This window comes from Camelina sativa, chromosome 13 (assembly GCF_030686135.1).
Source record: "Camelina sativa cultivar CO46 ecotype springtype chromosome 13, ASM3068613v1".
Classification (NCBI taxonomy): Eukaryota; Viridiplantae; Streptophyta; class Magnoliopsida; order Brassicales; family Brassicaceae; genus Camelina; species Camelina sativa.
In genome coordinates, this window is record NC_141892.1 from 25,154,614 (window position 1) to 25,703,626 (window position 549,013).

The 549,013-nt window shown below is 35.8% G+C and overlaps 85 protein-coding genes, 9 long non-coding RNA genes, 1 other non-coding gene and 23 pseudogenes across 148 annotated transcripts in view; 56 read left to right on the forward strand and 62 right to left on the reverse strand.

Moving 5' to 3' along the window:
• Positions 1–607: 607 nt before the first annotated feature.
• Positions 608–5,935, reverse strand: LOC104737513 (translocase of chloroplast 159, chloroplastic). The gene is made up of 2 exons (XM_087481164.1): positions 5,407–5,935; positions 608–5,304 (listed from the first exon to the last, which is right to left on the reverse strand). Exons 1-2 carry the CDS (start codon positions 5,465–5,467, stop codon positions 788–790), a joined length of 4,578 nt encoding a protein of 1,525 aa, XP_087337290.1. The 5' UTR covers positions 5,468–5,935; the 3' UTR covers positions 608–787.
• Positions 5,936–5,970: 35 nt separating this feature from the next.
• LOC147929994 (uncharacterized) lies at positions 5,971–6,993 on the reverse strand. The gene has a single exon (XM_087480814.1). The coding sequence runs from the start codon at positions 6,991–6,993 to the stop codon at positions 5,971–5,973; it is 1,023 nt and encodes a 340-aa protein (XP_087336940.1).
• A 3,104-nt stretch (positions 6,994–10,097) lies between these two features.
• On the reverse strand, positions 10,098–11,558 carry LOC147929995 (uncharacterized; annotated as a pseudogene).
• A 1,344-nt stretch (positions 11,559–12,902) lies between these two features.
• On the reverse strand, positions 12,903–15,289 carry LOC104737514 (xyloglucan 6-xylosyltransferase 2). 2 transcript variants are annotated; one of them, XM_010457719.3, is made up of 3 exons: positions 15,195–15,289; positions 14,030–15,093; positions 12,903–13,557 (listed from the first exon to the last, which is right to left on the reverse strand). In XM_010457719.3, the coding sequence occupies exons 2-3, from the start codon at positions 15,044–15,046 to the stop codon at positions 13,183–13,185; spliced, it is 1,392 nt and encodes a 463-aa protein (XP_010456021.1). In that variant the 5' UTR covers positions 15,047–15,093; positions 15,195–15,289; the 3' UTR covers positions 12,903–13,182. The 2 variants fall into 2 exon arrangements, with proteins under 2 accessions (XP_010456021.1, XP_087337291.1); XM_087481165.1 differs by lacking the exon at positions 15,195–15,289 and having other exon boundaries at positions 14,030–15,191.
• Positions 15,290–16,194: 905 nt separating this feature from the next.
• On the reverse strand, positions 16,195–17,941 carry LOC104737516 (uncharacterized protein P8A3.02c-like). Of its 4 annotated transcripts, none has more exons than XM_087481169.1 (4): positions 17,720–17,941; positions 17,605–17,633; positions 17,133–17,286; positions 16,195–16,668 (listed from the first exon to the last, which is right to left on the reverse strand). In XM_087481169.1, the coding sequence occupies exons 1-4, from the start codon at positions 17,937–17,939 to the stop codon at positions 16,649–16,651; spliced, it is 423 nt and encodes a 140-aa protein (XP_087337295.1). In that variant the 5' UTR covers positions 17,940–17,941; the 3' UTR covers positions 16,195–16,648. The 4 variants fall into 4 exon arrangements, with proteins under 4 accessions (XP_087337295.1, XP_087337293.1, XP_087337294.1 ...); XM_087481167.1 differs by having other exon boundaries at positions 17,128–17,286; XM_087481168.1 differs by having other exon boundaries at positions 17,605–17,636.
• A 14-nt stretch (positions 17,942–17,955) lies between these two features.
• On the reverse strand, positions 17,956–21,523 carry LOC104737515 (translocase of chloroplast 159, chloroplastic-like; annotated as a pseudogene). Its single transcript, XR_015577899.1, has 2 exons — positions 21,365–21,523; positions 17,956–21,233 (listed from the first exon to the last, which is right to left on the reverse strand). The product of XR_015577899.1 is annotated as a translocase of chloroplast 159, chloroplastic-like (transcript).
• Positions 21,524–22,818: 1,295 nt separating this feature from the next.
• On the forward strand, positions 22,819–26,244 carry LOC147929996 (uncharacterized). Its single transcript, XM_087480815.1, has 7 exons — positions 22,819–22,960; positions 23,229–24,286; positions 24,419–24,547; positions 24,881–25,075; positions 25,215–25,316; positions 25,399–25,488; positions 25,684–26,244. The coding sequence occupies exons 1-7, from the start codon at positions 22,819–22,821 to the stop codon at positions 26,242–26,244; spliced, it is 2,277 nt and encodes a 758-aa protein (XP_087336941.1).
• Positions 26,245–26,292: 48 nt separating this feature from the next.
• On the forward strand, positions 26,293–26,841 carry LOC147929997 (uncharacterized). Its single transcript, XM_087480816.1, has one exon. It carries the CDS (start codon positions 26,293–26,295, stop codon positions 26,839–26,841), a length of 549 nt encoding a protein of 182 aa, XP_087336942.1.
• Positions 26,842–28,831: 1,990 nt separating this feature from the next.
• On the forward strand, positions 28,832–36,090 carry LOC104737518 (uncharacterized). Its single transcript, XM_010457723.2, has 27 exons — positions 28,832–29,310; positions 29,452–29,680; positions 29,758–29,849; positions 30,096–30,209; positions 30,281–30,427; positions 30,540–31,207; positions 31,298–31,422; positions 31,552–31,643; positions 32,016–32,238; positions 32,333–32,396; positions 32,471–32,619; positions 32,696–32,766; positions 32,845–33,018; positions 33,124–33,195; positions 33,341–33,442; positions 33,532–33,621; positions 33,716–33,791; positions 33,880–33,976; positions 34,060–34,129; positions 34,225–34,404; positions 34,490–34,612; positions 34,683–34,766; positions 34,873–35,057; positions 35,153–35,291; positions 35,368–35,427; positions 35,520–35,624; positions 35,723–36,090. The coding sequence occupies exons 1-27, from the start codon at positions 29,161–29,163 to the stop codon at positions 35,834–35,836; spliced, it is 3,795 nt and encodes a 1,264-aa protein (XP_010456025.2). The 5' UTR covers positions 28,832–29,160; the 3' UTR covers positions 35,837–36,090.
• A 34-nt stretch (positions 36,091–36,124) lies between these two features.
• LOC104737519 (bystin-like) lies at positions 36,125–38,683 on the reverse strand. Its single transcript, XM_087481166.1, has 10 exons — positions 38,522–38,683; positions 38,264–38,446; positions 37,822–38,091; positions 37,659–37,716; positions 37,242–37,563; positions 37,073–37,152; positions 36,941–36,988; positions 36,695–36,841; positions 36,540–36,612; positions 36,125–36,451 (listed from the first exon to the last, which is right to left on the reverse strand). Exons 3-10 carry the CDS (start codon positions 37,841–37,843, stop codon positions 36,308–36,310), a joined length of 894 nt encoding a protein of 297 aa, XP_087337292.1. The 5' UTR covers positions 37,844–38,091; positions 38,264–38,446; positions 38,522–38,683; the 3' UTR covers positions 36,125–36,307.
• A 104-nt stretch (positions 38,684–38,787) lies between these two features.
• Positions 38,788–43,292, forward strand: LOC104737521 (DNA mismatch repair protein PMS1). Of its 6 annotated transcripts, none has more exons than XM_087481170.1 (12): positions 38,788–38,952; positions 39,094–39,329; positions 39,403–39,726; positions 39,866–41,017; positions 41,136–41,413; positions 41,494–41,620; positions 41,738–41,806; positions 41,976–42,049; positions 42,235–42,300; positions 42,386–42,489; positions 42,565–42,746; positions 42,973–43,292. In XM_087481170.1, the coding sequence occupies exons 1-12, from the start codon at positions 38,838–38,840 to the stop codon at positions 43,117–43,119; spliced, it is 2,874 nt and encodes a 957-aa protein (XP_087337296.1). In that variant the 5' UTR covers positions 38,788–38,837; the 3' UTR covers positions 43,120–43,292. The 6 variants fall into 6 exon arrangements, 3 of the variants coding, with proteins under 3 accessions (XP_087337296.1, XP_010456027.2, XP_087337297.1); XR_015577900.1 differs by having other exon boundaries at positions 38,793–38,952; positions 41,983–42,049; XM_010457725.3 differs by having other exon boundaries at positions 38,812–38,952; positions 39,077–39,329.
• Positions 43,293–43,660: 368 nt separating this feature from the next.
• LOC104737522 (co-chaperone protein p23-1) lies at positions 43,661–45,856 on the forward strand. 2 transcript variants are annotated; one of them, XM_087481172.1, is made up of 7 exons: positions 43,672–43,810; positions 44,371–44,557; positions 44,643–44,799; positions 44,912–44,985; positions 45,080–45,179; positions 45,225–45,248; positions 45,462–45,856. In XM_087481172.1, exons 1-7 carry the CDS (start codon positions 43,806–43,808, stop codon positions 45,572–45,574), a joined length of 660 nt encoding a protein of 219 aa, XP_087337298.1. In that variant the 5' UTR covers positions 43,672–43,805; the 3' UTR covers positions 45,575–45,856. The 2 variants fall into 2 exon arrangements, with proteins under 2 accessions (XP_010456028.1, XP_087337298.1); XM_010457726.3 differs by having other exon boundaries at positions 43,661–43,810; positions 45,080–45,248.
• Positions 45,857–45,865: 9 nt separating this feature from the next.
• Positions 45,866–47,446, reverse strand: LOC104737523 (phytochrome A-associated F-box protein). The gene has a single exon (XM_010457727.3). It carries the CDS (start codon positions 46,992–46,994, stop codon positions 46,005–46,007), a length of 990 nt encoding a protein of 329 aa, XP_010456029.1. The 5' UTR covers positions 46,995–47,446; the 3' UTR covers positions 45,866–46,004.
• A 318-nt stretch (positions 47,447–47,764) lies between these two features.
• On the reverse strand, positions 47,765–51,051 carry LOC104737524 (serine/arginine-rich splicing factor SR34B-like; annotated as a pseudogene). The gene is made up of 12 exons (XR_015577902.1): positions 50,925–51,051; positions 50,569–50,663; positions 50,255–50,320; positions 50,092–50,166; positions 49,860–49,995; positions 49,732–49,778; positions 49,583–49,640; positions 49,410–49,459; positions 49,256–49,312; positions 48,931–49,178; positions 48,115–48,148; positions 47,765–47,969 (listed from the first exon to the last, which is right to left on the reverse strand). The product of XR_015577902.1 is annotated as a serine/arginine-rich splicing factor SR34B-like (transcript).
• A 4,177-nt stretch (positions 51,052–55,228) lies between these two features.
• On the forward strand, positions 55,229–57,052 carry LOC104737526 (uncharacterized). 2 transcript variants are annotated; one of them, XM_010457730.3, is made up of 2 exons: positions 55,229–56,118; positions 56,505–57,052. In XM_010457730.3, the coding sequence occupies exons 1-2, from the start codon at positions 55,446–55,448 to the stop codon at positions 56,618–56,620; spliced, it is 789 nt and encodes a 262-aa protein (XP_010456032.1). In that variant the 5' UTR covers positions 55,229–55,445; the 3' UTR covers positions 56,621–57,052. The 2 variants fall into 2 exon arrangements, with proteins under 2 accessions (XP_010456032.1, XP_087336311.1); XM_087480185.1 differs by having other exon boundaries at positions 55,233–56,118; positions 56,502–57,052.
• A 3,018-nt stretch (positions 57,053–60,070) lies between these two features.
• On the forward strand, positions 60,071–62,498 carry LOC104737528 (L-type lectin-domain containing receptor kinase IV.4 pseudogene; annotated as a pseudogene). Its single transcript, XR_015577903.1, has one exon. The product of XR_015577903.1 is annotated as an L-type lectin-domain containing receptor kinase IV.4 pseudogene (transcript).
• Positions 62,499–63,298: 800 nt separating this feature from the next.
• LOC147929998 (L-type lectin-domain containing receptor kinase IV.4 pseudogene) lies at positions 63,299–66,036 on the forward strand (annotated as a pseudogene). Its single transcript, XR_015577332.1, has one exon. The product of XR_015577332.1 is annotated as an L-type lectin-domain containing receptor kinase IV.4 pseudogene (transcript).
• Positions 66,037–70,544: 4,508 nt separating this feature from the next.
• On the reverse strand, positions 70,545–71,358 carry LOC147929999 (uncharacterized). Its single transcript, XM_087481435.1, has 2 exons — positions 71,254–71,358; positions 70,545–71,162 (listed from the first exon to the last, which is right to left on the reverse strand). Exons 1-2 carry the CDS (start codon positions 71,356–71,358, stop codon positions 70,545–70,547), a joined length of 723 nt encoding a protein of 240 aa, XP_087337561.1.
• A 2,196-nt stretch (positions 71,359–73,554) lies between these two features.
• Positions 73,555–75,958, forward strand: LOC104737535 (L-type lectin-domain containing receptor kinase IV.4 pseudogene; annotated as a pseudogene). Its single transcript, XR_015577904.1, has one exon. The product of XR_015577904.1 is annotated as an L-type lectin-domain containing receptor kinase IV.4 pseudogene (transcript).
• Positions 75,959–78,887: 2,929 nt separating this feature from the next.
• On the forward strand, positions 78,888–79,443 carry LOC147930000 (uncharacterized). Its single transcript, XM_087480817.1, has 2 exons — positions 78,888–79,251; positions 79,355–79,443. The coding sequence occupies exons 1-2, from the start codon at positions 78,888–78,890 to the stop codon at positions 79,441–79,443; spliced, it is 453 nt and encodes a 150-aa protein (XP_087336943.1).
• Positions 79,444–79,773: 330 nt separating this feature from the next.
• On the reverse strand, positions 79,774–81,119 carry LOC104737534 (O-methyltransferase 1, chloroplastic-like). The gene is made up of 5 exons (XM_087480818.1): positions 81,095–81,119; positions 80,628–80,840; positions 80,292–80,446; positions 80,083–80,203; positions 79,774–79,943 (listed from the first exon to the last, which is right to left on the reverse strand). The coding sequence occupies exons 1-5, from the start codon at positions 81,117–81,119 to the stop codon at positions 79,774–79,776; spliced, it is 684 nt and encodes a 227-aa protein (XP_087336944.1).
• A 663-nt stretch (positions 81,120–81,782) lies between these two features.
• Positions 81,783–86,125, forward strand: LOC104737533 (L-type lectin-domain containing receptor kinase IV.4-like). Of its 2 annotated transcripts, XR_015577906.1 has the most exons (3): positions 81,783–83,814; positions 84,318–85,598; positions 85,676–86,125. XR_015577906.1 is itself a non-coding variant. In XM_087481174.1 (1 exon), the coding sequence occupies exon 1, from the start codon at positions 81,858–81,860 to the stop codon at positions 83,877–83,879; it is 2,022 nt and encodes a 673-aa protein (XP_087337300.1). In that variant the 5' UTR covers positions 81,786–81,857; the 3' UTR covers positions 83,880–84,020. The 2 variants fall into 2 exon arrangements, 1 of the variants encoding a protein (XP_087337300.1); XM_087481174.1 differs by lacking the exons at positions 84,318–85,598; positions 85,676–86,125 and having other exon boundaries at positions 81,786–84,020.
• Positions 85,778–88,213, forward strand: LOC104737538 (O-methyltransferase 1, chloroplastic). The gene is made up of 7 exons (XM_010457738.3): positions 85,778–86,637; positions 86,821–86,975; positions 87,061–87,181; positions 87,366–87,490; positions 87,580–87,693; positions 87,780–87,947; positions 88,012–88,213. Exons 1-7 carry the CDS (start codon positions 86,460–86,462, stop codon positions 88,081–88,083), a joined length of 933 nt encoding a protein of 310 aa, XP_010456040.1. The 5' UTR covers positions 85,778–86,459; the 3' UTR covers positions 88,084–88,213.
• LOC104737536 (uncharacterized) lies at positions 88,084–92,000 on the reverse strand (annotated as a pseudogene). The gene is made up of 11 exons (XR_015577905.1): positions 91,622–92,000; positions 91,220–91,349; positions 90,630–91,111; positions 90,285–90,503; positions 89,885–90,199; positions 89,482–89,786; positions 89,304–89,384; positions 89,147–89,224; positions 88,670–89,050; positions 88,456–88,587; positions 88,084–88,363 (listed from the first exon to the last, which is right to left on the reverse strand). The product of XR_015577905.1 is annotated as an uncharacterized LOC104737536 (transcript).
• Positions 92,001–92,206: 206 nt separating this feature from the next.
• On the reverse strand, positions 92,207–96,523 carry LOC104737539 (poly [ADP-ribose] polymerase 2). 3 transcript variants are annotated; one of them, XM_010457739.3, is made up of 18 exons: positions 96,188–96,523; positions 95,822–96,086; positions 95,522–95,673; positions 95,351–95,432; positions 94,930–95,165; positions 94,598–94,724; positions 94,337–94,392; positions 94,177–94,250; positions 94,016–94,062; positions 93,873–93,922; positions 93,696–93,758; positions 93,521–93,601; positions 93,302–93,412; positions 93,133–93,208; positions 92,868–93,010; positions 92,666–92,739; positions 92,465–92,570; positions 92,207–92,372 (listed from the first exon to the last, which is right to left on the reverse strand). In XM_010457739.3, exons 1-18 carry the CDS (start codon positions 96,269–96,271, stop codon positions 92,280–92,282), a joined length of 1,920 nt encoding a protein of 639 aa, XP_010456041.1. In that variant the 5' UTR covers positions 96,272–96,523; the 3' UTR covers positions 92,207–92,279. The 3 variants fall into 3 exon arrangements, with proteins under 3 accessions (XP_010456041.1, XP_087338442.1, XP_010456042.1); XM_087482316.1 differs by having other exon boundaries at positions 95,778–96,086; positions 96,188–96,473; XM_010457740.3 differs by having other exon boundaries at positions 95,522–95,667; positions 96,188–96,461.
• Positions 96,524–101,779: 5,256 nt separating this feature from the next.
• Positions 101,780–102,719, forward strand: LOC104737540 (uncharacterized). The gene is made up of 2 exons (XR_015578788.1): positions 101,780–102,085; positions 102,480–102,719. It is a non-coding gene; the product is annotated as an uncharacterized LOC104737540 (long non-coding RNA).
• Positions 102,720–109,401: 6,682 nt separating this feature from the next.
• LOC104737541 (protein SENESCENCE-ASSOCIATED GENE 21, mitochondrial) lies at positions 109,402–110,408 on the forward strand. The gene is made up of 2 exons (XM_010457741.3): positions 109,402–109,862; positions 109,971–110,408. The coding sequence occupies exons 1-2, from the start codon at positions 109,789–109,791 to the stop codon at positions 110,179–110,181; spliced, it is 285 nt and encodes a 94-aa protein (XP_010456043.1). The 5' UTR covers positions 109,402–109,788; the 3' UTR covers positions 110,182–110,408.
• A 3,562-nt stretch (positions 110,409–113,970) lies between these two features.
• LOC104737542 (uncharacterized protein At5g01610) lies at positions 113,971–114,729 on the reverse strand. Its single transcript, XM_010457742.3, has one exon. It carries the CDS (start codon positions 114,603–114,605, stop codon positions 114,102–114,104), a length of 504 nt encoding a protein of 167 aa, XP_010456044.1. The 5' UTR covers positions 114,606–114,729; the 3' UTR covers positions 113,971–114,101.
• Positions 114,730–115,194: 465 nt separating this feature from the next.
• LOC104737543 (uncharacterized protein At5g01610) lies at positions 115,195–115,846 on the reverse strand. The gene has a single exon (XM_010457743.3). The coding sequence runs from the start codon at positions 115,714–115,716 to the stop codon at positions 115,249–115,251; it is 468 nt and encodes a 155-aa protein (XP_010456045.1). The 5' UTR covers positions 115,717–115,846; the 3' UTR covers positions 115,195–115,248.
• Positions 115,847–116,350: 504 nt separating this feature from the next.
• On the reverse strand, positions 116,351–119,239 carry LOC104737544 (exocyst complex component SEC15B pseudogene; annotated as a pseudogene). The gene has a single exon (XR_015577907.1). The product of XR_015577907.1 is annotated as an exocyst complex component SEC15B pseudogene (transcript).
• Positions 119,240–120,537: 1,298 nt separating this feature from the next.
• Positions 120,538–122,960, reverse strand: LOC104737545 (epoxide hydrolase 1). 2 transcript variants are annotated; one of them, XR_759750.3, is made up of 4 exons: positions 122,262–122,960; positions 121,761–121,999; positions 121,338–121,662; positions 120,538–121,034 (listed from the first exon to the last, which is right to left on the reverse strand). XR_759750.3 is itself a non-coding variant. In XM_010457745.3 (3 exons), exons 1-3 carry the CDS (start codon positions 122,724–122,726, stop codon positions 121,392–121,394), a joined length of 975 nt encoding a protein of 324 aa, XP_010456047.1. In that variant the 5' UTR covers positions 122,727–122,960; the 3' UTR covers positions 121,234–121,391. The 2 variants fall into 2 exon arrangements, 1 of the variants encoding a protein (XP_010456047.1); XM_010457745.3 differs by lacking the exon at positions 120,538–121,034 and having other exon boundaries at positions 121,234–121,662.
• A 355-nt stretch (positions 122,961–123,315) lies between these two features.
• On the reverse strand, positions 123,316–125,756 carry LOC104737546 (putative pectinesterase/pectinesterase inhibitor 41). The gene is made up of 2 exons (XM_010457746.3): positions 124,673–125,756; positions 123,316–124,120 (listed from the first exon to the last, which is right to left on the reverse strand). Exons 1-2 carry the CDS (start codon positions 125,718–125,720, stop codon positions 123,426–123,428), a joined length of 1,743 nt encoding a protein of 580 aa, XP_010456048.1. The 5' UTR covers positions 125,721–125,756; the 3' UTR covers positions 123,316–123,425.
• Positions 125,757–131,397: 5,641 nt separating this feature from the next.
• On the forward strand, positions 131,398–132,738 carry LOC104737548 (uncharacterized). 3 transcript variants are annotated; one of them, XR_015577371.1, is made up of 4 exons: positions 131,398–131,720; positions 131,814–131,892; positions 132,101–132,207; positions 132,338–132,738. It is a non-coding gene; the product is annotated as an uncharacterized LOC104737548 (long non-coding RNA). The 3 variants fall into 3 exon arrangements; XR_015577370.1 differs by having other exon boundaries at positions 131,835–131,892; positions 132,060–132,207; XR_759751.2 differs by having other exon boundaries at positions 132,060–132,207; positions 132,338–132,636.
• A 4,391-nt stretch (positions 132,739–137,129) lies between these two features.
• LOC104737549 (uncharacterized) lies at positions 137,130–138,890 on the forward strand. Its single transcript, XR_759753.3, has 3 exons — positions 137,130–137,262; positions 138,109–138,509; positions 138,624–138,890. It is a non-coding gene; the product is annotated as an uncharacterized LOC104737549 (long non-coding RNA).
• Positions 138,891–147,152: 8,262 nt separating this feature from the next.
• LOC104737550 (putative pectinesterase/pectinesterase inhibitor 40) lies at positions 147,153–150,319 on the forward strand (annotated as a pseudogene). Its single transcript, XR_015577750.1, has 3 exons — positions 147,153–147,975; positions 149,200–149,359; positions 149,492–150,319. The product of XR_015577750.1 is annotated as a putative pectinesterase/pectinesterase inhibitor 40 (transcript).
• Positions 150,320–150,830: 511 nt separating this feature from the next.
• On the forward strand, positions 150,831–153,499 carry LOC147930001 (putative pectinesterase/pectinesterase inhibitor 39). The gene is made up of 3 exons (XM_087481175.1): positions 150,831–151,691; positions 152,265–152,425; positions 152,618–153,499. Exons 1-3 carry the CDS (start codon positions 150,946–150,948, stop codon positions 153,307–153,309), a joined length of 1,599 nt encoding a protein of 532 aa, XP_087337301.1. The 5' UTR covers positions 150,831–150,945; the 3' UTR covers positions 153,310–153,499.
• An 8,787-nt stretch (positions 153,500–162,286) lies between these two features.
• Positions 162,287–165,128, forward strand: LOC104737552 (endoglucanase 17). The gene is made up of 6 exons (XM_010457750.3): positions 162,287–162,781; positions 163,202–163,702; positions 163,796–163,957; positions 164,064–164,175; positions 164,297–164,460; positions 164,549–165,128. Exons 1-6 carry the CDS (start codon positions 162,506–162,508, stop codon positions 164,879–164,881), a joined length of 1,548 nt encoding a protein of 515 aa, XP_010456052.1. The 5' UTR covers positions 162,287–162,505; the 3' UTR covers positions 164,882–165,128.
• A 1,358-nt stretch (positions 165,129–166,486) lies between these two features.
• LOC147930002 (polyadenylate-binding protein-interacting protein 9-like) lies at positions 166,487–169,883 on the forward strand (annotated as a pseudogene). Its single transcript, XR_015577732.1, has 7 exons — positions 166,487–166,634; positions 167,021–167,082; positions 167,175–167,285; positions 167,379–167,658; positions 167,741–167,788; positions 168,116–168,181; positions 169,617–169,883. The product of XR_015577732.1 is annotated as a polyadenylate-binding protein-interacting protein 9-like (transcript).
• A 2,322-nt stretch (positions 169,884–172,205) lies between these two features.
• On the reverse strand, positions 172,206–176,396 carry LOC104737553 (sucrose synthase 3). Its single transcript, XM_010457751.3, has 13 exons — positions 175,940–176,396; positions 175,666–175,798; positions 175,235–175,579; positions 174,815–175,150; positions 174,643–174,738; positions 174,386–174,559; positions 174,170–174,286; positions 173,895–174,061; positions 173,580–173,804; positions 173,159–173,480; positions 172,812–173,056; positions 172,543–172,681; positions 172,206–172,454 (listed from the first exon to the last, which is right to left on the reverse strand). Exons 1-13 carry the CDS (start codon positions 176,035–176,037, stop codon positions 172,422–172,424), a joined length of 2,430 nt encoding a protein of 809 aa, XP_010456053.2. The 5' UTR covers positions 176,038–176,396; the 3' UTR covers positions 172,206–172,421.
• A 1,977-nt stretch (positions 176,397–178,373) lies between these two features.
• On the forward strand, positions 178,374–179,463 carry LOC104737554 (protein SEED AND ROOT HAIR PROTECTIVE PROTEIN). The gene is made up of 2 exons (XM_010457752.2): positions 178,374–178,603; positions 178,931–179,463. Exons 1-2 carry the CDS (start codon positions 178,429–178,431, stop codon positions 179,251–179,253), a joined length of 498 nt encoding a protein of 165 aa, XP_010456054.1. The 5' UTR covers positions 178,374–178,428; the 3' UTR covers positions 179,254–179,463.
• A 155-nt stretch (positions 179,464–179,618) lies between these two features.
• On the reverse strand, positions 179,619–185,980 carry LOC104737555 (putative GTP diphosphokinase RSH1, chloroplastic). 6 transcript variants are annotated; one of them, XR_015577909.1, is made up of 24 exons: positions 185,606–185,980; positions 185,054–185,244; positions 184,676–184,855; positions 184,525–184,590; positions 184,286–184,378; positions 184,068–184,199; positions 183,879–183,980; positions 183,725–183,802; positions 183,551–183,622; positions 183,293–183,400; positions 183,014–183,111; positions 182,870–182,930; positions 182,690–182,752; positions 182,544–182,600; positions 182,360–182,461; positions 182,071–182,229; positions 181,834–181,978; positions 181,665–181,751; positions 181,501–181,572; positions 181,267–181,353; positions 180,710–181,181; positions 180,561–180,622; positions 180,201–180,269; positions 179,619–180,111 (listed from the first exon to the last, which is right to left on the reverse strand). XR_015577909.1 is itself a non-coding variant. In XM_010457756.3 (24 exons), exons 1-24 carry the CDS (start codon positions 185,628–185,630, stop codon positions 180,025–180,027), a joined length of 2,655 nt encoding a protein of 884 aa, XP_010456058.1. In that variant the 5' UTR covers positions 185,631–185,980; the 3' UTR covers positions 179,619–180,024. The 6 variants fall into 6 exon arrangements, 4 of the variants coding, with proteins under 4 accessions (XP_010456058.1, XP_010456056.1, XP_087337304.1 ...); XR_015577908.1 differs by having other exon boundaries at positions 182,690–182,755; XM_010457756.3 differs by having other exon boundaries at positions 181,834–181,965.
• Positions 185,981–186,766: 786 nt separating this feature from the next.
• LOC104737557 (pectinesterase inhibitor) lies at positions 186,767–187,608 on the reverse strand. Its single transcript, XM_010457757.2, has one exon. It carries the CDS (start codon positions 187,496–187,498, stop codon positions 186,944–186,946), a length of 555 nt encoding a protein of 184 aa, XP_010456059.1. The 5' UTR covers positions 187,499–187,608; the 3' UTR covers positions 186,767–186,943.
• A 355-nt stretch (positions 187,609–187,963) lies between these two features.
• On the forward strand, positions 187,964–189,364 carry LOC104737558 (large ribosomal subunit protein eL19y). The gene is made up of 4 exons (XM_010457758.3): positions 187,964–188,130; positions 188,507–188,629; positions 188,713–189,076; positions 189,175–189,364. The coding sequence occupies exons 1-4, from the start codon at positions 188,019–188,021 to the stop codon at positions 189,200–189,202; spliced, it is 627 nt and encodes a 208-aa protein (XP_010456060.1). The 5' UTR covers positions 187,964–188,018; the 3' UTR covers positions 189,203–189,364.
• A 193-nt stretch (positions 189,365–189,557) lies between these two features.
• On the reverse strand, positions 189,558–192,536 carry LOC104737559 (uncharacterized). 2 transcript variants are annotated; one of them, XM_087481181.1, is made up of 11 exons: positions 192,060–192,536; positions 191,676–191,911; positions 191,501–191,584; positions 191,267–191,400; positions 191,069–191,166; positions 190,891–190,979; positions 190,688–190,802; positions 190,453–190,607; positions 190,304–190,374; positions 190,096–190,210; positions 189,558–189,876 (listed from the first exon to the last, which is right to left on the reverse strand). In XM_087481181.1, the coding sequence occupies exons 2-11, from the start codon at positions 191,901–191,903 to the stop codon at positions 189,718–189,720; spliced, it is 1,248 nt and encodes a 415-aa protein (XP_087337307.1). In that variant the 5' UTR covers positions 191,904–191,911; positions 192,060–192,536; the 3' UTR covers positions 189,558–189,717. The 2 variants fall into 2 exon arrangements, with proteins under 2 accessions (XP_087337307.1, XP_087337308.1); XM_087481182.1 differs by having other exon boundaries at positions 191,676–191,941; positions 192,060–192,205.
• A 26-nt stretch (positions 192,537–192,562) lies between these two features.
• On the forward strand, positions 192,563–194,344 carry LOC104737561 (L10-interacting MYB domain-containing protein). The gene is made up of 4 exons (XM_087481179.1): positions 192,563–192,898; positions 192,993–193,077; positions 193,180–193,598; positions 193,683–194,344. Exons 1-4 carry the CDS (start codon positions 192,563–192,565, stop codon positions 194,166–194,168), a joined length of 1,326 nt encoding a protein of 441 aa, XP_087337305.1. The 3' UTR covers positions 194,169–194,344.
• Positions 194,149–196,158, reverse strand: LOC104737560 (protein DEHYDRATION-INDUCED 19 homolog 5). Of its 2 annotated transcripts, XM_019234761.2 has the most exons (6): positions 196,033–196,158; positions 195,812–195,899; positions 195,567–195,700; positions 194,890–194,967; positions 194,546–194,793; positions 194,149–194,448 (listed from the first exon to the last, which is right to left on the reverse strand). In XM_019234761.2, exons 2-6 carry the CDS (start codon positions 195,891–195,893, stop codon positions 194,331–194,333), a joined length of 660 nt encoding a protein of 219 aa, XP_019090306.1. In that variant the 5' UTR covers positions 195,894–195,899; positions 196,033–196,158; the 3' UTR covers positions 194,149–194,330. The 2 variants fall into 2 exon arrangements, with proteins under 2 accessions (XP_019090306.1, XP_010456063.1); XM_010457761.3 differs by lacking the exon at positions 196,033–196,158 and having other exon boundaries at positions 195,812–196,025.
• Positions 196,159–196,259: 101 nt separating this feature from the next.
• On the forward strand, positions 196,260–198,620 carry LOC104737562 (syntaxin-42). Of its 4 annotated transcripts, none has more exons than XM_010457765.3 (8): positions 196,260–196,712; positions 196,891–197,167; positions 197,479–197,568; positions 197,686–197,766; positions 197,918–197,995; positions 198,083–198,148; positions 198,249–198,329; positions 198,402–198,620. In XM_010457765.3, exons 1-8 carry the CDS (start codon positions 196,522–196,524, stop codon positions 198,507–198,509), a joined length of 972 nt encoding a protein of 323 aa, XP_010456067.1. In that variant the 5' UTR covers positions 196,260–196,521; the 3' UTR covers positions 198,510–198,620. The 4 variants fall into 4 exon arrangements, with proteins under 4 accessions (XP_010456067.1, XP_087337309.1, XP_010456068.1 ...); XM_087481183.1 differs by having other exon boundaries at positions 196,396–196,712; positions 197,495–197,568; XM_010457766.3 differs by having other exon boundaries at positions 196,398–196,712; positions 196,894–197,167.
• On the reverse strand, positions 198,603–201,040 carry LOC104737563 (uncharacterized). The gene has a single exon (XM_010457767.3). The coding sequence runs from the start codon at positions 200,962–200,964 to the stop codon at positions 198,916–198,918; it is 2,049 nt and encodes a 682-aa protein (XP_010456069.1). The 5' UTR covers positions 200,965–201,040; the 3' UTR covers positions 198,603–198,915.
• A 4,688-nt stretch (positions 201,041–205,728) lies between these two features.
• On the reverse strand, positions 205,729–207,329 carry LOC147930003 (uncharacterized; annotated as a pseudogene).
• A 1,136-nt stretch (positions 207,330–208,465) lies between these two features.
• Positions 208,466–211,241, reverse strand: LOC104738506 (uncharacterized). The gene has a single exon (XM_010458671.2). The coding sequence runs from the start codon at positions 210,134–210,136 to the stop codon at positions 208,466–208,468; it is 1,671 nt and encodes a 556-aa protein (XP_010456973.2). The 5' UTR covers positions 210,137–211,241.
• LOC147930004 (uncharacterized) lies at positions 210,245–211,123 on the reverse strand. The gene has a single exon (XM_087480819.1). It carries the CDS (start codon positions 211,121–211,123, stop codon positions 210,245–210,247), a length of 879 nt encoding a protein of 292 aa, XP_087336945.1.
• A 471-nt stretch (positions 211,242–211,712) lies between the features above and the next one.
• On the forward strand, positions 211,713–213,244 carry LOC104737564 (uncharacterized). Its single transcript, XR_759754.3, has 3 exons — positions 211,713–212,179; positions 212,439–212,550; positions 212,966–213,244. It is a non-coding gene; the product is annotated as an uncharacterized LOC104737564 (long non-coding RNA).
• Positions 213,245–213,528: 284 nt separating this feature from the next.
• Positions 213,529–215,610, reverse strand: LOC104738507 (factor of DNA methylation 3-like). The gene is made up of 6 exons (XM_087480820.1): positions 215,604–215,610; positions 215,010–215,343; positions 214,661–214,880; positions 214,486–214,575; positions 214,117–214,404; positions 213,529–213,997 (listed from the first exon to the last, which is right to left on the reverse strand). The coding sequence occupies exons 1-6, from the start codon at positions 215,608–215,610 to the stop codon at positions 213,761–213,763; spliced, it is 1,176 nt and encodes a 391-aa protein (XP_087336946.1). The 3' UTR covers positions 213,529–213,760.
• Positions 215,611–216,515: 905 nt separating this feature from the next.
• On the forward strand, positions 216,516–218,638 carry LOC104737566 (uncharacterized). 2 transcript variants are annotated; one of them, XR_759755.3, is made up of 4 exons: positions 216,516–216,701; positions 216,987–217,112; positions 218,069–218,173; positions 218,453–218,638. It is a non-coding gene; the product is annotated as an uncharacterized LOC104737566 (long non-coding RNA). The 2 variants fall into 2 exon arrangements; XR_015577407.1 differs by having other exon boundaries at positions 216,586–216,701; positions 216,900–217,112.
• Positions 217,285–217,973, reverse strand: LOC147930005 (uncharacterized). The gene is made up of 2 exons (XR_015577408.1): positions 217,682–217,973; positions 217,285–217,580 (listed from the first exon to the last, which is right to left on the reverse strand). It is a non-coding gene; the product is annotated as an uncharacterized LOC147930005 (long non-coding RNA).
• Positions 218,639–228,965: 10,327 nt separating the features above from the next.
• On the reverse strand, positions 228,966–229,801 carry LOC104737567 (uncharacterized). The gene has a single exon (XM_010457768.3). The coding sequence runs from the start codon at positions 229,689–229,691 to the stop codon at positions 229,134–229,136; it is 558 nt and encodes a 185-aa protein (XP_010456070.1). The 5' UTR covers positions 229,692–229,801; the 3' UTR covers positions 228,966–229,133.
• A 2,993-nt stretch (positions 229,802–232,794) lies between these two features.
• On the forward strand, positions 232,795–233,565 carry LOC104737568 (uncharacterized). The gene has a single exon (XM_010457769.2). The coding sequence runs from the start codon at positions 232,870–232,872 to the stop codon at positions 233,437–233,439; it is 570 nt and encodes a 189-aa protein (XP_010456071.1). The 5' UTR covers positions 232,795–232,869; the 3' UTR covers positions 233,440–233,565.
• Positions 233,566–235,257: 1,692 nt separating this feature from the next.
• Positions 235,258–238,581, forward strand: LOC104737569 (importin subunit alpha-3). Its single transcript, XM_010457770.3, has 10 exons — positions 235,258–235,704; positions 236,089–236,188; positions 236,289–236,380; positions 236,494–236,625; positions 236,753–236,938; positions 237,046–237,209; positions 237,294–237,372; positions 237,442–237,570; positions 237,660–237,787; positions 237,917–238,581. Exons 1-10 carry the CDS (start codon positions 235,474–235,476, stop codon positions 238,287–238,289), a joined length of 1,614 nt encoding a protein of 537 aa, XP_010456072.2. The 5' UTR covers positions 235,258–235,473; the 3' UTR covers positions 238,290–238,581.
• A 6,115-nt stretch (positions 238,582–244,696) lies between these two features.
• LOC104737570 (uncharacterized) lies at positions 244,697–245,476 on the forward strand. The gene is made up of 2 exons (XM_010457772.2): positions 244,697–244,890; positions 245,118–245,476. The coding sequence occupies exons 1-2, from the start codon at positions 244,738–244,740 to the stop codon at positions 245,298–245,300; spliced, it is 336 nt and encodes a 111-aa protein (XP_010456074.1). The 5' UTR covers positions 244,697–244,737; the 3' UTR covers positions 245,301–245,476.
• Positions 245,477–248,238: 2,762 nt separating this feature from the next.
• Positions 248,239–249,150, forward strand: LOC147930006 (uncharacterized). The gene is made up of 2 exons (XM_087480821.1): positions 248,239–248,272; positions 248,486–249,150. Exons 1-2 carry the CDS (start codon positions 248,239–248,241, stop codon positions 249,148–249,150), a joined length of 699 nt encoding a protein of 232 aa, XP_087336947.1.
• Positions 249,151–264,261: 15,111 nt separating this feature from the next.
• LOC147930007 (receptor-like serine/threonine-protein kinase SD1-8) lies at positions 264,262–269,728 on the forward strand (annotated as a pseudogene).
• A 117-nt stretch (positions 269,729–269,845) lies between these two features.
• LOC104738515 (BRCT domain-containing protein At4g02110-like) lies at positions 269,846–275,503 on the reverse strand. Its single transcript, XM_087481456.1, has 9 exons — positions 274,985–275,503; positions 274,778–274,867; positions 274,467–274,673; positions 274,279–274,363; positions 274,103–274,172; positions 273,963–274,007; positions 270,840–273,776; positions 270,459–270,675; positions 269,846–270,228 (listed from the first exon to the last, which is right to left on the reverse strand). Exons 1-9 carry the CDS (start codon positions 275,066–275,068, stop codon positions 269,926–269,928), a joined length of 4,038 nt encoding a protein of 1,345 aa, XP_087337582.1. The 5' UTR covers positions 275,069–275,503; the 3' UTR covers positions 269,846–269,925.
• Positions 275,504–281,685: 6,182 nt separating this feature from the next.
• Positions 281,686–283,867, reverse strand: LOC104737571 (uncharacterized). The gene is made up of 3 exons (XM_010457773.3): positions 283,604–283,867; positions 283,123–283,514; positions 281,686–283,012 (listed from the first exon to the last, which is right to left on the reverse strand). The coding sequence occupies exons 1-3, from the start codon at positions 283,649–283,651 to the stop codon at positions 281,815–281,817; spliced, it is 1,638 nt and encodes a 545-aa protein (XP_010456075.1). The 5' UTR covers positions 283,652–283,867; the 3' UTR covers positions 281,686–281,814.
• Positions 283,868–292,260: 8,393 nt separating this feature from the next.
• On the forward strand, positions 292,261–294,812 carry LOC104737572 (uncharacterized). Of its 5 annotated transcripts, XM_087480464.1 has the most exons (7): positions 292,261–292,656; positions 292,810–292,831; positions 292,936–292,989; positions 293,200–293,239; positions 293,373–293,482; positions 293,568–293,615; positions 294,274–294,674. In XM_087480464.1, the coding sequence occupies exons 4-7, from the start codon at positions 293,232–293,234 to the stop codon at positions 294,498–294,500; spliced, it is 393 nt and encodes a 130-aa protein (XP_087336590.1). In that variant the 5' UTR covers positions 292,261–292,656; positions 292,810–292,831; positions 292,936–292,989; positions 293,200–293,231; the 3' UTR covers positions 294,501–294,674. The 5 variants fall into 5 exon arrangements, 3 of the variants coding, with proteins under 3 accessions (XP_087336590.1, XP_087336589.1, XP_087336591.1); XM_087480465.1 differs by lacking the exon at positions 292,261–292,656 and having other exon boundaries at positions 292,724–292,831; positions 293,373–293,474; XR_015577622.1 differs by lacking the exons at positions 292,810–292,831; positions 294,274–294,674 and having other exon boundaries at positions 292,857–292,989; positions 293,373–293,474; positions 293,568–293,669.
• Positions 294,813–297,185: 2,373 nt separating this feature from the next.
• Positions 297,186–297,832, reverse strand: LOC147930008 (uncharacterized; annotated as a pseudogene).
• A 7,556-nt stretch (positions 297,833–305,388) lies between these two features.
• On the reverse strand, positions 305,389–306,353 carry LOC104737574 (uncharacterized). The gene has a single exon (XM_010457780.3). The coding sequence runs from the start codon at positions 306,249–306,251 to the stop codon at positions 305,616–305,618; it is 636 nt and encodes a 211-aa protein (XP_010456082.1). The 5' UTR covers positions 306,252–306,353; the 3' UTR covers positions 305,389–305,615.
• A 914-nt stretch (positions 306,354–307,267) lies between these two features.
• Positions 307,268–308,326, reverse strand: LOC147930009 (uncharacterized; annotated as a pseudogene).
• A 3,074-nt stretch (positions 308,327–311,400) lies between these two features.
• LOC104737576 (uncharacterized) lies at positions 311,401–312,851 on the forward strand. The gene is made up of 3 exons (XR_759756.3): positions 311,401–311,826; positions 312,219–312,296; positions 312,481–312,851. It is a non-coding gene; the product is annotated as an uncharacterized LOC104737576 (long non-coding RNA).
• Positions 312,852–312,877: 26 nt separating this feature from the next.
• On the reverse strand, positions 312,878–314,261 carry LOC104737575 (small COPII coat GTPase SAR1A). Its single transcript, XM_010457782.3, has 3 exons — positions 313,843–314,261; positions 313,517–313,648; positions 312,878–313,402 (listed from the first exon to the last, which is right to left on the reverse strand). The coding sequence occupies exons 1-3, from the start codon at positions 313,969–313,971 to the stop codon at positions 313,082–313,084; spliced, it is 582 nt and encodes a 193-aa protein (XP_010456084.1). The 5' UTR covers positions 313,972–314,261; the 3' UTR covers positions 312,878–313,081.
• Positions 314,262–318,312: 4,051 nt separating this feature from the next.
• On the forward strand, positions 318,313–321,355 carry LOC104737577 (uncharacterized). Its single transcript, XM_010457784.2, has 7 exons — positions 318,313–318,620; positions 318,721–318,792; positions 319,188–319,264; positions 319,503–319,626; positions 320,461–320,538; positions 320,668–320,766; positions 321,103–321,355. Exons 1-7 carry the CDS (start codon positions 318,477–318,479, stop codon positions 321,205–321,207), a joined length of 699 nt encoding a protein of 232 aa, XP_010456086.1. The 5' UTR covers positions 318,313–318,476; the 3' UTR covers positions 321,208–321,355.
• A 1,542-nt stretch (positions 321,356–322,897) lies between these two features.
• LOC104737578 (DNA mismatch repair protein MSH6) lies at positions 322,898–330,300 on the reverse strand. Its single transcript, XM_010457785.3, has 21 exons — positions 329,111–330,300; positions 328,873–328,972; positions 328,511–328,613; positions 328,371–328,424; positions 328,212–328,286; positions 327,953–328,021; positions 327,738–327,821; positions 327,386–327,580; positions 326,705–327,234; positions 326,497–326,626; positions 326,102–326,193; positions 325,823–326,001; positions 325,537–325,739; positions 325,334–325,435; positions 324,980–325,142; positions 324,319–324,605; positions 324,088–324,225; positions 323,889–323,968; positions 323,704–323,803; positions 323,449–323,578; positions 322,898–323,351 (listed from the first exon to the last, which is right to left on the reverse strand). Exons 1-21 carry the CDS (start codon positions 330,051–330,053, stop codon positions 323,134–323,136), a joined length of 3,975 nt encoding a protein of 1,324 aa, XP_010456087.2. The 5' UTR covers positions 330,054–330,300; the 3' UTR covers positions 322,898–323,133.
• Positions 330,301–330,757: 457 nt separating this feature from the next.
• Positions 330,758–335,272, reverse strand: LOC104737579 (DNA replication licensing factor MCM7-like). The gene is made up of 15 exons (XM_087482117.1): positions 335,085–335,272; positions 334,919–334,986; positions 334,698–334,757; positions 334,390–334,613; positions 333,968–334,145; positions 333,756–333,878; positions 333,587–333,676; positions 333,046–333,188; positions 332,721–332,898; positions 332,258–332,449; positions 331,989–332,161; positions 331,690–331,893; positions 331,446–331,611; positions 331,123–331,344; positions 330,758–331,045 (listed from the first exon to the last, which is right to left on the reverse strand). Exons 1-15 carry the CDS (start codon positions 335,113–335,115, stop codon positions 330,947–330,949), a joined length of 2,151 nt encoding a protein of 716 aa, XP_087338243.1. The 5' UTR covers positions 335,116–335,272; the 3' UTR covers positions 330,758–330,946.
• A 1,833-nt stretch (positions 335,273–337,105) lies between these two features.
• Positions 337,106–339,871, reverse strand: LOC104737580 (uncharacterized). Its single transcript, XM_087482703.1, has one exon. The coding sequence runs from the start codon at positions 339,869–339,871 to the stop codon at positions 339,398–339,400; it is 474 nt and encodes a 157-aa protein (XP_087338829.1). The 3' UTR covers positions 337,106–339,397.
• Positions 337,268–339,092, forward strand: LOC104737581 (sugar transport protein 7). Its single transcript, XM_010457788.3, has 3 exons — positions 337,268–337,412; positions 337,485–337,804; positions 337,922–339,092. Exons 1-3 carry the CDS (start codon positions 337,268–337,270, stop codon positions 339,002–339,004), a joined length of 1,548 nt encoding a protein of 515 aa, XP_010456090.1. The 3' UTR covers positions 339,005–339,092.
• Positions 339,872–340,088: 217 nt separating the features above from the next.
• LOC104737582 (vacuolar protein sorting-associated protein 51 homolog) lies at positions 340,089–345,456 on the reverse strand. The gene is made up of 20 exons (XM_087482702.1): positions 344,995–345,456; positions 344,381–344,520; positions 344,199–344,253; positions 344,012–344,119; positions 343,777–343,875; positions 343,546–343,623; positions 343,327–343,404; positions 342,987–343,139; positions 342,658–342,758; positions 342,514–342,581; positions 342,318–342,391; positions 342,167–342,233; positions 341,905–342,020; positions 341,532–341,801; positions 341,330–341,446; positions 341,182–341,253; positions 341,048–341,098; positions 340,725–340,961; positions 340,444–340,620; positions 340,089–340,341 (listed from the first exon to the last, which is right to left on the reverse strand). Exons 1-20 carry the CDS (start codon positions 345,163–345,165, stop codon positions 340,207–340,209), a joined length of 2,367 nt encoding a protein of 788 aa, XP_087338828.1. The 5' UTR covers positions 345,166–345,456; the 3' UTR covers positions 340,089–340,206.
• A 376-nt stretch (positions 345,457–345,832) lies between these two features.
• LOC104737584 (histone-lysine N-methyltransferase EZA1-like) lies at positions 345,833–351,684 on the reverse strand. 3 transcript variants are annotated; one of them, XM_010457792.3, is made up of 19 exons: positions 351,562–351,684; positions 351,340–351,437; positions 350,991–351,213; positions 350,636–350,752; positions 350,262–350,530; positions 349,996–350,154; positions 349,675–349,759; positions 349,444–349,587; positions 349,306–349,353; positions 349,161–349,232; positions 348,271–348,869; positions 348,042–348,189; positions 347,498–347,718; positions 347,294–347,425; positions 347,110–347,197; positions 346,972–347,019; positions 346,754–346,882; positions 346,598–346,675; positions 345,833–346,232 (listed from the first exon to the last, which is right to left on the reverse strand). In XM_010457792.3, the coding sequence occupies exons 3-19, from the start codon at positions 351,024–351,026 to the stop codon at positions 346,041–346,043; spliced, it is 2,565 nt and encodes an 854-aa protein (XP_010456094.1). In that variant the 5' UTR covers positions 351,027–351,213; positions 351,340–351,437; positions 351,562–351,684; the 3' UTR covers positions 345,833–346,040. The 3 variants fall into 3 exon arrangements, with proteins under 3 accessions (XP_010456094.1, XP_010456093.1, XP_087338830.1); XM_010457791.3 differs by having other exon boundaries at positions 350,988–351,213; XM_087482704.1 differs by lacking the exons at positions 351,340–351,437; positions 351,562–351,684 and having other exon boundaries at positions 350,636–350,749; positions 350,988–351,167.
• Positions 351,685–353,017: 1,333 nt separating this feature from the next.
• On the reverse strand, positions 353,018–357,432 carry LOC104737585 (receptor-like serine/threonine-protein kinase ALE2). The gene is made up of 8 exons (XM_010457794.3): positions 356,920–357,432; positions 355,982–356,401; positions 355,464–355,835; positions 355,024–355,236; positions 354,274–354,645; positions 353,901–354,144; positions 353,676–353,823; positions 353,018–353,588 (listed from the first exon to the last, which is right to left on the reverse strand). The coding sequence occupies exons 1-8, from the start codon at positions 356,948–356,950 to the stop codon at positions 353,208–353,210; spliced, it is 2,181 nt and encodes a 726-aa protein (XP_010456096.2). The 5' UTR covers positions 356,951–357,432; the 3' UTR covers positions 353,018–353,207.
• Positions 357,433–360,344: 2,912 nt separating this feature from the next.
• On the reverse strand, positions 360,345–362,498 carry LOC104737586 (beta-carotene isomerase D27, chloroplastic). Its single transcript, XM_010457796.3, has 8 exons — positions 362,229–362,498; positions 362,036–362,128; positions 361,821–361,925; positions 361,606–361,705; positions 361,273–361,364; positions 361,092–361,172; positions 360,845–360,913; positions 360,345–360,578 (listed from the first exon to the last, which is right to left on the reverse strand). The coding sequence occupies exons 1-8, from the start codon at positions 362,355–362,357 to the stop codon at positions 360,462–360,464; spliced, it is 786 nt and encodes a 261-aa protein (XP_010456098.1). The 5' UTR covers positions 362,358–362,498; the 3' UTR covers positions 360,345–360,461.
• A 68-nt stretch (positions 362,499–362,566) lies between these two features.
• Positions 362,567–364,960, forward strand: LOC104737587 (pentatricopeptide repeat-containing protein At4g01990, mitochondrial-like; annotated as a pseudogene). The gene is made up of 2 exons (XR_015578821.1): positions 362,567–362,848; positions 362,914–364,960. The product of XR_015578821.1 is annotated as a pentatricopeptide repeat-containing protein At4g01990, mitochondrial-like (transcript).
• A 3,702-nt stretch (positions 364,961–368,662) lies between these two features.
• On the forward strand, positions 368,663–370,225 carry LOC147930010 (uncharacterized). Its single transcript, XR_015577467.1, has 2 exons — positions 368,663–368,863; positions 369,815–370,225. It is a non-coding gene; the product is annotated as an uncharacterized LOC147930010 (long non-coding RNA).
• A 1,307-nt stretch (positions 370,226–371,532) lies between these two features.
• LOC109128407 (uncharacterized) lies at positions 371,533–381,808 on the forward strand. Its single transcript, XM_087480824.1, has 4 exons — positions 371,533–371,599; positions 371,941–372,240; positions 372,281–372,340; positions 379,835–381,808. Exons 1-4 carry the CDS (start codon positions 371,533–371,535, stop codon positions 381,517–381,519), a joined length of 2,112 nt encoding a protein of 703 aa, XP_087336950.1. The 3' UTR covers positions 381,520–381,808.
• Positions 372,824–376,126, forward strand: LOC147930011 (uncharacterized; annotated as a pseudogene).
• Positions 381,809–383,814: 2,006 nt separating the features above from the next.
• On the forward strand, positions 383,815–387,322 carry LOC104737588 (putative galactinol--sucrose galactosyltransferase 4). Its single transcript, XM_010457797.3, has 4 exons — positions 383,815–385,786; positions 385,869–386,046; positions 386,133–386,506; positions 386,584–387,322. Exons 1-4 carry the CDS (start codon positions 384,290–384,292, stop codon positions 387,160–387,162), a joined length of 2,628 nt encoding a protein of 875 aa, XP_010456099.2. The 5' UTR covers positions 383,815–384,289; the 3' UTR covers positions 387,163–387,322.
• Positions 387,323–389,178: 1,856 nt separating this feature from the next.
• On the forward strand, positions 389,179–391,327 carry LOC104737589 (uncharacterized). The gene is made up of 4 exons (XM_010457798.2): positions 389,179–389,474; positions 389,888–390,524; positions 390,814–390,958; positions 391,085–391,327. Exons 2-4 carry the CDS (start codon positions 390,014–390,016, stop codon positions 391,140–391,142), a joined length of 714 nt encoding a protein of 237 aa, XP_010456100.1. The 5' UTR covers positions 389,179–389,474; positions 389,888–390,013; the 3' UTR covers positions 391,143–391,327.
• A 963-nt stretch (positions 391,328–392,290) lies between these two features.
• LOC147930012 (U6 spliceosomal RNA) lies at positions 392,291–392,403 on the reverse strand (annotated as a pseudogene).
• Positions 392,404–392,429: 26 nt separating this feature from the next.
• Positions 392,430–397,835, forward strand: LOC147930013 (uncharacterized). Its single transcript, XM_087480458.1, has 2 exons — positions 392,430–392,700; positions 392,804–397,835. The coding sequence occupies exon 2, from the start codon at positions 393,126–393,128 to the stop codon at positions 394,101–394,103; it is 978 nt and encodes a 325-aa protein (XP_087336584.1). The 5' UTR covers positions 392,430–392,700; positions 392,804–393,125; the 3' UTR covers positions 394,104–397,835.
• Positions 397,836–400,622: 2,787 nt separating this feature from the next.
• LOC104737590 (putative glycerol-3-phosphate acyltransferase 3) lies at positions 400,623–402,920 on the forward strand. Its single transcript, XM_087480238.1, has 2 exons — positions 400,623–401,353; positions 401,846–402,920. Exons 1-2 carry the CDS (start codon positions 400,673–400,675, stop codon positions 402,725–402,727), a joined length of 1,563 nt encoding a protein of 520 aa, XP_087336364.1. The 5' UTR covers positions 400,623–400,672; the 3' UTR covers positions 402,728–402,920.
• A 909-nt stretch (positions 402,921–403,829) lies between these two features.
• LOC104737594 (nifU-like protein 1, chloroplastic) lies at positions 403,830–405,605 on the forward strand. Its single transcript, XM_010457805.3, has 3 exons — positions 403,830–404,375; positions 404,938–405,074; positions 405,158–405,605. The coding sequence occupies exons 1-3, from the start codon at positions 404,003–404,005 to the stop codon at positions 405,344–405,346; spliced, it is 699 nt and encodes a 232-aa protein (XP_010456107.1). The 5' UTR covers positions 403,830–404,002; the 3' UTR covers positions 405,347–405,605.
• LOC104737593 (uncharacterized) lies at positions 405,276–406,801 on the reverse strand. The gene is made up of 5 exons (XM_010457804.3): positions 406,193–406,801; positions 406,009–406,127; positions 405,724–405,912; positions 405,597–405,648; positions 405,276–405,517 (listed from the first exon to the last, which is right to left on the reverse strand). The coding sequence occupies exons 1-5, from the start codon at positions 406,469–406,471 to the stop codon at positions 405,398–405,400; spliced, it is 759 nt and encodes a 252-aa protein (XP_010456106.1). The 5' UTR covers positions 406,472–406,801; the 3' UTR covers positions 405,276–405,397.
• Positions 406,802–410,320: 3,519 nt separating this feature from the next.
• On the reverse strand, positions 410,321–412,226 carry LOC104737595 (nitrogen regulatory protein P-II homolog). Of its 2 annotated transcripts, none has more exons than XM_010457807.3 (8): positions 411,910–412,226; positions 411,768–411,813; positions 411,597–411,624; positions 411,123–411,210; positions 410,962–411,029; positions 410,809–410,878; positions 410,673–410,708; positions 410,321–410,581 (listed from the first exon to the last, which is right to left on the reverse strand). In XM_010457807.3, exons 1-8 carry the CDS (start codon positions 412,094–412,096, stop codon positions 410,526–410,528), a joined length of 579 nt encoding a protein of 192 aa, XP_010456109.1. In that variant the 5' UTR covers positions 412,097–412,226; the 3' UTR covers positions 410,321–410,525. The 2 variants fall into 2 exon arrangements, with proteins under 2 accessions (XP_010456109.1, XP_087337467.1); XM_087481341.1 differs by having other exon boundaries at positions 411,768–411,801; positions 411,910–412,223.
• On the forward strand, positions 412,214–413,428 carry LOC104737597 (uncharacterized). The gene is made up of 3 exons (XM_010457810.3): positions 412,214–412,492; positions 412,644–412,718; positions 413,096–413,428. Exons 1-3 carry the CDS (start codon positions 412,361–412,363, stop codon positions 413,255–413,257), a joined length of 369 nt encoding a protein of 122 aa, XP_010456112.1. The 5' UTR covers positions 412,214–412,360; the 3' UTR covers positions 413,258–413,428.
• Positions 413,313–413,933, reverse strand: LOC104737596 (uncharacterized). Its single transcript, XM_010457809.3, has one exon. It carries the CDS (start codon positions 413,818–413,820, stop codon positions 413,371–413,373), a length of 450 nt encoding a protein of 149 aa, XP_010456111.1. The 5' UTR covers positions 413,821–413,933; the 3' UTR covers positions 413,313–413,370.
• A 5,334-nt stretch (positions 413,934–419,267) lies between these two features.
• LOC104737598 (polygalacturonase At1g48100-like) lies at positions 419,268–421,325 on the reverse strand (annotated as a pseudogene). The gene is made up of 6 exons (XR_015578799.1): positions 420,880–421,325; positions 420,593–420,760; positions 420,441–420,482; positions 420,133–420,340; positions 419,954–420,038; positions 419,268–419,875 (listed from the first exon to the last, which is right to left on the reverse strand). The product of XR_015578799.1 is annotated as a polygalacturonase At1g48100-like (transcript).
• Positions 421,326–424,480: 3,155 nt separating this feature from the next.
• LOC104737599 (uncharacterized) lies at positions 424,481–426,231 on the reverse strand. Its single transcript, XM_010457812.3, has 7 exons — positions 425,846–426,231; positions 425,530–425,629; positions 425,341–425,436; positions 425,165–425,217; positions 425,017–425,065; positions 424,873–424,920; positions 424,481–424,772 (listed from the first exon to the last, which is right to left on the reverse strand). The coding sequence occupies exons 1-7, from the start codon at positions 426,082–426,084 to the stop codon at positions 424,689–424,691; spliced, it is 669 nt and encodes a 222-aa protein (XP_010456114.1). The 5' UTR covers positions 426,085–426,231; the 3' UTR covers positions 424,481–424,688.
• A 74-nt stretch (positions 426,232–426,305) lies between these two features.
• On the forward strand, positions 426,306–428,610 carry LOC104737600 (uncharacterized). Of its 2 annotated transcripts, none has more exons than XM_010457813.3 (9): positions 426,306–426,478; positions 426,564–426,629; positions 426,724–427,044; positions 427,148–427,400; positions 427,491–427,548; positions 427,634–427,720; positions 427,822–427,932; positions 428,024–428,162; positions 428,247–428,610. In XM_010457813.3, exons 1-9 carry the CDS (start codon positions 426,390–426,392, stop codon positions 428,470–428,472), a joined length of 1,350 nt encoding a protein of 449 aa, XP_010456115.2. In that variant the 5' UTR covers positions 426,306–426,389; the 3' UTR covers positions 428,473–428,610. The 2 variants fall into 2 exon arrangements, with proteins under 2 accessions (XP_010456115.2, XP_087337469.1); XM_087481343.1 differs by having other exon boundaries at positions 426,340–426,478; positions 426,737–427,044.
• A 352-nt stretch (positions 428,611–428,962) lies between these two features.
• LOC104737601 (uncharacterized) lies at positions 428,963–431,034 on the forward strand (annotated as a pseudogene).
• Positions 431,035–442,394: 11,360 nt separating this feature from the next.
• Positions 442,395–442,467, forward strand: TRNAF-GAA (transfer RNA phenylalanine (anticodon GAA)). The gene has a single exon. It is a non-coding gene; the product is annotated as a tRNA-Phe (tRNA).
• A 190-nt stretch (positions 442,468–442,657) lies between these two features.
• Positions 442,658–449,287, forward strand: LOC104737603 (tRNA (34-2'-O)-methyltransferase regulator RTT10). Of its 2 annotated transcripts, XM_087481904.1 has the most exons (21): positions 442,702–442,863; positions 442,951–443,237; positions 443,322–443,439; positions 443,534–443,616; positions 443,713–443,873; positions 443,961–444,054; positions 444,386–444,468; positions 444,559–444,768; positions 444,997–445,177; positions 445,270–445,356; positions 445,481–445,640; positions 445,759–445,950; positions 446,080–446,289; positions 446,358–446,450; positions 446,529–446,746; positions 446,840–447,358; positions 447,441–447,521; positions 447,600–447,685; positions 447,859–448,488; positions 448,605–448,758; positions 448,850–449,287. In XM_087481904.1, exons 9-21 carry the CDS (start codon positions 445,158–445,160, stop codon positions 448,908–448,910), a joined length of 2,511 nt encoding a protein of 836 aa, XP_087338030.1. In that variant the 5' UTR covers positions 442,702–442,863; positions 442,951–443,237; positions 443,322–443,439; positions 443,534–443,616; positions 443,713–443,873; positions 443,961–444,054; positions 444,386–444,468; positions 444,559–444,768; positions 444,997–445,157; the 3' UTR covers positions 448,911–449,287. The 2 variants fall into 2 exon arrangements, with proteins under 2 accessions (XP_010456119.1, XP_087338030.1); XM_010457817.2 differs by having other exon boundaries at positions 442,658–442,863; positions 444,997–445,356.
• Positions 449,288–453,980: 4,693 nt separating this feature from the next.
• Positions 453,981–455,594, reverse strand: LOC147930014 (uncharacterized). The gene has a single exon (XM_087480826.1). The coding sequence runs from the start codon at positions 455,592–455,594 to the stop codon at positions 453,981–453,983; it is 1,614 nt and encodes a 537-aa protein (XP_087336952.1).
• Positions 455,595–458,510: 2,916 nt separating this feature from the next.
• Positions 458,511–460,913, forward strand: LOC104737604 (S-adenosylmethionine synthase). Of its 2 annotated transcripts, XM_087481344.1 has the most exons (3): positions 458,511–458,553; positions 458,719–458,890; positions 459,545–460,913. In XM_087481344.1, the coding sequence occupies exon 3, from the start codon at positions 459,556–459,558 to the stop codon at positions 460,735–460,737; it is 1,182 nt and encodes a 393-aa protein (XP_087337470.1). In that variant the 5' UTR covers positions 458,511–458,553; positions 458,719–458,890; positions 459,545–459,555; the 3' UTR covers positions 460,738–460,913. The 2 variants fall into 2 exon arrangements, with proteins under 2 accessions (XP_087337470.1, XP_010456120.2); XM_010457818.3 differs by having other exon boundaries at positions 458,514–458,890.
• A 1,466-nt stretch (positions 460,914–462,379) lies between these two features.
• Positions 462,380–464,373, reverse strand: LOC104737605 (two-pore potassium channel 5). The gene is made up of 2 exons (XM_010457819.3): positions 463,006–464,373; positions 462,380–462,702 (listed from the first exon to the last, which is right to left on the reverse strand). The coding sequence occupies exons 1-2, from the start codon at positions 464,115–464,117 to the stop codon at positions 462,555–462,557; spliced, it is 1,260 nt and encodes a 419-aa protein (XP_010456121.2). The 5' UTR covers positions 464,118–464,373; the 3' UTR covers positions 462,380–462,554.
• A 2,951-nt stretch (positions 464,374–467,324) lies between these two features.
• On the reverse strand, positions 467,325–471,505 carry LOC147930015 (uncharacterized). Its single transcript, XM_087480827.1, has 6 exons — positions 470,754–471,505; positions 469,826–470,601; positions 469,261–469,711; positions 468,859–469,164; positions 468,558–468,774; positions 467,325–468,506 (listed from the first exon to the last, which is right to left on the reverse strand). The coding sequence occupies exons 1-6, from the start codon at positions 471,503–471,505 to the stop codon at positions 467,325–467,327; spliced, it is 3,684 nt and encodes a 1,227-aa protein (XP_087336953.1).
• Positions 471,506–471,653: 148 nt separating this feature from the next.
• LOC147930016 (uncharacterized) lies at positions 471,654–472,853 on the reverse strand. The gene has a single exon (XM_087480828.1). It carries the CDS (start codon positions 472,851–472,853, stop codon positions 471,654–471,656), a length of 1,200 nt encoding a protein of 399 aa, XP_087336954.1.
• A 6,286-nt stretch (positions 472,854–479,139) lies between these two features.
• LOC104738518 (ABC transporter B family member 3-like) lies at positions 479,140–483,777 on the forward strand (annotated as a pseudogene).
• A 513-nt stretch (positions 483,778–484,290) lies between these two features.
• Positions 484,291–488,351, forward strand: LOC104737606 (protein transport protein SEC23 A). Its single transcript, XM_010457820.3, has 6 exons — positions 484,291–484,530; positions 484,873–485,461; positions 485,646–487,466; positions 487,573–487,689; positions 487,831–487,902; positions 487,993–488,351. The coding sequence occupies exons 2-6, from the start codon at positions 484,961–484,963 to the stop codon at positions 488,128–488,130; spliced, it is 2,649 nt and encodes an 882-aa protein (XP_010456122.2). The 5' UTR covers positions 484,291–484,530; positions 484,873–484,960; the 3' UTR covers positions 488,131–488,351.
• Positions 488,352–488,599: 248 nt separating this feature from the next.
• Positions 488,600–494,115, forward strand: LOC104738519 (protein translocase subunit SECA1, chloroplastic). Its single transcript, XM_087481346.1, has 20 exons — positions 488,600–489,158; positions 489,245–489,317; positions 489,413–489,619; positions 489,708–489,810; positions 489,905–490,085; positions 490,185–490,403; positions 490,566–490,679; positions 490,754–490,867; positions 491,125–491,292; positions 491,512–491,687; positions 491,877–491,943; positions 492,029–492,175; positions 492,259–492,354; positions 492,437–492,505; positions 492,607–492,708; positions 492,785–493,036; positions 493,131–493,198; positions 493,292–493,409; positions 493,499–493,738; positions 493,834–494,115. Exons 1-20 carry the CDS (start codon positions 488,739–488,741, stop codon positions 493,942–493,944), a joined length of 3,045 nt encoding a protein of 1,014 aa, XP_087337472.1. The 5' UTR covers positions 488,600–488,738; the 3' UTR covers positions 493,945–494,115.
• LOC104737607 (uncharacterized) lies at positions 493,969–495,672 on the reverse strand. Of its 2 annotated transcripts, none has more exons than XM_010457823.3 (5): positions 494,925–495,672; positions 494,783–494,830; positions 494,628–494,688; positions 494,426–494,536; positions 493,969–494,346 (listed from the first exon to the last, which is right to left on the reverse strand). In XM_010457823.3, the coding sequence occupies exons 1-5, from the start codon at positions 495,080–495,082 to the stop codon at positions 494,113–494,115; spliced, it is 612 nt and encodes a 203-aa protein (XP_010456125.1). In that variant the 5' UTR covers positions 495,083–495,672; the 3' UTR covers positions 493,969–494,112. The 2 variants fall into 2 exon arrangements, with proteins under 2 accessions (XP_010456125.1, XP_010456123.1); XM_010457821.3 differs by having other exon boundaries at positions 494,783–494,833; positions 494,925–495,646.
• Positions 495,673–496,700: 1,028 nt separating this feature from the next.
• Positions 496,701–498,103, reverse strand: LOC147930017 (uncharacterized; annotated as a pseudogene).
• A 763-nt stretch (positions 498,104–498,866) lies between these two features.
• Positions 498,867–501,147, reverse strand: LOC104738520 (uncharacterized; annotated as a pseudogene).
• A 3,299-nt stretch (positions 501,148–504,446) lies between these two features.
• Positions 504,447–509,390, reverse strand: LOC104737610 (UDP-D-xylose:L-fucose alpha-1,3-D-xylosyltransferase-like; annotated as a pseudogene). Its single transcript, XR_015577733.1, has 5 exons — positions 509,374–509,390; positions 508,388–508,841; positions 505,272–505,433; positions 504,958–505,180; positions 504,447–504,840 (listed from the first exon to the last, which is right to left on the reverse strand). The product of XR_015577733.1 is annotated as a UDP-D-xylose:L-fucose alpha-1,3-D-xylosyltransferase-like (transcript).
• LOC109128299 (uncharacterized) lies at positions 505,566–506,715 on the forward strand. Of its 2 annotated transcripts, XR_002034784.2 has the most exons (3): positions 505,603–505,739; positions 505,897–506,011; positions 506,177–506,667. It is a non-coding gene; the product is annotated as an uncharacterized LOC109128299 (long non-coding RNA). The 2 variants fall into 2 exon arrangements; XR_015577988.1 differs by lacking the exon at positions 505,897–506,011 and having other exon boundaries at positions 505,566–505,739; positions 506,177–506,715.
• LOC104737609 (uncharacterized) lies at positions 509,267–511,645 on the reverse strand. The gene has a single exon (XM_087480449.1). It carries the CDS (start codon positions 510,806–510,808, stop codon positions 509,507–509,509), a length of 1,302 nt encoding a protein of 433 aa, XP_087336575.1. The 5' UTR covers positions 510,809–511,645; the 3' UTR covers positions 509,267–509,506.
• Positions 511,646–512,134: 489 nt separating this feature from the next.
• LOC104737608 (UDP-D-xylose:L-fucose alpha-1,3-D-xylosyltransferase) lies at positions 512,135–514,413 on the reverse strand. The gene is made up of 4 exons (XM_010457824.2): positions 513,656–514,413; positions 513,065–513,226; positions 512,754–512,975; positions 512,135–512,619 (listed from the first exon to the last, which is right to left on the reverse strand). The coding sequence occupies exons 1-4, from the start codon at positions 514,139–514,141 to the stop codon at positions 512,404–512,406; spliced, it is 1,086 nt and encodes a 361-aa protein (XP_010456126.1). The 5' UTR covers positions 514,142–514,413; the 3' UTR covers positions 512,135–512,403.
• Positions 514,414–517,652: 3,239 nt separating this feature from the next.
• LOC147930018 (uncharacterized) lies at positions 517,653–518,300 on the forward strand. The gene is made up of 2 exons (XM_087480829.1): positions 517,653–517,746; positions 517,846–518,300. Exons 1-2 carry the CDS (start codon positions 517,653–517,655, stop codon positions 518,298–518,300), a joined length of 549 nt encoding a protein of 182 aa, XP_087336955.1.
• A 132-nt stretch (positions 518,301–518,432) lies between these two features.
• Positions 518,433–521,323, reverse strand: LOC104738522 (protein S-acyltransferase 18-like). Its single transcript, XM_087481347.1, has 9 exons — positions 520,974–521,323; positions 520,569–520,682; positions 520,133–520,471; positions 519,962–520,030; positions 519,796–519,867; positions 519,574–519,702; positions 519,388–519,468; positions 519,139–519,309; positions 518,433–519,050 (listed from the first exon to the last, which is right to left on the reverse strand). Exons 1-9 carry the CDS (start codon positions 521,082–521,084, stop codon positions 518,544–518,546), a joined length of 1,593 nt encoding a protein of 530 aa, XP_087337473.1. The 5' UTR covers positions 521,085–521,323; the 3' UTR covers positions 518,433–518,543.
• Positions 521,324–524,870: 3,547 nt separating this feature from the next.
• On the reverse strand, positions 524,871–528,340 carry LOC104737611 (putative WRKY transcription factor 47). The gene is made up of 6 exons (XM_010457826.2): positions 527,954–528,340; positions 527,788–527,865; positions 527,321–527,476; positions 526,265–526,510; positions 526,052–526,165; positions 524,871–525,610 (listed from the first exon to the last, which is right to left on the reverse strand). The coding sequence occupies exons 1-6, from the start codon at positions 528,182–528,184 to the stop codon at positions 524,963–524,965; spliced, it is 1,473 nt and encodes a 490-aa protein (XP_010456128.2). The 5' UTR covers positions 528,185–528,340; the 3' UTR covers positions 524,871–524,962.
• An 18,840-nt stretch (positions 528,341–547,180) lies between these two features.
• LOC104737613 (chitinase 10-like) lies at positions 547,181–548,352 on the forward strand. The gene is made up of 2 exons (XM_010457828.3): positions 547,181–547,714; positions 547,877–548,352. The coding sequence occupies exons 1-2, from the start codon at positions 547,242–547,244 to the stop codon at positions 548,244–548,246; spliced, it is 843 nt and encodes a 280-aa protein (XP_010456130.1). The 5' UTR covers positions 547,181–547,241; the 3' UTR covers positions 548,247–548,352.
• The window catches only part of LOC104737612 (protoporphyrinogen oxidase 1, chloroplastic), a 2,645-nt gene continuing 1,900 nt past the window's right edge, over positions 548,269–549,013 (reverse strand). For both annotated transcript variants that reach the window (XM_010457827.3, XM_087481348.1), the window contains exons 7-9: positions 548,940–549,013; positions 548,756–548,859; positions 548,269–548,655 (exon numbers count right to left, since the gene is read on the reverse strand). The exon at positions 548,940–549,013 is cut by the window's right edge and continues 86 nt beyond it. In XM_010457827.3, coding sequence (XP_010456129.1) covers positions 548,356–548,655; positions 548,756–548,859; positions 548,940–549,013 — 478 coding nt within the window. In that variant the 3' untranslated portion in view covers positions 548,269–548,355. The remainder of the gene's footprint in view (positions 548,656–548,755; positions 548,860–548,939) is intronic.

The following is a 549,013-nucleotide window of genomic DNA, read 5'->3' on the forward strand; positions in this document are numbered from 1 at the left end:
CCATCAGGTTTCTGGACCTATTCACCTCTCAATAAGTTACAGAAACGTTTTTTTCGGCAGTTAAAAAAACGATTAGAGCAGCAAGTTTTGTCTTTTTCACCATTAATCACGGATCTTGACCACCTAAAAATCGAGCTAATGCTTCCAATGATTTGCAGATAATTGCAGACTCTGGTTATCCTTTAAAGTAGTTTAAGGCTTTTGCTACACTAATTAGAACACATATTTCATAAAGATCACTTTTGCTACATCAGTTACAAGAAATGTCCTTTATTCAGAGTTCGTCTGTTAGGAGTGTGGCAGAAGAATCCTTAACAGATTTCTGTACTACTGTGAAACTAAAACACATACCAATGCCTGTACTACTGAGAAACTAAAACACATACCAATGCCTTCAACGGGCCAAGGAAGAACATTCTGGTTCTAGTACAAAAAAACTCTTATTAACAGGGTTCGCAACTGTTTCTTCAACGAACGTTTAGTATCTTCTGCAGAAAATTTGAAGTAACAAATTAGCAAACACAAGCCGAGCAACATCATTAGCATGAATGTAGAACCAAAAGAAAACTACACTAGGCTCCATTATCATCTAAAGAACAGTAAGAGAAGCTGAGAAGAGCTACTGAAAGTGAAAAATTACTGATACATGATAAATCCGAAGGGGAACCTCTCAACAGAACAAAATACAACTTTGATAAATCTCAACAAAGTTTTTATTAAAGTAGGGGGAAAAAACATTAACTGAAACCAGTAATATAAAAAAGATCCTTCTGCAGCAGAGATATTTTTAGTACATGCTGTACTTGTCGTTCGTAGCTTCTGGTCGAATGCTCTTGTAGATGGACATGGCAATTGGAAGAATGGCCGTGAGAGCAATCTGCAACTGATCCGAGCTGCTGGTTCTGACTGTGATCTGTCCGCTCATCTTGTTGTTAAGTCCTGCACGAAGCGCGATCTTTGAGTTCCTTCCAACAGAGACTTGAGATTGGAGATTGGCTCCAAGGGCTAAATCGCCTCTCCACTTCACCAGAGAAAGCCCTAAAGAGGATTGGTCCTGCCCAATTGGGAAATCAGCTTCCCTAAGCCTGACCTCGAGGTTCGCACCATAGGCAGAATCTCCCTGTGATCGCATTGTCCCAGTGCTGCCCACAAGAACAAACCTTTTCCCCAGTGCTATTTGATCCTCGAGTTTAACACCAGTGGCAATGTTTTCTCCCAAGAAAGTCACTGACCCTCCAACAGTCGTCTTGTTCTTCCTCAAGTTCTTGAATTTGGTTTCTCCTCTAACCACATATGCCAGCTGCTTCCCTACATTCTGGATATCGAACCCTGCCATAGTGGATCCATTCTCGCCGTGCTTAGCAGACACCGACGAGTCCAAATGAATGTTGAACTCTTTCTTGTCCTTGGTGACTTGGACAGTAGCTGTAGCAGGGAACCGGTTTGCTACAGCAAGACTATGTTCTGCATTGACGCCGTCATATCCACAATCATGGTCCCAACCATGGGTGTCCAACACTGGCCTGGTTAGGAGTTGTGAAGTGGGCTCCAGAAAACGGTATCGGTAAGCTGAGTTATCACTATCAAATGAAGGTGGCAAAACCATATCGGGTAATGGAACTGGCACTGCAGCTGGAGCCCCATTTTCTGGATCATCTTCTTCTCCCAGATAACCAAACTCACTTTCACCCACCTTCTTCCCGTTTTTCTTCATTTCTTTCATCCTCTTCAATTCCTCTCTCCACTGTTTCTTCTGCAGGAGCTTTACCCGGTAATCATACTCCTCGAAATATGCCTTTCTCTGTTCTTTTGAGAGTTTTGCAAGTTGGGTTTTTCGAAGAGGCTTAAATGGTGGCAGCTGGTCATACTCGTCATCTTCCCCATCGTCCTGCTCAGAATCAGATACATCATCAATTTCAATATCAGAGTCAACACTATCACCACCTTGGTCTCCAGGGAGCTTAGGATGTGCACGGGACTGCAACAGCCAAGACAACAAGTAAGGGAGAGGTGGGGATCGAACTCGGAAACCAAATACTTTACGGTGGTCGATTGGTTCTTGAGGCTTCAATAGAGAATTTGCTTCAGACAAAACCTTTAGGGAGTAGCACAATAACAACAGCTGAGGTCTCCAAGTTTGGCCATTCGGGAGAACCTTCACTCCCTCCCGGTTCTTCCTACACAAGGGGTGATTCTCAACAAGAGAAACCGGATTCATCAGACTTGGGTTCATCAAGCGTAGATCACCAACGGCCTGTCCTATAGACTGTTGCACTATGTGTGAGCACTGCGCTACAAACACATCATAGTTCAATGGGGTGCCAGATGGGCCATCAGGAGGGGCAGAAGCAGCATGGGTCAATGTCACTATAGCGTTTTTCCATATGGATGAACCAAGAGAAGCGGTAACCGTCTTTAGCAAGGGTAAATTGTTCAAGTCCCTGGTCTGGGTATCAAGTCGATCCACATAAAGAACAATATCAGGGGGAAACTTCTTCATTACCTTCTTTATAGAGGACAACATTTTTGCATTTGTACTTTGATCCATCGCAGCAGACTTCAAACCCGGAGTATCAATAAAGTTAATCTTGACACCACCCACTGTTTCAGAAATTTCCCTAACCGAAGTGGTTGAGAGCCCAAAAGCATCAATGGACGTCTTCTGATTTCCCAAAATGGAGTTTATAGTAGCACTTTTTCCCACCCCGGCTTTTCCAAGGACTAGTATGTTTAGAGAGAAGTTCAAATCTTCGTTTCCCTCAGCCTCAGACTCCACAGCTTTCTTCTTCGCAGCATCAAGACTGAATAACTGCCCAGTTTGTCTCCCAGCAAGTAGTGCAAGACGGTAAAGAACCTGCGCTGCAATTGAATCTTCTGCCGAATGCCCCAACCTTTGCAAAAGCCTCAAAAACTTCACACGAAGGCTTTGTAACTTTTCCAATTTCTGTTTCTCTTCCTCGCTCAAGTTAACCTCAGTCTCATCCGCCATTGTAACATTAGGATTGGAAAAGATGTTGGAACGGTTTGCACGTGGAGCTGCTGCAGGTTTCAAGGGCCTTAACGATGAACTCAAACCAGCTGGTCTGTCCATAGAGAAAAGCTTTGTACCATCTTGAGATGTTATGGTAAAATTGCCACCTTCTGAACTTCCGCCACCAGTGGCTGCCTTCAAAAGTGCAGCCAAAGCTGCAGAATCAAACATTTTCTCCCCACCTTCATCCTCTGTGTCTACATCCTCGTCAGAATCGGTGACAATCTGGCCATCAATCCTACCTGACATACTGTTAGAAATGTTTGCTTCATCAGAATGTGCCTCAGTACCAGAAGAAGCCTTTTCCAGCTCTGCTAAGAACTGTTTTGCAGCTTCAGAACTCCCAAATATCATCTCTTCAGTTTCTTCTTCACTTTCAGACCCATCAACCCCGATAACACCTTCTCCAAAAGGTTCCTGGTCCACTTCCTTTTCTTCAAAGTTAAACTCACGAGAAGAAACAATGTCTTCGACTGGGAGCTTGTTTCCACCCTCTTCAGCATTGTCTCCTTCGGAAACTTCCGGAACCTCCGGGTTAGGGTTTGCTTCAAACTGTGACTCAGCTGCGGGATTTGAATCCTCTTTTACATCAATTGAATCTACGTTTGAACTTTCAGAAACAGGCAATTCTTTTTCTTCCACATCCACTTTTGGTTCGTCAGACTCTACTTTGGCTGCCTCTGATATTTCCTTAGCAGCCAATTCAATATTCCCATCATACGCAGCAGTCAGGTCGTCAGGTTCCTCAATACTTGGGATGGTCTTCTCAACCTCATCATCTCCACCATATTCCTTAATTTCAGCCTCCTTCGCTGCCCCAACAACCACAATCCCTGGCTCTGCAACATTGATATCAGCATCAACAGACTCCACCACAGAGGAGTCAACAATAGAGTCTCCTTCGCTAGTCAACTTCTCTCTTCTTACCTCCTCAGTGGCCTTGTCAGATTCAAGTTCAACTCCACCACCTTCAACTTGGCCAACTGGTTCAAACTTATTATGAACATCAACAATGTTACCATCAGTTTCCAGCACCTCACTCGCCTTTACATCTCCAACAACCACAACCCCTGGCTTCGCCACATCTACATCCACAGCTTTTATAGCAGATGAGTCCACTACAAAGTATCCCTTGTTGGTTAACTTAACACCTTCTTCTTCATTAACAACGCCACTGGACACACTCTCCTCCTCCTTGGTTCCATTGTCAGCTACTGCACTAGCTGCCTTAATTACCTCAGCATAACTCATACCCTTATCCAATCCGTTAGCTTCTACCATATCCTTCGGTTCAGTTCCACTTTGGACAGCTACAACCTCTGGCTCTGAAGCATTGGTATCCACAGATTCTGGTTTAGGGGAATCTGCTCCGCTAGTCAATTTTTCTCCTACCTCCTCAGTGGCCTTATCAGACTCAGGTTCAAATCCACCACCATCATCGTGCCCAATTTGATCAAACTTATTAGACACTTGAAGAATTTCCTTATCGGCATTAATCTTCAACTCCTCACTTCCCTTGGCGTCTCCTACAACAGCGACCCCTGGTTTTGCCACATCAACATGCACAGATTCTACAGGGGACGAGTCCACTACGACGTCTCCTTTATCAGTTAACTTCACACCATCTTCTTCAATAACACTATCAATTTTATCGTCAACATCAACTTTTCCACTCAACTCACCCTCCTTCTCATTGGTTTCATCTGCCTGTTTCACCTCATCATCATCTTTTTTCACTCCAACATCTTCTTCCACATCCTTCACTTTACTCACACTCACCGTTTCCGTTTGCGTTTCCGTTTCCGGATTCTCATCCACCACTACACCATCTGCGGAAGCTTGTTTCTCTCCAACATCAACACTCCCGTTTTCAATCTTACTCTCACCATCGTCTTTAACATCTTCCACGCCCTCACTACTAACCTTCTTTTCCTCCACCGCAACCCCAACACCATCAGAAACATCCTCCGGCTTCGGAGATAACGAGGAAACATCATCTTCTCCAATTGTTTCACCAGAAACAACCTCAGGCTTAGTAGTCGTAGCAGAATCTACCTTTAGGGAATCTTCCTTTAGGGAATCATCCTTTAAGGAATCACCCTCGCCACCATCCTTCTCCTTATCGGCGTTAGGTAAATCATCAGCTACACCCTTATCAGAATTACCAGACAAAGCCTCCGAATCCAACTCCTTCCCACTACTCACAGCGCCACCATCATCCTTACTGGCGGCTGCAGCAGCAGCGGCGGCGACAACGGAAGCATAGGTTTTTCCTATAACCAAACCCAAAAAAAAAAAAACTTTCCGATTACAACCCTATTTCCAAAAAAAAAAAAACACAGATTAAAAGAAGAAGATAGAAACGAGAAAGAAACCTGATTGCCCCGAAGCGTAGTAAGGGTTGGTTGGTTCTGGAGTTACAGACTTGGAGTCCATTTCCGCTTTTGCTACTGGAGGATTTATCAAAACTTTATCTCCACAAAAACTTGTGGAGGAAGGTGAGATAGCGATAGGGTTTAAAAGGGTTTTAGGGATTTTACCCTTTTTTCTATGATTTGAGAGAATTTTGGTGCTCCCCTCTTCGAACAAGAGAGAAGAATTGGGAGAGATAAGGTCAGTGAGCGAACAAAAATAATATGACTCTTTTGCTTTGGGATTTTATCTTCTCAGTTTGTTTTTTGAGGATGATGCGAAATTACTTATTTACCCTCACCTCTCTAAGTTGGTGAAGTCTCCAATGCGCGCTGCACTCTTAAACGCTGTCGTATTTTTAAAACTGTTCTTTTTTTTTTTGCTCAAGTGGGTAAACGAAGAGTTTTTTTTTTTTTTTTTTTTCACTGAATAATATAAATTAGAAAGGATATTAGCTGTTTTATCTTTACAAAAGCACCCACTAACCAGCATACCAAAAAGTACAGGAATTGCCATCCTGAAGAGCTCTATAAACGAATAGAAGCACAATCAGAGACAAAAAGGTTATGAAGCCAAAAAGGATATCCGATTGCTACATAAGATTGACGGCGATCCTCTCTTGTAACACTCTTTGCGATTAAATGAGCGACAAGGTTAGAGCTTCTTTCTTCTAACCACAATTTCCACTGCAAAAAACTTTCCAGGGCATTACTTATAGAGCGTGACTGAAACTTGAAAGAAGGCCAAGCTGGAGGTCTTTGAACAGCTCCCATAAGAGCCGAATCCTCAGAAGCAAAAACAATCTTATCAAAGTTTAGGCTTTTCATACTTTCAATTGCCCATAACCAACATAGAAGACTAGCATCCATCTTGCTAAAAACTGAAGCAAAGGATCTTCGACTATGCATAAGAATTTCCCCTTTCTCGTTTCTTAAAACCCAAGCAGCTCCTCCTGTACTCGTTTCTTTATCCCATGAAGATCCTAGGTTGCATTTTTTCCATCCTTGGACCGGAGGATACCAACCTTTTTTCCCCAAATCCGCTTTCGACCTCTCAACTATCGCATCTGCAACGGTTAAGGACTGCGCATGAAACCACTGTGAAGCATTATCTCTAATCTTGGCTACTGTTCTAGAAGCACAAAAACTTCTGCCTTCAAACGAGAATAAGTTCCTGTTTTTCCAGAGCTGCCATACAACCCATGGGAAGGCTGTTCTAACTTCCACAGGATATTTCGAATTTTTGCTCACCAACAGTAGATAATAGATGTTTTGGAAAACTGATTCAGAATCAAACCCATTGCATGGGACAGGAAAATTAAACATAGCCCAAACCTGTCTAGCAACTGTGCAAGAAAATAGTACATGATTGACTGATTCCCCTTCCAAACCGCAGCTTTGACATCTAGAGTCAACCTTCATCCCTCTCGATAACATTTTATCAGCAACAGGAATAGCTCCACTCACTACTTTCCACAAGAAATTACGGATTTTGGTAGCAGTGCTGATCTTCCAAATCTGATTCTTGATGGGTAAAACTGAGGGTTGCATCAAAGCTTCTGTTAGTAGATCAATCTTTTCTCTCTGATAAGCTGCCTAGTAACCAGACTTGACAGAATACGCACCACTCTTAGTGTGTTCCCAAATCAGATAATCCTCTGAAGACATAACAGGTTTGATCTTGAGAATTAGCTCCACATCCCTAGGGTAAAAGTGATATTGCAACTTAGCCAAGTCCCAAGATTGAGTAGTGGTATCCAGTAAATCCTTCACCATAAGATCCAGATCAAACAGAATGTTTTTCATAAGAGGGGCTCTCATGATCCCATCTAGCACCCACCTAGATGACCATACAAAGGTTGAGGCTCCATCTCCTATCATCTGTCTGAGCCCTCTTTTTAGAAGATCCCTTCCATGAAGGATACTTTTCCATGCATAGGAGGGTCTATAGCCAAGAGTTGCACTAAGGAAATCGCTATCAGGAAAATACCTGCTTTTGAAAAAACGTGCAAATAAGCAATCCTTGTCTTGCAGCACTCTCCAAGCTTGTTTAGACAAAAGAGCCTGATTGAATATTTGGATATCTTTGAACCCCAGTCCGCCCGCATGTTTTGGTAAGCAAAGCTTTTCCCATGAAATCCAATGCATTTTCTTTTTATTTTCTGTTGAATCCCACCAGAATGCTGACATAGCTGAAGATAAATTCTCACAAGTTTTCTTTGGGAGCTTGAAGCAGGTCATAGCGAACACTGGCATTGCCATAGCCACCGACTTGAGCAGAATCTCTTTTCCTCCTTGGGACAAGGTCCTTGCAAACCAACCGGACATTCTACCTTTCATTCTATCATGAATGTAGCTTAACATCTCCACTTTGGATCCACTAAAGCACTCAGGTAGGCCAAGATAGGTACCTGCTCCTCCTTCTTTAAAAATCCCCAACCTAGTTGCAATCATTGTCTTTAAGGACTGCTCTACCTGGGCTCCAAAAGTGATTGATGACTTTTCCAGATTAATCAATTGTCCTGTTACCTCCCCATAATCAGAAAGGATCTTTTGAAGGGCACAACCTTGATCCTCTGAAGCTTTGATCATAAACAGACTGTCGTCTGCGAATAGCAAGTGATGGATAGCCGGACCTTCTGTCGAAAATTGGATACCATAAATCTTACCCTCTGATTCCGCTTTGTTGAGAAGATGAGTAAGTCCTTCTGCACACAACACAAACAGGGCAGGGGATAAGGGATCCCCCTGTCTAAGTCCTCTCTGAGGATTGATAATACCAAAAGGCTGTCCATTTATCAAAACAGTATAAGTGACTGAAGTCACACAGAACATAACCAATTGCACCCACCGTTGATGAAACCCGAGACCCAACATCAAAGCTTCTAAGTAACTCCACTCCATTCTATCATATGCTTTGGACATATCGGTTTTGACAGCCATAAACTCCTTCGCGATAACTTTGTCTGTCCTCAATCCATGAATGGCTTCATGAGCAATAAGAATATTATCTGAGATGAGCCTTTCCGGGATAAAAGCAGACTGATTAGGCGACACTATCTCAGAAAGAAGGGGTTGGAGTCTTGACATGATAATCTTGGCCACCACTTTATACAGTACAGAACAGAGGCTAATTGGTCTTAGATCACTCATTAGAGAAGAGTTTACCTTTTTTGGTATGAGGCACAACTGAGTGAAGTTCCATTCTTTTGGAAAGATACCCGAATCAAAGAAAGCCAACACCTCAGAAGTGACTTGATGACCGACAATATCCCAGTATTGTTGAAAAAACATACCAGTCATCCCATCAGCCCCAGGAGCTTTAGATGGATTGATAGAGAAAACTGCATTTTTAACTTCCTCTTTGGATACTTTAGCTAGTAACGATTGATTCATCACATCAGTAACTCTGGGAGTAACACCTTCTAGCATTGTTTGAATATCGACCGGAGAAGAAGTGGAGAAGAGGTTCTGAAAATAACTGGCCGCCACTTCACCTTTGGAGGCTTCTGATCTGTGCACTATGCCATTTGGATCTTGGAGCTTATCCAAACCATTCTTAGATCTCAAGTTTTTAAATGAAGCATGGAAGAATTTGGTGTTTCTGTCTCCTTCAAGCATCCATTTGTCTCTACTCTTTTGTTGCCAGTGAGATTCCTCTTCCTTATTCGCTTCAACCAACTTGTTTTTCAAAGATCTTAATCTGGATGCAGAAGGATCTGAAGAAGACTGAACCAATTCCAATTCGTTTTGGATGGCAATGATTTTAACTTTTGAGTTCATCTCATTCTCCTTCTTCCACTTACTAAGCACTCTTCTACAGTCTCTAATTCTCTGTGAAACTGGAGCTGGAGCCGAAATAGCAGATTGCCTCCATACCATGCTTATCGCTTCTTTAACTCCTGGCTTGTGTAGCAATCTCTTGTCAAATCTAAAAGATCCTCTGTATAAATCTTGCGAAGAGACAAGACTTACCAATACTGGTCTGTGGTCAGATCCTCTTTTGGGGAGAAAAGCTTGATTAGCCGCAGGGAAACACGACACCCAGTCCTTATTAGCAAAGCATCTATCCAACTTACTTTGTATCCAGTGGGTTCCCCTACGCCCTCCCCAAGTGAATCCATTGCCAGAACTAGGAAGCTCCAACATTCCACAGTCTTTAAGCATGGTAGAGAATGGTAGAAAAGAGTTATCTCTTCTTCTTGGACCACCGAGTTTTTCTTCATTGTTTAAAATCTCGTTGAAATCCCCAATCATACACCAGTTTCCTTTTCTAGATAACCCAAATCTTGTCAGTCTTTCCCAAACTTGGTGTCTATAGCAGAAATTGGGATTCCCATAAACGCAGGTAAGGAAAAAACTATACTCTCCAAACTGTACAGCTAAGTCTAGTAGATTCTTATCCTCATAGTACACCGATATATCTACACTCTTTTTCCAAAAAGCTAACCCACCACAGGTTCCAACAGGGTCCACAGTATATACATTCTCATAACCAAGCCAGACTTGAATATCTACAATAACATCCTTACAGTTCATCGTTTTCATCAAGAACATTACCTCAGGGAAGTGTTTTTTACGCAATTCCATGAGACGAGGAATTGTCAGATCTTGAGGCCGCCCCAATCCCTGGCAATTCCAGCTTAGAATGCTCATCAAATGGTGGACAGTCCCTCCTTTGGGACTACCATTAGTGATTTTGCCTTAACAGCACTGGGTTCACCATCCAAATCCTCCCTTGCTTTCCTCTTTTCCACTTTTCCAATAGTCAGACCAATGGACTTCACGCCCTCCCCAATCGATTTTGACAGATCTTTGCCTTTTAGTAATCTTGCTCTTTTTTGCTGCCTCTTTCTTGGTTTCTGTTTCTTTTGGCTAGAGCCGGAAGGACTAGTTTCAGAGAAACCTATCCTATTCACCGAAGAACTAGCCAAGAAGGGAACAGAAACACCAGTAGCATCCTGATTATAATAATCAATAGAATCTGAAACAGAGTAAGCATTCCTTCCTGAAAAACCAACAATCCTCTGAGCCGACACCTCTGTAGGTGACTCATCTTCATGTATCAGCATTGTTTTTGATGAAGATTCAGCAGAATCATATCCAAAGGTTCTACCTTTACCAATATCCACATTATGGGAGATAATTGGAATTGGTTCTAGACTGAGAGTAGATTTCTGGGTAAAAGGGGATTTTTCTGCTTCACCAACCGTTTTCCTGACTCTATCTTCCTTAACTGATCTTTCTTCTCCATTAGCAGACAGGAGATATTGCCTCATGCCTTCCAGCACTTCTGGGGCAATCTTGGGACGTCCAGAAAGGGGGTTTATACCCACTTGATCTTCTCTTAAGACACTGAACAGAGGGTCTGCTTCTTTAAGAATGGTAAGGGGATTTGCCTTTGGAGTGGCCAGTCCCATTCTTCTAGCCAGCACAATGTCTTCTCGGTTCTTTATCAGAATAGGACAGAAATCAACTTCATGAGATAAGCGTTGGCACTTAAAGCATCTCTTTTGAACTTTCTCGTAGTTAAAGAAGATTTATGATTTATTGTTGGGAAGACCTATCACCTTTGATTTCCTTAGAGGCTTGGAGACATCAAAACGAATTTGAACTCTAACATACTCTTTGCCTTGAGCTCGCGACGGATCAAATGCTACGTGAAGTACTTGACCAGCTAACTCTCCAATTGCCGTAATCGCAGGAGCCGTATAATGGTTAATGGGGATATTCCGGATCTGCACCCAAAGAGTAGTAAACTGAAGTGAATCTGCTGCAGGATGTTCGGTCCATCTCTCCATTATCAGACCCCAGTCGTTATATGTCTGAAATCCCTTATTCAAAACATCTTCTAGATCATGTTCATTCTGGAAGATAAACTGAAATCTTTCCTTTGACAGCGCTATTCCTCTAATTCTATCACCCTTCTGCCATTTTCTTGGCATATCGAATACTACTCCAGATACTGATTGGCACTTCGGATTTAAAATTCTTCCGATGAGACTAAGATAATTCCTTTCACAAGAGCTGAACTCTGGCAGATCTGGGAGAGTAAACGGTATATCCTCCTCTTCTAAGGACATCGCCATCAACGCTTGATCCATCGCTGCTGACATCTTCCCCAACTATAAATCTCTAATAAAAGCCCTTGAAAACCCCTGGACAAGATAGATCTGCACACACACGTCTCAAAAACCAAAAGGAAACCCTGAAACTTTAGAACCCAGAATTACTGTTCACACCAAGAAAACCTCAAGCAAACCTATCGTTTGTAATGGATTCGCGAAAATAAGTCACCAAAAGGAGATAATTCGGATGAAAATAGCAAGTGGGAAAGTGTTTTTCCAAACAAAGCTCTATATTCTCAAAGAAATGAAATCTCTTTGTGAATAAGAGAGTCCTAAGCCCAAACAAGGGATTCCTTTTCCATTCGGACAGAAATCAATTGCAACTTGGAAAACTCTTTGTAAACGAAGAGTTTACAAGTTTTTTTTTTTTGGTCAAAGAGTTTATAAGTTTTTTACGAGGAAATTATTAAGTTGTGGTTAAAAATTGAAAAAAATGTGTATTTTTTATTTATTTATAGAGTTTATATGAAGAATTCCGATATTTTTTTATATTTAAAATAGAAGAAGAATGTTGATATTTTATCACTTTTCTTGGGAAAGTATTTACTATTTGATAGTTTGCTTTTATTATTTAAAATTCTCCAAATGTTAATATCTTCCTCAATGGAATATGTTTTGATAGGCTCACCAAATCTAGGGTTTTAAAAGTCACCAGAATGAGGGTTTTGTTATATCTTCTCTTTACTAAAAACCAAAAAACCAAACACACACACACCTACAAAACAACAACCAAAAGACGAGATAACATTTGAGATTGCGTTTTTATAAAGAAGAAAATAAATCTTTTTTGTATCTTTGTTGATTCTTCCTACCCGAAAATTGCTTGGCCACACAATATTTTCCTTAAATAAATATTTATTTCCACCATTATCTATGATTTTTTTTTGTTTGATTTGGATTCTTGTATGGGATCCCTTCTTGTATATATTATGGATTCCAATAATCAGGCCGAGATTATCGTTTCCACATGTTAATGGGCTTATATAAGGCCTACAAATAGCCCGAATGTTTGTTCGTAATCCAAAATTGCTAATTCTATGTGATATATATATACTCTAGTTAAGAGCAATTAAAGATATTCAGACACAACAAATCTTTTTAAAATCCCCCCCCCCCCCCCCCCCCCCCCATACTGCAAATGAATCTGACCACATGCCACATTTTATGTTCTGAATTCAAACTCTTAAAAGAACTACACAAACTTGCGATCATGATCTTAAAACTATTCCAACTCAATATTAAATTTTTACATTTTGTATACTAAAAATCAATAGTTGTTTGTTTATAGATTGACTTAAATTTGAAATCGGACCAAAAAAGATTGAGATCAGGTTAAAGAAAAAAAGAAGTATTCTTGAATTAACATAGATTATTGATCCATGAAGCTACAAAATCTCAAGTTCTAATGGGATTACAAAGAAGAAAGGCAACATTTTGATTTCGATATAGAAAACTCTCTAGACGTAGAGACCAAAAGTAAAAACCAAAGAATAAACTGATGTCTCTGCACAATACTTTTTATCATCCATCTTAGTACAACAACAAGCAAAGACACAAGACCAGACATAAATATTGCAAGAAACAGAACACAAATCCTAGACGCAGTTCCGATTCAAACTTGATTGGTTTGTACCTTAACCGCCTTAAACGCCGGGTGAAGCAACCCAAGCTCGTCTTTCATCTCCAATGGATTGCTAGTTTCGTTTCGCACTCTCTTGACTTTGCGACTAGCCAAAGATTTGTGAGTGAAACCATAGATTTGCAGAATCTGGTTATCCCCAAAGTTAAAGGCTCTGTCCATTTGTTTTAGACACCGTTCCACCGGATAATCACCAAACTTCCCACACGGTTTGCAACCGACAAAGTGAGTCACCAATGGCCATCTGTGATCGCCTAGACCCGGGTGGTAGTTCTCTATCATTTCTTCATATCGGTCCACGAGAATCCCCCAGTAACCGTGAAGATAGTATCCGCTTTCTAGGTACACCTACAACAATATATACAGCAGCTCAAATGAGTAGTTCAACAAAACCCCCAAACCAAGCAAAGATTCGAGTCTACTACTTTACTTCAATAATAGACTTCACACAGAATGTTTGAAACCACAAGATGCAACTCACATTGTGATTTTATATGATTAAGAGACATGATAAACCACAAGATGCAACTCACATTGTTATTTGTAAGCAAAGGAATGATCTTTACGTGATGAAGAGATGTTAAAAACCGACAAGATGCGACTCACATTGTGATTTATGAGCAAAAAAAATGATCTTTTATGTGATAGAGATGTTATAAACTGACAAGAAGTAACGCACATTGTGATTTGTTAGCAAAAACAAAAAGATCTTTAAGTGATCAAGAGACGTGTAGACTAAAATTTCCCAATTTAGAAATTTTTTTTTCCACATCAAACAAAATACTGAAATGGAATCAAGTTCACAAGTTTCAGTTCTTACCTTATTTCCCCAAGCATCTCGCTGAGTAGCCAACAAATAAACCATAGCAGACTGATCATCAGCTTCGAAGACAGGCCTATCCTTGAGCTCACGGGTCAAAACCTTACCAGCTTCCTCACGGATCTTCCCTTTAGGACCCATAGGAGCCCAAGTATCAAGCAAATCAAGCGCCCATTGATTGTTCCTAAGCAAGAAACTCCCAGTGTTCAACCCAATCCAGTTCTTCTGATCATAAACCATCTCATTCCACCCGTGCATCACAAGATTGTAATCTTTATACCTCTCCCATGGAAGCTCAAAGGCCATATCAGTAAACATAGCATCACTATCCATCCACCAAAGGAACTCAATCTCAGGGTGTGACAACAAAAGCTTCCTAATCAACGGAAGCTTGGCCCAGAAACCAGCCATCTCCGCATCGAGAAGAGCCATGTTGTAAAAGATCTCAATCCCGTGTAACCTACAATAATCGATCTTGTTCTTGATGGATTTCAAAAGATAGTGGTCACCGACAGGGTTCTCACACGGTTTTGGCGCCGAACCAGTAACCAAAAGAACACGTGGCTTGTTAGGTCCGATGAAATTAGGGAAGCTAGGGTTCTTAGCTAACCAATCAGATCTCTGCTCATCCCAATCTGAAATCTTGGGTCCGAGAGTGTAAGGTTTGTTCGGGTCGGGTTTCTCTTCCACACCTTCGTCAACGAATATCTTGTTGATGTCAAAGGTCTCGTAGTTATTACTCCCGCCGGAGTTACCACCACCACCACCGTCGCCGGCGGAAGAATCTCCTCCGGTCTGGATTTCTTCGAGGACACGGTGAGGCTCACCTCGTTTGCGTGTGTAGAAATGTTGACGGATCTCGTCGAGATCTTGCTCCGGAGTACCGAATTTACCGGCGCCGATCGTGCTGCGGAGGACGACTACGGTAAGAACGAGGCAGAGGATCGTTACCTTTAATTGGCGGAAAGCTCTTTGGATTCTCCGGCACCGGTAAGCTCCTAAACACCTCTCAATCATCTTTCTTTCTTTCTTCTTAGAGTTTCTTCTGTGAAAGATCTGTGCTTCTGTGTGTTTATTAAGAGAAGATCTGAGTTTCCATTAATGTAAGAGATTCGAATTTGTGATTAACAACACTGTTAAAAAATTTAAATCAAAAGTTACTTACGGAGTACAAGAGAGAGAAAGAGAAAGAGATTTTGTGTTTTTTGGACATGACAGTCAATATTGTCCGATTTCACTTAATTGTCGGTGATAGTAGTGCTGTGTTAGTAGTGTTTGTCACACGTGGTCAGATCTTACAGCGTGTGATTTGTGATCAATGATCTTGACCGTTGATGCAGTTATAGGTCTATTAAGTATAATTTTTAAAAAAAAGTTATAAATCTAACACCGTTGAAAAGTCAACTCGTCATTTTTTTTTTTTGGTAGTTTTAGTGGAAAAACTCGTAATAGTGTTGTTTTATGGAGTATATATATAAAAAACTAGTTGAAAAGAAGGAGGAGCATAAATAGCAAAATATTTTCAACTTGTTCAGTTAGTTAAATTACTAATTAGAGGTTAGTAGTTTTTTTTTTCTGTTTGAATTTATTATTCTTTGATATCTTTTTCAATTAGTTTTTGATATGTAACAATATTTAAGATTTTAATTTTTTTTATATTTAGTTTTTGATATTTGACAAAAATTTAAGATTTATAATTTGTGTGAATATTTGAATTAAAAAATGAATGAAGTTGTTTTAGAGATTATAAAGATTTAATTTACCAGTTTCTTTTATTATATATTTTTCAAAATTTCGCTCTCATTCTTTTTAACTCATTTATTTTTGCCAAAGTATTTTTCCATTTATATATACATAACTAAAAAAAACGACAGGAAAAAGAAAAAGAAAAATTTGTATATATGACTGTTGTTGAATATCTTATTACACTTGTCCAATAAAATATAAGCGAATTCACACTATATATACAAAAAAAAAAAGGGAAAAAAATTATATCAACATATACAGAAGAAAAAGTTTGTATTAAAATTGTGAATAAAAATCATATTATGTTTTATTATTTTACTATTCTTATTAATAATTCTCTTACATTCTCTTATATTATAAATTAAAGTGCCCTAATCGAAAATTTCTACTTCAAATTATCAAACTATATACAGATATCGTTTTCTATGATACGATATTTGAAACAATTTTCAACAAAAGAGTTGATAACAATAAAATACTTAATCAATGTAAGATATGAGGATTAACAACTAGTATAAACATTATAGTTCTTATGAACTAATCAAAGTTACAAATCAATGTCCTCTAGATAATGAATGAATTTAAAGTAGCTTCACACACCCTTAAGCTTGACATAGCTTTCTCAAGGTAATGGAGATTCTTCGTTTCTGATCAATTTCTTCTCCTTGCCATACCTGAAACCCATTCTGCTTTCGATTGATCTCGTGTTTCCATTGATACCGAGCTTCTCCAGACATGAGAATAAGAGATCCCGGGTTCAACAAAACATCTACGTATTCATCTTCTTCTTCTTCCTTTTCTGCGGGACTGAACCGCATCACGCAAGGTGATTCCAGAGAGAGAATGGCAATTCCATCTTCAAAACGCAGCAGATCAACATGTGCACAAATCCCCTGTTAAAAGAACATTGCATAATTGCATTGTCATATTATGTTTGATCTAATGTCTGAATATTCCATGACTGATATTGTTTTCACCCATTATGCAACTCTCTTAAACAATCTAACTGAAACGGTCCAGGAAACCTTTTCTTCTAGCTTTTGCAATATCCCATTATAAGATCATTCAGTTTTTTTTTGCATTTGGCATCTTAATGCTGTCTTTGACAGTTTGACCGATTATTAGCTTTCAATAGTTGTGCAACTCTCTTAAACCATTTGATTGTAATGCTCCAAGAAACCATAACAAGTTGTTACTCTATTGGCTTCTTCTAAACTGTATGAAACATGTCTGAATAAATCATCTATCTATTTTGCAACTCTTAAAACATCTACTTCTAGTCCTTTTCGAAACCGTAACAAGCTGCTCGTTATCTATTGGTTCCTCTAGAAAAGAAGTGAAATGTGACGTACCTCACCTGGTTGGTATAAATTAACAATAAGCTGGTCGAAAAGAGGTTCTCTCCACAGCAAATCAGAAGGCAACACTCGAAGATCAACAGATTCCACAGTCTCACGGATGAGATCAGATAGTTCGATTGCCCATGAAGGGAGATCACCAAATCTCATCGCCTGTCCCAAAAAAAAAAAAAAAAAAAAGAAGAAGCTTAAGTTTCTCTGTTTATGTATCATCATCTCATACTTCAATCCAAGAAGCATCACACGTAAAACCCAAGAATCAGAAATAAACAGAAACCATTCAATTTGGCTCTAAGTGTTCCAATCACTTAAAAAAAAAAAACTATCCACTCACTATAATCAATATATTATCACTGAAATCGATCAATTTCCATAGAAATAAGGTTCTAAGAGTTTAAAAATCCAGCTTAACTAGTGAGAAACTAAACTAATCATGGCAAATCAACGAAACAGGTGGCTGAGGTTTTGTACCTGGTTAATTGAATCTTCAACGAACCAACCTTCTGAAAAAAAATTAAAACAAACAAAATTTAGCGAAACAAGAATTAGAATATGGAAACCAAAGAAGAGCCCAAAGATACCCTACCGCTGAGAATGGCGGAGAGCAAAACAGACTGGTGAGCGGAAGAGAGAAAGTTTCTACAGAGCCATAAACCATTGATCTCCTCCACTCGCTCCCACACCGTCGTATCTCCGATTGCTTGATCTACGACATCGTCGTCATCGGACGAATCTCCAAAAGCTGCTCTCAAATTCTCTACTTCATTGTCGTCCATTATTGAGTTATTCTTTGGGCTCCTTCTCATTATTTATAATATGAAATCCAATAAAAGTCCAACTCTTTGATATAATAATGAATTTCAATCGAAATTGGCAAAACCATAATTAGAAAATTAGGAAGATTCTCTTAATAAATATATGAATTAGTGACACTAAATAGAACTAAATCCTAAAGATCAATGTCAGTCTCTTTAGTTTGAATAATCCTCTTGTAGATGGACATGGCGAGCCGAAGAACGGCCATCAAGGCAAGCTGCAACTGATCTGAGCTGCTGGCTCGAACACTGAAACGCCCAGTCCTCTTGGTGTCAAGACTTGCAACACCTGTTAACTTTGTCTTCCTACAGATATTTGAGATCGTACATTGGCTGTGGCGGTTAGATCATCTTTCGACATAGTTAGAGACATTCCCGCATGGGATTGGTTTTGTCCTATTGGAAAATCAGCTTCTCTAAGTCTAGCCTCGATGTTTGCTTCAAAAGCTGTTTCTCCTCCTTGTGACCGCATCGTCCCTCCATTTCCCACGAGGACAAGCCTTTTCCCGTCAGCCATCTGTTTCTCCATTTTAAAACCAAAAGGAATGTTCCCATCAACCAATGCAACTAACCCTCCAATAGTCATCTTCCCCCTCTTTGAGTCTTTGAACTTGGTTTCTCCTTTCAACAAATACATTAGTTGCTCGCTTCCTTGGATAAGAAGCCCTGCCATCGTAGATCCATTGTCCCCGTGCTTAGCACAGATAGACGAGTCTAGAAGGATGTTGAACTCTTTCTTGTCCTTTGTCACTTGGGCAGTAACTGCGGCCGGGAACTGTTTAGCTACGGCAAGGCTCCTTTCTGCGATAACACAGTCAAGTCCACAGTCATTGTCCCAGCCTTGGGAGTCGAACACTGACTTGGTAATAAGCTGGGAAGAAGATTCCAGAGAACGGTAACGATAAGCTGACTGATCACTGTCAAATGACGGTGGCAAGACGATATCAGGTAATACAACAGGAGGAGCCCATGCAGGTGGAGCCTCTTCTTCTTCTTCATAATGATAATACTCACTTTCAGCTACCTTCTTCTTCTTCTTCCCGTTTTTCTTTATTTCTCTCATCCTCGTCAAATCCTCCCTCCATTGTTTCTTCTGCAGGAGCTTTATCCGGTAATCATACTCCTCGAAATATGCCTTTCTCTGTTCCTTTGAGAGTTTTGCAAGTTGGGTTTTTCGAAGAGGCTTAAAAGGTGGCAACTCGTCATACTCGTCATCTTCCCCATCTTCCTGCTCAGAATCAGATACATCATCAATTTCAATATCAGAATCAACACCTTCATTTGCAGGGAGCTTAGGATGTGCACGAGACTGCAACAGCCAAGACAACAAGTTAGGGAGACGCAATGGTCGAACTTGGAAACCAAATATCTTACGATGGTCCAATGGTTCTTCTTGAAGCTTCTTCAATAGAGAATTTGCGTCTGAAATAACTTTCTTAGAGTAGCACAAAAGCAACAGTTGAGGTCTCCAAGTTTGGCCGTTCGGGAGGACCTTCACTCCCTCCCGGTTCTCTACAAGAGAAACTTCATTCATTAATCGTGGGTTTATCACACGTAAGTCACCAACGGCTTGTCCAATAGACTGTTGAACAATATGTGAGCACTGTTGTACAAACACATCATAGCTCAAAGGAGTACCAGATTGGCCATCAGGAGGGGCAGAACCAGCATGTGTCAAAGTGACTATGGCGTTTTTCAATATGGATGTACCAAGAGAAGCAGTAATCGTCTTTAGCAAGGGTATATCGTCCAACCCTCTATTCTGAGAATCCAGACGATCAACATAAAGAACCACATCAGGGGGAAACTTTTTCATCATCTTCTTCACAGAAGACAACATTTTGGAGTTGGCACTTTGATCCATGACAGAAGACTTTAACCCCGGAGTATCGATGATTGTGATTTTGACACCACCCACCGTTCTAGAAATTTCTTGAACCGAAGTGGTGGATGGTTCAAATGCATGAATAGATGCCTTCTGATCGCCCAAGATAGAATTTATCGTAGCACTTTTTCCTACTCCAGATTTTCCAAGGACCAGTATGTTCAGAGAGAAATTTAAATCGTCTTTTCCCTCAGCCTCAGACTCCATAGCCATCTTCTTTGCAGCATCAATACTGAATGAATGACCAGAATGCCTCAACGTAAGAAATGCAAGATTGTGAAGAACCTTTGCTGCTATTGATTCTTCTACAGACTGCCCCAACCTATACACTAGACGCAAATATTTTACACGCATACTCTGCAATTTTTCCAACTTATCTCTCTCTTCCTCGCTCAAGTTAATCTCACTCTCTTCACTCACTGCAACTTTTAGACTGGGAAAGATGCTGGAACGGTTAGGAAGTCTTAAAGAAGAACCCAGACCAGCTGGAGGTTCCATAGAGAAAAGCTTCATTACATCCTGTGACATGGTAAAATTACCACTTGCACTGGTGGCCGCCTGTAGAAACGCAGCCAAAGCTGCAGAATCAAACGTTTTCTCCTCACCGTCATCATTCGTATCCACTTCCTCATCAGAATCGGTGAAAACCTTTTCCAACTCTTTCAAGAACTGTTCTCCAGATTTTGAACTCCCAAATATCATCTCTGGAGTTTCTTCATTACTTTCAGACCCATCAACCCCCACAACACCTTCTCTTGAAGAAGCATGTTCGATTTTCAAGTCTTCAGCGCTACACTCAGGTGTAGAAACAGTCTCCTGAATATCCAATGTGGTCTTATCAACCACATCAACATGCAAAGATTCTGCGGTTAATAAGTCCACAATGAAGTTTCTTAACTTCATAGCCTCTTCTTCTTCTACAACCTGATCAATATTGTCGTCATCATCGACTATTTCATCAAACAGACACTTCTCCTCTTTGGTTCGATCATCATCAGACACTAAAACATCTACCCTTTTCACCTCATCACAGCAGGGCATACCATATTCCACACCCCTTACATTGTTCTCACTCACCCTCTCCCTAATTTCCTCTTTCTCAGTTTCATAAGAAATTATCTCATTCCCAACCTCCTTCTCTTCAACATCAACATTCACCGTTTCAAACTTACCCACAATCTCGTTCACAGCTTCTTTAACCCCAATTCTTTCTCCGTCCGCAACACTCTCAGTCATTGGATAAATTGATTGACCCGAGACACATAAACCAAGATCAACATCGCAACATTCCGGTTTTCCCGCCAAAGACAGAGACGATGTCTTAAAACCCTTAACACTACTCAAAACCCCAACCTCGTCACCACCACAGCCATTAGCAACATCGGAAGCCCAAGTTCGACCTGTAAAAATTTGAAAAATATATCTCTCCGATCAAAAAGAAAAAATCCTTTGTTCCACTGACCCCACGGAAGATTAAGAAGAAGAAGAAGATGGGTTAAAAAGGATGAAACCAAAAAAAAAAAAAAAAAACCTGATTGCTTCGAAGCGTAAAACGAAGATTGATCTGGTGGTACCATCAACACTATTGCAGTATTGCTAGTTTGTTTAAAGCTTCAAACTTTATCTCACGAAATTTGTGAAGGAGATAACAATGGCGTTTAGGGTTTAACGAAATTTACCCCCCTTTTGTTTTGATTAATTATAGAATTTTATCTCTGTCAATTTATTTCTTCGTTTTCGCAAAAGACGGATGTACCCATAGTTTTTAGTCGGTGAAGTTCTTAGATCTTGTGGGTAATTTGGCCTTTCGAGTTATAAAACACTGAATCATATTTGATATTTAATCAAATGGAGTATTTTATTTGATATTTAATCTTTTTTTTTGGTTATAAAGTTGAATCATATTTTACTTTAGACAAAAGAAATCATAAATTAGTAAATATTTTATGTTAATGAAAGACTTGGTAAATATTTAATTTCCAAATTAAAATCAAAATATTTGCTAGATTTTGATGTTTTTTTCTATAAAGTTAGATGTGAATATGTGATGAATATATATAGAATTGCATTCCACTTAAATTACTTCCACTTCTTCATTCAAATTGTTTTCAATTTCCTATATTTGTTTTAATAATTGTACTTGATTAGTTTTATGTATCATATAAACATTTATAATATAATATAATTAATTTTCTGGTAAAAATATGTGATGAATATATATATCCATCCACATATATGTATATATATATATATATATTACGAAAATGAATCATATTTTCTTTAACTTATCACACAAAATATTCCATTCCCTTGCGCTACTTAGGCAAAGTATCTCCTTCTATCATCTGCTGATCCGTCTCTATCGCTGCCTGATCAGTATCACCAAAGAAATCCGAGTCTTGGGCCTCATCAGGTTCACCCGAATCGTCTTGTCCCCCCGCCACCGTGTCCTCAACATGCTGCGTGAGACGAGTATCAATTGTCTCCTTGGTAGCCAACGAACACTCCTCCACTAGTCCCGCGACCACCATAACAACACAATCTCCACCTACCCCCGACCCGAGACTCACAACCTCCTCCGTCGTTTTTGGCCCCACACGTTCCCCAGTTTGCTCCGACACCCCCATACCAGCCACGAAAGGCAGCTCCTCTAGAACCTTAGACATCTCTTGATCCATAACTCCATTAGTATCAGCTTCTTCCTCCTGAAACAGAGCCTTACGGACCACCTTAGCCGGAATAGAAGGAACATTCACCACCTGAGAGTTTGACACCTCCCCTTCTTCCCGCACCGCCGACAATGCAGCTGACTCCTTAGTCGCATCCTCCTTGGCACCGCCCGTGAATGATGTTGATCATTGTACTGAACATATGACTGAAAACGTCGCTGCTTAGCTACCGGTTCTCATGCCGATGTGTCGGACCTAGACTTTGAAACCTTAGTGGACCGCTCTTCGAAAGGTTTGGGGTAAGGGTAAGGGTATCATGGGACTTAAGGGTTTGGGGTCAAAGAAGTTAAATGTGTATGTTCGTACTCCTAGGAAGTGCCCTGCGCCAAAGATTACAGCTTCCTCCGGGGTTCCTAACAATCCTAAGCCACAGGGGGTGGAGAAGGAGGCACCGGGTGGTACAAAACCACCTCTTCCAAAAACCGCCAAATGAAGATTCTTAGCTGGAATTGTCAGGGTTTGGGTAAAAAAGCGATTATTGGAATCTCAGGGATTTATGGAGTAAACATCTTCTTGATTTCTTGTTTCTCTCTGAAACTAGACAATCTTTTTCTTTTTTGGAACTTTTTGTTGGTCATTTTGGTTATTCATGTTTAAAAACAGTTGAGCCTGTTGGTTGTAGTGGCGGTTTAGCCCTATTTTATAATAATACTTATAATGTTTCAGTTTTATGTGAATCTAATCGATTAATTGATGTGGAAGTAGAGGTCAAAGGACAACTTGTGTATTTGTCTTTTGTTTATGGTGATCCGGTTCCTAAGAACCGGGATGCGATATGGGAACGTTTAACGCGAATTGTTCTAAACCGGAATTCACCCTGGTTTTTAATTGGTGATTTTAATGAATTAAAAGGTAATCATGAGAAATGCGGGGGGAAGCTGCGTCATGCTTCTTCCTTTGTGCCTTTTAATACGATGATTCAGAATTGTGGTTTACTTGAGTTTCCCTCTCTTGGGGATACCCTTTCTTGGAGAGGTTGGTGGGATAAGAAGTCGATTAGATGCCGCCTGGATAAGGCCTTAGCTAATGAGGAGTGGCACAGCATGTTTAGTAACTCTTTCACAGAATATTTACCGAGGATCGCATCCGATCATGCACTGGTTTTAGCTTCTCTTGATGATAAAGTACGACGCGGTAAGAGTGTGTTTCGGTTTGATAGATGGTGGTTGGACAAAGAGGGTTTGTTCGGGGCAATTGCTTTGGGTTGGGGGTCGGAGTCGGGCGCGACAACGTCCACGGTGGTCGATAAGATTATTAACTGTCGTGCAGCGATATCTCGGTGGAGGAAGGAGCAGAAGCCCTATGGGCGGGAAACAATTGAAGATTTGAAAGTTAGGTTAGCAGCGGCTCAAACAAATGATGCCAGTACGGTAGAAGAGATCGCGGCGTTAATGTGGAGTCTGAGAGAGGCGTATCGTGACAAGGAGATTTATTCGTATCAGAAGAATAGGAGCCGTTGGATGAAAGTTGGAGATAAAAATACTAGCTATTTTCATGCTCAGACGAAGCACCATCGGGCCAGAAATCGGATTATTGGCCTCCACGATGAAGCTGGTAATTGGTCTACGGAGGAGGTTACTATCCAAAATATTGCGGTTTCTTATTTTGAGGGTTTATTTACGTCTTCGGACCCCTCAGGGTTCCAGGAGGCTTTAGCTGAGGTTCGTCATGTGATCATCGGGGATATAAATGATTTCCTGACTAAGGAGGTCACGGAAAATAAGGTTAGGGAGGTTTTGTTTATGATGCATCCGAATAAGGCTCCGGGACCGGACGGGATGACTGCTTTGTTTTATCAAAATGTGTGGACAACGGTTAAGTCAGATTTGGTACTGTTGGTTAATTCCTTTTTGCAGGAGGGAAATTTTGACATGCGGTTGAATATGACAAACATTTGTCTTATTCTTAAGGTAGACAAGCCAACCAGGATGACGGAATTGAGGCCTATTAGTCTGTGTAATGTTGGGTATAAGATTATTTCCAAGGTCTTGTGCCAACGGCTGCGTGGTTTCCTGCCATCTCTGGTCTCCGAGACGCAATCAGCCTTTGTAGAAGGACAGTTAATCTGTGATAATATTTGGATTGCTTAAGAGATGTTCCACGGATTACGGACTAACCCTTCGTGCAAAGAGAAGTTCATGGCTATTAAAACGGATATGATTAAGGCATATGATAGGGTGTAGTGGGCTTTTATTGAACATTTATTGTGGAAGTTCAGTTTCTGTGAGAAGCGGATAACTTGGATTATGTGATGTGTGTCGTCGGTACAATATAAAGTCTTACTTAATGGTCAACCACATGGCTCTATTGTGCCTCAGTGGAGTCTTCATCACGGGGACCCTTTGTCGGTTTATCTGTTTATACTGTGCACAGAGGTGCTTCTCGCCAATTTCTGCAAGGCGGAGGCGGCTAAGCTTATTACAGGGATTCGAGTGTCGACTGCGTGTCCGACGATCTCCCATTTGTTGTTTGCGGATGACAGTCTTTTTTCTGTCGTGCTTCAAAAGAACAGTGTGAGGTCATCCTAGGGATGTTCTTCGAGAGGAGCTTAAGGGGATTTTGGGGATTACGAATCTAGGTGGCATGAGCTCCTACTTAGGCATTCCAGATAGTTTGGGTGGCTCAAAGACAAAAATATTTTTCTTTGTTCAGGAAAGATTACAAGCGCGGGCTGGTGGGTGGCCTGCTCGGCTTCTGTCCAAAGGTGGCAAAGAGTTCATGATAAAGTCGGTGGCCACAGCGGTCCCTACTTTTGTAATGTCTTGCTTTCGACTGCCAAAAACAGTCACGAGGAAGTTAACGAGTGCGATTTCTAATTTTTGGTGGAGCTCGTCAGGAGAGTCTCGGGGGTTACATTGGGTGGCGTAGGACAGGTTGTGTTTCAGCAAGCTGGAGGGAGGATTGGGATTCCGATGTTTGGATGACTGTAATACTGCGTTGTTGGCCAAGCAACTCTGGCGGTTGATTACAGTTTCAGATTCTCTTTTCGCTAAGGTCTTTAAAGGTAGATATTATAGACACTCAGATCCTTTGAATCCAATAAAGTCTTACCCCCCCATCTTATGGTTGGAGGAGTATAGTTTCTGCTCGCTCTCTGGTTCATAAAGGACTCATTAAACAGGTAGGTTCCGGCGATTCGATTTCGGTTTGGAATAATCCTTGGATCCCTGCTCAATCCCTGAGACCAGCATTAAGCATTGGGTTGAATCTAGACCCTCTACTTCGAGTTAAATTTTTCGTTGACAGGAACACCAATTCCTGTAACATGGCTCAGTTTACGGCCATTTTTGAGTCGGAAGATGTCGCCATCATTTCGGCCTTACCTATAGGACGGCCGGATTCGTCAGACTTGTGGGTCTGGCATTTCACAAAAACGGGCCTTTATACAATAAAATCGGGGTACAATATTTTACAACAGCAAAAGGCGATTGGTTCCGGGGGGAAAGTCATTGGTCCACATATTACAACATTACAGACCTTTGTCTGGAATGTTAGGTGTCCCCCTAAAATTAGGCATTTCATGTGGCAGGTGATTACCGGGTGTATGGCAGTTTCCACTAATCTTCGGCGGCGTGGTTTGGATTGTGATACCCAATGTGCGCTATGCGGAGTTCATGAAGAGACTATTAATCATGTTCTGTTTGAATGTCCACCGGCACGGCAGGTGTGGGCATTATCTTAGTTCCTGACGAGACCAGAGGTGTTTCCTTCATATTCGGTCTATACGAATATGGATTTCCTATTTTGGCGTTTCTTGGATACACCAACTCCATATATTTATCCATGGGTTTTGTGGTATCTTTGGAAGGCATGGAATGATAAATTTTTTAGTAATCTGGATCCTCATCCGGAAGCGATTTTGCGGATTGCTGAGGATGAATCCAAAGCTTGGTTCTTCGCACAGATAAAGGAGGTGGTTGAGCCGGTACCTTCGGTTCCCCGGGTACTCCCTGGCGGTGATAGTGGTTTAATATGGGATAGATATCCAACCCGTTTTGTATGTTTTGTAGATGGTTCCTGGAAAGCGACAGATCCGTATGCAGGCCTAGGTTGGTTTTGTTCTCCTCCTCTGGGGGTTCATACTATGGGGACAGCCAATCTTCGTCGTAGTCTATCCCCGCTTCATGTAGAGGTTGAAGCTCTCGTTTGGGCGATGCGTTGTATGATTGGGGCGGATAATCAGGAGGTTGTTTTCCTTACTGACTGCTCCGATTTAGTGAAGATGGTGTCTTCACCTACAGAGTGGCCAGCGTTCGCGACTTATTTGGAGGACATTTAGGAAAATAAGGAGGAATTCTCTTCTTTCTCTTTACTCTTAATCCCACGCGCGCAGAATGATAAAGCAGATAATCTGACATGACATGTTTGTTATGAAGCATATCCACTTTCATTAGCTTTAAACCTCTCTAGTATTGTTGTTGTCAAAAAAAGTTATCACACAAAATATTATTTCTACGAAAAAATAAGACAAAAATAGTATAGCTTGGTAGACATTCAATTTGAAAATGAATTAAAAAGAGTTGCTAGATTTTTTGTATTTTTCCTTTAAAAAAAATTAACTTTCACATATTGTAACCGCCACTAGATTTGAGCAATTTATTAACCTCGAAAGCCAAAAAGTAACGGCCTTTTAAACTCAATTACAAAAAAGAGTCACGTGGTGAAGCATGCATGGTTTGTATGTATATAGTCAAAACACTTTTTAGGAGACTGGACGCATCAGGCATGCGAACACGTGCCCAACTATACAAAACTGACGGTTAGACTTAGACGAACCGAACCCCCAAACAAGTGTTTCTTCATTCATCGTAACGTAGGTACATATGTTTGTGTCGTAGCTGCGAACTAACCGGTTCGGTTTTTTTCGTCTTTAAAAAAGAATCTTTACGACTGCATGTTCTTGGTCAAATATTCTTGATTTGTTTTTTTTTTTTTTAATATAACTAGGATTCCTCGATAGACTTTGTTTTTTTTTTTTTAATATAACTAGGATTCCTCGATAGACTTGGTGATTTAGTTTGACTTTTTCTTTTACTTCATTTGTTTCTTTTGTCTTTTAAAAATTTGTATGAGATTTTACACCAATATTTTGTTCCCCATAGTTACACAGTCAAACAGAACTTATAGTAATTAAAATTATTGTGGTAAAATATATGAAAAGGACACATTATTATAAAAGTTTGAATGCTATGAGCATTCTTTAAATTTACCTTTTTTTGTTATATATGGTATGGTTTGGTCGTGTAAATAGTGAAGTGAATGATCAGAGGGAGTTTGACCATAATAAAATTGTGAGTGAGTGTGTGTGTTTTGATGTGGTAAAGTAAAAGATTTGACCAGTTTTGGAGTCAATCTCCTAAAAAAAGGCAAGTAGAATCTTTACCTCCTTATCTGTACAGATACGTGCTTCTGTATTGCCCAAGCGGGGGAGCTAACTCTCTCTTTCTCTTTTTGGACAATTATATAAAATGCCAACTTTTTTTTTTCTAAAACAAAAAAGGGAATAATTATTAAATACATTATTCTCCACAACTAAACTATACCATAATAATATTTTATCCAACTTGGTTTCACCACATACAGTAGTTTTAGTTTCTTTTAGTTTTCAAAGGTTTCCACTAAATATAATTACTATAATTCAGTTATTTTTTAAAATTAAATCAGCTATAATGTGTACATGTATTATTGTTAAATTTAAATTGTGTATTTATATAAAAGCTTTTGCTATAAGTTTTTGTTTGAAAAATTTGGAATTTATTCCAACAAATTTAATATATATTTTTAAAAAACATTAATTAAAAAAGATAAAATTTTGTTTTTGTCGTATTCATTTATACTAATGTTTAAAAGAAGTATGGATAACAAAATTATCGTTATATAGATCAGATATAATATGCAAAACTACAAAGTTGTAACGTTTAGCCTAAAATCTTATTTTTTGTCGAGACGTGTTTTCCTTGATTATGGGATCGAAATTGTCGTATTCGTTTTTTTAGTCATTTAGATTTATTATTTATTACAAACTATGAGAATTGTTGTCGTATACATTTATAACTTTTAAGTAAGTTTAATCATATATTAAAATTAATATCAAAAGTATATGTAATATACTTCTTTACATCCATTAACAATGCATGCAAATATCTATATTATCCAACAATTAATTTACAGAAATGTATAAAATTAAATTACAATTAATGTATTTATTTCTGACAAAAATATATAAATATTCCGATTTTAAATCTGGAAAACCGCATAGCAGCAACAGTATTGATGCAAAAATTTAGATTGTTTAAGTGTAAAATGTGGAATATGGTATTTTATAAATTTGATCCGTAATGTAAAAAAATTAAACGCCTAGATAAAAATAAAATAAAATAAAAAAGTAAGCAGGTTATAAATTGACCTTCTCAGTAATCATTTACATGAAATCTCTCTGATTTTTTTTGTTCGATTTCTCTCTCTCTCTCTCCTTCTCCTATCTCTAATCTCTTGTTCTCTCTTCTCTCTCTCTCTCGGGAGAAACCAAAGCGGTTCTTCTTCTTGGATCAAGGCGAAGTCAAGGCGGAGAAAGATAAGGTAAGGGAGGTCGTGAGATATGGTTGAGACGAGACGTAGCTCTTCCGCTTCCAAGCGTTTCTGTGCTTCTTCTTCTTCCCCTGAAGCGTCTTCATCTCCAAGGCCTAACAAGCGATCTAAGGTCAAGATCGATGCCGCTGCTGCTGCTGCTGCTTCTTCTCTTGAACCTGTTCGTACTTTTTTCTTTTTTTTTTTTATTTGAATTCAAGATTGGTTTTTTATTATTCCCTTCTGGATTTTGAATCTGGGGTGTTCGTTCTTTTGTCCGGGGATCTGATTTGTTTTTTTTTTTGAATTTTGGAAACCCTAGGCGGCGGCTGAGCCGGCTGGTTCCTCTTCAGCGAGCGAGGTTCCGATCGAGAATCAAGTACCGGCTTCGGATCCTGGATCGGAATCTGGAGAGCCGGAACTTGGATCCTCTGATCCACAGCCTATGGATGCGGAGAAGCCTGTTCCAACTGATGTGCCGGTGATTGAGAACTCTCCTGAAACCGACGCTAATCCTCAAGTCGAAGTCTTGGCGACTCCTACCATAGCAGGTTTTTCACTTCTTCCACGATGTGAATTTCCTAAAGTAATCTCCTTTCTTATTTTTTGGTGTTTCTTTTGGATCTAGCTGAAGTGGCGACCGATGCTGAGAAATCTAAGGCGGCTAAGAAGCGTGCTTCAAAGGCTCCATGGGCGAAGCTACTTTCTCAGTATTCTCTGGTGGGTCAAACATCGTGATCACTTCTGTGTAATGTCTAAAAGTCTGCGAATTGCACTTGAGAGTTTGGCAGTATTCATAAAATGGATTTTTTTGAAGGAAAGATCTTTTTTTTCAGAGTTTTGTTGTCTGCATGTGTAGTTCTTGCCTTGTTTTCGTTCACTATGTTCTTTTGTTCTTATTTTTATTTTTTTGTGAATTTAGTTCTTTTGTTCTGACTATAATTGGGTGTTTCTTTTCTATTTCAGAATCCTCACCGTATCATGAGAAGCCCTGTGTTTACTGTTGGACGCCGGGGATGCGATTTATCTATCAAAGACCAATCTATGCCTACCACCCTTTGTGAATTGAAGCAGTCTGAGGTAATCCCATTTTTAATTCGCTCTTACTGGCCAAAAGTGGAAAAGTCTTTTGCTTACATAGTCCCTTGCAGCCTGGTGGTCCAACAGTTGCATCCCTGGAGATTATAGGGAATGGAGTTCTTGTTCAGGTCAATGGCAAGTGTTACCAGAAAAATGCTTGTGTTAATCTGAGGGGTGGTGACGAGGTTGTCTTCAGCGTTTCTGCGAAACATTCTTATGTATCCTTTTTGGAGTTGTTTGGAATGTTGTCGATTCATTCTACATGATTTATAACGTTTTTGTCATTTAAACTCAGTGGCTTTTGGGAACATTTTCTTAACCATTTTATAGATATTTCAACCTATTAAAGATGAAAATCTAGCTGCTCCCGACAGATCTTCTTCGTTGAATATATGTGAAGCTCGGGGTTCCCCTCTGAAAGGGGTTCATGTCGAGACAAGAGCAGGAGACTCCTCAGCTGTTGATGGGGCCTCTATATTGGCATCTCTATCTAAGTACCGCAACTTCCATCTTTTACCTCCAATTGCTAAAGCTGCCAAGAGGCAGCAAAATCCGGAGGTTCCTGTGGTGCCTTCCAGTTGCAATGATTGCATCTCGGATACTGAGATGAACGATGCTGATAGTAACAATGACCAAGCTGCTATTGCTGCTTTGGAGAAAAATGCTGCTTCAACCTCTTGTACTGCCAATGAGAATCTGAATGGCGATGGCAGTGGATTGGATCCTTTTCAAGAAGCTGATGGTGGAAATGTTCCTGGTTCTGGTTATGAAATTAGACCAATTACGCATCTTCTCGGGGAATCTTCTTCATTTGATATAAGGGGCAGCATCTCCAAATTGCTGGATGAACGAAGGGAAGTGAGAGAATTCCTTAGAGAATTTGATCTTTCATCAACAATATCGACTAGACGCCAAGCGTTCAAGGATAGTCTGCGAGGAGGAGTACTTAATGCTGAAAACATAGAAGTGTCTTTTGAGAACTTCCCTTATTTTTTAAGGTATGGTTGCTAGATATTATGTTACATTTCTGTCATACATCTTGCGTTTGATGGTTTGATGATTTATAGCTAAAATGTATATTGTCTCAGTGCCATGACAAAGGATGTTTTGATAACATCCATGTTTGTCCATATGAACGGTGGAAACAAGTATGCAAAGTATGGATCAGACTTGACGACAACTTGTCCCCGTATCTTACTCTCTGGGCCAGCAGGTATGAGGCTTCACCAGCAGTCTTTCTACTTTTTGTTGTGTCCATTCCTTTCGCCAGGTTTACCTTAGTATACATAAGGTTTAAGATAACTATTTTTCTAACCATGTTCACCTTATAAAATATTTTTAGGCTCTGAGATATATCAGGAAATGTTGGCAAAAGCGTTTGCTAAAAATTTTGGAGCCAAATTGATGATTGTTGACTCTCTTTTGTTGCCTGGGGTAATCTTCTCCTCTTTATTTTTTCGTTTGTGTTTCTTTCTGATGGATAAAAGAGAGTGAAATGAGTTCCATGAACAGGATCTATATACCTAGTTACATGGATCCAAAAAGATTATTCTAAACGAAGATAAATCCTAATAGACCAGTCAAGAGATGTGACAGCTTATATTACTACTAATATAAATAGCATCTGCTGTTTTATTTGTTAAAATATTTGTCATCTTAAGCAAGTATGTATTAACTGGTAGTGCTGTCTTTTGGTCCCAGATAGCTTTGATGCTATATGCGTCACAGTGCCAACTCCGACATTGTTTTCAACATCGTTCATTCCAGTGAAGTCATAAATTTTCTATTGTTTTTGGATGGATTCAGGGATCACCGGCCAGGGAAGCTGAATCTTCTAAAGAAGGTTCTAGGCGTGAAAAGCTATCTATGCTTGCTAAACGAGCTGTTCAGGCTGCACAAGCATTGCAGCATAAGAAACCAACTTCAAGTGTTGATGCTGATATAACAGGTGGCTCAACATTAAGCTCTCAGGCTTTACCAAAGCAAGAAGTGTCAACTGCAACTTCTAAAAGTTACACATTCAAAGCAGGCATGATGTTTTTTTTATTATTATCTGATTATTCACCTTCTATTGATGTACCACTGTTCCTGTTTTATTGAACAAGCACTTTAATTATTTTTAGGTGACCGAGTAAGGTTTGCAGGTCCTTCGTCTTCTGCAGTTTCTTCTCTTCAAGGCACACTAAGGTATTGTGTTCACATCTGCTGTAATCGTTGTATTCGGAACTTAAATCTTACTATTTCTCTGCTATATAATATAGGGGACCGTCTATAGGTTCCCAGGGAAAAGTACTCCTTGCATTTGAAGACAACTCTGCTTCAAAAATTGGGATTAGATTCGATAGGCCTGTACAAGATGGCAATGATCTTGGTGGCCTCTGCGAAGAAGAACATGGGTTTTTTTGTGCTGGTAATTGGTTGGTTGTTATTTCCAACTCTACCTTACTTAGAAAGTGATTTTTATCAATATCTTTCTTTGTGTGCAGCTAGTTCACTTCGGTTAGATGGTTCTTCTAGCGATGATGCTGATAAACTTGCTGTTAATGAAATCTTTGAGGTACTTTCATAAGTTATGGTAGAGTACCATTTATGGCTTATAGCTACATGATTGTTAACCTCTTCATTGGTATCATAGGTCGCATATAATGAGAGTGAAGGAGGGTCATTAATATTGTTCCTGAAAGACATTGAGAAATCTCTCGTGGGGAACAGTGATGTGTATGCAACTTTGAAGAGCAAGCTCGAGACTTTACCGGAAAATATTGTTGTCATGGCCTCACAAACCCAGTTGGACAGCCGAAAGGAGAAAGTAAGAAACTTATCTAATCTTCTCTATTTCTCTTTTGGTATCTTTCTGTCGGTTTTGATTTGTTTATCTGTATAGTTAATTAGAGGTTTAATGGTTCATTTTCAGTCCCATCCTGGAGGTTTCTTGTTTACTAAGTTTGGTGGCAACCAGACAGCCTTACTGGATCTTGCATTCCCGGTATGATGACCTGACTTATCTTGAATTATTTTATTTTCTCGAAATTGTAGTGTACCTAATATTTTCAATCTTGAATGGTAAGGTTCATCATAGTCATCTTAGGTCTTTTGTAGATGCTGAGAATGATTTTTCATATTATCTGCAGGATAATTTTGGTAAACTGCACGATAGAAGCAAAGAAACGCCTAAATCAATGAAACAAATAACTCGACTGTTTCCTAACAAAATCGCCATCCAGTTACCTCAGGTTGATACCTTTACTCATTTCTTCTTGTCTATTGATTTTCTTTTTTCTTTTTTCTCTTCTTTTTTCTTATGCTCTTAAGACATACACAGGATGAAGCTTTGCTCTTGGACTGGAAGGAGAAACTCGAACGTGACACACAGATTTTGAAGGTTCAGGCTAATATAACCAGCATCCTTGCAGTGAGCATCTTCTAATCGAATCCTTTAGCAATTGTTCCTGGTCCTTTTCTTCTTTTTTGTCTTTTGCTTATGTCTTTGTTAATGATGGTTACAGGTCCTCACCAAAAACCGACTTGACTGCCCTGATCTTGGAACCTTGTCCATCAAAGATCAAACTCTTCCATCTGAAAGTAAGCCTCTTTCACTTGCTTTATTCTTTCTTTATGCTGTCTCTTAGTAAGCCGTCATTTGACTAACCAAAACTTGTTTCGTTAATAGGTGTAGAGAAAGTGGTTGGCTGGGCGTACGGTCACCATCTTATAAACTGTTCAGAACCTACAGTAAAAGACAACAAGCTTGTTATCTCTGCAGAAAGGTGAGCTTTCTTTTATAGGCTGTGGGATACAGTAGCTAAGGTACAATCTAGATTTATAAATAACATTTTGCCACATTTCGCAGCATTGCGTATGGCCTGCAGATGTTACATGGGATTCAGAACGAAAACAAGAGTTTAAAGAAGTCTCTGAAGGTAATATTATGTAACATGATCTCTTTCTTCCCAATCTGCCTACCTAGTGCATAGGATTTTCCGGCGTTAAGAGTTTCTTCATTATGCTATATCAGGATGTTGTTACTGAGAACGAATTCGAGAAAAAACTCTTGTCGGATGTCATTCCACCTAGCGATATAGGTGTTTCCTTTGATGATATTGGGGCTCTGGAAAATGTGAAAGACACATTGAAGGAGTTGGTGATGCTTCCTCTTCAAAGACCGGAATTGTTTGACAAAGGCCAGCTAACGAAGGTACCTTTTATTGTATACGTTTTCTTATATGTTTGTTGCTCCCACTTTACTGGAACCAAACAGGTATATTATTGTTTTAATACAGCCTACGAAAGGTATACTGTTGTTTGGACCTCCTGGTACTGGGAAGACGATGTTGGCAAAGGCAGTAGCAACTGAGGCTGGCGCAAACTTCATCAATATCTCAATGTCCAGCATTACTTCAAAGGTATCTCTTATAAAGCGAACTCATTTCTTTTAAAGATAGTAATTGACCATTTACGATAAATGCTTTGCAGTGGTTTGGTGAGGGAGAGAAGTACGTGAAAGCTGTCTTCTCCTTAGCAAGCAAGATTGCGCCAAGTGTCATTTTTGTTGATGAGGTATGTTTGAAGAGATTAAAAAGCGTTCTCTGTTTCTCCTCTCCTCCGACGCCAAGCTCTTATATGTACTTTCTCTATCTGATGATTGTGGATAAACATTATTTAGGTTGATAGCATGTTGGGAAGGCGTGAAAATCCAGGGGAACATGAAGCTATGCGGAAGATGAAGAATGAATTCATGATAAACTGGGACGGTTTACGAACAAAGGATAGAGAACGAGTTCTGGTACTCGCTGCCACCAACAGACCATTTGACCTCGACGAAGCTGTTATTAGACGGCTTCCCCGGAGGTAAGACCAGCCTCTGTTCTCTGTTACTTTTGAAGAATATACCTCATATTGCAACCGTTGCTGAGCCTCTCCGGCATACTACTACTTCTATGCAGATTGATGGTTAATCTTCCAGATGCTATGAACAGATCAAAGATCTTGAGTGTTATTCTAGCAAAAGAAGATATAGCACCAGATGTTGACTTAGAAGCTATAGCAAATATGACAGATGGGTACTCAGGAAGTGACTTAAAGGTCTCCATTTTTTCCTCTTGCTCCCTTTCAATCTCCTACCCTGTAAAAACACACTCACATTTTCATTTGGTTGCAGAATCTGTGTGTGACCGCAGCACATCTTCCAATCCGAGAAATACTGGAGAAAGAAAAGAAGGTTCGTTCTTAATGCATTCCTTTGAATCGAAAGGCCATTTAGTTTACTCCTTGAACTCATCCTCTATATACTGACCCCTATTTTGACTACAGGAGAAAACTGCAGCTCAGGCAGAGAACCGTCCCACACCACCATTGTATAGCTGCACAGACGTTCGTCCCCTGACAATGAATGATTTCAAGGCTGCCCATGATCAGGTGAGTCCAGACAAAATACACACAGAACCTAATGAGTTTAACATTGTGATTATAAATTGAAAAGAGGGCTAAAAATAAATAATCAAAAACATGTGTAGGTATGTGCCAGTGTTTCTTCAGACTCATCGAACATGAACGAGCTTCAGCAATGGAATGAGCTGTATGGAGAAGGAGGATCGAGGAAGAAGACGTCGTTGAGCTACTTCATGTAGAAGAAACAAAAGAGAGGAAGAGGGATTTGTTCGGTTTTTTATCTCATTTTGGTCCTTTTATTTATAAATTTATGTACAGAGAGAAAGAGAGATAAGAGAGTGTTGTTCGTTTTGTTGTCTAATTCATTTTCTTTCTCAACATAAGAAGAAAAAAAAGAAATAACATTCGCTGTATAATCCAATACATATAACTCGGGTCTTTTAAGGATACGGACATAATTCTAAATCAGTAAGGTATGTGCTTTTTGTCTTAATTATGATCGTATCTAGTCGGCATATATAATCAAATTTCAGAGAAATTTTTTCCTGAAACAAAACACATTAGTTTTAGAGTACATCTGAGTAATTCTTTCTTAGTTTTATGGTTGGACGTTCTTGAAAGTTGAAAGAGAGGAAGAAAGCGAAAAAACAACAAAAACAAGGTTTGTTCACTCAGATTCATAGAAGTTGAAACAACGGAAATAGTGATCACTAGTCTTCTTCCATTGGAACTTCTGGCATGTCAAACAAGTCTTCTTTTATCGGCTTAGGTGTTGAAGGAGCTGAAGGCGAATTAATAAACTTCTCGCCGCGGTTTCTGCTGTTTTCAAGCTCTGTCAAAATTTCAGGAGTAATCTGTTGTAAAGGTAAGGAAAGTTAGATAAGAAAAAAAAGTTTATAAGATTTTTACTAGAGAAATTAAGTAACTATAAAGGGGTCATACAAGTTTGTGATTTTGCTTGTCAAGTAAACTTCTGAGACTCTCTTTACCTTCCTTTCTTAGTTCATGCTTGTAACTGCAAAAAAGTATGAGGTTTTTACCATGAGAGAGGTTAAAGCTGGTTCCAACGACTAAATGAACAACTCTTTCTTACTTACCATTGCACAAATGAAAAAAGTGTTTGGTGCCAAATAACAGGCATAACTCTCGTCTCCTTATGAAATCTCAAGAAGTAAGCAGTGACCGCATCAACCGCCCCATACGCCAGAGCATATTTCTTGTCCAGAATAACTTTCATGAAGTAACTGCAAACACACACACACACAACAGAATAAAACCAAGAAGGGGCACACAATATCTATATGTGTAACAGTGTAAGTGTAAGGTTAGCTTGCGTGTTTTACCTTGTTTCGCCACAATATTTTAACTCCACCAAACAAACCAAGGCAGCACTGCAGTTCATTTAAAGGAATCATGAGATTGTTTGTTATTCGTGTGTTTAATAATATGGCAAAAATTTGAGAAACAAGCTATACCTTGAGAAGTTTTCAGAAATAGAACATTTTTGTATCATACTTCCTATGATTCTAGCTTCGTCTTGGGTGCAATTTCCGGACTGGAGTACAAATGATGAAAGTAATTTTAGCAAATAGATGATCATAAGGAAAAAGAAAAAATTGATACGACTGGCAAAAACAAACACACCTTACACAGGGGAAAAAGAATTCTCAAGTAGAAATCCTTGGGCCTGAATAGTGTCTTTTTCAAGGATTGGTAGAGAAGAAAGTGTAGCTTTCTGTGGTTTCTGATATCCTCTCTCACCCGAGGAAGAAGAAAATGCTTAAAGAAGAGTCCAGCTTTGCTACTGGAGGCAAACATGGTTGTAACCTTGTACATGGCATTGATTGACCAACTCTCTGGTTCAGTCAACTTCAATAAACTAATCCAGTTTTCCTCTTTGGCAATAATTTCGGTAAGAATTTTCGGCAATTTCCCTTGTGTGTATATACTCATAAACCTTACAAGCCTGCACAGTTTGGTGGTTATATCAGAGACAAAACACTTCAAAAGCACACTTAGTAGTCTGATAATACATTGACAAGGAAGAAAAGAGAAGTTTACTTTTTAATTTCGTCATAGGCTTCAGACATGGACATGGAAGTAGGAACAGAAGCTGAACCTTCAACACGGAAAAGATAACTATCCATCAAGATATAGTTAAGCCAGCCACTCAAACCATACAAACAATAGAAATAGGTTATCAAGAAACATATTGTAGCATCACCTTTATCTTCAGGAATGGGCATGGAAATAGTTTCTGGAACAGAAGCTGAACCTTCAACATGAAAAATATATACTTAGCCACTTAAAACCATACAAACAATAATTTTGCACACAGAAATAGGTATGCAAGAAACATAACTTTAGAGAGACGTTTATCTTCACGCTTCTTGATACAAGTAATAGCATTAGAGAGACGCTTAGATATTGAAGCTCCATCCTTGGAAAACAATGCATCAAATAAATTGTCTTCTTCCTCAGTACTGGTCATATCCTGCAGCCAGTTCAGAACAGTTGCACGAGTCGAGTTACTTTGCAAACATGCATGGCTTTTCCTAATAAGTAATATCCTCCATCACATAACCACAAATGGTTTCTAAGAAAATTGATGTTTAGATTCTACATAACAGTTAAATATAACCCTCACGATTGAGAAAGAATCTCACTTAGTAATCAAGTTGGGTCTGAAACTCTTGAGATTGCTCATCATCATCATCATCATCAATAAAATCTTCCAACCCATAAACTGCCTCCTTGAAAAAACCGCTCATTGGGATTGTCCTTGATTTTTCTTCATCTTCTACCTCCCTTTGCTGCTCATAGGCTACTTTCAGTATCTTCGACGTTAGCTGCACAAATACATATGGAATTTAGAACCCAAACATCAATTCCAAAATATACGAAAAGGTTGTAATTTCTCTCACCTTATCGGTTTTGCGAACCTTCCTCGAGGATGGAGCAACGACGGGAATAGCTTGATGTTTCCGTTTGATCGCCATTAGATTCAGTCAAACAGGTAGAGAGATACCATAGAAAGAGATCGAGAGCATTTGAAGAAGAAGAAACCCTAAAATGCTTAGACCTAAAATGTTTTACGTGGCTTGAACGGCTACTTTAATTGAGGTCTAAAGCCCAATATGAAGATATGGGTTCTATATTTATGGTCCATTAAACAAGTACAGTAACATCAAATCAAAATCAACTTATTCAAAACGCCGAACGCCAAACGCAAAACGCACTATGCTGCTGCGTCCTCACAAACGCAAAACGGCAAAAGCTTCATCATCCTCCCTCACAAAGCAATTTTGGCTCGCCTTCGAGTTTTGGGCGGCAAAACACAGTCGCCGACCTAAGGGTTTGTTTTGCTCTCTCTCTCTCTCTCTCTCTCTCTCTCTCTCTCTCTCTCTCTCTCTCTCTCATTCACTCAGTCCCAGATTACGGTGTTTTGATTCGATTGAGGAGACTAATTCGATTTTTAGGGTTTTAAAAATGCAAGGAGATTCGTCTCCGGCGACTACGAGCTCTCCGTTGATAAGACCGATAAACAGAAACGTAGTTCACAGAATCTGCTCCGGTCAAGTCATTTTAGACCTCTCCTCTGCTGTCAAGGAGCTTGTGGAGAACAGTCTCGACGCCGGAGCCACCAGTATAGAGATCAACCTCCGAGACTACGGCGAAGACTACTTTCAGGTCATCGACAACGGTTGTGGCATTTCCCCAACCAATTTCAAGGTCTGTTTTCCTTAAAATCTCTGACGATTCGGATCCCTAATTGTGCTGTAATTGACAGTAATGGTGTTTACAGGTTCTTGCACTTAAGCATCATACTTCTAAATTGGAGGATTTCACAGATCTTCTGAGTTTGACTACTTTTGGTTTTAGAGGAGAAGCCTTGAGCTCTCTCTGTGCATTGGGGAATCTCACGGTGGAAACAAGAACAAAGAATGAGCCTGTTGCTACGCTCCTGACGTTTGATCATTCTGGTTTGCTGACTGATGAAAAGAAGACTGCACGCCAAATCGGTACCACTGTCACTGTGAGGAAGTTGTTCTCTAATTTACCTGTACGAAGCAAAGAGTTTAAGCGCAATATACGCAAAGAGTATGGAAAGCTTGTATCTTTATTGAACGTGAGTCTCTTACTGGATACTTTGATATTGGATCACTATGTTTTATTATGCTAGAATTAGCTTTTGACTTTTGCTTAATCTCTGTTTTAGCTATGACCAATGATTCTTCAATGGTTTTCCTCTTGTTTCATTTGTGTAGGCATATGCACTTATTGCGAAAGGAGTGCGGTTTGTCTGCTCTAACACGACTGGGAAAACCCCAAAGTCTGTTGTGCTGAACACACAAGGGAGGGGTTCACTTAAAGACAATATCATAACAGTATTTGGCTTGAGCACCTTTACAAGTCTACAGCCTGTAAATATATCTATATCAGATGATTGTAGAGTTGAAGGGTTTCTTTCCAAGCGCGGACAGGGTACTGGACGCAATTTGGCAGATCGACAGTATTTCTTCATTAATGGTCGGCCTGTAGATATGCCGAAAGTCAGCAAATTGGTGAATGAGTTATACAAAGATACAAGTTCTCGAAAATATCCAGTTGCCATTCTCGATTTTATTGTGCCAGGTGGAGCATGTGATTTGAATGTCACGCCCGATAAAAGAAAGGTGTTCTTCTCTGATGAGACTTCTGTTATCGGTTCTCTGAGGGAAGGTCTGAACGACATATATTCTTCTAGTAATGCGTCTTATACTGCAAATAGGTTCGAGGAGAATTCCGAGCAAGCAGATAGGGCTGGAGTTTCATCTCTTCAGGAGAAATCAAATCTCCTGTCCAAAGGGATTGTTCTGGATGTCAGCTCTAAAACCAGACAGGAGGAAGTTAATGGAAAGGAAGTTTCTTTCTCAAGGGATGCTGAGATTGATAATAGTTCGACTATGGAGAAGTTTAAATTTGACATTAAGGCACAGGGGACTAAGAAAGGGGAAGGTTCTTTATCAGTCCATGGTGAGTCCCCAACTGTAGCTCACCTTAACAAGACAACGAGCAAAGATTTGCCTCACTCTAATGTCACTGAGAAAGTTACTGATGCAAGTAAACACTTAAGCAGTCGCTCTGGCTTTGCCCAGTCAACTTTGAATAGTTTTGTTACTATGGGGAAAAGAAAACATGAGAACATAAGCACCATGCTCTCTGAAGCACCTTTTCTCAGAAACCAAACTTCTAGTTGTCGTGTAGAGAAAAGCAGATTTGAAGTTCGTGCGTTAGCTGCAAGATGTCTGATGGAAGGCGATCACGTTGATGGTATGGTCCTCTCAAAGGAAGATAAGATGCCAAACCAAATGGCGTCTGAATCTGAAAATCGGATTTCTCCTGGAATCGATACTGATAAAGTTGAAAGACATGAAAGAGTAAGTAGGCTTTTGTACTCAAATCTATGTTGCTAAACGTTTACGTTTAATGCGGCTATATCTTTGGTTACTGTGTCTCCTAAAATTAAATGTTATTCAACAACTATTTCATCTACAGAAACATGAAAAATCATTATGTTTTGAAGAACCAACATCAGATAAAACACTCCCCAAGGGGGATATAGAAAGGATTTTGGAGGAAAATCCACGTTGCAGTCAGCCACTGCGATCTGTTGCCACAGTACTGGACTCCCCAGCTCAGTCAACCGGTCCAAAACTGTTTTCCACATTAGAATTTAGTTTTCAAAACCTCAGGACGAGGAGGTTAGAAAGGCTGTCGAGATTACAGTCCACAGGTTATGTATCTAAATGCACGAACACGCCTCAGTCTAAAAAGTAAGATTTCTTTCCTTCATCTTTTGGGCCTCCTGTCTGCAGTTAGAGAAATGGGATGATTTAAAATGTACAAGTTACAGGTGCTTTGCCGCGGCAACATTAGAGTTATCTCAACCGGATGATGATGAGCGAAAAGCAAGGGCTTTAGCTGCAGCCACTTCTGAGCTGGAAAGGCTTTTTCGAAAAGAATATTTCAGGAGAATGCAGGTAGTTATCTTTTTTACTAAGCGATATCTCAGCACCTAAAGATAAATTCTTGATTTTTCGTCCAGCTCGATCCTGGCTTCTGTCGAGAAAGATTTATTTGTTTGTTCTGTGTGATAGGTACTCGGGCAATTCAATCTTGGGTTCATCATTGCGAAATTGGAGCGAGATCTGTTCATCGTGGATCAGGTGAGTCTTCGTATATCTATGCTCCCATTCCAGGCCCTTTTTTCCTTCTCCGATTTGTTTAGTTTTTTGTTGAATTGTGGACAGTGGAAGTTTCCATCATTTCAGAGTTTCTTCCTTAATCTAAATTTTGAATCATTGGAGTAGACTAGTGATTGACTTTTATGGCCAGCATGCAGCTGATGAGAAATTCAACTTCGAACATTTAGCAAGGTCAACTGTCCTGAACCAGCAACCCTTACTCCAGTGAGTTGCTTTGTGACATTAATCTAGATTCTTGATTCCATTCAACCGCTTTCACATTCTCACAGTGGCGTTTCTTAGGTCCCATGTTACTTAAAGAGTACTTACACCAGTAGTAGTAGCATATCATATCTCTTCCACTACTTTATCTCTGTTACCTATATTTTTCGTTTTTTCCCAAAAATCAGGCCTTTGAACTTGGAGCTCTCTCCAGAGGAAGAAGTTACAGTTTTAATGCACATGGATATCATCAGGTGGAGGATCACTATTATATACTTAGTAACATTTTCTTGTTCCTGACATCAGTTGAGATATTTAATATTCTTCAACACATTCTAGGGAAAATGGCTTTCTTCTAGAGGAGAATCCGAGTGCTCCTCCCGGAAAACACTTTAGACTAAGGGCCGTTCCTTATAGCAAGAATATCACCTTTGGAGTGGAAGGTTGTTGTTTCCTTACTTCTGTTACATCAAATGTTTTTTTGCATACGTTCTTATTTGATTTATTGTTTCGGGCAGATCTTAAAGACCTAATTTCAACTCTGGGAGATAACCACGGGGAATATTCGGTTGTCAGTAGCTACAAAACGAACAAAACTGATTCGATTTGTCCATCACGAGTCCGTGCAATGCTAGCATCCCGAGCATGCAGATCGTCTGTGATGATCGGAGATCCACTTAGAAAAAATGAAATGCAGAAGGTAACCAATACGTACACTAAGATAAACAACTGTGTCATGGTGATGGAGTCATAAAATCATCTCTACTAAACTCAACTCGAATAGTCGAACCTTCAGCATTCTTCTGCTCGTGTTAAGTTAAATGTCTCAGTTCATCTTCTGTCAAAAAAACTTGTTTTTTTTTTTTCTCTCTGACAAGAACTTCAAATCTAATGCTTTTGTCATTCACTCATTTGTATATTGTCAGATAGTAGAACACTTAGCAGATCTGGAATCTCCTTGGAACTGCCCACACGGACGACCAACTATGCGGCATCTTGTCGACTTGACAACTTTACTCAAATTACCTGATGACGGCAATGATGATGATGTTGCAGCTATGTCACTGACATGAAACTCAATAGTCTTAACGTATTTAGATGCGAGCATCCTTAAAAGTAACATTTTGGAGGAGGACCACTCAGGTTATTAAACTACAAAATCTGTAAATGTTAAATGTTGCCCTAGTCTTTTATTATGATCTTCTTGGTCACAACAGGTTAATCAACTATCTTTGAGACGTGGAAATTTTGGGGGTTTTCTTGAGGGGTTAGTTTGATAATTTTGAAAGTTTCCATGGTATAATGTAAAAACGAAATATCCGAAAGACATGTACAGTATGTGAATTAACACGACTCACCTTAGTTTATAACCTAATCTTTAACTTACCTAACACATTACAAAAAAAACTTGAATTAACAATTTTGATTATAATTTTGGCTAAAGAGAGTATGAGTCAGAAGAGAACAGTCCACTCACAAACCCTAAATTGAAACCGTTCCATCTTAACCGTTGAACCTGTAAGCAATACACAGTCTTCCAACACGTGTCACCGTTGAGATTCTTTGAGACCCACCGTAGCTACGATACGCTAGCATGTAGAGGAAAAGCACTTCGAGCACTATAACACAATCTATGCGGAGCAACTAAAAAAGAGGAGTCTTTATCTCTCGATCAAGCCAAGTCTAAAAATATCTTTGCGTCACCGTTTGTGTTTTCTCTCTTTAGGGTTCTTCTTCTTCTACAGCCTTTCCAGTAAACATGAGGTAATTAATAAGAAAATCCTATTTTATCACTCTTATCTTATCGGGATCTTCACCCAACTCCTCTTCCATCGTGCTTCTCAGATTCATTCGTGTGTTGTTGCTTTGTTTCACTTCAATTTTTCATTTTTACTCATGGGTTTGTCTTGGACACTTGGTTTCTTTCTAGTATCGGTTGATTTAGGGTTACGCTTTCATTGGGTTCCTTACGATTCAGAAAAAAAAAATTAGGGTTTTTAATTGGGGTCTAGGGTTTATTGTGTTGGGATCCCCAAGTTCTCTTTACATTGTCGCTATCAATTGTATATAAGTATATTTGTATCAATCTCTTCTTGTTTTAGTTTAAAGCTTAAAGCAGTTGAATTTAAGGTTTAGGGTTTAAGTTTGTGTTATCAATGTTTGTATTAAAGATTGACTGGTCTTAATGATGTTTCAGTTTTCAGTGTAGAATCAATAGACGGTTTCGTGTCTTGGATTTGTATATATAGTTGGTGTTTCTCTTTTGTTATGTTGGCTATATGCTTTTAGACCTAAAAGGTGATTGTTTTTCATGTATTTTACAGTCGTCATCCTGAAGTTAAGTGGGCTGAGACTACCGACAAGATTTTCCTCACTGTAGTATTAGCAGATACTAAGGACACGAAGGTCAATCTAGCCCCAGAAGGTGTCTTTGATTTCTCTGCTAAAGTTGGTCCAGAAAACCATCTTTATGAGCTTAAACTCGAACTTCACGATAAAGTCAATGTTGAGGTGAGATTCGTAGACCAACTTGGTGTCATTCTTTCATTAGTTACCTGTTTAGTTCTAAATCTTTCATCTTTTTTTCTCTATACAGGAAAGCAAGATCAACGTTGGAGAAAGAAGCATATTCTGCATAATAGAGAAAGCAGAGCCGGAAAGGTGGAACAAACTACTCCGTGTCGGAAAGCCGCCACACTATGTCAAAGTGGATTGGGACAAATGGGTAGATGAGGATGAAGAAGGCAGCGCTGGTTAGCATTCTTCTTAAAGCTTATAGTTGTATATCTATTCTTATGTATACTCTCTGCACGTCATTTGAAATTTAGGATGTGTTAACTTTTGTGTTCTTTTGTTTTGTTTTAGGTGCTGGAGATATGGATATGAGTGGAATGGGAGGAATGGGTGGAATGGGTGGAATGGAAGGAATGGATTTCTCGGTTTGTTTCTAACTTGTGATCATTGTTTATCTTCTGCTTCATATTTTACTTTGCTATGAGAAATGACTTCATGATCAATCCTTGCTTCTTGCAGAAATTTGGGGGAATGGGCGGACTTGAAGGGCTCGGTGGAATGGGTGGACTCGGTGGTATGGCTGGACTTGAAGGACTTGGCGGCATGGGTGGCATGGGTGGTATGGGAGGAATGGGAGGCATGGGTGGTATGGATGGAGTGGAAGAGTTTGAAGACAGCGATGATGAAGGTAAGAGTTTTGAAGATCATTCTAGTTTATGTTTGGTCACAGCTTCTTAATGAAACGAAAGCATTTTCCATGAGTTGATTGATTGACTTTGTTATTCAAGCATCTCATATATTCCATTTTAGATGTTAAGTAGTCTTAGGAAACATTTTGCATACTTTGTTCCTCAACAAAATGCAGAAGTCAAGTACTGAAACATGTTTTCTGTAATTGCAGAAGAAACAGCGAAATCAGGAGACAAGAAAGATGATGCTGTTAAGGTGGAAGCTCCTGCGACAGAGAAGGCACCAGCAGAAGAACAAACAACATCTGTTAAATCAGACAAGTGAAGACACTGTTCTAGAGATGAAACCATATGGTGGTATTTAGTAGCTTTTCAGGTTCCATGAAACCCTCTGAATCACTCCCTTCTTTATAAGAATGTTGTTTACTCTGTTTTCCTTTCTATGGATTTGTCATCGGTTTAAGTTTCTGCATATTGTCGTGGTTTTATGGTTTCCAAAACATTCCTGGACTTGCATTTTTTTGGTTTTGACATAAGAGTTTGTTTAGGCAGCCTTCTATGTGTAACTGCCGAATACAATCTAGTAATCTATCCATCTTTTTCATAACTTGAGCACTGAACATAAGCACTGATTGGTACTGAGCTTCAGCTTTAACCAGAATATGAAACAAATATGATCATACGATTATTACAAACCTCAAATAGAGATGATAAAAGACCAACAATAATAATCGAATGAAAAGTCTTGATCTTGGTCAAGTGTAGAGAGGTAAAGCAGTCCAAGCACCAGAGACATGACCATTCTCACAAACATAAGCTCTGACAACAGGTTCACCATCATCATGAAACCCAAACACTCTTCTCAAACAAAACGATGAATGCAGATCCCAAGTCTCGTCGCACAAGCAGAACGCGCATTTCAAACCGGAGATCTTACTCCGGTTACCGTCGTTGATGGTTCTCCAGACACGAGAGCGTTTGAAATCTTTGAAAACGCCTCTGAACAACATGTAGTTTCGTTTCTCTTCGACGTGAATACAACCAGGCCAATTGCAAATGTAGAGACAATCGCCGCGGAATCTACTGGCGAGAAGCTTGTTCCCTTGTTCACGGCTAAGGTTCCAAGCTCCTGAAGCTAAATGAGATCCTAGAGATCTACAAATCTTCCTTCGTTTCCTTACCGGAAGATCTCGTCCAGGTCTGATCTCACTCGTTTCGATTTCTTCTTCTTCTTGATCTTCCGGAGGAGCGGAGAGCGTATCGGTGTAGAGATCGTCGTAGAGAGACCAAAACGAAGTCGTTTCTAAACCAGATCCGACTGGTTTCGAAACTTCTCCGTCGTCGCAAGCTTGATCCGTCGGTGTAAGTTTACGATCGAGGCTTTGATCGGGACCTAGCTCACGTTCTAAACCGAAATCGGAGTTTTCGAGGAGAATCCCGGCGTGGAAGAGACCAGGACAGCAGACGGCGAGTTTGTAGAGAGAAGCCCAACCACCAGGAGGAGGAGGAGCTAGGAGGGATGAAGACGATGCGGCGGAAGAAGAAGAAGAAGGAGGAAGGAGATCGGAGATGACGGTGGGGATGGCGGAGTAGCACTGTGTTTTCCAGCAAACGTTTCTTACAATAGATGAGAATTTGGTGCAGACGCATGCAAGACGAGCCCAGTTTCTTGGATCTTCTTGGAGCTTGAAGAAGATTTTGAAAACTAAGTCTTCTGGTACCAAAGAGAATACAGAATCAGCCATGGCTCTCTCTCTCTCTCTCTCTCTCTCTCTCTCTCTCAACCTCTGATTTTTTAATTAATGGCGGCTACACTTTCTTTCTTATCCAAATCTTCTTCTCTTCACTTGTTTTTTTTGTAGATACAGTTACGGATCCGGTACGAGCAAACCGGGAATTGTATTAGTTATCACACATTCATGATTCCATCCACAACACTCACACGCAGACACAGACACAGACACAAACACAAATAATGCGGAACAGCTCCCCCCGAATAAGAAAGACATCGTACGGATTATTTAGGAAGGGTCTTTTCTATTTTCATTGATAATAATAATGAATTGATTTGTTTTCAAAAGTTATATTAACATGTTCATATGTTTCTGAATACGACGAGGCGAATTATCAAAATTTAAGAATGTCAATTGTATTTGAGATTTTTGAATTTTATTTTGCACTCACCAGTAAATTTCCAATAGTACGTACTGAGCACTAAAGCTTTAGCTTAGGTCATAAACTACCGATGATGAACAATTTTAAATTGCTTTGTCATTCCTATGTGCAAACAACACAAGGCAATAAGAACGATATATATTAAGAGAAGCATCCACAACACAGTTGCAAGTTGCAAGTTTATCATTAAAAGAAAAAGAGAGTTAAAATCCCATGAGAGGTAGTACCCCAGAATAACAATTGTTTTCAGCTTATCATTACTTGTTTTTTTAGTCACACCTACAAGACAAAAGACATTCCATCTTTAGGAGAATCTTCCAACAAACCCAGCTTCTTTTACCTGATTATGAGATACTACTTCTTTACCTGTAAAACAACAGTTGAAGAGAGATTCAGACAAGGAACGAGAATATTCCAAACAAGTGTAAAACAGTGTATGTGCATTACCGAGATGGGCTCCTGCTTCTGCTCTTGCTCCTACCACGCATAGGGCTCTTCGCTGGGCTCAGCTGCTTGCTAGGGCTCTTACTAGCTTCCTTCTGAACCTGCACACACAAGTTTCAAGATGGTGAGGATGTAACTATATATAGCTAGACATAGATCTTCTCTTTTGTATACTATGGGTCAAAAACCGGTAAATATTGTGCTGATAGTACAGCGGGAAAAATTTGATATAAATAGATGACTTACAGATGGTAGAGGAGATCTTGACCTTGAACGAGATCTGCAAAAGTCCGAGAAACAAATCCAGTTTAATAATCCAATATGTAATCCGTGTTTAATAGCTATCTGTTTCACCAAGACCCTTGATGCCTCATTCCATGTCAGACATCAAAGTGTCACAAGAAAGCCACACACAAAAAGACAACTTCAGACAACTTCTAGCAGATCATAAAACCAACACACATAAAACAGAGGGCACAGAGATGGATCAAAGCAAAAATCTATTTCTATCAAACCCTGGGTCCAGAACAGCATCGGTTCCATGAGAATCCAGATCGCTTGTCCAATAGCAGGTAATGAAAATATCTTTCCTAGCTTGATGGATCCATTTTGATGACACTATTATCAATGCGATCCAATGTCTCCACTGTTACCGATCTAGCAGCAATGGATATTATCAGAAAACGAGGAGGAAAGAATGTTTTCAATTCCAAAACTTTGCCCATCTAAGAAAGAGCATATATACCTCTGAGACGAATGTGTACAACCAACCAAGATATCCATGATCCAGAATTCCGGATACTATTTCCCATATTTTAGTTGATTGTATGTATATCCATATCTAGGAAACAAAACCATTCTCAACAATAAAAGACCAGACTTTCACAACGAAATAAATACCCTCAACTATAAGCAACCATCATTCTCAATCAACAACTATGAAGTCATCCCAATGACATCCTTTAATGAGATGTCAACAAACTTTAAAGGAATCGCTACATAAAGCAAGCCTATGCTACGTTGGATATTAAGCATCAACATTAAAGAAGAAACGAAGCATACCCTTGCGGAGACAGTGAGTTTGACTTAGAGCGGGAGCGAGAGCGAGAGCGAGAGCGAGGAGATCTTGATGTAGATTTTGCAGGCGATCTATGCGAAGATTTAGCCTTTGGACTTCTGCTCCTACTTCTGCTGCGGCTACGACTACGGCTGTGACTCCGCCCACGGCTGCGGCTACGGCTGCGACTCTTAGAATAGGATCTCCCACGGCTGGGGCTCCTCGAATCCCTCCTTGAGTCATATTCTCTAACCTATTATGATATAGGGAACTGTGTTAAGTGCAATAGAAAATGAATGCAGCTATCAGACTCCTTGTCTATTAACATACCCGCACATATCCATGAGAAAACGCATTCCGAAACTCTGTATCGTCAAGCTTTTTTATCTGTACAAAATGAAGAATATACTCATGAGTAACCAATGACGAACAAGTTCTCACCAACACAAATAATCAAAGGATAGAAAGGAGAAGAACATCTCACCGCATACTTCATGTCCTCGTAGCTGGTATAATCTACGATTCCAGTTGTACCTGTAAACAAATAGTCAAAAAAGATTAAAGCATCCCACAGACTAGTTAAAACGGGATTTAAAAGCTGAAAATACAAACAGCTTTAGACACATCTCTATTCTCGGGTAAGATATGAGGACTTACCTCTACCATCACGGAAAACTTGAGAGAAACAGACTTCTCCTCCTTTACGCATGTGATCCTACAAAGAAGTAATTATGTCAAGATTCATTCAGGAATCTTCAAAATCATAAGAACTACAACGAGGAACTGTTCCACAATTGAATAGTCACCTTAAGGTCTTGCCAGGAAGCAGATGAAGGCAAACCTGACACTACAACTGCATATTGAAGATAATAAAATTTTAGAGGTTACTCTTAAAACTCTAACTATACAGTAATCCAAAACATATCATAAGTACCGCGGTACTAGGATCTCCTAGATGGGCCACGCCCACGACCACCATCAAAACCATCACGACCGCCACGACCACCACCACCACTGTAACTACCACGAGCATCATGGGATGAACGCCTCCCACCATGAGCTAGCTCCACCTGCAAATGGCCAATGCGCATCAATTATATTTGGCTACCAGTCAACAAAATACAAAGTATTGAGTTAAAGTTTCAGGGATCTGATGATTGACAAACCCGTAAACGATGCCCATCAAAGTCATAACCATCACGGCCATAAATTGCATCGTCAGCATCCCGAGCATCCTCAAACTAAAAGCACAAATATCATAAAATTAAATTAAATGGTTGACAGAAATTGCATAACAACAACACATGCAGTTGCATAAAAAAAGCTGACCTCGACGAAAGCATAGCCTGGAGGCCTCGGGGGAATCTTCAAATCGATTTGAACAACAGGACCATACTGTAAAAGAGGAAGAACAATTCTTAAAGAAAACTCGTTTCAAACAAATCACAAGCCAACAACATAAAATCTAAGATGCATTCAGTATCTTTAACATATTGAACCTTGTGATTTGTGAACACATAAACTTGAGAAACACACAAAAATACATGATCCAATAATTCAAGAAAACTCAATAAACCGCAAACAAAATCGTTCAAGATAAACACAATTACAAATACCAATCGAAGAAAGGAGTAAATGTTTACCTTGATGAACAAATCTTCAACTTCTCTTTCGCGGATATCGCCGGGAAGGTTCCCAACGTAAATAGTTCTACTCGAACGGCTGCTCATTTTTTTTCCTAAACACAAAAATCAAAATTGAGATTCCAAACATCAATTGATCGAAACGAATAAGCGATCATACACCCAAGAAAAAGAACTCGTTGGATAACGAAATCGATCACCAGAGTGAAACATATAACAGAGAAGAAAAAACCCTAAAAATTGACGAGACTCGATTGATCGTCTATAGTTCAATTAAATTCCAGTAACGAAATCGATCACCAGAGTGAAACATTAGATGGAAGAAGAAGGAGAAGAAGAGAGGCGAAAAGTCTCACCTGAATCAAATTGAGAGATCTGGGTTTTCGAATTTGCCGAGCGAGAACGAGAGAGCGAGAGCGAGAGAAATAGAGAGATTTAATTTAATAATAGCAGAGAGAGACTAGAGACCATCACGTGCCTCACGTGACCTTTTTTATCTTAAGTAACGTTTAGACTTTAAAAGACCGTCCGTATTCAGTTAACCCGTTTGGTAACAACTAGATTTTACCGCGGGACAATTTTAAAAAAAAAAATAATATTTTAATTCTTTTGTTTTTGATATTTAGTTTGTTTTGTTTAATTAAATGATAATTTTGTTTGGATTGTCAATTATTAGAATAATAATAGGGGAAATAAATACATAAATATGTAATTTATAAGTTATTATCGGATTAAGTCACAATTTTATTAATGATTTAATTATTTTATAAAATTTTAGTTAAATTACCCTGATTTAATATTTCTAATATTCTTTCTTTTTTTGTCAACCAAACATTAATCTAGAAAATAACTCCAAGGTTGGTTGCCCAAACCGGAGGATAAGAGTTTACAAAAGAAATTTCCGAAGATAAAGATCTCGAGAAACGAGCAAGACAATCAGTCCGAACATTAGACGTCCTTGGAATTTTCGAAAGCATGAAAGAAGGAAAGGAAGGGCGGAGCAAGCAAAAATCATCCAACATGTTGGAAAAAGCGGGCCACTCATCGGGAGGCTGTACCATCGCCACTAATTCTGCACAATCCATCTCAAAACATTAACAATCGACATCCATCCCAAGCTCTGAGAAGGAAGAGATAAGAGGGCCCTATGGAGAATGTGGTCAGAAATCCATAATAGAGTCTGACCACATGGATTCCATTGCCCAAATCAAGGCCTAAAGCTCCGAATGTAGGGGAGAAGGGCTACGTCGTTGACTTCGTGCTCCCATTAACACCGTGATATCCTCCCTGTCACAAAACAACCAACCCAACTACAAAAGGGTCTGAAACCTTCCAAGAACCATCAACCTGACACCGGGGAGAAGAATCCCAAATCTCCACAGGCAAAGGATCTAGTGCAACCGAATAGAAGGACTTGGCCTCTTCCTATAACACTTTGTCATTAGCCGCCTGATTAATAACATCAATTGGTTCCGCCTCAATTCCTTGAAAAACTTTTTTATTTCTATCCTTCCAAATTGACCATAAGAGCCACTGTAAATGTAGACATATATCCGGGACATCCGTCTGGGATAGTGCCCGCCAAAAGAGAAAATCCAGGTTCGAATATATTGAACCATAGGGAAACCCCCCAGGGATTGAGGCAATCGGGGACAAATCCCAGATCCGACGTGAATGGGAACACTCAAAAAGAGCATGATTTATAGTCTCCACCTCCGAGTCACATCGTTTACATAGAGTATCACACCGGACACCCCGATAAGCCAACCGCTCCATTACAGGGAGGGAGCCGGAAGCAATCTGCCAGAAGAAATGTTGAACCTTCGGAGGAACCTCAAGTTTCCAAGCGTGTGCCCTAAGTGTCGTGCACGACGGTCCATATTCAACCTCCTTGATTAATTCCCGGGCAAACTGATAACCCGATTTAACCGTAAATTTCTCTAATTTAGTATAGTGCCAAATCAATTTATCGGGTTTATAAACTTTACTAACCTCCATAGATTGAATAATTTGGACATCCATCGGGTCCAAAAACTCTTCAAGGATTGGCATATGCCAATCCTTAGTAGTTGGATTAATCAAATGATTAACCATTAAACTGTGAAGAAACAATCTTCCTCGACCATTCGCTGGTCGTGGTGGATTATCCGGAATCCAGGGATCCCGCCAGACCGAAACCTGACAACTTGAACATATCGCCCAACGTGATCCGTGTACCACCAAACCTTTAGTAGAAAAAATACTCCTCCAAGCAAAAGAGGGGGAGTATGGCTTTTTGGCCTGTAAAGGATGTTGCTTCCGAAAATAACGTCCTCGCATTACCCGAGCCATCACAGAATTCGGATAATGAATTAACCGCCAAAACTGCTTTGCCAACATTGCGTCGTTGAATTGTTCCAAAGACCGGAAACCCAAACCACCATCACATTTATCCGTGCACAACTTATCCCATGCTAACCAAGGCATGCCTCGTGCCTTATCATTCGACTTCCACCAAAAGTTTGAGATAGCACTCGTTAATTTAGACGTCAGCTCCTGCGGTAATTTATAACAAGACATGACATGGGTTGGGAGAGCCAACGCTACCGATTTAATCATAACTTCCTTCCCCCCCCTTTGGATAAATACTTAGCCGACCAACCATTCACTCGATCATCCAAACAGTCGTTCACATAACTAAAAACCTTAGTTCTCGAACCCTAGAGGTTTTCGGGAATACCCAGATACGAACCCATACCACCTTCTTTGAAGATACCCATAACAGTTTTCAGTTGAATCCTTCGATCAGACGGAACTTTCTTCCCAAACATAATGGAGGATTTTTCTAAATTTACCTCTTGCCCCGACGCTTTCCCATAATCTCCTATAATTTCTATAACCTTAGAGCATTTTGCCGCCTCTGCTTTACAGAAAAACAAACTATCATCTACAAACAACAGATGTGAGATGGGCGGACCATCCCGAGCTAATTTAATATCTGTGATCCTATCCTCTCGTTCAGCCTTCTTAATATTAGCCATTAAAACCTCTGTGCAAAGTATGAACAAGTAAGGAGATAAGGGATCTCCTTGACGTAAACCCCTCTGTGGCCTAATAAAACCCCGTGGCTGTCCATTGATTAGAACCTGATATGTAACCGAGGATACACACCACATAATCCAGGAGATCCATTTCCTATCAAACCCCAATTTAACCATTACTGCTTCTAAAAAGTCTCATTCAACGCGATCATAAGCTTTACTCATATCCGTCTTAAAGGCGAGAAAGTCCGTCTTACATCGAGGATTTGTATTTAAGCCATGAAATATTTCCTGAGCAACCAGTATATTATCTGTAATTAAACGACCATAAACAAATGTCGATTGGGTTTCTGATACAAGACACGGAAGGAGCCGCTTCAACCGAAAACAGAGGACTTTAGAGATAATCTTATAACTCACATTACCAAGACTGATCGGTCTAAACTCCGTCATACGTTGAGGTCTTTCGTTTTTAGGAATGAGACAAATATTTGTTTCATTCAATCGCGGATCAAAGCGATCCGTACGAAAAAACTCTTTAACCAAAGTCACCAAGTCTTTTTTTAGGGAAGCCCAGAACCGCTGGAAAAACAAGCATGTCATCCCATTAGGTCCTGGTGTTTTCTCGGGATGCATCGCAAACAAAGCCCTGCGAATCTCTGCTTCCGTAATTTCCTTTATTAAAATCATGTTCATACTATCTAACCAAATAATTAAATGAAGATTTAACCCGTGTTTCAAAACCGAATTAATAATATTTTATATTTATACTAATGTTAATTCAAATCAGTCATGTTAATAACATATCCCGCTATATAACAACAAACTGTCATATTAGTGGTTTAACCCGTGTTTCAAAACCGTCATATTAGTGGTTTTGGTTGTGTGTTGTGTTTCTTTTGTGAAGTTGATATTTATATATGGAAAATGTTTGATGAGCAAGGAGTTTACGATCCGTAGCAATAAAAAAGATTTTAGTGTTTTTCTAATTGAGTTGATAACATTATCGCAGAATAATATTCAGTTTCTTAACACGGTATATACTATATTAAATGTTTTTCTTGATGCTAAAGTTAAATATACCCGATTATTGAGTTTCTAAAAGTTGGATTCTCGTTTTTATGAACTTTATAATAATTATTGCGATTGTAATCATTTGTTACTCAAACTCGGTTGTGTCATTTAAATTTAAGAGATCATACAGTCTCTAAAGATCTATTAAAATAGGTTTGGAGATTTTTATGTGATTAAAAATTTAATGCGTAGAGTTGTGTTTGGAAACATCATAAAGTATAAATGGTGTCAAACTTATTATGGCAATAAGTGTAAATAAATTTGTTAGATTAATATAATTTCTGAAAACTCATTTAATGGAATTGTTATTTTAGGAATTGTTATTTTAGGAAAATAGCTAGAGGTTAATGTTGTAAATAAAACAAATTAAATAACTAAAACTTAAAGAACATAACAAAGAATATAGTTTAAAAATAATAATATAGATTATAAATCTTAGATTTTTTATTAGATTATTAGAAAATCTGACGAGTATTTTGGAGTATTTACTAATTACCATGGAACTCTCTGTAACTAAGCCGTCGAGCAAAAAAAGAAACAAAACATAAAAATAGTAATCTGACTTCAATTGAGTTGTGTTTGCTCAATTACAAAAGCAAACCACCAAAAGCTCTTAAACCCAAAAAAAAAAAAAAAAAAAAAACAACTCCAAAATACACTCTTCGATTTCTCCAAACTGACAACAGATCCATTCCCAAATTCAGATTTGCTCAAAGGGGTTTCTCTGTTTTTTTTGTATTTCACTTTCTGTGATCTGTAAAGTTGTAACCTTTATTAACAAAAATGTCTCAGAAACCACATCTAGAGTCATCACGAAGCTCAATTGAGTCTTGCACTTCACAGCTCCTCTCATGGCGACCATTTCACCGCTCCAAAACCCTAGACTCATCTGACCACCACCACCCACCTCAGCAGCAGACCAATGGGTTTCATCACTCCACTCCCAAACGCCCTTGCTTCTCCGATCGATCCACTTCTTTCTCCATCGATGCTTTCAGCCGTCTCTCACTCGCCGACGACACGCTATCAGCTTCCAATTACAGCAGTAAAGGAAGTTTCCGGTTAGTAGCGAGGAAACGACGGCGCCGTAACTCGAGATCGGTGTCTGGTCGGAGCAGTGATCGGAGTGGGACTCGGAGGTGTTGCTCCATTGGAGCTCATGGGACTTGCTCGGATTTGCCTTTCGCCGTCGGTACGGATTCAAGTGGTGAGCTTTTTGGTGAAGCGAATTGGGGTTCTGATGTGAGCGAGGCGGCGAGGCATTCACGGAGAGAGCGGCGTGATTCCGGTGGTGAGAAGGAAGCTTCTGGAGGGTTCGGGTTCGCTGTTGGGATTGATCCGATGGGGAATGAATCTGGGTATGGGAGTGAACCTGGTTACAGGGGTGATGCTGAGTTTGGTTATGGTGATGAGTTTGATGATGAAGAAGAAGATGTTAAGCCATTGTTTTGGGAAGGTACAGTTTCGAGTCTTTTTATAGCCATTGTGAGATTCTTGGTTTGCCACTTGAGTTTGAAGATTCATATTTTGAAGTTTTTAAGATTAAAAATGGAAACTTTTTGGTGTTATTTGCCACTGTTCTGATCAACGACTCTGAATTTTGGTCTGCTTGTCTATTATGGTCTTGCCTGATGTAGCAAAACCAAAACATCAGTCTAGTCCGAGTTGGCAGATAGGAATGGTGTAACATCAGTCTAGTATGAGTTGGTTATACATTGTGGAATTGGGTTTTAGCATTGTTAATGTTAGGTCTTTAATTTGTCTGACATATGTATATATGTATTCTTCTTCTTGGTATTTTGACTTGCTTGGTGATTGATGCTTGTTTTGGATTTGAAGCAGAGACAGATTCAACAATGGGGATGTCTGGTGATACGAAATTCTCAGATAGTAAACCTCAATTCAGGTGCCGGCGAAGAAGACAACATGACTACAAAACTGTTGATTCCATGAGATAAAACTCAACAAACCCATTACTATACAATCGAAGCCGGTTAATGGGAGGGGGAGCCAGTTTTGTCACTGATTCACTCAATCATTGACATTACTATTCATATCAAAAGCCAAGCCTGACCTCTGGTCATTTGGAAGCTTTTCCGGTCTGGTTGAAATGCGATCAGCTCATCGGCTCTGATGATGATTCGCATACACTAAGACAAGAAGTCTTGTTGGAGAAACTTTCCAGGTTTTTATATTTTATTTTGACTCCTGAAAATTTAGAGTGCTCTCCTCAAGTAAATTTTCCAAGAGAACTGTATCATTTTCTGGTCATCAGGTTATCTCAAAGATTCGACGATCTGCTGAAAATGTTACTAGAACCACAATGTGTGTATTTGTATCGATTTATTTATGTATCTATCAATATCTGATTTTTATTTTTTTTGAATGAATGTAAAATGTATTCAACCGAAAAAACAATGTATGCATTTTTGATCGAATGTTTTGAACGTTTAAAAAAGACTTAGAACTACAGAAGAAGATACCTATCCGCAATATCTGATTATTAACATTAGAGGTTATGTAGGCATGGAACATGTTCATATAGGTAATGACTACAACTACATGTTACAACTTACAACAATCAATGAAACCACCAAATATGGTCTATAGTCTTTTGTCTTCTTCGGTTGCTGATACGTATGATGTAGCAAAACGATATATCTGTTTTGTATTTTTTGTATATCGTTTTGCCTTAAGTCACACAACTAATAGGGTTTTCGTTGTTTTTGCTTTATTTCAAGCTTACACATTTATTGTCTTTTGTTGCTGGCTGATATATTTAGGCATTATATGTACTTAGAGCATTTCCAATCTATTGTTCTCTTCAAAATGATGTAACTTCGTTTTGTAGTTGAGTTTTGTCCTAATGCTACTCCATTTTGGAGTTAAAAATGGAGATCTTAGCATATAAGTCGGTGGTTCGAATGACACTTGGGAGAAAACCATATAAAATGCTCTAGTCTACGGCTTAAGGAAATATACAGGTATAGATTCAGAATTTCTTAGTTATTAAAAAAATAGAAATCTCCAAAATTACATACTAAATTAGAAATGGATGGATTAGAGCAAAATTGACAATAAACTTTATTTTTAGGATGAAAATAAAGATGGTCTTAAAAGTTGGATTGAAATTTAGCCAGTACCGGCTTAACTACAAGGGCAAAGGGTGCAACCGCCCCATATCAATGGCAAAAAAAAATTATTTGTATGAGAAGGGTCCAAAAAAAATGGGAAATTGCACTGTATAACCTAAAAAAAATTTATAATTAATTCAGTAACTATACTAACCATATAAAGGTGATATAGTGTGTATTTTATATAATAATTACAAGATTAACCCCCTGTTATCACCTTCTACCACCACTCCTACCACCACATCCAGCCCCACCGCCGGCAACCATCTCCTGCGACCACCGCCGTCCACCACCGCCGACCATCACTTTTACTCCTATCACCATCACTTCTTTACCACCATCACCACTAGGGTTCTCAATATACTATCCCTTAGGGTTTAGATTTCCTCCAACCACTACCGCCGGACCACCGTCGGAGAACCACCGGACCATCGTCAGAGAACCGCTGGACCACCGCCGGAGAACCGTCGGAACACCGTCGGAACACCATCGGAGAACCGCCGGACCATCGTCGGAGAACCGCCAGACCATCGACGGAGAACCGCCGGACCATCACCGGAGAACCGTCGGACTGCCGCTGGAGTACTGTCGGATCACCGCCGGACCACCGTCCACCACCACCGCTGTTCATCCCTATCCGCCACTACCTTTAAACCAAAAAACCCAAAATAGTAATTTACCCTACCCTTAATCCTACTTTTCTATTTTTTTGAATAGATAGCTATATTATTTGTTAGTTTTTTAGTCAGTTAATTCACACATTTTATATGAATAAACGGGGTCAAAAAAAAATTCTATGATCAAAAGGGGTCCAACAAGATATATATATATATATATATATGTATAAAAGGAGTCCAATTTTTTTAATGAATAAAAGGGGTCAAAATTAAAATTTATATGAATATAAGGATCCATATAGAACCTTTTTTCTTTTTATCAAAATAAAGAAAAATTTGAATAATCTTTAATATATTAAAGGATCTTTTTAAAAAATTTACCCCGGAGCCAAACAAATGTTTAAGCCGACGCTGAATTTAGTGTTAATATTTTAAACTAATTATCGCTAAAACCTACTAGAAGATCTCAAAACACAAGGTCTTTATAATGCCAACAGGCCTAATTAACCCATGTTTTTAAAGATTCCAAGCAATGGTATCTATGTTAGGAAAACTTTTGTTGTAACTTTGAGAATTGACTAAAAACAACTCTCCTTCTTTCTATCTTTTTCTTTCTTGCACAATAAAATTCTTAATTGATCTATCTAATTTTAGTTCATATTGATTTTAATAAACTCATTTGAACATAATAAATCTTATTTCTGTTTGGACTTACTAACAAAACCAAGTCGTTAAAATATATATGGCCAAACGTCGATGACAAAAAGTAAACATAATTTGGTATCCAAATATTTATTATGGAATTTAACTATAATAAATGCAATTACATAGAATTACTAGTACAAATTTACCATGAATTTTCTCTTGACGATGGATATTCTCTTGACCAATCGATCGAGTTAAGACGATGACTTTTCTACAAAACTTTAACAACATTACCAATCGGGTTAAAGACAAAGACTTTTCTCTTGACATTGACAAGAAAAAATATTACTTTCCATACTCTCTTTACTACATTAATAAGTACCATTTTGACAAAAATAACATAAAATAATACACGATAGTTACTAAATGTCGTGTATTAATTTCTACAAAATCACATCCAAGTTACTTATTATATATATCATATCACATGTGCTTTAGAAAAATAAAATTAAACTTATTTAATTAGAGATACATGCAGGCATGCAGCACAACTTAATTATAGTTTGTTGAATTATGTTGTTACTCTTGTGTTTTTGACAACAACAGAAAAAAGAAAAAAAATATATCTTTATCATTAGGAAAAATCAACGAATTTTCGTTTTTGAGTTTTCCACATTATTTATAGACTAATTATCAAGAGTGTGAAAGGATCAACACTAATATCTACAAAAAGCCAACCTTTCACTGTCAGATAAATTTGAACTGAAAACTCGTAAGTTTTATGCCTAGTATCACAATAAACGATCTACTAGAAAAAATAAAATAAAAACGTAAAGATTGTAGTTTGTAAAGTTATATGACCAAATTACAAAGACTATTATTGATTGATTTGCCATTTCTTATTCATTATTTTACAGATAAATTGAATGGTTTCTTTCATTCCATGGTGCATCCAAATTACCATTTTTTCTATGTGATATAACCGTGACAGAGTGAAAGGAGAAGAAGGTCCAGCACCGAAGTTGTTCATGAGTCTCCCCAACGACGACTTTTCCATTGACCAAAAGAAGATACGAATTTTTCAAACTCTCCTCACACCATATATTGTCTTTGTTTCTTTATTCTCTAAAGACTTAAAACCAAAGCCAAAAATAAAAATAAAAAACAGAGAAAACAGAGCCATGTTCGTCAAGCTCCTCACCATCGTCTACTTCTTCTTCTTCAGCATACTCTCTCAATCCCTAGAGTCCTCTTCCCAAACTGTCGACTTCACTTACAATGGCTTTCATCCTCCACTAACTAACATATCCATCCAAGGAATTGCCGCCACCACACCTAACGGTCTCTTAAAGCTAACCAACACAACCATGCAAAGCACCGGTCACGCCTTCTACACCAAACCAATCCGGTTTAAAGATTCCCAAAACGGCACTGTCACGTCCTTCTCCACAACTTTTGTCTTCGCTATCCACTCTGAGATCCCAACACTTAGCAGCGGCGGCATGGCCTTTGTCGTCGCTCCTAACTCCAGCCTCCCATTCGCCAGTCCTTTCCAATACCTCGGCCTCTTAAACGTCGCAGACGATGGTAAAGATAAGAATCATATCTTCGCTGTCGAACTTGACACGATTATGAGTATCGAGCTCAATGATTTGAACAATAACCATGTTGGAATCGATATCAACAGCTTGAAATCGGTAAAAAGTAAGACGGCTGGGTACTGGGACGAGAAAGATCAGTTTATTAATCTCACTTTGATCAGTCGTAAGCGTATGCAGGTTTGGGTCGATTACGATGGTCATACCCATCGTATCGATGTAACCATGGCTCCCTTCAACGAGAACAAACCTAGAAAACCGCTTGTTTCTTTAGTCAGAGATCTGTCTTCGGTTCTGTTGCAAGATATGTACGTAGGTTTCTCTTCTGCGACCGGTTCTATGTTGTCGGAACATTATGTTCTTGGGTGGAGTTTTAGTGTGAAGGGGGAAGCTCAGCCATTGTCCTTAGGGAAGCTTCCGAAGTTGCCTGCGTGGGATTCAAAACCCACGGGAGTCTACAGCTTCTTCAAGAACACGATGCCTTTGATCTCCCTCGTGTTGATTCCTCTCTTTCTCATTATTTTCCTTGTTCGCTTCATCGTGAGGAGGAGGAGAAAGTTCGCTGAAGAGCTTGAAGATTGGGAAACAGAGTTCGGGAAGAACCGACTAAGGTTCAAGGAGTTGTACTACGCCACTAAGGGGTTCAAGGATAAGAACCTTCTTGGATCAGGTGGGTTCGGGAGGGTTTACAGAGGTTTCTTGCCCAAGACGAAGAAAGTTATCGCTGTGAAAAGAGTCTCGAACGAATCCAGACAAGGGTTGAAAGAGTTTGTGGCTGAGATCGTTAGTATTGGACAGATGAGTCACCGGAACTTAGTTCCTCTTGTGGGTTATTGCCGCCGGAGAGATGAGCTTCTTCTGGTGTACGATTACATGCCCAATGGAAGCTTAGATAAGTATTTGTACAACAGTCCGGAGGTAACCCTAGATTGGAAACAGAGGTTTAAAGTTATCAATGGTGTGGCCTCTGCCTTATTCTATCTCCACGAGGAATGGGAACAAGTGGTGATTCACCGCGACATCAAAGCAAGTAACGTGTTGTTAGACGCGGAGTACAATGGAAGAGTCGGGGATTTTGGTTTAGCACGATTGTGCGATCATGGTTCAGATCCTCAAACCACGCGCGTTGTTGGAACATGGGGATACCTAGCCCCTGATCATGTTAGGACAGGACGGGCCACAACCGCTACTGATGTTTTTGCGTTCGGGGTGCTCTTACTAGAAGTGGCGTGCGGTAGACGTCCAATTGAGACTGTAAACGAGAGTGGTGAGACCGTCTTGCTCGTGGAATTGGTTTGTGGGTTTTGGACCGAGGGAAACATCTTGGCTGCTACGGATCCAAATCTAGGGTTCGAGTATGACCAAAGAGAAGTAGAAATGATTCTGAAACTAGGTTTGTTGTGCTCTCACTCTGACCCACAGGCTCGACCAACTATGAGACAAGCGCTACAATATTTAAGGGGAGATGCATTGTTACCAGATTTATCGTTGTTGGACTTCCGTGTGAGTGGGAAAATGTTGGGAATCGACCATGGATTTAGTGAGTCGTCATGCATGTTTACAAGTAGATCTTCGATTACTAATTCCATACTTTCCGGAGGGAGGTGATTTTTTCGAATATCATAACGTATTTGTGTGTTAAAACATTACATATATAGAAAGAAATTATATGCACGTCACGAGATAGGAGACCATGTCGACATATTTTTAAGTGTTGTACGTGTACGAATTTTTATCTCTAAATATGGGCCTAGACAAAGCTTTGTTTTGTATATTTTTTCGCTGCTGTCATTTTTGAACCACACATTACACATATAATAGTAGGTTTTTGATGTTTCTACTTACTTGGTTTCTATTAAATCGTGTTATATCATAGAAAACAAAATTCAAACAACTTTTACAGAAGACTCATCTAGCTCTGAAGAAAAAGTCGGTCAATCTTCATAATCATCAAGCATCTTCAAAAGCTCCACATATTATGTCTCAACTTTGACAGATGCAAAGTTTATTTCCAAAACACCTTCTTCAGCGTCCAAAGATGGACGTTGACTTCATGACTTGTCTCCAAAAATATTTTGTGGAACTTAACACCACCATAAGTTTTTTTATTCACCAAAAGACATTGCTAAATTAACACCATAACGACCAAAGATTCTTAGGCAAAATATAACCTACCTTGTATGTTATGTTACGCTTTTTTTGTTTTTTTTAATCTTTCTTCTTAGAGAAGATGGAACTAAAATGTTCCCACAAACTTGGAAAGAAATGAACAACTAGCAATAAGGGATGTGTGGTAAAGAGATTAAGAGATGATGAGTTATTATTTGAAATTGATGGAATTAGTCTGGCTCATTTATTGGCTCATTTATTATCTGAAAACAGAGTATGACACCATTATTATTTGAAATTGATGGAATTAATGAAAGACTTAATTGGCCTCTTTGACTTAGTTATGACTGTCCTTGTGTAAATAGAAATATAGAATGCCGTCGTGAGGAGGGTGAACCGTTCTTTTTTTTTCTCAGAATAAGATACTTGATAGTACGAGTGTGGTCCATATTAAAACCAAAATAAATAAAAGATAAAAGATGAGAGTTTTTAGACCACAAAATGGTTTTGATCAAAACCAAAACGTGATTTGATACAAAATAATAAAATCCCAAAGCTTAATAATATGTACAATTTCCGATTTTTTTTTAAAAAAAAAAAATCTTAAATAGAAACATATATATACATATTCTGATCAAATATTAATAATTGAACTGGTAAAATATTTCACAGAAAATGTACAGATTGCTAGTTCGAGCATTATTTGGAAGAGAACCATATAAATTGTTTTGATTTGTGGTCTAACACTCTATGAGTACCCCATAAATTGTCTCATAGTTTCTTAATTTACAAACTCAAATATGTAAACCAAAGCCAACATAAATAAAAACTCTTCACGGCATGTTCTTCATTAAGCTCTTCACCATCGTCTTCTTAAGCTTCTTTTTTCACTCGTCTTCGTGAGTCTCTACCATGACCTCTAATATAAGTTAAGCCGAAGCGACTTTTCCCTTGACCAATAAACAAAAACGACTTTTCCACACTCTTTGAGTACACTATAAATTGGCATAGTCTCTTACAAACTCAAATACCCAAACCAAAGCCAAAAACAAACTCTTCAACATGTTCTTCATTATCAAGCTCTTCACCATCTTCTACTTAAGCTTCTTTTGTGAATCCCTAAAGTCCGACTTCACTTACAATGGCTTCCGTCCTCCACCGACTGACATATCCATCCAAGGAATTACCACATTCACACCCAACGGTCTCTTGATGCTAACCAACACAACCATGCAAAGCGTCGGTCACGCCTTCTATACCAAACCAATCCGGTTTAAAGATTCTCCAAACGGCACCGTCTCGTCTTTCTCCACTACTTTTGTATTGGCTATTCAACCTCAGACCCCACTTGTTGGTACCCACGGTATGGCCTTTGTCGTTGCTCCTAGCCCTAGCCTCCCGTTGGCCACCTTCGGCCAATACCTCGGTCTCTTCAATGTCACAAACGACGGTAACGATAGTAATCATGTATTCGCTGTCGAGTTTGACACGATTAGGAATATGGTATTCAATGATACGAACAATAACCATGTTGGAATCGATATCAATAGCTTAAACTCGGCGAAAAGTTCGCTGGCTGGGTACTGGGACGAGAAAGATCAGTTTAATAATCTGACTTTGATCAGTAGTAAGCGAATGCAGGTTTGGATCGGTTACGATGGTCGTAGCCATCGAATCGATGTAACGATGGCTCCCTTCAACGAGAATAAACCTAGAAAACCACTTGTTTCTATAGTCAGAGATCTGTCTTCGGTTCTGTTGCAAGATATGTACGTAGGTTTCTCGTCAGCAACTGGTACTATTGTGTCCGAACATATAGTTCTTGGGTGGAGTTTTCGGGTGAAAGGGGAAGCTCAGCCATTGGCCTTATCGAAACTTCCGAAGTTGCCTGTGTGGAATTCAAAACCAACGAGAGTCTACAGATTCTACAAGAATTGGGTGCCGTTGATTTCCGTCTTGTTGATTTTCCTCTTGATTGTTATCTTCCTCGTGCGCTTCATCGTGAGGAGGAGGAGAAAGTTCGCTGAGGAGCTCGAAGATTGGGAAACAGAGTTCGAGAAGAACCGGCTAAAGTTCAAGGACTTGTACTATGCCACCAAAGGGTTCAAGGATAAGAACCTTCTTGGATCAGGCGGGTTCGGGAGGGTTTACAGAGGTCTCATGCCCAAGACAAAGAAGGATATCGCCGTGAAGAGAGTCTCCAATGAATCCAGACAAGGGTTGAAAGAGTTTGTGGCTGAGATCGTTAGTATTGGACAGATGAGTCACCGGAACTTAGTCCCTCTCTTGGGCTATTGCCGCCGGAGAGACGAGCTTCTTCTGGTGTATGATTACATGCCCAATGGAAGCTTAGACAAGTATTTGTACAACAGTCCAGAGGTAACCCTCGATTGGAGACAGAGGTTTAAAGTCATTAATGGTGTGGCCTCTGCCTTATTCTACCTCCATGAGGAATGGGAACAAGTGGTGATTCACCGCGACGTCAAAGCGAGCAACGTCTTGTTAGACGCGGAGCTCAATGGGAGACTTGGGGATTTTGGTTTAGCTCAGTTGTGTGATCACGGGTCTGATCCTCAAACAACGCACATTGTTGGAACGTGGGGATACCTAGCCCCCGATCACATCAGGACAGGACGGGCCACTACCGGTACTGATGTTTTTGCATTTGGGGTACTCCTACTAGAAGTGGCATGTGGTAGACGTCCTATCGAGATTGATCACGTAAGTGGTGAGAGGGTCGTGCTCGTGGCTTGGGTTTTTGGGTTGTGGATGGAGGGAAACATCTTGAATGCTACGGATCAGAATCTAGGGTCCGAGTATAACCAAAGCGAGGTCGAAATGGTTTTGAAGCTAGGTTTGTTGTGCTCTCACGCTGACCCACAAGCTAGACCAACTATGAGACAAGTGCTACATTATCTAAGGGGAGATTCAATGTTACCAGATTTGTCGGCGGTAGACTTACGTGGGAGTGGGATTATGTTGGGAACCAACCACGGATCTAATGAATCAGGCATGTTTACCACTGGATCTTCAGTCGCTTATTCTGTACTCTCCAGCGGGAGGTGATTTTCGTATATCATAACGTTCGTTCGTAGAAAGCATTATCTACAAAATCTTGACCATGTTTACGTATATGATCAGTGTTGTACTCTTGACCTGAAATAACTGAAGCTCCAAGATTTAAAGTCGATATGGTTGATGCAAATGGATTATAAAGAGAAATATGAAAGTGTATGATTGTCAAAGAATATACACCAAGTGACTTTTGAAATATTAGTAGTAACACATGTATCAAGACACCAAACGAATATTCATATCTCCACTAAACAAACTGTTCATTTATTCAATGAGAAGAGAAATTAATAACACCTCGACATAGGGAGATCGAACGGGGATCAGCGAGGCGGACGATCAGAGCATTGTATAGAAGATGAGCGATCTTGACCGGTCAATAGAGAGGATGGTGGCTACCGTCAAAGACAACGACACCGAAGATTCTGTCAGTAAAAATAGGGTTGGTGAAAAAGGAGAATGGACTATATTGCTACTTGCCGTAATTTCGACGCCAATATACAGAAACTAGGTAGTAACCCGTGCTGTTGCACGGGATCAAAACATTTTTTTTTGAGATATTACATTTGTAAATATATTTGTTTAGTAGAACATTTATAATACAAATTTATATTAGTTGAATTCATCAAGTTTATAAAAGTTTAAAATATTAATCGTTTCATCATAAATTTTAAATATTGATCGTTTCACCATAAAATATTAATCGTTTCATCAAGCAGGACCGACCCTAACCTAAAGCCAATGAAGCAAGGGCTTTAGGCGCAAAAATATATATAACATTTTAGGGCATCAAAAACAACAAAACTCTTGTAATATAATGGTTGTCTCCCGTTTCTTTAGGTGTTTAAGTTGCTGGTTCGAAACTTGATTGCAGCAATATATGCACATATTTTTTACTTAAAGGGCAAAAAAAAAAAATTGCTTTAGGCAGCCAACAATGTTGGGCCGGCACTGTCACCAAGTTTATGAGATCCGCGAGTAACCCACATGCATTTCAATAAATCATTTTTCTAATATATAAAATATACTTAAACCTTAAACTTAATTTATATTAATAAAGTTATGTGATAAAAATTTTAAAAATAACACATTTGTTTTTTTTTTGTTAAAAACACAATGGCATATAGCTGTAAATAATAAATCAAAATGAGGCTAAATTAACAAATCTAAAATATTGTGTATATAAATTAATTGAATAACAGTGGCACACTACAAGAAAATGTCACATATATAGCGTCCGCGAAACGCTATAACATGAAAGCATAGCGTTATAACAAACGCTATGTCTGCGCCCGTTATAATAGATATGGCACTTTACATAGCGGTTTTACTTTATGTTATATTAGTTATCTTTTAGATTGCGTTTACTTTATTGCTATTGTATACTTTATAATAGCAATTAATCGTCGTTTTTATTTATTGTTTCATAGCATTTATTTTGTATTATTATTTTTATTGTATCCCAGATTTTGTTTTTCTTATATTAATTAGCTCTGTTATATTTTGGTTATTAGATAAACATCCTGTCATTTGTCAAACTAACAATATCTAAAGAAAAAAGTTCATATAGCCACAATAGTGAAATACAAGAGAAAGGTTCCACAAGTACAAATACAAGAAGTTCTACTAGCTAAACAAGTTCCACTACCCAACACAATTAATCCACCATAAGAGAAAGGTTCACATATAAACAATGTTGTCATTAGGCCAAGCAACAGTAGTACCTAATGCATCAACAACAATCTCGAATTCAGAAGTTCGTCTCCATACTCGTGCAACCCCGATCTTACAGACATCAACCCAAACTCTGCTGGCATTTGGACCCAATGGAATGCAGTGGACAATGTCGTTTGGATTGGTTGAACAAAATCGTCCTTCTGCAACTGTTTTTCCCGATCCAAAGCAAGCTATGAGGAATCATTTCTTCTTAGCTAAGTTGCAATTGTTGGAGCTGTTACTTGCACTCTACAAATTAAATTGCATAAAGTACTTAATCACAATCACACAACTATACAACACATCATGTAAAAGACAGATGTATAGAGTTTTACCTTAGGTGATGATTCTTTAGCTGGTTCTACTCCTTTAGAACCTGATGTTCTTGCTCCATTAGAACTTGTTGTTCCTGCTCCTTTATAAACTGATGATCCTGCTACATTAGAATTTGATGCTCCTGCTCTGTTAGGAATTGATCCTTCTTTATTAACATCTGATTCACTATCAGATTCTGCATCCTCCATTCCATGTTTCTTATTCTTAAACAGCTTAGTAAGCGGTCATGCTATGTTCTCAAATAGTGCATCACCCATCATAGAAATGTCTTCACTTGGTGGTCTCCATAGGAAAGCATCTTTGTTAATCACTTTTACAATATTCACCATCGCAGCATTCGGACCCAAAGGAATTTTATTCACCAACTGTTTAGGGTCAGTTGAAATCATATGTGCCTCAGCAACTACCTCACCACCCAAATTTCAATCAACAAGTTGTAATCTATTTTCCATTATGGTTGTGGCTTAAACAAGTCATGCAAAAACATAATTCATGTGTCACCTAACCAATAAGCATTTTTATATTACCATAAACATGCAAACTATAACATAAGAACTTTACCGATGCATCAGCGCCCTTGTTTCCAGTTGAGGAGTCCATAGTGTCCAAAATTATCTTATCAAATGGCCATGAAATTTTGGTTCCCAGAGCCTGGCCAATCGAGTTTACAGTTTGTGTAGGCCTCCATAAAGATGCATTTTTATCTGATATAAAGGTCACAAGTATAGCTGCCGCATCAGGACCAATAGGCATACGACTAATCTTGTAACTTGGTTGAAGAGAGCATAGTTCTCCCTCAGCAACAACAAAATCTTCATCTAAATACAAATCAAGTATCTGACACCTTGGTCCTTCTTAGATCTTATCAGTGGTGTCTGAATATGCACCATCATCCTGTTGTCTCTGAGAATATACAAATAATAATATTTTAATAGTACATCTTACCAGGAAATGAACACCACATTTGAATATTAAACTTACCCTTTTCTCTTTAGTTAAGTCACGAACCATGTGTTTCAAATCAGCAATCTTGCTCACCAGTTCTGCTTGTCTAGCTTCAATCTTCTGCACATATGCATCTCTGGCCAGTAAGAACGCTAGCTTGGTAGCAGTAACCCCTCTGCCCATTCCTCTGACTCTTCCACTCTTATCTTTCCCTAGAATTTGACTCACATCATCTTCTTTAAGACTAACATTGGAGTTTGAGCCTATCTCCCTTTCAAGCGATTTAATTTGTTCCTAGTTTAAAATTTTGTTAATGCATCAATATACATTACCAAGTAAAATTAACAGATGAGTTTAAGAACTTCTTACAATTGTTTGTTCAAACTCTGGTTTAACAGGTCTTCCATCTGCATGGGTATGCCCATCTATCCAGATCTTTCTTCTAGTAATCTTACTCGGGTCAGATGCCTTTTTCTTCTACAAGTACCAAATAAATTATTTATTATTAAGAAGTAATCACAGTCACTATTTATAGGATATAACTCACGAATAGAATTCATCATAACATAGACATACCATTTCATGAGCAAGGCGAACCATTCCTTTGCGACTGGTTGTGTGTGGAATCTGCTTTCTCCTCAAAGACCTGTACCGATCACTTCGTTCCTATAAAAGTCATTCCAATATATTAGATATAAATAAACCGAACATAACTCAATAATGTTCTTGAAAGCAAACCTTGAAAGATTGGCTAGTCCTACTCTTCACCCACTTGAACCATGCTGATTCACTGGGAATGTTGCTTGGTTTCAAATTTCGTATATCTTCTTTGCTCCTTGTAGCACGCAGTTTTCGAACTAGCCTAGACTTAGTAGCCCTCCATGAGCACCCCATTTGCATTAGCACTGAACTATTTTGCCATTCTTCTGTCAAAATGAACCTCCCCTACAACAATTTATCCAATGTTATCATAAAAACTTGTTAACAGCATAAAGTAAAATACAAAGTAAAAAAGCAAATAACATTTGTACCTGAATCTCTTCCCACATTGTATCCTTTGTCTTTTCATCCAAGAGCCTCCAATCTTCTATAAGTACTGGTACATGTTCCCTTACAAGAGCTCCAAGAAAAGATGAAAGTGTAACTGATCCCTTCCCAACATGGTCACCGAGGCTGTTAAATTCAACATCTACTTTGTCCTCATGGCTTTTAGCCACTTTGCTCATCCTGGTGGGTCCTCTAGTTCTCCTCTTCTTCTTCTTCTTTGATTGTTCTGTTAAACATTCTTCATGTGAATTTCCTGCAGTTTCATGTTGTTTAGCTTCTTGATCTTCTCCATTTTGTTCAGCGTCTTTCTCAATCTCTTTCACTACTCCTTCTACTTCAGGTTCTTCAGATGATGGTACAGCTTTCTCTACTCCTTCTAATACTGGTTCAGTTTCTTCTTCTACTGGTGGTTCAACTTCTGATTCAGTTCCTTGTTGTTGTTCGGAATGTTCATCTTCTACTGGTTTAGCATGTCTCCTCAATCTTTTGGCTGTTTTCACCTCAAGAGGTGTAACCTCAATGCCTTGCTGACGCTTGCTACGTCTAGTTTTCTTAGGAGTGGTTATTTTAGTCATGTTTTCTGCAAACAAAACAAGAAGGAAAAAACTTAGCCACAATCTGTAGATCATTAATGATAAATACTAACTACTAAGCCTATATCTACTAATCCTTCACTAATACTCCTTCGCAATCTTCTCTAACACAGTAACTCTCATCATCATCAGAAGACTGATTCAATAAATCTTCAAACTGCTGGCTGGATGATGGTGGTGCAAAAGTCTCTCTATCTGTCTCCAACTCATGATAACCCCTTGGTGGCGCTTTCATAACTACATACCAAGGGGATGAGTCATCTTCTCGGGAATAAAAAACTTGTTTTGCTTGAGACAGCATAATATATGGATCTTGTCGAAATGCAGACTGGTTTATATGCAAGTTGACAAGCGTAAAGCCGTCTTCTTCCTTCACACCATTCCCTTTGTTTGGACATCTACACTTGAACAGTGGGATCTGGAACATGTGGTAGTCCAACAAGATGATATCTTCTATTACTCCATAGTACGTCACAATGTCCGCCTTATGATTTGTATCTCTTGCACTAGATCGACACATGGTGAACGCTTCATAGGATAATCCACTGTTCTGAGTCTTTCGTTTTAAATCATTGGTGTGAAATCGATGTCCATTCACTATGTATCCCTTAAATGTCTGAGCTTCTTGTCTTGTTCCAAAGGCTAACCACCTTAGCTGCTTAGAATGGTCTTTTGAATTACTTGGGATCTAGTGAAAACTCAGAAGGAAAACAAGTATTTAGAGATAATTTAGATAGTCGAAATTATAATAAGATGTGTATCTTTATCTAACTGCATACCTTCTCTTTAATCCATTGCGTAAACTTCTCTCCATGCAATTTCCATAAAAGAGTTTCATTTCTACTGCAGTGCACATCCTTAGCTTGTAATTCTTCCAAGTGCATACTATATAAAAATGTCCAAATTGTTTTGAAAAGTGTTACATAGATGTTTGTAAAAGTGAAACATGAAAACAAGGAAAGAAAATGTTGATTTACTTACTCAACACATGGAGTAAACATTGATGTGTTCATCAGAACATATCTATGCGCTATCTCCCGCTCTTTCTCTGTAAGTACAATTGGTTTAAACCATAATAATCTTCTATAGAAGAATCGATTATAGTCAGACAAACAAATCGAAACCTTAAAATTTGACAGAAACCCCAAAAAATTGAAACAGAACTAAATCGATCGAAATCCAAACTGAAACGAATAAAACCCTAACAAATTGAAACATAAATCCTAAAAAATTGTCTAATTTGTCGAAACGAAAACGAATATACACATCGCGAAACCCAAAATCGATTACCCAACATACGGAATTCAATCCAAATATGTACCTACGATTTCGATAAATTTGTAGACAGACTATCTGAGAGAGATAAGAGAATTTCGGAGAGAGCTAAAGAACTTCTTAGAGATAGAGAATCTAAGAATGTGAGATATTCGACAAGAATCTAAGAATCAAAGGAAAGAAAATGAAAAACCCTACCTCGTGAACAGAGAAGCAAGAGAAAAGAATGTGAGATATTTCGACAAAGGTAAGAGGGGATAATGAAAAAATTGGGCGCTTGGTTTTTTAGCCAAGTACTTAGCCGAGAAATGAAAAAAATAATTTTTCCGCCTAAATTAAAGACAACGTTTTAAACATTGTAATGCTACGTAAGATACGCTTCAACAAAACTGTAACTTCTAAAAACATAATATAGCGTTTACAATTACCCAAACACTATCTAAAATACGTTAGTATGTTAACTATAGCATAAAGGAAAAAACGCTATATTCATATGCTATCTTTACGACATTTTCTTGTAGTGGCAGTTGACAAAAAAATAGCAGTGACATTTTATGTAATATTATGAAATATTAAGGGCAAATAATAAATTGGAGACAGAGCTATCTGACGATGACACATCAGTTTTTTTGAGAGAATGCTTCTTTTTTAATATATAGGGGATACAGATTTGTTGATAAAAAAAAACAAATTAAAAATCTAATCTAGATTACTAAAAAAACCTTGTTTTTTAAAAAATTTAAGCCATAAGTTTTTTAAAATTAACTACAACTGTCAATGGGGCAATACTTGGGTTATTCATTATTCACTTCCAATCAAATAATGCCACATCATATTAAATAAAATAGATATTAATAAATAATTTTGAAAACTTATTAACCAGAAATTGAAATATAATAATTTAAATAAATTTGAATCTACACATACTCTCATTTAATTATAAATTATAAAATTTAAACTTTTTTATAAACTCAACCAATATATATAAATTCGTTTAGTTATAAAATCTAAACCATAATTCTCATTTGTCAACCCAAACTAACATGTAATAATCTATTCTAATTATAAAATCTAAAGTTTAATTCTCATTTGTCAGCCCAAACCGACATGTAATAATCTATTTTAATTATAAAATCTAAAGTTTAATTCTCATTTCTTAACCCAAACCGACATGTAATAATCTATTTTAATTATAAAATCTAAAGTTTAATTCTCATTTGTCAATCCAAACCGATATGTAATAATCTATTTTAATTATAAAATCTAAATGTAATTCTCATTTGTCAACCCAAACCGACATGTAATAATCTATTTTAATTATAAAATCTAAATTTTAATTCTCATTTGCCAATCCAAATCTATACCATAATTTTCTTATAAACTCAAACTTACTATCATATCCTTTAAATGTAAAATATAAACTATACTTTTTTTTGGTGAATGACCAGGGGTTAAAATCCCCAGTATTTATTAGAAAAAAGAAAAATTATACACAAATCCGTCTATGGTACTGAGTACCATTGACATCGTCTCGTAATAAAGGCTCAACTACAACTGGGGGAACCATAAAAACATACCAACCAAGAGGTAAGGAAAATGATTTGTTGGTGTAAAATATAAATTATATTTATAAATCTAAACGGACATATAATTTATATTATTAAATATAAATCAAAATTTAATAATATTTTAATAGTTTTTTCAAAATATAAAAAAATATTAATTTTTTAAATTTTCCATGTGGCATAATCTGATTTGTTTAAAAAGAAGGAGCGTGAACCCAATTATCTTCCTAGCGTCATCATGAGGTTCTATGACACTTCCTTAATGTGACGACTTTTCCGTTGACCAAAAAGAAAATACGACTTTTCTTCTTTAGTACTTTCTCTCAACAACCATATATTATACTGTGTTTTTTTGTGTTTTCATTCTCGTGGACGACTTTTAGACATTCTCTTGACGCCATATATTACTATTGTATGAGAGGTTTTAGCTAGAGTTTTTATTAAACTAAAATATCTGAACCAAAGACAATTAAAAAAAAAAAAGTAGTAATAGTGAGCCATGTTCATGAAGCTCTTCACCATTTTCTTCTTCAGCCTACTCTCTCAATCCCTACAGTCCTCTTCCCGAACTCTCGACTTCACCTACAATGGATTCGTCACCGAGTATTATTCTAATATGTACAATAATATATCCATCGAAGGAACTGCCTCACTCACATCAAACGGTCTCTTGGTGCTAACTAACACAAATTTCCAGGGTACTGGTCACGCCTTCTATACCAAACCAATTCGGTTCAAAGATTCTCCAAACGACACTGCTTCGTCCTTCTCCACAGCCTTTGTCTTCGCTATCAACCCCCAGATCCCGATACTTAGCGGCCACGGCTTGGCCTTTGTCGTCGCTCCTAGCCTTGGCCTCCCTTTCAGCTATCCCAGCCAGTACCTCGGTCTCTTCAACATCAGCAACAACGGTAATGATTCTAATCACGTATTCGCTGTCGAATTAGACACTATTCGGAGTACGGAGTTCAATGATACGGACGACAACCATGTCGGAATCGATATCAATAGCCTGAGGTCAGTGGAAAGTTCTCCCGCTGGGTACTGGGACAAGAAAGGTCAGTTTAAGAATCTGAGTTTGATCAGTGGTAAACGTATGCAGGTTTGGGTCGATTACGATGGCCGTACCCATCGAATCAATGTGACGATGGCTCCGTTCAGAAAGGTTAAACCTATGAAACCACTCGTTAGTGTTATCAGAGATCTATCTTCTGTTCTTCTGCAAGATATGTTCGTAGGTTTCTCCTCGGCGACCGGTTCTGTTCGGTCGGAACATTATGTTCTCGGGTGGAGTTTCAGTGTGAAGGGGGAAGCTCCGCCATTGTCTCTATCGAAGCTTCCGAAACTTCCGTGGTTTAAGGACACAAGAATCGACAGGTTCATTTCACTCTTGCTGATTCCCCTCTTGTTTATTATCTCACTCCTCTTCCTCGTGCGCTTCATCCTGAGGAGGAGGAGAAAGTTATCCGAGGAGCTCGAAGATTGGGAAACAGAGTTCGGGAAGAACAGATTAAGGTTCAAGGACTTGTACTTCGCAACTAAAGGATTCAAGGAGAAGGACCTTCTAGGATCAGGCGGGTTTGGGAGCGTATACAGAGGTGTAATGCCCAAGACGGAGAAGGAGGTCGCCGTCAAACGAGTCTCAAACAAATCTAAACAAGGTTTGAAAGAGTTTGTGGCTGAGATCGTTAGTATTGGACAGATGAGTCACCGTAACTTAGTTCCTCTCTTGGGTTATTGCCGCCGGAGAGACGAGCTTCTTCTGGTGTACGATTACATGCCCAATGGAAGCTTAGACAAGTATTTGTACAATAGTCCGGATGTAACCCTCGACTGGAAACAGAGGTTTAAAGTCATTAAAGGTGTGGCCTCTGCCTTATTCTTCCTTCACGAGGAGTGGGAACAAGTGGTGATTCACCGTGACGTCAAAGCCAGCAATGTTTTATTAGACTCTGAGCACAATGGGAGACTGGGGGATTTTGGTTTAGCTCGGCTGTGCGGTCACGGGTCAGATCCTCAAACCACCCATGTCGCTGGAACATGGGGATACCTAGCCCCTGATTACATCAGGACAGGACGAGCCACAACAGCTACCGATGTTTTTGCCTTCGGGGTGCTCCTACTAGAAGTAGCATGCGGTAGACGTCCTATCGACCAGAACGAGAATGGTGAGAGGCTCTTGCTCGTGGATTGGGTACTTGGGTTTTGGACAGAGGAAAACATCTTGGATGCTAAGGATCCAAAACTAGGGCCCGAGTATGACCAAAGAGAGGTCGAAATGGTTTTGAAGCTAGGTTTGTTATGCGCTCACCCCAATCCACAAGTTAGACCAACAATGAGACAAGTGTTACATTATCTAAAAGGAGATGCAATGTTACCAGATTTTTCGCCGTCTGACTTTTGTGGGGGTGGGATGACGTTGGGATACCAAGGACTTGGTGAGTTAGTTACGTTTATCGGTGTATCTTCGATTGCTGATTCTATACTCTCCGGTGGGAGGTGATATACGAATATCTTAACGTTTGTATGTCATCATTACATTATATTACACTAGATATATTATATAGCCAGAAGAGAGCTAGTTGATGACATGTTTCGATGTCCTACGTCGACGTGAAATTATTGAAATTTTATGGACGTAAAAGACCACTTTACTTTTTAGTTTTAACTATGTTGCATTCCAAGTAAATAAAGGTGGTTAAAATGACATTGTTCGATTATAACGAGAAATTTTTAACCACTAGTTTTATGAAATGGTTTGCTGACAAAATAATCTATTTGAACCCTCTGGGTCAATGAGAGGCGTTTAGCTTCTTTCTTCTTCATCCAAAGTCAGCGACATTAGTACGGACGGATGCAGAGTCTATGTGTTCCTTCTTGATAGGATCGAGTTTACTCTTTTAGTTATCTCCTTAGTAATAGGAGAAGTAGTGTCTCCATTTCCCACTTTCTTATTTCCTTGTTTGTAGGATCGTGAGCGATCAATGCTATTTGTATTTAAAGACATGTACTTCAACAGAAAAGTTATGAAGAGAAAATTGCAGTAACTTGTTCTAAAGTCTTTGAGAACCAAAGTGTTCTTGTCCTTTGTTCTTGATAACATTGATTGTCCTAAATTGGGACCTATCATTTGGTATCAGAGCAATTACTCTTGCTTTGAAGAGTGACCAAAATTAGCATCACTGCTAACATTTGGTATCAAAGCACTTCTATCCATCTTGTTGACGGCATTCTTCGAGAACCAACGTTCAACAAAACACCTTCAACTTTCTATTTCATACAAAAATATGGGAAGCAACATGGAGCTAACTGCTAATTTTGGGGCCAGTCTCGGAGAATTACAAGATGTGCTCTTTCGTGAACTGCTTAATGTATTTGAGAAGATGAAGATCAATATGATGAATGAGATCAAGAAGGCGAGACAAGAAATGATGGATGAATTCAAGAGTCTTCAAGAGAGCATGAGTCGTCCGGTGGGAAAAACCAGAAGTCTCAAAGCTATTTGTGAAAGAGCAAGCAAACAAGACGAGAAAGCCGACACGGTCACGTCGCAGGTTCTGTCACCACTCAAACTGTCAGCGGTTTCACCACCAAAGTACCGACGAGTTCAAACAGTTCTGATCAAACGACACGGACGTCATACTCCTCGGGACAGAAAACGAGGAAAGCACAACCGATGTAATTCATCTAAACACAAATCCAGAGTTGGTTGTGCCAAAGTGTTCTTGTCCTTTGTTCTTGATAATATTGATTGTCCTAAATTGGGACCTATCACACAAACTGACGAAATGCCCAAGGGAAAATCAAGACCGACAAATCAGAAATTCCGACGTGTTGGGAAAGTCTTCAAGAAATTGAAAAATCAACTATATGAGTAGAAGAAGAGATATTAGAGGGAAAGATTGTCCCTGGTCGATTGTTTTCTAGCATACGAGAGAGATGCTTGTTGGGATGCCAATAAGAAACCGGTGAGGATTTTATCGGGGGCAAAAAAAAAATATATAATATATATGCCAAATAATATAATAATTTTATATCTACTAAAATTAATTTAGAAAAGGAGAACCTACAAAAATTATGCTGAATGAAAACTCATTGTATGTTATGTGTGAAAAAAAAAAAGAAACAAAATGGCAAATAACTTTCAGTTTTGAGAAGTGATTCTCTTAACGGGGGCAGAAATCATCTTTTTAAGGGGGGCAATCCATTAAACTCTTAGAAATGTATAAGGAAATTACAAAATTTGACGGGGCAACTGCCCCTATTTACCATACGTAGATCCACCCTTGAGGATTTTGCCACCGGTATCCAAAGCGTACAATATAATATAAATAGAGACTTGACTTGGGTTTAAAAAGTCCATCAGAGTCCATGTTCAAATAAGTGAACCTGGGAAGTGGGTCTTAGTGTGACATAATAAGAAAGGTACCTCGAGAAAACCTTGCAAATAAGAAGCACTGAATCAATGATGACAAGATTTTACTGAGGGGGAGACCTAAGATTTGCGGTCCTTGGTTTGAGGGGAAGTATTGTTGGGATGCAAACCAACATCCCACATTGGAAGATTAGAAAAAAAAAAATTAATGAGAAATCCGTGAGATCTTTGCCACTTGGACTCAAAACGGATAATATCACTCTACAAAGTAAATTTTTTTTTTACCCGGGTCAAACACATAAGTAAAAAATTGTTTAATATAAATATAAAACACTCTACAAAGTTCAAACCAAAATACCTGCTACAAAAACATCTTTCAATCCTTCATGTCTTGTGTTGTAAATTACTTAGGATAAATTTCCATAACCGGCCCATATATTGTCCAAGTCGACAAGGCCCATCGGCCACCTTCTCTAAACTTAGTCGGTTTAGTAATTTTATTGTGATAAGGCTTGGTCCTTTACTATATATATGTACTTCTTTGATTGATTCAATAAGAAGAAGAGAATACAACTTATAACATTCTCTAGACTTAGTCGGTAAACCCTGTTATGAATAGAATCAATCAAGTCAACATATAACATTCATTTCAATTGCAAGGAAGTAGGGTGATTACCCTTATTTTGGGGATTAAACCGAGCTTGAATGCCTCGAGGGAAGGCTATTCTCGGACTTTGACAAAGTCTAGAAATTATACCGTTAAATCTGGATACGAAGCCGCGAGAGCTATCTCTCGCCCTGCTTGCGACCTCCCTTCTCAGGGACCTAGTGTTATGACACTTAAGGCACAAGCATGGAAGTTAAAAACATCACGGAAGCTTAAGCATTTCGTGTGGCAATGTGTGACTGGATGCTTGGCAACATGTCAACGCCTGCATTATCGCCATATTGGTAGAGATAAAGATTGTCCTAGATGTGGAGCGGAGGAGGAAACTATAAACCATTTGCTATTTGAATGCCCCCAACACGTCAAGTATGGGCTTTATCGACAATCTCTTTCCATCCTATGGTGTTCCCTTCATCTTCCCCATATAGCAACATCGATTTTCTATATGGACGTGGTAGAGACTCTAGTGCAACTGACCAAAACTTGAGAACTTTCCCATGGATGATGTGGTACATTTGGAAGGCAAGAAATATGAAAGTGTTTGAAAATATCTCTGAATCTCTGCAAGATACACTGGAGAAAACTATCCAAGAAGAAGAAGTTTGGAGAAGAGCAAATAACAGAGACTTAGCACCAGCGGTAGTAGAAGCATGCATACCTTCGATCCCAATTCCTCAAGAATCTCTTGTATGCTTTATAGATGGATCTTGGCATACAGAGGTGGATAGGAGTGGGCATGGCTGGATTGCGTCTATCAGTGATGGAATCCTGCACATGGGGCTAAAAGGATCGCGCAGAAGCTTATCCCCATTACATGCAGAGTTAGATACCATTATTTGGGCTATGGAGTGCTTATTAGCGTTGGACTTGGATAAAGCTCTTTTTGCTACAAATTGTTCAGACCTCCTAAGGATGACGTCTAATATCGAGGATTGGTCGACTTTTTCATCAGAATTGAAGGATTTTATTCATTTCAGAGATAGATTTGCTAATTTTAGTATTAGATATATTCTCCAAGAGGATAATATCCGTGCCGATAAATTTGCGAAATGTGCAAGAGCACGAGGTTTCTGTTTTTCCCAAGTAAGCTTGTCGGTACCAAATTGGCTCTCTCTCGAAGAAAGTCATCTCCGATAACTTAATATATAGGGTTTGATCGTCAAAAAAAAAATTACTTAGGATGAATTTCCATAACCGGCCCATATATTGTCCAAGTCGACAAGGCCCATCGGCCACCTTCTCTAAACTTAGTCGGTTTAGTAATTCTATTGTGACAAGGCTTTGTCCTTTACTATATATATGTACTTCTATGATTGATTTAATAAGAAGAAGAGAATACAACTTATAACATTCTCTAGACTTAGTCGGTAAACCCTGTTACGAACAGAATCAATCATGTCAACATATACCATTCATGTCAATTGCATAGAAAAAGGGAGATTTGACGAATAACAGACATCACCTGCATTGCCCATATACTCGGGCGATTCCCACTAAACCCTTTTGAGCGTAAGTGTTGCTCTATGTCCCCTGATTCCACGGGTATATGAAAGAATAAGCAACTTTTAGGGATCCTAGCTCCCACACCTGAATCAATAAGAGGAAACAATATCAAACCGTGAAATGAAGTATGATTAAAAGCTAACAACACATGTATTCTTGTAGTAACCAACCAAATATCTCTGAAAAACAAAATGGACACTCCAAAGCAAAGGAAAGCACAAACCTTGAAGCTTATCATATGCAATTTCAAAAACCTTTTCTGGTGATACATCAAAGATCATAGTCGAGGTTGGCCAATTAAGCCTATAAGGTCGAGTATCCATGCCATCTGTGAACAAGACAACCTGCAAAGATGTGATAACAATGCTAAAGAGAGTTTGAAATTCAAACTCATGCTTGAGGATGACAAAAAGAAGTAATAAGTAAAGTAACTTGCTTTAGCCCATCAATGCGTTTAGCTATTTCTAACAACTTGTCATCGATAAACTTTGTTGCAAGACAGTAATGTTGTTGTTCATCGATGTCCAATTCCTTCTTTGTATAAGGAGGTAGGAAGCAAGCGGCATAAGGGTCGATAAAGAGAGGGTCTGCGTGTAGAAAGTATTAAGCTTTTGGTCAAAATTTCTTAAAGAAACTATTTGATCAAAGCTATGTGTTCGACGAAATGCCTAAGAGAAGGTCAAGACACAAACTTTGGCTCTTTGTGAGAGAATCCAATAGGATTGAAAATTTGAACTCTATTAGTAGAAAAAGAGAGAGATGGCTCGCCTGTTCGATTGGTTTCGCGCAGACGAAGGGATGCTGAATCTAGAGCTGATTGAATCAAAGGGTCGTTCTCTTCTCTGCGCTCTACTCTCACCGAACGAACGGCGGACGTCGGAGTCCGAAAGCGACGGAGTGCGGTGGCCGGAAAGTGTAGAGGAGAAGTGATAGGTCCCAATTTAGGACAATCAATGTTATCAAGAACAAAGGACAAGAACACTTTGGTTCTCAAAGACTTTAGAACAAGTTACTGCAATTTTCTCTTCATAACTTCTTTGTTGAAGTACATGTCTTTAAATACAAATAGCATTGATCGCTCACGATCCTACAAACAAGGAAATAAGAAAGTGGGAAATGGAGACACTAGTTCTCTTATTACTAAGGAGATAACTAAAAGAGTAAACTCGATCCTATCATTGTGACTGTAGGATCATTTACGTATGCAGCTTCTTGCTTCTTACCTCCTCAGCTACTTTTACGCATTGTTGTGTGATACATTTCTGCGATTTATTAGTTACCATACAAAATCAAACTGTGTATTTACAAACTGATCTTACTATTTTTATTTGAATATGTTTACATAAGTGTTCATTTTTTTATTAAAAAAAATCCAATTAAAACCTAATCTAGATTACTAAAAAAACTTTATTTGCTCAAAATTTTAGTGACAATTTTTTTTTTATAAAACATCAATCAAATATGAAAAAGAAATCGTCAAATTAGCGATAAAAACAACCACTAAGAGCCAAATAGATCAGTTTTGGAAAAGCTTAGAAGTTGCTAGTTCGAGTGGGGTTTGAGAGGAAACCATATAATACTGCTCTGATTTCAGGCACGAAGGAATTTATAGGGTTTGGTATAGAATTTCTTAGTTATTCAAATTAACAACAAGGGACTCGATTTTATCATCCATTGCTATTATGAATTATCGGTGAAAAATGAAACGTGGAAGGAGATCCAGCGTTATTATCATGAGGTTCTATGAAACCTAATGTGACGACTTTTCCATTGACCAAAAAGAAAATACGATTTTTCTAGTTTCTCTCGACACCATATATTTTACTGTTTTTTTTTTTTTTTTTTTTTTTTTTTTTTTTTTTTTTTTTTTTTTTTTTCATTTCGTCGACGACTTTTAGACATTCTCTTGACACCATATAATACGATTTTAAGTATGTCTTATAAAATCAAATATCTGAACCAGAGACAAAAAAACAAAAAAGGTAGTAATAGTGAGCCATGTTCATGAAGCTCTTCACCATTTTCTTCTTCAGCCTACTTTCTCAATTCCTAAAGTCCTCTTCCCAGACTCTCGACTTCACTTACAATGGTTTTGGGAATAATGATAATATATCCATCCAAGGAACTGCCTCACTCACATCAAACGGTCTCTTGGTGCTAACCAACACAAATGTCCTTGGTACTGGTCACGCCTTCTATACGAAACCAATCCTGTTCAAAGATTCTCCAAACGGCACTGCTTCGTCCTTCTCCACAACCTTTGTCTTCGCTATCAATCCTCAGATCGATATACTTAGCGGCCACGGCTTGGCCTTTGTCGTCGCTCCTAACTCCAGCCTCCCTTTCGGCAGTCCCAACCAGTACCTCGGTCTCTTCAACAACGCCAACAACGGTAATGATTCTAATCACGTATTCGCTGTCGAATTAGACACTATTCGGAGTACGGAGTTCAATGATACGGACGACAACCATGTCGGAATCGATATCAATAGCCTGAGGTCAGTGGAAAGTTCTCCGGCTGGGTACTGGGACGAGAAAGATCAGTTTGTTAATCTTAATTTGATCAGTCGTAAGCGTATGCAGGTTTGGGTCGATTACGATGGATATACCAACCGAATCAATGTGACCATGGCTCCGTTCGGACAGGTTAAACCTAGAAAACCGCTTGTTTCTATTGTCAGAGATCTAACTTCGGTTCTTCTGCAAGATATGTACGTAGGTTTCTCCTCGTCGACCGGTAGTATTCTGTCGCAACATTATGTTTTCGGGTGGAGTTTCAGGTTGAAGGGTGAAGCTCCGCCATTGGCCTTATCGAAACTCCCGAAGTTTCCGTGGGTGGAGGGGGACGTGGGGCCTACGAGAATATACAAGTTCTACAAGAACTGGATGCCGTTGATATCCCTCTTGGTGATTCCCGTGTTGCTTATTATATCGCTAGTCTTTCTGGGGCGCTTCATTGTGAGGAGGAGGAGAAAGTTTGCAGAGGAGCTCGAAGATTGGGAAAAAGAATTTGGGAAAAACCGATTAAGGTTCAAGGACTTGTACTATGCCACCAAAGGGTTCAAGGAGAAGGACCTTCTTGGATCGGGCGGGTTTGGGAAGGTTTACAAAGGTTTCATGCGGACAACAAAAAGGGCGATCGCTGTAAAAAGAGTCTCAAACAAATCTAAACAAGGTTTGAAAGAGTTTGTGGCTGAGATCGTTAGTATTGGACAGATGAGTCACCGTAACTTAGTTCCTCTCTTGGGTTATTGCCGCCGGAGAGACGAGCTTCTTCTGGTGTACGATTACATGCCCAATGGAAGCTTAGACAAGTATTTGTACAATAGTCCGGATGTAACCCTCGACTGGAAACAGAGGTTTAAAGTCATTAAAGGTGTGGCCTCTGCCTTATTCTTCCTTCACGAGGAGTGGGAACAAGTGGTGATTCACCGTGACGTCAAAGCCAGCAATGTTTTATTAGACTCTGAGCACAATGGGAGACTGGGGGATTTTGGTTTAGCTCGGCTGTGCGGTCACGGGTCAGATCCTCAAACCACCCATGTCGCTGGAACATGGGGATACCTAGCCCCTGATTACATCAGGACAGGACGAGCCACAACAGCTACCGATGTTTTTGCCTTCGGGGTGCTCCTACTAGAAGTAGCATGCGGTAGACGTCCTATCGACCAGAACGAGAATGGTGAGAGGCTCTTGCTCGTGGATTGGGTACTTGGGTTTTGGACAGAGGAAAACATCTTGGATGCTAAGGATCCAAAACTAGGGCCCGAGTATGACCAAAGAGAGGTCGAAATGGTTTTGAAGCTAGGTTTGTTATGCGCTCACCCCAATCCACAAGTTAGACCAACAATGAGACAAGTGTTACATTATCTAAAAGGAGATGCAATGTTACCAGATTTTTCGCCGTCTGACTTTTGTGGGGGTGGGATGACGTTGGGAATCAACCAAGGACTTGGTGAGTTAGCTACGTTTATCGGTGTATCTTCCATTGCTGATTCTATACTCTCCGGTGGGAGGTGATATACGAATATCATAACGTTTGTATGTCATTACAATATTACATTATATTACACGAGATATATAGCCAGAAGAGAGCTAGTTGATGACATGTTTCGCTGTCCTATGTTGACGTGAAATTATTGAAATTTTATGGACGTAAAAGACCACTTTACTTTTTAGTTTTAACTGAAGAAAGAAACCGAATATAGAAAGTTTGTTTATTTATTGTTGATGCTTGAAGAGATGAGATTACAAGATTGGTTTGTTTTATAGTGAGACAAGGTTCTTGACCTAGATTCTAAATTGTTCTTGAATAGACCAGCTGTGACATTGATGACCTTCACGTGGCACAATCTTCATCGTCTAATCCAAGCCCTTCAAACCTATTTTTCAGTGTCATTGCTGTACAACTTGAGGACTTGTCTTTATCTGCAATTATCTTCTTTTTGTCGTTTGCAGGTAGCCGTTGCACAGCTTTGGGCACATGACGAGAAGGTTTTGTGTTGTTGGGCTTTGCACAATTTGAGCCTTGAACAAAACGGTATCGTTTTGGTCGTTAGTCCTTACACCCCCCCCCCCCCCCCCGCAAACTTGGAGTAGGTGGCACGCCAACGCCAAGTTTGAGCCTGAGATACTCCAAAGGTTTATGGGGAAGAGATTTAGTAAAAATGTCTGCAAGTTGAAACTCAGCGGGAATGTGACTGACGATCAGATTACCGAAAGCAACTTGCTCACGAACATAGTGGTAATGCGTCGCAAAATGTTTGGTTCTCACATGGAAACATGGGTTTGCAGTAAGGTAGACTGCAGAGAGATTGTCGCAGTAGAGTTCCGGCGTAGCAGGCAGGGAGACACCTATGTCATGAAGAAGATTAACGATCCAAGTGATTTCAGAGGCAGCTTCTGACATGGCTCTATATTCAGCTTCAGTGGAGCTTTTTGACACCGTTTCTTGTTTCTTTGAAGACCAAGAAATCATGTTTCGGCCAAGGAAAGTACAGAAGCCACCAGTGGACCTGCTAGTTGACGGACATCCGGAGTAGTCACTGTCACTATACACGCGAAGCTTAGAGTCGGTGTGTCGAGCAAATGAGACTCCCATCGTAGTGGTGCCCTTTATGTACCTTAGAATCCGTTTGAGTAGGTTCAAATCGGAGACTGAAGGTTCATGCATCTTCTGGCATACATAGTTGACAGAGAATTGCAGGTCTGGTCTTGTTAAGGTTAGATATTGTAGTCGACCTGCCAAGCTTCTGAATTATTTAGGATTTTCGAACAGAGCATTCTGTTTTGACACTTTGTTCAGTTGTTGAGGAAGTGGTGTGGTAACATGATTACATGAGGACATAGAAGCAGCAGCCAAAAGGTCATCAGCATATTTCTGCTGAGAAAGAAACAAACCATTTTCATGATATTGGATCTGAATTCCGAGGAAATAGTGAAGCTTGCCAAGATCCTTCATTCTAGATTGCTTGTTGAGCTCATCAAGAAGAGTGGAGAGGAGCTTGGAAGAGTTTCTTGTAATAGCCATATCATCAACGTATAGTAGCAACATAATGATGTTGTTTCCTTTAAAGCAAACAAACAGAGATGGATCTCTCAGACTGCAAGTAAAGCCAAAGTTTAGCAGAAAATTGCTAAATTTATCAGACCAAGCCCTTGGAGTTTGTTTGAGGCCATAGAGAGATTTATAGAGGAGACAAACATCATTGGGTTGCTCCTTATCGATAAACCCAACAGGTTGGTTCATGTACACAACTTCATTGAGATCTTCATGGAGAAATGCGTTTTTAACATCCATTTGTTTAATTTATCAGCTCATAACTGCTGCAAAATGAAGAACAGCTCTCACGTTGCTGTTCTGACTACTGGGCTATAAGTTTCAAGATAATCAATGCCTTCTTCCTGTTTGAATCCTTGGGCAACAAGTCTGGCCTTGAACTTGTCTAAAGAGCCATCTGTATTGAGTTTGACTCGAAAGACCCATTTTGAGCCCAAAACATGTATATCCAGTGTGTGAGGAACTAATGAGAATGTATTTGCTTCTTTGCAATTACTCATTTCCTCATTCATTGTTGTTGTCTAGCAAGGATCTTTTAGAGCAACAGTTACCGTTTCAGGCTTTGGATATGAGACCTTGTGTGTAAGTAGAGCATAACGAGAGTTCGGTTTGGTAATACCAGCTTTTAATCGTGTTGTCATTGGCACAATCTTCATCGTTTAATCCAAGCGCTTCAAACCTATTTTTCAGTGTCATTGCCGTACAACTTGAGGACTTGTCTTTCTTTGCAATTATCTTCTTTTTGTCGTTTGCAGGTAGCCGTTGCACAACTTTGAACACATGATGAAAAGGCTTTGTGTTGTTGGGTTTTGCACAGTTTGAGCCTTGAGACAAAACTGTATAGTTTTGGTCGTTAGTCCTTACATTAACTATGTTGCATTCCAAGTAAATAAAGGTGGTTAAAATGACTGTTTGATTTTAACCACTAGTTTTATGAAATGGTTTGTTGACAAAATAATCTATTTGAACCATCTGGGTCAATCAGAGGTGTTTAGCTTCTTTCTTCTTCATCCCAAAGTCAGCGACATTATTACGGACGGATGCAGAATCTATGTGTTCCATCTCCTCTACACTTTCCGGCCACCGCACTCCGTCGCTGTCGGATTCCGACGTCCGCCGTTCGTTCGGTGAGAGCAGAGCGCAGAGAAGAGAACGACCCTTTGATTCAATCAGCTCTAGATTCAGCTTCTCTTCGTTTGCGAGAAACAAATCGAACAGGCGAGCCATCTCTCTCTTTTCATACTAACAGAGTTCAATTTTTCAATTTCTATAGGATTCTCCCACAAAGAGCCAAGTTTGGTGTCTTGACCTTCTCTTAGGCATTTCGTCGAACACATAGCTTTGATCAAATTAGTTTCTTTTAAGAAATTTGACTAAAAGCTCTATAATTTCTACACGCAGAGCCTCTCTTCATCGACCCTTATGCCGCTTGCTTCTTACCTCCTTATACAAAGAAGGAATTGGACATCCATGAACAACAACATTACTCTCTTGCAACGAAGTTCATCGATGACAAGTTGTTAGAAATAGCTAAACGCATTGATGGGCTAAAGCAGGTTACTTTTACTTACTTCTTTTCTCATCCTCAAGCATGAGTTTGAATTTCAAGTTCTCTTTAGCATTATTATCACATCTTTGCAGGTTGTCTTGTTCACAGATGGCATGGATACTCGACCTTATAGGCTTAACTGGCCAACTTCGACTATGATCTTTGATGTATCACCAGAAAAGGTTTTTAAAATTGCATCTGACAAGCTTCAAGGTTTGTGCCTTTCCTTTGCTTTAAAGCGTCCATTTTGTTTTTCAGAGATATTTGGTTGGTTACTACAAGAATACATGTGTTGTTAGCTTTTAATCATACTTAATTTCGTGGGACATAGATGCTCTCTAGTTTTCTTTGGGATTGTTCATAACATATTCCATGTTGTTTCCTCTTATTGATTCAGGTGTGGGAGCTAGGATCCCTAAAAGTTGCTTATTCTTTCATATTCCCGTGGAGTCAGGGAACATAGAGCAACACTTACGCTCAACAGGGTTTAGTGGGAGTCGGCCGAGTATATGGGCAATGCAGGTGATCTGTGTATTCGTCAAATCACCTTTCTTCCTTGCAATTGACATGAATGTTATATATGTTGACATGATTGATTCTATTCATAACAGGGTTTACCTCTTGAGTCACAATCAGGTTTTGAAGCTATTCTATCAGCCATTAGTAGCTTGGCCATGAATGAATGCTATCTAATAGGAGAATTTCCTACAAATATCACACTCCAGGTCACTTTCATCTCTTAACCATCTTTGGACTTCTACCTTAGAGTATCAATCTTTTGTTTTGATTCCTTATGCGGTGTTGAGTGCAGCCGGATTTGACAAAGTGGATGGAGAAACTGTTCATGAGCAACGGTTTTCGAGTGAAAATTGTTAAGTATGAAGAGATTGCTGCGAGTTTAGGCATTGTTTTACAGTCACCAGTAAATCATGACTCGGTCCTATTTATCGCCCAACAGCTGAAGTTTTCAGATGATCAGGTAATATCCGTGAGGTCTCTCCCTTATTACTTAATCATCTCAGTTAATTGTAAAAGTCTTGCAGATGGAGACATGGAGACAAGAATTTCAAAGAGTGGAAGAAGACGGAGATGAACAAGGATTTGACGAGCTTTGATGAAGCAAACAAAATGTCTCTTCTATAAATAAGACAAATTACAAAGCAAAACTTTTTGGATCAAAATTTGTGTGTAAACAAGTTTGAGAATACTAAAATATTGGAGCTAAGCTTTCGTCTTTTGCTTGGACTTGCCTTTGCTTTGACCTTTACGGGTTTTACCACCCTTCTTGGGGTTTTGTTTCTGATTGCTTCGAGGGTGTTCATCATCTACCTTCTCGTTTGGATTCGCTTCCTCGAATTTGAGCGGTTTAATTATCACACCAGCTCTCTTCACAACCTACATACAGTTATCCCCACAAGGTCAAAATAAATGGAGCATATTGAGTTAAACAAAGAAATAGTAAGTTTAACAAAGAAATGAAAAGGAACCTCAGGTCGGTTTAGAGATCCAACAATAGTTGCAGGATTAAACTCGGGTCCTATAGGCATGCGCATGCTGTGTTCGAAAACCTCCTTAGATGTATATGGGAAAGGTAGAGTCGTTGTATGAAGTTTCTCAGCCTGTCAAAAAACAGATAATGTTAGCACATGAAGAAGGGATTACTACGAACAGAAGAATTGGGATATCAAGCGAGACACTGACCTTTTTATCTACTTTTTCTGATATGATAACATGTCTGAGACGAGCGTCTTTCCTTGTTTTGAGATCTAGCGTTCTCTTTTTCTTTGCATCTTCATGTTCCCTAACCATCCATGAAGGTAAACCTCTCTTCTTTTGGATATTGGTCCATTGTCCCCAACCAGGAACTAGAACCGGTTTCTCCGGTTCAGGAACTTCCTGATTTAGAACCTCTTGCTTCTCCTTCTCGAATTCATCTACTACGTCATCACCAGCAAAAGCACGTTGTATAAGCTCTGCTTGAGAAGGAATTTCATAGGTTTCCTTTGAAGCTGATGTCAAAATCCCATCAACCATTTCCTCTGCTTCACTCTCGGAATCTTCACTTTCTTCATCTCTGGATTCCTTTAATAATTTTAAAGAATGGAAAAAAAATAAACACCAAGTGAAGAGAAGATAAGGATAAAAACAGAAAGTGTGGTTTAGTTTTAAGAATGAAACCTTTTTATCTTGGCCCTTTGAATATGGTACATGCTTCTTTGGTTTTTTTTTGGTTTCTGCATTTTGGCAGCCTTTCAACTATACAACATAGAAAAAGAAGTTAATCAAGATAACATAAACGGAAACGAAGTCTGATTTGAAAATTGTCAAAGCAAACCTTCTTCCAAGAGCCTGATGCAAATAAAGCAACATCAAATGTTGTCTTAGAAGCTGGATTTTCAACATCATCATCAAACTTCTACGAAAAAAAGTCAAACAAAACAATTGTTATCAGGAATTTGAAAGGGAGAAAGAGAGAACCATTGTGACAAACCAAGAAAGAAAACCAATGGTACCTCAGTCTCTGTTATGGCTCCAGTGTTTCTAGCAAGTGAAGCAGTCTCTCTAACAGCCCCTAGGTCATTATTTTCTATGCCTTCCATATCATTGTCACTATCACTGTTGTCATAAAAATTGTAGTCCTTTCTAGACTCTTTGGAGCTTCGACCTTAGCGGTGGCACCAAATACTCTTCTACCACTAACATCAGCAGTCTTTTTAGGATTTTCTTCTTCACCAGAATTCTCCCACTCTTCATACTCCTCAAGTGCACGTTTAGCTTCTTCAATAGCTTCCTCGTTTTTCTTTTTCATAGCGCGAGCCTAATAAAAGCCCAAAAACACTAGACTGAGTCTAACGAATGACGAAAAACCAGAGTAAAATAATCAAAAATGTTTTGGGAAAGCAAATCAAGAATTACCATGAAAGGTAATGAAAGAAGACCAGAATTGGGCACTTCATCATCTTCTACAGTTTTCAGTGTCTTCTCCCTGGCCTTTGCTATCAATTTAGAAGGAGTATCCTGGTCTGAACCATCATTCAACTCTTCCTCATCGTCGCTCTCATCACTGCTACTTCCGTCGTTCGTGGAGTTCATCTTTCTGGACAAAGTAGCATTAATCTGAAGTTGTTCAGATATAGCTGCCCGAGTTCCATCGTATTTCACATTCAGTCCACGGCTTATCATGCGTTTGGCCCATTTTCCTGTGTTTTTGTGCTTCAACGTCATCCGCTCCTGCATAAGCACAAACAAGACTACTTACTACTTGACAGTGTCTTGATGAGAAATTTAGTGCACGTAGAAGAAATTTTAGAGTCACCTCTACTCGTCTAGCCTCCTGCTTCATAGCCTCTTCTTTAGCCATTTCAGGGTCCATTAGTGCTCCCATTGCCGATTTCTTCAGGTCTTTGCCTTTCAGGCGATGATAAGTTTTAGACTTAATCTTCTTGATACGTTTACTTTTGAGCTCATGGCGGAAGAGTAGGCTCCGCATCTTGGCAATGTGGTCACGGTACTTGATGTGGTCTTCCACTGACACCTGCCAGATCAAAAGTGTAATCCAAACAGTTACATCAGATAAACGATCTTCAATGACGCGACATGCCAGATTATTTTATAAGTCAAATAAGCTGTGTACAGGAAATAACTAGATCACAGAACTTGCCTCGTTCAATTCAAGAAGCTTAGCGCCATCTTCATCGTGAGCCTCCCCAAGCTCGTTATCATTGAGCACAGAAGCCATTTTCTTCTCAAAGTTAGTCCTGGGTTGAAATTCTGATGCAATTGCACCAACTGTAGAGTACCCCAAACTGACATTTTGGTTGAAATAAACAGTTGGTGCCTCCCTATTCCTCTTCACCATATGCACCCACTTATTAAACTCCTTGTCAACTAGTCCTTTCACAGCTTTGCGTTCCAGTCTTTCTCGTTCTGGCTTTGGCAGAGGAGCATGAACAACAGCTTGAGTATCTTTCTGCATCCGGGAGATCCTCTTCTGTAGGTCGTTAAACCCAGGTTTTCCTTCAATAGGCGCCATAAAGTCGTCAATTGTGAGGAGACCTTTACCCTCCAGAACATCACGGGTAGGATTGAACTCAGACTCTGGATACGCTTCAGTGAAGAGTACAGGTTTTCTCTTACTCTCTCCTGATTAAAAAAAGAAAAGAAGCATAGGTTATTATTACATACACAGCGTACAAATACAATGAACAGAAGATAAAAGCGAAACTATGTGAAGAAAGTCTCAGTCTTTACCATCAAAGGCTGCACTTGGCATTCCAGTGACAGCTTGTAACATCCGTGTGTGTCTAACAACATCACCTTCACCATCCTCATTGTCACTGTTCCCACCTTCTTCATCATCATCTGACTCCACATTTTCATCCTATATCGAGATATACACAATTTATCAGTATGAAATACATATTACCAAGGTCTTAAGTAGTACTCCCATTACCAAAATCAATCAATTGAAACATTTTTAACTCTCAATTTCAATCCACCAACGGTTATCGCGTTACGTTATTGCAAATTACCTATAGCAAAAACCCTAATTAACCAAAAAAACCAAACTCCGAAACCCTAAATTAATCTCTTATCGTCTTATCACTAAAGTTTAAAACTTGCAATTTCATACAGTCAGAGAAAGAAAGAAACCTCGAAATCCTCGGGAAGCTCGTAGTCGTAGTTATCGACAGGGTCGTAGCGATTGTTTTTCCGAGACTCTTCCTCAGGCACACCTTCTTCGTACTCATACAAATCGACGTTTGCATCATCGGAATCAATCTCATCGTCTTCTTCGTCAGAGTTCAAAGGACGTTTCTCATTGGCGATAGTCTTCAGTATAGAGTTAGGCAAATGAGGACCTTTCCTCTTTTTGTTCTTAGCTAGGTCTTTCGAAGTAGATCTCCTCTTCTCTCCCATGGCTGCCTCTGTTTCTGTTTTTTTTTTTTGGACAAGCTCCGGTTTGAGATTTTTTCGTAGGGCTTCTCTTTGCCCTTTAAATACTAATAACATCGAGTTTAAAGAGGGTCTTAATTTTGTACCAACTAAACCGGATAAAATTAGATATGATTTACGGTTTTGCGGACCAATGTACGGTTAAACCCGTTTTTCTCTCTTCAAAAACCTTGGAACTTAGGTGCAAATTTTGATTAGGAGAGTTTGAAAAGCAGTGCAATAAGAATTTCAAATCATTGGGTGACAAAATCCCAAGCCAAAATACAAAAGCTACTCGAATAATTTGTTAAAAGATAAAATTGTTGGGATTTTGATCATTAGATGATGATGCTCAAAAGCTTTTTATACATAAGTTTTAGTGCTTGTAGTTGAATTTGACTTGAATCACATAACGCATCTTAATTTGTTCCACATTGTAGACTATATATTCGTTGTACAACAACATCCCCTGCAAAATTTAATTAAAATCAATTTACTAAAGTTGACTGGGAGAGTTTGTTTACTAAGATTGTGTGAATGTGTTGAAGCGAAATAAAAAACCTTGGAGGATGAACTTTCCACTGGTTTGCCTAGTGGAACAACAACACCGTCTTCTAGTGTTTGAGCCTCCGATGGGTTTGGTGCTGTTTTCCCCACACCTTTTGTGCTACAACCATCATCAGTCAGCGTAAACCATAATTCATTGCGGTTTGTAATAAGGAACTTGTGCGATGATATATATGAAAGAGATTATCCGCGTACCTTAGCTTCCCCGGGGGTAAATTATCCGCGTTATAATCTGAATATAGGAGTTCATTCATGTCTCCCAAAGCAACCTACAGAAGTTTATATCATTAGGAACAGAAAAGGATCTATGTTGGATGCGATAACAAGGTTCTGTTGATAAATAGGAGTTTTGTTGATTTCCATGTGAAATGAGCAATAAGAGAAGAAGAGAGCATACCTCACAAAGGAGCAGAACGCCGTCATTAGAACCGTGGTTAGCATAGCAATAGTTCGCGCTCTTCGAGAACATATCAGCAAAGTAAACTCCTTTTCCAAACATGTAACCAGTTACAGGCGCTTCAGGAGGAGCTATCCGGAGACCTGTTTGGTGCCTCATAGAAGTTATATTTAGTATGCAATTAAATTTGAAAATCCCTCAACAACGAAGGATAAAAAAGGGGAGAGTAAGAGACACAAAAGAAAAAAACGGAGAAACTTGTTACCTTGAGATAAAATACCGGCCCAGTTAGTGAGACGTGACCCATGCCAGAGTAGCATCCTGTTCTTCGAACTTGAAAACTACCAAGAAAAATGTAAGTCTCAGAGTGCCAAAATGAAAAATCAGAATAATATGTACAGTACTGATGACAAGCTTGAAATACCATAGCATACCTGTTGGAATCTGTCAGCTTCAACACCTCTTGAAGCTCTAAATAGTTGAGCAATCTCAACTGTGTATCCCGAATGCGTTTTTGCATGAGTGTTCTCCATGTAACTGGCAACCTGATTTTGGTTTTTAAGGAGTAGACAGCAAAAGGTTTTAAACACAGACATGTTGTAATACTCGAGTATCAAAGATGCTCATTTAAAGTTCACAAAACAAAAAATTACCATAGAGAACTCCTCTGAATCGGCTCCTACTGGCGTCAAACCACAATTAAGTTGCTGGTAGTGATAATATAAAGGATCATCCTACAGCCATTGCAAAAGAATAATGTTATATCATTAAAAAACTATATGAAAGAGTGATTGTGTGCCTTCAAAACACAAAGACTGACTGACTTACCTGCAATCCCCGGTCGACCGACAACAACTTTGTCGCGAGTTCAATTTCACCTAATGCTTCAACCTTACATTATGGAGTGATATATTAAATACAACACAAAACATATAGCACCCAACCATTAATTTCCTGAAGACCAAAACTAGTCATGTAGCCATGTAGGACAGTAGAAAGAATTACCATTTCTATTTTCTGTTTCAACTTTTGAGGAGTGTCGATAACAAACTGACCTGTTACAACTCAGAATTTAGACGTTAGTGAATGTTTAGTTATAAAATATAATCTTAAACTTTAGCACAGATGTAAACTGTATATGTACTTACTCATTTTCTTAAAACCAAAATCATGTGGTATCACAGTATAGAACTCTCTGCATCAACAATGACACAAAGTTAGACTAACTCAAAACTAAAATCTTTTGTGCGAAACAGTTATGTAATCAACTAAAAGCGACACATAGTATAGCGATTAACAAAAGGCCTACCCACTCAGTTCCTCAAGCCTCTTTCTATCAAACCGGTCAATCACCTCCGATATTCTCTTCAACACTTCATAACCCTAGATAGATCAAAGAGAAGCTATAATGTGATATCACAACAAACTATAATCTACACAATTGAGATCAAATAGATACTATTTATTACCTTTGAAATTGTGGACTTGCTTATCTTGCCAAGTGGCAATTTGTTAGCGTTATATCCTTCAATTAAAAATTTTGAAAATATGTAAGAGGATTATGACAAAAGAAACACACGAAAAAAGGTAGGAAGTACAAACTCAAATAAAGGGAGACCAGAACTAAGAAATAGTGTATCAAAAATAAAAGCATAGGCATCTCAACCACTGTTAATGTTTCCAATGTATACTCTCATTTGAATGAAGTGATAAAAGTAAGACTCACGAACCTATTTCCATCATGTGCTGTGCCATCATGCTGACATTACATATAAGAGAAATGAACTTGGCAACCCGAGTATCTAGTTTTGAATTTTCAGGTTTAACTTCGGAAGATGAACTGGGAATATCATTGACCTGAGTTAAAAGAATTGTGAAGTAAGAGTAAGCGCACATTTGAACAATGAGAAAAATTACAATTGCAATTAAACAAGGAAAAAACAGTTAGTTCGATTTGAAAAACAAAAAAGTCGATATGCACTCAAAACCTCATTGCAGCTGATCCTTTGGATCATACCACAACCACACAACAAATTTTAAGAAAGGATTCCAAAACACTCACCGGTGAATCATTTTCCTCTTGTCCATAATCCATTTCGAGCCATGTATAGGACTTGGGATGAGGAATAAATTCCTTTCTATCAGACCAATAATTCTTTGTCTTGTCACAGAACTTATTGGTAAATATTTCAATAGCACGATCCCATGAGTCATAAGGCCCATCTAACTTACTTTGTCCTTTCACACCAACTCTTCCCCATCTGAAGTAAACCATGTATGTCTTTTTTGTATCCGACTCTGCACAAATGGACAATGAAGAAGAGAGAACCATGAAGAATGACAAAGAGTCATCAAATGCTGTAACTGCTTCAATAGATATTCTGATACTCATACAAGACAACTATTGTCTTATTAATCTTGGAAATTAGCAAAAACAGAAGCAAAAAGGAAAGTTAATTTTTTAAGGTCTTTGGAAGACTGACCTAAGACTTGTAGGACAAAGAACTTGTTATTGTTATCCCTGACATTTGTCTGATTTAAGATAGCATCATAAACATCATCACCCTACAACATTCAACAAACACCCCAGTTTCTAACCCACATTCATGAACAAAATAAGAAACAAAACTCAAGATTAAATTCACAATCCTTACCCTTTGTAGAACATGGTACTGGTTCTTTATCTGATCAGGAATCCATTGATCCAACACAGCTGCACCCTTCTTCGTCGCAGTTACGATTTTCTCTTCTTTCTTTTCTTCTTCAAACCCATTTTTGTCATCTTCAGCTTCATCTTCATCTGCCCCTAAAAACACGATACAAACACAATGACAATAAGAACATTAGCATATAAACAATACAATCCCAATAAACGAACTCACATTAACATAAAAAAGACTCAATTTTCACCAAAGTTCTCAATAGTCCAGAGCATAATTAAACAAACTCATCACCAGATTTGACTGGTGCATTGGAGTCGTTATTAGCGTCATTGCAGAGTCTCTCAAGGAGTTCCTTTTTGGTTCCCGTTGTATCTAAGCCTCTCTTCATAGCTTCCTCACGTAACTCCTTCACAATCATCCCACGAAATTGGCCAATTGCAGTCAATTTGTTCGATTCATCAGTCTCATCCGAAGAAGAATCTCTGTTTCTTTTCCTCTTGCTCTTCGATTCTTCCTTCTTAGTGTCTTCTGCGATAGCCTCTTCAAGCCTCTCTACCTACGAACACCCAAAAGCAAATTCGAATAATTAACAAACCAGAGAAGAAGAGTTAAATGCAAAATCGATTCAGAGAGACAGAGATATAGAGGGATACATACCAGAACGGCTTTGACTCCGGTAGTACTGAGTCCACGCTCGGCGAGTTTTGAACGGAGTTCGTCGACTTTGAGCTTGCTCGCCATCTTCGTCTTCGAGTAATTAGTTCGACGAAAAGGGAATGAGACTGAAGAATAAAATATGATTCTACTTCAGAAGAGAGTTCGCGCGAGCATTTTGAAGAGTCTTCTTCTTCTTCTTAGTTCTTCCCCAGGCATCAATGGCTTCCCTTGAAAGCTTTAGGGCTTTTCAAAATTATTTTTTAAAAAATTGGATATAGTTCTCGTTGATTTTTGCAGATTTTGCCCATATTACTTTTGAATATTGAAAAGACCCCCAACTTTAGGATTGAATTGAAGTATTGAACTCTGAAATCCGCTCCTAAAGTTTTTAAATAAATTAATTTAATCCAGAATTTATTTTCTACCACTTTTTTTTATCACTAGTAATTGGGAAGTACACAACCAAATATACCATACCATATGTTAATTGCGAAGTAGACAAGATTAAGTATAGTCTATATCATTACAAATTATCCTACATTTATTTTCATTAAAGGTATTAATGTCTAATAAAATTTACAACCAATTGTAGTAATTATTCAAATGACCAAATAAGAAAAATAATTATTCTTAATCCATTTATGATACATTGGGTTATGGGTTGAACCCAAAAAATCATTTAACATATCGTTATTAAAATTATTTTTCATAAACAAACCATAATTATCATATTCTAACAAAATTTGGGTTTATGACCTTTATTAATTAAATTACACTTATTCTACACCATCTCCTTACAAATAAGCAAAAATTTGTGGATTTGTGTTTAGAAATGATGGAGAATTTGACTTTCAAGTTCGATTAGTGAAAAACAGTTTATTGGTAAATTCTAATGTTCAAGCTTAACTTGATATTTTTACAGAATATGATAAATATTTAACATATCAAAAGAAAACTTCTAAAAATACTCTAATTTTTTTAATAAATATATTTAAAATATTTATTATTAACATATTTATTATAGCAGAGATGGTTTTTATGTAATGTGTTATATGATAAAATGAGTTATGATTTTTATAATATACGACATGTTAAATGTAAAACGTTAAGAGTATATGATGAGATTGTTTAAAAACTAATAAAAATATCAAAAATTATCTTAACATAAAAAAAAATACACAATTTTGTATAAAATAAAATTCAACTCGTGCTATTGCACGGGTAATGATGTAGTCTAATACTATTTTCCTAAAGATAACCATTAAAAATGAACTTAATTAACTATAATATTTTCCTAAAGATAACCGTTAAAAACGAACTTAGTTAACGAAGAATATAATTGTTGAATTATTTTACGTAGGTCTAATGTATAGTTTAAGAAATATTTTGAAAATAATCTGAAATATGGTCATTGTCACTTAAACCGGACACAAATTAATGCTATAGTTTTTGGCACTAATTTAATGGTTTGCCACTAATCATTTTCCAAGGACAACGTGCCTACAAATTACATATCCTCAACCTATTATTGGAGTAGGGTTGACTGATGAATAATGATCACAATTTTTTTTATTAGAGAGATAAATCAGATTTACAAACATTATCATGCAACTTAGTTTATCAAACCAAAATCTTAGCACCAAAGATAATGTATATAGCAAGATCATCCAATTGTGTTAGAGCTTTCATGTCAAAGAGAAACATGTTTGCACCAATTCCGCTATATTTTGATAAGTATAAACATAAAACCAACACTTATGGACTTAAGTATGGGATGCTAATTCCGATTTTAGTTTAACATATTTAAAATTTTAAAATATTTTGTTAACAAATTTTTTATAATTGAATATTTTTTTAAAGATGGTGAAAGATCGATTGAGTTTGAGTATAAGGTGGGAAGACATGATGATAGTATCAACAAGGGGTAACGGCGGACATATGTGTATCCACCTCTCTAAATTTTATAAATTTCTTTAAGATTATAAGTTTTGTATATTTGTATCCAGTCCAATTTAGTTTAATAACATAATATTTTAGTAATTTAAACTCCTTTAATTTTGTAACATCAAAAATCCATTAGCCCACAAGAAGAAGTTTTAAAAAAAAAATATTAGAAAAAATTGGCCTAATTTTTTAACCTTAGTATTTATTCTTAACCAATAAATTGTGATTCAGAGAGAAAAATAAAATAGGTATTTAAAAACTTCCAACACTAGTGGTAACCATGGCAAATCCTCATACTCTATCAAAGTAATTAATGGCAATTTCAACTCAGATCAATGAAATATCCAACACAAATCACATTTATTTTGAAAGAACAAGTTGAAAGAAGAGAATACAACAACAATTACCTCATCTGATATTGGTTGCATAACCAGAAAGTCGGTAACAATATTATTACGTCGGGCATATAACCCTTGTCTCCCAAAATGGAACACCATGGCATTCGACACCATAGCCGGTGAACAATAAATAATGACCATAATCTTCCTCAGCTGAATCTTTTGGACAATAAACTTTTCTATATCTAAGGTTGTCACAATACTTATGAACAACGAGAATTCTAGCAGCAGTAGGAGACTTTCTGATACTTCTCATAAGAAATTTTTCAATGCCATTATCACCATATTTAACATCAGCATAGTCATTGTACCTTATGATATCGGTCTTAGCATGGTACCTTTTGCTATGATTTGGAGGCTTATGATTATGATGCTCTTTTTCTGCGTTAAGGGGTTATGATGCTCCAAAACATTACCTGTTTCAAAAACTGCTTCTAAACGACGAAGATCGGTGATAGCACCACCAACTTCTAAGGCTGCTTATAGTGTTTTTTTCAGTTTTTCTTTTTCATGCATAGTAATTGTGACTCTTCAAAGACAAGAAAGTTTATGTTTTAGATGAAAAACTAAATTTTGTTATAATAATTATAATAATAAAGTTTTATGAAAGTTTTAATTATACTTAGAATTGCAATACAATTTATGATTTTTAAGAGATGAACGATTTGTAATTATGAACTTGTAATCGTTTTATTGCGTGATCATGTGTAGAATTTTGGAGAAAGACGATTTTTGGATCTTTTATGATATTTTATATTTATATTAAAAATGATAAATTTTACTCATGTTTTGACCCGGGCAAAGAAAAATTCTGGATCTGCCATTGACAAGAGGTATATATATCTTTTCTGAGTTTCATATAACATTACCTTCTCCTCCGATCGAGTTTGATATCTTCAATGGGGAATTTATTTACTTGGTATGTGTCTCTAGCTGACTTTTTCGCCAACAAAATTTTGGTTTTACAATTTTAATGAATATGTGCTTATTCAAGCCACTGAGACATCAAAGTTAATTTAAAAGTCTGTCGGTCTTGTTGATGATGAAGTTTCGTGTAAATCAGAATGGTTCGGGATACTTTTAAGCCATTAAATTGCATCCAACTGTACAAGATTGACAATGGTAAACCTTGTACCGACCCCGGTTTAAATCAATTAAAGTACGGTTTGCACAAAAAAAACTGGGGCACAAGCACAACTTTAATTCATCAATAAACTTGGCGGTAAAAAAAAAAGCTTTAAATGTTGGTTAGATCTCTACGATGTGGTATGATGATGGAAATGGAAACTACGGGGGATTTTAAAATGCTTTCTCGTTTTTTACGTAGTTCTAAATTAAATGTAGGGGACATTTTGAAATTATTTGACATTTGCTCTTTGTTAAACCGTAATTAAACAGACACACATTATACAATAATTACTAGGATTTAACATGCGGTACACCCCGGGACAATATTTTTAGTTTTAAAAATTTTAAATTTATATTGTATTTATTTGTTATTTTATTATTGTTTTATTAATTTTAAAAATATAAAATTTTATAGGTATTTGATATAAGTATTCAAAGTATAGGATTTTTGTAGTGTTTTCAAGGTTTTAACCCGTGTGGTATATTATAGTCTAGTAATACATTTATCTCCTGATACACATCTAAAAGTGTTTAAAAAAAACAATTCCACTTAACTCCCTATATGGGACTAATGCCAACCCGTCTCACCAAAATCAAAATAAGTTTTTGCATAAAAAAATAATCAAAATAAGTTTTTTTATCAAGTTTAGTCATGTATTGTTTTACCAAATTAGCATATTTTATAGTTTATAATTTTTTCCATGTCAATATATATAGTTTATGATAATTAATAGAATTTTAATTTTTTTGGTAATTCCTCAAAAAATAAAAAATAAACCAAATTATATAGCGGGTTTTCAACATATTTAATGTGACATTTTATAATTGGATTTTCGGTTTAGGAAATTTATTAATGTTAATATAATTATGGATATTGTAAACTTTTGTTATGGAAAATCTGTTGTATATCATTTAAATTTGAGAGATTCTAGCATCCATAAAAATAGTTTTGGAGATTTAATGTGTTAAAACTTTAAAGGGTAGAGTTGTTTTTGGAAAAATCGGAATGTATAGACGTTGTTGAGATTTTATGGTAATAAATGTAACAAATGTTGGTCAATTTAAGAAAATTTAGTATTTGAGTTTCTTTGCAATGTTATTTATGGAATTGTTTTAGGGGTTAATGTTATAAAAAAATAAAAATAAGTAAAACTTAAAGGCTATAACTTAAAATGTACTTCAAAAATATTAATATAGATTGACACTAATGGTTCGCCTCTAATCATTTTCCAAGAACAACGTGCATACAAACTATATATTGGAAATGTATTATAAATTTATATGTGGACTAGAGTTGACTGATGAACAAATGATAATATTCTTTTTATTAGAGAGATAAATCAGGTTTTTAACATATATGAAAATAACACACATGATTATGCAACATGTTTATCAAACCAAGGTCTTAGCACCAAAGATAATGTAGAAGAGATACGCAAGATCGTCTAATAGTGTTAGACCTTTTAGTAATTCTACCGATTCTGCTAGACTGCTATATATAGATAAGGTGATTTGTTATTAGATATTTAAACTAATTCTTCATCTTCTTATCTAATAGAGATACGGGCATTGTAGTCGATTCTTCTTGTTAATTAAGTAGCTAGGACTAGATTGATTACTCTATTATAAGATTTAAACCATACAGTTCTGGATTAATGCAATGTTAAATTTGTGTATAGTTTGGGATCAGTTGTTTTGAAGCTGTTGGTAGGATTAGGCTAATGTTTGAGAGTCTCATTACCAACTCTATATATGGAGATCGTAACTGTATTCGTGTTTTTATGATAGCATTTACTGACAAGACAGCACAAAACTAAAACAAACATGATGTTTAATTATCCCATAATTTGCATAAACATAATCACGAGTCACGAATAGATATCGATGAAGATAACAGGCCCATTAAGAAAAAGCCTCGGATTTAGTGGTTCCAGATTCAAAATGCAAAATTCTAGAAAGTTTGGTTGGTTAAGAGTATCTCCATCAAAAGGTTATTAGCAATATCTTAAGAGTTGCTTAGGTTAAAAAATAAATCATATTAATGAAAAAAACAAATTTTGTTAGTGATTGATCCTTGTGTTAGAGATTTAAGGATCACTAAAGATCGAGGTTGTGTCGACACCTGATTGGCTAGAGAGAAATATATATATATATATATATATATATATATTTTATTTTTCTTTCCCTCATTCTCTCTTACGATTGGTCCAACGCCTTTGTCCGTCGTCATCACCATCTCCACCGCCTGTGCAACCAGCGACGATTCAAGTGGCGAAATAAGTGTCTTTGGTTCAATGGATGATGAATTGGCTTTGTGTTTTTGGATCCGATCACTAGCAGTTTAACAATGGATGATGAATTGGCTTTGTGTTTTTGGATCCGATCACTAAGACTGAAGACTGCAGTTTCTGTTTTTTTGTTCCTGCAGGTTTTGGTTTTAAAAACTGCAGTTTCTGTTTTGAATACTTTCAGGTTTTGGTTTTTAAACTGTAGGATTTGATTTTAAAAACTGCAGGTTCTGTTTATTGTTCTTGCAGGTTTTTGTTTTGAAAACTGCAGTTTCTATTTTGAATACTTTCATGTTTTGGTTTTTAAACTGTAGGTTTTGATTTTAAAAACTGCAGGTTCTGTTTAGTGTTCTTGCAGGTTCTGTTTAGTGTTCTTGCAGGTTTTTGTTTTAAAAACTGCAGGTTCTGTTTAGTGTTCTTGCAGGTTTTTGTTTTGAAAACTGCAGTTTCTATTTTGAATACTTTCAGGTTTTTGTTTTGAAAACTGCAGTTTCTATTTTGAATACTTTCATGCTTTGGTTTTTAAAACTGCAGGTTCTTCTTACAAATTGGACGTTTTGCTGCCACCGAGATTCAGATTTGAGGGAAGTTTTGCAGTTGGTGCTAGTTCCCAAACTCTTCTCGCAAAAGGGCATAGCGTGAGAATGTGGAGTATGGATTATTCAGCTTCACAGATTCTTTCTCATTCTTTTATGCCATGTTTGTTTAAACTTTTATTGAATGCAATATTTTTAAGTTTTTAAAAGTATAAATGTCTTATAAATTTAAACAAAATACCATAATAATTTACAATTACAAAGAAAAATATTTTTAAGAACCTCAAATTTAACAACCTTCAATGGACCTATGAAATATTAAACTTTCTTAAAAAGTTCTTAATTTCACTTTTTTCAAAATTAAAAATAAAATTTGTTTAAATACTTTCATTACATTTTTTGATGGAGATACTCTTAGAGTTCAGTTATTTTATATAAATTGGGTAGTTGATAACGATTATTTTAATGTTTATATATACATATAATTATAGTAGTTTCGTATTCAAAATTCACATGACAAGTAACTTTCGGGTAAGCCATGTAAAAGAGAAGAGTTTGAGATTTTGACCAAATAAAACAAAAAGGTAGAGATAAGAGAACAAGAACATGCAAAAGCCAAAAAAGACATCACGAATGTTTTCCTGGTGGTGTATAGATGGACCGAAACCAAACGACATGTTCTCAGTTCATATACCAACCGCCTAACATTACAGCCTGTCCTTACCCCCCAAAGCATTAAATTACTTTTTGCTCATAGTAGTATCTTTTTGGCATTCCAACACTAGGGTTATGATAATATGTATAAAACTAGAAGATATTGAATAGAACAGCGCACAGGAAAAACAAAATGAAACTAAAAGCTAAGAGATATTTAAATCAAATGATTGTAACTTATCCAAAAAAAATAGTATGTGTTATTAGTATATTTGCATTAAAAGTGTTAATATATAGAAAAATTAGTTAAGAAAATAAGAATATTAAAAAATTGTCAATAATAAGAAACAATTTAATCATCTCACAAACAAAATATTATACAGTATATTTTTAAAAAATTGTGTCTTATGATCGGTCATCTAGGTTTTTGTAACTAAGAAATTCCGAACCAATTATCCAAATTAATCTCCAAAACATGTAAATTAAAGATTGGATATTGTTATCGTAGTCGTCTTTTATAAGGATCAACTATTATTAAATTACCACAGTAGAATGATTGGAACCAGTTGGTTCTTCACCCCAATATAAATCTTCAAACCATTAATTATGCTACCATAGATTGATTAATTTAGTTAGCTGTGATCATTTTGTGATCTATATGTATACGTAATTCATACTATATACTTTGGGTTTCTAATTTTCTACGTATTTATTGATAGTAACATCATAAAGTCATAGCTAGCATCTCGAGAAATGCAACAGGAAAGAAAGAGGAACCATGCAAGATGCGAAACCATTACCAAGGAAAAAAAAAACAAGATGCGCTCGTGTGTCGTGATGCCAAGAAGCTGGGGGCGAAACCAGGAATCAAAGAACCCTTTCACGATGCAAGTGGTCGTCGAGAGAACCAATCAAGAGAACCTCCACCGCCTGCCATACACGTAATTTACTACTGGGAAAAATATAAAAAAAATCATGAACTTACAAATTTGGGATGAAAAAATCAGGAACTTTCAAAGTGTCATTTAAATCCCAAAGTTTTCTGCTAAGTTTTGTTGACTAAGCCATTTAAGGCGTAATGTTAAATTTCCGTTAACACTAAAACGGTAGTTAAGACAAAAGGTGACACATGGGATTCGAACCCATTATTTCGAAGACGAAAAGATTAAACCGTAGCCAACCAAGCTACATTGATTAATTGAAAGATTGAGAAACGCATTGTATTATATTGTTAACCCAAAATCTTTAAATTAAGGCACTAAACTTTCTTAGGTTTACAGTAAACCGTTTACTGGTCCGGTTAGCAATTAAAAGTTCTGCAACTTTGAATCTTCCACCGACAATCGAGCCTTGCTCCAGCGGAGAAGATGATGGTATGATTTACCGGAGAAGCTGTGAATCTCGTCGGAAACCTCAATTGATTTCGAAATTGAAACTTAAAAGTCAAATTCTCTGAAAATAAAAAGAAATCTGATTGGGGCAATTCACGTTTATAGAGAGATATGGAGATGAACAAAAAAAGAAAGAGAGAGAATTGGGTTTAAGAGAGATAGAAGGATCAGCTTTTGCTTGAGTTTACAGAGGAAGCGAAGAAAAGTGAACAACAGGCGGTGGTGAAGAGCGTAGCCAAGAGACTTGTGTTTGTTTAAGTTTCAAGATATTTACCGTAGCTCAACGGTTGAGTGATCGATATGGTTCTTTAAGGTAAACGGTTCGACTTATGGGGTTTACATTTTTTATTGCTAATTTGTAAACGACGTCGTTTCTGTCAAACAGAGATTGTTGACAGAAAGTCAGAAACTTAACCCCGTTACTGTTTTCTTAACGGAAATTTAATGTTATGCTTTAAATGGCCAAATCGACAAAACTTTGCTATTTTTTAAAAAAGTCAACAAAAACTTTGGAATTTAAATGATATTTGAAAGTTGGTGATTTGTTCATCCAAAATTTGAAAGTTCAGAATTTTTTGACATTTTTCACAATTTATTACTACGTATGGTAATAATATAATACTATAGAATAGTACATACTATTTTTTTATGCTTATACACTCAACGTTATTTTAATAATATATACTTCAAAGTAGCAACTTTAACCAATGGTATCTTGACATTCTAAACACAATTCATAATTTTATTCGAATCTCACTTTGCCTAATTTACACGTCTACATGTCGATTAGCCTCAATCATTAAACCGTTCGTATAATTACAAGAGTAAAAAATACCTAAGCATACGAATATAATCGTTTTCTGTTTTTCTTAAATATAGTTTTACAATTTCCAAGTGAAATCAGATTCTTTGTTCGGCATATAAAAACTTTAATACATACTTTGACACACATAAAAAAAAAAAGATAATAATCATGAAATACTTTGACTAAAAAAAAATCTAAAAATTTACATTTTCTAAAAAAAGAAATACTAGTTTTACATAAATACTCTTTCTAGAATCAATATTTTCTCGTAGAAATATTGTTTAAGTAAAAATAGTATTTCGAAACAGGCTAAAACCGAGAAAATATTATTTCTAAGCAGTAAACAGCTTTGTTACTGTTTCTAGGGTCAAAATGTGTGACAATCCAATGCATTTGACTAACTGTATGAGTTTGGGATGAATTTGGAGTGTTTAGACAACACTTAAACCCGTTTTATCCCAAAACAGGCTTAAACCGAGAAAACAAGCTAAAACCAAGAGAAAACATTGATTCGAAGCAATAAACAGCTATGTTACTCTTTCTAGAGTCAAAATATGTAAGAAATACTATTTTTACATAAATACTATGTTAAAGTTCCTTAGTCACACATTTTTTTTTGGTCGGCTAATACCGTAGTCACACAATTAATTCAAGGCTAGTGATGTTTAAACGGGCAGGATGCCCACGGGTTTAAACGGTCCGTTTTAAATATTTAAGCCCATGACCCGTTTAATAACACTACAAAAAAAACATTTAAACGGGTGTACCCTTTTAGACCCGCGGGCGTAACGGATATGCCCGAAATTAAACGGGTAGCCCGTTTATTTCTCAAAAATTAGCGAAGTTGAAACCTAGAAGTTTATTCCTCTGTGTCACTTCGTCTCTCTCTTCCGAGCTCCGGCGGATCCAAACCCATTCCAACATAACTCTAGCCGCCAATTCTTCTCCACAGTTCCATGGTGAGTTCTATGATTTGCTCTGCTTCCACACATTAAAGTTTGTTCCTTTTGCTCTCTCCGATGGAGTTTGGTTTGTACCCATCAGATTTTTGTCATTTTGGTAACCATTTGGTTCTGTTTCATTGCTCTTTTAGTATTCTTAGTCTGCTTTTGATTAGTTTGTTTTCGACTTATGGGTATATCCATATATATAGTTTGTTTAATAGTTTGGTAGATCATTTTGGGGTGTAGATTCACTCATGTCTCTATTTGTGTTTGTTTGCTCACTTGCTGATTTGGATTACGTTTTGTTACGTTTTGTGAAAATCTCTTTGAAAATGTTTAATGGTCGAATGTGATACGGCTCTATCATGCTCACTGTTCTACCGTTTCTTTTGCGGAATGGATTTAGAAACTGAACATTTGGTAGCAAGGCTTAATGCTCAAAGTGAATATATGGATATGAATGAGGAAGATTGTGATATAGATGTAGAAATTGATGGGAATGAGGAGGAAGAGACAAAAATGCATGGAACAGATCTAAGTGAAACTCAATCAACAACTCAAGCAACTCAAAATGCTCCACGGAAGAGAAAGTTAACTTCAAAGGTGTGGAAAGATATTATGTCAGTTGGGATTGAAGATGATGGCAAAGAAAGAGGCAAATGCATCCACTGTGGAACCAAGTTGGTGATCAATACTAAAACACATGGGACTAAGAGCTTGCTTCGTCATTTGGAGAAGTGTCCAAAGAAACCAAAGAATGAAGATAGGCCTCCATATGATCATCAGATTAACCGTGAGATGACAAGTGAGATCATAATTTACCATGATTTGCCATTGCGCTATCCTGAGTATGAGAAAGTTAGAGCAAGAGACAAGTATCTCAATTCCGATTGTCAACCAATTTGTAGACAAACTGCTGCAGCCGATGTGTATAGGAAGTATGAGATGGAAAAGGTCAAGCTGAAAGAAGTACTTGCAAACCAACTTGGGCGTGTATGTTTCACTTTAGAGTTATGGACAGCTCAAGGTACAGTTATAAGTTATGTTTGTTTGACTGGGCACTACATTGATGAAAACTGGCACTTGAATAGCAAGATTTTGGCTTTCTGTGAACTTAAATCTCCTCACACTGGTGAAGAAATCTCTAACAAGATTCTGGAATGTATGAAAGAATGGGGATTGGAGAAAAAGGTATTTTCTGTTACCTTAGATAATGCAACAAACAACAACAATATGCTGAACATTCTCAAGGGTCAACTTCAGATGATTAGTGGTAGTAGTTTATTATGTGATGGGAAATTTATGCATGTTAGATGTTGTGCCCATATTCTGAATCTGATAGTGAAGAAAGGTTTAGATCTAACGAAAGATGTTCTGCACAACATCATAGAGAATGTGATATATGTTAAAGCATCTCCAAAGAGGAAAGACGCTTTTGCTGCATGTGTTGAACGAGTAAAGATTAAGAGTGGAGCAGGGTTATCACTTGATGTTCCTACCAGATGGAACTCCACATATGAGATGCTTGTAAGAACTTTGAAGTTTAAGGAAGCATTTGTCAGCTTGAAGTGGTTTGACAGCAATTACAAGACTTTTCCTTATGATGATGAATGGAATCGTGGAGAGAAAATCTGTGAGTTGTTGAAGCCGTTTAGTGATATCACCACACACTTTTCAGGTTCTAAGTATCCTACTTCTAATGTCTGTTTTACACAAGTGTGGAGAATTGAATTGTTGCTGAGGAAATTTGCATCTTGTGATGATGAAGATGTGGCAAAACTGGCTCAGGATATGCAGATTATGTTTACCAAGTATTGGGAGGATTATAGTCTTATTTTGGCAATGGGAGCTGTTTTAGACCCAAGAATGAAACTACAAATGCTTGAAGTAGCTTATGAAAGAGTTGATCCAACTACTTCTGCATCGAAAATCAAAAAGCTTAAAGACAATTTGGAGATGCTCTATGAAGATTATAAGGCTAAGTCTAGGACATGTTCTTCAAGTGTTTGTGTAACTCCAAATCCGCATGATTGGATCAATGAATCTCCACTTGATGACGATTATGACAATGTAAGAATGTTGCTTTTGTTGTTTATGTTGCTTGTGTTGCTTATGTTGCTTGTGTTGCTTCTTTTCTGTAAGATCTTTTTGAGCTTGAAAAAAGCATCGGAGTTGGAGTAGGCAAGACAAAGACACATCTGGATATCTATTTAGAAGAGCCAAGATTGGAGAGAAAGTCTTTTCCAAAATTGGATGTTTTGTCCTTTTGGAAGGACAACCAGCATCGACTTGGGGAATTAGCCTCTATGGCTTGTGAAATACTAAGCATTCCCATCACCACGGTAGCATCTGAATCAGCCTTTAGTATTGGATCTCGGGTCATAACTCCTTACAGAAACCGTTTGCTTCCAAAGAATGTTCAAGCTTTGCTCTGTACCCGTAATTGGTTACGTGGTTTTGCAGATTATAAAGGTAACTAAACGAGTAAACTCTTAACTTTTACATAAAACTATTTTCCTTAATAAGTGACTTTAATTCACATCTTTAACAGGTAACATAGAGACCAACGATGACATTGGCACAACAGAATGTTCAAGATCAAAATGTTCAAGATCAGATGGGTTTTGATGAGTATGGATCTTAAGATTTGGTGTGTGCTTAAGATGTTTCTGAATCGTGATTCTGAGTATTGGGTTTTAGGTAAGTAAGTATTTGAAGATGATGCTAACTCGAGATTCTCAGTATTCTTTTCAAATTAGTAGCTTTATGAGGTGGAATGAGGAAGTACCACTTTATAATTCCAATTGATTCTAGAGTGTAATATGCCTTTAGAAGATGATGTTATTGTATTTTGATTAAACAGTTGTTGTTCTATGTGATAGGACTTTTGCTACTATGCCAATACAATCTTCTTCTCTATCCTAAGAATGAAAATCTTTTCATGGTGAGGGTATAAACGGGTCTAAACGGGCCAAATAAATGGGTAGGGTATAAACGGGTACAGAATCTAAATAGACAGGGTATAAGCGAATTCAAAACGGGCATAGCTTAAATGGGCAGGGTCTAAATGGGCAGGGTAGTCCCATTTTAACATCACTATTCAAGGCTTATATTTAAAACAAAAAAGTCTAATTTTGACTTAAGGAAAAACAAAAAAAAGAAGCAAAACACTAATTATGGGTCAACAAAGGACTCAAAGGCCAGAATTGACGCAGTCGTTTATGGTAAACTGAGAAGACAACAATTTCGGAGTCACTGCCCTCTCTTACTGCTATATAAACCTTCCTCTCCTCTTCCTCTCTTCTCATCTCTTCAAGCCATTCTATCAAACCTTGAGAGAGAGAGAGAGAACACAGACGAAACCAAAGTTTCTTCATTCTCGCTGCCTCGGATAAAATAAATCTCTTCTTCTGCGGCGGCGACAAAAAGAAGCAAAAAAAAAAAAAGTTTCGATCTTTATATTGTCTGTTTTTTTTCCTCTCTTTCAAGAAACCATATTACTTACTACAAGAAATGGCTCGTTCTCTATCTAACGTTAAGATCGTATCTGCTTTCGTCACTCACGAACTCTCCAATGCTATCTTCCGGTAAGCTTCTCTACGTTCTGTTTTTTGGTAGTTATGCTCTGTTTTGTTTTGTTTTGTAGTTATGCTCTGTTTTTCTAAACGGTGTCGTTTCTTTTTTGGTTTAAACAGACGTGGTTATGCGGCAGCGGCGGTGCAAGGGGGCGGTGGAAGAAGCGGAGCTGTTGCTTCGGCTGTGATGAAGAAGAAGGGAGTGGAGGAATCGACCAAGAAGATTTCTTGGGTTCCTGATCCCAAAACCGGTTATTACAGACCCGAAACCGGTTCCAACGAGATTGACCCGGCTGAGCTTAGAGCAGCTCTCTTGAACAACAAGCAGTGATTTTTAATTAATTTTGATTAATTATTATTACATGTTAATTTTTCAAGGGGAGGAGATTAGGGGAAGTGGGTAATGATCTGGTGCAGTGAACCTTATTTTTCATCTGCTAAGTTCGATTCTGTAATAAATTAATTTGAGAGAACCCATTTTGGTTTCCTCTACTTGTAACAAAAGAATTGATTGATGTATGATGGTTGTATCTCATATAATATAGTTTTTCTAAATCATTTAATTCGCTAGCCATTTCACAATTTAAACCTAACTTAACATTATTAATTTAACGTTGAAATTGATTATAGAAGTTTGTCGTTTGTAAAGAAAAACTAGCAAGGGTGAAATTTTTGAATTCCTACAAAATATATATAACGACGTTTAAACATATATTTGTCAATTGTCATATCTCTAACATAGTAACATGCAAAGATAAATGTTCTTCATTAAATTTTCTTCAAAACATCCTATATATGTTACGTTATTTAAAAATTTAGACAAGAACAAATCGTTTTTATTCTGGTTTGGTTGGATTCATAATATGTATCATCTAGTGACTAGTCTATGGAATTATAGGATTCGTCATTATGGGGTAGCTATGACAATTTTTCGTTGTATATCATTCCAAATTTAGTCGGATGATTTTAAAAGACAATACGTACGAAAATGTTCAATTATTGTATGTGTATTTAATTTGTTCCTAGTTAACGTATGAGATAACATATTAAAAGGAATCTAAATATTAATTAGTGGACTCTAAAAAAACTATGTACACATAGATAAGGTTTACGTATTCGTGGTAAACTCATCAATGATACGATATATATATTATAAATCTTCTTAGTTATATAGTTTTTGTTCATTGCATGGATATATAGCCGACAGAATTTGTCTCTTGGTTATCTAATTGTTGGTAAGAATAGATTAATTAGTGGCAGTGCATAATTTAGCAACAACTACTTGACATAGAAATCCTTTAATAATGTAGTTAATCATACTTAAATTAGTTTAAAAGATAGTATTGTTTTGTACCTTTGGAGTGTCGACCGTTCCTTTATCATATTTTATACAAGTGTATATGTTAGGTTTTAGTAGACATTTTAAGTTTATCTCTTCGCGTCCATCTAATCACACATTGATCAATGATTACAAAATGGTTTGCTTATTGATTTACTTTCTTTATTGAGCCATTGAGGAATCAATACCAGCTAAAATTGTTGTGTAGTAGTTATTCCACATATGTACTGAAGGTGAAGTTAAAATAATTCAAAAGGGCAAAAGAGACGTAAGACGTGTCCTATCTTCCTTTGAAGAGTCAATTATGCTCAAAGGCTTTGAGACACTTATTTTGTGAGAGGGCCACCTTGGTACATCGAATCTATCAGCATAGAATTTTCTTTTACTTGGCTATAAATAATTGAGTTGCTCCATTATTCTCTTTTAAGTTGTTTGCTAATTCTTCGTATCTACCCAATCATGTCATATAGCCATAATTTGCATCTTAACAAGTGATTCCGATGTAGACATAGAAATTTATAAGTAGTTATTGGATTAGGATCAGTAAAAAATATAGAGGTTTATTACTTGTACTAGAAGATACTTTTTATTCGCACATGTTATAGCGACTAAACACATATAAGATGATGATCCTAAATCCCTGCGATTTGTATGATACTTATTACACACCCAAAAAAATTATGCCAAACTAAATCTGCCTTTTCTTTGATACCTAACCCTAAAAAGGTGTATGTTTGGTATAGCTCTAACAACGTCTTGCATTGAAACTAGAAAAAACAAACGAAAAAACAGAAGTTTTGAAATAGACGAGTAACTATTTTCTAGCACCTTTTACAGCCTTGATAAATGCTAGCTAGTACAACATATCATACTACAAAAACAGTTAATGTTACATATGTAAATGCATTCGTATGCATACCAGAAATATACATTGGAATCGAAGGAGCAAGTACCATTGACTTTTATTTATTTTGTTCTACAAAAGTGCGAAGTCATCAATAGTTGACTATTTTCATTTACGGTATTATATGATAATTTTTATTTATTTATTTATGAATTATTATCGATCCTTCGCTACTTGCTTGACACGACTTCCATTGGATGCCTGCATAATTCGTTTGACAAGGACTTGTGTAATGTCAATGTGATGTCTCCCACAAAACTATCTCACTTTGTTAGTCTACGGGAGAAAATATGGAATAGTATCTTCTTTGTAAATGATTGTAATTGTAAAAACCGGAAGACCTTGACCCAAGACTAAGAGTAATCTAAACCTAGAACAAAATTAACATGAAATCAATTGCGGTTAATTTCGAAACTTTTCTTATAAATGCCATATCAAATATCATCAACTCTCAAGAGCTCAACGACACCGGTTTAAAAGGACTTAACCGGAAATATAGGTTTTGTGCACATTCGTAAATTTCCCTATTTGTGTGTTTCAGATCCATTGACAAATGGATCACGACATAAACCATATCTTGAGTTTAAGGCTTAAGTCCAAAACTGTGGTAACGTAGATGACTGTGGTAACGTAGATGACTCTTACGAGAAACGAATTACAAGGATTGAGTTTAAGCAAAGACCCAGAAAACTGGAACTGCTTATTCGACCCATAGTTCAGTTGAATTAAGCTTTAAAAACCTTTCCTCTCAAAAGCCCACCAGAAAGAATTACTTAGATCTCCGGAGCCCTTTTTTTATGTTCTAGTCAGTAATCAAATCTTACCTGATACAAAAGATTATGATCATTTTAACCTGCGTTTCAGTTACTACATTCAAACTCTTTCAGGGTGGTAAATTTGGTTCTTCTCTGCAACACTAGACATCTATCTCAAAAGAGGAGAATCAGACTCATTCGTGTAGATCCATTAGTTATTGTGACATTTCTAAGTTACTGATACTATCTTATGCCTATGAGAATTGGAGTGAATCACAAAGACCAGTATCGATCATCAACACAATGGCATGATGTAATAAAGAAATCAGTGTAGAACTTCAGAGAACCATGTTCTAATTCCATCCCAAAACAAATGAAAAAAATCACAAGACTCTACCAAAAACATCTTCACTAACTAACTCCAACATCTGCAAGCTTCTCTTTTCACCCGAAGAGAAAGATCCGAGATCAACTGATCGATAGACACTATTCTACTAACTGCAGCTCAACCCAATCCGAGATCAAAATATCTCATCAGTGTAGATCCATAGTTATTGTGACATTTCCCAGTTCCTGATACTATCTCAAGCCTATGAGACTGTTAATTTGGAGTGACTCACAAAGACCAGTATCCATCATCAACACAATGGCCTGATGAAATCAGTATAGAACTTCAAAGAACCATATTCTAAATCCATCCCAAAACAGATGAAAACATAAGCAACATTTTACAGTTACCCCAAACGCACAAGAACTCTACCAAACATCTTCACTAAATATCTCTTATATCTCCAAGCTAATTCTCTCTTCATCAAAGAGAAAGAACCAAGATCTAATGATCGATAGATACTATCCTACTTTACTGACAGTAGCTCAATCCCATCCGAGATCTCTGAGTATCTCAAAGATCGATCGAAACAGTCCCCAAAAACTTAATGGCCTCTAATCTACTAACTGCAGCTCCATCCAAACCGAATCAACACAAATAAGGAGTAACCTTTTTATCCACTACCATGATTCAGAAACGAACCTTATAAACAAAAGTAAAACCATTCACTCTTAAGACAAGATATATAGATTTTTCAGATCACAAATCAGCCAAATTCACTTCACAATTACGAATTCCAGAAACTAACGCTCATATTATTGGGACAATACATAACAAAAAGATGCGATCTTTCTCTAAAAGGTAAAGACTTTTTTTTTTGAAAGACAAATTACAAAAAGAAAAAAATTGAACCTTTTTCACAATTTCAAGAGGAAGAAACAAAAGGAGTGTTTCTTCCCGCAAACGAGCCCAATTTCGAATCCTTGCACTCAAAACCACACCCGCACTGAGGCGACTCCAAAAACTCCTGAATCGCGAAGTTGGCCGACGTGATCCCAACTGAAAACTCCATCTCGTCTCCGTTTCTGATAACCTCAACGATGTTAAGCCACAAGAACAATACTTTGACCTTAACACCAGTCAGTTTCTTGAGCTTGTTCTCGGAGATGTAACCACTGATCGTCGATTTGTAATTCAATTGGTAAGAACCCACAAGAGAGAAGCTACACGAATTGTTGAAATAAGCATGGAATTTGCCTGTTGTTGTGTCCAGATCATAAGCCACGACTCCTTTTGGAAGGATTCCCACGGGGAAGTTGTAGCTTTGGAGAAGTGAATACGCCGTCGGAGTATCCGATTCCGCGGTGACGGCGAATGCGAGTGGAGAGAGGAAGATGATAGAAACGATTATAATCGTGAGATGAGACATTTGGGTTTTTGATGGAACACAAAATCAAAAGTTTTGATTTTTGGGTTTTTGATTTCTCCGTCCGTCTTTGGGATTTTGGTTTCTGCGTCGGAGACTTTTTTGTAATGTTCGTTGGAAAATATCTTTAGTAAAAATTAATACGGCGGCGTTCTTAGGTAGACAACTTGACACGACAGGGTGTCAGGTTGTAGTCATGAGACTAATTATTTTTGGAAAAGTTTCTGTAACGGATGATTTTGAAATAATTTATCTTAAGACATTTTGTTAACAAAATGACAAAAAAAAAATGCACACGATTTTCTCTTTCTGAATTGTATAAAGGATTGGATTCTTTTTTTTTTTTCCGGTGAAAGAAATATATAAATTATGTTACAGTTAGACCACTTTACATGGTCTCTTAAGAGTTATTATCATTTGGCTTAGAGTAATTTTGGTAAATGACATTTAAACCCGCAAAAGTGTAAACCAAAAAATGGTTAAGACACCACATGTGTACAGTGTAGACTGACATAAAGAAACCTAATCATACACATTACACACATTAACTAGATTATTAATTAATTTAACTAATAATCTTCATACTCATAAGTTATGACAGAAGCCTTTTTTTTATTCAGTATACACAATACAAGGCCCAGTCGATTTAAGAAGAAAACAAAAGCCCATTACAATCAAACCCACAACCACACTGAGGACTCTCTTCGAAATCAGCCGCCGGGAAACTCGCCGACGCGATTCCGACGGAGAAATCGAGACCGGCGCCGTTAATAAACACTTCAGCGATATTGACCCAGAAGAGAAGCACCTTAACACTAACCCCTTTCAGATTCTTGACATGACCGGGGGATATAACGCCGGAGATGGTTGATTTGTACTTGAGCTGGTACGATTGGATGGTAAATTCACACGAGTCGTTGAAGTAGACTTTGAAATCTCCGGTTTTGGTGTTGAGCTCGTAGTCCAAGACGCCTTTTGGGAGGATTCCTGGTGGTAAGTTGTAGCGTCTGACGGCGTTGTAAGCGGTTAGCTTTTGTTCGGAGACGGCGAAGGAGGCGGTTAAGAAGAGAAAGAAGAAAATGATATTACTACTGAGTTTAGCGTTTGGCGACATGGGTTCTTTTCAGTTTTTGTATCCTATGACTCGTGTTTGAGATTGTATTCTGTTTTGAAGCTTTACTTAAGCTTTGTGTCACTCTCATCATAAGTACAGCAAACGGAAGATAGTTTGTTAGGTGTTTGTGTCTTGTGGACAGTGTAAATCAGCGCGTCTGATGGAGAGACCATGCGATTAGATGGACGGTTGCAATTTGGTTGACAGAGAGGGCACGTGTTCAAAGGAACAAACACGATCACGTGGTAACCAAACCAACCTTGATTGAAAATGAAGAAACAAAGAGTGTATCTTGCATCCCATGATAGGTTTAACCTGGTCACCATTTACCGCTGCGGTAATCGGAGCCTAAACCAAACCCATTCAACCCATGATAGGTTTGAGATCAATCTAACCGAAAATTTCCAAGTTAACACAATCTAAACTCCATTCAAATTGTTTACCTATTTATCTGAGAAAAAAAAATCAAAATCTAAACTAAAACCAAACTTGGATCAAAAGTTTCTTGAAGAATATTTTAATATAAAAAAATGCTTAATTCGATATTAAAACACGTATTTAAACCACCTACTGAAACAGGATCGAAAGGGGAGAGGTCAAGCCTTGGACTGGCTGTGGTGACATGAACTTTGAATTTCGAAATCAAACTATTGAACTCATTTGCGAAAATGCAGGGAAAAAAAAATACACTCCTGGGATGAAGAAATCAGTTTTGTGTTTTTTCTGCCTTTCTTTCTGAGAGACCAACGAATCATCAACAATGAAATATAAAGCAATCATATAATTAACAATAGAGCATATATAAAAACAAAGGACGGGATCGTACTTACGCTTCTGATTTGTGCTTGGATCCATCATCAGCTCACATCTTTCAATCTCTTTATCAACGCATCCAAAGATTTATTCTTCGGGTTTTGCCTCGACCCTCTTGTTCCAAAAGTCCCGAATATACTATCTGATGGATCTCTGAATTTCTCTGAAACGGTCGCAACCTTCCGGTAATCCAAAGCATTGTAGCTTCTTTCTCTAATCACCGGGTTAACAAAATTCTCAGGGTGGCTACTCAAAAGCAAGTTGATCATCTGTCTTATCTCAATGAATGCTTTTTTCATCTCTCTGGCTTCTTTATCCGTGAGCAATGGAGTTAGATTCTCTGTAAATGAGTCCAGCAACTGGATATCCATATCAAGTCCTTTGATTGCAGCCATGCTCAATCTTTTTACAAGATCCCCGCATAATGTTCCAACAATTTTCTCAGAAATGTGGGCAAGGACATCGCGCAAAACCCTTTTCAAAACTTTAGCGGGTAATATCTGTTGCGCGGTGGAAACCAAAGTTTCCAAGTAGATCAACACTTCGTTCATGTACTCATTCCCACCTTGTGGAATATCGTCGCTTGTCCAGTTGACATTCTCTATCAGCGTCATGAAACCATCTATCTTCTTCTTAAGCATTCCTGAGAGTGTATCTTCTGCAGCGTTTTGAGATTTGGTCAATGGGAAATGCCTCCGACCTCTCTCTGCCATTCTCAAAGGAACTCCTGAAAGCTGTGCAGCGTGACGGAAGAAGAAATCGCAAGCACGCTCAAACACGGCCATGTTTGCTGCAACTTGCATTGCCTGAGAAACTCCATGAACAGAAGAGTTAATCAGCTTCAACAGAGCCTCGTCGAGAACGTCGCCTAGAAGCCTATCCAGATACTTCTTCACGACATCATAGAAATCAAGCTGACCTCCATGAGACATGAAACTAACCGAATCCTCGATAAAAGACCGCACAATCCGGCAGCAATCTGGGACGGTGGTTGAAAATGGAGCAATGTAAGGAAATGCAGGTACTATATCTGATGTTTGTAACTGGAAAGAGAGCACATTCATGGAATATTCATATTCTTTCTTCATCAACATCTGTTCAAACTTATCTGCTGACAATGCTTCTGTGATCTGTTTACGGCAATCAGATAGTAACAACTCATGATACTTGTCCCTATGCTTACTCAATACTTCGAGAAGGGAATCAACAGCATAGCCATACCTGCGTAGACTCACCCCTAACAGGCTCACATAATCCTTAATCAGCAAGAGATGATTAGCCGTCTGCATCCTAGAGAACTGATCCTCCAACACAGTACACATCTTAATCACAGCAGTATCCCACAAACTCTCCACTTGCTGTTTCGAAATCAAACCTCCACCAGTTCTTAATACTCTATCCTCTACAATGAAAAACCCAGCGATCTGTGCGAAAAACGTCTGATGAGACTCAAGAAACGGAGTCATTGTAGATACCTGGAAGTCAGAGGTAAGCTGAAGATCCCTATTATCAAAATAGTACTTCTTAAAGCTATCTTCAAGAGATAGTGTCTGATGAATGTGATAAGCTCTATAAAGTGGAGTCAAGTCAAAACCAAGCAATCCACCTCCGGAACTACCAGCGTCGCTGCTGTCAGGGCCAGAGCCAAATTCATCATCCTCTTCTTCGTTAAGCGCATAAACGCAATCACGTAAACTAAGCCTGCTCTGCTCCTCAGCTTGCCTCTGCTTGATCCTGAGCTCTTCCTCACGCTGACGAGCCGCGGAAGCTTCACCAATAGCCAACTGACCCAAATTTCGACTCACCACACGGATCTCAACCAACCAATCACCAAACTCCTTATTCACTTTCCTCTCCACATAAGATCTAATCGCCGGAATCCTATTCTCAAGCATCCGCTTCAGCGTTGACGAAGGAGTTTTGTCCATGAAATCACTCTCAATCGAGTCCACACACTTCAACGCCATGTAAAAATTACCGCTCTGGAGATGCTGGTTAGCTCGAGAAACAAGCTCCATGACACGAACACAGTGAGTGACGGCTCCAATGGCCAGATCGACGTTCTTAGACACAGTCTGAGCCTCGACAAGCGAATCAAGAGACGAAAGAAGCGGCGCCGCAACGGATTGGAGTTTAGAGTTAGAATCGGAAAGCGCAGATTTAAGCGATTCAACATCTGAGAGAAGCGATTTGAGATCGTCTACGGCGTGAATAAAGTCTTGGTAGTGAGCTTTACATACCTCTTCGATCTCTGACTCCTTAGATCGTGCGAAAAACTTGAGATGGTGAAGAAGAGTCTCTGGTTTCCCTGTACCGAACGTTTTCCGAACAAACGGTCCTAAATCTTCGCCGTTACAAATCGCAGACGAAATCAAGAGTTCGTCGAGCTTCTCCGCCGAGTCAATACCGGCTCCGGCGGCTGTGGAGCCAACTTTACGCCGTCCTTTCGACGATTGCATTATCTCTCTCTCTCTCTCTCTCCGATTAGGTAAAAAGCGTTACAGCGAAGAAGAACAAGAAAAAGAAGGAGGAGGATTTTGGATTGGGACTACGAATTCGATTTGGTGGGTTTTTTTTTTTTTTTTTTTTTTGCTTCAAAGAGAATTTTTGGTTTGACTAAAATGACATCGCTGTAGAAGCGGTGCGACGGAAGAAGACGAGGGTGTTTTTGTCTATTCAGGTGCGGAGTGGTTTTTCTCTTCTGACTGGCGTCTTCAATTAATTGTGAATATTTGTCTAACAAAAGTCGGAGTCTTACGCGTAACTGGCGCGTGATCCGGACGCGTTTGAGATTTAAGTTGGCGAAAAATATCCCACTGATACAAAAACAAACTTATATCCTCCAATCATATAACTAAAAATGGTAAATGAATTTTATTTAGTAGGTAGGTGTAAAGTATAAATGTCCTTGCCAGATTTATTGTTTTTGATAAAATTGTACATTTATATTTTCTATAATGAATTACCTATGCTTAAGAATTCAACATTTTGAAATTTAACTTGGATATAAGAAAAGGTGTGTATATATTGGACTGGACAAAGACAATTCAGAAACAAAAAATTCAACTGCCCTCATTTTTTTTCAACAAAACGAGTGAACCACATATATTTGTACATTTCAATTTTTTTATAACTAATTTCACCTATGCTTAAATGATGTTTTCTAGAGGCCACAAGAATTCAACATTTTGACACAAACTGCTGTAACTGTATACACAATGTGGACGTCATTCCACAACCGTTTTTCCTCTCCCTCAACAAACTACGCTAAAGGCGATTAACCAAGACTATGGTTTCGGCCGACGTCGGCTCCGGCGTCGGACGTACTCCTTCTGTTCGTCTTCCATCTTCTTAATTTATCTTATTCCTTCATAAATCTAGTTTTTTGTAAGATTCAGATTGTGTTCCAAGTCCTCTCTCATAAAAAGGAGTGTTCCAGGAAAGAAGATATTCATTTTTAAGGCAAGGTCTATCCTAATTATCTCAAGCATCCATTTTGGTGATTATGATTATGGTTGAAGAATGAAGATTATGGGTGTAAAAGATGAAATGGATCTCGTTTATGGTTATACAAAACTTATAGCAGATCTTCAAGTGGCGCCATGGCTATTGTCTCCCAAATATTTTTAAAGGCAGAGGAAGACAATCATACATATATCACATATATATATATAGAGTTTATATATAATAATTGTTTTTATTTTATATCTCTTCAATAGAGTTTGATTCCGGCGAATGATCATCTGCAAATTCTTCTGTCGCTTGGTGTTTTAATGATTGCGAAGTGAATTTGGTATTTTCATAGTTGGATGATAGCCAAGAATCGTAACGACTTGTGTTCGAGCACGAAGAAGGAAAATAACAGACTTGATTATCTGTTAGCGAGTAAGTTCTTCTAGACAAGAAGCATCGTTAAATTCACTTCTTTTGTTGTATCGTTTCTTCTTTATTGATCATAAATGTATCTTTATGTGGATCATTTCTCTGTAACTTTGTAAACTCTTATTCGAAGTAAATGAAAATAGATGTTAAAAAAAAAGAATTCAACATTTTGAAATTTTACTTGGACAAAGACAATTCGAAAACAAAAATTCAACTGCCCTCATTTTCTTTTTATTTCAACAAAACGACTGATCCACAAGGTCTTGACTGGTTGATGCATCAAGATAGGCTTTCCACATGGTCTCGACTGGTTCGATGGGGGCTACAAATTGACTCTAGCTGTTGCATTTGTGGCCTTGCGCTGGAAACTCGTGAGCACCTGTTCTTGAGATGCGAATTCAGTGAAACAGTTTGGACCAAAGTCACTCGACGCCTCGGCTACAGACCTTTCACTTTCCACACTTGGGACGCTTTCACGGCTTGGTTGGATCTTAATGACTCCACTTCTCCATGATGCTTCCGAAGATTAACTGCACAAGCCACCCTCTACGCAATTTGGTTGGAGCGAAATAACAGGTATCACAACAACATCTCTGACGGATGCACACACCATATTCAAGCACCTGGATAGGCAAATTCGGGATGCTATTTTGGCAAAACAGAACAGAAGGCAATTCAAGGATCTTTTACTTGACTGGCTGAAATATGACCAGGTTTACCTACTTATGTTCGATTAACTGATCACTCATACCATGTTTTTATTTTTTTGAGCAAGGTGATGAGCGCTGTATAACGCTTTTGTAAATTCAGCAAACATTATGGTTAATAAAATTCACATATTTTTTTTTAAAAAAAAAACGACTGATCGTACAACCAAAATGATAAAGCATTGAAGTTATTATTTACTAAACAAGTAAGACAGTAACCTTGACCGAGAGCGTAATCAACATTGAACTTGACATTGTGCAGACGGAGACCTACTACAAGGATGAGGTTTTGCGGGTTCTGAATTTCTCGAAGAAGCCATAGATATGGTCAGTGACCTCGTCGGGCTTCTCTTGCTGGAGGAAGTGACCTACACCTTCCATTACCACCACTTCTTGTAGAAACGGCACGTGCTTCTTCAGACCACCACCATGTATGTATTCCTTTGTTCCGGGAATATTGTATGTTATGTCTAGATCGCCCACTATGAATTTCACAGGGACCTTGATTTGTAGACCAGCCCACGGAGCCGTTAGTTCCCAGCTTCTACAGGTTAGGATAAGACCAGATCGATTCAGGGCACAGATTAACCATGAAAAGATAATGTATGGCGTAGAACTCGTGCTAGCATTCATAAGACTTACAGGTTCATGGCGCGATAGTAGTTTAGTCCACCGGTGAAACCTTTTTGGCCAAACTTGTCTCCGTAGAAACTGACATCTTGTTCTGTGAGCCAAGCAGGCAAAGAAGGTGGATCAGGTAAACCTCTGAAACCAACTGACTTCGGAATGCAAGGTGGACGTGGGTTACGCGAAACGAAAAATCTGGTTATTAACTTCTTTGTATCAACTTGAGCAAAGTCCTCTTCGATCTCTCCAGCCTCCTGAGAAAATAAACTCAAAAATCATTAGTAAAAGAGACCAAATTTACCAATGATAATTTCACACAACTAAACACCAGACGAAACAAGCATTGCCTATTTAACCAATTTGCCTCAACTCTGGTTGACAATAAAACAATCCTGAACAGTAATTATCAACCCTAAGTATGTATTTGATTGCAACCACATGGAAACTTCATCAAAAACTTCATCAAAGCCCTAATTTTAATTTCAATTCAAGTTTTCATGAGTTTAAAAGTCTCACCTGAAACCTGCAAATGTAGTAATCGTCGCCGAACAAAGCCCTGAACTTATCAACAGGTTTCACAGTAGGATTCCTCGGATTAAACACAACGCTAGTGTTGACCAACGCTTTGACTCGATCAGGCCTGATCATACAAAGCCACCACGCTACAATTGCTCCCCAATCGTGACCGACGAGGAAAACCCGGTCAACACCGAGCGAATCAAGTAATCCGACGAGGTCTCCAACGATATGAAGGATGGTGTAAGATTCAGGAGACTGCGGCGCGTCGGAATCGCCGTAACCTCGGAGATCTGGAGCGATTGCGCGGTAACCTAAGGCGGCAAAGGAGAGGAGCTGGTGGCGCCATGAGTACCAGAGATCGGGGAACCCATGGAGGAAGAGGATCACTGAACCTGAACCGATCGAAGCCACATGCATGTTAATGCCATTGGTTGATATCGTCGTGTGCTCTATCTTCTCCATTGATGAAGAGGCCCACTCTCAGGTGTCAGGTGTGTGTGAAGAAGTGTGAACACAGGTATCTCATTAAATTGAGATATTTATTTATTTACTTTTTTTGGAAAAAATATTCAGCGTGTGAATGGTAATTGCGACTAGAACGAACAAATCATAAGACGGCTCTCTTCTAGGCGTGGACAATGATGGTCCAACTCTATTTGTAAGCAAAAATGATATACAATTAGTCCAATTCTATTTGTAAACTACTCACGTGAATTGTAAATAAAAAATAGTCTAATCCGTAGACAGATTAGTCCGTCCCAACCGCTGTAACTATTGAAACTTTTATTTATTTATTCTTTTTTTGGTCAATCATTGGATCACAACTGGCCGGTTCATTAGCCAAATTCTTACGAAACAAATGAAGCAAGACTCGATCTCTAGTGTGATAGTAGTGCCTTATACCATTGGACTTATTTTGTGCCACTGCACTTTTATTTATTTATTCTTCTGGCTAAGAAAAAAAGAAAACAAAAACCAATGAATTGATTTTTATTATTTTTAATTTCAAATCTTACTACTTATTGATGTATGAATATTTAAATTTATTTGATTTTATCAAAACTCGTTATTTTATAAATGAATGTTCAAAATTACAACAATTGTTATTAAACTGTATTGGACTAAATTTTCCCCAAGTAAATAAATAAATAATACAAGAAATTACGAAAGTAAACCGCTAAGATAAGGTACACCACTCTGAACCATCCAACCATCTCCTAGTAAGAAATTCGAAACAGTGAAATTATTGGCATCGGTAGAATTAATCACGTGATAACCGGGCCAAACCACTCGGTCCGTGGTATTCGAACCGGATCCGGTATTATTATACTCAGCATAGTACAACGTACTCAATGCGAAGTCTCCGTTCCATTCTCTCCAACCAACGGGTTCAACAACCTCGTCAATGTACGATTGCATAACAACCGTACGTGAGTACTCCTTCCACGGTCGTCCCAAATACGTTTTAACCGTATAGTTGCTCGAAGCCAAATCATCAGCCGGTTTAATCGTACAATTGTGGATCGAGATCCCTGTGTTCTGATTCGGATCAGTACGACCTTGAGCTGTAATAGCGTTAAACTGGTTCTGCATCGGTTGTCTCGGATATATGTTACAGTTCTGAAACACGACAGCTGCATTGCCGAAAATGAAATCGACTGTTCCATAAATGTCACATTCTCTATAGAACTGTCTAAGCGAATGCGTGTATAACGTGTCTTGATAAGCTTCGAAGCTGCAACTATAGAAGATGGAGAGATCAGCACTGCTCCTCATAGCCACGGCCTGGTGCTTCTCTGGTCCAGCGGTGTTTCGGAAAGTCATGTTTACGGCGACAAAGTTCGGCGATGTAACAGCTGAGGAAAAAAGATAAAGTCAACATCATAAATGATTTATTCTTTATTTCTATAAATTAAAATGGTAACAGTATAAGTCAATAATGCGTCTTGTCACTTATTCACTACACTCCTAGAAGTAATATAAAGTTTTGTCATATAGTGAACAACGTGCAATTATGACCCGAACTACTACGCACGTAAAAAAGTTTATCAAAGTTTGAATAATTTTTGTGGTTAGTTTTTAAGATTACATCCAAAGTCATCATAGCCATGTGTGTCGTCGGCAACGTAACTAAAGTGCCGGTGACCTCTTTTTTTTTACACGACATATACTATTTTTAAATGCTAAAAATAGACTATTTCAAATTATTTTAAAAAACTTTGTAATAAGATATTAATCATTTATTTTCATCAAACGCACTGTTTTCTAAATTATTACTAGTATATATTTTAAATTGCTCAATATAAATAGTTAAACATAAAAGTTGTGCATGTGCTAAATATAGCAATATTTATTATAAATGAGTGTAAAATAAAATAAAAATTCAGCATTATCTCTTAAAGACGTACCAAAAGTGGCGGAGTTGAAAGTGGTCCAACCGTCGACGACGTTCCGGTTACCGGTAACCACCGTACGGTTAATTCCGTCACCGATCATCATAAGATACCTTTTGTTTTTGGCAATCAAAACGTTTTCCTCATAAACACCTGACGTCACGTAAATAACGAAATAACCGGAGGTGCCGTCAGTTTTGTTGGGCGCCGCCGTAAGAGCTTCCGTTATGGTCGTGAAATTTCCGGTTCCGTTTTGGTTCACCGTTACGATGTCGCTTACTAGGACAGTGTTCACGTCATTGTCGTCGCCGTCGGCGAGCTTCCTCCTGCTTAAAGACTCGTACACGGCGCGTGTGTGTTCCGACATCTTCAACGGTAAAGCTCCGTTGCGGAAGTGACGGAGTGGGTTTGTGTGGGTGTGAGTGCTCTTCGGGTAAGCCCAAGAGTAACCGGCCGCGGCTACTTGTTTCTTCTTCTTTGGAACCCAACCTTTGGTAAATAAAGCGAGTGAGACGCTAAAGAGCTTTGTGTCGTTGATTAGAGGCAATGCGACGCCGTTTCGTATGGTCCAAGAAGAGGACGCGGCGGTGTTGATTCCCTCGAGACATGTTTGCTCGTTAGTCAAAGCCGCGGATAGAAGGGTTTGGATTTCGTCGGCTTTCGAAAACGACAGCGTTTTGGTTGATGATCCGGTGATGTTGACGATATCGAACGAAGTTATGAGATAGTCAGTTGTGACGCTCGCGAGGTAGCGGCAATCTTGGAGAGCGCCAACGGCGGATTTGGAGAGCAGGGCATTGTTGCGTTTGATGTATTTGTCGATCGTTCGCGTGAACTTTCGCGATTGCGTTAGCGATTTGCGGAGGGAGAAGCGGCCGTATTCGCGGACGTCGCCTTGAGATATTTGTGGGAACACTGATTTGCAGAATTTTGGATCCGGTGTTGTTTTGCAGATGGTTGAGGTAGCGTTTGAAGGAGAAGGAAGAGGAAGAATTTGAGAAGCAATGGAGAGTGTTTGAAGAGACAAGAAGAGTGTTAATGTAATGAGTTTGGGAGAATGCATGTTTTTTTGTTGTTGTAATGTAATTAAATGCTTTTTGGTATGATTTTGGAAAAGTTTGTGTTTAGTTTATATAGAGTTATAAATGGGAGTGGGGGAGGTTTGGGATGTGGGTCCGTAATTAAATTTTGTTATTTTGAAACTATAAATATGAATATATAATGGTTCTCATGGTGACTAGTCTCCGATTGTGAGGAACAGTTTTGTTATTATTAAAAGTTTTAAACTACATCGCATTGTTTCACAGTTGTCTCGTATATTCATTCATTCAGAGGTAAAAGAGTTATTTTCGATGTATGATGTAACTCTTAAGGTTTGGTTTACAATTCTTCCCACAGTTTGAACCATGCGGTGAATGAATCTAAGGTTTAGGTGGAGGCTGAAATAATACGATTGCATTCTGTTAGAGGAAGATGTTAATCGATTGTAAAAGGTAGAAAGAACCAATAGAACGATGTCACTCTCATAGTTTTTAGAATTGTCGTCTAAACTAAAATAGTCATTTTGGGATTGTTCTGGTTACATAAGAATGGAAGCACGAGGTTGCTAGCTAGGAGCTAAAAACGTGAAAGAAAAAAAAAAGTTTATTCCATCTACACTAAGGCGCTGATATGGTCCATGTTTAAAACATTTTGTTGCATCGACAAATAATTTGCATGTAGTTTGAATCATGCAGTTTCATACTTACTGACGGACATATTCACTAGACTTGGATGGATGCATACAGTATCTTTGTTTTTTCGGATTAATTTTGTTTGGTTGTTCCAACATTGTTTAAATTTATTAGCCATTAATTGTTTAGTTCTTATGGCTAGAATTAAATATTCTGAGGTTTTGTTTTGACTTTCTACTCAATGATTTACCAGTCCAAATAAATTTATGAAATAATATATTTGCATATTGTCTTTTTCTTTTCCAAAATTGATCCGATATGTAATATGAACTATATAAATAAAGGAAACAAAGAAAATTGTGTTTCATTAGAGAAAGGGAACAAAAAAAATCACAACAAATAATATCTATATGTATTTGTCGGGGCCGTAAATTCTCAAATGTCTGATGCAAAGCCTAAGTATGGAGTATATGGGATGTGTAAATTTAGATTTTCCCTTATTTTCGTATAATTTTTTTTCTTTTCTTTTTTAGTTTTTTTTTTTGTTTTTGGGACTATAGAGTACTATAACAAAACAATAATAATACGACTTTTAGTGTTTCAAAGTCAATGTATTGGAGTCTTGTGAGATAAAAACGCGTTGCTTAGTTATTAGTAAGAGATATTATTATCATCGAACACTGCATCTTCAAAGCTGCCCATCTGTTTTTGGTAAAGATCCACATCCTTCCTTCATTTCTTGGCTCTATATTAAAATTTCTTGGCAGTATTCCTTCGTATGCATAAACCCCAAACTAATGAGGATAGGAAGGTTTTCTAGTATTTTATTTTAATTATATTATGCATCGGGATGTTTGGTTTTGGTGCCGTCGTAGTTGTGTAAATTTCTGAAACTAATCATTATTTCAATTACCTAAACTCGATTTAGATATATTTAAATTTATAATATATCTCAAATGGAAGAAATTTGTCAACGACGGTGGCAATGAGTTAGGCAACTTTTATCTGTGTGATTATCTATGCATATAGGAGTATAATATAGAGTCAATGTTATAGTAGTCAATTATCTTCAAATCTCCGTCATTCCACCTAAATTAAGTAATATAGAGTCAATGTTATATTCAATTATCTATCTTATTAGGTATGGGAGCAAGTTTTTGGCTATTTGACAATAATGAGCAAATTTAAATAACTACACAAAAAGAACTGCATTTCGTTTTTGGAGTTTGTGATAATGTTCAGTTATTATACGCTTATATATATAAGTTTCTTTGTAAAACAGTGCACTTTTAAAACTTAGTTAGATTTTTAGTACATTTACTATTTATAATTCAAAAAATAAATGAGTGTTATTATTTGTGGAATACAAGTGATGTGAGATAAAAAAAAATAAGTGATGTGAGATAAATGAGAAAGTAGGATATAATGTAGTAGTATTTTTTTTTTTTTTACATAATGTAGTAGTATGAAATAACAAAATGGTAGTTATAAAAAAAAGAAATCAGTACAACATATTTAGTGTACATCATAACATAAATATAAATAGTATTATCTTACTCATATTAATTGTATTATATATATATAGTATTCGGGTTAATATGAGTAAGATAGTACATATATATATATATATAAGTAAACTAAATAAATTATAGGGTTAAACTTATGTATTATTATTCATTTGTATATTTAATAAGTTGTACGAAATATATTTATACACTTAATGAGTTGTACATAAACAAAATTATAAATTTAATTCACATGTTAAAAACAAATTGTCAAATAAAATGCATATCAAATAATAAATATAAATATATAGAGTTTTTATACCTAAAAAGTTTTAGAAAATAAATTTATATTGACTAGTATTTTAGTTATTAGATTCAATGATTAATGTAATAAAAACAAAATATATATTTAATTTCAGTGGCATAATTGTTAAAAAAAAAAATTGAGGGTTAGGAAATAATCTAAATAGTAGAAAATAGTGAAAGTATATGTTTTGTCAATTTTAAATAGTGAATAATCAAATTCTCCAATTAGGTTTTCAAAATGTACTAAAATCTCAATTGTCTCTATATGTAAACACACACATACATATAGATATATAGATGTAGTTTGTTAATGTACAATACCAATGCTTTACCATAAAATGTTTCTTTTTGTGTGTTTTCCTGATATAGCGAAGAAATTTGTTTACTTTGTAATATCAAAATCATCAAGTTTAGAATGCATTTCCTTTTTCTTGTCAACATTTTAAAAGCATTATTTGATGAGAATTTAGAAAAAAAATTGTTTGAACAGAAACAATTATATGGTCAACACGCACAAATAATTGAGCACAAGAAGAGTCAAGAAGACCCATGAGTCATGTTCCGGTCCACCTTAAGACTTTGCATCTAAATAAAATAATTATATCGTAAATCGTTTAATATCGTAGAGAATTTTGCAGTTCGTTTTATTACTACACTGGTTACCAAAAAGATACTAGTAGCTATTATTGTTTGTATCTAATCTAATTCGTAATAATTATTTTCGTATTGGTTGGGCAATATGTAAAGAAAAAAAGAAGCAGAATGTTTGAAAATGATGGATTCTGAACAAAGACTTGACTGTGACGTTTCACTTAATTATGATCAAACATTCGTTTAGCTGCATTTTCTTAGTATCTGTTTTTCTGTTTTTCTAATACTTTTACAGTTTGCTGATTTTATATTTCCGATGAGGGGTAACAGAATTGTAATCCATGCGAGTGTCTTTGATAGATAACATACATTTCACGTGTATGTTCTTTTTAGTCGATTACATGCTATTTTACATTATATTAATGTATCATATAAAAGACACGCAAAAATCAATCATCAGTATATAAATTAATGTATTCAAGATTTTGTCATATTTAGCAAAGTAATCCTATAAAAAAACATATTTCTTGCACAGAAGTTAATGCCAAGTCGGTTTATAAAATAAACATTTCTAAGAAACGCTAGTGGTTTCTGATATACAACTATATAAAAATACTCTCAAGTCTAAAGTCTCAACTAACGCATTAATAATACTTCTAGACAGCAACTAAATTAACTCCACGTGGTTGTACTGAATTCGATTTCTTACGTGCACATCAGTACATGCAAGGTTCTACAAGTCAAATTGGTAACTAAACTCGTTTTCCAGAGAAGAAGCAAAGAACTGAGCCATAACGTTTGAGTTTCACAAAGAAACGTGAGAACTCAAGCTGTCACAATATTTTAATCTCACTTGGCATGAGATTTATCTATAACAGACTAACCATAGAGGATCTTTGTAATACACACATATACTATATACATATACATATGCAATAAATCTTATCAAGAATGTTGATAAATTTATAAGTCTAATCCCATCTTTACGATCCAAAATGGTGGTTACAACAGTTTTTAGTTTGCTTCAGTATTATCAATTCTAACGATTAGAATTTAGAAGTCGAGACTAAAAGGGACCAACGGTGAATTGGGTTGCCTCCGTTGAGTTATCGATGCGTATAAAACCGGACCATTTGACCCGCTCCGTCATATTTGCACCAGGCCCTTCATTGGGAGGGAGAAGCAGATATTATACTTTGATGAGTTACAGGAGTTGACGCTAGGAAATTAGCTAGGAAGTTAGACTTTGATGAGTTACAAAATCTCTTTGGGAGGGAGAAGCAAAGATTATGGCCTTGATTGGAGATACTACTAACGCGGATTTCAAAGAGAGTTTTTATAAAAGTTGTATTATTCACCAATCATAAAGTTTTTGGTTATTTGCCTTTTTTCAAGAAAGAGAATCAGACACTGTTTGCGGTTTTTGAGACTGGATAATTAACTCATGGACCACTATTATTTGATCACTCATCTATTACCCAAAAAAACGCACATAAAACAACAATATATATATTTTTTAATATATAATTTATGTTGAGTGAACGAAAACTAAATAATCAACACATATTCTTGTTATATGTTAACGATATTCATTAATTTGAACTATTAAAAAAACCTCATGTATGATTTACTTTATTATTTTTTTCTAAGTTTCCAAATACTTTTTATTAACACAATGTAATAAAGTAATTAACCTCTCTCTCTTACACTATTATTTCTCTCTCTCACTATTATTTCTCATTATATTATAGATAATGTTTTTGACTTATTTTCAGTAAGTCTTTTATACAAACAAAAAATATATAACTCAAATGTTGTTTTAAAAAAAAATATAATATAATTTATGATATTATTGTTAGTTAAACCAATTTGGAACGAAAGATTGATATTATGAATAGATTTGTAAATCAAAGAGTTTGATAATGGTTTTTTTAATTGTGTTGTACTTGTTTTTATGATTGAACTAGTAACTGATTCAATAATAAATATGTATATTAATTTTTAATTTTAAATAAATTTTGGTATTTTAAATCCAAAAATTAAAATATATATTTATTAATACAAAAAATAATAATATATATATATATATACTAGTTATTAATAAAATGATATAAAATCTGCAATGCCAATTGTTTTTAACCAATCAAACATTATTTTGTACCGCTTATTTTGGAATAACCGCACTTGTCCCGCAAATACATTTGTCTCGCACGTACCGCAATTGAACCGTACCGCACAAGCAAATTTTTTGTCTCCCGTTACTAAATCCGCGGTTACCATTCGGACCCTATAAATATCTTCAGCAATTCATTATTGTATATATATATATATAGGCATATGAAAGATGTCATAATGATTCATTTTATCTGTAGTGTTCATCATAGAAATTGAAAATAGATGATTAGATGCTTCCCAGTCCCATCGTAGTACTGTAGGAATGTGTTTGTTACCGTTGTGATTAGAAGAATAAAGATAAATTAATAAACACTTAATTACTGTATATATAATAATAAATTATATTAAAAAAAAAGTTAACAACAACAAACGCATATCTTAAATATTAATCTGACCGTTGTGAATTTGTAGATTTCCTTTTTTTTTTTTTTTTGCTTTTAAACCTCTAAAAATTAACTTTTGCTTTATAAAACAAAATAGACAACTTTGTCTCTCTGTTTCTCTCTTCTCCCATTGCTCTTCTTCTTCTTCTTCATTCTTCAAAACCCTAAACCAAAAAATAAATATCTTTGTAAGAGTTTGACATGATGTTTCGTTATCTTCTCCGGTTAACGTCTTCATAAAAAAGAAACGCCGATGATGATCAGATTGCTTTCTGCATCATCAGATGGATCCATCTCTGAATTCCGATGATTCTTCTTCTCCATCCAATCCAAAGTAGACATCATTCAAGTATAAAAGCCGATCGATGATGATCAGATCAATCGATCTGTGTAATGATCTCCATCCATCTCCCGAGTCTTCACCGAGTCAGTACGTGATTTACTCTGTTTTTTATTTTATAATACGAGTCTTCAAAACAAGAATGGTGATTTGAATACAAAACCTTGGGGCGGGGATTTTTAGTTTTTGTTTATATATGAGTAGGTCAATGCTGGAGGAACCAACACCAAAAGGCTTGATGACACTGAGAAAACCTTTACTCGTAAGTCTAACCCTCTATAATCTATTTCCTTTACTAATGGGTAAATTGACGATTTCTCTAGTCTCAGAGGCTCTGTAATCTGGGAAATCCACGAGTCTTCTTCTTTAGTGGTTTTAGCTAGAGGACTCAACCTTTGTCTTCTGTTGATGTGTGTTTTTGGATGCTAGAGAGCTTCTTCGTGTATTGATTTATGCAACTATGAATCCAGATGAACGTGTACTGCCCACTAAGCTAAAATTAAAGCCATTATGCAAGCCCCTGAACATCGGATCATCGGATCGGATCCATCTCTGCAATGCTATGGCCTATGCTCAGGTTCTGTCTCTCTCTCTCTCTCGCTCTTCTTTCTCTGTTGATTTTTTCTTTAATTATTATCTTTCCTCTATTGTTGACCTAACCTGTTTACATTATAGAATGCGTTGATGAACGTTTTGTTATTTTGTAGGTGGCAATGGCATGGATGTAATACAACAAACTATGGTGAAGAGAATGGGTTGGTTTCTCTGTTTCCATTATTCGTTTGATCGATTCAGGTAAGCCTGACTCATCAATATGTATGTATTTGTCTCAATTTTTTGTGCTACATCTACATGTGTATGTTTTTTTTGAATAGCATATAGAATGTAATATGTGTTTCACGTGTTTGGTGTTTCTTTTAGACCCTAAATGTGACTGTGGGTATACAATTAAGATGTATCAGAACGAGAATTGTTTTCTGGGGAATGTAGTGTCATCTTACTCATCTTTTGGTCTGTTTCTATTATTTTAGGACTACTAATAAGTAAATAGGATTTAACCCGCGGTATACCGCAGGACTATAATTCATAAAATTTAAATTTTATGTTGTATTAGTTTGTTATTTTGTTATTGTTTTATTAATTTTTAGATTTTTTTAGTTATCAATATTTATTTGATTTACCGAGACGATTTTAATTTTTGATATACAACTTTATGTTTTTTAAATAAAATAATTAAGTTTTTTTTATTTTTAATATAGATGTTAAAATATTATTTAGATTTTGATCTATGGCACACCGCATAATTGTGTTTTTTTATGTAGAACAATATAGAGATATGTCGGAAGTAAATTTTTAAAAATGTTAATAAATATATAACGTGAGTAGAATATGCAAGTTAATAAATTTAGAACTCATATGACAATAATTTTAAACCTAGCATGTACTATTGAATCAATTGAAAATGTAAAATAGTCTGCTTTAATAAAACAAAACTAACGTTTCAAATATAAATTATCACCAAACCCACGTTAGAAACACCAACATCACTTATGATTTTTAAAAGCTTTCATTCTTATAATCAAAGATTTTCTCCCTCATTTACTTCTTCTTCCCGACCTCCTCTTCTAATTTTCTGCATTTTTTTTTCATTTTTGTTCTTAATTCCATCGGTCCCTTAATCCCATCATTCATCAACATCTCAGCGCTTAATCGGGGATTAAGCTCCAATTTGGCGGAGTTTATAACATTTTTCTAATCTCAGTCATAAGGATGATTTTAGGAAACTAACTCATTTTGTCAATTTCACATAAATTGATTATAGTTTTTTTTGCAAATACGTAGAGATCAATATTTTATTTACAAAAAACAAAATTTATTTTTTTGCAAAAGAAACAAAATTATCAAAAAAATACAATTTTTTAAAATTTTGTTTTTTTTTTGTTGTAAAAATATTATCACGCAGTGTACCGCGGATTAAAATTTAGATTAAGCGGAACTTTATTAATGTCAAAATAATTATGGCGATTGTACATTTTTTGTTATGGAAAATCGATTATATCCTTTAAATTCGAGAGATTGTACCATCTCTAAAGATAGTTTTGGATATTTTATGGGAATAAATTTTAATGGGTAAAGTAGTTTTTGGAAAAATCAAAATTTATAGATGTTGTCTAGATTTTATACGAATAAACTTAACAAAATTGGTTCGATTTAAGATGTTTTAGGAAATGAGTTTCTGTGCAATGTTATTTTTGGAAATTGTTTAGGGGTTAATGTTGTGAAAAAAAAATTTAAATAAGTAAAACTTAAAGGGCATAACACAAAATGTACTTCAAAAATGTTAATATCGATATATCAAAACATCTATTTACGTGTCTAAGGAAAAATTGCACGTCTATTTGGATATGCACGGAAGAACTGGATCAAAACTGTCAGAACCCTACCTACTTGATTCAGGTTAGTTTCTCTGTTTAAACACAACTTTTACATTGTTTGATATATGATTTAATGAAATTCATTAATTTGATATATTAATTAAACATGATAAAATTAAACTACAATATATATAATATTTTAAATAAAATAAATTAATACTAAATTAACTTACTAATTAATGAAATATATTTGAGTGTTAAATTGTAATACAATGGAGAATAACTGAGCTTGGTGTCCTATCCATTGCATCTGTCTTTGGTTCGTAAGTTTGGCATCACTAGTTCAATCTTTTTTCAAGTAATGTAATTTTAATACTTGAATTATTAATTTGGACAACGACTAATATTTATAAAAAAGATTACAAACTTTACACACTAACTACATATGATCTTAAATAATCAAATTAATGAAAGAAAGTTGAGTGTTAAATTGCAATACAATGGAGAATTACCGAGCTTGGTATCCTATCTATTGCAAGGTCTTTGGTTCGTAAGTTTGGCCTCACTAGTTCAATCTATTTTCAAGTAGTGTAATTTTAACACTTAAATTTTTTAATATTATTAATTTGGACAATAACTACTAGATATAAAAATATTACAAACTTTACACACTAAATTAAATAGTCGAATTAATAAAAGAAATTTGAGTGTTAAATTGCAATACAATGGGGAATAACCGAGCTTGGTGTCCTATCCATTGTCTTTGGTTCATAAGTTTGGCATCACTAGTTCAATATTTTTTCAAGTAATGTAATTTTAACACTTAAATTTCTTAATATTATTAATTTGGACAATAACTACTATATATAAAAAATAGCACAAACTTTACATACTAACTACATATGATCTTAAATAGTCGAATTAATGTAATTTTAACACTTAAATTTCTTAATACTATTAATTTGGACAACAACTACTATATAAAAAAAATATCACAAACTTTACACACTAACTACATATGATCTTAAAATAGTCGAATTAATGAAAGAAATTTGAGTGTTAAATTACAATACAATGGAGAATAACCGAGCTTGGTGTCTTGTCCATTGCATCGTCTTTGGTTCGTAACTTTGGCATCACTAGTTCAATCTTTTTTCAAGTAGTGTAATTTTAACACTTAAATTTTTTTTAATATTATTAATTTGGACAATAACTACTAGATATAAAAATATTACAAACTTTACACACTAAATTAAATAGTCGAATTAATAAAAGAAATTTGAGTGTTAAATTGCAATACAATGGAGAATAACCGAGCTTGGTGTCCTATCCATTGTCTTTGGTTCGTAAGTTTGGCATCACTAGTTCAATCTTTTTCCAAGTAATGTAATTTTAACACTTAAATTTCTTAATATTATTAATTTGGACAACAACTACTATATAAAAAAAATATCACAAACTTTACACACTAACTACATATGATCTTAAATAGTCAAATTAATGAAAGAAATTTGAGTGTTAAATTGCAATACAATGGAGAATAACCGAGTTTGATGTCCTGTCCATTGCATCGTCTTTGGTTCGTAAGTTTGGCATCACTAGTTCAATCTTTTTTCAAGTAATGTAATTTTAACACTTAAATTTCTTAATATTATTAATTTGGACAACAACTACTATATATAAAAAATATCACAAACTTTACACACTACATATGATCTTAAATAGTCGAATTAATGTAATTTTAACACTTTTTCTTAATATTATTAATTTGGACAACAACTACTATATTTAAAAAATATCACAAACACAGTTAACATATGATCTTAAATAGTCGAATTAATGAAAGAAATTTGAGTGTTAAATTGCTATACAATGAAGAATAACCGAGCTTGGTGTCTTATTTATTGCATTGTCTTTGGTTCGTAAGTTTGGCATCACTAGTTCAATCTTTTTCCAAGTAATGTAATTTTAACACTTAAATTTCTTAATAATTTGGACAACAACTACTGTATATAAAAAATATTACAATCCTTACACACTAACTACATATGATCTTAAATAGTCAAATTAATGAAAGAAATTGAGTGTTAAATTGCAATACAATAATAATAATAATAAAATAATTGCAATACAATGGAGAATAACCGAGCTTGGTGTTTTATTTCAGTGGCGGATCTAGAAATTATTTTTAGCGGGGTCAAAACATAACTAAACTATTTTTTTATATATAAATATAAAAACATCTTACAAACCCACTCTATGAGTTTTTATATCCTAAAATCTATTCATTACAGTTTCATTTGTAATAGATAAAAATACATATTTTCGATGAAACAATCTAAACAATCATTCAGATATTGATCTTCAATCCGATTGCATCGATAAGTTTTCAGAATCTTCATCGCTGAAAAAACATTTCTCAACAGTTGCACTAGCAAGAGGCAAAATCAAAACCAACTTCAACAACTTATAGATGTGACATATTTTTTTTTACTAAATATATGTATTACTAAATTTTTACTAAATTAATATATGTATCACTAATATTTAATACACTAAATATGTATCACTAAATTTTTTCAAAAAATTAATGAGGAGTCAATTGACCCCACACCCTTCTATGTGGATCCGCCCTTGTTTTATATCCATTGTATATTATTTTTGGTTTGTTAGTTTGACATCACTAGTTCAATTGTTTTTCAAGTAATGTAATTTTAACTCTTAAGTTTCTTAATATTAATTTGGACGACAACTACTATATATAAAAAATATTACAAATTTTACACACTAACTATATATGATCTTAAATAGTCTAATTAATGAAAGAAATTTGAGTATTGATCTCTTTGCTTCTTCTCAGCATATACATATATAATATAGCTAACCCAATTTTTAGGGATTGCCATGTCACTATTTTTATTCAACGGATAAGATTGTTTTGTTTTCTGATCCTACGGTTAAGATTTATTATGATGTCATAAATTTATTAAATTAAAAGGCACTTCTCTTTGCTTCCTTCCCCAAATCTTCAAATCGTGGCTTCTTTTTGTTTTGCCCTACCGAATCCAGCGCATCTCTTTGTAAAAAACCTGTTCAATTGCCTCTTTTCATACATTTTATATCCGGGATACATTCACAGTTTATAATGGTCCATGTTTTTTTTATTTTCTCTTCTCATCCAAAAATTGAACAGGTACTTTAGTGGGAGATATGAGTATTTTTTTTTTATTTCCTCTTCTCATCGAAAAACTGAACAGGTACTTTAGTGGGAGATATGAGTATTTATTTGTTGGTGTATTGATTCATGTATTAATCTTGTACTGAACAGGTACTTTAGTGGGAGATATGAGTATTTATTTGTTGGTGTATTGATTCATGTACGAATAAGGTCGACATTACTAAAGTTCATACATTAATCTTAGTTTTGTAAACTTTTAGGCTCTTCAAATTTTCTAGCCTATCCTGTTTCCTTTTTGTGATCCGTTAAATAAGTACGCGTGCCATATTTTTTGCATGGCTAATGTTTTCAATTTTCAATGTCTAGATTTTATTTTTTTGACTTTCCTTCTGATTGTTCGATTAGATGTGGAAACGAAACGGATGATGTTGTTTTTTGGCATTGCTTATGTTATAGTCTTATAAGTGTGCCTCCCTGCGGGTCAGCACCACCCGAATGAAACGGAGGACTTCACCCAGTGACTCCGCGAGTGTGGTTTCGATTTTCAGAGAATTTCCGATTTACAAACAACCGTTTCAAAAAAAAAAATATTCTAATCAACGATTTTTTTTAAAAATATTCTAATCAACGATTTTTTATTATTATTAGTAAATTAGTAAGCATAATGATTGTTCACATTCAAAAGACGTTCTTCTCTACACCAAGGGTTTCTTGAACTTTCACTACTCAAAAAAAAAAAAGGGTTTCTTGATCTTCAACTCAATGATTATGAAAGACCCGTACTTGGCATGTATAGCCACCGATCCATTATTCACCATATGCGTCATGTGACTTTGTTGCACCCACTCTTCTAGATTTATGGGTTTTTGATAAGTTATCAGTCATGCCTCTGTTTGATGAAGGGGAATTTTTTTTATGTTTCCAGACTTGTAGATTCTCGCTGAGGAGGAGGAGGTTAATGACCACTTGAAACATCTTCAGAATAGTGAGGAAAGTTGTTCTTGGAGGAAGACGTGCCGGAAGGATTTTAAAATTGGGGGTTGCAACGATTGGGATGTTACCACGAACCCGCATCACCAAAACTCTCACTAACATACCACCTCCTGAGTCGTAATTTTGATTTCTTTATTATCTGATTGTATTTATTTATGGTATTAGAACAGGTCTAATTATTTAATACAGGTACCACCCGTGGAAGTCTAGTCCTAATTTTAGTAACACATTATTTTGTCGTAGAAGGTATGCAGCAGTGGAACTAAAAAATTATCTTTACAGGGGTCAAAGATAATAATCATGGGTCAAAGGATGTAAACTTTGGTTAATGGGGTAAAAAGTTTTTTAGCAATTTTATGTGTTTCTGTTGTAACTATAGAAGTATAATGATTCTTTCTTATCATTCTTTCTTATGGGTGTCATCTAACTCCTCTACCTTTTATGTAGAACCGCCATTGGGTGCATGCCGCTGATAGATTTATCATGGAGGGAGAGTTAGGGCATGCATGTAATTGGATCGGTGTTCAAACGATGGACCGTCTCTGGTCCATTACAAATGACCACTATGGTTCATTTTTTTCAAATGTTGAATTTTAATGTATCAGAAGAAATAACAATAAAGCTGCGAAACAATTAGGGAAAAGGAACATTGTACAGGCAAAAAAAAAACTTTGTAAAATTTTTCCACGAGATTCATATTTCACATTAATCAACGAATGCTACTGTAAATAAAAAATCTATTTAGAAAATATTTTAAATTCATATATGTATAATTATAAAAATGATATTATTATGTCTTTAAAGAAAATACTATTGTTTTGTGTAGCATATTAGTTAAAATTAAAAATTTGTAAAATTTTTTCACGAGATTCATATTTCACATTAATCAACGAATGCTACTGTAAATAAAAAATATATTTAGAAAATATTTTAAATTCACATATGTATAATTATAAAAATGATATTATTATGTCTTTAAAGAAAATACTATTGTTTTGTGTAGCATATTAGTTAAAATTAAAATAACATATGAGAAAAACGTAAGTGTTATTATTTGTAACTCAAAATTGAAATGAAATACTGATTTTTTTGTTTACGAATTATTTGGAATTTGAGGAGTTGCATTGTTTGGTGGAAAGCAGTTTACTTTAAAATACTGATTGCTTAATGCAATTTCATCAATATAATATAATGAAGTGCACATTGTATATTTTTTTCTCTGTGTAGAAAAAATGATATTTGTGGGCAAAAATAAAAAGAAAACTAACTTTTTGGTGTAGCATTAGGTTAAACGAACTTTCAGTTTCACGCTTTCAAAATTTGTAAACGACAAATATATTCTATCTATGAAATTGTCAATTTGCGGCCATTTTCATGATGACACTTTTGGATTTTGTACTATTGTCTAAAACCTTATAGATTTGCCATTTTTACTACAATAATATGATTAAACATTTTTGACCCATTATATTTGGATTTAGTCGGTTTCATTTGTTTTTAAAGTTTAATATTTGTTATAAACTATATATTTTAGCAAAGACAAATATAAATAGAAACATTTTTAAATGTTCAAAAATAGTAAATCCATAAGAGTTAAGTAAAAATGGCATATTCGTAAGATATGACTTAGAAGATGGCATATTCGTAAGATATGACTTAGAAGATGGCATATTCGTAAGATTTGACTTCGTAAAAATTTCAATATATATTTTGACAAAAAAAAAATCCAATATATATAAAGTGGAACAAAAAATAAGTTAGCAAAAAGTATAATCCGTCATTTTGGTACTAAAATATAAAAAGAAATAATTGGTGAGCCTCTTAAAATTTAAGTGAACATATATTTAAAAGGTTTATTAGTTGGACATTATGCATATCTATCAATCATGGTACTATATTGGCAATGCTCGATTTGAGTATGTACACAATATATATACTATAACATCAATTGTAACATAAAACGAGCAAATAAACATATTTCATCATCGATGATTATTCACATTGGACACGGATCTTGATTTAAAATTAAATGAATTCATTATTTTTTTAACTTTTTTTTTTTTATTTTTGGCAAAAAAGCTGATGATGAACACATCTAAAAAAAGTGATTGTAAATTATAAACGATTGAAAAAATAGCTGGTAAATTAAGAAAGTGGATAGCTGGAGAAACCAGTTTAGAAATTTAAAAATCGAAATAGCCCAAATTATAGTATCATAATCAATTTTCTTCTCTAAAACATGGCTTCCCAGTGTTAATCTTTTCAAAATTTTCATTCAAAACACACAAAACAGCTACCACCAAAAACGATGAGCTACAGGAATCGACGCAAGGAAATTAGAGACTTTGATGAGTTACAAGATCTCTTTGGGAGGGAGAAGCAGAGATTATAAATATCTCCACCAATTCATCATTGTATATATTTAGTAATAGATATAGACTTGGCTGTATTAATAATTGTCCATTCATATATAGGTAGCTGAAAGATGGCATAATCGTTCATCTGTAGTGTTTTCATCCTAGATATTGAAAATAGTAGATGCAGCCCAGTCCCATCGTAATACTATAGTATTGTGTTTGTTACCGTTGTGATTAGAATGAATTAATATACACTTAACTGTATAATAATCATAAAAGAAAAAAGAAAAGGAAACAACAACAAACGCATTATATATCTTAATTATAAATCTGACCGTTGTGAATGAAATCAAAACTCTCTATTTCTGTTTCTCTCTTCTCCCTTGTTCTTCTTCGTTCCTCAAAACCCTAAACCAAAAAGTAAATATTTTTGTAAGAGTACGTGCCTGATGATGATGATGAAGAAAAGCCGATGATGATAAGATATTCAGATCGATCTATCTCTCCATCCAATACAAAGCCTACGATCATTAAGATCGATCCATCTCACAATTCCTGGCGATGGATGATGATGCTGATCATCAGAATTATAGTGTTATGACTCAGATTCGACTTCGAGGAATGCTTAAGTGTGAGAGAGACTCTCGGTGACTGAGAGGATTCGATACAAGCTCTGGTTCATACGTGTGGGAGTCACGTGTGAGTGACACGGGTGGAAGTTGTTACAAACGACTGAGGATAGATCCGTCCTTCTGATTATTCTAATCTTATCTTCTTATCTTCTCTTAAGCTCGATCAGAAGTTTGTTAGATCTTGTTAAGGAGAGATTAGAGAGAGAGTAATCAGTTTACAGAAGAGAGAGAAGTGAGAGCTTTGTAATCGGAATTGATCATTGTTCTAGTGGATTACCGGAGAAGTTCTCTCCGGCGAGATGTAGCGTTTCCATCTTGGAAACGTGAACTCGTTAAATCGTGTGTTGTTTCTTCTCTCGTTCTTTCTTAAGTTTTTTCTCAAGTCTAATTCTCTCATTTCGCGTTCGATTCTTGTTTGTATCGGTCAAGACTGATCGGGTTTTACAACAATTGGAATGTTGATGCTTTTCAAATGACAAAGTATATGAAGTAAGTTCTTGAGAGTCAAGGCGATGAAGAGTGTGAAGATCAGTTATCTGCAGTTGAGTGAGTTCCTGTGTTTTCAAACCTCTTCCACAAGTTTAAGTTTCTGTTTTGCTTGAGGGCAAGCAAAGGCTAAGTCTATGGGGATCGCCACATAATCCAATGTCACTGGGAAATTGTCAATATTTCATCTCTTTTATAGATGATTTCTCGAGAAAGACGTGGATCTATTTTCTGAGGAAGAAGGATGAGGCGTTTGGTAAGTTCATAGAGTGGAAGAAATTGGTGGAGACTCAGTGAGAGAAGAAGGTAAAGAAGCTGAGGACTGATAATGGTCTGGAATACTGTAATCAGTATTTTGATAAATTTTGTAAATATGAGGGTATTGTAAGACACAGAACTTGTGCTTATATTCCTCAACAGAATGGGGTTGCTGAAAGGATGAACAGAACTATAATGGACAAGGTTAGGAGTATGCTCAGTGAAAGTGGAATGTGATTTATCATGGTTTTTACGCTTTCTAACCATGATATAAGTGTGCTTTTTGAGTCTTTTCATTTGTTTCTAGGTTGTTTTTGAGACTTTACAGGTTATCTAGGAATTTGGCACAGATGGAGCGAAGTGGAGTAATTTGGATGATTTTGGAGCATTTAATCGAAGGAAAAGAACTAAAGTCGGATCAGAATTATGGCATCTACCGACACCGAAGGAGCATCGGTCGACACCCATGTTTATCTAACGAGAGAAAGAAGAAATTGGAAGTTTTACAATTTTACCCAAAGTTTTCCTAAATTGCAACACAAGTCTCTGACGTGTTTTAGGACATATATAGTGTTTTTGGGTTTTAGAAAACCCTTAAGTTATTTTTAGCAGTTTTTGAGAGAGAGATATTGAAAGCTTTTGGGAGAGAAGGATCTGAATTCTTTGTAGAGAGAAGATTTCTAAACTCCTTTCCTTGTTTTTGCTTGTTGCCCTCATGTAATCCAAGACTAGACAAGGTTGAAGCTAAGCAGTAGAATCAGAGTCAAGGTGGAGAATTGTAGTGTTATGACTCAGATTCGACTTCGAGGAATGCGTAAGTGTGAGAGAGACTCTCGGTGATTGAGAGGATTCGATACAAGCTTTGGTTCATACGTGTGGGAGTCACGTGTGAGTGGCATGGGTGGAAGTTGTTACAAACGACTGAGGGTAGATCCGTCCTTCTGATTATTCTAATCTTATCTTCTTATCTTCTCTTAAGCTCGATCAGAACTTTGTTAGATCTTGTTAAGGAGAGATTAGAGAGAGAGTAATCAGTTTACAAAAGAGACAGAGAAGTGAGAGCTTTGTAATCGGAATTGATCATTGTTCTAGTGGATTACCGGAGAAGTTCTCTCCAGTGAGACGTAGCGTTTCCACCTTGGAAACGTGAACTCGTTAAATCGTGTGTTGTTTCTTCTCTCGTTCTTTCTTAAGTTTTTTCTGAAGTCTAATTCTCTCATTTTGATTCGTGTTTGTAACGGTCCAGACTGATCGGATTTTACAACAGGAATTCTTCTTCTCCATCCAATCCAAAACAAGAAAAGCCAATGATGATCAGATCAATCGATCTCTTCATTGATCCGCATCCATCTCCCGAGTCTTCACCGAGTCAGTACGTGATTTACTATGTTCTTTTTTTTTTTTTTTTTTTACTCTGTTTTTGTTTTGTTTTATTTTATAATTCGAGTCTTCAAAACAAGAATGGTAATTGGGTATACATTATTAGGATGTATCAGAATGAAAATTGTTTTCTGGGCCATGTAATGTCATCTTACTCATCTCTGTTTCTATTATTTTAAGACTACACATACAATAAAATATATCAAAACATCAATTTACGTGTCTAAAGGAAAATTTGCAGGTCTAAAGTTAAGCATTGAGATGCGCGGAAGAACTGGATCAAAACTGTCAGAACCCTACTTACTTGATTCAGGTTAGTTCTCACAACTTTACGTTATTTAAATTATGATTTAATTAAATTCATTAATTTGATATATTAATTAAACATGATAAAATTAAACTATAATATATATAATATTTTAAATAAAAAAATTAATACTAAATTAATTCACTAATTATATGGTGTCCTATCCATTCTATCGTCTTTGGTTTGTAAATTTGACATTACTAGTTCAATTTTTTCAAGTAATGTAATTTTATAAGTTAAATTTCTTAGTATTAATTAGATAACAACTACATAAACTTTACATACTAACTAAATAAATTAAATAGTCGAATTAATAAAAACAATTGAGTGTTAAATTGCAATACAATGGAGAATAACCAAGCTTAGTGTCCTATCCATTGCATCATCTTTGATTCGTAAGTTTGGCATCACTAGTTCAATATTTTTTTAAGTAATGTAATTTTAACACTTAAATTATTAATTTGGACAACAACTACTATTTATAAAAAAATATTACAAACCTTACACACTAACTAACATATGCTCTTAAATAGTCGAATGAATGAAAGAAATTTGAGTGTTAAATTGCAATACAATGGAGAATAACCGAGCTTGATGTCCTATCCATTACATCGTCTTTGGTTCGTAAGTTTGACATCACTAGTTCAATCTTTTTTCAAGTAATGTAATTTTAACAGTTAATTTCTTAATATTAATTAGACAACAACTACATAAACTTTACACACTAACTACATAAATTAAATAGTCGAATTAATAAAAAAAAGTTGAGTGTTAAATTGCAACACAATGGAGAATAACCGAGCTTAGTGTCCTATCCATTGCATCATCTTTGGTGGATAAGTTTGGCATCACTAGTTCAATTTTTTTCAAGTAATGTAATTTTAACACTTAAATTATTAATTTGGACAACAACTACTATTTATAAAAAAATATTACAAACTTTACATACTAACTACATATGATCTTAAATAGTCGAATGAATCAAATAAATTTGAGTGTTAAATTGCAATACAATGGAGAATAACCGAGCTTGATGTCCTATCCATTGCATCGTTTTTGGTTCGTAATTTTGGCATCTTTAGTTCAATCTTTTTTCAAGTAATGTAATTTTAACAGTTAAATTTCGTAATATTAATTAGACAACAACTACATAAACTTTACACACTAACTACATAAATTAAATAGTCGAATTAATAAAAAAAATTTGAGTGTTAAGTTGCAATACAATGGAGAATAACCGAGCTTGATGTCCTATCCATTGCATCGTCTTTGGTTCGTAAGTTTGACATCACTAGTTCAATCTTTTTTCAGGTAATGTAATTTTGATAGTTAAATTTCTTAATATTTATTAGACAACAACTACATAAACTTTACACACTAACTACATAAATTAAATAGTCGAATTAATAAAAAAAAATTGAATGTTAAATTGCAATACAATGGAGAATAACCGATCTTGATGTCCTATCCATTGCATCGTCTTTGGTTCGTAAGTTTGGCATCACTAGTTCAATCTTTTTTCAGGTAATGTAATTTTAAAAGTTAAATTTCTTAATATTAATTAGATAACAACTACATAAACTTTACACACTAACTACATAAATTAAATAGTCGAATTAAAAAAAAATTGTGTGTTAAATTGCAATACAATGGAGAGTAACCGAGATTGGTGTCCTATCCATTGCATCATCTTTGGTTCGTAAGTTTGGCATCACTAGTTCAATCTTTTTTCAAGTAATGTAATTTTAACACTTAAATTATTAATTTGGACAACAACTACTATTTATAAAAAAATAGTACAAACTTTACACACTAACTACATATGATCTTAAATAGTCGAATGAATGAAAGAAATTTGAGTGTTACATTGCAATACAATGGAGAATAACCGAGCGCTATGTCCTATTCATTGCATCGTCATTGGTTCGTAAGTTTGGCATCACTAGTTCAATCTTTTTTCTAGTAATTTAATTTTAACAGTTAAATTTCTTAATATTAATTAGACAACAATTACATTAACTTTACACACTAACTACATAAATTAAATAGTCGAATTAATAAAAAAAATTTGAGTGTTAAATTGCAATACAATGGAGAATAACCGAGCTTGGTGTCCTATCCATTGCATCATCTTTGGTTCGTAAGTTTGGCATCACTAGTTCAATCTTTTTTCAAGTAATGTAATTTTAACACTTACATTATTAATTTGGACAACAACTACTATTTATAAAAAAGATTACAAACTTTACACACAAACTACATATATGTGATCTTAAATAGTCGAATGAATGAAAGAAATTTGAGTGTTAAATTGCAATACAATGGAGAATAACCGATCTTGATGTCCTATCCATTGCATCGTCTTTGGTTCGTAAGTTTGGCATCACTAGTTCAATCTTTTTTCAAGTAATGTAATTTTAAAAGTTAAATTTCTTAATATTAATTAGATAACAGTTACATAAACTTTACACACTAACTACATAAATCAAATAGTTGAACTAATAAAAAAAATTGAGTGTTAAATTGCAATACAATGGAGAATAACCGAGCTTGGTGTCATATCCATTGCATCATCTTTGGTTCGTAAGTTTGGCATCACTAGTTCAATCTTTTTTCAAGTAATGTAATTTTAACACTTAAATTATTAATTTGGACAACAACTACTATTTATAAAAAATATTACAAACTTTACACACTAACTACATATGATCTTAAATAGTCAAATTAATGAAAGAAATTTGAGTGTTAAATTGCAATACAATGGAGAATAACCGAGTTTGATGTCCTATCCATTGCATCGTCTTTGGTTCGTAAGTTTTGGCATCACTAGTTCAATCTTTTTTCAAGTAATGTAATTTTAACAGTTAAATTTCTTAATATTAATTAGACAACAACTATATAAACTTTACACACTAACTACATAAATTAAATAGTCGAATTAATAAAAAAAATTTGAGTGTTAAATTGCACTACAATGGAGAATAACCGAGTTTGGTGTCCTTCTATTGCATCATCTTTAGTTCGTAAGTTTGGTAGCATTAGTTCAATTTTTTTCTAAGTAATGTAATTTTAACACTTAAATTATTAATTTGGACAACAACTACTATTTATAAAAAATATTACAAACTTTATACACTAACTAACATATGATCTTAAATGAATGAAATAAATTTGAGTGTTAAATTGCAAATACAATGGAGATGAAAGTCGAACGGAAACGCCAGCACGTGTGTGCGTGCGTGCTTGCTTGGTTTGGCTAGGCACATCATACGGTTGAAGTGGGCTTCTTTCTTCTCTTACTGGGCTTTCACTTTGACCAGTTTGTTTGGCAATTAGCCCCCTAAAAATTTTCGAAACTGTGAGATCTTAAAAGTAAAAACAGATTATTCTCAATATATTTTGAATAATCCAAGATGAAGAAAGAGTCCAAACCGATCTTAAAAAGGATTTGTTCTCTTGGTTACGTTTCACAAAATTGGAAATCTGATTGCAATAATATATCTCTTTCAATATACAAAATCACACAAAATTGGAAATCTGATTGCAATAATATATCTCTTTCAATATTTCGTTCTATTGTGTTAGTGTTAGCGTTGCGAATTTCTTATATAAGTTCCTCTTTCATTACAGCTCCGATCACTACATTTTGAATAATCCGAGATGAAGAAAGAGTCTAAACAGATTCTACGATTGACCTTTCTCCTACTCTTCTTCTTATCCACCGTATTCTCATCTCACTCACCACACAAAACGCAGCGTTTTACATCCTCCGATGACATCACTGAGCTCCTCGTCGCCGCATTAAACCAAACCATCTCAAAGGTTAATCTCTCTTCCTCCAAATTCTCCGACCTCCTAAACCGTCTAGGCTCTAACCTAAGCCACCGCGACCACTGCGCATTCGATGATTGTCTCCAGCTACTCGATGACTCCGTCTTTGATCTCACCGCCGCGATATCCCAGCTCCGATCTCATTCTCCGGAGATCCATAACGTTAAAATGTTACTCAGCGCTACGATGACAAATACACGAACGTGTCTCGATGGTTTTGCTTCTAGCGACGAAGACGACGAGGAGGACTCGATTTATAATAATAACAAGACGTATGGAGTGGCTGAGAGCTTGAAGGAGAGCCTATTCGATATCTCTAGCCACGTCAGGAACTCGTTAGATATGCTTGAGGATATTCCAGGGAATAGTCCGGGGAAACTTGAGGAGGACGTTGGGTTTCCGATGTGGGTCTCAGGGAGTGACCGCAACCTACTTCAAGATCCCGTGGATGAGACTAAGGTTGATCTGGTGGTGGCTCAAAATGGTACCGGAAACTATACAACCATAGGCGAGGCCATATCCGCCGCTCCCAACTCGAGCGACACCAGGTACGAAAACGTTGGATATTAGGTTTGGTTGGTAAAGGTGGTAACGTGTAGATGACAATAGCATTCTGCATGTTTTTTTATTTTATTTTTTGTAATTAATTTCTTTTCCAAAATTTGTTTTGGTTAATAATGATTAATTCATTCGATCAATTTCCTAGATTTTGAATTTGATTCTTTTTTATTTTTAGAGACTAAAATTTTAGATAGATCGGAAAGGAAAAAAATAAAAGAAATTTAAACTTACAAAAAGTGTTACAACTTACAAATAAATAAGTTAGTGAACATATAATTCTTTTTTAGACTTGCTTTGAATATTCGTATTTGCGAAAATCTTCATTCTGTATTTTAACAACGTTTTTCTAAGTTTCCGATATAATTAAATTTCTTTCTTTCGAGTTAATTTGCTTGTTTCAACCTAATATCTTAAACTTGGTTTTAAAATTTTTGATAAAAAAATATAATTAATAACTTGTTCTATCCTCATCACAGTTACAACAAACAACATATCTTCAACTAGGTTTGTTTCTTCTATTCTACGCAAAATCAATGACCAAAACACAAGTGTACTCAAATCTTCATAAAATTTTGTAATCACTAGTGTCTACGGAAATTTTGGTTGCGTTGAGATCATTAGTTTCTTTCTTGTTGTTCCTTTTGTTTGTGTAAAAAAAAAATAACGAAGAACGTTAACGCTAGTGATACAATGTAACGAAAATTTCCTTAAATGTTACTCAAAGGGAATCAAGAAAAAATCTACATGAAGAAGAAAAAAGATCTCGAAATAAACTATGATCAACATGTAATTAAATCATGCATTAAATTAAAGAAGCCAAATTAAACACAAAATTACATGAAATTTTCAAAGGTATCATTGTCCTGTCCATTTAATTTTAAATCATTCTAATAAAATTCTAAAAGTATGTAACATTAATCCAAAAAAATCTAAATATGTTTTGACTTTTGAGCATAACATTTACATATATATTTTCATGATCATTTTAATCGGAACCGTATCATATTGTAGTGAGTGGGGTACGTGTACATATTATAATTTTCTCTTGGTCGTCGTCAATACTCAGCTCATACTTGATTTATTACTATATAGTAGTATATACATATGTCTTTATTTTATTTTAGCTTAAAATTACATAGCTATGCCTTTCTTTTGAATATCTATAAAGTCAATGCCTCAATGAGTGTATATTGATTTTATTTTTATGGTAGGTTTGTGATATATATAAAATGTGGGGTATATTTCGAAAACATTGAAATACCGAGGGAGAAGACAATGATATGTTCGTCGGGGATGGAATCGGACTGACAGTAATAAAAGCTAACCGTAGTTATGGAGATGGATGGACAGCATATTACTCTGCCACCGTTGGTAAGTCCTTCAGATTTACAGTGCAGCTTGTATTAAATATTAGGCAATTTACGACAATGTTTGCAAATCATTTACGACAACTCTATATATGTCCATCATATTCTTAAATACAATACATAATTGTATATGCAGGCGTGAGAGGTAGTGGCTTCATAGCTAAGGACTTATCATTCGTTAATGATGCCGGACCGGCTAAACACCAGGCTGTGGCATTACGAAGTAGTTCTGACCTCTCTGCCTTCTACCGATGCAGCTTTGAAAGCTAGCAAGACACCATCTATGCCCATTCACACAAACAGTTTTATCGAGAATGTGATATATATGGCACGGTCGACTTCATATTTGGCGACGCATCGGTTGTGTTCCAGAATTGTAGTCTCTTTGCTCGCAGACCAAATCCTAACCAGAGAATCATAAATACCGCTCAAGGCCGGGAAGACTCACGTCTACCCACAGGCATTTCTATAATTCATTGCAAGATCTTGGCCGCACCTGAATTGATCCCTGTGCAAGCCAACTTCAAAGCATATTTAGGCCGTCCGTGGCAACTATATTCTAGGACGGTTATCATGAAATCGTTTATTGACGATCTGGTGGAACCTGCCGGATGGTTGAAGTGGAAAGATGATTTTGCACTTGAACCTTATATTATGGAGAGTACATGAACGAAGGGCCGGGGTCGAACCTGACCAACCGGGTCCAGTGGCCTGGTTTTAAGCGCATCGAAACCTTGGAGGAAGCAACTGAGTTCTCTATTGGTCCATTTATCGAAGGCAACAAATGGCTCAATTCTACCGGAATTCCTTTTACTCTTGACCTCTAGTCTAATCATTACAAATTTTGATAGTAGCATATAAGCAAAATTTCATTAATACATTACCATGCACATATAATTGTAAGCTGGATTATCAAAAAAAGAAAAGAAATTGTAAGCTGCAGGGGATCAAATTATTTCGACAATTTATTACTTGCTATAATGTAAGATCGATGTGTTTTGATCTTTGTGTTAATTGATTTTGGTAAGTAGGTACCAGCTAGTAAGATGTGTTCTGACCTTTGGGTGTTAATGGGTTTTGGTAAGTAGGTACTAGCTAGTAAGATGTGTTTTGATCTTTCTGTTAATTATTTTTGGTTAGTAGCTACTAGCTAGTAAGATGTGTTGATCTTTGTATTAATGGTTTTGGGTAGTAGCTACTAGCCTAGTAAGATGTGTTCTCTAATCTCTGTATTATTATTTTTTATGTAAGCATGGAAAGGAATATTTACAACGTCTTTTCAAATGTAGAAATGAGCTACAAATAGGGCAGATGGACAAACAAAACAAAATTATCCCTTTAAATCAATTTATCTAAATAAGTATATATTAAGTTGAAATAATTACTATTAAAAGGATTTGTGTTAGTCAACATAATATTAAATTCCCAGTTTCTCTTTTATTTAATTTGTTGTATATAACATTCTTCGCATATATATTGTTACATTGGGAAGTTTATATAAGACCACACACCATTCCCTTTTTTTACATTTCAGCTTTGTCTTTTATTTTTTCTTTCGATTGTACTACAATCTTAAAGAAAAAAAAAAAGATGAACAATCCAATTAGAAATAAACCAAAACACTTATTTTTCAACTTACTGCCGTTAACCTATCACCTAATCTTCTTATCCGCCGTCGTTTCATCTCATTCAGCATCATACACCACTCACAAAACACAGCATTTGACCGGAACCAAAGTCACCCCTGAGCTCGTAATCGCCACCTTAAACCAAACCATCTTAAAGGTTAGTGTCGCTTCCTCCAGCTTCTCCGACCTCCAAAACCGTTTTGGTCCAAACCTAAGCAGCCGTGAACGTTGCGCATTAGAAGACTGTCTTGGTCTACTCGACGACACCATCTCAGATCTCCAAGCCGCACTCTCTAACCTCCGATCTTCATCCTTTGAGTCCCATGACGTCAAAATGTTGCTCAGCAACGCCATCACAAACCAAGACACGTGTCTAGATGGTTTCTCGAGATGTCGCAATGACAATGAGAATAACAATGATATGAGTGTTGCATTGCCTAAGAACTTGAAGGAGAGCATCTTAAACATCTCTAACAACCTCAGTAATTCCCTCGACATGCTTCAGGTGATGTCGAGGAAGAACCCGTCCCGGGAATCATCTGATGTTGACGTTAAGTACCCGGGTTGGGTCTCAGAGTTTGACCAGAGACTCCTTCAAGCTCCAGTACAAGAGACCAGTTTCAATCTCTCGGTGGCGAAGGATGGAACCGGAAACTTCACAACCATTAGTGCCGCCGTCTCTGCCGCTCCAAACTCTAGCGAAACTAGGTACATAAAATCTTAACCCGTTATGTAGTCAAGTTAACATTTGAAAAAAAGAAAAAAGTACAAACATGGCACCAATAATGAAGAAATGATTTCCCAAGTTTTCACTAATCACAATTTATCAGAATTTTTATTCATTTATTTAAAATTAAAATGAATTGCATGCACCATATTAAGTCACTTAAATCTAATTGGTACACACGTAAAAATAGTTTCACGATTCTGCAAATGTCTAAGTCTAACAACATTACATAATATTTTTTATTCTAACAACGTTACTATTTTTTTTTTCTAAAAACATTACATAATATTTTTTTTTCTAACAACATTACATAATTTTTTTTTTCTAACAACATTACATAATTTTTTTTTTCTAACAACATTACATAGTTCCTTATAAATATCTGTGTATGTGAGCCACTGAGGGATACACTAACACACTTGAGACGTGACACATGCAATTCAGGTTTACGAAAATGAAATGATAATCTTTTTGGTTTTAACCGTATTAATACATGTCATGTTTTTTTTTTCCCAAGTCATAGTCTAATATTAATTCTTCCATTTTTTTGGTAGATTTATTATTTATATAAAAGGTGGAGAATATTTTGAGAACGTCGAAGTACCGAAGAAGAAGACAATGATAATGTTTGTCGGAGACGGTATCGGAAAAACAGTCATAAAAGCAAACCGCAACTGCGTTGATGGATGGCCAACTTTTCGAACTGCTACCGTAGGTTAGTAGTAGAGCATTTTGATAAAGAGTTCAGTTTAAATTTAGAGATATCTTGATGGGCTGAGACCAAATTATATTTTGAGCCCAAATAAAATCTAATTTAAAGATATCTACTAATCTCTCCGCAACAAAAGTACTTCATACAATTCCTCTGTTTTTTTTCCTAACCTATATAATGTAATTGTGTATGCAGGCGTGAAAGGGAAAGGCTTCATAGCTAAGGACATAACATTCGTGAATTTTGCTGGACCGGCCAAAAAACAGGCTGTGGCATTGCGAAGCGGCTCTGATCTCTCTGCCTTCTACCGTTGCGCGTTCTATGGTTACCAAGACACCCTTTATGTTCATTCAGCCAAACAGTTTTACCGAGAATGCGATATATATGGTACAATCGATTTCATATGCGGCAACGCGGCTGTTGTGTTCCAGAACTGTAGTCTTTATGCTCGTAGACCAATTCCTCACCAGAAGATTGCATTTACCGCTCAAAGCCGCAATGGGTCGAGGCAGCCCACTGGTATATCTATAATTCATAGTAGAATCTTGGCCGCACCTGATCTGATCCCTGTGAAAGGTAACTTCACGGCGTACTTCGGTCGGCCATGGAGAAACTATTCTAGGACGGTTATCATAAAATCATATATTGATGATCTCATAAATCCTTCTGGATGGTTGGAGTGGGATAACAAATCTGGACTTGAACCCTTATATTATGGAGAGTACATGAATGAAGGGCCTGGTGCAAACATGACAGAGCGGGTCAAATGGTCCGGTTTTAGACGCATCGAAAACTCAACGGAGGCAACCCAATTCACCGTCGGTCCATTTATCCATGGTGACACATGGATTAATTCTACTGGTATCCCTTTTAGTCTCGGCTTCTAATTAATAGTTAGAACTGATAATCATGAAGCAAGCTAAAATGTTGTAACCACCATATTGGATCGTAAAGATGGAATCAAGACTTATAAATTTATCAACATTCTTGATAAGTTTTATTGCACGTATAGTATTTGTGTATTACAGTTTCAGAGCTGCTATGGTTTCAATGTGACATGAGTATATGTTAAATGTAGCTATGGTTAGTCTATAGATTATAGATAAATCTCATACTAAGTGAGATTAAAATGTTGTGACAGACAGCTTGAGTTCTCAATTTCAGTTTAATATTTTGAGAGAATGACAAAAAAAAGATGGTTCATACTTCATAACCGTATCATGAACTTAAACTAATTAAAAGAAAAAGTTAAACTATAATTTAGTCAAAGAAACTTATTTATTTGTCCACATATGTAATTCTTTGTTTTTCCAGTGAAATATAAAGCCTTTACCATCTGTTTTCTTGGTTGTGCAATAATGGGAAAAAACTTCTTACAGAGAAGCAGGAAAAAGGAGAATAAGAACATGAATCCAAACTTTTATTTTTAATTTTTTTTTCCCTCTTTTTATCGTGTTTTGTTTTGGAGGGTCATAATGCATGTGGAATCATCACAGAAGCGCACATGATATAAGTACGACATTCCCATATATTTTCGGGTCACAGAAGCGCACATGAAAACTCCATGATTTGGAGAACAAACAGATGCGCAAATTTTTTTTTCTTCTATTTTCGGGTCAGAGAGGATCCGCGTCCCGACCCGGTTAGTTTTAAGTGATCGACCCAAAGGTATAATAGTCATTTAGATAAATCGAAACTATAGGTTAATTTAATTAAATTAAGTGATTCTCTAATCATTTTTAATGATAAACGTACCAAAACAAAATCATGGTCCAATTGGAGTATAGTGAGTATTTCAGTTTTAATAGAATAGATTATTGAATAAATAATATTATACAAAGAGTAATGTTGTGTTAAGATTCTATCGGTTATAAATTACATGAAAATAATATTTTTTAATTATCTGTTTATATTTTAAAAGATTGATCATACGTAGCACACACATTTGGAATTCATAATATATAGATGGCTCAATTTGAACAGCGATGAAACATTCGAGAAGTTCGAATTCACGATCTATATAAATAAGCAAAAAAAAAACATTTGCATTTTCTAAAAATTGAACTTGCAACATGGTGCACAAGTACTGATTTATAAGAAAGTAAGAACCAAAACGCTTTACTACCGATCATGTTTAGTTGTTATTCAAAATGAGCTACATGGTAAAATTAGATGAATTTGATCAATTATGTCTTCCATCAAATTTGTTTTATTATGAAGAAAAAGACAAATATTTAATTTGAGACCCTGAAAAATCTAAAACAGTTTGATTTTGAGATTCTTGACAAATTTAATAAAGTTGGGGGTGCTCCGCATGCTCGTTAATTTCCTTTGCGGTGACGATGAGTCTTGACAAAATAAAAGATCATCATCTACTTTATATGCCCATAACACTTTCACTATTTGGTTGGATGTATTCATTGATGTTTTGGGCATAAAGCCAAACGCCAAACTAGTTCCATAGTTTGACACCATGTTGCATTGCATTTTGTCAATAACAAATTCGAACTTTTGGGCTCTCTAGCTGACGATTTACCATGTTCGGAAAGAAAGGAAAATGCACATCGACGTAATAATCACCACCCGATTGCACATTTCGCTCACATTATTCCCGCATGCCATCCCGAATCGTATACGATAACCTTCTCTCCTTACATTTCCTAGCATAATCACTTTGCCAGTATTAGCTATTCATTCATGAAAACCACGTACGTACTCCTGGTTCAAGTTCAGTTTTCCTTTACTCAATTTGTATATAACTAATTCAAAACAGTTTAATTTTGGAACTTGTGAAAATATATGAAATTGTCTAGATAAAGTGAAGCACTATTTACCTGTGATATGATTTGGGCCCTCAGACGTTTATTTTAATTTTCCGTAAATTAAGTGATTGGCTTGCCGATAATGTTATGATGATCATTGCTGTAACGCTTTTACCGTACATTATTATTCAAATAATTGTAACCTTTTCTTAGCAGAACGCATAACAATTCCAATTAGCACTCATATATATATGTTACGGGTTAGACTAAAAAGAAAAAGAAAAAAAAAACCACTACTAGTTCCTAATAATTGTTATAGTGGCCAGAGTTTATACTTCATTATAGATTCGTAGTAAAAGGCTGATCACATGCACACATGTATGTGGAATGATTAAAATTTTAAAGTCACAAGTCCAAGTCTCATCATCAATATACAATCTACACAAAAACAAATGTCCATAAAATTGTCTAGACACAGTTCAAGGGTCTAAAACTGCTATGAATAATTATTTGGCATCTATATGACTTATATGGTGCATAAATAACAAAATCAATCGCCACAATTAAAAAATATATTTATTAAAGGTGATACATGCATGATAGAACAGTAAATACAAATTTGCTATTTGGTTAAAATCGAATCTTAATCATAACGTCCAAAACTTATATAGTGTGAGTACCCCACACTTTAGTGATTCCTCGTTTCCTTAAAATTATATAGTAAATAATTTTGAACTGTTTCATATCATTTATTAAAGTAGTAAGTATACATTAATCTCGAACACCCTACCAAAAAAAAATAAAAAAATCTCGAGCAATATAAAACGACAAATTAAGCATGAAATGTTTGTTCTGTATAACATGATTTGGATAATGAACAAACTTTATTTTGTTTAAACAATATGATTTGAAGACCGATTTGCCCATCAAGATCGTCCATGTGAAAACTAACCCAACCGTATAGGTGTGTGGTCTCAAACGTAACCAGCCCTCGAGAAATAGTTATACAAAACAAGTGTGGAGGAACGATCCTTTGAGGCTACAGAATCAATTCATGATCCTGGCCCAAGCCTAGTTAGAGGCGTGTGTCGAAACTTCATTTTTTTTTTTTTTTTTTTTTTTGAAGAACCTTTCATTCATTTGAGAGGTAGAACCAAGTTACATCGAGTGGCTCGAAATAAGGAGCAGTTACAGAGAAAACAAACACAGAACAAAGAGGCAACAATATGGTTATTGAAACACACGAAACCATGTAACCAGAAGCGTATCAGACGGATTAGAGACTCTTTGCTTGAGTGTTAATGGACCTAAATGCGACCTGAGCATAGTCTTTGTTTCCATGAGTACTGTTGAAGCTGGTCGAGAAGAGGCAGTATGAATCCGCGTGTTACGCTCCTTCCATATAGAGTAAACTGAAGCTTGGTAAGCTAGCCGAAGAATCCAAGCTACGTTCTTGTCTCTGCAAGGATTCTTCAGCCATCTAACTCCATCCTCAAAGTTAAGAGGAGGATAAAGATGGGCTTTGCTAGTGAAATAATACCAAACTTCCTTCGAATATGAACAATCAAAAAACAGGTGTTGACGAGACTCATCATAAGTGTTGCAAAGGAGACAAGTAGAAGGTACCAAGAGACCCCAACTCACCAAATGATCCCTGGTAAGGAGCCTATGTTGAGAGTTAAGCCAAGAGATGAAAGCATGCTTCGGGATTCTGCCCTTGAACCAAACTGACTCAAACCAATCCACCTTGACACCCACTGGATGAAGATGATCCCAGGTAGTGGCTGTCGAGAAACTGTTGGAAGGGGCTGCATCTCCAATCTTCCAGAGATAACGATCCTCTGGAGCATCTGAGTGTAAGTTAACAGCTGAGGAAGGAGGAATGCAGGCTCTCAACAATTGAATGATTGGATTCTGACTTCTACTACTAGCAATCCACCATTGATCCTCTCTCAGAGCATCCGCAACAACTGAGTGAAGCGGAAGACCTGCAACTCTGGGCCCTGACTCGCTTGTTAAATCCAATAAGGGACCTAAGGAAGTCCAATTATCGGTCCATAACCTGCACTTGATACCAGACCCCACCTCGCAGACTATGTAAGGCCGTGCCAACGATCGCAGCTTACAAAGATTTCTCCATAGCCAACTGCCTGAACCAGAGCCATTCAGAGTCCAAAAACACTGGTTACCAATGAGATGTCGTCGAACCCAAAAAACCCATAAAGAACCACTCGCTGAGAACAGCAACCATATCAGCTTTAAACCAAGGACTTTATTCCAATGAATTAGCCTTTTCAACCCCAGACCACCACTCTCCTTCGGTGTGCAAACTGATTCCCAGCTAACCTTAGCTCCCCTAGCTGAGTTCGGAGCTCCTTTCCAAAGGAAGGCATTGCATAAACTCTCAATTTCCTCCAAATAACTCTTAGGGAGAATGTAGATAGAAGCCCAAAAGGTTATAGTAGAGTAAATGCCAGACTGTATTAATTGGAGTCTCCCCGCAAAGGATAGATGTCTAGCAGTCCAAGAGTTAAACCTGGAAAGAACTCTATCCAAAAGCGGCTGGAAGTCTTGCCTCGTCATCTTCTTTGTCGACAGAGGGACTCCCAAATAACGAACCGGGAAGGAGCCCTGAGTCAAACCGGCAGACTCAGCTAGACTCTGGTGTAGTTGCAGATTGTCACCATCGAGAAACAAAGCAGATTTTTCTCTATTAATGCCTAACCCCGAACCTGATTTGAACTCCTCTAGAATATCCAAAATACCTTCCAAAGAGGTTTGTTCTCCATCAAAGAAAATGAGAATGTCGTCAGCAAAGCTAAGATGAGTCACAAGCGGATTTAGACACATTGGGTGAGACCCAAAATGTCCTTCCAAAGCTCCCATGTCTAACTTCTTGGAAAGCACATCCATCGCCAAAACAAACAGAAGTGAAGAGATAGGATCACCTTGACGGAGTCCTTTCTTTCCCGGAAAATACCCAATGAGCTCACCATGAAACGCAATGCTGAAGGAGGGTGTAGTATAACACTCTCTGATCCAGGCAATAAACTGCAGAGGAAGGTCTAGAGCGAGAAGAACATTGTGAAGGAAGTCCCAATTGAGGTTATCATACGCCTTTGCGAGGTCTACTTGCAGACATCCTCTGGTGGTATGACCCGTGACATGGAAATTAGAGACTAATTCAGATGCCAAGAGGACGTTTTCACACAGATGACGCCCCTGAACAAAATCCACTTGGTTCCCTTGGACAGCATCAGCAATAAAGAGTTTAATCTTCTGCTTTAATAATCTCGCTATGACCTTATAGACCGTATTGCAACAAGAGATGTGACGAAATTGAGTGATCTTATCTGCTCCTGGAATCTTTGGGATGAGGGTGATGGCAGTTGAGTTATACGACCTTGGTAGATGATCCGAAGTGAAGAAATGTTTGATTGCGTCTACCGTATCTTGACCCACAATATCCCATGCCTCTCTGAGAAACTCCACCGGGAAACCATCAGGGCCAGGAGCCTTTGATTTTGGCATAGTAACAATTGCTCTTCGAATTTCTGCTTCTGTGGGAATCTGAAGAAGTTGAGATGCTAGTTCCGGAAGGCACCTAAAGGTAGTGAGGTCCTCAATCTCAGCTACCGACATAGGATCAACGGACTGATTCTCTAAGCCAAGCATGTTCTGGTAGTAGGAGACCAAGAGATCCTTAATCTGACCTACATTGTAGATCCGCTCATCATTATCATCTCTGAGGTACTTTATAGCATTGAACCCTTGGTTTGCTAGCACAGACTTGAAGAAAAAAGCTGTGTTTGCATCTCCTTCGGCTAACCACCTTACTCTAGACTTTTGTCTATAGAAGGACTCCTGAGCATCCGCAAAAAACCGCCACTTCTTCCTGGCTACAAATTCTTGCCTGAATAAAGAGGTAGTAGGAGACACTAAAAGAGCCGATTGAATAGATTCAAGTTGAGCCAAGGCATCTTTAGTTCTCTGTTGAATGTTCCCAAAGCCTTCTCTGTTTAATTGTCTACAAGCTGCTTTGACCACTTTCATACGTTGAGCCAGAGTAAACAACTTTGAACCAACAGGAACCTCTAATCTCCAAGCATCAGCGATGACATCCTTAAACCGCGGATGGGAAGAGAGGAAGGAAAAATACTTGAAGGACTTCTTGCTTCTTTCTATAAGAGCAGAGGTATATACTAAAGCAGGAGAATGATCCGAGTCACCAGGAGGATCAAACACCACTAAAGAATCCGGGAAAGTCTCCCTCCACTGATCGTTAACCAACACCCGATCTAACTTGCGAAGAACAGGATCCTCCGGTTGATTGTTTGTCCAAGTATAAAACGCTCCTCTACTCTCCAGATCAGATAACTCATTTTCGGTAGTGCATTGAAGAAATTCTGACATACCTGAGATTGGCAGTGGATGAGGCAGGGACGAGAAATGCTCATTTGCGTAGAGGATCAGGTTGAAATCCCCAAGAATCAGAAGGAGTGTTTCCCGGGCAGGAGAATTCTGAACAATGAGCTTAATGTCCTCCCATAGATTTCTCCTTTGAGTCTGAGTATTATAACCATAAGCAAAAGCAACAGCAAAGTTTTCTCTAGTACTCGGAATATATACCGCACATAACATTATTTGAGCCGACTTGTATAAACAAATGACAGATATGGAGGGGTCCCAAACAACCCATATCCGACCATTTTCCGCAAGCTAATAGTTATGTTCTCCTCTCCACCCTGGAAAGGAGGCCCGTAGAACTTGATCCACATTCTCCTCCGAGACATGCGTCTCCAAAATACTGCCTAGAAGAGGCTTATTAGAAAGGACCCAACTTCTCAAAAATCTCTGTCGAGAGAAACTGTTCAAACCCCTTATATTCCAACAAAAAACCTTCGTCATCAATAACCCAAAAGTGAAGGTAGAGCTTAAGCTCTTATGGAGACTAACAGTCACTAACCGAGGAACTACCTCGGTTAGGCTGAGAGTTAAAAACAGAGGAGGCGATCCTATACTTCTCAGGGCACGGTTTCATATCCTGAAACTTATCCTCCTTCCTTAACATACCCTTTGATTTCTTAGAGTCCAGTTTTGCTAACTTCTTAGCAACCAAAGCTCCTGGAATTCCACCCACTGATTGAGAGGATTTCTGATCCTGACCTCCATGAGAAGACTGGCTAGGTTTCTGCTTACCCTTTGCCTTCGACTTCGACCCTACCACGGTCCACTGCTCCTCAGAATGTCCTTGAGTCGAGGAAGACTCTTCCATTTCCAGAGAAGGAACACCACTATTCTTCCTCACTTCAGCACTCGTTTTTACCCAAGAAGTCACCAACTCTTGAGAAACATCATAGACAGGGTTGTCCTGATTCTTAACAGCCGTATCCACTGGAGGAGTACTGTGACTTCGAACCCTTGATTGCTTCTTGACCACCGGATGGTGGTTTAACACTCGAGCTAGAGACAGGCGCAGCCTGGGGAGGGACAGCCTGAACAGGGTTGACCGAGGTGACGGAGGGAACAACAACCTGATCAGACGCCAATCCTGATGCTAAAGGAACGGAGGACTTCGCAGTTGCAACACCCCCCGCGGAGAAGCCGACACTCTTCAGAGGACCACTTTTCTTCATAAGTGGGAGAGGGCAACGATTAATTAGATGCCCAAACTTCTCACAATTGCAACATTTAGGTGGCAACCTCGGATAAGAGACATTCACCTTCACCGAATTCATGAGCTCATCCCTAACAATGATAGTGATTGGCGGGGACTTTTCCAAGGAGATTTCAACTTTCACTTTTGTTTTACCCATGTAATAAGGGTCGAGTTTGGACTTCTCTGTGTGGAGCGGTTCACCTATCGCACTAGCAATAACGCTAATCCCGGATAGCGAGTATAACTGAGGAGGCACATTATGTAATACGGCCCAGGTTGGAACCGTTTTAAGTTCTTGAGCTTCCAAAGTTGCATCCAACGACCAGGGATACACATTGAAAGCACAATTACCAGCTTGCCAGTAACCGACTTGAAGAACCCATTCACGAGTTTTGACACAGGGAATAAGGATGAGGCAGGAGGTATCTGAGACTTGCCGAATGGTAATACTTCCAAACTTTCCCCAAACTGGGTTCAGATCTGAAAAAATCTTTGACGACGGAGGAATTAAACCGTGAAACTGAGCGACGATGTGACCTTTCCACTGGTCTGCTGACCGTAAAAGGACTGAGGCAGGGGCTTGAACGACGGGGATACCATCCTCCAAGAGCACTGGTGTTTCAATTTTGCGAAGATTCCGCAGGGAGGCCTTAAATCGTTCAGCATGAGAGGGTGCATCAGCGAAAGGAACCTGCTTTGGGATCGACGAGGGAGGGGGAGAGGCTTGAGCAGAGGCGAGAGAAGGAACAGAAACCGGATCTAGGGCTTGGGACGCTGGCGGAACTGGGGGATCTGGCGGATCTGACATGGTGTTTGACCGGGGAAAGAAGCAGAAAAGAAATTAGGAGGGAGAAAGGGGAAATATTCTCGGCGACCGGCGTGAAGCCGATCTCCGGTGGAGAAATCGCAAAGAAAACGCGAAATCGCCAAAAAAATCGGTAGCGTTCATCAACTCGCCACGTTGTCTCTAAACGAGTCTCTCACCTGATCTCCAACTTTCACCAACCGTCGAAACTTCATTTGTTGTAATGTTCTTATAAAAACTCATTGAAACCAAAGTTAACAAAGAAGAATAAACTGAAACACTTTTTTTTTTTTTTAACATAATTGAAAGGAAATATATTTTGAAATACAATGTTTTGTCATTTACATATAGTTCACAAGCGCCGAATCTTATCCATTTGTATTCAGAATATGAAATCTGATACAGAAATAAAATGAATCTTAGTCATATTACAAGTTAGATTGCGAATGGGTTTCCATCTCCCAAACGAGTAGAAACAAACATAAGTAATTAAGTACGGACATTGAGTTCTTCTTGAATATTTTCCAAAAAAACCCCTCAATTATATATTTATTCTGATTTTGGACAAAAACTATACAAATATTCTTTTTTTTCCCGCTCTCTCGGCTACATCTCTGACAAACCAAACCAAAAATCTCAGCTCTCTTTTAACCCATATGGGAAACACACAAAAAAAGAGTAGTCAAAAACTTTTTAACTTAGCCAGAGAGAGAGAGAGAGAGGTTAACCTTTATTTCCCTCTATAAAAAGCTGAGCCACTTCCTCTGTTTCCCACAAAGCAGCTTCTAAAATCTAATTCGTTGGTTGGTTAATAGAAGCAGCTCTCTCTTTCTCTTTCTTTCTCTTTAGAGATCGAAATGGCTCTTCTTCTGTTTTCTTCTTCTTCCAAAGCTTTCAGAGTCACCATTTTCCTCTCTTTCTTCTTCTTTCTCTGCAATGGCTTCTCCTCCTACTCTGCTTCTTCTTTTTACGCCACCCATCACCATCGTCACCACTTGGCCAAACACAACTACAAAGACGCTCTCACCAAATCAATCCTGTTCTTTGAAGGCCAAAGGTCTGGGAAACTTCCTCCTAACCAGAGAATGACTTGGAGAAAAGACTCTGGTCTCTCTGATGGCTCTGCGCTTCATGTAAACCACCTCAACTTTTCTCACTCTCTTCTCCTCTTTTTTTGGAGTTTTTTTGTTATTTGTGGAAATATGAAATGGGTTTGGTTGTTTACTGATAGATCTCAACAATGTAGGTTAAGTTTTGTATCAATATCATCAAAAGACTCAACCTTTATTCATGAGTTTACTGCATAGGAAAAAAAAAACAGAGGATAAAAAAGTTAGGGTTTTTTTTTTTTTTCCCTTTTCTCAAATCCCTAATTTTTTTCATAAATGGGTTTGCTAAGTTAGTGATAGATCTCAAAGATTCTCAACAATGTAGGTTAAAATCTGTATCACTATCGTGAAAAGATCAAACCTTTATTATATATGCTTTTAATCCCTCTGTTTCAAAAATATCTAATTTGTGTTAAAATTGGGGTTTTTGTTTTTGTTGATTAGGTGGACCTGGTTGGAGGATACTATGATGCAGGAGACAATATCAAGTTTGGATTCCCAATGGCATTCACAACCACAATGCTGTCATGGAGTGTAATTGAATTCGGTGGTCTCATGAAATCTGAACTACAAAACGCTAAAACAGCGATTCGTTGGGCTACTGATTACCTCCTCAAAGCCACTTCACATCCTGACACCATTTATGTTCAAGTTGGTGATGCTAACAAAGACCATTCTTGCTGGGAAAGACCAGAAGACATGGATACTGTGAGAAGCGTGTTTAAAGTTGACAAGAACACTCCTGGTTCTGATGTCGCCGCTGAAACCGCAGCAGCTCTAGCCGCAGCCGCTATTGTATTCAGGAAATCTGATCCTTCCTACTCCAAAGTTCTCCTTAAACGAGCCATCAGTGTCTTTGCATTTGCAGACAGATACAGAGGAACTTACAGTGCAGGGTTGAAACCTGACGTTTGTCCATTTTATTGCTCTTACTCTGGTTATCAGGTAATAAAAATGAGTTTCTTTTACATACATAATTTTCAGACTTTTGGATAAAGATTTGTAATTTTTAATGGATATTTTTTTTTTTTTTTGTAGGATGAGTTGTTGTGGGGAGCTGCTTGGTTACAGAAAGCTACAAAGAATCTTAAATATTTGAATTACATAAAAACTAATGGACAAATCCTTGGAGCTGCTGAGTATGACAACACTTTTGGTTGGGATAACAAGCATGCTGGTGCCAGAATTCTTCTTACAAAGGTTAAACTTTAATTAAAGAAATCTAATCTTTTTTGATTTATATAAACAAAAATAATTAATTAATTAAATGTGTGATTTTAATTTGTGCGTGTGTGTGTGTTTGAAGGCATTTTTGGTTCAGAATGTGAAGACACTACATGAGTACAAAGGTCATGCTGATAATTTCATCTGCTCTGTTATTCCTGGAGCTCCTTTCTCTTCTACTCAGTATACCCCAGGTTCTTGCATTTTACTCCCTCTTATTTTAACTTATTCTCATCTCTGCCCCCTTTATTCTCGTTAAACCCTTAAAAAATTACGAAATTAATTAACTTTGTTACCTATTTTACTGTTATGTAGGTGGATTATTATTTAAGATGGCAGACGCCAACATGCAATACGTGACGTCAACATCGTTCTTGCTCTTAACCTATGCTAAATACTTAACCTCCGCCAAAACCGTCGTCCATTGCGGTGGCTCCGTCTACACTCCTGGCCGCCTCCGCTCCATCGCCAAGAGACAGGTCCACTTCTAAAAAAAAATCTCTCATTTTAAATGAGTTTGTTGAAACATTTTTTTCATAATTATTTCTTGATTTAATTAATTAATAGGTGGATTATTTACTTGGAGACAACCCATTAAGAATGTCTTACATGGTTGGTTACGGTCCGAAATTCCCACGTCGAATCCACCACCGAGGCTCATCTTTACCTTGCGTTGCAAGCCACCCGGCCAAGATCCAATGCCACCAAGGGTTCGCAATCATGAACTCTCAATCTCCGAACCCTAATTTCCTTGTTGGTGCAGTCGTTGGTGGTCCGGACCAGCATGATCGCTTCCCGGACAAACGATCTGATTACGAGCAGTCCGAGCCGGCTACTTACATCAATGCACCACTAGTTGGAGCTCTTTCCTACTTTGCTCATGCTTATGGTCAACTCTAGCTGAAACAGTTGGCGTTAATTTAGAAATCATGAGTGTATTATTAGTAGTTCCAAGTAAAAATAAAAATGAAGGAAGCTATCTTTATTTTTATTTTTATGTTAATTTAGTATATAAGTATTGTGGAACGAAAATGAGATCACAAGAGGACATTGGTCTGAGAGATGGGTTTATTTGGTTCGTTATTATATAAACGTCAAGTGTAATCTTATCGTGGTTATTAAAATGTTATCGTCCTATTAATTATGATATCCATGTCGTTAATTTTGTATGTTTATGTGATTTTTATTTTTGGGGGACTGGATAGAATCTCCAGCTGTTTAGCGTTAAAATAGAGATGAGATTGGGATTTCTTGATTGGTTCCTAGTTACTCGGAGTGTTTAGTTAATAGACAAAACTCAAGAAAATCTTACAACATTGGTTTTTATAGGCAAGTAACTAACTTTTAGTTTTTTTCTTCTGTGTTTGTGTTAATAATCTCTTAATCAAACTTAAAAGAAGTAGGAGAACTCACATAAATTTTTTTATTAAAAGAAAAAAGATTTCACATAAAATGATCAAATTCGCTTCAGCTTGTAGTGGATGATTAATTATGAAAGGACAACATGCCATTAGTATATAATTTAACAGCTCAAGTGGAATTTCGAGTTCCGGAATTTATTGGTTTTATTAAACAATTTCCTAAAAAGACATCGAGATTCTAAGAAAATGTTTATATAAACGTGACTAGGAGAATAAAAGTTTAAACTGAAAAAGAAAAAATAAAATTGCAATACGTCTGACAAAGATTTTAAGTTTCACCACATACCTCATTCTCATAAATGTGTTTTATTTGTCTGACGAAAAAATGTCTAGTAACTTTTTGCATCGAAACAATGTTATTCGAGTGAATTTGTTTTTGTTTTCTTTTTTATTGGCCAAGAAATTTATATTTTTAAGAACAAAGAGAAAATATAAATAAAATAGAAAAGTGTAAAGAATAATAATAAAAAAGAGTGATGATTGATGTTTATTAACTGCATTGGAAGAATCATTTTCCACGACACGGGAAGCGAGCAATTGACCAGAGAGAGAGAGAAGAAATGGTGTCCTTTGTGGATTTGGTTCATTAGTAAAGTCAATTAAAGCTGCATATGTCACTCTTCTCTTCTGTCAGTTTTTTTTTTTTTTTTTTCGATTTCTATGTTATATTACCCACGCATCAATTGTTTATCTCGATATTTACCTGTAAATGTGAAAAGGAACTTAGACCCATAATGTCTCGTTTATGCTTTTAGTTTTAGTTAGACTATCCTCATCGGCACAATTATGTTGTTTCTTAGTTTGTTTCTTAGGGGTAGATAATATTAATTATTGAAACCTAAGCTAAGAAATGCAAGATTCGTTTCTTATTTTAGGATTGCAAGAAACGTCTCTTGCTGGACAAGTGTCACAAAATCAGTGGGTCGAGTTTTATTTGGGACGAAGGGGTTTAATTTTTTTTTTCATCTCTCTTTCACTTTCCTTTTTTCTCTTTTCTCTCTCTCTCTCTCTCTCTCTCTCTCTCTCGAGACTTTTCGCGATTTCAGCTTGAATCTCTTCTTCCTTCGATTCCGGAAACTGATTGCTTCTCTTCCAGTTGATTCCCACGGCTATTGGACTAGGATTTGGCCGCGATTTGGTTCCGGTGAAGCAGGGGGCATGTGATTCCGGTGGTGAGCGATCCGTCGAAACCCTAATATTTGGGGAAGATTCAAGCCATTCGATTTGTTCAGGTAATTGTTCTTGCATGTCTAGTAATTGTTATTTGTTTATTTGAAAATTGTCTCAATTTTAATTTAATTATGTCTTTTGTTTGTGAGACAATTTCGGTTGATCTGGGAAACTTAGATTAATTTTCGGTGAAGTGTTTGTAACACTTCTTAATCTCCTCATCTTATTATTCACTGATGAAGTTGTTGTTGGTGAATTTTGATTAATCTCTTTGTTAGATTCTCATAATAGGTTGAATTGGGTTTGTGTATCTGAAACCGATTGAATCAAAGTTTCTTCCTTTACGTTTTGGATGCCAAGGAGTTTTTCCCTTCTTACTACAACCCTAAGAAGAACAATCAGGTTGGGAAACCTAATCAATTTCTCTCTGCTAACGATTTTGCTACAGCCAAGAAGCAATCAGGTGAAGAATTTGAATCTGATGCCAAGAAGGATGATAATACCAGGAAGGTAAAAATAATTCTGTTTGTTGTTAAAGCTTTAAACTTTGGTTAAATGTGCTTGCTTTATATTCTGTTTTATTGATGTTTTTGTTATTACAGAGAAGAAACAATTATAGCCAAGGGAGGAGGAGGTTGACTGGGAGGATTTCTAAGGCTCAAAGATAGGATAGTATTAGAAGAACAGTGTATGTTTCTGACATTGACCAGAGTGTAAGTTTTTATTAGTACTCTCTGTTAAGGTTGTGTGGAACGGATTCTAGTTAAGTTGCATCAATGTATAACAAATCTGTTTTGTGATTTTAGGTGACTGAGGAGGGTCTTGCTGCCTTGTTTAGTAACTGTGGACAAGTAAGCTTTAAATTAATGTTTGTTATATATCTTTCAACTTAAAATATAGTATTTTTTAGGTTGTGTGACAAAAAGCTCTATAGGGATACTGATCAGAAGTTATACTAATCATTTTGGTTTCAGTTTTGAGTTTTGAATTTTACTTTGGATATCTACTGTGTTTTGGTTAATTCAGTCAGAAGATGAAAGGGAGATGTGCACAAGGACAATCTACTGCACAAATATCGACAAGAAGGTAAATGCTGAACTATCTACATAGAATGTATACATAATTTTATTACTGTCTCCTGTTTAAAGATTTTTTCCTACGAGTGCAGGTTTCTCAAGCTGATGTGAGAACCTTCTTTGAGTCTGCATGTGGTGAGGTCAGAACAGAACCTATACTACCTCATCTCTCTCTCTTATTTGTATAATTAACCTGAAATTTTCTTCTAAGGAGTGAATGTGATGATTAACTTGTTAGATTCTCATAATAGGTTGAATTGGGTTTGTGTATCTGAAACCGATTGAATCAACTCTTTTCTCTCCTATCACATTGTAAGTTGGTTGTTGGTTGTTGTGTCTTTAATGAATCTTTACACAGTTGGTATTAGTTAAGACTCATGTACTTGTAGTTATGCTTTAATGGATGTCATGTCTTTACATAGTTACTAAAACCATTTCTTGTTTCTTGTTTTGTGAGTTTCTTTTAGTTGAGCTCAAACCAATCACAATTAAGGCGACAAGGAAACAACATTTCAACCAAATCTCCGAAAGAGGTAAATATACACCTAACTTGTTTATATTTAAATTGATTGCTTTGTTTGTTTGGTAGTTTCTTTTTTCGGATAGTGAGTTATAGCATGTCATATCAGATTTGTGCTCCTATGTGTACTTCTTTGTGACTAGGTAGTAATTATTCTTAATTGGTGGTTGTTCTTTCATTAATGGAAGTGACTAGGTTGTGTATTCATTGTGTGTTTGGTGTCGAGAATTAATTGTAACTCCAATATGCTTCACTTTAAAAACTAAGCTTTTCTTGATCTTAAACCACAAACCCGAGTATCTTCCAACCATAAACCATTCTTCGTTTCTACACCTCTCAAGCATAAACCACTCTTCTTTTCTTCTTTGCTACTATGGAGTCAGACCATGAGCTAAACCAGTCCACAAATTTTGTGGGACTTATGAATAGTCAAACCATTTCTTTTGATTCCCTCTACCCAAATATACCTACTCTGTCGTCTCCACTTCCTCTCTTTAGTTCCCAAGTCAGTTCCGCAGCTTCCCCAAGTGAAGACACAACACCTTCCCCAAGTCAGTTCCGTAGGGAGAGAAGGAAATGGACACCTTCTGATGACCGGATTCTCATTAGCGGGTGGTTAAACACCAGCAAGGATGCTGTGAAAGGCAATGATCAGAAGGGCAAGACCTTCTGGAATAGGGTTGCTAAGTATTTTTCAGATAGTCCTCTTTCTGATGGCAATGAGAAGATAGGGCCAGTTCAGTGTAAACAGAGATGGTCTAAGATCCAAGATACGGTGGGGAAGTTTTGTGGAACATATGCTGCTGCGGTAAGGGCTAAAACTAGTGGTCAGAATGAAGATGATATACTGAGGACAGCATATGATATGTACTATAACATTTATCAGAAAAAATTCGTTCTTGAGCATTGTTGGTTAGAGTTACGCTACGACCAGAAATGGTGTGAGAGTGTTAATGGTAAAGCACCTGAAGTAACCAACAGGAAAAGACTCTTTGATGATCCTACACAAGCTTCAGCTTCTCAGACCGGCGGTAATATAGATGAGCCAACAAACACAAGGCCTATTGGCAGAGACGCAAGTAAGGCCAAACAGAGGAAGACTCATACAGAAGCGAAAGAAGAGAAGGCTTTGAAGGAGTACCAAGGCATGTGGGAAATCAAGAGGGAAGAATTGCTGCTGAAAGAGAGATTGTCAAAAATGCAAATTCTTGACAGTTTGCTGGCCAAAACTGGACCGCTTACTCCGAAAGAAGAAGCTATGAAAGAGAAGCTGCTTGACTTAGTGGATGATTAGTATTGTTGAGTCTTGTTGAGTCTTGTTGTGTCTTGTTGAGTCTTGTTGTGTCTTGTTGTGTAACGGATGTCTAATTATAATTATAAGTTGATGTTTTATGTGTACTGCTTATCTGTCTATTAATTTCTTAATTATAATTTGCTTTTGTTAACAGAACAAGGAACACATGGGGCGATATAGGAACAAGGAACACATGGGGCGATATAGGAACAAGGAACAAGGAACACATGAGCGAGATCAAACACTTGAAGAGAGTGTGTTATTATGTTTGATTGTTGTGTTATGTCTGATTATGTTTAAGTAGGACAGTTCTCATATATCTTGTGACTCGTACTTGTTTTTCCCATGTGTATGGTGTTGTTTAATTTTGTTTGATACTCGGTCAGCTGTTCCCATGTGAAGGATCACATGAACTTGTTTTTTTCCTACACAAGAATACAACAAGGATCACAAGATATATGAGAACAAAAAAAACAAACACAAAAATACAACATATAAAATTACAACCAAGTCTCACGGGAGAAGAGAATCACAAGCTACACAATTTAGTTTTATATATACACAACTCTTCTACTCATTCATATCATTCACATCTTTTCTACTCATTCACATCTCTTCTACTCTTCTAAAGTAATTTAAATTTTTTATTCAATGGGTTCTTCTTCTCATTCACATTTTAATTTTGCAAAGGATGATGATCCACTTTTTGAGTCCTATTTTGCAAATTTTTTTGATAACCATGATATTCATGGACAACATTTTGTGAAAAAGAAAAAGAAACGAGAATTCATTGAAAGAAACCGGGAAGAAGGCCACAACCGTTTGTGGAATGATTATTTCAGTGAATCTCCGACATATCCTCCCCATGTATTCCGACGACGTTTTAGAATGAACAAGCCATTATTCTTGCGTATTGTCGACCGTCTTACTGCAGAAGATCCTTATTTCCGACAAAGAAGAGACGCCACAGGAAGGCTTGGTCTTTCTCCGATCCAAAAATGTACTGCAGCAATTAGGCTACTAGCATATGGTGGCGGGTGTGATACGGTGGACGAATATGTCCGACTTGGTGAAACAACTGCTCGAAAATGTTTGCAACATTTTGTCAGTGGAGTTGTCAATTTCTTTGGCGATGAATATCTAAGAAGACCCACACCAGAGGATCTTCAGAGATTACTATATGTTGCAGAAGAACGTGGATTTCCCGGGATGGTTGGAAGCATCGACTGTATGCATTGGGTTTGGAAGAATTGCCCAACAGCTTGGAAAGGCATGTATACACGAGGATCCGGCAAACCAACAATTGTTTTAGAGGCGGTCGCGTCGTATGATCTCTGGATATGGCACGCGTTTTTTGGGTCTCCAGGTACTTTTAACGATATCAATGTTCTTGATCGATCTCCTGTCTTTGATGATATACTTTATGGTCAAGCTCCACAAGTTACTTACTACGTTAACGGCAGAGAGTACAATTTGACTTACTATCTGACAGACGGTATTTATCCAAAATGGCCAACGTTTATTCAATCCATACCACTACCACAGACTCCAAAAGCATCTTTATTTGCTGACCGCCAAGAAAGCTACCGAAAAGATGTTGAGCGTGCGTTCGGTGTCCTACAAGCTAGATTCGCGGTCATTAAAAATCCATGTCTTTTATGGGATAAAGACCAAGTGGGATTGATTATGAGGGCGTGTATCATACTCCACAATATGATTGTCGAAAATGAACGAGATGGATACAGTCAAGCTGAGGTTTCTGATTTCCCACAAGCAGAGGGTGTGGATCTTTCATATTCTATCAATATGAATTCAAATATTAGCAACGTGTTGAATGGTCAAATAATAATCCGTGATAGAGAAGTGCATGACCAATTGAAACTTGATTTAATTGAACATTTGTGGACTAAATTTGGATATTAATTATGTTTCATGTTTTAATTAAATATGTTTCTATATTTTATTTCATGGTGTGTTTTATGTTTTTGTTTTTTAATGTTTTGTGTAATAATTTAAAATGTTGTATGTTATTTTATGTTTTTCTTAATAAAATATGTTTCTTTGATATATAAAATAATTTTGAATATTTTAAGATATTAATTATTATTTTACTATATTTATTATTAAGAAACCCTTAAATTTGGTTCTACCAATAATCAACAAAATTTTCCTTAACTCTTAGCAAAGTTTCTTCTCTTTTTTTTCTTATTAAATATGCCTTAAGAAACAACTAAGAAACTAAACCAATGAGGATAGTCTTATGCATCCAGTCAAATCTCTAACCAGCATTTTTGTACCAAATCGTCTTTTGCTAAAGAGAAGAATGTTGTGAACTTCAACAAATCTCTCCGTTCATAAAAAGTAAATTCCACGTTTTAAAGCTTCACTTTCGTTTCACAGACAATTCTGAATAAACATTTTTAAAAATATTTTGTTTCTAGCTTTCATATTTATGGTCAGAAATAAAACAAAAGTTATTGGACGACCAAGTTGTAATAAGATAGAGATTTTAATGTTTAGAGTCTAGTTTTATAGTATAAATCATATTAATTTGATAATTTCTTTCGGACTGAGGTATGGAGGTAGTGTGAATTATTTTCAGAATTATGAGGTCTATATATATGTATATATATACATTTTACTATTTTAAACATCTTAAGAAAATGTTGGAATCGATCTAGTTATTTTGCTTTGAAAACGAATTAGATGTGAAATGAAAGCTCCGTCGAAGACTTTCTTGGTGTAAGATACAAACTTCACGTGAGTTTTATTCAACATGTCAGTCCACACATACATGACACAACACAAACGTACCACGAACACAAACAAGTTCTCCATCCAACAAATCTTCTTTTTCATACATACAAGACAGTAAGACACAACATAGGTTACATAGCCGAATTTATTCATCTTTTATTATTTTTTTACACCCCAACAGTTCATCCTACGCGGAACTGGGTCAATCATCGGTGGTTAAAGGAACAGTTTTCACCTGAAACAAAGACAACAAACCATGAGATCCTTGAGAGCTTATATAGATGGAACTAGCTAGAATAAAGAAAGTGTTTGTGAGTTGTGACCAAGTCGCGGAATTTGAGAATGTAGAACATTTCAAGGTATCTCCGAGTCTCACGACGCTCCAATTTCGATACGTATTTCCAGAAACCATACACACCAGCAAGTGTCATCAATCTCTCTGAGTATATCTTCCATGTGTACCTACACAAAAAACCATATTAAGCACGCTTAAATGAGAGAGATTCATGGTTAACTGAGAGAGATTCATTGTTAATAGTGTGTTGTTGTTGTTCTGCCTTACAACTACGCTTTGCTTTTAGTGTTTTGTTACCTCTCGTATATCCTTTGGAGCCCACCATCTGACACATTTTTCCAATGGTTTGGATCTTCCTTACAACGTTCAAAGAAGTCAGCCATTATGTTACCCGCTTGCTCCGGATGGTATGGATCGATATGGAAACCCGAGAGCCCATGCTCGATGATTTCTGCTGGACCACCATGACAAGTTGCGAAAGTCGGAAGCCCACAAGTCATTGCTTCCACTACCGTAAGCCCAAACGCCTCGTAGAACGCAGGCTATATATACAAAACAGGTCACTTTAATAACGGTTAGCTCTTAAACCAAACCAAACCGAATAAACGATATAATCAAACTGAAAAAATTGAATGCCAAGTTACCTGAGCAAAAGCACCTCTTGAATCGGCGATGTAGCGGTAAAGCTCACCATTACGAGCTCGGTTAGTCTGAGCCGTTATCCAACGAAACTGTCCATCAAGCTTGTATTTTTTCATAAGGTTATGCATTTTCTCAATCTCTGCGATTTCTTCTCTGTCTTTGGACTTGTTCACATCAATGTTACCAGCTATTACAACCAGATTAACCAGCTCCCTCAACTTTGTGTTCTTGCAGTACATCTCAACCAAACCAGAGATGTTCTTCACTTTGTCCAGCCTCGCCATAGAAAAGAGTATTGGCTTTGATCGATCACTCAATGTACCACTGCAAACACACAACTCAACATCCAACCGGAAGATTTGGTTTTCGGTTATGAATTTTCAAAACAAATTTAATAACAGAATACCAAATACTGTAACTTACACATGCTCATCAGTCTGATCAGGGCTATAGAGCATGTCCTCTATGGAACCATGTAAAGCTGTGAGTCTCTTGGTTTCTTCAGAAAACGGGAAATAGATGGTCATGTCCGCGCCAGGCGAGACAATGTTGAACTTAGGATCAAACACATCAACGCCGTGTACTACTCTGTATAGCCCGGGTAGCGTAAAAGCCCCATGGCTTTCATATTGACCGACCGTGTTCTTCCTGATAAAAGTAATACAATATTAGTATTGCCGACGGAAACCTGAAAAACAAAAAAAACACTTCTCGATATAATATTATCAAGTCACTTACGTTCCTGCGATTTCTTGGTAAGTGCTTGTGATGATGAAATCTGCCTTGTTCATTGCGATTAGATCAGCTGTGAATTGACAAGAGAAATGATACTTGTTGTCGAAATCTTTCCAGTAAATGTCTGAATCTGGATACTTGGTTTTCTCCAGAGCATGTGCAATAGTACACTGTTCATACACACACAAAAAAAAGCAAAGAAACCAAATCTGTGATGTTCCTTTCCATAGACGAAAAAACATAACAATCATATATTTGAAAAAACGTGAAGCTCTGACCTGTGTCACACCCATTTTATGTGCCATTAACGATGCAACAAGGTTTCCATCACTATAGTTACCAATGATAAAATCGGGTACACCTTGCAATTCACCAACAATCTCACTTGCTGCATCCTTTTTTTTGTTTTTTGTTTTTAAAGAAAGAAATATCAGTTACATTCTTTTTCTTACACAACAAGTAAACAAAACTTAAGAAAGCTAAGAGTTTCAAACCTGAGCATAGTTCTCTAGATAAGGCCATACGTCGAATCTTGAAATCCATTTATGAAGGATCCCTTTATCAGACCTAAAAGGAACCCGGAGAATATGAGTATGTTCTGTTCCGCTGACTCTCTCTAATCGCTGGTTACATGTAGTTCCTTTAGCATCCGGTATCAACCTCGTTACCTTGAAAAATGTAGTCCACAAACACAGTTTAACATCTTGAGACCATTAAACATTAATAATCATAAAAAAAAATATATACTTACAATAAGAATCCTTGGAGTTATATCCAAACCCTGTCTCTTTATTCTCAACAGCATCTCCGTCTCAAGGGCTCGAACTTGGTCTAGAATATAGACAACCTGAAACATCGAAGAATCTTGAAAGCTAATCGAAATCTGAAAAACAGATTAACAACTAACGGTTTAAGGGGAGTACTTGTCCACCAGTGTCAGGTAAGCCTAAGACATTGGCTTGCCCAAAGTATCCATGTGGAGATAAGACCACAACGTTGAAAACCATCGGTACCATCCCAAGAAACTTCTCCAAGGACGAAGGATCGGGCGCTTGAAGAATATCAGAGAGAAGATGCATCATCTCGAGTACTCGCACTGCTGTATCTCCCCATCCTTTCTCAAAACCCATCCCTTGAAGCGAATATTCAAATTCCAAGAACGGAGTTTCTTCTGGAAGCTTAGAGATATGATCTTCTGCTTTACTAAGTTGGCTTTCAAGCCTAGATATGCTTTGAATCCGATCATTCAACATCAATGGCTGCACACACACGAAATAAAAAGTTCACATTTTGTTTACCAAATCCAACTTTTTGATAAGCAACAAAATATAAAGAAGACTTACATGACCCTTGTACTTATGAACTCTTAGGAAATCAAGTAGAGGCTCCAAGCAATCTTTGTTACGGAACATTACAGAAGACAAGTGACGGTTCAGAAACTGAACTCCATTACCAATGGAATACGAACGAGAAGGACGCGGCACGTTTGCGTTAAAGGGCTCGAAATCAAGCTCAAGACGAAAAGGGTCAGTAGTAGGTCCATCAACGAGTTCTTCTTTGAAACAAAGATACTCAGAGACTGTTAATTGTTCAACACTTAGCTCGAAGACGTTAACACGAACATATTCCCAAACACCAGGTCTTGGTCTAACGGCTAAGGCAACAAAAGGTGGCACAACTATAGCTTCCTATAACACAATTAGAAACGAATCATTCTGAAACTAAAATGTTTAGTTTCTTGATGATTTGAATAAGAAGGAGATGCTTTTGTTACCATTGCTGATTTAAGGATTTCTCCGAAGGGACCATCAGAGAGACTCTTCTTCGTTTCATCGTCTCCGATTACAGATTCGAGTTCGTCGATTAAGTTATGCGGCTGAAGTATCCCTTTTCCCTGATCCACATACCTTCACAAAATACAAACCAATAAGCAAATTAAGTTGAAAGGGTTGAGATTTCCCAAGAAAGAAACGAACTTTCCAGGGGGAAATAAGAATTTTCCCGGAAAACAAAAACAGGGGAATCAGCTCAGAATCTTGACGAAGAACCTGGAGAGAAGAGCGACGAGTTCGTTGCGATGAGCGGAGAGCGTGTCTTGCACGCGATCCCTAGTGCTTAGAACCCTAGTGAGCTTAGGGTTTGCCATGAATATTCAGATATCCCAAAAAACCCCAGATTCCAAAAGAATCGAGAAAAAGTTTTGATTTTTCCGCTTTGTTTGATCAAACCGAATCACCAAAGATAGCTATTGAAATAATCACTGTTTCATTGATAAAGAGGATTAAAAAGCAGGATGATTCTGGAATTTTAGAGGACAAAGAGACAAAGAGACGTGTTTGATCTTCTCTGTTTCTTGATACTGTTGTTTTTTTTCTGCTACGAGGAGTGACGTGTTGGGGTTAAAAGCAGAGTACACATGTGACTGTTATATAATGTGTATGTATTTTTATAGTTTGAGGGGGAATAGTAAAGCAGTGGAAAGCTCCGCCGACGTCTGTTGGGGTTAAAAGCAGAGTACACGTGTGACTGTGTTATATAGAGTGTATGTATTTTTATAGTTTGAGGGGGAATAGTAAAGCAGTGGAAAGCTCTGCCGACGTCTCTTAGGGTTAAAAGCAGAGTACACATGTTGTGAGGGAAACAGCTAAAATCAATTTCAACTATTTGCCCAGTACTTTTTTGTACCTAAATTTTAACATCATGCAAATAACAACCTAAATTGTATTAAAATTTAAATTTGCTATCTAAACTATATAAAATATTATTAATTTTAATTTTTCTTCGAACAATGATAAATCAGAGTTTAATGATGTTTAGTCAGACAGTCTGTGACTTCAAAATAGCACTGAGATTTACCAAAACTACGTCGTTTTGATTATTTTTAGGTTTTTTATAGCAAGAAATGACCAAAAATGAAGTCTCACAACACACCCAAAACCGGACTCTAATACTCCATTTTTTTGTCAAACGCTTTGTTTTTTACCACAACACACCTAAAAATGACCAAATAACTTAGTTTTGGTCATTCCCAATGCCATGTGGATGCCACAGATCGTCTGACTCAATATCGTTAAATTCTGATTTAACATTGTTCGAACAAAGGTTGAAATTGATAATATTTTATATAATTTAGGTTAGCAAATTTGAATTTTAATATATTTTAAATTGTTATTTACAGTATGTTGAAGTTTAGGTATAAAAAAAGGTCTGGTAAATAGTTGAAGTTGATTTTGACCGATTTCCCCTGTTATGACTGTTGCTCTCTTCTTTGAAAGCGGACAACTGGTGCTCTGTTTTCTCGCCACGTATAAATATTTTGGAATTTAATATAAAATAAATGAAAGTAACCGTTCAAATAATTATTTTAAAGTAATTTCTAAATTTTATTGTATCCAAAGAAATATTAGAAAAAAAAAAAGAAGAAATCAAAATGTGATTGAGGCTGAGGAATGTTAAAACAGGCTTTATTGGCCCAAAACATCGAAAGCCCACAGTTTATCAAGCTTGGTCCAATTAGTCTTATTGGTAATGTGTGTCGTTAGTGAAAAGAGATGGTCTGAAGTCTGAACTGAAGTAACCAGGAGTTGAACCACTTTAGGTACAATAGACAAACAAAGTAACTAATGTAGCAAAATGGTTTAGAATGCACATGAGGTAAGAGGTTGGAAGTTTGGATGACTTTCTTGTAAACATTTTGGCAATCTTTTGCGCTCACTGATTTTTTTTGCATCGGTGCATGTAAATTATAACCCTTTATTTATAGAAGCTGATAAACCAAGGAAAGAAACCAACAAAAATCAGGTTACAAACAATATAGTATATCACTAACGTCAAGTTATTAGAAGCATGTGAGCAGGGCCGCCCCAAGTTAATATGCTGCATAAAGTAAAAAAGTATAATTAACAAAAACAAAAAAAAAGGTTTTTGGCCCACTATTAAAAACAAGTTGAAAAAAGTTTGCAAGAAGGAAGATTTGGGAGTCAAACTCGTAATGCTATGAGAGCTTTTTGTAAAAATTAAAATGATGCCCTTATTTTCTTTTATAGAGATTTGATACCTAACACCATTCACCTGTTTTAGCCTAGGGTTGGGACTGCATGTAAGTCATAATTTATTTAGACTTGGGTTCAAAAATTTAGAAACGGAAAGCATTAGCATCTTATATCATATTTCGGGATATTTTTTTGTCTATCCATAATATGCAATGGAACTTGAAACCGTCCGTCTTCAGAATTGGTAATCCACACACAGAGTATAATGCGACTCACGTCGGGACAATAACACTATTGTATGCCGTGCATACACGTTCTTATTACAAGTTTTCTTTTTTGGTTTTAATGTTTTATTAATACATATTTGCTCGCTTTCTTATTGATACGAATAAATTAATGTACACTAAGCCAATACTTTAATTAGAAAACTAACCTTCTTTGTCAACGCAATTAACCTATAAAACCCCTGGAATCAGTTTTCAAAAAATTTCACTTGCTTAAACAACATATAAGCAAAGCAAGCAAAAAAAAAAAGAGAGGAGGAAATGGCTTTCTCACGCATCTCATATGCTGCTTCTCTCGTAGTCTTCTCATCTCTAATCATATCCTCAGTTGCTTATTACGGCAATGAAGCCGACCCAGAGACCGGAAAATTGATTCCGATCGCTGTTGAGGGGGTCATCATGTGCAGGTCAGGTGGCAAAAGTTACCCAATCCAAGGTACGTAATATAACTTTATTTTTTTCTTATTCAAACAAATATAACTTCTTTAGAATTACCAATAGGAATTGGTCTTATGGTACCAGAACATTAGAGTATATACAGAAAGGTATACCTAGTATGGTTGCGGATTCAAATTATCATATCACGTTTGCAAGTAATCGTATTATCTCTTTACTTTATAGCTAAAGTTTTAAAACCATGATACAGCGGTTTTTGCGTTAGTTAACACATCTTTTAAAATATATATATATATTTTTGCTTCTTTTTCGTTATTACGTACGAAAAGATTATCATTTAATTATGGCATTGTTTATTTTACGACAGGTGCAACGGCAAGAATTGCATGTGTGAAGACTGATGCATACGGGAAAGAGATAGTTCCAATATCGATAATGAGCAGCAAAACCGATGCCAAAGGTTACTTCTTCGCCACGATATTCCCTTCGCAGCTTCGTGCAGGAAGGACCGTGACCAGATGCAAAGCTTACCTTTACCAATCTCCAATCGCTGACTGCGATTTCCCGACCGATGTGAACAAAGGTGTTAGAGGCCAGTCGTTGAGCAAGTACCGTGTTCTTGAAGACAAGAGCTTCAAGCTTTACTGGGCTGGTCCTTTCTTCTACACCTCTGAACCTACTTACTACTAATTATGATCATTTGATTGAACATGAAATTTGAACGTGTCCATGCGATGGGAGAATCTTTTCGTTTTGTTTGATTTCGTCGTAAAACGTTTGTTCGAAAATGAAAATGAGCTAACAGTTTGTTTTCTTTGTTTTTATTTCATGTCGTATGACTGTTTCATGTATCTTATATTTTATAATTGGATTCGTTTTATATAATCACCTAATTGCTTATTTTGACTTGCCTAAATTGTGATCAAACTTCTGTTAAATTTCATGGCTATAATTATAAATATGGTATTGTTGAGAACTGCCCTTACTTTTTTAATTTGGATCACTTCGTTGGAAAAATGAAGAAAACAAAAACAAAGTACAAATTATATAAACAGTTTTGGGAAATGCATCCGCTTTTTTTTTTTTTTTTTTTTTTTTTTTTTTTTTTATCTTCTTCTATGTGCAAGTATAGGTTTTACAGGAGTATCTACATATTACATCGTATGTTCAGAATCACTCTTTTTTGGTCTTTATATACAATGACCTTGATTTATTGAACATAACCACATCTAAAAGAATTTGACTCTCTTTTTTCTTGTTTGTTCTTTTTTTTTCCAAAACAAAGTGATATATATTGTCAAGAATATTATAAGAGCTCTCTACCTCTACTTGGAGCAACCAGACTCTCTCTTCTTCAGTTTGCTTATTTTTCCAGTGAACATGACAAAACTTCACGGCCAAGAACGTGAGTCCTTTAGCTTTAACACTCAAGAACTTGAGCATCACCTTAGTCCTTTAGCTTTAACAATCTGTTGATTTTGGCCAGCTACAACCACTCGACCATCCCAACACACCCAAGATTAGATCCACCTTAGCGCAAACACTAACCTGGGAGTTGCATATCCACAGAGACACGGGTTAGTGCTTAGTCACTGAAGGTCCAAAAAAGAGAGTTTAGAACATTAAGGACATATTACCAAACTTTCAACGTTTGCTTCTATTTGAAGCAACATTACCGCTAATCCTCTTCCTCTGTCAATCTCGGCCTGCAATAAACCATAAGCTTTGTGAGATGAGTCGTTGGAAACTATAAAAGGTTCAGAAGTAAGTTAATACTTCGTCCGTTTCAAAATATAAGATGTTTTAGCCAAAGCAAGCATAATAAGAAATGTTTACTTTTAAAAAGTTTAACCAATCAAAAACAAGACTGCATAAAATAAATAATAAGAAAATATAAAAGTAGTCTAAAAGTTGCCTCAAAAATTGAAAACATGAAACAAGCAAAAACCTCTAAAACATCCTATATTATGAAATGGAGGGAGTATTAAGGCACGCACCACACAAGAACATACTACGATGCCTTCAGCTGCAAGGACTGTTGTAACCTCTGCGATTATGCCTGCCAAATTGTAACAAACAGTTCTGATTTTCCTTTCGAGTTGTTGGGATCATCAATCACGACAACAAGAAATCAATGATTACATACCTTTGCGATCCATGGACACTACACATAACCATTCGATGGAGTGACCTTCGAGATGATGCCATGAGGCAATTTTACTGTCTCGCCAACTGTCTAAGCCAGGCAACACTTCTTTATAAGCAGGGATGTTAGCAGGAAAAATCTTGGCAATTCCATCTCCTGGTAGGAGGAACTCTGGCTCATCCAAACTCGACTTTTTTATTGCTTTGTTGTGTTTTCCATTCACCTTTGGGACCCAAACGCTTCCATTTTGAGACGTGGGTGTTGTATCTCTACCTTTTTCTTGTGACGTATCTCTGCTTTTGTCTTGTGACTGGAATTGCTTAACATTGACGAGGATTTTCTCCCACCATTGTAGGCTCTTTCTTGAATCTTCTGTGAGATCTTCCACATCGCTATCAGAGTCTGCCACAAAGTCATTGACTTGATCTTGCGTAATTTCGGCTGCACATTGTGCAGCTTGCTCCCTTAGGAACTGAAACAAGATGAAAGACATGAAGAATTAGTAATACTGTAATAGTAAGCCAATAAGCATAAAGTGGCGAATTCCAATAACATACCCTCATAATCTTGTGTCTAGCACTTCTTGTTTTGGCATGTTGCAACCACTGTTTATGTCTCTGGAATGCAGATTTACTTGAGAGGGCCTGTGATGTGGCAATAATAATAAACATGAGAGCTAGTGAAAGTGAAACCTAGGTACTAGAGCTGATGAAGCCAAACACAATTTCCCTACGCAGGACCAAAAGAAAAGGAGAAATGAAAAGCAAATGCATAAGAGAAAAGGTACAAACGTTGTAGGTGACAATCTCCACGACCGCAGCATTCTCAAGAACGTGCGTTGGAGAAACAAGATTACCATTGACCTGCAATGTCAAGCCATTAAGTATCCTTAAAGTCTAGTCCAGTTGTTATTTTAAAGATGCCATGGAATGAACAACAGGAATGAAAAAAATACCTTTGCTGCTACCATCTTGTTTCCAATTTCCGTGTGAATCAGATAAGCGTAGTCAACAACGGTGGCCCCTTTCGGGAGGTTCTTTATCTGCAAATAGAATACCAAAGCAATTAAGTAAACGCGAGGAGAATTTGATGATGTTTATGAGGCATCGAGGATTAGTTCTTACCTCTCCTCTAGGTGTGAATACAAACACACGACTACCTAAAAGATCTCTCGTAATGGTATCCACAAATTCTCTAGAGCTCATGTTACCCACAAACTCCTCTTGCCATTCCCTTATTGCATTGAGCCACCCAACCTGGAATAATAAACTGTCATAACTAACATCATACTGGGAAGGCAAAAAAGAAAATATCACTGCCTACATCTAGCAGTATTACTTCTGAGTATGGTCAGTAAATACCCTGAGTGCAAAATCTGCATTGTTGAGGCAACCCGTCTTCCCCCTTGAATTTCTACCTAAAGGAATCGCATTTCCAACTAATCCAGCAGAAAGAGCCTTGCCGTTATAGTAAACAGCAATGCCCCTTTCAGCAATCAAGTCCATCTCCTCAGTTCTGATCTGCAGAGAAAAATGTAGACTTACCCAATTAAATCGGCCTGAATTTCCCCATGCTTAACTCTTTGAAAGAAAAAAACAACTTAATGGGAATTTTCTAAAAAATGTGATGAAATAGTAATATCTCAAATACCTGAACCTCCAGTCGAAACATACTCTCGTACAAGAACGGAATCACAGTAGTATGGAGGCTCTGGTAGCCATTAGGCTTTGGGGTTGCAATGTAATCTTTTACCTGTAATAAAAAGGTCAGACATGCTCAGCAGACATAATGTAGTGAAAATTTATCCTGAAAATACAGAAGATCAGATACTTACAGTTCGGGGAATAGGTTTCCAGATCTCATGGACTAGCCCAAGAACGTGATAGCATATCTGCATTGACGACAGAGTAAGAAAGCTAAGTGAAACACCAGAACAAATCGGAACAAAAGATACCCACTTCCTTTTCATTGGGGTTTCACCTGTTGTGGACTGCACAAAGGCCCGACCCCCACAGAAGGTTTTGGCTTTACAACAATCCGTAACTGCTAAAATAATCAAGATACAAGAAGTAACGTGTTAACAATCATATTAAGCTCACAGATGGAAGTTCTGAATTTAAAACCTTTGGTACAACTTGGAGACGGGAGTACAACACAAACCTGAGCAATCTGGTTATAATCATTAATTGATCCTTTCGATTTAAGCGCAGCTTTATATATGCTGCAGGTAGATATACGAGACTTCAGATGCTATAGAAAAGGATAGGTTACATAGTAAAATGAAGTAGTCGTTTATGAATTTACCTGTAAGTTTCCTTGCAAACAGATCGAACATCAGTATTCACAGTCACAAGGTCCAGAAACTGATCATCTTCAATCTTTTTCACCAAAATTCTGTTTGCCTAAGATACATAGTAGGACTCTGTGAATGCAGATGAACTAAATAAACTCCCAGATAAATTTACAGTTCAGAAGGTCAGAGAGCGTGCATGTTGATAATAAACATCCTTCTCTAAGCTCCTTTTCTTTTTAAACCAATATTTTGGCAGTATAAGCTAAAACGCGATAATGAGTTGATATTACCTCAGTGAGTTCTTTTTCATGCTCTTTATAGAGGTTAGCGATCCTGCTTGTGACTCTATCATAATCCTCAGCACTAACGTACATGAAAGATAGATTTTCCAATTCAGACTGCAAAATAACCACCACAGAACTCAGAATGCCATAGGACACAATAACTGAGACAATTATGTTTCGTATACAGACAAACAATTTAACCTTTATGGCATAATATTGTAATACGAATTATAGCAAGCGAAAACAATACGTAAATTTTTGTACCTTTATGGAATACATTCCAAGCAATTTCGCTAGAGGTGCAAAGACCTGCAAAGTCTCCCCTGCAATGCTGGACTGGACGAAACTCACAAATTCATTAGTTATCCTAAATGAAACATAGAGCTGACTAGCTGAGAGCTGGCTCGGTAACAAATCTAAATTACTTGAAGGAATCACCTGCTTATGCGGAGGCATGTGGCAGAGAGTTCGCATATTATGCAACCGGTCAGCTAGCTTGACGATAATGACGCGGACCTGGAATGAAGCAGTTAGGTTTGCTGATGAATAATATAACAACACCAACTGATACAGAATTTTAAGAGACTAAAACCTCGTCCGTCATTGCCAAAAACATCTGCCGCAAATCATCAGCTTTTACATCTTGTATTGATTCACTATCTGTTTTACACTTTAACTTTCCCAGTTTTGACACCTTAAAAGGGAAAAAGCTTCTATTAATAATGAACTTCATGGCAAAGGAAGCGTGGAATAATATTTCAGCAAACACACATAGGCAGACCTTGGTCTCCCCTTCTACAATGTGACGCACAGTTGCACCAAACTCTTCTTCTATCTTCTCAAAAGTAATGAAATTTGTATCTTCAACTGTGTCATGGAGTAATCCAGCAACAATAGACTCCCAATCCAGTTCCTAAACAAGTACAAAAGTAACTTATTAAGCTTTCCATCTAATCTTGATGTGAATCCATATTCACAACGACGTATCATGGAACTCACAAGTTCCCCAAGGATACAAGCAACTGCGACCGGATGTATAATGAATGGTTCCCCACTACGTCTCTTTTGACCATGATGTGCCTCAAACGCTAACTGCACAAACCTTTCTTACTGAATTAAGAAATGAAAACCAGAAAACTGAAATAAAATTCAGTAATAAGATGTCGAAGGGGAAATCGTATAGGAATGTAGTTGACAGAAGCCTTTGAAATATAAAAGCAACTTATATATCATCATACCTTAAGGCCCTTTCGAACAAATTCTAGTTCTTTACAGGGTAAGTAAGATATTGATGGGAAAAGGTCCTGCAGATATAACCATCAATTAAAAAGATTGAGAGTATCATTCGAATAAAGTGAAAATGATAAAGAAGAGGGCAGTATATCTTACCTCCCACAATGTTTCGACGGTAACATCATCGGATGCACCAGAAGATTCAGCTGATACGCAATACAGTTCCCATCTTTTATGACTTCCACAAGATAATCTGGACTTCAAGAGATTTCTCACATTTACAAAGTAAGGAGCCTCAGAAAAGCCTACTTCAGATTCATACCTCTGCCAGGCGCACTGCATTATCCAAAGGAGTTACCATAAGGAACCTCAAAAACAGATAGCAAATACTCCCAACATGGCAACATAAACAAGGTGATCATGCAAAAAATCAGTAGAAGACACAGTTCTGGAGCTTGATATATACATTCAAAGATACTCTTTAACACCCTGCTACATAATAAACAGAAAGCAATAGAAAAGTACAATACTTACAGATTTCATTCTGGTCGTTCTTCCATTTATGCCGCATGAATACAAAGAAGAAACAGGTGGATGAGCAGTGCTAGCTAGAAAACCAGTTAACGCTCTTGGAGCTTTCCAAGCACAGGAGAGAGCATTGCAGTCGCTTCTTGCATTCCCGTCTCCTTTGGTTAGATTACATATGTTCACACATTCCACAGACACTGCATTGCACACACACATAATCAAATCAGTAAACCCAAAACAGAACCAGCTAAAAAAGGATAAAAGTAGTAGATTCATGAAGTCAAAGCCAACTAATTGTTAACAAAAACCAACTAGGTGCCAGTCATGGAAAACGGCACATGAACTTACTCAAAAGAAGCCACTAGTCTATAAACCTAATCACCTCAAAATTCAAACTTTCTCCCTCCGAGCACATATACAAAACAAGAAGCTTTTGCAAATTCAATTGGATAGCTAATAAAATCACAGTCCTAAGGGGGAAATTAGCTCTCTTGAATCCAATTCGGATAATAGAGGAAACAAAAAAAAAAAAAAAGAGAGAGAGAGAAGAAAACGTACCGGACATGGAAGAAGCAGAAGTCATTGCTAATGAGGCAAAGCAATCCAACTAAATCGATCCACCATTTGATTGATTTCGAACAAAGAATTTTCAAAATCTACAGACTCCGAAATCGCAGAGAAGGGAGATTGGTATAATAAACTCTTTTTTTTTTTGGAAGAAGAGGCGTGTTCAAAAAGATAGTATAGGGGAAGAAATTTGAAAAGATAGAGGAGAGAGAGAGAGACGCACACAGTGATGTGAAGAGGAAGAGAAAGAGGAAGAGGAGGAAGAAGAGAACGAGAGAGAGAGAGATATAGGCCACACAATTGCCGTCCGATATACAAAAAGCCAGAAAAACAAAACACAAAAATAAGATATTATTTTTTCCCTTTGTGGTGGTCAAAGATTATTGTATATTTATTCTCCCTTTGTGTTAAAATACTTTTTTTTTTTTTTAAGTCATACTATATAGATTAGGATTATGAATTATATTAAATGACCTCCTTAGTTAACATGTTTTATTTAGTTCATTGAGATATACTTGTAAATTTTAAGTTATAAGAATTAACACTTTTAACGAACATAAAATTTACTACATTTTAACTTTTTGAATGTAAAATATAAATGAATGGAAAATACTTGATGATTAATTCTAATTCTAATTATTTTGTAAGCATAGTTATGTGGTTGTCAAAATTAAATCATCATAAAATTTAGTAATACAATTATTGGTTATTATTTTATTCATCAATTATTATATTAATAAAAATATTTACTTTCTTGACTTTACTGATATTTTTAGATAATTTTGGAGTTTCGTCAAGATAAAAACGATAAACTCATATCGTCACAATTGATAGTTACTAGACAAAAATTAATCAAATTTAGTATTGAAAACAACATGGAATTTCATTTTTTTCATCGTTTACTAAATTATATATGATTAGTTAGTTGTCTATTTGTTTTTTCATATCTTTAATGTTTTGATGAGGTATCAACTCTTATATCCTATTTCAAGTAATGAATGATATCATATTTTTCTGTAATTGTATTTTATTAGGAGCCAAGGAGGGAAAATAAAATACACAATTTGATTTTGTGTCCAAAAAAAAAAATTACACAATTTGATTACATTTACGGGTCACTACTAGGGGAATGTACCAAGAAAATTTCCCATATTTATTGTATGAACTATATGTATATATATTCAACAATATGTTCATCCAAAATTTCGAAAAACAAGTTTTTCAAATATCGTTAAAATTTACACTCAGTACAAATCAGCGAGCCATTTTTTTTAAAAAAAGTATAACAAGTGAACACATATAAATAATTAATCAGCAACAAATTTAAATTTAGGGAGTTAAAATAGTGTTAATGAGAAGAGCGTCCTTGCAAAGCTTCAACAAGTTTGAGTTCCTACGAGCAAGCTCAACATCATTACCGGCACGATCGTCCAAAGCATTTTCACAAGCCTCACCGTCGCTAATAGCCGTGTTGAGCCAAATATCCACGTCGATGAACGAGTTTTGCATCAAAGCGGCGAGAGAATCGTCGAGCTGGGCGACTGCGTCTAAGTAATTCTTAGAGCAATCGTCGAGGGTGTCTTCGAGTGCCGGCTCGAGGTTCTTTTGCTTCAGTTTGGCTTTGATGTAGAAAGATGTGTCCGAAGCATTTGAGGACGCGATGCTTAAAGCGATCACACCTAGTTTTGGTGCGGTTGCGGTTGCTGCCTCAGGACGTGAGGTTAGGCTTGCAACGCAAAAAGCTTTGTCTTCGGATTTCTCGCAGAGTTTCTCCACTAGGGCTTTGCCTTTCTCGGTGAATGTTGGTGGTGGAGCTTTACCGGCTATGGCCACCGTGACGTAGACGGAGAGGAAAAGGAGAAAGATCCTTCCAACCATTTTCATCGTTTTTTTTTTTTCCCTTCTTTCTCAACTTCTCTTCTTCTCGTGGTTCTTAACTATTAAGAAGAATAATCAATATAGAAAATTGTTATTTAAAGAGCTTAAAACATTTATTTTTGGGTTCTTCTATGTTTTCCTAACATCTTTTACACCGGTTGTTCTATTTTTAAGTTTTCATCTTCCCTCTCAATCTATATTTAGGCTATTGGTGGTTTTTTTTTTTTTTTTTTTGCCTCTTGTTTCTTGTTTTGGGTTGGGAGAGTTTTGTGTTACGAGAGAGAAGGTCAACTCCTATTTGTACAAAGTCAATGATTGGCCTACATGGTACATCAACAAATTAACTATTCGTTTGGGTGTTAAATTCAAAACCATTGGGCTTAGCAGAAAGCCCAGTTAGAAAATGATAGGTTTTTTTTTTTTCCGGCTGAGAGTAACCCTAGAAAATGTTATATATAATGATATCGTCTTCTGCGATCAGCTCTTCTCCGCCAAAATCACAATCTCCACAAGGGAGGAAGCTGAAATGGTTTCGTTGAAGCTTCAGAAGCGGCTCTCAGCATCAGTGCTCAAGTGCGGGAAGAAGAAAGTATGGCTCGATCCGAACGAAGGGAGTGATATCTCCATGGCCAATTCGCGTATGTTGTTCTTCGTACTTGCAAATGTTGATTAGATTTAACTTTCTCAGTCTCGTTCTGGTTTATCTCTGCGGTTGAAGCTTGGTAGATAATACAGAAGATTATGGATTTCTGTAGCTTAATTTTGTAGGAGACGTTGAATGATTTGAACTTAGTCTGATGAATTTGAGCTAGGAAATGATGTTTATTAGATAGCTTTGGAATCACTATAATGATCTATGGTTTCTGTTAGTTACTGAATCAACATGCCATATAACACTGTTGGTTTATGATTGTTGTTTTGTTTTATTCGATATGAAATGGTGACGCATCTGTATGCATTTGGCATTTGGGTTTTAATTCTGACTAAGGTTTTGGATTGTTGGTTTAAATTTAGGCCAAAACATCAGGAAGCTTGTGAAGGATGGATTCATCATCAGGAAGCCAACAAAGATCCACTCACGTTCAAGAGCACGTGAGTTGATTATAGCCAAGAGAAAGGGACGTCACTCTGGTTATGGTATGTAACATTTGACCCACACTCACTCTTTTTGAAAACTATATACAGATGTTTTATGCGGCTATTGTGTATAAATGGTTAAGGTAAGAGGAAGGGTACCAGGGAGGCAAGGTTGCCAACTAAGGTATTGTGGATGAGGAGGATGAGAGTTCTGAGGCGTCTTCTAAAGAAGTATAGGGAGACCAAGAAGATTGACAGACACATGTACCATGACATGTACATGAAAGTCAAGGGAAACGTCTACAAGAACAAGCGTGTCTTGATGGAAAGTATTCACAAATCCAAGGCTGAGAAGGCTAGAGAGAAGACTTTGTCTGACCAGTTTGAGGCTAAGAGGGCTAAGAACAAGGCTAGCCGAGAAAGGAAACATGCTCGACGAAAGGAGCGTCTTGCCAAGGGTCCTGGAGGAGATATACCTGCCGTTGCACCACCTGCTCAAACCGCTGAGTAAGTTTTGATCTTAATCACATGTGAACCAGATTTGTAATTTGTAATTTGTAATTTGTAATTCTAAACTCTTTTTCATTGGGTCGTTTGTTGTGCAGGGTACCAGCAAAGAAGTCTAAGAAGTGAGAAGTTTGCTCAGTAGTGAATTCTCTTTAGCAGTGATTTTGAATGGTTTTTGTGTTCCAGCTTTGTAAAAACTCTCTGTTTGTGACAAATATGATAACTTTTGTCAGTAGTTCGTACTGTTTCAGGAGACTTAATTCCATCTTCCAGCCCTTTTTCTCTCTTTATCATCTTAGTAATACCCTTATCCACATGTTTTAGCACATAATCATAGTTGAGCTGGGATCATAGGTGAACTACAAGAGATATTAGACAGCTTTGTCCTTATAATCTATATGATCAAATTATTCAATAAATTGTTTGTGCTTATAGCGAGATGTAAGTAAGTGTAAATCCAAGTTTACTAAAGACGAAGCAATTTTTAAAATCTCCCTTTTTCTACAAAATCTATATAGAGATCGTTAAACAGGCAAAACCCATGAAAAGTTTACAAAAACTAGGTTCGGTTCGATCGGATTCTTTAGGAACAAAACTTTCGAGGCAACAGCCAGCAGGGAACAGAAACAGAGGACAAGATTCTAAGCTGTCTGACTATATAGTTGAACCCAGACGAACTCTTCCTTGTAACTTAAGCTCGAGTCACATGAGTTCGCACACGTGTACACCACAATTGTTGCCCAATCGAGAGATTCCCTATCGTTCTTACCGCCGAAGAAGAACAGTAGCTGCGGCATTACCTAATAAAACCGCCATTAAAATGATAAGAACAGAGCCAAGCTTCCAATATGCAATAACAGAGAAATAAAATTGTGTTTTTATTGGTTAAAAGTTGATTTGATTCAGCTGAAATTGTCGGTCAATTCTTAAGATAAACAAAAGAAGTGACTAAGACAAGGCCAATACAAGTTTCATGAGAGAAGAGTTCATTAAATCTAGGTGAAAAGCGAAAGCATTACCTGAAATTCAAAACAAAGAGAACCACCACAAGATTTGCAATTGGGTATCTCAGATTTAGAGGCTCGTCCGCTTGCCATTGGCCAAAGAGGTTTAGCACCAGAGCTTCGGGAATATCTGTATCAATATGTATTTCACAAATTGATGTTATAAGAGAATCAAGAAAAGATGTATACAAAAATTCACAACTTCTGTGTGTATGAATCACACCTTAGAACTTGTTCAGGGGCTTTGGCTACACGTTGCTGGAAATCAACCCAAATCTTTTTATCAGCATCTCCCTGTACAAGCATGAAAATTGAGAAATCATTCAAGGCATTTTGAAGTTTGCAAAAATGGCCATGACAAGTGACTTTTACCTCATAATCGTTCATTAGCGATTGCATTTGGTCGTTAACATCTCTCTTTGAGACCAAAGATTTAGCTATTTCATCATCTCCGGACATCTCTGTATCATACTCACTTTCATCCTCATGAATCACTACAAATTCTTTCCATAGACTCTTACTCGCAACTGCACAAATCAAAATATTAATATCACCTAGGTTTACACACAGTTCCAAGGATAAGAAAAGTTTGTGAATTTTGCTAAACCTTTCTGCTTTTGAGTTAGGGCGACCCCATTATTGACAGGGTCTGAGTCAGATGTCTCAATAACCGCTCGAAGCTGTTGGCATTCGGTTTTATGACCCATGCGCCAATGCAGGGCCTGGAAATCGGACAGATTGTAAAGATTTGTTTAAAAGAGCAGATGATCAAGCGGAACAACAGAAACTTCGATGAACATATGCAAACACCTGGTGTGTTGGTGAACAATATCGAGCACTTTTGCAGCCACTACATAGTTTATCTCCTTTCCACGTTCCACACCACGTGCAAAGTGGAGCTGAAAGTAAAGCAGACAATATCAAGAACTGACGATTAAAAGAGAATTCTCTCGGAATTGAGTCAAACCCATCAATCAGTTCACAATACCTCCATTTCCCAATGGCTTGTCTGTTCCATCGTGCTTTGGAGCCTCACTCGAGTAAAAAGGATTAACACGAGGCAATTGGCATCGGAAAACCTTCATACTTCAGGAACCAAAATATAAAAAAAAACAGTACTTTAGTGTAAAAGAGGAGACAAAACAATACAAAGATGCAATATGTATAGCAATAGGTATCTTTCTACCTCCGCATAGCCTTCTCGGGGGCACGTTTCCATTGTTCATGTTGATCACGAAGTAGACAAGACATAGATGGACACATGAAGAGAAACAACGACCGATGAAAAGTTGATTCCTTGTCCATGATAGGAGTATAAAGCTGCCAAATTCCCCCCCCCCCCCCCCCCCCACAAATCCCATTAAATAAACTGATACAAAAAAACATGCAAAAACAACAAACTAAGTTGTATGAAACTTACTTGCAGTACAAATTGCATAGGTACTTCACATAGATCACACAGAATTGACTTCCCTGACGGTAAATTAACTGGATCTAACCATGCCTATACCAAGAATCAATACATAAGAACACATAAAAGGAAGAAGAAGACACTTTTGATTGCAAAAAAACTGAAAGATGTTTTAACATAGTACCGGAACACCACCAGCTAGATTAGGGAACAGTTGACGAAGAGTCGACCAAGAGAATCGAGGACTCTCAACGAAACCTAACGTCACAGGCTCATAATCATCCTCATCATCATCATCAAATTCATCAATGTTTACGGGTTCCATTGCAGTCTCCTCATCTTCATCATCATCGAGCTGAGTTATCCGGAGGCCTTTGAAATTATCCATTGAGTCTCCGTTGAAGCTACTCATCGACTTATCTGTGTTGAATTGAAACCAAAAACAAGAAACTGTTAGGGTTTTACTCTCTTCGTTTCATTTCATAAAACCTCTCAAAAAGTAATTACCAAGAAACAATACACTAATCAGAATCTAATCATAAGGGTTTTCATAAAATAAAAAACTTACAATACTCAGCCGGGGGATGGAGATGTTCTTGAGTAGCCGGAAAATAGAATCTTCTTCTTCTGTCAATTTAAACCCCAAAATTTTGTGGACATCTCTCACGAAGAAGACGACGACGACGAAAGCGAGAAAACAAACGTCACTCCCAAACGATATAAAGTTATAAACCCTAGATGAAACGTTGTTCTTTTATTATTTTAGGCCCATAATTAGTTAAAGCCCAACAAAGTAATATAAGAAGCCCATAGAGTTTTCTAAATTGGTTGCGCGAGTAAACCTAACCTTATCCTGGACAACCGTATCCCTAAATTCTCACCATTTTCCTGTTCACCGGAGCTCTCTGTAAGCGACGATTCTCTGCTCTCTAGCTTTTTTAGTCGAATCTAAGTTATGGGCCGCAAATCTTATATCTGATTTCTTAATTTGATTTTCTCAATTTCAAAATTTGTGTTCGTGAAATCGAATTTTTGGCAGGTATAGATAGAAGGAGGAGGAATATATACATAATGAGCACACTTAGTAGAAACGGAAACGAGAGATTAAGAACGGTGTGGACACCTGAAATGGATCAGTACTTCATCGAGCTCATGGTGGAACAAGTGAGAAAAGGCAACAGATTCGAAGACCATTTGTTTAGTAAACGAGCTTGGAAGATGATGTCTTGTTCCTTCACTGCCAAGTTTAAGTTTCCATATGGTAAAGATGTTTTGAAAAACAGGCATAAGACGTTGAGGAACTTGTTTAAATCTGTCAAGAGTCTTTTGAGAGAAGATGGTTTTACTTGGGATGAAACTAGACTGATGGTTGTTGCTGATAACTGCGTTTGGGATGAGTATCTTAAGGTGTTTTTTTTTTTTGTTCGTTTTTGTTTTCCTTGTGAGATTTTGTGTCTTGTTCTTGAGGGTTAACTTTTTTTTTGGTTTTGATTTCTTGAAGGTTCATCCTGATTCGAGATGTTTTCGGATAAAGCCGATACCTTTTTACAAAGATCTGTGCTTGATTTACATGTCTGAGCACAAAGGTACAATCTTTAGTCTATTGTTACTTGAATCTTTCCCTGTACATTTGTCACAAAGATCAAAGACTCTTCACCTGAGTTGTAAGTAATTTGTGAATGATTCAGGTGAGGAGAATTATACTGAGGGAGAAACCAAGATATTGATTCAGGAAGAAGAAGGTTACAACAGAATATGTGAATCGTCAACAGTCATGTCTAACACAAAAGGAGGTAGCATCACACGGAGCAGGACTACTTGGCATCCTCCAATGGACAGATATTTCATTGATCTGATGCTGGACCAAGCGAGGAGAGGAAATCAGATTGAAGGTGTTTTTCGGAAACAAGCTTGGACTGAGATGGTTAATCTCTTCAATGCGAAATTTGAGTCTTACTTTAATGTTGATGTGTTGAAGAATCGGTATAAGACTCTGAGAAGACAGTTCAATGCCATCAAGAGTATACTTCGATCAGATGGGTTTGCTTGGGATGATGAGCGTCAAATGGTTACAGCTGATGATATAGTCTGGCAAGACTATATAAAGGTAACTGATTGCTCTGTTTAGTTGTTTAGTTATGTTTTTTAGTCTCTTTTTTAAAAAGTGTGGTCTTGTCTGAAACAACTCCAGGCTCATAGAGATGCAAGGCAATTTATGACTCGGCCAATTCCGTACTATAAAGATCTGTGTGTGCTCTGTGGTGATTCTGAGATTGAAGAAAACAACTGCTTTGTAGCTATGGATTGGTTTGACCCTGAAACTGAGTTCCACGAATTCAAGACCAGTGGAACCACAGATTTGTCTATTTCAGCTGAGGAAGAAGATAGCAACTCTCTTTTGTTTGACCCCAAGAACAAAAGAGATCAACTTGCTAATACTGATACAAGCCCTATAAACCCAAAGAAGCCCCGAGTTGATGAAACCCAAACCATGGCAATAGAGGATGCAGTTGAGGCTATTCAAGCGTTACCAGACATGGATGAGGAACTTATATTAGATGCTTGTGATCTGCTTGAAGATGAACTCAAGGCGAAAACTTTCTTGGCTCTAGATGTAAAACTACGCAAGAAGTGGTTGTTAAGGAAACTCCGACCTCAAGTAACTAAAGAATTATGAGCTGTAAACAAACAAAGTAGATGTTTGAAGATAAACAGAAGAAGCTCATTGGCTTATATTATAGACTACTCTAGTGTACTTTGCCAGAGTATCATATATAAATACTTAACACTAAGAGCAACAAAGATTCAAACAATGTATCACATCTTCTCTAATTCTTACTCAAAAGTTGTCGATATGATCGAATATGGCTGATGATATTAGACCTTGTACAAACTCTCTCTTCTTTGCCTTCTCTAGTAGCTCCGTATTTGACAAGGGAGGCAGCAGTTTCCCGTCTCTGAGAACATGCAAAAAACAAAATGAATCTTAAGACAAGGTTTGAGAAAGTGAAACAAGAGACACAGAACAAAGAATGTCAAAAAGAAGATGCTTACTTCTCTGTTGAATCCCTAATAGAGCTCTTCTCTTCCAAGCTTGCTTCACCTGACAAATCAGGCAGTACAAGCTTGGACTGGTTTTGTGACGGCGGATTGTAGATAAATGATAATAACGGGTCAGGAACACTTTTAGATGTATGGTTAGTAGACAGTGGCTCATCCATTAGAGACTGTAAATATTTCCTAGTCCCTGGAGAAAACGCTGAATATGTCTCATCCTTGTAAAGTCTCTGCTTTTGTTCAAGGTAAGTTTTCGTCAAGGAACCCAAATGCCTCGATAGAAGTATACCATCATTTGGAAAAAGTTTAAAAAGCAAGAAGAGTGAATTAAAAAAGGATATCTTTAAGACATCTCTGTGCTGCGTGGTAATGTGATCAACCATATGCATTTTCACCCGTCTGCTACAAACCGGACATATCTGCATCACAACCAAAGCTGAATTCGTAAGAAGCTATTACATTTATCATCACGAAAAAGACTACTTTCATCACTCAAACCTGAACCGGTTATAAATTTCTAAAGGTGATCTCTATAAGCATCAGGGGAATAATCCAAGAAGTCCCTACCAACTCTCTCTCTCTCTCTCTCTCTCATTACAGAACCACAATCCTACCTACTAAAGTAAGCATGCAAAAGCTCTAGAGTACAAAGAACATCGAAATTCACAACTAACTACTGTTTCATTGTAAAACCTCAGTGTCTAATAGAAAGAAAAGCAAATGAATTTTGAAGATGTATTAGAGATGGAACCAGTTTCAGAACAAAACCCTTTATTATAATAGTAGAGAAACAGAACACTATCGTAACAAGAGTAAAACTCTCAAAGAGAACTAAGTTCTCTTCCCTCGGCCGATCGAAACCTCCAAAGCACTATCTAGCTTGGATGAGTCTTTACAGTCTAGATAATAAATAAACCGTAAAATAAAAACCCTATGAGAGAAGGAAATAAGAAAATGGAAAGAATCCTAAATAACTAATAGAAATATTCGTAACAAAATGCATATGAACTGCAATTACCCCATTGTTAGCGTCTAGTTGATGATGCTCCTCGTCGATATGGAGACACAATTCAACCAAATCATAATCATCTGAGCAAAACGGGCACGGATACTCCACTGCCATTTCATCATCTTCAAACTCAATACATGAACCTATTAAACAAAATGTTTCACAAAATTTAAACCCACTACACTGTAATAAGGGCCCAAAAACTCAAAGCTAATGCAAATTGGAAAAAAAAAAAAAAGGATTTTGAAACAAACCAGACTGATACTTGGCAAGTTCTTCTAATCGATATTTCTTCGAAGAATCAAATCCACAAATGCCCAACAAAGCTTCTTCCATTTGATTCTGAATCCAAAAGAAAAAAAAAAGAACCTGAAATGAAAATCTCAGATCACTTTTTTTTTTTTATTATTACAATTAGTAAATATACATTTTCTTGCTCCTCGTGTATTTATAATTTATTAGCATCTGTCAGTACTTTTTTGTTCAGCCTGAAAGTGCGAGGAAACACACCTAAAAGGCAAGACCTTTTAAGTGTGGTCTTTTCTTTTTCTTACAAGGAGGAGAACCCATGGACACGAATCTGTGGAGGTAAAGCTAAAATGACTAAACTACCCCAAACTTAGTAGTTTTACCCTGAACAAACCGCCGTCTCTTTGTTGACTTCTTAGCCGCGTAGAGTCCACGGGCACTCTTTCGTCTTTTGCGTCATCGTCTTAAAACGTGTGCTCCACACACTTATATTGACCCAATATCACAAGTGACAAAAAAAGCTTAATAATAATATAATTGGGCCTTGTCAAGCCCATTTTTAATAAAGCCCAAATAATTATTATCCTTCGGTTCAGATTCGTTTGCTTTTTCTCCGACGACGCAAGCTCCGAATCCGATATCGTGTTCTTTTTTTTTTCCGACGAGGAACAGTACGACGGTGTACAAGAACTAAGGATCACTTGATTTGGAATTGATGGCGACGAGGAATCGGACGACGGTGTACAGGAAACACAGGGATGCGTGTAAGAGCGCGCGTGCTCCTTTATCTCTATCGGCGTCTGATTCTTTCGGTGGTCCGGTGATCGAAATGGTCAGCGGTTCGTTTTCTCGGTCAAATCACTCTTCTTATGCTCCTTTGAACACCAGTGATCCTGGTCCATCAAGGTAATAATATATTTGTTTGTTCCGATTTTGTGATTTGATTATTAAAAAAATTGGAGAATTGATTCGAAATTTGTGATTGAATTGGACGATGGAGAGTAGTTTAGGGTTTGAAAAAGCTTTGTTTTCTTGAGTCTTTTGACATATTTGTTCATTCTATCTTTGTTGTGATTGTTTGCAGTAGTGATGCCTTCACAATTGGTATGCCACCAGCTTGGGTTGACGATTCTGAGGAGATAACTTATAATATACAGAAGGTGCGAGACAAAATGGGTGAATTATCAAAGGCTCATTCAAAGGCGTTGATGCCTACGTTTGGAGATAACAAAGGGATTCAACGTGAAGTCGAGTTGCTCATTCATGATATCACTGATTTGTTGAGGAATTCAGAAAAGAGATTGCAGAAGTTATCTACCAGAGGGCCTTCAGAAGAATCAAGTCTTAGGAAAAATGTGCAGGTATTGTTGGACTATGTTAACTATAAAGAATTCGTGGCCGTTAGCTTTTCTTTTGTGCTTTTAGACAATCAGATAGGGGTAGGTGGTGGTTAAATGATCCTCATATGAAAATCTTTGATTACCATATTATCCACATTATCAGTTAGCAAATTGTATGAAGTAAATTTGGGTTTTTTTTCTCTCTTCTGTATAACAAATCTTTAGGTTATTGTATGTTTTAAGTTTGTAGCATGAGGTTAAAGTTCTGTCTACTTATATAGTGGGGTTCTCCAATGGACTTGACCTACTCTTTGACATACTGTTTTTGACAGCGTTCTCTTGCAACAGATCTTCAGAACCTCTCCATGGAGCTCCGCAGAAAACAGTCTACCTATTTGAAACGTCTCCAACAGCAGAGAGAGGTATGTTTCCTTTATTTTCAGTTAACAAACAATAAAGATTTGATTCCTGGGATATTCACGCACCCTGAGATGGACGAATTTGGTGCTCTTATTCATATTTGGCTTCTCTAATCATAGGGTCAGGATGGAGTAGATTTGGAGTTTAACTTGAATGGAAAGATTCCGAGACTGGATGAAGACGATGAACTTGGTGGGATGGTAAGTGCTTAATGGATGTGTAAAAGTATATTATTGATATTACGAAACACTTCTTATGGTTGTAACAATTCAGTTTTCCCAATCAATTACCATTGCCTTGCTTACATTGCCAATACCGTACTGAGAATCACTGGTCTTCAACAAATCTTAGGGTTTCGATGAACACCAGACAATAAAGTTGAAGAAAGGGCAACATGTCTCAGCGGAAAGGGAAAGAGAGATACAACAGGTAGCTTGGAAGCTGTTACTCTTATCATATTTTAAGGAGCTGCTTGTTTCATTTTTCTATGGTGATTAACTTCAGATTTCTTTTTAGGTTTTGGGGTCCGTGAATGACCTTGCTCAGATAATGAAGGACTTATCAGCTCTTGTGATTGACCAGGTTTCTTCTTGCTGACTTTTTAATAAGCGGCATATAAATGGATACAAAGTTTTTATTGGTTTCTCAACAATTAGTTTTCTTATGTTCTTGTATCAATTAGGGCACTATTGTTGATCGGATAGATTACAATGTCCAAAATGTTTCTACATCAGTCGAGGAAGGCTTTAAACAACTACAAAAGGTTTGATTCTTTACCAAAAAAAACTCTTTGTGAATACTACAGAATTTTCACCTTATAGAGACATTTCAACAGGCGGAGAGAACACAAAGAGAAGGACCAATGGTGAAATGTGCGACGATACTCCTTATACTTTGTTTCATAATGATTGTTCTTTTAGTCCTTAAGAATCTTTTGCTTTAGTTATAAACACCTTGTCTTTTGTTGTAACAAAGCATAACCATGTTTTCTTTTCTTGTTCTTCATTTTTCCAATGAGATTTTGTAGGAAATGAAAGGCTGAAAATGTTTGAAATAGATAAATCAAATCAAAATAAGAATGCAAGATTCTTAGATAATAATGACTCATAACGGAAATGAACATGTAAAACACAAGAAATCTAAAAGAAAAATCCTGAGCACATTAAAAACTAAGCATATGACAAATCTACAATTTAATTCGATGCAGCCATTGCTTCTCTTATTTGCTTCATCTGGTGAAGTGTAATATAATGGATGACGGGGATGACTTAGACGGACAAATGGCTCAGAAATTGAACCGCACCGGACATCGAATTCCATATCCCTATGCGGGTACTAGAGTAAAGTGCTCATTGTATAGCACATATTGTTTCTTCCTTAGAAATCCAGCTCAGTGTTGGTGGAGAATGAAGTATTGTGTTGCAATCAACCACCTCATCTTGCTTAAGGCATTCTAAAGAGCAAAAGTATTCATCTGAGATTCCAAGCATCTTCAGGATGATAGGAAAAATGCAATGCAACTTACATGAGCTGCAAAATGGACGAGAGACACTATTATTGAGCACCACCTCGTATGATACATTTCTATCTTCAACTGTGCTTCTTGGCATGAGATTTGAAAAGTTTCCGAGCACACACTTTGTATGCAAACTAGACTGGTGATCCTTACATGTGTAGAACCATTTCTCTGGATCGGTTTCTTTTTCACAAATGTCACACCAATATGTACCACTTGCTTCTTCGTCATAGCATAGTGAGAGAGGATGATCGTCAACTCTATGCTTTACCACTTGTGGTAGAGTGGCGCATTTGAAGCACAAGACAAATTTACAATCATCTTCAATGCATCTAAGCACATCATTACCCTTCTCGTTGCAGCCATTGCACCTCTTAATCTCTCCAACTTTTGAAATGTAATATAGGGGATGATCATGATTACTTCGATGGAAATACGGCTCAGAAATTGAACCGCACTGAACATCGAATGTCTTATCCCCATGCTGATATCTGAAACCATTGGAATATCTACCACAAGCAGCACACCCAAATAAATCAGCCTTGTTTGTAACTAAAGTAAGACGCTCGTTGTGTAACACATGCCACTTCACTCTAGGAAATCCAGCGCAGTCCTGGTGGAGAATGAAGTCACAATCCATACAACCATAGAAGGATTGGAGACATATTGGATGGGTGCATGCCCTGCACCGTTTGTTGTCGTCACAAAGAACACCATTAACGTGGAGTCTTAGGTGATGCTCTTTGTGGCTGAAATGTTGTATTGTGTTGTCATCTATTACCACATATGGCTCTATATCCTCTGTTTCTTCAGGTACTCCTTGGAGTTCTTTCCCATTCCACACATCTTTTGTAGTAGCACATTTCGAATGAACGACGTAGCCGGGACACCTCTCGCAACAAAAACCTCCACAAGTCCAATCCACCTTCTTCCTACAAACTCTACACACAGAATTCACAACACCAAGAAGAGAAACTCGAGAGACACGGTGATCATGCCGATTAATGTTGATGAGGCGCGGCAAGTCAAGACAGTCTTGGTGAATCATGAAATCACATTGAACACAAATGTAAGGGCTTCGATCTCCATTCAGTCCACAAGCATTACACGTAAACGAAAAGAGTCTTGGGAGAAGGGTGAGTTGGTGATCATGAGCTTTCAAATTCAGAAGAGATTGTTGTGGTGGATTCATAACACAACGCATATCCAAGGAGAAGTTGCACGGAGAGCAATGATAAAACAACCTATCATCAATCTTTCTTGTGCAAAGACGACATTTTCCATCAGAATAGTCCGGTGACTGACCTGTGGAGAGCTTAAGAGGGTGTAAAGGATGGTAGGAATGGTTTACCTCTGACGGGTGTTTTTTAAACTCAGATGGGCGCGATACGCAACCTTCATGGAAAGCTAACTCACACTCCAAACATACGTAAGGAAACTCAGCTCCAGTCTTCCCACATTTAGCATCACATCTGAAATTGCTCTGCTCCTTGTGAAGGCTAAGCTTGTGGTGATGCGTCTCGGAAGTGTCAATGACCTCTGGTGGTGGGTACTTGGCGCAGTATAGATCTACGTCGAAGTCACAGATCTCACAATGATAGAATAGGTCACTGATGCTCCTTCCACATAAATCGCAGTATCTACTTGGTCCTTTAGTACTTAGAAGCTGAAGAGTGTGATCCGGGTGAGATGGGTGTTTGACATATTCAGAGGGCTCATCGACACATTTCTTGTGGACGAAATAGTCGCAGCTTTTGCAATAGTAGCCATCACTGATATCTTCTTCCAACAAGAGTCCACAGCAATCACCTTTCCTTAGCTCATCCCAAGGCATCATAAGATGTTCATGGACCCACGGCATTAACACTCCCTCAGAATCCATGTTCGTATACTAGGCGATTTGGAACAAGAAGAAGAAGAAGAAGAAGAAGAAAAAGGTTTGGGTCTGAAATCTCCTTTCACGTTTCTTCCTCTATTAAAAGTCTTCTCTTAAATCTCAACGACGATGGTCTTATAAAAATAATAGGTGGGTGTCAGACCTTTTGATTCTGTCTGGTGGTCTTTCATTAACACTAAAAATAATTGTTACTATTGTAATAGTGACAATATATATCTAAGCGTATTATTATTTTATTTAAACGAACCACTTGTAAAGAATAGTCATTTTTTTTACTGAAGATTGATGAATTTTGTGCAATACTGAAGATATTGAGAGTAATGTGTGATAGAACCTTCCACTTGCAAAATTACAAAAGTTCACTATATGACTAGCATAGAACGAAGGTATCTGTAGTGTAGTGTTCTCGAAAATCATAATTGTTTTATTAAACCGAAACACAAAATAAAAAAGAAGTCAACTTTTGATTCTTTATTATTGTCATTAAAACAGAAGAAGAGAGACGACACAAAAATATATACAGTATACGAGCCTCAATATGCCAAAACTGGTACAGTGCCTACGTGACAGAGTCGTATCAACTCGAGGGCGAATGTGTTACAACAATGGAGTATCGCTCTCAATCACAGACTCGATAGAAACAGCATTAATTCTTCTCGGTTTATAGCTTCACTGAAGATACAGAGTAACAGAATATAAATAGACTACTCCACGTGCCATTTTACTCCTTGTGTTTCAGACTCTCTTAACTCATCCCTAATTAATTCTAGCATAGTATTATATGCTTCATTAATTCTAGCATAGTATAGGTGGTTAAATGATCCTCATATGCAACTCTTTAATTACCACTATCTTGTGGACATTCTCAGTTAGCAAATTGTATTTGACAACCTTGGGGGGGTTTTTTTTTTGTTTAAGGTGAGATTTTGTAGAAAACGAAATGGACAACAGGTTAGGTCATATAGAACTAAAACTGCAAGATTCTTAGATAAATGACACATTAACGAAATCAACTTATAATGGAAATGAACTGTTGTAAAAAGAAATGGTACAAATCTAAAACAAAACTCCCACTCGCTAGACATCTTGCTTCAGACGGTACTATAGCAAAAAGTAGAGCAAAAGTATTCATCTGAGGTTCCAATTCTCTTCAAAATGATAGGAAAAATACAACGCAACTTACACTACCTGCAAAATGGACGAGATATGCTATCATTGAGCACCACCTCAAACAATTGGAACCAATTCTGAATTGTGCTTCTTGGCATGAGATTTGAAAATTCTCCGAGCACACACTTGTATGCAATCTAGCATGGTGACCTTTACACGTGTAGAACCATGTCTTTGGGTCGGTATCTTTTTCACAAATGTCACAGCAGAATTTACCACTTGCCTTTTCGCCGTAGCACAGTGAGAGAGGATGATCATCAACTCTATGCTTTACCACTTGTGGTAAAGTGGCGCATTTGAAGCATAAGACAAATTTACAATCATCTTCAATGCATCTTAACACATCATAACCCTTCTCACTGCAGCCGTTGCAACTCATCTCTATATCTTTCGAAATGTTATATAAAGGATGATCAATATGACTTGGATGAAAAAATGGCTCAGAAATTGAAATGCACTGAACATCGAATGTGTAATGCCCGTGATGGTATCTGAAACCATTGGACCATCTCTTGCAAGCATCACACTTAAAGTAATCAGCCGCGTAATCAGCCTCGTTTGTAAGTAGAGTAAGACGGTCACTATGTAGCACATGCCATTTTTTTGTGAATATGTACTACAATGGAGTATCGCTCTCAATCACAGATTCAATTGTTTTCCAGGATAAGTTTAGACGCGATTGTTTGACAATAATAAGTCCGCATATTGACCAGGATTGTCATTTTCTCCGTGATGTTATTCAAAACATTATTACTTTCACAATATATGTAACGTTTTGAAGACTAATTGGTCGATATTATAACAGAAATTTATCAGCTATTTAATAGTCTAAATAAGCCTGAGAGTTTGGGTATCCAGGTGCAGTAGGTAGGATAGAATTTTTCGAGTATTTGAGTTTTCAAAAACTCCACCGAATTTAACCGAACACAAAAAAACGAATCGTGTAAGGTTTCAGGTGAGATTTGGTCTTGGATTTCTCTGGTTAATATCCAAAGAAAAATACTTAGATTCACTCGTAGGGTAAACCTTCTTGTTCACTTTTTCCTTTTCAACCAATCACAATCTTCTATACATTATTTTATTTTAAAAAATAAATCAAAATTAAACTGAAAACCAAAACAGATTAAGGAAACAAATTCTGTATAATATTTTTTTAAGGAAAGTTAAATATTGACTTGGTTGAGATTTTACAATTAGAATGGAATGATGTATCAGTTTGGGTTTACAAATAAGGTGATTAGAGTTTAGATTTTATAATTCAAATAAAATTATATGTCGGTTTGGATTTACAAATGAAGTGGTTAGAGTTTAGATTTTACAATTAAAACGAAATTATATGTGAGTTTCGGTTTACAAATGAAATGGTTAGGGTTTAGATTTTACAATTAAAACGAAATTATATGTCAGTTTCGGTTTACAAATGAAGTAGTTAGGGATTAGATTTTACAATTAAAACGAAATTATATGTCGGTTTGGGTTTACAAATGAAGTGATTAGGGTTTAGATTTACAATTAAAACGAAATTATATGTCGGTTTGAGTTTACAAATGAGATGGTTAGTGTTTAGATTTTACAATTAGAATAAAATTATATGTTGGTTTGGGTTTATAAATGAAGTGGTTAAGGTTTAGATTTTACAATTAAAACGAAATTATATGTCGGTTTGGGTTTACAAATGAAGTGGTTAGGGTTTAGATTTTACAGTTAAAACGAAATTATATGTCAGTTTCGGTTTACAAATGAAGTGGTTAGGGTTTATATTTTACAATTAAAACGAAATTATATGTTGGTTTGGGTTTACAAATGAAGTGATCAGGGTTTAGATTTTACAATTAAAATGAAATTATATGTCGGTTTGGGTTTACAAATGAGATGGTTAGTGTTTTGATTTTACAATTAGAATGAAATTATATATCTGTTTAGGTTTATAAATAAGCGGTTTAAGTTTTAAATTTTATAATAATGTATACAGATTTTGTTTCATTATTTTATAAAGAGGTGAATGAATAGGTTCTTAAATGTATTATGACATATGAAATTTTTATTGGCTAAAATAAGAAGAAGTGAACAAAGGGGTTCACCTTAGGAGTGAACTCAAAAATTGTTCATATCGAAACTTGTTAAAATGGACTTTAAACCAGTTTAATTTTGGTATATTTTGGTATAATTTTTGTTTTTTTTTTTAAGTTAGGGAATAAGTCGGGGTCAAATTGGATTCTGAACCAAAATCTCAATCGTTCCAAATTAAACCGTATTCAAAATTGGGTTAAACCAAAACCCGAAAATTCGGGTCAAGTTGGATTGGCAGCTTCGGATCTGGTAAAAGTCGCATGCTTAAGTCTATTGTTAATCTCCATGTTCCAATTTGAAAGAGAGTATTGAGCCTTATTAGGCTTAGTTTACCATTTTATTTTGTTTCTTTACTCGACAATTCTTGCACTACTATACTCTTATCCTAGAAATTCTTTTCTACACATCCACTTTAATTCTACATACCTCTCTTCTTTAATGAAAGGACGAAACTACCTCTCTAACAATTTTTAAATAAAAATCGAACATCCTAGTTGTACCAATTGCACCCTAGTTGCACCCCGCATAGTGGGATTCGAACCCTGAGCGCGCGCGCGTGCGCATGAAGCTCACAACCACTGAGCTATTGTGTTTTTCGTTGAACACTTACTGATTTAATTATATTTAACTTTTAACAACCTTTATTAAGGGTAATTTTGTCTTTTTAACATTGAGGGGGTTTTGAGAAATTGTTTTGATGGAAAGGGGTATATGAGATTTTGGTCCTTTTTTATGTCTCTTTCGAGTTTTTGTTGTCAACGAGAAGACTTAATAACAAAAAATACTCTTTTTAAAAGGTTTTCGGTTGTTTTATAGTTATCGTGTAATGTTGATGATAAATAACGAATGGCTGCATGAAATTGAATAGGTCGAAAGTATTAAGATGAATAAAATTGAGTTGAATATCATTTAACTAATTCATCTCACAATTGAAGAAGTGGAAGAAAATTATTCAGCCAAATTCACTGTTGGAGTCAAAAGTCTTGATGATTCCTAAAAGTAGTCATCGCAATTTTCTTGTCTTTGGTCTTCAAATTTTGAAAAGATAAGACTGATAGAATTCATTTTTATGGGGAGATTCTGAAGAAAACAAAAGCTTGAAAACATAGGAAACATGTCGATCATATCCACTACAAGAAAACATGGAATTACCGACTACAAAAACAGTCACTATACAGTCGCTAACTACTTAGTCACGACTGATTGGCGACTGACATACGTAGTCACTAAACTGATTGGCGACTAACCAAAACGTTTTGTTTACGTTTTGGTGACTGTTTTACGACTGTTTAATTATCATGTTTTTAAAAAAATTATGGTAAAAATGCATTATTTGATTTTGTAATACCAAATCTGATTAAGAAAACTATAACTAAAACATAGCAAACATGAAATTAAACAAAGACATAAGTACCATGTTTTTTACAAAAGTTGCAAAAGTTCCAAAAAACATCCAAATATCCAAGAGTGTTGCAAATATTACAAAAGTTTTCATAATCATGAGGGAACCTAACTTTGAAAATCAGCAGGGTTTGGGTCATTGGTTTGAGACTCGAGGAAGGCGACATAGTTTGGGTTAGTCTTGAGGAAACTCACCAAGCGTGAGATCTCTGCTTGTTGCTCAGATGCAACCCGTAAAGCCTCAGCTGCAACCCGTGAAGCCTCTGCGTCACGCTCTGCTTGTAGAGCTGCTTGTTCCTTTATTTTGCGGTTAGCGTCTTCAAGCTGTTGTTGCAGGGTTGTGAAAGTAGAAGAGCTTCCAGGATACTTCCGCTTCCCGTTGATGTAACTTCCTAAGCTTCCAACTCCAAAGTATGTTCCTCTATCATTTATGAAAGTATATTCCATACACAAAACAGAGAGAAAAAGTTATTATAATTACTTAACAATGAAAAACTTAATAGCTTATTAGAAAGAAGCAAATTACCTTAAGAAAGAGCTCATCATCCTCCTCGTGAGATAGCTCTGATCGACGTGAAGTACCATCAGAAGACTCATCATTATCTTGAGCAGCCAACTTAGCTTCCCTTTTTTTCTTATATGCCTCATGAACTGCTTGCACTTTCTTATCCACAAAAGTACCATCTTTTTTGGTATGAGTCCTGAGAAAAACTTCAGGAATAGTTGGCGGTCTTCCCAATTCTACTTCCTGAAATGTTAGACAATGAAAAAGTTAGGAACCATTTGATGTCAAGTAATTAAACAATGAAAAGGTTATGATGTAACTCACCATCTATTGTTCGATTTGAAAGGAAGACTTCGGCCCTGATACATGCTTGTGAGGGCCAAGACCATTACGGTCAGACATTCGAGCTGCTGAAGTGGTTGCACTCTTTGCCATGGCTTCTTCTGTGTTCCAATAGTCACACATTTCTTTCCAAAGAGTTCTCTCAATCCACCTCGGTTTCACTTCCTCTCGCTGAGCTGCTGACTTGGAAACCATGTCTTTCATACAGTTTTGACAAATGCTATAGAACTTTGCTTGAACCACACCGGTTAGAGAGGGATCCCAGGTGTGTGTTTTCTACAAAAGAAGACTAGTGTTAGTGATAAAAAAAACCAAGAAAAAAACTATAAATATAGAAATCAAATTGAAAGGAGTAGAAGTTTACCGCGAATTCCAAGAAGTTACCTTCTCTTCTTGCATTCAGAACACAATCCCAACTGTAATATGGACCATCAAACTTGTTTGTAAACACTTTTGTAATCTTTCGGGTAAGTGATGACTTGTCTTTACCAAACCTTCAAACACAAACAAATCAGTAGTAAAATTCTAATCAAACACAAACAAATCGATCAATCCAAGTAAAATTCTAATCACAAACAAACACAAACAATCCAAAATTCTAAAAATTCTAATCACAAACAAATCGATCAATCCAAAATTCTAAAAATTCTAATCACAAACAAACACAAACAATCCAAATTTCTAAAAATTCTAATCACAAACAAACAAACACAATCAAATTTTAATCCAAAATCCAAAATTCTAATCCAAATTCTTACCAAGTGGTTCCACGCTCTAATGAGGGAGAGAGGACAGTGGTATACTTCTCAAGGCCTGGTTGGACAAACATGTCATGTAAAGAAGCGAGTACATCAGCTGGGAGATTTGATTCCCTTGCACCGTCATCCTCAGAATCAACTTCTTCCTAATGTGAGTTTTGCACTTGAGAACTGTGAAGCGATGCAGAATCTGCTCGAGGTTGACCAGGTTAAGAAGAGGGTGGTCGATGAGACTGTCGAGGTAGAGGAGACTGTCGAAGTAGATTCGAGACTTGAGGAGCCTGTCGATGATGATTCGTGATTGACGGTTGAGGAGACTCTCAAAGTTGGCTCGAGATTTCTGGTGGATTCGTCGCGGAGGCGAGAGGTTGAGGAAAAGGACGCCTGGTTGGAGCTTCGCCGGAAGGGGATGTTCCAGGAAAGCTCCTCGAGTGCTGGAACAGATTTGTCGGAGGTGGATAGTCTCGGTAAGAAGTTGTAGGTCTCGCTGGAGGCTGGAGGATTGGGACAGGAGTTCCCTGAGAATCAATCTCTGGATCTCGCTGGTTCGCCGGCGTGAAGGTATATTGGCTTGGAAGATTGGCGGGTCTTTGATTTGCCGTTTGTGAAGTTCCAGAGGTTCGATTAGAGGGATTTCTTCTTCCTCCGCCTCTTTTCTTTACTCCAGCCATCAAGGGTTTACGGTATCGTCGAGTGAGAGGAATTTAGATCTAGGGTTTTGAGGTTTCGCCGTTTCGTCTCGAAGAAGAAGAAACAATTGAGAAAAGAAATATTGGATTAGGGTTTGTTCGGAGAAGAAAACGAATAAAAAATAGGTTTTCATGTTTTGTTACGGCCCAAATTAATTAAAGAAGTCGCTAAATAGTAGCTCTTTAGTCGCAATCTTTTAACGACTGTCAAACTGGTCTCCAAATTAGTCTCAAATTGGCGACTACTCTGCGACAATATGCATCAGTCTCCAATTAGCGTCTCCTAGACGACTGTTTTATTTAAGTAGCCATTCAGTAGCAAAACAATCGCAATTCAGTCGCTAAATTTAGCGACTGTGTTTTTAGTCGCAAATTGCAGTCGGCAATTCCTTGTTTTCTTGTAGTGATCATATTTAAGATTACAAGATTCTTAGATAATGCATTAAGTAAATATATTCAGAAATGGAAATGAACATAAACAAAAAAAAATTACAAGAAATCTAAAAGAAAAACCTGGTTTCACATGCTTTTTATTTCATTTTGGGTTTCACCTAATCGTTCGCTTGACACTCTAAAGAGCAAAGGTATTTATTTGAGGTAATTCCAGTCTTTAAGATGATTGGAAAAATGCAATGCAACTCGCACGAAATGCAAAATGGACGAGATATACTATTATTGAGCACTACCTCATAATATCTATACCAAGTCTCTCTTGTGCTTCCTGGCATGAGATTTGAAAAGTCTCCGAGCACACACATTGTATGCACACTAGCTTGGTTATCTTTGCATGTGTAAAACCATGTCTCGGGATTAGTTTCTTTTTCACAAATATCACACCAGTATTTAACACTTGCCTTTTCGCCATAGCATAGTGAAAGAGGATGATCGTCAACTCTATGCTTTACCACTTGTGGTAGAGCGGTGCATTCGAAGCATATGTCAAATCTACAATCATCTTTAATGCATCCTAGCACATGATCACTCTTCTTTTTGCAGCCATTACAACTCTTAATCTCTCCATCTGGTAAAGTGTGATATAAGGGATGATCGGGATGACTTGGATGGAAAAATGGCTCACAAATTGAACTGCACCGAACATCAAATGACTTCTGCCCATGCTGGTACCTAAAACCACTGGAAAGTCTCTGACAAGCATCACATCTAAACCAATCAACCACATCTGTAACTAAAGTAAGACGCTCGTTGTGTAGCACATGCCATTTCCTTCTAGGCAATTCAGCACAGTTTTGGTGGAGAATGAAGTCACAGTCCACACATCCATAAAAAGATTGGAGACAGATGGGATGGGTGCATGCGTTGCACCGTTTGTTATCGTCACAAAGAACACCATTAGCGTGGATGCTTAGGTAATGTTCTTTGTGACTGAAATGTTGTATTGTGTTGTCATCTATTACAACATATGGCTCTATATCTTCTGTTTCTTCAGGTACTCCTTCGAGTTCTTTCCCGTTCCACACATCTTCTCTAGTAGCACATTTCGAATGAACGACATAGTCGGGACATCGCTGACAAGAAAAACCTCCACAAGTCCAATCCACCTCCTGACGACAAACTCCACAAACAGAATTGACAACACCAAGAACAGAAGTTCGAGAAACGCGGTGGTCATGTCGATTAATGCTTATGAGGCGTGGAAGGTCAAGACAGTCTTGATGGATCATAAAGTCACATTGAGCACATATGTAAGGGCTTCGATCGCCGGTCAACCCGCAAGCGTTACATGTAAAAGTACGGAGTCTTGGGAGAAGTGTGAGTTGGTGGTCATGAGCTCTCAAATTCAGAAGAGATTGTTGTGGTGGATTTAATACACAACGCATATCCACAGTGAAATTACACGAAGAACAATGATAAAACAATTTATCATCAATCTTTCTTGTGCAAAGACGACACGTTCCCTCAGAATAGTCGGGTGGTTGACCTGTGTGGAGCTTAAGAGGGTGCGAGGGGTGGTAAGAGTGGTTCACCTCTAAAGGGTGATTTACCTCTTGCGGATGCCATACGCAATCCACATGAAACGATAAATCACATTCGAGACATTTGTAAGGAAACCCATCACCAATCTCCCCACATTTAGCATCACAATCAAACTTGATACACTCCTTGAGAAGGGTCAGCTTGTGGTGATGTGTCTCGGGAATTTCAATAACTTGTGGTGGTGGGTACTTGGCGCAGTAAAGATCCACTTCTATGTCACAGTACATACAAGCATAGCATACATCAAATTTGCTGTACCTTCCACATTGATCGCAACATTGTCTACCATAAGCCTGAAGCTCAAGAGGGTGAATGGGGTCAGATGGGTGTTCGATTTATTTGGAGGACTCACCACATTTCTTGTGGACGAAAAAATCGCAGCTTTTGCAATAGAAGCCGTCAGTGATAGATTCGAAGCTTCCACAACAAGCGCCTTTCCTCAGATCATTCCAAGGCGTCATTAGATGCTCGTGAAAATTAGGTAGTAACACTCCCTTAGAATTCACAGTACCGAGAACAAGAGTTGGAGAAACACGGTGATCATGCCGATTAATGTTGATGAGGCATGGTAAGTTAAGACAGTCTTGATGAATCATGAAATCACATTGAACACGAATGTAAGGGCTTCGATCTCCGTTCAGTCCACAAGCATTACATGTAAACGAAATGAGTCTTGGGAGAGAATGGTTTACCTCTGACAGGTGTTTTAACTTCGATGGACGCAATATGCAACCCACATGGAAAAATAATTGACATTCGTAGCATACGTAAGGAAACTCAGCACCAGTAATCTTTCCACATTCAGCATCACAGTTGAACTCGAACAGCTCCTTGTGAAGGATGAGCTTGTGGTGATGTTTCTCGGAAATTTCAATAACCTCTGGTGGTGGGAACTTGGCACAGTATATATCCAGGTCGAAATCACAGATATCACAACGATAGAATAGGTCACTGATGCTCCTTCCACATAAACTGCAGTAATTACATCCTTCACTTCGAAGCTGAAGAGTGTGGTTCGGGTGATATCGGTGTTTGATAAATTCCGAAGACTCGCCACATTTCTTGTGGAGGAAAAGGTCGCAGCTTTTGCAGTAATAACCATCACTAATATCTTCCAAGAGTCCACAACAATCGCCTTTTCTTAGATCATTCCAAGGCATCATAAGATGTTCATGGACCAACGGAATTAACACTCCTTCAGACTCAGAATTCATAGTCGTATACTACAAGATTTGGAAAGAGAAAAAAAAAACAGATGAAGAAGAAAAAGAAGGGAAGAAGAAGAAATAGGTTGGATCTGAAATTTCAAAGCGCACTTTTTTTTTCCTCTGTTAAAACGTAAAAGCCTTCTCTTACTCTTAATCTCAACAATGTTATATTCTAGATATACTAGACTTTTGGTTTTAGTGGTATTCCATTAACAACAACAATATAGATCATTATTACTTTTGTATGATAGTGACAATATTATTAACTAATCATATTGTTTTTACCAATACAAACCACTTGTAAAAGAAAATAGTCAATTTCTTTTTTTTCTTTAGCTGACTTGGTTACGATCCAAAGGCCAACTGTACCATCGGGTTCATAAACACGATGAAACCAGTACGGTTCTAATTTCAATGGAAACTTTTTCTATAAGAAAAATATAAGTAATAAGTATTAAAAGGAATATAAAATAAATTTAATTAATAATAATACAATATTTATTATTTTTCTTAATTTTTGTGTTAATTATAAAAATCAACTATTATGATATTGAGGGAGTATATATTTTATGAGTAAGATCTAGTTACTAAGGTCATTCCCAATGAGGAGTTTTAAGAGGAGGTTATAAGAAAAAATAAGAAAAAAATAAATCATAAAGGAAAAAAAAAAAAAGCTCCTCTTGTTTAGTATACTCAATTTTGGATTAGAGACTGTGACCAGTGCATGGTTGGATAAAGAGTTTTATCGAGAGCAATTTTTTTTTTTTTGGCATTGTGTTCTTTCTCTTCCTCTCTCTCGCAAATCTCTCAATCGGAGAAGACGGGAATCGAAGGAGATTGGACTGGAATCGGGTCTTGTTACCGGATTGAATCCTGGTCAATATGAGGAACACATGAACCGTGGAGCTGGTTTCTATGTTGTTCCTGTGCATCAATTTGTTTTTATTGTTTAGCACTAGACATCGCACCTTGCGATTTTGCAGGATAAAGAAGCAGAGAAAGAGGGTGATGGTTTGAGGAGAGGGCTTCGGTTCCATGCAAATTCTCCACGAACACGAACAAGTACTCTCCTAGCTACAAAATTGAATCTATTTGTTGGGTTTGATTAGAAAAATTTTCTGTGTAGCTTTCTTATTGTCTCAAAATATTGTGCAAGCTTCATTATTTTGCTTATGATTGTTGTTCTGATTTAGCTGCTCAGTTGGAAATCGTTGGCTTGTTACAAAAGTTTTGATATGTTTTTCTTCATTCTTTGTTAGGGTGTACTGGTTTTATTTTGTTGCAGGCTTGGCTTGATATTGTAAGTCTTTTTTTTGCTTAGCTCTGTTGCAGACAAGGCTTAACAAATTGGTAGACACTTTCACACCTCTTGCTCCTTGTTCTGCTTAGTTGAAGCTCTCCTGCAGCCTACCCATGCTCTGATGCAGTTCCAGGTATATTGGTTGCTATACCTCTCTGTCCTTTTTTTAAACTCTCTTTGTTTGATGCTATTCTATATGATATGATTGTAAAGTCAACTCTTCTTTGGTGTGTTATTAGATTTACAAAGTTTGCATGTTTTCATCTGCAGCTGTTGTTTGGCTTGTCCGTTTTGCATATTAGTTATGTTTAGAAGTAATCTATTATTATTCACGGAGACATGAGATTTCAGACAAGTAGTAGTTCTACTTTGGTTCAGGATATAATTATCTCTGCATCTCTGCATCTCATTCTCTGTGTGTTTTTTTTAATTGTGTTGCTTTCAAACTTAGCGATTTGTAAACCTCTGAAAACATATGATATCTCTGATGGCGCGGTATAACAAGCTCTACTAAATCATTATTTCTCATGTTGTGTTGTTATCTGCAGATATTACATCGCTGAAGGTTAGGCCTTTAGAGCTACCAGAATCTCATGTGTGTGTTGTTGTTCTTTGAAATCTAAATGGACTTGGTGCCCACGCCCAACCACACTCAGCAATGGTTCGTGTTTCAGTCTGATGGTTCATTCATTGTGAGTGCAATCTTCTTGTGTACTTTGTCATCTTGTATCCAAATCTCTGTTTGGTAATCATTGTATCGAGAGAATACAATTAATTTGTCTAATCTCTGTTTGGTAATCAACAGTTTGCTTTGTTGATCTGTTCCATATTTTGTTTCTTTTGTCTCTGGTCTTCACATTCTCCATTGTGCCAAAGATGCAAAGACAAAGGGAAAAATTTCAAATTAAGAGACTCAAACTTATAACCCACCATTGGAGAGAAAAATTTTAATTAGGAATTCCAAAGTTCTTATTCTAGTAAAAGTACATAATGTAGTAATTAAAAATTATAAGAGCTCCAAAAATATAACCCCCCATTGTGGATGCCCTAAGGACTTGAACGGTTATATTTTTGGATCAATGTAAGGAGAATGTTTACATTGGAAGCAGGACATAGAAATAAGATACAAAGTTTGTATGAAGCATAATCGGTTCCTTTGCTAAGCGATCCAAACTTGAATTCAAACTATAAACAAATATCATATGTATATAAAACTCAACCAAGTAGAAGATATAATTTAAGTTGACATCAGTTGCAAGCTCACATTTGCTTCTCCTATATGCTTCTAAATTTGCTGTTAACGTTCATCAGCTGTGTGGGTTAATTCTGATCGGGACCCGCTTCTAGACTAGTGTGTTTTTCCTCATCTCACCAACAGATCTTCCTCTTCGGCACTTTATCCGTTTAAACGGATGCCAATCTGGGTCCTTAAGATATTCCTCCCAGAGCTGGATAACTTCAACTGCCCAATCCTCCAGATCTTCTTGACAATATTTTATTTTCATTGCTTCCATGAATGGTTTGGTGTCAATCTCCCCCACTCTCCTAACACCAATATGCGATCTCGTCTCTCTCAAATTCTATAAAATTCTAAGAGTTTATAATAATGTAAACTCACTATATGCAAAGAATCACCTAGCTCCTTTATGAGACTGATAAGTTCAAAGAAAATATGTTCGAATATAAGAGATCTACTTACGCTTATCAATGCTCTTCGAGCTTCTTGAAGCTCATCATTGGTCTTCCGCTCTTGTACAACAAGATCTTGATTAAATTTATTTAAGCGCGCAAGCTCTCCTTCTTTCTCACTAAGGTCTCTAAGAAAGGTCTCCACCTTGTTCACAATTTCAGAACAACCGTCCAGTTCCATGTGTCTCATCAGTCCCAGCTGTCTTTTCAGTTGCTCGACCTCCAGTTCAAGCTCCTGTTTCTGATCAAGCTGTCTTTCCAGTGCAGCAATTCTCTTATGAAGCTTTTCCTTTTGCATCTAAGGTTAAAAACACGGCAGGACCCTGTCACATAAAGTTAAAGAGCCAGCCTTTTTTTAAAGAAGGAAGCATTCCCAGACCTTGTGATCTACAGCCAGTTTTTGCACTTTCTCTGTGGTCTTTTGTTGTTCCACGCCAGCTAGTTGAACGTAACTATATATAGCAGCACTCTGATAATAATGCCATTGAACAAATTTTAGAAGAAGAAAGAGGCAGTCCAGAAATTAGTTTTTCAAGGAAGATGTTAGCATATACCTGTTCAAACTCTTTTGCCAACAATTTCCTCTGTGTTTCATTCTTTGCCTCCCGTTTTGCCAACTCCAATTCTTTAATTTCAAGTTCTTTTATCTGAGACTCCAGCTGCACCTTTTGCTTTTCATGATCAGCAAAGATCCTATTGAAGTGATCAGTTGATTTTTGTTGTCTTCCCGTCAGATCTTCAGATGCAAAACGAAAAAATGTAAAACGAATATATCTATAGAAATATGTATAGTTGGGTGATGCAACGATACTTTCTCAAAGGGATGCAATTCTTGAAGCTAGTAGGAAAACTCCATCTTCATTGTAAGCACGGAGAATCTTTTCTTTTTCTTCAGTCTCATACTTAAGATTAATCGAATCCTTTGAATATTTTTCCTCTAACTTCTTCAACCGATTTGTTTTGCTCTCAACCATTACGTTTAGAGAGTTCATAAGCTTTTGTTCTTTCCTGGCCTCTTCCTCTGCAAACCTAGAAATACTCTTGAGGCCACCCGTCTTCCGCAAGTTTTCTCCTAAATAGTTAGCCTTGAAGTAATCATCAGCATTGGCAAGCCATGCATAAAGGCTCGAGTCAGCAGCACCACACATCCAACCCTTTTTGCCATGACCATCTGCTTCATAAGCCTTCTTGAACACCAAAGCATCGTGAAGTCCATTCCAGTCTCTATTAAACTCCTCTATTCCGGTTCCAGAATGACCAAAACGGTCCCACACAGTCTCCAGTGTGAAGAACGTAGATTTAATTCAATGAAATCCCCAATATGATTAGTTTTGAAACCCGGACCGGACCGGCCGGTTGAACCGGTTTAACCGCGAACCGGAAGGTATGCCGGTCCGGGTTATACTTAAAAATGGGACACTTAAAAACCCGGATAGAACCGGAAAAACCCGACTAAAACCCGTTAACCCGTGGTTGAACCGGCGGTCCGGGTTATACCCAACATCTAATTATCAAATTTGAAGGAGTAAGTAAAAAGTAATTAATGTAGAGACCAACTATATAAAGAAGGAATCGAGTACTACTTCCTCTAACTTTTCCGATGTGGGACAATATATTATTTCTAAGAGTGTGGTTTTCTTCATTTTGTTCGGCCACGTCTATTTTTTTTTTAATTTTGTTCCTGTAAAAATCTCTTTACCAGTTCTATTATATTTTTATATGGATATTCATAAAACCTATGTAACATATATATGTATGATATTTCTATATTGTGAAATTCAGTAAACTGTTGACCAACGGTTGGATCAGGTCAACCTATTGACCCGGTGATCCGGAAAGTTGTCCGGTTTGTTTTCCGGATCAGGTTTCGAAACATTGCAAATTACAGACCACTTGTCTAAACAAAATAGTCATTTTTTTTATTCTTTAGCTGACTTGATTACCATCCAAAGGCCAACTGTACCATCGATTCCCAAACACGATGAACCAGTACGGTTCTAATCTCAATGGAAATTTTTGTATATATTTTATTTTCAATAGTATTATAACTACACTGGCCGATTTTTTATTGTTTATTGTTTTCATATCTATTAAAAAAGAAAGTTTATGAACCCAAAGATTGTAACTGTAGTAATTTTGTAGTTAGAGTTTATGTAAACTGGGTATTAAAATATTATTTATTTGTCTGCGTTTATATGTTAAATGTATTATTACTATATAATTTAATTTTATATGTTTCATTCAAACTTATTTGTATACAATTTTAGACACTTGTTTGCATCATAAACAACAATGCCTAATCATATTTTTGCTGTTTAAAAATAAAGTATATCTATATATTACTTTATGTTTTACTTTCACACCATAAGTTTTTTGTATATTAACATTTGGTATGCTGAGGTCCATTACAAAAAATTTAATTGATGGGTTAAAATGTCGTGGCCCAGTTTCTTACAAAGTAATAGTTTTTCTTTTTTTGTCGGATGGTCCTTTTTCTGTTCTCTCCTGAAACGAATAAAATTCCTACAGTGTCTGATTCCATCGATGTTGCTCTGTACTTGATTTCATAATCTCCAGAATTATGTCGTCGCAAAGGTATTTCCTGATCCAAAATGCATAGTATCGTGGTTTGAAGGTTGTCGTTTTGATATTAATGAATTTGCTATTTGCAATTATCTGTTTTACAAATCGGGTTTTGATAATTTGGATCGGAATATTGGTGATTCGTACGGGCAACACTCAATTCGTCTGAATCGATATGGTTCTTCACCTGTTATGGTTTCCGTGTTATAGTTTATCACGAAATCCCCTCAAATTCACGGTTAGATCCAATTATATTTGATATAAAGACATTATATTTTCATTTGAATTTTTTATTAGGAAAGTGGGAGCGGAGTATTACCTTTGTATGTTTTCACTTTGACAAATCTGAGGACGCAAACCACAATGACACCATTTGATGCTTGGCTGTCTCTAAAGACTTTGTCAGCAAATGAGCCCCACAAGGTACATGATACCCTCTCGTCCATATCAATCAAAATTTGATTTTAGTTCATGTTTTTTTTGAATAAAGGCTTAGAATTAGGCAGACAAATGTTACCTTTCGTCCCGCATCTCAAACACGAGATTGTGCATTGGCTTGTTGTTAACTTAGGCTGTAAATGGTTGCTTAAAATTGAAAGAATTGAAAATTTTTAGTTGAATAAAATTGGGCTGAATAATATTCAGCCCATTCAGCTCCAAAATATTGGTTGAACAAGTTGAACATTTTTGCAGTAGGATTAGTTTATTTTTTCAACTTTTTAGGTTGAATGAATTGAATAATTATTTTCAACTTCTTCAACCTCTTCCATTCAAATGGTGAAATTTGGTTGAATAATTTTTTTCAACTCCTTCAACCTTTTCAATTGTGCAACCATTTGCATCCTTCAACTGTCTCCATATCACCAATGTTCACCACTTGACTAATCAAATCTGTAAATTTTGTTCGACATAATAGAAACCATTAGAGGAAGTCAATGTTTTTTTTCACCATAGATATTTTAAGAATATAAGAGGAAATCATAAAAAGTTACCAATCAACATGTTAGTGTTAAGCACTGGATCCTCAACACTTGCAAACTTTGTCAAGCTTAGGAAGTTTGAGTCGGACTTAGGATCACTAACAGCAACATAGGTCCCATTGACAAAACTAAGTTTGTACAAATGAGTGGTCGGACGGAACTGACCAACCGCATGAGTCAGAGAAAAGGTCTCGATGAACCTCCATGAGCCAATGGAAAGGTGGTTGACATAACGGTTCACCAAGTTTTTTTTCACGGACTCGTGTATTTTCATTCCCTATAATATAAATTATAAAATAGTGAGGGAAGACAAAGTTAGGAAGAGAATAGATTATGTAAAGAGTGATGGATTCACCGTCTCGTCAGCCAAAATGAGTTAAAGTGTCTCTCCTGTGTTAGGAGTATATTGGCACCAATTATGAAGGACTTTGACCTGGATTCTTCATGCAGTCTTGTATGGACGAATGTCTTTGAGGAAAGCAAAAGAAGCCACCATTGTCTTAGGTATGGATTTATTTAGCTTTGTTTGTTTTGACTCTATCTTGGTGAGGTTGTGTTTATATAGTTTGTAATTGGAAATTGGTATGATTGCGTATAAAAAATAAAGAATATATGGGATTCTCTATTGTGGGGAAGTTTAGATTTTTTGCTGATAGAATTGAGAATATTACGTTTAGTAATCTGCGTATGTTTAGGAATACAATGATGTTATGGGTGTGATATCTTTGGAGATTTGATATCAAAGTAATAGTAATTGATTATGATTGATTGTTGAATGTGCAGAAAATTAGGTCTGAAGTCCAAGGAAGAAGTTAAGAGGTCTTATACTTTCTATATTTTCGGCAAAGGAAGCTGTATTATTGTTTTTTAAAAATTTTATTGATTGTAATTACAATGGCATTGCATGTAAATAAGTCTCGACTCCAAGTTTTCTGCTGTGAAAATGTTAATATAGATCTTTTTCCCAGATATTCTGCGTAACTAGACTTTTTGTGGTTTATTCAATAGCAACTATAGAATGGTTAATCTGTTAAACCAGTAAATTTAGGATATAAATTGATAATATAATTGCTAAGTCACTAGTTTATACAAAATACAAAATGGGCGAAGTGGACACTTGCAAAAATAGTCTATTTAGGATTTTTATTTCGGTGGATTATTTATTAACAAATAGCATCCTCATCTGTTTTGGTTTGAGAAATTTTGTGTAATGCTGAAGATATTGAGAGTAATGTGTGACCTGCCGATTACATTATTGCCGATTACATTATTTCACTAGATAACTAACATAGACGAAGGTATCTTTATTGTTTACGAAAATTTTATTTATTTCATTAAACCGAAGTAACTGCAAAAAAAAAAATCAATTTTTGATTATTCAAAAAAAGGGTAATTGACAAAAATAGCACACATTTAAGTTTTTGTTTCAAAACTAGCACACACATTCAAATTTTCCAAATTTAGCACAAATTTGTATATCATTATAAATAAAATATTAATAAATTAAAACAATAATCTCTCTCACATCTAAAGCAAAATCCTGACATTGTAACCACCTTGTTCTCTCTCACTCCTCCCTCTCCGTCGACTCCAAAACCAAATGCAAACGGTGTACCACCGACGAACCTAATCAGATCTGAATCGGAGGTGAGTCATCGTCAATCGGTGTATCATCGTCGGCCGGTGTATCATCGTCGGCCGGTGTATCATCGTCGGTCAATCAACGGTGGTATCACCTTCACATATCAGATTCATGATTCTTCTTCTTCCCCGATCATCTTCTTCGTCTTCATGTCACTATTCATCCTTTTATCTTCCTAGTGTAAGCTTTATATCCATTTCCACTTGCTATTCTTCTTTTATTGTAGAAATTGTAAGCATTGTAACTTTTATATGTATGTGATTTTGACTTTTCCAAATCCCTAAAAACCTAAATCACCATATTATTATCCATTTAGTTAGGCTAGTATTTGAGGACATAAACAAACCAGAACTTGAGATGATTCAGTGTTGGCTTTATGTGTGTATAATTTGCAGTTGTAATTTTTATGTGTGTGTGATTAGGATTTTTGATTATGGAATTTTCGTTCTTTCTTACTTGAATTTTCTGCAGAAATTAAAGAATCAAGTTATTGTTGACTGTAGAATAATTTATATTAGTCTACTTGACTTGGTCGTTTTAGTTTTGTAAGAACAAGTTTATTAAGTATATTTGCGACGAGTATTGAAATTGGATGTTCTTGTTTCTTATTGAGATGGTCTTGGAGCTGAGTTAGGCCTAGCATGCACCATCAATTAAGCTTCTATCTTTGTGTTGTTAGATTTATATACTACCTAATGATAAATTTAAAGTGTGTTTGCCTCAGGATTTGAACCTTGCCCATAATACAACATTTTTTAAAAAGAACTCAGTTGTCTTATATCTTATGTATAATATGTTGTCATCCTTATTGATTGTTGCTTGTGTATTGTTTATTGTTTGTTGCTTGTGTATTGATGTGTTTCTTAGTCACATTTGAAAATTCAGGAAGCATTGTTGCAAATTCAGAAAGACTTTCCTGAAACATATTCCCTGTTTTCATTTTTATTGCAGGAAATGGGGATTGATCATTGCTTGTTGGAGTTTATCTTATATTTCTCTCAATTGGGGAGATAAGAGTATGTAATTCAAAATTTGCTTTAGTTAGCTTCTGATTACAAGGTAGTAGCAGTATTGCAGCAGTTGTGGAATTGTTCTCATAATCAGTGCATCTAATGCAATACATGATGTTCTTGAATTTCAGGAAGACCGTCATGAAAAGAAAAAAAGAGCATTACGAATGAGTCATTGACGTTTAGGAAGAACTCCTTGAAATTTAGGAAGAATTCATTGACGTTTAGGAAGATCATTGTAAAACACCAATATGAGAACATCATGTTGGATATTTCTATTTGCTACCTTTATTGTAAAACACCAATATGTGCACATAATCAAATCATTATACATCACTAATGAAGTAATATGTGATACAATAAAGCAAAGCACATATAAAGAGATTTAAAAACACATTTTAAAAAAATTTAGGAATGATTCCATAGCTTTTAGGAATGTGTTCATGAATTTTAGGAAGACCTTCCATAATGACGAACTCAAACTTCCACTCAAGTGCCCATTTTCCCATTTTCCCATCTTCATCATCAACTCTCTGCTTTGTTCTTGAAATATTTGTCATCATGTATATCATCAATCACTTGAGTTAGACCTGAAAACCTTATTTGTCATCATGTATATCATGTATATCATCAATCACTTGAATTTACAGGTTGTATATATGTCTCTGAAAAATTGTAGCAACATCTAGTTGTAGGTTCTTCAAGTTTAAATATGATTAACACCTTAAACGGAGATGCGAGATCACAATGAAGTAGGATGATCATAATACATTCAAGTTTAAAATTGTTAATCAAAGAAGTCGACGACATTGAAACCAATGACAATGATGAACTTCTCTTACTCTTATAAATCATTTCCTCATCTTTCTCCACTCAACAATCTTCTACAGAACACCAATTCTCAAATGATTAAATGATGTTTAGGAAGGATCTTTTTAAATTCAGGATGGTTTTCCTAAAAACATCATGAGCATCTGTGTTGCAACCTGAACACTCTGATACAACTTGATGACATGGCTTCAGATGTGAATTGCCCAACCCAAGAAATCAACAAAATCAATCTAAACACACATTAACATGAAAACAGATTCAAAAATTGATTTGCCAACGCTTTCTACTTGTTCCCGTAAGAGGAATCAAATCATCCACAATGACTTTAACTCCCATCTCAGCAAAAAAACATCAACGGAGGAAAGTGTAAAACTCATCACTGTTACCAAGCACACTATCACTGTCCATATCAAACAAAACCGCTGATACTTTCCCCAATCATCCATCGTAATTGTACCCGAAGGATTCTCCGTCGCCGTATTCACTATCATAGACGACGGAAGTGCCGTAGCTTAATTAAACGCTGATCTTCGATCGAAATTTGGTGAGTGAAGATGCTATTGATGTGGATTTTTATTGTATTGGTTTCAGTCAATCGATTTTGACACTTAATTGAAAAGATATGAAGATCTGAGTTCAAAATCTTCACAGCAAGTTTCGCTGGAGTTTGGAGATCTAAGATCGTCAATTTGATTTAAAAAAAACAATTTGTTATTTAAATTAAATAAGAATCTCAATATACAAATGCTAGTTTTGGAAAATTTGATTATGTGTGCTAATTTTGGAATAAAAACTTAAAAGTGTGCTATTATAGGGTACTTCTAAAAAAAACAGAAAAAAAGAGACTAGAAAAGAGGAGAATAGTTAATAAGTTGGAAAAAATATAATAAAAAAAAAAAAAAAAAAAAGAGAAAAGAAGAGAAAGAGACGACACAAAATGTATACCATGAACTTAACCTCAATGCAAAGATGTTGAGATTGGATGAAGACGATGAACTTTGGTGGGATGATAAGTTTATTTGTTCATCACTGTGTAAAATATACTTCAAGCAAGAGCGGTTCAGTTTTTCTTAATTAAGATTCATTGCATTAGGATTCCTTATGAACAGTACACTGTCAATACCAAAATGAAAAGCATCGATCGGTCTTCAAACGATCAAGTTGAAGAAAGGCCAAACATGTCTCAGCGGAAAGAGAAAGAGAGATATAGCAGGTAACTTGGAAGCTGTGTTAATCTACCATATTTTAGGAAATTTGAATGGTGATTAACTTCGGTGAAATAGTATGTAGAAAGCTTGTGTATTATTATAAATGAAGAAGTGTGTTTATACAAACGTAGAGAAACAGAGAAGTTAATTAGATACGGTCTAAGATAGATTACAATTCCTTTATCCACTTTAGTCAGTTGAGTCAGTGTACCAATTCCTTTAACCACTTGAGTTCACAGAGAGCATCAGAGATATGCATAGTACGATATTCCGCTTCATCCGAAAAGCCAGAGACAGTTTGTTGCTTCGTTTTCTTCCAAGAAACCGGCAAGTCCCCAACAAAGACAATATACACACTAAGGAAACTGCGAGATATAGGACAATCACTATAATCAGAGTCACAATCATTATAATCAGAGTCAAAGTAAGTAGAAATGCGGAGATCGTCATTTGAACTGAGAAGAATACCCTGACGTGGACAAGTTTTGAGGTAGCCAACAAGGGGGCTTCCCAATGCGGTTGTATTGGTGTCTTCAGGTCATCTCCAAGGGAGAGTTGTTAGCGAGTATGTTAACTTAAAAATGTAAAAAAAAAAATCAAAAATATCAATTAAGCTTAGAAATATATATTAGCTAAGATGTTTTGGAATGAATATCTTAGGGCACATACATAGACAACCCCTTATATGCTTTTGAAATAAGTTTTTTCTCTCAGACACAACTATCGAGGAGACCTTCACAACCAAGCTTTCAGGCGCCGGAGAGTCTTCTGCTCGCCGGCGTCGAGATCTATCCGCTTTTTCCCCTGCTCGACAAATCCTTGATCTTTTTAGTTTGGTCTTTTTCAAGCATTTTCCCCATTTCCCCCCTTCTTAACCTTTTTCAAACCCAATAAAGTTTATCTCCTATCTAAACCAAGACCACTGTATACTCCCGCCGATCTATCACTTACCGAAGAGACTCTCTTCGCAAATCTCGGGAAACCTTACTGCCCAACCCTCACTTTGGCAATCTTTTGTGAAACTATGATTTTCCCCAGTGGACCTAGATTTCGTCGTCAAATCAAACCGAGACCAGCGGTTGCTCTTACCAATCTTTAACTCACCGGAGATGCACCTTGCATTGCAAACCTCTCTGCCATCCTTGGACAGCCGTCACAGCTTCTTCCCATCTAAACAATCGGTCCTGCAGCTAGGATTTTCCCTAGTGGACCTAGCCACCAATGACGACCCTTGCCACGGCCATTACAGCCTCCCGCTGATCTCTCACTCATTGGAGAAACCCCTTGCATCGCAGATCTCTCCACAAGTCTCGGGCGGCCGACAACCTCACCATCCATTGCGGCTTCTTCTTGGGAACCTATGGTTTTCCCTAGTGGATCTAGGCCTCAAATTAGGCCTATTAGCGCAAAAACGATCCAAATCCATTTATTCTTCTCATGTTGGTGTAATTAGCAAGCCCAAGTCCAGTTCTTCATCTTCCATGCCTAACCATCACCAAGTGATGTGTCGCCTTTCTCTGCTCAATGGTCGAAGACTCCATTAGAGTAAGGTAACAATTGTGCTGCCTTGGTTAGTATTATATCTTACTTGGAACCTGACTTTAGCTACTTTGAGGATTTTGAGGTTTGTTTTTCAAAATATACGGTCATATGGTCTTTGTTCCTTGAACTGCTCTTACAAACATGATACTCTTGATCTTGAACACCTTCGGTTCAATGACGAATACCAGTTAAGCTGGTCACCTGATGATTTCAAGCATCGTCTCCCAACCATCCCCATCACAAGGATCCCATACAAAACAGTGCCTATTGCGTTTTCCCGAAGTGATCCAACCATTTTGCTTTGGGTATCAAAGCAACCCTTAACCGACTACATCAACATAGTCCCCAGAATCTTTGCTGTCCTATTACTGTGAGTTCCTATCGCCCCGGTGGATATCAATGCATTGACTCTTTTTTCAACGTCACAGTGTCAGATGACCGTGACTACTCAACTATCCTTTGAAGCTCTCGAGGATGGGCTATTGTTGTACCATGATCTCACATGTGCCATTAGACTTCCAATCTTTTGGTTCATAGCTCTCTTGGATTCTACAATCGATGATCTCTTTTTATCACCTTTTGGCATTGGGGAATGCCTTTTGTATTGTTTCTGTATTGTTTCAAACTTTGGCTCTTGCTCCTTCTCTGTACTTGTAATGTCTTTTTATATCTTGAATGAATGAAGCAAAGGGTTTTGACAAAAAATAAAAATAAAAAAAGAATATCTTAGGGCACATGTCATTTTTTGATTGTTTGGTGAAAGAAGGAAAAAAAATGTTTTGCGCGTTAATTTTTTTTGGTTTCTTTTTCATCTGTTTCTCTCTCGTTATCTCCGAGTCTCCGACATTGAAACGAAGAACACAGATCGAGTGTTTGATTTGAGAGGAGAATCAATCAGAAGAAGAAATCTTAGAGAAATCGGAAGCTTCTCTCTTGTATTCGAGTTTGGTTCGGCGAAATTTTTCTGGTCAAGGATCAAGGAACTGGTAAATCTTTCGTCCTCTTTTTTTTTTTTTTTTGCTTAAAAAATCAGTCTAATCTTTGTAAACATCGAGTCAATGTTTCTCTATCTAGATTTGTTTGGTGGTTGTTCGATCTCGTAAGATTTTGCATCGATTTGGTTGATTGATTTGGAGCTGAGATTAGGTTTTTCTCAGTGATTTAAAACCTGTAAAAATTGGGAGTTTTGGAGAACATTGTAGAATGTGTATAGCATAACAAGGCGGCTTCCCAATGCGGTTGTATTGGTGTCTTCATATTGTGGGATGATCTAACCCAAAATGCACCAAATATTAAGACCGGATCCATACTTGGACCAAATATTTTCCGAATCTGAAGCAAACTGGGTCTAGTGACACTCTCCGATTAACATCGATCAAAACTCTCTTTGGTGTAACTGGGGCACTTTAATAAACTACCATATATTTATTTGTTTAAACAATATTATAATATATATGTTTCCATAACTTTGAAGTTTGAAAGGGTTTGGTTCCTCCTTTTGTAACCTTTCCGTTGTTTGAGGATGACTAGTAATTTAAATGTTGGTGCATACAAAAGAAAAAACAACAATATATGGTAAAAACAAAAAAAAAATTAGGAGAAAAAGGTGAAGTGCAATTTAAGAAAAAGATCAAAAATGGAAATATTTCTGTGCTTGTCGTAATTAGAAGATATTCTCAATTATCTACAAAACAAAAAAAAATAGGGAAAATTAGAAATAAAAGATGGTTTTTTTAACATTTTTCCATTTACACTTTTTTTTTAAGATTGTCATTTGTAACGAAAATACCCTACTAATAGATATATTGAAGTTTTTAGGAGTTTAAACCAAAAAACAAATAGAAAACCCATGTTAGTATACAACTGTGTAAAAAATATTTTGAAAAAAAATATTTTTGGGTGTCAAAAATCAGTTTGTAAATTGATGATTTCTGGTCTAAAATGTTCAGAAAATATTTTTTACGATTTTTTCAAGTTCTGAAACATTTAGATTATTCATTCTACAGTTTGTCCATGTTCTACGAAGTTTAGACGGAAATTTGTTCTAAAAACTTCAGAAACCTGAATTTTGTATGTTCTACAAAATTAAGAATATGTATTCTACATTTTTCTTCATTCTACATCAATTCAGAATATATTTTCCACGTATTACCCTGTATACTAAAAAAAGTAGAAGATATATCGTAAATAATTTAGAACTTATAATCTGTAAAACTTAGAATACCATAGAAATAGAAAGAAAATAAATTAAATAAGGAAAGTCAATATTTTTTAAATAATCTGAATTTATGGTTACGATTCTGTATTTATTATTTATATATGTTCTAATATAGTTTAGAATGTGTATTCTTAATTATTTAGAAGAAAGGGAGTCTTTGCAGGACGCCTTAAGCTTACTAAGGCAGTTCTCTCATCGATCCCTATTCATTCGATGAGTACAATTAAGTTACCAATGAGCACTTTGCATCAATTGGATCGAGTTTCCAGAAATTTCTTGTGGGGAAGCAGTGTGGAGAAACGAAAACAACATTTAGTTGCTTGGGATAGAGTATGTTTACCAAAGAGTGAAGGGGGGCTTGGTATCAGGAAAGCATGTGATATGAACAAAGCGTTGTTGGCAAAAATAGGGTGGCATATACTCCATGATCAAACCAGTCTGTGGGCTCGGATTGTAAGGAATAAGTATAAGGTGGGAGCTATTCATGATCTTACCTAGATGAATGTTAAGAGCAACTGGTTATCTACATGGCAGAGCGTGAGGATTGGTTTGCGTGAAGTGGTGCTTAAAGGGCAGTGTTGGGTTCTTGGAGATGGTAGACAAATCAGGTTCTGGACGGATCGATGGTTGTGGAAGAAACCATTGGTGGAGTTGGTAACTGGGGATATCCCTGAGGATATAAGGTGTTTGTCAATAAGGGATCTGTGGCGAGAGGGTGGTGGCTGGGATTTTGACCGCCTCTCACCGTATGTTTCGTGGGATCAAATCTTAGAACTAGCATCAGTGGTGGTTGATAGTGTGACTGGGGCTAGAGATAGATTGGCTTGGAGTGGAACCGCGGATGGTAAATTTACTGTTAAGTCTGCATATACTTTACTGATGGGCGAGGTTATGCAAGGCCAGAACCTGTAAAGTTTCTACAAAAGGATGTGGCATGTGGCTGCTCCGGAATGTGTAAAATTGTTCTTATGGTTGGTGGGTTATCAGGCACTGATGACAAATGAGGAGCGGTTCAGACGCCATTTGTGTGATTCAAGTATATGTCAAGTTTGTCGTGGTGGGGTAAAGTCCATTCTGCATATTCTTCGGGATTGTCCCGCTATGGAGGGGATATGGTTGAGGCTGGTCCCTGCTTCTTTGGTCCGAGTGTTCTTTTCTAAATCGCTACTTGAGTGGCTTTATGCAGGCTTATGTGAAGATAATCGGATGGCTGGTTGGGGATCAACTCTTTTTGCGCTTGCGGCTTGGTGGGGTTGGAAATGGAGGTGTGGTAATGTTTTTGGAGATAATAGGCTTTGGCGGGATAGAATAAAGTTCCTCAAGGAGAAATCGCAGGAGGTTCTTCGAGCCAAGGAGAGGGATGGGGAGGATAGGGTAAGTAGAGGTCGAGTGGAGAGATTAATAAAATGGGTTGCCCCCTCAAGTGGTTGGGCTAAGCTTAACACGGACGGTGCCTCACGTGGTAATCCGGGTTTGGCTACGGCTGGTGGGGTTATGCGAGATGAAGATAGTCATTGGTGTGGAGGTTTTTCGTTAAATATCGGGCGGTGTTCAGCTCCCTTGGCAGAACTTTGGGGAGTATACTATGGGTTTCATATTGCATGGGAGAAGAGGATTACGCGGATAGAGTTGGAAGTGGATTCGAAGTTGGTGGTTGGTTTTTTGACATCGGGGATTTGTGAATCTCACCTGTTGTCTTTCCTGGTGCGGTTGTGCCATGGCTTTCTTTCAAGGGATTGGATAGTCCGTGTTTCACACGTGTATAGGGAGGCTAATTGTCTTGCGGATGGATTAGCAACTTATGCATTTTCTTTGCCTTTAGGCTTTCATTCGTTTCCTTTGGTCCCGCCGGAGCTTGCTTTGCTCGCACAGGAAGACATTGATGGACCTGCGCTTCCTCGTTTAGTTATGTTGTAATGTTTTAGTTTTTTGTCTTTTATAATATGGGGATTTTCCCCTTTTTCTTACCAAAAAAAAAATTATTTAGAAGAAAGATAAATACAAAAAAAATCGACATTCTACATGACTTAACCTAACTTGATCGGTTGTTTACCCTCTCTTCCACCTTCCACGAAATTTTCATTTACCTGATTATGATGCAAATCTACGTTACTTGTGGTGTATGGAGATTAGATGCCAACAAGGAATAGAGATTTATTGATGATAAACAAAAAACAAAAAACAGCTCTGTATGTTGTGTGATTGCAGGTTGGCTTCCATTGTTCTTATCACTCTTTTGATTCGACTAGTGACAACCGCGCTCATGATTTATATCCAAAAATGGAGGTCAAGAGATATGGTATTGAAACATTAGGCAACATGCTTGTTTAAAGGCTACTCAGATTTAAACTAAACATTATTTCTCCCAAGATTTTTCTTTTCTTCACAACCATCGACTTTAGCCTATTATCGAAGTTGCTGAGTGTTTGGATGATTCTATTTTTAGCTATCACGAATTGCATAAACCTGTGGCTTTGGATGCAAGTGTTTTTATGATGGACAATCAAACTTTGCGTCGTTATTGTGTGTTACATGCATAATCAGTTTGCTCTTATTATCTTCTTCTTCTTTTGCCTAGGAAGGGGATCCAGCTGCTCTTGCTAGACATTTCATTCATAATATTATCATTCAGTAACGTTTTTTTTTTTTTTTATCGTCGATGTTTTTTTTTTTTTACGACTTGGTAAAAGAGGAGAAACAAAAAAGGGTTTTAATGATTGTAAAAGTCTCTCAATCAATTAGAGGTTTAGGTTTCCTATTTTGTTTTCTTATTTTCGGAAATAAATACTCTTTCAAAATATATTTATATTTTTTTATTTTAGTTTTAAAAAAATGAGGGTAAAACTGGGTTAAAAAGCATATTAAAACATATATGACCAAACCTACAAAAATAAAATGCAGATGGACAAAATTTTTTTAAAATATCATTTTTTTTCTAATTTTCCCAAAAAAATAACCAAGCTGCATCCATAAAAAAACAAAAATAATAAGTATCATCACCATAAATCTATAACTATACGGCGTCATTGTGTTGTTTGTATTCCAAATAAGAGACTTGTCTCTGCAACTTGATCTGCTCATAGAACTTAGCAATGAACTCCTCTGCTCTCACATCCACCCCTTTCTCTTCTTCCTTATCATCCTCTTCCGTACAAGATTCATATTTTAGTTCATCGTAACCGTATGGTTGTACATCATCGGAATAATCTTGACCGTCCATTTCAAAGACGTAGTCAAAATCTACGGGAGGAGGAGCAATGCAGGGAAGGAGGAGGAACCTCATAGACGACGTAGTAGGACGATGCATCTTCCTCTTGATGTTAAATAACGGCGTTTCATCAAACGAAAGCTGGCGTTCTCCGTAATAACGGTCACCGTTACTACTACTATGATGGCGCATATGAGCTAGGGCTTTGAGATGCTTGGAGAACAAGCTACGTAGTTCGAACAAAGGCCATCTTTTGAAAAGTACTCCACCTTTTCTTCCCCAAAGAAGAGCCATCCTGACGAGACTCCATGCTTTATGTGTTATTGGGCTTCTTCTGGTTTTCTTCTGAGACGAATCCGCCATTGATGGTTTAATATATACTCTGCAAAATCTTAATAATTGTAGTAGTGATCTGATCTGATATGGGTTTTTTTTTCTTTTCTTAATGAAGAGTGTTTTTTGTTGTGTGGCTTATGGTTTCTTGAAATGATTGTGTGTGTGTGTATATATATAAACACAAAGTTGTGCAGCTTTTGCTTGCTGTTTGCAATTTGCCCAACGCGGAGTAACAAATAAAAATAAATTATCATATTTAACGTGACTGACATTTAGTGCATAAAGTAAGCTATTTTTTTATGAAATATTTTTTTTAATTACTCGTTTTTGTACCCGATTAAAGAAACAAAAATCTATAAACAAGAATGCCCCCGAAATTTAAAAACTTAAGATATTATCATTTAATTTTCTTTATTACTCATAAAATGGGGGAAAAAAACGTATATAAAAAACAATTTGAAAGAAATTTTTTTACAAATAAGCTCATGTGGGTCACGGACTCACGGCTGGACTCGGACCATATCTTAGCTGTGTTAGCCGTTTTGTTTCTCAATTTACACAATTTACGCTTTTTCGTTTTGTCCCAAATCGCTTTTTCGTTTTATTTCTTTTGTCTGTTATGCTTTTAGTCTTTTAGTATATACTTTTTTGTTGTTTTCAACATAATTATTAGTTTCACGTTTTCGATCTCCAGATGTGTATACGTTTAGATATTGTCTTCTTTTTATTTATTTATCAATCTATCTTGAAATTAACTTATGATGTTAAGTTATATTTTACATAATGGTTCTTGCCGTTTGTATTACAAACTTTTGTAGATGCTACAATAAATAAATAGCAACTTCGGTAAATGACTATGAAATAAAAATAAATTAAATAACTAACCTTATGTGAGATTTATTTGCAAACTAACTTTTTTGAAAGTGGGGTCAATATAAAATAAATACCAAAATATCCTTTAGAGTTATGGTAATTACCAAACTATATATTTGTGGAAAAAGAAATAAAGAGAAATAAAATAATCTAATAAACGGAAGAGAAACATAAAAATAGCAGCGGTGGAGATGATCATACTGGTAATACTGTCGGTGGTAGTGTTTGCGGTGGTGGATATGAAACATGTGAAAGAGGTTAGAACTCATGTGATTCTACGAAATAACATGATATATTGAAAAAATATTTTTGTTGGTCGTTCAAAATTGTTAAAACTCATGTGATTATATAAAATAACATGATATATTGACAAAATATAGATGCTGGTTGTGTAGAATTGCTAAAACTCATGTGATTCTGTGAAATAACATAATATATGGAGAAATACATGTGCCGACTATGTAAAATTGTTAAACCTCATTTGATTATGTAAAATAACATGATATACGGACAAAAATATCATGTGATTTTCTTTCATAACATGAAATATTTATAGGCGTTTTGAAAATCAGATCTAATCTCACATGTTACATCGGTGAGTGGTGGAGAAATCCGACGAGAAGAGGAAACAGAGAATGGACTATGGGTGAGAGAAGGAGAGATTTCTATAGAAAAAAAAAGAGAAAATTAGAGGTAAAGAGATCTGATGAGAGGGAAAAGAAAGGACATAGAAGAAAAAAATGTTAAATTTGATGGTGGTGACAACAAGGAATTGAAAGAGAAAATTGAAAGAGAAAATTGAAAGGAATTGTAGAGTTTATATTAATTTCAATTTCAAGCGCATAGTAATTTGAAGCGCATGACCGACATACATACATGCCCCATAGTTAGTTTATTAATTCTTTTCAATTATATGGTTATCTGTTATATATACTCGTAAATAAAAGTGTTAGAAGAGTTCTATATGATTTGACTAGAAAGAGTTTTGTCTTTTAAGAAATGCAATTTTATTTTGAATAAAATAAATTGATAAACAAATAGTTCCAAGTCTATAATTACATATGTGGTAGTTAAGCTGGATCATTACTGAACTTGCAACGGTTAGATAATAAGGGTTATTAATTTAATAGAAGAAAACAAATACATAAAAATGGAACTATCATTATAATTAAATAGGGATTATTATTATAAAGTAATTAATAATGAGCGAGTAGCCTGTATTAGTTTAGTTGTGTGTGCCATTGAATCATGTTGTTGCGGCTGTCTCCTTATCATAGTTTCCAGTTTCCACGAAACCGTGTTCGATTTCCAGATACTGTATTTGTAACGTGCGTTCTTTGTTGGATCTCAGAAAGTATATAGATTAACGAAAATGAAAAAGAAATTGTCAACTTCTAGAACAACGATATTGACAATCAAAAAAAGTAACAACAATAATGTTAAAAATAAAAATACAATCTTCATGCAAATTAGTGCCGCCCACTATATTGGTAATTATAAGGCTTTGCACCGCCAAAGTATGAAGAAGTCTTGTTTTACTATTGCCTGCAACAATAAAATTTCTTAGACATTTTTGTTTTTGTTTTTTGACATGTATTCTGTGAGAAAACTAGTATTTTATATTATGATGTTTATAAATTGGTTAAATTTATCTGCACATGGTTACATTTATCGTTACATGAGAGTTCAGGGAAGATGGTCTCAAAGATTGTATCGTAACAGAGGCGCTTCAGTTGACAGGTAGAGTAAATTAAAGGCTTCAAATCAATGTTACTTATGTACACATGTGGACGCAGAACTGTGTTTAGACTGGCTGGGATAGCAGGCAGCAGGTTTTATAACTGCATTGTTTTTTGTTACTTCACAAACAAGTTTATTATCAGTGCATGGAGATGATAAAGTATGCATCAACGACGACGTACTACAATTAAATTAAAGCCAAATAATTAATTTAATTAGCAAAACAATTTAGTACGTACTAGTAATTTTAAATAATATGTTTGGTTTTACTTTAGCTGTCTTTTATTTTTCTTTTAACTTCCGGCTTCTCGTAACAAATGCAGTTAGCGCGCGCTGTCTTTGCTAGTTTATGACGTGAAAGCTCTCATTAAGAGACAGCCTTTACTTCCATTATTAAACCTCAAACTCTTCATAACTTACAGTTCTCACCCCAATATTTTTAAAATAGTAAACTACACCCTTGTATTCTATTTTCATATAAATAGACTTGGTTTGTACGCAAAAGAACCTTGGGATCTTCTTCCAAAATCTCTCTTCCCTGCTCATTGCAGGGAAAAGTCTCCCCATCTTGAATCTCTTTTAATCACCATATATGGAAATCGAAAATCAGATGATGATCGATGGTGGCCAAGAAGAGATCAAGAGTAAGATGAAGACGAAACGGTCACGTGGTCTGCATGTGATCGGTGTGGTTTTGTACATGCTTCGCCGTCGGAGGAGGAGGAGCAAGCCGTTTAATAACGGGTTTTGGGGAAAATTTGTCGAGTCCTTTCGTCAGTTGAAAAACGACGATCTTAAGACACTGCCATCGTCAAATATTACGGTAATGCTACCATCGTCTTCTCCAGCGGCCATGGAAGAGGTTGCGGCGAGTAGTGACGATCAGATATCGGAGATGATCGAGGTTTTCACGGCGACGTCTAGTTCTTGCTCTTCGGGAATCGCGGGATATGGATCAGCAAAGTCGTTGCGCGATATGGATTGTCTCGATGAAGATGATGATGATGATGATGATGAATATTATGGTAATGATGATGGAGGTGATGAGATGATTGATGCGAAAGCTGAGGAGTTCATTGTGAGATTTTATGAACAAATGAGGGTGCAAAACCAGGCTTATACAGAACGTTACAAAGCTAAATCAGAGATGATGATGGTCTAAAACGCATATTGTAATTCTATTCATGTAAGCAGATTTTATATATTACACGAATATACGTACATTACATGTATGCCTGGAGATGTGCCTATATATTAATCGAAAACGTTCTTAATTTGTTTCTTACTTAGTCTAATTTGCCTTTAATTATTTTTACACATTTAAATAGTATTTGATTTAAGCTATAATATATATACTGAATTCTCGATTGTATTTAATTTGTATTAGTTAATTGATGAACTTGTACGCAGAATTATATTAGTAATGTATTTAATTTATAAGTTTATCCTGTGCAGATTCTAGAACAACTCGTTGTGAGGAACAAGTCGTTGTGCCGAACAGAGCGTTGTAACAATCAGGAAACTGCATTAGTTCACAGACGCTCGAGTTGCTGACGTGGATGTGTGAGCTGACGTGGCAAGACGTGAGTGGATGCGATGATGTGTCGAAGAACGTTGATGACTTGACATTGAAGATAGAGACGAGATTTGTCTTGGAGATATGAAGAATATTCTCCACGACAAATAAGAAAAGGATAAGCTTGAGCAGTAAACAGTTTCTTTATCCTTGGAGATATGAAGAATATTCTCTACAACAAATAAGGAAAAGATAAGCTTGAGAGCAAATAGTTTCCTTATCTCTTGATACTTGGAGATTCGCCTTCTAGGATTTCTCAAGTAATGTATATATATTATAGGAGTAGGTCACAAGCCAAGTTGAGCACTCTAGAATATTGATACAGTTGTAAACTTCGAAGCCGCAAAAATAAGGCTTAGAAGATGTGTTCCCAGTTCTCTGTGACGTTAATCAGGGAGGTGATTAAGTGCGCAGAGAATTGTTTTTCTTTCTCTTAGATCTACACTGGTGAGAGTTTAGATAGAAAAGAGAGAGAGTTGGTTTTCGTCTCTTATAGATAAAAAGAGAGAGGGTTGTTTTTCTTCTCTTAGATCTACACAGGGTGTTGTGTTAGATAGGAAAGAGAAAGTTTCAGATTCATTCTTAGTCGGGGTCAATCCTTTTGGGTAGAATAGATTGAGTAAGGGCTAAGACAAAATTGTATCATTGTTAGAGATAAATTTTGTTAATAAGATTGAAGAGAAAAGCGTTGGCTTGGCGGGTTCCAAGTGTATATTAGTGTGTTGTGTGTCTCTATACCTTTCATATCCTCTTCAAGTCATGATGCTAGAACCAAATTGCAGCTAGTTTTTTCTGTGTGTTTGTTTTGGGATTACAGTCACTACTGAATGTAATTCCTCTTACTCTCTTGTACGTATAGCCTGGAACAAGGTGTATCCATATGGCAAAGCCAGATGCATAATTAACATCATATTCATATATATAGCAAACAAACTTTCTTTGTGCAGATTGTTCTCAACTTTCCAAGATGCATAGAAGAGTAAAAGCATCTATATAGCTTGTGTAGTGTGTGGCTGGCTGCTATATATGTTTAAAGTTTAAACTCGCTTGGTAATGCTCACTCACATTGATCTTTTAAGCCCCCATTAATTCCAGAATCGTCTCGTTACGTTTAGGAGCTACATTTTAGTTATGCTTGGGCTATGTAATAGTTTTTTTGGGCCTTTAAAAGCCTCTTACAATTAGAATATTTGCTGCGGAAAAAGAAATAAATATTTGCGTGGAGAAAATAAAGGAAAAGATATATTTGTATTTAGGTTAATCCATAATTAGTCGGTGTACCTAAAAAAAGCAGAGAGACGTTAAGATTCAAATTCAAAAAAGAAAAGAAAAGAAAAAAACAAAAAAAAGAATTGCGTGGCAGGGTCGTAATTAATAACAAGAGGCAGGGTCAATATTGGATTTAACAACAAGTCTCCTGAATCGTGTAGACGCTCTTTGTATAAATACACTCGCATCAAAACTCCAAAACCCTTACTTAATACAACCCCCACTACTCTCTTCAATCGAACTCGTGTGTGTGGTGTGGTGTGGTGTGGTGTGGTGTGTTAAAAAAAAAAAAAAAAAAAAAAATTCCGATCGTCGATACTCTCTTCCGATTTCGAATTCGATTTAGCGGCGATGTCTCTCAGACCGAGCGCGAAGACGGAGGTACGAAGGAATCGGTACAAAGTAGCGGTGGATGCGGATGAAGGACGGCGGAGGCGAGAGGATAACATGGTTGAGATCAGGAAGAACAAGAGAGAGGAGAATTTGCAGAAGAAGCGGCGCGAAGGACTCACGGCTTCTTCTGCGGCTTTTGGCTCAGCCGCGTCGTCACAACCGGGACAGGATCTTTCTTCAGCCAAGCAAGTATGTGATTCTTTTCTTGTGTTCACGATTTCACCTTAATCCCAGGTTCCGATGAATTTTTTTTTTTTTTTTTATCGATCTAATTGGAGATTGATTTGTTTTGGTTAGGGAGCGTATATACTTCATATGAATATGTAACTGGAGATCGATTTTTGTATTAGATTGTAAGTGTTTGTTTCTAATTGAACTGGAGATTTGCTATATGGAATCTAGGTTGAGCTCTGTGTGTCGATTTGAATTTGACATGTAGAGAGAATTAGGGTTAATATCTTAACGGAGATTGTCAGATTTTGCTTTTTAGCTACCTGAGAGAGAGAGAGAGAGAGAGAGAGTAGATTTGTGGATTATTATTATTATAGTTGTCTCTTCTTCTTCGTGTTGCAGTTAATAGAAAATCTACCAGCATTGGTTGCTGGAATCTGGTCAGAGGATAGCAATTCACAATTGGAGGCGACAAATCTCTTGCGGAAACTGCTTTCGATTGGTTTGTGATTTATGCTATTATTATCAATCATCAATAGTAGTAGTATATGACGGTCAGCGTTTTGGTTAGGAGTCTTTAGCAATTTGTTTTTAATTTGTAGAGCAAAACCCTCCTATCAATGAGGTTGTACACTCTGGTGTTGTCCCTCGTGTTGTGAAGTTTCTTTCCAGGGATGACTTCCCCAAACTCCAGGTGAGTTGATCTCTGCGGTTTGGTTTTTTTATGGATAGATTGATGATAGTTACTAGTTTGATGTATTTTGTTTTAACTTGCCTTTGCTGTTTATTTATGTCCTGTGCTTTTAGTTTGAGGCAGCTTGGGCGCTCACCAATATTGCTTCAGGGACATCAGAGAATACGAATGTCATCATTGAAAGTGGCGCTGTCCAGATATTCATCCAACTTCTCAGCTCTGCAAGCGAAGATGTCCGCGAACAGGTATTTGCTTAAAATCCCCACTGTTGTTGTTTTTCTAATGTTTTCAGAGCAACTCTTAGACCTTAGGAGTAAATTCAATGAGACTGTTACCACATTGAGGTCTCTGTTTTTTTTTTCCTGAGTATAGGCTGTTTGGGCGTTGGGAAATGTTGCTGGAGACTCACCAAAATGCCGTGATCTTGTCCTAAGTTATGGTGCCATGATGCCTCTTCTGACTCAATTCAATGAGAATACAAAGCTTTCAATGTTGAGGAATGCTACATGGACATTATCAAACTTCTGCAGAGGGAAGCCCCAGCCTTCACTTGAACAGGTTTTCTTGAAGATTATACACTCTTTTTATTGACCAACCAATCATGTACTCTCCACAATAATTTTAACATGCGTCTGATATGTTGTTTCTTTACATTTTCTGAGCAGACACAACCAGCTTTACCAGTTCTTGAGCGCCTTGTGCAATCAACAGATGAAGAAGTTCTCACAGATGCATGCTGGGCCCTGTCATACCTCTCGGATAATTCAAATGACAGAATAGAAGCGGTCATCCAAGCAGGAGTTGTCCCTCGCCTCATCGAGCTCTTAGCGTAAGCATCTGATAGTGATCTTAATTTTACAGCCCAGGCATGAATATACTATCTGAATTATATGCTTCTTCTTCCTCTGCTTAGCCATTCGTCACCATCAGTGCTGATTCCCGCTCTTCGTACCATTGGAAATATTGTAACCGGCGATGATCTACAGACTCAGGTGCATATAATATATTTCTACTTTTGAGTTTTCAGAAGAAAATGTCTCTAACTTATTCTCCTAACACAGATGGTTATCGACCATCAAGCGCTTCCTTGTCTTTTGAACCTTCTAAAAAACACTTACAAGAAGAGTATCAAGAAGGAAGCTTGCTGGACTATCTCAAACATTACAGCTGGGATTGCAGATCAGATACAAGTGAGTTTAGTTTTATATATGGCACTTAACAACAAAGCTGAAAGTTGAACTTTCCCGTGTCTGATTTTTATTAAAACCCGGATGTGCAGGCAGTGATTGAAGCAGGTACAATCCAGTCCCTTGTTTGGGTGCTTCAAAGTGCAGAATTTGAAGTAAAAAAAGAAGCTGCTTGGGCAATTTCAAATGCTACTTCTGGTGGCACTCATGATCAAATCAAGTAAAACACATAAACAGAAAACAAATGTTTCCGTCAATTAAAGAAGGTCATTGATTTGTTATGTATATATATATATATATATATATATATATATATATATATATATATATATCCATTGTTTCTTCTCAGGTTTATGGTGAACCAAGGCTGTATAAAACCGATATGCGATCTCCTTACTTGCCCGGATATGAAGGTCATAACGGTTTGCTTAGAAGCGCTAGAGAACATTCTCGTGGTTGGAGAAGCAGAGAAGAAGTTAGGTCACACAGGAGATGACAACCTCTACGCTCAAATGATTGATGAAGCTGAAGGACTTGAGAAGATTGAAAATCTTCAGAGTCACGACAACAATGATATATACAAAAGAGCCGTGAAGATCCTTGAAAATTTTTGGACTGAAGACAATGAAGAAGAAGGCAACGATGAGAATCATGCTCCACAATCTGGTTTCCAGTTCGGAAGCGCTAATGTTCCACCTCCTGGTCACTTCAACTTCATTTGAAAGGTATAAAAAGTTGAATTGAGTAATAGTTGCTTTGGACCTTATTATAAAGTAAGTCACATATGGAACGGTGGTAACGTCACGAAGAAGAAACATCTCTCTTCTCTTTCTCTCCATGCCCACTCCTCAACTCGTGGATATGAAGAAACATTTGTACGTTTATGGGTTTTATTTTTGGAAGTTTGTCTCAATGTTACTACTAAAAATAATTTGGGTTAGAAGAAACAATTATTCAGTTTGGCCATTATAATTATTTCGTTTTTTCGAATAAAGTTCACTTTTTTTTCTTCTCTTTTATAGGCTCCTTCCTTTTATGATAGTATCATTCCGTGCTATTACAAAAATCGTGGTTGTCTAAGCAAAACCATAAACTTTTTATTCATTTACTAACTTTTGAACTCACGCGTAAGTTTATTTAATATATTTTGGTGAAAATTATACATAATAGATAAAAATTATGAAATATTAACTTAGAAAAAACTTAAATTTCTATTAAAGCAAAAAAATTATTTAAAATACACAATTTTGAAAAATATTAAAATCAGTTGTGTTAAAAATTCAAAAATCTGATAAAAAGAATTATGAATTTATACTTAAACATTATACTTTTTTCTTCTTCTTTTTCGTCAGCTTCTTCACATTCTTCTGCTCCGCTGAATAATCATTCAAAACCTCCTTTTTAAACTACCACACAACTTGTTAGCCAATCAAACTCCACGACCAAAATCAATGCCTCTTTTCTCGTAAAATGTGTGCAATTCATGAAAACCAACATAGTCACATATTCACTCAATTATTGATATTTTCACGGTATACTTACTTGGTTTCAAATTCACACGTATTGGAACTTTTCAAACCAAAATCGTTAATACTATAAAATTGTAAATTACTTGGAAATAAAGTAATATGAACAAATGTATAGCTAATAAAACATTCGTGTTTGTCGTCGATCTTTCTTCTTTAAACTCCAAAACTTGACTCAAACATCAAATCAAGTTTTTGCGATGTCAATCTTCTTCCTTAGACCCAAAAATAAAAAAAATTACTAAAAGAATATCAACTCATCTATAAAATCATACACAAAAATATGTTTTAAAGCTCATAAGAAATAAAAAGCACAAACATAGACAAATAAAATATTTTTAAGATATTTGAAAATTAAATATATAATATTTAATAATACTTAAACTTTTAAAAATTTAATTGAGATTAAATATTTAAAATATTTTTTTAACTTGAGATGTACTTTAAATATTTATAACATTTTTTTAGAGTTAAATATTAATGAGAAAAATTTAAGTATTTATAATATTTTTGAACATTCTACTAAGTTTAAATATTTATAATATTTGAAACTCTTAATTTTTTTAATAATTATAATATTTTTAAAGTTTTGAACTACATCTAAAGTTTCATAATTTTTATACTTTTAAACTTTTTAAAATATTAAAATATTATAAATCCTTTTAGAAGTTTTAATTTGCTAAAATCTATACTAATTAGAAAGTTATATAGATAAACTTTTTAAAAAATCGAATTTGCTCAAATAAAAAACTGGATTAACCCAAATAAAACTTTTAAATTTGGACGCTTGATAAATCAGGTTTCCTGCTCATTCATAGTTAGAAGCTTATTGATCTTTTATATAACTAGGTTTTGAACTCACGCTACGCGTGGGTATATTTGATATATTTTGATGAAAACTATATATGATTGATGACGGTAGTAAAATATTATTTTATCAAAAAATTAAATTAGTATTAAGAAAAAAGTTAAATTTCAAATACATAATTTTTTAAAATATAAAAATCAGTTGTGTTATAAAATCAAATCTGATAAAAAAAAATTATGTAACTCAACATCCAGGCGAGGCGAATTAAACTGATGACCTCACATATCCTAAACCATTTCTTTTACCACCAGAAAAAACAAAACAATTTAATCATCATGAATTTAACTCGTTTTTGTATTTAATTAATCGCTACCACCTATGTTTCATATTTTTTATTCAATATTTTCTTATTCTTCATATTCTATCTTGTCATTTCTATTGTCAAATTTTGAGGTAATCGTGATCATTACTTTTACCGTCTAGTTCTTCGTTATACTCTTTTTCTTCTTCCTCCTCGTCAACTTCTTCACATTCTTCCACTAAAAAACATTTTTTAGACTTCCACACAACTTGTTAATCCATCAAACTCCAAGAACAAAATCATTTCTTTTCTCATAAAAATAAAAAATAAGATAAAAAATAAAAAATTAATGAAAGAATATCAACTCATCTATAAAATCTTACACAAAAATATGTTTTACAACTCATAAGAAATAAAAAGAACAAACGTATATAAATAAGATAATTTATGTTTTACATAAATACTTATAATATTTTAAAAAGTTTCAATATTTATAATATTTTTCTTTTAAAATTTAAAAATTGTAATATTTAAAAACTTTTTAAAAGCTAAGAACTTTTAAAAGTTTCAATATTTATAATATTAAAACTTTTAAATTTTTTATATATTATAATATATATTTTTGAAACTTTTTAAAGTTTTAATTTGATTAAATAAAAAACTGGATCAAACCGAATATACTTTTAAACTTGGACGCCTGATAAATCAAGCTTTCCTGCTCATTCGTTGTTGGAAGCATATTAATCTTATTTATATTGGTTCTGAATCATTGTCTACAAATTTTCTAGCCGATGTGGAATATTGTACATAGTTCTTTTATTTTCATAAATTTAAAATTTTGTAGGTTTTGAACCCACGCTATGCGTGGGTATATTTGATATATTTTGATGAAAACTATATATGATTGATGATGGTAGTAAAATATTATCTTATAAAATTTTTAATTAGTATTAAGGAAAAAGTTAAATTTCAGATACACAGTTTTTTGAAATATAAAAATCAGTTATGTTATAAAATCAAATCTGAGAAAAAATCATGAATTTAACTCGACATTAAGGCGAGGTGAATGAAACTGATGACCTCACATATCCTAAACCATTTCTTTGACCACTAGAAAAACAAAACAATTTTATCATCATGAATTTAACTCGTTTTCATATTTAATTGATCGCTACGACCTATGTTTTCGTGTTTTTTATTCAATGTTTTCTTATTCTTCATATTCTTTCTTTTCATTTCTATTGTCAAATTTTGTGGTAATCGTCATAATTACTTTTACCGTCTGGTTCTTCGCTATATTCTTTTTCTTCTTCATCCTCGTCAACTTCTTCATTATCTTCCACTAAAAAACCTTTTTTAGACTACCACACAACTTCTTAATCCATCAAACTCCAAGAACAAAATCATTTCATTTCTCATAAAAATAAAAAATAAGATAAAAAAATAAAAAATTAAAGAAAAAATATCAACTTATCTATAAAATCATACACAAAAATATGTTTTACAGCTCATAAGAAATAAAAAGCACAAACGTAAATAAATAAGATAATTTATGTTTTACATAAATATTTATAATATTTTAAACTTTTAAAAGGTTTCGAAATATAAATTTTGAACCTTTTAAAAAGTTTCAATATTTATAATATTTTAAACTTTTAAAATTTAAAATTATAATATTTAAAAACTTTTTAAAATCTAAGAACTTTTAAAAGTTTCAATATTTATATTATTTAAACTTTTAATAGTTTTCAAAATTATAAATTTTTTAAATTTTTTAAATTTATAAATTATAATATTTAAAAACTTTTTAAAAGCTAAGAACTTTTAAAAGTTTCAATATTTATAATATTAATACTTTCAAAATTTTTAAATATTATAATTTATTTTTTTGAAACTTTTTTAAAGTTTTAATTTGATCAAATAAAAAACCGGATCAAACAGAATATACTTTTAAACTTGGACGCCTAATAAATCAAGCTTTCCTGCTCATTCGTTGTTGGAAGCATATTAATCTTATTTATACTGGTTCTGAATCATTGTCTAAAAAATTTCTAGCCGATGTGGGATATTGTGCATAGTTCTTTTATTTCCATAAATTTAAAATTTTCCTTTCTAAAAAATTCCGGAAATTTAAAAAATGTTAATGAATGACATGTCAAATCCTGATTGGTTGTTTAAAATAATTCTTAATATAGAAAATTCTGGAGATTTTAAAAAATATTAATTAATAAAGTGTCTAATCACAATTGGAGGTTTAAAATCCTATGTGGACGCCTTTAGGATCTTATAACTCCTACTTTTTATTAGTATAGATGGTTTTCAGCTACTCTCTAAAATTTTCTAGCCGATGTGGGAAATATGGAAATATAAACATTTTTTATTTTAATATAGAAATTTTTAATAATTTTAAAAATGTTAATTATTGATATGTTTGATCCCGATTGGTCGTTTAAAAAATCAGAATATAAAAAATTCTGGAAATTATAAAAATGTTAAGTAATGAAGTGGCTAATTCTTATTGGATGCTAATATATAAAATTTGTAAATTATAAAAATTTTAAATAATGAAGTGGCTAATCCCTATTGGATGTTAATAATATATAAAGTTTTGTAAATTATAAATATGTTAAATAATAAAGTGGATAATCCCTATTAGTTGTTTTAAATCCTAGGTGGACAGTCTTAGAAGATTATAGCTCATACTTTTATTTAGTATAGACTAGGTTTTGACCCCACGCTACGCGTGAGTTTATTAGATATATTTTGATGAAAATTATGATGGTAGTAAAATATTATCTTATAAAAAAAAAATTAGTATTATCATTTTCATTGTCAAAATTTGTGGTAATTTTCATTGTTACTTTTACCGTCTGTTTCTTCGTTATACTCTTTTTCTTCTTTTCCTCGTCAACTCTTCACATTCTTCCACTGAAAAACTTTTTTTAAGACTACCACACAACTTGTTAACCCATCAAACTCCAAGAACAAAATTTTTTATTTTCTCGTAAAATTTGTGAAATTCATGAAGAGCAGCATAGTCAACACATGCATCCAATTATTGATAATTTTATCCATATGCTTATTTTGTTTTAGATCCACACATTTAGAATCTTCTCCAACCAAAATCCTTACTTGCTTTATAATATTTTTAAAACATAATAAACTATACTAATAATAATTTATTTAATATGAATCATATGATATATAGAAATATGAGTACACTATAAGAACATATTAATTATAAATAAATAATATCAATTATATTATATCATCAAATAATATCAACTGTATCATATTCTCAAATAATCGTAACCGTATATAACCATAACCGCTTGAACCGGAACTGTATTTAAACGTAACCGTTTAACCGTTTATTAAACGGTTATATAGTTAAGGTTAAATAAAATTTCTAACCACAATCGATAATTAATAAACCATAACCGTGACAACCATAACCTTGGTCATGCCTATGTAAAGCTAATAAAACATGTGTGTTTGTCGTCCATCTTTCTTCTTTAAACTCCAAAACTTGACTCAAACATCAAATCAAGGTCTTGTGATGTCAATCCTTCTTCCTTAGACCCAAAAATAAAAAATTAATGAAAGAATATCAACTCATCTATAAAATCATACACAAAAATATGTTTTATAGCTTATAAGAAATAAAAAAACACAAACGTAGATAAATAAGATAATTTATGTTTTATATCAATATTTATAGTATTTTAAAATTTTAAAAGGTTTCAAAATATAAAATTTGAACTTTTTAAAAAGTTTCAATATTTATAATATTTTAAACTTTTAACATTTAAAAATTATAATATTTAAAAACTTTTTAAAAGCTAAGTACTTTTAAAAGTTTCAATATTTATAATATTTAAACTTTTAAAAATTTTAAAAATTATAATATTTTTTAAAAACTTTTTAAAGTTTTAATTTGATCAAATAAAAAACCAGATCAAATCGAATAATTTTTAAACTTGGACGCTTGATAAATCAAGTTTTCCTGCCCATTTGTTGTTGGAAGCATATTAATCTTATTTTTACTGGTTCTAAACCATTGTCTAAAACTTTTTTTAGCCAATGTGGGATATTATGCATAGTTCTTTTATTTCCATAAATTTAAAATTTTCCTTTTTCTAAAAAATTCTTGAAATTTTAAAAAAATGTGAATGAATGACATGTCAAATCCTAATAGGTTTTTTTAAAATAATTCTTAATAAAGAAAATTCTGGAAATTTTAAAAAATGTTAATGAGTGACATGTCAAATCTCATAGATTGTTTAAAATCCTATGTGGACAGCCTTAAAAGCTTATAGCTCCTACTTTTATTTACTATAGATTCACTAGGTAAATTATTTTGACCAGGCAATATTAGAAAACAGAGGAGGTAGAATAGGTCTTAGATTCAAAACAAGAGCCATCGACCATGAAACTTGGGTTTGGCTTTGTGACTATTTATTTCGTGTATTTAAAACACTTAAACACCATCATTGTTTTATCCAGCAGACAAAAACAACATAGCCAAGATAAAAATGCTGTCTTCACCAGCTTTTACTGTAGCAAGTACTACTCTTGGTCGTCGTCTTCATGCGAAGAGACTAGCTTCTTCTGGTCGAACCGCTGATCCGGAGATTCATGCTCGTAACGATGGAGACGAGCCTGGTCTATTTCCATCAGACCCCGAAGTATGTTCATTATATTTACTTAAACTTTAGCACCTGATATTTATATATGTGGTTGTTTTGCATAAAGTATTATCCATTTTTAACTTGGGTTGTTTTTGTCATTCATTCAAATCTTTTTTCTTAAAATTTCTGGTATTATATAACTTAATAATTTCTGGAGTCATTCATTCAAATCTATTTCAAGTTTAGCTGTCAGAACTAAGTTGTTTGTTCTATGTTGTTTGTAGGGTTTGGATGATGTAGCGAATCCGAAGACTCCAGCCGATGAGGATGTACCGGATATTCGACCACCCGGTTTTGTAAAGGAACCGCTCACGCCGCCGAAAAATCCACGAGACACTTCACACAAGCTTGAATCTACTCCTGTTGGTCTACCTGCAGATCTCAATTTCCAACAAAAACGAAACTAGCTAATAGCAGCAAACGCCTTAGCCCCCTTGGCCTTCTAGATAATTTATAGTAAACTGAACGCATGAAATTAATGCTTACATTTAAAGTAGCTTTGATAATAAAATTTATACTCTTTCTACTTTCTTGGGATTAAAGAAACTAATTTACTCTATTTTTGAAATGAGTTGAGTCTTCGTAATTGAGTTTATGTGATCTACGAGATTATGCACAGAAGATTTGATTCCAGGATAAATGATAAATCGATGATAAGAGACAGTTTTCACATGGTCAGTGGCGGATCTAGAAAAAATATTAGCATGAGGCACCGTTCATATAGTTAGTAAATATTTTAAAAATAATTTGTGTAAAGTTACTAAAAATTGCATGAATTTTATAATAAAAAATGACTTCCATTGATTTTTATATTTATATATATACATATACTAGTTACATATATATCACAGAAAGTATATATAGATTGTAAATTATTATATAACTTTGACCAAAAATATGTTACCTAAAAATGATTTTAATTAAATTTGCTCAAAAGAAACTTACATGTAAACATTAGAAAACAAATTATATAATAGAGATAGAGCAAATCAAAATAAAAGTAATAATGTGAAGAGATGTCAACCAAACGAAAATGGGAGAAGAGAGACTCTAACTCATCATTGTATATCTATATACTGCACAAATAACCAATTGATCTAAGGGAAAAAAGCTGAAAAATATCCCATCTATTTTTTATTTGAACGTTTAATACCTCATCTTTTTCGCTAGAAGAAAAATACCTCATTTAATTATCATTGGCTTAAAGATATTTAATCTTTATATTGTTGCCGGATTCTAACCCGTGGTTTAACAGTCATTAACGGACGTTATAGATCATCAAAGGGCGTTGAAATCAAATCACACGTGTTTACATATATATATATATATACAATACATTTACCCTATTTATGTGATATGTTGTCGTAGTGTAGTGGTTAGAAGTGGGTTCGTTTTGTTTTCTAACCATGCTTCGAACCCCCCTCCTCCCCCAATTTTTTTTTTTTTGAATCATTGGTTTCTTCTTCACACATCAGTCAAAACTGAAAAGAATTGTTGAAGAAGAGTGTTTGACTGTTTGGATTCTTCAAAGTCTTTCTATCAATACTCGCTCAACTATCTGTTCTGTTTTGAGATTTTCCGAATCAGATCCGACGAATCAAATGTAATTTTTATTTTTTTCATCTCCAGAATCTGAAGAGTCATACAAACTCTCCCCAATGATTATCCTCGCCGTTTTTTCTAGTGGATACATCGACGGTTGGCTAAGTGATGAAGAAATTGGTGTCGTTTATTAGATCGGGAAAATCAGTTGTAATGGATGGATTTGAAAGCTTTGGTTTTAGGCGGCCACACCAATGGAGGTTAGGGTTGCGATTAGTGAAGAAGGTGAAAAAAAAAATTTGGGGAGGAGGGGGGTTCGAAGCATGGTTAGGAGACAAAACCAACCCACTTCTAACCACTACACTACGACAACATATCATGTAGAAAACGTAAATGTATTGTATATATCTATATACACACTTATGATTTGATTTTAACATCCGTTTAATGATCTGTAACGTCCGTTAAAGACTGTTAAAACGCGGGTTAGAATCCAGCAACAATATAAATATTAAATATTTTTAAGCCAATGATAATTAGATGAGGTATTTTTCTTCCAACGAAAAAAGACGAGGTATTAAACGTCCAAATAAAAAATAGATTGAGTATTTTTCAGCCTTTTTCCCATTGATCTAACAAATAAGTATACAATACACTATTGATTATTATTATTTTCAAATCAGCATGGGGCACGTGCTCCACCTTCTTCCTATGTGCATCCTCCCCTGCACATGGTCTGTGGGTTTTAAACTTATAGTTATGTTCTTCACCAAGATTCCTTTTGTTGCTATTATCCTCACAAGCTGTAAATGTTAAAGAGAATCACATTCCAAAGTTGTTTGCTTCTGATGTGGTCGTAATAAAAATAGGGAAAGAAAGTTTCTTTTCGGACAACATAGAAGACAAAAACATTTAACAAAAGAGAAGAAAAAAAACTTTAGAATTGTTGTGAACTATATTATAAGGTTGGAGATAACAAGATGTTTATTATGAAAATAATCAAAAGAAAAGAGATCTATAAGATTTGAGAGACAAATTAGAAAGAAACTTAGAGAAATAGTAAGACTTATTACTACCATTTGTTTCTTCCATTTGGTTCACTATGGAAGGAGACATAGACAAGTATAGAGAGGTTGCTGACAAGTGGTGAACAAGTGAACAAGTGTTACATGCATTTCATAAAGGGAGACACTTATTATGATGGATTGCATGAGGAGGGACACTTGTTGTGATGGATACTCACATACTCCCCTTTGAGTATCCATCACAACAAGTGTCCATCCTCATGTAATCCATCATAACAAGTGTCTTCCCTAATGAAATGCAAAATGCATGTAACACTTGTTCACCACTTGTCATCAACCTCTCTATACTTGTTTATATCTCCTCCCATTATAAATAGGAGTTATGTAGAAGAGAAAAATGGTATTGATAAGTCTTATTATTTCTCTAAGTTTCTCTATAGTTTCTCTCTCAAATCCATACACTCATCTTCTAGATCTCTTCTCTTTTGATTCTTCTCATTATAAACATCTTGTTATCTCCAAACTTATAATATAGTTCACAACACGTTATCAGCACGATCGACTCCCAATCCATCATCATATTGAGGTAGCATTTAAGTTATATTAAATTTGTTTTTGAAGTGAAGAAAATCTCAAAGGAAAAAAGAAAATCAAATCCATAAAAACAAAACAAAAGAGAGAATGAAGAGAAAAACTCTTTGGTATGTATGTCTCTTTACCAGTCCTCTAACCACCGGTGGTTCACTACTTTAATCTTCTGCATCCGCCTGAAGCTCATATGGCGACTCCACTCAGCTACGGACTCTCTGTGGGTACAATGGATCAGTAATAATAAAATAAAGGATGATGTATTTTGGCTTCTAGATGAGAAGAAGCAGACCTCCTGGACGTGGAAAGCGCTGCTACAACTTCGGCACCTTGCCAGTATTTTCCTGAGATGTGCGTGGGTAATGTCCAGCACGTAAGCTTCTAGTTCGACAATTGGACCCCGTTTGGTCAACTAATCCATTTTCTGGGGTCCTCAGGGCCAGCTCAGACCGGAATACCTTTAAATGGGAATGTGGCACTTGCATGCTCTTCAAATGACTGGCTTTTACGTCCAGCAAGATCACCTCAAGATGAATTGCTCCAAATTCACCTTACAACAATTCAATCCCCGGCTCTAAACACTGAACAAGATTGTTTCCTCTGGTGCACTCAAGGAGACACTCATGGCAGATTCAGCAGTAAGAGAACTTGGGAAGCACTAAGGGAGAGGCAGGACCCGTTAACATGGACAAAGCATGTTTGGTACAAGGGAGCTATACCAAGACATGCTTTCATGTTATGGCTAACACACCTCAACCGTATACCCACGAGAACTAGGCTGGCAAGCTGGGGAATGCAAATCGAAACTATCCGCTGCATCTGTGGACTTTACCCTGAGACTCGAGAACATCTATTCCTCAATTGCGAGTACAGCGAAGAGATTTGGTTGCAGACAACAACGCAACTAGGATACAATCCTTTTGTCTTCCATACCTGGGAAGCCTTAGCGTCATGGCTTGATAGTCCTGATACTTCTTCCCAGCTATCCCTGCGGAGACTGGTGGCTCAAGCAGTAATCTATACTATCTGGCTGGAAAGGAACAATCGACTTCACAATAACATCATGACTCCAACCCATATTTTGTTCGGGTTGCCATCCTAGCAAAGACTCACCGGAAAAATTTTAAACACCTCATGCGAGACTGGTTAAGATATCTCTAGTGATCACTACCCTATGTAAGCACTCTCTAAGATAGCCCTTTTTTTACTTTTTTTGAGCAAGCTCTATCTTCCGGTATCCCAGTTATTGTCATTTGTACAATATATTTTCACTAATGAAAATTCACAAATTTTCAAAAAAAAAAAAAAAAAGAAGCATTAGACTGCCATATGCATATATGAAATAATCAAAGGTCAACTGCCATAAACAATCAATCGGAATATCAAATGTAAAAACTCAGATATGCATAAGAGAGAGAGATCTACTATAGATATTCCCGGCTAAAGTCTTGGAATCGAGTCACCCAGCGGTGGATAGTGGAAGAGAAGTAACAATCAAATGAGAAAACCGCTGCTCAATCACGGTGATAGTTAACGGCGATTCGAAATCGATATTTGGAGCTTAAGATTGAAAAAAGATAAAAGAGAGGTTTACAAGCGAAGGATTTGGAGTACGTTCAGTGTGGTAGTTTTTTAGCTGATGAGTATTATTTGTTATAATTTAATTGATTATTGATTTTTGCTAATGTGTCAACACCAGCTGCTTTAGTGTTGAGGCTGATGTATCACACCATGAATCAAACACATCGTTTTTTATTGTATTGTATTGATTCTAGGTATTCTCGCTTTAAATTTCAGGTAAAATATGATTTTTTTTACATATCGATTTTTCTTTTTTCAAACACATAGATTATCATCTAAGTCCAAAAAAAAATTAATATTATTTATCTGTATTTGTATATTATTAAATAATTACTTATCTTATGTTTAGATTATCTTCTAGCTTTTTACATAAACGCAGTAAAAGCTAAAAAGATAAACTCAAAAATTACAATATGACATTTTCATCTTAAACTGAAGTTTTGCACGGAAAAAGACATCTGCAAAAATGATTTTCGGTAACACGTGTGTCATTCCTCTTTACCTTCATATGTCCATCCCGACATTGGCCGCACGAAATAGGTTTTGCTCCAAACTTGTTTGTCTTTGAATCTTTCATGCAATTAGAAGTTGCTTTGCAAGCTCCTGGGTGAGTCTCCACGAAAGTACACTCCCAGGGTACGAACCGAGCTGCTTCCACATCTTGCATTTTGTATTGTTCATGAAAAAAGTTGTAATGGTTGTTGGTAGAAATCAAAGTTTATTATTAGTTGTTAGTTGCACTAACCGTTCTGTTTTTTTATAGTGGCAAAATTAACTAGTTTTGGCAATTAGTAATAATCGAACTGGCTGAGATTTATTTAAATCTTAGGCTCTGCTGGAAAGTAAGATAGTTCTTGTTTTTTTTTTCTTTTTTGGCAAGTTCTATCAAACCTTCGTATTCTGTACAAGCAATTTCATTAATGAAAATTCACAATTTTACAAAAAAAAAAAAAAAAATTAGTAATAATCGATTTTTTTTAAATGTTTTTCGAGTCACCAACAAAAACTAATATTGAAGGGGATATACTAATATTTTACCTTGCACGTGACACCAAACAACGAGTAATATCAAAATTGAAGAAACCATGCATGAACAAAGTAGCAGATCTCATGACTGATGAATATATACAAAATTTGTTTTTTTTAAATTATTTATTTGTGGAAATCTCTTGTTTGTCTTACTGTTATGACAAATCTGTTTTTTCCCCTTTGTGAAAATCGGTAATATATATATGACTCCAACCAAATATAGCCATTAACCTACTAAATTAGGGGGGGGGGGGGGGGGGGGGGAAGAGGCTAAATTAATTCAACAAAGCTAGATTAATGGTCATTATTTTATTTAATTACTAATTTTAACATGCGCTATACCGGAGAGCAAATTTTTTTGTAATTAAAAAAATATAAATATAGGTTGCATTTGTTTGTTAGACTTTTTGTTATTGTTAGGGTTAAAAATGTATAATTGTATTTTCATTTCTAATTTTAGGATTTAATCCGCAGTATACTTTATAACTTGTTTTTTTACATAATCAAAATTTAATCGACTTAATTAATATGTCTAGAATTTTGGTATTGATAGAGTGTGTAATATTAGAATGTATAGATCAAGGTCCATTATGATAATAAACTTTTGAGTAATTACTTAATTATTTTATATAGAATTTAAAACGACCCCACCTTTTTTTTTTAAGTAATAAAATAATAATAATAAATACTCTACAACTATTGGTCTCATACCCACTAGCCATCTAACCACAATCACACAACAACACATAACATAAACAATAACATTAAACCAATAAATAACCAATACTCAAATAACCAGTATTAATGCATAACAATTGAACTAATGATCCAATCAACACAAAAACATAGAAGCAGCATCCTAACAATGTTTTATTAACCCAACTCTAGCAACCTAGCAATCCCAGACAATAACCAATCGAGTCCCTAGAACATCCTCCTCTTCATTGCCTTGATTCCACGATCACACTTTGCCTTTACCTGCACCACAAACACAAATTGAGATGCATGAGTATTTAATAAACACTCAGCGAGGCAATCCTCCCATCTACTGGGCTATACACACAAGCAACTGAGATACCAATGTCCAAAACAATCAACAAAATAAACATACAAACCAGGAAACAAACATCGTCTCGCTGGAAGGGAGGTGTCGACCGACACCAGCCAAGTGTCGACATTTCACTTAAATAACATGGTTCAATGGTTTCCTTAAATCAAACCGACCAAAATCGATAACTAAATCGAACTGGTTAAACCAGAAATTATTAGTGTCGACCGACACCACCATTGGTTTCGAACGACACCCATCCCCAAAATACACATTTTGGTACGCGGATGTTACAGATTTTAACCCGCTATACAGCACGAGATTATGTTTTTTTATCCAAGTTTTCTATGACTAACAAAAAACATTATGTTAGATAAAATATAAAATTATAATTTTTTTTAGTTTTATATAATAGCATGGAGATATTTTTTATTCTATTTGCTTTAAGTATATAAAACTTATAATTTTCATTTGGAATTTGCTTTAAGTATATAAAAATTATAATTTTTATTTGGAATTCTATTTGCTTTAACCTTTAAGTAAAAAAAAAATATAAAAGTTATAATTTTAATTAAGAAATTTGAAATCGATTATGTAGAATATTAGATTGTTTGTTTTTCTAGAAAACAATTGAGATATACTAATTTTAATGGAAGACATGAAAGATATTTTAGAGATATTTTAGGAATATATTGTTAAATGTAACGATTGTATAAGTATAAACCAAAATTGGTTTGGTGACAGAAATCAATTTAGTAGAGATATTTTAGGAAAAATAATTGATTTTCAAGATTTTTGTATGAAGATAATCGATTTTGATTTCCATATTTTACTTATTAATTTTTGTATAACTTTTTAGGGATCAATAATATAAATAAGTTTTTAAATAAGTTAAACTTCAAGGGTAGAACACCAAAATGTACTTCAAAATATATATATATATATATATATATATATATAAATACTTCTTTGCTTAGTTAAGTTGTAACTTTTAATTAAAAAACCCTAAATTTTCTCTCCCAACCTCGAATATCGAGGCACCATTACCCCCAAAATTCTCCGACGCCGGTTGGGCTATTGCTCGCCGGCGTCGGGGTATCTCGTCCCTAGTTTCCGTTCTTTGCTTTCTTTGCTTCCTTAGGCCTCTTGTTCAATCTATTTTTCCCCTTTTGAGTCTCTCTTTGTAACCTTCGCATACCCGCTTCACTCAATCAGATCCAAACATAGGCTCACGCATCACCGAATACATAGGTCGGAGGAGACTGACAAACTCCTCTATCTGTAACCCCGACTCAGCCTCACTGCTGGCAGAAATCAAGTCCCTTTGTTTTTCTAATTCCCGATCCGGAATGGTAATTGTCTCTACAGTACTTTCTATGCCAATGTCACTCGAGCCTTGGCAGGCAGAGACAGAGACGGTGGCTGGTGAGGAAACTTTCAGAGCAGTGCGTTTTCTCCGCTACTGGACTACCGCCTTGAATCCAAGTCACCCCCTAAGCTTGACAGATCTATTTTTGCTACTCGACTACCGCCTTGAATGCAAGATCTTGCCCAACCTCCAAAAGGCCATGTTCTCTCTTTCTAACCCCCTGTTATCCTATCGACTTTACCTAGTTTCTTTGGGTATTCTCGGTGTCCGAAGACTGCATCAGAGAACCCATTTAGCTAGGTTGTCTTTGATGTACAAAGGGTTTGTTGGAACTATGGTATTTGCTCAGTTTGTGACACTTTCGTTTGGATCCAAAAACTGGATTTACCAAGGTTTACTTAAATCCGAGAACCTATCCTCTTTTCTGAAGCTCATGTCTATTGTTCCCTTGTCTGTGTCTTGCCGATTACTGGCAATCATTCCGCTGTTGTTGAAAAGTTCTTCAATCCTTTGCTGAACGTTTCTCCATCAAGGATCCTACCGACATTCATTACTTTGTGTGGAATTTTTGATCACCATATTCATGGCAGAGAGGATCCACCTGGTTTGTTTCGGCTTTACACGTTTGTTTTGCACCTATTAGTAGCTTCTTTGGTGAGCCCTACTGCTCTCATTACCCTACAACCATCCTCTAGTCTGAAGTCTAGGTCTGTGTTCTATCTATCAGTGTCTCACCGTCTATTTAATATGTGTGGAATTCTTGATCACCATTTTCATGGCAGAGAGGATCCACCTTTTATATTACGGCTCCACACTTTTTGCTTGCATATCCTGGCATTAGCTTCATTTGTGAACCTTTCATCTCCTAAGTTTTTGAAGTCCCTTGGCATTTTAGTTCTGATTTCAAATTACCGAGACTGTGATTATGGTCTTAGAGTTTTCTCTACCAACAAACACCTCTCGACAATTCTAGCCAACTACTTCAAGCACCACCTTCTCAAGAAAACCACCATCAAAACCTCCACCACCATTTGGGCTTTTTCCCCCTGAATCCCTGCCATGGCCCTGCTTGTGCTAGTGCTCCTCACCCCGGTGAGTTCTTTGGCTCGGTTTCTTCTTCCAACGGCACAATGTCTTTTGACCGTGACCTATCTGCCATCTCTCGATTTCATCGACGATGTCAAATCTTGCAACCTTGATCCTGTATGTCTCCAACAGCTCTTTAGCACTTGTTTCATAGCTATTATGGATTCTTTCTTGATGCTTTATGTTTCTTTGTTCATGCTTATGACTTTGGTGAAAGTCTATGTTTGTAACCTCTTAAACTTTGGGATTCTTTATCCCCCTCTTTGTAATGCTTCTATTTGAATGAATAGAATCATCCGTTTGTTCAAAAAAAAAAAAGTTACTTCTATGCTTATCAAAATTTAGTAACTTCAATGTTTTAATATACTAATTATGGGATATTTTTAAGTTGACCATGCCAAAAATAAATACACATTATATATCGCTCTACCCAAGTCTGTTTAGATAACAAGAACACAACTTTGTGGTCATAGGCAGTCCTTGAATCGTGGTGGCGTAAAGCATATTTTCTATATAAAATTTAATAAAGAAAGTTTTCCACTAAAATACTAAAATAGAATTTAAAACATTTCAAAAAAAATTAATAAATACATTAACAATGTAAAACAATCTAGTAATTAACTTTTCTAACTTTGATAGCAGTAAATTCATTGATTCGCTTCTCATACTCGAGAAGCTAATCCCTAATTCCCAAATCTCTACTATAATATTTTGGAAGTACATGACTTTTTTTTGTAGACGATAATATATATATATATATATATATATATATGTATATATATATGATTTTCTGGTTATAAACTTATGACATTCATAATTTAGGTATATCATAATATGCAGGTTAGTTTGATTTTTGGTAATTATGGATAGTATGAATTTAATTAATTATAGTAACATATAAAATCAACTATAAGTAACATTTAAAAGATAAAGAATTCTCTCAACCTAATTAAAACAAATATATGTGATTCTTCTTTCACTTTTATTTGATTTTCTATTTAAAAATAAGTTTGAATTATTATATAATGTATTTAGTTAATAAAATTTATGATTTTTTCTACATATGATATAATTTAAATTTTTTAAAACAAACATATATTGCTAAACTCATGAATAAATATATAAAATGTCTCACATCGCCTAAGAAAATTAGGTAAAGATTCAAAATCATACAATAAAAAAGATACCAAATTGATTTCGAATACGAATGAGCAGGAACCTTGATTTATTAGGCATTAAAACTTAAAAAATTTATGCGATTTATCCCGGTTCTTTATTTTAAAGAATTTCAACTTTTAGTAACTTTAAATTTCAAACACTACAAGAAAACAGGGTAATTTCCGACGGACGTACTGACGGAAATTTGTCTGTCGGAAATTACCGATGGATTTCCGACAGTTATCTGACGCCGAATGATTTCGTCGGTTTTTTGTCGGTAAGTTACCGACAGACTTTATCCGTCGGAAAACCGTCACTTTTTCCGACAGATTTCCGTCGGAAAATATGTCCGTTTTATATTTTTCGTATTACCGACAGATTTCCGATGACCCAAAATAAATATTTGCTTCCAAAATTTTTAGTAAAATAAATAAATGTAATTAACTTAATAATTAAAAAAATCAATTAAAAATAAATGGTAAATTCCGTCGGTAATTCGGTCGGTAAAACAAATCCGTCGGTAATCCGTCAAAAATTACCGACGGATATCTAACTTTCGTCGGGTTAGTAAAATTTTGGTCGGTTTTCCTTGTGCTGTCAGTAATCCGTCGGTTTTTACCGACGAATACTGACAGATTTCCGATGGAGTTTTGTAAAACCTCTAATTTTTGTTCTATAACGCACATATTTAATAAGAAATGTATAAAGTATGAAGTTTCAATGACTATATAATCTTCTTTTAAACTAAAATCTTCAAAATTTGTGTTTTAAAAAAATGAATACGTTGTTTGCCTAAAGTACTAATAGAATGATATTATATCTTATGGGTAAATGTTTTTAAATTATCAATTTTTTTTTTTCATAATTTACTTATATTTGTCAAGAAAAAATATAAACTACATAATATAAGCATATTTGTCAAGAAAAATAATAAGATTAAGGGTTTTAATATCTAATGTGTCGGTAAATAGTCAGAATACCGTCGGAAAAGTATTCTGTCGGTAATTCATCGGTTTTTTCTGACGGATTACCGACGGATTGCGAAATTTCACCCCGGGAACGAAATACAATTAAATTTTCGGCATCGCGGGGAATTAAATTTTTTATTGAATTCCGACGGATGTTCCGTCGGTATTTCCGTCGGTAACATCGATAAAACCTAAGTCATTTCATCTTCTTTTTCGCACTCGTCGACATAACGACGACGAATCCTCTCTCTCGCTCTCGCAACCAAAATTCCGGCGACAAATCGGTTTCCAATCCGGCGACTTCCGGCGTCCAAACCAGCTGCTATTCCGGCGGCTTTCTTCCCTCATCCGGCGGCTTTCTTCCCTCCAGCGGATTTCTCTACTTCGGCGGATTTCTCTACTCCGGCGGCTGTCTCTACTCCGGCGGATCTACTCCGGCGGCTCTCTTTAAAGAATGGCGTAAGTTCTCTCATTTTTTGTCATATTTCCTTAATTTTTGTTAGTTTTTTAGGATTATGGTATATTTATTAGATTTTATGAAGATTTGGCTTTAGATTAATTTGAAGATTTAGAGTGTTAGATTTGTTAGAGTGTGATTTGTTAGATTGTGATTTGATGAATGATGAATTGGATTTTGTTTTTGTTTTTGTTAGGGTGTTAGATTTCGTTTTTTTTTTTGATGATTTGGTTTTTGTTTAATTGTTTTATCTTGTTTTTTTTTCTAGAAATTTTTTTTTGGTTGAAAGTTTAGTTATTTGTTATTATTGTAAAATATGTGTTAATGTTATAAATTATGTGTTAATTTAGTTTTTAAAGAAAAAAAACTAAAAATGATTTTGGAAAAAAACTAATACTGTTATTTTTGGAAAAAACTAATTTTTGTGTTTTTGGTAAAACAATCATTTATGTTCTTTAATTAAACTAAAACTCTGGATTTATATTTCTTAATTATCAAACTCCAATCGTTTTTCAGCTTAAAATTTACCATCTTTTTGTGCCTCTGTTGTTTTTTTTTCCCTATATTCATATAGGATCTAAATTTACCCGACAACGCCAACTTGTAAGTTTTAAGATTTCGTATAATTGTTATTTTTTATCATTAATAAGACAATCTTTATATAATTAAAATACTTCTTTTAGACTATTAGGGATGGTGTGGTACCAGACCATATTACTTTGATGGAGGATATGCATACCAACAAAAAGACAAAACAAATACAAGAAGGTAGAGCTAAGCTGGTTGTTGAGAGTTCGAGGAGGCGGCAAGAGGAGATAATCAGTTCCCAACAATCTTCTGAAGGATCGGAGTCTACTGTTGAACTTGGAAGAGAGAAATTAAACGAGATTTTTTATGAGGTAATAGTTGTTTTTTTAAAAATTTGATTTTACTTTGTTTTGTTTTAAAATGTTTGAATAATTTTTAAAATGAATGTGTAGGAAACTGAAAAAAACAAGGGACGGATTTTTGGACTTGGAAATCTCTCCCAACAAAGCCCGTTATCTCAATCAACGGGTTACTCATTTGCTCCCACACAAGAGTTCCAACAAGCTCTGCAAGAGAAGGATGCTCGGATTGCAGCATTGGAAAAGGAAATGGAAGAACAAAAAGCGGAGAACAAAAGAAGGGACGAGGAGAACAAGAAGAGGGATGAGGATCTAGCAGCGTTCATGAGCGAGATGCGGGCAAGACATTCTGCCTTTTAGATTTCTGAATTCTAGCTTTGTTTTGTAAAATATTTATGTTTTCGGTTTTTAGAACATTTTCCATGTTTGTACGAAATAATATTTCCCTAAACTTTTTAAATATTATTATATAAGCATTTCTATTTTAACAAAAAAATTAGTATTAAAATTTGAATAATTATGCAATTTAAAAAAAATACAAAAAATACATCAGTCGGTAATCAGTCGGAAAAGACGGACTTTTTCGAAGAAATCGGTCGGTAATCTGTTGGAAACGACGGATTTTTTCGAAACATTCCGTCGGTATTCTGTCGAAAATGACGGAGTTTCTCAAAAATCAATTGTGAAACCGTCGGTAGTTCTGTCGGTAATACCGTCAGAAAATCCGTCGGTATTCGTGCTGTCGGAAACCCGTCGGTAAATATTCCGTCGGAAAACCGTCGGTATAATGCTGTCGGAAACCCGTCGGTATAATGCTGTCGGAAACCCGTCGGTACATAATCAGTCGGAAATCCGTCGGTAAGATATCCATCGGAAATCCGTCGGTATTTACCGACGGTTTACCGACTCAACATGTTTGTCGGTTATCCGTCGGTATTTACCAACGGTTTACCGACTCAACATGTTTGTCGGAAATCTGTCGGAAATTATTTTTTCCGACGCTCTAGAACCGACGGACATTTACGTCTGTAATTCATCGGTAATCGTCGTTTCCGACGGAAAACTGATGGATATGCCTGTCGGTTTTATGCTGTTTTCTTGTAGTGAAATGTCTAAACTTTTTTAAATTTTTTTAAAGATTATCAATATTTCAATTATTAAAACATTTAAAAGTTTATAAAACGTTTAGGATATTAATTATATTTAAACTTTAAAAGAAGTTCTAATATTATAAGTATTTTCAATTTCTGAAAAAAATAAACTTTATTAAAACATTTTAAATTTTAATAATATATTTAGACTTCTACAAAGTTTTTTCTACGATGTACCAAGAGTTAAAATATCACACGACGGATTATATGGCAGGACGTGTTTGAGTAGATATTAATAGAAATTTAAAATGTCATTAATTCGGTGTTACACGGGTAAAATATAATTTCATTATCTTGTCAACAATATGAATATTAGATTAACAAACATATTTAATTAAGTTGACTAAATTAGTACTATAACAAAAAAAAATTGATATGTGGTATATTGTAGGTTAAGTCATAGAATTAGCAATCAAAATACAATATATAATTTTAAACACTAAACAAATCAAATAAAATTAATAAACAAAAATTTATTTTCTGTTTATCAAATAACTTAACTTGCGGTGTACCACGGGTCAAAATCTAAATTTACTAAATTCGTTCTTTATATAAATTATATTTATGATATGATTTCATGGCATAGTATTTCATCCAAAAAGAAAAAAAAACTATTAAAACAATCACATATATAATAATTTAGATAAAAATTACAAAATAAACAAAAAAAACTTCAACTTGTGCTCTATCACGGTCCAATTCTAGTACATTCTCTTGGAGATGTGTCCCTAAATATTTTTCTATATTATGTGGCCTAAAGCAAATGTTTTTCCTACTTTATTGGTGGGCTGGGCCTGCTTGTGGTTAATTATGCTTCAAGTTGAGGGCTACGTTGACTGTGAAGAGAAGTATAATTAACTATATGATATACATATAACAAAGAAAACAAACAATTGATGCACCCAAAATGAGTACCTGAATACCTGATATATATACAGTAAAACCTTTATAAATTAATACTCTATAAATTAATAAATACTATAAATTAATAAATTTTACTGGTCCCAAGTCGGGCCAGTGTAAAAATTAACAATATTCGATAAGATAATAAGATAATAATTTTTTCGAAATCTCCTTATAAAATATGGTCCCAATAATATCATAAATTAATAATTATGTAAATATATATATATATATATATATATACTGATATAATAGTGTATGTTTTTCCTAAAGCTCAATTCTATAGAACAATTGTAATGTTGTATTTTCAACCTATAATGATATCTCTAAAATATTTTATAACATGTCATACAAATAATTAAATTTAAAGTTTTAATTTTTAGATATGCATCATTTACAATTTGATAATTTGACAGATTATTAAAATAGGAGAATTGATATTATTATTTATAGATTTGAATTTATGTGTCTCATGTGTATAAGTCAATTTGTCTATAATATTTGTAATTTATTGTATATAGTGCTTTCTAAATATTACAAGTTCAATTCCTAAACCATAAAATTTATAACATCTGAAAGTTTAATCTTATTTTGCTATAGTTGTTCCAATTCATAATTTTTTAAAAAATAAACAATTAAAAATATATGTATAAATTAATAATTATTAATTTACACTATAAAATAATAATTATTAATTTATAGATAAATTAATATCACTATAAATTAATAAAATGTCTTAGTCCCAACATTATTAATTTATAGAGGTTTTACTGTATCTTCCCAGTGGTTATGTTTGGTTAGTGTCACATTAGAAATATTTCGTAGTTCCCCAAACACAATGTTAGTTCCATGCATTTCCACAACTACTAATTAATTTGATCCTTCGTCGTCTAAAATGCATCTGAGAGTCTGAATGGCTAGCTCTTTATTACGGGAAGGTTTTTTTCTCTGCTGTGTGCATTGCATGTAACAACTAGAATATGATGGCAGTGGCATTGAAAGGTTTTTGCTCCATACTCAGTTTTTCTTTTAAGTTTTCAATGCATTTAGAAGGTAAACTCCTTCGCACCATTCCACTTGAGCACACACGCTCACACGCATGCATGGTTTTCTCTGCTTTCGTAAGCCAATTTTTCATTGTAAGAATAAAAAGTTAAACCTAGCCCAAACTATAACCAACCCCACAATTCAACAACAACCATAAAGAAAGATATGACATCGCTAGCAAATCTTCTTATATAAAATTTGATGTCAAAATTACTAATTAACAAGATCGTGACATTTGTCAATTGTATTATTCAAATGTTGACACATGTCAATTTTAAATTTATTAAAAAAATAAAAATGTAAAAATTCAAAACCTACCATAAAAAGGTTTTATATAAAAATAAAATAGAGAAAAGAAAACCTAATTTTATTTAAAATATTTAAACAGTTTTAAGATTTAGAAAAAATCATTATAAGGAAATTATATATATATCATAAATTTCGAAATTATAATATTGTTTACTTATTTTAATTTTAAGTTGCTAATTTATAAGAAAAAATATTACTTTTTAGATAAGAAAAAAATTATTGTGAACATTATACAATTAATTACTGTTCCTAAAAAATGTAAATACTCACCTTTACACAAAGAAAAATATTGTTGAAAAAAAAACATAAAAAAAAATAGATTGTCTTATATTTTTTTCACCAATCAAATAATTTAATCAAAATTTTTTTTAAAATAATTAATTACTGTTCCTAACAAAAATGTAAATACTCACCTTTACACAAAGAAAAATATTGTTGAAAAAATATATATAAAAAAATAGATTGTCTTATATTTTTTTCACCAATCAAATAATTTATTCAAAAAGACTGTTATTGTAATATATAAGATAGGATTATGTAAGATTAACATATTCGTTTTTGTAACTACACAAATGTTAAAGTAAAGAGACATATAATATATTCTTTAATGTGTTCATAAAGACAATTTGTTAGTAGTAGTAAAGACTAAAGAGTATATTTTAACAGTAAAATATATTTGTGTGTACAAATACACTTTTAGTGGTGATGTAGATAGTAGATTTGTAAATGGATATGCATTAGTGTATTATAGCAAAAAAAAAAACTATTTTCTATAATTAAAAGTTTATCTCTTTACTTTATATATTGTTTTTACTTAGGAAAGAACTAAATATATATTCTTTGTTAAATTTAATTTTGTTTTAACAACTTTGAACTCATCTACATCTATTTTCTTTAACTAAAAGTGTATCTATTTACTGTTTTTTTTTTCAATCAAACAATTAAAAGGAAATTTCTCGGTTAGCTGCCCAAACCAGAGGGAAAGGATTTACAAAAGAAACTTCAGAGATAAGAGAACACGAAGCACGGACAAGACAATCCGCTTTCATATTTGACGCACGCGGGATCCAAGAGATGGAGAATAGTGGGAAAGACTCCAGCGAGTTAAACTCATCGAGCAGGTTGGAGAATGACGGCCAATATTCAGAAGACTGCACCATAGTGAGTAACTCAGCACAATCAGTCTTAAAATGTTGACAAGCGATCCCTTCAACATGTATCCGCTCAATGGCCCACAACAACGCTTTTAACTTTGAATGCAGGGGGAGGGGCTCTGTTTTAGACACTTGGCCCCCAACAACAAGGTTCGCTCCTCACCAACGCAACACCACTAGCCCAATCATGAATGCACATTTGTTGTTTTCCAAGAACCATCAATCTGACAACAAGGTGAAGAAACTTGGACATCTGAATACGAAGATGGAGCTGACATGATTGCCGTAAAAGAGAGCGCCTATTCCCAGGCTAAATTATCGCCCAAAGTCTGAGTAATTATATCATTCGCCTCTATCTCTTAACTTTGATTTTTTTTATGGCCTTCCAGATTGCCCATAAAATCTATGGTAATTGAAGAAGTTGATCAGGATCACCTTGTTGAGAGGCGCCCCTCCAGAGAACAAAATCCAAATTCGAGTACACCGACTCATATGGTAAACCCTCTGACAAGACCGGAGTCAGAGATAAATCCCAAACTTCACACAAACGAGGACATTCAAAATAAAAACGTGATTAATAGTTTCAACCGTAGAGTTGCATCTTTTACATCAAATATCACATTGGACACCTCGGTGTATCTATTTACTTACTAAAAATATTTACTTTATATTCTTTAATAAATTTAATTTTATTTTAAAAATTATAAACCAGCACATCGGGCGGGTCCTAATCTAGTAAATTCATAAAGAAGAAGAAAAAATGATGCTTTAATTTAAATTAAATAGAGAGCAACCTTGAGAGAAAAATGGGCACTGTTGGATCGATATAGTACTTGAGGAAAGGACGAGAGACTTTTTTAGTTGTTCCAACTTATTTGCTTATGGGGTTTTAAGGGAATTAAAGTGTCTAGCTAAAAACTGTATTTTTTTGCTTACGTATAAGAAAATGATGCAATAATCGATTGATAGTTAAAAAATATTCTAATTGAGATGGAAAAATAACCACAGTGAAGGAACTTATCATACAAAAGGAAAATTCAAAATTCTCTACGTAGAATTATTCAGTTTAGGATTTTATTTATTTTAGTTTCCAATCATGTCGTTTTTTAGTGAATATGGTAAGACTTTGACTTAAGCTAATCTAACTGGTTTTGTGATTATCACGATCAGTGTGCTAACAAAACACAGGACACCTAAACTGAACCAGAAGTAAAAAAGTCTTTCAACATTTACTGTTCTGTCTCTTAACTAATTATTACGTAGCTTTACGTACATGTCAATGCCGAACGGAACCAATCATGTTTTGTTAATGGGGAATCGCATCACAACAAACTATGTTAACTAGCTAGTTGCATTTCCACAACCACTAGATAACACTTCTTTGTCTCAACTCTCAATGGCTCTTTATTATGAGTAGATTTTTTTTCAATTGTGTGGTAACAGCTTAACATCAATTTTGCTTCATACTTTTGCTCCATACTCTAGTCTTTAGATCTGGTCGAGGACGAGACTTTTTAAGTTGTTAGAAATTATTGCTTTATGGGGGTTTTAAGACAAATGTCTAACGTTGTTTTTGTTTGTACCAGATAGTCATCTTCGTTTTCCTCTGTTTTCATCATCCCGATAGTTTTTCTTGACGATCTAATCAAACAAGTCTTTCCTAGAAAACACTTAGCGCTCAAATTTGGGTTATGATGAGAGCTCCACTTTGTGTCACCTCCGTATTCTTCTTCCTCTTCTGCTACTTATATGAGCTCTCTTCTTCTAAGTCAGTATTTTACTCTCCAGAAAGTCTTACAGTCTCAAGCAACCAAACCCTTGTGTCTCCTGGAAATGTCTTCGAGATAGGTCTCTTCAAACCCAATGAGTACATTTCTCGTTGGTATCTTGGGATATGGTACAAGGAAGACCCAAAGAGAACTAGTTTATGGGTAGCCAACAGAGTTAAACCTCTAACCAAACCTGTCGGAATCCTCAAATTCTTCGGCAACAACCTCGTCCTGTTCGAACAAGATAATATCCCTGTATGGAAGACCAATCTGACCGGAGGAGGTGTGAGTTCTAGGATGGTGGCTGAACTTTTCGATAATGGAAACTTCGTGGTGAAGGACTCCAGCGACCCGGAAGGTTACTTATGGCAGAGCTTCGATTCTCCAACGGATACTTTACTACCGGAGATGAAACTCAAAATGACGACCTATTCTAGTGAAGATGATCCGCGATAAATCCTCTATCCCTGGGTCCAGGAGACCCCTCACCCGCAGAATTTTCCTTTAAAATTTGGAACGTATATAACATAATTGCAATTTTTCTTGAGGGGCGCCAAGTCGATGCATGGAACGGTTACCAATTTGGGGACATGCCCCCAGTGTTCGAGCTAAAGGAAGGTTTGTTAGTAATGAAGACCCTCCAAAGCAGCAGCAGCTACTCGAGGTTGACAATACGGACAATACCGCAAGGCGTACTTTATGAGTTATACTCATGGAATTCGGAAGCCAAGGAATGGAAAATGTCGTGGTCCACAGGGGAAGACTCTTGCTATTGGAAAGGCTTTGAAGATCAATGTGGGTCTTACAGTTACTGTTCCAAAAACGACATGTCGCAGCGGCAGCCGTGTAACTGCATTAGAGGGTTCTACTTGAAGTTGGAACATAAGGGGACTGACTGTGTGAGGAGGACTGCTCTACACTGCGGAGGAGATACGTTTGTGATGCTAAAAAATATGAAGTTGCCGGAAATTACATCGGATGAATATGCAGTCAATTCGGGTATGAATTTGGCGCAATGCATGGCGTCATGCCTTGTGGATTGTGGCTGTACCGCTTATGCGCTTGTGGAAAACCGGAAAGGAGAGGGCCGTTGTGTGACTTGGAACGATGAGCTCCACAGAATGCGAAACTACACCTTTGGCGGTCAAGACCTATATGTCCGAGTGGCGGCTAATGATCACGGTTAGTCTAACCTTAATTTTTTTGGTTAATTAGTTAGGTTAATCAATCTTTTTTATTCAAAAAAAAAGAAGAAAGAAAAACCAACCCCCTCTCGCCTCTACCACGTAAACAAAAATAGTAAAAAACAACCTACAGTAAAACCTCTATAAATTAATAATGTTAGAACCAAAATATTTTATTAATTTATAGTGATATTAATTTATTAATAAATTAATAATTATTATTTTATAGTGTAAATTAATAATTATTAATTTATAGGTATATTTTTAATTGTTTAATTTTTAAAAATTATGAATTGAGACAATTTTTGCAAAATAAGATTATGAAATAACAAATATTATAGACAAATTTTAACAATAAATTACAAATATTATAAATTAAAGAATATTGTAAATTTTATGGTATTGAAATTGAATTTGAAATAATTAAAAAATATTATTGAAAATAAATCACAAATATTATAGATAAATTCACTTATACAAATGACATAAATATTCAAATTTATGAATAAGAATATCAATTATTTTATTTTAATAGTCTAACAAACTATCAAAATGTAAATGATGCATATTTAGAAATTGAAAACTTTAAAAAGTTTTAGTTGTTTTATGAAATGTTATAGAATATTTTATATCTTTATAGTTTGAAGATACAATATAACATTTGTTTTATAGATATGAGGTTTAAGAGAAACATACTTTACTATATCAACATATAGATATATGTAAATTTACATGATTATTAATTTATGATATTATTGGTACCATATTTTACATGGGGATTTCAAAAAAATTATTATTTTATTATCTTATCGAATTTTGTTATTTTTTACACTGTCCCGACTTGGACTAGCAAAATTGATTAATTTATAGTATTTATTAATTTATAGAGTATTAATTTATAGAGGGGTTTTATGTACATATATAAGGGCATGTCTAAGAATGATCTTAAAAAAAGATCTTTAATACATTCGAGCAATTAAAATGATTAAAATAAACAAAAGAAGGTAAGATTGTACAAAATCAATCCGGCCTATTAAGCTCAGTAAATTCAGCCCAAATAACAAAAAGTAAGATTGTCGCAGTCTGTTTTTCTGATTCAACGAAACCATTGGCTTTCCTGACAACAACATATGATAGATGATGTATATTTGTTATAACTACATTTTTTTTATGCATATGACAAATTATTATTATGGAAATAATTCTATAATGAAAAAATATAAGAAAAAGGAACTCCTTCAACAATAAAAAAATAAATAACTTTAAGAGATATATATAATATACGTACGATTATATTTAAATAAATTATATATTTTGATATCGTATGATCTGAATAAATAAAAGTGTAAAAAATGTTAATGAAATTTAAATTAATTTGTTAAGTTTTGTTTATATGATTATCAAATAAATTTAAATTAATTAATATATTCTATTATACAACAATCCGCGCATTTGCGCAGGATATTATCTAGTTATATAAAGAAACTAAAATGTTTTGAAACAAAATCCTTGTCAGTATATATATATATATACTAGTATTTTTGCAGCAGTTTTTGCTCAAAAATACTTTTTGGAAAGTTTTTGCATTTAATGCATTGACTTTAATATTAGTTACCAAAAATTTCAAATTAATTATAAGTAAGGTTTAAAAAAATAAGAAAATCTTTCTACCTCACTCAAACATAAATATATGATTCCTTTTCATTTTTATTTGAATTTATATTTAAATTATCTTGAATTAGTTTTATAATACAAGTTAATAAAAATTGTGATTTTTTCCTGCATATGATGTAATACAAATTTTTGAAAACGGACATATATTACTCAATTTACGAGAAACGCTCAACCGTTTTAAGAATTCTAAGTATTATAAATATTTAAACTTTATAAGAAGCGTCAATCTAATAAAATGTAAATGGTTACAATCTTAATAAATAACATAGCAACTCAAGCTATAATACAAAATAAGAAATATAAAAAATTAACATGATATAGTGCGAGTTAAAATATCTATGGACGAAGTTATATAGCGGGACGGGTTTGTCAATATTTATATAGATTCAAAATATCATTAATTTGGTGTTACACGGGTAAAACATCATTTCATTATATTGTTAACACTATCGGTATAAGAGAATAGACATATCTAATTAAATTGATTAAATAAATATTATGTAAAAACAAATTAGATTATGGTATTATATGGTTTAAACTTTAAATCATAAAATTAAAAATTATTATACAATTATAACATATTTAACCAACAAATAAAATTTATAATTTAAATATTTTAGTTATAAATAATTTGCATCGCGGTGTACCGCGGGTCCTAATCTAGTATATATATATGAGAGAGATCGATGTGGGTATGATATATGAGAAAATCAATCTATAGTTATCAAAAATATATGATTAGGGTAGGCTGGGCTGGGTAGCTCCAATAAAGAAAATGAATTACTCGAAGATGTGGAGAAATTATAACTCTCATATCAACCCACTTAAAGGAATAATTAAGACACCAAACGAATACTCTTAATGAGCTGATGAAGAATATTATATCAAAAGTTAGTTTTCACTTTCTTGGTGTGTACGTAGAGGATCAGCCAAAAAATGATGGAAAAAGCGAAGGCATGGAACCTTGGGTTATCGGACTCATCGTGGGAGCAATCATCATCGGACTTCTTGTTATAGGCTTCGTCGGCTTCTGTTATTGGAAGAAACGTAAAGGAAGAAGAACACATGGTAAAAACAAAACAAAAACTAATTTGTTTTTTCTTGTTTTATTAGTCGTTTCTTCATAATTATATTTTTAATGTTTCAGAACCAACCCAAAGAGAGATCATCATGACCGATATAGTCGGGCCGGCCGTAGATAGATTCCAATTTCTTGATTTCGAGTTGTTGCCGAAGCAACCAATGGTTTCACTTTCTCTGATAGAAACAAACTCGGACAAGGAGGTTTCGGTACGGTATACAAGGTCTGTAGTAATATTAATCGGTTATATATAGTTACTTTAAGCGTTAAGCTTTGTTATGAAAAAGTAAAAGTTTTAATTGCAATGAATATATGTTATCGCAGGGAATACTACCCGATGGTAGTGAAGTCGCCGTAAAACGACTGGCGAACACCTCATCCCAAGGGATGACAGAATTCAAGAATGAAATCGAAACCATTTTAAATGTCCTGCACCTGAACCTTGTACGGTTGTTAGGTTGCTGCTGCGAAGGAGAAGAGATCATTTTGATCTATGAGTATTTGGAAAACGCAAGCTTAAATCACTATATTTTCGGTTAGTGTTTAATTTATCCACTCTTTTTTCTCCTTCTATCAACTTTATAAAATTATTTCCATCTAATAATATATATATATATAATTTTTTATTTTTTTTTGTTACAGACGAAACTCGTAGCCAATTATTGAATTGGGATAAGAGGCATAAAATTATCAAGGGTATTGCGGAGGGGTTGTTGTATCTTTACAATTACACAAACCCTCCTATAATACACCTCGATTTGAAACCAAGTAACATTTTACTTGGTCAAAACATGATCCCAAAAATCTCTGATTTTGGAATGGCCAAAATACTAAATAGTGACGGTAGAGAACCTCGAACGGAAAAAGCTGTGGGAACTCGGTATGTAAGCAACTAAAAGAACATCGTATTTATTAACTTGTGAAAAATAACTAGACTAAAGTAATTTTCTTTCCCTATTTACACAGGGGATACATGTCAGAAGAAAATGCATTGCGTATGAATTTCTCTGAAAAATCAGATATCTTCAGCTTTGGGGTCACCTTACTCGAGATTGTAACAGGGGAAAGAAACCTGGATTATTGCAATACCCACAAGGGAGACAGTCTTAAGGATAAGGTAACAAACATTAATATATATATATATATATATATATATATATATATATATATTTTAATGATATTCAGAAACAAGTTACAAACTTATGATAAAATGCTTAAAAAAATTTTGTAACAGGCATGGAGATATTGGAACGAAGGGAACTCTCTTGGTCTCGTGGACTATAATTATTTATCTGGATTCATCCCTAGTGGAAGAAGAGGTTCTGAGATCGATACAGGTTGGTCTCCTGTGTGTTCAACCACTTGTAGACGACAGACCGAGAACAAAGTCCGTCGTATATATGCTCCAAAGCCCACAAACCGAAATCCCCAAACCAAAAGTTCCCGACCACTTCTATGGTAGGATCCTCCGCGGTGAGCCCCCTTCATCTTCTTTAGGCGGTGAGGCCCCTTCATCTTCTTTAGGCGGACAATCCAGCGTGAACTATGCCACTATATCACGGATGAGTGCGCGGTGATGTGTAATCATCTTATAGCGTCTTCTTCATTATGGTTTGCTTTTCCTTAGGATCGACTATGTGATATATGCTTGTTTGTCTGCGTTTAAATCCGACTGTGACTTGTAATATTGTTGGACGTTTTTTTTTTTTTTCTTGTTGCGGAATCAACTTAATAATGACATAATTAATATATTTACTCTTGGTTGGATAAATTATCTCCCAAAAGCCAAAAACGATCTTTTGTAGAGTTGCGCCATAAGCTTTTTGTGATATCTCTTAAAAACCCCTTATAAGTTTATCTGCTTCCATTACTTCCAAGTTTATATGATCGTCACAGTTTGTTGCTCTCTAGATATACACGCGGCTCGCTGATTCTTTTACGATTAATAAATAACTAAGCACTTATTTTCTTTTATTTTTGCCACATTTGCATTAAAAAATCCACTCATCTACTTTTTTTAAGTTAAATGGTACACACATCTGCACTAAGCTGCATCTTATTAAACGACCTTTCTGCCCATGAGTTCGTGTTGTAGAGCACGTGCTTGTCAAGTGCGTATCCAGGTTTACAAACGTACTCCACCAGGTAATCAGAGAGGACACAAGGGATTTCATGGCGTATAAACTCTTGGATCCAGACGTCGTCCCGCGGTATCCCGGGGCTTATCAACGCGAAATCGGTGTTTTGATTCAAGAAACGCGTGTAAGGAGGTGCGGTTGCTAGTATCATACCATCCCCAGCTTTCACAGCTCGCTTTAATGTATCCTGATTACGGAGAATAAAAATATCTATATATAAAAAGACATCAAGAACCAAAAGAAAATGGCAAGGATGTGTGACATGTTTTATCTAGAAGAATCATTCTAATGTTTCAACTGTATCAGCTCTTTTATAGCTAAATCCCATCAGGTTTCTTGTATTAAGAGACAAATTCACTCTGCCAAAGAAATCAAGAACAATAAGCTTGACAGACAAGTGAGAAAGATATTACTTACCAGAGAAGGGATGGTGCAGTCACCGTATACAACAATGCGCACTCCATATAAAGCACCATGTCCTGTTTGCTCCCTGACGAGCCGCCATTTCCTCGGGGACTCGAGGTTTATCGCACCATCAGCACTAAGACCAGTGCTGTGCCATTCATAAGGCTCCTCTGGTAATAGTTTCCCAGCTTCCTTTGAATCAGCCACATAGTCAGTCTTCAGAATCCAACTGCATTACGGAAACTGATGAGTAAAAGATGAAAGATACACTTTTCATCAACGCAGAAGCTCAAAAAACTAGGATATTGTCTGAAAATCAGGGCTTAGTTTGGTGTTCTACACAATACATAGTATGTATGATTCTAAAGAGTTGACTGAAATAAGTTCTTGTACCTTCCAGATGCAGCAGCAGCAAAAAACTTTTCAGTCCTACGGATTTCAGGAGCAATGAAATGTGTTGCTTGATAAGACCACTGATGAGAATCTCGGCAACATTTTCCTTTTAAACGCCTAATGATCTGCTGATACTGGTTTCTCTGGGACCTAGGACCACTGACAATAAAAAACTTCGGCTCATGTTCTTGGTCCTGCAAGACTTTTCTACTAGCCAAGGGCTTAATCCTCTGCTGCTTAGACTCTTTATCCACCTTTGTACCTGTTGTAGCTGACTTTGCAACTTTCTTTCTTGCTAATGCTTTTCCTGAAACCGGGCTTTGCTCTCCACCAGAACCGAGCTTCCCAGATTTATTATCCGCTGCAATGTTCTCCTTCTCTTTTGCAGAGTCATCCCCTATATCGTTCATCACTGTGTCGGTTGTTTTAGCGCCACTTCTTTTTTTCGATTTTTTAGTCTTCTTAACACTGGATTTTCCTACTTCAACTGTAGCAGAACTTCCTATCTTTCCACTTTGAAGGCTACTTCTTTCTACAATGGCTTTATTCTTATCGACCTCTAACTGCATTGCAGCATTACTTGAGTCCTTAGCTGCAGCCTCCTTTCTAGCTAGTAGTTTCCCCGCAACCAGGCTTTGAGCTCCATCAGAACTGACATCTCCAGGTTTCTTATCTACTGCTACATTCTCCTGCACTTCGGCAGAGCTATTCCATACATCATTCATAACAGTATTGTTTGCTTTGGCGCCATCTTCTTTTCTAGAATTTTTCGCCTTTTTGACACTAGGTTTTTGAAGCCTATTTTCTTCTGCAATGGCCTCTTTTCTGCGTTTACCTTTATTCGTATCAACCTCAGATCTCACTTCAGCATCGCTTGGATCTTTAGTTGCACCTTCCTTTCTTCCTAATGTTTCTCCCTCAACTGGGCCTTGGTCTCCACCAGAACTGACCTTGGCAGATTTACGTTCCAATGCTAAGTTATCCTTGTCATCCGCAGAGTTATCCCCTATATCTTTCATCAGAGTACCGATTGCTTCTGTATCATGTTCTTTTTTAGATTTTTTGGTCTTCTTGACACTGGATTTTCCTACTTCGACTGTAGAAGAGCTTTCTTTCTTCCCACTTTGAAGGCTATTTTTGCATACAGTAGCCTCCCTTTTGCGTTTACTTTTAATCTTACCAACCTCTAATTGTAACGAACCACTTGGATCTTCAACTGGAACATCAGTATGCTCGGGTGTTAGCACCTTAATTTCCACATCTACATCAACTTCCTCTGGGGTCTTAGCCTGCTGCTTACCTTGGTTCACCATCAGATCCAACCCAAGATGGTGTTTTTCTTCTGGGACTAAAGATTTCTTATCTAGAGAGTCAATTTGCTGGAAGGCTTCAGTCTCTGAGACAATATGTTTTGCCATTTCTGGTACAACCTCAGTTTTTAGGACAGGGCTTGATAACTCCTTCTGAATGCTATTAGCCGTTACTGGCGCTGAAACTTTTCCTTTGTTTAGACAATGATCGGGCTCATCCTTTGGGGTAGGTTCGCTCAAGTATATTGATCCCTTTTGGTTAATGGGGTTCTTTTTCCTGCCTCTGATGCCTAGGCTCTTTTTTGGAGCTGTTTTCGTCTTGGGCAGCTCTGTTTCTTGCTTGTCTTTCAATCCAATTAAACCCGACCCAGGAGAGGTCTTCATCAGAGGCTCAGTTACAGATCTTTCAGGTACTTCATCCAATGCACCCTTCATAGTAGAATTTTCTGGAATCAAAATATCAGCTTCCATGGGAACAACACCTGAATTGAACAACCTAGCTGCTGAATCACTCAGATCCAACTTATCTGCAGCTTCCCTGCCTCCAGCGTGGTCACTGAGGTTTGGCACAACCCTAAGGTTTTGCTTAGGCGAGCCAGATATTGGTTCATGAAATAAGACATTTCCCACCATTGGCTCAGTCAATGATCTCTCCTGTATTTCATCCCCTGCACAGTTTGAAATGATATTCTCCGCAGTTGAAAGAGCATCTACCATGTGTACCACATTTGAGCTCAACAGTTTAGTGTCGGGTGACTTATGGCCAAATTCCCCTCTTTCAGCTGGATCAGTGCTCGTCACAGGCCTAAGGTTGTTTTCGTTAAGCGAACTTGGTCTTAATTCCTGCAATAACAAACTAGTCGGTGGTGGAATGCTTGCCTCGCTGTTGTGGTGTACCTTGTGTGAATCTTTGCTACTGACAGATCCATCTGTAAATTGCGCCTGAGGCACCACCGAAGGGGACTCCCCGCCATGCAACTTATCAACCTTGTCAAGATCGTTAAACAGTGTTTTTCTTTCCAGTGAAGAACCAGATTTCGATGCAGAGATACTAAAGGAAGTCAAAGCTTTTAGGCCCTTGTCATCCATTTGCAGAGAACCGTTTTGGCCACTTGACTCTTTTCCGAAAGTATTTGTTTCTGGTGATCTCTGAAGTGTTTTCCTTGAATAAGTGGCAAGAGAAGAATGCCTTCTGATACTCCTATTGAGAGACATCAAGCCATCAGTCTCCAATTTGCTCATCCCTTGCTCAGGAGTCTTGTTTGCAAGCCTAATGGGGGACGCATGATTGGAAGTATTCTGAAATGTGCTTTCTCTCTGGTAATTATGCTGCTGAGCAACAACACCTGAATCAGTAGAGATCATGGCTTCAAAAGGTCTGTCCGTATTTTTAGGAGTTAACCAATTGTCCTTGGACGTATTACATGATGGTGCACCTTCCTGAGCGCCGCCTGAGTTTGTTTGAACAACAGGGATATCTTTTTCTCCCTTATTAGACATTTCAATTGCAGCCACAGCACCGACCCTAAGACCAAGAGGGCTTCTGTATGCACGCTTCACAGAGGCATCTTCTGCTTCATCCTCAGAATCCCTAGCTGAAGCCTCCATTATTTCCAACTCATAGCCACTGAAAAAAAAAAAAAAAAAAAAAAAAGAGAAAATGATCATCAGCTTGTAGTGGAGCACGAAGTCCAGAAACAAAATTCTTCAGGAAGACATAAAATTCATCTTTCAATAGAAGCAGCTTACACCAACTGTATAGAAAAGCAATTCCAGGCGTCCACTAATACAAGAGATAGAGATGGATATATACCTTATCTCGTACTCAACCTCAGGAAGGAGCTTCCAATTCTTTAAGCTGCAAAGAAATAAATCAAAGGAAAAAAAAAAAGAAAATCAAATCCACAGAAACCAAAAAAGAACTCTTGGTATGTATGCAGTATGCCTCTTTACCAGTCCTCTAACCACCGGTGGTTCACTACTTTAATCTTCTTCATCCGCTTGGCTAGCTCATACTTTTCTCCTGCACAGAAAGAATGAAATGTTGGTTCCCCACCTCACCAAAAACACTAGCTTAGGGGAAAGTAGAAGAATGTAGTGAGTGAGTGAGTGAGTGTGTGATAACGCACCCTCAAACTTGTAGCATATAAGATGGGTGACTCGGTTTGCAACCAAGGGCTTAGAGAAGTTCCCACCCATCAAATCAACCATTGCCTGTATAAACAGAAGAAACAAAAGTCTCATCATAAAAAAAAAAAATAATACCAAAATTATTATAACAAGATGAACAGAGAGAAAAGGCAAAGCGCACACACACCATAATGTCTTCTCTATCTTGACCTTGGTACCCGGTCAAGCACACAACTAAGGTTTTGGAACCTGGAACCCCATTCAAATCTCTAAGAGGCTTATACAAAACCGAATTGGCATGAACAAGCATTCCAGTGTCGAAGCTGTGACCAACCCATGACCCTGTGACAACCACCTTCCCGCTGCTTCGAGCAGCTACGCAAATCGGATCATCCTATGTGTGTATTATGTAGGAAAGAATTGTCATAATAATAATAATAATAATAATATATAAATAAAAAGAAAAGAGAAAGAGAGTAAGAAAATGAGATGACTAACATAAACAAGCTTATCTACGATGAGGTGAGTACAGGATTGAGAGCATTGGCCAACATCAACGCCACCACCACTCACAAGCTTGGACCGTAACTGTTATGGGTAAAAAAATTAACCACACAACACAGAGACAGAGAGACTCAACAAAATCAGAAACCCTTTAATGAAAGAAAAACAAAAAACAAAAAATCCGAATTTGAAGATACATACCGAGTTCCCATGGGTGGGATTGAATCCAACGAGAGCGAATCGAACACCCAAAAACGTCTTCGGATTAAAACCCGATTCCTGCATTTTCTTTTTCTTTTTTCTTTTAATGGAAAAATTAGGGTTTCATCTGGGTGGAGAAGATCGAAACTTGGGGTTTATTCCAAATGATTTTTTTTTTTTATAAAAAACCCCAGATTTGAACAGAGAAGATTGACTTAAATCAGAAGTAGAAAACAAAAACAAAAACAGAGATTTCTTCGTTTTTTTTTTTTTGAAAGGGGGAAAAAAAATTGGGAATTTTGCAGAGAGAGAGAGAGAGAGCCGTCTCGGGGAAGATTTTAGAACTTCGAAGAGTGTTTTTTTTTTTCTGTAAGGAAGAAAGGAAGGAAGCGGGGGCCGGGGGGGAAATTGAAAAAATTGAAAAACTTTTATTTATTTTTTAATTAAATTGGCTGAAGCGGTCTGGCGGGATAAACAAATCGACGTGGCGGCGCCATCCCTCCACCGTTTTGTAAAAAGCTAGGTTCGGTTTAATTCAAAATTGTAATTCGTTTGGTTTTTGTTGGGTTTGGACCAATTAATTGATGTCAAAACATACAAATCAAAGTTTCACCTACAAAATTGAAGTCGAGAGAGCAATGACAATGTCATTAATTATGTGTTAATTTGACCGTTTTAAATTCTGTTCAAATAGTTACAGTATGTGTTAATTAACAAAAATATATGGTTTATTCAAGTCTCTCTAGTCATTTTATGTTGGGTTCAAGTGTTTTTCTCAACTTTTTTTTTTCTTTCTTTAAATTTTCATCTATAAAAGAATAATTACAAGGGTTTTAAAAAAAAAAAATCCTAGATGGATCGATCGACCACACATGAATAGACATCTTACATAAAACATATCATTTTTTAATGTTATTGTTTTCGTAGCAAAATAATTAGTTTCTTCATATCTAGATTTTGCGCATCATCGTGTACGACGAAGAGATTATATATATATATACTAATATACATAACCTGATTCTCTCCATGTACGATGACCCGAGCAAATGTGTTTGCAGCCTTTGAGGAGATCGAGCTTTTCTTTTCATCGTAGAGAGGCTATGTGTTTTATTTTATATCGACGGATCATCTTTTACAACTGCATATTGTACCTAGTTGCTTGATGGTGGAATGGTTTGATAACTTTTGAAAACATATACAACAGACAAAAATAAGTTGATCGTGTGCTTTATATAAATGTGTTTTTTCAACCTACCGACATAACACGAGCTACGAGTGACGGTGACCTATGGCACTATATAAATGTGAACTAATTTTTTTATATGAACTATGAACTTCTTTTTTTGGTAAGAACTATGATTTTTTTTTTTTTTCGTCAATCTGATTTTATTGATCTACACAACAAGAGAGATTACAAGAGCTGGCAAGGATATCAATCCTTCTAGAGAAAGAAACCGACGAGTACAAACACATTCTCGGAGACTAAGACCAAAAGAGGTGAAACAGAAGGGAAAAAACCCAAACATGCAAAATACACTACATCCAGTCGATTATTTCCCGAATCAAGATCTAGAACTCCAAAAAGAGACAAATAAAACATAAACCTATGATAAATTAAAACAGATATGATACAAAAAAACTACACAAACGGATAAAAAAACAAGATTCTCCTTTACCAAAACCGAATGGAAATGTCGTGCGACCCTCTTTATGATGCTCTGATGAAAAGCCTCAGAGGCGGTGAGACAGATCCAGAACCAAGAGAAATAGAAGGAAGGAGATCTAGATCTACAAAGTGAGATTCTTTATCTGAGGCAGAATAGATCCGGTTGACGGCTGCCTCTACCGTGAAAGGCGACGGCCAGATCCGAAGCTGAGCTTGACGGAGATACAAGAACAAGCACCAGGAACCCAAAAGGTGATAAGGTTTAAGATTCATAATCTAGATCTGAAAAAACCAGATTTGATGTCGTTGGAAGAAAACAAAGACATGGATGAGCCGAAAATCAAGATAAAACGAGACTAAAAGAAAGAAAACCTCAGCTCCGGTGCTAAGGAAGCCACCAGAGCCGGTTAGACCTAGGCGACGGCGGGTGTTTTCTATAGAGAAGGGAGAGGTTTTTTATTTTTAGAGAGAGGCCGTGGTTTAAAAAAACGTCCACCAGAACTATGAACTTCTAAATCCTTTGTATTCTCAACAAAGGGTGTTATTGGCTCCACCGTCAAGCTTTTTTGTTTTGTATATGTTTTTTATTACTAGACCGAATCTAGTTATTAGGTGATGTTTTAAATCTTTAAAAAAATTTGATGGTTTATCTTATGATGATTTGCATAATGGGTCTATTGTTGGTGAAGGGTTGAGGAATGAGGAGTGACAATGCTTAGATCTAATAACGCTGGTGGTATGGTAGATGGCAGATGATTTGAGCATTGTATGTAAGTTTTGGACATGTGTTCGAAAAGGCTTTTTGAATCTAATGTGTGATCGAGAAGATGATGGATGATGTTTATTTTTTTGTTTTCCTTGTTAACAAAGGGTATGAATGGTGATAGCGGTTAGGATGGACAAATCCGTCAGCGGTTTAGTCCGTCCCAAAAATAGGACGGACAACAGACCACTGCGGACCAACTCTATTTATACATAAAAATAGTCTGTAATTGGTTTGTAACGGTTTTTTTTCTATTATCGTTAAACCACATTGTTGCGGACTATATTTAATGAGTGGTAAATAAAGACGGTCTAATCCATTGGCGGATTTGTCCGCTTTGATTGTTGTCACCATTCAAACTTAAAAACTTGTATAGGCAAGAGACTTACATGGAAAAGATATTGAATCCAAATCAATTAATGGAAAATATATTGAATCCTAATCAATTAATGGAAAATATATTGAATTCTAATCAATTCATGTGTATGTTTAAAACTTTCTAGCTTATTAGCAAAGAATTTTGATGATTACCATTTGAGGAACATTACTAAAAAAATAAAATAGTTAACACAATATTCTACTTTAGTATATTCGAAAGTTTTTTAAAAAAATGTTCAAAATATATCTAAAGCATATAACCGAACGACTACATTAAATGGTGATCTGCTATTTTTCTGTCCTCCTATTCAAAGCCTTAGACTTTGATGGAGAAAACATATTAGGCATAGCAGATCAATTGGGTCAAGCAGATCAAGCAGAATAAAAGTAGATCAAATATTTGGTTGTTCAAGTGCATATCAAGGGTGAACAGCATCAAAAAAACTGTAGATCATATCTGCATGTATTTCTCCTGCATTTACCACAAAAAAACAAATAAATCTGAACTGCACACAATTCATTGCATTAATTTTTAAAAGTAAAAAAATTATTGAATAGTAATTTAGTGATAGAACAACTACGTTAAAGAGTGATCTGCTATTTTTATGTCCGCTCATTTGTCTCAACTTTCACCTGATACAACCTAACCTGCTGTTCTTGGGTTCTTTATATACTTTTATACCTTGGTAAAATCAACAAACCCTCTTTTACCATTGTGCTGTCTGATTTGTGGCATGCAAAGACATTAAACCAAAAAAAGGCTTAACTTGTAAAAAAGTGAACAAAAAACAAATAGAAGACAAACGAAAATAAAACCAATGGGAAAGTGAATAAAAGCAGAGCCAACGTTATGGGCAGCAGTAGCATTAATAATAAACATATAATATTATACATTCATGTACCTCTCGATATGTCATCTCCAAAGAGAGGAAAGTTTTGTCCTTTGCTAGTTTCTTCGTTTTGGGTGCATTTGATTGGACTTCTGTCAATTCTTTCTTTAAATCGTTAACTTTTTTGCATATATTAATATATATATTCTGATAATAACCTGCCATCTGAAAAAATTATTAGTTACACACAATCTTTCAGACACAAAAAGAAAAAAAAAAACAGCAAGATGAAACACGCGCGCGGGCTTGATTATTGATTCTGGTTATAAGTGATTTATAACACAACCACATCATTAACACAAACCCAAAACAATAACCTATAAATTCTTGGTATATCAAATGGGTTTCAAATTTACTACTTTTAATTTATAGACCAAAAATATTAATCAGAACTTTATATTTGTAACTTTAGTTATGTATGAAAGAGTTAGAGTTTTAATAATAAATTTATTTTAGTTTATTTGATAATCAATTTTTTTTCTTTTTTTAGTGATAGCTTATATATTATCAAATGTTTTCTCTCAGTCAGTCTATCTAGTATTTTGATATATACTTTTAGTAAGAAAATGCAAACTAGTACACGACGACAACTCACATAGGTAGGAGCAAAGAGACGAGACAATCAAACATGTTGTGTGATCTCTAAAACCTCATCACCTCACTTCTCAAACTATATATATATATATATACATATATATTTTTGTAAATTGCACAAACCTTTTTTTTTGGCATTGTCATCTGACAATATTATAAAACTTGAAAAGCTACATAGTAAATTACAACGCCGGCAGAAAACAAAAATATCTCCAGAGTCTACAGTTCAAAAGAAAGAAACTAAGCTGACGAACTATAAGAAGTTCCCAAAAACCAAGCCAGCGGAAAAGAAATTCTTCGAAACTAAGTCTTATCGGAAAGAGACAAAGAAATTAGAAATGCAAAGCAGATAATACTAAGACCAAAATTGAAAGAGGACGACTCTTAAACCTAAAAGCAGAAGTAACTAGGAAAACCTTAAAATTATAAATCAAAAGAATAGAAAACTTTTTCTTCTGAAACACCTGCGAATGCGATTTATCATAAATTCCCAAAGCCAACTCATAGATAACATCTAGCTCCTCCTATCAGAATAAGAGCCAATCTCTTGAGAAAGAAACAAGGTCCTCCTATCACAATGTAAATTGCACAAAATCTCAAACAATATTCTTAACTTGTATTATATTGTTTCATAAAGTATTCCACTTGTAACCAAAAAGACAAACTTTAAAGATATTTCGTAAGGGAAATTAACTACGTCATATCTAAACATAGTTCTTTAAATGATATCAGCAAAGATCATGTGAAACCATATCTAAAATGTTATATCATTATACATACACAAGCTTCAATTGGTGACCAAAATTTAGGAAAAGAATAAGTAGGAATATAACATTCCCCTCTATTCCACAAAGTAATATTATTTTCCTTACATTCCTCTACATTCTTCAAAAAATAAGGAACAATAGAACAAAATTGTTCCTCCCCAAAATTGATGAGGGACAAATGGAACAAAAAGAAGAACAAATAATAAAATTCGTTTTTTATTTTAAAATAAATTAAAAATATGTTTATTAATAAAATTTAATTTTGTAATATAAAAACATTCATATTTTCACAATGTATTGACAGAAAAAAAATTTTTGATAGGAATTTTATGTTAAAGTAATCTTCAGGCTCTATTTGAAAAATGTATGAGTAGTAAAATAAATTTAAATTACTCTTAAAATATTATTATATGTTAATATTAATTAATTGATATTTAATATGATAAATCTAAAATTTGTTATACATATTTTATTTTAAAATCAAATGTAAAATTTATTATATATACATTAAAAATAATATTAGTATTATCATTGAAATTTAATTTATTTAATATTTAATATATTTTAAAAACATTTTCATTGTTTGGTTACCATTTACTATTTTATTTTTCTCTGTAGATTTTTTTTTCATTCTTCAAAAACTGTTTATTCCATTCCGCATTATTTTTTTTATTCTTTTTCTTTTTGTTTTTTTAATGGTTACGAGTAGGAGCCACATAACCAACATTTACTCTATAAATAATAATACTTGTGTATCAACCCCTGTTTTAAAAATCGGTCTAGGCGGTCGTGTAATCGCCGGTTACACGCTAGGCAGCTTTCTGCCGCCGCGATTTGAATCCAATCGGCCAAAAAATTGGGAATAAATTTTTTTTTTGAGGTTTTTGATGTTCTAACTATGATTTTTGTTGTAGATCTATCATATAAAGGCTAAAACTATAAGAATAACAAAGTAGAATGAAGAATAATTGCCAAGAAAATGAAAACCCAGCTTAATTAGGGTTTTCAGATCGATATCAATAAGGAAGAAGATGAGGACATTTTCGTCATTTTGTATTCATTAATGAAAAATCGAGAAAAAACCAAAAAAGAGATTGGTGAGGCTCAAACCCGTGAACTCTGGATTGTATGTGCCACTGCACCACCGACGAATCCTAACAATATGTTACAATTTTACTATATTATAGATGTATATAGATAAAACCCCTAAAACTAGTCCCGATTAATCCCGATTTTAATCCGATTTTCCGATTAATGGCTAGGCCCTCATTCACCGCCCGACTAGCGCCTAGCTATTTCTAAAACAAGAGTATCAACTAACAAAAATATTAAAAGTACAAATAAAAAACAAAAATATTAAAGTGATTATAACGATTATTGATATAAAAAAATATTGTGTTTTGAATGTTTATTAGTATCTGGATTTTGTGTACATTCTCTTCCAAACGAAAAAACAAATTTCCAATCTTATTATATATAATATTCATGAGAAACAGAAACACAAATGTGATTATAGTGATGTAAATATTTCATTATTATGTTATTACGGAATAATACGGATCACATTTTTGTGTTTTTTTTTTGTCGTTTAGGCAGAGTGAGGAATAAATAAGAAGAAGCAAACAAGGGAGATAGCTCCAAAATTCTCGGGCAGACAATATTCTTATTATCCATAATTTCATCCAATGTGAATCTTTCTTTTGTACACAACAACAAAAATAAATGCAGAGAAACAAAGAAGAAGAAACACCCTTGGCCGGGTCAAACAAATTTCAGCAACTAAGCGCTTCGTATTTAACCGGAATCGGTTGGTTAAACCCGGTCCGCGCAATCAAACTCCCAACCACCGTCAAATCTCTACAAAACACTCCTTTCACCACATTCGTATTATTATTACTGTTGTTCACAGCTCTAATCGGCGTTTCGATGATATTACTCCGCTGATGAGTTTCCGTGACTACAGCTGCGGCTGCCACGGCTTTCCGTTGCTTCTCGGCAGCTTGTTCCGTTGCGACGATGTTACTTGTCACGACTGAGTAGCCTTTCTGGATCAATCTGTATAGTAATAGAGTTGACATCCTGGCTCGGTCCTTAACCGAGTCTAATTCTTCCTCATCATCGGTTAAGTCAAACCGGTCGATAAATGACATTGATCTCTCCGGTTTATGTTTTAAATTGAGTAACAAGTAGGCTCGGTCCAGCTCTGATCTGGAGCAATCACGTCTGATTCCCATCAGAGCGTAGTAATCCACGTTCCCGAGGTCTCCGTTTGCGATTCTCGACTTCAGTTGCTGGATCTTCGTGGTCAAGACGCATAGTTTCCCCGGTATTTCTCTGTACCGGACGTTGTGCCGTTTCCAAACCGGACCGGGTAGTTTCCGATCACGTAAGATGGAGTTGTAGAGGAGTTTCAGGTGTTCGAGATCGTGAAGCGAGTCCGGGAAACACCTAACGGATTCTAGCAACGCGGCTCTGGTTTCCAAGGCTTGGAGACACGACGGGTCTAAGGCTAGGGTTTTGTTACAGTCGGCGATTGATTCCGCGATTCGTCCGGCGGATCTGTAGGCGGAGGCGCGGTGCATAAAGCACTGGGCGAGAAACCCCTGGGGCGCGCCACGGCGGCTGTCTAAGATTTTGGAGAAATGGCGGATCGATTCGGAGTAGAGCCCAGCGTCGAGAGCGGCGAGTGCGGCGGCGCGGCGTCGTAAGAGTAGCTTGATGTGTGATAGAACGTGAGCGATGCTCTCGGATCGTGGCTGAGATCCGGAAGTGACGACAACGGAAGGAGGAGGAGGAGAGGAACCGCCGTCGTTGGAGGAGGAGGAGGAGAAGAGAATGAAGCTGTCGTCGGACCAGCAGATGCTCTGACGGCGAAACGCGGCTGTGGCTAAGCGTTTACCGGTTTGGAGAAGAACCATAGCGTCCTCCATCAGACCTAGATGGCAACAAGCTTGACCTAAAACCAAATATCTGTGTAACAGAAGAAGAAAAGATCCGAATCAAAAAAAAATCCGGGTCGGGTTTTAAAAATGGATTACTAATTAAGAGATGGGTTAAAAAAAAAAGGGAAAATAAATGACCTCCATTGCCCTTGTTCGTCACAGTTTTTACTGAGACCTGCCATGACCTTCTTCTTCAAATCAGAGACAGAGAAGCATTTAAAGGAGGAGTCGTCGTGATGATGATGATCGTTGAGAAGATTGACAGATTCACGAGAAGAATGAGTAAAAGAGAGGTCGCCGGGGGAATCTTCGGCGGCTAATTTGAGGCTAGGGATGTAATCGTGAAGCATATCGGCGACGTCTTTGAATCGACGGAGGTAAAGAAGCGATCTGGCTTTGAGTTCGAGAGCGAGTTCGTAACGTGGAGACACAGAGAGCGCAGATTCGAGAAGATCCAGAGCCGATGTCACGTCGTTTGGATCTTGACTCGCTATTAAATTCCTCGCTTCTTTCATATACTTATCAACGATCTGGACGAACAAAATTACAAACACAACAAAAATTTGATCAGATCGATTTCGAATCCCAAATTGGAGAGGCAAAGATTACACACACTGACCTTCTTGTTACGGAGCCACCAATGCTTCTTCTCGCCATACACCGCCATTGACGTAAATTCTTATGGTCTTCGTCTGAAACAAAATCCAGAACACGAAGAAGAAGAAGAAGAAGAACTTTTCTCTCTTCTCTCGATCCGGAAAAAAATTAAATTAATTTTAATTTTTATATATATATAGAGAGAGAGAGAGAGGAAAAGTCGAAAACACGAGAGAGAGAGAGAGATTTTGAAAAATCATGTGAAGAATTCGAGTGTCTTAAATATGGAAGCGAGTTGTGGAATAGTAGAGAGTAGTAAGAAGATGAATGTTTAAAATGACATATTTACCCCTAAATGTACTTTGGATCCTTTTTTGGTTTGAGGCTCTTCTTTTTTCTTTTATCCTAGCTGGCAACAACACTATTGCTTTGCTCACCATAAAAACCTATCATGATTCCACCCTTCATTCATTATTTCCTAAAATACACCTTTTTTTTTTGGGGTTCCGAAATAGAAAAAAATATAGTATTAATCATTTTTCCAAGGCATTTTTCGCAAGTACTAGTAGTATATTTTTTTCTTAACTTGGATATGTATAATAAAACTTACTATTACTGTTGATATCCCAAAATTATGTGGCTAACTTTAATGTCAAACAACAACCAAAAAAATATATTATGTGGTTAACTTTAGTGATCAAAATAGATTGCGATTTGCGAGTCATGCTAGATATTTTAAATTGTTTTATCGAAGGATTTTTTTTAGTTTTTAATCGTTTTCTTCAATGAGGAGAAAGCTTTCGACTTTATTTAGTTTTTATTAAAATACAAATATATTTTAAGCTTTTCAATGAATGCACATGTATATACTATTATTTATATATGGGTACAAGATTTAGATAAAAAGTATGGCCTGCTTTGGTTGGCTTTAAAGTCTTTCTCTCTCTCTCTCTCTAAACTAAAAAGTGAATATATATATATATATATTATGTGTAGTACGTGACATATTTAATCTTTGGAGGGAGATTGACTCTTTAAGATGTTAGATAAAAAGTGATTAATTATCACTAGATTACAAGTCAAAATTCACTTATGATGAATTAATATACCAAATTATCTATATGTCATCCACAGTATATATATATATATATAGATTTTTATGTGTAAAAAATACAATAATAAATATGCAAAGGTACAAAAGTAAATGTTCTCCAACTAACGGGTTTGCTTTTTGCAGTTGCTGCTGATATCTCATGCACGCAACAATTATACCGCTCGAGGTTAGACGCAATAAATTTTTCAATTTTGTTTTTATAGATTTTCAAAAGAAACCATTTTTTTTTAAAAAAGTAGCAGCAATTTTTTTATATTATTAAACAAATTTAAAATAGGTAGGTATTTTAAAAAAAAGTTCAGTCGGAGAGGAAAATTTATGCTCTGCGTTAGTTTTTTTTTTCTTTTTCTATGTACCCTTTTTATTCGTCCTATAACAATACTATTTAAACCGAAATAATAGTTTTTGTTTTTTTATGTCAACATATTTTATGAACCTTTTAAACGAGGAAACTGACATGGTAAATTGGTAATGGTAATATCGTGTTGTTGAAGGAAAAAAATATAAAGGGGAGGGAAATAAAGTAACCACAAAATACTTTTTGGTAGCAGGAAAAAAAATTGTAATTAATATAAGTAAGAAGGAAATGGTTGCGTTAACGCCAAGAATATGACTTTGTAGTTTGTATTAGCTTCAACGTGGCATTCTCCTATACGAGCGTATCAAATAAATTAAACTCGGCCATAAAAAAATTGCCAAAAAAATTAGTGAATCATTGCATCAACAACAAGGATAAAAAATGCCTTATCTAAGTTCAATATTTCATCATTCTGAATGCTTTTTAACAAAAAAAAAATCGAAGAGAATAAAGCGAAGAAACAATATTCGTAGAAACTAGAAAGAGGCTCTAGATGACATATTCTTAGTTTTCACCATCATTTGTTCAAGACAAATGTCACGGAATGAGTCATTGTTTCTCTTGTTCTTATATTGTAATCTGGATCCTAATGATTCTATCAATATTGACTTTTTTTTTATTGTACAATGTTGATAGCGTGTAATACAATGTTGATAGCGTGTAAAAATAAAATAAACGAAGCTAGTACAAGAATAGAGTCACTTCAATGAATGATTTGACCTAGTGATCTAAACCCATTTCATTTATATGTAGAACCACATAGATAAATAATAATACCTATGTTATGTGATTGATGTTATGTGATTTATTTGTGTCCCACAAATATTGATTTTATATGATTTATTTTTGTTTGTGGATTAATGTATTACTACTTTTAGTTAATTAATATTAAACTTTTGTCAATTTCAAGAAGTGGTCATTAATAAAATTCAATAGTCATTGGTTTATAAATATATAATACTTTTAGTAAGAAAACTTTATTATTCCCTCCGTTTCAAAATATAGGATGTTTTAACTAAAGCACGCAGATTAAGAAATATTTATTTTAACAAGTTCAATCAATCAGAAACAATACTGCATAATAGAAAATACTAAACTAATCTAAAAGTTACATAGAAACTTGAAAACATCATATATTATGAAACAAAATTTTTTTCTAAAACATCTTATATTTTGAAACGGAGGGAGTAATATTTAAAATTATTAATCATTATTTCTTAATTAGCGTGAAATCGTTCAAACATCAATCATTCAAAGACAAAAAGAGTAATTGTAAAATAGTTTTGCACATTGTACCAATTCTTGACTCAATAGGTACCCCAAGGAAAACGATTATGTTATTGTTAAGTATAGACACCACGGGATAGATATAGTTCATGCAATGATATATGCTCGTAAGTCCAAATGTCCAATACTCCAAAATAAAGCAATTATTTAGAGATTATTAATTTTTATATACATAATTATTATTTTGATACACTGATTAATTGTGCCACAATGTTGGAAAAGTACAATCTTATGCGCTAACCATATAATTATTGGTCATTCAAAAACAAATAATATACGTTCATGATTCGATTCCCTTTCAGACACTAACAATTCTTTTTGGAATATGTTTTTATATGAAAATATAAACATGACTGATAATTGCGGTGTTCACAAAATCATACTATATATAGTTTTTATATACTTATTTATATGTCTTATCCTAGGAATAATAAATGATTATGTATGAGTTTCTATTATGAATTCTTGAATTGGGCTCTAATGTGTGGAAGGGGCCAGCAAAGAATGACATAATTGCAAAATAACATGACAAGTTCTATATGTATCAAATGAGTCTGGTTTGGTTTCTTTCTATGCAAACATGTTTCACAGCTCATTTATCCAGCTCTTAAGCTCTCTCTCTTTTTTCTTCGTTTGTTTACTACTATGTATACATTTTTAGCTTGTTATATTTGTACGTATTTAGGTATTTTGATATCCGATGTCTTTCAGTGTTGTTCGAAAGAAACAAAATGAGTTTTGATTTGATGCACACGCTAGATCGATAACTACATACTATTATAATATAAATGATGGTTGTAAATTGTACTTAAACTCAGTGATTGAATTGATTGGTAAAATTGTGGAATATAGATTCCATAAAACTTGAGAATTACACCAGCTGATCAAAATCGTGATATTTGTTTAGTTAACTGTATAATTTGTGAAAGTACTTATGATGTCATTCTGGATTAACTAACCCATTACTTTTGTGTAGTGTTGTCAATCTGTTTTTTTTTTCATTATTTTTTCTTTTAAACATCTATGAAAGTATGAAGCTTGTGTTTGTATAGTAGTACTCCACATAATAATAATTATCCCCTAAGTTGTTAAGTAGTGATCTCTTAATTTCTTTGTTTATTTAATATGCAACTCTCCCGTAATGAATCTGTCTCATGTATATACAGCTAAGGCTGCTAGTTATAGTGTTGGTATGTATAGGTAGGCACAGGCATAGGAGGATCCATATTTAAGGAAGTAATATAAAGAATTATGACATGATACATAATGGTTGGTTTCTTAAGTTATTTAAGACATTGACATCAAATTTTAAATGTTAAGGATACAAAGTGCCGAGTTAGAAGCGAGCAAGTCATTTAATGTTTCAAGTGGGCAAACACATGTTGTGTTTTGTAATACATTTTTTTTTTCTGTTCCGTTCCGTATGTAGTAACTATTTATTCGTTTTAAGGGAAATGCTATATGTTATCCCCTCCGTATATGCTATTCATGTTCACTTTAATCAGCTAATGAATTTTGTAGGCAATAAACAAATTGCGAGACCTGTCAATATTAACTATATATATAACAATGGCAAATGAAATTGTTAACGGATATTTCCCCTCATTGGATCCCTTCTACAATAGTTCTTATATTTCTGCAGGAACAGCTGCCGAGTAGTTGTTGTTTGGTGGGAGTTTACTAATTGTACATTAAATAACCAAAAAAATCTAAAATATGCTACGTTAATACTACTAGTATTCAGGACTATGAAAGAGAAGTTTAATGTGTTGTCCAGAAAAAAAAAACAAAAAAGGAAAGAGAAGTTTAATGATCACTATCTGAGTTTTTTGTGTGTGTGTTTGTTGTATAGAGTCAAAGTTGTATACTGTATTGCGTTTACTGAATACACTACATTGTAGTTCCCTAGCAGAGATATTTCGTAAATTCAAATTTTACATACTACAAACTAAATTAGTGGTTTTTCAAGAAAATTTGCGGATATATAGAAATAGTGTTTAAATATATATATTTTAACATGCAAACAGTTGGAGGTTAAATATGACAGAAATGCATAATTAGTTAAATTAAAGTATAGTACTGAAGTTTACAGATATGCGAATGCAATCTCGTGAGTGGTCCATTAGTTGCCACTAATTTCGATCTATTCATATTTTTTATACACAACTACGCATTGATTTTGACCATTTTCATTCTATTCTGTCATTAGTTAAAATGCAAAGTAGTGAAATATATAATAACACCTTTCCAATGAGATCTCATCTAAGTGTAACTTGCTATTTAAGCTATAAGTTAACTAAAATAGATATATAGATTAATGGTATAGCTCTTCAATTATCAATACGTGTTTGTATCCAATGAGGGCAAAACTTTGTTGTGAAGCCCTAAAGATTCCCTTATCCAAATTTGACCCACATCCACATGTGTAGTTTATGATAATATATTTTAATTACCATATTTAGATTACTGCGTTTATTCTTCTAGTTGAGTTATATATGATTATATTTTAGTTTTTGAAATATAATTCTATTTCATTTTCAGTTAAATTTAGCACGCGTGATTCCATACTTCCATATAGATAGGAAAATAATCACTCTATTGTATTTTTTTCATTCTTTTCAAAAATATATAGTTAATTAAATATGTTATAAATTAAAGATAATTTAAATCTTATTTGTCCCATTTATAATATTGTATGCATAAAAATTCATGGAATTATTTGTGTATATAAAATCTGATAAATAAGGACTTAAAGGCCACTCCTATAAAAATTTGTAACTTTCTTGTAGATGTTAGTTTACTTTCTTTTTTTTTTGGCGGCAAACAAACGATTTTTTTATCATCTGACATAGAAAGTAATTAGTACTATTATTTATCATTAAGATTTGCAACATAAACCAATCATATGTCGAGATCATCATCCATTGTGACCTCATGTTTTTGACTAAACAAAAACAAAAATCTTCGACAGGATGGACGACGTGCCCTACACGTGCATGAAGACGAGATTTCACGTGTCACATTCATCTATCTTAATATTTTTGAAGTACATTTTTATGTCATTATCTCTTATTTATGTATCTAAATAAGTCTTAACTAAATTTTCAGCAATCTTTACAACCAAATATAATCATTTTCTTATTTAATGATATTAATTTCCTAAAAACTATCTACCTAATTTAAATCAATATGCTAGATTAAAATATAATTCTCTTTGCACTTTTATTTAATCTTATATTTAATTATTTTAATTACTATTTAATTCATAAAATTAATAAATTTTAGATTTTTTTCCGCATTTGATGTGATTTGAATTTTTATAAACGAATCTATATTTTAAAATTTTTCTTAGGATATTTATAATCAAACAAGTATATCCACATATAGAGCTCGAAATACATTTTTAAAGTACAATAGAGTACCATCACTTTTTGGCTTTTTGCCAACTTCGAGTCAGATTTTTAACTAAAATTATAACCGATTCAATTATCCGGATCTTCCTTAAGATTACCGAATATTTTGGGTCGGTTTCAAATCTATAGCGTACTTATTTACATCCAATTAATGTCAATTAATTCCTATTGTATCTTAGAAAATATCTAATTTACATGCCGAATTTTTAAAGCTGAGTTTGACAAAAAGAACTGATAACATAAATTCTGTAATCACATCCATATAATATAGCAACTAATTCAAGATGAATACATCTTAGGAAATATCTAATTTGCGTTTAATAAACGATTACATATTTCCTAAGTTCTTATTAGCTTTAAATGTACACTATTAATCCAAAAATATCAATTGACAATCAAAATAAGAATGTCATATCATTCATTCCTAAATCATAGTTAACCAAATCATAAAATGTATATTCTTAACTTGCGAATCAAGAGTTTATACAAAACCTATCTACAACCGTTAACAGTATATATAGAGATGCAATTCACCATCGACTACAAGCACCACTAAACTATTACAGTATTATATCAACAAAATAATAGACCCGTGGTGTACCACGGGATAAAACCTAGTACCATTTTATATCTTAGGTTTTTCTTACAAATGGATTAGTAGTTTTTTAAAAATTATAACATCGGATTAATCAGAGTTTCTATACGGTTATGACATATATATTGTTACCACTTAACAGAAGCGAATCAGCGATATTGAATTGTGGAAGTGTTATGTACCTTGTGCCTTGTGGACTCGTGGTCAGTTGTGGTAATGTCCGAACCTTAAACAAAAAAAAGTTGTTAAGACTTAAGTATAGATGTCAATTTCTTGCAATTCTAAACTAGTTAAATTTTTGTTCACTTGTGTTTTCTAACATAGTACCCTTTTTAGAAAAGTAACTAATTCAAAATTTTTAATATATTAAATATCTATAAATCTTATTGTTCTTCAAAATGCTAAAATATTCATCTTCCCAATGTTGTATGAGTTTTATAAAACAATGATAACCTATATATATGATATATCTAGAGTTGACAAAAAAATGATGACACTATACTATATTAAAATGGTAACATCAACGAATTAGATATCATGTCAGTTACTTTGTTTATTTCTCTTTTTGCATATATAAGAGCATGTTTACAAGGGGATTTTCTTAAAATTGCTCATTTTTTTGGATTAAAAAAAATTAAAAAACTCATAATTCGGTTCACTAAGGCGAGAAACGTTTCTGAAATAGGGAACTGGAGCAACGATACATATGTGATGTGTCTGTATTTTATAGGGGTTTAATCATAGTTTTTTCATTTGTTTTGTTTTCATTGGATCAAAGTGTGCTTTTAGAGTCTTTTTTAGTCTTTTGTGAGTTTGTAAAGGTATTAGGTTACTTTAGAATGGTAGTGAATGTTTTGGAGATGAAAACATACATGTGGAGCTAGTTTGGTAAAGATTGATCGGATTAGCAAGCAGATGGAACAAACGCATGAAAAGACACAGGATCAACCAATCTCACTTGAAATCGACTGATCTCGTCCCGACCGTTTTCCTTTTTCGTTTTAAAACGACTTTTAGGGTTTTATTTTGATATTTAAGTTAGAGGTTCGGCTTCCAGAGACATAAGCTTTTTTTTCTGAGACTATTATGTATTGAGAGGATCTCTAATCATTCTTGACACTTTAGAGAAAATTTCTAAACCATATTCTCTATTCTTTTGCAATTCAATTATGTTTTCTTCATCATTGATTTAATTGTTGTTCTTTCATCTCCATGTCTGAGTAGTTTCTCTGTTGGGTTTAGGGTTTCTAAAGAGATTTATGATTTAATTGATGTTAGGTTGTTAGATTGGAATTGATCTTGTTGTTCTTCATCTTTGTTGCTACTTGCTCTTATTGATGTAACTAGATTAGCTACCTAGTTTATGTTCTTAGGATTTATTCATCTATGCATCAAAAGTGCGGTTGAATTTCCTGAAAATAACAAAGGTGAGCAAAGTGATTCTTAGCCAACGAGAATTGAAGTTAAGACACTTTGTGAACATATCAAACTTGAACCTTGTTAATGCTTGCTTGATAATCTGAATTCAAACGAGAGTTTAAGGTTTAAAACGTTCATTACATAGATAATTAACGCTGCGGGAGTGGGTTAGCTATACACTAGTGATTTGTGTTCAAGAACGGTCCTTAATTAATTCCATCTAAATATTCTGTATTTGTTATCATAGCTCTATGATGATTCCCAATACCCAATGCTTTTAATTGATTGATTTAAACACTCTTTAATTTACAACTTTTGTTAGTGACTTTCATACACAAACTCTTCTTTGTCTTACCTATATTTAATATTTATAATTTCATATGTGATTATTTGGTGTCTAAGGATTCAATCTCGAAGTGTTACGACAATATCACTAGATCGTGGTTGAGTACACCTTAAGTTATTAATTGACCTTTGATCAGCATGTTCTGGTACGTTGTTGCGTAAAAAAAAAAGATCTCATTTTCTTCTTTCTTTCTTATGCGATCCTCTCTCTCGATCCAAAAGGCGAATCAACCGCCGATTCATCTGAAGATCGTAAAAATCATTCGATTCAGCTCGTAACCAACCAAAACAGTCAAATAGCAGCAACCCTAAAAGCTAAAATCCCTCTAAGAGCAAAAGGGCCACTGGAAATAAACCGCCATGAGACCTCGATTTACTCAGAATGTCTATCTGTTGACTCGCTACACACATCTCCGCTGCTTCCACCATACTCATCGCCGAACCTTCAGTTCTTTCCTCAACAATTTTTGTTCAAATAAGTTCGGCGCTCGCGCCACTCCTCTCGGCGGCAACAGTGGTGGAGGCGGAACCGGAGATTCCAAAGGTAATTCCAACAAATATGCTATGAAGCTCTTGTACGTAGTTTATATTATCCTGAGATTACAATTGAGAATCGTTTAATTTGCATCTCCATTGTTGCATTCTTCAATTGAGCAAAAATGGCTACTATTCTTATACTTGGAGCTCTTAATGCTAGACGGCTCTATGAAGACAAGAAGGTAATGTATTGAATCAACTTGTTAGGTAGACAGACAATGGCAAGGTTCTTTCCATAGAAGTTGGTGCATCTTCTTAGCATTGTTTTCTACTGGTTGAGTAACAGATCGAAGAGAAACGGGAAAGGGGAATTGAACTTGAGTTCCACCAAGATGTTAAGGTAAAACTCTTTTTTGCTCTTGTTCTCTTAGTCTTCAATGTCCATAAGTTCTTGAATCGTAATGTCCTGAGAGCACGATAGAGTATATACCTTGTTTGGATAATACTGATGTGATCAAGAAGCTCAAATCGACTAAGCGAGGTGAGATATTCGAGCGTCATTCTCCTGCGAAAGGTAAAGGCTTGAATTGCTTGGTTCTGCCTCCTACAGGTTACCGTCATCCAGTTCCATGGCCTAAAATCATGACGAGGTAACTCCTTTGTTTGCAATCTCTTGTTAGAGTTTATGGCTAACTAAAGCTCCAATAGCATTATTGCATTTTGGTTGTAAAATTCTGATCTTGGGATTAGCTTAAGTAGTATTTGGATTTTACTTATTTATAGGTGTGGTTTAGCAATGTTCTTCGTACTCGGCTTGTTAGAGACAAAGGAGGTCAGAACTGGATTTCACGAGATAAGAACAAGTTCAATCAATGGCTCTTCTAGGTTAAAATGTACTTACTTTATTGATGTGTTGCGTAACATGTTTTATAATATGGTTGTAGTTTTTGTCTCTCGTAATGAGATTTTGTTGTGCAGCCAATGGAGGAGCATCTGAGATGCAAAAATCTACAAGCTGTTCTAATGGTGTGAATTTGTAACTTTCTATTCTAATGGAAATTTTTTTCCATGTTCAAGCCTTTACCTTTCGCAATATGCTATTGTTTTGGTCTTGCGTCATCTCTTACTAGGTTTCCTTTATCAACATGTGAAGTTAAACGATGCGTGAAATTTAGTAAAATTCTAGCTGAAAGAATGTGGAGACGTTGCTACAGAGTCCTTGTCTTCCTAGTGATGTCTTTGAAGGCCAATTACATAACATATATTAATGAAGTTGGCAACTAGGAAATCGAATTTGAAGCTGCAGATTGCTTAAAATAGTTACAATGAGTCAGTTACAAGTAACAAAATTGTCATTTTTGAACTGGTTGAACCAATTATCTCTTTTTTAGTTGTGGTATATTATCAATAATGTGAATACATGAAGCTGACAACTGGGGAAGCAAATTTTCTCCAATGATGGTTGTGCCTAGTGGCTGAATGCTAATAATAGTTACAGGATTTGTCATTTTCCAAGAAATGGTTGAAGCACAATCACAAGATCTGTACTATTATTATATCTAGAAATGAGTTCTTTTGGCTCTTCGGAAAATCCATGAATCGCCGTCCTCTCTATCAATGTGTTGTCCAGGGCAGTTAGTCGTGTTTGGATCTCATCAGACTTTGCTTCTTTTTTTTTTTGTAGGAAGTGAGACTGTGGAGGGAAAAGAGGTGACAAACGAGCAAATGGTATCCGCATCTGACACTTCATTGCCTCTTGTGACAGTTCCTTCTCCTCATTTAGCAAAGAGAATGGAGTCATGGAGTCATGTGCGCTACTGGTCTGTGTGTACAATACTCTCTTCTGGTCATGTCTCTTTTATATTCACATTGCAGCTTATCTATTTAAGATTCTCGTGTTCTTACAACTGAAAAAAAGATGAAACTGGAGAGAAGAAATTCTGATAGGGTTCTCTAGTGGAAGGGAGATTTTGTTTATAGTCCTTAGTGGATTGATTTGATTAGTTTAATATTAAGTATATAATAAATTTAATTATAAGCAACTTAGTAGAGGATTTCTAGTGGAGTACAAGGTGTTCTCTTTTTTGTTTTGTTTTTTCTTTCTTTTCTGTAGAAACTAAGATTCCAAGGTTCCCTATTGCTATATGCAACACATATGTGACACAATATGAGAAGGGGATAAGTTAAAAAAAACAAAAGTGTAAAATGCATTGTTGTTTTTGGTACGCTCATGTATCATACCAAATTCTGGTACGTGAAAACGCAGAAAAGTGTGTATGAGGGTGCGTTAGACCATCTGCATCGGAGAAATGCTTCATCGTGTCTCAAAATAAGATATGTTAATTATTTTTGTTTTCTCACCAAAAAAAAAAAAATATTTTTGTTTAATATTATTATATATTTAAATAATAAATCTGAAAAAGAAAAATTAGCTTATACTAGACTGACACATGTCTAAAACGATTCTCAGGATGCTTGTAGATGCAACATTTCTCAACTTTTTTTTATTTTATTTTATTTTTTTTGTTTTAACTAAGAATACCCCTAATAAAAACTACTAGTGGACATGCTCACAAACTACTAGTGGACATGCTCTTACGTGTATTATGCACGTTAATTGGCCAAATTAAATCCCATTAATAAACATCATTTAGATGACACTCATGTAAATGGATCTCAAAAGTGTCAAAAATGCATATAAAAGTTCACAAAGATAGGAAAAAGCTTGAAAATACTTCATTTATTTTATTTTGGAAAAAAATACCTCATATTTTTCGTTGGACAAATAATACCTCGTTTAATTAATACCTTGTTTATTTAAAACAAATAGAAACTTAAATTTTTAAGGATAAAATTTTAATTTTCAAATAATAATACACGTGCTAGGTATTAAAATTACAACATTTAAATATTGAGGTATTAATCAACATCAATTAATTAAACGAGGTATTATTTTTCTAACGAAAAAAGATGAAGCAGTTTTTGTTTAAAATAAAAATAGATGAGGTATGTTTAAGCTTTTTTCCCCACAAAGATGTTATCCACCCTAATTTTCTCAAATTTCAAACATACAATATCAAAAATTTTGATTGATATACCAGTCGTAATCATTAGAATTAATAACTTTGTAAATTCTTCTTTACTAGGATTTAACCTGTGGTATACCATGGGATAATCTTTACTTTTACACATATATATTTTATTTTCTTACAGTTTTTTTAGTACTGAAATTATCTAATTTAAATTTTTATTATTTTTTAGATTTAATCTAAGTGTCATAACCTATACTGTATTTGATTACCAAAATTATGATTTTTTTGTTATGTTAGTGTAGAAGATAAAATCAGTTTCAATTTCTTAATTATAATATTTGAAGTCAAAATTTTAATTTTTATTTGAAATAGAATATTAGATTGTTTATTTATTTTTTAGAAAAATTTGAGATAATTAAATTTGAAGGAAAACAGAAATTTATTGTAGATTTATTTTAGGAAAGTTATGTTAGATATAAATATTATATAAATATAAACCCAAACTAATTTAGATAAATAGGAATCAATTTACTAGAGATATTTTAGATAATTAATTTTGTTTGATTTTATAGCCATATCCCCTATATATTAATAGAGAAATGTCGTCGCTGGAGAGCTTGAGACACCAATGAATTTATTGCTCTTATTTTTATGGATATTTACACATAATTGCTATTAAATGATTAAATAATATTCCTTTTGAATTAATTAAAAAATCATACATTTTAATTTTAAAATATATTTTAATCATTTTTATAATATATTTAATTATTATAACATTATTAGATCTAAAACATTTTCAAAATCCAAATTTATTCACCTATTAAAAAAAACTGATTACTATTCACATATTTAAATTTTCCATAATAAAATTATCACAATAATCATTATTATAGACAATGGACTTATTTAATACTATTAGTATAATATTCCACGGGTGAAACATATTCTTACACAAAAAAAAAAACAAAAAAAAAATCTTGCATAGATTGAAGAAAGAACAGATTATATATTTAGTTGATACATAGTAGTTTGATCTAAACATAATCTCACAGGTTATATATTTGGTTTTTATACAAACAAAATTTAGATCCTCTATAATAACTTTACTCCTAACATAACTTTACTCCTAACACTACTTTTATCTGCATAGATTTATTCGCACATAGTGCAGGTTGTTACCTAGTTATAATTGTATTTTGTGAAATTATTTAGGGATTAACTTTGTAATTAAGTACAACTAAAAAGGTAGATTACAAAAATATACTTCAAAAATGTTAATATAGATCTATAATAAATAAATAATACGAAACTCTATTTAAATCATTGTTATGAGCGTAAGTAATATAGCTAGCATGCAGTTATCTCATAGATAAATATAGGCATTGTTCTTTAACGATTCGTTAACCATCATTGATAAAATATTTAACAAAACATATTAACAACTCTGAAAGAAATTGTTACTCAATCATCTCTTCCACTTTAGCAATTGATTTAGAAATAAGAGATTTTAGAAAAGAGTAAATATTCATACAATAAGATACGGAAAATAATTTATCTTTTTCGAACTAATGAAAATGATAATGTGATATTTCTTTAAAATTTGAAAGTACATAAAATTTAGGGATTTTGAATGAAACAAATGATCCACTATTTAAAATCTACGGTAAATTTTCTTTATGGTTTCTTGCAACAATCTCCTCACCCAGTTTCTTGTTGAGGTCCTGATATTTCTCCAGCAACTGCTTAAAGACTTCTTCATCCTTAACAGTCATTGGATCGACTTCCCACCAAGCGTCGCTATCCTCTTTGACCGCCTTTGCCATGGTCATCCTTTTCTTTTTCTCAGCATCAACCTTCTCTAGAAGACTGTTGTAGACTTTGTAGAGTTCTTCCATCTTTGCTTTATGTTGAACATCTATGTTCGATCGTTGCATCAACGAGGTTGAAGAGGAGCCCTCGCCGTTAAGACACGGCTTCGCAACATCAATCCCATTTTGGCTTTTTGAGAATGTAACCACCCAATTTTCATATTTTTTTACCCTTTTCATGTTAATTTTTTTGTTTTCCATTGGATTTTCTTGAACTCATGTTAGAGTAAAAAAAAAAGTTTAATCACAAAAAGAAGGAATTTTCTTTAATTGTCTGTGCTTTTTTCCGTTAGCCAAGGAATATTTTTATTTTTTCCTATGCGACTGAGTTTTTTATAGGTTGAAAAATGTTAGTAAAAAACTGCATGAAAATTGGTCAAATTTCTTATCAGATTAATATTTGGAAATTAGACCTTTATACTGATTTAGAGATCATAATTGACTGAGAATTTATGTCATAATTGACAAATATTCAGTTTCAAGAAGTTAGTCAAATATGTAATCCACTTAATCTTTGACTACTACTTTTTTCTTGACTACTTACAAAGTTCTATCGTTACATCTATAGGAAATATATATGAGTCAATGTTCTATCATTACATTTATAGGAAATATATATTGTTAAAATTATTTAGAAAATTCTGAAATTCACATATTTAGAAATATGTATATTTTTATCAAAAAATTATCAAATTATTCATGATGAAATTTTGACTCATATAGCTTATTTCCAAAATAAGAATTAGCAAAAATTATGCCAGCTATGACATAAATCTCAGTCACATATGACATAATATCTAAGCCACTTAAAACAAGAACAATTAAATTTCTAAACATTAATTTAACAATTACTGAAAATTATTCATTTATTTTAAACCTATTATATTTTGGGTTAATATTCATAATTCTTCATAATTTCAATATATCCGATAAATGTATTCTTCATTTAGTTTAATATTCATATCTCACAAGAAAATATACTTAATTTTAAAACTCTTCATTTTTATAGTTATTTAAAATCAAAGTTGTATTACCTCCGAGCTTAAGCAAACAAAAGAAAAAAAAAGTTAACATAAAAAAAGTTGAAAAATATGAAGAATGGGCGAGCTTGCTAATCTCATTGGAGAAAAATCAAATTGTCACATTTTTGATATATATAATAGAATGGGCGAGCTTGCTAATCTCATTTCGACATTTTGTATGACCATTCTGTCTTTGTATTTCTCAACTTAATTAATGTTAACACGTTTTTTTGTTTTCTCTCAACTGAATTTGGATATAAAAAAACAATTTTTGTTTTTCTCCAACTGATGGAGCTAAAAATACAATTTTGACTTAAATACTTTAACTTAGGTCTCAATTTTGTTTAAATCTACAAGAATGTGACAATTTGGATGTATTTTGATTCCATAATCCTAGAATAAATACATCAACAAAAACTAAATTTATATATAATTTAGGACATTAAAACTTGAACTTCAACCGTACAAAAGTATTATTTGTCTACATATGCAATACATATATAAATATCACTAATATATATGATCCATCTTGTTTTCAATAGGCCGATATGAAATACAAGACATACACTATTACAGATAATAATAAATATAACTGTAGAGAAATAAACAAAAATCATGAAAATTAAAGAGTAGATGTAATATTTGTAAAATACTCCCTCACCTTTAAATCCTAAATAGTATTTGCTAAATATAATACAAACTATGTAAGCTGAGTATCAAACTGTAACTTCACAAATTTGAAAAGCTTATAAACTTAAATGTGAAAGTAAGAAAAAATATATTTCAAAGCTATACATGCTAGAGTGAGTATTCAAATCCACACAGAATCAGAAAAAAAACCACGATAGTTTATGATGAACTACGTTGACGTTGTGCTTGATCTCAAAGTCATCTTTCAAATGACAAATCATACTATAAATATTCTCATAAATATTATTGTGTGTTTTTAAATTTTATTTATATGTTATACATTCATATATTGTTATTATATTTGAAAATAGATCTTATTATATAAAGTTGGGTTTTGAAAGTTAGTCATTAACAAGATTTTGACATGTGTTAAGTTATCAATCTGAAATTTTGACATGTGTAAATATTTAATAGGAAGAATTTGATTACAACAAAAAGAAAATATTTTGTTTCAAAAAATATTAATAAAGTAAAAATATAATTAGAAAAAATTTCAGAATTTAGAAAAAAACAAAGTTTTTTAAAATAACTATAAGGAGATTATATATATATATTTCATAAAATTTGAAATTATAATATTATTTACTTATTTTTCATTTGAAGTGATTAATTATTAAAAAAAAATAGAGAAAAAAAATTAAGGAAAATATACTTCTAATTATTAATTCTAAATTTTGTACTCACTTCTATATAATCAAAAACATTGCTTTCAACTTTGTTTAATTGTGAATATATTTTAATGGTAAGGTAAAATTTTCTTAAATCAAAACTTTATACTACTTTCTACTATTTTAATGGGAAGGTAAACATTGCTTTCTACTTTGTTTAATTTTTCTTATTTTCTTATTTTGTTGAATCCTAATATATATTATTATATAAAGTTGAGTTTTGAAATTTAGTCATTAACAGGATCATGACATGTGTCAAATATACTGATAAGATGTTGACATGTGTCAAAAATTAATAGTTTTTAGAACAACTAATTAAGATAATAGCATTAAATCTACATAAAATTTACATGTTTATTATATCTAAAAAAAATGCCTAAATCAATAAGAAAAATTAACGAACTAATATATTTTTCATTGTACGCTAATTATATTATACGTGTTTTTTTAATTAGATTTTGACATGTATAAACAAAAAAAGAATTCATTAAACATGTATATTATTGTTAATCAATAAATAGGGAATAACAAATCTAAAAAGAATAACATAAATTATGTCAAAGAATAACATTAGCGAGGAGACACTCCATTGCTCAAAGTAGAGCCTCCAATTCTGCATGAAGCAGGGAAGAGCTTCGACGAAGACATCTAGCACCCAACAATAAAATCTGATATTCGCCAACTCCACAGCACCAATCTGATCTGACATATGTCATGTTTTGGATTGTTTATGAAGTTTTTATTTTGTATGTCTGAATTATTTAAGACTTATATATGGCATCATGATTATAATTTTCAAATTTTATTTTTATTATGTTATATTACCTTTTCTTTTTTGGAACAAATATTACGTTATGTTACCTTTCTTTGAATTTTTCAATAAAAAACTTTTATTGGGTTGGTCATAAAATTATTGTATTCGAGTTAATAATTTTCACCAGTTGTTCATCCAAAATATCTTTGGAGTAAAAAAAAATTCATGGTTTAAAAAATTATGTCACAAAACAATTTTAATAATTATAAGAACTATAATTATGCCAAAATGAAAGTATAGTAACATAAAATTTGTTTAATTTGTTTAAAAGACATTTTAGGTGGTGATAAAGAGCATACTTAACAATACAATAATTTTAGGTGTAAGAGCATATTTTTAATGGTAAAACATATAATAAAATTGTATGTGATTATTAATTATATGTTGTTTTGATGAATTCTTAGCATGTAAAATATTTTGTAATAAGTTGTGAAATGTTCTTGAAAATTTACAATAATAATATTTGTCATGATGAGTATTTGGTAAAAGTTTTGGTGGAGTATAATTTAGCTTTAGATTATTGTAATAATTGTTATAATATATTTAAAATATAAAAAAATAAAATAAGTGTATGAAGGTAAATACAAATATGATTTTTTCTCTAACTAAAATTATTAATATATTTACTTCAGAAATATTTTTTTTAATATTTTAAAATAATTGTTTAGAGTTTAAGATTTCTTTTATTTAACAATTTTAAAACCCGCACATCGTGCAAGCCCTTATATATCTAGTATTTTATAAATTATACTTGGAAAAGACAAAACACAATTGAATTTTTAATTACATTCGTGTTTAGAATTTTTAATAAAAAATTGTGATTTAAAATATATATATATATATATATATATCGTTAACTAAAATAGCATTAAAACATTATAATGTAAACAAGAATACAACTGCAAAAGCATCAAAACAATCAAAACCTATACCTAATAATAGAATAATGTAGATGAATTACCTGTAACTCATTCATAGAAAAAGATTTTTGGGCATGCGTCACATGGACTTGAAATGTGAATCCTTCGATCATTTGATAATGACTAGTTTCTTACAACATAAACTCACATAATTTACAACATAAACTCACATAATTTATAATATAATAAATTTCTCTCGTCCCAAACTATACCAGAGTAAGTTTGGACACAATTTGATAATATAATAAAATATATATTTTTGAAAATCCGTTGTAAATAATTATTAGTTTTCTCTTAAAAACATGATAATTATTATTTTTTTGTAATTGATCATATAAAAATATTATTTATAACATTTAAATTTTATTTTTTAAATACTTTTTTAAAAATTACCATATTAAGAAAATCTCTATATAAATTAATAATTATTAATTTATCAATAAAATAAAACCTCTATAAATTAATAAACTTTGATAGTCCCAACGTTATTAATTTATAGAGGTTTTACTGTATTTTCTCTTTTCAAAATAGTTATCATTTTATAATTATTTTTAGTTTTATTTTAATTGTCGTTTTCGTTTTCTAATATCATTTTTAGTAGAAATTACTTTATGTATCTCTCATTAAACAATTAAAATGTTAAATACTTTGGAATCTAATAGTCCAACAAGGGTACGATCTATTTTCTTAATTTGTGTGGAACAATCTAAAACGACAACTAATTTGAATTGGAGAAAGTATTATCTTAAATGTCAACATATATAAACTTATTATTCATAATAATAACATTCGTTACTGGATTTAGCTTTGATAATTTTGATATGTTATAACTTATAACAAGTTTTTTTTTTGTGCACCTACTGTAGCAAATTCATAACATTGAATAGTTAAGAGTGTTTTAAAATTTTAATTATACATGAGTGATGATTATATATTACATTGAAATAATGTCTCCTTTATGTAAATACTTATGTTTTAAGTTAAATAGTGAACTTTTATTCACTAAGTTTCGTACATATATATTTTTGTATAGAAGTTTTCAACTTCAATTGAACGAGAGGAAACAAATTTACATGACAGCCCATGGCATATAGTTTGTTTGGATCAAACCCATAATTAAAAGCCGAAAAGATTAAACACTAAAAACCCATTTTTAGGAAACGAATATGAAACCGAAGAATGGCGAAGTAATGAAAGTAAACAATTTCACATATGCTGATGAATAGATATGTATGAGAGTAAAAAAAGTCTAGGAAAAATCAAATGGAGCAGTCAAAAGCCACAACTAAAGTATTTGAGAGAGAGTTGAAATTAATTACCCTGAAACTTGAAGACATTTTCAGGTGTCGATGAAAAAATGAAGGAAGATAACTTTATGCCGAAGGATGGAAGCTTGATTATCTTTATGCCTTATTTACTCAAAATTTTTGATCCTATTGTTTCTTCTAACCAACTCTCATCGAGTATTTAGACTTAAATAAACAAATAAATTTTCTTTTAGTAACTTTTCCCTTTTTAAATCTCTCTTTTTATACGTACCATTACCAACATCAAATTTTGATACTTATTTCTTATGCATCAAATATTGCTTTTAAAGTTTCATTCGATTACTATATATAAACAGTCCCTGACTCTATGGGTCTGATCTTATATTCGCTAAAATGTTTGTTGAGCCGGACCTGATTATAAACAAAAGTTTCGTCTCACATATATAGTAAATAAATAACTTGCATTCACATATTTAACTTTGTACCACAATTTTATCCTGTTTTAGTTTGCCCGACTTTAACTTGCATGTCATTAACCCTTTTACCGATTCTTTGGAAAATTTCTTTTCTACCGATACTTTGCCCTGTTCATATACATTGCTTTATGCAAAGTATATCATCTACACACACACACGTCTGAAGTTTTTTTCTAGATCTTTTTTTTTTTTTGTCAACTTTCTAGATCTTTTTAATCAACAAGAAAAAGCAACATGCATCACCTTTATAATTTCCATAATTAGATTTTTATGGATATCAGTGAAGTATTTGGACAGAAATTAAACTAGTACAGTAAAACCTCTGTAAATTAATACTTTATAAATTAATAAACACTATAAATTAATAAATTTTGTTAGTCTCCAAGTCGGAACAGTGTAAAAACTAACAAAATTCGATAAGATAATAAGATAATATTTTTTTTGAAATCCCCATGTAAAATATGGTCTCAATAATATCATAAATTAATAATCATGTAAATATATATATACTGATATAATAAAGTATGTTTTTCTTAAATCTCATATCTATAAAACAATTTTTATATTGTATCTTCAAATTATAATGATAGAAAATATTCTATAACATTTCATCAAACAGCTAAAACTTTTTAAAGTTTTCAATTTCTAAATATGCATCATTTACATTTTGATAGTTTGATAGACTATTAAAATACGATAATTGATATTCTTATTCATAAGTTTGAATATTTATATCATGTGTATAAATGAATTTGTTTATAATATTTGTAATTCATTATCAGTAATATTTTATAATTATTTCAAATTCAATTCCAATACCAGAAAATTTACAACATCCAAAATTTCAATCTTATTTTGCAAAAATTGTCTCAATTCATAATTATAAAAAATTAAACAATTAAACATATACATATAAATTAATAATTATTAATTTTTACTATAAAATAATTATGATAAATTAATATCACTATAAATTAATAAAATGTTTTAGTTCTAATATTATTAATTTATAGAGGTTTTAATGACCCTTTAGTCTAAGAGTCGGTGAGAAAGCCGACCAATGCAAGGGGTCAAAATTTTCACCCTTTAACAAGTCAAAATATCGGTTTATAGATAAAAAGAAATAGTATAGTTTTATAGTATTTTTTTTTTACTTTGTGTTTTTTTTTCAGCTCTCTCTATTTGATATGTATATCTCCAGACTTTCAGTTAGCACCACACACCTAGGGAGTAGGGCCAAAAGCCCAAAATGGTTTACATCAATTTTAAAAGCACAGGTGTCATCTAAAGGTTTGTTTAGGCATATAGAGGAGCTCAATATAAAAGTTGAGTTTTGCATAGTAGACATTAACTACGGGAAAAACCCAAAAAATACGCTATCTAATTTTTTTTGGCTATTTAATTTCTCTAATTATTAAATTTCCCAAAAAATACGTGATTTAATTTTCGTTGTTTTTAAAAACTTTTATTTAATTAATAACAGTAGATTCATATTTACGACATAACGACTGTTAACTCTAATGACAGAAATATTAACCAGGATTAAAATATAATCCTATGTGGTTAATTAGAGGGAACTAAAGACATTGTTGCCCTCTTCTTCTTCCCCCAAATCGATTTCGAGTTGAACCCTAAAACCCTAAACATTACAATTGAAATTAACAACGGTTTCATACCTCATCTCTCAGTCGATTCTTGCAACGAACACACCACACAATCAACCAGAACAACAACTATCATCGCAATCAAAGGAAATCGGGATTTGAAGTTTGAGAAGAAAAATCGCTTTTAGGGTTCTAGGGTTCTAATACTCGAAATCGATTTGGGGGAAGAAAAAGAGGGCAACAGTGTCTTTAGTTCCCTCTAATTAACCACATGGGATTATATTTTAATCCTTGTTAACATTTCCGTCATTAGAGTTAACAGTCGTTATGTCGTAAGTATGAATCTACCATTATTAATTAAATGAAGGTTTTTAAAGACAACGAAAATTAAACCATGTATTTTTTGGGAAATTTAATAACTAGAAGAATTAAACGGCAAAAAACAAATTAGATGGCGTATTTTTCAGTTTATTCCCCTTTAACTACTATACTACTACGAGTATCAATCGAAACAGCAGGTTTCTGGGATTCACGTGAGTTTCTGGTGACCGGCGTACAGACACACACGCACGCACGTATAGAAACGATTTACAATTTTAGAGCAAAACACACACACAAATACAAAATACTTGGAAAATGATATGAACAAAACGACGCCGTATTAAAACAAGAACCGTTGATGCATTTTCTTCTTTGCTTTCTTCTCTTTGATAGGATCCAAGCTTGGTTTCCAGCCTCTTCCCGACAGTTGCCTGCTCAAAAACTCCGGCCTTTCTTCCTCCTCCATCTCCGCCTCTAACCTTCCAACCGATGTAGCAGCAACCACCGCATCAGCGGCGGGATTAATGTTCTTATTACTTCTAGTAGTAAACCAAGGGAGAATCCCTTCATAGTAGCTAAACGATGACCTTACCATTGCCGTGGCGCTAAATAGCAGTTTCCGCAACTCCTCTGACGTCAGCACCGCTGCCGATGATGATGATTTGGTGGCACCGCTATAGCTTCTTTTGGCGGGGAGCACCAAATAGATCTTCCCCGGCTCGAGTGTTTTGTCCGCCGGCAAAGGAGCCAGCTTTTTCTTCACCGTTTTTGCAGCGTCGTTGTTTTTGCGGTGGTGATTGTTGAATGATATTGATGACGGATCAAATTCGACAACCACGTGTTGCGGATTTTCCAGCATGATCTCAGCCACCGTCGTCTCTTCCTCTAAGTTTTGTACTCTTCCATCAGATAATACAACTTTTCCGGCAGCCATCGCTGCCGCATCCAACTTCCGAGAACCGGCAACGTTACCCATTGTCAGATCAGAATGCTCTTCTTATAACTATGTCTTTGTGTCTATGTAAATATATATACACACACACACAACACTCTTGAAATGGTTTGGTTTGTATTGAGTTCGTTAAACGGTTCCATCTTTTACTTTAATGATAATTTATTCATATACAAAACAAAGAGCGTAATGGTGGGATCATGGACGAGAAAAAAAAAAAATTGATGGGTTTGTTGAGTAATCTCACGGATGGTTTGATTGCATTTGAAAGTTTCATCAAACGGTCGAGAAACTCTTTAGCTGCTAGTACATCTCTATATCTACATCTACACACGTATTTAAACTTTTCTTATTTATATACTGACTAATGCGTGAAACGAAAGTGAAAAAAACTGGTCAACCACACATCTCTTTCTCTATTGGGGGTTAGTTAACTAACTTCACATAAAAAAAAAAAAACATTTTCATCTTCTATTTCAATAATATATATATCGAGAATAAACTGCGAAACATGTAATGTTAACAAATTCCACTAGAAGAAACAAACCAGTCAAGGATCAAACAAACGAGTAGCTACTACGTTTTAAGACATTTTCTTAGACCATCTTTATGGGGACTTCTTAGTCATATTTCTTAACTTTAATCTGATTAAAAATAAATCAAAAATGACAATATTACTAAGAAGAGCCTCTATGTTAAGAGCAACAATATCGGTAAGCTCTTAGGGAGGAGTTGTTAGTGGGGTTTTATTTTTTTTTATGAATTAATTTTGTTTGATTTTGAATATAAGAACCTATGATCTCTTAGTTAAAATTTTCTCATTTTCTCATTTATTGGTAGGTTCTAATTCTGAGTCTCTTATTTTTTAAATTTAAAATTTTTAAATAGAATAGAAGTGGTATAAATGTGTAAACATTTAAGATTTTATAAAATTAGAAAATATTGCATTTTAATTAATTTTCAAACATACAAAACATAATAAAAACATTAATACATATTACAATAGAAGTGCAATTCATAAATGAAGAGAATAACTAATTCTAATACTGATTTGCTCCAAATTTTGCCCAAATATTCTCAACCAAATCATCTTGCAAGCGTTGTTGTTTTTCTCGATCACGGACATCCTTTCGATTCTTGAGCATAGTAACGACACATGAAGGTCTGGGTGTTGGAAGCGTGTAGTCAACTTCTGAAGCTCTACTTGACTCCATTTGTGTGAATTCAGTTTCATCAAACAGAGTGTACTCATCTCGTTCGTCTTCTACTATCATATTGTGCAGTATGATACACGCTCTCATTATTTTCCCAATTTTTACCTTATCCCAAATAAGAGCCGGGTTTTTGACTATGGCAAATCGAGTCTGCAAAACTCCAAAAGCACGCTCTACATCTTTACACACAGCTTCTTGTTGTCTTGCAAATAAAGAAGCTTTTGGAGTTTGTGGCAGTGGAATAGATTGGATAAAAGTAGACCATTATGGATAAATACCATCCGTCAGATAGTAAGCTAATTTATACTCATGTCCATTGACACTGTATTTAACTTTAGGAGCTCGACCATGCAAAATATCATCAAAGACTGGAGATCGGTCAAGAATATTGATATCGTTTAATGTACATGGTAGTCCAAAGAAAGCATGTCAGATCCAGAGATCATAAGAAGCCACCGCCTCTAAAACGATTGTGGGCTTTCCAGATCCGCGGGTGTATTGACCTTTCCATGCAGTGGGACAATTCTTCCACTCCCAATGCATACAATCGATGCTTCCTATCATGCCGGAAAATCCGCGGTACTCGCCAATGTCGAGTAGTCTTTGAAGATCTGTTGGTGTGGGTCTTCTCAAGTACTCATCTCCAAATAAATTTACGACTGAATCTGTAAAATTGTCCAAGCATGATAGCGCCACGGTTTCAGAAAGTCGGAGGTATTCGTCAAACGCATCAGCTGCAGAACCATATGCCATCATACGAATTGATGTTGTACACTTTTGCAATGTAGACAGACCCAACCTTCCGGAAGCATCTCTTCTTTGTTGAAAATAGGGAACTTCATTTGCGAGTTTATCCACAATACGAATGAATAATGGCTTGTTCATTCTAAAACGGCGATGGAAAATGTTGGGAGGATAAGTAGCATCCTCACTGAAATAATCATTCCACAAGTGGTCATGACCGACTTCTCGATTTCTTTCAATGTGAATTTGCTTTTTTCTTGGTTTAGGTGGTGGTTGACTTTGGATTGGTAAAGTAAGAAGATTTTGCGAATAATTGGAAACTGCTTGTGAATCCAGATAATTATGAAGCGTTGATCATTATATAGGAAAAAGTTGTTGCTTGAGTTCATGAAATTTGTGGTACACAACCATTGGAAATAATATGTGGTAGAAGTTAAAAATGACAAAAGTACTTGTACAAACATGTGGTAGAAGCACAAAAATACAGAAGAACTTGTAAAAACATGTGGTAGAAGCACAAAAATACAAAAGAGCTTGTAAAAACATGTGGTCAAACACCATTGTTACAATAGTATGTGAGAGCGTTGTTGTGTGTCACAGACCTGAGATGGATTTTTGGCTTCATGGACTGATGAAAGGTTTTGTTCTCGAGCATGCAAGAGCTTCTTTCTCGACCTGTCAGATTACAAAAAACAGAAGAAACCATTCGATTACACCAACTTAAAAAGATTAATTAGCTTGGTCAATTACAAAAACAAAACAAAACAAAAGAACCATTCGATTACACATACTTAAACAGACTTACACATACTTGTCCGATTACAAAAAAAAACACAAGAATCATCAAACAACCGAATACTTAAAACACAAGAATCATCAAACATTCTTTAACATTCAAGCTTAAGACATCATGTCAGCAATTAGCTTCTCCTTAAAAGCTTTTTCAGATTCAGTTAGTGAATCTTTTTTAGCAATCAGATTTTCAAGCATCACATGCTTGATATGCTCTTTCTTCAATGCAAACTCCTTCTCTTTCAAAGCAAAGTCCTTCTACTTCATCTCATACATCCTCGACACACGCTCCAACTGACACTCCAAGTCAGCTTTACCATCTTCCTCCACATCCGGTTCGGCCTTGGAGCTTTTTTTTTACTTCCCCTTCGCAGCCTTAACACCAGTAGGCCGGGACAATGGTTCATCGGCATCAATCGCAGCCTCAACACTCACTCTTCCCCTTTTCACACCATTACTTTTAATAGAAGTGGAGGCACACTATTTTTGATCGTATCTTAAGTCTCGCCATGCATGCTCCAAGTTAAACTTCTGTACATGGTCATTGAAGAATATCTCATGTGCTAACTTCATCACATCATCTTCATTCTGTCCACTAGACTTCTCCCTTGTTGCAGCCTCGTAACATCCAACGAACTTGCACACCAAGTCGTTGATCCTCCCCCACCTCTGCTTACAGTGACTCGCCTCTCGCTTCGGCCGACCAACAGCATTCGGACAGGATGCAAATTATTTCGCAATCCTCCCCCAAAAGGATGCAAGTCTTTGCTGGTTGGAAGCAATCGGATCCTTGCTTGTGTTGAGCCAAGCGGAGACAAGCATGATATCATCAGTTGGTAACCATGCATGCCTTGACTTGCGGTTTTCTTGAGGGGATGCAGGTTCAGATGAAGGTTCGGAACATGGACTTAGAGAAGGACTGTATTCGAGGTTTTGGAAATCAAGTTGAGTTTGTAACAGATTCAAATAGCCAGAGGTGGGACGATATGGATTCATGTAATCGTTTGGATCCATATCCTACTTTGTTAGTTTGTGTTTAAGGAGAATGAAGAGATTGGTAAAGCATTTAGTTGGTTGAGTTTTGTTTTTTTACTATGAAGGGGAAGTCTTTTAATTTATAAGGTTTATGTTTTATTTACTTTTACAACTAGTTGGTTTAAATTGTGAAATTAAGACTTTACCTAAACTACAACAACCACACATTAAACATCTCACAACCAACTAACACAAAACTTCAATGTACAACATCAATGACTGACTAGACTAATAGCCACACTAACAAGTACAACATCAATGACTGACTAGACTAATAGCTACACTAACAAGTACTAAACACATTTATCACTGCCAACTAACACAAGCTTATCAATCGGTACACAAACACAAACAACAACAAGTACTAAACACAAACACAAACAATGACTAACTAGACTAAACACAAACACAAACAACAAGTACTAAACACAAACACAAACAACAACAAGTAACTCAACTCATACTTTAACTTACATCAAATAAATAAAGAAAGAATAGACTGATAATTACCTTCTTTCATGGCCGAATAGGTAGCACACTCTATACTTCTCAATCCATCAATCCACTTTTGCCCGTTTAACCTCAAAAACAAAAGAGAGACATATATCACAATTACGCAAATTACAATGAATATCACAAGGAGTGGATACTAAATCGAACAAGAACAATATACTTTGTTTTTTTACAACCATGTCTTAACCACACACAAGATCACTTATCAATCGGTACACAAACACAAACACAAACAACAAAAAGTACTAAACACAAACACAAAAAATGAACACACCTAATCGGAACACAAACAGACCAAATCGGAACACATGCACACCAAGTTACCCTAATCCCTTTAAAGCCTCAATTATCAATCGGAACACAAACACGCGAAGATCCCAATTTCTCGAACAAACATCAAAAATCCTAATTTGCGATCCAAAATCAAATAAACCTAACAGTTTACCTAATTTGCGATCCAAAATCAAATAAACTTACCCTCTCAATCGAATTGATCCACTCTCTTCCGATTGAATCGCCTTCTCCTTCAATTCGCCTCCGATACCATCTCCATGACGATTCAAATCGCATGCCCTACAGTCGCCTCTGATAAGATCTCCGCCGATTCAAATCGCCTCCGACCCAACACTCGATTGATTCTTTAACCTCCGATTCATGCAGAACTTCCTTTGTCGGATCGAGAATTTGATCGCGACACAAAGAGAGAAAGAGAGAAAGAAAGAAAGAGAGAAAGAGAGAAAAAAAAATTCTTGCGTCATATTTTTTTAGTTTGTTTTCTATTTTGCTCTCGTCCAACCAAACAAAGACACGTAGAGCCTCTCACATCCGAAGAGAATCTATTATATAAGAGGATCTCTTTTGTTTTTTCTTTCTTTCTGATTTATTTTTTATTTGTAAAACACTAAAAACCCCACTAACAACCCCTATAGTACTACCGATAAAGAAGGTCTAAGGTGTTTAAGAATTCCTAAGAATGCGTCGACGTGCTCAATTATTGTTGGGTGTAATCTTTAATATATAAGCAAAAAAATTACATTTTTTTCTCTTCTCTCTCGCGACCAAGGTTGCGTAATTGATTGAGATTTCTCAATGATCTGTTGGAAGTAGAGTAGATTGATTTGATTTTTGGTCACCCTTCGTCTGTTCTTGGCCGTTAGCTCAGCCTCTCCACCGATGGTGGATCTCAACAGCGACTTTGGGTGAGTTAATCGACGACTTGGTTGGATGAAATCGGAGAGCACCAAATCGGAGCCTTTCCTTCACCAATTCGGAGATGTTCAATCACCAATCTCTTTCTCATGGTATGTTTGTCTTTATTTTTGAATCAATTTATGTTTAGTAGGGATTTAGAAACAGTAATTTTTGGATCACATTTGAAATTGATTCAGAGGCAATGTTGATGTTTTCTACTAAAATCTTAGAGCTTTGTAAACTGGTGACATAAAAATTCAGCTTTTGTGATTAGTCTTCTGATTCGTTGCCTTATTGTGGTTAAGATATACTTTAAGTCTCTGTAGTTTATCAAGCATTGTCTTTTGCTGCAGACTAGTATGATTGAATCGAACAAATTTTGTTTGTACGTCTTCTTGATAGATTGTTCTCTTGATATTGAAAGCCTTCAGTTTTGGTTGAAACTATTACTTGTCAGTTTGTGTTCATGCACTTTTAAAATGTGTATTCCTGAATTTTGTAGAAATGATTCGTATCTGGGTGATTGAGTTTACCAACAGAGAATGTTAAACCAACAGAGTGCCAGGAGCAAGTTGCTCAGGTAACTAATACATTTTTTTATGTCTTTGTTTGTAATTTTGTCCTCCTCTGTGGAATTATTCATTGTTAACAAACTTTCATCTTCTCCTAGGCTTTGTTTGTTGGTCTATTTAGTGTCTTCCCCTTCTCATTTAATGGTTGCATTCTGTTATACAGAGGGAAAATAATTTGATTTCCCATTGCAGGCACATGGATATCTCTGGCAACCGCAAAGTTGTTGTGATTTAATTACGTCCCATTCAGAAGGATAATGCGTCCTCCCAAGAAAGGTGCTGCTGTTCAATCAAAGGCCACGTAACAGGACTCTAACCTCTGTTCATGAAGCAATGCTCGAAGATGTTGCTTTCCCTGCTGAGATTGTTGGAAAGCGTACTTGTTACTGTCTTGATGGTTCCAAGATCATGAAGGTATTCTATCATCTATGAAAGAGTAAACTCAGATCTTTCTCTTCATGAGTTTAAGCTCATCTTTACCTTCTCTTTTAAATGTGTAAACATTTAAAACATTTATGTTTTACTTCAAATATTTTTATTTTGAAAACAATATTTTTCAAAAATAAGAATCTCATTAAGAAATTGACCATTGGAGGGGATAATTTTATTTCACCTACAAAAAGTTCTTAGTTTTAAAAAGTACACAATTTACTCTTAAAAGATTCTAAGAGTCTCAAAATTATAATCTTCCGATAAAGATGCTCTTACAACACATTGAAAAAAAAAAAAAAAAAAAGGCAAAGACAATAAGGTTTAATAAGCATGGCGGGGTGGGGGAGTGAGTCTAGTAGTCTTACTTGATGTATTGAGAGAGCCATTTAAAGCCTTCGCCATAACCCATTTTCCTAACGATGCTGCACATGAAAACCTCCAATGGCCTAACATTAGAATCCGTTAGATTCACTTTACCTTTTCCTGTTGTGAAGTTGGAGAGGCCGAGATGGTAACGTAGCTCGTCCTCTGATGCAGCATACGGTATGTCGATTTTGTTTCCTAGGATGAGGAACGGAACCTTGGCTAGAGATTCGTCCGAGAGAAGGGCGTCGAGTTCCTTTTTAGATTCTGCAAATCTCTCTTTGTCGTAAGCATCAACTAGGTAGACCACAGCATCGACCTGCAGAGAAAACAGAGTAATCATCCCATGATGGTTCATAAAAACTAGAATTGACAAAACCATCATAAAGAGATAAAAGAGAAATTTCAGAAAAAAAAAAAAAAAAGAAAGAACCTTAGCATAGTAATCTTTCCAAACCCTGCGAGCAATCTGATGACCACCCAAATCAAAAGCCTTGAACTTGATTTTCCCAATGCTGAGTTCTTCAGAGGTTGGATGCTGCGTCGGCTGATGCTGTACCAATCTCTATTTGTATTTTTTTTTTATATACCAAAATTCGAATTAAAAAGATTCAATTTAATAAGTCAATAACAACAATTACCTAAATCGATCCAAGTATAAAAGCTATCTCTACTCCAAAATCAGAAACTACTACTTAAAAATACAGGAACACGAATTCAAACATCAAAGAACTGGATCGAGCGAGAGAGAGATCGAACCTCGTCTTTCAACATGTGAAGCAAGGTGGTTTTACCAGCATTATCGAGTCCTAGAAACAAGATCTTAGCCTCTTTCTGCCATAACCCTAACGAAGCGAGTACGCCATAGAACCAATCAACCATGAACATGATGATGACCTCACTCGACTCTTACTGCTCAGATCATACAACCAACCACCACAAAAACTCTCAAGATTTATTCTCGATCTCGAGAGAGAGATGGGGAGTTTCAGGTTTTCTAATTTAGCTTTAGGAAGAAGACGAGTAAAAGGACGAGAAGAAGAACGGCAAGCTGTTCGGATTCTGGATATTGAAAAAGGTAAAAACGGCAAGCAGTGTAGTTTCCGAAATCACAATGGATGGATCTCGTCTGTGTCTCTTTTTACGTCCAATTAGAAGCCCATTTAGATATCTAACACAAACTATAATTTAGGAAAATTAGTTTTATATGTACATTTTTTACGGATATATCTAATTTTTTTTTTTTTTTTTTTTTTTTTTTTTTTTTTTTTATAATACTAACATTTTTCGTGATATATTCTTCAACAGAAAAGACAAGAATCTCTACCATGCAATATTTATACTTTCTGGCTGCGCAATTAAAGTTATAGCAGTATTATTTTTAATTAGTTGAACAAATCAATAATGTGCATAATACAAGAATCTATCTACCAGAAAAAATGATTAGTCGGCGAATTTTATAATTAGATGTTTCCTTTTAGTAATAGAAACCCCCAACAAAAATCCAACGTAGAAAGGATAAGGTCCCAAAACACAAAATGGAGATAAGCACAAATGTCAGCGTCTAATATAGTGACATGATATTTTGATATATAAAATTTTTAAATAACTCTTAAATTTTCTAGACTTTAGTTCGTTCCAGGAAGTTCTCTCCCAGACACAAATATCGAGGCGCCGCTAAAATCAAAACTCTTTGACGTCGGTGGGGTTCCGGCTCGCCGGCGTCGGGAAATCTCATCCTCTTTTCCCATCTGTTGCTTTTTTAATCTTCTTAGATCGATGTCTCAGTCTTTTTTCCCCTCTTTTTTCCCCTTTTTGCATCTTTCCCATACCTTTCGGGCCATTTACAAAAACCCTTGGTTCGCTGTGGATGAGCTCTTTTCCTGTTCTCGGCTTGCCAGCATCTCAATGTTTCCTGCCCAAACTGCAAAGACCAGGTTTTTTCTATCTTTACTTATGTTCTCTTGTAGACATTGCCTAGTTCCATTGGCTGAGCTCGTTGTCCGAAGACTGCAACTGAGAGTCCAATTGGTTAGCTTGTCTTGGATTAACTTTGTCTATGATAGGAACCTAAAATCTTCTCACTTTGTGCTAGTGTTTATTGGGTCTAAGTACTGGAATTATCAGGGCTTTTTCAACCCTATCCCATCTAGCGTTTCCAGCTCTCAGTCAAAACCCTCAATCCGCACCATGTTTGTGCTACCATCAACCCAGAAAACCATGCTTCCTCTGTTTTTATCATTGACAAACCGGCTACATGCTTTGTGTGGATTTCTTAATCTCTTTGGCAAAGGGCGCCTTATGAGAGAGAACCCACCTGTACTGTTACGGTTTGTTATACATATTTGGTTTTCTCTAGTTTCTACTACCCTAGAATGGTCTGAATGTGACGGTGTGCAACTCTTTGGTCTATTGCCCTGGACTCTACTGTACTCATCCGACGAAGCTACACAACCATCCTTCAGCATCATCTCTACCAACCGAAACCTACTTGGCTTACCACTCGCCCATCAGACCAATCCTACTCTCCATCTCTCGCCAGCAAACCAGCTACGTGGACTTCTTAATCTCTTTGGTAAGCACCATAGGAGAGATAACTTTCCTGCTATAGCCCATCGAATCTATGCCAATGCATTGCTAATGCTCATGCTTCTCGCTCCAGTGAGACTCTTGGTTACGATTCTCCTTTTAACGTCAAAGTTTCTTATGACCATGACTAACCTTTCTTCCTACGAGTCCCTCGTGGAAGTTCTATCAAGCAACCGTGATCTCACATGTTCCAAGCGGCTTCCAAGCACTTGTATCAAAGCTCTCATGGACCATTGTTTGATGCTTTATTACTCTCTGTTTTTGGTTTTGGGGAAGCCTCTCTTTGTAATCTCTTTGTAACCCTTTTAAACCTTGAGGCTTTGACCTTCTATCTTTGTATTGTTGGTTTTTGAAGTGAATGAATCATCTGTTTGATAAAAAAAAAAAAAAGGTATTTTGATATATAATTGTTCAGTATAATAATAACAATAATAATTACATAACAATACTGATAATAACTAATATTATTATAACAAAATGAAGAGATAATTGTCTAGTGTCGTTGTGATATTTTGATATATATACATGGTTGTGTCTTCGTTTTAGATAGAAAACATCAGAGCATGGGATCATCGACGAATTATAATCCAAAAATGGATATTGACCTTAACAATATCTTCAATATGTGTTTTGTTAAAATAATGAAAGTAAAAAAACGTACTATGTCTATAGATAGCTAGTATGGTCAATCTTCATAAAAGCGTTACTCTTCTTTTTTTTTTACCTTTGATTTAGTACTTATTTACATATGTTGCCATTAAAAAGATGTATAATTGAATTATAGAAGCTGTACAATTTGTTTCTTAAAATCGATTTTTAGTTAATACAATAAAACATGACGAAATTATATGTTTTATTTAATATTTGTAAAGTATTTACGTGAAAACATCATATAGTTAACCGGTTGAAAAATAAAATAACAAATAGGTGAAAAAAAAAAGAACATGAATACTCTTTTCGCCAACATTAAAAAAAAAAAAGAATTACTAGGGATTTATTGTTTGTTTGTTTGGTACACTGATGATAGATTATTTTTTTTGGGATAAAAGTGGAACCCACGAGTTTAAAATTTCTGGTGTACTGAGCGCAGAGATGACCAGGCGACCGTTGATAAAGCAATCATACAATTCATATTCAAATTTGTTCCAACTTCATTGTTATATAAGTTTCACAGGTTGAAGTGTTGAACAAAAAAAAGAGAAAAAATAGTATATGTTACATCCATATATAATCATATATATATTTCCTTATATATATGAATCAGGTTACCTTAAAAAGAAAAACTCACATTCGTGTTATTTGATATAACTTATACTAATTATTACTAGTAGTTTGACAAAATGAACTTCCCCAGCCAGAAGAATGTATAAAAATCGACAATTCCAAAGAAGAAAAATTTAATTTTGATTGGCATTTATTGTGATGGGTGTGTTTTAGTTTGTTGCTGAACCAGTCAATCCTATGGTTTGACATTGTTAATTAATCCAAATATTTATTTAAAAATGCATGCAAAACTAAATATAAAAAAGGCAAGAAATGACAAGAAAAAGTTTGTGAATGAATTGAAAGCTAACCTAATCATGTATTATTCTTCTACACTTTCCTGTGTAAAAGAGTTTTTAGATCTAAAGACCACAGTGATTTGAAGGTTTGTAACTATTCTTGCAGACATATTACCCGTAAAGAAAACATCATCCAATCAAAAGATATACAAGTACGTAATAACTAGAGTAATCTTATTATTTTATACATATAGACATACTAGATGAGAAAAGTCGAGGTTTATGTTGACTTGTGTGATCTCATAGTTGACAAATCTCTTTTTCCCTCAACTCTTAAATTCGAAATTGAATTAATCATTCTTCCAGCTCTTATTTACTTAACCGCGTTTTGTTTTATTAAATCTTTTTTTTTAATTGTTTTTTTTTTCAATCACAATATCACATTGCTATAAACCCAATAAATATATATTTCTAGTTTCTTCCAATAATAAGTTCTTAAACAAACAAAAAAAGGTCTTAAAACACGACAAAAGCTGCCATGCAATATTAATATGTTAAGTAGTATTTAAATCCTGCATTGTTTCATGCAAAATATCATGAGTATTTTTTTTCGATTTTTCAACATATATGAATCTACATATGTGAACTTAATACTATTAAAAATCTATATGAACTCCAAATAAGAGGAGAAGTCAAAGTCTCTATCTTTAAAAATGATCTGAAAAAAAAAACTAGTAAAACAATGTTAACTGGGAGTCAAATGTTGTTGAATTGATGATTCTTTCCCATTTTTTTGTTGGTCAAAAGATTCATTAACAGTTTTTTTGCAATGTATTTGAATGAAATTTCAATATTATGTATTCATTTAGTTTGACATCAAACTCGTCTGCATATTGCGGGTTAAATCATGGATCCGTCATCATTTGTTTATTTATTTGATATAATTTCTGTAATTAGAAGAAGAAGAGGGAGAAAAAAAAACACAACATGTTAACAAGGAAATTGATTTTATTGGAATAATTAGAACGTTAAAAGAAGAAATTTGATTTTATTAGAATTTGAATAAAATAGACTTACTAAGGGTAAAATCGGAAATTCGTATACTATTTGATTGAAAAAGCTGTATATAATAAAGGTTTCAGACTCTCTCTTTCTCTCTGCCAAAAAAAAAAAAAGCTCTTCTTGAAGAAGATAATCAAAAAACAATCAAAACAAAACAGAGCAAGAAAATAAAAAAAAACAGAGAGACGAAGAAGAAGTATCAAAAGAATACGAAAAAGGATCAGTAAGAAAGAGAGAAAGATGATGGGAGATGTGGTTTTGTTCATAGACGACGACGAGAAGATGAATTCAAATAAACTGAGAATCACGCGTTGCAGAATCTGTCATGAAGAAGAAGAAGAAAGTTTTTTCGAAGTTCCTTGTGCTTGTTCAGGCACCGTTAAGGTACACAATTCATTTCACTTTTCTTTTTACCTTTTTTTTTGTTTTTTTTTGGTTCTCAAAATTTCGAAATTGATGTTTCCGGTGGTGATGATCAAATCAGTTCGCACACAGAAGCTGCATACAACGTTGGTGTGATGAGAAAGGAAACACAACTTGTGAAATCTGTCTTCAGGTATAATTTTCTTGGCTTCTTGATTTCGAAAAAAAAAAAAGTTTTTGTGATGTGGGCTTCGCTGTATTCAGATAATTAAAAAAATATATTTATGTTTTGTTTGTCTCCAAATTCTTTAGTTTCTTGAATTTGTCTAGTGCGTCACTGTTTCTTCATTGTTGTTTTGTCGTCAAATTATTTTAAATGCCGATAATGAATGAATTAAGGATAATAATTTGATTGTCGCAATCACCTGTGGACTTACGGCTCTTTTTATTTCTTCCTTCATTCAGTGAATTATATTATTATAAAATATAAAAAGTTGGAAAACCATATGATAATTAGGCTCTTTTTAAAAACCTATCTTTTGAGATATAACGAGTAGTACAAATTAAGAATATCAAGAAGCCATGCAGGTGTATAGAGATGGATACACAGCAGTTTCAAAACAATCTAAATTGATTGAAGAAGAAGAAGAAGAAGTCACAATCAGGTAAATAGATTAATTATTTTGTTAAGACTTAAGAAGAAGGCATTTTAAAAAATAAATAAAATAGATTGAAATTATGCAAAAATAATTGACCCCATTGACGTGGTTTCTTGATTCTTTCCTTGCTTACGCGTTTAAGGGGGAGATAGATAGCTTGCAAATAGTTTATTACTCAATATTCTACAAATAATTTATAAAAACAATTTATTAAAATTTTGCTAGTTTTGTTTTAATGGAACAGAGTAAATGGACGACGAAGAAGAAGAAGAAGTAGAAGATTAGTGTCTATAGCTGAATCCGAGTTGTCTCAGTGTGATTCTGTTGCTGATAGAGGAGCTTCCTTTTTCAGATCATTAACTTTTACTGTAAGTTCTATTTTTTTTCTTCTCTTTTGATCATTTTTAGTTTGGATAATTAGAAAGTTATTAGTAATATATGAATATAATAATATAAATTAGTTAAAAACAAATGATGAGACATTGGGGGAAAAGTCCATAGTTTAAGGAGCTCTAAAATAGATATGGCAACCACTATTTACTGTTTCATAGCTTTTTCTTTTTGTTTTGGCCAAATCTATTTCGTAGTTATGTGGCAAAGCCTATAAATGTGAATATTTTTGTTGTAAGTTGTTGTTTGTGTGTGTGATATTAATATATTATAATGTTTCTTTTTTCCCCACCATGAACAAAAAAACGAAATCTTTTAACTTATTTTTTTTTAAAATGAATGTACATGTTACCGTTATATATATCTTTGTCAATATTTTTTCATGATTCATAGTCTTTTTACCATTTAGTATGAAGTATTATTATGCTTTTTCTCCTCCATAGCTTTTACCATTTTTTTTTTGGAGTTCATTGCGAAATTGGGGTAAGAATGGTTGGAATGTTGTTGCAAAAAAAAAATAAAAATAAAGGACATAGGTTGGGTAAGTTGGTGGTTGGCCAAGAATTTGAGTTTTTAGCCCTTATTTACACATTATACAAAATCTTGTCTCACCTAAGACCACAACTCCTACCAATACAATGTCTTACCCTTTACCAAATCAGGATTAGTTTACATCTCATCATACTACCATACCATCCATTATTTGTATTGTTTTTTTTTTTTTTTGACAATCCACTATTTGTATTGTTTTATAAACAAAAATTGGGTAACTTGAGTTTTTTTTAATAAATAAATACATTTTTTTTTTGCAGCTTTCAGTGCTTTTGCTGATGAAACATACATTCGATGTGATTTATGGAACCGAAGAGTATCCATTCACAGTATTTACGGTAAAAATACTCTTCCTTTTAAACAACCAATCATTAACTCAGATTTTTTTTTTTTTTTTTAAATCCTTAGTAATATTTTTATCTTTTGTTTTCCATGTTTTATTAATATATGTATGAAATAATTTACAGGTACTAACATTAAAGGCCGTTGGGATACTATTGCCAATGTTTATAATAATTCGAACAATCGCAGCTATTCAAAAAAATCTTCGTCGTCTTCAGTATCATGTAAGTTACCGAATTTATTTTAATTTCGCAAAACTCCTACTATATTATACTACTACGTAACAAAAATATATTATTAGCATGTTTGTTCATATATATTCCAAATAAAATGCATGTGAGGTGTGAATATTACGATTCACGCATGCGAGTACGAATTAATAGTATGTAGGTACCACGTTTTGAGGATTTTGTTGTGACTTGTGATCATGTTCATGGCAAAAAAAATCTTTCTAAAGGAACTTTGACTTCGATTTTATCATTTAATGACAAATGTGAAATATTCAACTCTTTCTCTCTATATGTTTTTGACTTTTGGTGACGTTTGACTTTTGAAAATAGGAATCTGATGAAGAAGCTACGTTGAGCTCTGAGTCTGACGACGACTACAACTTGGAAGAAGAAGAAGATGATGATGATGAAGAGCAACAACAACATTTGGCTTAAACCTGCTACTTAACCAACTTAACGCATTTTTTCTTTCTTTCTTTCTAATTCTTCTTTTTTTCTTTTACGTAATGCATCTATTCGATGCTTATGGTCATTACAAAATTTACAAAGTATAATTAAAAAAAGAAAGTCATGTTTTTATTAATTCGCCTTCGCGTTTGAATATTTTCCATACCATTACAGTTGATAAAAAAAAATTCAAAAATATCATCTACTTAGCTATAAAACAAAAGAAAATTAAATAACAGTTTTTTTTTTCTTTTCACAATAGTCTCATTTTATTTCATCCAAGATTACAAAGACAAAGACGGATACTTAAACCGCTAACAAATACGGGAAAGTACCATAGCCACAAACCCAAACGAGGGAATTAAAGCCGGAAATATCTGATCTTCCGGAGACAAAAGCTGGCTAGTTGAAAGAACTAAATCCCAGAGACAAATCCCAAAAAGGAGAGACAAAAGGAGGAATTAAACCTCAAAATCAAACATAAAAGATTGAAATTTGAAATTCCACATAATTAAAACCAAAAACTCTAATCCAAATGCTTCCGATAAACATTTCCACAGAACAGGAAGATGACGAAGAGGAGCTACAGACAGGAGCCTCGAGCAGAACCGATCAAAAGAAAGCCTCCAAAACTGAAAGCCCAAGAAGGGAGCTATATCGAGCTCACACAGCCACAACAACGACAGAAATGAAAACGGCAAAGCAGCAAGGAAAGAGCACATAACCTAACCCATCACAACCACTTCAAAGAACCAGAAGAATCGAGAAAGCGAAGGTTCAAAGGACAACCTTGAAATCTGATTGGGGAAAACGCCAGAGAGGATACCCATTCCTTAACACGGACATTCGTCGGCCCAGTCAAAGGCCACCTACAGACCAAAAACTGGTAACGCCACGCAAGAGAAGGAATAGAGATCGAACTCACCGCATCGTCTTGAAACTAAACCTGAGCCCAACAAGAACTTAGAGAAGGATAGTAGATGCCTTTGCAGAAAATTACCTTCCGAATGATGAACCCACAAATCGAAACCTTAGCCAACGCAAAACACCAGCAACTCAAGAGGAGGTGACAGAGTCGAAGTAAAAGGAATCACAAATTGCAACCCAACAACTAAAACTAAGACATAACCCACAACAAACCACAAACAGAAGCAAAGAACCCCACATAAGCTAAGCTAACAGAAGTAGAGACAAACAGAGAGATTGAGGCCAACGAAAAAGCCTTCACAACTTCTTCATCAAAGGATGAAGTCGTTGCAAAGAAAGGACCACCGTTAAGAACCTTCGCCGGATGCAGATCTGAAATCGCACCACCACACCCAGAACCCTAATCTCAACACCACCGCTTAGCCTAGATTCATCCGATCCTAGAGAAAAACCTAGAAACAAAAAGCAATTAAACTAACTAATTCCCCTCACAGCGCCGTGGTGGCCGCCGGATAGGAACCACCGACGATTCTGATTTTTTTAAACCAGAAGAAGAAGAGGAGAGAGAAGAGAGAGTTCCCTAAAAGAAGGGAAAAAGTTTTTTATGTTTTAAATAACAGTTTGTTAATTCCAGTTTTATTTGTCAATTGTCACATTTCACTAAATTTTTACTATTTTGTTAATTGCTTGTGATAATTTTTTTATTTTTTTTTGGCTGACTTTGTTTCAACAATGAAGATGAAACAGAATCTGAGAGTACTCAAACATTCTATTCACAAAATTAACCGATCCTACTATATACAATCTCTGGAAAACCCAAAACTTACACAAAAGGCTTCAAAACCACACCTCAAAACTTAGTCTACCCGGAGTTTAAATTTTCGACTGACTCGGGTTTTAGATTTTGACACGAGGAAGCTTATGGATCGACACTGGTTAAAGGGTTACAAGAAGAATGGCAAAACAGAAAGGCATAGAGCTGTTAAATTAGCTGGTTAACTTGAGATATGTGTTGGCCATGGAGTGTAGCTTAGATAACGAGTCCTTTGAAGTAGAGTTTTCAGAGACTGATGCAACACTACTGATGATCTGCTTTATCATAGCTTCCAATTTTTCACCATCAGTTTTTCCATGTTTTTTACCGTACAAGGCCTCAAATTCTTGGGATTTTATCACGGCTCTCTGAAGTACGTAATCTGGAAGACCTATGGAGATTAAACCAATAAAAGTATGATGAGTGAATGCTTCTGTTTAAGTGAGAAGAAAAGGAAAGCTTGAGGCAAGTGAATTCGATGTTCTTACCAGCTAACCGAGCAACATTAACTCCATAGCTTTTAGGACATGCACCAGGTGTCAGTCTATAGAGAAATGTAACTTCTTCTACTCCACCAATTCCTTCTCCTACTTGACATGCCATATGGCAAAGTGAGACCTATCCAACAAACAATATCAAGATGGATCGGTTTTAGAGAAGTTTTCGAATACACACACAACCAGATGACTAATAGTCTCAAGTCTTTCAAACTCAGAAACTGAAGCAGACACTTTTCACAATACCTTTGGATTGGTTTGATAATCTACAGAGAGACGATGATAATGAGTAGAGAATAATCCTCTACACTGCACCTTGTCTATGAAGTGCTCAAGTACGGATTCCCTGTAAAAAGTTAAATATTTCAAATGAACTGAACAATAACAGTAAGTCCCAACAACAAGATACGCAAATAAATGATTCATCATACGCAATGGCTTGTCCATCCGATGTTGCTGTTCCTCGTCCAAGCTCATCTAGCACCACCAGCGAGTTTCGGGTAGCTGATGTCTGCATATTATTATATTATAACTTTCTATCAATGTGTTTGTTGTTATTTCACATAGTTTAACCAAAGCATGTGACCAACACTCAAAAAGGTAACAACGTGTAAGTTCCACATTACTTACCAACATCACCGCAGTTTCTGAAAGTTCTGTTAAAAACGTGCTCTGTCCTGCCATGATATGATCTTTTGCACCCATCCGCACACATATTCTGTCAACAGGCGAAACCTCAAAGGTTTCTGCTGGGACATCTGCTCCAATCTGTGAAAAGATCATCATTGCTTGAGTCTCTTTTATCAACATTTAAATGGGTCAAGGTCCATTGCCTTCAAATTTTTTTAAATGATAGCCTACCTGAGCCAAGATTACAGCCAAGCAAACTTGGCGAAGAAGGGTAGATTTTCCACCCATATTAGGGCCTGTGAGGAGGATGAAACTGGCTTTCTCAGCACCACCTATTTTTACATTATTTGGTACAAAAGAACCTCTGCCTAACGAATCACCCCTTAGAACTGGATGCCCTAGACCAGTGGCAGATAAGTGTGGAACATCATCAGATCTAGAACCTGATACTACTGGGCGGCATCTTACTCCTTCATAAGAATCACTTGCAAAAGCGAGGCTGATCAACACGTCGAGCTCTGCAATAGAAAGAATCCATGTCAACAATGTATCCACATAAACGTCAACAATGCATTGTTTCATAGAATGCATGCTTAATTCTACAAGACAATCTTCCACCCATCTTGCCTATAAGATGTAATTGAACTATACCTCTGCCTAAGATTCATTTTCGTCTGCATGCCTACTTCTAACTGAGGTTATAAAGTGTGGAATCAAACCCAATTCTAACTAGCTTGAAAAATGTTTACAACGAAAAGGGCCCAAGCGATGACCCACAAAGCTAGCACTGGGTGACAGTTAACAGGAACTGAAAACGAAATATACATATTCTGGACGAAGATGGTGACAATTTCTTAATACAAAAAATTATAAAACATGATATTGTCCATACCAGCTGTTGCAGAAACCAATTGTCTCCATTTTTCTTGATGCTCGCAGAAACGTCCAATTAATCTCTGTGAAATGCTCTTTAGAGCCGATTCTTTTTCAGAATTTGCTTGTGATAGCTCTTTTAATAATTTTTTGATGGTACGAGTCCAATATCGGAAAACACCCTGAAAGAGAGTAAACAACAAGAAAATCTCATGTTTAAATTTAAGGGTCTATTTAGTAAATATATCCGCATTTACGAGAAGACTACATATCCTCACAATCATGAAACACGAGGCAGAAATACTCAACCATCATATCGACTTGTTGAGATGAAAGTGAAATGCCAATTTCTTTCGAAATGTACAATTTTTACCTTTTTCGATGAGCATAATTCATAATCATTAGGAACACTCCCACTTAAACTTTCAGGAACTTCCAAGAGGTATTCGTCTTTTCCAACTGTAACATAATTTATCTGGATAAAAAAAAAAATATCGCCAAAGCTCTGATTAGAAAATAAGAAAACCCTCGGTTGATTAGCCATTTAAAGAAAACAAAAAGTGAAGTAATTCTCACTGATGCATCTCCAAGTAATTTCCGTTGCTCTTTCAGATGTTTTTTCAAACTGAACTCAAATTCTTCTACTGCTTTGCAAGCACAATCATACTCTTCATCAGCTCCTTCATGGGGTATTACACGCCCCGAATTGTGAGCTTCTACCCAGTCAAAAGCATCCTTGAAATACTTAATGGAGGATGATATATTCGGAAGACTTTGACCTGACATAAAAATGATATTAGATGGTCTGCGATTTGCCAGGAGTTATTAAATGAAGCTCTGGATAGGCAGCAAATTGATGTACCAGGAGTTAATAAAGTAAGCAGACGCCTGGATTTATCATGCTTCAAAATAGCACGGAGAGAAGAGCATGCTTCTGCCATTGTTTCACAACCACGTAGAGTTGATATGAATTCTTGTACCAGCTTCTTTGCCGTATCTTCATATAACACCACTTTATCTCCGTTTCTCCCACTAGCTTCACTATTACACCACGTAGAGTTTATAACAAATATGTTTAGTAAATCTTTGGTATAAACATAGTGTAAGAATTAACATGTTCTCAGTCCAGCTAATCCCTTACATGCTAGAAAAAATACGTGCAATCAACCGTTCCATGTCTGGAAGTCTGGACAACGCCTTCCGGAATTCCAGTGAGTACGGAAGATTTTCACCCTGAAGGTAGGGGCAATACCATAACACATAGAGTTGTCAGATGGATAGTGTAAATGAAGAAGCAGCGTAAGCTTCATAATTAGTTGAAAGCATACGAAAGCATCATCTTAGCTAGTTAAACAAGCTAGTTAAACAGTGACAAAAACATGCTCCTGAACAGAAATGGGGAAATAGTGTAGTTCTGGAGAGATTCGTTAATTAAATAATAGAAATGAAAATGGATTAAATGGGAAACCAAGTTGACAAGTTATTTTCTAGTTGAGAAACAGAGAAACGTATCCTATTGCTTGTTAGAAGACTCACCCGCAGAATTGCTACAGCATCTTGTCGTTCCTTGATCAATTCCGTATTATATAAAGGTCTTGCCAGCCATGCTTTTAGTAACCGTTTCCCAGATGCAGTGACGCATTGATTCAGTTGAGCATACAGCGTTCTTCAAAAGAAAACATTCTTAGGTTAAGATCACATCAATCATTTAATAAAACATAGTAAGATTGAGAAAAAACTTTACCCCGAATAGCCTCCATTTCTACTGTTTTCAAATATCTCAAGGTTTTCGAGAGCAGCAGCATCAAGAACCATGTGCTGTTTCTCATTAACGTTGCTGAAATCACAGTAAGGCAGGGATTCAAACTTGGCAAATCTAAGCAGACTCTCATCCAAGAATGCTTGTCGCAGGTAGTAAATGGCACCACCAAGAGCAGAGAGTGCCAGGCTGCCATTCTTATCTTCAGTTGCTAATTCAGTCAGCATTTTTGGAAGGAAGCTTGAACCATCACCTAGAATCTTTTCCTCACTAGAATAAGCCGAAGACGGTTGACAACTGATTCGATTGTAGAAAATTCCAACTTCATGCATGGTCTTCTCTGCATCCCAGAATTCAGAAAGTGGGACCAGATTATTTACTAAGGGATTTCTGGTTTGTCTAACTATTGTTCTCTCGGTTGCAGTACTCAACACCTTAGCTGGTTTAATAATTTCAACCGGCCTTATCTCAGATAGCAGGCAAGATAATGCACTGCAATCTCGATCATCCTTGAACTGGTAGGAACGGAAAAAAAATGCCATCAATTAGAATAGAAGAGTCAAAAAAAAAAAATCCCCCAAGACTGTTCCTAAGAGAGTGATAATTCGAGAAATGTTACGTATGCTAAGTGCAACCAGGCACCAAAATCCAACGACTAGAACTCACCTGGCCCAGCATTATCTTCTTTGTCGCAACATCAACCAAACAGACACCAAAAATGTGCTCTGCTTTCTGATCAGTTAAACTTTCTCCTCCTTCAGTCAATGCCATTAGATAAGATGCATCCGGATTAGTTGATAGCATCTCCCCATCTGTCAGCGTGCCTTTTGTAACAACTGCACATATTTCACGCTTCACAACCTACAAAAACAGGAGGAGCGTCACTAGGAGTCCTCCCTATCATAATTTTTCTAAACTGGCATCAGCCAAGGTGAACAAATTTTAGTTTCAAGAGCAAACAAATTAATTTACTTGAAACTGATGATGCCTACAAAATTAAATTCATAGTGGGACATACTTTATCCTTGGAACCTTTCTCTTTTCGCCGTTGCTCCAGCTGATCAGGTGTTTCTGTTTGCTCCACTACTAAAACCCGATAGCCCTGTTCCATTCAATCCAATCAAATTTCTTTCTAACCCAAAGTATAACTTCTGCCCATGAATGTAATTTCACCACTCGTAAAAAGAAATAGATAATGCTTGAAGTGGAGTAGCTATAATTCTGGACACAAACCTTTCTAACTAGTTTCTCGATGTTTACAGAGAAATTCTTCTCCGGAAATCCACAATGAGGTTGTTCTCCCTACAAAACAAATGCATATGTCAGATACTTGCAAAGAGAGAAACATTAGAAACAATACATGATAAATTTGTAATGTAACACCAATAAAAAGAAACTTTTTAGCATGATCTGATGCCAGATCTTTGGGTTTTTGGACAGTTTAAAAAGATGTATTCAAATGCGTCAACTAGTTATGAGTACAAAGAGTTACCTTCATGTACTGGATATCAAGTTCCTTGGCTCCTACATGTGCGTCCATCTCAAAAAGCTCATAGAATTTACCCATCTGCTTGTCACAAAAGAAGACTATTTATCCGAGAATCTCCCATCAATTAATAAGTTCTAACTAAAGAAGTAATTACTGTTCTACCTTGAAGAATACAACTTTGTCCATATGCTTTGATTTAAACTCCCACCATTGTCTCTGAAATAAGGCCATAAAATCAAATAAGCGAAAGTTGATTAGCTTCACCAAATATCCTGAACCCGATTTACATGTGCTCTTCTTACCTGGCCCCCTGTTAACTTTTTCACAAAATCAGGAGGAAGGTAGAGTGTCCTCGGATCATAATTCTCATCGGTAGGGCGTCTCCTTTTAGCATCCCTTCGGTCCCTGTTCACCAGAAATAATTTTCAAGAACAAACTTAGCTTAAATAAAAATCATGCAGCATAATAGTACATCATGAAGTTAAAAAGAAAATTAGAGATGTTACTGCAAGTAGAAAAAATATTGCTTAAGAGACGAAGTACCCTTATGTGTATCTAAATAAACTGGAAGTTAACAGAGACATTCTAGATTCTCTAAATTATCTACTCTTAACCACCGTAGCAAATGGCCTCTAAGATGGAAACAAATTTGTCAGAGACTTACACTCCCAGGAAGCGGAATTTTTCAGATTCACGAGCACCAAATCTAGCCAGAGCATCTCCATCCAATATGTTATCGTCCAAACCATTGACTACCTTAACAGCTGAATTAAGACACAAAGAATATTTAGCAACCAACAACAAATACTATCTGAAACCACAGTCAGAGCAAAAGACATATCACAAACCGAAGATGAAAAAACAAGCATGATATGTTAACAACAAGAGACTCTTAGGTTTACCTTCTACAATCTTCGTCGGAGGCTCCACAACAGAAGCCTTAAAACCTTTCAAAATAGTGTCTTTATCAGTCCTGCTTTTCTTCTCACTGCCTGACTTCGTTACTTCACTAGTCTTCCGCTTTCTAGAGTCAGTTTTGGAAACTCTATTAACCTTGGGAGTTTCTTCATCTTTCTCTTCCAAGAGCTCTTCTTCATCCATCTCATTTTCATCAACCAATTCCACATCATCATCTTCTTCACTCTCGCATACCTCCTTCCCCACGTTCTTTCCCCAGTCTTCATCGCTAGAATCATCACCATCACTTTTATTTTCTTTCTCTTCTTCCACATCACCCATCTCCACATCATCATCATCCGTGACAACTTTTCTCAAAGCCGAAGCGCCTCGTCTCAATCGCTTAAACCTATCTCCTGATTTCGCCCCAACAACCCACTCAATCTTCTCCTTCCTTAAATCCAAAGACTCTTCTTCCCCATCTTCATACTCGACTACATGCTTACCCTCACCCTTATCATAAAAAGTCACGCTCCCATCGTACCATCTCTTATCCAACGGCCAGAAAACCCTAACCTGCTTTCCCACCACCTCGTCCCCGTACGTGATTTCCGTCGATTGAGGAGGCGAAGGAGTCTGTCCGATGACGAGCAAAGGCTTCTTAAACTTGGACTGTATAGGAGAAGGAGTCGCAGGACCAGGGCTAGGACTGCGAGCAGGAGGATCGGGATTAGGGTTCAATTTGGGAGTTTTCTTAGGCGGTGACGGAGACGGATAATTAGGGTTAGGGTTGTTAGATTTGGGGGTTTTCTTATTGGGAAGAGATGGAGCTGGTGACGGAGACGGAGAAGAAGAAGATGAAGCAGATTTCCCAAAGAAAGAGGTAATTTGACGCTGCTGGTTCACCAACGGAGATCTTCCACTGATCTGACGACGAGACGGAGCCATCGGAGAGTGAAAAAAAAAAAGCGAAAGAGATTTGAGAGAGAGAGAGAGAAGGGAAGTGAAACAGCCGGCGAAGGTAGTGAGAGAGTGTGATTGATGAGAAAAGCCTATTATTATGTAGAGTAGAGGGATAGCGCGGGAGTATTTCACCGGGAAAAACGCCGGCGAAACTTGCAAATTGGCGGGAAACAACGCCTTAGTAAAAAAATACTAGGAAAATAGTACTCTTTCCCTGATTCTCTCTCTGTCCGTCTCTCGAGATATTCATGCCGTTAAAGCTTTGCCCGGTATAGCTAGCTATCAAAACCGGTCCTAAACCGGAATTAACCTCTGAACCAAATTATAACATTACAAAGCTTTTATAAAAAGTTCAGTCTTTCATAAATCTAAAATTTTGTAGTGTATTTGAATTTTTTTTTTTCTAAAATAATGGTGTCTTTTCGAAATCATCATTGTAAGTTTGTAATACACTAACACTGAAATCAAAGTAAACATGTGATCTAAGTAACCATGAATATACATACTTTGGTTAAAAATAATTTAATCAAACCAAGATCAAAACCAAAGTGAACCAACATCAACAAGTATCTTCTTTTAGTTTTTTAACTTTATTAGTTTTTTATTCTAACTTTATTTAGCTAAAAAATTCAACAGCAACAGGCGAATAATTCATCATATAGACCAAATCACCTCTAAAATTCCAAGAATTATATAAAAGTAAATTTTGTTTGGCATTTCTGAAACAGGTAAAATAAAAAGATCACTTCTACAAAATCCACTTCTACTGTCTCTAAGTTAAGACATGTAATAGACAATAAAGACGCAGACATAACATAATAACTTGATAAGACCATTACTGATCTTTTTTTGTTTTTTGGGTAAATAGAGAGGGGGTCTCAAATAAAACGGATGTCAAAGGTGTTAGGATCGATCTGCCAAACATTCAAAGCTGCATATTCCTCCAAACACTCCTTTAGCTGAGCCTCGCTGTATCCCTGTTTACACACCCAAATAACTCGTCTCAGCGATTATCCACCTATCAGAATAACACGAAGATGAACAAGTAACTAACCTTTCTGGAGATCCAGTTAAGAGCGTTTGCATAGCTCACATGGGTCCTGTTAGATCTTGCAGCTTCGTCTCTTATGATTGAATATGTGTCTGATATCGCATCCAGTCCTGCTTTTTGTCTGTCATCCGCATACAGTGATATTTTCGACATCTGCATCAGTCTAAGCGCCTCATCCACATCACTCTGTGCTACTGATTCTGAGAATCTCAACCTTGCTAGTGCCTACAGAGCCAATAAAGCAAATATATTCACACTCAATAGACAAACTTGTTTACTCAAATTTGTGCCACAACTCCTACTTCAATTCCTTTATTTCTACTTACAGCGGATATTCGCAGAATGCTGAGGAGAGTTCTCACTGTTGTATAAGAATGCGGAGTATTTGATTTCGCTTCTTCTTGCCTGATGCTGGAATAAGCTGTTGCTATGTATTCTTCTAACTCCGCTGGTACGTATGGCGATAATCTTCTCGCAGCGGAAATGTATGCACTAGAGAACCAGATATGCTCATGTTAGAGCCTGTGACTCTGTAAAACAAGAGAGTGTTACTGAAGTGATTTAACTTACCGGAGAATATTGGGTTCCAGCGGCTCGAAGCCCAGCGCAGGAGATTCTTCTGTCTGGTGCACGTGAAGCACATGCTTAGCCAATTCAAGGTCGCTGTCCATATCAGCTCGATCTAAGATCAACCACAGTAGATCAAATCTTGAAAGAAGGGCTGGTGGAAGATTAATGTTTTCAGCTGGAGTTCTTCGCAAATCATATCTTCCCCTTCATAGCCACAAAAGATGCAGAGTTCAATAACCATTAGCAATGATCCCACACCTTTGATAAGTTTTTTATTCATGTCATAAAAGGTCAATTACCAGGCTGGATTGGCTGCGGCAAGAACAGCTGTTCGAGCATTCAAGGACGTGGTAATCCCAGCTTTCGCAATGCTTACAGTTTGCTGCTCCATGACCTCATGAATTGCAGTACGATCTGATTCATCCATCTTATCAAACTCATCAATTGCACAGATTCCCATGTCAGCCAACACCTGAAATTAAGCTTGTATCAATCTTCTAAATCATATAGCTTTTTAGCAATACATCATGTTCTAGGATATCTAACGTGAAGAATCATTGTATCTCACCAGTGCTCCTCCTTCTAAAACCATCTCATTTGTTACTTGATCTCTCATAACAGCGGCAGTTAGACCAACTCCACTGCTACCTTTGCCTGTTGTGTAGACTCCCCTTGGAGCAACATTTATAATGTGCTTGAGAAGCTGACTTTTGGCAACTCCAGGATCACCCATCAGACATATATGCACATCTCCTCTAATCTGCAAAGATAATCAATGAATGTCTTAATTTTAATTGTCTTCACAAATAATATGTTCCAATCAAGTGCAATGTGCTCTTCAATGGCTAAAATATGTGAACCCAAAATGTTAATAACAAATCTCCGTAACTCAATGAATGAAGACTGTGGACACTGAAAGTGGATGTAAAGAGGTAGAAACGATATAGTCGGAGATGAACTAAAGTAAGCAACTGCTTTCTAATCAGTGTAGTCTTTCTCATAAAAGATAGCAAGATGACAGAAGACTTCACCTTCATCCCATCCTTTAATTGCCTGTGAGGAGCACCCACAAGAAGGAGAAGCAAAGCTTTTTTAATATCTTCATGTCCATAAATCTCCGGGGCCAGTGATCGCGACAACTTATTGTAAATGTCACCATCCTCAGCCAAACGTGCAATCTGTTCTTCCTCATCTTTCTGAAACTCATATCTGTAGATCATAATAATAATTATAAAGATGCTTTCTGATATTGTGCACACACCATAGCTGCTTTGTAACTTAAGCAAATGCCAAAAACATGGAATAGGTTACTAAATCGGAAAATTTCATTAGTGTTGAAGTGTAACAATGCCTTACTCCTCATATTTCTTCTTGAAATGAGTAACAGACGTTGCTTCCAGATAGGTGTCCGCTACTAAGCCAGCTCGAAGTGCCTTAAACCCAGTGTAAGGAATGGGAAGAAAAATTCCTGAGAATTCAACAACGTCACCTGGTGATACCTGCAAGGGTCCAAGGAAATTTAAGAAATTAACAATTCCACTATAATAAATGACGCTGAAATCACAATATCCATAGATAAAATCCCAGTACAGCAATGGAAAAATTCCTGTTGAATGCAGGGAAGGTATTGATATAATTTTTATTATTGCTAAGCTGCACCATAAAAATGTTATTTACTTTGCATCTAATGAAGATTTAGGACAGTGTTCACTGTTTCCTTTCGGAGCTGTTAAACCCGTTAAGTAGAGTGTTTTGTTTTTTCAACAACTTTCAACATATGCCTTTAAATTGAACAATAACTTCTCAGTGGACTATCCTAAGCAATACAGCTATTGATTCCTAACGGAGAACAAATAGACTCCTATAGTAGCATGAGATAGAGGTCAAGAAAAGCAACCTTTCTTGTCAACTCTCCTCTTAGATGAACAGTCATCGACCTCGGAATATGCCCTTTAGGTACATGTTCAGCCAACTCTTGCATCTTAGCCTGCAAAATATTGTTTTTTTACTCATTAGTTTGATATCAGTGCATTCACATAAATGACAGTCATTGACCAGAACAGAACCTCCTGAAACTTTAGAAACTTTGAAGCTCTGAGCTGAAGGATGGGATTTCCGGCTTTGCTATTAACGCGACAGCGGCTGGAGGGGCACTTAAACAAAGGCATGAAGACTCTAGATGTAACTTCCTGATTTGGCAGGTAAAAGAAAGATAATCAGAGTTAGGAGTTAGCAAAATAAAAAAGAAACTACAAACTGGCAGGCATAGTTAAGGTACCTGGTAAATTTCATGACCACAATCTTCACATGTGTAAACAGCAACAGCCATTAGTGGCTTGACATCCGAACAGCGGGTCACAATACCAGATATTTTAACAAGTTGCCCAATGTGTGAAGCCTTAACCTCCCTGATGGTAGATGGCTTTACCTTTGAAGGAGCTTTAAAATAAACCTCACTGAATCAAAAGTAGATTCATTAGCTAACTCTTTTTTGAAAGAAAAATCCAACCTAAATTGAATGGATTCAGTCAAAAAAAAAAAGGGAAATAACAGTCTTCAACTAGGCTACAAGCGGTAATTCACAAACAATGAAAGATTCTCTCACACAAATAAACTAGATTACCAGAAAAAGCTACAAAAAGATTTAAGTAAACCCGACTAAGCTACAACAAATCAACTCAAAGAGCGTTGTGAACTTACTAAAATCTTTTAACCTCAGAAGGAATCTGCTGGTGCGGGTCAGAAACATCTGCATTATCAGTCCCAGCGTCAGCTCTCTGAGTCATGAGAATATCATGATCATCATCCGGAAATGCTTCAGTGGGTTCGGGTAGCAACTCGTCAACAGCAGCGGAGAAAATGGAAACATAACGGCGAGTGTTTTCAGTCAACCGTCCGAGAAACTCCTCAATATCACCCTCATACTATACAACAACATCAAAGAAATTAGTAACTTCATATCCAATTGCAACATCCAAACAAGAGATTTAAAAAAAAAAAAAACTCACATTGAATAAGTCATCAAGATCGACCGTAATAGCTCGAATCTTACGATTTGAAACCTCTTGCTACACAAATCATTAAATAGAACATAACTGAGTTTACTAATTCATTTAGATTGATAAATTTATAGAGTAAAACCCTAAATTACGGAGATTCGCGAAAACCCTAAATTACGAAGATTCGCGAAAACCCTAGAAGAGAGAAATTGATGGAAAGGAAGACTCACGAGAATCTCCATGTACTTAGATCCGCCATTAGCGTTGGCGTAATTCTCGAGAAATTGCTTGGCGAGCGCTGCAGGATGAAGAAAAGGTGAAAATCAAAACCCAACAAGAAGGAAAACAAAAGACGGAAGAGAGTATCGAGGACGATGGAGAGAGAGAGATTCTGACCTTTGTCGCCGTCGAAATCGTGGTCTTTCATGGCTGCTGAGAACTTGGGTCGAGTGAGAGAGAGAGAGAGAGAGAGAGAGGGACGAAGCAGAAGAGTGAGAGACGAAGGTATGAAGCAGTGACCGCGAAATTGGGCGGTGAAAGGGTTGTAAATGGCGACGAGATTTGGCGGGAAAATTATCGTAGATAGAAATGGCGGGGGGTAAATGGAGGGTCCAGATCTAATGATATTTGTGATCTATGTAATGTCGATAATACCCCTGTTAGAAATTTACAAAAAGTAAATAAAAGAGAAACTGTGGCTGCTGGTATTCGAGCCCAGGTCTCCACGGCCCCAACGTAGAATACTAACCGCTATATTACAGCCACTTTGTTGGTACGAATCACCTTTTACCTATTTATACATTCAAAACATCTAGTAGATCATTAAATAATATTAGCATCTATATGCAAAAATATGATAATAATGTCATTAAAATGAAGTTTACATTTAAGTTGATTCAAAGCATGAACATTTCATCTAATGGAAAAACCTCATTTTTTTGTTGATTTTTAAATAATTCACGAACTCTTGTTGGCTTGGCCTTATGATGCATAACGTTAAGTGGCGAAACAGAGAAATCATTAGGGCCGATGTAAAAATCGCAAAAATTGCTATAGGCTCTGTTCAATTTTTGAAAAATGGACCTTAATTACATATAAATTTTTTTCAAAGTTTTTTTTAGGCCTTAAAATACATGTAAATTTAGTATAGTCCCAATGCAATTGTTACACATGTCTATCATTGACCCTCGAAATTATTCAGGATTAATTAGCCGTTAACGAGATCTCGTTAATAGCAAAATAATACCGTTTAACCAGACCTAAAACCCTCAAATTAAAATATGATTCACATTTCCCTAAATCAGAAACTCTAGATTTGAGGGGATTTAGGTTTGATAAACGACGTTGTTTTCTTCTTAACGGGTTCTCGTTAATATCTAATTAAACTCGTGTGATTTTTTCATTTAACCATTTAACGTTATATCTCATAAAACTAAGTCAATAAAAATTCATGAATTATTTAATATTCAACAAAAAAATAATGAGGTTTTTTTCATCAGATGTTTTATGTTTTAAATTAACAAAAATATAAACTTTAGCATTTTAATGACATTTTTCCCATACAAAATTGTCATCTTCATCGTCCTCCATTCGTGAAAGCTACTTTGCTGTTGATTTCTTCTTTGACACTTGTCTCAAATCCATCGCTACGATCCAAAGCTATAGACTCTCTTTTTTTGTATTATTATATTTTAGTCTCTCTGTATACGATCGACTATGATTTGTATTTTTGCCTTCATAAGAACTTGCCAACTTGGTCAACATCATTCTTTAACATCGCCTTCATCTTAGGCGATTAAAATTCATGAAATAAAATAGCAAACACACACAAGTCTGATTCATTTTTTCCCAGTCTACAAAAAATCGTCACATCTTCTTCTTGTAAGTCTTCTTAATAATTTTACCTTTAAAAAAAAAAAGGTATTCCCAGTTTCTTCCGGAATATGTTTTGTGTCAACCTACGACGAAGACCATCATCACACACACTTTTGTCTCTATTCGTTTACTTTCTGTCTGAAACTAAAAGCTTGTTTTTTTCTTAAATTTCATCAATGTGTTAAAAACGGAAAATGCTCAGAATCCATTTGTTATTTAACACGACATTTGGCAATAAGGTAAAAAATATCTTTCTTTTTTTCTTTTCCTTGTTTTCTTCTGTTATGTAAAAAGTAGGATATTCTGATAAAATTCCAACGATCATTAAGATTTAAGAAGACGTGCAATGCCAACTCGGTATTAAATATGTATTATTAAAATTTTGTGTGTGGGAAACTGAAAGAGATAAGGTTAAGAAAATGGCCTCTTTTATTCTCAAACTAAAAACCAAACAATGATGCACCAAACACAAATTCACACGCAATTATCACAATTCTCAAAGTAGAAAACCTAACTCATCAAATTGAATCTAAGCCACGTGATTGTCAAGGATGCATAAGTAATGTATATACCTTTTTTTTTGTTTGATTGTCTGTCAGATTCTGGAATTTGAGTAAATACACACACAAAAAAAGTCAACCATTGCAGCAAAGTCTTTTAAGAAGAATCAAAGAGGAGGAAGAAAGAGAAGAAGGAAGAAGAAAATGGCAGGAGGATCGTTTGGTCCGAACGGTGTGGCAAAGGAGAGGGCAGAACAATACCAAGGGAAAGTGACTGGTTATGTCATAATCGCTTGCCTTGTTGCAGCCATTGGTGGATCTATCTTTGGATATGACATCGGAGTCTCAGGTTTTTTGGAATCCAATATCTCTGAAATCTGAATCGTTATCAAACAATGGCTGAAATGGGTTTTGTTTACAGGAGGAGTTACGTCCATGGATGAGTTTCTTGACGAGTTTTTCCATGCGGTTTATGAGAAGAAGAAGCATGCTCATGAAAGTAATTACTGCAAATATGATAATCAAGGGTTAGCTGCTTTCACTTCTTCACTCTACTTGGCTGGTTTGGTTTCAACTCTGGTGGCTTCACCCATCACTAGGAACTATGGGAGGCGTGCGAGTATTGTCTGTGGTGGAATCAGCTTTCTTGTTGGAGCTGGTTTGAATGCGGGAGCTGCGAATCTAGCTATGCTTCTTGCTGGACGGATCATGCTCGGTGTTGGCATTGGATTTGGAAATCAGGTTAGACAAGTTTGGTTGGTTGATTTCGCTATCATCTTTTATGAAAAGTTTTACCTGCTTTGGCGATAGACCAGTCTCATCTTTATGAAAGTAGGCTGCTTTGGTTTTGTTTTTCAGGCAGTTCCACTGTATTTATCAGAAGTGGCACCAACTCATCTCCGAGGTGGTTTAAACATGATGTTTCAGTTAGCTACAACTCTTGGGATCTTTACTGCGAATATGGTCAATTTCGGTACTCAAAAGCTTAAGCCTTGGGGATGGAGACTCTCTCTTGGTTTAGCTGCTTTTCCGGCTCTGCTTATGACGCTTGGCGGCTATTTCTTACCAGAGACTCCCAACAGTTTGGTCGAAAGAGGATTGACAGAGAGAGGTCGACGTGTACTGGAGAAACTAAGAGGAACCAAAAACGTCGATGCTGAGCTTCAAGACATGGTAGATGCGAGTGAGCTAGCGAATTCCATCAAACATCCTTTCAGAAACATCCTGCAGAAACGACACAGGCCTCAGCTAGTCATGGCTATTTGCATGCCTATGTTTCAGATCCTCACTGGCATAAACTCCATTCTCTTCTACGCGCCTGTTCTGTTCCAAACAATGGGATTTGGTGGCAACGCATCTCTCTACTCATCAGCTTTAACAGGAGCTGTTCTTGTTCTCTCAACATTGATTTCCATAGGATTAGTGGACAAATTAGGACGAAGAGCTCTTCTCATCAGTGGAGGAATACAAATGATAATATGTCAAGTCATAGTAGCAGTGATCTTGGGAGTGAAGTTTGGAGACAAGGAAGAGCTATCAAAAGGGTACTCAGTCATCGTAGTCATCTTCATCTGCCTCTTTGTTGTAGCATTCGGATGGTCATGGGGTCCTCTCGGCTGGACCATACCGAGCGAAATCTTTCCATTAGAGACACGTTCAGCGGGACAGAGCATCACGGTTGCTGTAAACCTCCTCTTCACTTTCATCATAGCTCAAGCTTTCCTCGCTCTCCTATGTGCATTCAAGTTTGGAATCTTCCTCTTCTTTGCTGGTTGGGTCACTGTAATGACCATCTTTGTCTATTTCCTGTTACCTGAAACCAAAGGAGTGCCGATTGAAGAGATGACTCTCTTATGGAGTAAACATTGGTTCTGGAAAAAAATATTACCTGCAACAAATCTTGAAGCTGATAACAACAATGACACAAACAGTTCTGCTTAAAAACAAATTTGATTCTGTTTTGTATGTGAAGAAGAAAGATTAGTTTTTTTTTGTTTCTTGTCTTCCATAAAGATTATATTGGATGAAAGAGATGTGATCAGAACAACTACAAACTTCAAAATCAAAAAACAAAACACAAAAGCCATACAAGAAGAGTCATCATAGTGACTGTTACACTAATCCAATACAGAGCACTGAGCAGAGCCAAGTTTTTTGGTTGTAATTGGAGCTTTGAGATCACATTGGCCATCTTCTTCTTCTTCTTTCTTCTCTGAGATAAACAAATTTATCTCACTTCACATGATCCTTCAACATATGCGCCTCTTAAAGACTGGTTGCAATTTTAGGGTTTAGTTCCCCCCCCCCCCCCCACAAATCTCTTCTTTTGGAGATCTAAAGGACGAGATCGTTCTTCTCCAAAAAACATGGGATCGGAACAGAGCTGGGAAGCGGCGAAATAGAGCAACCAGCTCCGGCGAAGATCTCCAATCGTTTAAAAGCTCCGATCTGTTTCCTCACAGTCTCTGGTTCAGGTCCAAGTCTATTAGTCGACGATACAATCAAATCAACATCATTATTCACCATCTTCTTCGTAACAGGTCGTCTTGTAACATCGCAGCTACTGTTGTTCTCCTTGTTGTTAAACGCGCTCAACGCCTCGCCGCGTTTGAGGATCTTGACTTGTCCCATCACAAGATTAGTATTCGCCGCCGGAGATTTGATCACCGTAGGTTGAGACGTCGTCGTAGGGATTCGCTTCCGTCGGCGAGGAGGAGCCGCTGTAGCACCGTCAGAGTGGCGGCTAAGGCAAGGATTAGGGTTACGGTGGCTTAGGGTTTGAGAAGAGAGAACCATCGCAGTGGCCATGACTGTAGAGATACTTTTTTCTTTATTATGAAATTAGAAACAAGTCTATCGAGGAAGGGAACGTTTTTATAATAGTTTAAGATCCGTGTGACTCGACCGACTACGCCATACGGAACCGATTATGATTTTTTTTTTTTACCCTAATTCAATCAAAGCAAATTAAGCCCGGTTTGTGAGCTTATTACAGTAAAGATTTTGGTTTAATTAAACACTAGAGTTTCTGAGAAAATGCATACCAATTTGATGGTTTTTGATTTACACTACGGAAGATAAAACAAGAAGCGGGAAAATTTGGCAAAAATCATGACACACTTTCTTTGAGTTAATAACAATTTTTAAGAGGAAACTGTGTTGTTGTTGTTGTTGTTGTGCTCTTTTGATTTAGCGAGTTTAGCTTGTATGAGTTTGTCCAAGATCGGTGGCTCCAGTGGAATCACATCAAGGCATCTCTCGGAAGCCGCAACGATCACCTGTTATTACAAATACACAACAGAGTCCGAGAGTGAATGATGATCAGTTGCAAAAGCAAAACGAAGAAAAGCAAAAGAAGAAGCTTTAGGCGCGTTAATCACCTCGTCGAGCAAGAAATCAATTGCAGCTTCGTCCTCAACTGTTTCCTTCAAAGGAGCTTTCAAGAACTGAATGTCTAACTGAATCTGCTGGAACCCGCTCCGGTTAAACGTTTGGAGCCGGACATATTCTTGCAAACTCTTCAAACAGAGTTTCACTGTTGTTGTAACAACTGATTCCTGTAAGTAATAAGCATCAACAAAGATAATATATCAGGAGATGACAGAACGTGTGTGTGTTTGATCAAACTAAAAAGGGAACCTCTATTGTTTCGTATTTATACCTGGGTAAATTCAACCTTGGTGAATATTTCTACTTTTTGCTTGAACAGTTTTGCAAGATGTGTCTCGAAAAGCTGACTACGAGCTCTCTGTGAATTCGACCGTGTCATCTTATCGTTATGGAGTGTATTACTTCGTGATGAAGTTGTAGTGTTGCTTCCGTTGCTGTCTGTTCTCTTGTGCTTCCGGAATGTCCCTTGAGGTAAAACTTGTTTCACTTCTTTACCAACCTCTTCTAACTGTGAAGCAGAAATCCACAAAAAATATGAGTTATTGCATGTTCTTTAGTTATAAAGATTGAGGAAGAGAAGAGTTGTCCTCAAACCTCGTGAAGAAACATATCGACATACATGTGAACCTCTCGTGGCTCCTTGTGCTGCAGAATATTTAGAATCTTTAGAAAACAATGACTGATAACATGCTTCTCTACCAAGACTAGTCACATGACAACCGCGATACCTTAACCCAGTTTGGTGTCTTGAACCTTTTCCTCAATAAAACAGATATCTTCTGTGTTCTTGTGTCTATGTACTGAAATATGAAATGATTTTAGTTAGTTGAAGTTAAGTTTCTGTGACGACCTCAAGTTTTGGAGTTTATTTCATACATGCTGGAGAAGCTTCTCGCTGGCTGCATGGAAGACCCGGCATAGTTCTCCAGGAATAAAAGCAGGTCCATTCTCAAAGGCTTGGGAATTTCCACCAGAGAAGGAAGCAGCTATTTCCTGAATTCGCATATATAAAATTTCTCAATTCCGCTACCGATGTGGTTTAAACTTTAATTATCAAACCAGTTGTACGACTTGTTACCTCAGAAACTCTCGGGATGACCTTTTGTTCGACGAAGACAGAGAGCTGCGCCAATACAAGGATGAGACCAGCATGGATTTTGTCACTCGATTTTCCCTCTACCAAACCTCCTTCAATATCCTTTGATGAGCTAGTTTTTCCAGAAAGTGCTAGAAATTGAGCTTCAAGTGACCTGAAGAAGTCTTGAAATCCATTCTGAATCCAGCCAATGATTAAGTCCTTCATCTTGACAAATATTCCAATGTTTTCATCAAGAAGCTGACGGAAGTCCTGAAATGATTAAAACAAATATAAGCGTTTGGGCATGGAATTTGTACAGAGGAAATGACGAACCAAATTAAAACATCATAATAAATGACAGAAGAAGGAATACCTGGAATATATCTGTGGTGCCTTGTATCCCTGCCTTTTTACTAGCTTCTAGGACAACCTTCAAGACTTCCTCCTCTACTGCTTCCTTTTGGTTGATATCGAATTTTAAGATGGTATCTGCCATGTATAGACATTAATCTACTCTTCAGATTACTTAAAGGCCATGTCACAGAACTTATTATGAATTATTCAAGCTACACTCATCCTCTCCCTTTTCCTATACTAAGAAATTTTGCATCAATAGAAATTAGGAAACAGCAAACCTGATATATCCTGTTGAAGATGAGAAAACGTCCTTGCAACGAATTTCTTAACAGTGACCTGGGCAGCCTGAAATGACGAGCACTAGTAATCATATACAGTTTTACACATCATAGCAAAAACAAAGAGCCACATAAATTAACTGAGGTCAACCTCTGCAGATAAATCAGAGAGTTCAGCCTCAGGTAGCACCTCGTCCATAAGTATCACATCTTCCCATATGATTCCTATGTCCAACATAATTCAGATGAGGTATACAGTTATTAGACTGATTTAATCAAAGCTTTCGAAGGGAATGGAAAGCAACATACATAGGAGACAATGGTACAAGGAAAAACACTGTACTCACGAAAAATTCGAAGAAAATCTGCTGCAGAAACCCGCTTTCTTATATATAGCTCCAGGTTCTCAAAGTGCCTACATATGTGTCAGAAATAACGCAGGTTAGACACAAACAGAGTTTCCGTTTATGGATCAATGAAAAGTGCATTACATTGCAGTTAAGGCTTTCGCGAGTTTAAACAGTCTTTCTTCTGAGTCGGGGAATATTTCTCGATAAGCACGCATGGCCTCAGAAAATCCACGCACAGCATCCTATGAGAAAAAGGGGGCAAACATTTGGATATTGAAAGTGCACAAAAAAGTCTGACAGAAGAAAGGAAGTAAAAGAAAAGAATTCTTAATATGATTGCTATTGAGAACATTCACTGAAATGCAGCTACTGATATTCAAAGTGCTTAGTAATACACTCAGGTTTACTGTGTTTCAACTAGCAATCATCAGAAGCACAAAACAAAAGGAAGCGACATACTCCATGTTTACCTCATGAATTTTAGCAGGAAGTTGCTCATTGCTTTCCGCATCATTAGATGAATCATTGTGCTCCGCAAGTAAACTTGCTTCCTCAGGCTTAATTTGAAGACCATCAAGAGATTGTTCCAGCTTTTCCAACAGTTTGTCCTTTAAGCTATCAACCTGCAGGATATCCAAAGTTATGTCACAACAACCAGTGATCCGTGTAAGAAATTAAGAAAACACTCCACTTATATATATAAAAGAATACAAACATTAGGAACGACTAAGTAGCTCCAACCTTCTCCCAGATAACAGATGATTAACAAATTAAACATCACAAATAATTGAGCTAAGAGAAAGTACTAACGGGGACATCCAGCTGCTTAAGAAGCACTGCAGCTTCAGCTCTCGCCTGTATGGATTCTGAATCTGAAAATAGCTTTGTCTGTCAAACAAGAAAAATTAAGTTTCTCACATCAAGAATTTCAAAGAAATACAAATACAAATTCATGAAGACCAGTTATTTGTTTATATGGTTGATAAACAAAAAGGTATTAGTGTAGGCTACTAGGACCAAAAGCTACACCTGCAAGTTCTTTATGATGATTTCTATAGCTTCTTCTGAAGCTCGTCTGCAGTCTTGGAATGATGTATCACCATATACCTGAACAGAAGGAGAAATTATTGTTATTAAAGAGAAATTATTATCGCTAAAGATAAGTATATATATATATATATATATATACTCTGGAAAAAATTGCCCCAATAACACTGAAAGGGAACTATATGGGAAATTTAATTTAGGACAGATATAAACCTTGAGAATTGGCATTGCACCAATATAGAACCTGACAGCATCGCCATAGGTTTCTGACTTGATACATTTTTGCAGTCTTGCAGGTAAATCATAGATGAACTGTTCTTTTACAAAAATAAGTTTTGAGTAAATTCACAATAGCAAGCAGCATACCACTGGTTTAATAATTAGGTGACAACATGGCAACTAACATAACACAGTATATAAATGAGCCAGCAGCAAGGATTCTACACACCTGAACTTTACGAAGAAGATTACGTGTCCGGTGCAGTTTCTCTATATGTTCTCTTTTTTCGAAAAGAGAAGTATTAACCCCATCACTCCTTGATTGCACTGACATTATCTGCAGGAGTCACTATGGGTTAGAAGTTCATACCATAATAAAAGCTAAAACTAAATGTTATTCCAAGTATTCAAAACACCTTATGAAGAAGCTGGTCCATATTGCCTTCCATCCCAAAAATATTACTCTTCATCCTACCAGGTAAAGAAGCAAATGTTTTGATCATAACCGGTGTGATCAAATCATACACAAAAAGTGTTGAAATGTTTACGAGAATCACACACTTAAAACCTGAAACGATCCACGACTCATTACAAGTACCTTTTGATGGTATCTGTAGCACTGATAAACTTATTGTAATTTTCATAGACTAGCATTTGCAAGTCTGTGTCAAGATTTTTAATCTCCGCAGCCATTTGAACATGTCTTTGCAGAAGCACCTCCAGATTCGACTTTTTAATCTGCAAAAGCCAATAAAACCACCAAATCGTGGCATATTATTTCTCAATCAGTCACTCTCGCTACTGTCACCATACTTAACAGAAACCTCATAAATCCAATTGAGTGAGGAACTATAAACCTCACAGAACTAAGTAAAACTAAATTTGGAAGAATTCTCATACGATTCTAGCATATAAAATAAACAAAACCAGCCAGGGGAAATTCATGATCAACCACCACATTGATCCGTATATGCACACCCAATCAAAATTCAAGAGTCCTCTACAAACACCTTGCACTGTAAAGGGCACAATTCAAAGCTACCAACTATTTTCAGGCTCCATAAGATACTAGTCGGATCTAAACCTAACTTTGGAAATAACTTCAGTGAATCGAAATACTGAATAATTTATAACAATTCACAAGCTACTGACGCTTGTGTGGTCGATTCACGAATAATCTCATAAAAAGGGGAAAAGAAAACGAAGACTAACCATGAGATCCATGTACTGATCAGCATCGAATGAAGTGCTGTTGATGTTATCGAAAGAGGCGCTGATCGATGAACCACTTGTCGAGATTGAAGGATCCGGTGCGTAAAAGCTCGACAATAGATCTCTCATTCTCTTCGCCTTTTCGTCCATCGGAGCTGCCTCCGTAGCCATTGGGTTCCTTCCTTCCTGCTTCTTCTCGAAGACGACGAAAGTTCCTGTCACCGGAAGCCAAATTGAAATGCAAGAAGATGGTGGATCCGACTAAATCAAGTGTAGGTGGTCACCTCACCATCGATGCGATGTGAGAAACTTGGAACGGAGCCGTATCCGACTCGAACTATGCCTACGTTGGTCCAAGGTGTGTTTTTTAAAATCCGTCCCTCGGAACTCGTAAAACCGGAAACCGGTTTAGTGGTCCGGATTACTTAATAAGATTACTGGTTTACTTACTCTGCTGTGTTCGATTTAGCTTAAATCACTTTTATTCGTTTAATAATTAAACCATCCACATAGAGAATGGGATGTTAAGGAAATAATTAGAGATCGAAAGATACATTTCCATAATTGATGATATGAGTGCTTTGAAGAAGCGCCGGTCTGTAGATACCACAGTCCGGTTGAAAGATTAGAGACAACCAAACCACTCGTTAGGAAACTTGAATTCAGAGTGATTTGTTTAGAAATTTTGACAATCTATCCCGACATAGTCCAGATTAGAGCTTCCATCTCCGAGTGTAGAAGCAAAAAACTCCAACTCAAACATCTCCTGTTCAGTGATTAGTAACTAAATAAATAATTATCATTACTGGACTCTGATTAACCAAAGACAACACTATTGTTTTTGATTGGCCTGTCCACCAAATAAAATTTTACTTATTGACCCAAATAATAATACATACATAAATTGTTTCATCCCCTATATCAAGATAAATTAAAAATCTCAACACTAATTTAAAATATAAGCACAGGTCCCAGATTCAATATCATCTCTCATGATCTATATTTTAGTTCTAAACGAGGCTCTTATTTTACATAGTCAGCATTCATCAATGAGACTGGTGCTTTCTGGCTCTTCGATGAGTAATGGCTGAATCATCTTTCTTGGATCCTTCAGGTTTGCGAGCCCAAGCTGGTGCTTGGTCTGGTCCATATCTGTAGTCATAGAAAAGCTCCTCACTTGCTTCTATTCGTTCGTTCGCAAAAATTCCCACCCTGTGATCTCCTGCCACGAACATTACCTACAACACAAACAAAGACCCTTAAGTTTTTCTTGTATACATAATAAAACTCTTTCCACATCAAGAATGATATATTTACAAATATTATAGACACAACTGTCGTTCGACCATAATTTACAAAGCTAGATTTTGATCATTTGTTTTCTTTAGTGCTATTCGTGCTTAGCTTTGTATACAATGCTACTCTCGCCTCTAATTTTTAGGCCCTTTATTATTGATACTAGTCTTTTCCTACTCCTAGTAAACATTCTAACTGGAACTTCTGAATAATTTAAGTGACTAAGAATCAAAAGAGAAGGTATAACTACTAAAAGATCATGTGGTTTTTAATACCAAAACTGATATGAGCAAGGAGCTTTTGGTACCTTAGCGTAGCAATTGGGTTTTGCTGAGTGATTGGCAAATTTCAGCTTGTCTCCTTTGCGCTGAGCATCCAGGACATACTGCAGATATAGAAAACAAACTTATAGATACGAAGTCCAAGAGGAATACATCAGATAGAAGGTAAGAGATTTAGTCACCTGATCATTCAAGTCAAAGAGGAAGGACGAATTTGCCCGGTCATATATTTTCCCACGCTTATCTGCCTCACGGTGTGATATCAATTCGCCAGTGTATTCTCCGAGATATTCATTTTTGCTGACCGAGTTCTGATGATCAGATGAGGATTAGATTACTTATAGATAAAGAGAAGATGTATGAAACAATAGTTACTGAAAAAGAGATTAACATGATTTACCTTTAGAAAAGCACCCCATCCAGCAACATCAGACTTTCCCAATAGGATCTGGTAAATATAGTACAAAAGAAATTAGATTTATTAACAATGAATGCATTTTTTGTGTGGTAAATACATGATTTAATGACGGCGTTATACCCTCTGTTGTTGCCTCAGGAGAAGTCTCATATTTCCGCATTGCCCTTCTCCGCGTCTTGGTGCCTCACCAAGAGAACCATCTCCACAACTGAGAGTAAATAAGAAAGTCTTTTTAAATTACTCATCAAATAGTAGATATTCGATTTATATTTCACATCAAGAGATCTGGATTTAAACTGATTACCTAACCCAGCAATTTCTGCAAACATCTGGATCGCATTCTCTGCCAGCAGCAAAGCAGGGACACTGCCTGCTTCTGCATTGACTCTTGGCACAATGACATCCTCGGAAACGATTCTTGCAGCTTTTTGAGCACCTGAATTAAAATCAAGGGACTAGTATAAGAAGATCCTCTATTACTTCATTTGACTTGGATTTGTTTACATACCCGCAATATTTCTCGCAGCAAGTTTCATTAGTTAGACAAGGGCAATCCTTTCCACACATTGACACGCATCCACACGGCGTGTATTGTTTACAGGACTGGTTTTTGCCACCGGCTATTCTTTTCCAGACAGATGGATGACCAGCAGACTTTGTAGAGTATTTCAGCTTTCGGGTTTTGCCTTTTCTACGGAACAATCTTGTCCTTGGAGGCACCTCATCATCCTGTCAAGTAATGTATAAGAGAGTATTATAAACTAAAAGATGATTCAGACAGACATGGCATGAGTATATCGAAAAAAAATCTCAAATAAGATAATCACTTGTTTAAGCCAACGAATAGGCAACTATCCTTTTCTCTTGCCCAATGCAGTTTCAGGGAAATTAAGTAAAAAGATTGGCTTTTCCAGATCAGAACTTTTTCTGTCGGTTTAGATCTCTAACTCTATCAGTCTGGCAATCTAACTTTCTATACACCAATACGCAAAGTGGCAGAGACTATAGAAAAACTGAAAAGAAAAAAGAACCTAGGAAAATCAAGAGCTTACATCATTCCCTGGGTCAGTCCTGCCATCATCCAACAGCAAATTTGGGGTGCCAGATCTTCGAAAACATGAAACTTCGTTTTCTCGCATGTAACTGGACACATCTAGGCATGTCTTCAAGCCAGAAAGCAGGTTTCTTGCAATAAGACAGCTGTAACAGCATGAACAACCATACTAGATGTTAATACATGTTAAGTGTTTGAAGATAATATTTTACCAAGATCCAGTTTACCTGTTTCTCCCAAAGATTTCGACTCCCTTCAAGTAAAGATCCTTCTCAATAGGCTTCCACTCTGTAGATGGTTGACTTGTCTCAGACTTTTCTAAAATGGTTATTGCTCCATTTCCACTAACATGGTCTGGCTGACAAACCGAGGAACCACCATCATGGACCAAATTGTCTGGAATAGGCTCAGCTACTTTTGCATCAGTTCCTGAGTCTCTATCTACTTTATTGGTATCACGTGTTCCACCTTGATCACTCTTTGTGCTATCGAATGCCTGATCTAAGCTAGGGAAAGGATTGACAAATGTTATATTTGTATCCGAGGCTGCGGTCTTCTGTTTCTTGTTTGATGAACTAGACAGATAATTGGAGTCTTCGAGATTCGGGACCTCACGCTTTCCCCTAATTCCATGGCCATGGGCTACACCAGAGGATGAATCTAAATTCATGGAATCAATATCTGTCTTTTCAACTTGCAGACTGACACCACCAGTAGCATCATGAAGGTCATCAGAAGAGACAGCCTTGCTGCCTTCCTTTTCTGAAGCTTTCTCTTCTGTGTTAGATGCAAAATTACTGCTTGCTCCTGGTACTTCTCTGACCGCCTGCAGATAAAACCATTAACATAAAAATGATGATTATCCAAACTCCTGAACAAAAAGAAACTCATACATTAATAAGACTATGCACTCGTACAACTATGATGAAAGATTACTCCTCTAGCAAACATTTACATACTAAACCTCAAACCTAGTACAGAATACTAATCACATCAATTCAGATCTCACTGCTCAAATATAGTTTATTGAGAAAACGCACTAAAATGAAAACTGTTTTTCCTTAGCTACGAAAATACTCGTCTCTGTGAGTGTTTAAAGAGACATAGAAAGATAGACCTGGATGTAACAATTTTTGCTGCAGAGGATCCTATCACCTTCATAATCAGACCAATAAGGCTGTTTTTCACTCTGTCAACCAAAGTCCTCTGTTATGTTGAAACATTAGCAATACTAATCAAAATAAAGACTGATTCAAGCTTACAGCACTAATCAAAGGCTGAGAACATCCATGCAGACGACAGTCAAACACCTGTTAGAATAACAAAAGAATGATAAACATGATTAACAACAAATACTTCGTAACACATGATCTCTGTCACAAAGGAAAAATTCCAAGTACCAGGCAACGGCGGCAGAAAAGATTATCAAAAGAATCTAGAGCAGCACCAAGGCCCTTTTCTAGAGATATTCCCAGCTTCAATCCGGAATTAGAAAAGCCCTCAACATTATCCACATTCTTCAACTTGAGCTCATCGTATCTTTCCTGCATCAGACAGGAAGTCAAACACCATTAGCGAAGAAGAATAAAAAGACCAGAAAAACAACAAGAACAAGATGACTAAAACTACACCAGAATGTCTGAAGCATCTACGCTGAGGAACTGACAAAGAGCATCCTGCACTTTCTCACCCATGCCATACTCCTGCCCAATCGACCTGCCAATTCAAGGTACTAAGAAATTTATATATAGCATGAGATAAATTTCAAACTTACTGCTAAAGAAAAGTCTTTAAAGAATGAAATTTGATATAACTACGACAGATTTCATCTTTCTTTGATTAATAAATTCCACCCAGGTACTTCTTTCCTCAAATATTAAGATAAGTATCACAATTTGCCCCCAGTAAAGAATGTGACAGTCCATGATTCAGATCCTCTGCAAAAAACTAACCATATAACGGAGTCTTCACCCTCGGAATATTCGCGTTTTTCCTCCTCAGGTTCTGGTTCTTCCTCACTATCGCTGCATATTAGTGTCTCACCACCATGGTGCTCATAGTAGATTTGTCGTCGACCAACCACAGACTGATCTTCAGCCATTCTTTGATTTCTGCATAATTATGAAACTTCTATACTCAGAAAAACAAACAACCACAATTGCACTCAAAACAATGTGATGATAGCTATAGACGAGAATGGCAAAAGAAAAGTGCATGCCTGTCCAAAAATATCCAGGTAGTGTATGGCGGTATCCTCTCAGCAACCGAAAGCTTAACACTTGCAGAGATAACATCCTTAGTAGGAACATAGTCTCTATCTCCCACCCCATGAGAAAAACCATTCAACTTGCAGAGTGGAATCTCCATCCTCGAAGAAAACAAATTGATATCTCCATTGTCCCCTGATGAGGTAGCCCGGTTCAACGCAGCGGACGAGAGAGGAGTGACATTGGCATCCACTTTCTTTCTATTAGCCTCAAATTTCTCCTACATTTCCATGAAAATAATCAAAACCAATAAATGAATTCATAAATTGGTAAAAAAAAAAAAAAAAATCAGAAAGAACATCATGTATATAGAAAGGTCACTTACTTTAATAGACCTAGCTCTCTCTCCTTGAATTTTCCTTTTAAGCTCACCCAATCTGTTCTCCAAACCCTCGAGACTAACACCATCATCACCATCGTCATCGTCATCTACATGTGACTTCTATTAAGAAGCCCAACAAAAGTGTAAACATTCAAAACGAAATCAACAAGGGGAAAAAAAACAAACACTAATTAGGTCAAGCGGATATACACACGAACAATTCAATCAGATGAAGAAAAAAAAAACGCGAGTGAGTGATCATGCGAATACGAGCAAAATCAGATATAATTCCAAACAAAGTAAGTATGGAAACACAAAAAAAAAAAAAAAAGGAGATTCAAAAGGTAAATCTGACTACGATTCGTTCGGAGGAGTCGCTATCTTCCTTCACCATTGATGCGTCCTCGAGCTTTCCGCTACTCTCTCTCTCTCTCTCTCTCTCTCTTAAGAAGGACGAACGAACGGAGTGTGGAACTGGGAAGGGGGGGTTACAATTACAATTACAATTTACAATACGAGGGGAACCCACACGCGTGTGTATGAATACTGCTTATACGTGTGCATATTAATTATTATATTTCCTTTATAAACCAAAAAAAATAGTTATATTAGAAACTTTGCTTAAGGGACAATTAATTTATATTTTGTGATAATGTTTTGTATCTAGCCTAGTATCATCCGCGAAAAAGAGGTGAGATACTGACTACTGAGAGGGGTTTGGCACGAGAAAGTTGCAGCCCTTGGATCCTTCTATGTCATTCCGCGTGCTTATTCCCAGTAAACGAGCGTTTCTGAGCGTTTTTCTCTGACACCAAAAGAGTTAACGTTACTAATTTTATGCATAAAATAAAAATATATTTTTTTTTTGTCAAACAAAAAAAAAAATATATATATATATATATATAATAGATCTTCTTGTCTAATAATACCTTCTCTACATATGATTTATATAAAGGGTAAACATCAACCAGCTCAAAGTTTTACATTCGAGATCATAATTTAGATTTTTTTTTGTTTGAAAAAGATATTATGATTGTGGTAAACACTTAATTATTTAACCAAATAATAAATATATATATATATACAAAATTTCATATCTTATGATTTAAAAAATTACTTTAAAATCTACCGTTATTCAAAACTTATTGATTTAGATTTTAATTACTTTTAGGGATTGTAGAAGATTTGAGAAGATTTGTTTAATTAAAAATAATGAAAATTTATTGGATTCTAATTTATGAAGATTTTTGAAGACTTCAACAAAATCATTAAAAGAGAATAAGTGAAAGATTATTAAAAATTGCTAGAGAGTTTTGTTGATTAATTTTCTAAAATCTTGTAAATTCCTCCAAACAATCCCTGTATTTTTTTGATATTTTTCATGACTTTATTTTGTAAAGAAAGTGTCTAAAATCATGAACCAATAACATAATAATTGAACTCATTAACAATTCTAGATTCTTTTATTTTAACACAAAACTTTTAATGACTTTATAAAAGTCTGAATCCAATAACCCAAATTTGTTAAGATTTTAAATGACTTTTTACAAATCACAAACTAATAACACTAAACTTTAACAGAGTTTAACAAAATCTTGATCTAATAACAACAAATTCTACATAACATTTAAAATCTTTAAAACTCTATTCAAATCTCAAACCAATAACCCCACTTTGAATCCAATACCACCCCTAAATCATATCAACTTCCCTAAAATCATCAAAATCATTTAAAATCTCATGAAAAGGGGTGTATTCAACTTGACATTTTAAGTGATCTGTGTAAAATTTACAAATCTTATGTTACTAAATTATAGATTTTAAAAAAGTCTATTAAAATCCATTATTATTGAACTAATAATTTAAAAAATCTACTTCAAAATCCATTGTTATTCAAAATAGTTTGTGAATTTGGATTTTAATGACTTTTAGTTTTAGGGATTCAAGAGGATTTGAGAGGATTTGTTTAGTTAAAAATAAATCTCATAGTTTTATATGAGATTTGAAAGAATTTTACAATAAATCATATCAACTTTCCTAAAATCTATCAAAATTTCAAATTTACTAAATCCCATAAAATCCTCCAAAATCATGATTTCAATTCACCCTAAATGATTTTAGGGAAGTTGATATGATTTATTATAAAATTCTTTCAAATACCACCTAAAAGGCTAAAACATTAGATTTTGATATACTGTATGTATTTTTAATTAAATAAATTCTCTCAAAATCTTCTAAAATTCACCGATAAGATTTATCTAATTAACGAACTAAATGATACACCAACCAGCTCCAAGTTTTACATTGTGTCTTTCCACCCATTCGAGATCATAATTTAGATTAGTTTTTTTTATTTTTATTGACAAAGATATTCATATCTGATGATTTTGGTAAACATTTAATTAATTAACCAAATAAGAAACATATATATACAAAATTTCATCCTCCAAGAAAGGAGAACCCAAAAATCCAAAGAGCTATATGATCATGTCCCAAACTCAAAAGCTTCTCTGCTCGAAATTTTCTCACCGTAAGTGGGAGACAAAAAAAAAAAAAAAAAAAACCATAGGTTCTATCATCGGCCTTCGTGAAGATCTTCTGAGAAAACAGTTGTTCGTGTAATATTTTCATGATCAAATGCGCTTAGACCAGAATAAGGACCAGAAGAGAACATTGACGACGTTACTTCTGACTCGAACGTAGCTGATGATTGTCTCCGGTTAGGGCGAGCTTTATTTGAAGTGTTTAAAACCGGGTCTTGATATTCAACAACCCGTTGAACCATTTTAAGTGACTGAACCACTTCACCCATCGTTGGTCTCTGGCTAGCTTCAGGTGCAACACAAGCCGCTGCGATTGTGCAGACTCTTATGAAATCTTCTTTTGGGTATTTTCCTTCCAGTCTTGAATCGACTAGTTCTTCTAACCGGTCTTTGTCCCTTAGAATTGGCCTTGTCTGCATCCACAATCATATTTTTACACTCAAGACTTGGCCAATGAAAATACAAAAACCTGGAAAGGATTTGGAGGAGTTTTTTTTTACCCAAGTGACGAGGTTTTCTTGGCCTGAAGGTTGAGACATATCCACAGGTTTTCTACCAGTTAACAACTCAAGAAGAACCACGCCGTAACTATAAACATCACTCTTGACGAGTAGGTGCCCCGTCATTGCATATTCAGGCGCTACGTACCTGAAAACAGATTTTAGATTCAATAGGCAGAACTTAATGGTGTTTATAAAAAATTTCGAGAGGGATGAGCAACTCACCCAAATGTGCCCATAACACGGGTAGACAAGTGATTACCCTTGCCTTCAGGAGCTTGTTTGGCTAGGCCAAAATCTGCGACTTTGGCGTTGAAGTTGTTCTCAAGGAGTATATTAGAGGCTTTGAAATCTCTGTGTATAACCGATGGTTGTGAGTCTTCATGCAGGTAAGCAAGCCCTCTTGCAGCATCAAGTGCAATCTTCATTCTGGTGTCCCAATCAAGAGGACAGTTCAGCCCGAGAGGCCCTGAAGCATAAAAACCAACTTAAATAAACCACTCTTGTAGATAAATTTCTGCAACAGTGAGTATACAATAACTTCTTTTAGTAATGTCAGATCTTAAAGTAGCAAGAGAAACGAAGAGTATAATATTACCATGGAGCCAAGCCTCGAGGCTGCCATTTGGAACAAGCTCATAACAAAGTAGGTGCTGAGAAGAATCTCGACTGCTATAGTAACCCACAAGTTTCACCAGATTACGATGATGAAGACGGCTTAGCATATCAATCTCCACCCGAAATTCTTTATCGCCCTGTGGCCCTCCACTTGTTAGCTTCTTAATTGCTACAGCAGTACCATCGGCTAAGATGCCTCTGTAAACCTTGCCAAACCCACCTTCCCCTAGAATGCTAGCAGATTCAAAATTGCTAGTTGCTTCCTTGAGTTCTTCATATGACAGAAACCGTGTACTTGCTGGGTGAGGAAGAGATCCCCCTACTGAACCAGCGTCCATGTTCCTTGGTTTTACTGAAAGAAGGAAGATGCAATTAAGTTTTTACTAAAAACAAGAATCAAATTGCCAGGATTTAGGAAAGTAACATAAATCACACTGGTAACATCGACATGAATCATTCATCATCTATGTATCCCTATGCTTCCTGATCCTTTTGTTTGATTTTCTACGGTCTATTGGCCTTTACATAAGGCAAAATGAGAGATCTAGAATTGAAAAATAACAACACAACTTTAGACCCAACGGAAAAGTTGATATTTTCCCCCACATCTATGCTAACTTTCCAATGTGCTGTTCACATGCTGTGTATCTTCTGATATGATTCATGTTTTTCGAACAGAGATCACCCTAACATAAAAGGTTTAATCCTTGTTATGAGAAGAGGTACATACCAGCTTCTTTGTGAGGATCAGGAGCTTTCTCTTCTCGGAGTGCGCAGGAGCAAATAACAAGCACAGAGATTATAGCAAGTATAAGCATACCAGAGGCTATAGCAAAGATAAGAATAAGATTTGGATGCCTCTTTTTCCCTGGAGATCTTACTGACGTAGACGCTGAGGATCCTTGTGATGGTGCTTTATGAGGTGAAGAAGCCACTGACGGTGCTGCAAACATATTAAGGCTTATCTTAATGAAAATGTAAGGAAACACGGTTATATACTCGCAAAAGCATCGAACTGGGAGATGCTACTGTTAACAAAGTAAACTCTATCAGTCTACTTTCTTTCGGCTATGATATACTTGAGTGTGACCACAGATGTAAACTCAAATGTGCAGAACTGATGTGCCGATTGTATTCTTGCCCTGATACAATTGGAGAAAAGTAGTTTACCTTGAGAAAGTGCAGGGGCCTCAAACCAAGTAAGGTTTAGAAGTTTGTAATCTCCCACCAAAGTAGGGCTAAATTGAATCTTGTGGCTGATAAGCGAAGCGTTTATTGCTGATGCCTCACTTGCTGAAAAACTAATTCCAGAATGAGGGGTGATATCCATTGATATGTTCATCCTTGATAAGCTTAGCACATAAAAGTTGATCAGCTCGATTTGGTGAGGTAGGAGACCAAGCTGGGTAGCAAATTCGTTCATGAACATGTTCCAACTAGGAGTTTCAGAAACATTCAAGAGAAGGATGTCCAGCTTTATAGGATACACGCAATGGCAACCAATACTTCTTCGTTTAAGCACCATATCTGGTTTGCAACAATCTGGAAGATAAACAAATACACACAATGAATTTTGAACTATTATGCTATTCAAATGACAATTTAAAATGAACAAAGAGAGAAAAGAACGTATCTTATCCATTAAAGGGCTAATGTTTTTTTAATTATGAGACTGGATAACGTCTTACTTGAAATAGAGGGGGACAAAGGTGGCTGAGTTAAGGCATCAGGAAGTGCATTATTACTAGATTGTCCCGGGGAAATATCCACCAAGCCGGCTCCGGGAGACTGAGCATTCTTTTTCACGGACGGTTTGGAGAAATGCGAGCTGGTAGGGGGGTGAACAGAGGCGACCAAACGACTATACGGGGGAGGATACTGAGGCGCTTCTGCTTGTTGTGGTGCAAAATACTTTCTGTAAAACCGCGGAAATTCAGCTGGTAGGGGAAGATCAGGGGTAGCTTGTGAAGTTGAAGGAGATAAAGTTGGTGAAACCGGCAGTCCTTCATAAAGAGCAGCAGCGAACTGAACACTGACGAGAGAAACCACACAATATACAAAAACCACCGATTTCAACGCCATTATTATTAGGATATCTCTTTGCGAACCTGAGATAGACATATCATTAGAAACAGTAAGATATAGGTAAAACAAGAAATCTGCTAGTCCATGTGATGGGTAAAAAAATTCAACTACTTGGGAGTAAAACAAGAACTGTCTTTAAGCAACACAATGAATCCCCACTACAAACCTATAGTCATGAAAAGATGCAAGGGCATGGTCCAAAATCAAACCTACTTTGCCTTTTTTAGCCTGGATAATCTAACGTATGGGTCCAGAGCTAAAGATCGTGTACCATATTTAGAAACTATAAAACATAATCAGTTTCAAACCCCAAACTACATTTCCAAATTCCATATCGTGATTTGATTTCCATTTTTTCACTAACCAAAAATCAGAGTGACCTAACAAATAAAGATAACAAAGTAAACTAGATATCAAATAGGTCCCATAAACTAACTTTTTTTTTCCCCTTCGATTTCATAATTCTCTAAAAACTTCGAGATCACTACTACACTTGGAAGAGATAGAGAGTATAAGAAGATAAAGCGTGAAGTGAAATTACCAGAAGAGCTCGCGAGTGAGAAAATCTCCATCACCGACACTTTTCCGTTGGCTTGAAAACCCTCAGATCTATAAATAAAAACTCGCCGCGAGAACAGAAACTCACAGCGGAAGAAGAAACCGAAACGCAAAAGACCTTGAACCCGGAAAAAAAACCTCTTCAGGGGGTTTTCAACGGTGGATCGGAGAAGGGAGATATATTTACACAAATAAACGGAGCTCCGGAAACCCTAGATTGAGAATCCGCCATCGTCACCATCGATTTCAGCTCCCAGGGAAACGTTTCCGTTGGCGGAGATTTCTTCGTCTTCACTCCGCTTTTAGTACTGTAGAAGAAGAAGAAGAAGAAGAAGCTCCTTCTCTCTCTCTTTTCTTTTTAATTTTTTCTTTATTAATATAAACAAAGTTTTAATTCTTTATTCCAAATTTTTTAAAATATATATTTTTTTTATTTTTCTAGATCGTTTCGGTTTTTGAATGCTCGACAAAAAGAAGAGAAGCGTGCGGCGTACTTGATTGAGCGTATATGTCCACGCACACTAATATACGCCGTTAATGGGAAACGAACATTAACGGTAGCCAGAAAAATAAAATAAAAAAACGTGACGGTGTTAATGTTACTGTCAATTAATTTTTTTTTTACAGTGAAACCCCATATATTAAGTTATCGGAGATGACTTTCTTTGAAAAAGAGTCAATTAGGTTCCGACGAGCTTACATGGAAAAAACAGAAACCTCGTGCTCTTGCACATTTCGCAAGTTTATCGGCACGGATATTATCCTCTCGAGGAATATATCTAATACTAAAGTTAGCAAATCTATCTCTGAAATGAATAAAATTCTTCAATTCTGATGAAAAGGTCGGCCAATCTTCAATATTAGACATTATCGTTAGGAGATCTAAGCAATCTGTAGCAAAAAGAGCTTTATCTAAGTTCAAGGCCAAAAGGTACTCCATAGCCCAAACAAGGGTGTCTAGCTTTGCATGTAAGGGAGATAGGCTTCTACGCGAATCTTTAAGCCCCATGTGCAAGAATCTAGCACCGAAAGAAGCAATACAGTGTGTCCACTCCTATCCACCTCTGCATGCCAAGATCCGTCTATAAAACATACAAGGCAATCTTGTGGGATTTGGGTCGATATGCCCGCTTCTACTAACCCTGATGGTATGTCTCTATTGTTCGCTCTTCTCTATACTTCTTCTTCTTGGATGACTTTCTCCAGAGTATCTTGCGGAAACTCGGATATATTTTCAAAAACTTTCTTGTTTCTTGCCTTCCAAATGTACCACATCATCCAAGGGAACGTCCTCAAGTTTTGATCAATTGCACCAAAGTCTCTACCGCGCCCATATAGAAAATCGAGGTTGCTATATAGGGAAGATGAAGGGAACACCATAGGATGGGAAGGGATTGTCGATAAGGCCCATACTTGACGTGCTGGGGGCATTCAAATAGCATATGATTTATACTTTCCTCCTCCGCTCCACATCTAGGACAATCTTTAACTCTACCAATATGGCGATAATGCAGGCGTTGAAACACTTGGCTCCTGAAAAGGGAGGTCGCAAACAGGGCGAGAGATAGCTCTCGCGGCTTTGCACCCAGACTTAATGGTATAATTCCCAGACTTTGTCAAGGTCCAAGAATAACCATCCCTCGAGGCATTTAAGCTCGGTTTGATTCCCAAAATAAGGGTAATTTCTTTCGGGGGGAAAAATTCCCGAAGACGTTCCAGCTTCCACCTTTTTGTATTGTAGTCGATCAAAGTGTTAACACATATCAAGGGCATTCTCTCAATATTTAATCCTTGTGGCGGCCGCGCAGGAGTATCTGGGATCCACGGTTCAGTCTAGATGCACGTGTTGAACCCCAAACTTATGGTCTTGCGGATTCCGTACGAGAGAACATGTTTTGCCGCCAACATGCTCCTCCAACCATATGAGGGTCGATTGGATACTTGTATCTCTAATGGACTACAATATCGAAAGTATCTCCTTTTGAGAACTCGACTAAGGAGGGAATCTGGATATCTCAGCAACCTCCATAGCTGCTTTGCCAAAAGAACAAGATTAAATTCTTCTAGTGTTCGGAAACATAGCCCACCTTCAGAAAGTTGAGTACACATCTTCTCCCATGAGATCCAGTGTAGACCTCTACTATTTGCTCTATTGCTCCACCAAAAATCAGCAATCGCACTAGTTAGTTTTGAACAGATAGCTTTTGGTAAAAGAAAACACGACATTACATATGTCGGAATTGCTTGTGCCACTGATTTTATCAGGACTTCCTTGCCTCCCTTGGATAGGGATTTTGAGGTCCATAAGTTCACTCTCTTATGGAGTCTGTCCCTTACAAATGCAAAGACTTGTGCTTTTGACCCATGAATCTTCTCAGGGAGACCCAAGTATGTACCCATTCCTCCTTCTTGTGATATTCCAAGAATAGATTTGATCTCTTGTCGTACATGGGACGGGACCTCGGTTCCAAACATGATGGAAGATTTAGAGAAGTTGATTTCTTGTCTGTACGCCTCGCCATAAAAGCGGATTATATCGATTTTTTCCTTGCATTGCTGAGGATCAACTTTACAAAAGAATAAACTATCGTCTGCAAAAAGTAAGTGGGAAACCCGTGGGCTTGCGTTCGAGATACGTAAACCCTGAATCTTCCCCTCTCTTTTGGCATTCCTAATTTGAGCGATTAAGGCCTCTGTGCAAAGTATAAATAGATACGGGGAGATCGGGTCCCCTTGACGAATCCCACGTGTTGGCCTAATCCGTCCCTTGGGCTCCGCATTGATCAAAATGCGGTAGGAGACGGAAGTAATGCATTGCATTATCCAACTCACCCATTTTTGATCAAATCCCATTTTTTCCATCAAAGCTCGTAGGAAATTCCACTCCATCCTATCATAAGCTTTACTCATGTCTGTCTTAATTGCCATGAATTTCTTACGGTTGGCCTGGTTAGAACGGAGGGCATGGAAGTTTTCTTGGGCGATGAGGATATTATCTGTGATTAATCTTCCTGCTACAAAGGCAGATTGGGTCTCAGATATAAGTTCCGGTAAAAACCTCTTGAGACGTAAGCTCAAAATTTTTGAGATCACCTTATAGCTCACATTACACAAGCTAATAGGGCGGAATTTTAACATTTCACGGGGTCGTTCTCCTTTCAGGATTAAACATATATTTGTTTCATTTATTTTGCCATCAAAGATTTCAGAGCTAAAGAAATTCTTCACCATTTTAGTGAAATCACCTTTTCTTATTTCCCAAATTTTTTGAAAGAACAATGCAGTCATTCCATCTGGACCTGAAGCCTTTCCCAGGTTCAAGGAGAACAATGCTCCTTTGACTTCCTCTTCTGATATTTCTTTTGTAAGATGCTCGTTCACCATCAATTAATTATTTTGATATACACAAGTTGAAATTTCTGTTTTCTTTCGTAATCACTAGAATCGAATCTAGAATGTTGATATACACAAGTTGCACAACATAAAATGTTAGTGTATGGAGTATAAACATACAAAAACAATGATTTACGCCATAGGACACTCCCTGGATTTTAATTTCCGGCGGCGGGCGATTGAGCATGTCTCAAAACATGGTTCATTAACATTGCCATCATCCTCCGGTGGAGCTACTCCAAATTTAAACTGTTATGATTCAAACATTGAAAGACAAAAGAAAAACTCAGAGAGAATTCAATCATGGGGTTTAATAACTGGACAACGAAGATGCTAATAAAAAATAGGAACATTCGAAGAACTCAACATGTTAAATTTTGATTAAAACCAATTGACAGTAAATAAAGTAATAACCAAATCCTGGATTTTTAATGCTCACTTTGGGATCTTTTTCCCAGTGGCATAACTTAAGAGTTGATATGTCTATTGAAAGAGAAGGGGCAAGCAAGATGCACCTGGCAACTATAATCTTTGAAGTTTGGTTCCATCACCAAAGGAACTCCCATGTAGTCTTTAAAGAATGTCTGAAAAATATTCCAAATTCCACAATTTCAGGAATCAATCAAAGAACATTACCTAAAGCTCGTAAGCTTACTATTCTACCATGACTAAGTCATCAAATTAATGTCTTATTTAGAACAGATACCAACTCAGACAAGTTATAAATTGGTTGAATGGTTAAGTTGAGTTGCAGAAGAATACCTGAGTTGGTAGTTTGCATGTGTTGATGCATACTCCTACACACTTGCTTTCTTCTAGATACTGACATTTCTCGACGAAAACCTACTTGGATCCCAACTCCTCTTCGTTATCAAAAAGATACAAAACTAACTGAAAAAACGAATCATATGAAAACAGAAGCAAGGTTCAGTATGATCATTACCCCGCTATCCCAAGACTCTCCATTAGGAAGATCGATGATGTTTACTTTGGACGGTCCCATTAGCCATTGACAGGTAAGTACAGTAACTCTCGCTTGACATATGGGAAACAAACAGAAGAAAGAAGAAGACCATTTAGTTCGCTGGGTTCAAATAAGCCAAAGGCCTCCTATACTCAGGAAGATAATAGGTAACCAAATCCGGAAAAAAAAAAAAAAAAAACTAAAGCTTCTTTGTGCCTTCCTAATCTATCTATGATTCAAAACGTAGTTGTTACCCATATATATTGATACATTTGAATTGACAAAGAGGATTGAAGATTCAACAGAACTCACCAACCATCAAAGCAGCTAACTTCCCTTGTGCTATAGGAGCAATGAGAAGCTTGTAAAGCTCTAAAATAAGTGGAGGAAACAATGATTTCAGTATTCGCACCTGTTTAACAGAAGTTAAGCATTTATTTGATAAGATCTATCCACAAGAACCAAAAACTCAGAACTTTAACTTAGAGATTCTATTAAAAAAACGGCATGTCAGTGAGAAAATATACCGCAGCATCACTAGTCTCCGACCTAGTTCGACCTTTCAAGAAGAGAAGCTTCACCAACTCAATAAGTCCAACGTACCCGGGTTCCTCTGAATCCGACCCGACTTCCTATTATTACACATACTTGAACATGAACAAAGAACATTAGACTAAATGCTAAACCGATCAAAACACTCAAAACTCATGACGAAACCAAACAAATCCAATTTACAACTCACCTGGACCAATTTGTTCCGAAACGATTGCATGAAGAAATCGTCGAGAGGTCCTGGCTTGTACTCCAATTTCGAAGCTCCTTCATCTGATTTAACCTGAGTATCATCAAAATTGAAAATCACACATCTATAATATATGTGCATCTATGTACAAAATTGGTTGAATTGATTCGTAAAAATTCAAGATTGGAATCACCTCTGAGGAATCAGAGATACGGCAACGAACACGTCGCGTGAAATTGGGACTTCGTATGATTAACTGTGTAGACGATGAGTTGGAGAAGACGATAGTCCTCGTCGGAGGAGGAAGAAGAAAGATAGCCATTTTTGACCTTTGAAGTTTTTTTTTGGTTTTGCTCTCTCAGGAATGACAAAAATAACAAGAACAAACTACACGCCGTTTTATTGTACAAAAACGACACGAAGTTTCTAGTTGATATCTACTTAAGTCTTTTAAAACCCTAGCAAAATCTCGGATTCCGACTGAGAGTGAGATTTTTTTTTTGTCAATTCACTGAAAAAATTCAAAATCCGATGATAAATTCCGTTTCACGCCTCGCCAGGAGGTTCTGTGCGACGCTCGCTGCTGTTCCGGCGGAGATTAGCGGCGAGGCTTCTGCTTCTGCTTCTGTTCCGACGAAGGCGAAAAAGCATCCTTCGATATACAGGAAACTCTCAAGCCTCGGCACGAGGGGAGGAAAAATGGAGGAAACCCTAAATCAATTCGTCATGGAAGGTGTACCTGTCAAAAAACACGAACTTATTCGCTACGCAAAGGATCTTCGCAAGTTTCGTCAACCTCAACGCGCCCTCGAGGTTTGTCCTCTCTTTGTAATTGATTGAACATCCCAAGGACTCTGATTATCGTTTTTATGTGTTAGATCTTTGAGTGGATGGAAAGAAAAGAAATTGCATTTTCTGGTAGCGATCATGCAATTCGTTTGGATCTTATTGCAAAGACGAAAGGCTTAGAGGCGGCTGAAAACTACTTCAACAGTTTAGACGATTCCACCAAGAATCAGTCGACTTATGGATCCTTATTGAACTGCTACTGCGTGGAACGTGAGGAAGAGAAAGAAAGCAAAGGCTCATTTCGAGAATATGGTTGATCTCAATCATGTGAGTAATTCTTTGCCATATAATAACTTGATGGCTATGTATTTGCGGCTAGATCAACCCGAGAAGGTACCTGAAGTGGTTGTTGCGATGAAACAAAAGAATATTACACCTTGTGATATCACTTACTCCATGTGGATACAAAGCTGTGGAATTTTGAAGGATTTGGATGGAGTAGAGAAGGTTCTTGAAGAAATGAAAGCAGAAGGTGAAGAGACTTCTTCCTCGTGGGATACGTTTGCTAATCTTGCAGCAATCTACGTTAAAGTTGGTCTATATGATAAAGCTGAAGAGGCCCTGAAATCTCTGGAGAGCAAGATGAATCCTCACTTGCGTGATTCCTTTCATTTCCTCATTAGCTTGTATGCTGGAGTTTCAAATGCGAAAGAGGTTTATCGAGTCTGGGATTTGCTTAAGAAAAGACACCCTAATGTCAACAATACAAGCTATCTTATAATTCTCCAAGCATTGAGTAAACTCAATGACGTTGATGGAGTCAAGAGAATCTTTGAAGAATGGGAATCAACTTGCTGGACTTACGATATGCGGATGGCAAATGTAGCTATTAGCAGCTACTTAAAGCAGAACATGTACGAAGATGCGGAGGCTGTGTTCAATGGCGCCATGGAAAAGTGTAAAGGTCAGTTCTCAAAGGCTAGGCAGCTTTTGATGATGCACCTGTTGAAGAACGATCAGGCAGATTTGGCTCTGAAGCATTTTAAGGCGGCTTTGGGTCAAGACAAGAACTGGACTTGGAGCTCAGAGCTGATCCGTTCGTTCTTTCTTCACTTTGAGGAAGCCAAAGATGTTGATGGAGCAGAAGAATTCTGCAGAACCTTGACGAAATGGAGTCCCCTCGATTCTGAAACTTACACTCTTCTTATGAAGACGTATTTATCTGCAGGGGAAGCTTGTCCGGATATGAAAAAGAGGTTGGAGGAACAAGGGATCCAAGTAGACGAAGAGCAAGAGTGTTTGCTTAGCAAGATTTGCACTTGATTCATCCTACAGCTTGACTCTGTCTAGTGATAAGTTAATGTTCTGTAAAACTATGCATTTGAAGCATTTTGTTCAGACTCACTATTCTCGTTATAATTTGCCTTCTATATGCGTTTATTAAGACATGTGTGTACGTACAGATTAAATGCGGAGTCTTAGTTCGATGGATGAAGGTTCATATCAATGAGTCGTCTCTTCCAATTTGGTTTGTGGCTTTCTTAGAAGGAAACTGGTAATGGTTTGAGAGCCTATTAAGGTCGTATAAGGGTCAGATTTGGTTTCTGGATATGATGGTACTATAGAGTCTCTGGACCTGTAGAAGACTGTAAAATTGTTGCTTGTAATGAAGAAACAAAATTACTGATTAGAGCATTGTTTTTGTCTTGTTGCTTCTCCCTGTTTTGATATTAGTTTGATCTTTCACTAATAATCAATCTGATCATTTGCTTTTCATCATTCACTCAGGAGAAGAAGGTCTTGGACGGGATGGAAATTGATAATACTGATAGCGATCACCAAGTTTATTTGCATCTCATTGCCGAGACTAAAGGTTTCGAAGGGGCCAGCTACTGTGTTGAACTCAAGGAAGAGAAGGCAAAATGCCCTTTTTGTGAACATGTCTTATCTTAAGTATTATGATCAAATGTGTTTGTTTTTTTTTTTGTTTTTTTTTTTTTAATATATGATGATTACATCAACATAAAGAAAATAGAGTTTCAGGAGAACCTGTAATAGAATTTTGTAATGTTGTTGATTTACACTGCAAATGATTCTGACAAATATTACTGACCAAAGTATATTTTAAAGACTGAAGCTAATGATCCTTTTTTCTTTTCTTTCTTCCAACTTTTACTCGGGTTATAGAGTGCATGAAGGAAATGGATAAGTTCGATAGTTTAGATTCGATGGCATAAGACTGAAGGCGTTGAAGCGGCTGAAAAATACTTTAACAGTTTAGGTCCGACTAACAAGGATTCTTGAAGTGCTTCTTGGTAGTTCATCCATTTTTGTAATATGCTTTTGTAAAGTTGGAGATCATCATTAAACTCAAGAAAGACAAGGCACAGGCCCAACCTTACAAAATGGATGATCTCCAACTTCTTGGTAGTTCATCGCCATATTATGATATGATGGACATCAGGACAAGTACTTGCGGCTGGGTCAACCCGAGAAAGTACCTTGTTGTAAGACTTTACTCCTTGTGGGTGTTGTACCCACGATCTGTCATCTCGGGCAATAGGCAAAGGGCCTAGGCCGAGCACGTCTAATGGGCCAAGAGCGTATTACTGATCGGCCCATCATGCCCGGAGAAAGGAAGAGAGCACGAAGATGCTTCGCGTTGGTCAGCTCGAAGCTCGGGCTTGGTCAAAGATTCCCGCATTCAAGACGATTAATTAGGATACGCAAATCGTGCCCTATTAATTATGCATTAATTAGGTAATAAATTGGTCGGTATAAATATGTAAGGGGGGAGTCTTTTGTAAGGGGGTGAAAAACATTTTCCAAAAGAGGCAATACAATACATTCTCTCAAAAATCTCTCGAATTCAGTTTGGAACTTCTAAACGGTGATAAGCTCCTCCACATTCGAACCACTTCGGAAGGAGAAAATCGATTTCAATTCTCACAGTGGGCACAGAGCTGTAAAAGTTTAAATGACTTAGATGGAGTCGAGAAGCTTTTAGATGAAGTGAATGCAGAAGTTGAAGATAAAAATTAATCCTCATTGGAGACATTTATGTTAATGCCGTGGCAATTTTCACTAATTTCGGCTAATATGAAACCTTCAGTCAACGCTAGCTAAGAGCAGATACATTAGTAACGGCAGTGCAGTGCAATAAGGTTTGAAAGTTAAATTCCCCAAACGTGGCTGCTACCAAATCTGTATCGAAAATTTAAGGGAAACTAGTTAAATTTCCCAAGTGTAGCTCAGTGGCTGGTACCAAAGATCTATATTTTGAAACCAAATCCGTCGCAATGTCTCAATTTGTGTTTCGTCTCAAATTTGCAACAAAACTACAGTAACAATAAAAATTTGCAACGTATATATGAAGAAATCTAACTCAAATTTTCTTACTAAAGAAATATTGTTTCCTTCGTGTAAATGGCTTCCTATGTTAATTATATTTATTAAAATCTAGTAATATAAATTTTGAAAATAAAGTCATCCATCTAAATTTACAAGAAAATATTAGAAACGCTACCAAATTACTTTATATACTTAATTTGATTCTCTTATTTTTCTTAACAATATTCAGAGCTTCTATAACATTTTTTTTTTTTTTTGAATATTTCTATAACTTTTATTATGTTCCCGAACTCAAAGAGCAGCTCGGCACCGCTGTAACTCTTCTTTTGGTTTCTCAGATTTATATAAACCGGTATCTCTCTATATGATTGGTGATCCTACTCATCCTCTTTTGTAAGGCTCAATAATAACCAAACAAAAACTATTAATTTTGATAACGTAAATCACACATCTTGATCAGCCATGCATTGGCATAACGTTTACATACTCTTTTCGGCATAACGTTTAGTGTATTAGACACTTTTTGAAAACGAAGTATATATCATCTCTATAACTCTATTATGTAACTATCGAGCCGTCCCCTACTCCCGTCGAGAAGTACTCTCTCTCTCTCTCAATCGTCACTACCAAAATGTTAAAATGGGATGGGTTTTAACGTCATTTTAGTTAACAACCGACGTAAAATATTATTATACCAATCTTTATCAAGTTTGGGAACCAATACGGATCTAACACTTCCAGAAGAACAAAAAAGAAAAAGAAACAAACGCATATCTCGAAGGCTTTTTGTGCGTTGATGGATCTCTATTCCAAATATCTTTTGGGATTCAGATAGAATGAGGTAAAGTTACTTCTCAATCTGATCCTATCATAAGAGAGTTTCTCTTTTTCAGCGTGAACTTAAAATATATTTGGTTGCTTCAATATGTTTGCGAATGTCAGGTAAAATTCAAATTTTGTTCACTGATTTGAAATGTTGTTGTTGCATTATACAAATCGTAAGTGAATTTCCAATTGAATTGTTTAGGAATTACATTGTTAAAAAAACTTGTGGACACCCTAGGTCTGACTGGCGCTTAAATTTGTGGTGCGGGTTGCATGAGTTTAAATATTTGGAGGTTACGCATTCTTTGCACTATTCTCCAATCTCTTATTGATTCGATGCAATGTTTATATACTTTTGATCTGCCTTTTTTTTTTTTTTTCTGCGTTTTTCAAATACTCAAATTTACAGAAATGATCTGAAAAGTTAAAACGAATTTAAGTAGTTGTTCACTTGGTAATAACTTTATATATCTTGTATCTAAGATTGTGATGATGTGGAGTTGCAAGTTCTCTAAGATTGTGCTGCACATACAAAAATCAACAAGGGGGAGAAGAATGTTGAAACCAAGAGCTTTATAGAAGAAATTTCAAAGTTAGGAAGAAAGGGATTTTTTGTACTTGATCGGCCGCCCATTCTTCTTGTCGTGAGAATGGAAGATGAATCAAAGATGGGAGCCTCTTGACAATAGAAAATCAAAGAAATAACAACAAAAATATGAGACTTATATCTTAGTATCATACATTGTCCACCATTTCAACTTTGAAATCTATATAAGCTTTTCGAATTAGCAGAGAAATCAAATCAACATGGGTGTCTCTAAAACCACAGATTGATGTAAAACAAAAATATGGATACAATCGTGTCGGGTGTAGTAAGACTGGAGTCAATTATCAAATAAAACACACTAATTAATGAGAGCAACTAGTAAATGAAGAGACGAGAGACTGAGTCTGAGAAGAGACTGTTCGGTTTTTAAAGTTTACATGCATCTTTTGGATTAGAATAATATATAGCCGAGTTTAATTTACATCTTTTGAATAGCCAAACAAACAAAGGCTGTTAGTTCTTCTCGGCCGACCGTTGGGGACATCATTAGCGGCTAGTTTCTCTCTAGTGAGTTTAATTAATAAGTGAGCTTTGACGTCATAAGTTACCGTTGCAAAAATCTTCAATGCCTATTATTAAATCACAGTGTACATTGGAGTGTAAATTTAAAAGTGGCATTCTCTTGCTGGGCTTGCTGCGAGATCGGCCTAACTCTAACAAATATTAATTTTCTAACAAGTCCACTATAAGAGATACAATAAGCTTAACGGACGAAAGTACTGGATTTGGTTAATTATAAAGCTCAATATAAATCATAAAAGCGCAGAAACGATTGTAATCGTGGCATGTTATGACGTATGAGTATTATCAATCATGGTGCTGTTCGTTTGGTCACCTCAGCTACTTGCGGTTGGGGTTGACGCGGATAACAATGTTTGTTTGGTTACCGCAGTTCTCTGCGTCAAGACGCTGCGGTAGATGCTGGGTTGTGTGACTAAAAAATTTAGACGCGTATTAAAGTCAGCGATTAGCGAATAAAAGTTGTGTTATATGTTGTAAATGACAAAAATATCCTTGTTTTGTTTATTGTTTTACAAAATAACTTTACCCTAATTTGATTCGATTTCTCGAACTTAGTCCGACGCTTGGAGAAGGAGAAGAAGAACAAAGCCGTCGACAAAGATCAGATCCAGGCTCGATTTCTCTGTCTGCTCGAACTTAGTCCGTCGCTTGGAGAAGGAGAAGAAGAACAAAGCTGTCGACGAGGAGCAGATCCAGGCTCGATTCTCTTTGTCTTCTTCCCTACTCTCATCTTCGTAAGCTCTTCTGCTTCTGCTTCTTTATATAACTCTCTCGATCTCTGTTTTAACACATATTGAGATTTGATGCAGCGTATTATTAGATCTTGTTGGGTCTTGGTGTTGTGTTTCTTGTCCAACAAGCTACGGACTTTACATAGCTCTTTATTAGTATTTATGTTCGTTTCCTATTTTATGTTAAAAAAATATACTCTTTACTTTTAGGATTAGAATTAGAATATTTGATGTTTATCTCTTCCTTAGTTTTAGATTTGATTATTCCTTATAAAAGGGATCAAACCCTCACATGTATCGACAGTTATTGAATTGAATAAAAGAGTTATTTTAAAGAGAGTTTTGTATAAGCCTAGAGAGGAGAACTCTCACATCCATAAAAATCTTACCTAGAGTAGGACCTGAGAGGAGGACTCTCATCTCTTATCCATTCTTAGCTTCTGCACCGCATCAAGATTAATTGATTGTATTGCTTTGATGGGTATGTCTATTTGATAGTTTCCAACCCGAAAGTTCACCTCTTTCTGTCTCTTGTTTTAGTGTTGTGTTGTGTTGTGTTGTCTTGTGTTGTGATGGGTATGTTTTAGTGTTGGTGTGGTGTGGTGAACAAATCTTTTGTTGTGGTGTGGTGAACGAGTCTTGTGTTGTGGTGTGGTGTGGTGAACGAGTCTTGTGTTGTGTGTCCCTTAGCATAAAGCTTTACTTTTGTGGTTGTAGTTTAGATTGTTAAATGTTGTAGCTTAACTTAATTAAGTCCTTGTTCTGGCTTTTTGAATAAACAAACGCTTTCAGATTATGTGTTAATGGCTGTATATCAGTAGCTTTCAATTGTCTCTTTGCTTTTATACTAATGATCTGAAAGATTGGTGTGATATGTGTGTATGCGATATGTTTTTTTAAAAACTATTAATAGTCGCTGTTACACTTGTTTGTTTGGCTTTGATGATTTTTCAGGTTACAACTCAAGTGTTTTGAGGAAGAAGATGTCTAAAGAACTAAGTGTTTTGGTTTTTATCTTAGTGTTTAGTTTTGATCTTAGTGGTTGTGGTTTCAGATTTGTTTTATGCATCTTTTTAGATTTGGACCGATGAGGAAACTCGGTTATTCTTAGTGGTTGTGGTTTCAGATGTCTAAAGAAGGAGAAGAAGAAGAACAGCATATTGCATATGAGCCGACCGGTGATAGAGCGATAGAAGCTTTGCGTGACAACATCACGAATGACTATGGTCAATGGTCAAGGCTTTTACCTTATTAGAAAATTTTACTTATATTTTTATGATTTTGTTTATTATTTTAGTTAATGACTTTGTCTATCCTTTTTGTTTATGACTTCATTTATTATTTTCTATATTTTTTATTTATAAATTTGTGTATTACTTTTAGTCCAATGTTTTGGTTTATTATTTTTGTTTTAATTTAGCTCATAATTTATCACAAAATATGTTGTTATAATTATAGATTTAACTAAAAAAATATTACTAGCTAAATAAACATTTCTTATGGTTGGAAATATATTTAAATTATCTTTTTGAATCAACAAAATAGAATTATACAAATTTATAAAAACAAAACAAGAATTAAATATAAAATTACCGCAGTTTCTATGAAACAAACACAAACAAGCGGTAGCGGCTACGACAGCGGTAACAGTAGCAAAACGAACAGATTTCATGCGGCAGTGGCAGCGATAGCGGCTGCTAAACGAACAACAACCTGCGGTAATGTTTGCCACAGCCGCAGACGCTGCCGCTGCCGCTTGCGATAATGAAACGAACAACACCCATGTCAAAAGAACTGCAAGAAACAAAGTCAAGCTGAATAATCCAATGCGCCAGTGAATAGTTCCTTAATAACTGATAAAGTTGCATACAAATTGTTTACCCATGAATCATTTTCCTTAGTTAGTTTATTACTGGATAAACTTACTGGTTTAGCTTTACAACACATTTCTTTACTGATGAATCAAGACATTTTGTTACAGAGAAAAAGAAATAAACTCATCATGTTCATCTTAATGAATCCGAACACAAAGATTATTCTCTTTTATATTTGTAGAGGGTTCTGGTTTATTCGTTTCCATAAATGTTAATGAGTTTTGTTTCCAAAGAAGGCCATAAAACGCTATATACCAAGAAGGCCTAATTTAGAAAAACAAAATGCGGCATTTACATAATTGTTTTTTTTTTGTGGCTTAAGTCAAATATGTACCTTTTTCTGAAGCACGGCTCTGGAAGTGTGGAGTGTCCCGGGCCTGCGGAAATGATATAACGGAAATGTGTGTTGGCGAGAGATGAAAAGAGGCACGTATAATATTCTACTAAGTGAAATCACTGTAACATGAATGGAGCCATAGTGCATGAGTTTTCTTACAAGTAATCATGCTTTGATAAATACGTTAGTGCGTATAAAAGACTATGTTGATAAATACGTTAGTGCTTATAGAAGACTATGTTGCGTATTCATGTCGAGTCTAGAAGTGTCTTCTAGATTTCATATTTTTTATTAGAAATTTGTGATAAGAGGACACGTGTGTTTGCTTGTTGATGGGCTTTTGGCTATAAATAGAAATTATCGTGCCAAGTATAGATATATAATCAAATAGCTAGCTAGTACTGATTGAGCTGTGTGTGTATGTATGAATTTTAAGAAAGAGAGACAGAGAAAGTGTAAATATGGGGAAGTTCGTGAGAATGGGTTGGGTATTGGCGTGTGTGATGGTGTTACTGATGTCGACTCAAGGCAGTGCCGACCCAACCAATTTTGCTGCCTAAAGCAATTTTTTTTTTTCCCATTAACAAACATTAGAAAAAAAAAGTTACAAAAAACTGCTGCACAAAAGTTCGAACTCTTAACATTGATGGAGAATAAAAGCATACCCAACCACTATACCACCACAAGTTTTTGAAAATTGCTGCCCCTTAAATTGCTAATATAATCTGCCGCCTAAAGCCCTTGTTTTACGGGATTTAGGTCAGGGCCGGCACTGACTCAAGGTTTGGGGAAAATATCTAGTACAGATGGTCATGGCAGTGGCAAAAACTGACGTCATCAACAGGGTGATAGTGCTGGGGATGGTATAGGAGTTCGAGGAGATGATGCTGGTGATGGTATAGGAGTTGGAGGTGGTGTAAGCGATGACATTGGAGTTGGACGTGAAATTAGCGGAGGAGGTGGTACAGGCGGTAATGGTGGTGACGGAGGTTCAGGTGGTGGAAGTGGGGGTGGTGGGGAAGGAGGAGCTGGCGGCGGTAGTGCTGGTGGTAATGGAGGCAATGGTGGTGGAGGAGGTCGTGGTGGCGGTGGTGGTGGACGTGGTGGCCGTGGAGGTGGACGTGGTGGCGGTGGTGGCGGTGAAGGTGGAGAGGGAGGTGTAGGTGGTGGTGGCGGTGGGGGAGGACGCCGTGGTGGACATGGTCGTAGGAGCCGGAGGAAAAACCGGTAGAAGTGGAGGTAGCAACGTTGGCGGAGGAAGACGTGGTGGTGGAGTTGGTGGTGGCGTTAGCGTTAGTAACCGACGACACTAAATCGGAAACTGCAGTGGCCGTTAACAAATAATAATATAGGACTGCAATTAAGCACTCACGTTGCATGCATGCATGCTTAGCTTATTGCTATCTACTTATATATTAATATGAATAATGAATAAAACTTCTCTTACAAATTAAATTTGTGTCGTATATATTATCTTATTACAAAATATATTATCATATACAAAATATCATTTAATATATTATATTCAATATAACGAGTGACATATGCCATGCTAAAATATGAAATTAACATTATATAACGTTCTAAATATGAAATTAACATTAGAGCTTCTCCGTCCTATTTTAAGAAAGTTGCTTAAAAGTTATTTTATTATAAATTTTGGAAAAAAAAAGTTAGATTAAATTTTTTTTAATAAACTGTAAAATTTTATGATCCACTGATACTTGCTAAATTCGGGTCTTTAATTAGAAAATGAGTAATACCTGGTTGACAATAGCTTTGGTCATCAACCGGAACTCCTTCTTGAGGACTGGTGGCTCCGAGTACCAAAGAACTAAAGAATCGGTCAAACTCAAAAGAAAGTTGATAACTAATGCAAATAACAAGATGCACAATCAAGACAGAGAATTGTACAATGGGGCATAAATCAGTGGAAGTATAATTAAACCTTATAACATTAATGTCACGCATAGTTCCGTACCTACAAGCTAGTAGCAGAATTATAATAGCCAACCGGATTAAAGCACCCCCACAATTATAGAAAGATGGGCAAGCAAACAAGTGAAAGAAAAATGGCTTCCGAACTTCTGATTTTGTGCATAAACATACAAAAACATGTTTAATGATTAACTCTGTTAATATCTCTCTTAAGCGATGATGACGTGGAATCCACGTGTGCAGACAGAGTGAAACGGCATTGTTTTAATCGTCTTCATATTGTGTTCTATATATGGAGCAATCCTATTATTTTCGTTATTTTAAAGTAAAATATAGAGTAATATTGGAGCAAATATTACTATATAATAGAATTTTGATTTTAAAATAGAGTTGGATTGGAGTACTCTTAGTGTTTATCATTTACAAAGCAAATCATGGTGTATCACGATAAACTTACAAGTTATGTGATAAACTAATATATATATAGTAAAATTATTTATTGTATGATTAGTATCAACTAACTATTTATCATACTTTATATTTTAAAAATTCCGAAAACTAGATTAGATAATATTAGTATAAATTTCTAGTATAATTAAGGAATCAAATTAGTATTTTTGTTTTAATGCTAAATCTATATTAGTATTTTTGAATCACAAGTTTAAAAAAAATATATTCAGTTTAAAAAAAAATACAATTTATGTCATTACTTATATTCATATCCAAACAATTTTACAGTTTATTCCATGTATGTACTATACATATAACAAAACACAATTTAAAAATAACATAAATTATAAAATCTCTACAAGAAATCTGATATAACATTAATTATAAAATCTGCCAATTCAAGACAGACAATGGAGCGTTGAAGTACGTTGATGGAGTTATTGATGTTTTGAGGTTGATTCTGTGATAACTTTTCAAGACGTATTGCTAAAAATACTTGCAAAAAGAGTTAACAACCTTGGGAGAATGTGGTACAAGCTACCATTTGAGGAAGTAGCAGATATGCAGCCTCTGTGGAAGAATGTTGATAAAAATAAGAATAAACTGGTTGCAAAAGGAAGTTGGATGGGAGAAGTTGATATCTTCTTTGAAAAGGCAGAAAAAGAACCACTTGAAGCTGCTTGAAAAAAAGATAAAGAAGCTGGTGAGAAAGCCAGAAACTTGCTGAGATAGTTCTTCCAGAGAATTTGAATGGAGATAAAGATAGTGAAGATGGGAAATCAGATGCATGTTTATCTAAACATGCAAAGTCAGATCATGAAGATGATATTGTGGACGACGATGCTGGTATTACCGAGGAGGACATTGAAGTGTTCAACAATGAAAATTGTGAGGAACAAATTCTGGATGACGATGAAGTATATCCTGCAACTGATGATGAATCTGGCGCTGAAGAAGAACAAATAGAGCGATTGGCTAAGAGAGGCTTACCTAATGGTGTGTTCAGTTTGAGGCATTTCTTTTGTAGTGGGAGTGACTTTAAGAACTTCATCAAATATATATTGAAGACGAGGCGTAATGTGGTGTATTCAAGGTGGGAGAGGACAAGCTTGAAGCTATATGTAAATGAAAAGGCTGTAATTAGAACATTTATTGTGTTGTGGAGAATCCGGTTGGGAAGTGGATGGTGAAGCTTTATAGTAGTGAACACCTTGGTCATCCAACAGGAAGGTGTGAAACGATAAAGACACCTATCATTGTTGATCTCTTCTTGGAAGATATTAGAAGAGATCCAGGGATGAGTGGTCCGGAGATTAAAGATGAGATGAAAAGAAGGTACAACATTATTATCTCACCAAACCATGCTAAAGGTGCAAGAAGACGTATATTTGTAAGCTGCAAGCTGAGTGTGATGACCAATTTGCAAGGTTAAGGGACTATGAGCTGCAACTATGGACCAACAATCTACATACTATAGTGGAGATTAATACGACAACAAGGGCTCATGGCAGTGAGTATTTCTCTCAAATATACATTTGCTTTGAGGCATTGAGGAGTTCTTGGATGCAGAATTGTAGACCAACCATTGGTCTGGATGCTACATTCTTGAAGAAATCTATGCAAGGGATGATGCTTAATGCTGTTGGAAGAGACCCTAATAACTAGATATTTCCAATAGCATGGGCTGTAGAGGATTGTGAGAACAATCCCAATTCAGAATGGTTTATTTGGAAATTAAAAGAAGACTTGAGCTTGGGGTTAGGTGAGAACATCACCTTAATTTCAGACATGCATAGAGGATTGATCTATGGTGTTGCTAGAGAGTTACTAATGGTAGAGCATCGTTCTTGTGATAGACACATCTACGGAAACTTGAAGAAGATCACAAGTCAGACATGTTGAAGCCATTGTTTTGGAGAGTTGCAATCAGTTACAATAAAGCAGATTCTAAAGAAAATTTGGCAATATTCAAGGAGTTTGATCCGTAGGCATGTAAAATCCTATACATATATATATATATATATATATATATCTAAAACACATTATGGACTTAATATTGCAATTAGTGAAAACTTTGAGACAGCTTTGCAATTCAGTTCTTGAGAAACTCGGACTCTTTGTGTATTGCATAGTCCATCAATCAACGCAACTCTCTAAACTCGTATCCAAGCTTCATAGCTTCGGTCTCAATGCTCGAATGTGCTCCAAATCCTCCTATTTTGCTCCATTATGCTCTCTTCTGTGCCAATAGGTACCTAGTCCTACAAAGACTCAAAAATAACCTAAAAAGCAAATCAAAAGACTCAAAAATCACACTTATATCATGTTTAAAAACCGTAAAAACCATTTTATATGAGTTACTAAAAAAGGACAATCATTCCACTGTTCATTTCTCTCTCTCTCTCGAAGGCTTCTCCTTTTTAGATCTAGATCGAGTCGCAGCAGGAGTGAGGCAAGCTTTCTTCCCCATCACCGGAGTGGTGTGTTTTTTTCTGGCATGCGTTGCAGCTGTGTCCCTTTCCCGGAGGACGAAAGGCTTCAGATCTCGTTCCTCCTAGTTTGAAGACGCCATTAGAGATGCAGAGAAGTATTTCACAGCTCAACCGTCAGGTTAGAGGCTGCGGAGGCGGCGGAAGACATATGAGGATAGGTGGGTTTATTGGGTGAGTGTTTTGGTGGTCAACGGTAGATTTTTTTTAGGATCTTAGATGACTTTCATGGGTTCTGTCTGTTGAGAGGTTGTTTTGAGCCAGCACCTCTCTCTAGCCTCCATGTTTAGTTTCCATCGGACGGGTCTGAAGATTGCTTTGCCTCGGGAAGGCTTTTTGGTTGCATGGATTCGGAGATCAAGGGCTTGGATCCGAGTATGTCATTTTGCTAGGTCGAGGATTTGATATTCATTGGATGGCGGAGAGTCGAATGATCGATCTATTCTAAAAGTCTTGTAGTGGGTTTGAATCGCCGTTGGTAACGATTCTGCGATAGGATCCAAATACTCCGGTTAACGAATAGGATCCAGCGACGAAATCACAAAGCCGTGGGACTTGTATGCGTCGGTGCTAGTAGATCTGATTTTCTACCTCTGTTTAACTGCCCCGAACCAGCCTTGTTTCTCTATTGTTGTTCAATGGAAAATTCCATTTTGTTTTTGTTGTCGGTTTGTAATTTCACCCATTGAGTCGACCCATTAATAAAATTAGTTTTTTCATGAAAAAAAAAACTATTTGGTTTAGTTAAAAAATGTAAAACAAAATTTGTTTTTTTTTGTATTTAGAATATCTATATTAATAAGTATATATGTGCAGTATGAGGGCATTCACATCAGTGATACACACTTAATGAGTATCAAATAAATTTAATTTTAACTGTTTTTGCATAATTTATTTAAATAAATTTAATATTAATTGTTTTTGCATAATATTAATTGTTTTTGCACATGTGTCAAAAGGATGTTTTAAATTGTCTTACTTTGGATCACATTATCTCTCCTCTTTTCTTTTTTGTTAATTATTAAATTTTCTTTTAGACACTACCTAAAGATAACCGATGAGAATGGTTTGAGAAGCTTTTTATCATATTCTAAATAAATATAATCAAAATAAATCCAAAATCTGAATGGTGAAGCTTGGTGGTAATTGCCTCATCGGTAGCATCGGCGCAGAATTATCCCCAATCTTTCTTGTATATGGCACACACATGTTAGTTCGACCATTTATCAAAGATCCCGTATGTAAAATCAAATCAAACACTAGTAATACCTTCTCCAGTCTGGCTATCAGCAATTACACCTTCGTCTTCTTCTTTAAGATGACCATGTTTGTTACCTTGTAAATTGTAACGCACAAACGGACAGTCTTACCCAGATTCGAGTTCGTAATCACCCATAATCAATTTTGCCATGTCCTCAAATTTTGTTCCATCTTTGACTTTACATATACAGTATTGAAGTTTGACACCGCACGGGTTAAACATCTGCTGATACTATGTCGTCAATTTCCACTTCCCAGCAATAACGCTGATATGTAATATCCTGCATTGCCCTGCTATTAACAAAACATACAAACGATTGTCACACGTACGTAATCAACTGGTTTGCATACTAACAAGTGACAACTCTTTCTTGCGTTGATAACCGATATGACTACACAACATCTAAATATCTAATAGAAAAATATCTATAAACATTCGTATAGATAAACGTCCCACATCAAACTACATATGTACAACAATAAGCACTTAAGAGAACTCACAAACTACAAACATCTAATATATAGGTGTATGGAAATAGAGAGAACTCTTTTTTTGCGTTGATAACCGATTTGACTCCACAACATGTAATATATTTTTAGTTACTTTGGAACTTATTAAAAAAATGTGAACTTGTGCGGGACTATTTGAACATTATCATTTATTTTTGAACATAATCATTTAATTTGAGCTCCAAATTCAAGTCTCTGACTGTGTCTCACCTTGTGAGTTCAAAACATATTATAAATAGGTCTCAAACGGGGAATGTGCATGCATATTATTATTTACTCTCACGGGTTTTATAGAATGTTTTTTTGCGGCTGAAAAAAATTTTAACCGCTACATAGCAGAGGACAATATTTTTTCCTCTTCTTATGTTTTATATAGTTTTTAAATCAAATTTGTTATTGGATAATACATAGATTTTAGATTTGTGTTGTTTTGTATGATGCATATACAAATGAAATATTTTCAATTAGACTCAAAACTGAATAATTGGGAATTTATAAACCAAATAAATGAAACATTATTATTCAAAATATGATAACTAAAATTTTGACCAGCGTGAAAACCTAGTTTTATTATACAAATCTAAATACCATAGATTACATTACCACCTAAATATATATAAATTACAATCCTAAATCTAATAAAATAATTATAAATATTTTTCAAAAAGAAGTATTAAAAAGCTAACTTTGTTTATGATTTGTGTTTTACTCTTCTACATTTGTAATTAGGCTCAGAAAGCTTTAACAAAATTGCAAATGTATAAACCTTAACCAAAAAATATTCTAAGATGCCAGTAATTAAGCTGAAATATGTTTTTGTATTGGTAAAAAAGTCTGTAATCCGTTTTATTGGGTCATCTTTCCATTCTGTTATTTATTTTGTGCTACGCAACTGTACAAAAAAGCCACAAGAAAATTGCTTTTTGGGAGAATCTAAACTCTAAAGTTGAGGAAGAGAGTGGAGATCAGTGATCAGTGATTATCAGTCAGTCACAGTGACACAATTTCGCTGCCAAAACTCCCTTTATACCAATTGCCAAGTATATTGTTTTTTTCTGTCGGCATGCCCAAGTGTAAAAGTATATTACTCTCTCCGTTTCAAAATATACGATGTTTTATCTTAAAACACATTTGTTAAGAAGTATTTACTTTTAAAAAAATTCAACCAATCAGAAACAATATCACATAATATTAAATATAAACTTAATCTAAAAATTGCATAAAAACTTGAAAACATCTTATATTATAAAACAAAAAAAAATATTCTAAAATATCATATATTATGAAACTGAGTGAGTATTATTTGTTTTTTTTGTTGGATAACTCCCATTGTTTATTCCCACTTTATCACGTGTTTCCTTTTATTCATCGCTACGTCGCGTTGAATGGTATGAAGCAGTTTCGTTTAGGTTATATTCTTAAGCGTTCATATCTTATATATATATATATATATATATAAGGGTCACTGCTTAGAACATATATATACCAATAATAAACCGTTGAGGTCTAAATGTTCCTAGTGTAGCCAGGCTATCGAAAAATCGTGACCAAACCTCTTTCCTGGATGCAACTTTAGTATATTAGCAGAAGTGCGGTTATGCAAGTTGAGCTCCACATGAAATATTCCACTAAGAAGCACTGTGAAATGAATGGAGCAAGAATATTGTCTGAAATATCTTGTTCTTAGAAGAACGCATGAGTGTTCTTACAAGTGACCATCATTATCAGCTCTATTTTAATATCATATTATAGAAGAGTATATATTGTGTATCCATGTCGACCGAAGAATCTGGACGCGTTTTCAAGATTTAAAAGTGTTGGGTGGGTTTTCATATTAGTAATGAACCAGTACTTAGAAGACACGTGTGCGTGCTTGTGATGGATTTTTTTTGCTATAAATACGGCTTCCCGCCAAGGTATCTAGTAATCAAATCACAGGTTCTGATTGAGCTTATATTGTTTGGTTATCTGTCTTGATCAGAATCGGCGTATATTAATATATAAAAAGAGAGAGTAAGAGTATATATGGAGATGGTCGTGAGAAGGGGTTGGGTAATGGCATTTGTGTTGGCGTTACTGATGTCAACCCAAGTGTTGGGAAAATTATCTGGTATAGGTGGTCGTGGCAGCGGCAAAAGCCGGCATTATATACATGGAGCAGGCGGTGCTCGTGCTGTTGTCGGGGATGGTATAAAAGCTCAAGGTGGTTCCAGCGGTGGTTTTGCAGCCGAAGATGGAGGTGCAAGTTCTAATATAAGAACGGGAGGAGGAGTTGTTGGTGACGGAGGTGGAAAAAGTGTTGGTAGCATTGTTAGAAATAATGTCGGTGGTTCTAGAAAAGGTGATAGTGGCGTTATTGGAAGTGGAAGAAACCGTAGAGATGGTACTTTTCAAGGTGAAATAGGCGTCATGTATGGTGTTAGTGGTTTCGTTAGAAGAGGTGGTCACAGGCGGGTTGTAGGAAGTGGTACTAGAAGAGGTGATCACAAAGGAGTTGTTGATAGCATTGTTGTAGGAGTTGGTAATAGTGGTGCTGCTGGAGGTACTACAACTAGTAGTGATACGTCTAGCGGTGATATTAGTGGTGCTGGTGGTGCCGGTGGTGCCAGTGGTGCCGGTGGTGCTGGTGGTGCTAGTGGTGCAGGGGGAGCTAGTGGTGCTGGTGGTGCTAGTGGTGCTGGTGGTGCCACTGGTGCTGGTGGGGCAAGTGGTGCTGGTGGTGCTAGTGGTGCTGATGCTGGTGGTAGTGGTGGTGCTAGTGGTGGTGCTAGTGGTGGTGATAGTGGTGCTGGTGGTGCAAGTGGTGCTGGTGGTCCTAGTGGTGCGGGTGGTCCCAGTGGTGCGGGTGGTCCTAGTGGTGCTGGTGGTCCCGGTGGTGCCAGTGGACCTGGTGGTGCTGGTGGTGCCAGTGGTGCTGGTGGTGATGATGGTGATAGTGGTGCTGGTGGTGATGATGGTGATAGTGGTGCTGGTAGTGCTAGCGGTACTGGTGGTACTGGTGGTGCTAGTGGTGCTGGTGGTGGTGCTAGTGGTGCTGATGGTGCTGGTGGTGGTGCTAGTGGTACTGGTGGTGCTGGTGGTGGTGCTAGTGGTGGTGCCAATGGAACTAATGTTGTTGGAGATGGTCTTAGTGGTAGTGTTGGTGGAGATGGTCTTGGTGGTAGTGTTGGTGGAGATGGAACTGCTACTAGTACCCATGTTTCTAGTGGTAGTATTAGCGGTGCCGGTGGTGCTGGTGCTGCTAGCGGTGCCGGTGGTGCTGGTGCTGCTAGCGGTGCCGGTGGAGCTAGTGGTGCTGGTGGTGCTAGTGGTGCAGGGGGTGCTACTGGTGCTGGTGGCGCAAGTGGTGCAGGTGGTGCTAGTGGTGCTAATGCTGGTGGTACTGGTGAAAGTGATGATACTAGTAGTGATGGTGGTGCTACTGATACTGGTGGTGCAAGTGGTGCTGGTGGTGCTGGTGGTAGCAGTGGTGCTGGTAGTTCTGATGCTGGTGGTAATGGTGGTGCTAGTAGTTCTGGTGCTGGTGGTAGTGGTGGTGTTAGTGGTGCTGGTAGTGCTAGTGTTGGTGCTAGTGGTACTGGTGGTGGTGGTAGTGGTGGTCCTAGTGGTGCTGGTGGTGCTACGGGTGCTGGTGGTGCTGCTGGTGCTGGTGGTCCTAGTGGTGCTGGTGGTCCTAGTGGTGCTGGTGGTACTGGAGGAGCAAGTGGTTCTGGTGGTGCCGGTGGAAGTGCTGGTGCTGGTGGAAATGCTGGTGCTGGTGGAGGTGTCGATGCTGTTAAGTTTGTTGGTAATGTTGTTTGAAACAGCGTTGGTAGATATGTTGAAGGTGGTGCCACTGATATTGTTGGAAGCGGGAATGATTCGAAAAGGTCTAGGTGGCGTTGAGTTTTAAGAAATTCTAGCATGTAATGCACGTACGCTCCTTAGTAGTTTTTCATGCATTCTCTTTCTTTCTTGCTTTTTTTTTTTTTTTTTTTTTTGTCAAAGTTCTTTCTTGCTTTTTTTGCATGCATTCCCATTGTTATCACTTATGAAGTTTATCTTGTTTTCCTTTGTACTAGTATATGATATCAATAAACTCTTTTCATAAGATGGATATAATTAAGTTCAAATCAATCGATGTTTTCGTTCGATTCATAATGGCCAAAGCAGAACAATAATGCACCAGGGAAACTTAACCTTTTACCAAAAAAAAAAATAATGCACCGGGGTCATAATTGTATTACCCCGTCCTGCAATTGAATAGATTACAATCTGCAATCCTATTTTTTTGAATGACAAAACGATTTAGATATGATTAGATTACATAATTACTAAAAGAAAATTGGTTATGTTATTATTGTATGCCAGAACGTGATTCTACGTTTTTTTACCGTGATTCCTCGTTTTTTCGCCAATAACGTGATTCCTCTTCTTTTTTTTTGTCAAAATTATAATTTTGTAGCTTTAATTATTAACATTGCATAATCGCATAATTACATATATTGCATAATGAAAAAACAAATAATGAAATAATTATGTTAGTTGGATATATTACGCGGAAATGTGGAATGTAATAGACAACTTTATACACTTGTTTGTATAATGAATTTTCTTTCATATTTTTAGGCAAAAACGCAAAAAAACAAAAAATACAAATCATTTTTTGTGTTTTGTAGAACATTATATATATAGATTTTTTGATTGGTAAGTTTATTGCATAGTTGCAATAGAAAACACTATTATATCATTGTATATCTTATTAATCATAACCATTATTCCACAAAAACCATTAAGTTTCTAACCTAAAAAAAAATTATGTCGTGTTTTCAAAATGGAAATGGAGTTTTCAAACAAAGATCTATAAGAATTGTGTTTCATTGACTTGTTTTCATGTTTCTACGAATTTTTGTTTCTAAACGTTTCAGAAACGGGAAACAGATCTTAAAAAAATTATGTGCAACATAGATTATAAATTAAAGGGGAGGAGGTTACTGATTAGAGTTTAGATTTTATAATTAAACAAAATTATATGTAGATTGACAAATGAGAATTAGAGTTTAGTTTTTACAATTAAAATAGATTATTACATGTCGCTTTGAGTTGACAAATTGAATTATGATTTAGATTTTATTATTAGTTTTAGTTTATAAAAGAGAATTAAAGTTTCTATTTTATAATTAAACGAGAATATGTGTCGGTTTGGATTTATTTAAATTAATATATTTCAGTTTTTTGTTACTGATTTTTTAAAATATTTATTAATATCGATTTTATTTAATATGATTTGGCATTATTTGATTAATTTTAAATAGAGAATTTTTGAGAAATACCTCTTTTGGTGTATCCCTTTTCAAAAATATTTTTCATTTATCCATTTTCAAAAATACCCCTTTTTAAATATGAAAAATTATAAAGTTTTATATGGTTTACAAGGTACTTCTAGATAATAACTACTACCTCTAGACTAGATCCAAATATTTATTAAATTTTAAAACATTTTAAAATGTTTTTACAAGGTTTTTAAAAGATTTTTAAACAGTTAAAGGTTTTTAAAAAGTATTTATAAAATATATAAAAAAGTTTAGACACATAAAGCTAATTTATGTATATATTTATAAAGTTACATACAAATTTTAAAAATTTGCAATTTTTTAATAGCTTAAGTTTGAAAAATAAGGTATTTTTGAAAAATTGTATCCCAAAAAGAATATTCAAAGAGAAACCCTATCGTCCTAACAAAAGTTACTCTATAATGTTCTGTCTTATCCGACAATCATCCCGTTTGTACGATATTTTTTATTTGTTTAAGCTAAATACAATATCTGAAATTTCCAAAATGGGATACATAATGCACAATAATATGTAGATATCCGCAAATATATAAAACTTCTCTTCGGAGATTCGAAATCCAAGTTATTCAATAGACATTTAGATTAGTTATTACTTAATTGGATATTTTTCATTTTGTTAATAGAAGATAAAATATATACTTCCTATAATAACGATTATTTGTCTTTGTAGCATCAGAGTTGCCAAGTAGCTTGCATGCACGCAGACATTAAGAAGCGACGTGTGGTGTGAATAATATGACACTTTAAATTTTATTTTATATTTAACCTTTATTGCTTTTCTTTTGATTTCCTTTTCTTTAGCAGTTTCTTGAACTCGCAAGAACAAACCCTATCTTCTTCGTAAATTTTCTATCTTTTTGGTCGTCCAAATTTTTTAATGTAAAGTATATATTACGGGAGATCCTTCGATTATATATCGTATATACATCAGTTTCCCTAATAGCGACACTCATATATTTCTCCGTATTAATTACATAAAAATCAATCTCCTTGTGCAAGTAAAAAATCTCATAGCTAAACAAAGAAGATTTGGTGTAATTAAATGTGATAAGATAAAACGATATATACGAAGCAAAGTTATGGAAACTCGAAGGATCTCCCAGTATGATTTCATTGCCACTTTATTCATTTTCTATGTATATATATAGAAAGCAGAAGATAGCATTTTCATCACCAACCATCCTCTGTTTTTTTGGCAAGCTTCCTCTGTTTTTTTTGCCCGCTTCCTCTGTTTTCTAATGGCTCCGCTTAACGATTCTCTTGCATCAATCATCGATGTCATTGAAACCAAACCTCTTGGTGTTCCACAAACTAAGCCAACATTGCAATCAAACACTTTTAACCTATCCCAAGGGATCCTTCGTGCCAAAGACTCTTCTCCGATCCTCTTTGATGTCCCTCAGAACGTCACTTTCACACCTTTTGCATCTCAGTCCATAGCCACTGATGCTCCTGTCCCAATCCTCCTCCGAGTTCAAGCCAACGCTCACAAAGGAGGCTTTCTTGGATTCTCCAATGAATCTCCCTCCGATCTTCTCACAAACTCCTTGGGAAGATTCGAGAACAGAGAGTTTCTTAGTGTATTCCGGTTCAAGATGTGGTGGTCGACCGCTTGGATCGGGAAATCCGGGTCGGATATTCAAGCCGAGACTCAGTGGGTGATGCTAAAGATTCCTGAGATCGATTCCTATGTGGCCATCATACCAATCATAGAAGGACCTTTCAGAGCTGTCCTTCACCCTGGTGAAAAAGGTGATGTCTTGATTTTTGCAGAGAGTGGCTCTACTCAAGTGAAAGAGTCATCTTTCAATTCCATTGCCTACGTTCACATCTGTGACAATCCTTATAACCTCATGAGAGAGGCCTTTAGTGCACTTCGTGTCCATATGAACACTTTCAAGCTTCTAGAAGAGAAGAAACTTCCCAAAATCGTCGATAAGTTTGGATGGTGCACTTGGGATGCTTGCTACTTGACCGTTGATCCTGCAACCATTTGGACCGGAGTGAAGGAGTTTGAAGATGGTGGCGTGTGTCCGAAGTTCATCATCATTGATGATGGATGGCAAAGTATTAACTTTGGTGATGAGCTAGACAAAGACGCTGAGAATCTTGTTCTTGGTGGAGAGCAAATGACTGCAAGGCTTACCAGCTTCAAGGAGTGTAAGAAGTTTAGAAACTATAAAGGTGGATCCTTTATAACATCTGATGCATCTCACTTCAATCCTCACAAGCCTAAGATGATTATCTACAAAGCAACCGAGCGAATTCAGGCGATTATACTGAGACGGAAGCTGGTTCGTGAGTCTGGAGAACAAGATCTACACGAGCTTGATGAAAAGATTAAGATTTTGAGTGAAGAACTAAATGCAATGTTCGATGTGGTTGAGAATGAAGAGTCTTTGGGTTCTGAGGATGCTTCAGGAACAGGTATGGAGGCTTTCACAAGGGATTTGAGGACAAGGTTTAAGAGTTTAGATGATATATATGTGTGGCATGCTCTGTGTGGTGCTTGGAATGGTGTTAGGCCTGAAACCTTGACGCAGTTGAAGGCCAAGGTTGTTCCCTTTGACCTTTCACCTAGTCTAGGTGGTACAATGACTGATCTTGCAGTCGACAAGATTGAGGAAGCTGGGATTGGTCTTGTTCATCCTTCTAAAGCTCATGAATTCTACGATTCCATGCACTCTTATCTTGCTAGAGTTGGTGTTACAGGAGCCAAGATTGATGTTTTCCAGGTAAGTTTTTTTATATTATTACTCTGTTTCATACACATACCATGTTTCTTCTATACATTGACAAGTATGTTTTTGGTTTTAGACCTTGGAGTCCGTAGCAGAAGAACATGGAGGAAGAGTGGAGCTTGCTAAAGCTTACTACGGTGGTCTGACCGAATCCATGATCAAGAATTTCAATGGAACCGAAGTCATTGCCAGTATGCAACAGTGCAATGAGTTCTTCTTCCTGGCCACAAAGCAAATCTCTATCGGCAGAGTTGGTAATATATATGAAGATTTTTCTTTGGACTCCATATATTGTCTCTATAAGTTTATAAGCATTAATGATGTTTTGAATTTTGAACAGGTGATGACTTTTGGTGGCAAGACCCAAATGGTGACCCACAAGGAGTGTATTGGCTACAGGGAGTGCACATGATTCACTGTTCTTACAACAGCTTTTGGATGGGTCATATGATTCAACCAGATTGGGACATGTTCCAATCAGACCATGTCTGTGCCGAGTACCACGCTGCATCTCGAGCCATCTGCGGTGGCCCTGTCTATCTCAGTGACCATCTTGGCAAAGCCTCACATAACTTTGATCTTATCAAGAAACTTGTTTTCTCTGATGGTACCATCCCAAGGTGTATCCACTATGCTCTTCCCACTAGAGATTCACTCTTCAAGAACCCTTTGTTTGACAGAGAATCAATCCTCAAGATCTTCAACTTCAACAAGGTAATCAGTTGTTTACAATCTAATTATTTGTTTAAAGATAGAAACTTTATTAAATCGCAGAAATTGATTTATTGCAGTTTGGAGGAGTAATCGGAGCATTCAACTGTCAAGGAGCTGGTTGGAGCCCAAAGGACCATGTGATCAAGGGCTACAAAGAATGTTACACGGCAGTTTCGGGAACGATTCATGTCTCGGACATCGAATGGGATCAAAACCCAGAAGCTGCAGGTTCTCAAGTGAGCTACACCGGAGATTACTTGGTGTACAAGCAGCAATCTGAAGAAATCCTTTTCATGAACTCAAAATCAGACGCGATCAAGATAACCCTAGAACCATCTGCGTTTGATCTATTCAGTTTCGTGCCAGTCACGGAACTGGGAAGCGCAGGGGTTAGATTTGCTCCTCTAGGGTTGATCAACATGTTCAACTGCGTCGGAACTGTTCAAAACATGGAGGTCACTGGTGATAACATTGTAAGAGTTGACTTGAAAGGCGAAGGAAGTTTCATGGCGTATTCGAGTGTAGCTCCAGTGATGTGTTACTTGAACGACAAGGAAGCTGAGTTTATGTGGGAAGAAGAAACTGGTAAACTCAGTTTCTCTGTTCCTTGGGTTGAACAATCTGGTGGCATCTCTCATCTGTCTTTCACCTTTTAATTCTTTTTTTGGATTTTGCTTCTATTTTTAATTTTTCTTGCATTGTGTGATCAGAAGCTGGGTTGTCAGCATCTGAATTTCTCTGTTCGGTTTTTTACTTTTCAATTTGGAGAATTATTAAGCATATTTTAATATACAAGGATTTTTTTTATCGGTTCAATTGGAGTTTAAAGTCAAATATATTGTTAAATAAAATAAAATAAAGTTGAACAACATCATAGGTCAATTTTAGAAGATAGATTACTCCAACTACGTAAAATTTATATAGGTATGTTCATATCATTAGATTGTTTCAAATTATTCTTCGAAATCTTATTTTATTTTTGGGAGAAGATCTGTTTCACTATTGCCAAATAAAAGTTAAAAGGAAATTGGTTTGTTTATGTTTGTATCTTAGTCAATGTTTAGTGCAGAAAGGACCCCTGATGTTGATCTTTGGACAACGTACGTCATAAGATAAGACAATGGCACCGTAACGGCTATTTTTGTATACTCGTACTGTACGAGTCATACATGATGAATATACAGTAAAACCTCTATAAATTAATAATGTTGGGACTAAGACATTTTATTAATTTATAGTAATATTAATTTATCTATAAATTAATAATTATTATTTTATACTGTAAATTAATAATTATTATTTTATACTGTAAATTAATAATTATTAATTTATAGATATATTTTTAATTGTTTATTTTTTAAAAAATTATGAATTTGAACAACTATAGCAAAATAAGATTAAACTTTCGGATGTTATAAATTTTATGGTTTAGGAATTGAACTTGTAATATTTAAAAAGCACTATTTACAATAAATTACAAATATTATAGACAAATTGACTTATACACATGAGACACATAAATTCAAATCTATGAATAATAATATCAATTCTCTTATTTTAATAATCTGTCAAATTATCAAATTGTAAATGATACATATCTAAAAATTAAAACTTTAAATTTTAATTATTTGTATGACATGTTATAAAATATTTTAGAGATATTATTATAGGTTGAAAATACAACATTACAATTGTTCTATAGAATTGAGCTTTAGGAGAAACATACACTATTATATCAGTATATATATATATATATATAAAAATTTACATAATTATTAATTTATGATATTATTGGGACCATATTTTATAAGGAGATTTCGAAAAAATTATTATCTTATTATCTTATCGAATATTGTTAATTTTTACACTGGCCCGACTTGGAACCACCAAAATTTATTAATTTATAGTGTTTATTAATTTATAGAGTATTAATTTATAGAGGTTTTACTGTATATGTCTCCTTTAAATTATTAAATTCCAAGAACAATAGGGTAATACAAAAGTGAAGGAAAAAATTGTGGCAAATTGATGACTAAATTATTATGGTGTGACAAAAATAGTTTCATTGCTTCAATTACAATATAAGCTAGCTGATTAGCGATATAAACCCGTAAAAAAAAATTAATAGAAAATATAAAATTAACAATGAAAAATAAGATTGTTTTGGTGTTTGCTGTTTGGATGATAGCTAAAGTGGCTCTTGTAGTAAAATTGGTTTACGACCACCTTTTTAAAAGAAAAATCTCAAAAAAAGCCATAAACTAAATTTAGAATTTAAAATAAAAACAAAAATTTAGAATGACATACTTATTTGAAAGATATAGAAAAATCACTTGATTTCTTCTTTTGGCTAAGTGAAAGAAAAAAAAAACATAAAAGAATTTAAATGACTTCTAGAAGTTAATCATTGATACCAACTAATTAACTAACCAAGGTTAGAAAAATGAAAGATAGTGGTTTATTACTTTCTAAAAAATAATTTATCGGTATAATAAGTGTGTATTTGTTTCCTATTTTTTTGTTGTTTTTCTTTCTATGTTTTGATTTGCTAATTATAAAATTATTTATAATGAAAAAGAAAGAAATCAAAAAATAAAAAGAAGACCCCCAAAGTCCGTAGATGCTGAACAAAGCTAACACGTCTTCAGAAGTTTTTTTCCAATTTTCAATTTGTTCGGCGACATTACTAGAATCCAAAAGACATTCTTGTGTGTTGTGTTTTGTTGTTGTCTCTTTTTTTTTTTTTTTTTTTTTTTTAGTGTTATTTAAAAAAAAAAGAAAAAACAAACGGATTTAATCCCAAAAGAAAAAGGAAAAATAAATACCCTTTTATGAACCCTAATTTTAGGTTGGTCACTCTCTCTCTTTCCTTTCCCAAAATTGGATTCAAAGTTGTTCCTTTTTTTGTCTTCCTCGTATCTCGCAGCATCAAGGGCTTCCGACATTCCCAGCTATTATGCTTGATTCCGTGAGTTTCTTCTGGGTTTGTTATTTTTCTGTTTTCTTCTTCAGTTTCGTTTTTAAAGTTGAAATCTTTGATAATATTACTCAAGGTTTTCTCTTTTTAGATTCTGGGTTTCATAAATGGGTTCATTTGTGTTGCATCTGTTCTGTCAAACGGAGATTTTTTTTTATATAATATGCTTCAAGTTTCCAAAAAGTTGGAAACTTTTTTTTCTCGTTTGGTTTGTTCTTAGAAATTAGAGGGATTTAACGGTATCAGTTGTTGTTTGTTGGATATCGAAGGCTTACGTGATTCTGCGATGTTAGGGTTTTAGCTAAACCATATTAGGCACTTGTTGGCATCAGATTTTTGTTCATGCTTCTTTGCAGTTTCGTGGATGAATTTGTTATGCTAATCCCATTTGCTTGATATGTTAGGAGGACGAAAGGACTTAATTAAAGAGCAAGTCTTTGGAGTTGAGGAAGCCTCTATATAGGATTATTTTCAGTTTCAGGGGATAGCTAAGGATTTTGATCAGCTTTTTTTTTGTGTGTTTGTGCGGGATGGATCAAATTGTTTCAGAAGAAGAGGATCTTGATGTAGACATTGAAAACGGTAGATTCAATGAGACACAAGATATCACGACGAATCTTGTTTCAGCAGAAGGGGATTCAGATAACGTTTTGAATCATGATGTTTGGAGTGGACGTTTGAGTTTTGATGGGTCTGAAAAGAGTGCTGCTGATGATCTGGTAGACCCTTTGATGGGAGATGGAAAGCGGAGAGAACGAAGCAGTCAAAGTTTAGATCTTTCGGATAGAAAGTTTGATATTGTTAAGTATAAGAAGAATAGAAAACCTTCAAAGCCACCGAGGCCTCCGAAAGGCCCGTTGCTGAGTGCTAATGACCAGAAGTTGATGAGGGAAATCACGGAGCTTGCTATGAGGAAACGTGCTCGGATTGAACGGATGAAAACAATGAGAAGATTGAAAGCAGCTAAGTCCTCCTCTCCATGCAGTAGCATTTTCGCCATGATAGTGACTGTTATATTCTTCGTCTTCTTAATCTTTCAAGGTATATACACCATTTTGAAGTTTCTCTGATTAAGTTTGTTTGTTTTTAGCTGGCTTTGAAGAACCCAAAATTGCTATACATGTTTGGTTTTACATAGTTTCTATTGCATTCACATGTTTCTGCCTATAAAAGAACCCACAAACTCTTTATCTTCGTGTAATGTTGGTTCTTTAGCAATCACACAACTTACATCTTTCTTGTTTTAGCTTTGGAGATCTTTGGTCAAATGTGTGCTAAAGCTCTTGTTGTTTCATAAAAACACCCCTGAATTTGTCTTTCTCTTTCGCAGGGTTCTTTACCAGCAATGCAAGTTTGAATTCAGATAATTCACCTGCACCAAATGATTCAGCCAATAACCGTATGGTCTCTGTTCAGTTCTACAATGAGTTTGCTCCTCGTGAGAGAATCGACCCCAGCCCAAATACTTCTTTCAGGTGGGATCCCTCAACTCTTTTTCTTCATCACTCTGAACGGATCAGAGACAATTGTTTCTGTACAGATTTAACTAAGAATCCGAACAATCTCTTCTTCTTGCTGATGGTGTTGTGTGTAAATCTCAGGTATAAGAGGGTTTCAGGTGCAGACAATGAAGAAAACACAAGAGAAGTTACTAGATGAGTCTCTCTTCAGATTCATCTAATGTAACAAAAAAAACATTAGTTATGTGTTTTGTTTGTTTGTAAATTCCTGACATAACTCTATTTTGTTCCTTTGCTCTGTTCTTGTGGTATTTCACATGTTTTGTCTCTGTACTGCTCTTTCCTGTATATATTCTTATGAATGAATTTGCTCGTGTTGTCATCCTTAGCTTCTCTGAGGTTAGGTTTGTACTCTGTACAGCGACCGAGTCTTATGACCTTAACAAAGAAGCTGATGGTGATTAATAAGGATCATTGTTTTCATTATCTGAAGAAACTGATACAAAAGAGAGTATGATTATTAGTGATTGATAGTGATTAACTGATTATAGTTTTCTTACTTTATAATGTCTGTTTCATATAAAGAGGGTATAAAGAAAAGAAAATGATAGTTGATAAATAATTTTCTCGTTAGGGAAAAGAATTCTATGTACACACTTTCCTGATTGAAAATTTTGTTTTTTCAATTGATGAAAAAGACTAAATATCTCCTGATAAAATTTCTCACAACAATATTAATTACGTCTTGATAGATACTGAAATAGACAGCATTATCCAAATTACACGCTACAACGTTTTTAACGGCTTTCACACAAATCATAACCGACACTATTTATAAATACTTCGCATTCATTTTTTTCTTTCTTTTGAACAGCTACCAACTACCACAACAACAACAAAAAAAATCCAATTCTGTAGAAAAAAACATATCCAATTCTGTAATATCTCTGTTTTTTTTTTTGTTCTTTCTTAGAAAGTTTATTTAGTTTTGTCTCTATTTAGAATGTTTGATCGCCATCGACCCATGACAAGTTGCAAACCAATAATGGTTGTGAGAAACGCTTCATCGGTTTAAACAAATTAAAATCTTATAAACCAAAACAAAATTTGTTTCCGAGTCGGTTCAGTTCAAAATCGATCACAACGGTTGATTCGCATTGAATACTTTGTACACGTATCTCTTTGTTTTGGACCAAGTATACGTTAATACGTATCTCTTAAATTGTCATCTGTCTACAGTATAAAAAGATAGCACGTCACGTCTGTCCTTTTCAATTCATCTATTATTGTTGTTCTTTTACTTGTTGGCAACAACAACAAAAAAATGAAAACTTTTTTTTTTGAAAAGAAAATTTGGACCATTTCTAGATATATGCGTGTTATCTTTGAGGAGGGGGAGGGGCATGCTAATTTTCTCTCTATAGTTCCAATTTATGGGATGTCCTTCAGTGAATAAAAAAAAGAAAAAAAAAACGAAAACTTAGTTATTCTATTTCGGAGGCTTTTGATACTAATGGATAATTAATGACTATAGTCTATAGACATATGAATTAGAAGAAATTGAGGGATTTCTGATGTGTTGTTGGATAAAAGAAAAGTGCCACGTTAGCATAGCAAGGGCGATTAGAGTTTCGTTTCTTCTTGAAATGTCTAGCGGCTCGTTGCCGGCTAGAGATGTCTGCGTACATTTGTGACACGCCTGCAACGGGGGTGAGTCCAGTAGTAGTGGAGTCTGCAGTTGTTCCAAACAAATCAAGGTATGCCAAAGTGGTTGGTAAATCGAGTCTTTCTAAATTTGATGTAGTAGTTACAATGGTTGAGGGAAAGGCAGTGGTGAATGTCCCTAATGAAGTGTTGCAGGGTTCAGTTCCTCTGTGGGAGGACTTCCTCTTGGGTCGCTTTCCAAGTTCAGCCCCGCATGTGAGAAGGATTCACGTAATTGTGAACAAAATATGGAACATGGGGATCGTTCTGTTAAAATTGATGTCTTCAACATCAATGACTCGATGGTTAAATTTTGGATTCGTAATGCGTCAATCAAAGCTCATGTCTTACGCAGGGGCATGTGGAATATTTGTGATTTGCCCATGATTGTTTCAAAATGGACTCTGGTGGTTGAGGATGCTCAACCGGAGATAAAAACAATGCCAATGTGGATCGTGCTCAAGAATGTTCCCCGTCTATGTTCTCATGGCGGGGCCTGAGCTTTCTTGCTAGTCCGGTTGGTGAACCTAAGAGACTTCACCAGGAGACTGTATTAGTCACCTGTTTTGATGAGGCAAAGGTGTTTGCTGAGGTTGATCTCACAAAAGAATTGTCGAAGGCTTACTATTTTCAAATCAAAGGTGAGGAGACATGTGTTCGTTTTGAATATCCATGGCTTCCTCCACCATGTGGTTCGCGTCAGCGTTGGGGACATTTTGAGGATGGATGCCTTGTTGCGGCGGGGCGCAATCCCTCCATTTTGAAGGACACTCCTTCTCCTAAGTGTAAGGAGCAGGGGTCTCGTCCAAGCTCTTCTCGCTCTGCCTCTAAGCGAACGGACTCCTCTATCCTGCAGTCTCGTCCTGCAGTGGAGGTTGTCACTACGTTGGATCCAGGGTCTGCAGCGGATGTGAGCACTGTTGTGAATTCAGAGTTGGTTGGTTCAATGAATGCAGAGGTTGTTTCTCAGAGTGATAAGGTTGTCAGGGTTACCGAGAAGTCTGTTGTTGCTGTAAGTGAGGTCTCCCCGGGCCACGATACAGAGGATGGTGAGTTTGTTCCTCCCTCATCGGACTCTCTTCCGGGTCACGGTGCTGAGGAGGTATGGTCTATGGTCACACACTCTGCGGGTAGTGGGAAGAAAACTGGCAAAGGTTCAGCTAGGGTTTTGGGTTCTGTCGAGAATATCATCTCCCCCTCCAGGTTTGATATCCTGCAGGATATTGTGGAGGACACTGCAGAGGACACTACGCAGATAGATCCTGTGGTAGGCTATCCCCTGAAGGAGAAGCCAACGGCTCAAAAGAGTAAAGCAGATGGAAGTTCTCGGCGCGCTGTTCTACCCAGGAATTCAAAAAGTTCCCATCGTTTTTTAGCTGTTTCATCTACAAATGATAATGTACAAGGTTCTAGTCAGCCCACGCTCAAAAAAATGTACTCCAAGAAACAACGTTAATGTCGGGTTTCTTTTGGAATATTCGGGGGTTTAATAAGGACAGTAAGCAGTTGGTGGTTTGAGATTGGTTGCGTTCAAAGTCAAGTTTGGAATTTGGTTGTCTGCTCGAAAGTAATGTTCTTATGGTTGTTAAAAAAGTTTTTGGTCACTGGAGTGGTGTCACAAATTATGAGTTTAGTAGTCTTGGTCGGGTTTGGTGATCTGGAGTAATAGAGTGAAGTTGCAGGTGGTCCATAAAAGTCGCCAAATTATTACCTGTCTTATAAAATTGCCGAGTCTGGAGGAGGAGTTTGTCTGTTCTTTTATTTATGCCTCAAATAAGGTTGAAGACAGGAAAGACTTATGGCGGGTTATTAAATCTCAACATGACTCCTTAGACTTTCGTGGTAAGGCATGGGTTCTGTTAGGAGACTATAATGAGATCCTAGACCCCGAAGAGCATTCGTGGTTTGATATATCTCCTCAGATCACTCCGGGTGTGCGGGACTTCCAAGATATTACACGTTATTGTTCTTTAACAGAGTTGCGAACTCACGGGCCCCTCTTCACTTAGAGTAACAGAAAAGATGCAGGTGTGATATGCAAGAAACTAGACAGGTTTCTGCATAATTCCGATTGGCTCCGGTGTTTTCCCCAGTCCTATGGTGTGATGGAACCGGGTGGTTGTTCTGATCACCTTCGAGGTGTGCTTTCGTTTACTTCAGGGTTCTCTCGGCCTAGAGGTCCTTTCAAGTTTACTAACGCCATAGCTTCTCAGTCTGAGTTTAAACCGAGAGTTGACAGTTACTGGCGGAGCACCTCTCCTATGTTTCAGTCCACTTCTACTCTCTTTCGGTTTACGAATAAATTAAAGCTATTAAAGTCGGTGCTTTGAGAATTAGGCCGCAATAGCTTATCGGATATTTCTCGTCGTGCTCTGGATGCTTATGATGCTCTATGTCTTTCACAGAATAATACTTTTGCCAATATGAGCTCTCCAGCAGTTCGGGAGGAATCACATGCCTATATCCGATGGGAAAGGGTGGCTGGATTGGAAGAGCTCTTTCTAAAACAGAAATCTAAACTGCACTGGCTTAAAGTTGGGGATCAAAATAATAAGTTTTTTCATAATAGTGTTTAGGAGAGGCAAGCTTTTAATTCGATTCATGAGGTCATAACCCTTGCTGATGAGACGCTAACGCAACTTGAGGACATTAAAGCGGAGGCTGTCCAATTTTTCACGGAGCTTCTCACTTTGGATCCATCGGGGTTTACTGGTGCTTCTTCTCAGTTTATTAGTGGTTTGATCCTATTTCGCTGCTCTCCACATGATCAGGACCAGCTCATTGCTGCAGTCACTGCGGATGAAATCAAGAGTGTTATTTTCTGGATGCCTACAGATAAATCGCCGGGACCCGGATGGCTACACCTCTGAATTCTTGAGGGAAGCATGGGACATTGTTGGTAATGAGCTCATCCTTGCTGTTCAATCTTTTTGTGTTTATGGCTTCCTTCCAAAGGGCCTAAATACGACTATCCTTGCTTTGATTCCAAAGAAGATTGACGCTCGAGCAATGAGAGATTGTAGACCAATCTCTTGTTGTAATGTGCTATATAAAGCCATTTCTAAGATCCTCGCAAATCGACTTAAGCGACTTTTGCCTCAGTTTATTGCTCCAAATCAGTCTGCGTTCATCAAGGACAGATTACTGATGGAAAATTTCATCAAGGACTATCATAAGGCAGATGTTTCTCCTCGTTGTGCTATGAAGCTAGACATTTCTAAGGCTTTTGATTCAGTTCAATGGTCTTTTATTCTCAACATAGTCACTGCTTTAAATTTTCCCCCTCAGTTCACTCATTGGATTCATCTCTACTGCATCATTATCTGTACAAGTGAATGGGGAACTGGCAGGTTTTTTCACAAGCAAGCGAGGTCTGCATCAGGGATGTTCTCTCTCCGCCTACCTCTTTTTGATGTGTATGAATGTTTTGTCAAAGCTTCCGGATAGGTTTGCTGAGAATCGAGAATTTGGTTTTCATCCGAAGTGCACAAATCTGCAGCTCACTCATCTATGTTTAGCTGATGACATAATGGTGTTTTCGGATGGTAGAGCTCCCTCTCTGGACCAGATTTTTGGAATCTTTAACGAGTTTGCTGCAATCTCTGGTTTGCAGATTAGCTTGGAGAAATCCACACTTTTTTTGGCGGGAGTTGCAGGCTCAGTTCGTGAAGAGATTCTTCAAAGGTTTCCTTTTGAAGCGGGAACCTTACCTGTTCGGTACCTGGGATTACCACTCTTGACCAAGCAAATGTCCTTGGACGATTGCCTCCCTCTGCTTGAGAAGATACGCTCACGTATAAGTGCTTGGAAGAATCGGTTTCTCTCTTATACAGGCTGACTAAACCTGCTCAGCTCAGTCATTTCTAGCTTGACAAATTTTTGGATTTCAGCTTTTCGGTTACCTAGTGGGTGTATCGCGGAGGTTGAATGGATTTGCTCTGCTTTCCTCTGGTCTGGACCTGAATTCAATACTAACAAGGCCAAAGTAGCTTGGCGTGATGTGTGTAAACCTAAAGCTGAAGGCGGTTTGGGACTGAAATTGATCCAGGAGGCTAATAAGGTAAGTTGTTTTAAGCTTATATGGCGAATTGTCTCTGCTAGGTCCCTTTGGGTGGACTGGATACGGGAGCTTTTGAGATACGAGTCTTTCTTGTCTGTTAAGGGAAACTCGACCTGCGGTTTCATGGATGTGGAGGAAACTCCTTAAGTACCGGTTGCCAGCAATAGACTTTTTGCGTAAGGAAGTGCAGGGTGGTAATAATACGTCTTTTTGGTTTGATAATTGGTGCCCTATCGGACCTCTCAATGTTGCTTCAGGGGATTCTGGGTTTATTTCTCTCGGCATTCGTCGTTCTGCCACAGTAGCTGAAGCTCTTTGTCACCGGCGAAGTCGACACCGTTTGCTTATTTTGAATCAGATAGAGGACGAACTAGATAGAGTTCGTATACAGCAACAAGCTGACGAGGTTGATGTTTCTCTTTGGCGAGGATTGAGAAATAAGTTTCATTCCCAATTCTTTACTAAGGAGATATGGTCTCAGCTTCGTGTTTCAGGGCCACCACAAAACTGGTCTAAGGCGATATGGTTCTCCAACTCAATCCCAAAGTATGCTTTCCTTACTTGGTTGGCTGTTCTTAATCGTTTAACTACGGGAGCTCGAATGTCTGCCTGGACTGGAGTGGTCTCCACACGATGTGTTCTTTGCTCTGATTCGTGGGAGACACAGGATCACTTGTTCTTCTCTTGTTCGTACTCTTCCCAAGTCTGGGCGAATCTAGCAGGTCCCTTGTTGCAGACGCACTTTACGTCGATGTTTGGTGATATTGTATCACTCCTTTCTGGCTCTACTCTTCCACCTGCCACTCGTTTTATACTGAGGTATGTTTTTCAAGCAACCATTCACTTTCTCTGGGGTGAACGGAATGGCCGACGTCATGGGGACGTCCCAAAGACTCATGGCCATCTTGTTAAGCTGCTAGACAGAGTCGTCCGTAACCGCTTGGCAACTCTCACTGAAGGGGATTCTCGGCTAGAGGATGTCTTCGGTGTTTGGCTAGCAACACGCTACTAATCAATCGATTATCTATGTTTTTGTTTTCAAATCACTTTCAGACTAAAAGTTAAAAATATTGTAAAGGGAGACGGTTTTTTTGGTTTGAATAAATTTAACATTCATTCAAAAAAAAAGACATATGAATTAGAATGCAAGTTGATTATATTGCACACCCATGTTGTATGTTGTAAAGTTTTTCATTTCCCAAAACTTTTTTTTATAATCTTTTATTATACTATAAGAGAATTTCATATTTTTTTGTGTGTCAAGGGTACAAACCTTAGTTATACATGAAAAAGGGAAATGTACGTACCTTCCATGTTACGTCCACTTTACGCGGATCATGCATTAAAATTAACTCGTCTAAGCTTAATTTAAACCCTTCATCTTCAACTTCAAGCTTTCTCATGCTTCTAAAGAGTCCACTCTTTCTCCAATTCCTTTTTTTTTTTATATTTTATTTTCATTTATACTACAAGAAAGCATCATTAAAAAGAAAAGAAAAAAAATCATCATGAATTACTATGAAACTTATGGTAGAAACTAGAAAATATTTCCTACCAATATGATTTTTCGACGAAATTTTGAATTAGTAGAAAATTGGTATATGAGTGAGGGTTTGTTTATTTGTTTTATTTCTTGAAGTTGAGGGTTTCTTCTTCTTCTAATTGATTTTTCTGTTTGGGTTTGACCATCAAACAACTTGTATATTGATTCACATGACAGGTTACAAACTGTGTCTGTGTGTTTAGAATTATGTGTTTACCACAATGACATGCACTTGAGTGTATTTTGTCCTACTAAATTTCTAAGTTTGGATACTACTAAATTCTAAGCGTGTGAATATAAGTTAATTTGATCTCGTTAGAAGATAAGATTGTATCTGAATTTTGGTGTGAACATAAGTCTTGATGTGTGATATCCAATAATCCAAATATGACCAAATCTAGATAATAGCTTGTGTATACATAGATTTGAGCCTAAGCTAACGAATAATACATGATATTCAAATGCAATGCGGTATTTTTTCGTGTGTTTTGTAAATCGATCTAATAAATCTACAACTCTTGTCTAAGTTATCGTTTTTATTACAAGTATGTTCGTCAACTCATGATCGGGACATTCATGAGTCATGGACTCAGCAAAATACCTTTTAAAAATTATATAAGAAACTTTGATTCGAGTCTTTTTCAAGAAAAAAAACTTTGATTCTAGTCTTACACGAGCCATGCTGAGTAAAGAGGGATGTATTGATCCATATATCTTAAAATCAATGGTTTTCTTTTTTGTTTCTTCCCTATCTAGCTATACCTCTTTTAATGTTTTAATTATTTCTATGGTAAGAGCGTAAAAATATATTCAAAAGAAAAAAGAAACAGATAGTTGGTTAGATTGCATACTCAAAGATTGCCGAGAGTAACAAGAAGAATAGAAAGCAAGATACAAAAATATATATCTCCGTTCCGTTTCAAATTAAATTTGGAAACTTCCATCTCTTTCTTAACAAAGTACAGTGACGTACACTGTAAAGTCTTCGAGAGTTGTAAAATTAATGTAGAAATACTTAAACCGACAGTTAAATTTATGCATCTCGAAAAACAAAAGAATAATATGAATATTTTACCATTTGACCAAGTTAAAAAAATGAATAGAATAAACTTTTAAGCTAGAAAGAGATCCCCATCCCACGCCCACGCAAACACCACACAGTTTGTAAACGTGGCCGGCGACTCATTAGCATTCAATGCGTTTTTGAACTGTCTTTATTGATATCATCCCCACATTTTCCTACATTTTCAACTTTTACCCATCAATTCGTATTATGCAATTATTGGGCAAGAGGTTGCGCTCAAAAGACTATCCTATTGTTCCTTATAACCAAGATTGGAAAAATGTATATATATGATTGCACATGTTGGTTATCCTTTAACTTGGAATTAGTTGTAAGTTGTGCAATATTAATTGGATATATCTTAACCTTTATGGACTACATTCATTTAATTAACGAATTATATTTGGGCCAACAATTGATTTTTCCATATCTGTGCTTAATTTTGTAGGGCAGTTTTTTTTTTTTTTCTTTCTTTCTTGTTTGGTGTCAAGATAATCTAATTTGGATGTAAGTGGACCCTTTAATTTTCCTGCTCGAATACAACCGATCAATGAACGATAACACGAAAACGAAATTCAATTTTGCCCTTACACAACCATTTATGATTCAAATATCTACATACTTAAGTCGTATGATTTCTCTATCATTAGTCGTAGTTACTGAAAGTTAAGTTCTTGTCATATAAATATCAACAAAGAGAAGTTCTTATTGACTTTCTTAGCATTTAATGAAACATTCCGACTTGGAGATTTAATAGTAACCAATTTGAAATAAAAATAAGAGATAACCATCCCAAGAGACTAATACGCAATATTAAACGGATCTCTCCGTCATATATATTTTATTGTTTGGTATACATATATAACTGTATGAGTTGACGTATTAGTTTCGCCCAGTAAAAAAATTATGATAACATTTAAATACAAATAATAAGTGGAACAAGACTTGTAGTCACGTAGTACATAAGTTATGACTTATGTGTTGTTAATCTCCGATTTATACACTAGCTTTGACTAATGTTATTTTATTCAAACCAAAATAATTATACTTATAAATTATAATTAAAAATTAAACAAAAGCTTTGACTCATACTCTTTTGTAACCAAATTTTTGGTCTACTCAGACACGCGTATATACTTTTCAAATATACTATTCACATGTTCACTTGGTAATCTCATTTAATGTATAATCATGCAAGCTGTACGTTAACAATCAATGGCAATTTCTTGTAAATTTGCAACACGTTTATGGGTAACTTTGTCATGGTCTTGCTATATAAACACCCCCTCGATTGCTATCCAACATGCAGTGTCTAAAACAAAACAAAACAAAAAGCTTTGCTTTCTGCGAAAAACAATCATGTCCGCTAAGATTCCAATATTCCAATCTCTTGTCTTTCTATTCTACCGGTTCATCCTCCGAAGATACCGGAACCCGAAACCAAAATACCAAAATGGCCCTTCTTCTCTTCTTCAATCCGACCTATCACGCCACACATTGATCTTCAACGTAGAAGGAGCTCTTCTCAAGTCCAACACTCTCTTCCCTTACTTCATGCTCGTAGCATTCGAGGCGGGAGGTGTAATAAGGTCATTCATCCTCTTCATTCTCTATCCATTTATTAGCTTGATGAGCCACGAGATGGGTGTCAAAGTGATGGTAATGGTGAGCTTCTTCGGCATCAAAAAAGAAGGTTTTAGAGCGGGGAGAGCGGTTTTGCCTAAACACTTTCTAGAAGATGTCGGGCTCGAGATGTTCGAAGTGTTGAAGAGAGGAGGGAAGAGAATCGGAGTGAGTAATGATCTTCCTCAAGTTATGATCGAAGGGTTCTTGAGAGATTACTTGGAGATTGATGTTGTGGTCGGGAGAGAAATGAAGGTCGTTGGAGGATATTACTTAGGGATCATGGAGGATAAGACCAAACATGATCTTTTCTTTGATGAGTTGGTTCGTAAAGAGAGACTAAACACCGGTCGTGTTATTGGGATCACATCCTTCAATACCTCTCTTCATCGGTATCTATTCTCTCAATTTTGCCAGGTCAGTCTCTTTATAATTTTTTTTAATTTGCGTTTACGTTCACAGTTTTAAAATTATTTAGTAGTTGATATAAAAAGAATATTTTTGATAATACCAAACGAGAATGTTTTTAACTACTAAAAATTGAAGCTGCCAAAAATATAGATATCGATATTGATATCTAGATCATGACCTTATACATAGTAAAAAGCGACAAAGAATTAAATAGGTATGAATATTGCCGATTGGTAGTGACGGTGAGTCACAAACTTGCCAGATTGCGAAAATGAAATAATTTATAACAATATGAAAAAGGTAAACAAATTAAAGGAGAAATAACGAATCAATGTCGACGACATAACCTGTGTGCATAGTTATTAGTCATGACAGTGAATATATATATCTTGTGGATTTGAATTCCGATACCAGTAATTGAGTTTTGGTTAGGTATTTTCATTCATTTTTTTTTCACTTTGAACTTAACTGAATCTCTTGTCTTTTTCTTGATAACAGGAAATTTATTTCGTGAAAAGATCAGACAAGAGAAGCTGGCAAACCCTACCACGAAGCCAATACCCCAAACCATTGATTTTCCACGACGGTCGGCTCGCGATCAAACCAACACTAATGAACACACTGGTCTTGTTCATGTGGGGTCCGTTCGCAGCCGCAGCTGCAGCAGCCAGGCTCTTCGTCTCTCTTTGCATCCCTTACTCTTTCTCAATCCCGATCCTCTGCTTTTCCGGTTGCAGACTAACCGTTGCTAACGACTACATTTCATCTCAAAAACCGAACTCAAGTCAAGGCAAAGGTCGTCTCTTTGTGTGTAACCATAGGACATTATTGGACCCTCTCTACGTTGCATTCGCGCTTAAGGAGAAAAACATCAAAACCGTAACGTATAGCTTGAGTAGAGTATCAGAGATTTTGGCACCGATCAAGACCGTTAGACTGAACCGCGATCGGGTGAGCGACGGTCAAGCGATGGAGACATTGTTGACGGAAGGAGATCTCGTGGTTTGTCCTGAAGGAACCACTTGTAGAGAACCTTACATGCTTAGGTTTAGTCCTTTGTTCACCGAGGTTAGTGACGTCATCGTTCCCGTGGCTGTGACGGTACACGTGACCTTCTTCTATGGTACGACGGCAAGTGGTTTCAAGGCCTTTGACCCGCTTTTCTTCCTCATGGATCCTTATCCTACCTACAACGTCGAGTTTCTCGACCCTGTCTCTAGTGCCACGTGTCAAGATCCTGATGGGAAGTCGAAGTTTGAGGTGGCTAATCATGTTCAGAGTGAGATTGGGAAGGCGTTGGATTTCGAGTGCACCAAACTCACTAGAAAGGACAAGTATTTGATCTTGGCCGGTAATAATGGAGTAGTTAAGAAAAACTAAATTTGTTTTAGGATTTTGAGTGAGTGAGTTTCGGTGTAAAAAGTAAACCAATCGATTATTTCAATTGTTTATATTAATAATGTCTACGTACATGTAGCTATATATATCTTTTTCTTTTCGTTTTGTTTTTATTGGTAATGTAAACATATCTTTATGTTTTATACATATCATATCCAAAATCTTTGTCAGACAATTTTGCCTTTGCAGTTCTAGTGCATACATAATTAAGAGAAACAATAATGTCCTAAAAAAATACTATTACAAATGATTCAGAAATCATCTTATACACTATTATTTCGGACAAGTTGAAAGATGTTATTAAATTTTGTTATGTTTTGGTTGGCACATGCATCATAAATGTTTTAACGGTCGTCTAGGCCAAATAATGTAACCAAAGTTATTGTAAATCATGTATATATGGCCTTTCACATATAATGGCTGGTTGGTTTATAAGTGTACGTAGCAAGCAATAGTTTCATATTTATTATTCTTTATCATGCTGAAAGTTTATTTAATCTAATCTAATTACGCACCTTATATTATTAATACGGCATATTCGTACTGGTCAAATAGTTTCTCTATACATCAAAACGTAAAGTTATTCGCTTTACATCTACTATAGGTTCTCTAGCTAGGTGGTCTAAACACCATGTGAGCATGTGAAGTTAACTAGAAAAACCAAAAAATAAAAACTTAAGTCAATCGAAACTTGCATTATAAAAACTTAAAGTGACATAGTAAATTGTATAGCCTTTTTAAAGTCAATTTACACTTTCTATAGCTAGGCGGTCTAATAATCATATGTTGTGTAAGTATTTCATTTCCTCAGAGAAAGAAGAAACAAATTTTGTACAGCAGAAATCATTTGTGTGAGTCCCCATATGGAATTTGATAAGATATGTCTGTGGTGGGTGGGGTGGTGTGTTGGCCGTCACTATCGCATTTTTATAGCAACTGTGTTGGAAATTGGGAAGTTTTACGAAGCTTCTTATCTCTTGTGATTGGTCCAACGTATAGACACAAAGTCAAACTAACACTAATAGATAATCGACACGTGTCTTCCCTCGTTTAAATGGACTGGCCACTGGGTCTTAATTTATGTCGATCGGCCCATTTCTTGGTCCACCCTATTCATTTTCTGATATGGTCCTTTAATTAAAGATCTCCCTAAAATAAAGGACCATTTCGCAATTTAGCGATTCTTCTCCGTTCCGTTGTGTTACTGATTTTTTTCGGTGGTTGTTTAAAGATCATATCAAAAATATCTGAAGGACGATGGCTTCTTCTCTGGCGACTTCCATAAGCGGAAGCTTCAAAATTCTGGTTTCATCATCTTCATCGAGGATTGGGTTTCCTGTAATCTCCGATCAAAACCAGAGAATTGGGTTTGCTGATAACAGACCCAGATGCATCTCTAGAACGGCGTTTTTGCGGCGATTTGCAATAAGTGGTTCGAGCCAAGGAGAAAAGATATCGCCTTTAGCATCTGGTGTATCTTCTCCAGGTTTGTATTCGGCTCAGACTTTTGAATTGACGCCTCAAAATGTTGATTTGGTGCTAGAGGATGTTAGGCCGTTCTTGATCTCCGATGGTGGTGACGTTGACGTTGTCTCCGTTGAAGATGGTGTTGTTTCTCTAAAACTCCAAGGTTTGTTTTTACTGTATTTTAATTTTTCGATTTCATCTACAAAAGTTCAGATTTTGGAGTTAGGTTTTTGCTGAAGATTGAAACTTTTTTGGAGTTTGAGTTGTTGGATTCTGTTCAGCCTTTAGATTTTTTTTTTGAATTTAGATTCTCTATAGTACTCTGGAGTCGAGCTTGGATTAGTGACTTACAAATTTGGTAAGATTAGTGAATCTTTTGTAGAGAAAGGTAATAATCAACAAAGAAGGACTCACTCATGTAGCTTCTACTTTCATATCACAGATGTGTTTGTTTCCAACATGACTGCGCCATAGCCTTTTTTTTGTATTTTTTGGATTCTTGGTTTGAAATAGTAGCACTCAAAATTAGCAGCTGTCATGTGAATGTAGTGACAGTATTGATAATCAATTATGACAAAAGTTGGTATCCTTTTTACGTTGTACATGTTTGTTTCGTAGTTTAGGGGAATTTGTAGTTTTTTTTTTTTGTCCTTGTATTGTTCAATCGTGTTCACATGTTATGTAATTGAGATACTGTTGATTGTGGAATTATGTCGTATGTTTAGGAGCATGTACTAGCTGTCCAAGTTCTTCAACAACCATGACAATGGGAATAGAGAGAGTACTCAAGGAAAAGTTTGGAGATGCTTTGAAAGATATTCGCCAAGTTTTTGATGAAGAAGTAAAGCAGTTAACCGTTGAGGTGAGTGAGGCTCCTTTTAAGAACTTAGCCAACGTTAATATCTCCTTCTTCTGTGGTTGCCTTTGACTGGTTTTGGGTTGCAGGCAGTGAATGCTCATCTTGATATACTGAGGCCAGCGATCAAGAACTATGGCGGAAGTGTTGAAGTTTTATCAGTTGAAGGCGAGGACTGCGTTGTTAAATATGTTGGACCAGAGTCGATTGGAATGGGAATACAAGCAGCGATTAAAGAAAAGTTCAAGGACATAACTAATGTAACCTTTACAAGCTAGAGAGCATGAAGAATGCCACTGTATTATGTAAAATCATTATTGCTCTTTGTTTTAGCTAATGTCCACATCAGTAGTAGTCGTTGTCTCCATAACTGTCTTGAGCCATCTTGCCAAGTTGATCAAGAACGGTGTGTAGACAAAGTAGCAAGTTGTTGTCCAAGTTACCAATCCCTTAACCAGAAAACAAAACAAAACAGAGTATTCATGTATGTTTTTGTTTAAAAATGTCTGCTGTATAAACTGTTTTTACCTGGCCAAAGATCTCTATGTTTGCTTCTGGATAATACCACAGATGGAAGTATCTGTTTATATGCAGGTTATGTCAATCTGTTAGACTTAATTCTGTTGTGAAGGGATTGAATCGCGGGTTTACTTACTGCATGATGGGGATTTCGGCCAAGGGACAGGCAATACCAAGGAGAGTGGCAATGGTGAAGCCAATCCAAGTTCTATCCAAAGAGAACCAAAGAAACTCTGCTAGGGCAAATAGAATGTAAGCTTCTATGTTGTCTGAAACTCCAGCTTTGTACATTTCAGCACTTAACTCTAAGAACAACACCAGTGCTCTGTTTCATTCACCAAAACCATATAGAGTTTTACTTCCACTGTCCTCATATACACAACAAGAATACTATACAACAACAAGAATACTACATACTTACAAGAGGGAAATTACGGTTTTGTCTAGATTGCCACGTGGAGGATTTATAGAGGTTCTCTCATCCAATACGAGTTGTAGTAAACCTACTGTACAGTAAAATAAGCCAAGCAAGAACGGTACCTGAAAAAAACAATACATGATCAAAGACATTCAAGAATTTTCAAGTTGTGGGGTTTTGACCTTACCCAGATGTTTGTATGAAGAGGACCGATTTGGAAAGCTCCGTTTTGGTAAACCACGAGATCGACACGTGAATGGAGACCATCGAGAAGAGGACCCAAGACGAAGCCTGACCCAAAAAGCGAGAGACTTACAGGGACGATCCAAGATTTTCCGGTACCGGTTCTGCTCTGCCTCCTCTGGCTGAAGCAGAGGATTTTTCGAACCGGTGACCGGTTTAGCCCGTTGCGTTTTAGTGGTCTAATAAGAGTAGTTGAAGGAGAAGATATCGCTAAGACAGACATCTTCCAATCTCATCCGTACAAAAAAAAATTGGGAGGACTTGTTTGAAGAAAGGGTATAAAAATCAAACAGAATTGAACTGACTCTTAACCGAAATGAAATTACTCAAACCGAAACATAACCAAAACTAAACCGATATTACAATAAATTTGATTTCATAGTAAAAACTAAAAAGAATCATACATACAAGTTACACAACATACTTGCTAAAAAAGAATAATCTCATGATCAGTGATAGCAATTTTTGTCTTCGATAAAATGTTGAATCAGTTCTCTGTGAGCCTCCTCCATGTGGAGAACTGATTGAGTTTTAACAAAATAAACCAAACTCCAAAGAAATTTGGGCTCACCGTTGATGTGCTTTTTGCAAAACAAATATTGTTATTGGAGTTTGGTTTATTTTGTTAAAGCTCAATTTTCCAATAACAAGATCGTATACACAAGGATATAACAAAATCTCTCTCCCTTGTAACCTAACTCCAATAATTAGTTTATTTTGTTATACCTTCTTTCTCTGTACAGGAGCCAATCTTCACATAGCTTGTCTTAGAGCCAAATTCCACATGGGCCTTGCTTTCGATCCATTTGAATATTTGGAAGGGGGCCTACCCATGGGTTGCCCTTTCTCCAGGGGATTAGTCTGGGCTTATGTGGGCTTAAGATTACCCTTGAGTTAACAAAAAAAAAAAAAAGATCGTGTACACAAAGGTCTTCGATCTTTGACAAGATTTAGGTGTTTAATGTGTATAATCGCTTGGATTGGACCAAACTATCTGCATGTCTCTCTTAATTAAGCCAACGCTCAATTTTTAAATGTTTGTGCGGTTATTTTGTTTTCAACTCGATTGGATTGTGAAAAATATATGCATGTGTAAAGAAGTGTTAAAACATTGCTCTAATACTTTTTTTTGTCTTCATTGCCACTGCAAAGAAACAAACGACGCAAGTCCCATCAAATAAAATTGTTAGGCAGTAAAAAAATAAATATATATACACTATTTTATAATTATTATTATAAAAAATGCTTGATTTTATGATGAATAAAAATATAAATACTAGTGAAAAATTTATACCCGCCAAGGATCGGGATATTGAATAAAAGAGAGACGGAGAGAGAAAGAGCTATAACTTCTTTGTAATTGATAATATATTAGTGTTTTACAACGATCAAATTTGATCGTTTATATAGAGAAGTAAAAAAGTAAGTTACTATGGGTGCATAGTGACGGTGGACTCCACACAAAATAATGATAAACGCATAACGTTATACACATGCACATCATTTGTTGATATTGTATACGTCTTCTTTTCCTCACTCACAACAATTATATGGTTTTTGTAACGAGTAACTGTAACGGTAACTTTTTAAATTTCCATTCTTTTATATTTTTGTTTGAGTTATTTTTTTCTATAATATTAACATAGAAGATGTAAATTTCCTTTTTTTATTCAAAAACCCAAAAAAAAACTAACTGTATCAACACGTCGCCGATTTCTGTTCTTCTTGAGAAAGCTCTGCTTTGCTCTTCTAATAATCTCTCTTAACCGATCTCTTACATCCCCGTCAAGCTCGATTGATGACCATATGTACTATAGCTCGTGTTTGATCACACGATCATAGATCTCGCCGCCACCGTGATGAGATCATAGCCAGCCCAACCCAACCACAAGAACCACACAAAGCCGAGAAACAACTTGTACCAGAGGAAGCATAGGAGGAAGAATTGATCATTATGGCAGGTCCTCTAACAAGATAAAGATCCAAGAGGTTCAATCAAGGAATCAATGGACTACTTAGGGAAATGGACAAGAAGCAAGAATACATGACTCAAACCACATTTATGATTATCATAGCTCAAGGTGTTTGGTAAAGGGATAAGTGTGCACTCTTTTTCCATTATCAAGTTTTGTGCTAATGGGTTTTCTTGACAAAGTTTTTAGTAAGGTCTAGTAACACTTTCAAGCCTCCCTTTTTCAGCCCATTTCGTGGTCGAAAGCCCATTCTTTCCCTTGACCTATTTTCTATCTCTTTTGTTTAAACTTTACATTTATTGCTTTTGTAATTTCCAAAACTCTTTGCATGAGCTTGCATGAGTGTGGACTTGTGCATGCTCTTGCATGTTTTTCTTCTCTCCCCTCTTCTCCTTCGTCCTCCCTCTCCTATATAATCCCTTTGTGGTTTTTTTGCAAATCATCAAAAAAAATTAATCAAAAATTTCTCTTTTTACTTGTTTGATCTGAGGAGTGTGTAATATCTTCTCAACTTGTTTATCTTTTAGTATGTCATATCGAAGTTATTCAAGCCAATAATCTAAAAGATTTTCACCTCTCTTGGAAGTACAATTAATCCCCCCCCCTTTTCGGTCTGCTGCATCCACTTTCACTTTTATCCTGTTCATCTATTAATTTCGATGCATCGCCGAAGTTCCATCCTTGTACATCATCATTCCGTCCTTTCCAACTTCAAAACTAGCAAAGTGTTTCTTGGGCATAGATCCTCGTCCATGAATCTATCATGTGGGCTTTGATACCACATGATAGACTCATGGCCGTGAATCTATGCCCAAGACACACTTTGCTGGATTTGAAGTTCAAAAGGACGGAAAGATGATGAACAAAAGATGGAACTTTGGCGATGCAGTGGAATTGATAGATGAAGAAGAAAGTGGATGCATCAGAATGAAGGGGGAATGAATTGTAATTCCAAGAGAGATGAAATCTCTTAGACTACTGGCTTGATTAAACCTTATATATGACACGCTAAGAAGTAAACAAGTTGGGAAGATATTACACACTTCTCAGATCAAACAAGTAAAACAAAAGTTTTTGATTAAAATGTTTGATGGTTTAAACAAAAAAACTACATGGGGATTCTATAGGAGAGGGAGGACGAAGAAGAAGAGGGGAGAAAAAAAAAACATGCAAAAGCATGCTCAAGTCCACACTCGTGCAAAGAGTCTTGGAAATTACAAAAGCAATAAATGTAAAGTTTGAACAAAGTAAATAGAAAATGGGTCAAAACAAAGTAATGGGCCTTAGACCACGAAATGAGCTGATAAAAGGAGACTTGAAAGTGTTACTTAGACCTCATTAAAAACCTTGTCAACAAAACCCATTGGAACGAACAAAAAAAGTCTATCAAACCTTGTATAGCTTTTCCTGTCTAGAGTTGCACTTATACATAGACTTTTTTTTTTTGAAATCCATGTATTCAGATTCTCTAATGTGTGTGGATGAATGAGATTGGTTGTTGTTTTGTGGATGTGATGGAAATGTATGAACAACCGTTAGATGTATGTAGTGATTTACGTTTTTTGTATCTCTCAACACCAAAAGGCTTGATGATGATACTAAAGACCTTACTCGTAAGTCTACCTCTAATCATTTTCTTTACTAATGGTGAATTTAATGATTTCCTTACTTGCTAGATAATGCTAGTCTCATGCTCTCTATAATCTAGGAATATGCAAGTTTCAATATGTTTATATAGAGAGCATGAGACTAGCATTATCTAAACATATGTAAGTTTCAATATGTTTATATAGAGAGGAGAATGCTAAACCTAACTAACTTGGTTTCCTAATATACACAAATACATATATATTCTAACTAATTTAGATACTTATACACTACAGTACTAAGTACCAAGATTGACATAATTTAAAGAGCAAACTATAACCATGATAGACATTTAAATTGATTCCCATAACATAATGTCAATGTGCATTACATGAACATGTTCAAAGCGTTGTAGACTTTAATCTGTTTCAGGGCCATGCGTTGACAGAGATAAGTAAACCAAGTCTCGGCCAATGGCGTCTTCAAAGCATTGTGGTTTCAGATAGCCAAAATAAAAACAGGGACTTCAATTTTTATTAAGAACAGAATTCGATGTCTGAGAACCAGGACAGATGTTTTCTGCATAATTCATGTACAGCTAAAACACATCTTGATCGATTCAACAGAAAACCAAACACAGACTCCATTCATTATTATTCGCAGAAACAAGATCTAGAGACCGAAATGACAAAAACCATTCTTGAGCTTGGTTTGTTCCTACGATGGTGAAAGCATATCACCAGTCATCTTCTCTGCTTTCTCCCCACGCTCACCTGAAATGTTTTGCCAATATACAGACATATTTTAAGGCAAGCCAAGAGATTTGTGCCTTACAAAAAGAAAAAGACTTTTAAAGTTTTTTACCTGTCCGAACTCTTATGACATCTGACACAGGCAAAACTGTAGATAACCAACAAAAGACCATCACAATCTGAGTAAATTCATGTTGCATTTTGAGGTATGAAACATAAATCTGATTGTGAAAAAAGAGTATAGTTACCGAAAATCTTGCCATCACCAATCTCTCCTGTCCTGGCTCCATCAATTATTGTGTTGATTACAGATTCCACCTGCAACAAGAAAAAAAAAGAAGTAATGGTTCAAACTCGAATTTCACTTAAAAAGTTTTGATTTTTTAAAAGCATATACGTACTTGGTCTTTCTTAACAACGATTTCCATTTTAACTTTAGCAACAAAGTTGTCTTCCGAGAACTCAGAGCCTGTAAATGCAACCCATGTGTATAGAAAAGTCATGAACACATTTTGACAATAAGAAGAATCATCAAAACCAATTCTTGAATGCGAGGTCTTACCACCATGTCTCTCGGTGGAACCACCTTGTGCACCGAACCCTCGAACATCAGAGACAGTAACACCTCTAATCCCGATTTTCAATAAAGCCTTGATATTTTTTTCCATATATATATTCACGAAACAGAGAAACTCAAGATTTAGTTGGATTTTTCACAAGTACAATACTCATCTGTATGTTAATGAAAGTAACAAGTATATACAATAACAGTAACAACACTAAATCCTTCAACTCGAATTCACAGTTTGACCAATCCTATTGAGTTCACTAACAGAATTTGATCTTCCCATGCATAGATAAAGAACTTATACTCTTAACTTATTTCCCAAACTTCCGTTTTTATAGTATTCAAAATCCAAATTTCAAAGACTATAGACTCTTCTTGTATAACAACTAATAATGAAAACCTCGAGTAAGTAGCAAAGTTCAAATCTTTTCACATATCAAAACTGAGAGAGGACAAGGAAGATCTTACAGATGAAACCTGCTGAATTCTCCATGGCCTTTTAATATCCCAACAACATTCATACATTTCAAAAATGAAGAAATCAGTTAGGTCTCCACTTAGAAACACAAACAACATTGTCACATACCAATGATTGGTACAACAAAACAAATGGAACCAGTGAAAATTATAAAGCTTTACCTGACAATAGCTTCAACCTTGTAAAATTTTGAGTCTGGAACATAATCTAACAAAGATAAGAAAAATGCTATGAACACACTCAAAATATAAACCCAATTGATCAAAAGAAAGATCAGAAACAACCACATCATTGTTGGCTTACCAGAAGATCCTTCAGCTCTAACGACAGGTAAAACACGAGTGTTGCTCGGTGATCTTGTGACCAAATCGAGGCGAGAATGTCTGAATCCAGAACAAATCGAAATGCAATCAGAGAAAGCAATGTTCTTTCGATCAGAATAGAAACCGAGTGAAGTTATCGAGATGGGTTTCGCCATTGTCGCCGCCATGATTGTTTTGTTAGTTTTACACAACTTTTCGAGAGTTTGTTTTTCTCCTTACCAACTGAAATCGAAAGCGAAGGAGGAGGAGGCAGTATAATTAATGGAAGTAACTTCGAAGTTGACGACGAGTCGGTTTAGCTGATATTTCCGGTTTAGTACTGAAATTAATACCCGGTTTACACCGGTTTAGTGAATTGGCTCTGATCGAGTCTCTCTCGTCTGCTTTTTAAAGTTGGGATTTTTCGATTTCACGGGTGAGGTGTGAAACAAATGGCTGGGGAAGATTACATATACAGAATCAGTACGGATCAAGAATGGGAAGAGTTTAAGAAGAATGGATCATCTCTTGGTGGAGAGCTCGATAAGTCTACTGGTTGTTTTCATCTCAGCAAGCTCGATCAGGTCTCTTTCTCAATTAAAGATCTCGACTTTTTCCATATGGGTGTTTACGAAACATTGAGATTTAGCTTTGAACTTGTGAAAAATCATTACTTTTTTATGTAGATTTGATTTTGGCTGCTTTTAGTGATGAGATTGCTTCTGTGGTTTCTAGGTACAATCGACATTGAAGAACTTTTTCTTGAATGTTAAAGAGGATCTTTACCTTCTTCAAGTCGATCCTAAGAAGGTTTGTTTATTTGATGTTGACTCTTTATCCTTTAATTTTGAAACATTTGGGGATTATAAATATTTTGGTATTAGGGATCCTCTAGTTTGGTGAGTGGTTGATCTTGTCAAACGTTTGTTTATTGTGTGATTAGCTCCACATTTAAGTAAGATGACCAATTAACAATAGTGGGTTTGAGATGAAAGCAAGATACTTCTTGAGCCTCCCTTGTATTAGTGTACTTTGTGATGTTGATTGATCCTAGAGTTGTTTATGTGTGGTTCATGCTAGAGTTACTACTTTTTTTGTAAGAGAACCATAGTCTTAAGACTGTGGAATCGCATGTAACATAAGAGATTGACATGTTTTTTTTTTTGGTTTATGTGTTTGTTTTGCAGCTTGGAGATGGATTGATCTATGAAGCTGTGGATGAAGTGAATAGCTTCCCTCACTTCTATGGTCCAGACAAAACCTTCGTTCCTCTTCCTTTAGATTCTGTCGTCAAAGCTGAGAAGTTAACATTCATCAATGGCAATTTCACCTGCAGCTTCTTGACTTGATGATCCACTGATTTAATGTGTGTAATTGCAATGTCGCTTTTAATAATCAAGTAACTAAGAAAGTATTTGTTTCTTATTCACGAAAACAGAACCAGAAACAGAGTGTATTACTATTACAATGCAAGATTAAGATCTAAACCATTATCTAATAAACCATCATTAAGATCCAAACCATTATCTTCTCTTATCTCCTTCTCTGCTTCTTCTTCTTGGTCTTGTTCTGCTTGTTCTTCTTCTTCCTTGTCCAGTTCTTGATTCTTGTTGGTAGGGATAATCGAATTCGATGATGGCTTTAAGTTTAAATCAACACAGTGAGAGAAATCTTCGGGACGAAAAACAGGAACAATGCCGGAGTCGGATCTCTTGGCCGGAATCGAAGCAACGTCGCCGGAATCTTGAGTTAACTCTTGTCGTCTTCGTTTCTTGGCCTCTCGATAGTTTTTGATCAGACTAAAGAACATATCCATCTTCTTGTTCTCCAACTCTTCGTTTTCGTGTGAGTCATCGATCTCGTTGATCCTCTTGTTCTCTGTCTTTTTCTCTTCTTTGTTCATTATCGCCATGATAATGTGGGGAAGGAGGAAGAGTATGGTAAAGAGGAAGAAGAAGAAGAAGAGAAGAAAGATTTGGTTTTTGTTTCTTTTTATTTTTATTTGGGGGAATTTTTAAGGGTTTCGAGGAGAAATGTTTGTTGTGAGATGATAATTTTATTATATAAAGTTGGGTTTTGAAAGTTAGTCACGAGGCCTATTAAGAAGATTTTGACATCTGTTAAATTATTAATTTAAAATTTTAACATGGGTAAAAGTTAACATTTAATAGAAAGAATTTGATTACAACAAAAATAAAATATTTTGTTTTAAAATAAATTAATAATGTAAAAAGATAATTATCAAAAATTACAGAATTTATTAAAAATAATACAATCTTTTTAAAGCTTTGTTTAATTGGGATTTTTTTTTAATGGGAAAGTAAATTTTCCATATTTTTTTAAACCAAAATTTTCTCGTACTTTCTTTTTTTCAGTTGGGAATAAGTAAGATTAATATGTTGACCAAAAAAATATTGATATATGCATCTTTTTTTTCCTAATACTGTATTTTCAAATTTAGTGTAGTATTTTTAGATTTTTTAAATTTAGTTTATATTTTCATTTTATATTTGGGATTCATATATTACCATGCTTATAATTTTCTATTGTTTCTTTAAGTATGCCAAATTAATTTTTTTCTAATTTATTAACCTTGATTGGTTGGTCATAAATCCTTTTTTTTCACAAACATAATTGTTAACATTATTCATTCAATCTCAAAGGAAAATAACGAGTACAAGCTCATCAACCTAATGAATAAATAAAATAGGTTAATCAAACACAAGCGTACAACAAACATAGATAGATAGATTGAAAAAAACATAAATCATTGTTGATAGATCCATATGAGCTCAAAGACTCTCACACCCTGGTTTGCGAAAATGTTTAAAAGAATTGATTTGGCCACATACGTCACCAAAATGCACTTATTTTTTTGGTCAAAGGTCTTGAGAGAACTTCATGATGGGTGACCTTCCTGGAAGTGATTGTCGGAACTGTGCGAGTGAAGACAAAACACAGAAAAATATCATTTGTTGATTTGTAAGGTTGGTAAACAAGTTTTAAAAGCCTCCCAGATGTAACAAACCGACCATCGAATATGGGTGGGTCTACGAGTCGGGAATAGATGTAGGGTCCACTTAGGAAGATGGGCCCATGGACTGAGAATGGATATGGGCTCACTAAGTAAGGTGGCAGTTGAGGCGTTACAGAGACAGATGCTACATCATGGTATGTCAAAGACATTTCCACGAATACATTCGAAAATTTAACATTAGTTACTATCAAAAGATTTTATGACATTAGAAAAAGGTTTTTACTTTCATTGGTTGTCGTGGCAAGCCATTTTGAGATAGTAAAAAGACGAGAACATTTTATCTCCACAAAGGAAAAGGGCAGAGCCGAGGTTTTATTTATAGTGGAGAAGGTTGAACACAAGGTTATTTACCTAAGAGAGGAAGGTGGAGGAGGTTGGACGCAATGCTATCTTCCCAAGGGAGAAAGGCGGAGACAACGTTCTCTCCATGGTGGAGGAGGTTGAACGCAAGGTTCTCTCTATAAGGGATGATGGCGGAGCCGAGGTTTTTTCTATGGCGATCATATATTATTGTGATGATATATCATTGATTAGTATATTATGTAATAGATTTTTTATTCAAAATGTTTTTTGAGCCAACAAGTTTAGTAATTAAAAAAATATGCAGAAGTGAAAGTAAAATAGTTGGCTTAATGTGTTTATATAGACATTTTCTAGGTGGTGATAAAGAATTATTTGTAACATAGAGTATATTTAGGTGTAAAAACAATATAATTTTAGTAGTAACATACATAAAATATTTATAAGTGGATATAAATCAGTATATTATAAAATAAATAACATACAACAAATTTTAATATATTTTTGTTAAATTTAATTTAATTTAGAAAACTATAAACCCGCACATCGGGCGGATCCTCATCTAGTGTAATATATTATTAGGGAAAACGGCTAATTCCCCCCGTGAACTTAGTTGTTTTATCGTATTAATACACAGATCTTTGGAGTGTGCCTAAAACTACATTAACTTAACGAAAATTTGAATTTTCCACATAACTATCAAAATCAAGCCAAAATCATCAAATTGAGTAACGGTGTTACTGTTCCATTAATATATGATGACTCGATGCCACTTTAGACCCTTAAACGACTGTTGTTTTATTGTTTTAAGAAAAAAACTGAAGTAAAATAAATTTCAAAAACTCAAGGATCGAACCATAGAACTCTAACGCACGTGAGCAAGCGATTTAGCAGCTGAACTATACACGTAACGAATAGTACAATTACAAACGTATATATACTTATACGATGCAAGTTAACAAACTGAGAAAAATAAAAGCTTATCCTTTCTTCTCCTCCCCCCCCCCCCCCCCCCCCGATCTTTGTTTTTTGTTTCTACGCACTTCTTCTGCCGCATCTTCAACAATTGGGATATTTATGACGATTAAGTTTTCTTAATTTAAAATTAGGATGTCATATATCAACTGCTGAGGTTAATTTCAAATTAGGATGTCAAGAGCTGAGATATTTATCACCCAATTCAATTTCAGTTACAATTTCTTTTTTTTTTTATAAATCAAGTTCAGGTATTAAGGATCGGATTTTATACATGATTTTAATCAATTTTGATCTAAACTAACAAAAAAATCCCAATTCTTGATCCAATCCATGAAAAATCAACAGTCATAGTCGTAATGTTATCGGAGAAGAGAAAACAAAAGCAGAGAAAAGGGTTTCCTTTTCTTTTATAATTTATGCGTTGTCTTAGATATATTTTTTATCCATTTCATATTTAACGAAAAGTTACGGTAGTTCAGCTGGTTTTATGTTTGGTCTGTGAGTATTAGAGGTCGGGGGTTCAACTGCCTATTTTGAACAAATTGATTTTTTTTTTCTTAAAACAATAGAACGACGTCGTTTAAGGGTCCAGTATGGCATCCCGTCATCATAGATTAACAGAACAGTAACATCGTTACTCGATTTGATGGTTTTGGCTTGATTTCGATAGTTCATGTGGAAAATTCAAATTTTAGTTAAGTTCATATAGTTTTAGGCACACTCCAAAGATCTGTGTATGAATACGATAAAACAATTAAGTTCAGGGGTGAATTAGCCATTTTCCCTATATTATTAGGTGATAGAGTTTTAAGTAAAAGACTAAATTACCCCTTCAAACCTTTATTTTTTTTTGGTATTTTTGTATTTTTTTTTCTTTTTACTATTTGGTATTTGAATTTTAATTGATTTTGAATAGTCCGATATGGAAACTGAAAATTCTCATTGACTTCACCATCTATTTTGTTTTATTTTTATTCAAAATAAAATAAAATTAAAAGTTTAGATTTCAATATCACAAAGTTCATTCATATTATGAGGATTTAAATATTTAACTTTTAAATCATATCTAACTCTGTGAATACTTAATAACGAGGAGATATCTCGTGCTCAACATTTAAAAGTTATTTTGTTTGAGATAATATTTATTTTAATTGTTCTGTAAATTTATTAGTTTTTTGAATACTAATTATTTTAAGATATTATAATATTTTATTTTTTGACGTGTATTACAGTTTTATATTGTTTGTTTGTTGTATTTGCATCATTATTTTGTAAAATATGAAGTAGTAGTTTTAATATTATAATTGTGAACAAATAAAAATTATTAATTTATCATCTATATAAATTTAGGTTTACCGACAAGCCAATGTGAAAATTAAAACACACATTTTTTTAAGATTGAGTAATATATCTTCGTTTGTAAATAAAATTGAGTAAGTGGACCCTTAAAATTGAGTAAGTGGACCATTTTTTGTAAGATTGAATAATTCAAATCACAACATATGCAGAAAAAAAATTCTGTATTTTACTAATCATAAGTGTTATATGAAAATTCCAAACAATTTGTAAATAAAAAAAATAAAGATAATAGGAGAATTATAATTTTAAATCTTAACAAAATTTTTGAAATTTAGTTATTAAAAATAATTATACTGTGTACTTGGATATAAAATCTTAGTTTTTGAAATTCTGATTGGTTTAGATTTTCAATAATATATTTAGTAATTTTCATCTATAATTTATTAGAAAGAGAAAATATAATTTTTTATTTTTGTAGATTTTTATATATTTGATCTGTCAACGTTTTTTATTTTTAATTAATTATCTTTATTTAATTAATTAACTAAACTTATTTAAATTTTTCTACTGACAATTGAATGTAATTTTTTACACATTTTAAAGTTAGTTTCATATTTGTACTTCTCAATTAATATAGTAGGATAATTTAGTGAAATGAAATAAAGAATGACCAAAGAATTTAAATAAAGTAATGAAATTGTTACTAAAAACAGGTTAATCACACATGTCAATTAGAGTATATTATATACTAGTAATATTATAGTCAGTTAATTTTTTTAAAGCTTTTTTTGTCAAACAGTCAGGTAGTTTATTCAATACTCCATAATTTATGTTCATTGTGGAAAACGTGATTAGCGGGGCAAGAAAGTAAAAAGGAATTATTCCTCTTAGTCAATAAATAAGTAGTACTTTAACACTTTAATAGTCACCACCATTTGCTCTGTAATTGCATTTTTTGTTTTGTTTTTGGGGTCTAGAGAAGACTGTGGAACTTGATTATTGACTATGCGTCTATGCCTTTACTTTTCATCTAGAAAAATCGATCTAACGTATCAGATTATGATGCTTACTCTATGATACTGGCCGTTGGATTTTGGTCAAATCCCCAACTTGCAAAATGTGATTCTATATTGACCATCTACATCTAGGGTGAAGAAAATGCTTGTTCTTGCTTTGTATATTTCTGAAGATATAAAAACTTGAATTTTACGCAGGAAAAAAACGTATATGATTGGCATTTGGCCAGATTTGCTTCGTCTTCTTTTTTGAACCATGTTTTTTATTCATTAATCTTTCTCTATTAATATATATTCTTGGTTGGTTGTTGAACCAACCAAGAAAACAAAAACAAAAAACAGTCTTGGGAGACTCCAAAGCTAGTAGGGTTCAACTCAAATGAGTTTATTTAGCTAGATATATAAAAATATAGAAAATGAAATTAACATGAAATAGCTTATTAAAGCTTTATTTTGTACGTTTAAGTAAAACTAACTGAAGAAAAAATCTTTATATTGTCACCAAAACACAGTGTCTTTATATCTGTTTTCATAAGAGGAGAATTGCTCAAAATGGTATCGTTTTAGGTTACTCAAAATGGTATCGTTTCACAATATCAATATAGCCTATTAAAGTTTTAGTTATAATAGGTTAATTGACTTCTCATAACTCACACTATTTTGAACTTTTAATGGATATTCTGATAGATTGCGACACACCCAAAAATGAAAGAGTTAAACAACTGCCAAAGTTGTAATGTTCTGTCTACTTTCTATTTATATATATTATACCATTAAAGAAAAAAGAGAAAATAATAGCTCTTTCCATTATTTTTCCACAAATCAGGTCATGGTGATCCACATTTCCCTGAAAGACCACCTAACAAAGACGTCGACGGATTCGATTTGAGACACGAGATTGAAGGTACAGAGACCTCATCTGTTATCCCATACGCATTCCAACAGAAGGGATCCACATCAGTCTCTCCTTTTGAAGGTAACAATTCAATATCCGAAAGTGTTAAATTTGTGCACGGGACATTGTTGCTACATCCAAAATGCATAGGGGGACTACGAATATCGTATGTGCCTTTTATACTTTGATATACTATATCATTCACATAACCGCAGATGTTTTGTTAGCACAACTTTTAGCCGTGCAATAGTATTGATCTATGATTATCGGATTTCGGACAGTATCCATATGAATATTGTCAAACGTTACACCTGAAACCGACCCGGATCCACCTTGCCATGTCTTGATCCGTACTCCGTTGTCCGAAAATTTTATGACAGAGTCTCTAACCGTAACGTTGGAGACGCATGCCCGTGAGTTATTATCGCCCAAACTTCCAATGCTGCAGAGTATATCATTACATTAACTAAATTATTATGAAATGTTAAAAACTAAATTACACATCACGAGTAGTTTTTACCTAATTCCATGCCCGCCTGGTCCACAAGTGAGGTTTCGTACATCGATATCGTATGATCCAGATCCTATCGAGACACAGTCATCTCCTAGCCAAGAAATGAAGAATCTTGAGTTTGCTTACACTTTAAGTACATTCAAAATGAAGTTTATAGACATAAGACGTGCATACTAGATGTATACCGTTGGAGATAACAGAGTTGTAAATCTCAACAGAGTTGGAGTTCTCAATGTGAATGCCGTCAGTGTTGGGACTAGAAGACGGAGATATGATTCGAAGGAGGTTGATATGAACTACATGGCATTCGTCAAATTTGAGGTGAACCTGTGGGCTGTTCTTTATACTCAGACTTTCCACAAATAGATTCGAGCTCATAAAGAACCTCAAAGCCTGACCACGCCAAAAACATGTAAACATTTTTCAACATTACAATTAATGTACTAAATTTAAGAAAAACATAATTTTTCAAATATTTGATTTTACTTCCCGCGGGGCTTTCGCATGGACCAGCATGTGCAGTTTTGTTGACATTCTGTTTGAACATATTAAGATTCACATGTCATAATATATATTCCTAATAATTTCTGTTATGGTTAGTGTAAATGTACATTTAGTATTATATATTTATATATTGTTATTTACCCGATGAGGTTTGCAGGGAAGATCCCACCAAGTTTGTCCACGGCCGTCGATAACTCCCACACCTTTTAGAGCCATTCCGTTAACTCTATAAAAGACGAGCCATTGTCTTTTGTTTAAACCGCTCGGCCACGAATTTGGTCCATCCCGTGGCACGATGGTCCCATCAACCTTATTTAATTTGAGAATGAAATTAATCAACAGAACTTACAACTATTAGACTCAAATTATTTAATAAAAGTTTGATACTCATGTAGAAATAAAGATTAATTAATTTGAAATTGATTTACTTGGAAGTATTGGTAAGAGCGACAAGGACCAGTGAAAATAGTGGAATGGATCATGAAAGTGAAACCGTAAGGCACAAGCAAGACCGAGACAGTGTTGTTGTTGTTGTTGCTACAAGCTGAATCCCAAGCTTTCTTGAACGGTTCTGTGTCGTCAGTGACACCGTTTCCAACCGCACCATAGTGCCTGACGTTGTAGACTACTTCGTGGTCGGAGTCTTGGGACGGAGATGGAGATTGTGATGGGTCGTTAGGGTTTGGAGAGAGAGGAGGCTGAGACACTAGCTCTTGTATTGGGTGGGGAATGTCTTTGTCTTTGTGATGATGTAGTCTTGCTTCACTTTCATAGGAGAATTGAGAAAATGTGATGAGAATCAATGCATGTAGTGATAGACATAGAATCGGATCACGATACAATTTTAACATTTTGGTTTAGGGTTTGGTTTGGTTTGTTTGGTTGCATATATATGATGATATTAATTATTAAATAACGCCAAGCAAGAATATAAGTATATATATGTTTGTAAATCTTATTAATGATTCGGACATAATGCTTATGATAAGCTTATCTGTATTATCTAAGACAGCTCAAAATGCATGCATTATGTTAAGTGTTATTTCATCGTGTTCATGACAAAGCCCTGATTTTTTGGAAAAAATGCATATATGATACTATTGAATAATGCTCCAATTTAGACATCGGGACATCGTTGGCCACTAAAAAGGTTTTGACTTTTTTTTGAATTCATGTGCTCATACATTCCATTATTTAAAAGATTGTGAAGTTTCTATTTCGTGTGCAAAATAATAGTATTGTTTCATGTCGACAACTGTTCAATCTTCGGAACAATTTTACAGCTAGATTCACAGTTTGTGCAATGTTATAGTTGCAGCTGTTTTGCGAAATAAAATTATTAAAATACACAAATTTTAATATCAGTACTTGGTATATGGAGATATTGACAATTGAAAGATAATCGAAACTAATACCATCACTTTGTTAGTATCGCTAGATATAGTAATCCTCCCTACTATTAAGTATTAATTGAGAAGACACTTTATAAAATATGACATGTTTTGTTAAAAATTAAATTACACGACATTGCAATTAGTCTTTAACTTAACAATATTTTAATATTTTTTATAATAGGTAAAAACGTCATTTTTAATTTCTTTTGTTTCTTTTATTAGAATTTTGTTCATCATTTATATACTTATTTAAGCAAATGATGTTAGAAGTTTAACTTTACTATAAGGCGTATTACAAAAAATGTCAATTATATTTTGATTAATTTAATAACTAACCAAAAAAACTTATATTGGTTTATATAAAAAAGATTAGGAAAAGGGTAAAGAGAAAGACAAAACCTGCTACGAACCAAATCCAGAGTTTGGTTTTTCGTTGTAGTAGCATAAACCGCTATGAAGCTTTTGGCGTGCTGAGTGCAGAAGAACTTTATGAGATTTCTTGAGTGATATCTGACAGAGGAGTGCGACATTGTTAAACAAATCTACGTTGAATGATGACTCTGATTGGTAACGGCTGTTACTTGTGGATGTAGAAACTTTATAAAGAATTTGGCTGTAGATATTTTGACTGTAAAAACTTTTACTGTTAAAATCTGATTATTTACCAACAACTTTTAAAGTTGTAACTGTTATTTTATTTTAATTTTTATTAATAATAAATATAAATTATGTCAAAATATAATTCATAACAATTTAGTAACAAAAATAAAGTTTATTAATGATAAATTAAATTTTTTAAAATGTATCAACAAAATATGTAATTTTTTTTGAAAATTCTGTTTTTCTTTTGTTTTTGGTAATTGATTTTTAATTGTTTTGAATGTTTTTTATATTGAGTAGTTATATGACCAGTCAAAAATCTCATTAAACACTAATAAAGTCTTAAAAGCCTTCCCCAATCAGGGCCGATGATTCTAGTTATGAAAAAGAATAAGAAAAGATGAACTATCACTTTAATCGTCACGACGAAGAGAAACGTAGAAGACGAGGAGAAGGAAATCGAAAATTATTACCAAGTATGGAATACGCTAAGTGGAAGGGAAGGTTTCGATATTTCAAATCATAAAGAAAGAGGAAGACTCTTAGAGCATCTCCAATGGTTAGATCGCATACAATAGGATCTAACTATAGTTTAATTGAAAAAAATGCAAAGATAAAAATGATACATGCCACACACCAAACCCATAACTATGTGTAAAGAAAAAGCAAATCTGAAAATATTAGTAAGTGTGAAAAATTGCAAAACACTTGCTTAAATTTTGCTTAAGAATTGCTAAACATTTTTGTTTCCATATTATTTATAAGTTTAAGTATGACAGAAATAATAACTAACTTTATTTGGGTATAAATTTTGAATATATATAAAATTTAAGGGACTAATTATAGATGTATAATTTAATGAAAAATGAATTAAAAGTCTCTTATAACATGGATATAAAAATGGAGATTTCTATTTTGGGATAGGTTGGAAAGGTATTTCTCTAAAATGGAGTTTACATATAGAAATGATTATAGGTTGGTGCTGAGTTAGTGAATAAGGAGGGGGATCAACTGACCCCATATAATTTATGAATTTTTTAATTTAGGCTTGCATATGTATTATACAATTGCAAATTTGGTTTGTTTTTAGTGAGTTGACCCCATGTCTCAAGTTCTACTACTCCTTTTGAACCATTCTTTTTATTTTTCTATAGTAATTTTTTGGTGTTCTTTCATCTTTTAAGTTTTTAATAATAACTCATATACTAGATAGTTACCCATGATGTATAGCACGGATAAATGTTTGCATAAAGTTTACAGTAATTTGTTAGTTATAAAATAATAGTAGAAGTTTTATTTGATTTACTCTAGATAGTATAACATGGAGAAATCGAGATTTCTAAGCCCGACCGGTTCAATACAGGGTTCGTTTAATTTTTTAGAATTTTACCAAATTTATATGATTTATTGATTTGAACATTGTATTATGTACTAAAGACAGATTGAAATCACAATATAAAACTAAATAAATCAAATGTAGTAAATTATAAAATGTATAGATTAAAATCAAATAAATTTCTATTATTGTTTTATAGTTAACAAATTACAATAAAGTTAATGCGAACATTTTTCCCTGTTGTACAACATGGGTATCTATCTAGTTTTGATATTATAAATTTAGAATTAAAAACAACATCTTGTTTTTGTATTATCGTAAATATCATTGTTTACATAAGTAAAAAATAGTTAAGTAGATAATCGACAATTTATATATAAATTATTATTATTAAATTTAACAAATAGGGCGGATATCTAACTAATTATTGTTTTGATATGATAAAACTGAATTGGCATATGAAACAAAAAGAAAAACATCAAACTTAGGCATTCATATTCATAAATATGAAATATTAATATCATCATATGGATGGAGAACCCTCTGTGTAAAATAAGGCAAAATCTTTGATGGTCTTAACTGGTTACAAGTTACAACATAAGTGAAAATTTGGATAGACTGAATAAGAGAACCTCACATTGGAATTAGTTAGAAACGTATGTTTATATATTATAAAAAAGGATGAAACTTGATCCTATATTTTATCAAATTTACTTCATTTCTTTCATATACAATGATACATAAGAATGCTGCATGTTTATTTTCCTGACAACATAGATATAATAAACTCAGAAATTTAGACGAGGAGTAAAATGTATGAAATGCACACTATAAAAAATCTATATGAGGTTTCTCTGTGCAAACTCCTGTAAGAACAGTGGGGTAGTGTTGTGTTGTGATGTCTTAACTAAGTGGTCTTTGTGCTTTTTGCTATCTCTGCAAATTGCTCCAAACTATTCTTTATCAATCCTTGCATTAGCGGTTGAAGCGCCTGAAGAAAGCAAAGATGCATTGTAAAACATTAGAGGTAAATGTTACCAGAAGACATGATATTCACTCTCTAAATCATTGAATAAAGAATGCTTGCTTACCGCTGCAAATGGAATAAGTAGCAGCGGAACTTCATATGCAAAGGTTAGCTGCAAACAAAGCAAAGAAGAACTCAGAGACGAAATTGGTTAAATAATCATTGGGAACTCAAAAAACCGATGATGCTAACAACAATGAAATCTCACTTCTACATCACATGATGAAGGTCCTAGCGGGAAAAAGCGGACAGTCCCCCTGTAAAAAAAAAAAAAAAAAAAAAAGCAAGACCTTTAAATCAAGGTTGGTTCAATAGATGGAGATTCAGAATCACTGATTCGTTTCAGTTCTGTTAACTTGTTAGGAAGGCCTTCTAGAGAAATCCAGTGTATTTTCTGGTTCGGGAGAGGCTGCATAAAACAGAATCAAGAAAAAAATCATGTGAAATCCAAATTATAGAGCATCAAAGCCGATTAACATGTTCTAGATAGTGAGTGGAGCTACTTTAATTATAAACAGTTCATGATACTTGCCTGCAAGTTCTTAGCAAGCCAAGCGTACTCAAGATTCTGACCAAATGCTTTATATTTCAACGTCCATCGAGATAAATCAGGCTTGTCCTTCAATATCTGAAGAACTAAATCCGGAACATCAAAAAACAAATCCAAAAAGCCAACAGAAACAGTCATGACCATATGAACAAACAAACAAAGTCAAACCACCTTAACGGAAGAAATGAATGTCATCCATCTAGGAATTGATTCACGCTCCGAGTAGAGTCCATAAGCAACTGATACGGGCACTTCAACCTTCATCTTAACTCTGCAATTTTCCAGAGATACAAAAAAGGTTTATAAAACCTTCATTGACATATAAACAGTGAAAAGCATCAAAATTTGACTATCTAAAGCTACCGTTGAAAAAAAAGTATTCAACTTTATATCTCCAGACCAATCAGTTCTACAAAGGAAAGTATTATATTGTAAATCTAGCCAAATTGCTCAAGTCGGAGAGCAGAGGAGTTAGAAGCTCGCTTACTTGCATTCTTGCCATTCCATGAGAGTATCAAATCTCTTGAATACTGAAGTTTTAAAGGATCTATTGGTTAAAATCAAAGGAGAGAATCTAGAAGCAAGAGACGAAGGCTTCATCGGAGAAGGAAAACATCTCGAACTTGGTTTAGCAGCTACGGCGTTCCGGCAACGAAATGTCCGGTTATCGAATCCGTTGAAGACGGCTTTGGAGTTCGTGAGAGAAAAAATCGCCGTCGCAGACATCTTCTTCTTCTTCTTCTTCTTCTTCTTCTTCGTCGTCTTCCTTGCGTTTTCTGTGTGATTTAAGCTTTTTCCGGCGGAAGAAAATGTAAAGAGTATGAAAGGAGGAGAAGAAACATGCTTCTTGTTTTCCAGATGCCACGTGTTCTTCTTTCTAAGAGACCGGTGGTTTACATCTTTTTTTAAAAAACTTAATGGGCCGTTAATGGGCTACAAACGAAGCTCACTTTAGGGCCCGTTGGAGACCTTTGTCTCTCTCTCTTTTGCTCTTTCTCTCTCTCTCTCTCTCTCTCGCTCGCTCGCTGAGAATGGAGGCGAAACGTAGTAGCAATCGATGCAGTTTCTGGCTTCCGAAGAAGAAGAGATCATGCGCGAATTCTCCAATCGAGAGTTCTATGTGAGTTTTGATTTTTCGAAGAAGTTTAAAGTTTCGTTTTTTTCTTTCAAAATTAGTGAACAGAGCTGATTTTTTTGCTAAACAGGTTTTGTGGGAACCATAGTCAGAGATTGGAAGGTGAATGGATTCCATGCCCTATCGATCCTTCTCAGTAAGTCAAAGTTTTTTTCTTTTTTTCACGAAGGTTTTAAATTTGCTATTTATCTTGCTGTTTTCTAACAAACTGTTTGATTCGAAATTTGTAGCTCTGTGTTGCAGGAGAATCTCGAAGGGCATGTCAAGAGATGCCCTTTACTTAAACAGACCATAGCTTTGTCTGGTCAAAGGTTTTATCAGAAGGGTATTAATGCCGGAGAAGAAGATGAAGAAGGAGATAAGAAGATGGAATCTTGTTCTGTTGTTACTTCAGAGATGAAGAGGGATCTGCTATATAGTATGAGTGTTTCTAAGTTTCTTCAGCTAATTAAGAAAATTGATGATGTTCATGGCGGTATTTGTAAAGATATTGAAGATTCGTATCTGTCACCTGAAGCTTGTAACATATGGTTTAATAAGGAGATAGATAGGTAAATGGTTAGAATAGTTTGGAGCTTTCGTTGTTGTTGGGGTTTGGTTAGTGAGATGAGAAGGTTTCTGTTTTACTGATAGTTTCTGTGATTTGTTTGGCAGGAAGATACCGTTTCAAGAGAAGCACGTTTTGCAGCAAGGTTCGATTCTTGGTAACTTGGAAAATTTTGGTGTATTGAAGAGGTGCAATGAAAATGTGGAATGTTGCGAAAGCGATGTCGATGAGAAAGAGGATAATAGTGTGTCTGCGGTTGTTGAATTTGGCGCTGGGAGAGGATACTTAACACAGATGCTAGCAGATTGCTATGGGATCAATAAGGTGTATCTAGTTGAGAGGAAATCTTATAAGCTCAAGGTTGGTTAAGCTTGCTTTGTTTGTGTTCATTCCTTTCTTTTCAGTAGTTTTGCGTATATTTTCAATCCACATTTGTTTTACTGCTTCTAGGCTGATCGGTCATTGAGGCAAAAGGAGAACTTAGTATTAGAGCGTATGAGAATCGATAGTAAGTTAAATCTAGTACATTTTCTTGTATACTTGTTCCGGGTTATGTAGTATTGATCAAAAAATAAAATCTTTTGTGTTTTCAGTCGAGGATTTGGACCTTAACGCAGTTGAATCTTTACATGGTGTTCCTTATGTGGCTGTTGGGAAACATCTTTGTGGTCCTGCAACAGGTCACTACTCTCATGTCTTTACTCCTACACTTTTGGATTTCCACTTCATAATGAGTATCTGTTTTTGCTGATTGATGTACATTTTGATGCCTGGATAATAGATTTGAGCTTAAGATGTTGTTTATCGAGACAAGATGGTGAAAGCCCGGTACTTAGAGGTCTCGCTATTGCGACTTGTTGCCATCATCTTTGCCAATGGAAAAGCTACATAAGTAAGTAAACTCAGTCACTACTTCGTCTTTGATCTATCAGAGTATTATAGAACTTCTCAATTAAACAAGAATATGGTCATGTGTCTCGCAGACAAAGAATATATCCTTAGCCTGGGGATTTCCAAGGACGAGTTCCATATTATGACTTCGTTCACTAGCTGGGCTGTTGATGATGATCACGGTTCCAATCTTCCTGGTGTTGACGACATTGATGACCTTCTTGTGTCAAAGTAATATTTCTTGGACTTAAAAGATCATAAAGAAGTTTACTTGAGATAAGTAATTTCATTTTAATTGTTCTTCTGATGCTGTAGTGCAAAGGAGGAAGAAGAAGAAGTGAAAGATGATTCATTGAGCAGCGTGGAGGAAGTTGTGAAGAATACAAAACCCATGGAAAGAGCTGTTTTAGGTTTTAAATGCAAACAGATAATTGATGCGGGGAGGATGCAGTGGGTTAAAAAACACGGGTTAGATTCAAAGCTTGTGAAGTATATCCCGGCAAGCATCTCGCCTGAAAATACTCTACTGGTCGCCGGATGATAACCCAGTCCTTGTTTTGCTTGATGTTTGTTGTATTGTTGTTGGTTATCCAATATGTGGTAGGTGAAGACTAGAACAGATATACATATGGTGCACGACTGCAATTTTTTGATATATTTATTTTATATCAAGTCACAACCTCGTGTGTTTTTTAACTTTTAAGTATGGTATTGGTGGTTGATAATCTTTGGAAAACAGAATGATCTTTTTTGCATAACTACAAATTACAATACCAAATTTTTTATGAAATCATTACATAAGCGAATAAAAAATCTTACTATTGTTTAGCTCTTTGTCTTTGGTCAAATCCACTGTAGTAGTACAAAACCAATTTTCTCACATTCTATTACTTGTTTTTGGGTCAAAATCTCACATTCTATTACATGTACATGAATCTCGTCTGCGTCGATTATCCTCGTAATTTAACTCGAGGATAATGAAGACTGCAACGTCATTACACACGCACGTCCGTACGTATCAGTTTTGTTCCGTTCACACTTCACACTCAGTCAAATAGTCAGAACACTTTCGCCAGATCATCAATCAACCCACTCTATAAATAATCCAATCGCTTACCACCACCAAGATCATTCAAATACACCGCGATGGAAACACCTAAAGGCACCATCATTTTCACTACCGTTGGTCGAACTCACTACGGCTTCGACGTCTTCTCTCTCCACATCGCCACCTCCCTCGAACGCCGTTTAACAGACGGGGTTTCCGTTAATTTCAACGCTCGATTCACCAGCGGCGATGACGTCGTCTTTGTTTCGGAGCGAAACGGATCCGCTAGAATTTACAGAACCCGACCCGGAAATTCTGAACCCGAGCAGCTTCCCGGAGCTCCGGATAGCTACTTCCACGACCGTCCCATCGTTACTCAATCCAACAGACTCTATTTCATCTCAGCTCACGACCAACCTGATCGTCATTTCAAGAATTGGTCTGCGCTTTATGCCGTGGAACTCAACGACGAGAAGAGAGAGGTTACACGTGTCACTCCACCAGAAGTCGCCGATTTTAGCCCGGCGGTTTCTCAATCGGGTGAACTCTTAGCCGTCGCGTCATATGGATCTCGATCTTGGGGAGGTGAGTTTCACGAGATCAACACTGATATCGTTGTCTGCAAAGCATCTGAACCGGAGACAAGAGTGGTGATTTGCGAGCGTGGCGGATGGCCGACTTGGTCCGGCGATTCAACTGTTTTCTTCCACCACCAAGCAGACGACGGTTGGTGGAGCATATTCCGGAGAATTTCCAGAAAAATCCCGATTTCCCGATCGTACCGACCCGAGTCACTCCATCTGGACTCCACTGCTTCACACCTGCAGCTTTCAACGACGGGAAACGAATCGCCGTCGCAACCCGCCGCCGCGGCGTCACCTACCGTCACATCGAGATTTATGACCTTGAACACAAAACGTTTCAGCCAGTGACTGAGCCACTCAATCCGAGTTTCCACCACTACAACCCCTTCGTATCTGCCGATTCCGAGTTCCTCGGCTACCACCGGTTCAGAGGCGGCGAGTCAACTCAGGGCGAATCAATAGTTCCGAACATAGAATCCATCGTATCACCAATCAAAACACTCAGCTTAAACGGATCGTTTCCAGCACCATCCCCTAACGGCGATCTAATAGCTTTAAACTCCGATTACGACATCAACGGTGGTATCAAAGTCGCGAAATCCGACGGGTCAAAACGATGGACGTTGATCAAAGACCGTACAGCTTTCTACAATTCATGGAGTCCAACGGAGCGTCATGTAATCTACACATCTCTCGGTCCAATCTTCAGTCCGGCGAGTGTGGCGGTTCAGATAGCTCGAATTAAGTTCGATCCCTCAGACCTCACCGCCGATAAAGAAGAGCTTCCATGTGATGTGAAGATTCTCACACTCGATAACACTGGGAACAACGCTTTCCCTTCTTGCTCTCCCGATGGCAAATCAGTCGTGTTCCGATCTGGTAGATCAGGTCATAAGAATCTCTACATTCTAGACGCCGTTAACGGAGAATCTAACGGCGGTGGGATACGACGGTTAACGGAAGGGCCATGGATCGATACTATGCCTTGCTGGTCTCCGAAAGGAGATCTCATCGGATTTTCATCTAACCGGCACAATCCAGAGAACACCGCTGCGTTCGGTGCTTACGTGGTGAGACTTGACGGTTCTGGTTTGAGGAGGATTCAAATTGCGGGACTGGAAGGTTCGGAGGAAGCGGCGAGGGAGAGAGTTAATCACGTTAGTTTCAATAAGGATGGTGATTGGACAGTTTTCACGGCGAACCTCTGTGGGATAACGGCGGAGCCGGTGGCGATTCCGAATCAGTTTCAGCCGTATGGGGATTTGTACGTTGTCAAAGTGGACGGGACGGGGTTGAGGAGGCTGACGTGGAATGGGTATGAGGATGGGACTCTATTGGGCCGATGTATACAAAGCCTCGATAGTTAGCCGACTTGTGTAGGTGCTCGGTCAGCAATCTTTGTCTTAGGGTTTACCAAAGTTGTATAAATACCTTGTACAAACCTCGATGAATACACACACAAATTATTCTATTCTTCTTTACACGGTATCAGAGCATCGATCTTTCTAAACGATTTGAGTTTCTGATTCTTTTAATTATCTTAGTTTCTTTTCTTTGTTCATTGTTTCTTTCTCTTGTTCGGTGAGATGGGGGAAGATGATAAGAAAACTGTTGCGACCAGTGGGTCTGTAGAGAAAGCGGTAGCCGTAACTCCTTACTTTGTGTTCGCGTCCGACAACTCAGGGGCGTTGATCACATCGGTGCAGCTGAAAGGAGATAACTACAATGAGTGGGCTACGGAGATGTTGAACGCACTTCAAGCCAAGAGGAAGACTGGATTCATTGACGGGTCTTTGCCGAAACCATCGGAGGGTCATGCTGATTTGGAATCTTGTCTTAGTGTGAACTCCATGATCGTTGGGTGGCTGCGAACATCGATCGAGCCACGTGTTAGATCAACGGTGACGTTTATCACCGATGCTCACAAGTTGTGGGACAATTTGCGAGAACATTTCTCAGTTGGGAATAAAGTACGTGTGCATCAACTAATGGCTAAGTTAGCTTCATGTAGACAAGAAGGGCAAGCGGTGATTGATTACTATGGACGGCTTGCCAAGATGTGGGAGGAGCTGCAAACGTATAGGCCACCACCGGCTTGTACGTGTTCTGCGGCAGCAGCATATGAGAAGGAGAGAGAAGATGAAAGAGTTCATCAGTTCGTGATGGGTCTCGACGAGTCGAGATTCGGACATGTGGTGAGTGCAATTATTGAGGCTGATGTGTTGCCTGATCTCGGGAAAGTATACAACAAAGTGATTCGAGAAGAAGACAGGCTGAATTCAGCAAAGGTATGTGAACAACAACATGAAGCTGTTGGATTTCTAGCTCGTCGTGAACAAGGGAGTGGTGATGCAAATACAGCTCGACGTGATTCTCGTGAAGAAAGTAATTTTGGGGGTCAAAGTTTCGGTGGAAACAGAGGACGTGATCGACTCTGTTCCAACTGTGGGAGAGCTGGTCATGAGAAGAACTCATGTTGGCAGATTGTAGGATATCCAGAGTGGTTCTCCGAGAGGAATGGTAGAGGAGGACGTGGTTCAAACCGAGGCGGTGGTCGTGGTGGTTTTTCTGGTGGAAGAGGAAGAGGACAAGTTAATATTGCCTATGCAACAAGTGCCAATCCGAATGTTGCGGGTTCTACTAATCTCACTCCAGAACAAATGTTACATGCGCTTTCTCAGATGTTGAAAGAAAAATCAAGTGGAGGTGGTGACAAATTGATTGGTAAGATATGTGGAGATGTGATTCTTGATACAGGAGCTTCTCATCACATGACGGGAGATTTGTCTGTTCTTTCAAATCTCAAAGATACATCACCTTATACGATTGGTTTTGCAGATGGAAATACAACATCATCACGACAAACTGGCGTGTTCCGTTTGTCGGATCGTATTAGTTTATATGATGTTTTATATGTACCAGATTTGAATTGCTCTTTAGTCTTGGTATCAAAACTCTTGAAGGATTCTAATTGTTTTGCGTTTTTCACCGACGCGATGTGTGTGTTTTACAGGACCGGTTTTCGAGGACGCTGATTGGAGCCGGGAAAGAACGTGATAGAGTTTATTATTTTGCGGATGACAAAGCTGCTCGAGTAAACAAGACAGTTCGGAAGGTTGATGAACAGTTGTGGCATCAGCGGTTAGGTCATCCCTCGTTTTCAGTATTAGCTACTATGCCTTTGTTTTCTGGTGTTTCTGTTTCTGCTAGTCCAAGTCCGTGTGACACATGTTTTCGGGCTAAGCAAACTAGAGATTCTTTTTCGGGAAGTATTAATAAAACAAGTGAGTGTTTTGCTTTAATCCATGTTGATGTTTGGGGTCCCTATCGTATCAAAGCGTCTAACGGAGCATCATATTTTTTGCCAATTTTGGATGATTTTTATCGTACTGTGTGGACATTTTTGCTGTTAGAAAAATTAGAAGTTAAGAGTGTTCTTCAAAATTTTTGTGCTTATTCAGAAAAACAATTTGGTAAGGCGGTTAAAATGGTTCGAAGTGATAATGGAACAGAATTCTTGTGTTTGTCATCTTTCTTTCGAGAAAAGGGTATTGTACATCAAACCACTTGTGTGGGAACACCACAACAAAATGGTAGAGTGGAAAGAAAGCATCGTCATCTCTTAAATGTTGCAAGATCGTTGTTATTTCAAGCAAATATGCCTACCAAATTTTGGGGAGAAGCGGTATTTACTGCAGCTCATGTTATTAATTTAACACCAACAAAGCTTCTACGTCATAAGTGTCCTCATGAGGTGTTGTTTGGACAACAACCTTCGTATGATGAGCTGAGAGTGTTTGGTTCTTTGTGTTATGCTCACAAACAGATACGAGACAAAGACAAGTTTGTCTCACGTAGTAGAAAATGTGTTTTTGTTGGTTACTCGTACGGTAAGAAAGGCTGGAACTTATATGATTTGGACACAAATGAGTTCTTTGTGTCTCGTGATGTGATATTCAAGGAAACTGAATTTCCTTTCTCTTCTCAGTTGGAATCCGAACCCTCTAGCTGTAATGTAGACAATTGTGATTTTGATTGGCTTCTTGACGTATCGGGAAATATTGAAAACAGGGGGAGTGTCGTGGGTTCTACGAGTGAGACGGACTCCCCAGCCAAAGTTGTCGAAACAGAGGTTCGTGAAGTTAGTCCTGCTGATCTTGATGTTGCAATTCTAGAAGTTGGACCCATTGTGTCGCCTAGAACATCTCCTGCTAGTGTTTTGAATGATGATCCTAGTACCGTCGAAGCTGAATTAGGACAGGCTAAGCGTATGAAGATACCGTCTGTTCGATTGCAAGATTACCTGTTGTATAATATTGTGGCAAGCACTCCATCTAATCACGTTCTTCCCGATCACTCCATCCACGATTCTCTCGTCACGGTCCAAGGTACTTCACTATATCCACTCACCGATTTTATCACTGATGCACGTTTTTTGACCCGCTACAAAGCTTTTCTTGCAGCGGTTAGTGCATCGGTGGAGCCACGAAGTTACAAAAAGGCTATTCAAGACAAACGGTGGACGAATGCTATGGGTAAAGAAGTTGGTGCTCTTGAGGAAACTAACACGTTTAGTTATGTCGATTTACCTCCAGGAAAAGTGGCTCTTGACACAATGTGGGTTTATAAAATCAAGTTTCACTCTGATGGAAGTATAGAACGGTATAAGGCACGCCTTGTGGTGCTAGGAAATCGACAAGTTGCGGGTCGAGATTTTGCTGAAACGTTTGCACCGGTGGCAAAAATGACAACTGTTCGAAGTTTGTTACGTCTTGTGGCTGCAAATAATTGGGAAGTGCATCAAATAGACGTCCACAACGCTTTTCTTCACGGTGATCTTCATGAAGAAGTGTATATAAAGCTTCCGCAAGGTTTTACACATCCTGAACCAAATAAAGTGTGTCGCCTCCATAAATCACTTTACGGGCTCCGACAAGCACCTCGCTGTTGGTATGAGAAGCTTTCTACCGCTCTTACTAAAGCCGGATTTGTTCAGTCTTACTCTGATTACTCCTTATTTACCTATACCCGTGGGAGTGTCGAGATTCGTGTTTTAGTTTATGTTGATGATCTTATTGTTTGTGGAAATGATAGTGAGGCAATCCGCAAATTCAAGACATATATGGCCGAGTGTTTCCGTATGAAGGATTTGGGCAAGCTCAAATATTTTTTGGGTATTGAAATAGCCCGTAATGAGGAAGGTTTTATGTTGACACAGAGAAAATATACTTTGGATATAGTACAAGAAACTGGTCTTCTTGGTTCACGGCCAGCTGAAACACCAATGGAGCAGAATCATCACCTTGCTTCGGATACGAGTCCTCTTCTTCCTGAACCAGCTTCGTATCGAAGACTCGTAGGACGACTTATTTATTTGGCTAACACTCGTCCTGATATTTCGTACTCTGTTCACATTTTGTCGCAGTTCATGCAAAAGCGACGTGAAAGGCATATGGCGGCAGCGTTACGAGTAGTGACATATCTTAAAGGGACGGCAGGGCAAGGTATCTTGCTTAGCTCTCGTTCCGATTTACAACTCTCCGTGTATTGCGATGCTGATTGGGGTACGTGTCCGTTGTCACGAAGATCTTTAACAGCTTATGTTGCGTTGCTTGGTGGGTCTCCGATATCTTGGAAAACTAAGAAACAAAAAGTAGTGTCGCATTCTTCTTGTGAAGCTGAGTATCTTGCAATGTCGACTGCTACACGCGAGATATTGTGGTTAAGACAACTCTTTACGGATTTGGGTTTCCCATCATCGACACCGGCTCGCCTGTTCTGTGATAGTAAGTCTGCACTTTATATTGCCGCTAATCCCGTGTTTCACGAAAGAACGAAGCATATCAAGATTGATTGTCATCGGGTACATGATGCCATTAAAGGTGGAGTTCTCACTACAACACATGTTGGTACTAAAGAGCAGTTAACGAATGTTTTAACTAAGGCGTTGGGTAAGCCTCAATTCATTAATCTGATGTCCAAGATGGGCGTTTGTGATATGCATGCTTCATCTTGAGGGGGAGTATTGGGCCGATGTATACAAAGCCTCGATAGTTAGCCGACTTGTATAGTTGCTTGGTCAGCAATCTTTGTCTTAGGGTTTACCAAAGTAGTATAAATACCTTGTACAAACCTCGATGAATACACACACAAATTATTCTATTCTTCTTTACAGACTCCGACGTGTGATACTGTGGATGAATTGGATTTGACTCGGTTGAGCTTGAACGGTCAAGATGGAGATAAGCTTGAAGGTCAGTTTGAGGAGCCGTTGTGGATCTCTTGCGATATATGAAGTAGATTTTATTTAATCTGCAGGACAATCTTTTTATTAAAAAAAATTAAAATTTCAGTTTCTTTTTATTTTATTTTTGTAATATTTAATTTGTTTGTTTAAGTTTATATTTATATTGTTAATTATAATAACAAAAAATAAGTAATTTATAAGCTATTGTGTCATTAAGTCACAATTTTGTTCATATATTTTAATTATGTTACACAATATCAGTTAAAAATCAGTCTGATTTGATATGTAAAATAGATTCATAGTGTTGACTAAAGAATAAAATGAGGTTTTAACCCGTATTTTAGTACTGAGTCAATAATTATTAAGTTTATAATAATATTATTTCAAACCCTTTTTTTTATAACCTATTCTGCCATATAACCATATTCTATAAAATTTAAACTTTTTATAAATTTACATATTCATAATATTTTAAAGTTCTTATTAAGTTGATTCAATGATAATATTTAAAAATGTAAAATTTTAAATTTTTCATATTTGATACATAATTAAGCTAAAAACAGTTCAACTAAATAACCTAACTAAAACAATTGACAACCAAATAGACTCAAGTATAACGTTTTTTTGATAAAATTCAACCATTTTTTTGTTAAAATCAAACATATTTTTAGTTTGTTTTTTCTCGAAAATCAAATCAAAACCAGTCCGAATAAGACACATATCCAAATCAAAATTTATAAACAAATAGTCATAATCACCAAACGGATACTAAACTCTTCTTTCTGAATCTGGAAAAACCCAAACCAAATACAATCCAGAACCTGAATGCCCAATTTTTTTTCCTCATTCTTAAAAATTATTATATAATAGAAAATAACATTATATTACATAGGAACGAAAAACCACATATTATTCCACATACAAAAATAATCTTTATATATTTGGTAACTAAATTAATTTTGGTTTAATGTAATTTATAACTAAATAAATTATTTCTTTACCTAGTATATATCCAATCTTCAAACACACATTAAAATTATGTATTTTTTTGTTCATATATTTTTTCTTTTAAACTATATATAAAATGTTTATAAGATTAGTTTAAAAATAATATTGAAACCAAAGTATTTTCAACTCAAAGAAGTGGTGCCTTTTTGTCCTCATCAATCCCTCTGCAATTTGTAGATTCCAAAAATGTCAATTACTTTCATCTTCAATAATATCCAATCTTCCTCGTCCATGTTAAACTTTGATTGTAAGTTTCATTTGAATCTAATATGAAACCAAGTAACTTTACTCGACCAATTGTCCTCGACTCTATTTAATTTTTTTCGTTTGCTATTATTGCATAGGGGAACTCAAAATCAGTCGGCGAGATGAAGAGGCAGATCTTCACGGTCACCAAACCTCCTCCGTCGTTCAACATCTGATATCTCTCTCCACTTTCGTCACCGAAGATGCATTCGAGTCATCTAATGCTTGAGGAGCCGAAATCTAGACTAACGATATTTCACACGAGTATAAGAAATAATAGTAAACCTTTTTATCGGCCTAAACTGGCCTATAGATGGTGAGTATGCTAAGTATTTATAGTATATACGTAAGTTGGTAGGGTTTTACAATTAAGATTCGCAAATATATCTTGATGAGGAAGTTTAGAAGATCTTTCACACGATATTGAAATGTAAAATCTTATATAACTAGGATTTAACCCGCGGTATACCGCGGAATAATCTTTTGTATATTATAATTTAGTTTTTATAGTTTTCATTTGATATTAAAATTAGAAATTTGATTTACATTTTTTCTGTTTTTAAAATTTGACGTTTACTATATATGTAATTAAGTAATTTAAACTATGGTACACAGCATATTTAATTTATTATATGTTTGAATTTGATATTAAAATTGTATGATTTCAAATTATTAGTGTTTTTAGATTTAATTTGTGATACATGTGTAACTTAGTAATTTGAACATGTGGTACATTCCAGAATAATCTTTTATTTTTATATATAATGATTTTACTTTTTAATTTAATATTAATATAACTGTATGATTTAGATTTTTATTGTTTTCTAAATTAAACTCGTGGTATAAATGTAACTGCATAAATAAAAAAAAGATATTAAGAAAAAAACTATTTAAGTCATCATATATGGAATAAAGCCACTGGTAAGTTTGGGCTAATGTTGATTATGACCAGATCAACCAAGTTTTATTTTCAATTTAGTGATATTTTACAGTAAAAATTATTTTAGGATATATGTAGTTATAATTAATAATTAATATAATTTTAATATTATGCTATTTAAAATAATTTATGAAAGAGATAGAGAGAGAAAGTAATATTCTAAAGGAAATATACATTACTTGTGATAGTTATGCTTTTCAAATCTATTTATAATGACATCAAATCCTCGTCTAATGCATTAGATACCATTGAACTTTAAAATCCACTAATAATTCAAATCCATTAAAAACCTCCATCCAATAACACCCTCTTAGATTGGTTTCTATATTTAGTTCCAATCTTTATTTTAATTTGAAATTTTTACTATCATATGACTAATTTTTCTTATCCCAAACTAAAAAACAATTACATATTCTAAAATTATTTTTTTAAAATCAATCAAAATTAAAAAAAAAAGGGATGAATTTAAAAAAAAGAATATGCCTTAATAGAAACAAGTTTGAATTAACGTAGTTTTTGAGCAAGAACAACTCAACGTCATCACCTTCACTTAAGCGAGTTCTCGTCCAAAGATGATTCAAGAGTGTGAACCCAAACCAAGACGACAAGCGCAACGATGCAGAGGTATTGAAAGATTGAGACAGAGTCTTTCATCACCTTGAGCAAATCACGCCTCACCACATTTGCGTTCATCACCATTTCTTCTAGGAATGATTCGTCGGTGTAGTTGTCGTCGTATCCGATTTGCATCCCTCCGTAAGCTACTTTTCTCCATTTGGGAGGTTCTAGATTCTTGGATCCAAAAATTAGGGTTCTTACGTAACCTTGATCAAGCACCGATTCGTCTAAAGATAGAAGATCGAATCGAGAGGAAGAGAACGCGTCGCAGGAACTAGGAGAAGAACTAGTGAAATTGTAATGCTATTATTTGTAAAAAAAAAGAGAAAGTAGAGGGAGTAATTGGAAAATAAAATAAAACACACGTTTCTTCTTGCCCGATTACAAGAGATATAGTAAAGACTCAAAATATACGTCAAACGCATACAGAAATGGAAAAAAAAAAAAAAAAGATTATTGATGATAACAGAAAAAAACAAAGTATCTCTTAAAAGTAAAATGATCAATCAAAATGTGAGGCAATCAATTGAGAGCCATCGAACTCATGTTTACCAGTTCAGTCATCTTCTTCTTCATCTTCATCATCTTCATCTTCCTCCTCAGATGCTTCTTTAAGCCACTGTATGAATGTCTCGCATTGTTTAAGATATACTTTGTCAGTTTCATCCGCGCCTGCTTTCTCTTCAGCCCATCTCAAGATGGCATCTTCTTGCAACACGTCTTTGTCATATAGAAGATGCAGGATTTGTGTAAACAAAGGGCCCAAATCATAACAACCTTTCTGACTACATGATGTACCTCATCATAGTGCAGCCAACTCTGATGTCAGCTGTTTCTGGAATCGCAAAGATACGTTTCGTAGACACATGTGAAGAGGCAAAAGACTTTTTCAAGAGGAGGAACATCTACAAATCAAAAAATGAAGGAAGTGAACTTGTGAACGAAGCCAATCGAGTTATTCTCTCTGTCAACACAGATGTTGAGCCTATGGCTGTCAAAGGAGACAGAAGCAAATCCGTGTTTTTTGATGTTCGTCTATACACCTGCAAATAGAAACATACCAAAATTAAAAAAAAGGGATGAATTTAAAATATTTGTTAACTGAAGGGACCAAGTTGTAATCATGAAACAAACAAGGGTTTAACAGTATATGAAATAATCATTAGTGATTGCAATATAAAGATACCAATATCAGTTTGGTCATTACAGCCATGGAAGACCTGCAAATAAGCAATAGTATCGTGCTTTAGGACAAAGAAAGATGACAACAAGTTCAAAAATAAAGTAAAGAGGTAAAGCAAAAAAAGAAAAGAAAACAAAAGTCACTTACATTGTTATAGTAGCGCGCATAGGTAAATAATGTTATATAAAAAAATAATGATACGGTATCAAAGAGAGTATGCCTATTTTGTGGTTTATATAAGGACAATTCCTAATTTTTCAAATAATGGACAACAGTAAAACTTAGTGAAAAGGCAAATAAAATATTAAACTTTTTGGTTAGTATTTTGGACTATCGTTAAGTTATGGTTAGTATGTTTGGTTGTTATAAACATCGGTAAATTATAAAACGAACAAAATAAGATGTAGTGTTGGAAAGAAAAACAAAACAAAAAACTTAGTTCTATTGATATGATAAGCAAAGCAATACATCATGATAGAACATAAATTCATCTCTTAAAGATGAGAATGACTTACTTACAACGAATATTAAACAACATCAAAAGCAAGAAAAAAAATAAAGAAAACATAAAACTGTTTTCATAGATTAATGTAAGGTTTCTTTGCTAGTAGTAAGTATGTTTGGTGCATTCCCGTTTAGCTAGTGGAGATTATTTATAGTGCTTTTAAAATGAATTAAATCTGATATGGAATTAAAGATAAATTAGTGAGCAAGCAAAAAATCGTGAAAGATTTAAGGTATATTTATGGAATATACGATTTATTAGTTTTATATGTCAATTTTATTTGTGATATTTGTAGATTTGATTTCGATACGATAGTTTTTAGTTTCCATTTTTTATATAGTCATTAAAAAGCTTAATTTGATAAAAAAATCATATTGTTAAATTTACTTTCCATTTAGTTTTATATCTTGATTTTTGTGCCATAGGAATCGGAAATGAATATTGGATTAACATAACTATTATGATAACATTAAACGATTAATTCTATATTTGAGGTATTAGAAATATTATTCGATTTTAATGGATTGTCGAATTTACATATTCTAGTTATTGTTATTTTATGAAATTTTAGGGATTAACTTTGTAATTTGGTATGACTAAAAGAGTAGAATCCAAATGTACTTCAAAAATGTATATATAGATAGGTGAATAAGTGATTATGCTTTTATTAAGATCATTTTTGATTAGAGTATCAATACATTTTCTGTTTTTGGAAAATCTAAGATATTAACTTACCTTATATTTAGGACACTTTCTAACAATTATAAATCATTTAATCAATTATCTTCAATGGTAGGTTTAAATTGTGGTATTGTATAATAGATTTTGATTTGCCATATTTTTAGTTATTGTTTTTCTTTGCAATTTTCTAAGGATTAAATTTGTGAATAATTATAAGTATAAGGGTAGAATCCAAAATGTATTTCAAAAATGTATATATAGATAAGACAATCAGTCAACATTATGTAATCTCGCTTAGCACAAAAAAAAAGATAATGTAATCTCACGTTTTTTATTCAAATAAAACAAACAAAGTAATACTTTTAATATATAATAATACGTTTCGAACATTAATTCATTAATGCGGCGATAACTCAATAGAAATTGATTATTTTGAGTATATAAAAATTGAGAGGCTATTCAAGTATGACAAGCACTAGATGTGCACAACAAGCACTCAATCATTTTAAGGTTTAGAATCGATCTTGTAACCAAGCTCATTGAGCAAGAAATACTCTATTCATTAATTGCTGAGGTCAGTAATACTTATTTCCTTTCTTGATAGAGGTCAGTAATACTTATTTCCTTTCTTGATAGATTTATTTGTTTCTCAGACTTGTATTAAAGTCTGCCCAAATATTCCTGCTAAGTTTGATGTCAAAAATATTATGGTTACCAAACTTATGAGAGGGGAATTCTTGGATTCTTGGGTAGCATGTGGCATTGTGTTGAAATGTGATGATGTTGGTAGCATCAAGTGAATTGAGAAGGCTAAGGTGTGAGACCCCTTTATAAAAAAAATATAGCTTTGTGATTATGTCTTTACTGTTTTTTTAATGCCTCTTTAGGTTTGTGTATTCGGTGTTGACTTTGATATCACTAAAGAGACCAAAGGAAAAGGAGCTGAGGAAGTTTAGTTTATAAGATTAGTTAAAAAATAATATTGAAACCAAAGTATTTTCAACTCAAAGAATGGTGCTTTTTTGTCTTTAATGCTAGTTTTAAATTGTATTTAGGACACTTTCTAACAATTATAAATCATTTAATCAATTATCTTTAATGCTAATTTTAAATTGTAGTATCGTATAAAAGATTTTGATTTACCATATTTTTAGTTATTGTTTTTCTTTGCAATTTTCTAAAGATTAAATTTGTAAATAATCATAAATAGAAGAGTATAGCCTAAAATGTACTTCAAAAATGTGTATATATAGATAAGACAGTCGGTCAATATTATGTAATCTCGCTTAGCACAAAAATAATAAATATATAAGTTAATGTAATCTCGCTTTTTTATTCAAATAAAACAAACAAATTAACACTTTTAATATATAATGATACGTTTCGAATATTAAGTCGTTAATGCGGGGATAGCTCAGTTGGGAGAGCGTCAGACTGAAGATCTGAAGGTCGCGTGTTCGATCCACGCTCACCGCATATTTTATTTTTTCCCTTCTAATTTTAAAAAACTTAATGGGCTTAACATATTATAAGCCTAAATGTTTGAAACTCGTTCACTCAGCGCATATTTTATATTTTTCTTCTAATTTTAAAAACCCAATGGGCCTTACATATTTTAAGCCCAAATGTTCGAATCTCGTAGACTCACGTGCGAAGTTTGACGACTATTGCAAAAGTTTTGTGTTGCCTCTAAACTTTGAACTTCTTCTCAAGTCGGAGTCGGAGCCGCACTGTTGTTAACAAAAGCCATGGCGGAAGATAACAGCCGCCGCAAGTGGAATCCTCACGCCGGCCCATATCTCGGAGAAGTCTCTTCGCTAGCTTTTTTCAATCTCCCTCAACATGTTTCTTCAATTCCTTATCTTCTCGCCGGTGAGCTCTCCCGAGAAATTTTTGTTTCTCATTAACTATTAAATTTTTGGAGTTTCGGATGTAATTGGAGTTTCAATTTTCAATTAGGATCCGGTTCGAACATTCTGCTTTACGATTTGAGTTCCGGTGAGTTGATTCGCTCGTTTCAAGTGTTTGAGGGGGTTCGCGTCCATGGAACTGTTTGTAGCGCTAGCTTTGTTCGTTCGGCTGAGCGATACACGTATAAACTTGTTATATTCGGAGAGAAGAAAGTGAAGATCTTTTCACTGATTGTTGAATTAGCCTCGAGCAGTGGTGAAATCTCCGTGAATTTGGAAATATTTGAATCTTTGCCGAGGCTTAGCAATTGGGTCTTCGACGTTTGTTTTTTACAGGTTCATATCTCCGTTTCTGTGTTGTCTCTGCTTTGTTTTATAATGTTCATTAGACCTCATGGGTTAGGTTTGTGATTGTGATAGGACTCTACTGGTTCGTTGGAAGAAGAAGACAAGCTTTTAGCTATTGGGTGTAGTGATAATTCTCTCTGCATTTGGAATATTAAAGAATCGCTCATGGCTTTTGAAATTCAATCACCAGGTTGGTTTTGCTGTACTGGGGTTTAAAGGGTTTTGAAGACTCTTAAGTTAGAGCTTTTGATTTATCAAGCTATTGGTAATTTGTTTGGTTGCAGAAAGGTGTCTACTGTATACTATGCGTCTATGGGGAAACAGTATTTCTACTCTCCGCATCGCTTCTGGCACTATTTTCAATGAGGTAGGCTAACTTTTCTTAATGGTACTTTGTTTAGTCTTGTTACCATTTTGGTTCCTAATATTGCTTTAGTAACTGGAATCGACTGGTTGTTGGCAGATCCTTGTTTGGAAGGTCGTTGGCCTTGATGGTGACAATGTCGACCATGGGAATTGTTGTGCTTCCCATATGCTTAGACTTATTGGACATGAGGGTTCAATATTTCGCATTGTCTGGTCTTTGGATGGATCGAAACTAGTCTCCGTCTCTGATGATCGTAGGTGAACAGTTATTTTGTGTGTTAAGCATTTAATACCTTACCTTTCTCTGATTCTTTTATCTAATGGCATAATTTTTTTCTTTTATAGTGCTAGGATATGGGAAATTGATTCGCAGGAGGTCGTTGGCCCTGTGCTGTTTGGTCACAGTGTTCGGGTTTGGGACTGCTGCATCTCAGATTCTGTATGTACTTCGAATGTCTTTGATTTATTATATAAATTTTGTTTGAAAAAAGATTCTGCGCTCATTTAAGTATTATGCTAAGATTGTATAGTCATTAAAAAAAAAAATGTGAATGTCATCGCTTCTGAGGTGAGAAAACTTATCAGCCAGATTCTTACCAATAGGGATAATACTGCCACTGTTCTAATTTCTAAACATAAGTTTTATTACGTATAAATTTATTATTACCTATGATCATATAAGAATGATGTGCACATTGAAAATTCAACTTATAGATGTGCTTTTCTGTCCAAAAAAAAAAACAAAACTTATAGATGTGTTTCTGTTTCAGTTGATTGTCACTGCTGGTGAGGACTGTACATGCCGTGTCTGGGACGTGGATGGTACCCAGCTGGAAGTGATAAAGGAACATATGTAAGTGGTGACATGGTGTTTTTGTTGATCACATCATACACATCATGCTTTTTTGTTATTACTGATAAAAAGCTTTTGTGCACTATACAGTGGGAGAGGCATATGGAGATGTCTGTATGATCCAAACTCATCCCTTCTTGTTACTGCTGGATTTGATTCTGCAATCAAAGTACATCAATTGCATAAATGTGGGTCTAAAACGTTGTTAGATACTGTAGGAGTGCTTAATTCACCAGATAAAGTGGAATATATTTCAGCCTGCCTCCCAAATTCAGCGGAGCATACTGGTCTCATGGACAGGTAGTACGTGTCCCTTCACAAAATTTTAGTTTCGACGAAATCTTTTTTTTCGGTACAGTGTACCAAATGAATACATAAGTTGGTGATATTGAACATGAATGGCAGTAAAGACAAAGTAATGATATAAGAGACTAAATTTCTTTTGTTAATTTGGATTTACTATAAATATAAACAAGTGTCTGGGGTTTGTTGTGTATAATTGTAAAAATGATTGTTTTCCCCTTGCAGCAAGAGTGAGTATGTACGTTGCTTGCAGTTCACGCAGGAAGATACCATGTATGTGGCCACAAACCATGGTTGCTTGTACCACGCAAGGTTATTATCATCTGGAAATGTAAGGTGGACCGAATTAGTTTGCATACCTGAAGGGGGGCATATTATTACCATGGATGTCATGCCTAGCGGAGAGGTACGCGAGTCTTCTGCATTAGATGATTGGGTTGCTCTTGGAGATGGCAAAGGGAATATGACAATTGTTCGGGTTATTGGTGATATTGATAGCCCGCATGCGGGCATGAATCAAAGTTGGAAGGCTAGTCCAGAGAGACAACTTCTGGGGGCTTTCTGGTGCAAATCATTAGGCTATAGGTAAGTAGATGTTGGACCTGAGCAATAATATATTTAAATAATTTCTTGGACAATGCATCAATTGTGTGAAATCATTTGGTCGGAAATATTTTTGAGATTACAATTTTCAGTCTCTGGCTTCCAGGTTTGTTTTTTCTTGCAATCCTAGAGGACTTTTGAAGCTGTGGAAACTATCCGATCCTTTAGAATCTGCTGCTGGAACTTATGATGTCTCCCTCTTGGCTGAATTCTCCTCTTGCTTTGAAAAGCGAATTATGTGTGTAGATGCATCAGTAGAAGATGAGGTAATATCCGTTGCAGTTATTGTCATGTGTCTGTGTTCTATTACTTTCTTTATAGTCCCTAGTTTCAGCCGCTGGATTGCAGCCAAGATTTCTGTGTCTTAAGCCTTGTTGCTTGTAGGTGATACTGTGTGGAGATTTACGTGGCAATATCACACTCTTTCCTTTGTCAAAGGACATGCTGAACGGAGTTTCTGTTTCTTCAGAATTGAAGATACCTTCACTAATATATTTCAAAGGTGCTCATGGGATTTCAACTGTTTCCAGTCTTTCAGTTGCTCGAATAACTTCCAACAAAGCTGAAATATGCTCGGTATGACTAATCTAACACCCAATCTTTTGCTGTTGGTAGTTTGTTGGTTTATTAAGGAAAATAAATTATGCAATCCTCACTATTATTTTCTTTTGTTGATCTTTCTTTTTTTCGCAATCTCATGTTTAGACTGGAGCAGATGGTTGCATATGCTATTTCGAATATGACAGAGAGAGGCAGACTTTAGAGTTCATGGGTCTGAAACAATTGAAAGAGTTGAACTTAGTTCAATCTGTTTGTCAAGGGGTGCAATTTTCCAAAGACCATTCAAACACTAACTATGCAGCCGGATTTGCGTCAACAGATTTCATATTGTGGAATTTAACAGCTGAAGCAAAGGTCCATCCCTTGCCTTATTCCTTTTATTCACCTTCTTAATGCGAACTGTAATGATATTTTGTCAATAGGTTGCACAAATCTCATGTGGTGGATGGCGCCGACCCCATTCCTTTTATCTCGGGGAAGTCCCTGAGCGGCAAAACTGTTTTGCATATGTGAAGGTGCATCCCTTGTCTCTCGGTTAAAGTTGTATAGTAATGTTTGGTCTTTGACTGATGTCAACCTGTTTCATTTTTTAGGATGATGTCATTCATATTCATAGACACTGGATTGGAGGACAGAAGACCAAAGTCTTTCCTCTAAATTTGCATACACAATTTCATGGAAGAGAATTGCATTCTGTATGCTTCATCTCTGCGGATACAAAAACCGGATTTGATTCCGGAGAACATAAAATATCTGATCGGTCTAGTTGGATTGCGACAGGTTGTGAAGGTGGATCTGTGAGATTGACTAGGTAGGCTAGTTTTATTTAAGTTAATTAAGTGATATTTGGTGGCGGTTTATTTGTATTTTTATCTAAATGTCTAAGTATTTGGGCTTATTTTAGGTATGCATCTGAGTTTGGAAATTGGTCAACATCAGAGCTACTAGGAGAACATGTTGGAGGCTCAGCTGTGAGATCAGTTTGCTGTGTATCAAATGTGCGCATGATTGTTTCAGACATACCTAACTTACCAGACGTGTGCGAACAAGACTCGGCAGTGGATGATAGTGAAAGTCCTTGCTTACTGATTTCTGTTGGAGCCAAGCGTGTTCTAACCTCTTGGCTCCTAAGGAATGGTAGACAAAATAAAATGGGAGAATCTTGTATTAGTGATAATGGACACATTAGAGCTTCATCGGAAGTGTCTTCAGTGACATTCCAATGGCTTGCTACTGACATGCCCACCAAATCTCGTCTTTGTGGAAAGGTTGGGAAATCTCCAAAACTGGAAGAGGTTGAAGAAGATACTACTGGTAACGTCACAAAGTTAGGATCTCATACGTATCATGAGCGAGAAAGCTACGAAGATGACTGGAGATACATGGCTGCCACTGCATTTCTTGTTAAATGTGTTGGTTCCAGGTTAGAATGACAGCCTTAACTTACTTTGATTGAACATATCAGTGATAACAAATGTTGAAATGTTTTATGTTCGTCATTTCAGGCTAACTATCTGTTTTGTCGCTGTGGCTTGCTCTGATGCCACCCTTACCTTACGGGCCCTAGTCTTGCCACATAGATTATGGTAAGCAGAAGTGTTTAACTTGTTTGATTTGACCTTGAGTTTGTGTTTCATTTTGATATACTCTGCGTCTGATTTCAGGTTTGATGTTGCATCTTTGGTTCCACTGAAATCGCCAGTTCTGTCACTACAACACGCTGTTGTGCCTCTGCATCCCCCACATGAAGGTTAGGCCTTTGATATTAATACTTGTCTATCATTTGACTTCTTATCAATTCGTTTCCTTTCATGCTAAATGAAAGTCCTTTGTCCTTACCCAATTTGTCTTTTCGTAAATTAAGGGATATAGCCTTCTTAAATATCCCACTAGCGTAATAATTATTATAACTTCACCTGGTAGGTAATACATCATCTAGTGATGTGTATCTCCTCATCAGTGGAGCCACAGATGGATGCATAGCCTTTTGGGATGTAACTAAATGTGTAGAAGCTTTTGTAAAGCAAGTATCCAGCATCCATATTGAGAAATTCATTGATTGTCAGTTACGACCTCGAACTGGAAGAGGAAGTCAAGGTGGTAGGAAATGGAAACTGTTAAAAGGCAACATATCCAAAAAAACACAAGACAGCAGCAACTCCGTTGGTGAAGCTGCAGAAGAAGATTCCACGTCTTTGGAATTCACAAATGGCGTTCCTCATGAAAATGGTAAAAACGAAGGTGAAGGAGATTCTCCACCTGAGATAAGCGAGATAAAGCCTTCACATGTCGTGAAGAACGCTCATCAATCTGGAGTTAACTGCCTTTATGTTTCTCGCTCGAGCAGTTCTTCAAGTGATGGCGATGGTATGATGTTGTTCAATGTGATTAGCGGGGGTGATGATCAAGCCCTTCATTGTCTTAGCTTCAACATCCAAAGTGGTAGTCCAGCCAACAAATCTGAAATCATAGATAAAAACCAAAACCCAAATTACAGAATCAGACTCACAGACCGTGGAGGTATTGCATCAGCTCATAGCTCTGCCATAAAAGGTACTGTACCTAGAAAACTCCTTCTGGATCAAATGATATAAGCCTCTACTAGACTAATATATCTTTCAGCATTTCTCTAATGAAAGACTGAAATCTTGGTTTTTAATGTGATGAAGGCGTGTGGATGGACACGAACTGGGTGTTCTCGACAGGTCTTGATCAACGTGTGCGTTGCTGGTTTCTTGAAAAAGATGGTAAACTGATCGAGCACGCTCATATAGTCGTCAGTGTGCCTGAGCCAGAGGCGCTCGATGCTAAAGCCATTGATGAGTAAGTAATAATGCACCCATACAGTACTTCCATAATCTTTTTTATCTGTTTGACATCTCACACCAAATCTGTATGTTGAATCTATCTGCAGAAAGATATACCAGATCGCTATTGCCGGACGTGGGATCCAAATGGTTGAATTTTCCGGTTAACAGCTGGGTTTAGAACCCGATTTTTGAGGTTACTCCCTTTCTTTTTTTTGGCTGCCATAACTTCTTCTTTTTAAAGAATTCCTCTGCGAATGAGGTGAGGTGAGGCTCGGAGATAACAAGATGCATTTCAAAAACCTGTAGTTTATACAAAACCAATTTTGAGTTGCTTGGTGATCAGAGTAAACCGGATTTTAAAGTTTTGGTTTACTTTGATTAGAATTGCGATTTTTGTCGGTGCTCTATTAAATTTCTGGTATGTATCATGTTCTGAGCCCAATTTTGATGTTGAGTTTACATTATTATTGCTTAAGATTCGGGATATGGGGAGTTGTGCCCTTGCGGGGACCTTTTTGAAAACAAATATCACCACTTTCACATTTCTGTTATGTATCATGCTCTGAGCCCAATTTTGATGTTGAGTTTATTATTGCTTAAGATGTGGGATATGGGGGATTGTGCCCTTGTGGGGACCTTTTTGAAAACAAATATCACCAGTTTCACATGACCTTATTCAATTCTCTAATCAATCAATGCAATTTTATTGTAATAATTAAACACTTTTGAGATTTGATTTTTCGTCTATTGAGTGTTTGGTGACCAAACCTGTTTAAAAAAATGAAAAATTGTACAGATCAATAGAAGAACAGCAAACAATGTGTTTTTCACATATCCACCAAATTTTGTAGACTGATCAATCAAACTATTCTTTAGGTTTGGATGAGGTAAGATGTGTTTTATATTATAGTTTAAGGAGGCCGAGAAATTTTTTTTTTGTTTTAAGGATATAGTACGTTTTTATTATATCCACTAGGTACTACTCATTTCTTTTTTTTGCTTCACGGAAATCATTGCTGATATTATTTTAAATTTTAGTATTTTACTAACGGTCGACTGTATCGGATGCTTTCGTAGTTCTGTACATTATTATATGGGTCAGACGTACCATATAGTACTAGTCTATAGTAGTAGGCTGGTAGTATTGCTCTTAATTGATGTGTCGGGTTCACTTGTAATGACTACATAAACTTAGATTTTATCCAAAAAAAGTTAAGTCTAGTTAATTAGACAATTGTTAATTCTTGTATAAGTATAAAACGAGAAGTGAGGATATGTATAATAATTCCTGGACTCCAACGTACTTAATTAATGTTTATTTGAATTTATCGTATCGGAGACACCATTTCCTGTAATTATCAAATGTTGTTCACAGTAGATAGCTATTTCAAGACTCAAATTAAAAATACGAAATTTCAAGACTGGTCCCAAAACATATAGTATCGTTTTTTTTTTTTTAAAAAAATTGGTGAATTTTCATTGAAGAAAAGGATTGTAGTAGCTACAATAAATTGATACAGCAGATAGGCCTTGCCAAAAAAGAAACTCAAAAGCTATCTAGAAAGAACTTGAAAGAGAAAAGTTACACATATTTGAGCCAATCCCGCAGGAGGTTTTTGAATGGTTTCAGGTTGTTTCTTGCGAGTAGGATGTCTCTAACGGTTCTATCCATGGTCTTGAACAGAATATGCGGTGGAGTGGTGACATTGGAGTGAAGTCTGGTATTACGTTCCCTCCAAATGGTGTAGATGACTACCTGTGCTACAATTCTCCTGAGAGTTGGGGCAGATGAAGTGTTTGAGTGATCAAGCCAACCTGAGAGAGCGTCCCAGGTGTGAAAGACAAAGGGTCGATGTCCGAGCCTTCTTGAAGCGTTTAGCCATAAATCTTCACTGAAATCACAATGGAGAAAAAGGTGATCACGAGTTTCCTGATGGATTCCACAAAGACAACAGGATTCGTTAATCTGCATTCCCCAATTCACCAGTCTTGATCTCGTTGGAAGTCTGTTGAGATGAGCTAACCAGTGGAGAAAAGCAAGTCTTGGGGTTGCTCCTTTGAACCAGACCTGCTTGGTCCAAGGAAGAGGGGGAGACCTTTGTCTCAGGGTATCCCATGTTGCTTTTGAGCTGAAGAAGTCCCGATCATCGTCATCAATGGACCAGAGGAACGAGTCTGGTTCTGTGTCTAACGCTGGGGACTGTAACGTTGTGAGGTGGATTTGTAGTTGCTCAGCCTGCGGTGACCGCGCCGGTCGGAGGGTCCACCCAGAGGGGGAGCAAGCTTTCGAGACAGTACCATCAAGAGGTATACCCGTTTGAGCCGGTCCGGATGGGCCCAGGAAGTGAATAAGTTGACCAAATGGTGTCCAGCTATCAAACCAGAAACTAGCCTGCTTACCATTACCAACAACACAGCGAAGAAACCTGATGGCAACCGTACGGAGATTAAGCAGTGCTTTCCAAGTCCACGAGGCAGCCTTTTTCGCATCTACCAACCAGAAATTGCTATCTTTTATTTTGTTATTCCGCAACCATTTAGCCCAGAGGGAATGCCCTGTAAACAATCTCCATATTAGCTTGAGGCAAAGGGTTCGGTTCCAGGTAGAGAAGCATCGAAGTCCAAGGCCACCTTCCTCTTTTGGTAAGCAGAGTTGAGTCCAGGCCACCTTTGCGAGAGGTTTCTTATTTATGTCACCTGTCCAGAGAAACCTAGAACACAAACTTTCGATTTGCTTGATGCACCCTTTTGGTAATATGAAAGCCGAAGCCCAGAAAGTGACTGTTCTAAAGATGACTGATTTGATTAGTTCCAGTCTACCCGCATAAGACAACGCACGAGCTGACCAGGTAGTGAATCGGTTTGTGACTTTGTCTAATAATGGTCTGTACTCAGCTATTTGGAGCTTCTTGTGCATAAGGGGAAGGCCCAGGTATCGAAAAGGTAATGAACCTAACTTGAAGCCAACCTCAGATAAGCCAACGGTTTCAGATTGGTTCACTCCTCCGAGATATAACTCTGTCTTATCCTTGTTCATCGAAAGACCAGATAGGTTTGAGAAATCTTGAAGCACAGTTGTAATGTTGCACAAAGAATTCTTGTCACCATCAAAGAAGATCATGATGTCATCCGCGAAGGCTAGATGAGTTACCTGGGGAACGGAGGCTAAGGGGTGATGACCAATAAGGTTGGAATTATAGCCGCTGTTTAGCATTTGAGAGAACACCTCCATAGCTAGGGTGAAGAGGTAAGGAGAGAGGGAATCTCCTTGTCTTAGATCTTTCGCTCCTTTAAAGTAACCACAAGATTCGCCATTGATAGAGACAGAGAACATCGGTGTTGTGATGCATTGTGTGATTAGCCTGACAAAGTGAGAAGGGAAATCCAGGGCCTGCAGGACGTTAGTAATGAAGGACCAATGCACTGAGTCAAAAGCTTTTTTGAGGTTAACTTTTAGTAGTCCTCTTGGCGAGATGTTTTTATGGTTATATCCTTGTATCAACTCTGTTGCTAGCAGGACATTCTCTACCAACAAACGACCCGGAATGAAAGCTGATTGTGTATTGGCTACAAGATCTGGAATAATAGCTTTGAGTCGGTCTGCTAAGAGTTTGGAAATCACCTTGTAAATGGTATTACAACATGCGATGGGACGAAACTCGCTCATCCTAATAGCATTTGTTGTCTTTGGAATGAGAGTGAGGAGAGTCGAATTCCATTGCTTTAGCATTTGTCCCGAGGTGAGGAACTCAGTCACTGCTTCAATCAAATCCAAACCTACAATGTCCCAGTGAGCAGTAAAAAATTCGACACAGTACCCATCTGGTCCTGGGGCCTTATTATGAGGCAAAGAGAAGACTGCGGCTTTAATTTCCTCAGGGGAGAAGGGCTTCGAAAGATCCTGGATCGCAGTAGCAGAACAACGCCGTGGGAGGAAGGAGGCTAGGGCCTCTGCTGTAGGCGGAGTGGCGAGAGATGGTGTCCCCAGGAAGTCTTTAAAATACTGGACTGCAACTTGTTGGATGCCCAGCCTAGTATCCTCCAACTGGTCGTTATTGTCCACTAGAGCTAAAATCTGATTGAGAGCTTGACGAGACAAAATCACTCGGTGAAAGAATCTCGAATTGTTGTCACCATCCCTTAACCAGCAAATCCTAGACTTTTGCCTTAAGTATCTTTCTTCAGCTTTGGCTAGGGTGCACCATTTCTGGTTTGCTTGAAGTTCCTTATTCATTGCCTCATCTGAAGGTGAACTGAGCAAGGCTTGCTGACATGCTAACAGGTCCTCATAGGCTTCATTCGTACGTTTCTCAATTCCTGAGAAGTTATCTCTGGCAAAGGTGCGAATAACACCCTTTAATTCCTACAACTTCTTTGAGAGGCTCAGCATCTTAGAGCAATCGAAGGATAATGCTTGCCACCATAGTTTGATCAGGGGGGCAAAATCTGGGTGATGATTGAGGATGGTGAGGAACCTGAAAGACGTTTTCCTCTTTTGATTACCTGAATCCAAGAAGAGGCAGCATGGGCTGTGATCCGAGAAACCTGGCTCACCAAAGACTCCCAAAGAGTTTGAAAATGAGGTTAACCAGGAGTCATTGACAAGGATACGGTCTAGCTTCTCAGCAATCAACCCAACTTCATGCTTGTTGGTCCAAGTGAATGTGTTCCCGTGGAAGGGAAGGTCTGAAAGGTGAGAGGTTGTTAGGCAGTCCCGAAGGTCTCTCATTCCACCTGTTTGACAGATACTGGACGGGATAGAGTGTTCATGGGGAAAGAGAACTTGGTTGAAATCGCCAAGCACTATCCAAGGCTTATTCAGGACTACTGAAGAGGAAGCGAGGTCCCGAATTTCACCCCAAAGGATCTTGCGTTCTGCACGGCTCGAGGAGGATGCATACACAATCGACACCACCAACTCCGAAGAAACAAAAGGAAGCTGTACTAAGCATACTATCATCTGAAGAGACTTTAACAAAATGGTGACCTTAACCGAAGGGTGCCATATAACCCATATCCTGCCAAGGTTTGAACAATCATAATTATCCGTGTAGTGCCAACCTGGAACCACACTCGCGACAAAATTTGGAGCCTTCTCCAGGCTCACTCGAGTTTCTACAATTCCACCAAAAAGAGGCTTATGTACTTTTAGCCATTTCCGGAAGCTTCTACGCTTTATTGGGTCATTAAAACCTCTTACATTACGACAAAAAATATCCATAAGGGGATATGAAGTTAGAGGGATACGGGGCCTCCACCCCTTAATCTATTTTCTTTTTTCTTCAGCAATCTCTTGGATATAACCTTGAGAAATCTATCTGAATCTGCTTCAGGGTTATCATCATCACCCGAGAAGTTATCATCATCACCTGAGGCCTCATGAGCATCACCTCCATCTACACTTAGAGGAAGCCGAGAGAACATATTTGTCGAGAGGTCAATACAAAGCGTATCGTCATGGAACTTCTTACCGGTTGCTATAGATGTCTTCCTGATGAGCGGGATTTTGTTGCTCGGTTCACCAACTGAACGCACCGGGGGAACAGAGGCAGCAAGAGAGGATACCTGTTTTGCCTGAGGGATGTTTGGTGGGGTCAATCCGTGAGGAGCTGGGGGGTTTGCTGTGTAATTCACTTCAACGATTGGGAGTTGACTTGGGATGGGAGCTTTACCACTTGCCTTATCCTTCTTAGCTCGAGGACAGATTGTGGTGGTATGCTTCACCGATCCACACTGAGTACAAGTAGGCGGGGCATTAGGACAGCGAGAGATAGTGTGACCTACTCTCTTGCAGTGACTACAAAGCGAGGGGAGCCAAGGGCTAGAGACACGAATTCTTTTGATTTGCCCTGACTCAAATCTAGCATTCACTACCTCTGGTAATGGTTTACGAGGATCAATAACCGTGTAGACCTTAGCAACTTCAATATTCTGGAGCTTCTCCGTTTGAGGGTGTAGACAAACAGGGTGCCCGACTAGACCAGCTATATGTTCCAAACCTTCACGATTGAAAAATTCCAGTGGGACTCCATGGAAGTCGAGCCATACCGGGACCATTGTTAACTCTGGTTTCGTGGGGATAACATCCGGGGACCACTTAGCCACAAACATCGTTTGGCCATCAATTTGCCAAAGGCATTGGATAAGGATTCTCCTCCTCGCATTTGGACAGGGTACTTTGAAGAGAAAAGAGTTACCTTCCATTTTGGAGACGGTAATGTCCTTACGCTGCCGACTCCATATACCATTAACAATGGCGTGGACTGCTCCTCTGGCTGGTGGATCTTCGTAGAATTGACCGATAATGAAACTATCCCAAGCTTTTTTATTTTTCTCAATAACGGAGTTGGGGATGGTGACACAAGCCTCTCCTGATTCAAGGGTGAACGGAGAACCCTTTCGATGTAGCTGGTTTGAACAGTCCTTGAGCAAAGCTTTCCAGGGCTGAACTTCTGACATAAGATCCTCACGAGGATGAGGAACTGTTGGCTTATTTGTAGCTGTTGTCGGTCTTGGGGATTTCTCGCCAGGCCTGGTGTCGACAATTTTATCAACATGTGACGGATTGACAGTCATTGTCACTGTAGCCCTAGGATTTGGGGATCTAGGGTTTTCAATTGCTGGTACAGGGATCTCCGGGATAGGGATTTGTAGACAGGAATCGGTAATCTGGTTGTTGGCTGATTTTGTAACAGAGTCAGGCAACACATTTGCGGGGGAGCAGATGGAGACTTCCCCAACTGATTTGGGCGAATCAGGTAGGGTGCGACTCACGGGGGACGAAGCAGAGGAGGCAGATCCAGTGGGGATGCTGCCGGGGGATTTCTTTTTAGGTTTGTGCTTGCCCATGATAGGCGGAGGGGACCGACGCTGAGATCGGCGAAGGTGATAGGCAAAAGAATAGGAACGCGTGTTTGAGAGAGAAAAGTCAAAGCGAAAAGTTCAAAGCGAAAAGTTTTTGTAACGTTATCAACATATAGTATCGTTGTAATACGTGTATCTGTTTCGTGTGCATGAGTTTCGCATGCAACAAAATATACAATTCTTTCAACTACTAACCTTATCTCATCGTAATCTCCCCGCATGACTTCTACGATTTTTGACTTAACGATTATTTTACTAGCACTTAAAGTTGACTGGTAAATCAATTCAATCAAGACGTTTGTCTAAAACTGTATAGATTTTGTTTCAGTGTATTTTTTAACATCTGACTAAATTTTATCTTCATGTAGATAATATAGTTATAAGCATTCATATCTGATATGAATTAAATAAATAACTTTGTTATAACTTTTATTGTGATTTCATAGTATATTAGTCTGACAATCTTCTTTTTTTTTTGTATTATCGATTTATGATATATTTATAATGTAACTAATGTTTTACTATAAACGTCTAATCAGCCTCAAATTATATAAATTTTGATTAGATGTTAAAATTTTACGTCCGTCTGTTAAGCATTTAGCGGTTAGCGCTTTCTTGCTTACAACAACTCAATTTCCAAAATAAAACTTTGCTCGCAAACCACAAATTTTGCCAATATACCACATCACCAACTCCGCTTCCGCTAGAAGCAACCTGATGGCACAAATGGTATTGACAAGACGGGTATATTCATTAATCATTACTGTTCCAGGTCGATTTTATTATGTATAAACTTTAGGCGTGGACCTCTCTTTAAATGACGATTAAGTAAAACTAATTAACATTATGTCGCTTATCATGCCTTGAGCAAAAACAACCTTCTCCTAATTAAATAAAAATGGCTAGAGTTGCATTACCAACCCCACTAGAGAGAATATGAGTAGCTACACACACGAATCAGCCGTTTTAAGGAGCCGAGTCGAGCCGAATCAGTCTAGTAGTAGAACTCCCAAAACCAGCGGCTACTTGTTTTGCTACATTAATTCACTAATTAATTCAGAGATCCGCTCGATGACAAACATTTAATAGTGTTATTATTTATACATGTGCCGAATATGACAAGTCAGTCATTATTTATACATGTGCCGAATATGACAAGTCAGTCACAGTTAAAAAAGTCATATTAATATCTTTAGATTCAAGTTTCATTGATTAAATCTAAAATCAGTAATTATTTCTTTATATAGTATAAATTATTAAATTATGATTTAATTTGGGTTTAAGGAAAGATCTTGTATTTCAAATTAAACATCCTAACTAATAAACTCTTATTATATTTCTGAGAGGTGTGAAAAAATTTGGTTACAAATTAAAGTGTCATAATAAAACTATAACATACTTTGCACAAAAAAAAATTATAACATACAAAAAAAAAAATACATATTTGGTTCTTTTTTAAAATTGATTTTTTTCTTGACCAAAGTAACAATATTAGAAATTAATGAAATTCTATTAATGCATAATTTATGGGTTATTATACACTAATCGCAAACACCGTATTAAACTATTCATTATTTTTTGATCAGATTCAAAAGTTTTTAAAAAGATTTTTAAATTTAAAATGTTGTTTTATATAACTTGAAAGTTGGGAAAATGATTTCATATAATTTTTGGGTAAACTATATATTTTTTGGCGTCATCTTAATTGTGTAATTGTAAGTTGTCTCATTAATGGATACTCAGACCATTTACAATAGTGCTGTTGAATATTTTTTTCAGCAGTTGAATGGCTCCAATGGTCTTGTTGAAAAAAAAAAAAGAGGTGGATTAATCACATGTTGACAAAAGAGAATTGTGGACCATTTGCAACATGTGGCGTCTGAGCCTATTCAATGCTAAAATGGTTTTTTTTTTTTTTTTTTTTTGCTAAAAAAAATAAATTGTCAAAAATGTGACAGTTGTTTATTTTGATTAGTGTATGAGAGGGTATTAAATTTTTTATTTCATCCTTTCTATTTAAGATAAATTATTATATAACAAGTAAATTTATAATTTTTATATCAAAAATAATATATATATACCCATATTCACTAATAATTTAACATTTTATGATTATTTCATATATATATATTACATATTTTAAAAAATATAATAATTGTATCAAAAAAATATAGGATAATTTAGATAAAAAGAGACAATTTTAAAACTAAATTATGTATTGAACAAAAATACAATCTATTAATAAATGATTTAAGGTATGTCAAATCTTTCACCAGAAGACTCTAGTCTAAATCCAACCGTTTAGTGAGAGATCTAATGGTCATCATTTTTTCTTAACAACGACATAGTTTTCACCTATCAAAAAACCATGTCATGAAAGTTTATGTTCAACATTTTTTCTTGGCAACAACACCTTTATATATTACAGTATTGGTGAGAAGGAAAATAATATATATATATATATATATATCCATATTCACTAATAATTTAACATTTTATTATTATTTCAAATATATATATATATTACATATTTAAAAAAAAATAATTGTATCAAAAATATAGGATAGTTTAGATAAAAAGAGACAATTTCAAAACTAAATTATGTATTGAATAAAAATACAATCTATTAATAAATGATTTAAGGTAAGTCAAATCCTTCATCCGAAAACTCTAATCTAATTCGAACCGTTTAGTGAGAGATCCAATGATCATTATTTTTTCTTAACAACGACATAGTTTTCACCTACCAAAAAACCATGACATGAAAGTTTAGGTTCAACTATTTTCCTTGGCAACAACACGTTTGTATATTACAATATGGGTGAGAAGGAAAATAATAAATTAAAATGATTCACTTTCCAAATTGGGTTTTTAAAGAATTGGCAAGTAGCCGAATAAGCCGATGAGAAGAATATATTGAAGTGTCCAAAAAGTCCAAAAGCACGTGAAGTGACCTTAGTGCAGTGGCCAAAGGTAAGTCCTTAATGCACAAGGCACCATCACACCAGGGATCGAGTCTCGCTCCCTACAAATGTAGGGATTAGGCTAATGGGCCGGCCTGTTGTGGCCAAATGGTTGACAAAAAAAAAAAAAAAAAAAAGTCCAAAAGCACCAAAAAAAAAAAAAAAACCTACTGATCCGGTTGACGGTCAACAGCACCGTTAATCGCTATAAATAGCCCAACTCCCCTTCTCATCCACAAATCGTCCCTGACTCGTTTCTTCTTCTTCTTCGCTATTAGATCTGTTTCTCCGAGATCTGATATCGCTCCATCGTCCCAGGTTTCCCTCTTCTTCTTCTTTTTTTCCCTCTCTGTATCGCTTTTACTCTCTCGATTTCATGGGTTTAGGGTCGTATGCTTCGTTAAATCTGCAGTGAGATGCCAACTCAGATTTGATCATTTTTCCAACTGTTTACGCCTTGTTTGTTCTTAGATCTGTGATAGTGTGGCTACTGAAATGAGATTTGAGGATATGAGTAGGTTAGGTTATATGTGATGTATCGTATCTAGATCTGTTCGTTTCCGAGTCCTTAAGTATCTAATCTTCATTTTTCTGAACTTTCGAACTCAATTCAGGTTTCACTGTAGCAGATCTGCATAATGGGTTTATCAGTTTTGCATAGATTTGGATGATTCGTGTGTGTGTGTGTGTACTATTTAAGATTGCAGTTACTTAATGTAGATTAGTTTTTTTCCTGTTACTTCTTCTATAGATCTCCATTGCGTTAGAATTGCTACTGTCTCACCACAACCCACTCTGAGCATCTTTGTGTATCATAAGAAATCGAATCTCTTTTTATGCTTTTTGACAATGATTTTCGAATCTTTCTATCTTTTTATGTCACTTGAGTGTGGAATCTTTCTTTTTGATTTTTAAAATGCTTTCATGATCTATTGAGTGTTGCTGATTCAAATCTTTCTTTTGTTCGTATAGGCTTTTGAAAAATGGAGACTTTCCTATTCACATCCGAGTCTGTGAACGAAGGACACCCAGACAAACTTTGCGACCAGATCTCTGATGCAGTTCTCGATGCCTGCCTTGAGCAAGACCCTGACAGCAAAGTTGCTTGTGAGACATGCACCAAGACCAACATGGTCATGGTCTTCGGTGAGATCACTACCAAGGCTACAGTCGACTATGAGAAGATCGTCCGTGACACTTGCCGCTCCATTGGTTTCATCTCTGATGATGTTGGTCTCGATGCTGACAAATGCAAAGTCCTTGTCAACATCGAACAACAGAGCCCAGACATTGCTCAAGGTGTTCACGGTCACTTCACCAAGCGTCCAGAAGACATTGGAGCTGGAGACCAAGGACACATGTTTGGTTATGCCACTGACGAAACCCCTGAGCTCATGCCTTTGAGCCATGTCCTTGCAACCAAGATTGGTGCTCGTCTCACTGAAGTCAGAAAGAATGGAACTTGCCGTTGGTTAAGACCAGATGGCAAGACCCAAGTCACTGTTGAGTACTACAACGACAACGGCGCTATGGTTCCAGTCCGTGTCCACACCGTCCTTATCTCAACCCAGCACGATGAAACTGTGACCAATGACGAAATCGCTCGTGACCTCAAGGAGCACGTCATCAAACCAATCATCCCAGAGAAGTACCTCGACGACAAAACCATCTTCCACCTCAACCCATCAGGCAGGTTTGTGATCGGTGGACCACACGGTGACGCTGGTTTGACTGGACGTAAGATCATCATCGACACTTACGGTGGATGGGGAGCTCACGGAGGAGGTGCTTTCTCAGGCAAAGACCCAACCAAAGTCGACAGAAGCGGAGCTTACATTGTGAGGCAGGCAGCAAAGAGTGTGGTGGCTAATGGAATGGCTCGTAGGGCTCTTGTCCAGGTCTCATACGCCATTGGAGTCCCTGAGCCATTGTCTGTCTTTGTTGACACTTACGGAACAGGGTTGATTCCAGACAAGGAGATACTGAAGATCGTGAAGGAGACCTTCGACTTCAGGCCAGGAATGATGACCATTAACTTGGACTTGAAGAGAGGAGGAAATGGAAGGTTTTTGAAAACGGCGGCGTATGGACATTTCGGAAGAGACGACCCTGATTTCACCTGGGAGGTCGTGAAGCCACTCAAGTGGGACAAACCTCAAGCTTAATATCATTATTTATGATTTTAATATTTTGCTATGTTTCTTTAAACATCCTTACCATAGACCAATAATTAAATCCCTATGTTTCTGTTTTTCTTCTTCTTCTTCTTGTATTCTTGATATGAAAGTTTCTGGTTTGTTTACTAGTATTAATTTTGATGTTTGCGATGGTTTCTCTTTCACTATGAATGTTGGTTTATGCTATACTGATCGGAAGCTAAATCTAATTATCTTAGCTATGTTGTCATTTTACCTAATTTAGCTATTGTAAGAAATGTTGGTTAACTAAAACCAACCAACTCAAAAGATCCAAAATCAATGGACGGTAGTAGGACGAGGGAATCGTGGTAGAAGAGAGCGTTGCGGGTCGTGGTCTTTTGAAAAGCTTCTAGTCAGTCTACTTTCTCTTTTACCTTTTACTACTCTCTTTGTTAGTAAAAAATTACAATAGATTAAGCTCTTGCTTAACTCTCTCTACTCTCAAACTGTATAACGTAAATGTCATTACTTAGCTCGTATGGTTACTTCTTTTAATTGAAAAATTTATGGGAAAAAAAAAAAAAAAAAAAGACATGTTGGTACTTGGTTACGATGGACTGTCGACGAACATAGATTAGGTAATTCGGTTATTAGAATACAAACCAAGCTATAATAGACTATGCAGATGTCATGTTCATGTAGATCCTACCCAAACATTTATCCAGTTCGATTTTTGGTACGTTTTTAAGGTGGTGACTAGTCTTGTCAACAACAACAAAAATATCATCAACATTCATTTTCAAAATTGATTATTCAGATGCTGAGATGCCGATCGATAGCCGATTAGAATATTTTATAAAGTTTCAAACGTATATCTATGGGAAGTATAGAACTAATCTATGTCAGATAAACGAAATTACACGCATTATCTATCTTTGAGTACAACACGAAACTACAATCATTCTCCACAAACAATGACAATGCTACATAATTTAAATATTTTATTTTCAAAAAACAGATCATATATACGTTTGATCCATTCAAAGGTAAGAATGGATATATAGATGTGGAAGCCATTTACATTGCCTTTACAAGATTCTTTATTTGTCGGTTCATACCATACATACGAAACGCGCGAAAGCAAAAACAATTTTTTTTTTCAAAGCTTATGAAAAACATTTTAATATTATTGATTCGTCTAAAGAAAAACAAAAGTCTGAATAGCGTTAAAACATAACATATAATAGCTGTGTTTATCTTATTATAGTCATCGTCCGGATTGTGTCATTTAACTATTCACAACTTGTTTACTTTTAAATGATAAAATTGATTATGCAGAAGCAGAAGAACCTTAAACCAATCTGTGTTTAACTGATTCTCTAATCAAATGTTTACCGGTTTTAAAACAAATATTTGTCCTGCTAAATTTTGTGCATGGATTATGATGGGAAACTTGGTCAATCGACCTTTCTACTAAATCAAAAGACAAAAAGCGTCAGCTTTAGAGTCTTTTTCCCACTGGATGATCTCACGAAGTGAAAGATTAGTTTCTCCATATCATTTTTAATTTTCTTAATTATATCTCACCAAATTCATTTACCAACCTTGTCCGAAAAATATCTTTGGCCATTGACTTTTATACAAAGCAAAAAAAGAAAAAACACACATATACATTTATATTATCTTTTATAAATTGAGAGATAATTCTTTCTTGTATAAATCTTTGCTGCTACATATATATATTCACTTATTTTTCATTAAAAAAAAGGTAAAAAAAAAATTAAGATAATTGTACAAGAAGGAAAAAAATAAAAAAAAAGCAGAGACAGAAGAATGTTCTTTTGTCACAGAGGACCCCTCAAAAGATCAGGTAAAGTGATTTTGCCCAAATTATTGGAATCAAGTTTGTCAAACTGAATCACAACCTGGTTAATGTCTTTATCAGTGATCTTCCCCATCTCCTTAAGCTTCAACACTATATACTCTGATTTACTGAGACAAACACACCAAAGTCAAATCCAAACAAAACAAAAAAAGTGTCAGTAGATTAATAATCACTTAATCTCATATGGATAAGATGTAACAAAGACTGTTGCTTGCAAGAAAAAGTCTCAAGATTAACATGATTACTCGAAAAGGTTAAAGATTTACACCAATCTGAACACATAAACCTTAAAATCCAAAGAAATTGCATAAACCCATTATTAGAAACAGCTCTAAATCACCAAAATGTTCCAAAACTAATCAAAAATGTTTATAAAAAGTAAGTTTTAAAGTTAGAAATGTTTGTTAAACCTGATGAAACCATGTTGATAAGTATCAGCAGTGAGCAAATCCTCAACAGTGATCTCTCTATTCAAAGCCAATTTAACAGCTTTCCTATGCCGCCGATCAATCCTCGCCTCCGCCAGATACAAAAACGCACGCGCCACCGCAAGAGTGGAAACAAGAAGCCAAACCGCGGCGAAAAGCCTACCTTCAAGCGTCTTAAAAGCCCGATCACCGTACCCAACGGTCGTGACCGACATAACCGAGAGATAAACCGAATCAACGAAACCCAAATCCTCAACGAAATGCAAAACCAAAGCACCGAGACCAATACACAAAACGACGACGCACAGCGCTAAACAAACCTTCATCCTTATCCTCATCCTCCCTTTCTCGAAATCGATGATGTAATCTTTAGCAGAGAAGCGATGGTGATGCTGCTGCTTGGTTTGGATTCCGGTTAGGATCATACTCTCTTGAAGATCCAAAACGTAGTTGACGACACCACTCAGAAGTATATCCAAGAACCCGAATCCGAACAGAACGAAGACAACGGCGAAGATCTTAGTCCATGGGGTCAACGGAGCGATGTCACCGTAACCGATCGTGCACATAGTGACGATACAGAAATAGAGAGCGTCGACAACGGGATGAGTCTCGATCCCTGAGTAGTGGTCTCTGTTGAAGGAGTAGATTGAAACCCCTAAGGTTAAGTAGATGATCAGCAATAACAGAGCTTGTTTGATGATTGATTTTGAGATTGGTGATGGTTTCTTTGTTTCTTGGGTTTTGTTTGGTCTCAAGTCTTTCATTATTACCATAGCTGGAGCTGTACGACATCTGTGAAGTGGTCTTGTATAATTGGAGTAGAACCGATCTGTTTCTTCTTCGTCTCTGTCTTCTTCTTCGTCTTGGTCTCCGTCGTCGTCTTTTTGTACGGATTCTTCGAGGTCTTGAAGATGAAGAAGACGTTCTTGAGAAATCTCGTGGAAGAAGGAAGTGTTTGAGATAGAGCGAGGGATTGTTGTGACGGCGGCCGAGGAGGAAGAGGAGGAGTTTGGGTTCTCAGGGATGGGTTCGAGACGGAAACGTGATTGAGGGCTGATGAGAGGTTGGTGGTGGTGAGGATGATTCTCCATTTACCAATGAAATGAGTAAATCTCTCTGTACTAAAAAGCTTTTCTTTTTTTTTTTTTTTTTTTGACCGGAAAATTCCAAAAGAAAGGTTTTTTTTTTATATCGGAAATGGTGAAAAGAGAGAGAGAAGTGTGATTGGATTAGCAATTTTTTCTATTTTATTTTTATAGGAGTTTTAAAAGAAGAGGGGGACATATGCCACGTATGAAAATACATTATCCGGAACTTTAACTTATCTATATTAACATTTTTGAAGTACCGATATACTATTTCTACCTCAGAATTATCATATCGTATTAGTTTCCCATCGATCTTTGACTTTTTACCAATTCTCTTTCGGACTTATGTCCTCCGCCTATTTTCCCCCGAATCCATATTTCTCTGCTTATTTCCCCATCTAACTAGGTTTACACGATTTTGGGATTAAACCCGATAGAAACACATGTTAATCCGGTATAAAACCAATTTATAACCCGGGTAATATATCCAACCTGACCCGACTTCTTCTTCTTCTTCTATATTTCTCTCTTTTTATTTAATTATTATTGCATCATGCCATCATCATAGGTGTCGTTCTCTTAGCCATTACTCACAAAGTAAAAGACTTAAACAACAATTATTTTTGTAAAATATAACACGTACGCTATTATTAAATTATAATTATTTTCTATTGATTTGAGAAGATCAGTAATGAAAATCAAATCTCATCTTTAGTCCCCATTTTCATCTTTGTTTAATATTAAATAAAAAATGAAAAAAAAGAAGTTGAATCATATCATCGTTTAAATTAGTGTAATGATAACGAGTTTGCGAACTGGTTATAGCGATGAGGAGACGAGTCGGTGGTGATGATAACGAGTTTGCGAACCAGATGGTGGTGAATGGTGATGATGAGATCCGATAAATTAGACGGTGGTGACAATTATGAAATTTGCTGGTGATGATGAGATCCGGTGACCGAGAGGTCCGAGACAGTGACGAAGATGACGAGATCTGGTGGTAATGATGAGGAGATGAGATGAAGAAGATGATACTACATATGAGATGGTGGTGATGATGAGATCCAGTGACGACGAAGGTTTGCTCGGTGGTGAGAAACAAGGTGACGGTTTGCTTGGTGGTGAGAAACAAATAAGCAAGAAACAATTACATGATGATACGGTTTGCTTGGTGGTGAGTTCCACATCGATTGATCGCCGGTAAATACTTCAGTCGCCTTGTTTGGAACAATTACCCACAATTCCTATCACTATTTCTTCAAGATTTGTCAATCTCAAACATGTAATTTTCAGTTCATAATTTAAATTGAAAATAAGTTGGAAATTTTGATTTGATTAATGTTCACTAGAAATTGTCTTGTTAGGGTTTAATTTTCATTGTTCAAAACACAATTGATTAAATTATTGAGTTCATCAGATTTTCGGAATGAACGTTGGTCGGGAAAAGAAACGAGAAGAAGAGAGCAAAGGGTTGTTCATTTCAAACGTTGGGGATTTTTTTATTTTTAGGTTAAGTTAGGTTTAGTTATGTAATCGGGTTGTAATCGAGTTGTAATCCGGTTTAATTTGGTTAATAAGGTTCGTTGTTGGTTAATAAAAATAGTAAACCGTTAAAACCAAGACGATGGGAAATTAGATGAGAAGTTTAAGTTTGATGGGGAAATAGGTGGAGAAGTATGGAATCGGGAGAAATAGGCGGAGGATATAAGTCTGAAGGAGAACTGGTAAGAAGTCAAAGATCGATGGGGAACTGGCACGATACAATAGTTCCGAGGGGAAAATAGTACGTCGGTCCTATATTTTGTGTTATGGTCTTTTTGTTTTGCTTATTTAAATTTTTATTTACAACATTAACCCTTCAAAAGTTTCCAAAAATAACATTACTTCAGATTTTCTTTCCTAAATATGTTACATTCCATTTCAACTAAAAAATTACAGCAAAATTAATATAGAAACACAAAATATGATATAGTTAACTACAACTTTTATTGTGTATTGAAAATATTCTATCTATGAATCTTTTGCAAACCAAGAAAATAATAATTTGATTCCTATTTTGTTTTCAAAAACCTGTGAGTTTTGAATCTTAACGTAAGAAGAACTTCGATTCACATTTATTAAAATATTATAATTAATATATCTAAACTTAATAACATTTTAAAATATTATGAATATGAAAATTAAAAAAGTTCAAAATACTATATAATAGATGAGTTATAAAGATGACATGTTGGAATTAATAAACTATCATTAAATTTGTGCGAACACGGGTTAAATCCTCATTTTATTATCTGTCAACAATATTAATATTAGAATATTTGACATATAAAATTAAGTTGATTTAACTAAGATTGTGTAAAATAATTAAATCATTAGGAATAATGTGACTTAATCATAGCGTATAAATGACTTATTATGTATTTAGATCTCTTATTTTTTTGTTATAAGAATTAAATTTCAAAATAAAGTCTCACACTAAACAAAACAAACTAAATATAACAAACAAATAGTCATGAAATATATTACGGGTTAAAAAAAGAATAAAAATATTTAGCTAAACAAACGGTCAAAAAATTTAGTTATTCCTCTATTTGCAAAACATCAAATATTTAACAAAAAAATACATTATAAATATAAATAATAATAAAAATTATATGCACGCGGTGTACCGCGGGTTAAAATCTAGTGTTCTATATATTAACCCACATGCGTATTAGTTTACGCAAAGTACAGATCTTGATATTTAATGGGTCCGATTTTAATACAGTAAGACGAAAAAAAAGTGTGATTATATATAAAGTCATACGGATTATTGTGTAAATGTATTAAAAAAGAATATATGAGAGTAGAAGTGATACAAAAAAACACTAAAACAAAAAAAAATATTCGTACAATTTTAAAATTAGTATCATTGTTTTATATTAATTTATATTTAGTAATAATAAAAAATGTACGTTATATTATTGCGTTACACGAATAATATCAAAACTATTATTTATTATAAATCCGGTAGATTTTTTTTTATTGTAGCTATAAAAGAGATTACCATTAATTGTGAGCTAATGAATTTAATGAAATCAGTAATTATTATTATTATTATTATTTTTAACTCATGAATTGATAATCAAAGAAACAGGAGTGTTACAAGAACAACCAAGAAATTAAAACATTAGGATAGTAATCATAATAAACCAAAAACCTTTTCGCGATTCAGTAGCTTCGGCATCGTTCCTCTTCAATCCTCTCATGTAACCATGCCGGTCCACCTTGAGCTAGATATGAAGTGAGGCGACCATCACGAGTGACACTACTAGCAGTATCCCTGACCAAAGAGTTAGCTTTCTTAGAGGAGAGTTTGAAAGTAACCTCTCCCATCTCCTGCATCACCCGTTGGATTCTCAGTAACTGTGACCTATACTTTGGCCAAGCAGATGGATCCTCTAAAGCCGAAATAGCTGCATTACAGTCTGACCAAACTTCAACCTTCGTATAGTGTAACACTCGAATACTCAAGAGACACCACCAAATACAATGCAACTCTGCAGCAATTCTGTTCAACATTGGTAGAAAAGCATCCCTGGCATGAAGAAGAGCATTCCCTTCATGACTCCGCAGTAACCAAGCTCCACCGCAGAAAGAAGACTCGTTCACCCAGGAGCAATGCACATTACATTTTGTAGTCCCCAGAAGGGGTCGTGTCCAGAACAGAGTAGGCTTATCCCTTAATCGAGCCTCATTAAACACTATTTGAGAGGTGACATGTTGATGATGTAACCAGATCTCCGACTCTTCCAAAGTTGTAGCCAACACCACATGTGGATCCTGCCTTCGATTTGTAAAAATAGAGCTATTTCTAGCCTTCCAGATTCCCCAAAGGATCCAAGGAATCACAACCCGACGTAGACTATTTAGCTCCACTCGCTGCATGAGTCGTAACATGTATCCAATATTCTCCACCACATCATCTGAAAAACCTTGATCCGGTAAAGGAAGAGAAGTTGCAATCCAGACTGCTCTCGCAATCGTACATCCAAAGAGAACATGTACTACTGTTTCATCTTCCATTCTACAATCTTGACAAAGCGGATTCGCCTGTAAACCGTGTCTCCGCAGACATTCTGCAACTGCAATAGCTCCAGACAAGGCTCGCCATAGAAACATTTTAATCTTTGGCTCAGTAAGAATAGACCAAATCCCCTCCTTGACCTTACTAACCCGTGAAACCTCCGCCGGTACGTGATCCAGAGCTTCCAGCTCCCTGGAGAGGAGCCAATTTCCACTCTTCACCGTATATTGACCATTATTAGTATATGGCCAAATATAACCATCTTGGAGATTTAAAACTGGAGGAAATGAACGAATCTGAATGACATCTTCTTGAGGAAAGAGCTCCTGTAAACGTTGCACATCTCAATCTCCAGCTTCGTTAATCAATGATTGCACTTGCAGATTCAAATCAATCCGCAACTCCTTGTTGACAGGACGCCTAGGTTGATCATCAAAAAGCCATTTATCTAACCAAACACTCGTACTAGACCCGTCTCCTATCGTCTTTAAAACTCCTCTTTCAAGAAGCTCTCTCCCAAAGAGAATGCTTCTCCACGCATAAGAAGGTCGACACCCTAACTTGGCCTCAAGAAAACCTTTATCCGCAAAATATCTGCCTTTGTACACACGGCTAAGCAAGGATGAAGGAGAATCAAGGAGGCGCCAGGCTTATTTAGCTAATAGAGCTTGATTAAACCTTCCAATATCCCTGAAGCGTAGACCTCCCCGAACCTTGGATTGGCACATCTTCTCCCATGCTACCCAGTGCATCTTATGTTTAACCTCATTTTCGTTCCACCAGAATTGAGACATAGCACTGTTGAGCTGTTTGCATTGATGTTTTGTCAAGCTGAAGCAGGACATGGCTTGAACCGGTAAAGCCATTGCAACAGATTTCAAAAGCACTTCTTTACCTCCTAAGGAAAGTGTCTTCTCATACCAGCCACTGCATCTCGATTTTAATCTGTTGCTGATGAAATTTAGGAGGTCTCTCTTCAAACCACTAAAACATTATGGGAGCCCCAAGTATTTACCTAAACCACCTTCCTGGACAATTCCAGTAAAAAGACCAATCAAGTGTCTCATAAAAGGATCCAACCTTTTCCCAAAGGTGATAGCAGACTTTTGAAAATTGATTTCCTGCCCAGACGTTTTCCCGTATAACTGTAAGCATTGTAGAAACTCTGCACATTCCTTAAACGTGGCTTTGCACAAGAATAAGCTATTGTCAGCAAAAAGCAAGTGCTGAATCAAAGGACATGATGGTGAGAGTTTCAGTCCAGATAGTCTTCCTTCAATCTCTGTCTTATTCATGATGTGTACCAGAGCTTCTGCACATAGGATAAAGAGGAAAGGGGATAACAGATCTCCTTGGCGAAGTCCTTTGTGAGGTTTAAAAAAACCATAGGATGATCCATTCAGGAGGACCAAGAAAGACACCGTTTTAACACAACTCATGATCCACTGGATCCATTTCATATCAAAACCAAGTCGTATCAGTAATTCCTCTAAAAAGCACCACTCCACTCTGTCATAAGCCTTAGACGTATCTGTTTTGATAGCCAGAAATTCTTCATCACAGCTTCAATTAGTTCTCAAAGCATGAATCAACTCATGAGCTAGCAAAATATCGTCGGAGATTAGGCGGCCAGAAACAAACGCACCATCTGTGTCAGAGACAATGAGTGGAAGAAAACGCTTCAATCTGTCACACATGACCTTGGAGACAATCTTATATAGAACGGAGCACAAACTGATCGGTCGTAGGTCAGCCATTTTGGATGGGTTCGACTTCTTGGGAATCAAACAAATTTGAGTGAAATTCCATTCAAAAGGATGAGAATCCGATTCAAAATTTTTTTGAACCTCTTCAACCACCTGGGAACCAACTACATCCCAATAAGTCTGATAAAAATGACCTGACATGCCATCTGCACCAGGAGTACTATCCCCTCGTATGTTGAAAGCTGCTGTTCTAATCTCCTCTCCCGAGACAAGACTCGTAAAAAAAGCATTCATCTCATCTGTAACCCTTGGTACCATACCATCTAGAGCTTCAGTAATGGCCTCTGGATTAGAACTTGTAAACATGTCTTGAAAGTATTGGACAACAACCTTACCCTTAGAACCTTCTGAGAACTGCTCTATTCCATTGGCATCAATCAGGGACATGATTCTGTTCTGTACTTTCCTCCGCTGAACACTACCATGAAAGAACCTCGTATTTCTGTCACCCTCACGGCACCATTTTTCTCGACTCTTATGCTTACAAAACAGCTCATCCTCCCTGTAAGCTTCCTCAAGTTCCCAGTGGAGTGATTTCATATACTGAAAATCCGGCCTTAGTTTACCTCCTTCCTCGTCAAGCTTATGGCTTAACCGAGATATTCGATCCTTAGAGTTCTGATCAGTAGACCTTTTCCAGAATAAAATCACCTTCCTGAATTTTGCAACACTCTGCATAACAGTCACTTGTTCTGCTTGTTCTCCTTTCGTCCATCCCTCTCTAATTACTTCAGAAAATCTGGTTTGGAGGTCCACCTTTTCTGAAATATAAAATGTCCTCTTTGCGACATATTCTCACTCACAAACCGTGTGAAAAGAGGTCGATGGTCCGAACCAATGCGGTCTAGGTACTCAGCTTGAGCTCTTGGAAAAACCTGGAACCAAGCTGCAATTCCCAAAACTCTATCCAACTTGCATTGTATCCACATCTTATTTCGTTCTCCTGCCCATGAAAACTTGTTTCCTATGCTAGGGACCTCCCGTAGACGACAATCATGTATCATATTTCGGAATGGAAAGAACGATGATTCTGCCCGTGCTGGTCCACCAAGCTTCTCCATGTTATCCAGGATCTCATTGAGGTCTCCTACTACTAACCAAGGATCATCTCTGGATACACTTGTATTGATTAACTTATCCCAAACTGCTTTCCGGTGTTGAGCCACTGGATCCCCATAGATACAAGAAATGTAAAAACATAGGGACCCGAGTGCAACCTTGATATCAATGATGCGAGAGTCTGAACTTAGTATCTCCACTGTATACGAGGCCTTCCAGAAAATAGCTAGACCTCCACTCAAGCCCACTGGATCAATAATACATGAATGATCATACCCCAAAGATCTCTGCAAATTCAAAACATGGTGACTGGAGTTCTTAGTCTCCAGGAGGAACAAAAAATCCGGAAAATGTTCATGACGCATTTTTCTCAAAGTAGGAACTGTCAAAGTGCCCCCCAATCCTTGACAATTCCAGCTCATAAAGCTCATATTTGCTGCGGCGGTTCCCCATTCGGAACCACCTCCATGTCGCCGTGTTTGGCAAGTTTGGATGATCATGTAGCTTCATCCGCAGCCTTCCTTTTTGATGTTATTCCATCCTCCAGTTCTTGATCATGCAGAACCTGGTTGGTACCCGAACCTTCCTGCAAAGATTGTGCTTTTCTCTTCCACTGATTCGGTCTTTTTTTTTTTACCATTTCCCGAACTAGTCCCTAACCAGTAGAGAAACTCGTTCGGGGAACGTAGGACTTTTGTTGACTTGAGGAGTTACATTGGCTGATGTTGAGACATTCTGTCTTGGGAAGGTGAGACGTGAAAGTGTAGTACTTGTTCTCAAAACCGGTTCACTTTGATCCTCCTCTGTGGTATTAGCTGCACCAACCCCTTCAAAGTCAAAAACTAACCCCTTGTCTTTATTCACCTCCGTTGTGAAAATCGTAGGTGCTTCTAACCTCAACAACGTCTGTTGTCCATCTGCATCATCCCTTAATCCCCATACCGACTTCCGAACTCGTTCAATATGAACCTTCCTCAACTGCGGGTCAGCAACAGATAAATACTGCCGCATCTCATCCAAAACTGAATTGGCTATTTTTGGCTTCCCAAAGGCAACATCAATCCCTACGTCATCATCAGTTAGCACACCAAACAGAGGATCATCTTTACTGATTCGTGGGATGAGGCGTTGTGGGATGTTTGGTGCTGCTTTAGTCCTTTCCGTAGCAACTACTTGCCGGTTTAAAGGATTAACAGGGCACCTCTCTCTATCATGCGTCAACCGGTGACATATGTAACATCTTCTCCTTATTCTCTCGTATTCAATCCAGATGTGGACTATCTCACCCGATGGCAGTTGTAACTCAAGAGAGTTCTTCAAAGGACGCGTGACATCAAACAAAATACGAACCCTAACATAACCTTTACTTTGTGGCTTTGCATGATCGAAAGCAACATGAGTAACCTGACCAATATGCCTTGTTATCTCCTTGACTGTGTCTGCTGTGTTAAAATTAACCGGAATATTGCGTAAGCGGATCCAGATGGGTAGAACTTTTAAAAAATCTGGCAGTGGCTTTTCCACCCATCTCTCCAGGGTAACACTCCAATCATTAAAGGTCCATGCTCCCGCTTCCAGCACTGTTTGAAGATCAGATTCTGAATCAAAGATGAATTGAAACTCATCATTCGGTAGGGCAATTCCCCTGACTCGATTGTAAACCCTCCAAAGTTTTGGCATCTCATGAATCAGCTTGGACAACTTCTGATTCTCCGGGCACAGCAATCGACCAATGATACTGCGCTCATTCCTGACAGATGAGCTAAACTGAGGAAGGTTCTGCAACACAATCGGTACATCCTCCTCTAGTGACATCTCTTGTAGCGCCTTATCTAAAGCATACTCCATTTGTGACTTGAAAACAAGGGCAATTAAACGACACTCATCAAAGAAAACGAAGAGACTCAGTTAGTGGCGCTTGAAAACCCAGAAGAACTAGGTTAAAAACCCTACAAAGACCGTAATAACTAGAAAGATTTCCAAAAATCCTACAGATATTGTACAGAAACAATTCAATCTTTTCCAAATCCTGCGAAAAACCAAGATTTTTCCGGTAAACAAAATATTTTCAACTAAGGTTGAAACCCTCTAGTTGAAAAGGAGAGGCCTAAGCTCCAAAATCGCATCTCAATTATTTTCTTTTGTATTATCAATTAATGAGTGAGATATTATTTTCTTTTGTATTATTGAGTGAGAATATGTAGCTGTGTTCGTTTCGTGATTCGTGAAAGGTTAGGTTTTTACTTTTTTTATCTTTTTTTTTCTTTTTCTTCTTATATTTTTAACCAGTTACTCTATTTATTTATCAAATGTGTATACTAGTAATATACAACAATCAAACAATGGCCCAGCTTTGGAGACGATTCATAAACACTTCAGTGCAGTGAATAAACTTCATTCTCTATTCAATCTGTGTCATAAAACGATTATCGACAATTCGACATTAAATACAAAAGGAAAAGAGATAGAGAGGGTGAGAAAGATGTCGGAAGACTTGCAAACCAAATTAACTTTTATTGAATGGTTCAATTTTTTCTTTTCCAAATTAAAACTTAATTATAAAATCAAATTATATTTTACAAAAAAGAAAATTGTTTGAGAACCTCAAATTATATCATCTCATGGAGCATGGATGCTCTCACCTAGCTTCATTAAAGAAAAAGGACAATAAAAAACCTACGCAATCTACATCACTATGGCCTACTTTTTAAATGACTGATTAGGCTTATCTAAGGCCCACTACAATCATGCCTCTTTAAAGGTTTTAACATTTAACATTTAACATTTTGATACAACAAGGAATAATGGAATACACGATCAAGTTTAGTTTGAGTCGATGAAAGAAATTAGTAGACCCCCATAACAGAAGACGACTATTAATATTTTTAATTTGGAATAATATAGAAAATATATAGGTTCTTAAACCATAGGAGAAATATATTAAAATAGCACTAAAACAAATTTTATAGACAATTATAACACACTGCATAAATTTCCAAAAATAACACTGTTTAACATATTAAAATATTTAAAATTAATTTTTATTTTTTTAGGTGTGGATTCTCAATTTTACATTTATGATATAATTGTGAGGGTAGAGTTTAATATTTTGAATTTAAGATTCAATTTTTAAAGTTTTATTTTTAAATATAGTGCTATTTTAGAATTTTAGAGATGTGTTAAATTTGGAAACAAAACTTATTTTGGTGTTATTTTTGAGAATCCCCTAAACATAACATATAATGATTTTGAGGAATATCACAAAAATATCACATTAAAGTAATGATAGAAAAAAAACCCAATAGTGTATGTTGTTAAACAAATATTTATCTGATTTTTGTATTATTAAACAACTAGTAATTAGTATACCAAAATTTAAAATGTTTTTATGATGATCTTTGTGTATAGGCTCTTCAAGACTTTGTGTCATTTTGTTAAATAACCTGAGGGACAATTGCAAAATTAGACTACAAACTTGAGTCAATTGCAATGTTAGACCCCTCTTTTTCTCTCTCCAACATTTGCCACTTTTTTCCTATTTAATCCTTGTCCATTCATTGTATTTTTGATTTATTTGAATTTCTTGCAAAAATGTTTATTACATCTATATCCTTATCTTCTTCTTTTATTTATGGTTGTGCCACCTCCATCAATTTTCCAACAACCATGAACAACTAAATTTGAAGCTCTAAAAGCTTCAACAACCTGAATTTGTAAGCTTAAATAACACCCAATGCTATGAGAACTTCATTTTCTTCCATCTACTCTCCATTTTAATCCAAGAAAATTTGCAAGTGCATTCATCTTGTTATATGTCATGATTCTTGGATACTGATTAAATCGGTGCTGGGTTTCTTCCGTGGTGACTAAAGACGACGTCCTCCGTGCTTGACAATGCGAAACAACCACCGAAAAGGTTATTTTCCGATAGATTTCGTGATTTTCCTTGATTTTTTGCGAAATTAGACTTCATTTGTTAGTCTAACTGTCATAATATCATGTAAAGTCTACTATGTGGTCAATTTTGCAATTAAAAATTTATCGAGTTTCGAGCCCGTAAACTGAAATTTCAGTCTCCTTAATATCATTTGAAAACAAAAAAATATGGTTCAGACTGCATTATAATCTTTCTGTCGGATACTTCGTTTCCAGTCTACTAAGGTGTATTTTTGCAATTGACCAAATTCTTGACTTTTTAGTTATGACTGCCGGACGAAGTCTTCTTCCGATAATAAAAGAGTAGACTTCTATAGTGGCTATTTTTTTATTTGACCAAAATATAAAACATTGACCGTAATATTATTGATATAAAATTAATTAGTTGACTATAAAAGAAGTCTACTAGTTAAAATATTAAAATGTTGGTCAACCCCAAAAATGACCACGGGAGACTGCAAACGAAGTCAACACTCCTGGAGACTTCGTATGTAGTCTACTTGGCGAAATTTAAACTTGGTCAATTGCAAAACTAACCACAACGAAGTTTACTTTATGTAGTTGACGGATAGATGAAGTCTACTTGTTAGCTAGAAGTCTACTACAAAGTCAATGGTTTGGTCAATTGCAAAAATAACCAGAGTAGACTGTAATCGAACTTAACTTGTTGAAACTTTCTAAGAAGTCTACTTTGTTATATGTTTTTAATTGCAAAACTGACCAAAAAAATAATAAAGGAAGACAACAAAAGAAGTCAACTATCCTGGTAGACTTCATACGGTGTCTGCTTTATTAAATTGTAATTGCAAAAATAGACCACACAAAATAGACTTCAAGGGAAGTATATTTATAGAGGCTAGTTTATGTCTACAATGTTGACATCAACATGAAGTTGTCATAATTTGAAAACCAATTTATTGCAAATTGGTGAATAATTTTTAAGATTTTCTTGTTGTATTCTTTGATATATGTTATTTACTTGCTTCTATATGTTTTTGACATGATTATATATTATACATGTGGAGAAATTAAGTTTTTGGTTTTCTTAGGCAGTTAGGTCATTAACTTAGACTTATTTTGGAAGTCAACGTGTTGGAGTTCTGTGTGAAGTCTGTATAATTGAAAAAGTCTTTAATCGTCTTTTTTTTTCTTTTCTTTATGTGTTCTTATCTATCTTTCAACTCTACAAGAACCGATTATTGGTTGGTTTGTTTGGTTTTGTTTGTATTTGGAAAAATGAAAAAGAAAGAAACTTTTACCAGGATTAGAATATTGTTCTAACAGGATTAACTCATTTACCTTGAGTATGTAAGCTGAAGAAACAAAATAGACCACTAACAACTAGACATGTGTGGAAGATGGTGATACTCCTCTCGCTTATTCGGTGGAAGAAGAGAACACGTCGAGGCAATAAAGAGAAGTGGGAGTGATTCGCTGTCGATTACTTGGGATCCTAGAAATGGCCCATCACCTCTCGCTACCTCAAACTCAAAACCCTGGTACCACAACCCAATGTGTAAACGTTCTTTTCTTCTCCACTTTTAGTATTTTGTTTCATATGGTATGCTTTACTTTCTATATGGTTGTTTTTTTTTTTTTTGTATTTGATTTCATAAAAGATTAACAATGTTTTTGTATTAACTCAACATACTCTAACTAACTAATCATTAAATCAAGATATTTTCTAAACAATAACTTGTTTATATTGTTAAACAAAAACAAAAAAAACAAATGACATGATTTTTTAGAAAAATAACACTTCTACTAGCTCCTTCCCATGGCAGCAAGACTCTCAACAATCCCCGTAACACTCAAACCACTTACCCGTTATTCTTTCTCTTCAAACCAACCTATCTCCACGCCGTTTTCCCACCATCTCCACGACTCAACAGCTTTAAACGGAGAAAGATTCTCACCGTTTGTTTCGTCGTTGAAGAACGGAAACAGAGCTTTCCCATGGACGAGGACAAACCAGAACATAATATTAATAAATTACAATGTTTCCGGTAGACTACTATACTACTCACAAGTAACTGAGATCATGTCGCCACATTTACTTGGATATGCTTTTGATAGCATATGAGGCTCAGTTGCAGGTGTGATTGTAGCTACCTTCCAAGATTCATCTCCCTCGAAGCTTAGACTAGAAGCAGAACAAAAAAATATATATATATGGATGAGTAACAAGAGTAGAGACAAACTTAAAAACATGATGAAAACCAAGTTGGGAAACCGTCTTAAATCCCTAACCACAAATAATTCATAAATCTGTCCTATACTTAACTTGAAATGTAGAGTGCTTGCTAAAATTAAGCTAGTCGGCCATAAACAACAATCTTACCGTACCAATGTCAGCCTTCCATTAAGCTCAACAACAATCACACCAGACATGTGGTCATCAACATACTCAAGCTCGCCGATGTAACCTAAAAAATCAAAACACAAAGTATCATCATTACACTTGAAACAATATATATGAAAGCAAGTAACCGAGTCATAGCTACTAGCTCTGCAAAAATCACCATAGCTACTATATCAAAGTATGAAACTTTCATTGGAATAGTGAACATGTTTCATTAGTTGTAGATGGAGATTAGAGACAAAAAAAGGTTTCACCTTTAGGAGGACAAGTAACATCACCAAGTTGTTTTAGGATGATCCACAGGGCCTGAAACAAACATATGTAACGAGACGTCAAAAAATCAAACGAGTAAGTAAGGAAAGAAGAAACAAATTCAAGTATCGGGACTTATACTTACACAGAGCATAATAAGTGTGTTGTCCACGGTTCTGCGATAACTTTGCCACACAAGCTACATCATCATTCAATAACATCCACATCTCAATAAAGGATTTAACTTCAAACAAGTTAAGAAAAAGAAGAAAAAAAACAGGAATTTGAAATCAGTTATTTACATGGAGATTAAGAAAAAAGAATATTAATTTTCTATTCCATCGTTCACCTCTCATATTGTAAAGAAAGCAAAAAAAAATATATATAAGTCACTCATTCCGATCTAAATCGTAACAATGGAAAAAAAACAAACTTTCAGATTTGTTAACTCACTCTGTTGTCAGTGGAGCGTAACTTGAAGATCTGGGAAGACCGTGTTGAACGAGTTGGGGCTCTGTCAAACAGACCATCAAGCATCCATCAGGTTGCCTATATAAGAAATAAACAAATCAATTAAAAAAATACAAACTTGAAGATCTGGGAAGACCGTGTTAAATGAGTCGTTGTTCCAGGTATGTGTGGCGCCTGGAAGAAGGCGTGGATGCCCCGTAAGAAGGCATCGGTCACAGTCTCAATCTCAGATCCAGAATCTAAAAGGTCGATATCTACACCATGTTTGACAGAGAGAAGAGCTGTAGATGACGAAGATGAAGAAGAAAGGTGATTATGATGAGAGACAGAGAATTTTTCGGTTTTAGAATCGATTATCGCCAGAGATAGAGAGGTGGAAGGTGGAAGAGGAAGAAATAAAAGTGATTAGGATTAGGGTTAGTGAAAATTAGGTATATATAAATCGGTTATGCTCTGCCGAACCGAACCGAATCGGTAACCGAATTACCAAATTAATTTCGCCGATCGGTTTGTTGATCCTCTCACAGTTGCTGCCGAAAACCGAACATCTTGGTTTAATCGATTCGGTTCTCTTGGTTCTGACCGAACGCCTAGGAATTAATAGTTGATGGCATAACAAAGTCAACTTCCAATAGTCTATAGAGAAGTCTACTTAATCAAACCCTAAATCAAATAATTTTAACATCAGCTTTTCCTCCATTAATTTGACTCGTTTATATGTAAATTTATTTTATTTCAATGCAGAAAGTCTATGTGGTTATTATTTAGTCCATAGGTTTATTAAATTATTTTTTATAATTTTTTTAATTAAAATTTAAACTATAATTAAGGAGTAGACATATTGCTATGTCTTCTAGTTGACGTTAATTTGCATACTTCCTCCGGGTTACATCTGTCATTTTGGCTTCTGTTTTTTTGTTTGGTCATAAGGGAGTCAACTGTAATTTCAGTACCCTTAGTGATTATGTTTCTCAAATATTGAATAAATGGTCTAATATTGCATTCAAAGCCAAATAAAGGTATACAAAATGCAACTGTCCCATAACTTGATGGGTCATTTTTCTCTTTAGCAAATCTAGTCGAAAATTTTAGTTCATTCAAAATAAGGAGGAGATGAAGAAGGGGAAAAAGGAAGACGAGACAAAGACAAGGACCGTACCATTCTACAAACTGTTTTCCTTCTCAGATTCTTGGGATGTGCTGTTGATGGTCGTTGGTTCGATCGGAGCTATTGGCAACAGTCTTGGTTTTCCTTTAATGACTTTCTTTTTTGGTGATCTCATCGACTCGATTGGTCAAAACCAGAACAACAAAGACATTGTTGAGATAGTCTCGTAAGATTGAAGGTAAGAACCCTTCTCTGTTATCTCTTCTCAATTCACAATACAATCTCAAACCCTAATTGATAAGCTTGGAGTTACAGTTCTCCAATCTCATCACCTAAGAACAGAGCACGCAGGCTCTCTAACAAACTGTCACAATCTGATCACGCAGGATGATGTTCATAATCCTACTCTAATTCTATTTATACTCTAAATTCTTCTCTTTAGCTTCTGTCACGTGCCTCTATTTCTCCCACATTCCTCTCTTATCAATCTCCAAGGTTAGATTATAACCCGAAAAAGAAACAGTCTTTTGTAGCTGTTTTTGGATGTTAACTTTATATTATGTTTGGCTCTTTCTACATTTAGGTTTGTTTGAAATTTGTCTACCTTGGACTTGGGACATTAGTAGCAGCCTTTCTTCGTAAGCAATAGACTCTCTCAATTTCTCATAAAATATGGTTTTAGCATTGGTTTTATGTTTCAAATGGAATGAATATATATTACTTTGTTTTTTTTGTAAAGAGGTGGCATGTTGGACGATAACGGGAGAAAGACAAGCCGCAAGAATAAGGAGTTTATATCTGAAAACGATTCTAAGACAAGAAATTGCATTCTTCGATGCCGAAACCAACACTGGAGAAGTTATTGGTCGAATGTCTGGTGATACGGTTCTTATACTAGATGCTATGGGTGAGAAGGTAAACCAAACAAAAACAGGCAAAACAGAGCATTTGTAATATAGGTTGAATTTCTAAAAGTGGAAACTTTTGGCAGGTTGGGAAGTTTGTTCAGCTGATTGCAACATTCTTGGGTGGATTTGGTTTAGCGTTTGTGAAAGGATGGTTACTTACGCTCGTTATGTTAACCTCAATTCCACTTCTTGCTATGGCTGGTGCAGCTATGGCGATTATAGTTAGTAGAGCTGCTTCTCAAGAACAAGCTGCTTATGCAAAAGCATCAACTGTTGTTGAACAAACTTTCGGGTCTATTCGAACCGTAAAAATGCTTTCTTTCCCCTGTTTTTTTTTTTTTTTTTTAATTTCTTGGGTTGATAAGTTTTGCAACTCTAACAAAGTGTATGCATGCTTTGTTCAGGTTGCTTCTTTCACGGGAGAGAAGCAAGCGATGAGTAGCTACAGAGAGTCTATAAATTCGGCGTATAAGTTCAATGTTAAGCAAGGTTTCGTTACGGGTTTAGGTCTTTGAGTAATGTTCTTGGTGTTCTTTTGTAGCTACGCTTTGGCTATATGGTTTGGTGGAGAAATGATACTAAAAAATGGGTATTCAGGGGGTGCAATGATCAATGTAATGGTCATTGTGGTTGCGAGTTCCATGTGAGAGTAAACACACATATATTTCTTTGAAGTACAAGACACAGTTAAAAACGGTTTAACAAAACTGTTATTTTTTTCTTTTTCTTTGGATAGGTCTTTGGGGCAAACAACACTGTGTCTTAACGCATTTGCGGCTGGTAAAGCTGCAGCTTATAAGGTGTTTGAAACAATAGAAAGAAAGCCGACGATTGATGCTTTTAACCTAAACGGGAAGGTTTTAGATGATATTAGAGGCGTAATTGAGCTGAGAGATGTGTGTTTTAGCTACCCTGCAAGGCCTAAAGAAGAGGTTTTTGGCGGGTTATGTCTATCGATTCCGAGTGGCACAACCGCTGCTTTGGTAGGAGAGAGCGGCAGTGGGAAATCTACAGTGATCAGTTTGATTGAAAGGTTTTATGATCCGAGTTCTGGACAAGTTCTTATTGATGGTGTCGACTTAAAGGAGTTTCAGGTGAAGTGGATTAGGGGAAAGATTGGATTGGTTAGTCAAGAACCGGTTCTTTTTGCTTCAAGTACTGTATAATGGAGAATATCATGTACGGGAAAGAGAGTGCAACGGTTGAAGAGATTAAAGCAGCGGCGAAGCTAGCAAACGCGGCTAAATTCATCGATAAGTTGCCTCAGGGTTTAGAGACATTGGTAGGGGAACATGGAACTCAACTCTCGGGAGGACAGAAGCAGAGGATTGCTATCGCTAGGGCTATACTTAAAGATCCGCGGATCTTGCTGTTAGATGAAGCGACGAGTGCTCTCGATGCAGAATCTGAAAGAGTAGTTCAAGAAGCTTTAGATAGGGTAATGATGAACCGTACTACTGTGATTGTCGCACATCGGTTAAGTACGGTAAGAAACGCTGATATGATTGCTGTCATTCACCGTGGAAAGATAGTGGAAGAAGGTATATAATATAACATTTCAGCATTTCAGTTTTAGGGTTTGATTCAGCTCCGAAAAAATTCTCTGTTTTTTTTTGGTTTAACAGGTTCACATTCGGAATTACTCAAGGATCATGAAGGGGCTTATTCACAGTTAATACGGTTACAAGAGATAAACAAAGAACCGAATCGATTGGATATTTCTAATGGGTTGCTAGATGGATTAAGTTTAGTGAGCAGTCCATTAGAAAACCACAGCAGAAGGCATGATGGTGACTCTTGTTGGTACCGCAATTCGTCACCTCGGGTTATGGACCTGGGTCCAGAATGAACGGGATGGGCCGAGGTGCAATAAAGCTGGCCCATTAAGCCGAACTGGAGAAAAGCGAAGCAGGAGCATAACGGCAGGGCAAAGTGTCTCGGAGGTCGCAAGATATTCGAATATTCGAGTACTTAATTGTATTAAATGTAGTACGCGTTTTACGCAGTTGATCGATTTGGGAGATAAATGTAAAGAGAGCTATAAATAGTAGAGAAGAGAGAGGGGGAGGGGGACGAAAAAAACTTTCACTTGGCAATAATATATTACTTTCACTTCGCAATTGCAATCTCGACTCTGTTACTTAGCTCGGAACTAGAACGGTGGTAAGCACCCCCGCCCAGTAACTCCCCGGAGGTAGAAGAGTGAACTTCGGTTCTCACAACTCTGTTTCTGATCTTGGATTACTTGCAATCCAAGAGAATACTAAAATGCCTCAAGAACTATCACAGAATGTGTCGATTACTCGAATCGCTTCTCTAAACAAACCGGAGATTCCCATTCTTATACTTGGAACCTTAGTAGGTGCAGTGAGCGGAACTATATTCCCAATTTTTGGCATCGTCTTTGCTAAAGTAATTGGAGCTTTCTTCAAAGCACCTCATGAGATGCAGAGAGATTCAAGATTCTGGTCGATGATATTTCTTCTTCTTGGTGTAGCCTCTTTGATAGTGTATCCAACGAATAGTTACTTGTTTGCTATCGCTGGAGGGAGACTGATTCGGAGGATAAGATCAATGTGTTTTGAGAAAGTTGTGCACATGGAGGTTGGGTGGTTCGATGAGCCAGAGAACTCGAGTGGTGCAATGGGAGCGAGGCTCTCTGCAGATGCAGCCTTGATTAGGACTCTTGTGGGAGACTCATTGTCTTTATCTGTTAAGAACGTTGCAGCCGCAGTGTCAGGACTGATCATAGCTTTCACGGCAAACTGGTAATTGGCGGTTATTATCTTAGTAATGATTACTTTAACTGGAATCAATGGTTATGTTCAAATTATGTCCATGAAAGGCTTCAGTGCAAACGCTAAGGTTGGTCCTCTGAGAACTGGATACTCTCTGTTTACCTTACTTTTTTTTAATGAGTTATCAAGGATTTAGGGTTTTTTCTTGTTCAAGAAGAAACTAAGTATTGGAAGAAAATGTTTGCAGGCAAAGTACGAGGAGGCGAGTCAGGTAGCGAACGACGCGGTGGGGAGTATAAGAACCGTTGCGTCTTTCTGTGCAGAGGAGAAAGTGATGGAGATGTATAAGAAACGATGTGAAGATACGATTAAATCAGGGATTAAGCAAGGGTTAATCAGCGGATTAGGGTTTGGTCTCTCCTTTTTCATTCTTTACTCTGTCTACGGTACTTGTTTCTACGCGGGTGCTAGATTGGTTAAAGCTGGAAAGACAAACTTCAACGATGTTTTCCAGGTTTTTTTCTTCTTCTTCGAAATCTCTATAGTGAATGTGAATCTTGACGAGAAGAGAGCTAATAATTTACGATATAATCTTCTGCAGGTTTTCTTGGCGTTAACGATGACAGCAATTGGGATATCGCAAGCGAGTTCTTTTGCTCCTGATTCGAGTAAAGCTAAGGGTGCTGCTGCTTCTATTTTCAGAATTATTGATGCGAAATCGAAGATAGATTCGAGAGATGAATCGGGAATGGTGTTGGAGAACGTAAAGGGAGATATCGAACTTTGTCACATAAGCTTCGCTTACCAAACTAGACCTGACATTCAGATCTTTCGTGACCTGTGTTTCACCATTCGTTCCGGACAGGTAACAAACATGACCAAAAGACCTATTGTCAACTGTTGACACAAATAAAGTACTCTTTTAATTCTCGCGCTTAAAAGTCAGACGGTTGATTTGGTCGAAGAGAGTGGGTCGTGCCATCGTGAAAGAACCTAAGATTCTGTTACTAGACGAAGCAACTAGCGCGTTGGACGCGGAATCTGAGCGGATGGTCCAAGACGCACTTGACCGGGTGATGGTGAACCGGACAACCGTAGTAGTGGCTCACAGGCTTTCGACGATCAAGAACGCTGACGTCATAGCCGTCGTCAAGAACGGTGTGATCGTAGAGAAAGGGACGCATGAGACGTTGATCAATATCGAAGGTGGTTTACTGGTTTTTATGCCTCGCTCGTTCAACTTCACATCAATGCTTCTAATTGAAAAAATCATTTGTTTTTTTCTTCAAGTCCTATGTCCTATGGGCTATGTGAGCAATATACATTTATAGGATTTCTTAAATCACAAGGTTTACAAACACGGCGTCGTTTATCAAAATTTAACCGTTAAGTTACTTGTTTACTGCTTTTGAAGAGAATCTAAAATACGGTGACGTTTCATGCCACGTCATTCAGTGTGCTGGCAGTAGAATTTTTAACCAATACAATGTTACGATTATGGCAGCAAGGCAAGAGAGGCAAGTGGAAAGACCAATAGATGTAGCATAAGTGTTTATTATTTACGAAAATGCCACGCACCGAGTTAAAAGAAAATGCGAAAGAGAGAAAGAAAATAAGAATCGAGAGAGGAGGAGAGGAGTACTGGTGAGAGAGATCGTAAGCTACGATTCAATGCGAGTCAAAATTTCGTCTACGAATCTGCTGCAGCTTCTTCTTTCTGATTTCTCGAATCATCTCTCAGATTAAGAAGGTATCGCAATTGTTCATGCTTCTTCGTCTTCTTCTTCAGATTTCTGTTTCCTTTCCTTGCCCTAAATTCTCTGCTCGATTTTTGTGATTTTTGCCTTTTTGAGTTCTTAGTGTCTACTTTGGGCTTTTTACTTGTGTAGATTTCAGTTGGTATACACTTCTGCGGGTTTTGATTTTTGTCGATGATAGAAACGAAACGAGCTACTGTATATTTTGGTTTAGTATAACTTCGCAATTGTCCTGTGAATTTTGTGTGTTTTGGAATTTTTTAGCTTGAGTTATTTGAATTACAAGCTTCAGTTTAAAGGAATAAGGATTTGTTTGTTGTAATTATTCTCTGCAGATTCTTGATCTGGAAACAGTTTAAGGCTGTTCAGCTTGTGAATCTTGGGATCTTGCTTTGTAAGAAGTTATAGAAAACTTGGAATTCAATGGCTAACTTACCGCAGAGATCCTCGGTTAACTACCCTGGAACTCTTACTCCTTTAGAGCCAAATAGACCATCACCACAGCCAGATAGAACCCCGGTTCCTCATTCTCCTCCAGTTGTAGCTTCACCTATACCTCCTAGGTTTCCTCAACCAAGTTTTAGACCAGATCAGATGTCTTCGCCTTCGATGAAATCCCCAAATCTGTTGTCACCTGCGAATGGTATCAGAACCGGAAGTCCCATTCCTCGTTTGAGTACTCCGCCTGGTCCTCCTGTTTTTAATACTCCGGTTAAACCAGCTGCTGTGCCTTTCCGTACTTCTCCAGCTACTCCTCGGCCTATGGCGTACTCTTCAGCTACGGCTTCTTCTCTTCCTGTATCTACACCTTCTTTTTACTCAAACGGTTCATCAGTTGGATCGCAGCGTGATCTTCCAGATGTTGTTAGAATGGAGGAGCCAATAGCTGCAGACTCACCTTATGTTTTGTTTTCTGCAAATAAGGTATTTTTTTTTTCTTATCCTTTCATTTCACATTTGGTGTGCGTGTCAGAATTAACTCTCCCAGTTTCACTTGCTATATTGTGTCTTATTCATCAGCCTGTGTGATCCTTTCTATTAATCCTCTCGAGTGCCTGCTATGTGAAAATTTTATTTATATGCAACCATCACTGTCCATTTCATGTAGGTTTTAAAGCAGAAGAAGCTAGCAAATGTTGCTAGCTTGGGTTTTGGAGCAATAGTTTCTGCGGGGAGGGAGATTAGTCCTGGTCCTCAGATTATCCAACGTGATCCACATCGCTGTCTGAACTGTGGAGCGTATTCAAATCCTTATAGCTCCATTTTAATTGGCTCAGGCCAATGGCAGTGTGTCATCTGCGAGAGCATGAATGGAAGTAAAGGTGAATATGTGGCTTCGAGCAAGAATGAGTTGCAAAATTTTCCAGAGCTTTCATTGCCTCTGGTTGATTATGTTCAGACTGGAAACAAGAGACCTGGGTTTGTTCCTGCCTCTGATTCTCGGACATCTGCGCCTGTCGTCCTTGTTATAGATGAGTGTTTAGATGAACCACACCTTCAGCACTTGCAGAGCTCTTTGCATGCATTTGTAGACTCACTTCCACAAACCACCAGGCTTGGAATTCTACTGTATGGTCGTACTGTTTCGATATATGATTTCTCGGAAGATTCCGTAGCTTCAGCCGATGTTATTTCTGGTGCAAAATCACCATCTGCAGAGTCCATGAAATCGCTGATTTATGGGACCGGTGTATACTTGTCACCGATGCATGCATCACTAAAGGTAGCACATGAGATATTCTCGTCCTTGAGACCATATACATTGAAGATTCCTGAAGCATCTAGAGATAGGTGCCTTGGAACTGCTGTTGAAGCTGCTTTGGCTATAATTCAAGGGCCATCAGCAGAGATGTCTCGGGGAGTGGTCAGAAGAGCAGGAGGTAACAGTAGAATCATTGTTTGCGCTGGTGGACCTATTACATGTGGTCCTGGATCAGTACCTCATTCAATGAGTCATCCAAATTACCCATATATGGAAAAGACAGCCATAAAATGGATGGATAATTTGGGGCGTGAAGCTCACAGACACAATACAGTTGTTGACATTTTGTGTGCTGGAACTTGTCCTCTCAGAGTTCCTGTCCTACAGCCACTTGCAAAAACTTCAGGTGGTGTTTTGGTTCTTCACGATGATTTTGGTGAAGCCTTTGGTGTAGACTTGCAGAGGGCTGCCACTAGGGCAGCAGGTTCACATGGTCTGCTTGAAGTACGGTGTTCAGATGATATTCTTATAACTCAAGTGATCGGACCTGGCGAAGAAGCACATTCAGAAACTCATGAGACGTTTAAGAGTGATGCGGCTCTCTGTATTCAGATGCTAAGTGTTGAAGAAACACAAAGCTTCTCTCTCTCGATGGAGAATAAGAGGGACATCAAAAGCGATCACGTCTTTTTCCAGTTTGCATTCCATTATTCTGATATTTATCAAGCAGATGTTTCTCGGGTAATTACGTTCAAATTGCCAACTGTTGATAGTGTCTCAGCATATCTTCAGAGTGTCGTAGACGAAGCTGCTGCGGTTCTCATCTCCAAGAGAACACTATTATTAGCGAAAAATCAGAAGGACGCAGTCGATATGCGCGCCATTGTAGACGAAAGAATCAAAGACATTGCTTTAAAATTTGGATCTCAAGTACCAAAATCAAAGCTATATAGCTTTCCCAAGGAACTATCATCCCTTCCGGAACTCCTCTTCCATCTTAGAAGGGGTCCTCTATTGGGAAACATAATTGGCCATGAAGATGAAAGATCTGTGCTACGGAATTTGTTTCTAAATGCATCTTTTGATCTGTCTCTTCGAATGGTTGCGCCACGTTGTTTGATGCACCAAGAAGGTGGTACATTCGAGGAACTACCAGCGTATGATCTCTGTATGCAATCAGATAAGGCTGTTATTCTTGACCATGGTACAGATGTATTTATTTGGTTGGTAAGTTCCTCTCGCCTTCATTCTGTGCTTTTATTATGTTCATGCAATTGGCGGTAGAGATTTTTGGATTGCATCATATTAATTATTACTTCTTGTTGATTTTTAGGGAGCCGAACTGTCTGCTGATGAGATCAAGAGTGCTGCAGTCTTAGCAGCTTGCAGAACGTTGGCTGAAGAACTTACTGAATTCCGGTTTCCAGCACCGCGCATTCTAGCATTTAAGGTCCTTAACATTTCGGAATCCAATACGCATTTCTCAAAAGAATCACGCTTTCTCGTCCTTCTTTTCTCATTGTTTCGATATCTATCTGGGTAATCTACTGAAACAAAACTTTAATATTGTGTACGTCGTTGTGTATAACAGGAGGGAAGTTCCCAGGCTAGATATTTTGTTTGCCGGCTTATACCAGCACATAAAGACCCACCTTATGAGCAGGTAAAACATCGCAGATCGAGTTCTTAACGTGATCGATCTTGGTTCATTAAATGGTTTTTACCCTTTTGAACACAATTTTTGTGTGTGCAGGAAGCAAGATTTCCACAGATAAGAACATTGACGGCGGAGCAAAGAATGAAGCTAAAGAGTAGTTTTATAGAGTTTGATGAAGCTAGTTTCTGCGAATGGATGAGGAGTTTGAAAATAGTGCCTCCTGAGCCCAGGTAGTAGTAGTAGTCTACATTTTTATTCTGCTTGATCCTTTTTTTTTCTTTTTCTTTTTTCTCCTCCTTTTCTTCTCGAACATTGTTTTGGTTTCTCTGTTACTGTAACACACACTGTAATGAGTCTTTTGTTTTTTTAGGATTCTCTTTATAGTTTTCTGAACAAAATTATACTTTTGTTATTACAGCAAAATAAAAAAGAGTAGTGATGATTGATGACCGTAATTATTTTTATTTTTTTCTCCTTTGGTCATGTTTTCAAATTTCAACTCTTACAGAATATAAAATCCTGTTATTTTGTTATTACTGATTAGTAAAAAACTATCAAAGAAATTAAAAAACAAATCGTATGTAGAAAAGAACAAAAATATTGTGTGAAAAATGTGGAAGCTGCTATTCGAAACTCGATGACGTGGCAAAACAAGAGGTTATCCACACGAAGTTGGGTCCAGGGGTATAAAGGTAATTACAGACACCTTATCACTAACGTCTCAATTCCTCTCTCTCTCGTGCTCTTCGCTCGACGACACACGAAAACCGGAAAGCCAAAGTTTTCCACAGCCAGGCTGCTGTCGCTCCCGCCGGCAATTCTACCGGCTCGCCCCGTCGAGGATGGTGTCTCCACTTTGCGACTCTAAGTTACTTAACCACCGCCCCTCGATCTTCTCACCTACAGCTTCTCAATTCGTGATCGCCGATGGAATCATCCTCCGTCAGAACCGTCTTCTAAACTCGTCGTCGTTTTGGGGAACCAAATTCAGCAACACTGTGAATTTGGGAGTATCTGGATGTAGTAGCTGCTCTCGGCGGAGGAGCACGAGTGTGAATGCTTCACTAGGTGGTCTTCTCAGCGGGATTTTCAAGGGTTCTGATAACGGAGAGTCGACTAGGCAACAGTACGCATCAACTGTCGCCTCCGTTAATCGATTGGAGACTGAGATTTCGTCTCTTTCGGATTCTGAGTTGCGTGGGAGGACTGATGCGTTGAAGCAACGGGCTCGGAAAGGAGAATCCATGGATTCACTTTTACCTGTAATTTTTCCAATCCTTTAGTTTCTTTCAGATTTTAGTTTCGATACCAAAATTTTGATTCAACTTGTGGAAATTTCGAATTGTAGGAAGCATTTGCTGTTGTGAGAGAAGCTTCAAGGAGAGTTCTTGGACTCAGACCTTTCGATGTGCAATTAATAGGTAACACAATCTTTTGGTGGAATGTAATCTTATGGTTTCACTGTTAAGACTGTTGATTGAGTGAAATAGAAATCTATATTTTGGTTTAATTGCAGGTGGTATGGTTCTTCATAAAGGAGAAATAGCAGAAATGAGAACTGGTGAAGGGAAAACGCTTGTTGCCATTTTACCAGCTTATTTGAATGCATTAAGTGGGAAAGGTGTTCATGTTGTTACAGTCAATGATTATCTGGCTCGGAGAGATTGTGAATGGGTTGGTCAAGTTCCTCGTTTCCTTGGATTGAAGGTTGGTCTAATCCAACGTATGTCTCTTTCTCTCATCTCTTTACGCAGTGTGTGTTGTTATCCCTGTTTTTCATAGATGCTTCACATGTTTTGTTACTTTGACAGAGAATATGACACCTGAGCAAAGAAAGGAAAACTATTTATGTGACATCACATATGTTACCAACAGTGAGCTTGGATTCGATTATCTGAGAGACAATCTTGCCACGGAAAGTAATTCTTGCTTTATTTTTTTTCCTTTCACTCTGAATTTTATGAATGTTCTTTGAGTGTCATTACTGAGTTAACTTACTGAATATACAGAGTGTGGAGGAGCTCGTCTTGAGGGATTTCAATTATTGTGTTATTGATGAAGTTGATTCCATACTAGTTGATGAAGCAAGGACTCCTCTCATTATCTCTGGGCCCGCAGAGAAACCTAGTGACCAGTATTACAAAGCTGCAAAGATTGCTTCAGCCTTTGAGCGGGATATACATTACACTGTAAGAATCCTTAGATATTCCTGTTGTCGTATGAATTATTAAGTGGAGTTGGCCATCCATCTTCAAATTCTAACTGCTCACTGAGTTTTTTTGGTGTAGGTTGATGAAAAGCAGAAGACTGTTTTATTAACGGAACAGGGTTATGAGGATGCAGAAGAAATCCTGGACGTGAAAGATTTGTATGACCCCCGTGAACAATGGGCATCATATGTTCTTAATGCCATTAAGGCAAAAGAGCTTTTTCTCAGAGATGTGAACTATATCATCCGAGCAAAGGAGGTTCTTATCGTGGATGAGTTTACTGGTCGTGTGATGCAGGTGCTTATTCATATAAAATATTCATCTTAATAAGAACTATTATCACTATTTATCATTTTTAGGGATCTCAGTGGCTACGGCTGAGAAATATTCTTAGGCCACAAAAAAGCCATAGGTTAAAAACTGTATGTAGGATCCCACTGAATTAGTTGTTTCTTTCAGGGAAGGCGTTGGAGTGACGGACTACATCAAGCAGTTGAGGCAAAAGAAGCATTGCCTATTCAAAATGAATCTATCACTCTGGCATCAATTAGTTATCAAAATTTCTTTCTGCAGGTTGGAATTGCCTACTTCCCACATATTAAATAGTCATTTCGCATTTGTAATACATAATTTCAATTATGCTGCAGTTTCCAAAACTTTGCGGGATGACTGGTACTGCATCAACAGAGAGTGCAGAATTTGAGAGCATATACAAGCTCAAAGTTACAATTGTACCCACAAACAAGCCCATGATAAGGAAGGTTTGTCTCGTATCTTATGTTCTGAACGTGCACCTCTATATTCAGACTAAGTTCTTTGGAATTTCTCTCTATCCGAAGATCTAGAAGGTGTGTTTGTAGGCCTTCTTGTGAGGTCTTTTAAAGTGGGAAAATGTTAAGCATCCATGCTTTCTGAATGATATTGTCTGCTGTACTAGATTCCAATTTTGGTATTTATTCTTTTCAAAAAAAGCTTATCTCTTTCCAAGTCTTATATGTACCTTGTTAAATCACTGCAGGATGAGTCAGATGTTGTTTTCAAGGCAGTCAATGGCAAATGGCGGGCAGTAGTAGTGGAGATATCTAGAATGCACAAGACAGGTAGGGCTGTGCTAGTTGGTACCACCAGTGTCGAGCAGAGTGATGAAGTATCTCAACTGTTGCGGGAAGCTGGAATATCTCATGAGGTAAGGCTTTCATGTAATTTTGAATTAAAACTCTTCAACGTGTATCTTTTGCAGAATTAAATCCAAAAATTTATGCTTCCGTTAGTCTATTTTTTGTTGGAATCTTAACAAATGGTGTACCATTGTATGTAAAGATAAATCAGTTAAAAATATATAAACAATTCTATACCCTGTATAAGAAAACTAACAGATGATGTTATATATATTTTGTAAAATAAGGTCCTCAATGCCAAACCAGAAAATGTGGAGAGGGAAGCTGAAATTGTAGCACAAAGTGGCCGTTTAGGGGCAGTAACAATTGCCACAAATATGGCAGGGCGTGGGACAGACATAATTCTCGGTGGAAACGCAGAGTTTATGGCACGTTTAAAGCTTCGTGAGATACTTATGCCCAGGTATCATGCATGATCCTTTTTAAATATAAGTATAACTCTAGTTCGTTAATAAATATTTTGTGCACATAAGATAGATTCTTTATCCACCCTTGATATAATTGGTAAAGGTTATGTATGTTTTACGAAGAACCTTGGAGTTCATAGTTTCTTTTTACCTGAAGTTTTGTTACACTTTGACTGTTACTACAGAGTGGTAAAGCCTACTGATGGTGTTTTCGTATCTGTGAAGAAGGCCCCTCCCAAGAGGACGTGGAAGGTTTGGCTTTATAGAGTTTGGTTTTGATAAGCATGGACTCTAATGGTTACACTGAACTAAATAGACAGAAAACTCTACTATTCAGGTGAATGAGAAGTTATTTCCATGCAAATTGTCAGATGAGAAAGTAAAGTTAGCTGAGGAAGCTGTACAATCAGCTGTAGAGGCTTGGGGGCAGAAGTCGTTAACTGAGCTTGAAGCAGAGGAGCGTCTATCTTATTCTTGTGAAAAGGTGAACAACTGAGATATCCTGGGATTCTATCTTGATATGTTAAATTAGGTATCTGAGTCATTGAAATTTCCTCCTCCTCTCAGGGTCCTGTCCAGGATGAAGTCATAGGTAAACTGAGGAATGCATTTCTGGCGATAGCAAAAGAATACAAGGGCTATACGGATGAAGAAAGGAAGAAGGTTAGTTCTGTTACAGCAGAACAGTATGTGAATCCCTGTCAAGTGTCTGTTGCTGATCTTTAATTCTCCTAAATTGCTGCAGGTTGTAGAAGCTGGTGGACTCCACGTAGTGGGGACAGAGAGACATGAATCACGCCGAATAGACAATCAGGTTACCTTAGAATAATTGTTGTGAGGATATTTATGGTTGATTCAGGTTCCTTTTCCAGTGAATTTAAACCTTCTTGAATATGTTTTGTATCCCTCATACAGTTGCGTGGGCGAAGTGGCCGGCAGGGGGACCCTGGAAGTTCCCGGTTCTTCCTTAGTCTTGAAGATAACATATTCCGCATTTTTGGTGGAGATCGGATTCAGGTGACATTTGTATATACATCTTATTCATTTCTTCTGGAGAATAATCGCCTAAACATAGTTGGCATATAACTCTTAGGGTATGATGAGAGCATTCAGGGTGGAAGACTTACCGATCGAATCCAAGATGCTTACTAAAGCTCTAGATGAAGCTCAGAGAAAAGTTGAGAATTACTTCTTTGACATCAGAAAGCAATTGTTTGAATTTGACGAGGTTCTCAATAGCCAAAGAGATCGTGTTTACACAGAGAGAAGACGCGCCCTTGTCTCAGACAGCCTCGAGCCTCTGATTATCGAGTATGCTGAATTGACAATGGATGACATTCTCGAGGTAAGCTTTTTGAAATTGATGCTGCTAAAACAAGTTCTTTTTTCCCTCAAGTCTTTGTATACCGACAGCTGAAACTGGTTTTTACCATTACTAGGCTAATATTGGCCCGGATACTCCAAAAGAAAGCTGGGATCTTGAAAAGCTCATTGCGAAAGTTCAGCAGTAAGAATCACATTTCTTTAGAGAAAATATGTCACAGAGAGAAATCACTTCTGTTTGTTTAAGCTCTTAAACTTCCAAATTCCAATCTCTTAGGTACTGTTACCTGTTGAACGACCTCACTCCAGATTTACTGAAAAGCCAAGGATCAAGTTATGAGGAATTGCAAGATTATCTCCGTGCCCGTGGCCGGGATGCATACTTGCAGAAAAGAGTAAGTTATAGATGGTTTCTTAGCCCTTTTCACATTTGTATAAGATACCAGAAGCTGCGTGGTTGATTAAGCTTGTTTTTGATTCAAAGGAAATCGTGGAGAAACAATCACCAGGCCTAATGAAAGATGCTGAACGATACTTAATCTTGAGCAATATTGATCGGTTATGGAAAGAACACCTACAAGCACTCAAATTTGTGCAACAAGCTGTGGGGCTTAGAGGATATGCGCAGCGCGATCCACTCATCGAGTATAAGCTCGAAGGATACAATCTATTCCTGGAGATGATGGCTCAAATACGAAGAAATGTGATATACTCCATATATCAGGTTCTTCATTAAATTAAATACCTCTACTTCACTTCAAACAATAATTTATTCATTCAAGTTAAGATCCTTTATCTTTTTTTGTTCAACTGTGGCAGTTTCAACCAGTGCGGGTAAAGAAGGACGAAGAGAAGAAGTCTCAGAACGGGAAACCGAGCAAACAAGTGGATAATGTTAGTGAGAAGCCATCCTCGATTGCCAGCGCCTAGGAGAGCCTTAAACAGTCAAAAATATTTTTGGGAAAAAGAGGAGGAATTCATCCTTAGAAAAATAGCTCAATCGCTACATTTGGTTGTCTAATGTCATTTATCTGTATATACTAGTACTACACTGAGAGAGGATCGCATACAAACAAGATCAAAAGAAACTCTTTTCTCTTACAGGCTCAAAGAATCACTGGGAAGAATCTGTTGGAGTATTAGGTTGAGTTCGTTTCCTCTGGCCTTAACACCAATGGCTAGAGTAGTCTTGAGTTTAACCAACTCACCTAATCTGAGAGAGGCTCGTTTGTTGTCTCTAATATAGAGAACAGGAACACCCCTCGAAGCAGCTAAGTTGGGTATATGCTTCGTTAGCATCCTCGGTTTACAGTCTGCTACTACAATCACTACCTGTGAACTCTCTAACTCAGTTCGAAGTTTCACTAATGAGAGAGATTGTTAAGAAGTGGGTTTAAAAGTGTTGATGTACCTGAAGTTGAACAGGAGGTTGTTTCGGGTTTTGTTGTTGGTCACTAGTGTTGTTGGATTCCATCCTCTCGAGAACACGAGTGACTTCGTTGATCCCAATGGCGATTTGTTTCTGAGATACATCAACAATCACCATCGTATTTGATAATCGAATATTGAGAAAGAAAGAAAGAAACTATAGCAAAGAGAGTAAGTAAAGTAACCTTGAGCCATATCTTCTCAGGCAATGAGTTCACATCCGAAAGCTTCGAAGTCTCAATTCCTCTAATGTCCACCCAAAAGAAATATCTTAACAAAAACAAAAAGAACCGATATATCTGATTGTTAAGTCTTAGGGTTTCCAGAGAGTGTTGTTTACCTCTGAATCAAGCCGAGCAGATGCGTAAGACGTTCGCCTTCATAGTAACTACTACAAACACGAACTCCTCAGAGACTTCGTAAACAACAGAGTTGAGAGAAAGGAGAGATTGAATTTGATTCTAAATAATAAGAAAGCGTACTCTGATTCTTTGACGGGATTTGAATCAGCTTCTATCTTTTTCGCAGGGTTTATGGGTATGATGCTTCTCATCGAGAGTTTTAGTGGTTGGTTATGCACACCAACTGTTCGACAGAAATACCCACTTTTCTTTTTTTTGGCGGCGTTCACAAGGCGCATAGACGAGAAAAAGGTCTATTCCGTATTTAGCCAAGACGAATGTGTATTCTGGGGTTAAGTCGTCAGTTAGGGTTGTTTTTAAAACGTTGTCGTTGATTTTAATTTTTTTGCAAATTATGAAATCGAACCTGAGAACTCTGAGTTATCATCACAAAACTCAACCGAGTAAGCTAAGAGATTTTTTTACAAAGATCTTAAAACCATACATACTTATAATGTTAGGAAATATATGCCCAAATAAAATAATTGTAGATTCATCGTCTCACTTAGTCTTGTTGAGGGAAGAAGAAACAAATAAAAAAAACTGGATCCATCAATTTGGCCAACAATCAAATCTCTAAAGCAAAAGAAGAGAAAAAAAAGAACCCCATTGTCTCCTAATCGGCCATGGATTAGTTTTCCAATCCAAGCATCAAAGACAAACCTGAGGGAGAAAATAGAATCGAACATGAAAACAAAGAATTATGAACCACCGTTTCTGCTTACAATTGACACGTCATATCTAGGATCTGTACTAGATGTATCTTCTTCCCTCAACAAGATTGAGAAGATGACGATGGATCTGAGATTTTTTTTTTTTTTTTTTGGACATCTGTGTTGTAATATATAATTATTTATATTTAAGACAATAGTGAAAAAAGCAATTAGCTCAGTTGGTAGTCTATTCTTATTATAAGATAGAGGTGACGGGTTCAATTCTTCGATACATCAAAAATTTTATGATCAAAACGGCATGTCTATAAAGGCCTAGTCAACAAAAGTTCTCTATCAACGAAAACTTCAGCATTTAAATGACATTTAAAAATTACTAAAGAGTTGCTACTTTGCATCTTTTGTGATGGTTTTTGATAAAAGCCTAAATCATGGAACAAAGATGAGTCTAATTTGTTACCCTCTTAGTTATGTACGTGCTTGTGTTTGATTATGAATCAAGTAGTGTTTGTAATGTTGTCATCATTGTACATCTATGTTACCATATAATTATACTCAACTCTGTGACTTGTGACTGTATGAATCATATCTTGAATCTCATGAGAATGATTCAAAGGTTTAATTTGGCACCAGAATCAAACCCATAAACTAAGATAAATAAAACTTGCAAAAAATGACCACATACTTCACTGCATTGGCTTCTGTGTCCACCACATACTGCTGGAACGGTTCCTGAAACCAAACCATATCAACATTCATTATACTGATCTCTAGCTTAGCTCCAAAATGTGCGACAGAGATGTTGCGGCCTTCGATCTGCGAAATTGATGAATAAATGAGTAAACAGATATATTTTCCATCACACACACGGAAACAATGAATGCCTGCTACTACATCCACAAGTTTGACCATCTTTTGTTTTTTTTTTTTCGGATAAAAAAAAGCACAGCTCAAAACCGAAAACTTCAGGATACTACTTAAGCGTATGATCCGAATAATAAATCCCAGATCGAGAGTGTGACGGGCCTTAAAGTAATAGTATATACAGAACATGAGACCAATCAAGATTAAGATAAATAATACATTAAGGAAATCAACTTAAAATGGAAATGAACTTGTACAAAAAATGGTAGAGTAAATCTGAAAGAAAACTACCCCCGGGTTTGAAGTATGTGGCATATTTGCTTCAGAGGCATTCAATAGAGGAAACGTATTTATCAGAGGTTCCAACTCTCTTAAAGATGATAGGAATAATGCAATGCAACTCACAACCCCACCACCAGCTACCATTACAAAGTGGACGAGATATACTATTATTGAGCACCATTTCATAATATTTTTGCGATTAATCCTCTATTGTATTATTTGGCATGAGGCCCGAAAAGTCTTCGAGGACACAAGTTGTATGCAAACTAGCCTGGTGGTCTTTACATGTGTAGAACCATGTTTTTTGGATTGGTTTCTGTTTCACAAATATCACACCATAATTTACCACTAGCTTCTTCGTCATAACATAGTGAGATAGGATGATCATCAGCCCTATGCTTTATTACTTGTGGCATAGTGGCGCATTTGAAGCATATAGCAAATCGACAATTTAATTCAATGCACCTGAGCACAAGACCTGTCCAAATCTTCTTGTTGCACCCATTGCAAACAAAATCTTCCTTTTCTGAAGCGTAATATAAGGGATGAGGAAGATGACTTGGATGGGAAAATGGCTCAGAAATTGCAGCGCACAGAACATCGAGTATCTTCTTCCCATGCTGGTATTTGAAACCATTAGACCATATGTCGCAAGCATAACAATTAAAAAAGTTAGCCTCGTTTGTAGCTAGAGTAAGACGCTCACTGTGTAGTACATGTCGTTTCATGTAGCGCAGTTTTGGTGGAGAATGAAGTCACAATCCATACATCTGTTGAAGGATTGGAGAAAGATGGGATGTGTGCATGCGCGACACCGCTTGTTGTCGTCACAAAGAACACCACTAAGATGGGATGTTACCACGTATGGCTCTACATCTCCTGTTTCTTCAAGTCCTCCTTCGAGTTCTCCCCACTCCACACCTCAAATCTAGTAGCACATTTCTATTGAATAACATAGCCAGGACATCTCTGACACGAAAAACCCCCACAAGTCTAGTCCACCTTTTGGTGGTAAAATCCACATACATAATTGACAAAACCAAGAACAAAAGTGCGAGTAACACGGTGATCATGCCAATTAATGTTTCTGACGTGTGGAAGGTCAAGATATTCTTGATGGATCATGAAACCACATTGAAAACACACATAAGGGCTTTGTTCTCCCTTCAGCCCGCAAGCATTACATGTAAAATAATCGAGTTGTGGGAGAAGGGTCATGAGTTGGTGAACATGTGCTTTCAGATTCAGAAGATATCGTTGTGGTGGATGTAGATCCAAGGTGAAGTTACACAAAGAACAAAGATAAAACAATTTAACATCAATCTGTCTTGCGCAAAGGCGGCATGTTCGATCAGAATAGTCCAATGGTGGACCTGTGTGGAGCTTAAGAGGACGCCAGGGGTGGTAAGAGTGGTTTATAAGATCAGTACAAGAGAAGTAGTGTATAAGTATAAGAGTTGATTTTTTTTAGATGGATTATTTTTTCCAAATTATTTTTCATAGTTTTCCAAAAAAAATGTGACCCTTACAATATCTTCGTTTTACATTTAAACTTTTTAGTTGAGTTAAAATTAATTTTTTTGTCATCATTGAATTGATAAGGCCAATCCCTACTATGCGGGGCAACACTATTTAGTGGAGTCGAACTCTGGTGGGTTCGGTCGCAGAAGTGGTGTTGTAACCACTTAACTAAAGTCACTTCCCTAATTTTTTTTATTTTTTATAAGTGAAAGCTAAGAATAATTTTTTGTAGTATATGTTTCTTAGAAACTAATGTTCCACTTCAATTTTATTTTTCTGTTGAGATTTTTATAAATACAATTACATAAATTGTTTTTTTTACTACATTAAAATCTTATTTCCATTCCAAAACTCATTAACCCAAATTTTGGAATATGACCATTTTTTGGTTATAATTTGAATAATAACATTATTACTAAAACAAATTCATAGTATTATTTTTAATATTTTAAAATTTTCATTTAGTTTACTTAATTCATTTAATATAGTTATTATTTTATTATTTACTAAAAAATTATTTTATTGTTTATACTATTTTAAAATTTAATTAACTTTAGTTAATTTGTTTTTTTTACTTTTTAGTATTATTAATTAGAAATAAAAAATAAAAAATTAATAAATATTTAAAATAGTATTTTTATGCAAAAAAAAAATATTGATTAGGTGGATAATGACGTGGAGGAAGGAGAAAAGAGAAAAATCAACTTTATATATATATAGATGATTATAACAATAAATAAAGCAAACAAAATTTAACAAACAACTACCATTTATAAAAAAAGATTTAACTTTCTAGCCGTGTACCCAGGATCCTAATTATACATTAAAGAAATCAACTTTTGATGGAAATGAACTTTGTAAAAGAAGTGGTACAATAAATCTAAAAGCACACCCCACTCACTAGCCATCTTGCTTCAGCCGCATAAAATAGAGCATTTAATAGAGCAAAAGTATTCATCTGAGGTTCCAAGTTTCTTCAAGATGATAGGAAAAATGCAATGCAACTTACACTGTCTGCAAAATGGAAGAGACATACTATTATTGAGAATCACCTCTAATGATTTATTCCAAGCCTTTATTGTGCTTCTTAGCATGAGCCCTGAACAGTCTCCCAACACACAGCTCGTATGCAAACTTGCCCGGTGATCTTTAGACGTGTAAAACCAGGTCTTGGGTTTGGTTTCTTCTTTACAGATGTCACACCAATATTTACCACTTGCCTCTTCGCCATAGTATAGTGAGAGAGGATGATCGTCAACTCTATGCTTTACCACTTGTGATAAAGTGGCGCATTCGAAACATATGACAAATCTACAATCATGTTCAATGCACTTAAGCACCTGAGATTTCTCCATGTTGCAACCATCGCATAATATTTTATCGTATACAGAATATATGGTGTAATATAAGGGATGGTCGAGATGACTTGCCTGGACAAATGTCTCCGAAACTAAAGGGCACCGAAGATCAAATGCAATAGAATTTCCATGCTGGTATCTGAAACCATTGGAAATTCTATAACAAGCATAACAGTGAATGAGTTTAACCTCGTTTGTAAGTGTAACTAGTGTAAGACGATCATTGTGTAGCATATGCCATTTCATTCTACGAAATTCAGCGCAGTTTTGGTGGAGACTGAAGTCACAATCCATACATCCGTAGAAGGATTGGAGACCGATGGGATGATTGCATGTGCTGCACTGCTTGTTGTCGTCAAATAGAACGTCGCTAACTTGGAGTCTCACGTAATGCTCTTTGTGGCTAAAATGTTGTATTGTGTTGTCATCTATTACTACATATGGCTCAATATCTTCTATTTCTTCAGGTATTCCTTCGAGTTCTTTCCCGTTCCACACATCATCCCTAGTAGCACATTTCGAATGAACGACATAGCTAGGACACCTCTCACAAGAAAAACCTCCACAAGTCCAGTCCACCTTCTTATGACAAACTCCACATACAGAATTGACAACACCAAGAACAGAAGTTCGAGAAACACGGTGGTCATGCCGATTAATGTTGATGAGGCGCGGTAAGTGAAGACAGTCTTGGTGAATCATGAAGTCACATTGAACACGAATGTAAGGGCTTCGATCTCCATTGAGTCCACAAGCGTTACATGTAAACGAAAGAGTCTTGGGAGAAGGGTGAGTTGGTGATCATGAGCTTTCAAATTCAGAAGAGATTGTTGTGGTGGATTCAAAACACAATGCATATCCAAGGTAAAGTTGCAAGAAGAACAATGATAAAACAATCGGTCATGACCAATCCCTCGTGCGCAAAGACGGCACTTTCGTTCAGAATAGTCTGGTGGTGGACCTGTGAGGAGCTTAAGAGGATGTAGAGAGTGGAAAGAATGGTTTATCTCTGACGGGGTTTTTGACTCCGATGGGCGCCATACGCAATACGTGTGGAATACTAGTTCACATTCATAACATACGTAAGGAAACCCAGAAGAAATCTTCCCACATTTAGCACAAATACAGGCGAACTCGACCGGCTCCTTGAAAAGGGTGAGCTTGTGGTGATGCGTCTCAGATACGTCAATAACTTCTGGTGGTGGGTACTTTGCACAATATAGATCCATGTCGAAGTCGCAGAGATCACAATGATAGAATAGATTCTCGATATAATTGCGGCATATATCGCAGCAACGACGTCCTACTAGTAATTGTTTTTGAAGCTGAAGAGTATGATTGGGGTGAGATGAATGCTCGATATATTCGGAGGTCTCATCGACACATTTCTTGTGGAAGAAATACTCGCATTGTTTGCAAAAGTAGCCATCTCTGGTAGCTTCAAAGCTTCCACAACAGTCACCTTTTTGCAGACCATTCCAAGGCACCATTGGATGCGGATGGATCAACGGCATGCATTAACACTCCCTCAGAATCCATGGTCGTATTACGACAAGATTTTGAAGAACTAAGAAGAAAAAAGAGCTCCTTTCACGTTTCTTTTTCTCTCAAACTCACACACAAGTGTTCTCTCTTTAATCTCATCAACGATGTTCTTATAAAATCAAAAGTTTTGTATTTTAATATATATCAGACTTTTGAATTGGTAACGGTGGTTAATGAAAGATAACTATTATGGTCGGCACGATCCATTTATGAGCTGCCTCTACCCCTGTCATTATTTTTTAATTTCACGTTTCATATATATTTGTTAATTTTAGAAATTAATATTCATATAAAATCTCCATAAATTTAGGTACATGTGCGAGGACAACCCGCACGGACTGTAAACCGAGCGGTTAACACAAGCTCAATAAGCGGAAAGAGATCTTAATTGATTCAAGAACAAGATTCGACAGTTTGTTTACTTTCGTTAGGGTAAAGCTAGGTTTTTTCCGTAGCTCCCGAGTCTAGAGTTCTTGAGTGCCAAAAAAGTGTTATCTTTTCGGAGCTTTTCTTTCTCCTCTTTATACTTACTTTGGGAATTCGATCTCCAATATGTGTAGTTTCCTTATTCGCCTAAGAAAACTTTCCCCCTCTCTTCAACTGGTGCATATTCTTTATATATTCCACTCAGATTCTGACCTTGCCCTCCAAGTCAACGTCCAGCTCGGATATCAACTCGGTAATCCTCCTTTACCATCCTCTCCGAGCTGAGAGTTTCGATGGGTTTCGATGGGCCGGACCTTGCTTTGTTCCTTGAATTTGATATGTGGTGATAATTCACCCTCCTGCAGTATATTAGCTTTATTTGATCAATAGAAGAATATTCAGTTTTATTTTCATTACTTTCTTTTATCACAAATAATTAAATTAAATATTTAAAATTTTTTTTTGTCAATATCAAATTAGTTTAGTTTTTTTTTTCGGATTCCTACTCACAGTGTACAAAAATCTAATGATTATCGTGTTATATTTGGCAAAATAACCTAAACCTACTTTGTAAGATTTATATAATTAAACTCTTGCTATATGAATAAATATCAAAACTTGAAATTAAAAATATTTTTAAAATTAGTATTCAAAATTTAAGTATTTTAGATACTTTTAACTTGTTAATTTTTACAAATCATGTTATAAAACGTGTTGGAGTTTACATAAATATGATTATGTATTTTCTTATGGATTGATCTACTAAAATACACAAAATATTTTAGTCTGATATCAAATGAGTTAACAAGAGTTATTATGCCAATCATATATAGTACAAAACACAAAAAAATAAAATCCTTCTAAAATTATAGAATCTAAATATTAATTAAAAAATATTAGAAAATTAATATACAATAACATAATTTCTTAATAATTATAAAAAAAAATTACCCCCGGTATAACTAGCCTTAGTTAATTAGTATATAAGGGTATGTTGTATATTTAATTGACATAGTCAAATATACATTCACAAATTTGGGATGTATGGTTGTCTATATTTTAGCTATTATATTTCGAATCAACGGACTGAGGTTCTAGCACGTCTATTTTATGCTCTCTAACATCAAGAAACAATAAACAAATAGAAAGTCTAATCTGTTTTTGTGCGAGTCAAGTGCTAGTTCGACTATATTTTGTAAGTCAGCTTGTATTTAAGTAGTGCTTGACATGTTGTCATTTTGCATCTCTGTTTCCATGTAATTATTATATTTAACTAAGACATGTACATCACGAATCTCATTGATTATAACATACATTAGATATTCATCCGCGGTACACCGCAAAACTATAGATTTGTTTAAGGATATATAAAATAATATATTTATTATTTTATTATTTTATCTATACGTAACTAAATTGCGATTTTTTGCTATTATTTTTGTGAACTAAATGTTTTATATTTTTTAAAATGTACTATTGTTTTAAAGTCTAATATATTATGTATTGTATATTTCCTAGTATGTATATTTATTGCTTGACCGCGGGTTTAAAAATTAAAATATTCTTATTGTTCTAATAATTTACTTTACTTTAGTAAACAATGAGTATGTTTTTGTGATTTTGTATTTTATTTATAATGTATGGATAATATATTTGTAATTCTATAATTTTTTATAATTAGATGAGCATACTATAATTTGTCAAACATAATTTAGGTTGTTTCATCTATATATCATTTTAACACTTTTGTATTTATAGTTGTGCAATTTGATTAAAATGGTGGTCCGCAGTTTAATTGGTTATTTGATTTATAGCATTTGTTACCTATTAGTATGGATCAAATGTCTTTATAATAATGCATTGGGTATTAAAAACACTTCTTTAAAGAAGGTAAGAAAACTTAATAATGTTTGTTAGTTGGGGCCTTTGGGTAAATATTATGTTTCTTGTCTTTTTGTATTTTTATTTAAAAATTATTATTGTTTTTTTTTGTCTCAACCGAAGGAATGATTGTCTCCACAAACAAATTAGTAAAACGTAGAACTGAGATGGGCTTGGGCTTGTTATATTAACGTTTAATGCTAGACGTTCACTAGACGGTGATCCAACGCCTAGCGCCTAGAACGCCTAATCGGAATCTAGGCGAGTTTAGGCGTTTACACTATAAACTAATATATATGAGATATTATATACATAATTATACAAAAAAATGTATAAGAATAATAAAAATATTAAATCAAAAACAAAAAATAGATAAAAACATTATTTCAATTCATTTTAAATAACATATTAAACACTTATAATTATGTTTGTAGAAATAAACTTTATAAATTTTAAATTTGTGCAATTAAAATTTTAAAAATACACTAAAATGATGATACTACAATTTTAGGCGGTCAAAGCGGTCGTCTAGACGGTGCTATAGCGCCTAGACGGGACGGAAGCGGACGCCTAGAATGCTTTTCGATTCCAATCATAGATTATTAATTATTATTTTTTTTAATAAATGGTAATAGCATGGTTGTAAATAAGTTAACTTCAGGATTTTTTTATAAATGTGTCCAAATGTATATTTAGATACCAAAATTTCTCTGCCACGAAGATTTCCATTTCTGTATATTTCCCTGTTTTAATATTACATGTGGATTTAACCAAACTCTAGTCAAAATTTCTCTGCCACGAAGATTTCCATTTCTGTATATTTCCCTGTTTTAATATTACATGTGGATTTAACCAAACTCTAGTCACACTGAGTTAGTCATTATTCACATATACCTTAGATCCCCAAAAAGTTGTAAGTAATTTTACTCAGTGGAACTATCTTTCTTTACCTCATTAGAATTTACTGTAATCTCCCTAATGGACATATATACATCTCGAATCTCATTTGTTTACTACATACACGACAAAAATTGTCTGCTACAAAGATCTCCATATATGACCATGTCTCTATATTTCCCCTGTTTTGCTCTGTTTCTACTAACATTACAAGTGGATTAATAAAACTCAAGTCACACTGAGTTAGTCATATATAACACATCACAACATACCTTTAAAGATCCCCCAAAATTGTAAGGAATTCACTTAGTGGATCTATCTTTCTTTAGCCATTCGAATTTACTACAATTTCCCTAATGGAGACTCAAGAGCATGATCATCGACTAGCGATAGACCATATTCGTGGAAGCGTTTCATCTTCTTGTCATAACCGATAATGTAGTTATTGTGGATTATGACACGTTTTCCCTTTGTCTCTTTAATCCATGTCTCGTTCTGGAAGTACAATCCTCCTGTTGGGAAAGCTACCTGAGAAAGCAAGTAGAGATCCACCTGCAGAAACCAAAGAGATTAAAAGAAAACCATATAATCCAACACACGTAAGTAGATTAGATTGGAGGATATTTTATGAATATAAGAAATTGGTACTTGGAGGAAGCAAAAACATACCAAGTGAGCTGTTTTGTTAAGTGCTAAGTTAAAAGCAGGCTGATCATTTGCTTTAAAACGGATCAACTCAGACCAAACTTGGGACTCAAGTTCCTTTATCCATTTCTTCATTAGAACCTTTGCACCTTAAGTGGGACGCAAGTAAATCATGCAGCTACATATATAAGTCTCTCCGTTTTGATCCGGATGTGGCAAAATCATGAGAATGATTCAAAGGTTTAATCTGGATACAAAAACCAATCCGAGAATTAGATAAATAAAACACTCTTAAAATTTCCAAATACTCTATTTAATTGTGATTTGTTTTCACATACTTCAGGCATGTCGTCCGTGAAATATGCGTCATGGCTTCCCTCCAAATACTGAAACGGGTCTTGCAACCAGACCATATCAACATCGTTGTACATAACATTGTAACCTAGCTCCAAAATGTGCAAGAGGTGCTGCGGCCTTCGAGCTGTGAAATTAAAGGAACCCTAATCGCATATAGAGATGTCAAACGGGCCTTGTCCATTATGTCACTTAACGGGTCGGGTATGGGCTTTATAATTGATGCCCAAAAAATAGCGGGTCTCGCGGACTTAACCCGTTTGGTTTGCGGGTTAATCGGGTTTTGTCCGACTGAGACCGCGGGTTTGCGGTCAGTCCGAAGAACATCTCGTCTTCTTCTCCTCTTCTTCGATTCTTTCACCCTGTGTCAATTCTTCTTAATTCTCCATGAATTCAGAGATGTTTTTGATGAATCTAAGTGAAGACTGGTACCCGATTGCCGATTCATTCAGGTTTGTTGTTCTCTCTTTTTTTTTTTTTTTTTTTTTTTTTTTTTTTTTTTTACAATGTTGCGTTAGGTGGAAATCGAAGCATGATGGTTCCCACTGATATTGGATGTGTATAATCTGTGGCTGAATAAATTTTGTGCGGGGATCCTCTTGCTTTCAGGTTGCAGAATCAACAAAGTTTAGATATTTATCAATTTTACCAAGAAAAACGAAAATGTATATTTTGTGTCTCTCGTTTTGAAGATGTATTTCTTTTGGCAGAGTTGGAACAAAAGGTTAGTAGAGAGGTTCTCTCCTCCAATATAGTGTTGGTAAACTATTTGTAGATTAGGGAGTTCAGATTTTTGATTATTAAATTCGAATGTTTGCCAAGTTCTTGATTTTATTTGATGATTTTGAAGGTCTGATTTACTTTGTATCATCTTCTTATACAATGATAGTTGGGACGAATGGATAAGTCTGGACTGTCTGTTGAAACATGCAGATGAAAACATTGAGAAACAGAAGGAACAAGGTATGAAGCAAGGAATCAAGACTGCTACGGCTTGGCGGGCATGCCCGTTAGACCGCTAAGGTAAGCGGGGCGGGTATGGGCAGTAGTACTTAACCCGCCGCCCGTGGCGGGTCTGTCCGCAGCGGATCCGACGACAACCAAGACCATCGCGGTCAGACCGTTTGGTCGCAGAGGCCCGTTTGGTCGCAGAGGCCCGTTTGACACCTCTAATCGCATATGAGGAATAAGTTAGTTTAAAGAACTGTTTCCATCACACAGGGATACATAATCACTCAAATTAGATCAAGATTAGAAATTAAAAAAAAAAAAAAAAAACTGGCTGCTACAACATCCACAAGTACTTGACCATCTTTTGTCATCCATATGGATCAATCATGGATATATGTAGAATTAAGAGAATATGTGTGTGTGTTTGTTCATGAACGGCTTACAATCATTTATATACATGACACAATATTGAGTAAACCCTAAACTATACTTGCCGACCAAGATACTAGTCTTGAAACCCATATACAGCCCAATATTCCCCCTCAAGATGGAGCAGGGAGGGACACCATGCCCAACTTGGACATTAGAAGACTAAACTGTTGAAAACCAAGGGCTTTGATTAGAATATCAACTAATTGATCTTCCGACCAAACATGCGCTGTAGAAATGACTCCGTCTTGTATAACATCGCAAACAAAATGACAATCCCGGTCTATGTGTTTGGTACGTTCGTAAAAAACATGATTCGCGGCAATGTGTAGTGCCGCTTTATTGTCACAAAACAGTCGTGTTGGAGCCTGTTGAGGAAAACCAAGATCTTTAAGCAACCCAGGCAACCAAACAATTTCCTTCAAAGCATCCGCCATGGAGCGATATTCAGCCTCCGCCGAAGAACGAGAAACCACCTTTTGTTTCTGAGTTTTCCAAGATATAGGACATCCGCCGAGGAACATGAAATAGGCACTGAGAGAATGATGAGTTAAAGGACATGTTCCCCAATCAGCATCACAATATGCTGTGAGAATCAGCTCCGTATCAGAACGAAGTAAAATGCCATGGCCAACCGACCCTTTGAGATAATGAACCACTTGCAAGGCTGCATCCCAGTGAGCTTCTCGTGGAGCCTTCATAAACTGAGACAAGATGTGAATAGGGTATGTGAGCTCAGGACGTGTTACCTTCAAGTAAATAAGGCGACCAACAAGACGCCGATAACGAGCAGGGTCCGGAAGCAACGGACTCGCATCAAGGCTGAGCTGATGATTCTGAACCATAGGAATTTTAGACGGTTTCGTTCCCAAGAGCCCGGATTCAGCAACAAGATCCTGCGCATACTTCCGTTGAGATAAAAAAATGTCTTCCGGACTACGAGCAACCTCAATACCAAGGAAATATTTGAGCGTCCCAAGATCCTTGATGGGAAAACACTGAGCTAAATATCCTTTAAACTCTGTGGTGTTTATGCAACTATCGCCAGAGAGAGAGAAGAAGAAAAGGTGAATCAATTTTTCATAGGGTCTACTATTTAACGGATGTGGCAACGGCTAATGTAACTCGTGCGGCAGCTTCAGTTGATCAAACTTTGTGGCATCAGCAGTTGGGACATCCTGCGTTTTCTGTACTTTCTTCTTTACCCGTTTTGTCTGGTATTTTGCAATCTGCTAGTCCTAGTCCTTGTGACGTTTATTTCCGGGCTAAGCAAACTAGAGATGTTTTTTATGAAAGTTCAAATAATACAAAGGAATGTTTTGAGTTAACTCACGTTAATGTTTGGGGTCCATATCGTGTTGCATCCTTTTGTGGCGCTGTTTATTTTTTGACAATCGTTTATATACATGACACAATATTGAGTAAACCCTAAACTATACTTGCCGACCAAGATACTAGTCTCGAAGCCCATATACAGCCCAATAATATACAGTATTAAGGGAAAAACCTTTTTGACTACTCAAACTAGGCATATTAACCGGAACCAATGAACCAAACCGAAATTTCGGATTTGGTTCGGTTTCAGGTATCACATAAGAACCGAACAACATGAGCCACTATAACCATTCCCGTTTAACAAAACCGTTTTTGGCTAGATCCCATCATGAATTCAAAGAAACTAATTAAGGATATCTCAATCAAAGGTGAAAAGTTATTTTACCTGGGAACCAAAACTGTGTGCGGTCGTCTTTGAATCGAGCGCTGGAGGAATAAGAACGGCATGGCCAGGCCACTTTTCGTTGACTTTGTACAAAGTAGTGTAATCCTCAGCAATCACAAGGACTTGGTCTTGATGCTTCTGTCTAGAAACAGTAATCAACCAGTTGCTGAGAAAAGGCAAGAAGGGTGAGCTCACGGCGCAGACGATCACAGTGCCGTTCTTAGCAACGAACTTGGCAGCCTCAGCAAGGATATAGTCACGCCATTTGGATTTGGCTTCCAGAGACAAAGATGTAGAATAAGAAGAGACTCTGTTTGGAAATAGTAATAAGGGAGATCCTGGCCAGGGTAAGAGTACACCGAGGATAAGGAAGAGAGCTAGAAGGAGAATGAGAAGGAGAGAGACGGGACGGTTTGAGATTAAAGAATAAAAACGAGGAGAGGATGAGAATGAGCTTTTGATTATAATGTTATATCATTCATTAATATATTTTTTACTCTAAATATTTTTTGAGTGAATAATTTTAGTAATTAAACACACTATGCAAAAGTGAAATTAAAAAGATATATAGTAGTTAGTTTAATGTGTTCATACAGACATTTTATAGGTGGTAGTAAATAATATATTTGTAATATATTGTATATTTAAGTGTAAAAAAATACGCTTTTAATGGTAATATACATAAAAGATTTGTAAATGGATATAAATATGTAAATTATAGCAAACATAAAACTAAGAAATAATGTATAACAAATTTTAAATAACTTTGTAAAATTTAATTTAGTTTACAAAACTTTAAACCCGCTTATCTAGTTTATATATATTTAAAACAAAAGGTAATGAAAAAATAACAATTTCAAAAATACAAAAACACATAAAAAGGGGGAATGTCCATTTTCAAATAAGATTTAAAAAGAAAAAAAAAACAATTACAAAACAATTCAATTTATAGAAACAAAAATGTTAAAAAACAACAAACAACAAACCGTGCGGAAATCGACATAGTAAATAATGGAGTAAATAATACATTAAGGAAATCAACTGTATAATGGAAATGAACTTGTAAAAAAAATGGTACAAGAAATCTAAAAGAAACCCCACTCGCTAGACATCGTTGCTTCAGAGGCATATATAAGAGCAAACGTATTTATCAGATGTCCCAACTCTCTTCAAGATGATAGGAAAAATGCAGTGCAACTTACTCTTACAACCCCACCACGAGGTACCACTACAAAGTGGACGAGATATACTATTATTGAGCACCACTTCATAATATTTTTGGTAATTCTCTATTGTACTTCTTGGCATGAGCCCCCAAAAGTCTCCGAGGACACAAGTTGTATGCAAACTAGCCTGGTGGTCTTTACATGTGTAGAACCATGCCCTTGGATTGGTTTTTCTTTCACAAATATCACACCATAATATACCACTAGCTTCTTCGTCATAACATAGTGAGAGAGGATGATCATCAGCTCTATGCTTTATTACTTGTGGCATAGTGGCGCATTTGAAGCATATAGCAAATTCACAATTTAATTCAATGCACTCGAGCCCAAGACCTGTCCAAATATTCTCGTTGCACCCATTGCAAACAAAACCTTCATGTATTGAAGTGTAATATAAGGGATGAGGAAGATGACTTGGATGGGAAAATGGCTCAGAAATTGCAGCGCACAGAACATCGAGTGTCTTCTTCCAATGCTGGTATTTGAAACCATTGGAGCTTCTGCGACAAGCGTAACAAGTAAAAAAGTTAGCCTCGTTTGTAACAAGAGTAAGACGCTCATTGTGTAGTACATGCCGTTTCATTCTAAGAAATCCAGCGCAGTTTTGGTGGAGAATGAAGTCACAATCCATACAGCTGTAGAAGGATTGGAGAAAGATGGGATGTGTGCATGCGCGACACCGCTTTTTGTCGTCACAAAGAACACCATTAACGTGGAGTCTTAGGTAATGCTCTTTGTGGCTAAAATGTTGTATTGTGTTGTCATCTATTACCACATATGGCTCTACATCTTCTGTTTCTTCAGGTACGCCTTCGAGTTCTTCCCCGTTCCACACGTCCCATCTAGTGGCACATTTCGAATGAATAACAAAGCCAGGACATCTCTGACACGAAAAACCTCCACAAGTCCAGTCCACCTTCTGGTGGCAAAATCCACATACAGAATTGACAAAACCAAGAACTGAAGTGCGAGTAACACGGTGATCATGCCGATTAATGTTTATGACGCGTGGAAGGCGAAGACAGTCTTGATGGATCATAAAACCACATTGAAAACACACGTAAGGGCTTCGATCTCCCTTCCGACCGCAAGCATTACATGTAAAAGAATCGAGTCTTGGGAGAAGGGTGAGTTGGTGATCATGTGCTTTCTTATTCAGAAGATATTGTTGTGGTGGATGTAGAACACAACGCATATCCAAGGTGAAGTTACACAAAGAACAATGATAAAAAAATCTAACATCAATCTGTGTTGAGCAAAGGCGGCATGTTCGATCAGAATAGTCCGGTGGTGACTTGTGTGGAGCTTAAGAGGATGCCAGGGGTGGTAAGAGTGGTTTACCTCTACAGGGAGATTTAGCTCTGACGGATGCAATACGCAACCCACATGGAAGGCTAAATCACATTCATGACATTTGTAAGGAAACTGAGCACCACTAAAATAATTGGAGCATTTAGCAGCACAGTCGAACCGGATCTGTTCTTTAAAAAGGGTGAGCTTGTGGTGATGCGTCTCGGAAATGTCAATAACCTCTGGTGGTGGGTACTTGGCACAGTACAGATGCACGTCAAAGTCACATAACTCACAAGAATAACATAAAGAATTGTTAGAAAATTTCATGCCACATAAATCGCAGTAATCATAAAAGTTTTTCCCCAGTAATCGACGGACAAGAGTGTGATCGGGGTGAGATGGATGCTCGATATATATGGAGGACTCGACACATATCTTGTGAACAAAATGATTGCAGCTTTTACAATAGTAGCCATCACTGCTGGTAGCTTGAAAGTGGCCACAACAATCACCTTTCCTCAGATCATTCCAAGGCATCATAGCATGCTCATGGACTAACGGTATTAACACTCCCTCAGAATCCATATTTGGAAGAAGAAGAAGAAGAAGAACAAGAAGAAGAAAGAAGAAGAAGAAGGAGAAAGAGAAGTTGGATCTGAAATCTCAAAGCTAATAAGGATGCTCCTTTCACGTTTCTCTCTCTCTCATAAAACTCAAAAGTCTTCTCTCGTTAATCTCATCAACGATGTTAATTGGTAGTTACATATTTTAAAGAAAATGTCAGACTTTTGAACTAGTGGTGTTTCATTAACACTAAAGATGTTTAATTATGGTGTTGTATGATAATTAATCAGTAACATTATTTTATTAACAAGAACCACTTGTCAAAAAAAAACAATAGAAGCTAAGTCTATACAATGCAGCTAGCTAAGTCAAATAATATCGTATGGTGGTCCTTAAAGCGAAGAAGATACAGTTTACAGTTTGTTGGATACATGGTACAGAGAAAGAGCAAAAGCAGAATCGCTAGCTCCATTTTGTGAACGTACGTGGATTGATCAAACCCTTCATCGTAAATGAAACGAAACAAAGATAACTAGATGGAGGGGTAATAAAACTAGCTTTGCTCTGTCGGTAACTAGCAAATAAAAGTCTAGTTTGCTTTTGTGCGGCTGTTCGGTTATAAGTCAACAAGTAGTGGTTGACATGTTGTCATTTTGCATCTCTGTTTCCATGCAATTATTATATTTTAACTATTTGTGATTCAAATAATGTCATTTGTTTACTACATACATGCCAAAATTTGTCTGCCACAGAAATCTCCCTATCTTTTTTATTTCCCTGCAGCTTTCCTCTGTTTCTACTAACATTACAAGTGGATTTAACCAAACTCAAGTGCACACTGAGTTAGTCATTATTCACACATACCTTTAAAGATCCCAAAAAATTGTCAAGTAATTAGCTCAGTGGAAGTATCTTTCTTTACCTCATTAGAATTTACTGTAATTTCCCTAATGGAGACTCAAGAGCATGAATATCATCGACTAGCCATAGACCATATTCGTGGAAGCGTTTCATCTTCTTGTCATAACCGATAATGTAGTTATTGTGGATAATGACATGTTTTCCCTTTGTCTCTTTAACCCATGTCTCGTTGTTGAAGTACAATCCTCCTGTTGGGAAAGCTACCTGAGAAAGCAAGTAGAGATCCACCTGTCGAACAGAAAGATCACCAAAGAAAACAAGTTAAAATTACACCAAAGAGATGAGATTGAAACAAAACCTTAAAACAACATTCGTTAATTAATTAGTAGATTAGAGAATTTTATGTATACGAAGAAACGTACCTGATTAGCTGTTTTGTTAAGTGCTAAGTTAAAAGCAGGCTGATCATTTGCTTTAAAACGGATCGACTCAGACCAAACTTGGGACTCAAGTTCCTCTATCCATTTCTTCATTAGAACCTTTGCACCATTAGTGGGACGCAAGTAAATCATGCAGCTACATATATAAGTCTCTCCGTTTCCATCCGGAGGTGGTAAATCATGAGAATGATTCCAAGGTTTAATCTAAAATCGAAATTAACCCGAGAATTAGATAAATAAAACACTCTAAATTTTCCAAATACTCTATTTATATGTGATTTGTTTTCACATACTTCAGGCATGTCGTCTGTGAAATATGCGTCATGGCTTCCCTCCAAATACTGAAATGGGTCTTGCAACCATACCATATCAACATCGTTGTACATAACATTGTAACCTAGCTCCAAAATGTGCAAGAGGTGCTGCGGCCTTCGAGCTGTGAAATTAAAGAAACCCTAATCGCATATGACGAATAAGTTAGTTTAAAGAACTGTTTCCATCACACAGGGATACATGATCACTCAAATTAGATCAAGATTAGAAATTAAAAAAAAAAAAAAAAAAAAAAAAAAAAAAAAAAAAAAACTGGCTGCTACAACATCCACAAGTACTTCACCATCTTTTGTCATCCATATGGATCAATCATGGATATACAGTATTAAGGGAAAAACCTTTTTGACTACTCAAACTAGGCATATTAACCGGAACCAATGAACCAAACCGAAATTTCGGATTTGGTTCGGTTTCAGGTATCACATAAGAACCGAACAACATGAGCCACTATAACCATTCCCGTTTAACAAAACCGTTTTTGGCTAGATCCCATCATGAATTCAAAGAAACTAATTAAGGATATCTCAATCAAAGGTGAAAAGTTATTTTACCTGGGAACCAAAACTGTGTGCGGTCGTCTTTGAATCGAGCGCTGGAGGAATAAGAACGGCATGGCCAGGCCACTTTTCGTTGACTTTGTACAAAGTAGTGTAATCCTCAGCAATCACAAGGACTTGGTCTTGATGCTTCTGTCTAGAAACAGTAATCAACCAGTTGTTGAGAAAAGGCAAGAAGGGTGAGCTCACGGCGCAGACGATCACAGTGCCGTTCTTAGCAACGAACTTGGCAGCCTCAGCGAGGGTATAGTCACGCCATTTGGATTTGGCTTCCGGAGACAAAGATGTAGAATAAGAAGAGACTCTGTTTGGAAATAGTAATAAGGGAGATCCTGGCCAGGGTAAGAGTACACCGAGGATAAGGAAGAGAGCTAGAAGGAGAATGAGAAGGAGAGAGACGGGACGGTTTGAGATTGAAGAATAAGAACGAGGTGAGGATGAGAATGAGCTTTTGATTATACGTTGCGGTTGCTGCGCCATTGTTGTAGCTTCACAGCGACACAATTTGGCAGAGAATGTTTCACAATCTTAGATCGGATTTCAAATTAAGATATGAAAAATATATAAAACCAAAATAGCTGAGAATTATTCTTGCCACTTTGAGTGAGGTTTTAACTTGTAGTATATAATAATACCTAGCGCGAACTTGTTCATTACTTTATAATATAAGTAAAATAATGTTAATGGATCATTAATAAGTCACATAAAATCCCAATTTTAATTATAAATATATTAGATTACAAATTGGCCATGAAGAAGTCAATATTGAAGTCAATCATTAATAAAGTCGTATATAGAATCCCAATTTGTATTATTCTTGGTCAAAAAAACTACATTTCAGTTGTTTTAAGATGACTTAACACGCAAGAAGAAAAGTCATTTTAAAAAAAAAAAATTATAAAATACCAAAATATGGAGCCAAACTACCAAAATCAGTTTTTGTTTTTTTCAAAAACATGGCTGCTACTACGACATCAACAAATTCACCATCTTTTGTTATTCATAGGATCTAACATGAATATACTGTATCTATATTATTACTGGAATTAGAAGTCAACATGTTCAGTTAGTTTCAATCACATGATCACTTTAAGTAATTTAAACTCACGATAATTTATAATAACTATTAATTTATTATATAATACTACATGTTTAAAAAAGTCTCCATTAATTTGTAATTTTTATAGTCAATTGTCATAATTACCACTAAAATAGGTTTTTATTCCAAAAATACCATAAGTTAGTTTTTTTCCAAAAATACTACTAAAATCTACTTTTTCCAAAAATACTACATAATTGAACTAAAAATTCTGATACTAAAAACTAATTCCTAAATTCTAAATACTAAGCCCCACCCCTAAAAATTATACCCTAAAACTAAATGCGTCAGCCCAAACCTAAAAAAAAATATACATCCTTAAAAATCAATTTTTTGTGTTTGTGGTAATTTTAGAAAAAAAACTTTTGTGGTATTTTTGGAAAAAAAAAACTAAAATGTGGTATTTTTGGAAAAAAAAACTTTTTTAGTGGTATTTAAAGGAATTTCTCTTTTATTAATCAACAATATATCGGTACATATTCAATAATTGTCGATCCCAGTTTCTAAGATTCCTCAATCGGATTAAGTTAATCCTAAATTTTGATGCAAAATATAAATGGTCAGTACATTCTTTTTGGTCAAACTTCTATATCAGTGATTTTAAGATGAGTAGAGCCTAACTACTAGATGAGGCCAAGGGCCCTAAATATAGTTAAATTTTTTTGCGCTGATAAAATAAAATAAAAAATAAAAAAGCTTTTTTGTTAAACAAATAAACGTACAGACATAGAATAATAAGAGGAAAAGGCGAAACTAAGAACTTTTATTAAGATAACCAAAGATCGGCTAGTTAGCGCTTAGAACTAGAATTAGATTGTCTCCAGACTCCTATCTCAGGTTACTTGTTTTCTTCGCTTATCGATCCCATTATTTATAGTTGATGGGACGTCTCAACTTCGTGCTTTGGGATTGACGTGGTACCGTCTCAAAGTTAAGTTGGCGATCGTTTTCCGGACCATCGCTTAATGGGCTGCACATCCAATTGGGCCTTATAGAAGCTTCACCGGCCCAGTTGACTTTATATGGCCGGTCAAATCTTCTAGAAGTTTTCCGTTGACTATTTCTTAGATGGGTTGAGTGGGGGCTGTCAAAGCTGGGTGAAACCCATGTCCAACATCTCTTTAGCTTGGGTATATGATACATTATGTCAAACAAAAAATTACTTCTGAAAGAGTTACAAAAAAACGTTATGGCAAAATCCAAAATCTATTATAGATCACATAGTGTATTCTAGATTTTTGTAATTAGGTAAAATGGTTTTTTAATTTATTTTATTTTAAATTTTGAATAGCATGCATTGTGTCTAAAACATGTTCTTTTACGAATAGGATTTGTATGAGTTTTCCCTGTTTATATATAAAAGAAAAGACCTCTCCGCCATATAAAAGAAACTTGGGCATACACAATTTGTGACACAAAGAACCTACCTAAGCTTCATCCACAAGTACAACAGCCGTGAAGACATAAAGCCACCGTCGAATCATGATGGTGACTCGAAGACGATCTCAAATCCCGGGTTCACGCTTCAATCCCACAAGTTTGCAGCTCATCGACCGTTATCTACGCTGGAGAAAGGAAGGGAAAAGCTCTAGTTATATATACGAGATGAATATATACGAGAAAGAACCGTGGCTTCTTCAACACGTAAGACACTTTAGATCCAAAAGGAACATGTGGTTCTACTTCTTTACGAGAACAAAAGCTGACTCGAAAAGAATGAGCCGAGTGGCGGGGGCAGGTACGTGGAAGTCGAATGGTCATGTGGATATAAAAAAAGACGGAGTCAAGGTCGGAACTATGCAGCTTATAAGCTTTAGAATCAAAGACGAAAAGACTGGTTGGGTGATGCACGAGTATATTTTGGATGATCATCAAGTAAAACAGAGATCTCATCAGGAAGTGGTTCTGTGTACAATCAAGTTTAAACCGGGTAAGGACAAGACTCTTTATGCATACGCTCCAAGATTCGAACCTATAGTGATTGGACAGCCACAGCCACAGCCGCCGCGTGGGGAAGAAGAGAATCAGAATCGCAATGATGTTCATGTTGCTGCTGCTGAAGATATTCAATACTTGGGTGCTCCTCCTCCTCGCGAGAGTCAACAAGGCATTGAGCAGCACCGAGACTTAGGTTCATATGGCCAGCTCGCTCATCAGCAAAGCCAGATTCTTGGACTAGTGGAGGGGTCTGATCATCAGCATCATGGTTATGGATACATGGCTGAGTACTACAACCAGCCTCGGAGACAAGAGATGAATGGTTCACACACGGCTCATCCATACGATCCTTCACAGCTTCCTATGGAGCTTCAAGAACAATACAAATTGGCTGTTCAACATCAACAGTTGCGAATGGAGCAACATCAACGCCAGATTCTTGGACTAGTGGAGGGGTCTGATCATCAGCATCATGGTTATGGATACATGGCTGAGTACTACAACCAGCCTCGGAGACAAGAGATGGATGGTTCACACTCGGCTCATCCATACGATCCTTCACAGCTTCCTATGGAGCTTCAAGAACAATACATATTGGCTGTTCAACATCAACAGTTGCGAATGGAGCAACATCAACGCCAGATTATTGGACAAGCCACCCATGTCTCTTCACAGCTTCCAGTTATGATGATGAACCAATCCATAGAGGAGCACCAGTATGGCGAGCCGTATCATCAGCGCCGTGATCTTTCAGTGATTCATATGGAGACTCAAGAACAAGACAATATGGTCGGAAACTTGGCTTCTCAACTAAATCATGAGGGACAGAACAATGTTCCTTTGATGACTATGAATCGGACCACAGAGACCCCACACTTGACTCAAAAACAGCAGCAACCTTGTGCACAAGCCACGACTAACAACCTTATGCATGAGCATTATGGTTATGGAAACATGGCTGAGTACCTTAACCATATTTGTAGACAAGAGACGGATCCTCCACTCTCGGCTCAAGCCATAGGGGTGCATCATCGGATTGGAAGCTCTGGTTTATACTCGGCTCAACACAATGATCAAAATCACCAAAACGTTACGAGTTTCAAGGAAGACGAATACGATTACAACCATCTTATGCATCTTTTTGAAGGTTTACCAGAAGACACAGATCCCTCACAACTTCCAATGGAGCTTCAAGAAGAATACATATTGGGTGATCAATATCAAAACTTCTCAATGGAGCAACAGCAACACCAGATTAATGGACAAGCCACACATCTCTCTTCACAGCTTCCAGTATCAATGAACCAAGCCATAGATGAACCGCATTATTGTCAGCCATATCATCAGAGCAATCATCTTTCAGTGGTTCCTATGGAGACTCAACAACAAGGCAATGAGGAACAAGACAATGTTCCGCTGATGACTACGAATCAAACAACAGAGCCGCCACAGTTGACTCAAGAACAGCAGAAACCTTGTGAACAAGCCACTACTCGCAACGAATTGACTCAGGAGATGGATCCAGAGATTGCTAGTTTATTATTTGGACAAAACATAACAGTAGAAGAAGCCATGTTCATGTCTTTATTAAGAAACTTGTAGTTTAATATTCCATTCTTTTCTTTATAGCTCCATTTGTTATTTGAGGGTTTTCTCTTGCTTTGTTTTTAAAACATTCTGGCATCTCAATAACTTATTTATATATATATATATATATAATGTCGAACAAGAGGATGCAAAAAGTTTAATCAGATCTTAAATATTTCTCAGAGAGTGAGAACAAACCAACCAGAACATAAGTAACATAATTGATGAACAACAACCAAAATAACAGTCTCTTTTCTTTTACCTTGGTGATGCTTCACTTCCATCTTGCTTTATCACAGAACATAAAACCTGTCTTGAGATGTAACTCTCAAGCTCCCTAGAGACTTCTGTCAGCTTCAAGTCAAAGTTACTCCTGTATTTTTGCTTCGGTGATGGCACAGTGGCAGATGAAGATCCTGAAAACCTTCTCCTTGGGCTTGAGAATCTTCCTGGTGAAACCTGAAGATTTACTGCTGCAGTTGCTGATGGTGGTAACACGGCGTTAGTATTGTTGGCTGGATCTAACAAAAGTCCAAATTTCGTCTCTAATGGAAGTGGCTTAAGTGAATCTTCTTCAGTCTCAGAAACTGGTTTCGGTTTTCTCAGTCTTTCCTTTGCTTTCTCAGCTGCTTGTAGAGCCTTTTCACTGCTTAAAGTTATCAGTTTCCATGGGTTTATGCTTACATGAAAACCCGGTTTCTTGTTGATCAGTGTGGAAGGTGAACGTTCATCTCCTTCAATCTTTATAGATAGTTTCTGCTGATTCTGTTTTAAAAAAACAAAACAGAATCTTTGAGAATCCTTCAAAGCCACAACAAGAGAAGTAAAACAACAAAACCTTTTAGACAATCACCTCATTTGCTTTCCTGCACATGAATTTGGAGATAAACGTGTGTCTTGGTCTTTCAGGTGAATCAAAATCTGAGCTTTCATCTGAAGATGAATCTAATTCATCAAAAGGGTCCACTTCTGCAAATTGATTCTCCTCCCTCATCGCTAATATATAGTCATATGTTCTCATCCCCTGCAGATATTTGAGCATTACTTGTCAAACCAAACTACTTCTGCTGATAAATACTAGCTAGGAGACTGTAAGAGTTACCTTTCTTATGAGAACTACATGGAAGAGGAAAAGCTGCCCCATGGCAGCCGAGCCATAGGCTGTGAACAAGACCAATATAACCTGTAAGAGTAACAAAACATTACAAACTCATAAGCAAGATGAAGCTGCATTAGATGTCTTGAGAAAGGAAGCAAATGTAAAGAGCATATGTATAGGAAACTATACAGATATTGTAGCAACAGCCCATCTAGGGAACTCTACGTAAAGCCTTCTTTTCAAGTCGATTTCCATCCCTTTCTTGTCCACAAAACATCTGACAAATACGGCAATGGCTGTTCCACCTTCTATAATTAGCTGTTACAGTAAAAGCAGTCAGTATCATTATTTAAATGAACCATAACATTTCATGTTTATGTTTAAGTAGTTGAGAGAGAAATCAATACTCACCATGAGCAAGACGAAAACCATTAGGAGTATAAACGTAGCGTAATTCTTTTTCCCAACGCAGTTATTAAGCCACTGAATACACCAAATACACACAGAGAAAACTTATGAATACAAATCCAAGACAGAAGAGCAGTTTCAGAAACTAAGATTCCCTTAAAAACCTTACCCTGCAATGGTGATCAAACCCTTCAACACACCGGTTACATGTCCTGCAATGCTTACTGCTGCGTTTAACCTAAATAAAAATTGAAATAAACGTCTAAAGAAGTCCTAGTTTTCATGACAGAAATGGTTGATAATGTGAAATTAGTTCCAAAAAAAAAAAAGAAAGGCAAACCTCTAAATCACAAAGTGAACAATAAGAGATGTCATCTTCTTCTTTAGGGTCTGGTGTAACAGAAGAATCATCATCTTTCATAACAAGTGGGAATGGAAGGAGTGGTTCAAGCTGCACACTGCTTTTCCATGGATCCAAATAGGTTCTTCTGAGAAAATTTCTCAAGATCTTACTCTCTAATCTCCTGAAAAACCTCAGAATAACTTGACTCAAAACAACCTTGAATCTCAGCTTCATCAAGACTCCTTTGGATTTAGACTTTCTCTTTCTCTTAGCACTAGTCTTATCCGTAGGATCAATCGCAGTACACCTCACGAATAAAACTATAACCGAAACCGCCTGAAAAAAAAGGAAAAAAAAATTTCTCAGCACAAGGTTGGTTCTTCAAGATTCGATTACAATACACAAATCCAACTTCTTTGAGTTTAACTCTTACCACAAAGGAGAAAACCGAAAGAAGTGAGATAATAGCTATTCGATTCCCAATGAAGAATCCGAGGAATACATAAAAGGATGCCACCAGAACACTATAAATAACAGCTCCCACAATCTGCACACAAAGCAGCTCAATTTTAGTAACCAAGAATCAAAAGATGCGAACTTTGCTACAGGATTCATCAAAAAGTCAAGATTTTTTAATTCCTGGTGACACATAAATAAGCTATCTACACCTGGGAAACATTATCAACTAACTGATTCAGCTCACAAATTGAAGAGACTCTCAGCACAGAAAGTTCATTAAGTTCACTCCTCCTCAATAGATCGCAAAAGATGAAATTGAAATAGATACAGGGAGATTTCCAAATAAAGTAAGAAACTTTCTAAAAAAAGAAGGTGAAACCTGTAATGGGTGTAAAGGTTGTTCCCAGCCATGGCGTCGTCTCATCATTGTAACTCCAAAAGTTTTGATTTTTTTTTTTTTTTTTTTCACATAATCTCTAAGCAAAATCATGACTCCATGAGACCGCTCCTCTCTTAGCTCAAAAAAGACTACTCTGGTTTTTTTTTATTCAAGGGGATTTAATAATAATTAATCTGGTTGAGTTTTTTGGTTTTGTTTTTTCTTTGTTTTGTATTAAGAAGAAGAGGACGACGACGAGACCAACGGTCGGATTTTCAAAATTTGAAGTAACGCTCGGAGAGATCTACTTTACTTTGCTCATCCGGCGCCTCTTTCATGATTCATTCATTGACCTCTTTTTTAACATGACTAATTTATAAAAATTGGCCCATTTATGTAATGAGGTCAAATATTGGGCCTTAAACTTCAGATGTTGTGGCAAATATATATATATTTTTTTTCGGTGTGGTCAAACCCGTTAGAAGATGAGAACAATGCAAAAGGAGAAATACAAACTACATCTACATGGGGTGAAAACAATACTCATTATAGGATAGAATAACCCGAGATCGAGTTCATTATAAGCTGTTAAAAAGTAGTGCTTTTAACACATCTTTACATATTTTGTTTGTTTGTAATCATTGGTAACATGTACCAACGACAAAATCATATTTTGTTTTGCAGTTGTTTACAGTAGCAGCTTCGATCAATGATTAAGTTATTACTGTTTAGTAGTAGTTAAGTGACCATCCATAGACTATAACTATTAATGTTCTGAATGGAGACGTGCGGGACAACTTCGCATTTATTTTATTCACCCGCTATAATAACAAGTTTCAGCGATTCATCGCTTATTGAAAATGCTAACATTTTTAGTAGGTAGTTACTAATTGCTTATCCTTGTCGTTGATAGTACCACACTACCACTGGTTTTTATATTTTATATCTCTCTTGACATCCTATATATCCACTAGATATAACAAAAATGTTAATTACTCATATTATACTTACATTGTTATATATAAATAACTAGATAACGGCCCGCACCATGTGCGGGTTTTAAAATTGTTGAAGAAAATAAATCATAAACCCTAAACAATTTTTTAAAAATATATAAAAAAAAATTATTTCCTGAAATAAATATATAAATATTTTTAGTTAGAGGAAAAAATCATATTTATATTTACTTCATACACTTATTTATATTTTTATATTTAAAATATATTATAATAATTATTACAATAATCTAAAGCTAAATTATATCCCACCAAAACTTTTGTCAAATACTCATCATTACAAATATTATTAATGTAAAATTTCAAGAACATTTCACAACTTATTACAAAATATTTTACATGCAAAGAATTCATCAAAGCAACATATAATTAATAACCACGTTCAATTTAACTGTATGTTTTACTGTTAAAAATATGCTCTTACACCCAAAATTATTTTATTGTTAAAGTATGGTCTTTATTACCACCTATAAAATGTCTTTTAAACAATTTAAACAAATTTTATGTTGCTTTACTTTCATTTTGGCATAATTATAGTTCTTATAATTACTAAAATTGTTTTGTGACATAATTTTTTTAACCATGAATTTTTTTACTCCAAAGATATTTTGAACGAACAACTGGTGAAAATTATCTACTCGAGTACAATGATTTTATTACCAACCCAATAAAATTTTTGTATTGAGAAATTGAAAGAAAGTTCATATAACATAATAAAAAAAATTGAAAATTATAATTATGATGGTATATATAAGTCTTGAATAATCCAGATATACAAAATAAAAACTTTATAAACAATCAAAAACATGACATATGTCATAATCACGTTAAAGGATGGATGACCTGTTTACTCCGCATAAGTATCGCATTGTACCAAAACTACTTAGAACTATGACATCGTCTCAAATATATTTCTCTATATATCTGGGTTTAAACGGTTTATGAATCAACTCCGATAAAAAACCACATAAATCCGGTTTGAAACCAATTTTAAAAAGGTTTACCGTTTTAACTTCCCAAATTTCAAAATCGCTTCTCAATTACTCGATCAAGTAGCTTTTGTTTAGTACGAGAATCATTGACATTATCCAGAAGTGAATACTCTAGATTTTGACCAGAAACATCAATCATCGACTAATCTTTGAAACTTATAACGCTACTAACTGTAGAATCACGTTTGAAACCTCCATCAGTGTCTCCATCCTCGATTAATTTAGTGGGTTTTATATAATTTGATTTCATTTCATTGCATATGATAGCTTCCATTGAAGAACCTGCACGAATCAAAGACCCACAATAGATCGGCAAAATTATATCAACAAAAACCAAAGATCTAGGCTTTCGAAATAAATATGTAAATTTATGTAGATATAATAATGTTATTTTCTTAATTAGTTGTCCTATTACGTTTCAAAAATTATAATTCTTTTGACATAACTTAAATTATATCTTTTAGATTTGTTATTCCCTATGTATGGATTAATAATAATATACATGTTTAATGAATTATTTTTTTGTTTATACATGTCAAAATCTAATTAAGAAAACACGTACAATATAATTAACATACAATGAAAAATATATTAGTTTTGTTAATTTTCTTTTTGATTTATGAAATTTCTTTGTAGATATAAACATATAAATTTTATATAGATTTAATGTTATTATCTTAACTAACTATTTTGAAAAATAATAATTTTTGACACATGTCAACATCTTATCAATATACTTGACATGTGTCATGATCCTGTTAATGGCTAATTTCGAAAACCCAACTTTATATAATAAGATACACCATGCCGATACATATCCATCGATGTCATTCTTTCAACATATATGAAAAACAAAACAAAAAATAAACAGTAGCCGAAATCTAGTCCTATCAACAAAAAAAAAACCTATAACAGCTCTCTCTCTTTCCATATCCATTTGTATATAATTTAGAGTTATTTAGAAAAATAGACAGTTTTCAAAACATAATTGTAGAAATAGTACAATCACTATTTACAATTAGCAAATTCCATATTTTTACTGTTTTCTACTATTCACATGACTTTTCAACCATCATAATCATTTCATATTTACAACAATGTCATTTAGTTTCTAATTTTTTATTTTATTTTCATATGCTCCCTACAATCTTAAAAACAAAATGCTGGGTAATTAAAATTGGTTTTTGAAAATTTTAAAAATATATAAAAATCTTTGTTTTTTTCTTTATAATTTGATATGTTTTTTGTTTGATAATTTTATTTGATAATGTTAAAAAAAAAAATTTGTATCCGTACACATTATTAAGTATACAAATGTCTGTACACATTATTAAGTGTACAGATGTCCATACATATTATTAAATGTACAAATATCTGTACACATTATTAAATGTATATATGTAATTTGTGTAATTTGTTTAATTCTTAGGGTTTCAGATATTTATATCGCAATTGGTTTTGTTCAAATTACATCTGTACACTTAATATTGTGTGTCTGTAAACTTAATAAAGTGTATAGACATATGTACACTAAATAAAGTATACGGATACAAAAGATGTATATAATATATATATAAATTATTAAATAAAATTCTTATCAAATTGTAAAGAAAAGAATATAGATTTTTTTTTGTATCTAATATTTTTTTTAATAAATATTACATTAACAATTGTTTGAATAATTATGATTGAAAGAAAAAAAAACTTTATTTTTCACCCATACACATACCCCTTTTGGTAATTTTCTCATCTAAGCCTATGTCCCACAATTTTTCCTATCTCACACATTCTCTATTACACAACACCTATTTTTCCAATTTTAAATAGTAAATGTATTAGTTTACCAATTAAGTATCTAAAATGTATTAATATGCAAATAAACCCTATAATTCACACCGGAAAACATATGATATGCATTATAAGATGTGTGTGTAGTAATAACAATAATTATAAGATAACATAATTTAATAGTGATACTAAATTAGTTTGTAGAGAAAGTGGTGCAAGACTGAGGAAGCTGTGGCGAATCTCCATTACTACTACCTCCACTTTTCGCATCAACCTTGTTATCATTAATAATATCATTATTATTATTGTCGTTATTACCACCTCCGATAATGTTTGAGATCGCAGCCGCAAGCGCCGCCGTGAAATTCGGATCCATGGCAATCGCAGCCCTTACTGAATCGACCATGTCACGTGGTAGTGCTTGTGGACCCAACAGATTAGGTAATAATAACTGCGGATTGCTATTATTATTGATTGACCTAATTTGATTAGCGTTTGGTAAAAACGCGGCGGGACCATACTGGCTCAGATACTGCGGCGGTGGTTGTAGTGGTCGAGGCGGGTTGGTGAGGTCTAAGGTTATGGTGGGAAAAGGAGCGGAGGCTGAGAGTGTGGCGATTGTGGAGGTGTATGGGAAGTTGTTGTAGAAGGAAGATGATGACGTGGCCGAGGGGCTAGAGAGTGTTTGGTGCAGGTTGCTTGTGGTGGAGCCAGATAAGAGCATTGCGGCTGCGGCCGAGGTGGTGGCGGCCATGGCGGTTGCTGACGGTGGAAGAGGATGGTTATGGTTTCCTTCGTATGTTGTGGTCAAAATAGTTGTATCCTCCGCGCATCGTTGGACCTATATATGTACACGTTCAAATAAGCAACTCAATATTATTTTGTTACGTAACTTACGTAAGACAATTGAGTATATATAAAAAAAACAATTGAGTATTCTTTAAAAGTATGTCGCACTCTACTTTTGTGATTCAAAAATAATATACACAATTTTGCTAGGGATTTATTAAAGCCTTTCTAAATTTGGAATGGTTTTTATGTAATCTTCATGAAAACTTTCCAAATTTTTTATATGCAAAACTTTAGAAAATTTTTAAACTTTTATAAGTTGACATTTGACAAGGATATGTAACTTATTAGCGTTGTCATTGTATCAGCTTATAGATTCAAACCCGCATAACCAATAGAATTAACCTTATAAATCAATACATAAATTTAACATCAACATTTTTTTTTCTTTTTTTCTGCATTTTTCCGGTATAATTCTAAATTTATTACTAACCTGTTTACGAACAGGGCATCCAACGGCCATGGTGCAGCGATAGTAAGCACGAGGACATGGATTTCCTTTGGCCATTTTCTGACCATATTTTCTCCATTGACATCCGTCATTTACCTATATATTAAGTAACAAAATTAATTTAATTTCTCTAACTTATATGTATAGTTATATGTGTAAAGAAAATTTAGTAACATATATAGATTAGAAAGTTACCGAGGTAGCATCAGATCTAGCCCTGACGGAAACCCTAGCTTTTCGGAAGGGTAGCTGATCATGAGGGTTTTGTTGCTCGTCAGGATTATTACTCTTGTTTTGGTCTAATCTTGGAGTTTTTGGTGATCGTCCTTGGTGCATATCACGATCGTCCACGTCGTCTGGTGACCGTCGTTTCAAGGTAGTGGCTGCGATTTCATTGTTCATGTCCTCTAGAGCTTGTGAAGAACCAGCTTGAGGTATATCCTTTTCACCAAAAACAAAAATTTAAAAGTTTAAGAAAATGTATTAGTTTCGTAAGAAGTTTGACAGTAAAATATTTGAGAGTAAATTCTCCCCATAATAATTATCTTATAGGGTTGGTATAATTCAGTTATATTAATTTGGTCAGTTAAACATATAAAACCAATCGATCGATCACAACAAGATACACACACACGCACACATATGATAAACTACCACATACATATGCCTTCACCTAGCTATAAACAGAGAAAAAAAAAAAAAAAAAAAAAAAAATCTAAGGCGATCGAAGACTCATATACGTACATACTGTCGACAGAAAAAAAATGTGATGCATATAGAGGAACGTACCTAACTACAAATGAAGATTTTTTAAGTCTGAAATATCTCCGAAAAAATACAAAATTTAATTCTCCATTTAATATTTAGTTGTATTTTTGACCGATTCATTTGGCTATTTTCTTTCTCTTTTTTCTTCATATTATAAAATAAAAGCTGTATTCATTTAGTTTGCTTATGGCTTTTTAAAATCAGGTGGGGATGAAAATCTAAATACATAACCGAACTACATCTATTAGATAACTATATTGCACATGGTTTCAAATTTTAATTGATACTTTGAAACCGGATAAATCCTACGCTGAAAACTAAACCAATCTCCCAGCTGTGAAAACAAGTAAATATTAAATAACTTCAAAAAAAAAGAACAAATATCATAACAAAAAGAAGTTATAAAGTACTGATACTTTATATGTATATATATATATATATATATATCATTTTCATGAATTTATGAAATGATATATCAAGTACCTCATGTTGTTTATGTAGACCTTCCACTTGTGTCTGTCTCACCAACAAAACTCTTCTTTGGAGGTTGTTATAACTCTCACTGATCTCATCTAATAAATGCTTCAGCTTGTAATTCTCCTCGTGGAGCCTCGCTAGCTCCAATTTCAGCCTAATAATCTGCAAAAAGAATTATTGATTTTAACCGTAATAATATCAAACAACTCACTTACAGTATTATATTAACAACCTACAACTTTGTATACGGAACTAAACGATATGACAAGAAAAATTAACTAAAATTGTGTATATACAGAAATGAAAAAGTGCATTTAGAAACTCACATGATTCGAGATAATCAAGTATACAACAGAATTAACTATCTGATTAATTTTGTTTACAAACACTGAAACTATGTTAAGTTGTTAACCAAAAATAAACCCTGAAATTACAGCGAATGAAAAAAAAATTAACAACTCAGAAACACTTACTTGGGTTTTGGTTTTGGTTTTGTCATCGCCATCATCGCTTGATGTTCCATGACATGAATTTACCATAACTAAGTCATCCTAATATACAATGAAAAGTTTATGTAATGAATTACTAACGTCCAAACATATAGTATATTTTATTCATATCTATAGTTCAAAACCTTACATTAAAACCGGAAGATCCAACGATGGTAGTCGTCGTTCTCACATGGCCAATATCATCGTACGGCTGACTTTTGGCGGAGAAGAAATCAACTTCTTTGATAGACGACTCGTGACGATGTTCCTCCGAAGACTCATTTGGTTGATGATCTTCTGAGTCGTCGGAATCTCCCCGGGGAAATTCTCCGGAGTGCAAGAACGCAATTTCACGGCGATCTTGAGTATGTTCTTCCATTTGCAGACAAAATAAAGAGATAGAGAGACAGAGATGTAGAGAAAGAAGGAAAGAAAAAAGAGAGAGAGAGTCCCTATATATAAAGACTCAATTTATGAGGATAATTAAAGCTGTGTAAGGTCTTAGCTAAAGGTGTCTTATTTTCAACGAGAAATCACTCTTTTGTCAAATGTTACACATTTTTAAAATGACTACCAAGCAACTGCTCTTGGATTTAATTTTATTATTATTAGTTGGTTGGTAATAATTTCCAGAATATCATAATGGTTTATTTTTACACTAATTAATCACGTAAATTATGTGGAATCGCAAGTTTTATCTAGTCGTTCTTATATATAATTAAAAAAAAAAGTAAAATGAAAACTGCGATAGAGCTATATTCTTTATGTATGTTTATATGATATTTATAATGTTCAAAATGATGACGTGTTGAAAAATATTGATGATAAGTATCAGTCTGACTCTTTCTTTCAACTTTTAAAAATATAGGAAGATGATCGATCTTGGAGTGGTTCTTAAATGTCAGATTTGATATCGATATATTTCTATGTCGTTATTGTTATTTTGTATTCTTTCTAATTTTGTTTAGAACTGTTAGAAAATAATAATATAGACGAAAGGTTGTCAAAATATCATATAAAATTGAATCACTACGATTTCTAACGTCAGAGATGTACACGTGTTAAAGTACAAAAGGGTAACATCGCAAAGAGTGACGTGTGAAATCGGAGATAAAAACGCCGATCGTAGCCGTTAAGGAGAAGAGACTCAAGAGGAAAAAGACAATAAGCGTTGTCTTGAAGTCAACGGAGTTGACGGCACGGCATACCGGTGGCACTATCGGACGGTGAGGAAGAGTGAGAACCACAAAAGGAAGAAAAAAAAAACCTAATCACCAACTTGAGACCATTTCATTGAAAGCTATACTACCAAGTCATTTTATTTTTTATTGTTTAATAATATTTCACATTTTAATCGAATTTCAATTTTCTTAATCTGTCATCGTCAACGAGCTCAGAGAAGACCGTCGTGCAAGGTCATTACTCATTAGAGTATATTAATATATATGGATATCATTATGATTTGGTTAGTTATTTCAGATTCAGATTTGATATCTTTATATTGATTCGTTTTCTAGCTTTTTTTTTTTTTTTTTTTAGTATAGTAGTGTATATACAAATTAACTTAGTTCACAATATTCTGATTTTTTATGTTTGGATGGATTATATAGGACCGACGTACTATTTTCCCTTCGGAACTATTATATCGTTCCAGTTCCCCATTGATTTTTTATATCTTATCAGTTCTCTTTCGGACTTATCTACTCTGTTTATTTTCCCCCGAATCCCTCCGTCTATTTCCCCATCGAACTGGGTTTACACGGTTTTGGTACAAAACCCGATAGAAAACCATGTTAAACCGGTATGAAACCAATTTATAACTCGGGTAACAAATACAACCCGACCCGACTTCTTCTTCTTCTTCTTCTATTTTAAATCGAAAACCCCCCAAATTGACAACTAAGAACCCTAAAACAAACATTGAAAACAAATTCTCTCTCGATTTCTCTCAAAATAATGAACAATGTCTCTGGATCTTCGAGCTCTTCGACAAATGTCCACGAAAGAGGAAGAGTTGTTGGTGTACCTAAGAGATGTTGGTGTGGAGAAGCAATTGTGGCCAAAACTTCCAAATCCAACCATAACCCATATCGACGATACTTTCGTTGTGTGTATGCAGCTGGAAATAAGGTAATGACAATCACGTTTATGGTCTACACTATTATTAACTTGGTTCTAAACGATAATGACAATCAATTGTCTATGGTGTAGCTTATGAATGACCATCACATTTTCAAGTGGATTGATGAGGCTTTGTTGGATGAGGTGGAGATAATGAAAGAGTTCATATCAGAGACAATGAAGGTTGAGAAGAAGATGCAAATGGAGCTGCAAATGGAGCTTGAGAAGAAGATGGAAATGGAGCTTGAGAAAGAGATATATGAGAGGATTGAAGATGTGAAAGCTGAATTCAAATCAAGGATGAATAGGATGATAATTGTTTTAGTATTTGGTTGTTTTATCATCTTTGGTTTAGTTAAGTTAATATGCTGACATTGTAAGTTGTTAAGATTCAATGTTAATCTAATATGATGACATCTTTGGTTTTTATGAGACAAAATAAGGTTCAAAAGAAGAGATGTTATAATTGTTCAAAATAGACCATACAAATTTGTTCAAAAGACACATAGACCTTACTAAGGCAGAACAAAATATGTTCTGAAACAGGTCATGATACAAAATATAAAAAACACTTTGCCTTGTGCTAATCCTCCACTTCACTTTTCTTGAGTTAGACAACCTTGAGTAGATTCCACTTGAGTTCCACCCTACAAATTTAATCAAATATCAGAATCAATTTCATGAAACTAAGAACAACCATCACATTAGAAAGTATAACTAACCTGTGTTGTATTCTTCTTATTCTTCTTCTTCTGGTGGTACCTACAATTATGATCAGCTGCACCACAAATCCCACAATGCATGATTCTCTTCTTTTCTTTTGGTTTCTTCTTGGTAGGTGACTCATGAAGACCTTTCTTCCTCTTATTGTCTACCTTTTCATCATCCGGCCTTGGTGGTGGATGCACACTTTCACCTCCAGTGCAAGGCCAATAGCGTGGACCTCTTTGTGGAACAATCCCCTCCGTGTAATTCTCCTTCTACATGAAAGTTCGGAACCAATGACACACGTAGTCTTCAGCTTCCAATGTCTTCTTTATTATCAGTCCATACGCGTGTTCGCAGGAGATTCCACAGATCTGAAACTTCATGCAGGTACAAGTCCTATCGTTCAAATTGACTCTGTGTTTGTCATATCCGAGGTAAACTTCGTAAGCTCCATTTGTGTTGGGATGTACAAAGCATTGAGAAGCTGCCTTATGCTCTTCAGCCAAGAAACGTTTCACATATGGAGTGTATATCCCTGACAAATACATGAATATATATTAAACTTTTGAATTCAATACAAAATAAATGAAAGATAAAAGAAGTGTAATGTTACTAACCTTCGTGTGAATGAGAAATTGCAGACCGCTTAGCAATCTGAACCATTGCAAGCCTTCGAACACACTCCAACATGGCCACAAATGGCTTCTCTCTTGCCTTGTTGATTGTGTTATTAAAGGACTCCACCGAGTTGTTTTCAACATCCTCACAGTAGCTACCAATCTTGTGGAACGCCCTACACCAGGTCTTTGGTTTAGTCTTCATTACATCTTCATATAGTTTACTATCATATGCATGGATCCTCTCCAAACTCTCTTCATAGTCTTTACTGTTGTAGCACCAAGCTAGATCCCAGAGGAGTTTCTTCAGCCGCATCTTATTCGGATGATTCTTCTTTAGATTCCCATAAATGTGCCTAACACATTTTCGATGCTCTATCTTTGGTAACTCTAACTCAACAGCTTTAATCAACCCCTGAAACAAAGAAAACATAATTAATTATCTGATCCAACCTTTATCAAAAGGTAAAACAAATAAAATCAAATTCTAACCTTTTGTCAATCAGACACCATAATGTAACCATCCCCATCACCTAACTCCAAGTCGATCTTCAGCCTATTCACAAACCATGACCAATTATTTGTGTTCTCAACCTGAACAACACACCAAGCTATTGGGTAGATAGCATTGTCAGCATCTCTTCCTAAAGCTACCAGCAACTGTCCCTTGATCTTTTCTTTCAAGAAACAACCATCAACTCCTATTAGTGGTCTGCATGATTTTTTCCATGTTCTCCTAAGAACATCAAAGCATACATAGAATCGCTTAAACACATCCTGTCCAGCCTCGTTCTTCACCATATCAACCTCGACTACAAAACCTTCATTTGCTTCCAATATCTCGGCCCCATAGTCCCTGAGCCGTTCAAATTGAGTGTCATATTCAAGCTCTATCCAGGCCAATGCCTTTCTCCTTACAGCTTGACACTGACCTCTAGTAACTGATATCTTCCACTTCTCCATTATAGTCTGTTTTATCTTCAAAGGCATGTAATATTCAGGTTCTTCTCTTATCTTATCCAGAAACAACCTAGCTATCACTGGCGTCTTAAATATTTCACACTCTCCATTAGGTACACAAATATGCTTGTTCGTATACAAGGTAATCCTCCACATCGACTCATTGGGAAGAGATGCCGCATAAACTTTCCACATACATTTCCCCTTAGCACCAACACACTTAAAACCGATTCTATCTCTATCGTACCTATATTGCTTGAGGTTACAACCGGATACAAGTGTGTAGTCGAGAACACACTACTTAATGGTGATTCCATTGTAGAAGTTTTGCCCTTTGTACATTGAACCATCACCACGAACGATTGGAGTCCCCCTTCTCGCAGAACCACTACGAACACGTTCCTCATCCTCGTCGTCACTTTCTGGATACACGTTATGACGAATCGATTCTTGGCTTCCGTAAAATCAGTCGCCATCTTGTCGATATAAAACTCATCCCGATCCTCAGCTTATGCGTCGAAATCTACTCCAAGAGGCGGATTAGGAACAGGAGTTAATGCCATCGCAACCGGCAAGAGAGAAGAAACGAGAAGAAGAAATCTGAAAAATTTCTAGGGTTCGTCGAGAGAGAAAAGGGAAAATCGATTTGGGGGTTTTTGATTTTTAGGTTTAGTTAGGTTTAGTTATCTAATCGGGTTGTAATCCGGTTTAATTTGGTCAAATTTGGTTTAATCTGGTTAATAAGTTTTGGTTGTTGGTTAATCAAAACAGTAAACCATAAAAACCAATACGATGGGAAAATAGGCGGACAAGATTAAGTTCGATGGGGAAATAGACGGAGAAGTATGGATTCGGGGGGAAATAAACAGAGTAGATAAGTCCAAAGGAGAACTGGTAAGATATCAAAGATTAATGGGGAACTGGAACGATATAATAGTTCTGAAGGGGAAATAGTACGTCGGTCCGATTATATATGATAGTGGTTACATCTGATCGGAAATATCCAAATTGAAATACTATTATACATTTTCATGATATCTAATTAATTTCACACCTAGTATTGATCAATAAATGATGATGATACTAATTGGGATTATGATTAGTTAGATGTTATACTCCCTCTGTATCATAATAGTTGATTTTTTAGAATTAGCACAAATATTAAAAAAAAAAATGTTATATTATTATTAATTATTTTTGTTTTATATTTATTTTAATACTCATTTACTTATATTTTTTTCACACTTGTCATTCAAATACATGCATATATTTAATTATTTATTATAAAAGTAAAAACATTAATTAGTTGTTTGATTTAAAAAATAAAAATGCATTAAATACATTAAAAAAATTATCATTTGTATTTGTGATACAAAAAAAATTCTAGACATCAACCTTTAAGAAACACTACCATATTACGACAGTCGTCCTATAGGCTACTATATTTAGTGGCGCTGAAATTTTTGCACCTTTATTATTTATCCTGGATGAAACCTTTTTCCTCGGATCATTTAGTAACGTAACAAGATTTACTAATTTTTAACAGTATAGAAAATTCTTAAACTAAATCTAAAATCAGACGGAAGGAAATGTCTAATATGCTGGTTATCATCATATTGTTATTCATTTCATTAGTATTATGCATGAGTTGTCCCAAAGAATGAAAGAATTTGACTGTTTCCTATTGCTTGACGGACACATAATTAAATTTAAGTATTATACACCGTATATATATATATATATATATTCATTTCTTCATAATCAACGTCACATTTTTTTTTTGACATCATTACATTTTTTTCAAAACTATGACTTATAGTTTTCTTATTCCTCTATATAATTTTCAAATAAATTAAATACATATAACTGACTTTTGTCCTTTTCGTTACACGTTTCTACTCGTCGACCAGTCTAAGTCTATTGTGATTAGAAAATCAATTTCTTATGAGGATGTTAATATAAATGTCGACATTATCTTGTCCAAATATAAGGAAAATAATTTAATGGAAGATGTGGAAAGAACTTTGGTCAATGATGTAGAAGATGCCATGTCTCCAGTTGACACTGAAATCTACAGCTGGAAGGTCCTTTTCCTCTAGGGTTTTATTTAATTATCTGTTAAAAAATCGTACTTAGTACTATTAAATATAAGAAAACGAGAAACAACATTTCATAATTGATAAACATATAATATAAGAACTTAAAGAAATTTTTAATATTTAACATTTCATATCTACAATACATATGAGCTTTTTTCTTTCTCTTTCTTTTTTTGGGGTTTAAACATGTCCAACATTTCAACTTTCAAGTCGTGATCTTTGCAATTTCCATGTGAGGAGATTTCATATATCAGCAAGTCAATGCTAAGTTTAAATATATTTTAAATAATATGTGCAATTTTTTTTGGTATGATTTGAAAAAAATATATAGCAGTAAACAATTATTCAAATAGCAATGTACAATTTTCTTATAGTAACCAAAATATAATTATATATATATATATATATATATTTTGTTATTAAATATAATCCTTCTTAATTACGAGTGTAGTTTGTTTTACTTTTTTCTTAATAATTTGTTAAATTGTGGGGGAACTCTCCTACCAAACATTATATATATAATTCGTCGTTTTGGAAATCTTTAAATTCCTTTTCTCATACAAAAAGGTAATTTAAGGTTAGCTTAGGTCAATCTTGTGGCCTTGTTCATTACCCTTTTTTTTGGTATAACAATTTTTTTCATTCATTCGTATACCTTATAAACGGTTACCCAAACCCCATAATTCTCTCCAAAAAAAAAAAGTTTTGGGGCTGTTTCGAATTTTGGGTATTACTAGATTTTAACCCGCGGTACACTGCGAGATAATTTTTTATATTTAAAATATAAAGTTTTAGCTTTTATTTGTTTGTTATATTTAGTTTTTTTAGTTTAGTGTTAGATTATATTTGGATTGTTAATTATTACAAAAATAATAAGTAATTTATAAACTATTATCTGACTAAGTCACAATATTGCTAATGATTTAATTATTCTACATAATCTTAATTAAATCAACTTAATTTGATATGCCAAATTTTTGTAGTGTTGACCAAAGAATAAAATGACGATTTAACCCGTATTTTAGTAATGTCATTTAAATTTATACTAATGTTATTTAAAACTCATATAACCATGTTCTATAGTATTTGAACTTTTTATAAGTTTACATATTCATAATATTTTAATGTTCTTTTATTAAGTTGGTATCAATAATAATATGTAAAAATGTAAAAAACTTTAAATTTTATATATAATTTCATAAGATTTTACAGGTTTTTAATTTTAGTATTAAAACTATATATATTTAATAATGATTTTCAAGATTTAACCCATGATGTAAAATATATAATTATATTAAACTTTTTTTTAATCAAACCCATTAAAACTAAGCCCAATAATAATAAACCATAATACTAAAAGTTAAAAGATTTAGCTTATGTTCTTGAACACGTGAAATATGCACAATCAGTAAACTTTTTCTCTCATCGTTCCTTTATACAACTAATAAACTTTAGAATAGAGAATGAGAGTTAACCAAAAACATCCTTAATAAAAACCACAATAACTTCAAAATAAACTTATGTCGTTCCTAAAAATAGATCAAAATAGAAATTTAAATCCGACAATCATATCTGCTTGTATATTAAATCAAGCTTCTTTCATCCTTAAAATCTAGGAAGTATTGATTTAATATACAAGCAGATATATTAAATTAAACTACTTCATGTTGCCGGAAGCTGTATTATGAAGTATTGTGATTTGGCTATAGACTAAAGGTAGGAAGTATTGTGGCTATCTCATGGAGATCTTTTTTTTTTTAACTGTGAATGCAGGATCTTTACTTGAACGCACCATATGGCTATGTAAGGCGTCTCTAAGATAGGGAAACGAAACAACCACCATATCTCTCACAATGTTTTAAGTACGTGTTTGTCGCTTTAGGTGCTGGTGTGTTTAACTTTGTTTTAGACGTATATATAGATGTCGTCGGGTTTAGATATGCTTGGTGATCAAGTAGGTTAAATCTGCGAATATGGCAATTTAGATTTGATTAGTTTTGATCATATTTTCAAACTATCGGGATTTCTGTATTTATTTTGATTGTTTTTTGATTATGATTGTATGTAAAAGGTAAATGTGGTTAATTATAATATTTTCAATCAATAATAACAAACCACAAAAAGAAGCAAATATATTCTAGTTTCTAAATTTTAAATTTTTTTAAAAGTTAAGATTTTGTCGACAATTGAAGCGCAAATCTTTTATTCCTTAACAATTAAACTGATTTGGTGGACGATTTACCATATTTTACTTATTGACTTTTTGCAAATATGTAGGTATCAATTTTGTAAATAAAATTTTAAATAAGCAAAACTAAAAGGATAAAACCAATAATGTACTTCAAATATATATATATAGATATTCAGTTTCTAAAGGAGATATATACAGAAATAAATGTATTTTTTGCTTACAAAGTTAAATATTTGCTAAACTTTGATTTTAACCATTTGGGTTATCATGTTTATGAACGTTATCTTCGACATAATTATAATTGAGAATGTAATATATTATTTCTCAAAGTCCTTCGAATTACATTCAACTATCATAAAGATGTATTAAAATAAGTTTTGAGCATTTAATCTCGATCTCTTAAATGAGGGTGTCATGCTGTGTATGGCAATAACCGTAAATAAATTTGATCGATTAATATAGTTCCATTAATTGAGTTATGTAGAAATGTTATTTTAGGAAAATCTGTAAGGGTTAATGTTGCAAAAAAAAAAAAAAAATAAATAAATAAAATAAACTTCAATGGCATAAACCAAAATGTACTTCAAAAATGTTAATATAAATTTTGCAAAATTTATTTACCATGTATATATGTGTTTATGAATTGACACATTAATATTCAGTGGCGGATCTAGGAAGAAAATTAACATGGGCACAAATGAATACTTAACTTAAATTTTTTTTTGGCAATATTAATACAAGGCCAAAACATTATAAATGATAAATTATTGCAGATGAGAGGCATTGAACTCTGCTCAAGCCTAAAACTTGTCATGAGCAAGAATTAGAGAGTGTCTTCACAGACCACACGAGCTATACAAGAATTTGGCGAAATGACCAACTATATTCTATAGACCTTTAATTTTCTTTCTTTGATATGTATAGAAGTGCCTATTATTCCCAAAACTTGAAAAAACTTTTACCAGAAAAAAAAAAAACTTGAAAGAATCAGATAGTGTATATGCCAAACTCTAGAGTGTTTTTGGACTGGAAAAAATTTATATACGTATGTTGAATATTTAATACTTTCCAAACATAAACGAAAACTAAAATTGGGAAAGGTAGGAAAATCGAGTAAACGAAAACGGCGCTTAGGTAAGGCCCAAAGCAAGAAAATAAAGAGTAGAAGAAAAAGTCTACAAGTTAGTCCCACACTTTGCCCACACGTTTGGGAGGGAAACAAAACAAGAAATTAGATAGGCAAAGATATGGTCCACTTTTTTCCATTTTTAAATTATCTTCTTGATATATATTTTTTTGCAATGTATAATGTACATAATACGTTACATATAAATCAAATAAGAGGATTTTAATCATGCAATATATGGTCCGTGGCTATTTTCCCGTAGTTGTTAACTAGTGAGGGATCGTGGAATTCTAGCTAGAATTATTAATTAAGTTTGACCTCCTAGCTAGCTACTTGTATTTACTCTCCTCACATGCAAATACTGTATATAAATTGTATTGTATATATTTAGTAAAATATATTTATTAGATAATCATCATATGTAATCCAAAATTATACATCTTCGGATCATGTACCTACAAGTTTATAGTAGTATACTTTTGCATCGTTTAGTTAAAGTACTGTGGCACATTATCAACCATTCATGTTTTTAAGACTTGTTTAACACTAATTTCATCATATTTCCTCCTATGTTATTTAAAAAACAAGTTCATCGTCTATTATTCAATATAAACTGATGTTTGTACATTTTTATGAAATTTTTATTTTTATTTTAATAAAATTATCATAATTATTTAAAAGTCTGTTTTTTAAAGTAATAAATAATTAAAATAAAGTTATTTAGCATTTGAATATTTTATTTATATATATCTTAAAATAAATTTAAATTTAAACATGTGAAAAAAAGAAATATAAAATTTTCGATGATTACAAATGTTAAAGCTGTATATATATTTTATTACATACTTATTGTATTTTTCTTCAAATAATGCAGAAGCAACGAGGTCCAAAACTAGCTGGGACCAGCATGTAGGGGGATTAGGCATCAAATTGCCAATCTTTTTCGTAGCAACTTTGAAAAGGGAGCGACCTCTTTAAATTTCTATCCACAATTCCTTCACAGTTTCACACTTTCACACTCACTCCTGAATCAATTATTTGGTCATTTTATCTTTCTATAATTTTTTTTATTTATATATCATTCGTTGATTCTGCACATCACGACGCATGTGTTCGTTTTGAAGCACGTCAATCGAATATAGACTTAGGGGTTTCATACCCTTGTTAATAACGCATGGATGTGTCTATATCTTTATTAGAACAAAATAGCAGAAAAATGTATACAAATACAATGAATATGTATATCTTGATGAATGTAGATATTTTATTATGTTGTTTCAATTTGTGTTTGCTTCTAACTATGGGTTTTTGTTTCTTATAGTTAATTTTTTTTTAGCTTATATAGTACTAAATTCAAAATAATAGATATTCGTTATTAGATTTAATTAATGCACATCAAAGTTTTCTTCCTCCAAACACGATTCGAACGTTTTCAAGTTGCGATGAAGATCCACTTATTGAATTATGATATGGGAGAAAGTATATTTTTGACGGGCAGAATTTTACTTTTAATTTATTTTGTGGACAACAACTGGGCGAATATTATAGTTAACTTGTCATGCTCATGTATATAGTTAACAAATCCACCGATATGCACGTCCATTTAAAGGCGATAATCTATATAATTGTATAGATATTGCTACTGTTTGTATATATGTGCATCCATCCACATGGTCTAACAAAAGTCAAATTAATGAACCACGTACTTAATTATCATTGATATATATGTACAGTATTAGGTTTAACTTTAATCATATATGACGGAGAAACCTGTTATATATATTGTACGTACTTAATAATCATTGATATATATGTATGACGGAGAAACCTGTTTGATTCTTATAATTCTTCCTTACCTTCTCTCCTCTTTTTTCTTTTTATGTCAACTTCTCCTTCCTTCGAAAACCAAACTTTCAGAGAAAAGAACTAGAAAACGAAAATCAAACTTAGTTACACCTTCAAATTAAACGTTAACTACTCTCATCAGTAATTTACTTTTATAAGTCGCTATAATTCTTTAGTTCATAAATGCACATGTGCCATTTCCGCAATATGCTCAATCTATAGATAATTGAATTAGTATAATTCGAGAGAAAAACAAACCTTAATTTACTCGACGAGGACAAAACATACCAAAAAGTAGAGTTTACAACCGTCATACTTTTGCCAGTCTGTGGATGGATTTTAGTCCAATTAAATGTGTAAAGAGGTGATCACGTTTGTTTAGGATGAGGTTGACGTTGATTAGGACATAATTTGTTTTTACTTTCGTAATTCACGTTTGATCGCTAACTTCTTAAGGTCAAATTTCACTATTTCAGAACCAATATCACTCGGTATATATATATATTATTTTTAACCTTATATTAGATACTAGAGTTTGGTACATAGTTTTGAAATAAACAACTCCATAAATACAACCGAGGGTAGAGAAATACACGAGCTGTTTCTTGTTGACGATGAGCTTGTTTAGCTAATCTATCAGCAATTTGATTATACTCTCGCCTTATAAGCCAAAAGGATATATCAGTGAAAAGATCCGTCTAACTGCGGATATCAACTAGGAGATTTTTCATAGTTAAGCTCGTTATTCGTTGGTGTAGTAGATCATCTAGAGGTTTGCAATCTCCTTCTACAATCACCTTTCGGTAACCTCGACACCAAGTCAATTGAATAGCATGAAGCAATGCGAGTAATAGTATTAGTACGGTTGTCTCGGTTCTAAAATAAAATGCAAACACACATTTTGATCCCGAGTTTGGTTGTTATGTGTCATGTAATTATTCTACTAGATAGTTATCCGCGTTATACAGTACGGAAAAATGTTTGCGTAAACTTTACTGTCATTTGTTAATTAGAAAATAATTGTAGAAATTTTATTTAATTTAATCTATATATTATATAATATTTTATATTTAAATTTACTTGGTTTCATACTCTGATTTCAGCATGTCTTTAGTAAACGATACAATGTTCAAATCCGTAAATTATCTAAATTTGGTAAAATTCAGAAAATACAACAAAATCCGTATTGAAGCGGTCGTGTTTAGAAATCTCGATTTAACTTTTTAATTTATTTTTCTACTTGTTTATATTATATTGAATAAAATACAACATTTGTGACTTTTTTAGATTATAATAAAATATCACTACGTCGATGTGCAGTGCGAAAAAATATTTAAACATTAGATATAATATTATATATTTTTAAAATATAAGCAATATTTTATCTTAGTTTTAAAATATAGTATTGTATACAGTATTATTACTTAAAATATATAGTTGAATTAACATTTAACTAATCTCATATGAACTTGATAATACATGTTTCGCAGATATACAGTAAAACCTCTATAAATTAATAATGTTGGGACTAAGACATTTTATTAATTTATAGTGATATTAATTTATCTATAAATTAATAATTATTATTTTATAGTGTAAATTAATAATTATTAATTTATAGATATATTTTTAATTGTTTATTTTTTAAAAAAATTATGAATTAGAACAATTATAGCAAAATAAGATTAATCTTTCGGATGTTATAAATTTTATGGTTTAGGAATTGAACTTGTAATATTTAGAAAGAACTATTTACAATAAATTACAAATATTATAGACAAATTGACTTATACACATGAGACACATAAATTCAAATCTATGAATAATAATATCAATTCTCCTATTTTAATAATCTGTCAAATTATCAAATTGTAAATGATACATATCTAAAAATTAAAACTTTAAATTTAATTATTTGTATGACATGTTATAAAATATTTTAGAGATATCATTATAGGTTGAAAATACAACATTACAATTGTTCTATAGAATTGAGCTTTAGGAGAAACATACACTATTATATCAGTATATATATATATATATATATATATATAAATTTACATAATTATTAATTTATGATATTATTGGGACCATATTTTATAAGGAGATTTCGAAAAAATTATTATCTTATTGAATATTGTTAATTTTTACACTGGCCCGACTTGGGACCAGTAAAATTTATTAATTTATAGTGTTTATTAATTTATAGAGTATTAATTTATAGAGGTTTTACTGTATAATCAAAAGCAAGGTAAAAGAATCTTTAAGTACCTTTTTTGCAGTGAAGTGACTCCATTGTCGTATATTTGCCTCACGGAATAGCATATCCTGAAATATAGCAAACATTATAAACAATAAGTATATATAGATGCAAATAATTTTTTTTTACATATAGAAATGTTGTAATATAAAATTTACGAGACATACACATAAGATTTAAATTGAACTGCATAAACTGCACCTATTCATTCTATTTTGAAAACATTAAAAATTTGTTTTGTCATTTTTTATTCTTATGATTCTAGATTTTGTCAATTATAAGGTTTAAATTGAACTGCATAAACTGCACCTATGCATGCCATTTTGAAAACAGTAAAAATTGGTTTTGTTATATTTTATTCCAACGTTTCTTGATTTTGTCTTATTTATTTGTAGATTCTAAAAAGTATAGCTATGATATTTGAAAAAGTATTTTGTACCTATATATCAGAGAATCTAAACGGATATCTCCGAATAACACTCAACAATCGATATATTATTCAGTAAATCGGATATATCAATTCAGTATTAACTAAAATATCGTCAAAACAGATTCTTGATAATATGAAAAAGATTTTGCAATATTTTTAACTTATATATTAATAATATGTCTTACTTTTTGGTTACAAAATTTGCCTATAAAAGAAAGCTGTACATGTTATTGAGAAGATATATTCTTTAGTTTCCTCTTTCCATAATATCAAAAACATATTCTACAGAAAATAGTTCAATATGATAGAGTCAAAGATCTACATTCATGGAGATGCTGGAAGATGCAAGTGAATGTGATAAGGAAGTGGAGGAAAGTGTCTGAGGTTGATGACACACTTATACTAATTATGTGTGATGTATTTGTAAGTATAAAAAGCACGGTACCATTTCTCTTAATCAATAATTTAGCAACTTATGTTGTCATCACACAGAATTAGTTCAAGTGTGTCATCAACCTCATACACTTTCCTCACACAGAATTAGTTCAAGTGTCATCAACCTCATACACTTTCCTCTAGTTCCTTATCACCTTCACTTGCATCTTCCAGCCAGATCTACATTTATCACTTTCACTCGCATCTTCCAGCGAGATCTCCATGAATGTAGATCTTTGACTTCATATTGAACTATTTTCTGTAGAATATGTTTTCGATATTGTGGGAAGAAGAAACTAAAGAATATATCTTCTCAATAACATGTATTGCTTTCTTTTATAGGCAAAATTTGTAAACAAAAAGTAAGACATATTATTAATATATAAGTTAAAAATATTGCAAAATCTTTTTCATATTATCTAGAATCTGTTTTGACGATATTTTAATTAATATCGTATTGATATATCCGATTTACTGAATAATATATCGATTGTTGAGTGTTATTCCGAGATATCCGTTTAGATTCTCTAATATATAGGTACAAAATACTTTTTCAAATATTATAGCTATACTTTTTAGAACTACAAATAAATAAGACAAAATCAGGAAACGTTAGAATAAAAAATGACAAAAACAATTTTTATTGTTTTCAAAATGGCACGCATATGTGCAGTTTATGCATTTCAATTTAAATCTTATGTTTGTGTCTCTTAAAATTTATATTACAACAGTTTTATATATATAGATTTAAATTATTTGCATCTATATATACTTATTGTTTATAATGTTTGTTATATTTTAGGATATGCTATTCCGTGAAACAAATAAGAAAATGGAATCACTTCAATGCAAAAAATACACACTTAAAGATTCTTTTACCTTGTTTTTCATTATATATATAGGGAACATATACTACCAAGTTCATATGAGATTAGTTAATTGTTAATTCAACTCTCTATATAAAGTAATACTACTATACACAATACCATATTTTAAAACTAAGATACAAAATTGCTTATATTTTAAATATATAAATATTATATCTAATTTACTAAATATTTTTTTGCACTACACATTGACGTAGTGACATTTTATTAAAATCTAAAAGATCACAAATGTTGTATTTTATTCAATATAGTATATTCAACAAGTTAAAATAAATTAAAAGTTAAATCGAGATTTCTAAATAAATTAAAAAGTTATATCAAGTTCATATGAGATTAGTTAAATGTTAATTCAACTATTAGATTTCAACAACATTGCTTAAATAAGTATATAGAGATATGGATCACATAGTCATTTAAGTGATGCATATGGGTTTGCAAGAACCAAGAAGCATATTTATCTTTGGAAATAGTCGAAAAGTTTTTGACATAATCTTTATATCATATGTTAAATTATTTTAAAAAATTGAAACCAGTTTTCATTTTTTTAAAATTACAAGAAATAACAAGAAAGGTAGTATATATTATTATATATAATAATACTAGTAAACCGTTTTTGTCATTGTTAACATTTAAAATTTATATTACATACTAAATAGTTACCGGTGTTGTAGAGCACGGGAAAATGTTTGCGTAAAATTTACTGTATTTTATTGTTTATAAAATAATAGTAGTATATATTATATTGAATAAAATCTAATATTTGTGATTTATTTTAATTTTAATAAGATGTCACTGCGTCGTACATTACGAAAAAATATTTAATAAACTAGATCTAATATTTTTATTTTAAAAATATAAGAAATATGGTATCTTTGTTAATATATCTGTCATCATTAAATGATTTAGGGATGTAAATATTTAATCTTAACTTTATAAATAAAATTAAGTTATATAATTGCTCTAAATAGTTTGTTATTGGGGTCAAAAAAATAAAATTAGTTTGTTATTATTTCCTAAGATTTCTAAAACAATAAATTTAATCTGTTAAATAATTTTATTAAATAATTTTGAAAATGTTGTTTTATTACCAATATAATTTTTTCTTTTGTTAGTTATTAAATTAATTATAATGCAATGACATTTTTTGTAATATGTCACATAATAGTATATGGTTAAACTTTTAACAACATTGCTTAAAAAAGTATATAGAGATATGAAGAGGTTTTTTGAAACTACCATTTTTATGTTCTATTTATCAGTATACTACCAATTCATTACAACTAAAATTCTAAAAAGTCTCACAGTTTTTGTTTGAAGCAGTTTTTTAAACTCGGACTCTTGCGTCTTGAATTTGAAAAAGAGGTATACTACAAATACATATAGTATAAAGCCCTACATCCAAACTTAATAATTAAAATTAATTAGATTATAAATATATTGAAATTCAACAATTGAAATTTGACCTTTACATTTTAGCTAAGAGTATGCCAAAAACAAAAGCAAAAGCGTAGAAGAATAAAAGGTAGATATTTGTCTTCGACGCTATATATGTTAACTTCCAAGTCTAATACTTTTTCAATCACGACAATTAGGGTTTAGTGAGTGAAAACGAAAGCCAATTACTGACTATTTGATCAACTTTTCTAACCCAATAAATATAAAAATAATGAATATGCATGTAGCTGATCGAATTTAGGGTTATAAATTGCTGTGATTAATAAACCGTTATCAAATGTAAGGCGTATAGTTTGTGATCAGTGCGTGGCCTTTCATTCCAGTTATACGCATATATATGATCAGCTGCAGTATGATTTTTGTTTTTGAAATTTGAATCCACATCATACTCCATTTATCGCTGAAAACATTCGAAGACATAAAGATTAGTTGTGGTGTATACTCTTTTATTAAAGTTACAAATCACGTTATTAGTGAGTGTAGTATCCAATCGGACTATCTCGACTATTTTTACTCAAATGTGAAAGCAACTCTATTTCCAAGATCCACTTTGTTACTGCTACTTAAGTACTCATTTGGTTTTGGAGAAAAGCATACTCATCAGGTCAAAAAGACAGAAAAAGTAAAACTAAATTTCTTTGTTCTTTGCTAATGGATTTTACTAAAATGGTATTTGAACTCATCAACCTGGTTTACTACAATGACGATCATCTAAAAGTTTTATTAAGCTAATTAAAGAGTAAGGTTGTCTAAATCAATGACTAACAATGTGAAAATTAAATAATGGCTAGTAGTCTGGTAGACTGGTACTAAAAGAAAAAAAATACATATATTTTTCTGGTCAGTAAATAAGTGTAGAAAACTAATATAGTTTTAGTGGGCTGACACATTGCAATACTGGGCCTAAGTTATGCCCAAACCGCCTTATGTTTCTAAGAATTATGAACTTTTCTTTTGCTCTCAATATTTAGTAGAGCTTAGATTGTAATACCATTCACATAATATTCCAAATTATTATTTGTTGAGTGTTGTGTGTTTAAATAAAAATTATATATAAATATATTTCTTAAGATTTATCATTATAGTTTGAAGAAAATATAAATCAATGATAAAATGAGAATCTTATTATTTTATAAATACATGATCAGATCAATTTTACAGTGTGATATGTCTCCCAACATGGTTATTTCGATATTGGTAATTTTTTGTTTCTTTTTCTTATATAATTCAAATGATGTGATTGGATTGAACAAAATCTAAAAGGATATATATATATATATATATATATATATATCAATTGACGAGATTGGATGTAAGACCACTTGATAGATCTATATATAAACTATACATAGCCTTTGATGATGTAAAATGGAAGTGTGAATTAAACTATAAGCAATGGTGATCACTTCATATCGCACCAATGTAGTGGAACTAAACGTCTCTTTTCTGTTATCACGTGGTCGAATTAATTGGTCAACCATTTTTACCAATTATAACCCAAAACAAAATAGCATCCCAAAAGAGACTTAGCTATACGCTAATACACCATAATAAACTTATATCCTAATAAGTCAATATATTTTGTTTTGAGAACAGTCCTAACAATCTTATAGATGTAATGGTTATGGATGCTTCACTGCCAAATTAATAGGTAGAAATCACCCTCAACAACTAGCTATATAGGTTGGTGTTTTACTATATTTCTTAAAACAATTGGAGCTTATCTTATTAAAAAAAGTCGTCGTCACCAGGTCGTCACGACTTGGTCCAACTCATTTCACAAGTTGCTTGGCGTTTTTCATGTTTAGTTAGCCACCGACCTCAAGCCTTGTCTCTGGTAGTTTGTAAAATAAGACTTTAATAAAAATTGTAATCATCCCTACTTTTTTAATTTCAAGAGTGAAAATGTTATGTTCGAATGTGGGTTACTATAACTCCCAAATAACATTATCATCCACGGTATAATTCATTTTTGTCTTCATATTAGTTTTAGTCAGTTCAATTCAAATTTAAATGGTTCAACAATTAATCCGGTCTGCAACTAATGTAATTTGTAATCCTATATTCAAGAATGGGTCTCCGTTGAACAGAAAGAAACAAAAATAAAGTAGACTCTAAAACGAAATAAACTATATACAAAAATAAAAATAAAAACAATAAACTCCACTAAAAAAGGTCAGAACGTTGACCAAATCAAAAACATATAACTCAAGTCTTCCACTACTACATCTCCTCTCTATATAACAACGAAGCCAAAACCCCATCTTCTCTCACACAAGACACAACACAATAAAGAACAAATATGGAGAAACAAATTCCTCTATTGCTCTGTCTCTTCCTCTTCCTCTTCTCAATATCATCCTCTCTCCATGAAACCGAAGCTCGTAAACACTCCAATTATATACCCGCACCAATCATGAGACTAGTCCCAAGATCTCTCTACGACCAAATCTTCATCCACAAGGACAACAACGCATGCCCTGCAAAAGGTTTCTACCCCTACGAAGCTTTTGTGGAGGCTACAAGGTGGTTCCCGAGGTTCGGAAGCGTAGGAAACTTTTGGACAAGGCGGCGCGAAGTAGCTGCGTTTTTGGCGCAAATATCTCACGAGACGACAGGTGGTTGGGCCACGGCACCGGACGGACCGTACGCATGGGGACTGTGTTTTAAAGAGGAAGTAAGTCCACAGAGTAATTATTGTGATGAAACTAACAAAGATTGGCCTTGCGTTCCTGGCAAGTCTTACAAAGGAAGAGGTCCCATTCAACTTTCTTGGTAAGTCTACAGATATTAAGTTAATTAACTAACCATATATATCCATTTATCTTTTACCAATAAAAAAATTAAACAATTTGATCATCTTTTCTGCAATTTGATTATCGTATCTCAGTCTTAGAGCTTTTGGTTAATTTTACTCTCTCCTTTTGGGATAAATAGGAATTACAATTACGGACAAGCGGGTCGAGCATTGGGTTTTGACGGTCTACAGAACCCAGAACTTGTTGCCAACAACTCTGTTTTAGCGTTCAAGACAGCTCTTTGGTTTTGGATGACCGAACAGATTCCTAAGCCATCCTGCCATGACGTTATGGTCAACCGATACAGACCGACGAAAGCAGATAGAGCAGCAAACCGAACTGTCGGTTATGGTTTAGTCACTAATATCATAAACGGTGGTTTAGAATGTGGGATTCCAGGAGATGGACGGGTCAGTGACCGAGTCGGCTATTTCCAAAGATACGCTCAGTTGTTTAAAGTCAATACAGGATCTAATCTAGACTGCGAGAACCAAAGACCCTTCGCCTAGATAATAACTATAAACTACAATCTGTGTATCAAATGAAATTGAAGTTTAATATCGCAACCACAATATTTAATAAAACTCACGCAAGCTGAGAGATTTAATGTTTTTACATTTACTTGTAAGCGTACCGTGACATGAAGTTGTTGACCTCAGTCGCGGTTTCATATGCGCCTTCTACACACCTGCCTAAGGCTACACCTGCGACGTAATTGCCACCCAAAAATAGCCCTTCGTTGCCCGAAGATGTTAGGGATGATTTAGCTGTGTCAAGGATATCAAAGTGGCCAACTAGAAACTGAGGAATGGCTTGCGGCCATACCCTAACTCCTAATTTAAGTGGATCAGTCGAATTAGGCTTAATTAGCATTTTCCTCAAATCCCTGTCAACTGCTTCCACTAACTCACCTTCAGACTGCAGAAATCAAAACCCAAGAGAGAGAGAGAGAAAAAGATCAGTTCTTAGGTTTACTTGTTTAAGGGAAGATGTGTTACAAGTGTTTGTTGTTTTTTACCTTGGACAGAATCCCGGTGTTGGTAGACCCGCCAATGTAGTTCAGCAGCAAAACTCTTCCGGGCGGAGCTCGATTTGGAAAGAGAGAGGAGCTGTATATAGTTCCTGGAGATTTCCAAGCAATCCAATGAAACTTACTATGAACATTCTGACATAATAAAGGATTAAAACTACAAGATATATACCTAATGTTTCAACTCCTTGCGTGCGTGGATGCAATTGCCCAAAACCCTTTAGTTCACCATCTATCAAACATTCT

Excerpts from the sequence above, each read along its gene's own strand:
- LOC104737607 (XM_010457821.3), bottom strand. The coding sequence starts at position 495,082 with ATGCGCCTTGTGAACGCCGCCAAAAAAAAGAAAAGTGGGTATTTCTGT. Across the intron at positions 494,689-494,782 it reads CTGCTCGGCTTGATTCAGAG|AGGAATTGAGACTTCGAAGC; the intron begins GTAAACAACACT and ends GGTGGACATTAG. Across the intron at positions 494,347-494,425 it reads AACCTCCTGTTCAACTTCAG|GTAGTGATTGTAGTAGCAGA; the intron begins GTACATCAACAC and ends GAGAGTTCACAG.
- LOC104737584 (XM_010457791.3), bottom strand. The coding sequence starts at position 351,026 with ATGGTGAAGGAAGATAGCGACTCCTCCGAACGAATCGTA. Across the intron at positions 347,719-348,041 it reads GGACTGACCCAGGGAATGAT|GATGATGAGGTGCCTCCAAG; the intron begins GTAAGCTCTTGA and ends ATTACTTGACAG. Across the intron at positions 346,233-346,597 it reads AACCCAATTGCTACGCTAAG|GTAATGTTCGTGGCAGGAGA; the intron begins GTACCAAAAGCT and ends TTTGTGTTGTAG.
- LOC104737514 (XM_010457719.3), bottom strand. The coding sequence starts at position 15,046 with ATGATTGAGAGGTGTTTAGGAGCTTACCGGTGCCGGAGAATCCAAAGA. Across the intron at positions 13,558-14,029 it reads GAGATGCTTGGGGAAATAAG|GTGTACCTAGAAAGCGGATA; the intron begins GTAAGAACTGAA and ends ATATTGTTGTAG.
- LOC104737588 (XM_010457797.3), top strand. The coding sequence starts at position 384,290 with ATGGCTCCGCTTAACGATTCTCTTGCATCAATCATCGATGTCATTGAA. Across the intron at positions 385,787-385,868 it reads CCAAGATTGATGTTTTCCAG|ACCTTGGAGTCCGTAGCAGA; the intron begins GTAAGTTTTTTT and ends TTTTGGTTTTAG. Across the intron at positions 386,047-386,132 it reads AATCTCTATCGGCAGAGTTG|GTGATGACTTTTGGTGGCAA; the intron begins GTAATATATATG and ends AATTTTGAACAG.
- LOC104737513 (XM_087481164.1), bottom strand. The coding sequence starts at position 5,467 with ATGGACTCCAAGTCTGTAACTCCAGAACCAACCAACCCTTACTACGCT. Across the intron at positions 5,305-5,406 it reads CTACGCTTCGGGGCAATCAG|GAAAAACCTATGCTTCCGTT; the intron begins GTTTCTTTCTCG and ends GTTTGGTTATAG.
- LOC104737593 (XM_010457804.3), bottom strand. The coding sequence starts at position 406,471 with ATGTCTGTCTTAGCGATATCTTCTCCTTCAACTACTCTTATTAGACCA. Across the intron at positions 406,128-406,192 it reads CTCTTCATACAAACATCTGG|GTACCGTTCTTGCTTGGCTT; the intron begins GTAAGGTCAAAA and ends TGTTTTTTTCAG. Across the intron at positions 405,518-405,596 it reads ACATAGAGATCTTTGGCCAG|GGATTGGTAACTTGGACAAC; the intron begins GTAAAAACAGTT and ends TTTCTGGTTAAG.
- LOC104737606 (XM_010457820.3), top strand. The coding sequence starts at position 484,961 with ATGGCTAACTTACCGCAGAGATCCTCGGTTAACTACCCTGGAACTCTT. Across the intron at positions 487,690-487,830 it reads CGCGCATTCTAGCATTTAAG|GAGGGAAGTTCCCAGGCTAG; the intron begins GTCCTTAACATT and ends TGTGTATAACAG. Across the intron at positions 487,903-487,992 it reads AAGACCCACCTTATGAGCAG|GAAGCAAGATTTCCACAGAT; the intron begins GTAAAACATCGC and ends TTGTGTGTGCAG.
- LOC104737594 (XM_010457805.3), top strand. The coding sequence starts at position 404,003 with ATGGCTTCTTCTCTGGCGACTTCCATAAGCGGAAGCTTCAAAATTCTG. Across the intron at positions 404,376-404,937 it reads TGTTTCTCTAAAACTCCAAG|GAGCATGTACTAGCTGTCCA; the intron begins GTTTGTTTTTAC and ends TCGTATGTTTAG. Across the intron at positions 405,075-405,157 it reads TAAAGCAGTTAACCGTTGAG|GCAGTGAATGCTCATCTTGA; the intron begins GTGAGTGAGGCT and ends TTTGGGTTGCAG.
- LOC104737611 (XM_010457826.2), bottom strand. The coding sequence starts at position 528,184 with ATGGAAGAACATACTCAAGATCGCCGTGAAATTGCGTTCTTGCACTCC. Across the intron at positions 527,866-527,953 it reads TTGGATCTTCCGGTTTTAAT|GATGACTTAGTTATGGTAAA; the intron begins GTAAGGTTTTGA and ends ATTGTATATTAG. Across the intron at positions 525,611-526,051 it reads GATGCCCTGTTCGTAAACAG|GTCCAACGATGCGCGGAGGA; the intron begins GTTAGTAATAAA and ends GTACATATATAG.
- LOC104737582 (XM_087482702.1), bottom strand. The coding sequence starts at position 345,165 with ATGGCTACGGAGGCAGCTCCGATGGACGAAAAGGCGAAGAGAATGAGA. Across the intron at positions 343,624-343,776 it reads GTGCAATGCCAATTCTCAAG|GTATATGGTGATACATCATT; the intron begins GTTTATATCTGT and ends CCTTCTGTTCAG. Across the intron at positions 341,447-341,531 it reads TCATCCCGAGAGTTTCTGAG|GAAATAGCTGCTTCCTTCTC; the intron begins GTAACAAGTCGT and ends ATGCGAATTCAG.
- LOC104737595 (XM_010457807.3), bottom strand. The coding sequence starts at position 412,096 with ATGGCGGCGACAATGGCGAAACCCATCTCGATAACTTCACTCGGTTTC. Across the intron at positions 411,211-411,596 it reads GAATTCAGCAGGTTTCATCT|GCTTTATTGAAAATCGGGAT; the intron begins GTAAGATCTTCC and ends AAAAATATCAAG. Across the intron at positions 410,582-410,672 it reads TGTCATAAGAGTTCGGACAG|GTGAGCGTGGGGAGAAAGCA; the intron begins GTAAAAAACTTT and ends AAAACATTTCAG.
- LOC104737552 (XM_010457750.3), top strand. The coding sequence starts at position 162,506 with ATGGCTCTTCTTCTGTTTTCTTCTTCTTCCAAAGCTTTCAGAGTCACC. Across the intron at positions 164,176-164,296 it reads TTCTACTCAGTATACCCCAG|GTGGATTATTATTTAAGATG; the intron begins GTTCTTGCATTT and ends ACTGTTATGTAG. Across the intron at positions 164,461-164,548 it reads GCTCCATCGCCAAGAGACAG|GTGGATTATTTACTTGGAGA; the intron begins GTCCACTTCTAA and ends ATTAATTAATAG.
- LOC147930004 (XM_087480819.1), bottom strand. The coding sequence starts at position 211,123 with ATGAATTCTGAGTCTGAAGGAGTGTTAATTCCGTTGGTCCATGAACAT.
- LOC109128407 (XM_087480824.1), top strand. The coding sequence starts at position 371,533 with ATGGGGAAGTTCGTGAGAATGGGTTGGGTATTGGCGTGTGTGATGGTG. Across the intron at positions 371,600-371,940 it reads GTTACTGATGTCGACTCAAG|GAGTTCGAGGAGATGATGCT; the intron begins GCAGTGCCGACC and ends GGGATGGTATAG. Across the intron at positions 372,341-379,834 it reads TGGCGGAGGAAGACGTGGTG|GTGGTCGTGGCAGCGGCAAA; the intron begins GTGGAGTTGGTG and ends TATCTGGTATAG.
- LOC104737553 (XM_010457751.3), bottom strand. The coding sequence starts at position 176,037 with ATGGCAAACCCTAAGCTCACTAGGGTTCTAAGCACTAGGGATCGCGTG. Across the intron at positions 174,560-174,642 it reads TAACTCCAAGGATTCTTATT|GTAACGAGGTTGATACCGGA; the intron begins GTAAGTATATAT and ends ACATTTTTCAAG. Across the intron at positions 173,057-173,158 it reads CAAGAGGTGCTTTTGCTCAG|CCTGCGTTCTACGAGGCGTT; the intron begins GTAACTTGGCAT and ends TTGTATATATAG.
- LOC104737574 (XM_010457780.3), bottom strand. The coding sequence starts at position 306,251 with ATGGGTAACGTTGCCGGTTCTCGGAAGTTGGATGCGGCAGCGATGGCT.
- LOC104737538 (XM_010457738.3), top strand. The coding sequence starts at position 86,460 with ATGCAGAATCTATGTGTTCCATCTCCTCTACACTTTCCGGCCACCGCA. Across the intron at positions 86,976-87,060 it reads GCATTGATGGGCTAAAGCAG|GTTGTCTTGTTCACAGATGG; the intron begins GTTACTTTTACT and ends ACATCTTTGCAG. Across the intron at positions 87,694-87,779 it reads CTACAAATATCACACTCCAG|CCGGATTTGACAAAGTGGAT; the intron begins GTCACTTTCATC and ends TGTTGAGTGCAG.
- LOC104737581 (XM_010457788.3), top strand. The coding sequence starts at position 337,268 with ATGGCAGGAGGATCGTTTGGTCCGAACGGTGTGGCAAAGGAGAGGGCA. Across the intron at positions 337,413-337,484 it reads ATATGACATCGGAGTCTCAG|GAGGAGTTACGTCCATGGAT; the intron begins GTTTTTTGGAAT and ends TTTTGTTTACAG. Across the intron at positions 337,805-337,921 it reads GCATTGGATTTGGAAATCAG|GCAGTTCCACTGTATTTATC; the intron begins GTTAGACAAGTT and ends TTTGTTTTTCAG.
- LOC104737539 (XM_010457739.3), bottom strand. The coding sequence starts at position 96,271 with ATGGCGAGCAAGCTCAAAGTCGACGAACTCCGTTCAAAACTCGCCGAG. Across the intron at positions 94,725-94,929 it reads AAGAGGAAAATGATTCACCG|GTCAATGATATTCCCAGTTC; the intron begins GTGAGTGTTTTG and ends CTTTTAACTCAG. Across the intron at positions 93,759-93,872 it reads TGAAACAGAAAATAGAAATG|GTTGAAGCATTAGGTGAAAT; the intron begins GTAATTCTTTCT and ends CCATAATGTAAG.
- LOC104737560 (XM_019234761.2), bottom strand. The coding sequence starts at position 195,893 with ATGGAAGAAGCTTTGTTGGGCATTTGTGGATTTGATTCTTCGAAGAAA. Across the intron at positions 195,701-195,811 it reads ACTTGCCAAGTATCAGTCTG|GTTCATGTATTGAGTTTGAA; the intron begins GTTTGTTTCAAA and ends TTTGTTTAATAG. Across the intron at positions 194,794-194,889 it reads AGCACAGAGATGTCTTAAAG|CTTGAACAAAAGCAGAGACT; the intron begins ATATCCTTTTTT and ends ACGAAAACTTAC.
- LOC104737545 (XM_010457745.3), bottom strand. The coding sequence starts at position 122,726 with ATGGAGAAGATAGAGCACACGACGATATCAACCAATGGCATTAACATG. Across the intron at positions 122,000-122,261 it reads ACTACATTTGCAGGTTTCAG|GAGGCTGGAGAGATCGAAGA; the intron begins GTGAGACTTTTA and ends TTATTTTCTCAG. Across the intron at positions 121,663-121,760 it reads TACTATCGCGCCATGAACCT|AAGCTGGGAACTAACGGCTC; the intron begins GTAAGTCTTATG and ends CCTAACCTGTAG.
- LOC104737559 (XM_087481181.1), bottom strand. The coding sequence starts at position 191,903 with ATGAGTAGCTTCAACGGAGACTCAATGGATAATTTCAAAGGCCTCCGG. Across the intron at positions 191,401-191,500 it reads CTATGCAATTTGTACTGCAA|CTTTATACTCCTATCATGGA; the intron begins GTAAGTTTCATA and ends GGAATTTGGCAG. Across the intron at positions 191,167-191,266 it reads CCCGAGAAGGCTATGCGGAG|TATGAAGGTTTTCCGATGCC; the intron begins GTAGAAAGATAC and ends TGGTTCCTGAAG.
- LOC104737605 (XM_010457819.3), bottom strand. The coding sequence starts at position 464,117 with ATGGAGAATCATCCTCACCACCACCAACCTCTCATCAGCCCTCAATCA. Across the intron at positions 462,703-463,005 it reads TATCAACATGGTTTCATCAG|TAAATCAGAGTATATAGTGT; the intron begins GTTTAACAAACA and ends TGTTTGTCTCAG.
- LOC104737597 (XM_010457810.3), top strand. The coding sequence starts at position 412,361 with ATGGCTGGGGAAGATTACATATACAGAATCAGTACGGATCAAGAATGG. Across the intron at positions 412,493-412,643 it reads ATCTCAGCAAGCTCGATCAG|GTACAATCGACATTGAAGAA; the intron begins GTCTCTTTCTCA and ends TGTGGTTTCTAG. Across the intron at positions 412,719-413,095 it reads TTCAAGTCGATCCTAAGAAG|CTTGGAGATGGATTGATCTA; the intron begins GTTTGTTTATTT and ends TTTGTTTTGCAG.
- LOC104737534 (XM_087480818.1), bottom strand. The coding sequence starts at position 81,119 with ATGTATCACACAACAATGCGTAAAA. Across the intron at positions 80,204-80,291 it reads GCATTGATGGGCTAAAGCAA|GTTGTCTTGTTCACAGATGG; the intron begins GTTACTTTACTT and ends ACATCTTTGCAG. Across the intron at positions 79,944-80,082 it reads TGCATATGATAAGCTTCAAG|GTGTGGGAGCTAGGATCCCT; the intron begins GTTTGTGCTTTC and ends TTATTGATTCAG.
- LOC104737608 (XM_010457824.2), bottom strand. The coding sequence starts at position 514,141 with ATGGCGCAGCAACCGCAACGTATAATCAAAAGCTCATTCTCATCCTCA. Across the intron at positions 512,976-513,064 it reads TCACAGACGACATGCCTGAA|ATTAAACCTTGGAATCATTC; the intron begins GTATGTGAAAAC and ends TTTCGATTTTAG. Across the intron at positions 512,620-512,753 it reads TTAACAAAACAGCTAATCAG|GTGGATCTCTACTTGCTTTC; the intron begins GTACGTTTCTTC and ends TCTGTTCGACAG.
- LOC104738522 (XM_087481347.1), bottom strand. The coding sequence starts at position 521,084 with ATGATTTTGCTTAGAGATTATGTGAAAAAAAAAAAAAAAAAAATCAAA. Across the intron at positions 519,868-519,961 it reads GGTTTGATCACCATTGCAGG|TGGCTTAATAACTGCGTTGG; the intron begins GTAAGGTTTTTA and ends TGGTGTATTCAG. Across the intron at positions 519,703-519,795 it reads TGGTTTTCGTCTTGCTCATG|CTAATTATAGAAGGTGGAAC; the intron begins GTGAGTATTGAT and ends TTACTGTAACAG.
- LOC104738519 (XM_087481346.1), top strand. The coding sequence starts at position 488,739 with ATGGTGTCTCCACTTTGCGACTCTAAGTTACTTAACCACCGCCCCTCG. Across the intron at positions 492,355-492,436 it reads CGGATGAAGAAAGGAAGAAG|GTTGTAGAAGCTGGTGGACT; the intron begins GTTAGTTCTGTT and ends AAATTGCTGCAG. Across the intron at positions 493,037-493,130 it reads CAATGGATGACATTCTCGAG|GCTAATATTGGCCCGGATAC; the intron begins GTAAGCTTTTTG and ends TACCATTACTAG.
- LOC104737546 (XM_010457746.3), bottom strand. The coding sequence starts at position 125,720 with ATGCATTCTCCCAAACTCATTACATTAACACTCTTCTTGTCTCTTCAA. Across the intron at positions 124,121-124,672 it reads TTTCAACTCCGCCACTTTTG|CTGTTACATCGCCGAACTTT; the intron begins GTACGTCTTTAA and ends TTTTTTCCTCAG.
- LOC104737577 (XM_010457784.2), top strand. The coding sequence starts at position 318,477 with ATGATGGGAGATGTGGTTTTGTTCATAGACGACGACGAGAAGATGAAT. Across the intron at positions 318,621-318,720 it reads CTTGTTCAGGCACCGTTAAG|TTCGCACACAGAAGCTGCAT; the intron begins GTACACAATTCA and ends TGATCAAATCAG. Across the intron at positions 319,627-320,460 it reads TCAGATCATTAACTTTTACT|CTTTCAGTGCTTTTGCTGAT; the intron begins GTAAGTTCTATT and ends TTTTTTTTGCAG.
- LOC104737555 (XM_010457754.3), bottom strand. The coding sequence starts at position 185,630 with ATGACTTCTGCTTCTTCCATGTCCG. Across the intron at positions 183,803-183,878 it reads TTTTGGCAATGACGGACGAG|GTCCGCGTCATTATCGTCAA; the intron begins GTTTTAGTCTCT and ends GCTTCATTCCAG. Across the intron at positions 180,112-180,200 it reads AAGCAAACGTTGAAAGTTTG|GTTAGTGTTTGCGCTAAGGT; the intron begins GTAATATGTCCT and ends TGCAACTCCCAG.
- LOC104737571 (XM_010457773.3), bottom strand. The coding sequence starts at position 283,651 with ATGGCGGTGTATGGCGAGAAGAAGCATTGGTGGCTCCGTAACAAGAAG. Across the intron at positions 283,515-283,603 it reads GGTGGCTCCGTAACAAGAAG|ATCGTTGATAAGTATATGAA; the intron begins GTCAGTGTGTGT and ends TTGTTCGTCCAG. Across the intron at positions 283,013-283,122 it reads GACGAACAAGGGCAATGGAG|ATATTTGGTTTTAGGTCAAG; the intron begins GTCATTTATTTT and ends TCTGTTACACAG.
- LOC104737579 (XM_087482117.1), bottom strand. The coding sequence starts at position 335,115 with ATGAAAGACCACGATTTCGACGGCGACAAAG. Across the intron at positions 332,899-333,045 it reads TTCAAGAAGAAATATGAGGA|ATATGAGTTTCAGAAAGATG; the intron begins GTAAGGCATTGT and ends TATGATCTACAG. Across the intron at positions 331,345-331,445 it reads GCATTCTGCGAATATCCGCT|GCACTAGCAAGGTTGAGATT; the intron begins GTAAGTAGAAAT and ends TTGGCTCTGTAG.
- LOC104737563 (XM_010457767.3), bottom strand. The coding sequence starts at position 200,964 with ATGGATTCTGAGGGAGTGTTAATGCCGTGGGTCCATGAACATCTTATG.
- LOC104737599 (XM_010457812.3), bottom strand. The coding sequence starts at position 426,084 with ATGTCTGCGACGGCGATTTTTTCTCTCACGAACTCCAAAGCCGTCTTC. Across the intron at positions 425,066-425,164 it reads CTAGAAGGCCTTCCTAACAA|GGGGACTGTCCGCTTTTTCC; the intron begins GTTAACAGAACT and ends TTTTTTTTACAG. Across the intron at positions 424,921-425,016 it reads CTTCATCATGTGATGTAGAA|CTAACCTTTGCATATGAAGT; the intron begins GTGAGATTTCAT and ends CTTTGTTTGCAG.
- LOC104737522 (XM_010457726.3), top strand. Across the intron at positions 44,558-44,642 it reads ACGATAAAGTCAATGTTGAG|GAAAGCAAGATCAACGTTGG; the intron begins GTGAGATTCGTA and ends TTCTCTATACAG. Across the intron at positions 44,800-44,911 it reads GGATGAAGAAGGCAGCGCTG|GTGCTGGAGATATGGATATG; the intron begins GTTAGCATTCTT and ends GTTTTGTTTTAG.
- LOC104737578 (XM_010457785.3), bottom strand. The coding sequence starts at position 330,053 with ATGGCTCCGTCTCGTCGTCAGATCAGTGGAAGATCTCCGTTGGTGAAC. Across the intron at positions 326,002-326,101 it reads GCACGTATTTTTTCTAGCAT|TGAAGCTAGTGGGAGAAACG; the intron begins GTAAGGGATTAG and ends GTGGTGTAATAG. Across the intron at positions 325,143-325,333 it reads AATTATGCTCATCGAAAAAG|GGTGTTTTCCGATATTGGAC; the intron begins GTAAAAATTGTA and ends ACTCTCTTTCAG.
- LOC104737585 (XM_010457794.3), bottom strand. The coding sequence starts at position 356,950 with ATGGAGATTTTCTCACTCGCGAGCTCTTCTG. Across the intron at positions 355,836-355,981 it reads TTTGTCCCCCTCTATTTCAA|ATTGTTGCAAACCAGATATG; the intron begins GTAAGACGTTAT and ends TTTATCTTCCAG. Across the intron at positions 354,646-355,023 it reads TGATCCTCACAAAGAAGCTG|TAAAACCAAGGAACATGGAC; the intron begins GTATGTACCTCT and ends TCCTTCTTTCAG.
- LOC104737600 (XM_010457813.3), top strand. The coding sequence starts at position 426,390 with ATGGAGGCGAAACGTAGTAGCAATCGATGCAGTTTCTGGCTTCCGAAG. Across the intron at positions 427,045-427,147 it reads TTTAATAAGGAGATAGATAG|GAAGATACCGTTTCAAGAGA; the intron begins GTAAATGGTTAG and ends TTTGTTTGGCAG. Across the intron at positions 427,401-427,490 it reads GGAAATCTTATAAGCTCAAG|GCTGATCGGTCATTGAGGCA; the intron begins GTTGGTTAAGCT and ends TACTGCTTCTAG.
- LOC104737543 (XM_010457743.3), bottom strand. The coding sequence starts at position 115,716 with ATGTCGCCAAACGCTAAACTCAGTAGTAATATCATTTTCTTCTTTCTC.
- LOC104737580 (XM_087482703.1), bottom strand. The coding sequence starts at position 339,871 with ATGGCCACTGCGATGGTTCTCTCTTCTCAAACCCTAAGCCACCGTAAC.
- LOC104737541 (XM_010457741.3), top strand. The coding sequence starts at position 109,789 with ATGGCTCGTTCTCTATCTAACGTTAAGATCGTATCTGCTTTCGTCACT. Across the intron at positions 109,863-109,970 it reads CTCTCCAATGCTATCTTCCG|ACGTGGTTATGCGGCAGCGG; the intron begins GTAAGCTTCTCT and ends TGGTTTAAACAG.
- LOC104737569 (XM_010457770.3), top strand. The coding sequence starts at position 235,474 with ATGTCTCTCAGACCGAGCGCGAAGACGGAGGTACGAAGGAATCGGTAC. Across the intron at positions 237,373-237,441 it reads GCGATGATCTACAGACTCAG|ATGGTTATCGACCATCAAGC; the intron begins GTGCATATAATA and ends CTCCTAACACAG. Across the intron at positions 237,788-237,916 it reads GGCACTCATGATCAAATCAA|GTTTATGGTGAACCAAGGCT; the intron begins GTAAAACACATA and ends GTTTCTTCTCAG.
- LOC104737570 (XM_010457772.2), top strand. The coding sequence starts at position 244,738 with ATGCTGTCTTCACCAGCTTTTACTGTAGCAAGTACTACTCTTGGTCGT. Across the intron at positions 244,891-245,117 it reads TATTTCCATCAGACCCCGAA|GGTTTGGATGATGTAGCGAA; the intron begins GTATGTTCATTA and ends TGTTGTTTGTAG.
- LOC104737604 (XM_087481344.1), top strand. The coding sequence starts at position 459,556 with ATGGAGACTTTCCTATTCACATCCGAGTCTGTGAACGAAGGACACCCA.
- LOC147930018 (XM_087480829.1), top strand. The coding sequence starts at position 517,653 with ATGGCTGAGTACCTTAACCATATTTGTAGACAAGAGACGGATCCTCCA. Across the intron at positions 517,747-517,845 it reads TCATCGGATTGGAAGCTCTG|GTTTACCAGAAGACACAGAT; the intron begins GTTTATACTCGG and ends ATCTTTTTGAAG.
- LOC104737609 (XM_087480449.1), bottom strand. The coding sequence starts at position 510,808 with ATGCGTTGTGTTCTACATCCACCACAACAATATCTTCTGAATAAGAAA.
- LOC104737562 (XM_010457765.3), top strand. The coding sequence starts at position 196,522 with ATGGCGACGAGGAATCGGACGACGGTGTACAGGAAACACAGGGATGCG. Across the intron at positions 196,713-196,890 it reads AGTGATCCTGGTCCATCAAG|TAGTGATGCCTTCACAATTG; the intron begins GTAATAATATAT and ends GATTGTTTGCAG. Across the intron at positions 197,767-197,917 it reads ACGATGAACTTGGTGGGATG|GGTTTCGATGAACACCAGAC; the intron begins GTAAGTGCTTAA and ends AACAAATCTTAG.
- LOC104737603 (XM_010457817.2), top strand. The coding sequence starts at position 442,740 with ATGGCGGAAGATAACAGCCGCCGCAAGTGGAATCCTCACGCCGGCCCA. Across the intron at positions 445,357-445,480 it reads TGCAAATCATTAGGCTATAG|GTTTGTTTTTTCTTGCAATC; the intron begins GTAAGTAGATGT and ends TCTGGCTTCCAG. Across the intron at positions 447,522-447,599 it reads GTCTTGCCACATAGATTATG|GTTTGATGTTGCATCTTTGG; the intron begins GTAAGCAGAAGT and ends GTCTGATTTCAG.
- LOC104737613 (XM_010457828.3), top strand. The coding sequence starts at position 547,242 with ATGGAGAAACAAATTCCTCTATTGCTCTGTCTCTTCCTCTTCCTCTTC. Across the intron at positions 547,715-547,876 it reads GGTCCCATTCAACTTTCTTG|GAATTACAATTACGGACAAG; the intron begins GTAAGTCTACAG and ends TGGGATAAATAG.
- LOC104737561 (XM_087481179.1), top strand. The coding sequence starts at position 192,563 with ATGAGCACACTTAGTAGAAACGGAAACGAGAGATTAAGAACGGTGTGG. Across the intron at positions 193,078-193,179 it reads TTACATGTCTGAGCACAAAG|GTGAGGAGAATTATACTGAG; the intron begins GTACAATCTTTA and ends TGAATGATTCAG. Across the intron at positions 193,599-193,682 it reads TCTGGCAAGACTATATAAAG|GCTCATAGAGATGCAAGGCA; the intron begins GTAACTGATTGC and ends AAACAACTCCAG.
- LOC147929996 (XM_087480815.1), top strand. The coding sequence starts at position 22,819 with ATGGGACTTAAGGGTTTGGGGTCAAAGAAGTTAAATGTGTATGTTCGT. Across the intron at positions 25,076-25,214 it reads TCGTGCTTCAAAAGAACAGT|GAAAGATTACAAGCGCGGGC; the intron begins GTGAGGTCATCC and ends TTCTTTGTTCAG. Across the intron at positions 25,489-25,683 it reads ATTCCGATGTTTGGATGACT|GTAGGTTCCGGCGATTCGAT; the intron begins GTAATACTGCGT and ends CTCATTAAACAG.
- LOC147930000 (XM_087480817.1), top strand. The coding sequence starts at position 78,888 with ATGAAAGTGTTTGAAAATATCTCTGAATCTCTGCAAGATACACTGGAG. Across the intron at positions 79,252-79,354 it reads AGCTCTTTTTGCTACAAATT|TATTAGATATATTCTCCAAG; the intron begins GTTCAGACCTCC and ends TGCTAATTTTAG.
- LOC104738506 (XM_010458671.2), bottom strand. The coding sequence starts at position 210,136 with ATGTACTGTGACATAGAAGTGGATCTTTACTGCGCCAAGTACCCACCA.
- LOC104737586 (XM_010457796.3), bottom strand. The coding sequence starts at position 362,357 with ATGGCTATCTTTCTTCTTCCTCCTCCGACGAGGACTATCGTCTTCTCC. Across the intron at positions 361,926-362,035 it reads TTCGGAACAAATTGGTCCAG|GAAGTCGGGTCGGATTCAGA; the intron begins GTGAGTTGTAAA and ends GTGTAATAATAG. Across the intron at positions 360,579-360,844 it reads TCAAAGATTATAGTTGCCAG|TTTAAATTTGGAGTAGCTCC; the intron begins GTGCATCTTGCT and ends GAATCATAACAG.
- LOC104737572 (XM_087480463.1), top strand. Across the intron at positions 293,483-293,567 it reads TGGCTCTTCTAGGTTAAAAT|CCAATGGAGGAGCATCTGAG; the intron begins GTACTTACTTTA and ends TTTGTTGTGCAG. Across the intron at positions 293,616-294,273 it reads ATCTACAAGCTGTTCTAATG|GAAGTGAGACTGTGGAGGGA; the intron begins GTGTGAATTTGT and ends TTTTTTTTGTAG.
- LOC104737596 (XM_010457809.3), bottom strand. The coding sequence starts at position 413,820 with ATGGCGATAATGAACAAAGAAGAGAAAAAGACAGAGAACAAGAGGATC.
- LOC104737523 (XM_010457727.3), bottom strand. The coding sequence starts at position 46,994 with ATGGCTGATTCTGTATTCTCTTTGGTACCAGAAGACTTAGTTTTCAAA.
- LOC147930001 (XM_087481175.1), top strand. The coding sequence starts at position 150,946 with ATGAACAATCCAATTAGAAATAAACCAAAACACTTATTTTTCAACTTA. Across the intron at positions 151,692-152,264 it reads CCAAACTCTAGCGAAACTAG|ATTTATTATTTATATAAAAG; the intron begins GTACATAAAATC and ends TTTTTTTGGTAG. Across the intron at positions 152,426-152,617 it reads TTTTCGAACTGCTACCGTAG|GCGTGAAAGGGAAAGGCTTC; the intron begins GTTAGTAGTAGA and ends TTGTGTATGCAG.
- LOC104737557 (XM_010457757.2), bottom strand. The coding sequence starts at position 187,498 with ATGAAAATGGTTGGAAGGATCTTTCTCCTTTTCCTCTCCGTCTACGTC.
- LOC104737575 (XM_010457782.3), bottom strand. The coding sequence starts at position 313,971 with ATGTTCATGGTTGATTGGTTCTATGGCGTACTCGCTTCGTTAGGGTTA. Across the intron at positions 313,649-313,842 it reads TTCACATGTTGAAAGACGAG|AGATTGGTACAGCATCAGCC; the intron begins GTTCGATCTCTC and ends AAATACAAATAG. Across the intron at positions 313,403-313,516 it reads GGAAAGATTACTATGCTAAG|GTCGATGCTGTGGTCTACCT; the intron begins GTTCTTTCTTTT and ends TTTTCTCTGCAG.
- LOC104737568 (XM_010457769.2), top strand. The coding sequence starts at position 232,870 with ATGGAAATCGAAAATCAGATGATGATCGATGGTGGCCAAGAAGAGATC.
- LOC147929999 (XM_087481435.1), bottom strand. The coding sequence starts at position 71,358 with ATGCACTTGGAAGAATTACAAGCTAAGGATGTGCACTGCAGTAGAAAT. Across the intron at positions 71,163-71,253 it reads CGCAATGGATTAAAGAGAAG|ATCCCAAGTAATTCAAAAGA; the intron begins GTATGCAGTTAG and ends AGTTTTCACTAG.
- LOC104738507 (XM_087480820.1), bottom strand. Across the intron at positions 214,576-214,660 it reads TGGCAAAAGAGTTTGAACAG|AGTGCTGCTATATATAGTTA; the intron begins GTATATGCTAAC and ends CATTATTATCAG. Across the intron at positions 213,998-214,116 it reads CTCGAAGAGCATTGATAAGC|AATTTGAGAGAGACGAGATC; the intron begins GTAAGTAGATCT and ends AGAATTTTATAG.
- LOC147930016 (XM_087480828.1), bottom strand. The coding sequence starts at position 472,853 with ATGGAGTATGCTTTAGATAAGGCGCTACAAGAGATGTCACTAGAGGAG.
- LOC147930014 (XM_087480826.1), bottom strand. The coding sequence starts at position 455,594 with ATGGGCAAGCACAAACCTAAAAAGAAATCCCCCGGCAGCATCCCCACT.
- LOC147930013 (XM_087480458.1), top strand. The coding sequence starts at position 393,126 with ATGTTCTCATGGCGGGGCCTGAGCTTTCTTGCTAGTCCGGTTGGTGAA.
- LOC104737554 (XM_010457752.2), top strand. The coding sequence starts at position 178,429 with ATGGCTTTCTCACGCATCTCATATGCTGCTTCTCTCGTAGTCTTCTCA. Across the intron at positions 178,604-178,930 it reads CAAAAGTTACCCAATCCAAG|GTGCAACGGCAAGAATTGCA; the intron begins GTACGTAATATA and ends ATTTTACGACAG.
- LOC147930015 (XM_087480827.1), bottom strand. The coding sequence starts at position 471,505 with ATGATCATCCAAACTTGCCAAACACGGCGACATGGAGGTGGTTCCGAA. Across the intron at positions 469,165-469,260 it reads GCTATCACCTTTGGGAAAAG|TGGTTTGAAGAGAGACCTCC; the intron begins GTTGGATCCTTT and ends ATAATGTTTTAG. Across the intron at positions 468,775-468,858 it reads CGCTTCAGGGATATTGGAAG|ATATTTTGCGGATAAAGGTT; the intron begins GTTTAATCAAGC and ends GTACAAAGGCAG.
- LOC104737542 (XM_010457742.3), bottom strand. The coding sequence starts at position 114,605 with ATGTCTCATCTCACGATTATAATCGTTTCTATCATCTTCCTCTCTCCA.
- LOC104737518 (XM_010457723.2), top strand. The coding sequence starts at position 29,161 with ATGGTTGAGACGAGACGTAGCTCTTCCGCTTCCAAGCGTTTCTGTGCT. Across the intron at positions 34,405-34,489 it reads ACAAAGGCCAGCTAACGAAG|CCTACGAAAGGTATACTGTT; the intron begins GTACCTTTTATT and ends GTTTTAATACAG. Across the intron at positions 35,292-35,367 it reads ACTCAGGAAGTGACTTAAAG|AATCTGTGTGTGACCGCAGC; the intron begins GTCTCCATTTTT and ends ATTTGGTTGCAG.
- LOC104737521 (XM_087481171.1), top strand. The coding sequence starts at position 38,838 with ATGCTGCTGCGTCCTCACAAACGCAAAACGGCAAAAGCTTCATCATCC. Across the intron at positions 39,330-39,402 it reads TTTCCCCAACCAATTTCAAG|GTTCTTGCACTTAAGCATCA; the intron begins GTCTGTTTTCCT and ends TGGTGTTTACAG. Across the intron at positions 42,747-42,972 it reads GAAAAAATGAAATGCAGAAG|ATAGTAGAACACTTAGCAGA; the intron begins GTAACCAATACG and ends GTATATTGTCAG.
- LOC104737589 (XM_010457798.2), top strand. The coding sequence starts at position 390,014 with ATGGATCAAATTGTTTCAGAAGAAGAGGATCTTGATGTAGACATTGAA. Across the intron at positions 390,525-390,813 it reads CGTCTTCTTAATCTTTCAAG|GGTTCTTTACCAGCAATGCA; the intron begins GTATATACACCA and ends TCTCTTTCGCAG. Across the intron at positions 390,959-391,084 it reads AGCCCAAATACTTCTTTCAG|GTATAAGAGGGTTTCAGGTG; the intron begins GTGGGATCCCTC and ends TGTAAATCTCAG.
- LOC147929994 (XM_087480814.1), bottom strand. The coding sequence starts at position 6,993 with ATGCAACCCTCAGTTTTACCCATCAAGAATCAGATTTGGAAGATCAGC.
- LOC104738515 (XM_087481456.1), bottom strand. The coding sequence starts at position 275,068 with ATGCAGGAATCGGGTTTTAATCCGAAGACGTTTTTGGGTGTTCGATTC. Across the intron at positions 273,777-273,962 it reads GAGGTTGAGTACGAGATAAG|TGGCTATGAGTTGGAAATAA; the intron begins GTATATATCCAT and ends TTTTTTTTTCAG. Across the intron at positions 270,229-270,458 it reads ACTGCACCATCCCTTCTCTG|GATACATTAAAGCGAGCTGT; the intron begins GTAAGTAATATC and ends CTCCGTAATCAG.
- LOC104737516 (XM_010457720.3), bottom strand. The coding sequence starts at position 17,939 with ATGAGAAGGAGCCCAAAGAATAACTCAATAATGGACGACAATGAAGTA. Across the intron at positions 17,287-17,604 it reads TTGAAGATTCAATTAACCAG|GCGATGAGATTTGGTGATCT; the intron begins GTACAAAACCTC and ends TTTTTGGGACAG. Across the intron at positions 16,669-17,127 it reads ATTTATACCAACCAGGTGAG|GGGATTTGTGCACATGTTGA; the intron begins GTACGTCACATT and ends TTCTTTTAACAG.
- LOC104737519 (XM_087481166.1), bottom strand. The coding sequence starts at position 37,843 with ATGCCCATTCCTGAAGATAAAG. Across the intron at positions 36,842-36,940 it reads AAATATTGTGGCGAAACAAG|TTACTTCATGAAAGTTATTC; the intron begins GTAAAACACGCA and ends GTGTGTTTGCAG. Across the intron at positions 36,452-36,539 it reads ACAAGCAAAATCACAAACTT|ATTACTCCTGAAATTTTGAC; the intron begins GTATGACCCCTT and ends CCTTTACAACAG.
- LOC104737533 (XM_087481174.1), top strand. The coding sequence starts at position 81,858 with ATGTTCATGAAGCTCTTCACCATTTTCTTCTTCAGCCTACTTTCTCAA.
- LOC147930006 (XM_087480821.1), top strand. The coding sequence starts at position 248,239 with ATGGCGACTCCACTCAGCTACGGACTCTCTGTGG. Across the intron at positions 248,273-248,485 it reads CAGCTACGGACTCTCTGTGG|GGCCAGCTCAGACCGGAATA; the intron begins GTACAATGGATC and ends TGGGGTCCTCAG.
- LOC104737558 (XM_010457758.3), top strand. The coding sequence starts at position 188,019 with ATGGTTTCGTTGAAGCTTCAGAAGCGGCTCTCAGCATCAGTGCTCAAG. Across the intron at positions 188,131-188,506 it reads TATCTCCATGGCCAATTCGC|GCCAAAACATCAGGAAGCTT; the intron begins GTATGTTGTTCT and ends GTTTAAATTTAG. Across the intron at positions 189,077-189,174 it reads CCACCTGCTCAAACCGCTGA|GGTACCAGCAAAGAAGTCTA; the intron begins GTAAGTTTTGAT and ends TTTGTTGTGCAG.
- LOC147929997 (XM_087480816.1), top strand. The coding sequence starts at position 26,293 with ATGGATTTCCTATTTTGGCGTTTCTTGGATACACCAACTCCATATATT.
- LOC104737590 (XM_087480238.1), top strand. The coding sequence starts at position 400,673 with ATGTCCGCTAAGATTCCAATATTCCAATCTCTTGTCTTTCTATTCTAC. Across the intron at positions 401,354-401,845 it reads TATTCTCTCAATTTTGCCAG|GAAATTTATTTCGTGAAAAG; the intron begins GTCAGTCTCTTT and ends TCTTGATAACAG.
- LOC104737567 (XM_010457768.3), bottom strand. The coding sequence starts at position 229,691 with ATGGCGGATTCGTCTCAGAAGAAAACCAGAAGAAGCCCAATAACACAT.
- LOC104737526 (XM_087480185.1), top strand. The coding sequence starts at position 55,446 with ATGTCTCAGAAACCACATCTAGAGTCATCACGAAGCTCAATTGAGTCT. Across the intron at positions 56,119-56,501 it reads TAAGCCATTGTTTTGGGAAG|CAGAGACAGATTCAACAATG; the intron begins GTACAGTTTCGA and ends TTGGATTTGAAG.